The sequence below is a fragment of the Lepisosteus platostomus genome, chromosome 6 (assembly GCF_059453375.1).
Source record: "Lepisosteus platostomus isolate fLepPlt1 chromosome 6, fLepPlt1.hap1, whole genome shotgun sequence".
In the NCBI taxonomy this organism is placed as follows: Eukaryota; Metazoa; Chordata; class Actinopteri; order Semionotiformes; family Lepisosteidae; genus Lepisosteus; species Lepisosteus platostomus.
Window position 1 is genome coordinate 7,257,176 of NC_142616.1, and position 539,536 is coordinate 7,796,711.

General features: G+C 45.7%; 15 protein-coding genes, 3 long non-coding RNA genes, 1 other non-coding gene and 3 pseudogenes across 34 annotated transcripts; 15 read left to right on the forward strand and 7 right to left on the reverse strand.

Annotated features, from left to right (window-relative positions):
• The first annotated feature begins 763 nt into the window (after positions 1 to 763).
• On the forward strand, positions 764 to 32,753 carry LOC148659969 (ATP-sensitive inward rectifier potassium channel 10-like). Its single transcript, XM_088633980.1, has 4 exons — positions 764 to 1,440; positions 21,494 to 21,834; positions 22,827 to 23,348; positions 25,586 to 32,753. The coding sequence occupies exons 2-4, from the start codon at positions 21,495 to 21,497 to the stop codon at positions 26,056 to 26,058; spliced, it is 1,335 nt and encodes a 444-aa protein (XP_088490106.1). The 5' UTR covers positions 764 to 1,440; position 21,494; the 3' UTR covers positions 26,059 to 32,753.
• Positions 27,990 to 28,103, forward strand: LOC148659970 (U5 spliceosomal RNA). Its single transcript, XR_015939839.1, has one exon. It is a non-coding gene; the product is annotated as a U5 spliceosomal RNA (small nuclear RNA).
• Positions 32,754 to 37,796: 5,043 nt separating the features above from the next.
• kcnj9 (potassium inwardly rectifying channel subfamily J member 9) lies at positions 37,797 to 64,333 on the reverse strand. Of its 5 annotated transcripts, none has more exons than XM_088633985.1 (8): positions 64,268 to 64,333; positions 63,564 to 63,795; positions 50,249 to 50,618; positions 48,097 to 48,310; positions 47,274 to 47,475; positions 45,239 to 45,431; positions 43,068 to 43,265; positions 37,797 to 41,321 (listed from the first exon to the last, which is right to left on the reverse strand). In XM_088633985.1, the coding sequence occupies exons 3-8, from the start codon at positions 50,538 to 50,540 to the stop codon at positions 40,903 to 40,905; spliced, it is 1,518 nt and encodes a 505-aa protein (XP_088490111.1). In that variant the 5' UTR covers positions 50,541 to 50,618; positions 63,564 to 63,795; positions 64,268 to 64,333; the 3' UTR covers positions 37,797 to 40,902. The 5 variants fall into 5 exon arrangements, with proteins under 5 accessions (XP_088490111.1, XP_088490109.1, XP_088490110.1 ...); XM_088633983.1 differs by lacking the exon at positions 64,268 to 64,333 and adding an exon at positions 63,968 to 64,196; XM_088633984.1 differs by lacking the exon at positions 64,268 to 64,333 and adding an exon at positions 63,963 to 64,196.
• Positions 64,334 to 67,146: 2,813 nt separating this feature from the next.
• Positions 67,147 to 76,946, forward strand: eif3f (eukaryotic translation initiation factor 3, subunit F). Its single transcript, XM_088633986.1, has 8 exons — positions 67,147 to 67,305; positions 68,914 to 68,984; positions 70,444 to 70,523; positions 72,433 to 72,570; positions 74,333 to 74,424; positions 74,744 to 74,880; positions 75,425 to 75,538; positions 76,799 to 76,946. The coding sequence occupies exons 1-8, from the start codon at positions 67,194 to 67,196 to the stop codon at positions 76,874 to 76,876; spliced, it is 822 nt and encodes a 273-aa protein (XP_088490112.1). The 5' UTR covers positions 67,147 to 67,193; the 3' UTR covers positions 76,877 to 76,946.
• A 2,094-nt stretch (positions 76,947 to 79,040) lies between these two features.
• LOC148659973 (palmitoyltransferase ZDHHC3) lies at positions 79,041 to 91,885 on the forward strand. Its single transcript, XM_088633995.1, has 9 exons — positions 79,041 to 79,210; positions 79,992 to 80,080; positions 81,376 to 81,449; positions 82,862 to 82,977; positions 84,272 to 84,333; positions 85,456 to 85,576; positions 87,355 to 87,427; positions 87,523 to 87,652; positions 88,175 to 91,885. The coding sequence occupies exons 1-9, from the start codon at positions 79,086 to 79,088 to the stop codon at positions 88,264 to 88,266; spliced, it is 882 nt and encodes a 293-aa protein (XP_088490121.1). The 5' UTR covers positions 79,041 to 79,085; the 3' UTR covers positions 88,267 to 91,885.
• Positions 91,886 to 95,047: 3,162 nt separating this feature from the next.
• ndufs2 (NADH:ubiquinone oxidoreductase core subunit S2) lies at positions 95,048 to 109,589 on the forward strand. Its single transcript, XM_088633994.1, has 14 exons — positions 95,048 to 95,198; positions 97,234 to 97,337; positions 98,021 to 98,211; positions 101,302 to 101,422; positions 102,774 to 102,886; positions 103,373 to 103,447; positions 103,776 to 103,853; positions 104,219 to 104,304; positions 105,484 to 105,603; positions 106,693 to 106,822; positions 107,230 to 107,325; positions 108,353 to 108,436; positions 108,558 to 108,615; positions 109,424 to 109,589. Exons 1-14 carry the CDS (start codon positions 95,095 to 95,097, stop codon positions 109,459 to 109,461), a joined length of 1,398 nt encoding a protein of 465 aa, XP_088490120.1. The 5' UTR covers positions 95,048 to 95,094; the 3' UTR covers positions 109,462 to 109,589.
• Positions 109,590 to 111,191: 1,602 nt separating this feature from the next.
• Positions 111,192 to 129,180, forward strand: fcer1g (Fc epsilon receptor IgFc epsilon receptor Ig). Its single transcript, XM_088633996.1, has 5 exons — positions 111,192 to 111,418; positions 118,119 to 118,210; positions 119,988 to 120,032; positions 126,576 to 126,602; positions 127,581 to 129,180. The coding sequence occupies exons 1-5, from the start codon at positions 111,352 to 111,354 to the stop codon at positions 127,644 to 127,646; spliced, it is 297 nt and encodes a 98-aa protein (XP_088490122.1). The 5' UTR covers positions 111,192 to 111,351; the 3' UTR covers positions 127,647 to 129,180.
• A 22,543-nt stretch (positions 129,181 to 151,723) lies between these two features.
• On the forward strand, positions 151,724 to 220,785 carry LOC148659976 (nectin-4-like). Its single transcript, XM_088633989.1, has 12 exons — positions 151,724 to 152,212; positions 186,960 to 187,169; positions 188,171 to 188,338; positions 192,938 to 193,222; positions 197,661 to 197,778; positions 200,553 to 200,704; positions 207,864 to 208,023; positions 209,222 to 209,297; positions 210,290 to 210,352; positions 214,477 to 214,560; positions 216,226 to 216,444; positions 218,023 to 220,785. Exons 1-12 carry the CDS (start codon positions 152,134 to 152,136, stop codon positions 218,308 to 218,310), a joined length of 1,902 nt encoding a protein of 633 aa, XP_088490115.1. The 5' UTR covers positions 151,724 to 152,133; the 3' UTR covers positions 218,311 to 220,785.
• A 6,584-nt stretch (positions 220,786 to 227,369) lies between these two features.
• Positions 227,370 to 250,656, forward strand: arhgap30 (Rho GTPase activating protein 30). Of its 2 annotated transcripts, none has more exons than XM_088633988.1 (15): positions 227,370 to 227,519; positions 230,839 to 231,068; positions 232,317 to 232,419; positions 232,831 to 232,975; positions 233,896 to 233,978; positions 234,254 to 234,361; positions 235,140 to 235,267; positions 236,023 to 236,188; positions 237,670 to 237,767; positions 239,326 to 239,397; positions 241,462 to 241,956; positions 242,627 to 242,800; positions 244,064 to 244,161; positions 245,225 to 245,784; positions 246,278 to 250,656. In XM_088633988.1, exons 2-15 carry the CDS (start codon positions 230,978 to 230,980, stop codon positions 247,869 to 247,871), a joined length of 3,915 nt encoding a protein of 1,304 aa, XP_088490114.1. In that variant the 5' UTR covers positions 227,370 to 227,519; positions 230,839 to 230,977; the 3' UTR covers positions 247,872 to 250,656. The 2 variants fall into 2 exon arrangements, with proteins under 2 accessions (XP_088490114.1, XP_088490113.1); XM_088633987.1 differs by lacking the exon at positions 227,370 to 227,519 and adding an exon at positions 227,526 to 227,836.
• Positions 250,657 to 250,852: 196 nt separating this feature from the next.
• LOC148659978 (butyrophilin subfamily 1 member A1-like) lies at positions 250,853 to 263,118 on the reverse strand. 3 transcript variants are annotated; one of them, XM_088633990.1, is made up of 10 exons: positions 262,818 to 263,118; positions 260,798 to 260,878; positions 260,316 to 260,663; positions 259,236 to 259,517; positions 257,907 to 258,014; positions 257,198 to 257,224; positions 255,720 to 255,746; positions 254,952 to 254,978; positions 254,816 to 254,842; positions 250,853 to 252,404 (listed from the first exon to the last, which is right to left on the reverse strand). In XM_088633990.1, the coding sequence occupies exons 2-10, from the start codon at positions 260,874 to 260,876 to the stop codon at positions 251,875 to 251,877; spliced, it is 1,455 nt and encodes a 484-aa protein (XP_088490116.1). In that variant the 5' UTR covers positions 260,877 to 260,878; positions 262,818 to 263,118; the 3' UTR covers positions 250,853 to 251,874. The 3 variants fall into 3 exon arrangements, with proteins under 3 accessions (XP_088490116.1, XP_088490118.1, XP_088490119.1); XM_088633992.1 differs by lacking the exon at positions 257,198 to 257,224; XM_088633993.1 differs by lacking the exon at positions 255,720 to 255,746.
• A 571-nt stretch (positions 263,119 to 263,689) lies between these two features.
• On the reverse strand, positions 263,690 to 381,750 carry kirrel1a (kirre like nephrin family adhesion molecule 1a). Of its 3 annotated transcripts, none has more exons than XM_088633997.1 (15): positions 381,155 to 381,750; positions 299,536 to 299,685; positions 295,167 to 295,316; positions 294,321 to 294,478; positions 293,599 to 293,749; positions 292,757 to 292,862; positions 292,474 to 292,622; positions 291,081 to 291,208; positions 290,283 to 290,409; positions 286,833 to 286,933; positions 282,314 to 282,512; positions 280,150 to 280,257; positions 277,564 to 277,691; positions 275,487 to 275,600; positions 263,690 to 274,255 (listed from the first exon to the last, which is right to left on the reverse strand). In XM_088633997.1, the coding sequence occupies exons 1-15, from the start codon at positions 381,291 to 381,293 to the stop codon at positions 273,644 to 273,646; spliced, it is 2,520 nt and encodes an 839-aa protein (XP_088490123.1). In that variant the 5' UTR covers positions 381,294 to 381,750; the 3' UTR covers positions 263,690 to 273,643. The 3 variants fall into 3 exon arrangements, with proteins under 3 accessions (XP_088490123.1, XP_088490124.1, XP_088490125.1); XM_088633998.1 differs by having other exon boundaries at positions 275,487 to 275,564; positions 381,155 to 381,748; XM_088633999.1 differs by lacking the exon at positions 381,155 to 381,750 and adding an exon at positions 304,982 to 305,048 and having other exon boundaries at positions 299,536 to 299,679.
• Positions 381,751 to 386,653: 4,903 nt separating this feature from the next.
• On the reverse strand, positions 386,654 to 399,827 carry LOC148659980 (SLAM family member 9-like). 3 transcript variants are annotated; one of them, XM_088634003.1, is made up of 5 exons: positions 399,332 to 399,827; positions 392,797 to 393,120; positions 392,117 to 392,392; positions 390,121 to 390,222; positions 386,654 to 388,630 (listed from the first exon to the last, which is right to left on the reverse strand). In XM_088634003.1, the coding sequence occupies exons 2-5, from the start codon at positions 393,029 to 393,031 to the stop codon at positions 388,332 to 388,334; spliced, it is 912 nt and encodes a 303-aa protein (XP_088490129.1). In that variant the 5' UTR covers positions 393,032 to 393,120; positions 399,332 to 399,827; the 3' UTR covers positions 386,654 to 388,331. The 3 variants fall into 3 exon arrangements, with proteins under 3 accessions (XP_088490129.1, XP_088490130.1, XP_088490128.1); XM_088634004.1 differs by having other exon boundaries at positions 399,291 to 399,827; XM_088634002.1 differs by lacking the exon at positions 399,332 to 399,827 and adding an exon at positions 396,527 to 397,051.
• Positions 399,828 to 399,935: 108 nt separating this feature from the next.
• Positions 399,936 to 413,718, forward strand: LOC148659981 (uncharacterized). The gene is made up of 5 exons (XR_015939343.1): positions 399,936 to 400,665; positions 404,079 to 404,369; positions 406,915 to 407,199; positions 409,197 to 409,280; positions 412,446 to 413,718. It is a non-coding gene; the product is annotated as an uncharacterized LOC148659981 (long non-coding RNA).
• Positions 413,719 to 416,515: 2,797 nt separating this feature from the next.
• On the forward strand, positions 416,516 to 435,756 carry LOC148659982 (uncharacterized). The gene is made up of 6 exons (XM_088634001.1): positions 416,516 to 416,722; positions 425,518 to 425,853; positions 429,405 to 429,701; positions 433,203 to 433,328; positions 433,702 to 433,751; positions 434,444 to 435,756. The coding sequence occupies exons 1-6, from the start codon at positions 416,668 to 416,670 to the stop codon at positions 434,630 to 434,632; spliced, it is 1,053 nt and encodes a 350-aa protein (XP_088490127.1). The 5' UTR covers positions 416,516 to 416,667; the 3' UTR covers positions 434,633 to 435,756.
• Positions 435,757 to 438,549: 2,793 nt separating this feature from the next.
• On the forward strand, positions 438,550 to 440,255 carry LOC148659983 (uncharacterized; annotated as a pseudogene).
• A 3,942-nt stretch (positions 440,256 to 444,197) lies between these two features.
• Positions 444,198 to 453,028, forward strand: LOC148659984 (uncharacterized). The gene is made up of 4 exons (XM_088634005.1): positions 444,198 to 444,329; positions 445,970 to 446,290; positions 451,321 to 451,650; positions 452,335 to 453,028. The coding sequence occupies exons 1-4, from the start codon at positions 444,266 to 444,268 to the stop codon at positions 452,361 to 452,363; spliced, it is 744 nt and encodes a 247-aa protein (XP_088490131.1). The 5' UTR covers positions 444,198 to 444,265; the 3' UTR covers positions 452,364 to 453,028.
• LOC148659985 (RWD domain-containing protein 2A pseudogene) lies at positions 446,411 to 447,659 on the reverse strand (annotated as a pseudogene).
• A 10,628-nt stretch (positions 453,029 to 463,656) lies between the features above and the next one.
• On the forward strand, positions 463,657 to 477,131 carry LOC148659986 (natural killer cell receptor 2B4-like). Of its 2 annotated transcripts, none has more exons than XM_088634006.1 (6): positions 463,657 to 463,810; positions 469,872 to 470,192; positions 471,523 to 471,783; positions 472,255 to 472,386; positions 474,257 to 474,300; positions 474,738 to 477,131. In XM_088634006.1, the coding sequence occupies exons 1-6, from the start codon at positions 463,741 to 463,743 to the stop codon at positions 474,870 to 474,872; spliced, it is 963 nt and encodes a 320-aa protein (XP_088490132.1). In that variant the 5' UTR covers positions 463,657 to 463,740; the 3' UTR covers positions 474,873 to 477,131. The 2 variants fall into 2 exon arrangements, with proteins under 2 accessions (XP_088490132.1, XP_088490133.1); XM_088634007.1 differs by having other exon boundaries at positions 472,255 to 472,349; positions 474,738 to 474,877.
• LOC148659987 (RWD domain-containing protein 2A pseudogene) lies at positions 470,332 to 471,132 on the reverse strand (annotated as a pseudogene).
• Positions 477,132 to 485,456: 8,325 nt separating the features above from the next.
• On the forward strand, positions 485,457 to 501,530 carry LOC148659988 (SLAM family member 5-like). Of its 4 annotated transcripts, XM_088634011.1 has the most exons (7): positions 485,457 to 485,474; positions 489,868 to 489,946; positions 496,423 to 496,743; positions 497,353 to 497,617; positions 498,225 to 498,352; positions 499,407 to 499,450; positions 499,865 to 501,530. In XM_088634011.1, exons 2-7 carry the CDS (start codon positions 489,898 to 489,900, stop codon positions 499,997 to 499,999), a joined length of 942 nt encoding a protein of 313 aa, XP_088490137.1. In that variant the 5' UTR covers positions 485,457 to 485,474; positions 489,868 to 489,897; the 3' UTR covers positions 500,000 to 501,530. The 4 variants fall into 4 exon arrangements, with proteins under 4 accessions (XP_088490137.1, XP_088490135.1, XP_088490136.1 ...); XM_088634009.1 differs by lacking the exon at positions 485,457 to 485,474 and having other exon boundaries at positions 489,750 to 489,946; XM_088634010.1 differs by lacking the exon at positions 485,457 to 485,474 and having other exon boundaries at positions 489,750 to 489,946; positions 497,353 to 497,613; positions 498,221 to 498,352.
• A 1,642-nt stretch (positions 501,531 to 503,172) lies between these two features.
• Positions 503,173 to 522,131, forward strand: LOC148659989 (uncharacterized). The gene is made up of 6 exons (XR_015939344.1): positions 503,173 to 503,529; positions 506,200 to 506,511; positions 507,299 to 507,586; positions 508,241 to 508,354; positions 510,409 to 513,265; positions 522,023 to 522,131. It is a non-coding gene; the product is annotated as an uncharacterized LOC148659989 (long non-coding RNA).
• Positions 522,132 to 522,893: 762 nt separating this feature from the next.
• On the reverse strand, positions 522,894 to 525,483 carry LOC148659990 (uncharacterized). Its single transcript, XR_015939345.1, has 2 exons — positions 525,335 to 525,483; positions 522,894 to 523,857 (listed from the first exon to the last, which is right to left on the reverse strand). It is a non-coding gene; the product is annotated as an uncharacterized LOC148659990 (long non-coding RNA).
• Positions 525,484 to 539,536: the final 14,053 nt, after the last annotated feature.

Here is a 539,536-nt window from a genome sequence, read left to right on the forward strand (position 1 = left end):
TCATCCTCTCCCTGATGGGATAGCCACTGTCCCGTGAGCACTGGATGTCTTGATGGGAAGACTGGGAATTGAACTGGGAATTCATTTATAGTTGTCACTGGAATTATCACGGCCAGTTATCTCTTACCACATACTGTATCTTACAACGTGTCTCTGACATTCTCCACGGTGATGTGGCATTGTTTCTGTGTTCAGCTTGCGTTAAATTAAGTTTTAATTGCCCATAAAAACTTTCGCAGGATTTATGAAACTGCCAGAGGACCGAAGACACTAAAAGATGACATTTTCCCACGTTTATTTTGTCAGGACGGGACATCTTACTGTGACTGTGAATAAAATTAAACATATAGAATTATCTTTTAAGTTCGTTTCCTCCATCTATTTTTAAATCACTTGCCTTCGTCCCGGACAGGGGTCGCAATTATTGAAGGAAAAAAGAGTTACAGTTCATCAAGGGTAAGAATACGTTTGCACCATGCATAAAAGATATCCTGTTACTAGCGATGTTGAGTCATATTTTCCTTCATACTTTCTATATTCTACAGCATTGAGGTTTCAAAGGCGTCTCCTGGCATCAATTAATTGAAAAACGTTCTTCTGTAGATGTGGTGTTAATCCATCACGTTATTGCAGTGAGTTTTCTACTCGCGCAAGAGAGAACTTTTGGAGCTTTAGGTTAATGCACGTTAGCATACAGTCACATCACATGTGATGTCCTACTGGTCTTTTTTTTTTTCGTGTGGGTGCCCGGTGGAGAGGTGGGAGAGAGAGAAAGGGGGAGAGAGAGAGAGAGAGAGCAGCGAGCTGAATTAATGAATTGAAAAGGTCCCGAGAGAAAGTCACTAGCAGCGCTTCAGTACCAGCGAGCGAGGTCGACAGCAGTGCGTTTCGCCTCACAGGACTGAAGAAACTTTTTTTGTTGTTGTTATTGAACAATAATCAGGTGCAGAGTCATCAGTCAATAAAAAAAGAGACAACTGGACTTCTCACCCATGCAGACACGAGAGGCGTTGCTCGCTATTGGCATTAATAACCGGCTGTCATCGGCACGAATCCTTCGGAATTTTCTTGAATTGGTCGGATTCGCTTTAGGGCCGTGACCAATCGGTTTGTTTGAAAACGCGTTTTCTCCTTCTTGGGCCTCCAATACGTTCTTAAGTCTATCTCAGAATTATATCATCCTTAGGGATAATTTAACCAAAAGATAGTTGCAGAAATGTAAACCATTTTTTATAAAGCACGGAAACATACACACTCGCTTGTGGCGTTACCATTGACGACAGCAAAAGTCGTTGCATGACATAGATTATATTTTTTTTTTAAGAAAAAAAAAGATTTTCTTTTGGGTTTTGTTGATGCGTTTTTAAACTGTTCTTATATAAGTCTATATTTTCCCCCCCATCACGTGTACGCGGACTTCTGGAGCAACTGTAATTAAAGGTAAGACAATTTAAACTTAAAATAGTCATTCTTCGTTGGAATGTGTTGTACACGGATACGTTCAACGTTACGAAAACGAGCTACAGCCTTAGGCTAAACGCTGTTGCGATCTGTGCAATAGGCGTGTTGTGTTTTTGCTGACAGGGGAGGTATCGAGACTGTGACGTTCTCACACCTGTGTCTGACCTGACAGGTAGACCCCCCCCGTGCTGTGGCAGATCAGAAGGTCAGGCCAAACACACACAGGGCGAATCAGCTGATGGGGTCTTGAGTTTTCCATGCTTCCAAACAGTAACTAATGACGCCAACACTTCCGGATAACTGCAACGTCAGTAGACTTGCATATCAGAACAGCCCTCTGATGAATAATCTCATCGCCTCTTTCAAACACTACACAGGGGAATGACAAAACAACACGACTGATGATGATAATAATAATAATAATAATAATAATAATAATTATACTTTCCATGTTCTGGAACTTACACACTGTCCATTGTTTTTCTGGAAGGATTAAGTAGCCTTTACTTGGTTAATAGGTTGTATCTGATTGCCTTTTCTATACAATATAGGGATCATAACGCAAGGCAAAACACAAACAAGGCTGTAACTCGATTTTAATACTTTTGGACATCTTGCCGTTTGATTTTCTTACAGTTCATTTCGTTGGCTTTTTACCACAAGCCGAACATTTACGTTTTTTACTATGAAAAAAGTGGAAAACAGTGCCCTAAGAGTAAATAATTAATAATCTGTGCCCTCCTCTTTTTATTTGAGACCCTACCTGGGCATTTCCAGCCTTTGCGAAAGGTGAACACTAACTTAAAAGACAAGGAGGAATTGCTTTGAAGTCTTTTAGCTAAGGTGGGTTAGTTTGATCTTGTCATTTTTTCCCCCAGTCGTTCTTGTCACCTCCTGACATTAGTACGATTTAAACACCCGGAGTGAGTGAGATTAGCCCCATGAAGTGTCCGTTCGAACTCAAGAGAATGCATGTAGCATCCTTCCTGAGAATCAAGCGATATTCACAGTTGCTGGGGCTCACCAGTCCCAAAAAGCCAATTAACAATTGTTCACACCTGAAGAAGGCTTCACAGCCGAAACGTTGTGTATTCTCTCTTCTCTTTTTTCAGCGTGGAGTAAACCTTATTCCTTTGCAGACTACGCTTGCTAACGCAGCTACCCACCTGAACTATTTAATTATTTTTTATAATTAATTATTTTTTTGCCCATATGTAACGGTACAAACTGAGATTTGGTCCTCGCTGCAAAAAAGGAAAATAAAAAAATATTATCAAAAAAAGAAAAACCGTTATTTCGGTTACGGAGTCTCGCCTGGTCCATAGCCGAAATACTGTTATTTTTTCCCCATTATTTTTTCCCGTTTGCTTTCCTACTCCACATCCCGCCCTCTCACTCAGAAAGATTAAGGTATGACAGTTCTGCTGCAGGCTGGTGAGACGAATGACATGGAAGCGAATCTGCGGTTACTGTAAGTCACGCTGGACTTTAAGTAACCACCTGGTTAAGCGGCTCAGTTCAGTTTATCGTCGTGTGCACACGTGCCCTGGAATGCTTATTTGCATGTGGGCTCCACTACCAAGACATTAAAGGAATCCCCAAAAAACATGAACACAGAACAGCAGCAACAACAACAAGTACAATAACATACAACCTGAAGAGGTCAGACAAGCAGTGTGAGAGGAAAAAAAAAAGATGATGAGTGTGAATCAGTGGTAGGGGTAGAGTTCAGTAATCTGACATGTTGTGGGAACAGACCGTCTCTGAATCTGGAAATTCCTGTCTTTATAGTCCTATAACGCTCGCCAGAGGGAAAGGGAGAGAAAAGGGCGATTGGAATCTTTGGACAGTAATAATGGGCAACACGGAGCAGCCCCAAATTCTGTCTTTGCTGAACTGGATTCCTGGCCTGTGAATCAACTTTAATGTGACTGTCGATTGCCCACTGACTTTAAAACTGTCCCTTTAAAACAAGACTCAAAGAGGTCCTGACGTGCTGTGATCCGAGCTTATACTTGTAACAGAGAACAATATTTGCATGGTTAATTAAGCCGCAACTCCACACCAAGGTTTCACATAATTAGTTCGGAACGACTTTACAGCATTACTCCAATCCCCCCAAAATAACATTCGATATCTGACCTGTTTGAATAGTTTATATGTAATTATATTTATATTTGTAAAAGCCTGTGTCTTCCTTTTAAGGATAAGAGTTAGGGTTTGAGTGACGTCACAAGGTTCCAGAAGTGCGCTCCAAGTGCCTTCTGCGCCTCTGAAACGAGGAGAGTTAACACGCTTTCTGGGTCTCTTCTTACAGAGTCTTAGATGATGCAAAACCGATTGGACAGTGCTTTTCCAGAACCTTGGTCTAGAAGCCGGAAGCACCGGCTTCACGACCATTCCAGGCAGACACCGATCCTGGAGGTTAAAAGTCTAACAACGTTTTCATTTGACGTCTAGGGAAACTTAGGCGACGGCCTCTTCCGGTCGAGCTCCGTAAGGTCGCGGGGGGCCAAGTACTACCAGCGGTGTCGCACATTCAATTCAATCAATATTGCCAAAGCAAATAAAAATAATAAAATTAACATGGAACAAAACATAAAATAACATCTACAGACATTTACAACAGAGACATATCATAAAATATTTACACATACTGTAGAAGTTCACCCGGCATCCCGAAACTGATTTTTTTTTTTTTTGCTCGCTACAGCTCGCCGGGGAAGCGGCGGTTTCAAAGAGCATTTGGCAAAGGAACCACCACTGTGTGCCCAGCCCTCCCCTCCTCACCCAAACCCCCTTATATAATCCCACCAACAAACGAGAGAAAAGAGTCCGAGGAAAAAGCTCAGTGGGTCCATTGAGGTGCCCTCGCCCTCCGCATTGACACGCAGCGGAAAGACACGTGAGACCGCACTGCGCTTCTCAATGAGGAGCTTGTTCTGGAGAGACGAGGGGACGGCGACCAGGCGTTGGTTATATTAACTCTTTTGTTTTTCCTTCTCTAGTTTTTTCTCTCTCTATCCTGCTTGAGGTTTGAAATATTCCACCAAAATACATCATTCTCGTTATCTTTTTTTTTTTTGGCTCGTTGGGGCGATATTTTACACCTTAGTGTGGCTGCTCAACGATAAGACCACGCGGTGTTCCTTATTTTGTTTTGCTTTCATTCGGGAAGCGATCGATTGGCCGTGAAGTCCGGCTTTATTCCTGACGCTTGAAGGGAGATATACCGGACTTTCCCCCCTTGCTTGTTTTTATAAAGAGCAGGCAAAAAACACCGAGACTAAATAGCACTGCAGGGACGGAGACCGTGCTTATTAATCAGTAATTAATAAACCCCAATCAATCATTAAACAGGAGTATGTTCTATAAACCTTGACTAGCACTCTGTATTATCTGATTTCCTTAGACCTGCTTGTTGCTTTAAACTTTTTCCCCCCTGTGATGTCCCTTTCAACTTATGTTGAGTTGATTCAGTTTGCTCATTAGAAGCACAAACAGCTTTTAATGAGCAAACTGAATTAGCTCTACATAACATGAATGACTAGCTGCGGGCTAGTTCAACAAAGGCTGTTCTCTCAACTAGACTCAGCCTCTGGTTTGACTTCCCCTTGTTGGTACTTGGAAAACAGAGTGGAGGTGAACCTGTCCAGCTCACTCCTCGTTCCTCCGGGTTCCCAGAATTCTCTTCCTCGCGGTCTGCCCACCCTTCATGCTTCTCCAAAGGGAAATCTATGACATGTATGTGTTTCACCAAGAGGGTGGATACAGTTTCTCACTGAACCACCCTTAACGTAGGCTCAGGGTTCGCTCATTCCCAAACGCTATTCAACTCGTGTCTCGTTCCTCCAGTTTCCCAGAATTCTCTTCCTCCTGGTCAGCCCACCCTTTATGTAAGATAAGATCAGATCCCTTTATTGGCCCTATACAATTTCTTGCATTAGGAATTTGTCTTTTCGCATACCCCAGCTTGCTCTCCATGAGACACACAGACAGGGAGAGAGAAGCTTGGCGTCAGAGCGCAGGGTCAGCCAATGTACAGCACCCCTGGAGCAGCTGGGGTTAAGGGCCTTGCTCAGGGGCCCAATGGAGTAGGATTCCTTTGCTGGCCGCAGACCTTGAACCAGTAACCTTCCAGCAACAGGCGCAGATCCTTAGCCACAGTGCCACCACTCCACCTAGCATGTACATGTTTCACCAGGGGGTGGATGCATAGTTGTTCACTGAACCACCTGCAGTTCAGGTTCAGGTTTCACTCATTCCCAAACCATATTCAGCCCACGTCCCATTCCTCCAGTTTCCCAGAGTTCTCTTTCCTCCTGCTCTGCTCATCCCTTTGTGCCCTGAGGTGTCGTTTGTCTGATCTTCTCTCACAAGGGGGGAGAGTGTTCTTTCTCACTTCACCATCCTCTCCCCTCTGCGGCTGGAACACTATTTGTAAAATTGCCCACGCCGTGAGAAGAGGGAGAATTCTTTCCCAACAAAAGTGTGTTAGAGGCGGCGTCGCTTTGCTTTGCTACTGGGTCAGCAGGTGGGTGTTTTTTGGGATACCGCTCCAAATGGAACAGGAAGTAGAGCCCAGGTAGACGGAAGTGTCTTCTTCTTGGCAGGGCCCAGCGTCCTGGTCCATAATGATGAAGCTTGTGTGTGGTTGAAACCATCCCGAGCAAAGACACATACCTGTAAGCACTGCAGTGTCACAGTGCAGAATAACATCATCGGTTTGGCAAAGGAGGGTTCAGCCTCTTCCCCAGTGCAGAACTGGGTTTAAGAACCATGAAGCTCCTGACAAAGCATTTAAAGAAACCTTCAGACAAACAGGGAGTTCTTGGCCAACCAAAGACCTGTCGTCATCTTATTTAAAGACTTCACTGCCTGACTGCGGCCAGCAAGCGTGCCTTTCTTTGCGGTGTGTGTGTGCGTGAACTGTTGTGAAACCTGAAATGCGGGGTTTGGTTTTCGGGGTACACAAGGCTGCTGGGAGCACCCGAAAAATCCCCCCCACCCCCCCACAGCCTGTGTGTCTTTTGTGACTCTCACAGTGCCAGGCAGTGGAGTAGCAGTGGCCAGCTCATTGAGATTTCCTCTGCTCTCTCGGCAAGGGAGAGAAAAGCTTTTAGTTGGCAGGGCTGCACTGTTTGTACTGACCCTGGAAGACATAATATTCTTTCCCCTTGGCAACCAGCTCGCTGTTCTCAGTCACTTGTGCTGCCTGCATTAACCAATCGCAGGTCTTATCAATGGGCTGACCCAGCTGTGCAGCACCCAGAAGCTAAAAGAATGCGGTTTCACTGATCGGGAGGAGAACTAGTTTTCCAGGCCTAAGATCTCACTCTGCTTTCCAGGCTGAAGGTCCTGATCCTGATGAAAACTTGTCTTAGTAATCTTTTGCAGTTTTGCAGTGTTTTACTCCAGTGGTCCACCACCCGGCTGTGATGTAGCACGGGTCACGTTTCACAGGAATGTTTCTTACTATATGCCATGCCCTTCCCATTGTCCTTTGCAGTAAATGTGTGTGCTGTCGCGTCAGGGCTTGGTAACTGGTACCAGTGGAACCAGATTTCCTGATCTTGTACGAACTCAGAAACTGAGCAATCTGGTTAGCTTACAGAGGAGAGACATTGAAATAGCAGCACCCATAGATCCAACTGATGATGATGATTGATGATGATGATAATCAATAATAAAACATAAAGAACTTTTCTGGACACCTTCAAGGCGCCTTATAGGTGATGGGGACTCCCCTCCACCACCACCAATGAGTAGATCCCTCTCGCTAAAGTGCACCAGTCCGCTCAGCACACACCAGCTCTCAGTGGGGAGAAGCCAGTTATTAGGAGGCCATGATTGGTAAAGGCCAGGGGGAAATGTGACCGGGGTAACACCCCGACTCTTTTTGAGAAACGCTCTAGGGATTTTTTGTTTATGACCTTGGAGAGTCAGTGTCACAATCGCTACTCCTCCTCTTAAGGGCGCTCCTGCTCTTCCTCGTTTGCCTTATTCCCCACACCCGTCCCTTGGTCCAGCCTCCTTCCTGTCCCCCTTTAAAAGCCAGACGCAGCCGCCAATCGAGGCTCTGCATCTGATCGTGCGAGTCCGGGACCTGGATTCGTCTGGCTCCGTTATGTTTTTAACTCTCTGCTCCTGTTCCTGTTCCCCCCGCCGGTCCCGACCTGTTTCTAATCTCTTGTTTTGGATGGATCACCCACCCATGGACTTTCGCTTTCATTTGGATTCTCCTTTGGACTTTTTCTAGGATTGTTTGCCTCGGCCACACCTCCCCCGAACACCAGCGCACCCAGGACACGCCCCCTGTTTTCATCCCTGTATTCCTGCATGACGTTTTCCCCAGTGTTTCCTCACTTCTTCAGATTGTGTCGTCCGTATAGGGTCCGGAAAGAACTGCTCGTTACAGTCAGTTCTTTGGTATGTCTCATCCGAAGGACAGGGCCTTTTTTCAGTAAAGTGTCCCTATACCAGTGTCCCTGTTCCATTTTCATGGCATCCAAGTGGTGTCTGTGGTCCATCTGGATAAGAGCACAGATTAGTGGTGGTGAAGGCCGTGCAGTAAGATGCTGCCTTTCACTTAAAATATTCAATGGAGAATTGTGTGCCCATCTAGGACATTAACAGCAACACGGTAGTCTTTGCATTAGTATTTTTTAAGGTCTTGCAGACACATGTGCAGTTAAGATCTTTGATTTGAACCTTTCTCCTGGGCAGCTTATGTTTGCACCCACTTATACACTGAAGCAACATAGCAGCACAGTTTCAGGTGGAATTTGAACCTGACACTTTCTAGTTGTGAGCCCTTTCACGTTTCTTAAGAGCGTATTTCCCCACGCTGAACGTCATTTTTGGATGATATGTGAAAAGAAAAATTCAGATGTCTCTCAAGGGCTTTCCCAAAGAGGTTTTGCATGAAAGAATCTTCTTTGTTTTTTAACAGTTTCATGCCCTCAATAACCCTCAAGTGTCAGAGAGTTTCCACTCTGGGTCATCAACATACTGAATACAACACACACTGCTTGTCAGAAATACTGCTGACACACACTGTGCCATCTTGTTCTTCTTGTGCGTTAGCTGTTAACAACAACAGCAGCTGACAATAACACCAGGAACAAACCTTACAAAAGGAGGAAAAACATGTGATTTGGCAAAAAAGAAGAAACAGAGTATCATTTCCCTATTCTCTAAGGATAAATCCGCCCATCCAATTTCTTACTGCGTCTTCCACATCAGTGTCGTAGGGGAGCCAGAGTCTATCCCAGCAAGCCATGGGCACAAGGCAGGAAACACCCTGGATGGGATTCAAGTCCATCACAGGGACATAGAAACACACATTTACACCACAGCCAGCTTCCCCAGAAACCAATAAACCCGCCAGTAAGTCTTTGGACTGTGGGAGGAACAGGGGGAAAACTTACAAACTCCACTCAGACAGGTCTGGATTCAAACCCAGGGCCCTAGTGCTATAAGACAGCAATGCTAACCACTGGGCCACCATGCTCCCTCTCGGAGGATAAATAATAATAGCAATATTTGCTTACACTTGCCTGGACACTCCACTCAAAGTGCTTTACAGGTAATGGGGATCCCCTCCACCTCCACCAGTGTGCAGCCCCACCTGGATGATGCTCCAGTACTCTCCCCACACACCAGCTCTCAGTGGGGAGGAGAGCAGAGTGATGAAGCCAGTTCAGAGAGGGGGATTATTAGGAGGCCATGATTGGTAAAGACCAGGGGACAATTTGGCCGGGACACCGGGGTTACACCCCTACTCTTTTCGAGAAACGCCCTGGGATTTTCAATGACCACAGAGAGTCAGGATCTCGGTTTTACGTCTCATCCAAAGGACGGCGCCTTTTTTTTTTACAGTATAGTGTCCCCGTCACTATACTGGGGCATTAGGACCCACACAGACCACAGGGTGAGCGCCCCCTGCTGGCCCCCCCTAACACCTCTTCCAGCAGCAACCTGAGCTTTCCCAGGAGTCTCCCATCCAGGTACTGACCAGACTCACACCTGCTGAGCTCCAGTGGGGCTGCCAGCTGGGAGCTGCAGGGTGATAGGGCTGCTGGCAATAATGAAATTGGCAGAACGGATGGAAGATCTTTCAAGTGTTGCCCCGTTTTACAGTATTTAAAACTTTCAAATTTCCCACCAGAATGCAGACAGTCTTTACCGCTGGTACAAAGTGCCTTTCCGTCACAGTGTTTTATCCTTCAGAGCTCTTACAAGCTGTGACCCCCTTGCTCAGCTCGGGCACGGACACTCCCTCCTCAACGCCCTCCAAACTAGTTTGCTGTCCCACCGCACAGCTTCGAAATCCCCAAATCAAGCGCTGTCCACTCCTTCGCTCTGTGCCATTGGCCGAGACCATGAGATCCCTGTATTTTCTTCCCAAACACTCCACAACTCCCCCCCCCTTAAAAAAAGAGCCCTCAGCAGCAATAACTTGATTTCTCTTTCTTGGAATAAGCGTGCCTCCACTTGCCCCGAAGGCAGACAGTTCCCTCTGTGGCCCGGGAGTGCCGCGAAGAGTTAAGTTTGTGTCGGAGCTCATTTTGTGGGGATTGTTTGGCCCACTGGAATACAAATGAAGCCTCTTTGTCAGTGATCTGTGTCTCCCTCTCTCTCTCACACACAGGGAGCCTTTGTGAAGGCCTCCTTTTTGTCCATTTTTTTTATCTGCAGCTCAACAAAAGAGGCTTTTAGGCCTCTCGTCCGCGCTGGAGAGAGGAGGGGGGGAGATTGGGGGGGGGGGAGAGGAAGAGGAAGAGGGGTGATGCAGAGGGAGATAGGAAGGGAAAGGTAGCGACAGAGCAGATGACTTGGAGGAGGGAGGGTGCTTTGTATGACACCCTGCCGGAAAACGGTAATTGTATTTGAACGGAGCTTACAAAACAAGAAGGCCGCCGAATGTGCGGCGGGCTTGTGCTTTGGGAATTGAAATTGACCCCACAAACTTGAACCCGACCTTTGACCTTGGATGGAGGAGGGCGCCCTCTTGTGGCCGGTCACCTTTCCTGTGTTCCTTTACATTGGGCTGGGCCCAAATTGAAATAGTTGATTAAAGAAAAGGAACTGCGACCAGAGAGATGTGGGGAAACCTCTGTGGGGGTTGAAGGGGTGAGAACTGGCGCCTCAAAGCGCAAAGCAACCGTTGCGAGTAACAGTCTCGATGTGCTGTAGCTCGGGCTGGGTGGAGACGTCATCTTGTGTGATACACCAGCGCACACAGATTGCTGGGACACCAGATGGCTAAGTGCATCTTTACTTACTTCATTTATTGTCCCAGACGGAGAATTTTCATTGCATGCAGGTACATGACATGCCACAAAAAATAGGACATTTAACACAACATGAACCCGTTTCGCAAATAAGAACCATGCAGGCATAAGATGATGGTAGTGATGCTGGATGTGTAGTTAGAAGATCCTGGATTCATTTTCCTGGAAGTTCCATCTTTTGGTCTCACCAGTTTTCCTTCCTCAGGGTAAAACGGACACCCTGTACTCTGGACACCACAGGCAGTATCCCATGATTCTACAGACTCACTTGCCATTTACACATAGCCAGGAGTGCAGGAGTGGGGCAACGGGGGCAGACAAGTCCAGTAACTGTGCTCAACTAACAGCTTGGACAGTCAAGGGGAGCTCTGGGATGATAACTGGAAAGCAAAGATTTTGTTTTATTCAGAATTGGAGCTGGCCAGCGTTTAATTGGAAAAGAATGGCCGTCTCTAGCAAATATATGAAAAGCAAGTCCTATTTAACACAGAATAGTGTGGTTAATGGGAAGCTCAAATTATATTATATTAATTATGTTATATTATAAGCTTCTGTGAAATTATAGCTTCCATTACATTTTCCCTGCAACTGTTATTATTGCAGAACTTCGTAGCAATTACCCAGTAGGAAATTTCCACATGGAAATGCTGCGAGTAGATCAGAAGGCATCCCCAGCCTTCATTAGTGCTTCTCTGGTTGGCAGTGCTTGAGAACTCCTGCTCCTAGACACAGGGTGACAGCCAGTGACCGCCCACAGCCCCTTTCAATCATCAGCATGCAGGGGCCTGCGGAGCTCAGCTCGGCTGATGGACCAGTGTTCCTGCAGGCTCAAGGCAGTCCTGACTTGAAGAGGCCTGGGACACTCACTGGGCTGTGATGTGAGCTTTTAGGACCAGGGATAGGATGAACTAGAGGGGTGGAAGGTTTAATATAATGCCTTCCATTTATATAGCGCCTTTCTGGACACTCCACTCAAAGTGCTTTACAGGTAATGAGGATCCCCTCCACCACCACCAGTGTGCAGCTCCACCTGGATGATGCGACGGCAGCCAGAGTGCGCCAGAATGATTGGGAATGCAAGTTGTTTCTGAAAGCAGGCTGACCGAGAGACCGGTCAACACCACGTCGCGGGTCAGTATGCAGCCGATGCCCCCGAGCGCTGGGATGTTAGCCGCCCCACGCCCCTGCTGGGTATTTCACTCACCCTGCGACGGTCTGGCCTGCAGCTCTTGGCCGCTCCCGGACCCTCACGGCTCTGTCCTGGGATTTGTTTTACCGCGGGGAGAAGCCAGGTTGGGGTGTGTTTCCCCCCCGAGGACATTTTTTCCAGCCACCCCCTTTACCCAGCCCGAGCGACTGCATTATACAGATGTCTTTGCAGCTCTCTGCGCTGTGCATGAATAGAAGCTTGTAACACAGCCCCTCTGCCCTGAATACCAACCCCAAGGCAACTGACTGTATGGGGCTTGTTCTTATACAGACTGTATTCAAGGCAAATCTCGTGCTTGGATCCTCTGTGGCACAACCAGATTCCTCTGGAAGGGGGCAAATTCTTTTTGTAGCCCACCTACTAAAATATGCTTTACGTTGAAATGAGCTGCTGTATGCACCCCCTCCTCCCTCCCTCCCTCCCCAAGAAGGATAAAAATAACATTAGTGTTGTGGAATGACTACGGAGAGTGGTTTCTAAACCAAAGGAGCAGAATGTTCAATGAGTGGCAGTGCACAACGCACAACTGTTAGCTACTAGTAGCTGAACCATGAATGCAGCACTGCTGATTCTAAATGAATGTAACGGCACACGTGCCATCAGTCTATGCACAATACACATGGTTGTTTTTTAAAAGCGTTTATAAGAGGTTACAAGATCACCCCACAAAGTCTGCATGGGGTCTGGACCATTTTGTCCTGAGCTTTGGCGATGGGTCTGGAACACGGCGTGCCTTGTTTTGAGATGGACTCTCTCTCAAAAAAGCGTTTTTTTCCCCGCGTAGACCCGGGGGGTCAGCGGCGCTTGTTTTTTTGCTTGGAAAAACTAGCGAGGGCCTCATTCAGTTTCGGGGGGACTGGCGTTGTCCCTGACTTCCATCCAAACTCTGATCCGCCCAGCCAACTTACTACCTGGTGCGAGATGGGGACCTGGAATGAGGTATCTTTTACTATAATAAACCTATGCCATTTTAATTTCCTAATTTTATATAATCCATTTTATATATCATTTCATATAATATAAAAGCAGGGAGTTCTACTATAGTGAAAATTGGATAGTGTTACTCAAGAAATTTTCTTTTATTAGAAAGATGCACTTTGATCTAACCAGTTGTAGAGCTATTTGCCCAGGTGTTTTATTTTATCTGAGCATATTATCTCACTTAAGGGCACAACAGCTGTATCTCACCTGGGATTGGAACTCACAACCCCCCCCACATAGAAGTCCAGCACCCTACCTTCTACACCACGCCACGCTGAGGAGTAGACCTCTTTGACGCAGGTCCTAGCTGCTGCACTGTCATTTTTTTTTTCTAGCCAACCTATTTAATTAGTTTGTCCCCTCCAGCGAGTCACGAAAGCAGTTTGTTGTTGAACATTTCTGTCTAATAGTCACCTGGACTCATAATAACCATTGAGTACCAGTGTCAAAACCTGCTGCTCACCCATTTATAACCCTAATTATGGGTTCTGCTGCCTGAAAGAAGGAACATACCTGCATAGAGACGTCTCTCTTAATAGCACATGTCCGTGGATCAGTTTACGGGGGTTAAAGATTAACACAGTGTCAGACCCAAACAGTTCAGGAACACTCCGTGGGTGTTTGACCAGAACGCTCCCGCAAACTGTGAGCACAAGCTTTCTGCTCTTATTACATGGGGTATTGGAGGCCTGAGATGCAGGGAATATATAGAATATTGTCTTAAGCCAGAGCTTCCCGAAAAGCTCTCTCAGCCCTCTAGGCCTTTTGAAACGAGCAGAGATGCAGGAAGAAATGAGAAGCGCTGGCCTGGTTAAGCAGTTCTGCGGTTCAGCGGTTCAGCGGGTGGCGAGTTAAACTGCGGGAAAGGCAGAGAGAGGGTCAAATCCCCCCCAGAGGTCCTTTCAGAAAACCAGACTCCTTGGTCAGGTGCCTGACAGGCATACAGGCCTCAACAGGCAATCAATTATCTGGCTCAGCCCGCCTGCATTCCAATACAGTCTCATTCCCTTTCAAAAGAACAGAAGCAAGATCATAAAGGGGAGGGGGTTTGGGTTCAGTTTCAGGTTCAGATTAGGGTTTGGGTTAGGATGCAGGTTAGGGTTTGGGTTCAGGTTACGGTGAGGGTTGGATTTTGGGCTAAGGTTCAGGTTAGGGTGTGGGTTCAGTTTCGGATTCAGGTTCAGGTGAGGGTTTGGTTTAGGGTTCAGTACAGGGTTTGGGTTAGGGTTAGAATTTGGGCTAGGGATCAGGTAGGGTTCAATTTATGTTTCGGGTTCAGGGTCAGATTAGTGTTTGGTTTAGGGTTCAGGTTAGAGTTTGGGTTAGGGTTAGGGTTCAGGTTCAGATTCGGGTTAGGGTTAGGGTTAGGTTGGCTGGAATAGAACTCTGTTTCCCCTGGGGGAGAAAGGTACGGTCCATCCACTTCTTCCCAGTGACTTAGAGGTCCCCAGTAGATATCCTTACTGATCTTAGTTTTGTCTTCACTTACCTCAGATTCCTGCTGTTCAGCCTTATTGAAAACATTGTTCCCGTTTTTGTCTCTTCTTATCTGCAGTTTCCTTTTTGTGCATTATGGTTAAGGTTAGGGTTCAGTTAGGGTGAGGACTGCCAATGAGCCAGTCTATTTTATTTGATTGTTAATAGCTAACGGGTCTGAAGACCTCATCCAACGGTTTGTTTAAACAAACCAAGAGCATCACCTTTGTAACAAAGCTGTTTTGTCGGACTTCAATCCTATTCCCGTTACAATCCTTTGCATGAAGAAGAGCCTCCTGTCCTTGGTTCAAAACCTCTGGTTTCACTTGTGTCCACTGGGGCTTGTTTCACTGTTGATTCAACAGACGTCCTGAGCCCTTAGCCCCATGTTTGTCTTTTTCACTAGTAAGTCTTCTCATTTCACGGTCTCCTGTCACTGTGCAGATCTCTGTGTCTGCGAGAGTAGCACTGTCCCGTAAGCCCAGAAATATACTGTATCTGACTGCTCTTCTCCAGAGTGGCAGTATACTTTTTGTAGAAGCTCAAGTAACTACTGTAGCTGTGTCAGCATGCACAGGCTGCAAAGGAACAGGTAAAGGTTTTTTCCATGCTGAAAAGAAAAGAGACATAGCATTTTGTTTGTCAGATGTGATACCTGAAGAAGGCTTTGCACTGTGTCTACCTTGATTGATCACAAATCATAGGCAGGACAAGATAGTGTACTGTGCAATTATTGTGCAAAACATACCATCAAAGATATCTACCAAAAGAGCATCTTCCAAAATGTGTCCCCTAGCTCCTAGCTGTCCCTTCAGATCTCTTGGCAATCGAACTGGTGTGGGACGAATTTGACAGGAACCGAAGAGCGAAAAACGCCCTGCGTTTGCTGGATTCTGTCTGTACCTGGAATTCGGAGATTCTGAAAATTTACAACACTAGATGACTCGCAATTGCAAGCCTAGGGTGTCCAGAGTCGCTTTTAAACCCAAAGACATCTGGGTTTTGACAAAAGAAGAACACACAGGACCTAGACTGTGATCTAATCAGGTTAGCAGGTGCATGTTGCTCCGTTATTCAGAATGCATGATGAACTGTAGAGGCAGCCTGACATAAATCCTTTTGTTCAACTTTGATTCATTATTTCTAACCCTGCCCTCAAACGTGGAGCACGTGCTGGCCCCAGTCAGATGAAGACGTTCCAGTAGGGAGCTGCGTCAGCATGCGTAGGCTGCAAAGCAACAGGTAAAGATTCATTCCATGCTAAAAGGAAAATAATTTTTTGGGCCACAGGATGGAATGTACCTTTCCCCATTTCAGTGTGAGGAATTTGAGGACATGCCGGCCGCAGCCTACAGCCCACCGGACAGCGCCGGGAAGCTGAGATCGCGGTTCTCAGGGACAGAATGGCTTGAGGGGAAGGGGATCTTTTCCCAAGGCCCGGCTGAAACCGATACAGCCGTCCAATTGTGCTGTGCGTTCCCATGCTTGTCGTTTGTGTCAGGAATCGGGAGGGCAGAAGATGTTATCAGACGCATAAAGAGATCTATTGAAAGGGGCTGGACAAAGCCAAGTTTCCCCTGATAGAGATCTGTCCAGTTTGTGGTGGCGAGAGGAGGGTCTGTCACCGGAGAAAGAGGAAAGGTGTGTGTCTGGCGGAGGGGGAGGGGAGCTCGACACAGAGACCACAGATGATCAGAAGACTTCCCACACAACACAACAGGGCTTTCAATCGGCTGGCTCCAGTGCGGAGTGATAACTCTGATCCACAGGGAGGAGAAGGAGGCAGCGGGGGAGATTTAGTGCCGAAAGGCTGCAGCACAGGAGAGTGGGAGCGGGGGGGACCGAGATATTCAATGAGAGGCACGCAGGGCCAGCCGAAAGAGAACGATAAAAGACGCGGCCATCGCGATAAACAACATTTTGCGGAAAGGAAGAAATAAGATTAAATCGAAAACTTTAAACAATCTTCAAAAGATTGGCATCCTCCTCGGGCCCAGGAGATTTGCCCCAGCCTTTAGCCAAGAATGGTGTTTTTATGTTTGGGAGAAAATAAATGCCCTTGTTTCTTTTGACTGAGACGAGCCTTTGGACTAAAAACATAGAAATCCAAAAATTGCAGGATCATAATCCGATCGCCCCCAAAAATGGAAATGAGTGGGCATCTCTCACTTGTATTACTTCTTCCTGGTGTCCAGGAATCCGCAGGATCTCGTGATTATTTAATAATATTAAATATTGAATAAAATGTTTTGAGGATTTGCTAGATTGTACAATACTGCCGCACACAATCCATCTCTGTTTCCCTCAACTCGTATCTGCTGTTGTATCAGATGACAGGCGCAAAGAAATCGGGAATTAAAACAAAGGTAGAAAATGGAAATTGAGTGCGAACTGGTTCAAGAAGTAACAAGAATGTCACACGGGAATATACAAACAGAGAAATGAGGCTGGGTTACTAGTATGATGGGGAGATATGGCCCTCAGGGTTACCAGGTAAGGTGGCATGGTTTTGTTTAAAAGCCAGCTTTTCCTCTGAGATTTTGTAGCTGTTGTGTACTACGTCTAATTCTTAGCACACATAATACACGGCACACACAATGCTGGATATTTTGTTCCACTTAGTTGCATCATTTCCTATGTAATAAGCCCAAGTACAGTGCGACACCATTGCGTAGCTAGGAACCACATAAATAATACGAATACACAACAGTAGAAAATGTTAATAAATATCTGAGGAAAGAATAAAGATCAGTTTCTGACTGAAGCTCAGCAGTTGTGAGCCTGGCCAGTACCTGGATGGGAGACCTTTAGAGAAAAACTTGGGTTACTGCTGCAAGTGGTGTTAGTGGGGCCAATAGGTGGTGCTCACCCTGCAGGCTGTGAGTGATCATCCACATTGGTGGTGGTGGAGGGGAGTCCCCATTACCTGTAAAGAGCTTTGAGTGGTGTCTCCAGAAAAGTGTTTTATAACTTATATTATAAGAGCAAGGAATACATTTAATTTTATTTAGTGATCAGATTACTTCTATCCTGGAGTCCTTGCACTGGCTTCCTGTCAAGTTTCATGTCGACTTCAAAATCCTCATGCTCACCTTTAAGGCTCTGCGTGGCTTGGCACCTCAGTACCTGTCTGAGCTCCTATCATCCTACTCCCCACCTCGCAACCTTCGCTCTTCTAATTCTGCTCTCCTATTTGTCCCCCAAGCCCGTCTACATTGTATGGGTGACAGGGCCTTCTCCTGTTATGCCTCCAGGCTCTGGAACTCTCTCCCCAAGGATATCAGAGAGTCACCTTCCCTAAACTCCTTCAAATCCAGACTCAAAACATTCTTCTTTAAAAGAGCCTTTACTTAACTGGCTCCATTCTTTACCCCTCTGCTCCTACTGTATTTAGTACCATCATCTACACATTCTTATTGTGTTTATCTTGTGTATTTTTTGTTATTGTTTTTATTGTTGTTGTTGCTGTTGTCTTTCTGTAAAGCGCTTTGAGAAGCCACCTTTAAAGGCGCTATATCAAATAAAGTTGGTGTTATTATTATTATAATTATTATTATTTCATTCAAATTGTTCCAACATAAGAATATCTCTAGTCCAGGGCAGAGTGTATGTTACTGACTCATAAGCACTGCTTGAAACCAAGGCTTGGACATTCCGATCCTCCCCTGAGTGAAATCAAGTCAGGCAGCAAAGGCACGTTTTGGGGCTGGACAGAAGCAGCCCAACCATATTAAATCCTAACCCGGAGCTGCTGGGTGGACATTGTTGCTAAGACACTGCTCGATAGGCCTTTGTGGGCCCTATTTCAGTTTTCATCCATAGAAACGCCTACAACTGAACTCAGCTACCCAGTTACAGTACCTTCAGTACCTTTTGTGAGGCAGTGGGGTGTGACTAATGTATAGGCTTTCAATAAAATACACCATTGAAATTGAGAAGTCAAGTCAGTTGCCTCTACCTTACTTGAAATCCCTGATCTGGTAATCTTGAGACACCCTGTATTTTAACAGACAGGGGATTCATCAGATCTCACTGAATATTGCATGGGAGGAAGGATGTTACTTTTGTTTTTTACATGTGAAATTATTATACATGTGAGATTATTGTCTTTTCTAAGTCTTTGGGTTTGGGTTTTGGGGATCTGATGGTTGGGCAGTGCTGTTCGGTTTCCCAAAAGTGATGAGAAAAATATGGATTGTATGTCTATTTACAAGATCTTCCAAGAAGGACTCGCATATTTTTTTTTTGCACGAGACCTTTATTAGCAAATGATTAGCCGTATTTGTCCTTAACCCTTAAAATGTACAAGATTTTGAGTTCTGCTAGTGCAACCATAAATGACTAGAACTTACTAATTTATTCAGTTGAAACTATAGACTAAAGCAAGTTTAATCGTCACCCATTTATAGAGCTGGGTATTTCATTAGACCTATTCAGGTGAAGTATCTTGCTCAAAGGTACAAGAGTAGTGTCTCAGCTGGGACCTGGGAGTTCCTTTCATTCATGAGTCCAGGGCTCTGTGCACTGGTCCACCCTGCTGCCAGCAGCTGACATCCAGCATGCCCACTATAATACTTAGATGTCACACTACTCTGTCTAGGCTGCCATCTTGAAAATGTTGATGTGGGGTGAAAGAAGCTCATGCCATGTACTGTTTCAGCGGTACCAACTCCTCACCTGTTAAGGCAGCTCTGTTTCATTAAATAAAATCAGCACTGGCATGGTGGTGCAGTGGTGTGTGCTTTCCAGTTCTAGGGTCCTGGATTCAATTCCTGGGGTGCTATCTCCCTGGAGTGTTGATGTTCTCCTGTTGTTTGTGTGACTTTCCTCTTGCAGTCCAAAGACATACTGGTAGGTTTACTGGCTTCTGGGAGAACTGGTCCTAGTGAGAGTGTGTGTATGAGGGTCCCTGTGATGGAATGGCATCCTGTCCAGGGTATTTCTTGCCCTGTGCCCATTGCTTGTTGGGATAGGCTCTGGCTCTAACCAATACAGTGGTTCGAAAATGATTAGATGAGTCACTTATTTCATAGCAATCCTTACACTCATATACTGTTTTCCAACTAAGCTTATTGGCACTACAGAGAAAAATATTTGTTTCTGTTTCAATGAAATGGTATTGCATTTAAAGGACAAATGTTTTGGGTTTATACGAGATATCATTGTATTTAAATGCAATCATTCTTTTATGAACAATATTGCCTACAATATTAATCTCTTGCATTATATTGTCCCATACAAACTAGCATTGACTTAAACAGCACAAGAGGAAGAATGACTTAAAGAACAGAAGAATATCCTTCTTTTTGTGTAAAATAATTCATCTGCAGGTTTTTGTGCTTAAAGATTCAATGATTAACCAACAATGACAGGATTGTTCACCAACTGATTATTCTGTTTTAACCCAGTGTTATCTCATATAACCGCAAAACAAATCCCATTTAAACGCAGTACTTTCTCATATACACGCAAAACGTTTCTCGTTTAGACACCCAATTTTTTTTGTTCCCCATGGCGCTAACAAGCTACCCCACTTTCCTGACCAGTCCACTCAAAGAGCCTTATGGGTAATGGGGAATCCCACTACCACCACCAATGTGTCACTCCCACCTGTATGGTGCAACAGTAGTTAGTGTGCCAGTACACTCACCAAGGAGCCGGTATTTCTTTGTTTGATGTGGCACTGCCAACAACCAACAGCAGAGTGGCGCAGCAGAAGCGTGCTGGGCCCATAACCCAGAGATTGATGGATCGAAACCATCCTCTGCTCTGCACCTTTTAAACAGAACTCTTAATCACGCCGCCTATTTAGGGAGGTTTCAGAACAGCTAGAATGGCGTTTAACGTTTTCTTACGAGTGTAAGTTTCTTGCTAGTATGTGTGCAAGCTCCAGAATTACGCTGAAATCATACACAGTGTTTTTGTTTTTTTTTTCACATTTTGTGCAAAGTTTTACTAGTCATCAGCGCAGAAGTCAGGCAGCCGGAACGGGATAAAGTGTCTCGCTTTTACTTATTGGAAGATTCTGTGCAATACATTTATATCTATATTTACATCATATCTATATTTACATCATATCTATATTTACATCTATATTTATATTCATATGTGTGATACGATTTTTCTGTGTACTGTTCTGTTCTAGTTTGTTCTTTGTGTGTCCGGACTGTGAGTAACTCTTGTATTGTATTGTATGTATTGTACTATTATATAATTCGTTACACTGTGGCTGTGTTGTGAGGGTTAAGCTGCTGTTGCACTGCAATTTCCCTCATGGGATCAATAAAGTATCTATCAATCTATTCCAATAAGTGACGACCACAGTTCCTTAAAAGTTGGTGTATTGCAATGCCAAGACGTTGAATAATCTCATGCAAAGACCGATCGAATTGAGACAGACAGATGTCCAGGGAAGGAAGATACACATTTTGGAAAGCAGCCTTAATTTATTTCAAAAGATATTATATTCTTGGAACAGTTGTTTAAAAAATAGAACGAAAAAGACGGACAACAAGTTTTCAAAGTTGTGGACTTTACTATTGAGATACGGACGGTGTTTGAGTCTGGACGCTTTTCAAACGCTACTTTCAGAGCTTTGAGGTGCTTCCAGCATCATTCACCCCTATAAACGGGATATGGAGGTGATGATCACCTTGTAAAGCAATTGATAGGGGAAACCGCTCTTGTTTCCTGAAGGAAGACCTAAACGTATTTTTTTAGACCGGTTTTCAGATATGAAAACAGGTGTGTTTATTCCCGGCCTTTATATCAGAGACTCCAGAATGTTAAAAAGTGCTTCAACCTGTAAGATGCGGTTTTACGACCCAAGATATTGAGGGAGCACGCACTACATGCGATGCAATGGAGAAGAACTGGAAATCTCTGTCAGGTTCTTCACCATCCTCTGCTCTGCACTTTTTAGACACGATTCTCACCACGATAGACACCATCAGGTCAATGGAGTGTAAGAAAAAACAGACCCCAATTCACAGCCAATAACTGCTTCCTACAACCATATTCTATCTGTCATTTGTCATTTTAACCGCCCCCCACCTCTTTCTTCTTTCAGAATGACGTCCGCCACCCCACCCCCCTCCCGCTCCCGCTCCCCCTCCCCTCAGAAGGTCTGCTACAGCCAGACCACGCAGACGGACGTGCTCAAGCCCCTGCTGGGAGGGCCCAGCGCCCTGCGGAGGAGGAGGCGCGTCCTGTCCAAGGACGGCCGGAGCAACGTTCGCATCGACCACGTGACGGGCAGGGGGGCGCTCTACCTGCGCGACCTCTGGACCACCTTCCTGGACATGCAGTGGCGCTACAAGCTCTTCCTGTTCTCCGCCACCTTCGCCGGCACCTGGTTCTTCTTCGGGGTCCTGTGGTACCTGGTGGCGCTGGTCCACGGGGACCTGCTCGGTGAGACGGCATTTCCCCCCTGCCTCCTCCTCCTCCTCCTCTCGCCCCCGCCTCCTGCCACGAAGCCCGTTGTTGGTCCGCAGCCCGACGCCGAGATCCATGAAGGCGGTCTCCGTGATTCGCATTGGCCGCAAGGGTCTTGTGCCGCTTTTCTGCCTCTGCCTAGAACTAGAGGCATCCATGGGTTTCTGTTTCTCTCATTCTCCCCCTTAGAATCGAAGACAATAATAATAATTGCTTACACTTACGCCAATAATGACCTTTTCTAGCATTAATGGTGTGGGTATGCGTTGATTATTTTGCAAATGAGTCCTTTGTTCAAGCACTCCTGTCCAATATAATAACAATAATAAGAATTGCTTACACGTATATAGTGCTTTTCTGGACACTCCACTCAAAGTGCTTTACAGGTAATGGGGATCCCCTCCACCACCACCAGTGTGCAGCCCCACCTGGATGATGCTCCAGTACTCTCACCACACACCAGCTCTCAGTGGGGCGGAGAGCAGAGTGATGAAGCCAGTTCAGAGAGGGGGATTATTAGGAGGCCATGATCGGTAAAGTCCAGGGGGAAATTTGGCCAGGACACTGGAGTTACACCCCTACTTTTTTTTAGAAATACCCTGGGATTTTTTAATGACCACAGAGAGTCAGGACCTCGGTTTTACATCTCATCCAAAGGATGGTGCCTTTTTACAGTATAGTGTCCCCCTCACTATACTGGGACGTTAGGACCCACACAGACCTCAGGGTGAGCACCCCCTACTGGTCCCACTAACACCTCTTCCAGCAGCAACATTACAACAATGTATACGACAACATCATGTAGACCAGTTAGCCATTCTAGCCATCAAATGCCAGAGGCTCTTACGATTTTCCAAAGCTTTGCAATACGCAAGGCCTTTGATAATTCAAAACTGCTAACACAGCCGTGCATATTTGTTTATTTTTATTGCAAAATGGTTCCAACCCTCCCATGTGCCTCTTTGCAGAGTTCGACCCCCCCTCCAACCACACGCCGTGCGTGATGCAGGTCCAGACCCTGACGGGAGCCTTCCTCTTCTCCCTGGAGTCCCAGACCACCATCGGCTACGGCTTCCGCTGCATCACGGAGGAGTGCCCCATGGCCATCATCCTCCTCATCTTCCAGCTGGTGCTCACCATGGTGATGGAGATCTTCATCACGGGCACCTTCCTGGCCAAGGTGGCCCGGCCCAAGAAGCGGGGCGAGACGGTGAAGTTCAGCCAGCACGCCGTCATCTCCAACCACGACGGGCGGCCCTGCCTCATGATCCGGGTGGCCAACATGAGGAAGAGCCTCCTGATCGGCTGCCAGGTGACGGGGAAGCTGCTGCAGACCTCCCTGACCAAGGAAGGCGAGACGGTGCGCCTGGACCAGAGGAACGTCCCGTTCCACGTGGACACCTCCACCGACAGCCCCTTCCTCATCCTGCCCCTCACCTTCTACCATGTCATCGATGACGCCAGCCCCTTCCGGGCCTGGGTGGCCAAAGGTGAGGCACTGTCCCCACCACGGCTCTGGCGGCACACTGGTGTGGATTGACATTATGTTGAAACTGGAACCCTGTTAAGGGACTTAACTCTACCCCCTGGAGCTCACAGCTGGCAGCCCCACTGGAGCCCAGCAGGTGTGAGTGAGGTCAGTACCTGGATAGGAGACTCCTGGGGAAACTAAGATTGCTGCTGGAAGAGGTGTTAGTAGGGCCAGTAGGGGGCGCTCACCCTGTGGTTTGTGTGGTTCCTAATGTCCCAGTATAGTGATGGGGACACCGTACTGTAGAAAAGGCACCGTCCTGCAGATGATATGTAAAACCGAGGTCCTCACTCTGTGGTCATTACCCTTCCCAGGGTGTTTCTTCAAAAGAGTAGGGGACTTAATCCCAATGTCCAGGCAAAATGTCCCCCTTGTCTTTACCAGTCATGGCCTCCTAATAATCCCCATCTCTGAACTGGCTTCATCACTCTGCTCTCCTCCTCACTGAGACCTGGTGTGTAGGGAGAGTACTGGAGCATCATCCAGGTGGGGCTGCACACTGGTGGTGGTGGAGGGGATCCCCATTACCTGTACAGCACTTTGAGCGGAGTGTCCAGAAAAGCGAACCATAAGTGTAAGGATTATTTATAAAAGAATAGTCAATCATTCTGAAAGATCCAGGCCACTGGTGAATGTTTCTGTCTTGGACCTGTCACCTCTTGCTTGGGAGGAATTAACTCACAACAGGTGTCAATGTCTGTGTGCACACCCTCTGTGGCCAGCAGGGGTCAGTCACCACACAGCTGCAGGATTTCTCTTCCTTCCTTTCTGTGCATGTCACCATCTGGTGGAGCATGTGTTCAGCTCACGAGGGATACGAATGGGAGGAGTGATGCTTCAGTCTCTATCCATAGCAATCTAGAAAAATGCAATATTAGGAACGACATTTTGTCGTCTGCTTGACATATACATCTGTTAAGAACACGGAGCTCCCTGTTTCACAGGAGGACTGCTAGCCAATGAAATCCCCTGATTGATTTTTAAAAGTCACATATATATTACTGTTATTGTGATTTCTTTGTTGCCCATTCCCTTGCATGGGCTTTGCTGTAAGTTTGTCATGAAACGTTAGTTGATCCCCTCTGTGCTACGGTGTGTCTGCTGGCCTTTTGAACCCAGGCTATCGGAGTTCGAAGCTTTTCTTCTTGATGAGCCGCAATTACAGCAATTCCGCGCAAGGGCCTGTTCCAGCATTCCTTCGGTGTCTTTCTGCCAGAGAGGCCTGCTTTCCTTTCCCTGCAGGAGTATGACCAGAGTCCCAGGGACGGCCAGCCCATTCAGTTGTCATGTTGGTCTTTGGCCTTTTGTGCTGTATTACGCCAATTGTTCACTTACAGATTTGAGAAGAATGTCGGGGAAACAGCCTGAAGGAGGCTGGTTTGCACCGTGCAGTCAGATCTCATCAGTTAGACTCCAGTTCTGGCTTTAGAGCCAGGACTTCGATCCCTGGTTAACGCGAGGCTTTCCAACTATGCAAAACCCCTGAAGTTTCCTGTGATGCCCCATTGGAAAGGCACAGGGAGGTGCAGTGAAGCATGCTGGAGCCAGTGAAAAAGCCGGGGAAATGTGTGGCTCAAATGCAGAAAAGCCTTAGCGCAGCTACTCTATGAAGAGGCATCATGTGTGAATGGTAATAACGATGTAACAATTTCTCACAGTAAAGGCTCTTTTACAAGAACTTCCCCTGCTGTCCAGCGCTACGGTGTTTTCAAGTTTGCAGGTGCAGATTGGCTCTTTAGGTAAAGAGCATTTGACCCCAGCCACAGTGCCATGATGGGGTACAAGAGGGGAAGGTCACTTGACATTTGACCCCAGCCACAGTGCCATGATGGGGTACAAGAGGGAAAGGTCACTTGACATTTGACCCCAGCCACAGTGCCATGATGGGGTACAAGAGGGGAAGATCACTTGACATTTGACCCCAGCCACAGTGCCATGATGGGGTACAAGGGGGAAAGGTCACTTGACATTTGACCCCAGCCAAAGTGCCATAATGGGATACAAGAGGGAATGGTCACTTGACATTTGACCCCAGCCACAGTGCCATGATGAGGTGCAGGAATCTGTTGAAGAAAGGGGGAATGGTCATTTGACCTTTGACCCCAGTCACGTTGCAGGAATCTGTTGAAGAAAGGGGGAACAGTAGCCTGGCATGAAGGGATAAAGATCACCCAGGTTTTTTTTTTCATGCTGCAGGTGGAGGCTGGACTGACCCGGATCTGGCCGATTTCGAACTCCTGGTCATTCTGTCGGCCACGGTGGAGCCCACCAGCGCCACCTGCCAAGTGCGGACCTCCTACCTGCCCGACGAGATCCTGTGGGGTTATGAGTTCCCCCCCGTGGTCTCCCTGTCCCCCACGGGCAAGTACGTGGCCGACTTCGCCTTCTTCGACAAAGTGGCCAAGTCCCGGAACACACCCAGTTTCAAATCGGCCCCGCCCCCCACTCCGCCCCCGCCGACCTCCCACCTGCCCCCGGGCCACGCCCCCCGCTACGCCCCGCCCCCAGGCGCTGACGTCACCGACCCTGAGAAGATGCGGTTGGAGCAGAGCTTCAGGGAGCGATCGGCCAGCACAGAGAAGGACAAGGACAAGGACAAGGACAAGGACAAGGACAGGGGCAAGGCGAGGGACAGCAGCCTCCTGAGCGTGCGCATCAGTAACGTTTAGCAGGTCCTTAGCTGGAAAACTGGACCAAGCTCACACTGACGTAGAACAAAACTGGCACTGCTGTAACTCTCTTACACACTTTCTGCGTGATTCTCTGTTGTTACTGCTCTAGTACCTGCCATTATAACGGACACTTACGTCAGAAAGCCGACTGCTGGGACGAAAAGAATATTGATGTGCAAGAAGATGATTAATGACTGTTTTGGCTCATGATTAATGACTATTTTGGCCAAATTTCCCATTGGCCCTTACCAATCATGGCCTCCTAGTAAGCCCCATCTCTGAACTGGCTTCATCACTCTGCTCTCCTCCCCACTGAGAGCTGGTGTGTGGGGAGAGTACTGGAGCATCATCCAGGTGGGGCTGCACACTGGTGGGGGTGGAGGGGATCCCCATTACCTGTGAAGCACTTTGAGTGGAGTGTCCAGAAAAACACTATATAAGTGTAAGCAATTATTAATTATTATTATTACGTTCCCCGATAATTTGCAAGAAAATTGAAAAGGGAGAATCAGATGCCCTTATTAAAGTTTACTGTGGTATATTGTAGGAGAAACAGGGTAAAGTGTAGTAAATTACAGGGGAATCATGGTAAAAGCAGAGGAAAGGCTAGACACAGTCTGAAGTGTAACACATCCCAGTGTTATAAGCGTAGGGAAGCACTACCTTACGAGCCCCGGGAAAGCATAAAGGAGGGAAAATACAGCATGGATGTCGTCCTCAACTTTCCTAAGGGCCGGCCGACAGTCTCAGCAAAGACGCCCCGAACACAAGAGCGGGCGGCGGAAGTGGAGAAGGAGGTGGGACGGCAGTGTGAAGACCTCAGTTCTCAATTTTGAGTGATATTGTATATCCTTTCCAAACACTCCCGCAAAGAGCCACAATACGCACATCATGACAGTTGCGGGACTCGCATAGGGAACAAAAACATACTAACGAGACTTGCAACAGAGAATTACCCCGATAACGAAATGCAATTAGAACGGAACTTGTAGAGAAAACGCACTAGAAAAACATGAAATGCTTCGATGACGAAAATCCAATTCTAACGAAACCTGTGAAGGAATCGGCAGCGGAGCAATGCCGTCAGCAGATGGTGCCACCCAAGACGGCGAACTGAGTCTTTCCGTGTTTTCCGAGCAGGAACTGTCGGTTAGTGTCGAACGACTTACTTTGCCGAGTTTTTGTGCAGGAGACGGGAATCAAACATATATCTTCACTAATGCGAAGTATTCAGTTCCTTCCAGGTTAAGGCAAATGTACTGTAAAATCGTTTTTATGATTAGAGTTGTAAGTCATAGCTGCGAGGTGATGAGTTTCTACCAGATGTGCTATATTTTATACTGCTTATTAATAGCGGTTTAATCATTCAGTGTAGAAGCTAATAATGTGCCTGAAATGTAACTGAGACATATTCGCTAACTACGCACTCCGCACCCCTCGATTAAAAATAAATCGCTATTTTGTATGACGTTTAAAACTTAACGTTTCTGGGAACTTAAAAAAACAACCTAAAAAGTGAAAATATATTGCCGTATCCTTTGTAATAATCACATTATGGTGCGAGGAATAATTCATGTGCCTGCATTTTTTTTTTGTTTCGTTTAGTCGTTTTAAACAAAACTAAGGACATAAAAGGGATATTCGCGTCTCCAAGCGGTTGTTCTTTAAAGCGCTCCCGAACGTGGGCGACCTCTTGACCCGCGGCAGTGGGGAAGTAAAATCATGGTCGCAGCAAGATTTTGACAGCAGACAGCACCTCCCCCCATAAAAGAAAACAAAGGCTGTATGCAGAAATCGTAGGGTTTCTTTAGCAGCTGCTCGATTTTCAAGGTGTTAGAGCCGTTGTGTTACACATGGCGATACTACTGTTGTGCGCAACGGGGGGTGCAGACCTCGGCCCATGTCAATGACGAAAGCCTGTTTTCGTGAGGTCTGGTTTCTCTCTTCCGATCGTATAGATCTTTCGCGTTTTACTAAAGGTTTCCGTGGAGATGAACAGTATGAGATTCAGCTGATTTTTGTGTTTGCTCACTTTTCATTTTTTTTGTCAAAAACTTGAGAGCGTCTTGGCGAGGGTGTGTGTGTGGAGAGTCAGTTTAGAACTTGGGATTTTGTTTTACTGGTATGCAGTGAAATAATGAACATGATTAATATTTAAAAAGGAACCTCCCACATTTAGGAACAAGTAAAGGTTTATTCCATGCTGAAAAAAAGAAACGCAACGTTTTGGCTGTGGAGCCTTCTTGGGGTGTGACACCTGAAGGAGGTTCCACAGCCGAAACGTGTTTCTTTTCTTCTATTTTCAGCCTGGAATAAACCTATTACTTGGTCCATTGCCGCCTAAGCTACCGACTTTACTCCTCCCATATTTGTAAGTGCTGAAAACAGTCAAGCAGTTCAAATTAATCCTATTATTAAATCAATTAAGGGCATAATTGTGTAACAAAGCGGGGCTGAAACCTTAACCAGCAGGCGTGACGGTCTCTGGGGACAGAACTGAGCACTCAAGAGTTAGCCCAAACAAGCATACACCTGTTCAACTGAGAAACTATGCGTTGTTGTGCTCACCATGTTGCCTGACAGGTTTCGACAAGGAACACTGGACAAAAGTATCGCGCTGACCTTTAAATCCCCCTTTTTTTAAAGCGAGACTTTCGCGAGATCTACGTTCTTCTGAAGAGCAGCGTCGGGCAAACGGAAATTTCAAGGTCTCCGTCTCCCTCTGGCGTGACAATGTGGAATTGCAATGGCCCCGCGCTTCACAGGGACACCGTGGGTTAGAACCGGTTTTGCCTCTGAGAACAGCACTGGCACTGATCCGGCCCGATTCCTTCTCATCTCCTCCCCTCCCCTTGGTTAAAGGCGCTTTCTGAGCGAGTGGGCCTAACCCAATCCCACGACGCACTGTGGAGATCAGTCCAGAGACGAACGCGAGTATTTAGGCGCCGTGCCTAGTAATTGTGATAGAGATCTCTCTACCGGCAGGTGTAGTAAAGTCCTGATAACACTCTTTCCAGCAGGAAGTGATGCCACAAAGCTTCATAACATAAAAATGTCAATAAACACACCTGTTTATTTTAACGACGCGATTCGGGTGCCAATCTAAAATAGCCCCGCGTAAGACAATTGCGATATAATGTAATTCTCCTTCCTCCTTCTGTCTTCAATCAGAATCAGTGGCTCACGCTCTATCAAGTGAGCTAATCAAATACAGCATCTTTTCTTCACTGGCGGGGGTGATTGGGCGGTAGACAAACTTCGAAAGAGGCGCTATGGACAGCGTAATTACAGTTACATTTAGTTCTGCTCGATGCCTGTGTGGAGAACTGCATTTTCAGGTACAAGGTGACAGTAAGTGCGCCACAGAATACCTTTACTCCTCCCGCGTGAAGATCATCTCTTGCGCTGCCACATCCAAACACACATTTAACGGATTCAAACCCCAAAGCCTCCTTTTTTTTGCAATCGTTTTTGGATAAGAATCTGTGAAGTTTTAGCATTTTAAAATGCGTCATTTTTTTGTTGTTGCTGGGATTGAAGAAAGGATTCAAATCCAACGACGGACTGCTGTGACAAAAATATAACTGAAAAAAAAAACTGTTCGGTTTGTACTTACCTACTCGTTGCCTTAATACTAGAAAACTGAATTTATACAAGATGTTATAGGTGCTCGTTACAATATCCTTTACTGTATTTAACGATTATAGCGTAATTGATGTTCACTGAGATGTTGATATATGTAGCGGTTTGTTTTCCACGGAAATGTATATTTTTTAACAATACTAAAAGCACTTTAAATGAGAAACTGTAAATCTGTCTTATTGCGAACTGTGCTTGAAGAAACTAACATTTGACACTGCGGTACCATTTTCTGTGGTTTCTGTAATGTAGTGGGTTCTGAAAACACCATATCCGTTTGTATTTACTCTATGCTGTGGAGATTTAAACAGCCCATGTTAAACACCGACTGCCCTTATGAAAGTTTACTGTGAGAGGGCCACTGTATCGGCACAGAGTATTAACATTAGCACAGTGAAATGGCGGTATAACACAGAGAGGTCAGCTAATGTCACAGAGCTCATACACTGAGCCAGCTACAGAAGTGATGTTACTCCCCCTTTGCAATCTAGGGCGCATAAAACTGGGCTTGAGGTGTAACAGAGTTCTCTGCTCTCTACAGAGCGCTGAAGTGTGGCTCTGCGCCCCCTAGCGGCTGTAATCCAGTCCAGGCAGGGGCACGGTGATGTGTAGAAAAATCCTGTAGTGGAGGGTCTGGGTGGTAATGTCCCCTGTCTAGGGCGCTTGTGTGGTGCGTGCTTGGAGCCTGGGAAAGACCAGGCTCAAATCCCCATAGGGACAGGACCAACAGCTCCTGGGGGGCTAAATAATCACACAGAATGACAGTTTCACCTAAGCGAGCTGAACATGAGGCGTTATCCTCTTGCTAAAAAGTGGCACAGTATACCATGTACCTACACCTCAGTAAACTTTCTTAAGGCAGGGCAGTCTGAGCTGCAGGACACACCGTCTCTCGGGGAGAGACGTTAAGCTGAAGTCCCGTTTGTCCGCGCTGCGGACGTTAAAAATCCCGTGGCACTTTTTGTCATCGATGGGCGGGTGTGAATCCTTAAAGGGCGGGGAGTGTAAAAGCCAACCAGCAATGGATCTCCTACTGTACTGAAGCTCATTCCCGGCTCTGAGTTCTGATCCTCTTCCTGTAGGGCTGGGGCCATCTGCAGGTGTTCCTATTGCAACAAGTTAAACCGGCTCCTTATTGGCTTACGTCAGTGGTGCACAGCTCCAGTCCTGCAATGCTGCAGTGTCTCCAGGGGTTCATTCCACCTCCACCATTCTTGACTGAACGCAGCTCATCGTGGGCTTATCTGGACAGTTTTTACAGGTCTTGAGCTCTTGATGGTTTAGGAAGACCCTGTGCCCTCACCATGTTGTGGACCTCAAGGACTGGAGTTGTGTCCCTATGGCTTAAGTTCTCCTCTTTCCCAGCGTCCGGCAGCTCGTCCTGTGCTGGTGCTTTAAGGACACCACTGAACGCTGCAGCTGCTGTGGCCCTCCAGCTGAACCTCCAGGACCAGGAGTGGACAGAGCCCTGCCCTGGAGCTGGATTGCTGTGAGCTATGACTGGAGGCACTTTGGGATCCTGGGGTTCTGATAAATGGCATTATGTAGTTGAAATGAAACCTTATTCGCGGGGGTTATTCGAAAAATAGTATACAAATGTCAACACTTCCCCCAGTCTAGGAATTAAGACTGTAAAATGGAAGAGGTGTTAGTGGAGCCAGTAGGGGGCGCTCACCCTCTGGTCTGTGTGGGTCCTAATGCCCCAGTATAGTGATGAAGACACTATATTGTAAAAAGGCGCCGTCCTTTGGATGAGACGTAAAACCGAGGTCCTGACTCTCTGTGGTCATTAAAAATTCCAGGGTGTTTCTCAAAAAGAGTAGGGGTGTTACCCCAGTGTCCTGGCCAAATTTCCCTGTCCTTTACCAGTCATGGCCTCCTAATAATCCCCCTCTCTGAACTGGCTTCATCACTCTGCTCTCCTCCCCACTGAGAGCTGGTGTGTGGGGAGAGTACTGGAGCATCATCCAGGTGGGGCTGCACACTGGTGGTGGTGGAGGGGATCGCCATTACCTGTAAAGCACTTTGAGTGGAGTGTCCAGAAAAGTGCTATATAAGTGTAAGGGGTATTCTTATATTATCACTGACTGTTCTTCATCTCCCTTTGCTGTGCTTCAGAGGCAACAGGGATGTGAAATGTGCGTTGGGGTATTTAAGGTGGATTAAGAACAGAAATGCCTAAACCAGGAGTCTCCAACCCTGTTTCTGTTGAGCCTGTCCTGTTAGTCCTGTAGGTCACCTATTTTAAAGAACCTGCGTGATATTGTTGAACCAAACAAGTCATCTGTTCATTAAGAGAACCCCCAATGACTGAAGAAGACTTCAATTTTAGTCCTCTCTAAATGTCTTAATTGAACAAATCCCGTTTAATTGATCACAAAAGAATCGTTGCATATCTTCAGCAATGGGTAATAGCGATCCATACAACCTGCTGGATCAGGACTCTTCAGGATCAGGTTTGGAGATCCCAGATCTTAATGTAATTGACTGCATCGGGTTTTTACATTTGATTTTCTGGACATTCTGCTTGTTGTCCAAAATAATTCACTAATTGGTAGCAAATGGAAATTCTGCTAAAACCACTCTGAATCTTTTGGTGGTGAACATGGGGTACATCACAGTGCAAAATCTAGTTTCCTCTTTCTGAAATACATGAGTGGAAGTCAGGATACATTGATACGCTGGTTGATGACACAACAATACGTTGACCAATTAATTTCCTTTCTCTCAATCCTCCGTTTTGTAGAGTCTAAATGACTGGCAAAGCAGAATGAAAAATTAAAACCCCCAAGTACAGAGACAAAACTGATCCCAACTACTTTTGTTTAACACCTTAAGAGCCATTCATGCCTTAATGTACAGGCTGTTGTTTCCTGTGTTAATAGGTGACGTCTAGAGTCTCATTTGGCCGCGTTTTTTTCTTGTTTAACAAGGACGTGGCTTTTTTGCCTCACATTTTGTAGTCGAAAAACTGGGAACCTGGCACTCTAACCTTTTAACGTTGCACCTTCTGAAACTGCTGATTTTTAATAAACACACACTTTTGAAAACTGGTTTATTGTTTTCTGTGTGCGTCTGTCATGTGGGAGGGGTGTGTGCTGGGGGAAGGGTTACAGAAAACAAGAAAAACAAAGTTAATTTCTGAGAATACTTCTAGTTCTCATCGTTTTATATCTGAATACAGAAATATTTATCCATCCATTATCTAACCACTTCATCCAATTCAAGGTCACAGAGGAGTAAGAGCTTATCCCAGCTAGCAACAGGTGCAAGGCAAGCTTTTCCCCTGGAGAAGATACCAGTCCATTGCAGGACGGACACACACACACACACACACACACACACACACACACACACACACACACACACACACACACACACACACACACACACACACCAATTTTTCCAGATGCCACTTCACCTACTGATACATCTTTGGACTGTAGGAACACCCAGTGACAACCTAATCAACATGCAAACTCCACACACATAGTTTCACTGACTTGCATTTCAACAGCTAATTGACGTGCGGATCACATCCCGCTGTTTCTAGAAACAAAGCATCAGCTTCAATAACAGAGTTGGGAAGCTTGGTCCACCCTCCCACCACTCTCAGTGTAAACTCCCAAAAGCTCTTTCTCTCACTGTACGCTTGTGTCCTCTACCTTGCGCTTCACAGAGGATTCTGAAGAAACCTGCAGGGACAGCTTTGCTTCTGGAGATCTTAACCAAATCATGAATTTGGACAGGGGAGAGCCAGTAAGTCTACAGTTTTTCTAGGCTTTCGTCTCTAGGATTTGAGCAACGTTTTAAAGCATCTCCCTAAGTATTTTTTATCTGTGCAGTCAACAAATACTTAAATAACATAACAAAAATTCGTTGTTTTTTTTTACCATGGTCAACTTCACAGTCTGGAGAAAAAAGAACAAGCCGTAGCAGGTGGAAGGCTTACTAAACTGTGATTTACACATTAAAGGAAAGGAAACACTTTTATGTGGGGTACAAAAGCGTTGTTGCTGGCATAATGTCTAGCTTCACAATTTGCACCAGACTTTGCTTCTGCTGGAGTTAGAGAATCTGGATCTAAATACCCAAATCCAGCTTTCATATTGCTATGGCAACCTGACAGGTGGCTGCTTGACCCGGCGCTTCGGTTTCCAAGGCAGCCGGTCCACAAGACTGCTCTGATTGGCTGGGGAGTGTTACCAGGGTAACAGACAGCTGATTCCATGCGAGTGGGCCCGATGTGTAATGATTAAGCAAAAAGATCTTCCTATTCATCCTTTTTTTATTTTGTTGTTGCTCTGGTTTTCTTTTCCTTCTTTATTTCATATTTCAAAAGGCCCGTACTGTGCAAACATATCCCATTTATGCCCCTGCTAGGGTCGACTCTGGGCCTTTTATTGGGAGGAACCTGGTGAGATCTGGCTCGTCGACCCACGAAGCTGCTTTGAATAAGGACACCCTCTTAATTTTGTACCATTTCCTGGACTGATTTCTGGACTTGTTCTTGGATCTCAGGTGCAACACTCTTGCTATTGGATAGTTCTGTTTTGTGACATTTCCTTTCATCTGTGCCAAGGAAATAAAAAAAAAGAATGTCTCTAGACTGTGGGAGGAAACCAGAGCTCTTATATGGTTTGGAAAAATGTCAGCCTGGTGAATTAGCCGATGGAGACAGAGAGGGCAGCAACAGACCAGTTCAGAAAATTGTGCCATTTGAGACACCTCTTACTCTGCATTACCTAATAAACTGAGGAATGTATTACAGCGTTTTCTACAACACAAGGTGTTCAAAATGACAGTGAGGTCAAGATCTAAGGTGTACATTTTTGGCTTAATTAATATCAAGCATGCACTGGATTCCAGAGTTTGGAGTTTGTATGTTCTCCCTGTGCTCACGTGGGTTTCCTCCCACTGTCCAAAAACACACTGGTGGGTTGATTGGCTTCTGGAAATACTGGCTGTGCTGTGAGTGTGTCTGTGTGCCCTGTGATGGATGGGCGTCCCTTCCAGGGTGTACCTCACCTTGCACCCATTGCTTGCTGGGTTAGGCTCTGGCCCCCTATGTGTCCCCCCCCCCCAATCAGAAACAAGACCCTTCCACTTCCTGCAACAAATTATCCAATCACACCCCTCGATCACCATCACACCTCCCGGATCTCAGAATATTTAAGGGTTCTTTACCACCATCATGGTACTCAGCATGGGGTGTCCCAGCGGAGCTCCTAGTTATCGTCCTCGCGTCTCCTTGATTGCTGTCCGGCTCTTGAATCTCTGGCTTCCCGACCTGTGCTTCCCTTTGACTACAATTCCGGATTCTCTGATTTGGCTGAGTTCACCCGGCTCTCTCTCTAACCCCATGTTTGATATTAAACCTGCTACCACATAGGGTCCAGTCTGACATCGCTCATTGGCCATCGTGCCACTACACTGTAGAATTGGACCAAGCAGCTAGGAAAAAGGGATGGATAGATGTGCAAACACAGAAACTGTCGATCTCTCACACACAGGATGTATTGGGAGGCTCTATTATTCTGTGGTTGATATCGAGTAGGTTTTACTTCTGGGATTGAAAATCCTTAACAACAAATAATCAATTTCTTCAGAATAAGCATATACCTACACCTTCTACCTCATTATGATTTCTTATTTATTGCATATCTCCAGTCATTGCTTACATGTCTGCATTGTTTACATTCAAACTATTTACCTGTTTACTTGTACATTGTCTACTGTTTGTTTGTATGTTGTCTTGATGCACTGTCTGCACTTTGTGTTTTTACACTTGTTTTAACAATCGAGAGACTTTCTGCCAGTAAGAATTCCATTGAACCAGGACAGAAGCAAACAGAATTTGCTTGTATCATGATACCCTGCCATTTTGTGGGAAACTGATATCCTTGATTTTTTTTCGTGAAGGTGCTGTATAAGATCCTCAGATAAATGAGGTAACAGCAACACAATGACCTTCCTGGACCCAATAGCTGCCTATGGTTTGGCATCCTTGATTATGCTCTTACCTGGTCGAGCCTCAGATCAGTGGCGTGTGTGACTCGGAACCAGTTCTCAGATCTCCTTGTGCTCCTGATGAGACTCCAGACCTCAGCCCTGCTTTCCTATTCAGGCCCACAACCCTCCTTCGTCTTCTGTCTTTTAGTCACTGGGGACAAAATCATCCAACGAACACAGACGGCTCACAACATTAAGATGAGATCACTTTATTGACCATATAAAATTTCGTGCATTAGGAATTTGTCTTTTCGGATACCTCACCTTGCTCTCCATGAGACACACAGACAGGGAGAGAAGCCTGGGGTCAGAGCACAGGGTCAGCCATTTATACAGCATCCCTGGAGCAGCTGGGGCTAAGGGCCTTGCTCAGGGGCTCCAACAGAGTAGGATTCCTCTGCCAGCCACAGGATTTGAACTGACAACCTACCAGCCACAGGCACAGATCCTTAGCCACAGTACCACCACTCCATCCCTGTTCGCTTTGCTCCTGAAAGATTCCGGGACAGAGGAATCTCCCTGAGCTCCTTCAGATCGCTCTGGGGTTTCATGACAAGTAAAGAGAGTGCTTTTTTTTTGGGTTCTCTGGCCGAGGGGAGGGGCAGGAGAGGGGGGGGGAGAATGGAAGCCTAATTTACTCTTCCCTGCTATCCGACAGGGAATAACGGGCCTCAGTATGGAAGATTAAACAGCCCATTAGTTCCAGGGAAATGAAGACCCAGCTGTGAAGCCTGGCAGAATGAGGTCTGCATTACTCTTATCACTTGGCTTGTGCCTTTCCGTTTTGCCAAACCTTCTCTTTCCCTGTCGGAATTTTATTAAAAATGAAGCCATCCAGTTCAGCTACACAAGAAGGACTGCAGTCACCCAGTGCAACTGGTTTTATTTCTACAAGCCCCGTTTAAGAGTGAGCAGGAGTGTCATACAAAGGATTGAGCAAAGGAAGAAACAAGTTCAGGCAACAGTTTACAAGGGTCAGCCATAAAAAAAACATCAAGACTCAAGTCTTCCTGTTCCCTGGGCAGTAAACCTCAGAGGAGATGAAAATCCCTTTCTGCAGAGGTCTGATTTATGGGTGACACCGGTACGTTTTTCACCAGACTGTCAGAACACTATTCTAAAAGGGCTCTGCTGCTCTGCTTGCCCAGCAAACAGAACCTTTTATGGGTCTGTGTGAAGAGGTGCATCAGAGATATACTGGCTGGTTTATGTGGGTCAAATACCAGTCAGACAGCACTGAGCTGGGATTTTCTGTGTTTGAGGCAGATGACCAGCTACTGGGAATAATAAGAATAATAATTCCTTACACTTATACAGTGCTTTTCTGGACACTCCACTCAAAGTGCTTTACAGGTAATGGGGATCCCCTCCACCACCACCAGTGTGCAGCCCCACCTGGATGATGCTCCGGTACTCTCCCCACACACCAGCTCTTAGTGGGGAGGAGAGCAGAGTGATGAAGCCAGTTCAGAGATGGGGATTATTAGGAGGCCATGATGGGTAAAGACCAGGGGGAAATTTGACCAGGACACCAGGGTAACACCCTTAGTCTTTTTGAGAAACACCCTGGGATTATTAATGAGCACAGAGAGTCAGGATCTCAGTCTTTATCTCTCATCTAAAGGATGGCGCCTTTTTACAGTATAGTGCCCCCATCACTATACTGGGGCATTACAACCTACACAGACTGCAGGGTGAGCACCCCCTACTGGCCCCACTAACACCTCTTCCAGCAGCAACCTGAGCTTTCCCAGGAGGTCTCCCATCCAGGTACTGGCCAAACACATACCTGCTGATGAGCTTCAGTGGCACAGCCAGTTCTGAATTGCAGGAGATATGCCTGCTGGCAAGAAGTATTCTAGCTCTCCTTGCAAATACAAGAAGAAAATTGAAGATCATTAACAATTCAGGCCCTATGAGATGAGAAAAAGAGTTTATCCGGGTTATATAGCTCACTAGCTGCAACAAGGATTCAATGAACTTTGTGAACGTCTGTCAAGAAGCCACTGGGGTTGGCCAGGTTTGGATTAGACAGAAGGAGTTCAACTTGCAGTATTCCTCAGCATGAACAAGGACAAGTTCGATAAGTTAAATATAGTTTATTATGCCTAATACATCGAGGCAGTAAATATATAAAAACATTTTATTCTTTTCGGAATGTCTCAACAGTAAAGAAACTGGAGGAATCAGCTCTGAAATAACTGTCCCTCTCTCCAAGCAAGAGTGAGAGCTTTCCCTTTTCAATCTACTGCAGTCCTCCTACAGAAAAAAAAACAGAGGGTATAACATCCCTCCAGTGATTGCATTCTTGTTCTTCCTCTCAAACACTCGAAAGAATTCGGAAAGAATCCAAACTGTTTAAGAGGGCAGGTTTTCCGACCCCAGAAAAAAAAACCCACCCACCATCATTATTTTAACCTCTAAAAATTGTCATATATATATATACACATATATATAGTATTAACCTCAATAAATAAAACTGGAAATACATTGAAAACATATTTTTAGCCCAGCTAAAATAAAGCATTCCACACGATATCTATTGGTCTATTGATAGAACTATCGTACTTATTAGGTATAAAGTCGGTCGATCATCTTGCAGTGGGGAAGTCTCGTGATCTGAATGCAGTGAATGGAAAGTGTCCTCGTTATCACCTGCTGTCTGCTTAAGGTGAAGATGACTGGGGTTGTGTAGCACACTGCCCTAGAGAATATATAGTAGTTCAAGTGGGTAGCTGCATCAGCATGCGTAGTCTGCAAAGGACCAAGATCAGGTTTATTCCATGCTGTAACGAGCCGAAAATGAAACAGCGTTTCGGCTGTGGAACCTTCTTCGGGTGTGAATAAGGCTCCTGAAGAAGGCACCTCACACCTGAAGAAGGCTCCGCAGCCAAAATGTGTTTCTTTTCAGCAAGGAATAAACCTTTACTTGTTCCTTGAGAATATATATACAATATGTATTCCATGGGGGTCAAGTGGGGAACTACGTCGCCACGCACTGTCCACGAAGGACCCAGCAGAGGTTCGTTTGCGCAAGGTGTCGGCGGCTGAGCCTTCTTCGGGGGTGTGGGAGGCGTTTTGACTCGGGAGTCCAGTGCATTTACCGAGCCCTGCTGCCATTTGACCTCCTGTGCATTTGAGAGCTGTACCGAGTGTGACCTCCTCTTGTTGTGCTAGGTGCAGGTGACTGTGTTTTGCGGTTGACGTTCCCCAAAAAGACCTTCAGCACACCACGGGGATCCTCCTCGAGGGCCGGATCGGAGGAGCCGCTTCTTCCTGCCATAGTGTGACCGGTGGGCGGAATTGGCGATTCCCGGGATGTGGACATGTAGGTCCTTGTGGTGATGCATCTTGCCTGCTTTTCTGGGACATTTCCCTTTTTGGTCTCTTGGGTGGTTCCCGGGATGTTGTTGCGCAGGTTCTTGCGGATGCATCTCTGGGACTTTTCCCCCCTTGGTCTCTTTGGTGATTCCTGGGATGTCGTTGCATGGATGCATCTCTCCTGCGTTTCCAAGACCTTTCCCTCCTTGTTGATTCCCAGGATGTTGCAGTGCCGGACCTTGCTGGGTAACATCGCCCCTCCTTTTCCGAGACTTCTTCCTCCTTTGTCTCCTTGGAAATTCCTGGGATGGTGTAGTCCAGGACCTTGTGGTGATGCATCACACACATCCCAAAACCTTTGCCTCCTTGTTGATTCCTGGGATGCTATCATGCAGGACCTTGCTGTTGTGCTTCATGCCTGCTTTTCCAAACCCTGTCCCTCTTTGGCTTCTTGCAGGGAAGGCCACGGAGATAGGAGGCAGAGGAATGCAAGTGAAAAAGCAGGGGAGAGTTTGTGCGGCCGGTGAGAGTCTTCAGCCAAAGGGAGATTGGGGATGGGGAGGTGTGAAAAACTGGAATCTGCAAACAAATGGATGGGTTCTAAAACGAAAGCAGTCAGTCTCTGAGAGCTGATCAGAGGTGTGATCCAAGTTCAAGATAATTAAGGCAGACTTCCTCTCCCATCCTCGCAACTGAAGAAGGCTCAATGGTCAAAACATTGTGATTTTTTTTCTTTCTGCTTTTAGAGTGGAAATAATCTCTACTCGATCCTATATTTGCTCCATTGTACATGTTTGGATGGACTAAGGCAGAACACATTCATTTTCAGGTGCTCCTGCATCCCCAAGAATCTCTAATGCAAACATCAGAGACTTATCATAACGGGTAAGATGTCTATCCATGGAGTTGGGCCTAATGATCACTGATACACTTATCGCTTAGGATCGCTGGTTTTGTAGTTCTTGTTGAATCATGATTGTAGCAACATATCATGCCATGGTGTTAACCTGTGAGGTTACTGAGCACGTCTTGACTGCAGACAGAAACCTTGCAATGAAATTCGTCAATATATGGAGATCTCTGTCTTGAGAATCTCCTCTTAGGGAATGATTGAAAGCAAGGGGAGTGCGAGATCTTCGGTTTACTCTCATTTGTACCCTTTCTTATGTTCTCTTAGTTGGATCCTATGCAGAGCTTTGGCTTCATAACCACAAAGTGATTATCAACGCCTCGAAAAAGAAAGCAAGCGGCTGACAAGTCGAGGTCTGGGTCAATGATCCCTCGATGTCTGGATCATATGGCTGAACACTTAGTTCCTAACCAATAACCTTCACTGGTTCACCCTTCTATCAGCGTCTTCTAAATCTCCACACCAGAGCGGGACCAATTTCTGATTGTCTGTTTCCTGACTTTGAGGGATTGGCGCAAGTTAGCAATATTTCTAAACCAGAAACAACAGGCAGGTGTAAGGATGAACGCAAGGATGAGGTCATAAGGAGGTTTTGTAACTAGTGACTGTACTGTTCTGATTTGGTATCTCTGGTGGATAATTTTAGATAAAAAAACAGCATTGGTTTGTATGATTTAAATATGGCCTTTCTGCCTTCAAATACTGCCGTTCTCATCTTTTCCATTGTTGTTGAACACACCAGTCCTCTTGTTCACTACTGTAGATCTACCTGGTTTACATGCTATAGAAAATACAGGATGATCGCATATTATTTTCTACTTATTATTGGAGTATGTTAAATTCAGCTTGGCCCTTAGGCTACTCTGGCTCCTTGTCCTTTGCAATTTGAATCACGAAACAGACTTCTGCCTCTTCTTGTGAGTGAAATCCAGTTTCTTTCTCCACACCACCACCTCTCCTTAGGCCTCTGATTCTGACTGGTCCGTAGCCACGCTCCCATTACGTTCCCCCTGCCCTGATTGGCCCTCCTTCTCCTCTGGCCCTTCCCCCGGCAGGCCAGTCAAGGTCCCCAGACGCTTCTTTCCATTGGTCGAAGCGTTGTCAGAGGTTTTTGTTAGGCTGCTCATCAAGATGGGCCCCTCCCATTTCTGCTCATCCAATCGGCTGGAGATGGACCAATAGAGGTGGGCCTCCAGCCGGGCTGCGGCCAATGAGAGTTCCCGGGCAGAGTAGGTGGGCGTGTCTACCTCGAAGGTGTGATGGAAGGCTCCATAGTCCACGTCAAAGAAGCCTTCAGCCAGTGACATCATTGGGCTGAAACGGTGGCCCCACAGGACTTCTTCTGCCAAGTAGGAGCTCCGAGCTTGACATGTCATTCCTGGTGGAGAGATATAAGATCACATTACGACCACAGACAGGGAGAACAAGAACAGAGAGAAAAGAGGGAGAGGAGAGACAAGAGAGGAGCCCAGAAGAATTGGAACTTGAAGCTTGAGCAAGGCGAGAGCCCCTACTTCAGCATCATCCAACAAAATCTGACTGGAGCCAAGTATTTGAAGCTTGCTAGATAGAGCATGCTATTCTGGATTGTTTAGGGATATTGGGTTTCTGGCTAAAAGACACCTCAGTTATAGGGTCCCATTTATTTTGTGGTGTCCAGGGTGCAGAAAGAGAGATTTAACTGCAGGTTGTATCACATTTAATGAGAAGGAATCTTATTTCTTATTTGGCCTCTGTAGGCATTATTTAAGAGTTTAATAGTAACTAGAAGTCTGGGGGTTTCTGGGTGATTAGGTTGTTAGGCATCCGAGTAACTTGTGTGTTGTTTGTTGTGTGTAGCGTAGCGTTTGTATTGTCCTTGTTCATAAATATTCATTTAACCAAGTGTTAAAGAAATCACGTGCTTCTGATTATACTAACGGCTCGGGTATATTCTGAAGAACCCATTACAATTTGGGGCTTCTGAAAATGTATTTTACTTATTGACTAAACCGCTCAGTCCATTCCTGATTTTCACCATTTTCGTAAACCCCCATTTGTAACATTTTTATAGTCCAAGTACATAGCCTTAGTATCTAGCTTTGGATCAAATTGTCAGCCAAATAAAGGAATATTACTATGCACTAACTAGTATTATAAAACGGATAGTTCCGGTTCTGAAATCTGATTGGCTGACACGCTTTCGAAGCCTTGCTATATTCCCTGATATACGCGCAACCCAGAAGGAAATTTGACTTTTTACTGAGTGATAAAGAAATATCAATGCGCTGACTGATGAATAACTGTCAATCAAATCAATCACATAGGCTTTTAAAGACTACTTCTTAGCGTAGATAAGAAAGCGTAGATAAAGAAGCTTGGATTCTCAGGTATCTGATACATGTATCTTCCTCTGCTGTCTTTGGTGTGCTCTTGAGGATCCTTGTGATTTTTTCTTGCTCTTGTTGAATGATAGTGTCACATAGTTTAAATCATTTTCATTCTTAGAAATGATCAAACGCTTGGTTAAAAGCAAGGGAGATTATGTCTTATTATTATAGTGGACAGAAAAACGAGAGTTCGTTACGGCGTTATTGGAAACCCAATTTTAATGACAAAGCGCTGCAGTGATATCCTGGCAGGCACTGAGACCAGAACCAAGAGGAGCACTCCCGCAGCAAAAAGGAAAATGCCTGACGAACAAGGGATTGGACTGTTTTTCAATGCTTGTACAATCAATGGAAATGTTCAAATAAATGTGCTAAAGAAATAAACAAAAAACAAGTAATTTATTCCTTTATCATATTGGCTAGCTAATGTCCTCTCTTTGCTAGTTAGAGTTACTTATGGCTGTGTTTCTGCACTGCACAGCAACGAGGGACTACATTCTCAGGCAGAGGAACGTAAACAGATTCATTTTCGTGTTAAATACATTTTTAAAATTAAAATTCATTCTATACAGTAATTGCATATTTGGGGACCATTAGCAATAAGGCACCCGAGGCCTGTGCTATATCGTGAACTACACATTTTTAAATGTGACTATATCCACGCTTTAGTACGGCCTCTCGTGATTATTGCTTAAATATCTCCAATACTTTATCAGAGCTGTTTCTGTGGCAGAGACATCCTAAGCCCCACTGACCAGTGGCTTCCACCATGCCTTCCAGGATGACCACGATCTCAAAGTCGTCCTTCTCCAGATGGGCCTGGGACATATCCCAGAAGGGAGAGTGGGAATCGATCTCATGGGAGATGACCAGCGGGGAGACCAGGAAGAGCCTGTCATCTCCCGTCTCGAACCCCACGCTGATATCCGTCTGGTCCAGGGGGATAAACTCTCCTGCAGATAGGGAGAGGATACAAACAGCAAAAGGTCAAATGTTTGAATCTCTGAAGTGTCAGAAATCCAGCTTGAGATGAGAACACACATATCTTCGTAACCCATATCAATGTGGAGCTGTGGTGACAACAATATTAGCCTTAGAATGTTTGTTTATTATGCTTAGTTACAGAACTAAGACTTATCTGGTAAATAGGTCCTAGGCCACACCCCAAGGCTACACCCTAAGCCACGCCTTAAGCCACACCCCAGACCACACCCTATGCCACACCCAAATCACGTCCCAGACAAACCCCATGCCACACCCTAAGCCACGCCTTAAGCCACACCCACACCAAACCCAACTCATGCCCCCGACAAATCCCATGCTACACCCCAGAGCACACCCCAAGCCACACCCCAGACCACGCCCATTCCACACCCAAATCATGTCCTAGACAAACCCCAGGCCACACCCCAGGCCACACCCTAAATCACACATTTGGCCACAACCAGACCACATCCTATACCACAGTGGTTCTCAACTGGGGGTATGCGTACCCTTGGGGGTACCTCGAGACGTACCAGGGGGTACCTCGGGCATCACATCCAAAATGGTGGATTTTCACGTGCTTCGTTTTTAGTAAAATATTTATCAGCTAATTCTGAAATCATTTAGATTCTAAATTCTATATGCAGATTTAGGATATTCCTATTGTTATGAGGAGAAAGCGGGGCAGCGCGATTGCCAGGCGTATCCTCTATCCACTGAAATCTGTATGCAGACACTTTGCAATCGCACAGCCACATCAAGGAAGGTGGAGGATTCCCAGCAACGCTCCCCATTGTGATTTTGTGCTGGAGCGATGTGGTGTTTTTTTTCTGGGTAACTATGTTTTATTTTTATTTCACACTGTCCAATCATGGATAACTGTTTAGTAAGAGGAACAAAGAGAAAGGTAGATTCTATAGAGAGATATAGATGCGAAGACGAGTCGAGAACACCTCAGTATGACAGACCAAGCAGCAAGTGTGGTCATGACCATTCACTAAGCCCGTCTACTAGCAAATCAGATAAGAACCAAACCAAACGACGATATTCATCAAAATGAATATTTCCAATATGTCTTCTATTATTGTGGTGATGAGCAGAATCAAATCCCTCTGTATTTAATATGTGAACAGAAACTCAGCAATAACTCTATGAAACCCTCTCTGTTAATGAGACATTTTGATGACACATCAAAAAAGAGGAAGAAATTTGACGCCTCAGCAGACATTCGCTGTCAATTATCAGCTTTGACACCTAATTTCAGCATAATCGCTGAAAATCTGTCACAGCAGGTCTCTCATTAGATTCACTGAGTAAGTCTATTTTTTATTTTTTTAATTTGGAGTCTTACTAATACTTACATTTTTTTTAGTTTACAAATTTTAAGAGTAGTGATTTTTTTATTCCACTATAATACAGCACATACATACATGCAAAAAAAAACGAAAAACACCCCTTTCTTGGTGTTCTATGCCTACGAAAATCTTAGAATGTACCTGAGGACATGGCCAGCCCTCCTGGGAGTACCTCGGCTGAAAAGGTTGAGAACCACTGCTCTACCAAACACTAAACCACACCCCAGACCACACCTTAAGTCACACCTTAGGTCACCTCCAGGCAGCATCCAGACTGCATCCTATATCACACCCCAGGCCACACCCCCAACCACACCCTAGGCCACGCCCCCTGATTACTCCCTATGTCACACCCTAGGTCACCCCCAGACCACACCCTAGTCCAAACCCAGGCCACACCTTAAGTCACACCCTAGCCAGACTACACCCTAATTTACACCCTAGGCCACGCCCATATCTTGCCCTAGACCACACCCATATCACACCCCAGATAAATCCCATGCCACGCCCCAGAACACCCCCCCAGGCCACACCCTAAGCCACACCTCATGTCACAACTGAGGCCACACCCCCGTTCACGCCCTTACCCTCCTGCGTCTGCTTGGATTTGATGAGCTTGGCGCGGATGTTGGCGCCCACGATGTGCGAGCTGCGCAGGTCCCCCACGCGGAACATCAGGCACAGCTTGTCGTCCCGCAGGGAGATGACGGCGTTCTTGGAGAAGACCAGGGTCTCGGCGCGCTTGTTGGGCTGAGAGATCTTCACGAACATGCAGCCCACCTTGGAGAGTGGGCAGAGCACACCAGCATATTGTGGAAAGACACAGAGCAAGCGATAGGCTTAGTGACAGATGGACACAGGTGAGACCCCTAAAGCTCACCCCAAGCCAGACTGATCCCCCTTTCCACCAATCTTGTTGATTGAGGTTCCCCTTGAATCAATGGCCCTCAGAGATTGTGTCCCACTTGCCTTGGAAAGAAGCGCCTCCACATTTCTATCTTGTTTGCTTTACAACGCCCACAAGCAGAATCCCATAGGAAAGGTAGATTCCATACCTTCTGTCCAAGGCGCCACAGTAATAGAAACAGTTCTGCAGGTCCTCCGTGGTTTGGCCAAGGCCTCCCATGGTTCTGTGCAACGGGTTGCCATGCTAATCAATTTTCCAAAACTCTCTTATTCCCAATCCTGGCCCAATCCAACTCTCCCTCAGACAATCAAACTCTTAATTGATTTTATAATAGGATTCATTTGAACTCCTTGCCTGGTGTCAGATCTTAAACTGTTGGTGGTTCCCCATTTATCTGTTGCATTGCATAAGTAAAATGGAGTAAAGCAAAAGCCCAGTCAAGCAACTTGTTAGTCCAATTAAGGGTTCATTTGCGTAATTAAGCTGAATGGGAATGAAACCTGCCTTGCTGCACTGGGGCCCAGGCCTGGGGTGCTACCTGCATAGAGTTTGTATCTTCTCCCTGTGTTCATGTGGGTTTCCTCTGGGTGCTCGTTTGTCCTACCACAGTCCAAAGACATTCTGGTAGTTGAACTGGCTTCTGGGAAAATTGGCCCTGGTGTGACGGTGTCTGTGTTTGTGTGTGTGCGCCCTGAGATGAACTGGCATCCTGTCCAGGGTGTACCCTGCCTTCTGCCTGTTGCTTACTGGGATAGGCTCTGGCTGTCCCATGACCCTGGATTGGATGAAGCAGTTAGACAACAGATGGAAGGATTTATCCTTAGAGAGATAAATCATGTTCCAGTTTCTTGTTTCTACCAAAGTGACATGTTTTTTCTCTTGCAGTAAGTTGTGTCCTGGTGTGCAGCTAGAATGAACGTGCAACAAGGATAGATGGATGGGTGGCGGGATGGATGGGTGAATGGGTTAGTGGGGGAATGGGTTGGAAGGATGGACGGATGTGGATGAATTGATGGTTGGGTGGATGGATGAGTGGAAAGGAGGATGGATGAGTGGATGAGTGGATGGAATAAATCCAAGCAGGTGTGTTGGCCTCTGGGACCAGGAATGGACAACCTTCCTCTAATGGAAGGATGGATGGGTGAATGGGTGAATGGATGAGTGGATGGGTGGATGGGTGGATAGATGGATGGAAGGATGGGTGAATGAGTGAATGAGTGAACGAGTGCATGGGTGAATGGTGGATGGGTGGATGGGTGGATGGTGGATGGTGGATGGGTGAATGAGTAAATGGGTGAATGGTGGATGGGTGAATGGGTGAATGGATGAGTGGATGGGTGGATGGGTGGATAGATGGATGGAAGGATGGGTGAATGGGTGAATGGGTGAATGAGTGAATGAGTGGATGGGTGAATGGTGGATGGGTGGAGGGGTGGATGGTGGATGGGTAAATGGATGGGTGGATGGAAGGATGGGTGAATGGGTGAATGGTGAATGGGTGAATGGATGGGTGAATGGGTGCTTGGGTGGATGAATGAGTGGAAGGAAGGATAGATAAGTGGATGAGTGGATGGAATAAATCCAAGCAGGTGTGTTGGCCTCCGGGAGCAGGAATGGACAACCCTGCTCTAACAGCGGTTCACTGAGCGTTCACCACGCCAGCCCTTTGCAAGGCACTGCCTGGTCGGCACCTGCCCTCTCAAAGCACTCCTCACCATGAAGGCATTGACCATGGAGCCCAGTATGGCCTGCAGCAGGAGCAGGATCGTCCCCACGGGGCACTGGTCGGTGATGACCCGGTGGCCGTAGCCGATGGTCGTCTCGGTCTCGATGGAGAAGAGGAAGGCCGAGATGAAGCCATTGACGTTGTTCACGCAGGGGGTCCATGACTCGTCCTCCAGGTGGTCCAGGTCTCCTCTAGTAAGAGGGTAAGGGCAGGAGATTTCGAAAAGTCACCATCGCACACTGAGCGCCAAGCACATTTGTTATTACACTATTCAAAATCTTGCTTTGTGGCTGGTTGTGATATTTGAGACATTTTCATTTAATAAAAACACAATAGGTAAAAAGAAATAGCTAAGATTTCAACCTTTTCAGAGCCCAGTTTCTATTTGCTGAGTACAAAACAGTTTGGCACACTGCAACAACCCTTTTATTAGTGCAGGAGAGTTTAAGGCCACATGCGTGCAATCCCTTGAAACATGTCCTATTCTGCAATGGAAGGCAAGGCAAGAGTACTGTGGTTTAGAATACCTCACCTGTCTGTGCCAGCACCTGGGAACCCCAGTAACAGTACTCTGAGAATATAGCCTACAGTGATCTAACCATGTTTCAACCACAGGGCCCAAGTAGTTCTTGTGAACATGCACGGTTAATAGTTGAGCCATTTAGGAGCTCCAGGGCAAATGTTTGTGCCCAATGTGCAAAGTGTAGATCCACCTATAGTGCCCACTACACAGAGAGTTGTCCGCTCTGCAGTGCCCATTGCACAGAGAGTTGACCCACCTGCAGTGCCCACTGTGCAAACAGTTGACCCACCTGCAGTAGGCGATGAGGTACCAGATGGCGCCGAAGAAGAGCCAGGTGACGGCGTAGGCCATGACGAAGACGAAGAGGGAGCAGCGCCAGTTGAGGTCCACCAGCGTGGTGAAGATGTCGGTCAGGTAGCGGTAGGTCTCCCGCACGTTCCCGTGCTGCACGTTGCAGCGGCCATTCTTCTCCACGTAGCGCTGTCTCTTCCGCCTGTTGCGCGCTGCCGAGGGGGGAAGGGGGTGGAGGGACAACACACCCACGCCCCGTTAGCGGGCATCGCCTCGAAAGCACGGGCAAAAACCAGACAACTCAAAGACCCACAAACCCTCAAAGACAGGGGCGTCACACAGTTCTCCTCTCCTGCCGGTTAGAGCTCTCAGATGACCCCCTCCCACCCCTTGCTACCTGTCACCGAGGGCCGTGTCCGAAGAGCTCCAGGGGTCCCGTTGAGCTACAGAGTGCCAGTTGCTAGTGGCAACCAGCATATTCGCTTGCAGTCACAATCCGTCACAAACCTTGTGCAAACTAGGTCGGGACGCCTATCAATCAAGACTAACATCTTTCAATCCGGCAGCCGATCCACCAGACCGTCATCCCCCTCAGCAGGATATTTAAAGGGGAACTGCAACACTATTTTTATATTTTGGGGTCAGAAAGAATCAGCATTGTTGAGTGCTGAAATCTCATTTCAAACCACAATGAAAGTAAAATGACTCTACTGACTTGTTAACTCTGCATGCAGATCGTGTTGGAACATTTCTGAGGTGAAACGTCTGCTGAACAACCTATATTTATTCGCTCCTACATCTCAGTGCATTAGCCTTTACAGTGACTAGTGAGCAGGAAGGGCCCGTTTCAGTCATAATTCTCACGCACTCTCGCTCTTGTCTGTGGCGAGACCAGCACTATGGGACAGCACGGTGACCGTACAGTACTTTGATAAAGTTCATGATTTCCCGCTTAATTTGGAATTTGCACAATTTGTTTGCGACACCATCGATGAATTTATTTTGCTCCCCAGTTTTAGTAACTGGTCTGAGAAACTGGGACTGCTGTTCCCCTTTCAAGGCAGGATTCTCTCCTTGAACGGCGCTCTGACGGTAGAGCTTCCCTGTTAGGGCCTGCCGACGTGTCACCGTCGTGCGGTTTCTTATCTGCTAGACTGAGACAGGCATCTGATAAATTCAAGACCAACTTTCAGCTCTCCTTTCATTTTCAGACAAGTGACTTACAACTTTATCTCAGAGGGTCTTGACCTGTCTCCCTCTACGGCACTATAACACTGCCTTCAGTGAGATGACTTAGAACACCTGTGGTCAAGAAAAACATGGACAGAAACCCCTTCTTCCCTGTGCAGTCACTATATTAAACGCAGCTGAGTGACTGTTCTCTGTATGAAGCTCTCAGGCTAGTGCAATGGGGGTGTAATATGGGCAGAGCGAGATTTGTATATATGTGTTGTTTGCATGCTTAGAGCTACTGTCTGTTTAAATGTATATTTATTTTATGTCGAGTGTCATTTTTTGTTGTTCTGTATAGAGATGCCAAAGAAAAAGTTATATCTTACAGTATTTTCCTCAGTCGTATAAGCTGTTTGACATCTTTTTAGGTCTTTTTAGGGTTTTTAAGAACCTGCTTGATTGACCATAGTGTGCATCTCACCAAGGCCTTCATCCATGCATTTTATAGCCACTTTATCCAATACAGGGTTGCAGGGCAGCTAGAGCCTATCCCAGCAAGTGACAGGCGTAGGGCAGGGTACACCCTGGATGGGACGCCAGTTCGTGACACACCCGGGCCAATATTCCCAGATGCCAGTTCGCCAACCAGTATGTCTTTGGAGGAAATCAGAGCACCTGGAGGAAACGCATGTGAACACAGGGAGAACATGCAAACTCCACCCAGACAGCATCCCAGGAATTGAACCCAGGATCCCAGTGCTGTGAGATAGCAATGCGAAATGCTGCACCACCATGCTGCCCCTCACCTGGGCTACATATATCAAATAATATAAAAAATATTTTCTGCAAGAACTGAAATGGACTGGTTTGTTTGATCACGGTACTTGGTGATAACGGCTCTGTGCTGACTAAGCGGTCTTGCACACTGCGCTCAGCTTAACAGCAGAAGAGTACTGAGCAGGCCGAGGAGTACTTACTCCACCCACAGCGTCCTCGCTCTCCCAGAGCCCCCGCCACCTGGCTCTTCCTCTTCCTGTGTTCCCTGGCGGCAGCCTCCGCCTCCCGGGCGGCCAGCTTGGACTGGAACGACCTGTTATTGGTGGAGGCCGTGGGGGGCGTGTCCGTGGAGAACACGCCCTCTTCCTCAGCTTTGGGAGAGACCACGCCCTCCGGTTTCTCCACCTCCTCCTTTGGCTCCACCCCTTCCTGGGTTCCGGGTGGGGAGAGGGATTCGGGAAGCGAAGTGAAGGTGGAGTTCTCCAAGGCCATCTTGCCTCGGATTCTTTTATCGTGGCTGCAGATGGGGTTTCTCTCTCTGCTCTTTAGCGCCTAGTCGTTTTGGAACATCTACAAAAAAAAACAAGAAATCAAGCAATCAAGGATCAATGAACTCCCCCTTTAGTCTATCGTAATCATTCAAGGCGCTTAACTTTTTTTTTTCTGGGACGAGCTGCATTACAGTGTAGAAATCTGGCTCTGGCTTGGGAGACATTACTCCTGATATCGCTTGGGAGAATTTTGAACAGACTCCTGTGTGTATGTGACATCTCAGGAATTACAGCAAGAATAGCTATAAGTGGAATAGTCAGTTATAAACCCCTATTCATGGCGATAACGTAGGGTTTCCCTGACTGTACCTGGCTTATAAAGCCCTCTGTAGCACTGTTGTAATTCGGGGCATTGTGGGTAAATAAACCTTGTGTGTGTCTTGTCATGCAATTGTATCAAAGAAGAGCTAGGAGAGGTGCTCTTATTCACTCAGTAAGGTCTTTATTCATATTGCAATATGGGAAAAAGCAATCACTGGTCTGTGCAGAGAAGTGAAGGCTGATTCAAAAGCAGGAAGAGCCTTCGTTTTATATCTTTTTTTTTAGCTGATGCATCACTTCAAGGACAGGCGAAGCAGTAATTTTCCATTACTTATAGGTTTCTGCTTTAAGCAAAGAAAAGAGTAGTTATTCAAATAGTATCTCATACTCCCTTCTTCAAGCAGCAGAGATAAACATTATTAAAACATCCCGTGCCCTAGACAAGCTGGGTGCTATCACACTTTGTTCTAAAAATCCAGCTGCTTCTGCAACACAGCTCTGCCCGTAAACAATATTTTTAGGATAAAACACCTTTTTCTCAGTAACTTTCCATTACAGTCTCCTTCAGTGTTCTCTGGAAGTGGCCATTTTTGTCACAGTTGAACTCATCTCAAACCTTCGCTGGACTGCGCTGTGACTCCTTGCATCCCTACAGCAGACTGCACTTGAACATGCCTTATGGATCCAATCAAAACCTTCAGAGCTTCTTGGATCTGAGACAGAGAATGTCTTCGTCTTTTAGGTCCAAGGCTGCAAAACCGTCACTGACTAGATGCACTGATTTGAAATTGCCCTAGGGACATGAGGATCTCCCTCCGGAGCCGACGAGTGGTGGCACAGCGGAGAGGCGAAAAGCAAACCAAAGGGAAAGACCGTAAAGTTTCGATAAGGAGGAAGCCTCTGGGGAGCTTGACCGGCAGCACAGAGTGGGGAGGGGTCAGGGATCTGGATGGCTGACCACAGGGTTGGGTGCCCAAATTCCAGGACCCCACCGCAGGATCCAGGAGCAACGAGCTTCCCCCATATTGTTCTATTAAACTCAGCTGTCAGCTGAGAGTTTTTCCTTTACTGACTGATCGTGCTGGCCAGCTGTGTTCTGAAATGATTGCGATTCGGAGTGACATGGAGGAGGCTGATTATGAGCAACACTCCTACAGAGATCAGCGTTTTCTACATCGCTCATTTGGAGTCCGTACCACGAACGAGAGGGCCTTTCAGGATCCCCTGCACTGAAAAATAAGATACAACCTGATCTGACCCACCTGCAGTCCACAGAAGACATTTCTGCCTTCACTGTGATCGTCTGCTTCAGGCCCCGCCTTATGCCTTAGATGCCAGATAGGCACCCGTGTATATGTGTATATTGTATATGTGTACATATATACATATATTGAGACACATTTCATTCCATTACTCATTTGTTGCTGCTTAATACTTCATTATATATTAAAACATCATTGTTAGGTGACTGGAAGAAAATCATGCCCCCAATAAGTTAATAATAATACTCCCCACCAATACAGTTCCGAAACACTTTAATAAGTTACACGTAACAAGGAAAATACTTCAGGAGGTGTCTGGATTATCAGGAGGAGACAGGTTTAGGAAACTCGGTCCTAAAATCTACTGAAGATAATCCAGCTAAAAATTGTGACCATACATACAGCAGCATTCTCCCCAGTCTCGTACATCTTGTCCTGGCTGTACTCTTCTGGTTTTCTTGCCTTTCTCCAGACCTTCTGTCTCCAAACTCTTACACAGGGATGCCCGCACCCCTCCCAATTTCCCCACGTGACCACGTGACAGCTGATCTGTTCTAATCCTATGAAGGGTACCCTCCTGCCCACTGCGAGCAGGCAAAGCCCAATGAGATGGATCCATTTCTCCCGAGAGGCCGAAATCAGGCCTGGAGCTTGACAGGCTAAGCATTTCAAGACCAGATGATGCTCTTTGCCCACAAGGGCGCCGTCCTCACTATTTATATGAGTGAGACACCCCCAGGCAATTTCGACCATATGGAGAACATCCTTGGGCTGCCACAAAACCCTGCCATGTGCCGAGCAATCTGGGCCACATTGCCACAGAGTTTCAGCACACAGCCTGGGATTCGTTTGGGTTTGTGTTCCAGCTGAGCCCTCAGTGACACCATCAAACCCTTCACTGACTTAATAATCAATATTAAAATAGAACTGCGATGCTATTTTCATAGTTCGGGGTTAGAAAGAATCGGCATTGATGAGTGCATCTCCATCTCTAATGAAGATAAAATGTACGCAGTAACTTGTAAAACCTCCAATTGACATCACAAAATAGATGAGATCTCCAGGTCTGCGCAGCTCCTTATACTACGATTCAGAATGAGGCAACAAAACGTCCAGCGTTGTGGCCTTATTACATTGTAAACAAGCAGGCTTGTGAATCCATCTCTTTTAATCCAATGGAAATATTGCTGTCAGCTTTTACAAATACTACTTACTTGTTAACTCTGCATGCAGATCACGTTGGAACATTTCTGCGGTGAAATGTCTGCTGCACAACCTGGACTTATTCACTCGAATACTACTTACTTGTTAACTCTGCATGCAGATCACGTTGGAACATTTCTGCGGTGAAATGTCTGCTGCACAACCTGGATTTATTCTCTCATACATCACAGTACATTAGTCAGTATGGTGACTAGTGAGCAGGAAGGGCTGCTTCACGTCATCATTCTTGGGAACTCTCACTCTCGCCTGTGGCGAGAGGGTTTTGCAACAACATGGTGACTTACAGTACTTTCACAAAGTTCACAATTTTGTGTATAATCTGACATTGGCAAATGTTTGGGCTATTAACCTGAAATTAAACTGAGATTTAATAACCGGTCTGAGAAATTGGGACCACAGTTCCCCTTAAATCTGAACTATTTGTTCCCAGCTTTTCAACAAACTGGAGCTTTAACTGGTGTATAATGCAAGTGAAATAAAGTCCCAAACTTGTGACGGGAAACAAAATGCAATATTCCAGTGGAGCACCTTCTTAGCTCAAGTGAGACTTCAGTTCTCTAACGGGGGTGTGTGGGTTGGGGAACCCCTGAATGGGAGCTTTGAGGGCGGCAACAACAACACAAGCACCATCGTGGAGCTGGAAGAGCCGCCAACACAGGACAAATCCCTGCTTTTCAGGGAAATGGGCATGATGGGAAAGCAAAACCAGGCACGGCCTGGCGTGTTCCAGTGACGGTAAGCTCGAGATGCTCCGCCTCTGGGCCTTCGCAGACATAGCTAAGGCAACCCGCTATCAGGTTTCAGCGCCCTGCAAAAACCGCACAGCACATCCGGGTCTGGAAGGGAGGCCGTCTTCCACCGTGTCTCCCAGGGAACGAGACTTCAAGCGCTCCGGAGGTCCAGTTAGGCCAGGGGTCTCAAACACGCAGCCCGCGACGGCTCACTTGGACTAACAGAAAGTTACCAAGGAAACTCGGTCGTTTCGATACGTTTCTTGTTCTACAGATCCATTTTCGGTTTCAGCAATCGCCACTGGAAATACTGTAGCGCCCTCGCCGGGTGATGAAGCAGAGGCCCACCTGGCTAATGCATGTGCTGTAGTGCAGGCTGGGAAGTGTAGCCGGGAGACGGTCTGAGGGTCCGCAGGGTGACCACTAGGTCATCCTGCCTATGTCAATGGTGACTATAGAATCTAATGTAAATAGCAGGTAATTGTTTACTCCTGTTTTGTCCCTTGTCTTGTAAGCACCCTAATCATGCGGGTGTGTCCTTTTCACAGCCCTTGTGACTGTGTTAACCCGAGGAGCTGGTGTGTACGTCTCTGTTGCCTGAGTGCCGGCTGACGGAGTGCTGTCAATAAAGAAAGTAGACCGACAGAAAGAAAGGTTTCTGGGGTTAGTCTCTGCTTCTGCTAGAATCATAACAATGTTTGGCCGTACGTACGCATGCGAACAGGTCTTTCTCATCAATGAAGATCAGCAAATCAGTTTTACGGTCAAGACTCGCCGACGAACATTCACAAGCAGCATTGCGATTGGCTACTTCACGTGGTATGAGGGCTAATGTTGACGTTCTGGTCCCTGCAAAACGCTGCCGACGAAGCGCGGCCAGAATGAAGAACTTCAGAAATAACCTCGTGTGATGTCGAGTACAGTGAGCAAAGTCAACCAACATATTTCAAATAAGAATTTCAGTTTCAATTCAATATTTGATGCGTTTTGTATGTCTATGAATGCGGCCCACCGATTAGGGCATTTTATCTAACGCAGGCCCCAAATTCATTTGAGTTTGGGACCCCTGGCTTAGGCCAACTAGGAGACTGCCCAGGGCTCTGGGGCCACCACGGGGGCCCTCAATGTGCAACACAACATGGTTTTTAATCAGCGCATTCAAATGTGAACCTAAAAAATTCCCTCCGGTGACTCTGTCTGTTGCTTTTGTGCTAGTCTAGGCTGTTTGTTAGTTATAAATTACAGTATAATGCAGTATTATCAGTTATGCATGTCAGTGCTGTAGTTTATTTCACTGTCTCATCTTTACCGTAAGATGACAGTATCTGTCTGGTATCAGCTGCTGTTTCAGGAATGTTGCTGGGTAAAAAGTTTGGGGTGGGAGCTGATAGTAGTAGTGTCTGTACAAATTGTGATCTGCAAGGGGCCCCTTACCAAGACTAGGGCCCCCAAAAAGCTAGGGCTGGCCCTGCTGCTGTGAAAATGATGTGATTATCGATGCAATTATCGGTGGTCGACCGGCCTGCCGTGGAAACGCACACCTCACTTCCTGAATCTAGTCCCGCCTCCTGGTGCTCTCAGGGGAATCTCAGGTGTGCTGATCGAGGCCCTGTTCGGTAGCGCCCCCTGCTGGCCATCTGAGCTCTCTCCCAACCCCTCCGATAACTAAGGCGGATCCAGATCCGCACATCTGCATGTATCGCAAGAGGATCAGGGTCGATTATGACAGAGACGTTCCAGCCACTGGGCAGAATACAGAACGAGACCTGATCCAGAGTGCTCACATAAATCAGACAGTGCTGGAATGCAACTAAATTGTGCACACGCTGTTGATGAAGGACTGCCAATACATTCAGATCTGGTGGCATGAACAACAGATTAGTCCTCTAATAATAACAATATAGGGCTTTTTCTGGACACACCACTCAAAGCTCTTTACAGGTAATGGGGATCCCCTCCACCACCACCAGTGTGCAGCCCCACCTGGATGATGCTCCAGTACTCTCCCCACACACCAGCTCTCAGTGGGGAGGAGAGCAGAGTGATGAAGTCAGTTCAGAGATGGGGATTATTAGGAGGCCATGAGCATGATCGGGAAAGGCCAGGGGGAAATTTGACCAGGACACCCCTACTGTTTCTACTAAGAAGCACCCTTGGATTTTTAATGAGCACAGAGAGTCAGGACCTCAGTTCTACATCTTATCTGAAGGATGGCACCTTTTTTACAGTATAGTAGTATAGCATAGTAAAGAATACTTTTTTACAGTATTTTAATGTACTGAGGCATTAGGACCCACATAGACCACACGGTGAGCACCCCCTGCTGGCCCCACTAACACCTCTTCCAGCAGCAACCTGAGCTTTCCCAGGAGTCTCCCATCCAGGTACTGACCAGGCTCACACCTGCTGAGCTCCAGTGGGGCTGCCAGCTGGGAGCTGTGAGCTACAGGGTGATAGAGCTGCTGGTTCTAGTCCTCTGCCTGTTAGAGAATATTGCAAAGCTCTGTAATATAAGCATGAGTGTGTAATAAAAGATGTCACACCGCTCCCTGTAGCACCCCAGGGTAAACAGTCATTGTTCTGCGCTTCAGAGTCAATGGAGCTTGATCTTTTTTTTTTCTTTAATCGGCACAGAAACGCGTGCTCCCGCGTCGCCCCTCACGGCCCTGGCGCCCCCTGCCGTTGAGAAACTCCAGGCCACCGAGGGAAAATTCTCCTAGCGGCCGCTGAGCGACCGCGGTCGGTCACAATTTCCACTCCGCTGCTTACGAGCCGCGAGGTGCGGCGCGGGAGCACGCGTTTCTGTGCCACAATTCAAAATGGCAGCTTTTTAAGCAGGCTGCCTCAGCGGAGCGTACGAGCCCGTCTTCCAGCTGGGCTGCTGGTAGCGATCCCTTGAGCCACCAGCAACTGGGGCAGCGGAGTGGAAATTCCGGGCAAGTGGGATTGTTAAAAATCTCATCTGATATTTGGTCTGGCATCTTGAACGCCCCGAGTCCAAAGGCAATCCGCAAATTACAGGGAAGCAATAAACCTGTCACCGTGTCTGTGGGAATAACGACTCTGCTGCGCTGCTGAGAGTTACTAGCACACTAGATACTAGACACCAGATTGTCCGGTCTATGTGATTTTATTAGTGCTGCGGCTAATTAGAGTTCGCCGGAGTTGTCAGTATCTTTTTTTTTCTTCTTCAACAACAACGTCCTTGAAAGTAGTTTAATGAGACTGGGAACTGAGGCGCACAAGAGACGTGATTGATTTCCCTCTTAATCTTGCCTAATGCACGGAGCGGAAAACGCCAAATCTCAATAACCGCGTACTGGACGACTGTCCGAGCCGTTTCTGGGTTTGCCGTCGGCTCTTTTTTCCGGCTTCTCGGCTGCCTCTGGTCTTTTATCACTGACGAGATCTCAGGAACCGGTTTTAAAGGGGCTGACAGCAACATTTTTGTCTGTATTATTTTTTTGCCTTAATATACAGTCAAGACATGAAGTAAAAAGTCGTATCTGCAGGATCCTGAGAGAACAGTTCATTACATTTTCCGGAGTTCTGCTTAAACATTAATAGGCTCCACCTTCCTATCAGATGGATATAAGCTACAGCAATAATGACAGGACAGGGATTTAATAAAATCCCTAAATTTTTCAGTAGATATTTGAAATGCTTGGTTAAATATTTAATGATTTCATGAGGTCCTTGGTATTTATGCTGACATATAATTTTCTTTTAGGCCAAATGGTGAAGCAAAATAAAGCACACAGAATGTCAGGATATATATATATAAAAGTAAAGAATTGAAGTCAAGGACGTATATGTTAAAATTGTACAATGCTTTAATAAGCCCACCTTTAAAATACTGTGGGTGTTTTGTAGTCACTGTATTGCAAAATGATATTGCTGCTCTGGAATCAGTCCAGAGAAAAGCAGGCAGGCACATTTCTGTCTAGTCTTGACAGGACACAGAAGATGAATCACTATCGCCTAGGATGCTATAGCGGAGAAGGACTATGATAGGACCTGATTCAAGTATTCAAAACCCTCAAAGGCACTCACATAGTCAACCTCGCGGGCGTCTTCAGCATCCACGGTGAACCACGAACCAGAAACCACTGTGGGAAACTACTTGGGAGTGCTTTTGAAACCGAGACGGGAAGGGCTCTTCCTTACACAAAGGGTGGTAGGTGTCTGGAACAAGCAGCCCTGCCGTGTTGCTAAAGAAGAGCTATGCAAATAGAACAGCCACTGGCAACCAAACCAAAACAAGCTAGATGTGTCGAAAACAGCCTTCCCTCATGGCATCCTTTCTTAAAACCGTAATAAAAAAAGAACATTCATTTGGCATTTTCTCCAATCCCCTGTGATGACCTCAAGAGATATTTACTCTTGAGGTACTGTAGATACAAACACATCATGATGTACCTGTAAATAAATCATCATTTGCTCTAGACAATATTAATTCCTAGCAAACCTTGTCCCAAATGATGCCATATCATGTTATTGATCTTTAATGACTGTGAATATTTGCACAGGAGCATGTATTTAGCATGAACGTTGCTTTTATCCAGATTACTGTCTAATTATTTTCTAATAACGGTATAGTCCACTTTTTCCAGAATCAAATGACTCAACCGCTTCGACGAGGTGCAGCCTGATCTTCTAAGTGTGTGGGAGCCTCTTGGCTCCTGGTACTGAAGGGCATTTTAAATGCTGGCTCTCGAAGAGGAGCTCTGTATCTGCAGTGCAGCGCGTGTGTCTGCCAAACCTTAAGAATTTATCCCAGCTGACTGATTTAAGCAACACATCCCAGGTGAAGGCCATAGACTTCGGGCGGGCAGAGCAGCTGTTTGACTCTGACTGGGGTCGGTTTGGCTGACTTTGTGATTTTCAAAGGCGGCCGGACATGTACAGTATGTCCTGCTACATTTGGAGGTGAAATATATATATTATATATATATATTATTTTGTTATTACTTTAGGGTGTCCCCTGCTGTTCTCTCTGAAAACAGACTCTCTTGTAGCAGATACATGCATTTCAAACCTTCACTGCACTGTACGCTGACGTCTCGCCTCCCTGTGGAAGGGTACAAATCCCAGCACTCCAAGCCATGGAGCGGATCCGTTAACAGGAATAAATCACATGGGAGAGGTAAGAAAGAAACTGGCACAGGACTGACCCGGTTCTGTAGTTTTCAATTCCCAGTTACACAATTACTGGACTCCATACTGGATGGGGGAGGAGCTGGGGGTGATGGGACAGAAACGTCAGAAAACGAACAGGTTCCTCCGGCCCCGAGGAGCGACCAAATTCAAGGCCAAGTCAGGAAACACTTCTGTGACGAGTCTCCACCTCACTCTCCCAGGAGAGTAGGTCTGGATTCAGCCTAGCCTGAAGAACTGCCCTACTTCCATTGAATCAACATCTGTTCTCACCAACAAAAGAGTGTGACGCTAAAAGACTGCCCTCCCTCCTCTGTCTCTTTTACCCACAAGCCCAAATTAAAAGTCAAGCTGGAATTTCGTCCGCCAAAGCGAGCCCATCGAGGTCAATCTTGACCCTTGACCCTTTCGAGAGCATGCTTAATGTCAACTGTGCTGAGTAATCACTTCAGCCACCCCTTAAAGTGCGTGTCGTGTACTACTAATGAAAAGTGTGTGACAGGCACTGTGGTGTTACAGGCACAGGGGACACTTGAAATTCAGAGAACTTATGTAATACATAATATGAAACTTCAAAATTGAATTTAATATGTCAGAAGTTTGTAACATGTAAGTATACTTTACAAACCTGGGCCGTTAATAACCATCCATCCATTTTCTAACCTCTTCTTCCAATTCTGAGCTGAAAACAAGTCAAGCAGATCAAAGTAATGTAGGTATTAAGTAGACACAGCGCCCCCTACAGGATCAGGATTGGGGACCCCTGCTGTAGACACAGCGCCCCTCAAGGACCAGAACTGGGGACCCCTGCTGTAGGCACAGCGCCTCTTCCAGGACCAGAATTGGGGATCCCTGTTATAGACACAGCGCCCCATATAGGATCGGGATTGGGGACCCCTGCTGTAGACACAGTGCCCCCTCCAGGTTCAGAATTGGGGACCCTTGCTGTAGACACAGTGCCCCCTCCAGGACCAGAATTGGGGACCCCTGCTGTAGACACAGCCCCTCTTCCAGGACCAGAATTGGGGAGCCCTGCTCTAAATGACTTCTAGATGGCTCAGAGGGTCAGATAGAAATTACACGAAACCGACCCAGGCAGTGCTTATGGCTCTCCTGTTATGCTACTCTGGCCCAGACAGGTCTCTACAGGGACAGAGGTGGTGAAACGCTTCCACAAACACCTCTGCCTGTCTTCTCTCTGAAACTCATCCTATGATATTTTCCCCCATGGCTGTGTGCGTGAACTGAATTAAAGATGACTCTGCTCTCCCTGCCTCGGGGGCACATCTAACTCACCATTTAACATTTACTTTGTACTGTTGCCTCTGTGTCTTTGTTACATAGTTTGCCTGTGTCTGGGCCAGATTACAAATACACAGGCTCAGCTAACTAGGGAATACAAAAATGTGAAGGAATCAAAAAACTGGGGGTGCCCTGGACTGATTCAGAGGTCAGGTTTGCTAGTTAATTAGCTGCAACCAAATATCCCGAATGTTTTAATCATTAGTGAATATTTATTCAAGCAGAATGAATTCAGCATTTTAGCTGGTGGAGCTCTATGTTGGGTTTCAAGTCAGCTTGCCCTACAGTTCGAAAGCCAGGTGTTTCAAAGCACTTGAGAATAATTAAAGATCAGAGGTGGCCGTCCAGCCCATCATCTCATCTGGGTTTTAGCAGCTAATCGAACCAATTACTTCGTGCAGCTGTCTCTTGAAGGAGCCCAAGAGTATTGGCTTTTACAACACACTTGGGCAGCTTGTTCCACACTCCCACCACCCTGTGGGTCAAGATGAGACTCCAGCCCTACCTGGATGGTCCTTTCTTTTGAAAGAAAAAACAAAGTCTCCTAGAACATGGCTGGGTGACCTGCTCCACACTCCCACCACCCTTTGTGTATATGCGTATCTCCTTTTCTCAATATTAAAGGCATTTCCCCCAGTGTCTCCTTCTTAACAGTACACACAGGTGCTGAATGTCATAATTACAGGCTCGTGATAGATTACAAACAGGTGTATTTCGTTGCCAATAGCTCACGATCGAAGGATCTAAAAAAAAAGATCACAGGGCATCTGCTCCCACAACACCTCCCAGTAGCTTGCTCCAGACCCCCACCACCCTTTGTGTAGCCAAATGTCATCTGTACGCAGTTTTTAGCACACTTTCCTTACAGCCCTGTAGGGTAATCAAGGGAGAATATAGGATTCGCAACAGAATAAGACTGAGCGATGTCTTGCATGCTGTTCTTGTCGATAGTGTGTTTGAAGAGGCACAATTTGAAACAGGCCTTTGACTTTCTATGGTACGCCATTTCCAGCAGCTATATCACCCTGCAACGCACAACTGACAATCCACTGGAGCTCAGCAGGTGTGAGCCTGGTCAGTACCTGGATGGGAGACTCCTGGGAAAGCCAACGTTGCTGCTGGAAGAGGTGTTAGTGGGACCAGCAGGGGGCGCTCACCCTGTGGTCTGTGTGGGTTCTAATGCCCCAGTATAGTGATGGAGATACTATACTGTAAACAGGCGCCATCCTTTGGATGAGATGTAAAACCGAGATCCTGACTCTCTGTGGGTGTTTCCCAGGGCGTTTCTCGAAGAGTAGGGGTGTAACTCCAGTGTCCTGGCCAAATGTCCCCCTGGTCTTTACCAATCATGGCCTCCTAATAATCCCCCTCTCTGAACTGGCTTCTTCACTCTGCTCTCCTCCCCACTGAGAGCTGGTGTGTGGGGAGAGTACTGGAGCATCATCCAGGTGGGGCTGCACACTGGTGGTGGTGGAGGGGATCTCCATTACCTGTAAAGCGCTTTGAGTGGAGTGTCCAGAAAAGCACTGTATAAGTGTAAGGACTGTTGTTGTTGTTGTTCTTGTTCTTGTATGGGAGGGCAATAAAAGAAAATGAGCTTAGACTGCTGTTATAGGGGGCTGTGCCTAACTTTGACCTCTAACGCCAATCAAAAGGTCGTAAAGATAACCGAGCACGGGCTGACGGAAGATGAAGATGAAGACGCCGAGCAGTCTAGCTAATTAACAGTCTTTCACTTTCTTATGTGGAGGGAAATATTCCAAACACAGTTACCTCAATATCCAAGACAGCCGCGAGGCCCCTAACGAACTGGCAGAATTGTTTTGAAATTAACATTTAAAAAAAAAAGGGTTTTCCACGCATTCGAGCGCTTTTGTTCGCATTTTCTCTATCATTATCCATTTCTTTTTTTATGAACCTTATTTTTCCACCTTCCGCGTTTTTTCTCGAGAATTTCGCGATGTTATTTTTATATTAGCCTTCGTCGTTTCTAATAATACGGTTTAAAAAATCTTGACAACCACAACTGACCCACAGCCAATCGCCAGTCCTGGAAAACAGGGTAGTGTAATTTCAGGCCAATTCCTTAATGAGAGTCGGCTGGCCAGACTTCTTCAATTAAGCAGCACCGGCCTCCTGTTCATTAAGAGTTTTCGCCTAGGCTGCGATTAAGGTATTGCCGTGCACGGCGGGTGGGCACTAGCAGAAGTTTGGAAAAGTCCGAGAATATTTTTTTAGCTCCGGCTCCCTCCTCGATGTCGCATCCCAATCTGACACTCAAGGGACACATTGCAGACACTCGTGTTGGACAGACCGTGGCATTTGCGCGTGATCACAATCATTCTGTAAATACTGCGACGCGCCTCGGCAGCTTCCACAAATAGGCCGAGTACAATTCACCTCCCCGCTTTCCCGTCCCCGTTTGAGATTATATATCCGAATTCAAACAAAACGTGTGTGTGGGGAGGGGGGGGTCACGTCGTGTTTAAACAGCAGATTCGCGTTCAAAGCCGCTGTGTGCTTTATAGCTATTATAGATATACTGTAGCGCAGCAAATATTATCTTAGCACAGACCTAGGCTTGACAAAAGAGGGTTATCTGTTGATTTTAAAAAACACCCGCTCTTGTTTCCTCACAGATCCCACTGTAATGCTTTCCAGACGTTTTCGTTTTAAATTAATCGGTGAAGTTTTTAACTCGCCATCACCGGGCACAATTCTGTGCGCTCGATGAAAAAAATAAATACCATGCCGCCTGACAAATCGCATGACATTTCCAGGCTAACGCAACGAGAGACGTACTTAACACCAATACAGCCGAGACACGCAATTCTTTGACGGCTCCTGCCTGCAATCGATACCGGGTAGCCGCCTTTCTGTCAGATACCGCGTCTTCCCAATTCGATCACCCCCCACACTCCCCCACGAACGCCAGCGGAACCCATATCATCCCACCGCTGCGTGTTATCCCAGTGTACAGTAATCACGACAAACTGTGAGCATCCCAACAAAACAAACTGATCTTACCAGAAACCGCTGTCTTTTAATCGGGTACTGCCGTGTGCCCTCGTCCGGGAGATCTTCTTCTGTTGTTGTTTTTTTTTTTTTTTTTTAGGGTTATCTGTTGAACTAGCCCAGTTGTTCGGTAAAATTAGCAATCCGGTCTGATACGGATTGTGGTGTCAAAGAAAACCGGCCGAGTCCCATTTTCTACGGCGTCTATATTTAGCATCAAGGTCCTGTGTTAAAACCTCATTATCTGGAGGGAGAGGGAGAGAGGAATGCAATCAATAAAGGAATGGACGTGACGGTGAAAAGGAAAAAAAACAACAACACCGAGGCTGGAATTGAAATACTTTTTTTTTTGTTGCTTTTGCTTAAAATGGCGTTTTTTTTACCAAAAAAAAAAACGAACGCGTTTTCGACCCTACGCAAAGCCCTCTCCGCTCTGCAGGTGTCGAGTCGTTTCCGATGAAAGCCGCCGGGAGCCCTGGTTACGGGGAACCGGGCGGGCAGAGGATGTGGCGGTGTGTAACCCCCAGCGCCTCTGGCGAAGGAGCGCGGTCGATTCGCGGTGCGGGTTGCCGGACGAAGACGCGGCGGGTTGATTTGTTCTGTGGTGAAGATCGTGTCATATGCAAAAAGGGGCGATATTGACACCTACTCCCGCCTCCCCTCTCGGATCCCCCTCCCCGCTCGCTGCGAGCGTGATTCAGCGATGGTATTATTACCTGCGTTACTGAGGCGTCGAAACACATGGGTCGCCCCCGAGGGGAGGCACGGTTTTCCGGGGTGTTTTTTTTTTTGTGTGTGTCAGTGTTGTGAGTTGATTTTATACGGACCCTTGCTCTCAAGGAGAGGAAGGAAACAGATGGGTCACAAAGAGCCCCCCCCCCCCGCCTCAGTTTATCGTCTAGTTTTTAATTACTAACTGCAAACCGAAATCAACACAGGGCACACATCATTTCTCCTGCGATACGTTTTCTTCAAGCAGTCACACCTGAAGAATTTGTGTGGGTTGTCAATAGTGGGGAACAGACATTTACAAAAAGGGGATAATAATTATAATAGCTTACGCTTATAAGGCACTTTTCTGGACACTCCACTCAAAGTGCTTCACAGGTAATGGGGACTCCCCTCCACCCCCACCAATGTGCAGCCCCACCTGGATGATGCGACGGCAGCCATAGTGCACCAGAACGCTCCCCACACACCAGCTCTCAGTGGGGAGGAGAGCAGAGTGATGAAGCCAGTTCAGAGATGGGGATTATTAGGAGGCCGTGATTGGTAAAGACCAGGGGGGAATTTGACCAGGAAACCGGGGTGACACCCCTACTCTTGTCAAGAAACAGCAAGGGATTTTTAATGACCACATTTAATGACCTTGGTTTTATATCTTATCCGAAGGACAGCGCCTTTTTACAGTATAGTGTCCCCGTCACTATACTGGGGCATTAGGACCCACACAGACCACAGGGTGAGCGGTTTCATTACTGGCCCCTACTAACACCTCTTCCAGCAGCAACCTGAGTCTCCCATCCAGGTACTGGCCAAGCTCCCACCTGCTGAGCTCCAGTGGGGCTGCCAGCTGGGAGCTACACTGCCTCTGGATACACTGCGATCATGAGCACACACATGATCCAGGGTGTACCCTGCCTTGTGCCCGCTGCTTGCCAGGAGAGACTCCGGCTCCCCTGCTACCGTGTGCTGAATAAAGTAGTTAAGAAAGTGGATGGATGAGTGATGGATGTGCCCTGTTATGACACTAGCCTGCGGCTGGAAGGTTGCCGGTTCAAATCCCGCAGCTGGAATTCTACTTGGTTGGGGCCCCTGAGCAAGGCCCTTAACCCCAACTGCTCCAGGGGTGCTGTATAAATGGCTCTGACCCCCAGCTTCTCTCTCCCCATTTGTGTGTCTGTGTGTCTCATGGAGAGCAACCTGGGGTCTGCGAAAAGACAAATTCCTAATGCAAGAAATTGTATATGGCCAATAAAGTGATCTTATTTGTACCTGTGTTTGTGTTGTGCAGAACACCAACACAGTTGTTGTACAGAACACAATACCAATTATACAACACAAACCAACTAACAAAAAAGAGAAAAGTTGGGCCATCAGTGCGTAAGGGAACCTACACAACATACATGCAGGGAGGCAAACATTAATTCAACAGAAACAAACAGCGGGAGGTTTGGTTAGCATTGTTGCCTCAGTTGTTGCCCTGGGCTTCAATTCCTGGGGTGCTGTCTGTGTGGAGTTTGCATGTTCTCTCCCCTGGTTCAAATGGGGTTTCCCCCGGCTGCTCTGGTTTCCTCCCACAGGCCAAAGACATGCTGGTAGGTCAACTGGTGTGAGTGTCTGTGTGTGTCTGCCCTGTGATGCGCTGGCATCCCATCCAGAGTGAACCCCGCCTTGTTGTGCTCGTTACTTTGCCAGGATAGACTCTTGGCAATCCCTAGTCAGATGAAGCAGTTAGAAATGGATGGACTGGTAATCGTTGTCCAAATTAAGCAGGTGAGCGCCCAGGAGAATAAATGACTGTATTGCTCGTGAATCTAGGCAGTCTAAATCGATACCCAGATGAAAGGAGCTCAGATTCACTGCGCAAGGGGCGGTCATGATTGTCAGTGATCATTTTGGCCTTCCGCGCTATTTGTAATATGCTGCTGCCCTCTCCTGTGTCCGGGAACAAATTGATGTTGAAGTGGGAAAAGAGCTTTTCCAATGGGACTGAGAGGGAATTTTAGGATTGGAATGGGCCGATAGACTGCACAAGCCCAGAGTGGAGTTTAGCCAGGACACTGGGGCGAACGCATCCACTCTTCCCGGACACAGTAATGGGATCTTTGATGACCAGGCAGTGTGGATCTCAGTTTTATGTCTCACCTGCAGGACAGCATCTGTTCCCTGGACCCCACACTGGGTCATTGGTTTGAACATTAGACAGCGCCACCTACTGGTCCACCAGCAACACTTCTGGGAGCAATCTGAATTCGTCTGGAGGTCTGTCATCCCAGTACTGACCCAACCCAGCCTTGCAGAGCTTCTGAGATCTAACCACAAGGCAGTAGCACAGCTGCGTGACCAGGAATACTGATTGGAGGCGTACATTAAGCCAAAACTAAGGCAAAGCAAGAGCTTAAGTCTGAATGACAGGAATCCCCATCTCTGGTCCAGTTTCTTTATTTTAAGGTCTGAAACAATTTAACTAAGAGCCATTAAAAATGATGATTTAAAAAAATATATCTTCATAGTAAGCAAGCATTATAAAGGTCTGTGTGTCTTATAATATTTTAATGCACATTTGTTTGCTTGAAGTTTTTTTTTATTAGGTTAGGAAATGACCAGTTATGTGTGTTGATGTCTACAGCAAGTTGGCATTTTCAATTCAAATGACCTCAAAAGCTACGTTTTTCATTATTTCATTATTAATTTATTTCAAATGCTTAGACACGGATGAATTAAGGGGGATCTGAAGACGCTGCTGGACCAGGCTTGGACACCTGGTAGTAAAGTTACCAGTGGTTTAGTCGCGATAACTCCTCCTATCCGCCAGGAGGCGCCAGTACAGTTCTAGGCTGAAACGCAATAATGAGCGGCTTAGCCGTGTAAGCCACTAAACTTTATGGTGCTTCTTTCTCACATCCTTTCCGGACCAAGATGTCGGTATACGGGCCTATCGTGAAAATCCACCCGGTGGTTTTGGCGTCTATCGCCGATTCATACGAGAGGAGGAACGACGGGGCGATCCGAGTCATTGGGACGTTGCTCGGTAAGGTCTATTGTGCCGTCTTTCGGCTGGACTGTATTCTCTTTTTTTTCATTTCTTTGAAAGATGAAAGACACAGCTCTAGCTGGTAGCTTGCCGGTGGCGTGAAACGCATGGGTACCGTTTGCAGCCTTGCTCGCGTAGACTACGACCCACGACTGATGGATGACCTGAAACATCGAGACTGATTCACATTTCCTCACGGTTTTAGAAATCTCTGAGCTTTGCGGACAAGGTAGTGTCACACAGCAGTCATCGCGGGCGTGGAGAGACAACGGCTGTTAAATACTCGTGATCCTTGCGGGTTGTGTTGTAAACGATGTTGTGGTCTTGCTAGAATAATAAAAAAAACAGCCCCCACTGTAATTTTGAGATGTAAATAAGATTAGTATGATCTTTATTGGATTTCTAGTAGTAACAAGTAAGAGTTAATTCCACCCCGGCAAGTAAGATTTTAACGGCAGATTAAGTTTTGTTCGGTCCTGTCCTAGCCTAGGAGGATGGGAATAAACTTCCCAACGTGTCTAAGGGGGGAGTTCAAATGTCATTATTTCAGAACTGAAGTTAGAATAATATCGACGCTTTTTTCCTCTATGGTCTTGTTACCGGAGTCACCCCGTCGATGTACCGAATACGTTTTGATAGAAACGCGCGTTGGCAAGCCTGATTCATGTCTATTCTCTCCGTTTCGATCGTGTGATCATCCATTGCAAGTCAATTGTAAATGCCATGATCCGGCTGTGTAATTAAATCTCTCGGCCTCGCAAGAACCGGACTGAGAATCGGGGCAAAAGTAGAGGTTAGGGATGTATCATAGTGTATGTCGAGTACGAAAGCAGATCCAAAGTGAAACGATTGAATAAAAAGAATACCTAGTTTCTTTACAGTAAAAGCATGAATTATAGAAAGACAATTTATAATAATAATTGCTTACACTTATAAAGCGCTTTTCTGGACACTCCACTCAAAGCGCTTTACAGGTAATGGGGACTCCCCTCCACCACCACCAATGTGCAGCCCCACCTGGATGATGCGACGGCAGCCATAGTGCGCCAGAACGCTCACCACACACCAGCTGTCAGTGGGGAGGAGAGCAGAGTGATGAAGCTAATTCATAGATGGGGATTATTAGGAGGCCATGATTGGTAAAGACCAGGGGGAAATTTGGCCAGGACGCCGGGGTTACACCCTACTCTTTTCGAGAAACGCCCTGAGATTTTTAATGACCACAGAGAGTCAGGACCTCGGTTTTACATCTCATCCGAAGGACGGCGCCTGTTTACAGTATAGTGTCCCCATCACTATACTGGGGCATTAGGACCCACATGGACCGCAGGGTGAGCGCCCCCTGCTGGCCCCACTAACACCTCTTCCAGCAGCAACCTTAGTTTTTCCCAGGAGGTCTCCCAGCCAGGTACTGACCAGGCTCACACCTGCTGAGCTTCAGTGGGGCTGCCAGTTGTGAGTTGCAGGGTGATATGGCTGCTGGTTATATATGTAGATGTCAAGCAGCACAGTGCTGATGACTGTAGGATTCAGTCATAGATTTTTCCAGCAAATCAGAGTTGCTCTCTAACTAATGCCCCTGTGGGATCTTTTCTCATTATGCAGGCACAATTGACAAGCACACGGTAGAAGTCACCAATTGCTTCTCCGTGCCTCACAATGAGTCGGAAGACGAGGTGAGTCTCTGGGGAAAGCTCGTCGGCCTTTATTCTGTGTCCTCTGACGTTCCTGTCTGGGAAAAGAGGAAGAGACCCGGGGGGCGATTCCGGCTGTAGAAAAGGGTTCGTTAAAGTGATCCACCGGGATCTGGATTTGAACCTTGGGGATCTGTGACAGCTTGACTTTCACAGGTTCTGAATCCAGATCCCTGCTGAATCCAGGTGAGCAAACCCTCGTCTACAGCCGCAGTCTCCCTCCTGATCTCTTCCTCAAAGACAGCTGTGAGGCTCTTGAGGAGACATTAGGGAAATATTCTTTTCAAAAAGCTCCTGTTGGCTCAAGCACACTGTGCTTCTCAGCTCTTGAAGGGCCGCAGGCTGTGGTGGTTAAGCCCCTTCAGAACTCTGGTTCACTGGGTCTTGTTAGACGAGTTCATGAGTAAATGTGCATTGCGATAAAGCTTGATCAGAATTGTTTTCTCTCTTTAACACTGCCAGTCAAAAGGCCGGCACACTGTAAGACCTGACACGGACCTCACTGCTAAGCAACTGGAGTCCTATTTCTCTCCCCTGGGTTTTCTGTGTCCCAGTTCTGCTCCTCGAGGGGCAGAGATAAAGTGGAAAAATGTTTTCGTTGTTTTGTTTTTTTTTTAGAAATAGTGAGTGAATAATATTTATGTAACTCATCTAACATTTCAATCACATTGTCTTTTTCTGTCTTGACGAATGAAGAAACGTAGCTAGGCGCTGTGTCACATCTGAGGTTTCGGGTTGGGATTTATAATGCATCACACCAGGCGGTTTTGTAGCCAGAAGAATTGTTTAATATCATTGTTAATCAAAAAGCTAGGCTGACAGTAGTCTAAATAATGGATATAAGAGAATGGTTCAAAGGCCCATCTTCAGTCACCACCCAAAGGGTGTGTTTGCTGAGCTACATTTGACTTTGCCTCCTATATTGTAGTGTTGATGAGGTAAGTATCCTGCGTAGAGTCGCATGTCTCAAACCGGCGCTCGAACCTGACCCCCCCAGGTTGAAACAAATGCCCCATCGTTCAAATTGTTCTGGTGACGGTCCTGTACAGGAGTACAGTCACACACACACACACACACACACACACACACACACACACACACACACACACACGAGTTCAGCTGACCTCGTCTGCACTCTGGTTTGATTTCAGTATAATTCACTTTCGATTCAAAAGGCTTCATTCAGCCCCAGGGGGGCAATTTAAGTGGCCAAAATGCTCCACATAACACAAAACAATACTACTAAGAGAAACATAACAAAGAAGGTACAAAACGGAGAGAGTATTAGTGTGTGGTACTTCAGAAGGTCTGAAAGTACATGCATATAGAGGGGGCTCGGTCCAATAGACATCACGTTCACAGGACTTCTTTACTCTCTTGAAGAGCCTGATGGGCTGAATTGCCGTTTGTCTTTCCCTTTTTGCTGCCTGCCGGCCTGTAGGTGGCGGTGGACATGGAGTTTGCCAAGAACATGTACGAGCTGCACAAGAAGGTGTCCCCCAGCGAAGTCATCGTGGGCTGGTGAGTGGGCTGGGCCTTGCAGCGCCCGGAAAAGGGAGATCCCGCAGCAGGTGTAGTAGCTGCCGTTGCAGGTGCTCCTGCCTTTTAAAGGGGAGCTGCATTCCCAGTGTCTCAGGCTGGATATTACATCTCGGTAACACAATCAATTCGTTGATGGTAGAGAACATCATGACAAATTTTGAATGAAGCACCGAATCGTGAACTTTGTGAAAGGACTGTAAGTCGCCATGTTGTTGCAAACCCCTGGTTCTCGTCACGGGGCGAGAGTCGGTGCCATCTCGGTAACACAATCAATTCGTTGATGGTAGAGAACATCATGACAAATTTTGAATGAAGCACCGAATCGTGAACTTTGTGAAAGGACTGTAAGTCGCCATGTTGTTGCAAACCCCTGGTCTCGTCACGGGGCGAGAGTCGGTGCCAATTGCGATGTGAAGCGGCCCTTCCTGCTCACTAGTCACTGTAACGATTAATGTACTGTGATGTACGAGTGAATCATTCCAGGTTGTGCAGCAGACATTTCCCCACAGAAATGTTCCAACGTGATCTGCAGGCAGAGTTCACAAGCAGTATTTGTTGGCAAAAGCGTCTCAAAGTCGAGAGCAATATATCTCTTGGATTGAAAGAGACGGATTCACAAGCCTGCATGTTCACAATGTCACAGGGCTGCAACACTTCACCAGAAGCTTTGTAGCCCCGTTCTGAATCGCAGGAGGTGACGCTGCACATACCTCGAAATCTAGCCTGTGTTGTGATGTGATTTTACTTTCGTTGTGGTTTGAAATGCACTCATCAGTGCTGATTCTTTCTAACCCTGAAACAAACAAAAAAAAGACGTGTTGCAGTCCCCTTCTAACCCAGAGGTGTCCGTCCCTAACCCAGGAGAGCTCTGAGCACCAAGTCAGGTTTATTATTGACCCAACCTCTAAAGATTGAGAACACCTCTAAACGTTGGATCGGTTTAGCTAGTAACACGGTGAGTTTAATAATACGTTGACCAATTATGGGTTTTGCTGAATGTATTAACATCTTAAACTGGCACTGAAACAGGCCTGTAAAACAAACCGAAATGGCGCGTTCCAGGACCAGGGTTGGTGATCCTACATGTAGGGTGACCAATGTATGGTAACAGAGCTGGGGCTCTCTGGGACCAGGGTTAGAGATGCACGATATCTCTTGAGATATTGAAATGCGAGTTGGCAGTGGAGCAAGTAAAAGTTCCTTCCAACCAGAAAGACAGAAGAAGGACAATCCAGCATGTCAGCTGTTGAGACCACTTCAGGCGTGTTTCTTTCTCCTGCGTCTCGGAGAGGAAAGAACCTTCGCTTGTTCTCCGGCAGCCGACGCCGGCCGACACGGCCCCCCCTCCGGTCACGATACTGGGCTTACCTGACAGCTGGGCTGGTTACTGGTAATTGCTCATCGAAAAAGAACCGAGGCCCTTCCTGTGGGAGCCTGCCCGTTCCAGACTTTGGCCTCATTCTGTCCCATGTTCACAACAGCTTCTTCCATCCCCCCCACCCTCCCAGACAGGGGAATGCTAACTGGGTTTGATCGTCATTTTGTCTTGTTTCCTTGAGGAGCCCCAGCGCCCCCCGTTCAGGAGTCCCGCAATCATGGACTCTCGGTCCCACCTTGGTCCCTGTGCATCCGGGCCGAGTTCCAGCTCGGGGGGGCCTCAGTCCTCCTCCGTTTCGGAGCACTGACTCATCGTTCCGTAGATCAGTGCGTGTTGCGGCTTGTCCCAGGGGTCCCTTGTTTCCGTATTCCCTTGGGGGAGCACGTTTTTGTCATGTGGGGCTAGGGTGGGGGGGGGGGGGGTTGAGGAGCCCTACGATTGGAGAGGTCTCGCGCTCCCGATGTGCTCCTGCTTCCGTGGGGACTTGAAGGGCGACTGTCCCTTTCCCAGGTACGCCACGGGATACGACATCACGGAGCACTCGGTCCTGATCCACGAGTACTACAGCCGGGAAGCCCAGAATCCCATCCACCTGACCGTGGACACGGCCCTGCAGAGCGGGCGAATGAACATCCGCGCCTACGTCAGGTGAGAAGCGCCGGGGTTGCCCGTCTGTCCCGTGGGGCTGCGAAGGAGGCACTCCTTTACGCACAGGGTGGCGGGAGTGGGGAACAAGCTACCCAGCCACGCTGATGCCAATACCCTTTGAGAAATGGCTGAATGAGATCTTTGTTTCAATTACTTTCTAACTACCAAACCATCTAGATAGTTAAAACGAGAGGAAACCACAGCCTATCTTCCTAATTGATCACTGAGTGCAGGGGCCCTGGATGATGTCCTTACTTTAAGCATGGACGTGGTCTACTGAACTAACCCCTGGGTTTTTTTTTTCCTGGTTTTGTTTGAATTTGGCTGAATGTCGCACTGAATTAGGCTCTGCGCTGTTGTATTCGCACATTCTCAAAATCCAGCGCCTTGTCTCGGGATATGTCCATTTGGATCAGAGGTGCACATCTTGTCCCCAATTATGCAAGTCTGTATAACCAGTCCACACAGCCACACAAGAAGCTGTCATCCCGATTTCCTGTTCTAGTGAAAATGATGTTCCTTTATTCATTTTGTTGACATTTCCTCTTTCGGTATCTTTTTCTTTTATGTGTGTTGCGATACAGAAAAATAAATGCAGTCAGCGATTTTTTTATATTTACAAATTTATTTACAATAACAAAACAATTTTAATTACAATAACTTATGAGGAGTAAAGAAGAAACACAAACGTTCACTTATCTTAGAGTCCCTATCTGTCAGTTTGCTTCAGTCACTGGTCTGTAGAGTATTGTTTCTAGGATTTCCCTTTCAGTTGGTGTCCACCAAAACAGATACACAAGAGGCAACGTTCAGTATCCCTCGATAAACAGTAAATCCAAATATATATTGTATTAATCCTGTTCGCCGGTGTAAAATGACTTTAAAACAGGCGGAATCCCTCTCTCCTCAAACTCCGTCCGTTACTCTCTCTGGTGAAGTCAAACTCCCCTCCCCAAAGTTCTAAACCTTTTTGTCGCATGTTCCTTTTTACCGATTTACATAATATAATATAATCATTTTATTAAATCATTCTAATAATATTAATTCCAGTCAATTCTGGTCAAGAAAATTCAAGGCGACACCCATTTTTGTACATAAAGCAATGTTATTTACACATGATGAATATTCTAGCAAATCCCAAAAATATTTTCAAAGGTAGTTATTCATAACATGTGGTGTGTACAAACAGTTTTTTTTTCCCTTATCTTTCGCCTGGGCTGCGTGTTGATGCAGTTGAATGCCCATTGAGAATTTGTCACTCACAAGCAGTGCGATTGGCGAACACACTTAGCTATGCCCCTCAGACCACAGCTACACCATCTACCTCATTATGTTTTCTTATTGATTGCACATCTCCAGTCATTGTTTACATGTCTGCATTGTTTACATTCAAACTCTTTACTTGTTTACTTGCACATTGTCTACTGTTTGTTTGTATATTGTCTTGATGCACTGTCTGCACTTTGTGTTTTTACACTTGTTTTAACAATCGAGAGACTTTCTGTCAGTAAGGATTCCATTGGACCGGTACATGCACCGGTTACATATGGCAATAAAGTTCAAGTTCAAGTCACTTGTAAAATCCAGAGACCGTTCCGGGATGAGATGAATTGTGAAGTGTTTTGCAGGGAACAGACACAGGCTTTTCCTGAAGCCTGTCACCACTACTCTCATCAGGGGGACCCTCACTGCCTGGTACAGTGTTGCCTGTTGTCGTTCAGCCCAGGAGCTGTGCTTGACTCTCTTGTCCTCCTGTTGGCAGCGCACAGATGGGAGTGCCGGGCAAGACTGTGGGTGTGATGTTCACCCCTCTGACTGTGAAGTACGTTTCCTACGACACTGAGAGAATAGGAGGTGAGTGCTTTTTAACCACTGGACTGCTTTTGCGTTTTTTTTTTCCCCTTTATAAAGGGGAACGGCGGCCCCAGCTTCTCAGACCGGTTCTTAAATCTCTGTAACAAATTAATTGACGGTACCGAAACATTTGACAAATTTCAAATGAAGAACCAGCACTTGGTGAGAGGTCTCCCATTTTGTCGCCAAGCCCCGGTCTCACCGCGGGCGAGAGCGCGAGAGTGTGCCCGGATTGCAGCCTGAAGCGGCCCTTCCTGCTCACTAGTCACTTTCATCACGTCGCCGCCTCTCTTTCTCTCTCCTCTGTCCGTCCGTCCAGTCGACCTCCTCCAGCGCACCCGCCAGAGTCCCAGCCGGACGGTAGGCTTGACCACAGACCTGGAGCAGGTCGGCACCGCAGCCGTCCGCGTTCAGGACATGTTGACGACGGTCCTGAGCTACACGGAGGACGTGCTGGTGAGTGGAGCTTTTGCCAAGGCGTGCCAGTAACCAAGAAACTGGGCGGGTCCTGCGGTGTAGGTAGAGCTGTTTTTAGGAGAGGGCGGCGCGTTGGCACAGTGGTGGGCATTGCTGCCTTGCAGCTCTGGGGCTGTGGGTTCAATTCCCTGGGTACTGTCTGTATGGAGTTTGCATGTTCTCCCCAGTGTTTTTGTGGGTTTCCTCTTGCATTCCAAAGACATGCTGGGAGGTTAATTGGCTTCTGGGAAAATTGGCCCTGGCTTGCATGTGTCTGTGTGTGTGTGTGCCCTGCGATGGACAGGCGTCCCGTCCAGGGTGTACCCTGCCTTGGGCCTGCTGCTTGCTAGAATAGATTCCCCTCCCCTGCGACCCTGAATTGGCCGGAACTGTTAGAAAATGAATGGATGGAAGTTAGAAGAAGGGTCTCCATACGTGCCCAAACTGTGCCACTCTCCGACTCAGTCTGAACAAGTTACTGAACGTCCGTGTGCTTTTACCACCTCTTTAATTTTTTTTTCTTTGTTTTCGGGTTCCCTGTTAGTCTGGGAAGGTGACGGCCGACAACACCGTGGGGCGATTCCTTACGGATTTGGTCAGCAAAGTTCCCAAGATCTCGCCAGAAGACTTCGAGAGCATGCTGAACAGCAACATCAACGTAAGGCTCACCCTTTTCTCCCGATTTATTTTCAAAGCCTTCTGGAATTAGCGTACAGAGATCGGAAGCTCCGGATCAGGGCCTTATGTTCCCCTTGGATGTCAAAAATTGAGGCCGTGAGGTTGTCCTTCCTGGACGTGCAATGACACCGTTTCAGGAAATCTGAGCAGGGGAGACCTCCTGTTGATGTAAGGACTGGTTATATGTACTAGTCTAAACAGGAACGAGATATCCAGCTCAGATCCAAAATGACTGATTGCGAGCCTAAGGCACTGAGGTTTTGAGAATGTGGGACTAAAACCACACAAACTCCTTTCATAGGGACCTTCATTAAAAAAAGTTAAAACTCAGAAAGTACAGGAGCTTAGGAGAACAGATTAATTGTATGCTTAGATAAAGTAACAGTGATTTTCCAGGCCTCTGTACTGTACATCTGTTAAAGTGGAACTGCAGTCTCAATTTCTCAGACTGTTTTATTACGTCTCGATAGCAAAGATGAATTGATGGTATCGCCAAACTTTACAAATTCTGAATTGAGCACAAAACGTTTGTGAACTTTGTGAATGTACTGGGTAGCCTCTATTTTGTCGAAAACCCCTGGTCTTGCCACGGGCGAGAGCGAGAGTTTGCACGAATTGCTGTGTGAAGCAGCCCTTCCTGCTCACTAGTCACTGTAACAACTAATGTTCTGTGATGTACAAGTGAATTAGTACTGGTTGTGCAGCAGACGTTTCACTGCAGAAATGTTCCAATGTGTGATCTGCAGGTTGAGTGAATAGTATTTGTCGAGTGCAACCATCTAGAAGTTGAGAACAATATTTTTGCTTGCTTGTTTACAGTGTAATAGGACTGCTTCTCATCAGTGGAGGTTTTGTTGCCTCATTCTGAACGTCAGAATATTGCGCTGCGCATACCTGGACATTTATCCTGTTTTGTGATGTAAATTGGAGGTTTTACAGGATGCTGTGCACGTATTTTACGTCCGTTGTGGTTTGGAATTCTCTCATCAAAGCGAATTCGAACACTGCTTGAAGACGGCTCAAGCCGCCAGACAGTTTGTTTCATTAACACAAAACCAAAAATTAATTTTACTTAAGGATCACCAACATGTGCTCTTAATGACAAAAGCCCTTACTTCAAAGAGACCTTAAAAGCCGCGTACTTCACTATGGGGAAAAGTAAGCAAGATGTGGTGATTTTCGCTTTTTTTTCTTGGCCAGGAATATTTTGGAATAATTCTCCATCATTTTGCCTTCGCAGGATCTGCTGATGGTGACCTACCTGTCCAACCTGACTCAAGCCCAGATTGCCCTCAATGAGAAACTGGTCTGTCTGTAAACTGGATGAAACCAATAGATCTACTATTGCGGTATTGTGCTTAAATAAAGGTTTGTGTTGTCTCCCATGATTCTCCTGGTTGTTGACAGTAGTCATTTTTTTTAGCCGTTCGAGGAAACGTGTGTTACGTCCCCAATGGCTCAATCTAGGGGCGAATGGGGACTAACATATATGAGCCAGGGATCAAATGGACTGAAATACACAAACAAACAAAAAAAACACTTCACTTTCCTACAACCCAATACGCTCTAAACCTGTTTTCAAGGAGTCTCTGTTTTGCAAGAAAAAGGGGCTGGCAAAGCCAAAGACAAGTCTTCAGCAAGCTAACTTATTACACCAAACAAACCCGTAAAACAAAAAAACACACTGGAGCCACAACACTCCCAATCCCCACCACAGCCAAATAGACAAATCCCACAGATCTGGCGTTTGCCAAAAACTACAAACCAACATCAGTCTCGCAAATAAAAAAACCAACACAAAAGTCTCTCCGTGGTTTATTCCACACCCTCTTTCTCCGGACGTCCCGTACCGGCCCTTTAAACCCGGACCGCTCTGTTCAGCCAGTCCACGGAGAGAGCCAATTTGGGGACACACCCGCCTCCAAAAATGGACCCCCGCGCCTGAACGTCACAACATGGTAAAACGCAAACCTGGATGAGCGCCTAAGCTTTCCGTTCATTTCTTGGGATCGTTCAGTTCTCCTGTGGTGTTGGGGGTTTAGGGTTTGGTTACAGTTCAGCAGGTTTTTGCTTTGCAAACGGGACTTCTGGGGCAGGGGATTGGCGACTCTGTCCCGGTTGAAAAGAGCATCCGAGTCAGCAGGGAATTTTCTGTGCCAAGGGGAGATGGTCTTCATTAGCAAAGCCTCCCCGTCATCTGTTTCCCAATGAAGTTGTAAATGTCCAGAGAAGCTGTAAAACAAATGAAGATTTCACGACTTGGGAGCTGCTGTTTGGCTTCGTATAAGCTTTTTTAGTTCAAGCCATCTTGTTTTGTTCTTGACTATATACTGAGGCCCGATAGTTATAGGGTTTATAATTATATGGACGTTTGTTAGGGCAAATGAAAAACCTTACAGGATGACTCCTGTCGGTGCCATCTACCTGCTGTTGAAAACTACTGTGCTGGAGAACCTCCACCCGAATCCTGCACTTTGTTTAATAATACTGTAACACAACAGGGGTTCAGGTGGGCCTGCTGTTCTTGCCTTCTGCCTTCACGGGCCGGCCCCCGCTCCGTGGGGGACGCGAACCCGGGCCTCCGGCGTCAACAGGGACCCAGCTTGTTGAGCTAAAGAGAGATCTCCCTACAGCCTGGTGGCTGTAGTCCTCCTATTACAGGGAAGGGCGGTGACGTCACCGCTCTGGTAAGCCGGCTCTTACACACCACTGACGGCCGTATGCGTTACAATACAAATCTCACGGTAAAAAACAAACGTTTTTTTCCCCAAAATCTTAAATATTGTCGGACAAATAGAAACATTAAACAGTTTTTAGAAAATTGTGAAGGCCTTTCAACCTAAATTTGTAATTTACTATTTTCATGTAAGATTTAGTCTAAGATTTATCGCCTTTAATGTGACTGACCCCTATAACCAAAGCAATTTCTACAGAACTTTAGTATTATATAGCTGGATATTTTAGTGAAACAAACTAGGAAAAGTATAGAACTCAGGGGTGTAACACTATTTTATCCCGGATTTTACTAAGCATGACAGGATTTAAAAACGCACAGCACGTTGAAACAACAACCCCATTTCGACATTCATTACCACATTTCGAAATGTAAAGTTAATTTTTGTACGACGGAAATCGTCGGGGAAGGTGATTGAACGACACGTCGGGAAAATGAAAACATTTCTGTCAAATTTAATTTAAGATGAAGTTAATAAAAAAGCACTTTAATTTTGGAGAACCACCTGTTGCTTTGTGCCACACGCGTCTAGTGTACGACTTTGATTTTACGTGCGCACCCGAAGAGACAGCCTAACGGGTTTAGGTAAACATTACTCATTTAAGGAATTGTTGGATTCTTTCCAGGTTATGAATTTTTTAAATAAAGTTCAGCGCATCGAAACTGCAGGTTGAGAACACCGTAGCAACCCCCTAGCAACCGTCTTACCCCCTCGTTTTGATTGGCCCACGCTGGCCGAGCAACTCCTGGCAAGACGAAGCCACACGGAAATGGGGCGGAGAGTGTTTTAAAAATGGCTGCTCTTCGGTGTAGGAAGGACCCGTGCGGCTTTATATGTTTGATTTTGACCTATTTCAGTGTGTTGTACGCTGACTACGTAGTGATCCAGTATGTACTTATCCCGGCTTATTCGAACAGGTAAGGAGTCTCTCTATCACGACGTTTCTCTCCTTTAGATTATGCCTGTACTGTCCAGATCGCGTCACTTGAACAGGTGCTACTGTGCTGTAATGCAAATGGAAGTTTTAATTTATCTGGATCAGTGACTGTTCTGTATCAAAACAGGAACATGCCTGTGTAATACAGCACTTGATTTCTTTACATGTGTAATGTATCAGTAAAGTCTGGGGGGAAAAAAGTCTTAGGATCCCCCCAAAGAGTGAGACAACTTAAGACTCTTAATATCATGTAGTAAGACGAATCATGGACTTAGAAGTGTGCCAGTTTGGAGGAAGAGAATTCGTTTTATATTCACGACGCGTTGTTTTTAGAAAATGTTGTGAAATCAATCCAGAGACACTCGTGTAACGAGTATGTCATCGTGTAACGGTTCTTGGGGTTTACAATCGCATTTGAACACAACCAACCAAGCTGGCGGGATCGATTTTAGTGGTAGCGGAAAGAGTTTGTTCTAGAAGCGGCATGGGGGAAAAAATAATAACAAATAAAAGATCTCCTCCAAATGAATCCGCTCTGGCGTGCATAACAGACCCGCAGTCCGGAAGAGGCTGTTACGGAGATATTTAAAGTCGTTTATTAGAACGCATTTATTGGTAATGTCCAGTTACGTCCTTGTGCCCACGGTAACGTTTTCTCTTGCGCTTTTTTCCTCGCTTCAGTTCTTGACGGTGTTACTTTTTAGTTGAATTGCGATTTCCCTATTCCAGCAATAGCTCTGGGTTTCTCTCTCTCTCCCCAGTATCTGGTGCTCCTTTCACGGGGGGATCTTCAATCTGATTTTGCTGCTGCTGCTGGCTTGTCACGCCAAGGCTGTGTTCTCGGACCCAGGTGAGTCTGCGGTGCCACTCAGAATTTGGGGCGGGGGCGCCTCCGTCCTTTTCCTTCGACTCCCCCCACGGGCTCCGTGGTTTCAATCAGGGTGGGGAGCCGTTTTGGGGTCAAAGGTCATGTGGCTCACTTAAATGTGGTCCCGAGTCTGTCGAGCTCTGATGATTGATCCCATTTGTCCATTAATGTATATGGTACCATGTAATTATCTGTCCTTTTCCTGAAAAACAAATTGAACATGGATGTCAACTGGGTCTCAGTGGTGCAACGGCCGTCCGTCCTCTCCCAGTCCTCCTCTCCTGGAGCCCTTGGCCGCCCGGCGTGTTGAGCTGGTCACCTGGCCGGTGGTCTTCGAGGCCCTGTGGGAACTGAGCCTCGGACCTCTAATTTGAATGTGAGGAGTTCCGTGAGGTCAAATCCCCCCACCTGCTTCCAGCTGTGTCTATCAGCCCCCCTACCTCCCTCTCCCTTGGACATGTTCACATTTTATAGTTTCAGAATATAATATTATATTACACTTATATAGCGTTTTTCTGGACACTCCACTCAAAGTGCTTTACAGGTGATGGGGACTCTCCTCCACCACCACCAGTGTGCAGCCCCACCTGGATGATGCTCCAGTACTCTCCTCACACACCAGCTCTCAGTGAGGAGGAGAACAGAGTGATGAAGCCAGTTCAGAGAGGGGGATTATTAGGAGGCCAGATTAGTAAAGACCAGGAAGAAATTTGACCAGGACACCGGGGTAACACCCCTACTCTTTTCAAGAAATACCCTGGAATTTTGTCTCATCCAAAGGACGGCACCTTTTTACAGTCCAGTGTCCCCGTCACTATACTGGTGCATTAGGACCCACACAGACCGCAGGGTGAGCGCCCCCTACTGGCCCCACTAACACCTCTTCCAGCAGCAACCTCAGCTTTCCCAGGAGTCTCCCATCCAGGTACTGACCAGGCTCACACCTGCTGAGCTCCAGTGGGGCTGCCAGCTGGGAGCTGCAGGTTAACATAGCTGCTGGCTATAATTCAAAATTGTATTATTTCATTGAGACTTTTTGCTACTGATTGACACAAAACACTCTAGAACATCTTAAGTGAAAACAATAACTGATTGCATAAATATTCTCACACACACACACATACACACAGCCCACAGCCCACAGCTGTTTTGTGAGATGGTGGAGAAGGGGTGTGAATTGTTGTGGGGGGTTTGGGGGTTGGGCAGCATGTCCCCACCCACCACCACCCTTACGGTGCTGTGCAGGACGCTGATGACTGACCTCCATCTCTCTTCAGGAGTGGTTCCCCTGCCCGAGACCGCCATCGACTTCTCCGACCTGCGGTCGCAGACCACGCGGAAGACCGACAGGGTGAGTGAGGGAGCGGCCGGAATACGGATTCCCTCGTTTCCGTCCTCCTTCCACGATTCCTCTTTTTGATTAAGGAAAGGGGCTTTTAGTCTGTGGCTGTGGGAGTGTGGGAATTGCAAGTCTCCAAGGGTGGTGGGAGTAGGGAACAAGCTACCCAGTTGAAGCTGATACTCTGGCTGCCTTAAAAAAAAAAGGTGGATGAGATCCTCCAGTCGGGACAGCAAACACTAGTTTACACAAAGGGTGGTGGGAGTGTGGAACAGGCTGTCCAGCCATGTTGTTGAAGCCAATACCCCAGTCTGTTTTAAGAAACAGCTGGATGAGATCCTTGGTTAAGTACTGACTACACGATAGCCTGGATGGGCCATGTGGCCTCTTGTTTGTGTGAGAATGAGGCAACAAATCGTCTGGTGCGGTGAAGCAGCCCTATGACATTATAACAAGCAGGCTTGTGAATACATCTCTTTTAATCCAATAGAAATATTTTTCTCAACTCCGAGACGGTTTAGCTGAACAAATACTATTTACTTGTTAACTCTGCCTGCAGATCACATGTTGGAACATTTCTGCCGTGAACTGTCTGCTGCCCAACCTGTACTAATCCTCTCGTACATCACAATACATTAGTCATCACAGTGACTAGTGAGCAGGGAGGGCCACATCCCTTTGCAAGTTGTGGGAACTCCAATGCGCGTTTGCGACAACATGGAGACTTGCAGTACTTCCGCAAAGTTCGCGATTGTCTTGCGTCATTTGGAATTCGGGAAATCTTTATAGAACGTCAACGAATGTATTTTGTTACCAAGATGTAATAACCGGTCTGAGAACCTGGGACCGCAGTTCCCCTTTAAATTGATGGTGTGGTATGCACTAAGACGTATAATTATCTTTCAGGGTTGTGGTTTGTTTTCAGAGCAAGCGCACGCCATGAATTGTGGGAAGGTGAATATTTCCCCTCCGTTTCAGACCTCTAGGGGACAGAACCACTTTTGATTCGCTTTTAATGTCGCATTTCCATGTCGAAAGTTAAAGATCTGCAGGCAGCAGTTTAGCTTTCAGAAACAGGGCAGTTCAGTGTTTTCCTTTTGTCTCAGAGTTGAGAAATTCGGGCATTCCCTGTGCAGTGAAAGGCCTTTCAAAAGCAGATTGAATTACCTTCAGCTGGGCCCGTTCCTTGTGTAATAGAGTCGCTTCTGTGTAAGCCTGTGGCATCCACCGCGTCGAGACAGTGTGTTTTTGGAAAGTTAAAACCCTGGTTCCTTGTTCCCTGGTGTGATCTGAGCCGGGGAAGTGTGGGGTTGAGGTATCGGGTGGGGAAGTAGTTTGATTGGAGCCGTTTCCCAGAGACGCGTTCCCCATTGGCGAGTGGCCGCGCTGGGCTGAGAGGCTCTGTGGCGCCCCTGTCTCCTCAGGGCTCCTGTGAAGGCTGGACCTTGTGTAACCGCTGTGAGACCTACAGGCCCCCCCGCGCCCACCACTGCCGCATCTGCCAGCGCTGCGTCCGCAGGATGGACCACCACTGCCCCTGGTGAGTGGGGCGTCCTACCCCCCTGCCCCCTCTGCTGATCTGCCCCCTCTGCTGATCTGCCCCCTCTGCTAACCTGCCCCCTCTGCTGATCTGCCCCTCTGCTCCTCTGCTAACCTGCCCCTCTGCTCCTCTGCTAACCTTCCCTTCTGCCCCTCTGCTCGTCTGCCCCTCTTCTCTGTTAACCTGCTCCTCTGCCCCTCTGTTCGTCTGCCCCCTTGCCTCTCTGCCCCTCTGCCTGCTTTGCTGTATCTGGCCTGTCCCTCCGGCCTATATTTTTAACACGATTGTCTGTGTTGGTGTCCTCATGCCCAGGGAGCACATGCCTGTGTTAATAATGCATGGGCTGTTCTTGCCTTTGTGAAATGACATTATCCCAGAGCACAACAGCATCGCGCCCGGGAGTGCAATTATATGGCAGCTACTTGTTTTGCTATTGTAGAACGTTTGCTTTTGTGAAGGAACAAGTAACAGGTTTATTCCATACTGAACAGAGACGAGAGAGGTGTGGCACCTGAAGAAGGCTTCACAGCCGAAACGTTGTTTTCTCTCTTCTCTTCTCAGCGTGGAGTAAACCTATTACTTGTTCCTTTGCAGCCTACACATGCTGACGCAGCCACCCACCTGAGCTATTTGCTGTTGTAGCCTGGTTCGTGCTGTTGTAATCAGATACAATAAACAGCTCTTGCGAAGTTTAACAGAGGCACAATATTTTTCTAAGGCAGGTAGATGAGGAAAATTGGCATTATCTCCTCATTTCCAGTGCTGTTTAGCTAATCGGGGTAACCAGCCTCTTTGTTTTTCATCCTCCTTTACAAACAGGGGGTGACTAAGAAAGCCAAAAGCATCAGGGAGTGTGTGTCTCACCCCCTCCGTTGCGAATTCACACTTCTCCCATCTGGGAGATGCCTCTGTGCCCCCAGGTGTAAAACCAACAGACGCAGGAAATCTTTCATTCCCACTGCAAGTACACAATGCAAAGTAACTACCTTGTCTCTTGTTTCTCATCTCCTGTAACACTACTGTATTCTCTTCCACTTTGGTGCTGTTTATCTGTCATTGTGTTGTGTTTGACTGCGCTGTAAAATAAATTCCCCCAGGGGGCAATAAAACTGGAATTGAATTGATTCTTTGGCTCCGAGCTGGAACCTGACAATTGTCTAGCTGCCACAGGGGGTCAGCAGAGTTCAGCAAGTCCAGTGAGGGTTATGTCCCACTTAAGTCCTAAAGGTGCTTTTCTCTGAATTGTATACCGGTGCTCGACTGTGTCATTTACTTTCCTCCTCCTGTGTTTCAGGATTAACAACTGTGTGGGAGAGCTCAACCAGAAATATTTCATCCAGTTTCTGTTTTATACAGGTAGGAACACATATTCACCTGTGCCCTGCCAGAAAAAAAAAAGTAACAAATGTCTTTTCATCTAGATCGGCGCTTTTAAAACCAGATTCTTGTGACCTCTGTGTCTCCTGGTTTGTGTCCCAACCTATTTGTTAGTTTCACAGGTTACCCTTTGAAGTCTTTTACCATTGATTACACAGAACATTGACATCATTTAATTTGCAGTTGCCTACTTAGAATTTACAGTGTAATGCCTATGCAGCTAATTAAATAAGATATATTTATTTATTACTTTATTTATTAATATATAAAGTAATAAAGTACGTAACGTGCATTTCCTACTTAGTATGTGAACCTAATGTCCCAGACTCCTGCAAACATAGTCATGTCTTGGATAAATGATAATGATGATGATGATAATAATTCCTTACACTCATGTAGCGCTTTTCTGGACACTCCACTCAAAGCGCTTTACAGGTAATTGGGATCCCCCCCATCACCACCAGTGTGTCCCCCCACCTGGATGATGCTCCAGTACTCTCACCACACACCAGCTCTCAGTGGGGAGGAGAGCAGAGTGATGAAACCAGTTCAGAGATGGGGATTATTAGGAGGCCACGACTGGTAAAGACCAATGGGAAATTTGGCCAGGACGCCGGAGTTACACCCCTACTCTTTTCGAGAAACGCCCTGGGATTTTTAATGACCACAGAGATTCAGGACATCGGTTTTATGTCTCATCCAAAGAACGGAGCCTTTTTACAGTACAGTGTCCCCGTCACTATACTGGGGCATTAGGACCCACAAAAACCACAGGGAGAGCACCCCCTGCTGGCCCCACTAACACCTCTTCCAGCAGTGACCTTAGTTTTTCTCAGGAGATCTCCCATCCACATACTGACCGGGCTCTCACCTGCTGAGCTTCAGTGGCTTGCCAGTTGTGAGTTGCAGGGTGATATGGCTGCTGGCAGTGGTTTCTTTGTCTGGTCAATGGTAACAGCTGTCTATCTGGGCCCTGTGACTGATCGTCTTCATGCCAGCCCTGGCACTGTGATTGGCTGTCCCGTGTCTCTGCCTGTGTCTCTGGCTGTCGGAGTCCTTGCCTGCCTTGGCGATTGGCTGATTGGCGGTGTGGGTTCGCAGGTCTGGCCAGCCTGTACTCCATTGCCCTGGTGGTGTCGGCGTGGGTCTGGCGGATCCGCAGTGAGAGGGAGGGCGAGGGTGCCAGGGAGGAAGATGGAGGTCCCAGCAAGCATCTCATAGTGTGAGTAGATCCAGCTCATCCCACGGTATCCACCAAGTGGTTCTCTATTCCAATCAAATCAAATCAAAGTTTATTTCTCAAATGCACAACAATACAGCGTGCAGCAGTAGTTGCTGGCAATGAAATGTATTTTCCGCGAGCTCACAAAAATCACAAGGATCACAAAAACACCAAAATCGCAAAATTGAGGTTACAAAAGTCAGGTTATATAATAATAGATGTAATAGAAATGGATTAAAACTCAATATGAGTAGAGCTGCTGAGTGTCCAGGGTGTGTGCAATATATACAAGTAGTGCAGTTATGCTGAATACAGTGAAAACTGTGTGTCCATGTAGCCATTACAGGTGATTTGCTAAAGGAGCTGCAGGTTGGCTATTGAGCAGTCTTATTATCACCTCTGCCTAGTGCTGCAGACTGAAGATCTGTCCAGCTAATATTGTCAAGCACGTTCCTGCATAGTGATGTTTTCTTGGTATCCTGTCACTGGTGCTGTGTGTCTTGTGTATCGAAGGTAAAGCCAGCGTCGCGCTACAGGACTCAACACGACTTCTGATCGGAGAGCATGTCAGATTTAACGATGGCGTTTGCCGAACCTCGCTGTCCTTTCTGTCCTAGAGGGTGGCAAATTATACGACTAGGAATCGCAGGGGGGGACTAGTCACACGGTTCCCTCAAGGTTTTTCATCACGGTTCCAAACCATGTTTTTTTAAAAATATTTTCTTATTAAACGTATTAAAGACTTTACAAATACAGCTAGAGGAGCAGAAACCAATACAAGAGAAAAAAGATCCAATCAGAAAAAAACTAACTGCCAGAGATAATGAAGTAAATTATATAGCCCAGTTATTTTTTACATATAACATATAATGTTAACTTGCTTTTGCGTCTTTCACAATTTTACAAAATTTCAAATAAATATTTCAACTCCAATACTCCAAAAGACTAAAAAGAACGTATTAGTGGACCATTTTAATTTATAAATGTTAGCTTTACCCAGAATTACCAGTTTGCTATAAATAAATGCTTTTTCACCCCACATTTTCTTATTACAACAAAAGATCAAAATCCTTAAATCTAAAAAACACCTTTTACATGCCTACAAACAAACTCTGCAAATCTGTCCAAATTAACTTCACACAAAAAAAAAGACGCAAATCCTCCTGCTCGTGTCCAGACCTCGTGTGACGCCGCGGAAGTTACCGCCAGCTCGTGTCATTATAGCGGCCAATCAACATGGAGCACAAGAGGAAGGGCCGCGCTAAAGTAAACGAACTTCGTTCGTTCGGATACGGTGACGTCGGCGCCCTCCCTGCGTGTAGCAGGGACCTCAGCCGCCTGGGCTGGGGGAGGTCTCCTTTAGCTCACTCGGCTGGTTCCCTGTTGCGTTATGCCGGAGACCCGGGTTCGCGCCCCAGGTGCTGTGGGACGGAACGGGTGGTGGAGGGCACGATCACACAAGCACGGAAAATGTGACGCGGCCATTGTTTTCCCCCGAATAAACATCTTCAGAAATATAATTCTGTCTAATTCTAATAATAATTCTGTATAATAATAGCATTATGTCAATGAAGGCTACGACTGAAAATCCTCAGAAAATTTGTGTAGCGTGACGCCGGCATAAAGGTAGAGAGAGGGGGATAAGCAATTTAAAATCGGGATGAGCGTGTTAAAAAAAACAAACACTGGTTGAAAGGGGTTGATCTGTTTTCGAAGGAGGTGCGTGGGCGCTTGGCTGGGGACTCGGGAGTTAATTCCTCCGCTTCCTGTGTTTCCAGGGCTCACTACATCATTCTGCTGGTGGAGTCCGTGCTCTTCGGCGTCTTCGTCACGGTCATCTTCTACGACCAGGTAAAAGAAACAAACAACAAAATGAAAGCGCAGAAAAAAACGCTCTGCCTCTCAACCCCCCCACCGTGTTGTTCATGCTGTGTCGCCCCCTGCAGTTGGTCTCCATCATTACCGACGAGACGCCCATCGAGCAGATCCGGAACCGGCTGATGAAGGACAAGGCAGCCGGTCCGCACCAGAAGAGGAAGCCCAAGCTGCTGCTGCTCAGGGAGGTGTTTGGCAGAGGTGAGCAGCTCTTGGGTACCCAGCATGCTGGAATAAATCCTCCTTACACTTCTATAGCGCTTTTCTGGACACTCCAGGCAAAGCTCTTTACAGTTAATGGGAATCCCCTCCACCTCCACCAGTGTGCGGCCCCACCTGGATGATGCTCCAGTACTCTCCCCACACACCAGCTCTCAGTGGGGAGGAGAGCAGAGTGATGAAGCCAGTTCAGAGATGGGGATTATTAGGAGGCCATGATGGGTAAAGGCCAGGGGGATATTTTGACCAGGACACCAGGGTAACACCCCTACTCTTGTCAAGAAACAGAGCACAGAGAGCCAGGACCTTGGTCCTCTCATCCGAAGGACAGTGCCTCCTTGCAGTGTATTATCCCCATCACTATACTGGGGCATTAGAGACTGCAGTCTTCTCCCCTTGTGGGAAGGAGGGGATGGGAGAGCACCTCCCTAAATCTGAACCCCCCCCCCCTCCTGCCCCAGTCTGACGTTTGGGGTGGGCTTCTCTCCTGGCTGTGCCTTTCAGGTTCGGTTCTGTGCTGGCTGTTCCCGCTCCGGTCCGGCCCGCCATCTTCCGGAGGGATCAGTTACTCCGCGCTCCCGGACTACGACGTATGACCTTGCGCCTTTCCCAGTGTTCCCATTCTGTTTCCACCTCTGCCGAGACGTCAGGGGGTGGGGGAATCCAGCCCCCCCCCCCCCCATCACCGGGAGGTCTCGGCTGGTCTCGCCCTCCATGGAGCCGGACTGGATGGAGGGAGATCCTGGCCATCCTGGAACGACACTCTTCTCCGGGATCCGTTCTCTCATCAGGAGCCCCTCATCCTTCCCCGTCTTCTTGTCCCGAGTTGATTTTATCCCAGTTGTTTATTTCCAGAAGCTCCCAATCTGTCTGGGAGCACCTCCCAGGACCCTCTCTTGAGCTGCTGAGGTCACGTGCTGCCCCGAGGGAGGAACAGCACTCTGCTAACCAGGCTGTAAATGGATCATTTTAGAGATTATTTTATTATTTTTTTGTATTTGTAAGGCAGTATTTTTCTTTTCCGGACAGTTTAACCATCTCGGATGAGAGGAGGACATTTGACCCATTTTGCGAGTTTGGTTCTCTGATCCAAGAACCAGTAAGCACTGGTTTTAATGGGTACAGAGCGCATCCACTACCAGAAAGTGGCTTTAAACTGGTTTGTAGTCCCAGTCTAAAATCCACATGGGACAGGAGCTCAATCTTGGGGCTGGGAGTTTTAGGACAACAGTGTTAACCGCCCTGATGCTACATAGCATCTAGACTTCTAGACTATGAAGTGTCTTGTGTGTTGTCCTTTTCGTATAGAAGGTACACTGACTTGTAGGTTAGAACTCTAAAGTGCCCTGCAGTAGGAGTGCCGAGCTAGGTGTTGTAGGGCAACAAATTTGCTATGATCAACTAAATGAGTGATTTCTAAGAATACGTAACCTTGTGATCATTTAGGAGTGGATTCAGAGTATCCTTCACCAGAGTTACTTTGATCGCATGACCTGCTTAATCAGTATTTTTTTTTTTCCCATTGTTCTCGGACATGGGACTCCAGTTAGTCTTATAGGTCACCCTAAATCCGAGAACCCCACTCCAGTCAATCTTATACAGTAGGTCACCTCAAAATCTGAGAGCCCCACTCCAGTCAGTCTTATGATCACCTGGCAACACCTGTAAACTATTGATGAATCAAATCACAGGTTCAATGAACAGAGCTCGGAGTCATGAGGACTAAGGAGTAGCTCGATTTTTTTTTTTTTTTTTTTTTTTTGGTCCTGTATGATCTCTAAATGACTCCATTTCAGTCACGAAGTGCATTCTCATTGCATTTCTTTCTGATGATCTTCTGGGTCGTTTTTTTTCCTCTCTGACTTATATGTAGCGAAAGTCCTGCTCTCGTTATGCAAAATGAGCTAGGGCTACACACTACACACTCCTCCTGTTACAGAAGGTACCAACATCCCTTTCGGTCAACATCCAGGAGATGGGGGAGAGAAAGATGCTGGGCTCTAACCATGATGTCAAAACAAGGCTGAACTTTGTCGCTCACGATTGTAGATTTCTGTGGATTTTCTTACTTGTCTGGGTGATTTGAAAATGTAACTACTGTGTATTTATTTTTTTAACATATTTATAGTGTAATAGGTAGGGATTTGCACATTTTAGAAAGGCTTTTGTATACTGCTTTGACTCAAGTGACGTAGAGAGAGATGGAAGGTTTGCAAACGGAAAAAGGGTTCAAAGTCACTGGAGTTGAGTCTTTTCACAGCCGTTCCAGTTTCACCAGTGACCGAAATCCGTTTGTTTTAACCACTGCTATCGTGAAGAGGGAGGGCTCCATTCCTGGTCCTGCCGGGTTGGTGTGTGTCCGGGATTACAGTGCAGCCAGGCTCTCAGTGACCTGGATCAGCTCGGTAATGGTGAAATTGGTCCAGTTTAGCAACTCCTCCCAGCTCTTCAGGTGCTGATGCTATAAAGACACATGAAATGCCTGCAATACACACAGCGCCCCCTGTAGGAGCAGGACTGGGGACCCCCGCTGTAGACACAGCGCCCCCTGTAGGAGCAGGACTGGGGACCCCTGCTGTAGACACAGCGCCCCCTCCAGGACCAGGACTGGGATTCCCTGCTGTAGACACAGCGCCCCCTACAAGATGGGGGACTGGGGGTCCATCTGTTAGGAGATGAGTGACCACCCAAAACTGACTCTTTGCCTGTTATGATTCAGTTCACGGCCAAATGGGGCCAAATGGTTGGTTGCCATGGATCCATTGATTATTTCCCACCCATCAACAGGGAATAAGACCACTAGGATGCGAGACGAAGTGGGTGTGAGGAGAATTGAATGGAGCCACAACTGGAGACTCTGTATCAAATGTTGCATTTGCACTTTGCCTCTGGGCAGAAAAATGGCTGTTTGTTTTTTTTTGTGTTCAATTTAGAAAAACAGTGCTGAAAACAGACTTAAACCATTAACATAATTGTTCCTGCATGTACCAAAGTTGACTTGTACAGGTTTTGGTATCTAACAGTTGTATCTTTGTATATATGTCTATGTTGTTGTTGTTGTTGTTGTTGTTGTTGTTTTCAGATAACTAATGATACGGTAAACCTATTTATCCTTCTTTCATTTGTTCCAGTGACTCTGGGGTGGACAGCGTTTTGAAAGATGTTTGGGAGAAAACATATCTCCATTTTAGTCTAGTAGTCTGTTTTGAACTCGAAAGGGATCCATTTCCCAAGAGTATGTGTGCCCTCAGCTTGTTTCCCAAAATTTGACTTGCAGGTTTTCTGCGTTTTATTTTCATTTGCACTTGAGCAACCCGGGAGCTGTGCACTTGGATTTTTTGGGGGTACAGTATGGGGGGATTTCTCGTTTGCCTGGACATGATCATGCTGAGATCTCTCCCTGCAGCGGATTAGAATTACACCTCCCTCCGTTGTGGTGTCACTGAGGGCAGCGTTAACCTCAGGGTGACATTTCTTGCTTTGCCTCTGTCTGAGGGTTGAAGAGGAGTCAAGAGGTGGGGTTGTGAATCATGACAGCACCCCAGTTTCCTGGGGGTCCAGCCCCAGGGATGTTATACAACATTTAGAGCATTAATTAGACTTGCTTGGCATTTTCCTGTTTCTTAGCATAATCCAGTCTGCTTTTGAGCATAAAGGAGACACAAAGTGCCCCATTCTTTCATAGTTTTAATGCCACAAAAAATGAAACTTGGGAGCCGGGACACATTTTCAGGCTTTCATGCACCAACCAGATCACTCCTTGCCCTGTCCACTCTGAAATGCATGTATTTCTCTCCAGAAACCTGGCCTGCCGATCGGCGTCCGGGTTTCCCCAGGCTTTGCTTAAAGATCGTCTTCTTGTTTGGTCCAAATGGCTTTTTAAAAAACAAAATCTGAAATACCGCGCCTTGTGCAGATGGTCTGTCGTCTATAACTGCAGTGTCTTAAATCCTTTAGACATTTGTCTTTGGATCTTGTGTGGTAATTGTATGGTAATATATGCTAGTTCCATAAACTGAAAGTGTGGTGTCACAGCACCTATTTTTCTCTCAATTAAGCTTAAACCTAAGCTTGAACTTTATTATACTGTGTATAATGCGAGAGGTTGTGTACATTCAATGAAAAATCAATGGATGTTTTGTATAACCGCATTTAACCATGGGCTGTTTTTACAAATACAGTATTATGATGTCAGTAAACATTCAGACTCTTGAAGGCCAGGAGCAGTTTCCTTATTTAAAATTGCAATCTTAATTTCTTTATTTTTTTCAATAACGGGACACCCCCCCACACACACACACACACACACACACACACACACACACACACACACACACACTACTGCACTTCTGAAACCAGGAAAGAGTTTTATGAATCAGGTAAATACCATTAATGAAGGTGCATTTTTGTTCCAGGTGTTTTCACAATTACTTTTCAAAATGAGAGAACTTAAAGTGAGCACCATTTGGGTCTGTAATGACTTGCGTGCGTGAAGCTCTTCGGTGTCCACTGTCCTTGGTGGAAGAAAGGTGTTCCCCACGTACCCCTGTTTGGGTATATATCCCATTTCCCAGCTCCACAGTGCACTATTCTCAAGGTACAGTCATTTGAACAGACCAGAGTCACAGCATGAGCACACTCCACTGCTTGGGGTGTCTTGAGACCTCAAGTCTCAATGAAAAGAACTTCAGTCCTACCAAATGAAGCTTGTTGAAGGTGAGGAGATTCTTCACTGGCCCCAGTGTGATTTTTTTACAACAATATTTATAATAATTGTATTATAATATTAATTGATAATAATCCTTACACTGATATAATGCTTTTCTGGACACTCCACTCAAAGTGCTTTACAAAGTGCACCACCAGTGTGCAGCCCCACCTGGATGATGCGACGGCAGCCATAGTGCGCCAGTACACTCACCACACATCAGCTATCAGTGGGGAGGAGAGCAGAGTGTATTAGGTACAGGTCCTAATTTTTGTGACACTCCCCATATCTACATGTTGTCATGTGACAATTTCTTCTCCTAACCCTCCGTAATTTATGGAATAAACATAAAAAAATATTTGCATACATAGTTTGACGGAAAGAAATGAGGACAGTTCGATTTGGCAGCACATCACGTGTGGTCTTTTATACCACACAATTAAACAGCCAAACAAGGCGGGTTCGCTTCAAAGAATGGTGCGTTGTCTATCATCACATTCTCTGTTTCGGTCTTAAATTTCGCTAATTAATGTTTAAACTTGCAGTTTCCTGTAATAAAATTCTATCCCTAGGAGATAATCATCAGTTGCATTTTCAAAGAGCTTCTCCTTAGATTAACCTAGCTTTTGCCTTGGTCTCAGTTTTCATTAACGACGAGAAGTCTCCTATATACAGTACTAGCTATCCAGCTGACAGCTGCGCATGCTTGATAGCTCTCAAAAGCTGGAAGAGTATTGAGAAATATCGCGTAAAAGGGCACCGGTTTCCTTACTTTGCCGAAAGTGCACTAGGCGTTAAGATTTCCGTCCATCCTTCAATCATTACAAGCCCAAAATCTTCCGCAGAAGGTATGGTCAGGAATGACGCCGACAGCTACGTCCGACTCCTCTTTTGCGATCTTAAAACCACAATGACTGGAAACACTCATGATGGAAAACTATCACAGCGCACGCACTAACGCTAAAGTCACAAAGCAACAGGTAACGGGTTTATTTCAACAAAGTTTCGGAAACACACACCTGAGGAAAGGCTCCACAGCGGAAACGTTGAGTTTCCTTTCTTTTCTTTTCAGCAGGGAATAAACCGATTACTTGTTCCTTTGCAGCCTACGCATGCTGACGCAGCTACCTAATTCAAACACTTAAGTCACTTTACTTCACTGTGTTGCTCATATTCTCTCACAATGTAACGTAATTACTGTTTTACTAGTCACCTAAACACAGGTGAACAGATTATATGTCTGTAACTGGCCATAACAGGTCATTCTGAACACAGTTTTACGTGCCAGATTGGTATTTACACTCCTGTAATTCATATTAAAACTAGCTGTTTATAATAACTATCCCTGCCTCAGTCACTGTGGTTGATACTTGAGAAGATGATGGATAAAAACGTGAGAACTTTCATCAATTCCGATTCTGCTCTGTGAAGGTGAACTTCAGCTGGTGTCACTCAACAGGGACCCAGCCAGTTGAGCTAAAGGGATCTCTCCCCTCGACCCGAAGGCTGCGGTCCTTGGTATTGACCGGGAAGGGCGCTGGTAAACCATAAACCGGCTCGAACAAGCTGCAACGGCGGCCTTATGAGTTACAATACTGTGCCACAGGTGCGGAGGGTCCAAATTCAACAACAATAATAATAATAATAATAATAATAATAATAAAGTGCTTTTCCACTCCATTTACAGGTAATGGGGATCCCCTCCACCCCCACCAGTGTGCAGCCCCACCTGGATGATGCTCCAGTACTCTCACCACACACCAGCTCTCAGTGGGGAGGAGAGCAGAGTGATGAAGCCAGTTCAGAGATGGGGATTATTAGGAGATTATTTAAGATTATCCTACTACTTTTTAACATTTGAATATAAGCATTCGCCGGCAGGACACCATTTTGAGTGAATGAAAATGGAAACGGGCTCTTCGGCTAAAAGCCAGGGGCAAATTTGGCCAGGACGCCGGGGTTACACCCCTACTCTTTCAAGAAACACCCCGGGATTTGTAATGACTACAGAGAGTCAGGACCTCGGTTTTACGTCTCAACCAAAGGATGGAGCCTTTTTACAGTACAGTGCCCCCCTCACTATACTGGGGCATTAGGGCCCACACAGACCGCAGGGTGAGCACCCCCTACTGGTTCACTAACACCTCTTCCAGCAGCAACCTGAGCTTGCCCAGGAGTCTCCCATCCAGGTACTGACCAGGCTCACACCTGCTGAGTTTTAATGGGGCTGCCAGCTGGGAGCTGCAGGGTGATGTGGCTGCTGGCCATATTTTAGTATGTGCGGCACAGGTTTATTTTATTTTGTACCAAAATCAACGGACAATTTTCTAACGCTTTCTTCCAATGTAGGAGTGCACCCGACATTGCTGCGCTGTGCATCTTTGACAACAGGCAAATGACTAACATCAATTGAAGGCTACGGGAATTTGTTTTGCTTTGTAGTTGTGCCCGACTGAAGTGCATCTAGCTCTCATAATTAAAAATAATTTGAACCTACCCCTCCTCTGGTAAAGGAGATTGAACTGCAATTGTTGTTATTCTGTTATGCATAAATAATAATAAAAAAAGGAGATTGAACGGAAACGTGTATTTGCCCTCATTCAATATGGCTTCCCTATTGTGTTGACTGTACTGGATATGCCCTTAGTAGGTCCTGTGCTTTGAATGTAGGTGAAGTCATAGCGATGACCCGGAAGTTCATTTGCGGCTGTCAAAGATGGCGGCGGGTATGCTGAGGTCGCTTGCAAGACTGAAATGTCCTTCAAGTGTTATTTTAAATAAAAATGTGTTGAGCCCGACCTGTACAGCGCTGCAGAACAGGTAAGAAAAAGCAAAATGAGTGGTTCTCATGGTGCTGTCTTAACTGTAGCCTTATAAATTTTATTAGGATCAACATATACCTGTCTTAAACACGGTTCGTGGCATAACAAGAGATCACTTTCATAACCGGGGTGAAGGAATTTGTAACTAAATAACAAGACTGGTAGTTATTTCAAGATTCCCTGTGTATCAACAACATACAATACAATACGTCTGCAAAATCGTGTCGAAATTTGTGCCAAATTCGAAATGCTTAACTTTATCTCTCTGATATATAGCTTAAGTCTCAATGAGCGTTTTGGAAAATAGACTGTTTCTTGTCATTTTAAGGCTTTTGTCAGATCTGGGGCATGTCGTGCCGCGTCAGAAGGTTTTAGATATACCTGTACTGTTAATAATGCTGATAAACCTAAATGAGGCATTTTGTATGTGTTATTGATGTGCATAAGAAGGTGCTGCAGAAATCTGCAAAGGAGACCTGTGTTGTGAAAGAGACTGTCCCGTTTTCGTTCGTGTTATAGCAAAATCGCTCAGGAGGACGAATTGCTTGAAAGAAGACCCGGTTGTTTCTGCCTTGCTCGTTCAGTTACTGGTATTTTAATGAAGATGGAAAGATCGTGTCCACTCGTGGAAAAGTCTCAGGAAATCGGCTTCAGTAGCTGGTTGGGCAGCGTCTTTTTAAACCCTCAACACTGTTTGTGTTCAGCATCGCTTCCCATTGGCTACCCTGAATATATGCCCACAGTGTCAGTGGGAGTCTTCAGTTCCTACCTTCAGTTCTGAGCCTGACATGGTCCCAATGTGTGGATTCACACCAGTTTAATTCACTGGGAAACCTTTACACCAGTGCCCGAACTGAGCTGGTACTGTACTTTTCCTGTGTCGTTTCCGATACGGTATCCCCTAGAAATCTGTTTCCCTCCCATCTGAAATATGCACACGCTCATTATCTCAGGAACACATGGTATTTCTCATCCTCCACATATAGATTAGATATTCTAGCAAAACTCGAATTTGTAGTGGATTTTAAAATACTGCTCCTGGTTTTTAAGGCTCTAAAAGGCAAAGGTCCTGCCTGCCTCACTGAGCTTCTTCTTTTTCAAACCTCACCCCGGTCTTTAAAATCAGGTCAATCGCCTCTCAGTGCTTGTGAAGCAGCCTCCGTGATCATCTCAGAAGAGCAGTTTCAACAGAGCCCTTTAAAAGAGATCTTAAAACTCTTCTCAGCCAGCAAGTGGGCAATGACAGCCAATCAAACCGCTGTAAACTGGTTGCCAGTCTTTCTCCCTCTTAACAATTTTTAAGTTCCTTGACGTTGCTTTTATCTTTTTTTTTTAAGTGAAGCACTTTGAGATTCACTATAATGAAATGTGCTGTTCTGTTATTATACTGCACTGATTTATGTATAATATATATACATATATGATATAAAGGAACAAGTAATCTCTCTTCTCTTTTCAGCATGGAATAAACCTTTACTTGTTCCTTTGCAGACTTCACATGCTGACGCAGATACCCACCTGAACTACATATTTGATATATGGGAAAGTTTCCCTGCCTTGTGTAAAGATAACTAACACTTTCATTCATATGTTGGCAGTAAATGTAATTACAATACTCTGATCCCCAGTAAACCCATCAAATACATGGAGAAACCGATATATAAGCACACTTAAACAACAAGCTCCTTTTTACCCATATCGAATTAAGCAGGAGCTGCCTGTATTATTATTTTTGTTGTTGTTGTTATTATTATAAATAGCACCCTTCCAAACCCAAGGACGCGACGTCAGACATTTATAGAAATTGTCTAATGTGGGCAATATTTCTAAGTTGAAAGTGGTGTCTTAACCCAAATTCTTCATGTAGCTCAGAAGACTGGAGAAGATCGGGTGCAACTCCTGGAAATTAAGTCTCCTGGAGAGTTTTATGGAGCTTTTGTGCATTATGCGGGGGGGATACAGAGTTTTAAACAGAGTTCTGTGTTTTAAACCCCCCAGCGACCCAGGTGTTTCTCTCTGTCTCCCTCTGCCAGGCACAAGCAGTGGCAGCCCGATGTGGAATGGGTGGAGCAGTACAGCGGGGCGGTTATGTACCCCACCGCCATCACTGAGAAATGGGTACCCCCGCCATGGAATGGTACGGTCCTTCTCCAGCCTTTCCCCCTCCCCCCTGCGGTCACATGGCACGTCCTGTGCTACCCCCTTCCTGTGTCTCTTGTTGTGTCTGGCTCAGTTTGTCTGCTGTGCCCCTTTTGATAGATAGATACTATCTATCTTTTTGAAGGCGAGACAAGGGAGAAGAGCCCTAACCCCTGCTGGGATTCGAGCTCAGCTCCTCGCCCAGCGTTGCTCCCTAGGCAGAGGACAGTTCTGCTGTGCTGGTAGTTCATATCTTCTGCCACGGCAGAGTTCTGCCAGTTTTACACTCAGATTCCTGAGGGGGGGTGAAACTCCCTGGGATTTTTAATGACCACAGAGAGTCAGGACCTCGGTTTTATGTCTCATTCAAAGGACGGCGCCTTCCTACAGTATAGTGTCCCCGTCACTATACTGGTGCATTAGGACCCACACAGATCACAGGGTGAGCGCCCCCTGCTGGTCCCAGTAACACCTCTTCCTGCAGCAACCTGAGCTTTCCCAGGCGTCTCCCATCCAGGTACTGGCCAGGCTCCCACCTGCTGAGCTCCAGCAGGCCGATATAGCCGTTGGCGATATGCAGGTGTCGACTGGCTTTGTTTATCGTGCATGTTGAACCCCCTGACTTAAGCCTGCGCAGCTTCCAGATTCCTTAGGCTCTCCTTTCTCCTCTCCCCCCCCCAGACAAGGACCCGGTGGCAGAGAAGGAGGTCTCCAACCTCACCATCAACTTCGGCCCCCAGCACCCCGCCGCCCACGGGGTCCTGCGGCTGGTGATGGAGCTCAGCGGGGAGTCGGTGAAGAAGTGCGACCCCCACATCGGCCTGCTGCACCGGGGAACCGAGAAGCTCATCGAGTACAAGACCTACCTGCAGGTACCCCCCGGCGCAGGCGGGACGGCACTGCCGAGACGGGAGAGGACACTCTCTGGAGCGGGGCAATGGCTCTGTGGCTCAGGATCTGCGCCTGTGACTGGAAGGTTGCCGGTTCAAATCCTGTGGCCGGCAGAGGAATCCTGCTCCGCTGGGCCCCTGAGCAAGGCCCTTCACCCCAGCTGCTCCAGGGGTGCTGTACAGTGGCTGACCCTGCGCTCTGACCCCAGGCTCTCTCCCTGTCTGTGTGTCTCATGGAGAGCAAGCCGGGGTATGCGAAAAGACGAATTCCTAATGGAAGAAATTGTATAGGGCTAATAAAGCAACATTATTATATTATTATTATTATTAACATTATTATTATAATTACATTATTATTACTCTGTTCCTAATATTTTGGCCACGGCCTGTTCTTGCGCTCAGTGGCTGGCATTTTCAGTTCTCTTCCTCTGGGGAATCTGGCCTACTGTGTGAAAGGCGCCAGTCCACATTGACTCTTTGCGGCAAGGCAGACGTCTGTCGCAAGTGAGATTTCGGAATCGTCGCAAGGCAAAAATAGCCCTTGTGTCCTGTTTAGGAAGTCTGTGGGTGAGTTTTTAAGGCAGATGCAATGACCCCTCTGCAGGGATGGAGGCGCAGGCCAGTGAAGGTTTCTGATGATTTTCATTTGTGATGAGATCGGCCATTTTCGGATCACAGAAGGAGACGCGCACAAGGTGCATTTCCCACAGTGCCCCGAATTCCAGCAGCATTACAGAGTGGTTTATAAGCCAGGTACACTCAGGGTCACTCTGTGTTATAGCTATGAATGAGTGTTTATCGGTGACCATCGTATTGGAATCGGCTAAAATACTTACACGTATGGCCTGGTGGCCATTCCTGAGAATTTTCTCTCTGCCTTTCGGTTATTTCTGAAGTGTCAAGTAGAGCAGGGGTCTATCTAGCATGCACTCAAGCCAGGTCAGGAGTAATGTCCCCAGGCCAGAGCCAGTATTTGCCACCTACAAACACCCATTCATGGTGACGCTAGAGAGTGGCGGGGGCCATATTTGAGCTGATAAAAAAAGCACATGAACGCAGAGCCCTTTTTTGACAATGCCCTTTTTTGTGCTTTTCTGGGAGTTCTCTGTTCTCTGTTTGTGCTTTTCTCTATTAAATGGCCTTTTGAGTAACCGACTGAAACTCGGTCAAACCTGCGCGGTGACTTCTTGCGTCCATCTTCGTTTGGGGGAGCCGTGTCCCGGTTGGAGAGCCGATCGACGGCCTGGAAGGAATCGGGAATCTTTCGTCAAACGTTGATGCCGAAAGAGCCCTCTATTTGCAAACGCTGGAAAAAGGACGTCTTCGGCTTCGGATGAAGGCCCGTGGCTTTGATTGTGCAGCAGGGGAGCAGTAGGTGATTTCTTGGCCGTTTCCCAACACCAGAGGGTTGACAAGATGGTCAGCGGCTGTGTTGCGTTTCAAAACGCATCCTGTTTCGACCTGTCGCATGGCACGCGTTTCCTCTCGGCCCAATTGTCCACTACAGCACCGAAGCAGATTGCGGAGATCCCACCTGACCCTGGCCCTCCTGCTCAGCGGCTCATGCACAGCCCAAGTGTCCGCTACAGTATTGAGTGGATCGCGGCATTGCCGCTCGGCTCACTCGTCCACTACGCCTCCGAGAGGATTGCGGACTTCGGCCCAGTTGTCTGCTACAGCTCTGAGCAGATTGTGGCGTTCCTGCTCAGCCCACTCGACCGCCTCAGCACTGAGCAGGTTGCAGAGTTCCCACCCGGCTCACTTGTTTATTACAGCACCGAGCAGATTGCGGTGTTCTCGCTTGACTGTGGCGTTCCTGTTTGGCCCACTCGTCCGTTAAAGCACTGCGCGGATTGAGGAGTTCGATTACTGACTCGTCGATTACAGCGAGTTCTTCCATTGACCGTGGCGTTCCTGCTGGGCGCAATTTCCCGCTACACCACCAAGCTGATCGTGGGGTTCCTGCTCGGATCACTCGACCTCTACAGCTCTGAGCAGATCGTGGCGTTCCTGCTCGGATCACTCGACCTCTACAGCTCTGAGCAGATTGTGGCGTTCCTGCTCGGATCACTCAACCTCTACAGCTCTGAGCAGATTGTGGCGTTCCTGCTCGGATCACTCGACCTCTACGGTGCTGAGCAGATTGTGGCGTTCCTGCTCGGCTCACTCGACCTCTACGGCGCTGAGCGGATCGTGGCGTTCCTGCTCGGATCACTCGACCTCTACGGCGCTGAGCGGATCGTGGCGTTCCTGCTCGGCTCACTCGACCTCTACGGCGCTGAGCGGATCGTGGCGTTCCTGCTCGGCTCACTCGACCTCTACGGCGCTGAGCAGATTGTGGCGTTCCTGCTCAGCTCACTCTACCTCTACAGCGCTGAGCAGATTGTGGCGTTCCTGCTCGGCTCACTCGACCTCTACAGCGCTGAGCAGATTGTGGCGTTCCTGCTTGGATCACTCGACCTCTACAGCTCTGAGCAGATCATGGCGTTCCTGCTTGGCTCACTCGACCTCTACAGCTCTGAGTAGATTGTGGCGTTCCTGCTCGGCTCTCTCGACCTCTACGGTGCTGAGCGGATTGCAGCGGTCCTGCTTAGGCCACATCTCTCCCGCAGCACCAGACAGATTGCAGAGGTCTCACTTGACCATGGCATTCCTGCTCAGCCCAGTTGTCCGCTACAGCACTCAGCAGACCGTGGCGTTCCGGCTCAGCCCACATCTCCCCAGTAGCACGGAGCAGATTGCGGAGTTCTCACTCGGCTCACTCATCCATTACAGCGCCGAGCAGATTTTGGCGTTCCTGTTTGGCCTGTTTGTCCGCTACAGCACTGAGAGGATCGCAGCATCGACGCTCCGCTGTAAAAAGTCATCACTATAAAAATCATCACCCTTTTTTAAGGGTGGCTTGATCATGTAACAAGGACTGCCCTCTTACGCTAAGAAATAGCCTCTTTTTTGAGCGGATCTCCAGGGTCTGCTGTCCCCGACGGTCCTGTGCATCTATTTCGGAAAAGGGCTGTATCGTCCGTTCCTCCCTCTCTGATCGACTGGTTCTGTCTCTCTCTGTCTCTCCAGGCTCTGCCCTATTTTGACCGCCTGGATTACGTGTCCATGATGTGTAACGAGCAGGCCTACTCGCTGGCTGTGGAGAAGCTGCTGAACATCCGCCCGCCCCTCCGCGCCCAGTGGATCCGAGGTAATCCGAGATCCTGCCAGGAGACGGCAGCAGGAGCCGGGGGGCCTCGGCGTGGCTCCCGACGGGCGCGGCCCATTACCAGATCCCGATGCGCTCCCGACGCACTCATCCTGTGGTCCATGTGGGTCCTAATGCCCCAGTATAGTGACGGGGACACTAGACTGTACAAAGGCGCCGTCCTTCAGATGAGACGTAAAACCGAGGTCCTGACTCTCTGCGGTCATTAAAAGTCCCAGGGCGTTTCTCGAAAAGAGTAGGGGTGTAACCCTGGTGTCCTGGCCAAATTTCCCATTGGCCTTTACCAATCATGGCCTCCTAATAATCCCCCTCTCTGAACTGGCTTCATCACTCTGTTCTCCTCCCCACTGAGAGCTGGTGTGTGGGGAGAGTACTGGAGCATCATCCAGGTGGGGCTGCACACTGGAGGGGGTGGAGGGGATCCCCATTACCTGTAAAGCGCTTTGAGTGGAGTGTCCAGAAAAGCACTATATAAGTGTAAGCAATTATTATTATTATTATTATTATTATTATTATTATTACAGTCTTGTGATCAATGAAGTGAGTCCTAAATAGCCATGCATATGTTCCCATTTTGCTAAGTATCTGCAGAAATGCTAATAAAATAATAATCACTTTAAATAGATCCTTTATTGTTCACCACTGTGAAAATGTCTGTGGCTTCTCCCATTAAAGTACAGAATACAAGCAAAACATAAAAGTCACATATAACCACATGAAGTACATGGAATTTACAACAACAGTATATAATACCTAGATAAATAGGTGGGGGGGCTACATTTACATACATTCACAGAGCAGTTTTATTGCAGAGGGGACAAAGGACTCCTGATATGTTTCTATTTGAATCTGGTACCCTGTCCCGCCTCCCTCATGGGAGTATTATGAGTTGAGAATGGAGTGGGTGTGTGGACTCAGCAGTGATGTCCCTTGCCCTTCTGGGAGCTGTAATATGATATAAATAGGTGAGGAACCTTGTTTAGTACAAAAGCCCGTATCCTCAGCTAAAGCAAGAGAATATCAAATCGGACATAAAGGGGCAGAGATGCACATTGATATATTTTATAATTTTTATACCTCTCTGATTTCGAACGCGTCGCAAAACACTTCCTAACAACCCAAAGGGTGGGGTTTTGGCCCGAAAGTGGGCTTTCACTCTGACCTTTAGGCAGCTTGTCCTGTTGTTCCGCGCAGCGCAGGAAGAAATGGCGGCAAGATCCCTGCCCGGGTTCCTGTTAGCGGCGGGGATCTTGTCGCGCTGCCCCGCGGGTCGTGCTGGGAAAAGCGGAAAGTGATTTGGGTTTTCCTTTTCCCCCCCGCCCCCGCGATGCAGTGCTGTTCGGGGAGCTCACGCGGATCCTCAACCACATCATGGCGGTCACCACGCACGCGCTGGACATCGGCGCCATGACGCCCTTCTTCTGGATGTTCGAGGAGAGGGAGAAGGTGAGGTGTGGGAATGGGCTTGCGATCCCGGTGGGTTGTAGCAGTCAAAGGGGAGCTGCAGCGCTGTTTTTAGATTCCGGGGTTCGAGAGAAATGGCATTGATTGTGCATTTCAAACCGTAATAAAAGTCAAATGTGCACGGTAACGTATAACACCTCCAGTTTCCATCACAGAATAAACACCATTTCCACGTAGCGCAACACCATGTTCTGCAGTTCAGAAGGAGGCAACAGAACCTCCAGTGAGGTGAAGCAGGCTTGTGAATCCATCATTTTTAATTCAATAGAAATATTGCTCTCGTCTCTGTTTTTGCTGACTAATACTGCTTGGATAATGTATGTGTTTGCAATAATGTGGCTGTTTGTAAGGAAAGACATGTTGATATTTCTTTTTTTAAAAGTCACAATGTTTCTAACGTGTGTAGTAGTCACTTCATATTCATGCTTGCAAAGATAAACGTTTGATGACCTCGGCTTCTGCTTCCAGATGTTCGAGTTCTACGAACGCGTGTCGGGAGCCAGAATGCACGCCGCCTACGTGAGACCGGGCGGAGTCCATCAGGTAAAGGAAAAGTTCCAGCTCCATTGTTGTCAGCTTCACTTGTATTTAGACAACAGTGAGGATTGTAAGAGAGCAGCAGTCTCAGACAAGCTTGTCTGGGCTGCATTACCCAGAATACAGCAGGGAGTGAGCTACAGCCCTCAGTCACCTGACCAGTTCCTGGAAGACAACTGGTGAGGTGACTGAGGGCAGCAGCTCATTCCCCAGAGCTTTCTGGGAAATGTTGTCCACATAAGAGCCGCCATCTTGGCTGAACTTGCTGCCCTCTTACATAATATAGGTTACAAGCAGTAAAAGACAATATTCGATTACTGTTTTAATTTTTCAGGACATGCCACTGGGCCTGATGGATGACATTTACGAGTTCTGTAAGAACTTCTCCATACGGATTGATGAGGTGGAAGAGGTATGCGCTCGTTTCTGCCAGGAAGGAATGTCAGTAAGGTATTAAGAGGCAGGTTTTCCCCCTGTCCTGAGAAAAACAGACAGTCGTGTCGGAGAGCACTGGCGCTGCCGAATGCTTTCTTCCCAGCAGTGGTTCATCAGAAACGTCTTTTATAATTGTCTCCAAATGCAAAGCGTTGACTGTTTGGCTAACCTTGACTTGACAATCCCGGGCTCTTGAAACTGGCTGCTGCAATGCTGGATAGCCAAACAAGTCTCAAAGCCGCGTCCATCAAGCTCGGCAAACACCGCGTGAGGGACGGCGTCTTGGAAGCGTCTCCGATTCCCGGACGTGTTCGAGGGCGCTCACCCCTGCCTCTGTTCCAGATGCTGACGAACAACCGGATCTGGAAGAACAGGACAGTGGACATAGGCGTGGTGCCTGCAGAGGACGCTCTGAACTGGGGCTTCAGGTAAAGGGCCTTTTGCCTGAGGCGCTGCCTGGGGGCGGGGGTGGGTTAGAGAGTGGGGTCACACTGTAATGGGACCTCAGATACTCCATATTAATAACGATTTGCCTCCAGGATCTTTTCTCCAACCCCAGCTTGCTTCCAAGGACATTGTAATGTCTGTTGAGATAGATCTCACTCCCTCATCAGCTGCTCCCTGTCCTTCAAGAAGTGTAAATGTTCAACTCCATTCCCGAGATGGAGTGGCACTGGTTTGAAAGGGTGCGCTGCCCATGTTTTCACCAGCAGGCGGCGCTGTTTCCCCAGCCTTTGTTAGGACTTCAGCCAGATAACTGAAGATGCGCATGACTCTTCACAGTCTCTCTGCTACCAAGAGAACACAGTGAGTGAGATCAGCGGAATTCGACACGAAGACACGCCTGTCTTCTTCAGCAGCTGTGTGGAGTAGTGGGCAGGGCTCTGGACTCGTAGCTGTAGATAATGGGCTGGAAATCACACTTTTAACATAATCTTGTGCAACAGCACCCAGCTGTATGAATAGGATCTCATCAGGTCCGTCTATACATCCATCCAACCATCTTCTAACCTTTTTATCCAGTACAGGATCACAGGGGAGCCCTATCCTTATCCTGTCAAGTAATAGGCACTAGGCCGGGTAGACCCTGGACGTGATGCCAGTCCACTGCAGGGCACACACTGACACAAACACTCACACTCCCTCACACCAGGGCCAGTTTTCTCAGAAGCCAATTAACCTGTTAGCAAGTCTTTAGACCGTGGGAGGAGACTGGAGCACCCAGAGGGAACCCACGCGAAAGCAGGGAGAACATGCAAACTCCACACAGACAGCACCCCTGGTCTGGAATTGAACTCGGGGCCCCAGCACTGTGAGGCAGCAATGCTAATCATTGCACCATTGTGCCGCCCTCTGGAAGAGCAGTATTGTGGAAAAGCTGAAGAACCAACCAGTGCTCTCTGTATGTTTATTTTCCTGACATGGTCAGGCTGTCAGGCACCAACGCCCCTCACCATAATGCCCCACTCTAGGTCAATCACTGTGCAAATGAGCATTTAGCATTTGCATTAGAACGTTAAATAATTTCCTGAAGCTTATTAATTTAGGTTCTGAGATTAATACTCTACTGTCTCTTAGCCTGACCCTTCTCTCTCCCCTTGTCCCAGCGGTGTGATGCTGAGAGGCTCGGGGATCAAGTGGGACCTGCGCAAGTCTCAGCCCTACGACGTCTATGACCAGGTGGAGTTCGACGTGCCCATCGGGACCAACGGAGACTGCTACGACAGGTACCCAGCCCAGCGGGAGAGGAGGGGCGGCGGGGGTTCCTAATATTTTGGCCTCGGTGAGCATGTCTGTTCCTCAGGGGTCGGAGCCTTCCAGGGGTTGTTCAACCTGTAGGAGCTTCTCCGTGTTGAAGGTTTGCTCTGTGTGCAGGGCTTTCTTGTGCCAAGGACACGCTGTATGGACACAGATCTGACAGACGGGCTGAGCAAGCACACTGTTGTCTTCCATATAAGGAAGTCTGCAGGAAGGATTAATAATGATAATTGCTTACACTTATATAGCTTTTATATAGCGACACTCCCCTCCACCACCACCAGTGTGCAGCCCCACCTGGATGATGCTCCAGTTCTCTCCCCACACACCAGCTCTCAGTGGGGAGGAGAGCAGAGTGATGAAGCCAGTTCAGAGAGGGGGGTTATTAGGAGGCCATGATTGGTAAGGGCCAGGGGGAAATTTGGCCATGATGCCGGGGTAACACCTCTCCTTTTTTTGAGAAACGCCCTGGGATTTTTAATGAGCACAGAGAGTCAGGACCTTGATTTTACGTCTCATCTGAAGGACGGCGCCTGTTTACAGTCTAGTGTCCCCGTCACTATACTGGGTCATTAGGACCCACACAGACCGCAGGGTGAGCGCCCCCTACTGGTCCCACAAACACTTCTTCCAGCAGCAACCTGAGCTTTCCCAGGAGTCTCCCATCCAGGTACTGACCAGGCTCACAGCTGCTGAGCTCCAGTGGGGCTGCCAGCTGGGAGCTGCAGGGGGATATGGCTGCTGGCAAAAGTTAAATGTTTAACTCTCGAGTTACTGATCCTAGAATACCAGTGTCTCCAGTGCCAATCAGGGCGTTAAAAGGGGATTCCTCTAAACATATTCCATGCTGAAAGGAAAAGAAAAGAGACACGTTTTGGCTGTGGAGCCTTCTTCAGGTGTGAAACGTTTCTGTTCTAAAAGCCTCAAAGATGCAATATTACCAATCGCAAGCAGATCAGATAGGGAGAGGGTCACTCTCCCTCTTTCAAACCTTCGCCGGCCGGCGCCGGCCGCCCTCGCCGCGATCCGAGCTTCTGATGGCGCCGCTCTGCTCCCAGGTACCTGTGCCGGGTGGAGGAGATGCGGCAGTCCCTCCGGATCATTCTGCAGTGCCTGAACAAGATGCCCCCGGGGGAGATCAAGGTGGACGACGCCAAGGTGGCCCCGCCCAAGCGGGAGGAGATGAAGGTGCGTCGCTGCCGAGATCCGCACTTGGACGGGGGGGGGGGGGGGGGTTCGATTCCCACCCGCCCCCAGTCACAGCCTCAGGCCTGGGCAGGAAAAACCTGCAGCGCTCTTTTGAGATTTCGGGGTTAGGATAGCCTTCAAAGAATCAGCATTGATGAGCGCATGCCAACAATAACATGATCGTAAAAGTAAAATGCTCACAGTAATGTAACGTCCCAGAATTGGGAACCACCTGCTCTTAAAGGAAGGTGAATACCTGAAGCTGGTCCCAGAGGCCTGCACACCTGGTTTTTCGTTCCAGCCCAGCTGAAGAGGAGAGGCAGGGGTGGCGATCGGAGATATTTGCTGAGGTCACAGGGTGGGAGATGGGGGGGAGTCCGTGCTTACCTGTGTGTTTAACTTTTCAGACCTCGATGGAGGCGCTGATCCACCACTTCAAGCTCTACACCGAGGGCTACCAGGTGCCCCCGGGGACTACGTACACCGCCATAGAGGCCCCCAAGGTCAGTGTGGTTGGTGATAGAGGGGGGCCGGGTGGGACCGACTGCACCTGCCAGCCGATCGAATGGCTCAGTTGGTACCAGCCAGCAGGGACCGCCCGGCCCATTCCTTCGCGTTCCATCAGCAGCGGGTCCCCCCCCCTCCCCCAGTCCAGGCTCTGATCACAAACGGATCGGGCGCTGCCTGCCCACAACGCAAGAGGCCGATCAGTCTTTGCACAGCCTCTCCCACCCCCGACCGCCTCCTACCCCTCCCTGGCCAAACACAGCTGTGAAGCGCTTTTGCAGCCGATCCGATCTGCAGTTCCCCGGCTGGGAAGAGCAGGCGTGCCTGCACACAGTCGATGCCCTGTCTCTCTCTGGTCTTAGTCAGTGACTCTCGGAGATCAGCCCGAACCCAGATCTAGGTCAGGATCTTCGTCTTGTAGCTAAAGCATTAACAATTCTCGTACTTCAGCGCTCCTGTAAGATTGTGCATGGATTTCTGCCTTTGTAATAAAGACCTTATTTAGCTGAAGGCCTGTCTGTGTAAGTTCCTGCTTCTTAAGGTCCTTTTTTTAAATTTATTTGCCCTGTGGGAAAAAAAGTGAGTTAAAGCGCTTATAGAACAGTTACAAACTAGAGTTGGCCCATTTAGACTGTTTGGTTGTTAGTAGATAACTGATCTGAGGATCTCACCCAGCTGTTTAGTAGAGGAAATCGGGGTATCGGCATTCACACCTCACTCTCACTACCCAATGTCGTTCCACACTCCCACCACACTCTGTGTAAAGACGTGCCCACCCACCCATTCTCGGTTTTAAATGCGCTTCCACTTTGCTTCCAGTTGCGTTCTTTGGTTAGTGTTTCACTGTTCGGTCTTCCAATGCCAAATGCTGCTGCCGATCAAGCAAATGGACCAAATAAATGTCGACTCCTCTGCCGGTTGTCCTGTTTGGAGACTTGCGCCAGCAACTGCCGGGCCCCGTCGCTCTGCGCAGTGAGCGTTGGTCAGAAATCCAGTGACGGAAGATTGTCCCGTTTTCCGCAGGGGGAGTTCGGCGTGTACCTGGTTTCGGACGGATCCAGCCGCCCTTACCGCTGCAAGATTAAAGCCCCTGGGTTCGCTCACCTGGTAAGGGCACAGGGTTTCCCTCTTGTCAGCCCTGCAGCGTTCACGCTTCCTTTAGCGAGAGCCGTAGACCGGCCCCGCGGTCTGTATCGCACTGCATGACTGCGATCTCCTGTCATTTCAGGCTGGGCTGGACATGATGGCGAAAGGGCACATGCTTGCAGATGTTGTAGCCATAATTGGTAAGTTGAGCTGTATTTCTTTGTGGGCTATATCCCAGCATTCTTTGCACCTCCCGTAAACGTCATGATTATTTGCCTGTTTCCTTAAATTGGGAGAACATCCAGGCACCCATTTTCTAACCCACATATCCAGTACAGAGCCACAGCCTATCCCAGCAAGCAGCTGGACAGCACATACAGACACAGAAACACACACTCGCCTTCCCAGAAGCCAGTTAACCTACCAGCGTGTCTCTGACCGAGGGAGGAAATCAGAAGACCTAAAAGAGACCCTTGTGAACAATGGGAGAACATGCAAACTCCACACAGATAGTACCCCAGGTCTGGAATTGAACCCAGGGCCCCAGAGCTGCAAGGCTGCAATTCTTACCACTGCACCCCTGTGCCGCTCTCTGGGAGAACAGTTTTGTTGAAATGCTAAAGAACCAGCAGCACTCTGTGTGGGTTTATTTCCCTGACATTGCGCAGTGATGTCCTGTTCTTTGGAAGATGTACAGTTTCTTTGCTGGGCAACAGATTATGAACTCAACTCGGGCCGAGACTCTGTGCATTGGCTGCACTGAAGTCTTAAAACTCAGTGCCATCATTCTGAAGACCTTCAGCTGAAGCTTTTAATGAGTTTAAAACTTGTGTTACAAAACAGTTCAACTCCCCTGAAAACCCCAGTACCACAGATCTGATGTGGTCTGTTTTGTAATATAGCTGCTGACAGAAACAGAGTTAAACATACAACAACAAAAAAAAGGAGTGGAAGAAAATTTAAAAATCTGCAAAATTCTTACTATCAATTTTACTCTTCCTCTTGCAGGAACCCAAGATATTGTGTTTGGAGAGGTGGATCGTTGAGCGAAATTGACTTCTTCCGCTCCAGTGCGGGCGGCCAGTCAGTCCTTTCTCCTCATGCCAAGAGTGAGCAGTATGTGAATACACGCAGGAGCATATCTAATAAATATTTTCTTTTGTGCCGAGTGAAATGGTCTTGAGCCTTTGCTTCTGTGTCTTAATTTGACTTTTGTTTTTTAGTAGGTAAGAAAAGAGGGCCAAGTACTGCTGGTTCTATTTCAATGATGGTTGTATTTTAATAATAATAAAAATTGCTTACACTTATATAGCGCCTTTCTGGACACTCCACTCAAAGCGCTTTACAGGTAATGGGGATCCCCTCCACCACCACCAGTGTGCAGCCCCACCTGGATGATGCTCCAGTACTCTCACCACACACCAGCTCTCAGTGGGGAGGAGAGCAGAGTGATGAAGCCAGTTCAGGGAGGGGGATTATTAGGAGGCCATGACTGGTAAGGGCCAATGGGAAATGTGGCCAGGACGCCGGGGTAACACCCCTACTCTTTTCGAGAAACTCCCTGGGATTTTTAATGACCACAGAGAGTCGGGACCTCAGTTTTACGTCTCATCCGAAGGATGGCGCCCGTTTTACAGTATAGTGCCCCCATCACTACTGGGGCATTAGGACCTACAGAGACCACAGGGTGAGCGCCCCCTGCTGGCCCCACTAACACCTCTTCTAGCAGCAACCTTGCCAGTTGTGAGTTGCAGAGTGATATGGCTGCTGGCTAATGATCCATCCAATATTGGAATATCACTTATCCTGAAGTTTGTCCCAAAACATAGGGGATATATAATGGAGGGGAGACCCTGTACATTTAAACTTGCTCTCTTTAGTGAGTACACAGCGACTTTCGGGGACAAGAGGAAATGGGAGGACCCAGAATGATGTCGTGACTGGAATGGAACACGAAGCTGTTTTTTTTCCTGACGTGCATGTACAAACTTAACAGCTGGAGAACTTTTGGGTGATGGGGGAGCTCACAACTTGAAAAAGCCAAAGGAAATCCTGATCGCCAAGATAGGGGTTTACCCCAGCACGTGTACCAGTAGTGAGAGCGGTGCTCTGTGTCTCAATCGCTGAACCTACCCTGGGGGATGTCGCAAGGCCAGAGGTCTGTGGATGAAACCTTCAGCTCTGTGTCCTCTAAGGCTGTGGGAAGACATCAAAATAACGAAGATGAGCCCGGATCCCACGCATTGCTTAGCAAAACTTAAGTCTGCCGATTAGGCCCAGATTGTTAGGACATTTTGAGAGGACAGCTTTTTTTACATTGCCTCTAAGTTGAATCAAATTAATAAGCAGACAGTACACGAATAATTTATTTAGGGATAACTAGGATACATACTATAGCTGCTATAACATTTTTTTGTTTTACACTTGGTTTGTCAGTATCTGGACATTCAGTGTAAATATTTACACCAAGTTCAGAGCTGTTACGATGCAATTGCAATGACTGGAATATTCCAGGTAACCTCTGTTACATTTAACACGGTCTTCTTCCTTGAAATGATCTCCGTTCGACTTGAACTGTATGGTGTGCTGGTCATAGACCTTTCGAAAAATGGCGACGCTCATGTCAACTGGGCACACTGTACGAACGTATACGTACTGTATACGGTCGGAGGCGAATGGCGAGCGCGGCGTAAATGCGTCAATTAGGTTTCGTTTCAGCAAGCCTGACCCCCGCCGCTTACTGTAAGTTTCTTCGAGGCATTTGACTAGAACTCACGCTGTAACAAGGAGGTGGGGCTGTGAAGCAGCCGCGACCTCCTCGCCGGACACTTCCTCCGCCCGCCTGCGCTCTAGCGCTGAACTTGTCGCCTCGCCGGAGCGCAGCCAGACCCACTTGTGCCGGCGCAGACGCTGTTGGCAGTTGACACCGGACGGCCATGTCGCCATTGAGGAAAACCCACCTGTTCGCTGCTCTCCTGCTGGGCTGGCATTTTGGAGTCGCCGGTGAGGTGTTTTATAGAAATACCTTTTGTCTCTGCTTTGTCTCTCTCTTTCGAGATAGTCGGTGTGGGCTTTTGTAGTGTCGCTGCCCAAACAGGCTTGAGACACGTTAGCCGGTGGCGTGCGGCTCAGAGGGTCTTCGAATATAAGACAACCACAAAATTGATCGAACCGATAATGGTCAGGTGTCATCACTGTTTTGCTTTGTTCTCCTAAGCGAGGTGAGACGACGAGCTTTACGGTTCTCAATATCCGGGGGGCATTTGTGTTGAGCAGAAGATATATCGTTCATACTGTGTCGACAACTTCTATCGGGATAGCTTGTGAATTCCTATTTCAAAATGTTAAGATGAGGATATAAGATCACATAGTCATCAGACATGGAATTTTGAACTGATGTTTTTTTTTTCCAGCGTTTTAATTGTTCATCCTTTTACATACTGTTTGCAATTTACAATGGAGACATTTTACACCTTCTTTGTTAACATTTAAGAATTTGAATCGGGTGACAGCTCGGTTTGTACTTCTACTCTCCTCATTTCCAAAGTCACAGAAAATTCAGCACGTTTTCGTAGATGAAAATACATGTATTGGCAGCTGCCTGTTTTAGAACTTTCAAATGACCTTGTACGGAACTTTGATTTTATTTTTATTGGAAAATGAAATGGAAATTTGGTTTTAAATTCCCTTTCGTGCTAGAAGCTAGATTCCACTTTGAGAAGTTTTACGAATATATTACTCCTAGGGCTGAACTGCGGGTTACATCATTATTATCATTATTTTTTTACTTGGCGTGTCATCTCTATAGATGCCCATATTTATTATTATAATTAATAATAACGTTATATATGTGTGTATTATACAATCAATTTACGAGAGCATTGAAGGGTATTCGGATTATAAAATTTCAAAAGACGTTTTCCGTCGTTTACCGTCAAGATTTAACTATTGTAAGTTTTGTTATCAATAGTCTGCTTTCAGAAAACATTTAGCTATCAGGATTTCATTTTAGTTTTTATATGAAAAAAAAACGAAAAAATAAAATACCTCTTTTGCTCGAATTTGACTGCATCTCCGCAATAGAGTGATAAATCATATTTTATTTAAATAGGATCTTACTCTGTCAGGTGAAAGCGACGCTATACTGACTTTATTATACTTTACAGTTATGTGCGGCGCAAACTGTTGCATTAAAAAGATAATAGATATATTTTTTTGTAATTTTTGAATGACCGTTTCTCCTTATTGCTGTTATTCTTGGCATGCATCGGTTTACGTGCAGTTTAAGAGTTATTTCACGAAATATGAACTTTGGAAAGAAGGTCTTTGTAGAGGAATGTGGATGTTTGTTTTGCGAATACAAAACTGAATATTCCAAATAAATTAATCTTTGAAAAGAAAAAAGGTACAACCTCCCCTCTCAAATTTATATTTTGTTAAAACAAAATCTGATTTAATGTGATTCTTTTTGCCAAAGAGAGTCTCGTGCGTATTTGTTTGGCGAAATACCTCCCGCTTTATGTTCTAAAAGCTCGTTCTCACTTCTCAGCCCTCTCCTGAGAGGCGAACTGTGAGAATGAAGTTCCGGTAACGACTCGGTTCCGAACTGGAGTGCCGCTACCCGCCTGTAACGTGACCCCTAACGTGAACCCCTGGGTTCAGCGGTACCTCTGGTTACTACCGATCCTGATCCGATTTGCTTGTCATGGGGGTCTGTGTGTCATCATGAATGCCTAATTCCAACGCGAGCTTGATTGGCTGACGGCAATCAATAATATTCGACGACCACAACCTGCTAAACTGACTGGTAAGGAGGTACCACCTTGGCCATTCCAGTCCACAATCCCAGACACTGAAAATGCTAATTCATTGGTCTGGTTTACAAGCAAGTTGGGTCTACCACTGTACCGGAGGCCTGACTTGGTTCATTAAACCACTTCTCATTTTCTTCTTCTTCCAAAGGAGTTCATGAATACGTGAGCCAGGTGTCGAGCTCGGAGGACAGGTGCCGACCCAGTAGTTTAATCGAAACCCAGTTTCCATCTCTGGTCCCGGGGCGGAAGTGAGGATAGGAACTTCTGTTCGTATCTTCCGCCTTTAGTTCCAACCGAGTTTTCCATCGCAGGCTAATTCGTTTTGCCTTTCCGTCTGTGGCAAATGTAGCTCCGGCTTCGATTAAGGTCTTGCGAGGTTTGTAATTGGCGTCGGCCTAGAACCAATTCTGTCTCTCGGAGCTCTCCTCAAACTCAGGCGTGAGAGCTGAGACCGAAGCAACTGGGCCGCTGCAGAATGAGGGAAAAAAGACTACTGGTTATTCCCATCTGTCTGTGGTGATCCCCTGTCCTCGTCAAGAGCTGTTTCAGCAAAAATAATAATAATAATAATAATAATAATAATAATAATAATAATTGTAAACGAGTCCAATTCTGGGCGCTGGGTTTGGGTTTGTTGAACCGGCTCCCTTTAAGTACGGAACTTCAGGAACTCAGACCTGAGTTAGATAGATAAGACTTTATTGATCCCGAAGGTAAATTATTGAATGTGCCCGAACCCAAAAAAAAAGTCGACCCCAGGTCGAAACAAGTAAGCAGATCAATTAAGGTGATTAGCACGCGAGGTCTAGAAAGAAAAACCTAGTGGTCCCCCTAGATTCATTGTGGAGTACCAGTGATAGGATAGGGGCCACGCAGGTCGCCATGGAGACCAGGAAGTTAGAAAGTACCTGGTCGCGGTCAGCGTTCAGCAGAATGAACATTCTGGGTTTGGCGGAAACCAGAAATACAGTTTTTAATTTGTAACGTTTATTTGTGTTTGCTCAAGACCATAACAACAGGACATCTCAGTTGTTAACTCTAATAGTAAATGACAGCTACTCTTGACTCTTAGGAGCGCTACTCTCAACAAAGAAGCTACACTAACAGTAAACGACACTATTGCAAGCGCATTAATATTTGCACATTGTAAGGACAAGCTCATATTTCTCTCTATTTTTGTTTTTCAAGACCCCTTTTCTTAAACGCTCTTACTCTATGCAACCGTAAAGTCTTGCAAAAGGGGGAAAAAATGTTTTCTGACTGCTTCCATTGGATGTTTAAAAAAAACCAACTTGTCTCCTGCTGATTACGATTACGAAAAATACAATTGCTCATATTTTAGCACGAAATGTTATGGAGGGACATTGGAGTTCCGTTTTTCTCTTCCGGCCCTGGCTTCCGAACCGAGAGCTCAGGTTTTCTGTGCAGCTATAGGAGTCGCAGCGTTAATCTGCTCACCGGTTCCGGCTGTGTAATTATAATGGAGAACCGTGGAACTGTTGCGGTCAGGCACTGAAAATAATGGCTATATTCTGGGGCTGTTCCTCTTCTCGTTCCTGCGTTATAAAACTTAACACCCTCCATCTTCATGACCCCTTGGTGAGGATTCTGACAAAAACCCTTCAGCCAGTCTAGCCCGTCTAGTGATTAGTAGTTAACTGACACAAGGAGCTCCTTCCAGATGTTTCTTGCAGGAAATCGGGGTATCGGCTGCAAGAACACAATCTGGGCAGCCTGTGCCACACCCCCGTCACTCTTTGTGTAAAGACGCGCCTCCTATTCCGGGTTTCAAATGCTCCTACCCGAGCCCCCTAATATTTCATTGACGAGAGCGAAAGGATGTCGCGACAGCATTTAACACGACGATTTTCGCGAGGACGACGCAGCAGAAGAGTGATCCCGCTAACGGGCTTTTGCGTTGTCCAGTTGTGTCTTTTGCCAAGCAACGTCGCAACCCCCAATTTCCAGCGGTCCACCCGCCACTTTGCTTTTCGAAAATTACAAAAAAAAAAGTTTTTGCAAAATACAAGATTATCATCTCTGTAGCTAAAATTGCTCGCGGAGCCTCTTCATATCATATCGTTAAAATCTGAACTCACCGCAGTTGCTGTGGAGAGTTCGTTACCTTACTCAGCTCACTCCCTGAATATTTAGATATTTGTTGCATCCTTGTTTTTCCCCAAAGGGTTATTGAACATCAAATAATAGACAGGAGAAGAGGTATCGGAACAAAAAAACAAAACACAAAACAGTACGCTGTTTGAGAAAATTATAAAGCAGAACACGGCGATTTATAAGTTTTACATGCATCAGTTGTGTTTTTTTGCCTTCTTATCTTTTCGGGTTTTTAAGTAATGTTCCATTTCCACCTTTTAAGCATGAAAGAAAAAAAATAAATACAAAAAAGCATGAAAGAGCATTAGACCATTTCGGTCTGTGATGTGTGGTATTTAGCCCAGTTTTAATAACGGATCCATTATAAGTGTTCCTTTTCCATAGTAGGTTCTGCAACGTATAACACTCACATTTAAGCGATTACAGCTCAAATCTTGCAAGTCAATCCAAAACAATGTATGTTTTGTATACACGTGTACGAATAAATGTGTCCGCGTTTCTTTCCCCGGGCTTACAAAACACACATACATCATAAATCATGTTTGAATCCGAAAAGTGTTCGTTTAACAAGATAAAACCTATGCACAGTGTTCAATGTTATTCCTTAATCCTGTTGGTAAGGCGGTATCTGTCAGGAGTTGTCCGAGCTAAATTCTAGTTAATAATTTCAAACATTGCATTCCGGAAGGATGTACAAGTCGGCATAGAAGCAGGGTTTACGTGGGTTCTTTATTATTGCATTTTTAACATCGCTCCCCCCCCCCCACACAATCCAAGAACAGGTTAACTGTAGAACAAGGAAAGTCAACACTGACAGTTAAAATGACCTCTGAATGAACGCAGACTGCGTGCTGTAGTGCGTTTTGTGAGAGCGTGTGACGTTGGACAACGCGCAATGTCGCACACGAAGAGCTCAGAGACCTCGAGATAATCCCATATACTTCTAATCGACATTGGATGGCTTCTGTAACATTCTTAAGCACAGCTAGTCTGATGGCAACACATTTTAATACTTCAGGGCTGTTCGGCACAAAATGGAACTCTGTTACGATACAACCGTACAAGAGGAAGCTATTGCACGCGATCAGAACAATTCTGCAAATTGGATTTAGACGCAAATCAAGAATGAAGTATGCTTAGCACTTTTATTATTTCCGTTGCAGTTTTGCGCCTCAGCTGTGATGCGTTTTTTTTTTTTTTTTCGGTGTCCTCACCGCCATTTAAACATGATTATATACAGGCCGTCCTTTTGAAACCTGAATTTCAGTTACACTTCTGAAGGCTGTTTGTTTAGGTGATGGTGTTTGTAGGCCGACCACAGACCTGCAGCAGTTTGTACCATTTGAAGATTGCGGCTAGTCGTCTTGTCGAGAACGACCGACTTAACCATCGTCTTTTTTTAAAATTGTGAACTCGTGCCTCGTAAGCAAAAATACATTCGCACTCGAGCCTGCAGCCGAGACCGTGTAGAGAGAAAAAGAAGAAAATGATCCACTAGAAAGACAAAACAGTCTCAACACCCCCGTACAATCACGTTGAGGTGACCCCTACTCGAGACAAACTCCTCTGAAACAGAATGGCCAGTTTACTCTTTCGCACATTGGCGTTGGATGGGAACATCCAATAATGTACAATAATGAAACCATCTCTTTCCAAAACCTGATGACAAATGGCAATGTCTTCACCAAAAACTCGGCACCAGATGGGTCTATTTGTTTTCTTTCCACCTGATACGTGTCTACATTAATTTATTTGAGCTAATTAGCTGATCCCGGTCCGGAAATTGCAACTTTTAGAGAGAACTGCGGAATTCTTTTCGGAAAAAAAATCAACCACTGGACGCACGAATGGCAGTATTCTGTAATCCCCTCAAGAACATGTCGCCAGAAAGAACAGCAGAATCTCTCCTTGTGTATTATACCTTAAGTTGAGACCGTTCTCCCGCATGTGTCTTGAAAACTCTTGTTTCTGAAGGCCACGGCTAGGGAGAAACACTCCCCACAGGGCTGAATTTTAAAGTTTCAGTGCTGTACTGGAGAAAACATCGCCGTTTCCCAACGTTATGCGAAGAAATGGCAAGCTGTATCTGATTTAGGAACGCCTCACGCCGAAAAGCGTTAAGCAATGACAGCTCGCACGAAGACAATTCTCACCACTCTCCTATTCGTGCTAAGACATTCAATTCGGCGACACGGCGGAGAGCGTGACACCAATTGATGTCAGTGCCTATCCACGTGTGGCTCAGTGGGCGACCCCTCAGTTTACACACCGGTGGTAATAGTCCGGGGAAAGAATTAGCTCCTTGTAGATTCTGAGGAACTGAATCAGGAACTCCCAGGAATCGTAGTTCCGGGAGGTAGCTGCGTCAGCAGGCGTAGGCTGAAAAGGTTCAAGTAAAGGTTTATTCCCTGCTGAAAAGAGAAGAGAGAAACCACAACGTTTCGGCTGTGGAGCCTTCTCACTCACCCGAAGAAGGCGCCACAGCTGAAACGTTGTGTTTCTTTTCTTCTCTTTTCAGCACGGAATAAACCTTTACTTGTTCCTTTACTCCCAGGAATCTCTGCGTCCCCGACTGAAAACCTGTGGTGTAACTCAAAGATTGACAAAAACGGACGTACGATATCTCGAGATCCTTGTAAACGGAAAACGTGTAGAGAGAGATCTATGTTTTTTCCCGCAAAACTGAACACCATCAACAAAGGTTTTTTTGTTTAAAAATGGATTTTGCGGTAGTTCTGGCCAAATCCTTGATGGCTTTTCTCCTTTCTCCCCAGCTGCGCTCCAAGAACCGCAGATCTGCTACATCCTGGATGGGATTCTCTTTGTCTACGGGATCGTGCTCACGGTGCTGTACTGCAGACTGAAGGTGAGGAGGAGGAGGAGGAGGGAGAGGCTCGTTCTGCATCATCACCCCGGCTCATCCTGTCAACAACAACAACAACAACAACAAAAAAAAACTCCATTAACTTCCCTACCACATTCCTAGCTTGACATCACATTGGACATTGCTACCCTGTCGAGTCTTGTGTGTGATTTAGGACAGGCAGTAGCGAGAGCAATGCTTTCCTCACTGCTTAAAACGTAATCAAGAAGGCTAATAACACACAGGGAGGATTTAACTGGAAGACTCGGGTCTTGAGAGAGCAGCGTACATGTCATTAGATGTTAGATCCCAGTGATTGGCAAGGAGGGATGGACTATGTGGGGAGGAGTTGGTGTGACACTCCTAGATGAGGGATTGGCAGTCTACCAGTGAGGATTAGACAGTCCAACCCCCCCCTCACAGCGAGGAATGAGCTGGGGAGCCGCAGCAAAGGTGTAGATGGAGTAGCTGGAGGGGTGTGAGAGAGGTGAGCAAAAAGAATTTATCAGCGGAAATGTGTGAGATTAGAATCTAGCCTTACCCCTGAGCTTCTGCTACAAACTCCATATAAGGTGGTCCAGATACGTCTCAGAGTCTTAAAACGTAGCGTCAGAAAACGAGAATGAATTAATTGAGCTTCGCGGAGTGTGAATGTGAAGATTCAATAAGACATAAAAAGATGGAAGCAGTTATTAAAACTTAGGCATATTTAATTGTGGGAGTGCTGTTCTATCGTGCTGCAAAAAAAACCTACACATTTATCGACCATCTGTTTTTTCTGGAGCTGAGGAACAATGGGCATGAGGACGTGTGTGGAAGAAAGCAACGTTTAATTTGGGGATTTGACTTGACACTCCAAAGTTGCATAACGCGTGACGCCCCCAGACTCTGAACAGTTCTGTCTGAGCCTTCTGGGCTCCCGTATTGCCCTCTGAGACTCAGCCAGTGCCAAGACACTGTTAGAAAATGTTCAAGAAATTTCTACTACAGAATAAAAAATGACAAAAGCAATGACAACGTTTGCGATTGCCATGTAGCCTTCTCGGGCATAATTCACAAAGTGTCTTACTGCGTCTCTACTCTACTTTAAACTTGATGAATTAGATATATTCCACCCGAGCAACTGAAATTCAATTTATTTTTCGATGTGGCGCAGTTCAGACGCCTTTAGTCTAGCTCAGTGGTTTTTAACCTTTTTTTTAGCGCCCTCTTGTTTCTCGTACCCCTGATCCAAAAAAAAAGCTGAAACAGATCATAACTATAAAACGAAAGAGAAATAATGATATATTTATTTTAATTTCGCAGTAAAATGAGAAGAGTACAAAAAAATGTACACTTTTTAAAAAAAAGTTTACCTTAAAATGCCTAGGTTTGATGAAACAAAGTAGTTGTACTGACGTGTCTGTGCTTAAGTTTGTGTTTTTGATTATTTATTTTCTAAAATAAAAGTCTGGCATCCCCAGAAATTGTATCTCACACTCCAGGAAGTACATGCATCCATGAGTGAAGAACCACTGTTCTAGCTGGTAAAATTATGTCCTTTTCAAATTCCCCCCTGGCCCTTACCAGTCATGGCTTCCTAATAACCCCCCTCTCTGAACTGGCTTCATCACTCTGCTCTCCTCCCCGCTGAGAGCTGGTGTGTGGGGAGAGGACTGGCACACTTTGGCTATTGTCAAATCATATTATTAATATTATTATTAGGCCAGCTGTTGTGAGTCTGAACCCTTGGTTCCTTTTGGGTTCTTAAACACGTTTCTTTTACATTCTTCTCCATCAGCTGCTACCTGGAACATCCGGCAAGAAGGGAGGAAGCACTTCTGAGGTAAGAAGGGCGTGGATGTGGGTCGTTCCGGACGAAGGGATACTTGGCTTCTCTCATCTTTGACACACAACACCTCTGTGTCTCTGTGTGTACCTCAGGATAATGGAGCGATACGTTTCAGTGTGATGGTAACCGGATTAGGACCTTGAATAACCTCTGTTAAACCACTGGGAACATAGTGATAATGATGATGGTGAAGGGTCAAGGGTTTTAGCCCTGAGACACAAATTCTTGTCTCACTCCCTCGCTATTGTGCCATTTTCTTCAAATTCTAAAAATCAGTGTAAACACAGCAGAACCCTTTGCTACAGCACACCTGGATTCAAATTTCAGAATCCTGTAGACACACCACCTCTCCAGGTCCAGGATAGGCAGGATGGGGGGAGGGGGGATACCTGCTTTAACCAATCAGGTGAGACTCCATGACCCAGGGGTCAGGGGTCAGAGGTCACCAACCCTGATCCAGCAAGTCCACAATCTTACATTTTCTTTAGAGCACACTGGCAGTCCCATGACACAACACTCTTTCACAGACTATTACATTACCAGTCAGCTTGCTGTGTGGCAAATCTGTCTTCGTACTGTCAATCACTGGTAAAAATACCATTGTTGAAACCACAGAAAAGTCCAGAAATAAAAGTAAACCAACTTCAGTTTTCATTTCCTGTCCAACACACAAAGCAACCATACATTGTTGTAAGAAAACGCAATATAATACTTTAAAATGGCCTGAAAAATTAAAAAAAAAAGACTTCTCATGAAATCTCTCTTCAAGTTCGGGTGCGAAGATAAATGTACCCTTTGAACAATATTTCATACAGTTAAAAATTATAGGTATTATGATACAGTTGACATCAGTAGTAGCATATAATGAAATCTTCTAAGCAGTAGAACTCACTTCAGATAGACCAATCGTGTGCAGGATTGCCACATTTGACCTTTTTTGGACAGAGGCTTACTTTAGAAGGAGGGTTCTTTAATTATAATATGCTGTCAGAGATAATTACGAATCAGAACAGGGCGATTTATCATTTTTACATTCATCAGTTGTGTTTTTGCCTTCTTATTTTTTCAGGTTTTCAACTGAGTTTAAGTAATATTGCATTCCCACCTTGTAAGCATGAACAAGCATTAGACCGTCTTGTTCAGTGATATGTGCTGTCTACCTCAGTATTAATAACTGACCCATTATAAGTTTTCCTTTTCCATATTCGATTCTGCAAGGTATAACACTCACATTTAAACAATGAAAGAGACTGTTCTGCAAGTCAATTTAAAACAATTAATGTTTTGTATACACACGAAAGTTTCTTTCCCAGGCCTACAAAACACACATAAATCATCTTGTTCATGTTTGAATCTGAAAAGTGTTTGTTTAACTAGATTCTGAGGTAGGAGGAGCATGGACGTGGAAGGGTTACTCCGTTACTTGGCTGCTCTCTTCTTTAACACATTTAATTATAGTCTCAGGCCTGAAACACAAATTCTTGTCTCATGAGAACTGGCAGCTAACGGGATCATCTGCAATTTGCACAGACTTGTAAGATGCGCTTTGACCAATTTTGTCAGGATAATCGGTTCAATTATTTGAGGAATGACCTGCTGTGGTCCTTTTCATGACAGGCGATCTGCCAGGGACTTATCACGTGCATGTTGTCACGAAGCGTAGATCAGGACCCTGTGCAGATGGTAGAATCTGGAAGGGAGTGAAACAGACACAGGGAGGAGACGGACTAGGAACTGGGCAGGTTGAAGACCAGGGGGGCGTGAGGACGGTGCACTGGTGCTCAGGGGGGGGCGTGGTCCAGGCGAACAACTCCAAGGGAGTCAAAAGGGAAATCCAGGGTGTAGAGCAAGAGTCCAGAGCCGGGCAATCCATCCAGGAGAGACAAGACAGAATTTAAGAACCGGAGTGGGATCCGGTGCAGGGAGGAGGAATTAAAATGGGTTAACGGGGCCAGGCACTCCGAGCCCCGGACCCAGATGGTCAGGACGCCGTGGTGAAGCCTGTGCCATCGGGTCACTCCAGGACCCGCTGGTAGGCGGGCTTCCGGGCGTCCGTCTCCCAGTGCTGAGCCCAGAATGGTAGGAACGCCTGGCTTATATAGAGAGGGGCTGGATAGGAGGCAGGTGCACAAAATCAACTAAAACGGAAAAAGCCGGAGCGCCCCTAAGAGGAGGGACTTACGATCGTGACACTTGTAGTGAAAATGAAGAATTCGCAAGGGTTCAGAACCTGCAGATTGAAGTGTGACATGTAAAACCCTCTGGATTGTGAATCATTTAAGGCAAAAGGGTTGGTCACCCCTGGATTAAAGCAGATTTAAGAGGGGGTGCAATCAGGAATGATTGACTTCATTCATCTTGCACGATTTTTGGGACATCATTACATTTTCTCTCCAGCATATCTGAACTTGTGTTCTGCGGCACTTAGCCTGCTGCACCTGTGTGCCATACAAGGCAGAGTACCCTTCAGTGTCGACCTGGTCCCGTGCTTGTGCGCGAACGTGTGACCTTGCACATGCAGGTGCACGTTTTCCTTCTCCTCGCCCTTGCACGAGAGGAAAAAAAAACAAAAGATCGATCTGTTGGTTTTCCTGCCCACAAATACGAAACAAGAACTTCTGCTTCTGGGAAGTTCCTATTCTTTCTTTTTTGTCCGTGACTTAACGTGAGAGCAGGTCTCTGTTAGGAAAGCAGAAGGAGGCTACAAATAATGGGGAGGATGAAGACCCAATGCGAATCAAAAGCGAAGAAGCTGAGCAAGAGCTACATTACGTTACTTAACCATAGTATGTACAGCATATATTGTAGATATAGCTTTGTAGCACCAGAGAATGTTGGCAGTGTCCTGGCAGCCGTGCCAGTGTGATAAAAGTGCCCCGTACAGGTCGGTAGCAGAGGCGCAATCAGACAAACAATTGGACAGAATAAATGAGTACAGTCCTTGTGAGAGGTCTGAACTTTTGACTATATGACTTCCCTTCCCTTATGAAAGAGTTCCTTTAAGAAAGACTACCTGTGTAAATGTACCGGAGGATTTTTGCACTTTTGCTGAGACTTTGCCACGGCTATATCATTTCTGTGGTTTACAGTTTCTGTAGGCACTTGCAGTGTATTCAGTGTGTAGGTTCTGCATCTAGAAAGTGTTGGAAACCACTGTAAAGCTGTGAAAACTGGACGTCAAGTTTTTGCAATGTACTGAATACTTACCCACGACTGTAATCCAGCAACTGATGCGACACGTCCTCCCACCAGGAGGTTCCTGGTTCAAATCTTGGCTGTGCCCCTGACTTTCTCTGCCTTCCTGTTCAATGACATGGAACTGGAAGACCTGCTGTGTCTAACTCAGCAGTAGTCACTAACGTGCCATTCACAGCTCTGGGGTCGAAGTGAACTTCTTCCAATTCAGGATGGATATTTTGGATGGTGTATTCTGGGAAGGGGTTAGAATGATACACTGAGGTGACTGATGCTGAAAAACAAATGTATTTATATAGAAGAAACCGTCCAGCACCTTTTCTTCTAGTACGTGCTGAAAATACTGACAGTACCTTTGCTTACGGAACAATAAAACAAAATTTCCTGAGGGTTTAAAAAAAAGCTTGAAAGTCCAGTCATCGATCCATAATGCAATATTCTTCAGTAATAATGTGGATTTCTGAGTTTTTGCTGCTAGACATTCGGTATGGGCCCAGCGATGACTTTTTGTTTTGTTTTGAGGGTGTTTGGAAAACCTTGCTCGCCATCTGAGGCAGTGGTCATTTCAAAACAGGAAAGCCACAGAGCAGGCCGGGCCACCTCAGCCTCTGAGCAAGCTGGGGGGGGGGGGGGAGGGGAGTGACAGGCAGAGGCGAAAAATAACTCCATTGTGAACAGAATCGGAGGCCACTTCTGCAATTCACTGCGCCCACACTGAGGGCTTAACCCTTGCCAGGGCTGAACAAAACAACAATCGCACAAGCAGGGGCGAGGGCGGCCGCACAGCTCTGGGGCTCTGGGTCCAATTCCAGACCTCAGGTACCATCTGTGTGGAGTTTGCATGTTCTCCCAGGGTTTGCACGGGTTTCCTCCTGGTGCTCCTCCCACAGTTCAAAGACTCACTCGTAGGCTGACTGGCTTCTGGGAGAATCGGCCCTGGTGCGACTGTGTCGCTGTGTGAGCCCTGTACTGGACAGGAGTCTCATTCAAGGGTGTAGATACACAGATACACCCTTGTGTCCGTTGCTTGTCGGACTAGGGTCTGGCTTCTCCCACGACCCTGCACTGGGTTATTGAAAACGACGTGATGAGGCTGTGAGGGGGGCATGAGGACTGAGCTCTGCTGCAGGCTGTGTCTCGGAGGGCTGCAGAAGAATTCGCCCTTGTCACGGGCTAGAACTTCACACCTACAATGAATGCCATTGCAGAACAGGGTCTGGCACCACCATAAACCAGGACTGGAGCTCACAGGACTCAGTCTCCTGTGAAAGAAGGGACGCCGGAGGCTCGGACTGCAGCTCCGATGCGAGAAGGGGCTGATTCTGGTTTCTCTCTCCTGCCCTGTACCCATACGCACGCGGTCTCTGGGCGGGTCTTTTCTTCGGAAACAATTCTCAAGCGGCTGACGCAGCCGCGCGCTGACAGCCCCTTCGAACGTAAATCTGTGGTCTGGGTCAGCTTCTGCCTCGAAAAGGAAGTGGAAGTCGCAGCAGACAAAAAAAAAAAGTGCAAAAGAAATATAAAAGACACGGCAGGGCACGAAAAACGGTCATCCGCATACATTCACACATGGCCCCGCTGAAACCTTCTCGCTGTAGTGAAACGTAACTCAAAACTACTGAAGTCTCAACAGATGGAACAGGAAGGCTTGCTCTGTACAAGGAATGCGATCGATTAATTGTGCACAAAGATGTTTTGGTATCGAGATGTACAGAAGCTTATTAGCACCACGGAGAAACGAATAGCTCGTTTATACGAGATAGTACTGCATTTAGACGAGAAAATTATTGCGTTTAAATGCAAAACTTAATTTGTGAACAACGTTGCCTACTATATACTGTATATTGCATTGTATTGTATATGCAATAATATTGTCCATTGCAAAGTAGCAGTGACTTTAGGTAGGTAGGTACTTTATTAATCCCATGCGGGAAATTCAAGTGCTACAGCGGCCAGGCACAATCAACATAGTACAGCACAAATGTAGTAATACAGTAATACAATACAATAAATTAAAAAAATGGAATAGAGAATTACAAACAAAACAGAAAGAGGACACACACACACAAAGAATGAATGTACCGAATACAAGGAAGATGTAATACACAGTATAGATATTGCACACTCCCAAGCATGTTGCACAGAGTGGGTAACTATTGCACAGTTGTGAAAAATAAATTGCCCATTCCACTTCCGCGTATTGCAGTAACTATAAACCAGATGTAAACAGAACACCAGTAAATCAAACTGTTTAACAACAGTAGAATATCGTCACACTCCTAAAAAAATAATGTAATGTTCTGTCTTTTGTATACATGAAGTGCAACACTGTGTCAGGAAGCCCTCCCGGGTTAAACGCGTAGTGTTTTCGCCGTTTCTCTGACAAGTAGAAACGACACGGCTCTCCAAACGCATGCTGTTCTTCATGTGAGGCTCACTGGGAAGTCGTCGTAAATGTACTCCGTCCAATGTTTAACGGGTCGGCAAAAAGACCTATGTACAGTACACGTTTCTGCCGTTTCACAAGAGCGTCATACCTTTGGAAAGCCGTGTCATTGGTACCTGTCGGAGAGACGGCGACAAACACACGCGGTTAACCCAGGAGCGCTCTCTGACCCGGTGTTCTGCTGCATGCATGCTAGAGACGGCACCCGTGAAAGTTCTGTCCAGCAGCCAGTCATGTGGCCGTGAAAGACACTTCAGCTGAACCGATCGACCCTGAACCGTGAGACAACTGGCCGGGTGGAGATCCAGGGAGAAAGACGGGCTGTTCGGGTGGTCTTTTTTCGCGTGCTCTTTTTTTTAAAGACATTTTTTCTTTAAATTACAGAGGGTTTGTCATCCCACCTAATCGTACTGTAAGAGGTAGCCCCCTCTTCTTTTTGTAAATCCGCTAATGTTTCAGAGGGGTCTACCAATTCACATCTATCTGTAAGCAAAAACAAAAGCCATTTATTCTCATTAAGGATTATGGCGACCCATTCCCAAATTTGTGGGATTAAAGAGAGACAGCATTCATGCTATAATCCAGCTAGTCTGTGGTAGGATGCACACTCGCACAGGCACAATTTACTGACACCAGTTGACTCATCCAGCGTGTCTATGGTGGGTAGGATGAAACCAGGGCACCTAGACAATCATAGAGAGAGCATGCAGACTCCACCCAGAAAGGTGAACCCCCAGTGCTAACTCGAACCCAGGACCCGAGCGGTGCTGCCCTCAATCAGCGACAGTGCATTTTTAAAATACATCCTCACCAAAATGCAAACGATCAATGCTGGGAAGGTTTGTGAAGTGGGTGGCACTGTCCAGCACGATTAACTCTTTTTCTCCCTCCTGCAGAAACAAGGCGGAGAGAGCATCTACACGGTAAGAGACTCGAAGTATTTATCATATACCACCTCTAAGATCGGGAGAAAAAAAAACACTGTATCGACGTCTGCTTCATGATGATGAATCTCCCATCACTATGTCTGGATTCGGTCTCATGGGCATTGTGGTAAATAGTAAATTGGGTGTAATGGCGGCTTCCTTCGCTTTCACGGTGTTTTGATAAAGGACGCGGATGATTTCCTGGAACAAAAAAAGCTGTGTTTTTTTCCCCGCTTTGCTATCAAGATTTGCGGACGATTTGATACCCAGTGTCCTGATATCATCATCGAGAGAGGATGTTAAGCAAATACGCGCCCTCCGAGTTTTGTTTCTTTTTTTTTTTCTGCGGAGGCTTTAACCCCAAACAAATGCAGTCCCAATATTTGGACTAAAGTTATGACATCGAGTGCTCTTCAGTGGTGTAAAAACGATTTGAACGAATTTAAATTAAATTTAATTCTATTTGGGAAGGGTCTCATTTCCTTTGCCGATTTTGCTTTGTGGCACAGGAACCACATTTTGCGTAGCTTTATTTTCACTGGTAGAGTCGGGTACAAATTTCCTCCTGTCCTGTTCAGAACCATTCTGTTTCTGCCGTCACACTGCTACTGTGATGTCACCTCTGTGACGTCATGATCACCAGAAACGTGAGCTCCCGCATACTGTTTGGTGGGAATTATTCAAGAGTAACGCGCCAAAGTAACAGTTTTCATATACACAGGAACTGAATTTACCGTCAGTGGCGGATGAAAGACTTACCTGTAAAAATGCAAATGTCTTTAATTCAGTCTGCTGTTGCATTGTCTTAAAAGACGAGTTTCTGTGAGTTCTGTGACTTTCTGCGTTCATGACGGGACCGTTTACGGTATTGCCTATTTTATTTGAAATGCAATTTCAAAGTTTCTTAACTCGCAAAGTGTGTTTTTTTTTAACAATCCCTCGCTTGATCCTAACCCCATCCCGATGTCGGTCCAGGGTCTGGCGCCGCGACCGCAGGACACGTACGAGACCATCTCGCCCCAGAAGAAAGCAAGAGAGTGACGAGCACGCGCGCGCCTCGCGGACATCGCCGGCCGCCGTGTCCCCGTGACTGTACCTTCACTGCTATGTGGTTCATATCAGGATAATGTCAAGTCTCGGTTCTGTAAAAAAATGGGTGAAAATATCTGTTACACATATACCTACTAAATGTAGTTCAGGTGGGTAGCTGCGTCAGCATGCGTAGGCTGCAAAGGAACAAGTAATGGTTTATTCCCTGCTGAAAAAAAGAAGAAAACACAACGTTTCTGCCGTGGAGCCTTCTTCAGGTGTTGCTCACTCCTGAAGAAGGCTCCACGGCCGAAACGTTGTGTTTTATTCCTTCTTTTTTCAGCATGGAATAAACCTATTATTTATCTACTAAATGGCCTTTTTTCCGGGTGGCATAATTTGAGAGATCTTCCTGTAGAAATACAGATATTACATTACCCCCCACTAGGGCTCCAGTAAAATATGCTGCGTGTTACTGCTGTTGCCCACGCAGACGAAATGAAAGTCTGTGTGTGTCCCGTACTTGTCTTTCCTTATTTATGGATTCTCCGGGCCTCAGCTAACGACGCATTGTTTAGTTTCCTAGTAATTTATTTGACTTTTTTTAAAGGTATTTCAGCTAGAAACCTACCGGAATCACCCACTAGCTCATAAGCTGTGTTCTTTTTCCAGTGGGCGCGGACTGCAGTTAGGGCATTGCGGACTGTGAGAAGTACCGTTTCAGTTACGTGTTTTCAAAACGTAAAACGGAACCAGAGCTGCAGACCCGAAGGCCGCAAAAGCTACCTTGGACGTGGACGTTTTAAGCGGTGTTAGTCGAAGCAAAAATGTTCGTTAAAACATCTCTGTTACCTCCTGAATGTATTCCCTAATGAACCTTGTTGAAAACGTTGACTGGTTTCTTGCTGTGGTCGAGTGAAAACATAGCTTGTTTTTCTTTTCTTGAAGGCGGACGAAAAGTCGCCTCCCGTATTTCCCGAATTTCTTGAAAAGTACCCCCCAAATTACAGAAAACTGCGCGGTTTTTCAAATATACCACAGGAACATGGAAAGCGAGCCTCAAATCAGCACAAAAAAAGGCGCGTAATACATCGTATATTTGAACGCCGCATTACGTAACAGCCACCTGGAATTAAGCTGATAACGTGAAGTTTTGGACCAGGTCTTCTTTTTGTTACACAAAGATTCTCAACTTTGTTTTTTTTTTTTGGACAATATCACTCCATTTTTTTATTTAATAAAAAAACGGTGCAATTTCAAAGACAAACATTGTTTGCATATTTGGTTGCCGATAACTTTAATCATTAAGGAAATGTTACATATTCTAACCTTTTTCTGCACACGGTACGTAGTTAGAACACGTTCATGCTTTATTGCGACAAGCGTGCTTTTTCCGAAGGTCTTGTGTGTGTTCTGTCTTCTATTTTTAAAACTGTTTTTTTTTAAGATGTAAAGGATGTTTTTTTCCCTCATGTTATTGTTAACTTTCCTGTAACAGTATAAGTTCTTTTTTTTGGCAGACCTAAAAATAAAATGTAGCTAGACATTTCTGTCTGGATTTTATAGAACATTCTTCCGCAGTACATTGTTTCCAGTGTTTCGCATGTCCTTTACAATATTTAAGTAAAGGATTTCATGCAGTACTGAACTATTAAAAGTTACTAACCACTACTTAATTCCCCCTTTCTAATAAATAAAGTGCTAAATACGTTGTCTCGATTCAATGCGATGCCTACTACTAATACTGCTACTAATAAAAAAGTTTGCTGATCGCTTCATATATTTGAAAAGCTCCAATCCATAAAGTTATCATCCTGGGTGCGCAGGCATCTAATAAAAGACACAGCATCACATTTTTAATCACAGCCCTTGTTATTTGGCCCAGCGTCCTGGCCGAATTTCCCCCTGGTCTTTACCAGTCATGGCCTCCTAATAACCCCCATCTCTGAACTGGTTTCATCACTCTGCTCTCCTCCCCACTGAGAGCTGGTGTGTGGTGAAAGTACTGGAGCATCATCCAGGTGGGGCTGCAACTGGTGCTGGTGGAGGGGATCCCCATTACCTGTAAAGCACTTTGAGTGGAGTGTCCAGAAAAGCCCTATATAAGTGTAAGCAATTATTATTATTAGTAGTAGTAGTATTATTATTATTATTTCTGCATATGTGATACAGAGACCCAATCCAAATGTTCTACTGCAAATGTTCAATGTGGTTTGGAAAAGCACAGCTGTAACCATGTGGTTCTTTCAGAGATGTAACTGAGCTCAATCACTGCTGCATCTTCGAGTTTTAGACATAAGACACTGCTGTTTTCACCCTGCTGGTAAATAAACAGGTGTTTATGGTAGAAAATGTGTCTCTAGCATGCTGGGATAGTACTTTTATTATTATAGGAGCTCAGGTGGGGAACTGGGCCAGCATGCGTAGGCTGCAAATGAACAAGTAATAGGTTTATTCCATGCTGAAAAGAGAAGAAAGAAAAACAACGTTTCGGCCATGGAGCCTTCTTCAGGTGTGAGCCTTCTTCAGTCACACCTGAAGAAGGCTCCACGGCCGAAACGTTGTGTTTTCTTTCTTCTCTTTTCAGCATGGAATAAACCTATTACTTGTTCCTATTATTATTATTATTTTTATTACTGTCCATAACGTTTGATCCCCAAACAAATTTCAACATTTCTGCCCTTATCTCAAGAGCTTCACTGCACATCTCGCTGTATTACATATGCAGAAATAACCAGGGCTGTGATTAAAAATCTGATGCTATGTCTTTTACCAGACACTTATACTCATCTGAAGGGGGCCCAGTTCATCCAGCAGTGGGTAGGGTAGGAAAGAGGAGGGGGGTCAGATTGTAGAAGCCCGGAATGGAACAGAGCCAGTGCATCGACTTCAACACCCTTGCTCTTCCGAGAAACTTGCTATGGGATCATTAATGACCAAGTAGTCAGGACCTGGCTTTATTGTCTCATCTGCAGGATGGTCCCTCTTACAGCCCCTGGTCACCATAGCGGTTGTAAATTCTGGTTTAGAGGGAAGAGTGCCTCCTACTTGTTCTCCAACACCACTTCCCGCAGTAGTCTAGTTTTCCTTGGAAGTCTCCCTTCCTAGGGATGATCTGGTTCATCCTGCCTTAACTTCGGAGATCCGATAAGTTCAGGCTACGAGGCGAAACGGCTGCTGCCATTATCTTTCTTGTAGTTGTTTTTTACCCCAGGAATTCCACACTTTTATCTAAACTAACATCTTTCCGTACGTAGATATAAGAGCCCCTTGATGCAGACTCACCATGTCTTCTCCTAAACAAAAAGACCAGACTGGTTATTGCAATGCAGAAGTGATTTTTGAATACAGACCCGTTTGGGGAAACTTCAGCTGGTAAGTAAGCCAAGAGTTGTGAATGCCTCTGGCTCTCTGTAAAGGATTAAGGCTCCGACATGACCCTGCGCACACCTCCTGTACCGCCAACACTGAGAAACACAGAAGGGATTTTCTAAGGGCTTCTTCAACTTCAGGATCGTGGGGGAGCGGGAGCCTATCCCAGCAAGCAACAGGCAGAAGGCAGGATACGCCATGGATGGGAAGCCAGTCAATCACAGGGCAGACACAGACACAACACCCACTATGCTCACTTTTCCCAAAAGTCAACTAACCCACCAGCATGTCTTCGGACTGGGGAAGAAAAAACCACGTGAACGCCAGGAGAACATACAAACCCCACACAGACAGCACCCCATCTCTGGAACTGAACCCAGGGTTTCATCCCTACAAGGCAGCAGCGCTGACAACTGAGTCACTGTACCACCTCTACGCTACATTGTAAATCCCGAAATAACAATGTGGACATGTGACAGGGCTGGTTGAGGAACTGACTTTTTTTTTCATATGAAATGGCTAAAAGCGTCTGCCACCCCCCTCCTTCCTTTAAAAAAAGACAATGATGTCAGTTTTGCAGAGTTAACCCAAATTCCTTTGCCTTCTCACTATAAAGTGTCGGATGTTTAATCACAGCCCTGGGTATCAGGTACAGAGAGAAGTGCCGGGGAGCTCTTGTGATCGGAGCGAAATTGTTGAAATGAGTTTTGTATTCGTGCCTGTCGATTCCCCCTTTCAGACACTCCCCTGAAAAGAGTGTGGAATTTGGGCCGGTCATGGATGAAACCTTCTCGGAAAAAAACAAGGCGGGCAAAACCGCCGTCGAGGATACACGCACGAGTCCTTTGCTCCGTCTCTGAATTTCTCTCCGAGGCTTTGAAACTTTTCAGAAAAATTGAAACAGGCATTGAATTTTTTAATGATTTAACCAATGCCCCCCCCCCTCAAAAAAACCCCGCAGTTGAGTTCTAATTATTGTTATTGTAAGTGACGACGAAATTGTGGTTTTCTGCTGCTTGTATTTGGAAACCTGGTTCCTGTTCTGTCACCATGGGAACGGCACCTAGCTCTGGCCACTGGCTGGCCAAGTCATTTCCTGTTTAAGTAAGCAAAAAAAGACACTTCCTGTGTAAATTAAGAGTATGATCTAGCTATCTAGCTATCTATCAAAGATAGACACCTTTCAGGGTTATGGTGTATTTTAAGAGCAGGTGCGCACAATGTATTATGGGAAAGTTAATAAAAACACCTGAACTGTTTCTCCAAAAACACCTTGCAGGGAGGCAAAGTGGTGTGGTAGTGAGCATTTCTGTCTGGCAGTGGTGGGGCCTTGGCTCCAATTCCTTGGGGTGCTGTCTGTGTGGTGTTTGTATGTTCACCCCATGTTTGCATGGATTTCCTCTGGGTGCTCTGGTTTCCTCCCACAGTCCAAAAACACAGTGGTAGGTTAACTGGCTTCTGGGGAAATTGGCCCTGGTTTGTGTGTGTGTGTGTGTGTGTGTTTATATTTCTTTGTGCCCTCTGACCTGTGATGGTATAACTTGCCTTGCACCTGTTGCCAGCTGGGATACACTCTGACTCCTCAAACGTCCCTAAACCAAAAGAAGTGGTTTGAAAATGGACGAATGGAAGCAAATAGCCAACCCTAGGGAAAACAAATTGCCAAAGGACCAGTGAATCAAGTGCTGGTTCATAAATGCCAAGAGTATTAGGAACATGCAAGGTATACAAACTATATCAGCACATGCTTATCATGAAACCAAGATTCCTGCAACATAACACTGGTTGACGGAGAGAGAGAAGAGTAGAACACGAGAGGACACACAGCACTCCGGAGACACAGCAGTTAAATAAACGGCTACATTATCCCTTCAGAATGAGACCCAGACACAAAGGGGAACTCACTGGTCCAAAGGCACACTAACAAGTCAAAACAGAAACTCTCCGATGACCACGCATGAAGTGTTTCTGAAACAGGAGCACCACGACTCATGTTGTGGTCGGCAGAGAAAAGAGATGCAGAATTGAACAAAACCTGTGCCTTGTAGTAGTCAAGCCATGAGGAACACTGGTTTACTTCTTGTCTCTTTTGTCTATGCTTGTAGCATGCAGCATGTCTATACTAGAAGCCAAGGGTAAACTCTTTCTGGGCGAAAATCTTAAGTTTTTCTTTCACGTCACTACAAGTATTAAAACCTGCTGCCCTCTATCGACCACCGTTATTTCTACATGTTGCATTTTACATATACCCGCCCCCCAAAAATGTGATTCTTCTGCTTTTACAATTACCGCCACTAGGTGGCAGGTTAACAGCACCTGACAGCGCCAATCCAGGAGGTGTCATAGATCTGAGTTTTACATGGCTGAAGACTTGGAGCATGCCAAGGTCAATGAAAACCTGAATTTGCTTTTTATGTCCACTGTGGGGCTTGAAGGTTGGAAGGTTTTGTTCCACGTGATCTGTACATTTCTTCATTTAACCAAGCACATGCCAGTGATCCCAAGTAAATTCTCTTAGTCCTGTGATTTCATGTGTATGTATACAACTTGCTGGTTCTGAGCTCTTCAGGAGCAAGGATGGAGGTGTATAGCATACTCTTTGTATTTGTCTTGTTTGAAAAGTATAATTGAATAATTAAAAGTGGCATAAGAAGAGATGTGTGGTATAGTGGCACGGCGGTTGGCACTGTTGTCGTGCAGTGCAGGGTCCCTGGGTTCGATTCCTGGGGTGCTACCTGTGTGGAGTTTGTATGTTCTCCCATGTTTGTGTGGGTTTACTGGTAGGTTAACTGGCTCCAGGGAAAATAGGTCTGTGTGTGTAACTGTGTGCCCTCACGTGTGTCTAGGTCTGTGTGTGTGTAGCTGTGTGCCCTCACATGTGTCTAGGTCTGTGTGTGTGTAGCTGTGTGCCCTCATGTGTGTCTAGGTCTGTGTGTGTGTAGCTGTGTGCCCTCACGCGTGTCTAGGTCTGTGTGTGTAGCTGTGTGCCCTCACGTGTGTCTAGGCCTGTGTGTGTGTAGCTGTGTGCCCTCACGTGTGTCTAGGTCTGTGTGTGTAGCTGTGTGCCCTCACGTGTGTCTAGGTCTGTGTGTGTGTAGCTGTGTGCCCTCACGTGTGTCTAGGTCTGTGTGTGTGTGTAACTGTGTGCCCTCACGTGTGTCTAGGTCTGTGTGTGTGTAGCTGTGTGCCCTCACGTGTGTCTAGGTCTGTGTGTGTGTAGCTGTGTGCCCTCACGTGTGTCTAGGTCTGTGTGTGTGTAGCTGTGTGCCCTCACGTGTGTCTAGGTCTGTGTGTGTGTAGCTGTGTGCCCTCACGTGTGTCTAGGTCTGTGTGTGTGTAGCTGTGTGCCCTCACGTGTGTCTAGGTCTGTGTGTGTGTGTAACTGTGTGCCCTCACGTGTGTCTAGGTCTGTGTGTGTGTAGCTGTGTGCCCTCACGTGTGTCTAGGTCTGTGTGTGTGTAGCTGTGTGCCCTCACGTGTGTCTAGGTCTGTGTGTGTGTAGCTGTGTGCCCTCACGTGTGTCTAGGTCTGTGTGTGTGTAGCTGTGTGCCCTCATGTGTGGCTAGGTCTGTGTGTGTAGCTGTGTGGCCTCACGTGTGTCTAGGTCTGTGTGTGTGTAGCTGTGTGCCCTCACGTGTGTCTAGGTCTGTGTGTGTGTGTAGCTGTGTGCCCTCACGTGTGTCTAGGTCTGTGTGTGTGTAGCTGTGTGCCCTCACGTGTGTCTAGGTCTGTGTGTGTGTAGCTGTGTGCCCTCACGTGTGTCTAGGCCCTGCAATGGATTGGTGTCCAGTCCAGGGTGTATCCTGGCTCTCGCCCTGAACTGAAAGAAAGAAAATGGGTGGATAGATAAGAAAAAAAGGTCACATTAAGAATAACAGGAAACATGTAAGAAGCTACATAAAACAACAGATCAGATATAATGGTGGTTATTACATTTCCCTCAAAGAACTGAATCTCTTTCGTCTTGAACAGAAAAGACTATGAGGAAGGCTTGACTGATGATTCAAGAGATCGAAATCCCAAATATACTGACAGCCATCGACCTAACAGTGGATTTTTTCGGCATCAGCAGTGTGAGACACCGCTCGATGACACGAGTGGACAGAACAGGAAGTGAAATGAGAGCCTTCCTCAAACACAAGGATTGTGGGACTGCCCAGCTATCCCATGAAGCCGTGAAGCCGACAATCTGCAAGCCCAGGTTTTGGCCCCCGAACAAAGCAGGTTTTTGAGGATCTCTGCATCCATCCATTTTCTAACTGCCTCTTCCAAATCAGGGCTGTGGGGATGCCGGAGTCTCTCCTGGCAAGCATCGGACACAAAGTAGGATACAACCTTGATGGGATGCCAGTCCATCGCTGGGCACACAGAGACACACTCACACCAGGGCCAATTTTCCCAGAAGGCAATTCTCTGACCAGTATGTCTTTGAACTGTGTGAGACCATCAGAGCACCTGGAGAAAAAAACGTGTGAACACAGGGAGAACATGCAAACTCCACCCAGACAGCACCCCAATATCTGGAAGATAACCCAGGGCCTCAGTGCTGTGAGACAATAATGCTGACCACCGAACCCTCTGAAGAAAAGCGAACCGTTAATAAAGACTTTCCCTACTGGCAATCTGTCTAGACACTTTTCTTCCAAATACAGGTCTCGCCTCTATTTCGTGTTTAACAAAGCAAATGAACTCTTGGGTATGTATACAGGGGCGGGGGCACCCTTCAGCACCTTGGAACTCAAGGTCGGCTGTCAGGCACGTTTTCCCAAGTCTCTCGAAATCCCCCGTTTCTTCAGAACAAAAAAAAAAGTCACTCACACCGAGGACACAGGAACTCGCCAAAAAAAAGCCCTGCTGCTCCGCGCTCAGCATCTTAGTTCACTGACAAACACACACACCCACCCCGAAACCACCTCTGGGCACAAGTGTAAGCGAAGACGTTTCATCACGCCGTTCCACCCGGCCTCCTTCAGCGACCTGAACCCGGTGAGGTCATGAGAGAGGAGGCAGGAAAGAGGAGGGGGGGGTCTGTCTTTTTGTGGTTTCAAAGGTCTGTACAGCACCCGGAGAGTGAATTCTCACCAATAGCCGGCTTAGCCCGGCCGCGAAACCGAAGTTGATGCTGTTGTTTCTCTTAAAAAAAAAACAAATGAAAAAGAAGAGACCGAGTAAAATCTGACCAGAACTACAAAAAGCGGCATTTTTATATCATACCTAGTAATTTGTGGGGTGAACTAGCAGTTAAAAGTTACGTATACCGCACGTCGCAAAAGGTGATACCTGTGGAATCAGAATTATACGCGGATTGGATTCCCTTTGAAAAGACGTTCAGCTCAATAGATGCTCATTTTTTCTTTGATTTTTTTTTTCCCGAGCGGTATTCGCGGATTACTGTAAATTAATATCCGCGTTAATTACACAGCCCGAGCGCGCATCGATTCAGCGCCTAATTTCTAACGCCTCGCCAACCCCGACCAAAAACACTTTTCAGAGAGAAGAAAACGTTAAGGGGGTGTCTATTCGGAACTAGGTGGGAAGAAAGCACACCTGCGGCGTGCAAACCCAGCTGAAATGAAGTGCGGCAAAACAATTGTTGTGCGCTGAAAGCTCCTTTGATAGAAAATAAAAAAAATCACGAACATACGTGTATCCCTTACTCCCAGGTGCAAATTACCATGAGCTCTCCAATAAATGTTCAGTCACACCAGATCCAGCTTGTAACATTTTGAGTGAGGCGCTTTTCTGCGTGGTTGTTGTTGCTGTTTTCGTTATGCAGCCTTGCGGCGATGTGTCTTCACGTCTGGAACGCTCGCCAAGGTACCGTGAGTGTTAATACTACTACTCGTGGACAGTAGGTGGCTCTGTTTCGTCTGTCACCAGCAAGTCACTTTGACCCCGTCTGTAAACAATTCTATTAAGGTAATAATACTCCTTACACTTCTATAGCGCTTTTCTGAAAACTCCACTCAAAGTGCTTTACAGGCAATGGGGATCCCCTGCATCCCCACCAGTGTGCAGCCCCACCTGGTTGATGCTCCAGTACTCTCCCCACACACCAGCTCTCAGTGGGGAGGAGAGCAAAGTGATGAAGCCAGTTCAGAGAGGGGGATTATTAGGAGGCCATGACTGGTAAAGGCCAGGAGGAAATTTGGCCAGGACACTGGGGTTACACCGCTATGACCTGGGATTTATAATGACCACAGAGAGTCAGTACTCTGTCACTATACTGAGACGTCAGGACCCACACAGACCGCAGGGTGAGCGCCCCCTGCTGGCCCCACAACACCTCTTCCAGCAGCAGCCTGAACTTTCCCAGGAGTCTCCCATCCAGGTACTGACCAGGCTCACACCTGCTGAGCTCCAGTGGGTAGTTGTAAGCAGCAGGGTGATATTAATAAGAGATTATTAGAACCAAAACAAAACAGAAAACCTATTATCAGGACTCACAGACCGGCGACCACATAATTACATTTAAATCTGCGCCACGTTTTCATTGCATCAATGTTTCTTTACCAGCTGAACAACATCACTGTGGAAGCATTTATTTTAAACTATCAGGACCTGTGAACTGAGTTATAACAGCACCGCCTGCCGCAGAGAAAAATATTCAATTTTTGTTTTTATTCAGAAGACGGGACGGCACCTCTGATCTCAGTTACGACGGCTGCAACACCCTAAGGAACACGAGACATTTCAAGCTCCTTTTAATATCCCTAATAATAATAATAATAATTGCTTACACTTATATAGCGCTTTTTCTGGACACTCCACTCAAAGCACTTTACAGGTAATGGGGATCCCCTCCACCACCACCAATGTGCAGCCCCACCTGGATGATGCGACGGCAGCCATAGTGCGCCAGAACGCTCCCCACACAGCGATGGGTTCCCCTGCCCTATGCCAAATGGCCGGTCCTCCGGTGCAGGAGTCCCTCAGAGTGATGTCATCAGAATCTCTCACAATGAGACCTGCTGCCCCCGAGCAAATCCAATGTACGGAGTTTGATTCAGAGCGGACAGTAACACCACAGCAGGATGATTGATGTGCTCTTAATTGAAACTCAGTCTTGCCAGTTTTCCACACAGCTTGAATTTCTTTACAGCGCATCAGAACGACCTCGCTAGACTGCTTTGACTGCTGGTTTCCAAGCAGAATCTCTGCACTATGTTCAGTTATAGGAGCTGTAAATTCAATCAGAGTGAAAACTATGCATTACTGCGGCTCCTGTAGGACTTGACCTCAACTCCCCCAGACAACAGCATAACAAGAACTTGTTTTTATTTATTGTTGTCACGCTACTCGATTTTGATTTGAACAGCCTTTGACTCAGAGGTTGCGACTTATCCCACAGCTGCAGACAAATGTCTCACCGCCTTGTGCTGTATCATCGGTTCTCAGATGCCCTGGAAAATGCTAACGATGCCTGGATTCATTAAGTATGACATCACAGAGCAGGTCTGCACAACTCCAGTCCCGGGGGCCCAGTATGTCTGCTGGTTTTCACTGCAACCACGGAATGAACTACCTAATTGAGGTGATTACTGGATTAATTAGGCCAATGTAATTGCTGTGCCTGTATTTCTGGGTCTGTTGCTATTTGCCAGAGAGGTTCTCAGGAGCTGGAGCTTTAAAGAGAGATAAAAAAGAAGTGTAAGACCTCCTGGAGAGCAGCCTTTCGGGACTGAAGTTGGGCATAACTGTCATAAAGGTCTGGCTCTTAGCCTCTAGTTTTACAGAACGACGACAGCTGTCAATTTGTCACGGACGACACAAATTGTGCAGTGATGTGATGCACAAGTCGCTTGGTTCGAACCCTTGCAGGATTTCTTTCTATTTTCTATTTGGTGTTGACATTCGAAAACAAAAGAAATGGTAGGCCATTTTAAGAAACACCACAGTTGAAAGCCACCCTCCTATGTGTACTGAAAACAATGAGAGAGTTCAAATAAAAGTTATTTTGAGGGCTATGAAGCGTCTGATTATTTAATTAAGGGCTCAGCTGCAGCACAAACTAGCAGGAATGTGGGTTCCCAGGATGGGGGTTAGGGAACCCCCACTCTAGATATAATCAAGAGATACAGTATGTGTTTATTATGAGCTCTCACAATGTGCTCAAAGCCTCCACTAGTGTTTTCTACTATTATACCAGCTGTGACTTGGCAAGGAAGAACCATGCATGTCGCTTAGCAATCTTTAATTCAATCAAATTGGTACAACAGAATGAAATTATTAAAGCGAAGTAAAATATCAAAGGGTCTTGCACCGGATTCCATCCCTACCCCGGAGGAAAGAATTCGTCTGACATCAGTGCAACACGCCTGACGTGGTTGCGATCTGTCAGGACAGAGCTCAGCTCGGGTGTTCTCAGCCTGTGGCACTCTACCCCAGATAAGCCGTTGAACAGGATTTTGCTGCAAGACTCTGCCTCCAAGACGGGTGATGACCAACTGCTGGACGTGAAAGACCACAGCCTACACCTACAGCCTCAGTGAATGAAAATAGTGACAAGCCCAAACCCAGACAGGCCAGAATCGGGAGAATCGTGATCACAACACCGCAAGGTTAACTGGCCATGAACAGCCAATATGAGGCAGTGCAGTAGCTAATCCATCACTTTGACCAATCAAATCTAATGTCAGGGCTTTCTCATCAATGACTTCATGTGTTTGTTTTTTTTCCGTACACATCCACAAAGCCTAATTTCTACTGTATTCTACAATAAAGATGCCTATCGGGATAAGCTGTTGATTTAAAACAAAAAGGCTCAAATTGTAGTTCGGACATTACCAGGTCTAGTGCAAATGATCACATTACTCCTGTCCTGGAGTCCTCGCACTGGCTTCCTGTCAGGTATTGTGTCCACTTTAAAATCCTCAGGCTCACCTATAAGGCTCTGCATGGCTTGACACCTCATTACCTGTCTGAGCTACTATCGTCCTCGCAACCTTCGCTCCTCTGATTTTGGTCTCCTGTCTGTCCCCCAAGCATGTCTACACACCATGGGTGATAGGGCCTTCTCCTGCTGTGCCCCCAAGCTCTGGGCCTCTATCCCAAAGGAATTCAGAGAGTAGCCATCCCTGAGCTGTTTCAAATCAAGACTCAAACCCTTCTTTTTTAGAAGGGCCTTAACTGGCTCTCTGTCTGCCCCATTGCTCCTACTGTATTCCATACCCCCTCCCACCACCTCCTCTCATTTCTACAACCATTGTGTGTTTTTCCTTTGTCTTGTTGTTGTTTTGCTGTGAAGAGCATCAAGAAGCCACTTTTAAAGCTGCTATATCAAAATAAAGTTTTTATTATTATCGCCGCACAATTCAGAAGCCCTGAATGACAACAAAACGAACTGTCAACGCGTTTCGCTCCGGACAGCGTCTCTTCTCCACGCGAGGAGAGAATCGGCTGTCGTCAGCGGAGCGTGCCTTTGTTTGGCGATAATAAGTTGTCGCTGGCTCGGCGCGCGCGCAAGCTGGCGTCCGGAGCGGCAGCAGCAGCAGATGTCAGGCTGATGACACACAGCTGTGTTTGTTTGAGTCTTTGTGTGGGTTTTATTTTTAAATGCCGCACGTGCAACACCTCGTTTCTCCCCTGCTTGCTTGGAATGCCAGTTTCGATCCAGCCTTGAAAACAATGGAGAACTGGGCGTGGGGAAAAAAAGGGGGGAAACTGGGAGGAAAAGAGGTCGTCACCCCGTTTTATGGGCCGCAGTTCAATCCGGTTCCTGCTCCCGGTTCGGTGAGTTATTTCTGGGGTGGGTGTGATCTGTCAGGACAGAGCTCGACTTGGGAGATCTCTGCCTGCGGCACTGGATGGCTGCCCCAGATTTGAAGTTGAAGAGTATTTTGGAGCAGAGCAGTGATGACCACTGTTGGACATAAAAGCCCACAGCCTGGTCCACCATATGCACACTTAATGCCTCAAAAAATCGAAATAGTAAAATAGACAAAAACCTGGATGACAGTGAAAGATGTTATTCTGCAGGAATCCCCCCAAAATGGGAAAAAAACAGAGTTTGGAATATTGTGGATCATAGCAGTTTCATCTGTACACTAGCTGGAATATGTTGAACTGCCTTCTAGGACAGATCCTACACAGTGTTGCTTAATATTTTTAACTGAAGCTATCCTCTCTGATTCCTTCTGCTGTCATGTTAGAAAAATACATTCGTTAGATGAGTTTTTTTTGTTAATTGTGCATTTGTCAGCTGTCCCCAAATCACTGAATATCCTGCTGAACTGGTTTTCAAGAGAAAAGCAGATGTTCCTATGCTGCTTACCTTTAGGCTTCTTATTTTAATTGCTTTCCTTTACATGATAAGATGAGGGAGTAAAAATTTGCCTTTGCATGGACTTGGAAACCTAATTATGTGTTTATTAAATGTGAGGGAAGCACCTCGCTAAAGAGTGGCACAGCAGCATGTCTCCTTGGATTTGAACCCGTGATCCTTCAGACTTGTGTCCAGAGGGAAGGGTCCCCCCCACTGCTCCCTGACTACCACTTACAGCTCCTATTGATGTCCACGTCTGGACAGAGTGGATCAATGATCTTCAGGTCTTGCATCCGGTTCCTCATTGAACAGGCAATTTAGCCAAGGCCAATCAACTCCCCAGCATGTCTCCAAAAGTTGGGGCCCTGGGAGAACACGCAGACTCCACACATAAGGTGCCCCAGGTTTGCTCTTGCAAAGCTCACGCATGCTCTCAGGGTGCAGCGATTGCATGAAACCAATAAAAATGTGATGGTGTTTAGTATTGATCTAATATAAATAGTACGAAGGCCAGCTGTGTGCTACCAGGATCTGTGCGGGTCTGTTCCTGCGATTTGGGTCGGAGATTCTGATTTGGGCCCGGGAACCATAATGCGACACATCCGTCCGGGCTGTCACGTCAAACGAGAGCGGTGTCGAACAGGACGGGCGTAGGGCTCTCATTTCTGGTAAGAAGCTGCTCAGCAGGTGCAGTGCTGCGTGTGCAGTCATGCCGGGAGACAGCTTCAGGGCGTGTGTGAGCAGCACGAAGGAGACTCAGCACAGCAAGCGAAAATACCGAGAGAGGAGTAACGAGGGCGGGAGGGGCGACGCATGATTGATTAGCGCTGAGGTCATGCACTCCCTTTCCCAGGTATTGTTGTCTGGGCTCTTCCAGTCATTCCAATTGTGCAATCCAGCAGACTCCTTAACAAAGCGAACTTTTGCAGATGATTAGGGCTCAATAACGAAGGCCGAGAGAGAGGGCACGGGGACTCAGAGAATTCCCCAGTAATTCCTTATTTCATTCCCTCCCCGGGCGGGAAAAACAAAATGCTTCCTGTTTTTCTTTAAACACCCCCCCCCCCCCCCATCAACAAAACGTCAATGCAGATTTGCTGCTGCAGAATTTTGTTAGTACGGAAAAGCCAACCGCACACACTGTCTACTACTAACCCTGTCCTTGAGGTGCACAGTGGCAGCACAGCTTCCATTCTGCCCCTGGTCTGAACGCCGTCTTTAAGCTGATAGCGAGTCTCATTGGACCACGTTAACGCCATTTGAAAGTCTTGGCTGGTCGCTGGTTTTATAGCCATGGGACCAAAAGCCAGCAGACCGAAGAGGGCTCCAGACCCAGGAATGGGTGCTGCTAATTTAAAGAGACTGGGTTCTGGACCTCTGGATGAAAAAGTTTTGGCCCTGGCTCTTAAAGCAGGGCCGGTGGCTCTGTGGCTAAGGATCTACACCTGTGGCTGGAAAGTTGCTGGTTCAAATCCCGTGGCTGGCAGAGGAATCCTTCTCTGTTGGGCCCCTGAGCAAGGCCCTTCACCCCAGCTGCTCCAGGGGTGCTGTATAAATGGCTGATCCTGTCCTCTGACCCCAGGCTTCTCTCTTCCTGTCTGCCTGTCTCACAGAGGGCTAGCTGGGGTATGTAGAAAGACAAATTCCTAGTGCAAGAGATCTTATGTGGGTGATGAAGTGAAAGTTGACTTTTTTTTCATTGCACTGAGCCCTTACTTACCTAACTGGACTCATTAATTGCGTAATTGGACATGGTGTAAGCTCATCTTTTTTTCTAGTCACAGAAACCTAGAAATCTTGCGGGACGGTGGTTGTGGGACACCCCCGATCGACAGATGGTAGTAGTTTGTAGCAGTTCAGATATCTCTCAACTAAAATGTCCTCCAACAGTTACCTCCATGGTGGGGAAAAAAAAAGCCTCAATTTAAGTTTCCCTTCCTCTTAGTTTCTTAACTGTGATGGACCATGGTGCAATCACAAGAAAATGCCAGGTAGGCATTGGTCAGGCACGGAAAAGAATGAGCATCGCAATACAGGTTCTTTGGGAAATCACGACAAAGCAAGCAGAGTCCATCATGACAAAGTCCCTCCCATCTGAGGTAAAACTGCGCTCGCACCCGCACTAAATCGATTGTGAGCTACTGTGCATCCAGCCTCAGTTTTTACCCTCCACTCGTTATAAATTCCCTGCAAGAGGAGCCAGAGCAATGATGTGTCCCTGGTACCTAATACCATGTCTGTCAATCACTCCTGCTCAGAAGTCAAAAATCAGTTTCATTCTTCCACCCAGCAGAATGCTCTAGTAATGATGTAATATTCTGCACCACGAGTGATCCTGTGATCCTTCATAATCTTTCGGGGGATTTAAGTTCTCTCTTCCTCTCTCTAATACATAATGATAGCTATGAAACGGGTGGATTGGTGGCTCTGTGCCTATGGCTGGGAGGTTGCTGGTTCAAATCCTGCGGCATCAGAGGAATCCTATTCTGTTGGGCCCCTGAGCAAGGCCCTTAACCCCAACAGCTCCAGGGGTGCTGTACAGTGGCAGACCCTGTGCTCTGACCCCAAGCTTCTCTCTCCCTGTCTGTGTGTCTCATGTAGAAAAAGCTGGGGTAGGCAAAAAGACAGATTCCTAATGCAAGAAATTATATACGGCCAATAAAGTGATCTGATCTTGTCTTATACCTGGGTCCTAGGAGGAGAGCAGCTAAAAGTAGATTACTCCAAAATAGAACAAACTTTCACTTGGAAGACACGGTGTTGAAGCCTCACCTTGATTCTTTCCTCAATTACAGCCCGACTGATTCCGTAAAACAATGCCCAGAGGTCAGGAGGTTCGGGGCGATGGTGAGGGAGCTCCTGCCTCTGTCACAGAGACGCCCTGCGTGATTAATGAGCCTCCTGTCCGGACTCGTCTTTCCAGCTCATTCACACAGCACCTACGATAACAACGGGAGAGAAAAAAAATTAGTCATTAAAACACTGCCTGCGTGAAGGGGAGTCAGTGCCAATGGCGATGCCTGTGATTGGCTGAAGCACAGGAGAGATGGTTTATTTATTTATTTCCTTCTTTCGCAAATAGATACCTGCGCAATACTTCTTGCGTGCGACTGGAGCTGACCGAGCACAACAGCTGTTACCACACCGGGTTGCTGAATCACCTATGGCAATGGTTTCGGGGTATTTTTCTCCTGGTGGGCAGCAGTGTTTGGGAACAGAAGAACAAATGAGAGGAGACCATTCGCCCTGTCTCGCTCGCTTGGTAGTTAGTAGCCTCCTGAGCTTCCATCAAAAGATGGGCATCCAGCTGTGTCTCAAAGGAAGCCGAAGTATCTTTAGCAATGTGGCTGGGTCGCTTGTTCCACACTCCCACCCCTCTCTGTGTAAAGAGCCTCCTGTCCCGACTGGAGGAGCTCACCCAGCTGTGTCTTGAGAGAAGCCAGGGTATCGGCTTCAACAACAGGGCTGGGCAGCTTGTTCCACACTCCCACCCCTCTCTCTGTAAAGAGCCTTCTGTCCTGACTGGAGGAGCTCATCCAGCTGTGTCTTGAGAGAAGCCAGGGTATCGACTTCAAAAACATGGCTGGGCAGCTTGTTCCACACCCCCACCACCCCTTGTGTAAAGACGTGCCTCCTGTCTTAAAGGCGATTGATAAGGATTAAATACTGGACAAACACAGAATGGGCAGACAAATACAAGCTTTGTATTTGTCTGTTAAGTACATGCTGATGGGATTGTACCCAGACAGTATTGTACCCAGACAGGCACTGCAATTTAAAACACAGTCTCTCCATATCTGAGCCCCCTAACCCTTGCCCATCGGCCGCCTGCTGTTCCAGTCAAAATCACAGAAGTTGACACGTTTGTATTTTGAAGTAATGAAAACCCGAGAGAAGAAAGAAACACTTCTGCATTGAGCGTGAAGCTTTGAACTGTTGTCTGTAGCTGCTGACACAGAAACAGCACATCCCTCATGGAAATGTACCACAATAATGCTGTAGGTGACTTTACTGCCAGGTTACCCTTGACTTTACTGAACCCTGACCAAGCACTGACTCGTGCCAGAGCGCCGTTACCAGTGTGATATTTTCTGACTATACTCTGCTTTTACTGCAGTGAACCTTTCCAACAGATGTCTCAGATTCTGCCATGTGTGCTCTGTCTTGATTCTCTGTAGATTTACACACAACTGACAGCAGAATCAGGATGTTCACAGAAGCGAATGTTTTCCACAATCCAGCAGGTGGGAGTGGATGACACCTCTCCTGTTTCACATCAGGCACTCATTTTGTCCTTCTTTATTACGACTTTAAAGTTTATTATTATTATTATTATTATTATTTAACCCTTTCTGCGCCTGTGCCCGTCTCGATGCTAGACGAGACACCATTGGCTGGGGGGAGGGGTTGGGATTGCTTCCAATGGAAAATCCTAAAATCGGAATTTTCCGTGGGGCGACATATCAAGCGGCTTTTCTCTCTCTCTTTTTTTTTTTTGTCCGTGAGCTCCAGTTTCAGGAAATAAATCCCAATCGCCGTGCGGGCAGAGCAACAGCGGAAAACTCCAGGCTCGGCCGCCATGTGAACAAGTAAAGGTTGGTTCCACGCTGAAAAGAAACACAACGTTTTCTTTTCAGGCCGTAGAGCCTCATGCGGGTGCCACACTCTTTCCAGCACGGAATAAACCTTCACTTGTTCCTTTGCAGCCTACGCGTGCTGACACAGCTCCCTTCTTCAACTACTTGACCATCATGTGACACCACTGTCGGACGTTGCACTGGGTGTCTGGCTGGAACGGCTGTCTCCCGGCTCAACTCAGCTCCTCCAGCGCCTGCTGGATCACCCGATCCCCTTGTCCTGATCCCGGACCCTGCCCCTGACAGGAGTCTCTCCACCAATGTTCCCTCTAAGCTGTGTGCGTGTGTGCGCACGCGGGTTATGAAATCAGCGCACATCGGAACTTGAACTGCGCACAAAAAATTAAATGCCCCCCAGAAATATGATGATAATAAAACCAACACGGTCGCCAATTGTGAAATGCTGATGCCGAAAACCACGCTGGGCCAGCTCGTCCTGCTGTCACTGGACCCATCTGGACACAGACCAGGACCTGGCAGGCACCAGCTCTGTGGGTGCTGTGTGAGTCCAGGATTCCTCAATATTTTGGATCAAACTGTTGTTAAAGCATGGGTGAGCACAATACTTCTTTTGCTGACTACCATACGATTGCGCTCCCACAACCCGAAATAGTAATAATTCCTTACACTTATATAGTGCATTCTGGACACGCCACTCAAAGCACTTTACAGGTAATGGGGATCCCCTCCACCCACACCAGTACTATCACCACACGCCGGCTCTACTACTGGATGGGGATTATTATGATAATCCACTTTATTGGCCAAATACAATTTCTTGCATTAGGAATTTGTCTTTTCTCAGACCCCAGCTTGCTCTCCATGAGTCACACAGACAGAGAAAGAAGCTTGGGGTCAGATCACAGGGTCAGCCCCTGGAGTAGTTGGGGTTAAGGGCCTTGCTCAGGGGCCCAATGGAGTAGGATTCCTCTGCCAGCCATGGGATACAAACCAGAAACCTTCCAGCCACAGACAGAGATCCTTAGTCACAGGGCCCATGGTAAAGGCCAGGGGGAAATTTGGCCAGGACAGTGGGGTAACACCCCTACTCCTTTCGAGAAACACCCTGGGATTTTTAATGACCCCAGAGAGTCAGGACCTCGGTTTTACATCTCATCCAGCAGCATTGTTTCACAGTATAGTGTCTCCACCATTAGGGGGATTAGGACTCACACAGACCGCAGAGTGAGCGCCTCCTACTGGCCCCACTAACACCTCTTATAGCAGCAAACGTGGCTTTCCCAGGTGGTCTAATGTGGTAATGATCTATTCTGCAAAGAAAAAAAAATGCATTTGGTTCCTCATATTCACAATTCTTTTTCACTGGACATTGAAATCATTGGAAATAATTTCATTAGCAGGACTGTTGTGTGAAGAAACGTTTCCTTCAGCGTGTTCTTACTAATAACAAAGCCTCCAGAAATGCTTTATTAAAGTTACAAGATTTTAAGATGAGCACCCCCCAAAATTAAAAAAGTGGGAGCCTACACCTAACGTAGTCTGAACACCATAGCTTCTTAAGGGTTTATTATCCTTTAAACACGGTTATCTCTTAAGTGAGGGATTGACTGAAAAGCATTTACCTGGTTTCTGTGACACCCTTAGACTTAGAGAATGCTTAGGGGGAAAATTAAGGGGACAATTCACTTAAGTGTTTTTTTTTAAGCAACAACCGACGGGGCTTCAGGATTGCTGTTTAGCCAAACTGTTCTCAGCTCTGGCAGCCTGCTAAGCCGGATTCCTCTCTCCTCTATCCCCTGCAGGTAGATCCATCACTGGCTTTTGGGAGCACTTTAACCCTTTGTCGGTCCTGTGAGACACCTGTAGACAGCCATTATCTTCTATGGGAAAATACGACCGTTCTTATTTTCTCGGCTTTCGCGATCAGCTGAAGGAGGGCGCGTTTGTTTTTCTCTTCCGGTTGATAGGCGACGGAGAAGCGCTAGGCCGTTTCGGAGGAAAAAGCGGGTTTCGTCTCTCGTTTGACAACCGGCTAAACCCTTAAAGAGGAAAACGGGGAAAAAAAACTGTTTGGACAATCGCAGTATTAGAGCCAGGACAGGTTACGAGGACATGAATTGGTCTACAGCGAGCGATAACGCTCGGGAGACTACGAAGGGACTTTGTTGTGTGAATCCAGCTGTTTTTGGTAAACAAAGTTTTGATAATGGACAATCACCGGGTTAAGAAAGTTTAAATCACACGAGAACTGAATTGTTTGCAAGAATTGTATACAGTGTTTGTAACTTTTTAGGGAAAAACTCTCTACTATAGCACACATTTGCGGGAAAAATCATATTAAATTGGAGATTCTGACAGGTTAAAAGGTTCAATTTTATCCTGATGGGGTGATAGGAGCTGGTGAACTGTTTATGTCCCCGGGTGGTGGGAATTAGCCTATTTCCTTGGTCTTTAGCAGAGAAAGCATGATAGACTCCCGTAAAGAATACACAATTACAATGTGGCTCTCCCAGACAGACAGACTTTCTCGAGTCAGGCTCGTATGTGGCAAGGTTCAGCACACACTCAGTGATGAGAACATTTCAAAAGGTCACGCTGTAAAACTTTGACCTCCTGGTGAATAATGAATGGATCAGCTTTAATCTGCAGGGAAGGTTGTCTAGTTAATGACTGATAGAGAGGCAGATAAGAACAGACAGAATGCCTGCGCTTGAATTGAGCCATTCTTTCTACCTGTGAGAGATGCGCGGTTTTTTCGTATTTTCTCACAGCCTTCACGTTTTTGAGTGAAGCACCTGTTTGTACGCTGACAGCCCCCCACTGGCGTTCAGCTTTCTCGTGTGTCACTTGCTTTCCCTGCAGATCAATCAAACGGGCGGAAGGAATGTTTGTTTCCAAATCAAAGCAAAGTGTATTTCTCAAATGCACAACAATACAGCGTGCAGCAGTAGTTGCTGGCAATGAAATGTCTTTTCTGCGAGCTCACAAAAATCACAAGGATCACAAAATTAAGGTTACAAAAAATAAGGTTACATAATAATAGATGTAATAGAAATGGAATAAAACTCAATATGAGTAGAGCCGCTGTGTGTCCAGGGTGTGTGCAATATATACAAGTAGTGCAGTTATGCTGAATACAGTGAAAACTGTGTTTCCATGTAGCCATTACAGGTGATTTGCTAAAGGAGCTGCAGGTTGGCTATTTAGCCATTTGGAAAGTGTTCCTCTGCATGCTCCTGGTCCTGCAGAAATGGTTTATGGAGTATATCATAGGAACTGGGTGGCGCGACGGGTCAGTCGTGTGCTTTGCTGCCCAACGCCGGTTCAATTGTTGGGGTGCTGTCTGCGTGGAGTTTGCATGTTCTCTCCGGCTTCACTTGGGTGTCCTGTGGGTGCTCCTGTTTCTTTCCACAGTCCAAAGACATGCTGGTGGGTGAACTGGCTTCTGGGTAGATTGGCCCTGCTGTGTGTGTGTCTGTATCTGTGTGTGCCCTGTGATTGACTGGCGTCCCATCAGGTGTGTACCCTGCATTGCGCCTGTTGCACAGGCTGAGCAAGGTTGTGTGGGTTCTAATGCCCCAGTATAGTGACGGGGACACTATACTGTAAAAAAAAACAGGTCATCCTTCAGATGAGATGTAAAACTGAGGCCCTGACTCTGTGGTCATTAAACATCCCAGGGCGTTTCTCGAAAAGAGTAGGGGTGTTACCCCAATGTCCTGGCCAAATTTCTCCCTGGCGTTTACCCATCATGTCCTCCTAATAACCCCCATCTCTGAACTGGCTTCATCTCTCTGCTCTCCTCCCCACTGAGAGCTGGTATGTGGGGAGAGTACTGGAGCAACATCCAGGTGGGGCTGCACACTGGTGGGGGTGGAGGGGATCCCCATTACCTGTGTAAGCGTGAGGAATTATTATTATTAGTAGTAGTAGTAAAATGTTGATGGATTTTTAAGCAGACAGAGGTATGGTAAAGCATGGCAGACCATATTCTAATTCTGCTTTTTCCCTGGCACAGCTCTTTAAAATTTTCAAGATTGTATAGTATCTCTCCGGCTTGAAACACCTGTAGCAGGTGTTTATCTGAATGACGCACTCAAAGCCCAGACAAACTGCTTGTTCTTGGCCACGTTCAAAGGATTTCTGGGATCCTGTCTGAGGTAGCGAGGGCATGTACCAGCATTCAAAACGAAAAGAAGACTCGGTGGGTTCCAGTAAATGTTTATTTTCCTTCGTTTGTACCCACAAAAGGTGCTCGTCTCTTAGCGCTGAGCGCCGTGAAGGGACCGTGTTGAGGCAAACCGTACCGCGGCCGCAGCGCAGCTGAACCTACAGCGGTTAATCATTTTCTCTCGTCAAGGCTGGGAAGTCGCGTTTGACTCCCAGCCTGTCTTAACTCCCTTCGTGTGCCAGAAAAAAAAAACCCAACAACACACGTTTCAAGCTCCGCGAATCACGGGAAACCGGGAACGCGGTAAAGCGCGGCTGGTTGGAGGAGTTTCCGAGTTACGTCAACAACGCCGCTGCTAGTTCTAACACAGGGCTTGGAAACTCCCCCCTCTCCTTCGGGGTTCCCTGGGTCATATAACGACAGGAGACGATAAAAGGTGGTGTGGAGACTAAAAATAAAGGGAAACAAGAATATCGCGGTGGGCTTACAGAATTCAAAGCACCCGCCGCATTCTGCACTTTTTACTTGGCTACCGCGTAGTTATTGTGAACGTGTTCTTGTATTGATTGTGTTTTATTGTTCTGTACTACCTGTTGTATGTTGCTGTGCTTTGTGGTACCGTCATTATTTATTATTCACTGTTTTAGCTGTCGTTATCCATTATTAGTTACTGTTTTGTAATGTGCTGTGCGCATTGTGTGAGTGTTTTGTATGTTGTACAGTACACGTCCCGAGAGAATAGCGCGGATTCGAATCCCCACGTACATGTACGTATGGCAAAATAAAGTCCTCAATCTTTTAGCGCCCAGCTAAGGGTTAAATTTACTCCTGGGGCACACTGGGCGGCTAAGGAGTCATGTACTGTACAACGCAGTCCAGAGACTTGTATACCGCCCCTCAATAACACCAACACTGAGAATCGGCTGTATTAAGCGCAGCGCGTTTCCCGCTGTCAATAAATAGTTATATTTAGAGAATTCATCAAGTACAAGTAAGGAATTAAAGGTGTTACACAAGTCTGAGCAAAGGGACTTGAGGTAAAAATCAAACGGACTGCAAAACATGCCTTTACAGTAATTCTCCGCTGGGAATAGCTCATAAAAAGCCCCGCAAAGACTGTATCCGGAATGAAATTGAGTATCCCCCGTAGTTAACACATTTTGCTTCACGGAGCCCTTTTTAATCTCCACCTCCAGAGGTGATCCGATTCGAGCGTCCAGACTCCTAGAAACTTCCCAGCGGTGAGACGCGAAACCGAGAGGACGCGACGGGAAACTGCAGGTGGCACATCTGTACACAAAGGGCAGCGGGAGTCTGGAGCAAGCTACCCAGCCCAGCTGTCGAAGCCGATAGGTCGGTATCTTTCAGGAGGGATTGCTTAGCTACTCAAAAACCAAGGGGGCGAGACTGGTCTGTAATTGCCTCTGCTCGTTTGCAGACTTTCTCGTGTTCTTTTTTTTTTCTTGATTTTTTTGTTTGTTTTTTTTTAACGCGTTGTTTCACAGCTGGCTTTAACAGGCTTAGACCCCGATCCTTCGCTTTGAAGAAGGTGCTCGTTCAGTCGCTCGGCGGAGAGCGTTTGAACTCTCCCCCGAAAGTGCTTTTAAGAGCAAATAAGAGCTGTTTTCATAATTCCTCGTGTGTGTGGGAGGGCTGAAGCGGAGCAGGGGAGGGAGGGAGGGAGAGAATGAGAGGGACTGGAGTATGACAGGTGTATTCGCACGCAGTCTCTCACCTTGCTCAGCTTTAGCATGGCGTGGACGTGAGACGGAACCCAAATCCAACGTTTTCTTCTGACGCCTCGGAGTTTACGTCTTGGGACACAGAGAAACCTCGGAATTGCAATCAAATTACTGCGTTTTCGCCTCTTTTTTTTACTTCTACCCCCTATTTTCCAGTCGTTCCGCGGCGGAGGAGAATTGTATTGTAAGACCTCAGGTTTCTGCTTATACTGCAGCAGGATTTTCAAGTTTGTGTCCTGTTGGGCAAGGAGATTAACGACTCGTAAAGTACGTGTTAAACCTTTGGTGAAGAAACATTTTTTTGCGTGTTCTGTTCTCCTTTGTTTCCCCATTCAACACGGACGCTCTTACAATGGGCTTCGGACTAAGAGGATTTATGTTTTACCACTGGATTCCGACGGTTTTACTCTGGATTACTTTGGGAATACCGAGTAAGTCACTTTTTTTTTTAATTCGATCGCTTGCGCTTCGAAAGTGGTTTGTTCGATATTCGGAAGTCCTCACATTAGGGAATCAACACAAACATATCGATTCCAAACAAACACAACGTTTACAACAATCTCACATATTGTTGCTACTCTTGCTGCCGCTACAGAAGCAGTAACAAGAGCTGCATTTGCGTTTGGCTGAATGTTAGTCAAACGCAGGGCACCTCAATCGAATGAAATGTTTCCTTGGGGTAAAGGCGAGCGACTACGACATTTTGGTTGCGTCTTGAAAAGCACTTTGTAGATCTGCCTCTGCTCAACAAGAGGCGCGGGCAGGTTTGTTAACTTCGTACAAGGAGGTTTGTACACGGATGGTTTCACAGGAAAACCGCCACTGTGTGTTGGAACCGCTCTGTATTCCTGAACTCACCAGAGCGCCACTTTGTACCGAGTTCACAGTCTGTTTTAACGTTGAGCGCGTTAGACGAGTGCTGCCGGTATAAACTGGAGGACTCCTTCTGTTCAGCAATGCGTTGTGCTCGGGCTTGTCTGCTCTGTGTTTTCCGCAGAAAGAATTCACTTAGGGATCAGGGTATGGGGAGGCGATGCCAAGATGTTCTTATATGTGGTGCCTAACGCGTGTAAATACAGGTTATTAGCAAACACTAGGTGTAACTGGGACTGATCGCTACACTTGGCGAATGTCATATATGGAGAGGAATAAACTTGAGCTTGCAAAGGTGTAAAAATGCGGCCTGCCTTGGCCTTCGGGGTGACCGGTGACATTGTAATCACCTGCGATGGACAGTCTTCACAAGGACTCTCAAGATTCTGGACTTGCACATCCAGAAGAGCCGTAGAAATAATCATTCCTCGCATCTGGAGAGGGGGCGGGGTTGCTGGAGAGAGCTACGGGTGGGGAATCCTCAAACAGGCAAGAGTCAGCAGAGTTGTTGGGTTTTTTGTTGTTCGTTCTCCTTTCTATCAGAAACAGCGCAGAAAAGGTCACCGCTCAGGTAAACAAGCAATGGAAGGGAAAGCAAATGCGCAGACGCGAACTTTTTTTTGTCCCCCAGAGGTGGATCCACAAACACGCAGCGCAATTCGAGAGCGGTTTATCCAAATTAAACACGCCGGAAAATACAAGTCATACAAGTCTGGCTCGCTCTGGCATTACGAAAGGGCCATGCTCGCGACGGCGAACAGCAGGTGTCAGTTGTTTTAACCGTTGCGTGTTATGCAAATACAGTCTTTGACAGGATGGTTGGTATAGACGTGAGCCAGTATTATTTACCTAAGGTTTGATTGAGTAAATCTGAGTTTTGACTCACTGCTGCCCTGCCTGCGCCGCTGAAGTCAAACGACAAGTTGCCACAAGGTGCCGACGCGAGTCCTCGTAGCTGCCTTGGCACGACGGTTGTTTTCCCTGTCTGTCGGGAAGTATCGTCCATCTCCGCGCCGGAGAGGCGAGGTTACGGCAGAGCTCGGAAAGAGACCCCCCCCCCGGCTTGAGACTGGGAAGACAGCAGTCGCGAACGCCCGCCAGTCAAACGGAATAAAGACGGTTTCGTTTTTTACTTTCGTCACTTTTCCCAAATTGTCGCTGCTTTCCCTAAAAACTCCCCATTTTGCTGACGGCGGGTTGCTTAAACCGTAAAACTGAGGTCCTACACCGAGGTGACAGGGAGATCGATATCCACGATATCCCTGCGTTGTCCCAACTAAATCCAACTGGGATTCCCAAAATTCCGTTTTCTTACTGGAGGCCCCGTCCAGAGGACTCTAGTGACAAATGAAAGACATGAGCCCCGTTACGTTACTGTTTTTTTGGGGGGCGGGGGCGGGGAGCGTCTAACACATAATAAAAGAAAACGAAATACTAGATAGATACTTTATTGATCCCGTGAGGGAAATTGCAGTGCAACAGCAGCTTAACACACACAACACAGCCACAGTGTAACGAATGATGCAATTATAATAATACAATACAATCAGTACAGTGAGAAGTGCACTACGAAGAGTGACTCACAGTCCAGGACACACAAAGAACAGAACAGTACACAAAAAAGTCGTATTGCACAATATAAATATAAATATAAATGTATTGCACAGGTCCCTGGCATATATTGCCCAAAAACGGTTTTAAACGGGAAAAAGAACAGATGTATCAGTTTACTGTTCAGTCCAGAAACAGGTCACTGTCAATGTGGCCTCGAGGTGCCACGGTCTTGGGAGGTTTGCTCACGTACGTGTAAGTTCGGGTTTACTGTGTAATCGCGTGGGGTTTTCTTTGCTCATCGGAGGATCACCGGTGACTCCTGGCGCGGAGCGTGGGAACCGGTGTCCTGGACTCTCAAATCCAGTGAGAACCAATGCAGACCGCTGTACCTGCAGTTGAGAGCGGCATTCCTGAGCCGTTCCCTAACAGCGGGCAGGCTTTCCACACCTACGGCAATTACATTTCATTCCTGCCTGGCACCGCCGTGTGTGTGACATCATGTTTTAGAGGATTTGACGTTAAATCCATGCGTTTAAACGCGTTTCCTATGTGAAGACAAAATCCCGCGGCCGAGGCATAAACATTGTGGCTTAATTACTGTTTTACTGAGTTTAATTGCTCTTGTTTTCGGTGCGGCGGGACACACACGGAGAATACGGGCTCCGCCAGCCTCTGTAAACATTAGAAAGCCGTTCCTGGGTGAGAGAGGCTCTTACGTGACTGGAAGATCGACAGGCATGCCTGCGCCTCACCATCCTTATCGATCAACGGGAGCAGAGGCATATCACCCCAGCAAATGAAGACTGTGTGAATAGAGGAGTATATCAGTCTGTGCGTCTACGGTAGCCACAGATCAGTCAGTGCAATCTTAATTAATGACATTGAGACCTTATTTACAAGTTGAATGGAAAACAGAAGCCCACCAACTTGGCCTTAATTCAGGTCACCCAAGATCCCCTGTTTTTTCATATTTTTTACCTCTTATTTCAGCAATGAATCAGTGAAGCAAGCAGAGTCTCAGTAAGAGGGAATGTTCCAGGAGGGATGAGGAGGATATCTTAAGTTTTGTTCCAAATGTTCTCTCAATTACTTAATGGGCCATGCTATCTGTTTGATCAGAGTTAAATTATTCCAGGTCTTAAGAAGCAAGAGGATTTAAAGGGTCCAAAGAAACTGGAGTTTTATTACAAATTGAGCAGTTTTGTCTGGGGCTCACAGTTAATAATGACAGATGCACACTTTGAATTAAGAAAGAGCTTTGGGGTGTCATGGATGGAGCAGGGAGAGGAGTAAATGTTGTTCTGGTGGAACATCTGGCAATGAGTCATACAGATCTGTCCATCCAATTTGTAAAGTGCTTATCCAGTACAGGCTCACAGGGGAGCTGGAGGCTCTCCCAGCATACAATGGGTGCAAGGTAGGGTCCGTCCTGGGCTGGATGCCAGGGTACACACAGACACAAGCACACACACTCACCAGAAGCCAATTGGGAGGTAACTGGGCATCCTAGAGGAAACCTATCTAAATGCAAGGAGAGTGTGCAAACTCCACGCAGACTGCACCCCAGGAATCAAACCCAGAGCAGTGCAAACCACAGCACCCCCGTGATGCAATTGATAAAAAATAATGCCTTAGCTGCTGTCAGCACTCTGTGCCGGCTGCTCATGTCTGGCTTATCCTGACGAGTGGCGATCAAAGATTTGAAGATGCGATATAAATTAAAGGCATAAGGCGGGCGGTGCAGTGGCTCTGTGGCTAAGGATCTGCCCCTGCACCTGTGGCTGGAAGGTTGCTGGTTCAAACCCTGCAGCTGGCAGAGGAATCTTACTCCATTGGGCACCTGATCAAGGCCCTTCACCCCAGCTGCTCCAGTGGTGCTATATAAATGGCTGACCCTGTGCTCTGACCCCCAGCTTCTCTCCCTGTCTGTGTGTCTCATGGAGAGCAAGCTGGGGTCTGCAAAAAGACAAATTCCTAATGTAAGAAATTATATATGGCCAATAAAGTGATCTCTATGACAAGCTTGGCTTTCTCACACCCAAAGGAAGGCAATATGAACTGCAGCCAAAGGTATTATAGTAGTTGAAAATGCAAGTGAAGCTTTTGAGTAAACTGCTCCTGGCCTGTTACTCCTGACTGTGCCTGTAATGTCTCAGACAATTGTGCAGCAGGGAATACCTGTGTGATTCCAGTCTGTTGCCTGTCGATCCCAGCGTCAGCACAGTCTTTGCATTTCTTGTACCCAGCAGATTGCACAACAGTTTGCTTTGCTGCTGAGCTGTTTGCACAACTCAGAAGAGATTCTTTTCCTCGCCACTCTTGGCAGGCCGCGTTCATAACCACAGGTTTGCTTAATTCCCCCTCCTCCAGACTGCCCCGAGAAGACAGCAGTCTGCTTCGCTAATTGACACAGGATTTTGTTCAAGGATTCGGCAGTATCTGGGTCTTTGAATCGGCGTGCCGGTGTGTTTTTGTACTTTACATTAACCCCTTTTTTTCCCCTTTTGTGTTTGAGTACCATCTCCTAGAGAAAGACACGGCTATATTATACTATGGTTAGAAGGTCCTAGAAATCTGCTTTTTGTGGCTTCTGAATCCAGGCTTTGGTTGAGCAAACTGGCGTTTGATTATTGCTTGCCTTAAGACCTTGTAGTATAGTGCTTAAAGACAGCAGTGCACTTCAGTCTTACACATGGACAGCAATGCAAGTAAAACTATTCTGCTCCTTACGTGAAAGAGAATTTTCTGTGGTTGTGCTCCACCCAGCAGCTTGTCAGCCACTTACAGAAATGTGTCTGACGTTATAATTGTTTACACTTATATAGTGCTTTTCTGGACACTCCACTCAAAGCACTTTACAGGTAATGGGGATCCCCTCCACCACCACCAGTGTGCAGCCCCACCTGGATGATGCTCCAGTACTCTCCCCACACACCAGCTCTCAGTGGGGAGGAGAGCAGAGTGATGAAGCCAGTTCGGAGAGGGGGATTATTAGGAGGCCATGATGGGTAAGGGCCAATGGAAAATTTTGTCCATGACGCCGGGGTTACACCCCTACTCTTTACGAGAAACACCCTGGGATTTTTAATGACCACAGAGAGTCAGGACCTCGGTTTTACATCTCATCTGAAGGACGGCGCCTGTTTACAGTATAGTGTCCCCGTCGCTATACTGGGGCATTAGGACCCACATAGACTGCACGGTGAGCGCCCCCTGCTGACCCCACTAACACCACTTCCAGCACCAGCCTTAGTTTTTCCCAGGAGTCTCCATCCAGGTACTGACCAGGCTCCCACCTGCTGAGCTTCAGTGGGTTTCCAGTAGCCTTTTGAGGGTCGCAGACCTCTTTAAAATACAACTCCAGTGGGGCAAGTGGTGAGTTTGGACCAGACAAAACATCTCAGCTGAATGTAAGCTACAGATGATGTATTAAAGAGACCTCTTAGATTGTTGCTCATCCTTAATGGGGAATGTGGGGAGGTTTGAATAAAATTCAAATTTAGGACGGTCCACAAAATATTCTGAATACAAAAAAAAAAGACATTTGTTTAGGTGAAACTGAGATGTGTTTCTCTTTGCTGAGTAATCAATATGCTTCATTGCTTATCAGAGGGCCACTGAGGGAAATTCCATTCAGTGCAATTCTTCCATGGAAAGCAAGGTGCCTATCAAGACTGAGCTCAGCTGCGGGCTGTGTGTCAGTTTTGAAGAAAACAAAACTATGAAGATTGTTCTGTCTCCCCGTTCCACACCAAACAAAGCCGCCACACTCCACTTTCTGGTGGGGACTGCCTCAGTGGACAGGCCTTCCGACAGCTGCACTTGGGTTCGTCTTGCACCCTTGGGGTGTGTAGGAGAGATCCAGCTGGAATTGTATGCACGCATCTCTGTAGTCATGTTCCATCCATGACGGAGGTAGAGGAGTTTATTTGCCATATGTACGTCTGGAATGGGATTCTCTCCGGACGTGCACAGCACAACAGACAAACACCACACAAAGTAGGCAGTACATTTCAGAGCAGTAAGTAATAATGACAGCATGTACAGACAATAAGTAAGCAGAACGATAAAAATGTGGCAGAAAGTCCAAGTGTAGAGTGCAGACATGTGCTGAGTCTCAGGCACTGCGGTTAGCTGTTAAGGATGTGAGCTGCAGTAGAGTAGGAGCTGTTCTACAGCCTAGTGGTCTGTGCTTTAACAGTGCAGTACTGCTTGCCAGAGCACAGGGGGGAGAACAGTTTATGGCCAGGATGGCTGGGATCCTGAATGATGGATCAGGGCTTTATTGCGACAGAGGATGGTGTGAATCTCGTCGTTTGATGGTAACATCCTGTAACCCTCTGCGCCATTGCCACAACCCTCCGTAGTGCGTCTTTGTCATGCATGGTAGTACTGCTGTACCACACCGGGATGCCACCAGTGAGAGCGCTTTCTATGGTGCTGTGGTAAAAGATCATCAGTAGCTGCTTCCACATTCCCAAATCACACCAGGGCCATTTTTGTCCAGAAGCCAATTAACCATGTCTTTGGACTGTGGGAGGAAAACCGGAGCGCCCGGAGGAAACTAACGCAAACAGGGGGGGGACGTGCAAACTCCAGGCAGACAATACCCCCAGGAACCGTGAGGCAACAATGCTAACCACTGAGACACCACACCACCCCTGAAGTTCTGCGGGTAATAAAAAAAATCCCTCACAGTCTCGCCTGTACAGCTTGTAACCACTAAGACATTAACACCCCCCCCCCCAGTTAATTCCCAAATACTGAGCGATCAGCTCAACTCAAAGGCTTTCCATCTGACGGCTGCATTCTCACCTGCGTACAAAACCCAACAGCACAAAAGAGGGATTTGACACCGTTAAGCCTTGGAACAGCCGGGACTCTTACTGAAGAATGTTTGCCATGCGGAGATAAATACATTTTTTTATTCGTTCACTAAGTACATCTTAAATGGTTTTTTCCTTCCCGTCCAAATTTACCCCCCCCACACACACACACAAACCACACACTCTCTCTTTTCTCCCTAAACACTGTTTAAAATCAGGCCATTAGACAAGAGAGACGCGGAAAAGGAGAAATTACTTTGTTTTACCGCTTAAACACAGTTTTGGGAAAATTAGCCGGGAGTTCGTTTGGAGGGAGAAGAAAGTCGAGCGCGTTTATCGGCTCTTTGAAAATCGGGGCGATAAACAGTCATCACCTCTTTTATTAGGCGGACACACCCTGTTTGACGGCTGGCTGCTCTCAACCTCTCCCCGGCTGGGACGTTTTGCCTTTTCAAAATCTGGAGGCGTCCCACCTCGGTGTGTGTGTGTGTCTGTGGGGGGGTGTGATAACAAGAAGGAGACTCCCAGTATGATAGTTCTAAAGTTCGCGTTAATTGGCGCGCCTCGGATCAATAAACGAAGTGAGCAAACCTTTCGGTTTGAGCCTTTTCTGCCGTGCGAGTGCGGAGCTATGTCGTAGGACGTTTGTTGCCAGAGAACAAGCCGAGGTTAATGCCGCGCTGAAAGGCAGAAAGACGGAGGGGGGACGCCTTTTTGGCGGTGGCAGCTTTTTCCTGGTATGATGGTTCTGCTGCCGAAATCCCGTGTTGTTTCTTTCTTTCTGCTTTTCACTGTGGAAATAACCCCCCCACCCGACGGCTTAGTCCTGCCTCTACCGCTTCCGAAACCTGAAAGAGTTCAGTTTGGGGGGGGAATTCGGAGGAATGGAGTCCAATCCCCCCACCCCCCAACTGTAAGGGCAGCAGAGCAGAGCGAGAGCTCTGCTGTTACCTGCCGGGAAAAGGGCTTTTTTTTTCTTCTGGGGATTCCCCTCTCACGGGGTACAGCCTGGAGGACCCCAGAGAAATGTAGATAGGGCCTGGTTTGAGAAACGCCTATCCCAGCATGCAATGGGCGCAGGGCCGGTTACTTCCTGGACGGGACACCAGTCCATTGTAGGACACGCACACACACCAGGATTAATTTTCCTTTTCCTAGAAGGCAATTAACCTACAGTACCAGCATTTATTTGGAGTGCGGGAGGAAACGCACAGAAACTCCACACAGAATGAACCCCAGGTCTAGAATTGAACCCAGGGCCCCAGTCTTGCGGGGTGCGCCCTGCTCCACCACGCTGCCTTTCTGTGGCTCAGGATCTGCACCTGTGGCTGGAAGGTTGCGGGTTCAAATCCTATGGCTGGCAGAGGAATCCTACTCCATTGGACCCCTGATCAAGGCCCTTAACCCCAGCTGCTTCAGGGGTGCTGTACAATGGCTGACCCTGAGCTCTGACCCCAAGCTTCTCACCCTGTCTGTGTGTCTCATGGAGAGCAAGCTGGGGTCTGAGAAAAGACACATTCTTAATGCAAGACATTGTATACGGCCAATAAAGGGATCTTATCTTATCTGAATTCATACTCAAGGCCATAGCCTCCTATACAATAACTGGGTGGTGGCTCTTATACTGAATGAGCTTCTCCTCACAGTCCTAGACCTCAACCGTTTCACAAGCAACATCTTTAAAGAGGCAAGAAGAAAAGGGATTTCATTTAAAACATATTGACTCCAGATAGAACTCAAGCTGTGCTGTGTCCTTTTCCAAAGGCATTTTTTCCTTCTGAAACTAAAAATGGTCTCGTCTCTCTGCCTTGCAGGGCTGGAGCCCTGGGTTCAGTTCCTGGCCTGCTGCTATCTGTGTGGAGTTTGCGTGTTTTCCCTCTGTTTGAAAGGGGGCTGCTCTCAACCTCTCCCCGGCTGGGACGTTTTGCCTTTTCAAAATATGGAGGCGTGGCATAAAATAAGTGGCTTCTGGGAAAATCGGCCCTGGTGTGAGAGTGTGTGTCTGAGTGCCCTGCGATGGACTGGCGTCCCGTCCACCTTGCCTTGCGCCCATTGCATGCTGGGATAGGCCCCGGCTTCTCCGCAACCCTGTTTTGGAAGAAGTGGGCTGAAAATGGATGAATGGGTGACAGTGGTGAAGCTAGTGCCTGTCCTTTCATAATACAATGCTGTGACACAAGGCCGCGTTCCTAGGGGGCTGGAGACTGGCTGTCCCAGGACATGTGATACGCGAGGTGAAAGATTGCACTCACCCACCACACAGTGCAGCATTAAAATCAAGCTGACCCGCCGGAGTATTCCTCAAACCACAGAACCCCATTGTACTTCATCTTGAGAGTGAAGCCACAGACATTGGTCAACCCAGAAGGTCCTTTTTCTCCTAACAGAGGAGTTTTTGGTTACTCTCCTTTGTCTTCTGGCCTGTTCTCTTTCTGTATTGTAATGTCACGTACTGTCACACAGCTTTGTTAAGGGCCTTGGGGCAACCGTGTTGTGAAAGGCGCTATATACAAATACATTGAATTGAATTGAATTGGTACATTTACAATTAGAGTACTAGTCAGGCAGAAACATTAAAAAAGTCTCAAGTAGACTGTGCTACCCCTGGTTCTGGAGATCAGCAGGCCAGTTCTGGTTTTCATCCTTAACAGAGCTTTTCAGTTTGCTTAGATTGAGCTAGCTTGGTTTATTTAGTTAAGATTAATGTAATCCTTAGGTGTTAATTTAAGGAACTCTTAAAGGCTTTAAGATAGGGGCTCTTCAGGGCCAAGGTTGACAAATGACTCAATTGACTCCTCTAGCTCAAAAGCAAGGTGTTCTTTGTAATCAGAGGGTTAAAAGTCCATTTGTTAAGTAAACAGCTTTATACCAGGAACCAGGGAGTTAGGCTTAGGAGCCAGGCTGCAGCTCTGCCACAGACTCTACATGTGATCCCAGTCAATTACGCGGGAAAAGTTACAGAAGAGAGCAGGCCATTTTGCCCCATGTAGCCAATTTGATAGTAAGTAGTTAATTGATCCAGTGATCTCATCCAGATGTGACTTGCATGGCTGGGCACACACTTGTTCCACACACCCACCACCCTTTGTGTAAAGAAGTGCCCCCCGTTCTCAGTTTTCAATGATCTCACCACCCAAAGGGGGGATCAGGGTTCTAAACTTAGGAGCAACACTGATTCGTTAGAGCCAGTCACAGGACTCAAACCTGCTCTTCCTTAAGCAATTATGCTTAACTCACCACCCTGCACTATTGCTTCATTGCTGAGCCTTCCAGTGTTTTGCCCGTCAGATGAGATGCAAAACTAAGCCTTGTACAGCCGTCGCCCGCACTTCTGTAACCCTCAGCCTTTCCAGATCACTGGCTAAAAGCAGCAGCTGAACAATGGGTCGTTAATTGCTGTGAACTTTAGGAAATGGACGTGATCACACCCGGGGCTTGATGGGGTGGGGTGGAATAATTTGCCATCCCTTCCCCCGGCGCTGCGCTGATGTCATTGTGTTTTTCGGCGAGCGCCAGAGAGGAGAGACCTCTCTCTGCTCTCCGGCGGAGAGCTAGCACGCCGAACAGGACGAACCAGAAATTTAATGGCTTTGTTTTTCCGCTCCCCTCCTGCCGTGCTCTTGAGATCGGCCTGCGAACAGCTCACAACATGCAGCGCACCTCAGTTTTTGGTTTCGTTTAAGATAAGAGATCACTTTATTAGCCATATACAATTCCTTGCATTAGAAATGTGTCTGTTCCGCATACCCCAGCTTGCTCTCCATGAGACACACAGACAGGGAGAGAAGCTTGGGGTCAGAGCGCAGGGTCAGCCATTTATACGGCATCCCTGCACGTCAGTCCATTTCCTCCTTTAGAAACGAAAACCCATTTTCCTCCCCGTGAAAGCTCTGTCGTGCTGCGCTCACACCTTTTCTCCTGTTCTCTGCGAGAGGCAAAAACGCACTATCAAGTTGTACGGTGCCCCGTAAAACCTTTCAAGGCGATGACACGGGCGTGTCTGGGGCTCAGCTCTTACAGACGTTAGCGGAGCTGCAGCTCCGGGCGGTGAGCTTTGTGGGGGGACAAAAAGACGGGATGAGCTTCTGGAAAATGCCTCAGGGAGAGGGGAAAGGGAGTTACCATTCCGCCCCTTCTGTTGTTGTCTGTCAGGATCAATCTACGAAAAGCCAAGCTGACACGTTGTGTGGGCTAAGGGGCTCTGATATGAGTTTCGACAACACGCTGAAGCCACTGTGTTGTAGGAAAAAAAAACAGACTTCTTAAAATAATAACGGAAACTGAAGCAGAGTGGATACGATCTGGAGATATAGTAGCTAACTGGCGTTTATACCTTCTAGATTCTCTCGTGTATTTGTAACACAGTGTCTTTCTGGTTCCAAAGCACAGTCGACGCAAAATGGTCAACTCTGTTGCTGCCCTGTGGGAATCAGCCTCAGAACTAGGACTGGGGAGCTTTTTGAATGGCTTCTGGGGCGGCGTGGTGGCTCTGTGGCGAAGGATCTGCGCCTGTGGCTGGAAGGCCCGGCTGGCAGAGAAATCCTACTCCGTTAGGCCCCTGAGCAAGGCCCTTAACCCTAAATGCTCCAGGGGCTCCGTATAAATGGCTGAGCCTGCGCTCTGACGCCAAGCTTCTCTCACCCTGTCTGTGTGTCTCATGGAGAACAAGCTGGGGTATGTGAACAGACAAATTCCTACTGCAAGAAATCGTATATGGTCAATAAAGTGATCTGAGGATGGAGATCTGTCTGAGCGGAAGAGGGAGGGCTCAGCTGACAGTGGCCAGGTGACTAAGAGGGAGTATCCCGTCAACCCTTGAATTTCCCAGAGGACGGGAGAGATTCCCAGGGCACTGCTGGGGCCACTGACTAAATGTCTGCAGCAGCCGACGGAGGACGATGATTCACAGAGCCCGTAGGGTGCATATAAGATCTCACTCCTTGACAAAACATCCGCTGTCAAGGGGCTGCGTTGGTAATTAGTAATTTCCAAGCACGTCATTTGGCAAAGGATTCTGGGTTGCAGGATCGCACACCCAGCCCTGGGCTGTGTAGTGGAGTCGGGTTCAAACCCAGACCATGGCCTGGTTGGCTCAATAGGATCAGGAGGTACAGATCAGCTCAGCTGCCTATTGAATTTGCAGAGCTCTGCCAGGGAGGGGTAGAGTAATAAATAACTCCTTAATTCCTTACACTTATATAGCGCCTTTCTTGACACTCCACTCAAAGCTCTTTACAGGTAATGGGGAATCCCACTACCACCACCAATGTGCAGCCCCACCTGGATGATGATCCAGTACTCTCGCCACACACCAGCTCTCAGTGGGGAGGAGATCAGAGTGATGAAGCCGGTTCAGAGATTAGGCCATGACTGGTAAAGGCTAGGGGGCAATTTGGTCAGGACACCGGGGGTAATACCCCTACTCTTGTCAAGAAACACCCTGGGATTTTTAATGATCACAGAGAGTCAGGACCTCAGTTTTACGTCTCATACGAAGGAAGGAGCCTTTTTAGAGTACAGTGCCCCCCTCACTATACTGGAGCATTAGATCCCTCACAGACCCCAGGGTGAGTAACCCCCTACTGGTTCACTAACACCTCTTCCAGCAGCAACCTGAGCTTGCCCAGGAGTCTCCCATCCAGGTGCTGACCAGGCTCACACCTGCTGAGCTCCAGTGGGGCTGCCAGCTGTGAGTTACAGGGTGATACAGCACAGAGCGTGATATAAAGTAGATGCAGTTGATCTGCAGAGACACCGGCTGCTCGAAATCTCCCACCATACCCCAGTGACTGTCTCCTTCATTTGCATTTATGTTCTATGTGTGAATAATGAAAATCCATATTCAGCCTGAAGGCGGTTTCTGAGGTTCCTCTCTTAGTGCAGTGCAGCACGTGGAATGCTGGGAATGCCACTGAAACGTAACAGCTGGCTCTGTACCCTTGCACCCTGCTCCCTGTGGTCTGAGCTCACGGTATGGACAGGTACAGGAAATGCGATGACTCAGGTGCCTAGCAGACCCCTCGAGCCCGTAACCGAGCTGTGGGTAGCTGGGAGTGTACTTTAAATGGATTCCAGTTCAGGTTGGGAGGGGTAGGCTGTCAATGATTGACTCTTCCTGCTTCACAATGCAAAGCCTCCCGTGTGTCTGGGTGGGAGCTGTGGAGCAGGTTCTTTGAGTATATTGATCGCTTATCTGCTGAAGTATTGTGTTGCCTTAAGTGATGCTAATTGAGAGGGCTTGACGGCTCCCACAGAGAGAATCACAAACGAGCTCACAAAGCAGACAGCAGGGCTTTGTTGCTTTACCCTATTCTTACGATTTGAATGCACCCATTTTGCTAAATGCGGTCCCGTCCTCCTGAATTAAATAAAGCACTTAGATCGGTTTACCAGAGAAGGCTTAATCACTAAGAAGGATACAAACATTATTATATAATCCGTTTTGTTTTTAATTTGGGCAATATGTAATTGATTTATGTCTTAAACAGTTCTCCTGTTTAATCGCTCCCTCCCTCCATACCCTGCCGCTGTCTGGAGTTTGCCGGTTCTCAGCTGATTCTCCTCTCTCTTCCATCGCTTGTGCCATCTCAGGGGAGGTTTTGCAAAGAGGGCACATTGAGGCCCCTCCCAGAGGCTGGCACTCCTGGCTTGCACAGTCCACACAAGAAGGGCCACATGTCCCAGAGAGTAGTATTACCGGCACAGTTTCATCCTGTACGATTATCCATGGAAAATCCTTGTAAAAGTTAAGCAGATCAGTGTCAACCTGTAATACACCTATTACAAGTACATTATACCTTTTATACCTATTGCAAGCGGTGGCACTGTGGCTAAGGATCTGCGCCTGTGGCAGGAAGGTTGCCGGTACAAATCCCATGGCCAGCAGAGGAATCCTACTCCACTGGGCCCCTGAGCAAGCTTCGCTCCCTGTCTGTGCCTCTCTTTGAGAGCAAGCTGGGGTATGTGAAAAAGACACATTCCGAGTGCAAGAAATTGTATATGGCTAATAAAGTGATCTGATCTTAAATATGTTCAGGTGGGGAGCTGCGTCAGCATGCGAAGGAAACAAGTAATAGGTTTATTCCATGCTGGAAAGAGAAGAAAGAAAAAACAACATTTTGGACGTGGAGCCTTCCTCAGGTGTGAGGTGTGCCCCCATTGCACAAATGGCAATGTTAAGGCCTTGGAAGAGGGACAGGTGCAATGCTCAGGGGCTAAGTGTGCCACAAGGGCGGCGCTGTTGTATGGGAGATCGGGGACAGCCAACAGCGAACAGCTTTCTGAACCCCCTACGCTGCTCAGCCTGTTGTGCCCTGGGACTTGAGGAACCCCGACCCCAGTCAGCCCCTTCGGTTCCGATCAGTTGCGACAGTGATGAAGGGGTTCACGTTGTTGAAGGGGAACTGCAACGTTCGGGGTTAGAAAGAATCGGTATCGATGAACGCGTTTCAAACTGCAATGAAAGGAGAATGGACCCAGTAACATGGAAAGCCTCCAATTACATCATAATGTTGCCGAAAGGTCCAGGTGTGCGATTCAGAACGAAGCAACAAAACTTTTACTGAGGCCCTGTGACATTGTACACACGCAGGCTTGTGAATCCGTCTCTTTTAATCCAATAGAAATATTAGTCTCGACTTCGAGACCGTTTTGTCGACAAATACTTACTTGTTGGCTCTGCTTGCAGATCAAATTGGAACATTTCTGTGGTGAAACGTCTGCTGCACAACCTGGACTTACATCACAGTACATCAGTCATTACAGAGACTAGTGAGCAGAAAGGGCTGCTTCACATTGTAATCACCACAGACTCTCACTCTCACCTGTGGCGAGACCAGGGGTGTGGGACAACATGGTGACAATACAGTACTTTCACAAAGTTCACAATTTTGAAGTGTATCATTTTATTTTCTAGACGGTCAATGAATGTATCGTGTTACCCAGATTTCATACCCAGTCTGAGAAATGGGGAGGACAACAGAAACCCAGTTTCGTCGTGCTGGGAAGGGAGGAGTGTTTGAATTTTCATGCCGGTGTCCTTCGCCCTGTCTCTGTCTAACACTGCAGTCATCTGTGTGCACAAGAGACGCAAATTATTCATTTCCTTTGAGTAGAAACAAAACAAGGTACTGTACGTCAGCACGGCCTGGCACTTATCCGGGGAATGTGGACAGACCTCATTCTTCCAGATTCTTGTCTCTGTGCGGTCCGCGACGGCCCTCACTCCTACTGCTCGTCCAAAGGTTGGCCTGTGTGGAAGACGTCGTTTTTTTTGTTTTCTATGTCGCTGTGCGAAAGCGAAAATTCCTCTTTGAAAGTGTCGTTCGCTGCTGGTGTGGCACGCCGATGTAAGAAAAAGAAGCAACTTTATCAGCGATACCCTGCAGGAACACACTCTGAACATCGTTTTGTTGTGACCAGATGGAAATATCCTTCTTTAGCGCGGACGCGGTTCGGCTTTAGATGGGTTTGAGTGCACTTTTTGTTCCCTTTTTCTCATTGAGGACTCTTTTCCAGATTTTGAGAACAGAAGTGCTCAGACAGTCAGTCAGTCGGGTTGCTATGGTGCCGTCTCATGGATGCATAGCGCTGATTTTTGCTGGTTTCAGGAACAATTATGATTGGGGGAACAGTAGGCTGCCATCTTAAGGCGCTCGGCCCCTCCTCTCGCCATCTTCAGCCACAATCAGATTCTCCTGGGCCATGGCGGTTAGGCTGTGAAAAGCCAGAAGCCGCAGAGGGTTTAACTGGGGTGCCCACGTGTAGGCTAAACCTCCATGCTACGAGTAGGCAATGGCATAGACTTGGGGTGACCTAGGTGAGAGCCGTCATTTCTATTTTGATCAGGCATCAGGTTACTCTGTCACCCCCCATTTACCCCCAAGTGCTCAGACAAGAAGAGATTATTCCCATCCTGTTTGGTTGACAGAAGGTGATTGATCGCAGACTCTAGTCCTGCCAGTTCTTCATAGATCCCCATACTGTCTCTCTGGCTATGTGGCTGGACAGCTCTTTCCCAGGCTCCTCCGCTGTTCAGGCTTAAATCTGCCCCTCCCTTTTAACTTCCACTGCTGCTGTCACCTTGCACGACTTTATCAGTCCCACTGAAACATTCTGAATGCTTGAAGCACATGCTCTCACAGCTTCATTTGGTCATGATTATAATACTAATTCCTTACACTTATATAGCGCTTTTCTGGAACTCAAAGTGCTGTACAGGTAATGGGGATCCCCTCCACCCCCACCAGTGTGCAGCCCCACCTGGTTGATGCTCCAATACTCTCCCCACACACCAGCTCTCAGTGGGGAGGAGAGCAGAGTGATGAAGCCAGTTCAGAGAGGGGGATTATTAGGAGACCATGACTGGTAAAGGCCAGGGGGAGTTGCCGGGGTAACACCCTGTCTCTTTTTTGAGAAGCACCTTGGGATTTTTATTGAGAGTGGGAAGTCAGGATCTTGGTTTTACATGTGTTTTGAAGGACAATGTTTTTTTTAACAGAATAGTGTCCCCTCACTATTCTGGAGCACTAGGACCCACACAGACTGCTGGATCCCACTAACTCCTCTTCCAGCAGCAACCTGAGCTTTCCCAGGAGGTCTCCCATCCAGGTACTGACCAGGCTCACACCTGCTGAGCTCCAGTGGGGCTGCCAGCTGGGAGCTGCAGGGTGATATGGCTGCTGTCCACTTTATTTTACCAGGAAGTCCTCAACATTGCTGATTTTAGACAGTGATGTGATGTGTTCCTGCTATCACTGTATTACTTATCCATGCCTGCAAATAATCCAAAACGCAGTTTGAAACTCCAAGAAAATCCAGACATAAAGGTACTCTAATATGCTATGACTGAAGCAGTCAATTAAAAATTTGCAGTCAGTTAAAATTTGCATTTCTCTGCTGTACATTTATAACAATGTTCATCTTCAAGTTGATCTTTCATAAAGATGAGATACGATCACTTTATTGACCATATTCAATTTCTTGTATTAGGAATTTGTCTTTTCACATACCCCAGCTTGCTCTCCATGAGACACACAGGTAGGGTGAGAGAAGCTTGGGGTCAGAGCGCAGGGTCAGCCATTTATACAGCACCCCTGGAGCAGCTGGGGTTAAGGGCTTTGCTCAGGGGCCCAACGGAGTAGGATTCCTCTGCCGGGTGCCGAGAGCCACTGCACCGCCCCATAATGGTGTTGAATTTATGAAATTCAAAAATTTTTTATTAACTGTGGTGAAAAAAGTAGTATAACCAGAATGTACAATCTGCTTATGGAAATATGAGGAGGAATTTGAATCTTTTTAAAGTTATGTCTAAGTCAGGTTTCTACATATGAAAAGTGTGACATTTAAAACCCATGAAAAAACATGTGCATCCGCATGTGTATTTGTCAGGCTAAGAAAAATGTGGTTAAATGCTTTAGAAAGGATGTGTCACGATTTACTAAAATGGCATGTTCTACTGTAGTTTCATTTAACATTAAATTAGTTTCATTTACATTTTTATTGTTTAGAAACGAACTTCAGATGTGGGCTCATCAGCTGGTGTTCTTTCTATGTCGACATTTTTCTGTCAGAAAAGAAATGGCCAAATGAGCATTCAGAAATCCAATTCATCACCCATCAGGTTCCGGGACCAAATGCTCTGTACTGCTTGCGGCCTCAGCTGATGTTTCTGGCTCTTAAACTAGGAAAAAAAAAATTAAAGTCCTTTGAGAATGGAAAAGATATCTCGGCTACCCACAACCCATTGCGTCCCACAGAGCAGGTCACGTGGTTGCCACGCATGAAATGATTAAGCTCCACAGCACTTTCCTTTGCAGAAATTAGAAACCTGGCTCCGATACTCAAATTTACAGTGCTGTGAGGTCGACGGGATTTTCTCAGCTTTGCCTCAGAACCTAGTGGTAAATCAGGATTTGTGATCTGGATGCACAGGGACTTCACAGGGCCTGTAAAATGGAATGACGGGCATCAGCGTATTCAAATAATTAACACGGCAGACCACAACAGATTAATTAAACAATCTGTGACTCATTCATGTGGTCCCATCGTAGTGTTCTCTGTTCAAAATTGAACAGGTCCAGTGCCTTCAGCCTGTCAGTGTTGGGGATTCCCCTAAACACTCCTAGGGGGCAGAACGGTGGCACTGTGGCTGAGGATCTGCTCCTGCACCTGTGGCTGGAAGGTTGCCAGTTCAAATCTTGCAGCTGGTAGAATATTCCTACTCCACTGGCTCCCTGAGCAAAGCCCTTAACTCCAGCTGCTCCAGGGGTGCTGTATAAATGGCTGACCCTGCGCTCTGACCCTCAGCTTCTCTCTCCCTGTCTGTGTGTCGCATGGGGAGCAAGCTGGGGTCTGCAAAAAAAAACAACAGATTCCTAATGCAAGAAAGTGTATCTGGCTAATAAAGTGATCTTATCTTAAACCCAGAAATCCAAGTGGTTGCTCTTCTCTAGAATGATTCCAGAGCAGCATTTTGTTTTGTGAAACTTTTTGGTGGTGACCAAAATTGTCCACTGTACTCCACATGAGTCTATACTTATGCGTTGCACAATTTTAACATGACATCCCTATGTATGAATTCAGCACTTATTGACCATATTGCCGAGCATCCCAAGCTCCGAGCATTCCGAAACGGGAAAATTAATGCAGGGACGGGAACCCACCAGACCCTTCTCTGTCCTCCGTGGAGTGACTGGAAGGAGTGGGGACACTGAGTCTCGTTTAGCATTCGCTTTCAAAGGGGACCTATAATGCTCTTTTTATATTTTGGAGTTAGAAAGAATCAGCATTGATGTGCGCCTTTCAAACCACAATGAAAGTAAAATGTACACAGGAACGTGTAAAACCTCCAATTTACATCAGAAAATAGATGAGATTTCCAGGTATGCCCAGCGTCATAGTCTACATTTCAGAATGAGACAACAATATGTCCGGAGTTGTGTTGTGGCCTTATTACATTGTAAACAAGCAGGCTTGTGAATACATCTCTTTTAATCGGTAGAAATATTGCTCTCGACTCTGAGACGGTTTTGATGACAAATACTGCTTACTGGTCAACTCTGCATGCGGATTAAATTGGAACATTTCTGCGGTGAATTGTCTTCTGCACAACCTGTTCTTATGCACTCATACATCACATTAGTCATTACAGTGACTAGTGAGCAGGAAGGGCTACTTCACATCACAGTTCTCGAGACCAGGGGTGCTTTCACAAAGTTCACATGTTTTGCGCTTGATTCAGTATTTGTAAAGTTTTTTTTTCTACACTATCAGTGAATTTATGTTATTACCGAGATTGAATAACCGTCCTGAGAATTTGGACTGCAGTTCCACTTTAACTCAGAATGTCTTGCGGCCACTAGGGGGCAGGCTACCCACCATGAGCCCCCTACTGCAGAGACAACACCCACAGCTGTGTTCGTGTCCCAGCAGGTGGAGGGAGCTTAGTTGAAGAGCTGGGGATTAAAGTCCAGGCTTGGCAGTTCCCAAAATGCTCCAGACAGGGCTAGTCAGAGGTCTGGACAGACTGCAGTGTCCACCAAGTCACTGTGCTCGTGCACTGGGAGTTGTTTTGTAGCGCTGTCTGAGAGGTGTGCTGACTTGCTGATAAATCACCAGAAACCGGGTTTCAGGCAGGGACAACAGAATCTAAAATGCACTGAGGTGTCTGAGCTCCCATGATGTTTAAATGGGATCTTAGCAGCCTCGTTAGACAGATGTGCTTGTTTCTTCAATGGTTCCCTGCTCACAAAGAGCACCTGTCTCCCTTATAGTTGTTTCCTTTTTCCTTCCTCCATTCCAAGTACAGAAACCACCGTGGTTCAGAATAACCTGGTGGGATTCAGTGCGTAAGAGAGAGACGAAAGAAGACTATAATATTACCCAGTCTAGGGGCTCAATTATGCTGGGTTGCAGGAGACAACACCCCTCATATTTCAAACAACATAAAACGTGTCTTATCCCAAAATTGGACTCTTGAAAGACATGTTGTTTTTGTGTTCGTCGTCTTTGGCCCCTCTCAGAAGTTTTTGACACTAATTGATACACGTCTCGGCTCCCAAATCCCGGCGGGGTTTAAGCAGGGAGTTGTTTATGAGAGGCTGAGCCCTGTGAGCAGACAGTCGCCGATTACAGTCTTTTTTATTTGTGTTTCCCTCACAGGGTCTGGGTATCTGCAGAAAAGACACAATAAGGGTCAGGCAGGGGACGAACTCAAAAATTTCACCTTGCTCTTTGGTGTCTTGGCCACAGTATCCATCCAAGCATCCAATTTCTAACCACTTTATCCAGTACAGGGTCACAGGGCAGGTTACACCCTGGATGGGACACCAGTTCATTACAGAATACACAGAGATGCAAACACATACCCACACCAGGGCCAGTTTTCCTAGAAGCCAATTAACCCACCAGCTTGTCTTTGGACTGTGGGAGGAAACTTGAGCACCTGAAGGAAACCCACATGAACACAGAGGGAACTTACAAACTCCTCACAGACAGCACCCCAGGAATTGAACTCGGGGCCCCTGCTCTGTGAGGAAGCAATGCTGACCACTGTGCCACCCTAAAGTATCCTGTCTTAACATTTATTTCACAAAGGACCTTTCGTGAAAATGAACAAGTCAAAGTTAATTGAACACAGAAAACACTTCAGCTGTTGAATCTCTGTGCTCCTTTTCAGAGTGGAATTATCTTGTTCCTTTCCATCCAACGCATGCAGACCCAGATCCCCAATCACAACTCTCAAAATCTGAGGTGTTGCCACTTCCGTGCCTGGTTTTGGGTGATGTCAGAGACTCAGCAAGACTGGGCCTGCTCAGTACTAGGATAGGACATTTCTGAGGAAAAGCAGATTGTTGCTGTAAGTAGTGTGTGTGTGGACCAGTAGGTGGCGCTCCACATTCTTGACCACAATTTCCAAACAGATGACCCAGCACAGTGGCAGTGTAGAATAATGTTTAGGTGCTCAAGACAGGAGAGCCAAGGGCCACTATGCAGGCTGGATGCTGCTGAACAAGGGTTCATACTTTGCTGTATAAATGCATAACTCTCTAGGTCATCCTTCCAGATTCATTCTCAACAGACTCATCTGATTAAATAAACGATAAGAGGAGGATTAAGGCAGCTCTCTCTCAGAGCTTTTGCGTGCTTACAATCGCAGCAATTCTCAGCAACCACTGTTTAATGGCCTAGAAAAACCCCAAACATCTCTAACCCAACCCAGCCGGGCTTCAGTGAGCCCAGTGTGGCTTCATCAGTGTGGTGCCATGCTAACCCTTAGGTAATCCCAGCTTCATCAGACTAATAACATAGCCCAGGCTCAGCCCGCACTGCGAATGGAAGGCTCTACTGGATTTACTGTTGTTTTGTTTTTTTGTAACCTGTTTCCTACCGCGTTCTTATCGTTCAGAAGCGTGCTTCAGACCTAAAGGCATCAGCTGGTGTTTTCTGTGCCGACATGATGACATGCATCTGTTTAAAACAGAAATAGCTAAAGGAGCATTCAGAAATTTAATTGATCACCCCTTAGGTTCTGGAGACCAAATGCCCTGTACAGCATGGGGCCTCAGCTGACCTTCCTGGCTCTTAAACTGTATCTGCATGAGAACGCCTGACTTTATTCCTTAAACCTTGCCGATTTCATCCATTGAAATCATTTTGTCAAAACGTACAAGTCCGTGCCTTTCGCCAGCTCTCTGTACAGGGCCGGATTTCCCGTGAGGCACTGTAAGCACTGTAGGCACAGTGCCTAGGGCCTATGAAATTTGTAGGACCTACGAAGGAGGGAAACACTAGTGACTTACGAAAAACGAGCTGAAACAACAGGTTTGCGACCGACTCTGGCTGCTCCAAATCAACAATCACACGCTATCTAGCGGCTGTTCTAGAAACTAGACGTATCGAAGTGATGGGTGCTCGACTCACTCCATCAATCACGTGGCTTAGCATTCGAACAGTTTAAAGTGCATCATGTGCAATCGACGTGATTCAATCGGCGTTTCCCCCTCTTTCTGCACATTTCGGAGTGAAAGTGCCCAGGGCCTACGGACACCAAAATCCGGCCCTGTCTCTGTACTGGAAAAATGTGACCACAAAGGGGAACAAAGGGCACAGAACTGTCCGACAAGATTCGAACCCCTGACGCGTTGGCTGCAAGTGGTGTACTTTTTTCGTCTGCAAGGCCTCTGATGGATGGAAATGCGTCTTTTGATGTGGCGATAAGACTTTACGGTTCCAGGAAAACCTTTAGCTTCTCTTCTGATTAGAACTTGGAGGAGTTAATCCATGGGGTTTAAAACCTGTCTGTGAAAAATACATCTTTTTTTCTTACGCTGAGTACAGCATGCAGGAACCCCTGTTTATGGGTGACCACGGTGATTCACTAAAACAGAGGGTGTATCAGATTGCTTTCTTCCTCATAGGGCACTTTACACAGATCAAATATACAGTGCAAGTCATTTCCATTTAATGATTTGTTTGTTTGTCTAAAAAGACTTTTAAATGGAATCTGCACCCAGTCCTCACCCCTCCCCATGAAATCCCCATCCGCACAGCTGTTCAAAGACTGGGGAGGGAACCTCTCTGGGCTCCTGTCCAGTTGTCCCGAGTGCGATACCAACCAAAGTACTTTGTATGTCCACTCACCCAGGGAGCTGAGACTTGTTCACGGCAGGGTGCTTTTATTTTGTAATACTTCCTTCCACTTTTCTGGACACTCCACTCAAAGCTCTTTACAGGTAATGGGGATCCCCTCCACCACCACCAGTGTGCAGCCCCACCTGGATGATGCTCCAGTACTCTCGCCACACACCAGCTCTCAGTGGGGAGGAGAGCAGAGCGATGAAGCCAGTTCAGAGAGGGGGATTATTAGGAGGCCATGATTGATAAAGGCCAGGGGGAAATTTGGCTTGGACAGTATACTGTCCCTACCCGGGTTTTTTATGACCATGGAGAGTGAGTTTTCCGCTTCATCTGAAGGATGGCACCTTTTTACAGTATACTGTCCCTGTCACTATACTGAGACATTAGGACCCACACAGACCGCAGAGTGAGTGCCCCCTGCGGGTCCCACTAACACCACTTCCAGCAGCAACCTGAGCTTTCCCAGGAGGTCTCCTATCCAGGTACTGACCAGGCTCACACCTGCTGAGCTCCAGTGGGGCTGCCAGCTGTGAATTGCAGGCTGATCTAGCTAATGGCTTTATTTCCCTCCAACACATGACAAAACACATGAATCGTTTTCTTTACTCCCCCTTTGACAGTTGTTTTCTTTGCTCTGCAATATTCCTGCTCATACCTGTAACTGACGCGGAAAGGGTTAAGTAAATCGAAAAGATTTCACGATGTTTTTAAGGTTTCTGTTAACGCTCATCAGGTGATAGTGTTACAACAGCGCCGAAATTCCGGTCTCAAGCCCAGACTTCACACCTTACTGTGTTTCATACGGGTTAGTATTGGCAGATTTCTCTCTAATGTAGGCAAGCCAGGCTCAGTCCTTTCTTTTCAGGGGAAGCCACCTGTTCATTTTGGATTGGTCCAGAGGACAAGGGTCTCTCGGGATGAGAATCAATTCAAAAACTAAAAGGAAGTTTGATAACTGGAAGGAAAACCCAGCAGACACTGAGCCAGAGAAAGATCCTGCCCCAGAATCCTGGCTCTGGATAAGATACACATTTAGAAAGAAGAGCCGTCTGAAACCTGTCCAAAGCAATCACAGTGTGGGTGGGGGCTGGATGTATTTCTCTCTTCCTTTCTGAAGATTTTCGTTGCACTGACACCCTGTTAATAACCTTTAACTTTCAGTCAGAGGCTTGTAGTTGACAGCAGTTTGGCGCAGTGAATAGATATCAAAGCCAAGAGCAGAAGCAGGAATAACTCAGTCAAGGCTAGGAGGTGAGATGAGCCTCTTAATTCATTTTAATGAGCTGCGTGAAGCTATAGCACAACCTTTGCCTGTGACTGTGATGGAGGGGCCTCACTTAACTTGATCTTTTTGATTTTATTATGATTTGTCAATGATGGATGAGGTTGTGTATTGCTGAACCGTGACTGCTTTCAGAAATAACAGTTAGCCATGGCCATCAAATGACCTTAATGGAATGGTCTACTCTCGTGTATGATTTTTCATATGCTTTTCTTCTTCTCTGTATTATTAATAATGGCAATTGTCGTCCAACTTTATTTTCTTCTCTCCCAAACAGGAAATACAGTGCAATTCTAGAATTCAGTAAATACAGTATGTGCCGTTCGGTACCATAGGACACAGTATGTACAAAGCTAATAGCTGAGTGTTGGGAGCAGTAGGATGTAGGATTATACTCCAGAATAATGTTGAGGAGGTAATCAGTAGACTATAGATCTCCAGGTGTAATTGTGAACAGGAGTGTGGAGGAGGTAATCAGTAGACTGTAGATCTCCAGGTGTAATTGTGAACAGGCGTGTGGAGGAGGTGATCAGTATACTGTAGATCTCCAGGTGTCAGTGTGAACAGGCGTGTGGAGGAGGTGATCAGTAGACTGTAGATCTCCAGGTGTAATTGTGAACAGGCGTGTGGAGGAGGTGATCAGTATACTGTAGATCTCCAGGTGTCAGTGTGAACAGGAGTGTGGAGGAGGTGATCAGTAGACTGTAGATCTCCAGGTGTCAGTGTGAACAGGCGTGTGGAGGAGGTGATCAGTAGACTGTAGATCTCCAGGTGTCAGTGTGAACAGGCGTGTGGAGGAGGTGATCAGTAGACTGTAGATCTCCAGGTGTAATTGTGAACAGGCGTGTGGAGGAGGTGATCAGTAGACTGTAGATCTCCAGGTGTCAGTGTGAACAGGAGTGTGGAGAAGGTGATCGGTAGAGTGTAGATCTCCAGGTGTCAGTGTGAACAGGAGTGTGGAGGCCTCACAGTGCTAAGACCATAGGTTCCAATCTAGACCTAGGCTGCTATTTGCAAGGAGTTTGTATGTTCTTCCCATGTTTGCTTAGGTGTCATCCAACAGTCCAATAACATACTGGTAGGTTAATTGGTTTTTTAGAAAATTAGCCCCAGTGTGAGTGAGTGTGTGTGTGTCTGTGTCTGTGTCTGCCCTGGACTAGCATTCCGTCCAGGGTATACCCTGCTTGGTGCCCGTTGCTTGCTGGGATAGGCTCCAGTTCCCTCGTGACCTGGTTCGGAAGAAGAGTTTAGAAAATGGATGGTTGGATGGATTGCAAGACACAGCGAAGTCCTCATGTCTGTGGTTTGCAGGTAGCCAGTTTAACCACAGAGTATTTAGCAGTAAACGGTGCTGGTGTTTTCATAAACTTCTGATTAGTTCCTGGGAAGCGAAAAAAAACATTTTTCTCTCTCCTATGAAAACAAACAGCAAAAGCCACACATGATTGGGTGTGATCACTGCAGGACAGCGATTATAATTGATCTTTTTGCTTCCTAATGCAAAGTTTAAACAATAAACAAGCAGCAGGATTGTCACTTTGTATAATAATAATAATAATAATAATAATAATAATAATAATAATAATAATTCCATACACTTCTATAGAGCTTTTCTCGACACTCCACTTAAAGTGCCTAATAGTTAATGGAGACTCCTCTCCACCACCATCGTTCCTTGATTCACAGTGGCTCTTGGCTCCAGGCACTAAAGGCAGAGGAGAGCTGGAGGTGGCCCGAGCGCTGGGGGGTGTGATATCGGGGCTGAGGGGGCTGAGGGGCCTGCTGGCTGGCGTGCAGCTCCGGGGCTGGCAGTCGAGATCTGGGCGTGGGCCGAGCGAGCTGTGGGCAGAGAGGCATTGCGTGAGAGCTGAGCTGGGGGAGCCAGTCGGGCCACATTGCTCACACTCCCTGGAGTGTGTCACCTGCTTGCCCGGCCGACACCTGCTCCTCCCTCTCTCCGCTCTGGGCCTGGAATGCTGGCTTGCTGAACAGCTGAACAAACTGTCAGAGCAATTGTGCACTTAATAATAATAATAACAATTATACAGTCAAATAGCTTAACTAGTAATGGGGATCCCCTCCACCACCACCAGTGTGCAGCCCCACCTGGATGATGCTCCAGTACTCTCCCCACACACCAGCTCTCAGTGGGGAGGAGAACAGAGTGATGAAGCCAGTTCAGAGAGGGGGATTATTAGGAGGCCATGATTGGTAAAGACCAGGGGGAAATTTGGCCAGGAAGCCGGGATTACATCCCTACTCTTTTTTAAAAACTCCCCAAGACGTCTCATCCAATGCCAGGCACCCTTTTCACAGTATAGTATCTCCATCTCTATACTGGAGCACTAGAATCCACACAGACCGCAGGGTGAGCGCCCTCTACTGGTCCCATTAACATATCTTCCAGCAGCAACCTGAGCTTTCCCAGGAGTCTCCCATCCAGGTACTGACCAGGCTCACACCTGCTGAGCTCCAGTGGGGCTGCCAGCTGGGAGCTGCAGGGTGATACTATATATCTGCTCCTCCCCCCCACACCAACTCACTTTCACCTTATCGCTTGCAGTGTCTCTGTGTTGTTGTGTTCTTGAGCACTAAACTCATTTTTTTCAAACAGTAAATTGAAAGTTCTGGTGACAGATGAGCCTGTATGTTAATAGTCCTGTGGAACATCAAGTCACCGTTCTGTCTGTCTCTTTCAATCCTTTAGCCTTGACCTTGCAAATTGTCTGTGTACTTGAAGGCTTTAAACGAGAGAAAAAGGCTTGCTTAATTTAAATACTTTGTAAAGGTTGGCCACCAAAATATGAATGCCCAACTTGTTATTAATACCTTCCAGCTCTCTCCACCTTTCTTTACAAAACCACCTATGCGTAACAGTGAAATATTGTTGTGTTCGTCTCTTTCAAAACTATGCTTCAATACAACAGAGACAATTGCTTGCCAAAGAATGTAGGTCTTTAACTGGTCATGCAAAAGACACACGATTCCCACCACATCTGAAGGATGTGAACACAGTTCCTCGAAAATCACTTCTCATCTGAGTTTTTGGGATCCGTTCTCAACTGGTTAACAGCTCTGGCCTTTGTTTTAATTTTGGATTGCAGGTTTCACTTTTTATTTAAAAACTTCTTACCACCTTTTATATGTCGGAGGAGATCGGGCTACTTGAAGGTGGATTGTGCCTTTCTGTAGAATTTGAGACGTACAGGGTTTTTTTTTTTTAGTCTGATTTGCTTTGCTGAAGATGGGGTCTGCCGTTTTAATACCCCGTTATTACAGTTATTACAAGCTAAGCACCAGCAGTTCTTTACTAGCCGTTATAAAGAACTGCTGGTGCTCGTAAATAAAAATTTAACATAGTTTGGTAGGCCCCTTGATCCACAGTGACTCGCAAGAGGTACAATTTAAACCAATGTAGTGTTCCAAACAGAGAAATGGAGATCTCATGCTCTACATGCACTGAGGCGGTGAATTATAAAACAGTACTTTTTCTCAGAATACAAAGCCGGTGGTGAAAACCATTAAGGGCATTGAAGAGGATTTGTTTCTTTTTTTTTTGGCTTTTCCAAACTCCCGCTTGCGACAGCACAGGTCTATAACAAAGGCTTTGTGTTCAGCGTGCTGCGAGTGTAATGCCTGGGAGATTTGTGGTTTTTCAACATCCCGATGTTGCACTTTTATTTTCCCAAGTGCAGGAGATGGAGCACTGTCTTGTTCTTTAAGCAGTTGCGCCGGCGAGTAATCCTCTCTAGGGGGGGACTTTCCTTATGCGCCGAGCCTCCACAGTCACGCGGAACATCAGATCAGATGAGCTCGTCTGTCTCCTCTGCCGGTGCAGTCAGTGCTCTTGCTTGCTGAAGATGGTATTTGGCGCTGTAATGCACCAGCAGGTCTTTGCTAACAATGCTGTCGCCTTCTAAAGATTCCAACACACACTGTCAACATGGTAACTGGATTTGAGTAGCACTTCCAAGCTTAGGGATCCTGATTCTTGAGGTACCTTATGAAGAGGTCAGATCCCACTGCTAACACCAAAACATATTGCATTGTAAGCTTATTATTATTATATAATAATAATAACAGCATAAAAGAGGATCAGCAAAGCACTTTGAGCTGATTGCAAGTTTTTTGCATGAATCTCTCTCTCCTTAGGGTAATAATGCAGCCTTGCATTGAAACCTGTCACCCCACCCAGTCATTTCCTGGATTCCTGTCAAATGTGTCACTAAAACATTTGTGTTTTTTACCTTAGTGTTTTCTCTAGGCACAGTGCAGGTAGTACACAGTCACCTGCAATGAGCATTCCTTCTCATTCTCCACCAGTAATCCCAATTCACACTCTCTTACAGGTGGTGTGGTCTCACCTTCCTTTCTAGGTGTTGTTCTTTCTGTCTGAAAGAATTTCCAGTTTTGGTCATTTCCGTTGTTGGCTCGGAATTCCAATTTATTCTTTTATGAAAGGATTCAGTGTATCATACAGCGGACAGATTCAGTGCTGCCAGAGGCAGATCCAGTCGGGATCTAAATGTGCTGTTTGCAACGGGTGATTCTGTGATCAGTGCATACGTGTTCTTTAAGATTAAGAGATCATTTTATTGACCATATACAATTTCTTGTGTTAGGAGTTTGTCTTTTCACAGACCCCAGCTTACTCTCCATGAGCCACACAGACAGGGAGAGAGAAGCTGGGGGTCAGAGCACAGGGTCAGCCTTTTATACAGCACCCCTGGTGCGGCTGGGGTTAAGGGCCTTGCTCAGGGGCCCAACAGAGTAGGATTATTCTACCAGCTGCAGGATTTAAACTGGCAACCTTCCAGCCACAGGCGCAGATCCTTAGCCACAGAGCCACTGCACTGCCTATATGTTTATTTGTATGTTTATTGGACAACATACATTTGAGTCTTTTTTGCTTTTCACCTGGGAGTATGGAAATTCGGAATAATCCGAAAACTGGACTGTAACACAGTTTTTCTATTTTGTATGAAATCTATGAAGGCATCTAGAACCATTGTGACTCATTGAGGAGATGGGCTCTTTTTCTTCCTGTGTGCTGCTAACGTGTCTCTGAGAAACTGCATCGTGGCTGCAACTTTGCAAAAAAGAGGCGTTTCTTACATAATTATTCAGAACTGCTGTTTCCTGAGGCTGGGAGTGCTGTAGAGTTCCCAGATCTCTGTCTGTTAGCAAATAAACAATTTTGGACAACAGGTCGACTGACCACTGAACAGAAAAATGAATCACGGATCAGAAGAGGAATTAAACCGGAGCAGCCTGTGACTCTCCTGTGACAGCCGGAATCTGCCCTGCAGCTTAAACAGTTTTTTGGGAGGCTACGAGGGGCGTGTTACAGACCATTTTTTACTATAGGTTTTTTACATTTCCCTATCCGGCTTCGTGCGAAGAAGAGAAGAAGGAGAACAACAAAAACAGGAGAAACAGTGCAGATCAACAAAATTTCAGCTGCCTCATGCTTTTGCTTTCTCTTCAAACGGATCTTGCGTTTCAGCCTAGATAAGCAACGCGTCCACAGCACAAAAACAGAAAGCCGGACGCAGCACTGGTACGCAAATCGAATGGCTCACAGAACATTAAAGTATCCCAAGGTGGTGTCGCACTGCTTGCCCACATTGAGGCGGTCTCTCGTTCTGGGAAGGGAGCAGGCTGTGGACATGAGTGGCTGGTTAGGGATGTGCAGTTATGCACGGGACTGGAGCAAAGGCAGGGACTGAACTGCTGCAGTTCTCGGCCATCGTCCCTGGAAGGATGAGAGAAAGTGATTTCACGCCGGCCTGCTTCGGTTCAAGTTCCCACAGGATGGGTCCAGGGATGGGACCGCAGTTGCAGTCGGACGGGACTTGTGAGACTTGTGAGGGATTTGTGAGAAATCTGTGGGGTTTGAGGCTGCCATTGAGCCTGTGTTTCATCTCCCCATTCTTATCCGTCGAGCCCTTAACCTGCCTTATCTTGTCATGCCTCTGAGAAACCCTCTCCTTAGTACCCTCAGGCTATTTTACGCCAATCCCTTTGTCCCTGTGTGTGTGTGTGTCCCATGCAATGGACTAGTGTGGACTAGTGTGCCATCCTGGGTGTATATTGTTTCCAAGACAGCCTCCTCCACAAACCCTGACCCAAGAAAAAGCAACCTGAAGCTCAGTTTTACTGGGGGGCATCACACGCCAACTTAATCAGATCACATTGAACCTTTTCTGTTGCTGATGGAATTTGGCCATGAGAGTGCATTACCTTTAAAACATCGACCCTATTTGTTTTAGACAAAGTGAGAGCCAATTTACCTTCGCATGTGTGGTAATAACATTAGAAATACAGTATTAAACTAATGTTGAATCCTTCCCCCCCCCATCTTGGTTTTAGAAACCCAAGGGTTTGCATGTTTTTGTGTCATTACCATTTGCAGATTTGCCTACAGCCCTGGTATTATTGTCTGTGTAGTAGCTGATAGTTTGTACCGAAGCACATCTACTTAGAAATCGATGGAGATGTGTAGAACTATGTCCACTAGCTACTGCAGAAAGTCAAGCTGATGTTTCACGATAACAGCGCATGCACTCTCTCCTCAGACCACAGCTTCAGGGCTTTTGTTTGCAAGCTGTTTTGCTCAGTAGACGTGCACAAACCTTCCAGTTCTATCACCATGCTTCCAGCTGCAAAAGAGAGCACAGTGCCAAAGAGTCTGCTGTTAGGTTTGAATCATTTTTTTTTTCAAAAACCTTTTCCCTGGTTCAAAGGCAGGTGGTGCACCATATGGGTGGAAGGATTATGTTGTATTAAAGAAAGTAACGTCTCTTTGACAAACCAGTAGTTCCGTTCAGGTCTTAAAGGTGGGGAATTATGAGGGTAGAAGCTGGAACACTTTTTATTTTATTTTAAGGTATTAAGAGCTAATTCAACATCCTGCACCACAGATCCACAGATCGGTTTTAGCTTTTATTACTTCTCTTTTATCTTTAGGACGTTTTGCACACCTGTAGCTTCTTCGATAAGCAGGCCTCTGCTTTTCCGGTTACTTGAGGTGAACTTGGAAAAATGGATATGGATATGGACATGAAGGAAGCTCAGCGCCAGTTAGGAAATAGTTAAAATTATAATTCACTGGGTGGCTCAGTGGCGGAGTGGTGAGCATACCTGTCCTGCGGTGTGGGGCCCTGGGTTCACTTCTTGGAGTGATATCTGTGTGGAGTTTTCATGTTCTCCTCATGTTTGAGTGGGTTTCCCTCAGGCGCTCCAGTGTCCTCCCACAGTCCAACAACATGCTGGAAAATGAGCTGGATTCTGGGAAACTATGTCCCTGGTGCTAGTGTGTGTGAGTGTGTGTGTTCCTGCCCTGCAATGGACTGGTGGCCTGTCCAGGGTGTCTTGTGCCCCTTGCTTGTCAGGACAGGCTCTGGCTCCACCACAACCCTCTATTGGATAAAGTGTTTTGAAAACACTGGATGTAATTCATTAATGTCCCTTCCCCTGCAGGTCTGAAGGGTGACTGTGTGTCCTCCTGTGGACATTCTGACCTTGTGGCCTTCGAGGGAAAGGAGAAATAGGCTCTACTGTGTCTCCTCACTGGATGACACTGTAGAGCAGGATTTTACCCTTTCCAATCCATTCCATTGCTACAAAAAAGCCTATATTATTAAATCAATCGATCCATTATTTGTTGTAAGTCCACACTGGTTACATTGAGCTAATATGGGGCAGTATGGATTGGAGGGCCAGTGAGAACCGTAGTACCAGAGGGAATAGGGGCGGCATTTCCCACAATGCAGTGCATCCAAAACCTTTGCATCATCTCTCGCTGTGACTTTTTAAACAAACGGGTTGGACGTTTGTAGGGCAGGTGACCCTGAAGAACCCTATATGACCTTGGGTGTAGGCAGGGGACAGCAATGAGCGCATTCCTAAGCGATGACATGCGCAGGGGAGGCGGAGACCTAAATTGGCCGTCTGGATGTATTTCTAAAATGCTCCTTTTCTCCCAGCGTATCAGGTGACTGGCGTCAGTTGTCCCGTCACTAGTGGAGTGGAAGCATTTAAGTGACTCATTGGCGTGGCCCTTTTGTTAACACTGTGACCGCTTAAGAGGTTCTGTGTTCGAGATTTGCACTACGTCAGACACCTTTTCCGTTGGTGCAACCACGTATGTTGCTAGGCCAGCAGAATATCACATAATATAAAGCATATTCATTTCCAGAATCACTACGTTTCTCCTTTTACCCCTTCTTATTCCACTCTCTCACCATCACAAACAGTTTCGTTAACAACCCGGTTGTCAAGGAACTCCCTTAATATCGTTGACCAGTCGTCTTCTCCTTGTTAGGAGATGTGGGGGAAGTTCACACTCAAGTGACGAATTTCTCGTAGCTCTTTCTTAAAATCCAGAAACCTGTTTCACCTGCAGCTTGACTCAGTGGGTGGCAGAATCAGACTGCTTTTCAAGTCTTTCACTGCATGGATGTGTACAATTGTGCACAATGTGTGCTGTGTGTTATAGTGTACTCATTTACCAATCAGACATGTGGGAAGCCTTTTCAACTTTGAAACTGCGAGTTTAAAAACGTTTTCAACATTTGGAAGACTCTTGAAAACTGCAATTTATTTGGAGCATAAAATAGTGAAAGGAAACCTATAATCCAGAATAATAAAATAATAAGGTACAATCATTTATAATTATTGATACAATTTTAATGACAAGCCAATTAAGCAATTAAGGTCAATGAACTGGTCATTGGGGTAGGATTTGTGCATTGGCAAAACGTGTTCTATATGTTCTACAGGTAGGAATATTAATTAATACTAATGATTAAATATTGTCCATTTATTGTTACATTTTTTATTTATTTTTTAAAAAAAGTTAACAATATGTGCTAAGCAGTGCACATTTATCACATTCACAAAGAAATCCAACATGCTGAAAACTGATAGTCTCTCAGTGCAATCTCTGCACGTACTTAATATGTTCTTGTTTTTGGAAATCATTCCTCTGTCTTGTGGTAGCATCATGCTGCTGTAAGGTTGCTACAGTAGCTTGATTGGAGCATGCTACTGCTCCAGTCTGCTCTCATTCCTAAAGGTTCCACGGTTGAGTGCTGTGACTTTGAATCACCTTTTAGGCTTCTGGTGATACTGGGTGTGGATTCAATAGAATACCATTTCGGTTGGCTGGTTTCAGTTCATTTCAGCCAGAGAAGGAAGAGTTACAGACAAAAGGAGATTATCCATTTCAATTGTTTTGGTGGTTAATAACTTGTTGATCCGAGAATCTCTTCCTGCATTTACTTCAAAGGCCTCAATTTCAACAAGATAACTCTATGGGCTACTTCATATACTGGCACCCTCCCAGCATTAAATCATATTCTGGTGGGAATAGAGAGTGTATTAAATTATTTTTGTAGGTGTGGAGAGTGTCTCATCTGTCTTAAATAATTTCAGGGGGGTAGAGAGTGGTCTTGCTTATTAAATTGTTTCCGTTGAAGTGTGCTTCCTGTATGAAATCATTTCTGATGGTGTATAGAGTGTCATACCAGTATTAAATCATTTCAGGTGGAGTGGAGAGAGAGAGTGTCTTAATTATCCTCATGGGGCAGGTTGTTTAACAGCAGCAGACAATATAAAGCAAACACGCAAACACACAAACGTGGTTTAAACATAAACCGGTATGGCCGCAGTTATAAATGAAAACCTGAAGCTGTTTGTTTTTAAATGGGGAAATTGGTATCTGTGATTTGAGGAGTAACTGGAATTCATTAAACAAAGGGTGTTACTCAAGACTCGTGACTGATACAGGTGGGGCAGACTAAAAAATTCACCACTGCTGACTTTCTGATGTACTCGGACAATGTTCGCCAATTTGTTTTTACTCCTCAGATTCTGATTCCCAAACCGGCAGATCAGGGCAAAAAAGAGTGTCTCTCCCATATGAAATAATTTCGTGATCGTGATCTAGAGATTACTCCAAAATGGAACAGCCCTTTCTCCCAGCTGTTGTCACCTGCTCTGTCACAAATAGGGGTTCTCAGACTCTTAGGGTACAAGGTGATGAGCTTTTAAAGGGGAACGGCAGTCCCAATATCTCAGACTGCTTATTGAATCTCGGTAACAAAATAAATTTGTCGATGGCATAGAACAAAATAACAAAATTCGGAATAAAGCACAAAATCCTGAACTTTGTGAAAGTACTGTATGGTCTCCATTTTGTCACAGACCGCTGGGAGTGAGAGTTTGTGATAATTGTGACGACATACAGCCCTTCTTGCCCACTAGTCACTGTAATAACTAATGTGATGTGTGAGTGAGAAAGTACAGATGCAGCAGAGTTTTCACCATAATTCGCCATAGAAATGTTCCAATGTGATCTACATGCTGAGTTAACAAGTATGTAGTGGGCAAAACCGTCTCGAAGTCAAGAGCAATATTTCTATTGGATTAAAAGAAATGGATTCACAATCCTGCTTGTTTACAATGTTTAACCAATGTTAAGGCCGCATCACCTCACCGGAAGCTTTGCTGCCTCCTCCTGAATCACAGAATATTGCACCACCCTGCACACACTTTTGTTTATTTTGTGATGGAAATTGGAGTTTTTACATGTTAATGTGAACATTTTACTCTTATTGTTGTTTGAAATGCGCTCAACAGTGCTGATTCTCAAAATAGTGTAACGCAACGGGGGTTCAGGCGGGCACCCTTGCCGCATTAGGTCGGCCCTGCACCGTCGGGGGCTCGAACCCGGGACTCCCGCATCACTCAACAGGGACCCAGCTTGTTGAGCTAAAGTGAGATCTCTCTACAGCCCAGGGGCTGTGGTCCTGCTATCACAGGGAAGGGCGGTGACGTCACCTCTCTGGTAAGCCGGCTCTTACACAGTGCCTGTCGACCTCATGCGGCAAGGGCACCCACCTGAACCCCCCGTTGTGTTACAATAGCGTCGCAGCTTCCCTGTAACAGAGCTAACAGGTGGCTGCTTTTCTCATCGCGCTGTCCCCCCTCTTCCCCCAGGCCGCTCGCGCGCCGCGTTCCTGGAGCCGCCCACCTCCGACAGCGTGATCACCGCCCTGCAGGAGGAGGTGGCGCGACTGCCCTGCCGGTTCGAGCCGGCCGCCGAAGAGGTGGTCCAGCACGTCACCTGGTTCAAAGAGGTCACCGACAAAGACGGCAAGACCACGCGGGAGCAGATGATCCTGGCGCACGTCTCGTACGGAGAGACGGGTAAGGCAGGCGGCGCTGTGCCCGCTGTTCTCGCACGCTAATTCCCGCTGGCTTACATCCCGGGTGCGGTGGTGAGCATCGCTGCCTCGTCCCGCTGGGGCCCTGGGTTCGACTCCCCGGGGTGTGTGGAGTTTGTGGTTCCTCCCCGGGTTCACATGAGTTTCCCCCCACAGTCCAAAGACGTCCTGGTGGGTTAACTGGCTTCTGGAAAAATTAGCCCTGGTGTGAGTGTGTCTGTGTCTGTGTGCCCTGCCATGGACTGGCGTCCCGTCCAGGGTGTACCCTGCCTGGTGCCCATGGCTTGCTGGGATAGGCTACGGCTTCCCCGCGATTGCTCAAGCAATTAGAACATAGATAGATGGATGGTTTAGTTCCCATAGTTGTAAAAGATATGCATTAGTAGTTCAAGTACAGTAGGTAGCTGCCCCAGCATGCGTAGGCTGCAAAGGAAGGAAGGAAACACAATATTTAGGGTGTGGAGCCTTCTTCAGGTGTGAGGGAGAGATGCTCACACCCGAAGAAGGCTCCACACCTGAAATGTTGTGTTTCCTTTCTTCTCTTTCCAGCATGGAATAAACCTTTTACTTGTTCCTTTGCAAAGATACGCGTTGACTGTTAATGACCAGGTGAAGGTTTTTTCAATGCTGAAAGGAACAGAAAAGAGACATGATGTTTCAGCTGTGGAGCCTTCTTCAGGTGTGAGGGAGAGAGGGAAACTGATCGAGCATGGGAGAACAATAGACATGCTCAGAGAGGAGGCAGGGAGCAGGAGGGAAGGAGTATCGACACTCAGAACTGGAAATGAGGTGTGGAGTCAAAATGAATAGAGAGGATTAGAAGGAGACGAGTCTGTCTTTGAGAGAAGGGAGAAGGTATGATCCTAGTTTCAGGGATAATTGTGGTTTCGGCCTTTAGTGTTTTCATGGACTGTGATTGATTAAAGAGACTTAGACTGCCACCCACGTGACATTGAAAGCTAAAGTCCCTGTCTTCCGTTTCAGAGTTTGACAACTTCAAGGGGAGGGTGGCTTTCGAGACCAAGACGCCGACCAGCGACGCCGCCCTCTTGATAAAATCGTCCCAGCTGAGCGACACCGGGGGGTATGTGTGCCTGGTGGGCACGTTCCCCTCGGGCAGTTTCGAGATCTCCATGGAGCTGGTGGTGTGGAGTGAGTAGAGTTCTCTTTCCCTTTGAATTAGCAGAGTGGCGCAGCAGAGGCATGCTGGGCCCATAACCCAGAGATCAATGGATCAAAACCATTGAGTGGTGGCACTGTGGCTAAGGATCTGCACCTGTGGTTGGAAAGTTGCTGGCTCAAATCCCACAGCCGGCAGGGGAATCCTACTCCATTGGGCCCCTGAGCGAGGCCCTTCACCCCATCTCCTCCAGGGGTGCTATATAAATGGTTGACCCTGTGTTCTGACCCCAAGGTTCTCTCTCCCTGTCTGTGTGTCTCCTGGAGAGCAAGCTGGGGTATGTGAAAATATCAATTCCTAATGCAAGAAGTTCTATCTGGCCAATAAAGTGATTTTATCTTATCTGGAAAGCTTTCCTATTGCCTTATCTGAGAAGGGGGTGGGGATGAAGAGGGTTTTCAAAATATCCCTCATTTTCTGTTCATTGGTAAATCTACCTGCATGTCAGGTATTAGTCAGGTGTTAATACGGAAAAGTTCTGTGCCTGTAAATAATAATAATATCTAATAATTGCTAAGATTTTTCTCTGGCTTACCTCCTTAGTTGTTTAGGACTTTACTTTTCTTCCTCGTGATGTGCCCAAGCATATTTCTCTGAAGATTGGATTTGTCTCGGCAATGGCTGATTGCCCGGATGATGTTTAACTGTGTGAAATCCAGAAGTCCCCTCTGCTGCAGTTACAGTATCCTCTGTTTTGCTGCCAGATTTGAACAAAATATTGGTTGAGGAACTCTCTCCTCGAATTGCCTTTTTGTGTTTGTCCGAGTCAACTTGAGCTTGCAAGTCAAGGACAGCTTTATTTGCCACGGAGACAGAAGTACCAGGCTTGCACACCAGACGTTCAGCTTTCCAGTCTTCTCTGCCATTTCAAAAACACTGAGATTTAGCTCTGCTGTGAATTTTCACTTTCTCTTTGGCATTGTGTTTGAGGGTAGGAAAACGGGAAACAAAATAGGGAATTTCAAGGGGATGCTTCTGCACTGCACAGACCGAGTAAAGACACTGATATTGGTGCCCGATTTCACTCTCTCATGACATAATCATACACGTACAGGACTAAAACTGCTGCTCATCTACTATCCTTAAAACTTTTGTTAATTATATTCGTCATGGGGTTGAAATCCTGGACATTTTAGGCTATTTCAAAATTCCCCTCGGACGGAGATATAAAGATCAAAATAGAGGACATGTCTGGGAAAATCCAGATGTATGGTAACCCTAAATAAATGTTGTTTTGTACACCTCCCCCCCCCCCCCCCGGAAGGTCAAAAGTGTACAGCGCTTGGATCTTGGATCAGCGCTTGGATCAGGCAAACACGTTCCAAGAAATCAAGGAGAGATTCTGTTTAAATGACAAAAGAGAACAACAAACGTTCCTCACATCCGTGTGCCACAAAGTGCATAATGATCCTGGAGAGGAGTGTTATCCATCACCATCCCTCTCTGTGATTCCTGTTGCATCATTATCGCCACCAAAAGCTTCTGTTTCTTGTACTTTGTTCCTAATACCCCTGGCATTTACGTATAAGCACTTAATCACCTCATTCTCTCACATCTTGTTTTTTTCCCTTGGGTTCTCTTTCGGATTCTAATCCCCGTGTGTGTGTTGCTTTTGGATTTTCTGGGGGAATTCTCCCTTCTTTCTTCCATTCCAGTTGACAGGCATTGGAATCGCTCTTTAGATCACGGGTTGGGAGGCAGAGCAGCACAGCGGGGACGTCTCTGGTCTAAGCACGGGCGGGTTGTGGGTTCGAGTCCATTCTGCAGACGCTGTTGTTGCGCCTTGAGTGAGTGTACCCCAGTTGCTCCAGTCGACAACTGGGGCACCAACAGTGCTGGGGGGAGGGGGGTTACTTCCAGGGGAGGGAGCTGTGTTCTCTATAGTCTAGTTAACGTCATGGAAACCCAGGTGAGATGTGGACCAACAGGCCATTCTGGTTTGAATAAGGAGCTACCTATCTCAAACCTTACCCTGCGTAAGCAGGTGCTCATCCCATTTGGATGTAATCCATTGCGTCTGCGCAGACATCCTGGACCACAGAAAGGCTCCTTGAGGCCAAGAAAGCTGAGGTCATGTGTCAAATGGGTTGTGTTGTCTTATACTTGAGATAGCAGTATCTCGATTTGTTAAAGTGCTAGCTGACAGGGCTCTAGAGTGGCTCCCGGAATCTGCAAGATGGAGGTTACCAGCTCGAATCCAGATCGAATCACTCAAAGCATGTACGATTTGACAGAGCCCTGCTATTTAGCAGGATACCTGCCTCCCCTCTGCCAGACGGACACATAGTCTGGGCTCCCGTGATGATGATGATAATAATAGTAATAATAATTCCTTACACTTATATAGTACTTTTCTGGACAACACCCCTACTCTTTTCGAGAAACGCCCTGGGAGGTCAGGACCTCAGTTTTACGTCTCATCCGTAGGACAGCATCTTTTTACAGTATAGTGTCCCTGTCACTATACTGGGGCATTAGCACCCACATAGACCTCAGGGTGAGCGTCCCCTACTGGCCCCACTAACACCTCTTCCAGCAGCAGCCTCAGCTTTCCCAGGAGTCTCCCATCCAGGTACTGACCAGGCTCACACCTGCTGAGCTCCAGTGGGGCTGCCAGCTGGGAGCTGCAGGGTGATAGGACTGCTGGAGTGATCCAGGACTCTGTTCCTGGAGAGCTCCCAGACTGACCTTGTTGTTAGCTCCAAGACGAGACCCGTTTCTTACACGGGTGGGTTGGAAGCATTGTGGAGGTGTAACGTGAGAGCGCGCCATTGTGGCCAGCGGTTTCTTGTTTTATTTCAAAATAAGAGAGAGGCTGACTGGCCCTGCTATTCGATGAGGTGTGAAACCTGCAATGTCAACGAGTTACAAAGACACGTCTGTCACTGGTGTCTTTGTCGCAGATGCTAGAGAAACCCCCACCCCCCAGGGCGTTGTTTCGGGTGGGGGGTGGTCCATTGCTAACCCTGGGAAAGAGACGGAAAAAACAAATCCCAAGAGGTTGTCGTTCTTCCAGTTTGTCAGATGATGAGGTCATTCCGGCCTTCCTATTAAGAATGTTCATTTTTTTTTCACGGACAGAGATACTGAAAAGCACCCCCGTGCCCTGCAGAGTACGTCTTTGTACTTTAAGCAGTCGTTTAACTAGTTAAAAGCTCGGCAAAATAGTTAAAAACTAGGTATTGGCACAACACAATGCCTCAGCATCTCTCATTTTCTATCTGAGCCTTGTGATCTTTAACATGTCTGTATTTATTTTAAACATAGGTAGAAAATAATGTTTTCCTTACTAGTACTAAGAGAGGGGATTTATTTTTCTTTTTCTTTTTTAAATGGTTTAGTTTTGCCTGAAACCCCTGTAGCTGAGACATGCGGCTTTTTCTCCAAGTCGTCTTGCTGGGAATTCTTTACAAGGATGAAGAAGCCAGACAGCCAAACAACAGGAAGTTGAGCTGAAGGCAACTGCAGTCTGAGCATTCACTTCCTGCTCGTTTTTGTTTTGTTTTTTTCTGGCTCCTCGTGTCATGCCCCACTAACCAGTTTTCACACAGTTCACCCCTTTTTAACCTTTCGCTCGCAAGTCTTTTGAAAACTCTTTTATTCTCTTTTATTCATTTTCCCCACTGAATGTGGCTGCTCTTGTTCCAGAGCTCATGATGTAGGAATTCTGGATGTGAAAGCTTACTTGTTGTCCTTGGGCCGGCCCGTTTGGGCCTCACCGAGAGTGTATTAATGGCATCGAGGGATTGCTCGTCTCCACGGTGATACACCTGCGCCGCGCAGGAGGATGTGGCGCTGAGCAGAGGCCGAACTCTGCCCCCTGGGTTTGATTCGGTTACTGCACCTTTGTCCGAGAGTGTGCAGCGGTTGCCTGCTGGTTGCGCTTGGAGCCCGCGCACCTGGGATTCTGGGATACCGAAGGCTCAGCGAGGAAGTGTTACCCTCTTGACAAGATGCCAGCTGACATTAATTTTTTTTTTCTCTTTTGACACACCTTTAAGACAGGAACGCTTAGAGAAAACACCAGATGTCCTCAGAGTGTCTTAGGAAGGCCTCCAAAAGTCTTCATCTTAATTCTTAGTGAAGTGGGACATGTATATATCTCACTTATCCAGCATCAAAGTATCACCACTTAAGCACATTGTGAGAGCTGTTGATGGGGTCTGTTAATTTAGCCTCAAAGGAAATTTACAGTAAAGCTGACTTGCTTTAGCAGCCCCAGTGGCTTAACGCTACCAATGTCTGCTGCATATCAAAGGACAGAACCTAGATCAAGAACAGGACAAAAAGTAATTACATATCAAAGAACAGGACAAGCACTCAGATTGTGAAACAAACTTTCTCCTTACTGTATATAAGAGCTGAGAAACCCTTTGAGGATTGTCTGATCTGCGGTGCAGAACCAACACACATTAATGTCATTACTGAGCTCAATTAAACATCTGAATCCACGCAAGACTGTCCTGCTCCTTTGATGAAGGATTTCCCACAACATTAGGTTTGTCGTCAGGGTTGCAGAGAAAATGATTCCTTGTACCTAAGAGGTGTTCTCCTTCTTTTTTATGTCCCAGTCTCTCCCATCTCCAGCCTGGACCCCGTTTCCCCTCCCCTGGTTGAAGGCCAGGGCTTCAACGTGGCGGCCATTTGCAAGTCCTGGGGCTACCCCACGCCCACCATCGCCTGGGAGACGGAGCTCAACGGCACGCCCCAGACCACCCCCAGCGAGGGAGGGAAAGTGTCCAGCAAATACTCCCTGCATCCCGTGCGGGCCCTGAACGGGAAGAAACTGGACTGCGTGATCACCCACCCCAGCTTCAGCCAGCCCAGGAGGCTCTCGCACAGGCTGGTCGTCCACTGTGAGTGCTGGGCCGCCCGCGCATGGCGCGAAACTCCGAGCAGCTCGCAGGCACAGTTGGTCTTGCTCTTTTTAAGCTGCTAGGCCTTCTTCAGGTGACGGTTCTTTACGTGCCACTCTTCAAAAACCTAAAATCCGATGTGCTATATGTAGCGGTGCTAGTTCGCGTAGCAGGGACCTCCTTTAGCTCACTCGGCTGGTTCCCTGTTGCGTTATACTGGAGACCAGGGTTTGCGCCCCAGGTGCTGCGGGACGGAACGGGTGGCGGAGGGCACGTCACCGCGCAGAACCTCGACAGTCACATATACATAGGAGGGACAACGCTGCAAAGCCATAGATAGGTAGAAAAAGAAATATGGCAGGGTACATGGTGTAGAAGCCAACAGCTCTATCACCCTGCTGCTCTCAACTGGCAACCCACTGGAGCTCAGCAGGTGTGAGCCAGGCCAGTACCTGGATTGGAGACTCCTGGGAAGCTTTGATTGCTGCTGGGAGTGGTGTTAGTGGGACCAGCAGGGGGCTCCCACCCTGCAGTCTGTGTGGGTCCTAATGCCCCAGTATAGTGGCGGGGACACTATACTGTAGTGGGCGTCATATTTCGGATGAGACGTTAAACCGAGGTCCTGACTCTCAGTGGTCATTAAAGATCTCTGGGCATCTCTCGATAAGAGTAGAGAGATATTCCGGTGTCCGGGCCAAATTCCCCCCCTTGGCCTTTACTTGTGGTCTCCAAGGTGTCCCCATGTATGACTGGCTTGCACCTGCCCTGCGATGGACTGTTGCCCCATCCAGGGTGTACCCTGCCTTGCGCTCGTTGCTTGCCAGGTAGGCTCCAGCTTCCCGCGACACCGTATGGTATAAAGCGGTTTGGCAGATGACCTGACATTGTGTGGAATATAACACAAAGGTGCCGACTGTAAAGGCATGTGGAGAAATAAGCTGTTTTTCAGAAAAAAAACAGGGTGGTGTCTCTACAAAGCTGGTGCTCAGCCTGCTGTCTTGAAGTGGTCTTTCAGAAACTAGGGAAAGGCTTCCACTGCATACGATACAGTAGCACGCAAATCAATACTCGTACTCAGACAGTGCTAGTAAAATGTAATGCTTAGTTGGTCTTGCTCTCGATATTGTGGCCATACAAAATACTCCGCTCTGGAATTCAGAACCTTTAACGAAAACGCAGGATCTTTGAGCATAACCATCGATCGTCCTGTTATTTCTCGAAGGCAGATTTAATAACGCCAGGGTTAATTTTTGAAACATGTATTACTTTTTGTAGTTACGGCCAGATTGCTTACTTAAAAACCTCAAGACAGAATATGAAGACTCATAGACTGGTTTGGCTTGCCTTGGAATTGAAAATTGGCACATGCTAATTCATGGTTTTCTGTAATTTGTTGTAGCTGGATGCTTTGAAAAACAAAAATGCATATACAGTATTGTTCAGGTCGGGTGGGTGGAGGTAAACATTGGGAATCAGAAAGTCATGAACAGTGTTTTTTTTTCTGCAGAAGGTTCTACATTTTCTGCGTATTTTTGAAGTAAAACAACATGTGAGGAACTTTCACGCCAGTCGTGTTTGTCATTATCATTATCCCCCCCCGGAGGATCTAGGCCATTGTTTTGGAAATGGAGTTTGACAGCCTTAAGGAACCCAACAAGGAAACAGTCACATCTTTGTGGTCGTGTCGCCTCCAGCAGAGTTTACTGGCACCTGTGCATGTGTCATTTCAGAAGATTGACACCTCATTTACATTGCAACAAAAGACTGTTTGTCTGTCTTGTGATAAGACAAAAGGCGTGAGATAGGATTGTTTTTATTGGGCAAGCGCAAAGGCTCAGCTATCAGGTTTCAGGTAGAGAAGAGTTATAATCCTTCAAAGAATTTGTCGAGGATGTGTAAGACGGGACACCAGGTGGACAGAATGGATTTTTATTTCAAGTAACCATTTCTGGTCTAAACTTAATAATAATACATTTCTGGACACTCCACTCAAAGTGCTTTGCAGGTAATGGGGACTCTCCTCCACCCCCACCAGTGTGCAGCCCCACCTGGATGATGCTCCAGTACTCTCACCACACACCAGCCCTCAGTGGGGAGGAGAGCAGAGTGATGAAGCCAGTTCAGAGATTATTAGGAGGCCATGATTGGTAAAGACCAATGGGAAATTGCTAGGACACCAGGGTTAACACAACACCTTTTTACAGTATAGTGTCCCCCTCACTATACTGGGGCATTAGAAACCACACAGACCACAGGGTGAGCGGGTGAAAAGTTCTTATTTGGGGGTTTGAATCAGAATCATTAATTCTGCTGGGCTTCTATTTTTAGTGGCTATTTTTTTTAAATTATAAATCCAGGATAAAATAGATACAATAACACCTCCCCTTCCACACCCAATTACCCATCAGTGCCACCCACTCAATATTCCTGTCAAAAGAAAATCACACCAGACTGGTAGAAGAGCATTAGTCATATGTAACAATCCATATCAAGTCCCACTCCATACCTCCATGGTCACCAGTCATCAGCCCTGGCACCATAAATCATGAGTGATGTCAGGGATGAAAATGGAGAGATCCCCGACAAAGCGCCCACATTTCTCCAAGCTGGTGAGTTGGACGAGCTTCTGCTGCTGGGAGAGAATTCTACTGGCAGGAGCAAAGCAGCCCTGAGTGTTAGAAAACAGGACAGGCTTGATGACCCCAGCAACTTGCACGCCTAATTAATGATACACAGGAACGCCTGCTTGTCTTTTACACTGGTGGCATCCAGTTCCAGTTTCTTGAGGGAAGTCGATATATCAGTTAAAGCAGATCACCTGGCTTCTTTCAAGAGCTAACTGGGTGAATTGGTCAGTTAGTTACACATGCCCATATGGGCCAGAGAGAGCAAAAAGCCACCCGTCTGTTGTAACTTCCCTTATGTTCCTAATTTAGGAATTCATAAAGAAGTTTTGCTCAACTGCAGTTGTGGATTGACAAGGAGAAACAGCACCTTCCCTGCCCAACAGTGCAATCGAAGTGCAATGGCGATACGATGCACCAAAAGTCAGGGCAACATTTGAATCTCTGAAACAATAAAATGCTGCGAGTCAGCCAAGAGGAACCCAGGGTTAGGCTCAGACACGTGCTTATCTCGCTTGATTAACACGCCTCCATTCTGTGCAACTAAAATCAGATGTTTAGAACAATGACACGTGCTAAAGAGGTCCTGTGTACCTTCAAGGAGATGCAGTATCCATGCCGTGAAATAAACTCAATCAACGGTCAATCCATTCTTTGTTGGAACATTCCTGCATCAGAACCGCTTCTCGTGATGTGCCATTCTGAGTGGTGAAAATTTCTTGCTCACATCCCATAAGCTGTTCTAAGCGTCTTGTCCTTTATTTTTTCCTACTGATGGGACAATAGAAAAGCATTTTTCAGTCTAGCTCTGATGTCAACACCGTTGGATAAATTTTCCCTCTTTGCCTTAAAAGACAGTCAGGAGTCCGTCTCAGAATACTTAAAAGAAGTTTTTATTGCATGCACATGGGAGCGAAGTACACAGAGATGCTTGGTGTATTTTTCTGAAAGCGATTAAACTACACCAGCCCTTAAATATTTTTCTGTTATTTGCCAAAGATAACATATTTCAGTACAACTGGTTACTTAGGTTCGTAGCACACATTCCTATATAACACAGTACAGAATGGCATAGCAGCCCTTGTGTGCAGCATTCTTCCATTCCAGTTCAAACCAGTTCTGTAGGTCCACTTTCTAAAAAACTGTCACGTTGGCAGAAAAAGATTGTACAAAGTTCACAAAGACCCTTTCAACAATACTTCTAGTAAACAGGGCTGGATTTTGAAGTTTGTAGGCCCTGGGCACTTTCACTTCGAAATGTGCAAAAAGAGGGGTAAACGCCAATTGAGTTACGTCGATGCACTTTAAACTGTTTGAATGCTAAACCACGTGATTGATGGAGCGAATCGAGCGCCCATCACTTCGATACGTCTAGTTTCTAGAACAGCCGCTAGATGGCGTGTGATTGTTGGTTGATGGAGCACCTAGAGTCGATCGCAAGCCTGTTGTTTCAGCTCGGTTCTCGTTAGTCACCAGTGTTTCCCTCTTTCGTAGGCCCTTAAATTCGTAGGCCCTAGGCACTGCGCCTACAGGGCCTCATGGGAAATCCGGCCCTGCTAGTAAAGCAGTCTGTTGTAGACAGGGGATTGTGGGTTACTGGATGACTTGGATGTCTTGAGGATGGTATTGATCCGTGCTCAAGGTCCAGGTGTTGAATCGCACTTGGTCCCCATGAGGACAGAACTTTGATACACTTCAGAATTCTTGTGGTCATACAAGGCAAATACCATTTTGATCGTGCAGCGCACCAGGACCGGGAACAGGAAAACAGAGGGCATGATGGTAACTGGATTTGTGGGTGTCCCTGTTTTCAGATCCTCCTGACGTGTCGGTGAAGGGCTACGATGACAACTGGTACAAGGGTCTGGAGGGCGCGAGACTGACGTGCGCCGCGGGGGGAAACCCCCTTCCTCAGGAGTTCACATGGAGCAGGTAAGCGAACGGTGGGCCGATCTGGTCCCTGTCCCTCTTGGGGTCACCAGCCTATGAGCTGACTGACCCCCGCGGCCCGAGATTCCGAAAAGAAGTTACAGGACATCTCAAAATCCACATGGAATAACATCACCCAATAAGAAAATGCATGTAGAAACGTTTATTGAGGAGTCGGGCATAGGATGTTTGGCTGATTTTGCTTGGCAGCTTGAGGAGTTGACCAAGGAGTAACTGCAGGAGTGGAGATAGGAGGGAGGAGGGAGGCTGAATGACGAGGAGTGACTCGATATAGATTTGGTGACTCAGGAAGTGAATCATAAGCGAATTTCGGTTTTCGAGGGGGGATTCGGACTTCGAGTAGGGTGAAGGAGACTTTGGTTGCTGTCAACCTTACTGAACGTTTGTTCCAAAAAACGCCATGAAAAAGAAGAACTGTGTCTAGGAAGGCTCCTATAGAACAATATCTTTGGATCTTGTAAAAGAAATTCCTTGGTAAGCACTGCTAAGTACAGTACATGGAGCATGCTGGTATAATGTATCAGTATATCCTCCGTTCTGCACAAGGTTACTTAATTGGCCTGTCTAAACGTAAAGCAAGCAGATTTTGTGACTGAGAGGATTGGGAAGTATGATGCTACAAAATGTGATAGAGTTGCTATCAGAGCTGCTATACCTACTGGCATGGATGGATTGGGTAGAGATGAGCAGGCCTTCAGTTATCCTTATATTCCAGGACAGGCAAACTGTCTACTCCGTTGTGAAAGAATCTGGCCTTTCAAAAGTCCTCCCTAAAATCCATACTCGACGTCACATTCAGGTTTGTAAAAATTTCATAAAACATCGAGGTCCCATAGTGGACATATAGATTGTTCAAAATACCTTAAATATTCTTTCTAGCTACGTTCCCTGCAATTCTCCAGGTTAAGGAGAGCACTGTGTTCATCAGCTGTCTGCTGTGGGCCAGAGCCCAGAAACTCAAGCAGCACAAAACCGAGGGGAATCAGACAGCGGGTGGCCACCAGGGTTGTGAATACTTTAAATGCTTTTCAAAAAGAAGCCCAAAAATGCTCATGAAAAAAAAAACAAACAGGAATACGTTCATAAAGGCCTAGCCTGCTGGTTCAACAGCGCAGAGCAGTGACAGGGGCTGGGTGTTCAGAGACACGAGCAGGTTTCACGCGTGTGTGCGTGTGAGAGTTTACAAAACCTGTCTGCGAAGCGGTTTGTTTTTTTCACCCCCCCTTTGTGCCGACGAAAAGCGTCGGCTGTTGCTGCAGGACGCGCGGCCCCTCCCTGAAAATGGGTTGATGACTTGAGAAAGATTTTTTTTTTTTATGCAAGCGGTGAAGTAATTAGTATCTTGTTCCAACTTGTTCAACTTTAGCCAGGCAAAGAGGAGAAAAAAAAAACCCCAACAGTTTCTCATGAGAGTGAGGCGAGCTGTCTTGAAGAAAGAAAATACGACTTTGTATTAAAAGGGTGATCTGCGGTGTTTTCTTCCTTTTTGGCTTTGCCTAATGCATATCACAGGCTCTCCGATTACCTGGCTCTGGGGAGGAAATGAACATTTGGCTTATGTCATGGTAAATACTACACCACAATGTAGAAAAACGAAATGTTTGCTGGTACCCACACCTATTTTGAACGCAAGGCCTGCCTTCTTGGCTGACATTCAGCACCAGACTTATTGAGCCCCGAAAAAGTGGACCCTACCTCTGTCCCGCAAATACAAACGTTTTGAAAACCTTATAAAAGACCTTATTTGATGACGATAGAGACGTCCGGGTTACCAGGCTGTGCGAGGTGATGGGCTGGCTTGACGCTCTTTGACACAGAGTGCTCTGCTGGATGCGAGAGCAGGGACAAAGATACCTACAGAGTCAGCGGCCTGAGAAGAGAAGCCTGTCAGAACCGTTGACTTTGGAAGGATGGGGCGCTTTCAGGTCTTTAAAACCAAAACCAACTCACTTTGGTTACACTCACACCAGATTTTGGGTGAGGAGATTCTGTATTTTGATTACACGATGCTTGCAAGACCATCCCAAGCTAGACGCCGCAGTAGTTGTTGATTTCCGGAGAAAAAGATAGCAGCTGACCCCTGTTTCATAGGTCCCACCTGATGAGGATGGGACAGTACAGCATCTCAATGCTGGTCCCCTGCGTTTGTGCTTGACTGATGGGATTTACTGTAGGGAGCGGTGCCACTGAACTCCCATCATCAGACGAAGGCAAATCGCCGTATTGGTAGGGCTCTGGGGGGGGAGGGAACATGCACAGCTCAAAAGCCAGACGGGGTATATGTCTGCAAACCTAGGGATGACATCGCTAATGTCCTGCGCTGTGGCGTCCCCAAATACCGCTGTACAATTGGCTCGGGGCCAGCAGGGGATTGTCAGCCAGAGTTCCCTCGGCTCACAGTGAACCAGCGCGACCCCCCGCTCGTTCTCCGGCGATCTCCTCCCGTCGGCACTGAGCATCCCGAAAGTCGCTGCCCACCCTGCAATCGGGATACCTGTCAAATGTTTCCACGAGGCGGGTGGCTTCAGAGGAAACCGTCGGCACTTCCTCATTCTCTCGGCTTACGGCCGCCACTCCCGTCCCCGGGCGCAGGCACAACCAGCCGCCATTGGCTACGTTAAGCTGCGGCGGCACGCAACCGCCTAACAGTGTCAGAAATGCCACCCAGGCAGACGGCTGGCCGGCGAGAGGCCGGCGATGTGTTTTGATGGTCTCCGCTTTCCGTAACGGTCTGGCGCTCTCTCCGTCTCCCGCAGGAAGGGCGGGAGCCTCCCCGAGGGCGTGGCCTCCGAGAACAACTCGCTGGTCTTCCGGCGGCCGCTGGAGAGCGACGACGCCGGGGTCTACGTCTGCCAGGCCAGGAACAGGGTGGCGAAGGCGGAGGCGGAGCTGGAAATCAGGGTGGAAGGTGAGGTCGAGCTCTTGCGGGTGCCTCCCTTTGTTTAGCCGGATCCAGAAGACACGGAGGTTGGCCTCCTACCTCGGTTCATTATAATAATAATTCCTTACTGTGACATAGTGTTCTCTGGACACTCCACTCAAAGCTCTTTACAGGTAATGGGGATCCCCTCCACCACCACCAGTGTGCAGCCCCACCTGGATGATGCTCCAGTACTCTCCCCACACACCAGCTCTCAGTGGGGAGGAGAGCAGAGTGATGAGGCCAGTTCAGAGAGGGGGATTATTAGGAGGCCATGATGGGTAAAGACCAGGGGGAAATTTGGGCAGGGTGCCATGGTTACACCCCTACTCTTTTCGAGAAACGCCCTGGGATTTTTAATGACCACAGAGAGTCAGGACCTCGGTTTTACGTCTCATCTGAAAGACGGCGCCTTTTACAGTATAGTGTCCCTGTCACTATACTGGGGCATTAGGACCCACACAGTCCGCAGGGTGAGCGCCCCCCCTTGGTCCCACTAACACCTCTTCCAGCAGCAACCTTAGCTTTCCCAGTAGGTCTCCCATCCAGGTACTGGTCAGGCTCACACCTGCTGAGCTTCAATGGGGCTGCCAGCTGTGAGCTGTGAGCTGCAGGGGGATATGGCTGCTAATCATAACGTAGTTTTGCAATCCTTAAAAGGACTGTTCTCAGTAGCCAGCAGGCAGGAAGCCCTTATCCTTATGCACTGTTATGGATGTGCATCACTGTACTGCAGGATGAAGTAGGGTATGATCTTGCAAAATCAGTGGCGTTTTATTTCACTCGTTCCTCTGTGTTTGCCAGATTTAGAGCTCTGATGTAGGCACTGCAAACTCCCGCTTTGAAAGCTTGTTGTTGGTAGGTGTGAAGGAATCGGACTCTGCTCATTCCTGTCTTTGAGTCTCTTGGCATCATTCAGGGTACCAGCATGGAGCCCAATCTCCCCATCAGATAAATGCTGCCCATGGAGGCTCAGTGCCTCAAGAAACGTCTGTATTATAGACGGACAGTATTGTCACATCTACGCGCAAGATACACCCGGCTGCAGACTGTTTGTGGGGACGCCGCTTAGAAGACCTATTTACAGTGATCCAGAAGTGCAAAACAAGAATGAGGAGGGGACAAACAGAAAGGAGCACACCATCAAAAATGTGTTCAAAATGGAACTGGGCGCTCACAACGGACGTGACATCTGGGCGGTGCTGAGTGGATGTGCACGTGTTGACTTCATGATGAGACGGTTCTGTGAACTTCTTAATTAAGAAAGTCTTAATACTCCACCTGATCGCCATGCAGTTCAGACATAGGAGGGACTTGGATGAAGAACAGGAAGAAATGAAGACATGAGCACCGGCATATCTGCAGGCCCAATCAGAGCTCATCACAGACACGGAATTCGTTCAGAACGTTTTATCCAGTTAATTCGGCTAATTGGCAAAACAAACATCTGGTTTATTGAAGTCTATTGAGTCCGAAACTCTGTTTATTTGTGATTACCATGCATTTTATTTCTGCTTTCCAGTCATTTGTTGAGAAGTAACATGCTGCATGAATGTATGTCTGCCTTTCTTCTTGTCTTTTATCTGATTACAGTTGAAGGAGTGGGGTCACATTTCCTCCTCCTTTGTGTAGTAAAAGATCCGTGACATAGCCACCAGAGGGGATATTCCTGCACTTCAGAAACTAGGAGAAGACAATTCAGGGTCGAGACAGAGAGAGTAGGAGAGAGTGTGGGGCAGAACAGAGGTGGGGGTGGGTGGATTGCCGTCAGTAAAGGAAAGATCCATCAATCCACGTATCGGGTGTCAGGGAGCCATTGTCTGACTTCTGTTAACCCTGATGTGACTGTACATCACTGCTTCCAGCCTGCTATTGTTCGTGTAAAATACAACCAATTTGCTGTACTTGATAACCAGTTTGGACGAGATTAACATGATACCATGCCCCCACCTTGTGAAGCACATGTGAGGAGGTTTATGACAGGGAAATTGCTCCCACTGGTATAAATTATAGCCGGGCCAAATGTGACATTATTGTTTTGGGCCTTCTGTATGTTTTGATAACAGTATCGCTGTCAGCGTGGGGCTGTGGAAAGTAAGCAAACTGGTCCGAAACAGTAAAATTCTTCCAGAAGCCATTTCAAGGGAAAGTTGCACAAAAGCTCCTGGCTAATGAAAGAATGGTTTTCCTGAAGCTCTTCCCAAGTGGAAGGTATAAGAGGAACTGAATCCGTAATGAGGGAGGCACAGTGGTGAAGAGGTTAGCATGGCTGCCTTGCAGCGCTGGGGCCCTGGGTTCACTTCTTGACTTTGGGTGCTATCTGTGTGGAGTTTGCATGTTCTCGCCATGTTCATTTGGGTTTCCTCTTGGTCCTCTAGCTTGCTCCCTCGGTCCAAAGTCATGATCAGTTAGAAAATGTTAGGAGGTTAGAAAATGGATGGATGGGTTCTGCCACATGCAGTGTCACGCGTTGCTTTTATTTTCTTCATCTCGCCAGCATGAACGTAAACATAAGGGCAGCATAAACTGAAGGAGAGAAGCCAGCCACCGGTACTTGACAAGATCCCAACGGTCAGAGCACAGGATAGCGGCCCGTGTTCTCAAAGCTTGACTCCGTCAAAGACGCCAAGTCATGTGCACATCGCCACTTGGGGAAAACCCGGTTGTGGTCAGCCAAACAGGACACAAAGTCCAGAAATGCACGGGCTCAGCCTTCTCTGGGAACAGCAGCTCTTATTATTTCAAATGACCAGGGATACCCCGAATTGGTCTGAAACCAGTTTGTGCTGGCAAAGACACCAGGCTGGACTCGGGGAGTGTAATCTGAGACAGTGCAGCATCGCAGACTGAGACAACCTGTTCTAGCAATGACTCCAGTTCCCTGGGAATTGTGAAGCAATATTCCAGAAGTGTTTGGCAAAGCAATTCCCTTTTCTGCCCGGAAAAACAGCACAGAAGAGGAAAGCCAGATCTGGACACATTCCAAGTACCAAATACGTTTCTTCTTGCCCCAGTGACTCCCAACCATTTAAGGGATTCCTTTACTCTTTTTAAAGAAGAAAAAAAATCAGCCGTCTTAAATAAGAATCTTTGTGTGTGTGAAAGCGTCCCCTAGCTCAATTATAACGGCTCCTGCCTGTCATACTTGTAATGAGATGGGTTAGCTCTGCCACGGATAATTGAAGATTGTCTCGTTTGGCCGGCCTCTGTTTGTTGCAGCAAAAGGACAACAGAAACTACACTTTGATAACTGGATGTGTTGTTTTTTTCATGCAGATTTGCTCTTGTGTTCTCATGGCAAACTACGTGTTTCGTAAGATCTCTTTTGGCAGGAAAACAACAACAACACCACCATCTTCTTTGTTAGGGAGCTGTCTTTGCCCAGCAGGACCAGAATGGTTTAGGTACCAAGTCAACTCATTTTCACTGCTGTTTGTTTGTTTAGTTAGCTATCCCATCACAGGGTGGTTTCCCACGTTGAAATCTGACTCAGGCCTGCGATTGCTTCATCAGCAATAGCCACTGTGCTGATGTGTTAAAATTTCTTTCTATAGATCTAATACGTAAGGGAGGACTCTCTAAGGGATACACCTTGCGTGTGTGTCTTCTTCAGTGTTTTCCTGAAATGGCCATTTTCACCACGATTGAACTCTTCTCAAACCTTCACTGACCTGCGCTGTGACTCTTGCACCTCTGCACCCAAGTGAAATCAGTCTGTGACTGGGGACTCACAGGCACCAGGATACATTTTATGCTAATGAAAAGGGGCAGAACTAAAACAGTGAGAAACGCAGTGAAGCCGGGATGTTATACTTCAAGCATTATATCGCGGAACTGTTTTTTGTTTGTTTTTTCCCTTTTAAAGTGATCATAGAGCATTTATCGTTTGTGGTCGTGTTATTAACTGGTGGGCGCTGTGGACAAAACACAGCTAACCTGGAATATCCCAACAGGACAGAGATCGAGCTTCAGAAAGGAGATTTACGCAGTTTACGCAAACTATATCTATTTAGGTGAAAGATACAGACATTTTCTTACTTCCGTAGATTTCCGCACGTGGGTGGCTCAGTGGTTCGTGCCTGCCTCCCCCCCTCTTGTGGATACTGGGCCCCTGTAATACCAGTCCAAACGCAGACTCGCGCTCCCCAGGTCGCTACGGCAACCAGCCGCGTTTCCATGCGGTCTGAAACACCAGTGCCGTATGAACTCGTTATGGGCGATTATCAATACCCCCTGCCCGTAATTATCAGGTACTCGCCTGGTCACTCTGGGTTTATTAAGCCCTGCCTGTACTCTTCACCGATGCGCGGTCATTGGGTTTGCCTCCCTGCAGTCAAACGCCTTTCTTTGCCTCGCTTTGCTCAGCTTTGCTCCTGCCTTGCTTCAGTGTGCTCTCCCTGCTCTTGTCCTCGACACTTCTCTCTGGCCCCTCAGCTTGCTGTCCACTCAAGAGCCCTGCGAGGGGATCCAGCCTTCAGCACTGTGACCTCTGCCCTCTTGAGGACAGTGTGCGTCATTACAGCCCCTGCCAGACTGGTGCATGTTGTCCACCTGGGTTTCCTGGTGTTCCATGTTTCCACCTTCCAAATCCATGCTTGGACAGGTGCACCCTTAAATGGACTGGCACCACATCAAAGATATAGTCCCACCTTGTGCCCTTTGTTTCTGGGGTAGGCTCTGGGTTACCAGACCTCCCTTGTCAAGGTAATTTTTTATCATGTGCGTTTGACGTGTGTGCCCCTTCCACTGCAGAGTCAAGAGCATGGATGCTGAACCAATGACACAGACAAGATCATAAGTAACCCATAAACAGAAGAACATGGCTGCAGCTATCCCTCAGATATTCTCGTCCTTAGGTTTGCAGAACACACGCACAACAAATAGCAAAATACCTGTCGTTTTCTTGTTCTTGTGCCAGAGATGCTAATCTGTGGCCCATGATTGGGTGGTAGGTTCAGCCGAAATTGAGATTCTTATCTAAACTACATTCCTCAGAAAGCTGTGGAGAGTGACCTGCCATCCTCGGTCACCTGACCCAGATGGTGGAAGACAATTGGTCGGGTGACAGGTTAAAAACCAGGAAGCTGAGACTTCCCAGGTTGGTCAATTATCTGCTGTGTGGAAACAGAAGGTAGCTCTGTGGGGTGGGAGAGAGAGAGAAGGGAGAAACTGACTGACTGACGGAGTCCCCAAGTGAGCAAATGAATAGTGGCCCATTCAAGTTTCTACACGTGAGTTTTGAAAAGTGTCTCGCAACAAGCCGGTAAGCAGCTTAGCTGTCTGGCTGGCTAGAGGAGGAATGGAGGGAGGAGAAGCTCATTAAGGAGCTTAGGGTTTTGTTTGAGTTTTTGGAACTCGTTTCCCTTGCACTGCAAATAAAACAGCACAAACTCTTTATCTTATGGCTGTATTGGGTGTCTATAAGACGCCTGAGAAAAGGTACTTCCTGTTGATAACACCCCAGGCCAGGATGTCTCGCATATCTCCACTGGACATTGAGCACTCCCTGCAGTTTTTAGAAACATCAGAAGCAGCTCGCTTTGCGACCACTGCCATGTTTTGAAACTTTCTCTGCTCTCAGACCGCCAGTGGCAAAGACCGGCATAATGCTGTGGATCCGTCTTGGCCCACGACATCTGATAAAAGAAGAGACACCCCTCGTTAAATATTACTGTGTCATACAGGAGAAAAATCGAATTTCAAAAACAGTAAAAAAGCAACGTCGATCTATAAATGTGTGCAATTCAGCTGATCACACAGACCATGCAGTTACCCTCTCTCAAGAGTCGTCTAAAGCATAAAGATGACAGCCTGTCCTTTTATATCACTTTATACCTCTTCACCCACCGCTGATGGGCAGCTCCCACCTGGGTGACGTTCTGTGCCGGCACCCCAGTTTCCCCCAATTTCACTTGCTCCCCCTGTATTCACCAGTCGAATAAAATGGTTTCTTTGTGGAGGCCAGATTTCACAGAGTGGAATTTAAAGAGCATACAGGAATTAACACCCCTGCAATTAAGAGAAGCCCCAAGGGGTCTTTTCTGACCAAGTAAAAAAGATCTCCGTTTCCCATCCCAACTGAAGGACAGCTGTCCCTGGTCACCATACTGGGGTATTGGACTAGAAACGCTGATTTAGGCAGAACAGAAGGTGATAACAGGCACGTAAAAGAGGACAAGGACCAGATTAACAGATCCCAAGAGTCTGTTTGCAGCCTGTGCATGTTTTTGCAATAAAATATATCTTGACAAACATGTTTTTTTTTCAAGAGCCGTGGGCTCTGGAAGTACCTGTTTGTTCTACTGCTGAATGAGGCATAAGCAAAGAAAGGTTACTATATCCCATTCCTCGTCCGCGCTTGTGTTTCGTGTGACAGAGAGGGTGGAGCACAGCAAACACACTGGACTGGAGTGTCTAGAGTTTGGGTTACAGACTGGAGGTCACTATGGGCCAGGAGCAGGAACCACCAGGCACAGTTCGCCACCTGGTGTTCTCATGTGGAAAAGCATGAGAAAACTGATGGTAACACTGGAAACCACATTTGTGGACGTATCTCTACTAGATCATAATATGCAGATAGTAAATCGATGGCATTAAATTAAGGTCTTATTGATATATCCTGAATATAGAATGGAGTAGGGTTTCTAACTAAAACAAGCAAAGTTGTCTTTATTAATTACAGCAGGTGTGAGCCTGGTCAGTACCTGGATGGTAGACCTCCTGGAAAAGCCAAGGTTGCTGTTGGAAGAGGTGTTATTGGGGCCAGTAGAGGGCGCTCACCCTGCGGTCTGTGTGAGTCCTAATGCCCAAGTATAGTGATGGGGGAATTATATTGTAAAAGGCGCCGTCTTTAGGATGAGATGTAAAACCGAGGTCCTGACTATCTGTGGTCATTAAAAATCCCAGGGCGTTTCTCAAACAGATTCCTTGGCAAATTTCCCCCTGGCCTTTACCAATCCTGGCCTCCTAATAATCCCCATCTCTGAACTGGCTTCATCACTCTGCTCTCCTCCCCACTGAGAGCTGGTGTGTGGGGAGAGTAGTGGAGCATCATCCAGGTGGGGCTGGTCCAATCGAGGTGGATCTCGGATTTCGTCTCATGCTCGTTTTTCTTTTTTCTTTTCCCTTTTCCAACGTGCTCGCTCAGAGTCCCCCAGGTCGGCGGCGGCCTTCAGCAGCCTGGTGATCGGGATCGTGGCGGGAGTGGCGGGGGTGCTGCTGGTCACCATGGTGATCGCGGTGGTGCTGGTCAACCGGTACTACAAGCGCAAGAACAAGAAGCTGGAGACGGAGCTGAACGTGAAAACGTGAGTGTGCTGCCTTCGACATGCCTCGCATTTCAGGACAGAGATGCTAAAAGGTCCCTGAATTTCACAAATAAGAGTTCTTGATGGCTGGAACTGTCCTCAGTGCTTTATTAGGTGTAATAAATGTGAAGTAAAGAAGTACAATAGTGCAACCTATTAAAATAAGAAATATAGTGTGGTATGGAGAGGGTAATATAGAAGATCCGTATTTTATAAGCCCGAATTCAGTAGTCCATTTAGATCCTAAGGAATGAGATAGGGGGATGAAATTTGTAGAGAATACTTGGCATAACTCTTCTTACTTTATTGTCCCAGATGGGAAATTTGCTCTGCAGGTAAAGGACACAACACGAGGCACACAACATTCAACACAACATAAACCCATTAACCCACAAGACACATACATGTGTGATGACAGAGAAAATAAATATATATAAATATAGCAAAATATACAGTCAATTGTCCAAAATGAGCAGGTTAATTGCTGTGGGAATATAAGATGACAGTTCTGTTGCTCTTGAATATTGTCAATACCCAGCTGGAAGGAGGTCAATACTCCTAAGAGTCCCTCCTAGCTATGGGAATGGCAGGCTATTGTGAGGAATGAGCCAGGGAGCTGCTACAAGGGTGTGGATGGAGTAGCTGTAGGGTTGCAAAGTTTGTCCCAGGAAGTACAAGATTTATAGACACAGGGAAGTGGAGGCTTGCAACACTAGGATCCCATCTTCCTCTTGAACTCTGGTTCTAAACACCTTCTGAAAAAATCAAATGTAAGTCACAGTAAAAATCAAAAATGATCAAAAACTCTTGTTTAGTAGGGTAGAACAGTGCTGGTGATGAATTGTTAGTCTCAAGACCAATTGAAATAGCTTCTGCCGTGCAGTGCTCTTCAAACGCAACCCTTTCCCTCCTCTGCCTTAGTCCAGAACACGCAATTTATCTCTCGTCATCCAGACAAAACCAGCAAACCATCTGGGAGTGTCTAAAACATGTTGGTGTTACCCTGCTTTTGAAGCACAATTACAATGCAGTTTAGTCATTTATTGTCACTGCCACCCCTGCCAACAGCTGGGGAACACAAACGTTTCTTTACTTAGTCTCTCTCTCAAAATCGGCTGCTCTTTCCCACCTTAACTCTCTCCCTCCCGTTCTCTCCAATTTCTTTGCTCCCTCCTCCCTCTGGGTTTCTTCCTCTCAGGGAAGAGATCAATACCCTGTCAAGACAGGCTTCGTTCCGCAGGCTGAACTCTGTCAACATCGACCCCAGGACACAGGTAAGCACGCTCCTCTGTCTGCATTAGAAACACATGTCTGATTTTGAGGACCTGTTTATACCCGACTTGACAAAAAATGTCAGATTCTGGACTGCATTTGCACATTGTGAGTCCGTCTTGGTTAGTGTGTCTAAGTAGCTTTGAACAGCAATGGGAACTTGGGTAAAGAAGGGGAAAAACAACCTGACTATTTAAAGGGGAACTGAGGGTATCGCACAGTGCACTAATTCCAAATTAAGCACAAAATTGGGAACTTTGTGAAAGTACTGTATGGTCACCATTTTGTCGCAAATTGAGCTCTCCCGAATTGTGACATGACACGGCCCTTCCAACGTGATCTGTGTGCAGAGTTAAGTAGAAGTTTTTGGCAAAGTAGCCTCAAAGTCAAGAGCAACACCATCTCGAAGTTGATGCCAATTTTTCTCTTGGACTAAAAGAGATGGATTCACAATCCTGCTTGTGTACAATGTCTTAGGGTCGCTTCACCTCACCGGATGTTTTGTTGCCTTGTTCTGAATCACAGCATATTGTGCCCTGCATACCTGGAAATTTTTACATTGCTGTGTACATTTTACTTACACCTAAACACTTAGAATACTTATTAAATACACTTATCAGTGCCGATTTGTTCTAACCCCATACTATAATATAAGATATAAAAACAGCCTTGCAGCTCCCCTTTAATCTTGCTCAGATGAGATCTTGTTTTGTTGTCCCCTAGTGGCCAAAGTGAAAACAGATCGCACGTTGAGAGAAATACTAAATCTGGCAGACAGCCCAAGGTCTGAGTTGGCTCAGAAAGTGGACCTGGCACTGAACAGCACATGTGTGTGACCTCCCAGAAGTAGATTCTACATGAAGATTTTGACAGTTGCTCGAGATTATCCACAGTTCATCGAGAGCCATTGCTCAAAGCCTTTTCTGCCTCTGGCAATACGGACAGCCCTCTGTGCTCCATCTCAGATGGTAACTCTCTGCCTTTCCTCACGCAGACAGAAGAAAACATCCCCCTCAGGACTGAAGGCACGATGCGAAACAGCCTGTCTTCTCTCGGGGTAAGCTTCAGAGTTTCCCAGTCATCTGTAGCTAACGGTCACTGCACAGAGAGAGGAAAAAGCAGTGTGTGGAGAGCACAGCAAAATGATAATTCCTGAACACTTATATAGCACTTTTCTGGACACTCCACTCAAGGCGGTTTACAGGTAATGGGGATCCCCACCACCACCACCAGTGTGCAGCCCCACCTGGATGATGCTACAGTACTCCCCCCACACACCAGCTCTCAGTGGGGAGGAGAGCAGAGTGATGAAGCCAGTTCAGAGAGGGGGATTATTAGGAGGCCATGATGGGTAAAGACCAGGGGGAATTTGGTCAGGACAGCATGGGTAACACCCCTACTCTTTTCGAGAAACACCCTGGGATTTTAATGACCACAGAGAGTCAGGACCTCGATTAAAGCTCATCTGAAGGATGGCACCTTTATACAGTACAGTAAATGGCCTTATTTTGTTTTGCAACTGGTCTTTAACAGCTGGATGAGCTCCTAAGCTAGTAAAAAAACTAACGAGCTACAACAGCTGAAAGGTTTCACAAGATTTCTTTTGTTCTTAACCCACTGAAGGAGATCCTCAAAACAATCACTACAATCCAAACAGGCCGGAAGGGCTGAATGGCTGAATCCTTATTTAGAACATTTCCCTATGTTCTTAAACAGCTGAATGAGATCCGCCACTAAAACTAATAAACTAGAAGGGCCGTTTTATTGCAGACATTCTAATTTTCAAATCTTCATCAGGTTGTTGACAGTAGCTTTGTTATTTGTCATTGTATTGTTTGGTTCTGAAATATTTGTCCATTTCTGACATCTGTTTTGTGAGCGGCACCCTTTATTTGTGAGTGCAGCATAATAATAATAATAATAATAATAATTCCTGAACACTTATGCAGCATATTTCTGGACACTACACTCAAAATGCTTTCTTGGTAATGGGGACTACCCTCCACCACCACCAGTGGCTGGAAAGTTACCGATTCCTATCCCGCAGCCGGCAAAGAAATCCTACTCCATTGGGCCCCTGAGCAAGGCCCTTAACCCCAACTGCTCCAGGGGCGCCTTAAAAATAGCTGACCCTGCGCTCTGACCCCCAGCTTCTCTCCCTGTCTGTGTGTCTCATGGAGAGCAAGCTGGGGTATACGAAAAGACAAATTCCTAATACAAGAAATTGTATATGGCTAATAAAGTGATCTTATCTTATTTAATCAAACTTTACAGGTGTTGATCTGAAGACTGAGCATTTTTCAATGGATAGAGCAGACCTCCATGCAGCGTACCTAAAAAGGCAGTAATCTCTAGATTACTTTATAATTTGATTTGAATAGTAAGGAAATTATGTCATGAACTTGGAGCCAAATGTGATTCATTTAATAACAGGTCCAAAACACAGTTTGACATCACTGACAGGATTAGCAGGGCTAAGAATTTAAGAAGCCTTCAATGTAGGATTAGGTTTATTACTTTAATAGCACATAATAGTGCCTACCTGCCTTACATTACAACACCAAATATCTAAGTGGAACCTATATACCTGTCAGGTATGCAATACATAGAATTGCTCACAGGAAGTAGTTTTGTTAAAAATATTTTGTAAGGAGCTTTTACAAGATGAGAGAAAGCATCAAAAAAAGATATCAAACAAATTTCTTTCTAAGTTTGTTAGAGGTGTAGAATTTACACTCAATCCCTTGTTCCTGTATGAACAAGCCAAGCCACAGTTTCTTCTTTTTTTGCAGTCCCACTAAGACCGTCATTGTTTCATTCACTTCCTCTGAGAGATTTTGTTTTCAAACACAGATCGTCAAACTTAAAGATGTTTAAAAGACCCAGATTTTAGAGGACACTGTTCACCCATGTTCCAGCAAAATTAAGACTTACAGAGCTCGTGACAAACATCTATAAAAATGATTCACCCTTTCAAACTATAGGAGGTTGATATCTTGTTTCGAATCCATGAAAATTGAAAAATACAGAGCTTTTTGCATTTCTGCTTGGGTTATGAAATAAACCCCTGCAGAGAGCCAGATAAGTCAATCATTTTGAAACAAAAAAAAAAGTTTGAGAACATTATAACACACCCTATCCCTGACTAAAGCAGTACTAAGAATCTGCATGCATAAGAACTCTTAATGACCACCAAAGTGAAGTACAGGAAGATTTCCTGTATGCCCTTTTAGGATATCACAAACAAAACCACACTCAAAATTTCTCTGAAACCGCAAACCCTCCCCAATATACTCTCTTATATTCCAAACACAAAGCCTAATTACTCTCATGTGAGAATGTGCAGGAACAGCCCTCACCACTAATCTAATCATACACCTATTACCTGCTGTGTGGCTATTTACAAGAATACAGGCCCTAGAGTGACCTCTGGTGGCAGATGAGCTGCAACTGCAGCCCCTTCAGAAAATGACATCTGATCAAGCCTCAGTAATTAATTAAACTGTAATGAAAGGATCCAAGATTGAGAATGGCATGTCAGAAATGACTAGTTTGGTGGCAGATGTATTACTGCCCATAATTGTCTCCTTAATCCACACAGTGAGGTACAGGCCACTGCACAGTGCAACACAGATATTAATAATAATAATAATAATAATAATAATAATAATAATTGGTTACACTTATATAGCGCTTTTCTGGACACTCCACTCAAAGCGCTTTACAGGTAATGGAGATGCCCTCCACCACCACCAATATGCAGCCCCACCTGGATGTTCACAATGTGGCAGCAGTATCAAACCAAAGGTTATGCATGTCAGAAGTGAGAAAATTGATTTTAGCTGTTGAAATAGTTTGTGCAGATATAAACATAAAGCAGTAAATCAGAAGTGTCAAAACCTTCAAGAAACATGAATTTAGCATACCTGGGGTGTTGTTGTTGTGCACTGTCTCTGCAGTATACATTTTCAGAATTGCTTAGTTCTGGGCATTTTTTCAGTTCACTTGTCAGTTTAGTCCATTGCTATGGGTGGTTGTATTTGTGAGTGAGAGAAGCTCAGTTCTCTTGATTCTTAGAGCTATGCCTTTCTTGGTGGATATTAACATGGCATATGTAAAGATCATTCTGGGAGAAACAAGGAATTTCTCCTTCACACTGCAGGAAAATTGTGGTACACTATAAAACAAACGAACAAATGAAAAAAGCTGTTATCCCCTGTTCCAGATCTCAGGAAAGTGAATGATATTCAAAGTGTTCATTGAAGTCCACCAAGGACACCACGATGAACTTTTCAGAAAGATCAATGAAACACAAATGAGTGGACACACCTGGAAACTACCGTATATGGAAGTGCATTTGAAACTAAGATCAGATGGTACTTTTACCCAAAGAGTTGTGGGAGAATGGAACAAGCTGAGTAGATGAAGTCAATACCCAGGCCTCTGAAAGAAAGCACCTGAGTGAAATCTTCAGATCAATTAGCTATGAAAAGGAACTAGACAGACAGAATGGTCTATGATTGTTTGTGACCTCTCTTATGATAATAAGTGATACGTTTTTGGGTGTTGTGTAAGGTACATCAATGTGTTTGTCAAGGCAGAAAGAGCCCAATTTTAGTACATCAAGAAATTAGTGCTTTAGATGTCTTACATACGGGGAGCATGGTGGCGCAGTGTTTAGCATTGCTGCCTCACAGTGCTGGGGCTCTGGGTTCAATTCCTGGGGTTCTATCTGTGTGGAGTTTGCATGTTCTCACCTAGTTTGTGTGAGTTTCTTCTGGGTGCTCTAGTGGTCTTTCACAGTCCAAAGACATACAGGTAGGTGAATTGGCTTCTGGGAAAACTGGTCCTGGTGTGTGTTTGCAATGGACTGGCGTCCTGCCCAGGGTGTATCCTGCCTCAGGCCTAGTGCTTGCTGGGATAGGCTCCAGCATCCCCAGTGACCCTGTATTGGACAAAGTGGACAGAAAATAGATGCATTGGTAGGAGGGTTGTCGTACACACCCAGGGCCTGACTCTTAATTGGCGGGGCACTGTCAGACCTGGATGGTATAGCGAGGTTTGGGTTAGCGAAGGACTGTCCTCGGTTTTTCGACGAGCCCGCGTTGGCCAGACATCATCAGTACGAGCTGTGTGTCCGTCCTCCAGCCGGCACTGAAAGTTCTGCTGCCTGTGTTTCAGGACCGTGGCTCGAAAAGAGGAGGGTGGCCTGTGGAGATTCCCGGCGAGGGCAACTACACGCTGTCTTCAACGGGAGAGGCCGTGGTAAGGTCTGAGTCCGGGTGACCGTGCGGGACCGTAAGGTCCCACTTAGCTCGGCCGGTAACGATGGGACGACACGGCGTCGCCTCTCCGAGATCACTGGTCCAAATCCGCGCTGTTCCGTTGGGCCAGAAGCAGTGGGGAGTTCCAAGGGCGACACGTGTTAAAGAGGCGTGGTGTGCTGGGATCACGCCATGCCTTGACTTGCACTACTGTTTCATCTCTCTGCTCGTCAGAGTCCTGCGGGCTTATGTCTGTCTCAAGTGAAATAAGGGACGATTCTCCACCTGACTCCATAGTCAGTTGATCCTTGCTTATCATTGACAACGTGAGACTGACAATCTGCGGTAATCTGCATGACTCCTGCCTAAAGCTTTTACAGCTGCTAAGGCAAATGACCTTTGCACATGCCCAACCTACCACTGGTTTCTTTGGAAAAGACCTTGATCTCCAGGTTGAGTTCCTTTGCTTTCTCCTCCACACACCTCATATAAGGATCGTCTGCAATCGCAGTAGTTCTTATCAAGATAAACAGGAAAGGTTAAAAAAAAGGAAATAAACAATTCCAAACATTTTACACCGAACATCGAGGTAGCCGGGAACTAGTAACGCATAGCTCTGATGCCTATTTTCCTCACTAATTTGCCTTGAAATGTTATCATTGTTTACTGCCCCCTAATGAGAAAAAAAAATCCATACAGCATAAATAGGATCGTTTTATACAAAAAAAAAACCACACTGAGAAATCTGATACAGGTGGCTTTAGAAGGAAATCCAACTATGAGGATGTTGTGTTCCATTCAGTCATCTAGGCCTCAAACTGTTCTCCCCCCTGCTCTCTGGCAAGCAGTACTGCACCCCTAAAGCCCAGATCACTGGGCTTAAAAACAGTTTCCAACCTAAGGCTGTCTGAATCATAAACAGCTACATGTAATGCCTCAGAACTCTGTGCGTCTGCACTCTGCACTTTTTGCACATTTTTTTAACTACTACATATTTATTGTTCTCCCCAACATCCTTACCATTCTGGTTCTATCATTCATTACGTTGTAATGTTCTGTCTACATTGTGTGGCATTGTCCATTGTACCGTGTATGTCCTGAGAGATTGGAGGAAATAGGAATTCCAATGTACACGTACTGTACATACGGCACTAAACGCCTCTACTCCTCTACTCGTTTTCCTTTTGGCTACCAAGGACAAGCCTTTGTTGTAGCATAAGTCTCTTAAAAGGAGTGTGACAATGCACGCTTTGTTATTGCAAAAATGTGTAAAGGTTTGTAAATTCAGAAATCAAGGGATGATTTAAACCATACCCCCCCCCCAAAAAAAAATTCATCAACAAATTATTCCTTGCTGTAAAGAAATGAAAAGAAACATGATGTTTCGGCTGTGGAGCCTTCCACGCCCGAAGAAGGCTCCACAGCGGAAACATTGTGTTTCTTTTCTTCTCGTTTCAGCACGGAATAAACCTTTACTTGTTCCTTTGCAGCCTGTGCATGCTGACGCAGCTCCCATCTCGGACTATCTTTATCAACATGTGGGGCCAAACAGGGCATGCTCGTTGTAACTTTCCTGGCCAGCCGTTCCTTCGACCCAGGCTGAAGGCTTTTATTTTCCCAATTCCGAGCGGGTGTAGAAAGACACAAATCTCCCTGCCCTTTCCAGGATCACCCCCCCAGGTCCCGGGACAGCCGCTCCACCATGTCCGCGGGACGAGGCAGCGCGGACTATTTTACCCGCGGGCACTCCAGCCCCTTCAGGCGCAGCGAACGGGGACGGGGCGACCCCGAGGAGGACAGGGATGGCGACAGGGAGCTGGAGGAGAACAGCCTGAACTCCCGGCTCAGGGTAGAGTCCTTCGTGAGGAACAGCAACAGGTCTCTGGTGAGAAAACAGCTGGAGAGTGGGGGTCCAGGAGGGTCAACAGAACGACCCGTTATTGGGTGTGGCGTGTGGTTAAATTAAAACACTGCTTCTGTGTATTTATTGCAAATAATAAAAATGTATTAGATTTATATATGACCAAAAAAATAGAAACGACCTTTGCCTCAAAAGTGTTGCCATCTTTAAAATAATCAATAGAATCTTCAGCATGCGTTATGTGCTGCTTTTGAGATAAGCAACGTGCTTTTGAGATTAGCAAAAAAAAGTACTTCGGATGTTTTCTGGCCCTTTTGAGCCCGCGGAATATGTTTTGGCATTTTAATTAGCTGTAAGCGATGCCTTTCTCTGGCTTTGTAGACTATAAAATCTGTTGCTTGATTAATTTTTTTCCCCCCATCTACAAAACAATTTCTGGGGCAGTCTAGCCAAGCGGTTAAGTCTCTGGAGTCGTAATGGGTAGGTTATGGGTTCGAGTCCCTGTTGCAGACACCGCTGTTGTACCTTGAGTGAGGTGCTGTAGCCCAGTTGCTCCAATTTACTCAGCTGTGTGAGTGGGGACCAGCAGTGTTGGGAGTATCTAGTGCAATGGACTGATAGCATGTTAAGCTCTCTAGTCTGCTCAACAGCACAGAAAACAGGATAAGCTCTTGCCTGATGAGCTCATTGATGTAGTCAATGTAAGTTGACTACAGATATTACATCCCCTGAGACAGTTAGCCATTGGTTACAATATCATAGTCATGTCAGGAAGTGTCTATTGGATTGAGTGTACATGACTATTTCCTTAAAGGGGAGCTGCAGCACTATTTTAGTATTTCGGGGTTAGAGAGAATCTGCATTGATGAGTGCAGTTCACAATAATAGTAAAATGTTCAAAGCGACTTGTAAAAACTCCAATTTCCGCCACAAAATAAAGGAAATTTCCAGGTCTGCGAGGCGCCAGAGTCTGCGATTCAGAACGAGGCAACAAAACATCCAATGAGGTGATGAGGCCTTATGACATTGTAAACAAGCAGGCTTGTGAATCCGTCTCTTTTAATCCAGCAGAAATATTGCTGTCGACTTCCAGATGGTTTTTTAATACAGACACTACTTACTTGTTAACTCTGCCTGCAGGTCACGCTGCAACATTTCTGCAGTGAAACGTCTGCTGCACAACCTGGACTTATTCCCTCGCACGTCTCACTACTTTTAGTTTACTTTAATCATTGAGGCGTCACAGTGACTAGTGAGCAGGAAGGGCCGCATCACGTCTCGCGTGAATTCTCACTCTCGCCCGTGGCGAGATCAGGGGTTTGCGACAACAGGGAGACTTCACAAAAAGTCCACGATTCTGTGCGGCATTTGACATTTTTAAAATGTTTCTATACCACTTATTAATTTGTTTTGTTACAGAGATTTAATAACCGTTCTGAGAAATTGGGACTGACACCCCCCTTCAATCTGAGCTGTCTCTCTTCTCACCCTTTATCCTCCGGTCATTTTCCCTCTCTCCCGTAGGCAGTCGTTTCCCCTGCCCTGAGAGTCTACGAGCCCTATCTCTCCCGCCCATCTCAGTCTCTTCTCTTTTTGTCCCAGGAGTCGCAGCTCCACCCTCCTCTCCACCCCTCCCTCCTCGCCGTGGAGCGCTGCGAGCAGGTGAAGCCCCTGAACGGCACCCTGTTGTCCCGGGGCGGCAGCAGCCCCGACCACGGCCTCCCGTACGACGACATGAGCGAGGAGGGCGAGCTCGACAAGGACAGCGAGACGGCCAGCTCCCTGCTCTCCGACGCCATGACCAACCACTTCCAGATCACCAACGGCACGTTGAAACCCAAGCCCAACTCCAACGGCATCCTCATCCACCCCAAGGGGCAGATGGTGTGAAGGTGGAGCGGGAGGAAAGGAACGCTGTCCTTTCTGGAGCGCCCCCTACGAGGCTCGGCGGTGGAACTGCAGGGTTTTTATAATGTGTAAATAATATGACCTATATGGGAGAGGGACAAACTGACAATAAAGTGCTGCAAAAGACAGAACAACGATGGAGACAATCCAAGGAACTTCTAAAAGGAGAGAATAAGGGAAATTTCTTACCACATAAGCTGTCATACTGCAGTATTGCCTGTTGAAACGGCACTAGGCTCTTGTCTAACCCTGTTGAAGGGGAGTTCCCTTCTTGAAAACTCTTGTCACTCCTCCCCCAGGACCTTGCATGACTGTCAAGGCAACACAGAGAGGCTGTGCTTTGGTGTGAAAAATCAAATCCTGCACCACATTCCCCCCCTGTAAATGCACGGGACCGGTTATATCCAGGACCAGTTTTCCTTCGGCATGGCCTTTCCCCCAAATCAAGATGCAGCACCGACTCAGGGATCTGTATCCCTTCTCAGCCCAGACACTGGAAAGGAGGGGATTACGGTTGTCATCCTCTCTGGGATCGAGAGAGGCATCTAAAGGAGATGCACAGCGAAGGCGGCACAGCAACCGAGGAGAGTCCCTTCCCCAGTAAGCGGATTGAGAAAGATCTAATGGACGATGTGGATTTGAACCCGTACACCCTGTTGTCTCAGCCAGCCAGCGCCTCTTTGTTCCGAAATGTACTTCCTTTCAGAATCTGGGAGGGAACCCACATACACTGGTGTGCATCCCGTTCTTGAACAAATGCTGGAAGAGGATTTTTTTCTTCATCACTAGCTTTTTGCATCTTAAGGAATTTCAGTGGATTCCCAATTCCTGTGTTGTTTTTTAAAGAAAGCCCTATCATGGTCAAACCTGGACCTGGATCGGATACTTTCGTCGTATCGCTGTCGTTATGCTAGCCACCGCCCAGTGCCTGTTCGTCTACTTTTTCCTCGGTGAAAGAACACTGTTTATTGTTGGCAACATATTAGAGAAAGGACTCTTAATGTTTAAATACGGCATCCTATATCTACTGTTTGGACTTGAATAGCTCATTTGCAGTTTTGAGGGGGGGGGGGAAATGGTTCTTTGCAGGTTAAAATATATTATTAAACTGTGAAGTCTTAGATGCGAACATTTTGTGTGCCCTTAACGTATAGTTTGCATCAGGCACCAACAACGCAATGTGTTCGGTGATTAGAAATGTATTTATTGTGTTTCTGATGGTCACTTTTCACTTCCACGCAAGACATTATAAAGACGTGGCTTTAACATTAGATAACAGAATGATCACAGATACTTCAACACTCCCAGTTAAACTGAAAGATCTGTCAAAATATATTATAAAATACACAACTAGATTGAGTCTTAGTACCTGAAAATGTGACATCAATTTTTAAGGAATTGTAACTTGAATCGGAGTAGTAGGAAATCCGATGTCAAACCACTTTTAACTTTCACGCTGCTTGGCTTCTGATGATGTCACCAGGGGACGGAACAAACGTAGCCAATCAAACACCGGAAGCAAGTCATGTGATCGCAGAAAATGAGGGGCTAAGTGCCGCAGTTCAGGACCAAGTCCGTTGAGTTGTGAGCGATGTTCTGTGTTAGTCGCAGCTTGCGATCAATTCAGTGTTCAAGAATATTAAGCTGCAACGTCTTTCCCCAATATCTAATATAGCTGTTCACAGCATGCATTCACATGCATCTGACAACACTAGAGTACTATTTGGAGCCAACGATACCTGTACAAATATAGTATTTAATTCTTCCCGTCTAAGCCGAGCTGTTCATGTGGGGTTTATGGTGACGTGTGTTTTATAAATAGTAACCTGTTGTTTTTTGTCTCAGTAACAAAGTAAGAAAGATAAAGGTTTTTGTTTTATGTGTCTGCACGTCTCCCCCAGCATTGTTGTACGGACAATGACAGCATTCAGATGTTAAACTATTCGAAGGTTCACTTCCGAGCTCATTGCGTCCTGTCTAGTTAGGTGCGGCGGAAGAACGGGCGTGTGCCAAGTTTAATCACCAGGCTGTGCAATGGCGGTTTACTGTTTATCTTTAATAACCTATTTATCTTGCCTTCCACCGTTGTAGTAATGGTCTGTCGTAGGGCAACTGCAGAGCCCTGGGCTTCCACAAGGTGGCGCAGTCTTCCAAAACTATGGCCAATGATCAAGCGGCCTCAAGTTCCCAGCAACTCACGTTACTCTTGGTTTTACAGTGCTGTTGATATGCCGAATGGGTCGGGGACGAGTATACTGATGTAAAAAGAACGAGGAACTTTTTTTTCGGCTTTTATTTTTTTTGTACATTCCTGCCTGACTCGTCTCTGTACATAGATTGTTCTTTTTCTACAGCAGAATTAATTTCTACGAGCAGGTCCTATACATATTGTACTATAAGTTGTGCGTTGAAAAAAAAATGGATGTTATTTTAAAATAAAGAAGAGAAACAAACACAGGACTGGATTCGGACGTTCAGTTTTTCACACTTTTTTGCAGACTAGTATTTCGGAGGCGGGTGTCTGCTGTCGTTGTGTCTCACGTTGCTTGTTGCGGTGATGGGGGTGGTGGGCGTCGTGTTGATCTAACTGTGGTCAGTTGGTTTTTTTCCCCAAACAGCTGGCCAACGCAATGTCAGCTTCGACTGTTGATGGTGGTCATTTACAGAGGTAACTCGGCTCCATCTTTAGAAACATCAGTTAAGGAGACCGCTGTGATGGCCCGGGTGACTAGAATACACTTTTTTTTCTGTCCCCTTGCGAGCCAGGGAGATGAACAACGCGATTTTATTTCTTATTATACCAAACACCCACAAAGAAATACTCGTGTTTTGCTTAGTCCTGTTTAGTGGTCAGCACCCTGTGAGTGGTTGTGCAGAACACCTTGCTAACAATTCGGTTTCAACGGTGCTCTTTGGGTTTCTCCAATACAGCTTAAAACTTAACACATAAATCGCAAAGACAGCCATAAATAACACATAAAATGAATGATCCCCAATCCTAGTCCTAGCGTGTTGGTGTGTCTACAGGTTTCAGTCCCTAAATAAAACGGCAGAAATGAAACCTGAAGTCCCTTAAACGGCAGTTCTTGCTGAGCTAGGAGCTCGACGTATCGCTTTTTTTCCAGACACATTCCATTTCTCTGAAAGGTTGTTTTCGGTGACCGCGGTGAATTCTGGCATCGCGGCGCCGAAAAAAACTGCGGCAACTCCGACCCCCCGTTTCACGCAGGTCTTGCCGCGGCCGAGGCGACGGACAGGGGGCGCCGCCGCACAGGGAACCGGATTTGCTGCCACTCCCTTCTTTGCGGGTTTTACAGCACGACATCCTGCCTAGCACGCCCACGGCCTCCACAGAAGACTGCAAAGAGCAGGGCGTCTCTTTACAGGCAAACAAAAGAGGAAATGCTCACAACACATGTCATTCGGGCACAGCCAGTAATTAAAATTAAACTGCCGTTGCACAGAAGTTAGGGCAATGACTTGCGGCCATTTTTGAAGTTCACGGTTATTTGTCATTCCAGCCATATACAAGTATACAGTGCAACGAAATATCGTTCCGCCTGGACCACGGTGCAAATACAGACAGGACACACATGGTGCAAATTGCAAATTACAAGGCCATAATACAATATACATAACTCGCGTTTTTCTTTGCTTTCTAAGATTTCCCTTTATTTTTTGAAGAAACCGTCAGAGAAACTGGAAAACAAGCTTTCATTCCTCCAAACATCTATTTCTCTCTGATAATACGACTGACTCATACAGGCATGATTTGTGATGCAGTTTGGCTTTATTTTTCAATAATATTAGAACAAACTGTGTTTCTCTGCTCACTTACGTCGTGAGAGAAATGAGTGCATTCTCTTTACTTTAGGGATATCGTCGGGACGTTCACAAACTCGGCTCTGAGTATCTCCAGGCTGTATTTGAGTATCTTTGTCCGAATCATAATGATATTCCGCTTTAGGCCTACAAGGAGTTTCAGTCAGGTTCTCAAGTACTGCACTGAAAAATCACGTCAAGTGCTGACAAGGTCAGCCCTAGTGGACATGTTCGGGATCTGTTGCGAGAGAAAGGTCTGAGTTCAAAATGCAAATCGAGAGGATTTGCATACAGGATTGAAAACCGGAGGCACTTGTTCGACTGCGTACTGCAGGGATTGTGGGATGGTGCAGATAACCCAGCCGGTGGCCGATCAGTCAACTTCCCCCAAGCGATCAAGCAGAGGAGAGCTGCAGGGCCTCCACTTGTTTGTCACTCTTCTCGCGTTCCTGTGATCTGTGAATACGGTGACTGAGAAACTCCTATCCACCCGTCAGCTTTCGAACCACCTGCTTCATCCAGATCAGGTCTGCAGAGCTTATTCCAACAGGTGGATGGCAGGACTCACCCTGGAAGGGACGCCAGTCCATCACAAGGCAGACACAAACACAGACGCGGACCCACACTCACACCGGGGATGGTTTTCCCAGCAGCCGGTTGGCCTAGCAGGAGGTCTTTCGAACTGGGGGAAGTGGGACCAGCCCCTGGCATAGGGAAACTAAGCTCTGAGACCATCAGCGGGCCCCTTCAACACCACGATAGTCTTAATCGGCAGGTGCAAACATGGACAAAACATTCCCACTTTCTGTGGCTGCTGTGGATTTTCCTAATGGAAGCCTGATCAAAGACTGACCGATCCTAATCGAGTAGGTACCGTGTCTGAAGCACAGAAAAACAAGAGCAGGACAAGCGATTTCACAACAGAGGTATGCCGAGTCATGTCGCTGCAATAATGCGGAATATGCATAATGATGTCATAATTGATGTAATAATTTGTCTTTTGGTTTCAGATCCATGTAACTAGCAAACAGTAGACATTTTCAAGCTAGACACCTAGACTGCTTGAGGGGTTTTACTAGAAGTTAACTGAATCACGTTTCCCTCAGTTGTACACAGGCCGTGTGTGTCGCCCCGACTAAAATTAGGCTCTTCCCAAAAACACAAAAGCACGAAAGCACATGTACAAGAGGCTGTTTGGCGATTAGATGCAATCGGCATTAAAATGCATTGTTTTCCTTGTGGTTTCTCCGGTATTTCATTAAATGGGGGTATTGTAAACACCACCTGGAGCTCTTTGGATCGCAGTCACTCTCCCAGTGACAGTGACAGGAGCAGAGAGGAGCTTTTCAGGGCTCAAGATGACTGAAACACACCTGAGGTCGGAAAATCTAGGCAAATTGATTTATAGAAAGTTTTGTTTTTATAAAAGTTTCCCCATTTGCTCAGCCTACTTATAAGTCATTTATTCTGTGTTCTTCAAAGCTGGTTAGCAAAAGTTTTCTAGTTATATAATTCATTTATTTTACTGTGCTAAGTAGTAAAAATAAGGTTGTGTTGGGAGCTGATAATACTTGTGCAAACGTGTAATCGTGACAATTTGTGCAAATTGTGATCTTGAGAGGCCCCTTTCCAATAATAATAGTTAATAATTGCTTACACTTATATAGCACTTTTCTGGACACTCCACTGAAAGCGGTGTACAGGTAATGGGGATCCCATCCACCACCACCATCAAAGTGCAGCCCCACCTGGATGATGCGACAGCAGCCATAGTGCAACAGAACGCTCACCACACATCAGCTATTAGTGATGAGGAGAACAGAGTAATGAAGCCAATTCATTAATAGGGATTATTAGGAGGCCATGATTGATAAGGGCCAATGGGAAATTTGGTCAGGATGCCGGGGTTACACCACTACTCTTTTCGAGAAACGCCCTGGGATTTTTAATGACCACAGAGAGTCAGGACCTCGGTTTAACGTCTCATCCGAAAGATGGCGCCCACTACAGTTTAGTGTCCCCGCCACTATACTGGGGCATTAGGACCCACACAGACTGCAGGGTGGGAGCCCCCTGCTGGTCCCACTAACACCTCTTCCAGCAGCAATCAAAGCTTCTCAGGAGTCTCCCATCCAGGTACTGACCAGGCTCACACCTGCTGATCTCCAGTGGGGCTGCCAGCTGTGAGCTGCAGGGTGATATGACCAAGTTCATGGCCAATGTCCAAGGTCTTGCCTAGGTCCCCCAGAAAAGCTAGGGAGGAAACTGGAGCACTCACGCCAACATAAGAACATGCAAACTCCACACAGACAGCACCCCAGGGCCGGAATTATGAACCCAGGGCACCAGCACTGCGAGGCAGCAATGCTGATCACTGCGTCTCCTGTGCAGGCATGATACTGCTGCTTTTTCACACTTCTGAAACTGTGTCGCCCCCAACCCACATCCAGATTCTTTAAAATCCTTGACTTATCTTCCTTGGGGGGGGTGTAAAATCCGTCACCCCTCTTCCTTCCCACTGCTCTCATATTTGCTACACAGTCACTTACAGCCCAGAGAGGAAGTGGCTTTCTGTCTTGTAGTTTCAGAGAGGCAAGAGGGAGCGTTCAAGTGAGCACGTGTGTCTCGAACCCAAGGAAGGGGCCATTTTGCGAAAGTGCCCCAGCCTTCTGAAACAAGTGTGTTCTGTACAAAAAAATACATTCATGCAAGAAAATAGAGAGTGGGCCCAATTAGAGACCAGAAGAAATTGGGGAGACATGGACTGATATAGCTCATGACAGAAGATGTCAGGCCAAGCACACTACAAATCTCATTTTCCACAGCCCCTTTCAGAGCATCTCCAGTTCTCATTTTGAGGTTTGAAGTTTGGGCTGTCAGACTTGCCCGTCTAGCCACCTGTCAGTCCTGCGTGTCTTCCGTTTCAAAACGGCTCACCCTGAGTCCTCTTTCTGGAGTGGGAGGGAATTGCGCATTTGTTGTTTTTTATTTATTTTTTTATTTAATTCATTGCCCCTGTCCAGAAAGGGGAGGTTCAGTGACTGAGCTTTTGTCTGTCATCCATTCGCCATCACTGTTTCATTTTTTTTGAAAGGCCCGTTAGGAAACTAGCGGTGTTTCTGGCGTTCTTAAGAAACATCCTGTTCTTTCGGGTATCCTTGACAACGCAGGCCCGTGCTCTCACCCTTCTCTTTTGTGAGTATAGGCTAACCCCACACTTCCTGTTTAAAAAAAAACACATGTAGAAACTATAGGCCCTGCCTTCACAAAACACTCCTCTTAGACTCCCTCTCTGCTACTTTTCTCCAAAACAGAATTTGTACGAAAATCACAGGCTCTCCACTCCGATTCTGTCATGAAGGCCTTTATTTGCGATGGGGCCTACGGTTTGAAGCCGCTCCGTGAACAACTCTGAAACCGCAATCGATTGGCAGCTTTTGAAAGCTGAAAGAACGTAGGAAGGAGGTTGGGTTTTCGTCAGCGCAGGGTTTAATAATAATACCAACCTGGCACTGACCCTAACTGACCACTTGAGCTGGTTCAAGTGGCAAATCTGAGAAGGCGCAATTTTGTTTTTCACACTGTGCCGAGGTTCCCCTATATACCGAGGTGCCGTGTCGGGGTATAAAAAGACACGGCACCTCGATATATAGGGGGACCTCGTCACAGTGTGAAAAACAAAATTGCGCCTTCCCAGATTTGCACTTGTACCCGAAATGAGACGACGTTGAAAGCTGCAAAGGGCTGAAACAGCAGCTGTTATGTGCAGCAAGATAAATTGCGCCTGTTAAATAACTTGCTAGTTTTGGTTTCCATTTAACATAGACGTAGTTGCTCGTCACCTTGCAGGGGGCTCATATTCAACCTCCTAGAAATGGGCAACTGTGACAGAGGAAATCTGGGCCTCCAGTGTGATGCGGGGTCTTAAGTAGATGCTCACGCAAAGCGGTTTAGCTTCGTAGGCAATACTGAGCATGAATTAGCTGGACATTGTGAACAATGCAGATCCTAATATACAAGCTCAGATTGAATAGTTTAGTCTTGTTCATATCATATACCTCCAGTACGTAAGAACTTGTGCATAACAATCGGACGTACTTTAGACTTGCATCAACACGCCTGCAAGTCAGCCAGGTCTATGCAGGGTATCGTAGCCCTATGAATATCGCAGGGGCTGATGCAGACACACAAGAAGGCTGATCGATATTTATTGAGACACGCTCCGGTTTGAGTCTGGGCTGCCAGGGAAAATCCGTAAGAAGACACCTCGTGTTTAACAGAGGTGGGAATCTGTTATATCACACCGTAATGTATTTTTTATTCACAGTGTTGGGTTCTGTTTGGAAGTGACTGGGGTGTGACGTGACCTGTCATTTGACTTCACCCCCCCCTATCTCCCACTATTCCCCACTGTCCAGACTTTGTTTTAATTGAGGTACAACCCCACCACCACAGATCTGAGTTTCTGCCCACTTTTTCTGGCCCCTGTAAAAACAGAAGCCTTGGCTTCAAACACAATCGGAGTGAGGGGGGCTCCTAAGGGACCCTGGACAATGGGTCAGTCCTCACGGGGGCTGGTCAGATGAGCTGTATTTGGTCGGGCCATCCCTGGCTTGTCAATCGATTGCGTCTTCTGGGACTTGCTGTGCCCCTGCGCCCTTCCCCTGACCCCTGACAACTCTGCCGTGGGCACTGCGCGACACCCCGCTGAAGCTACCTCTTTGACAAGTGCCCAGCTGCCAATTAATATCAAGAAACGAGTTGTGTGTGAGGCCTGGTGATTCCAACTATTCAGAAACAAAAATACAAAACTCAGCTCTCTCATGCCTTCAACTGAGGCTTTCAGGCAAATCAATATTTAATTGGCCTGAAATGTTACTTTTTTGGCATTTTGACTCATATTTGTACCTTCCATATGCATAAGCATATCCAGTTTTATACCCAGATGTTGTGTAACTACTCTGTTATTACCTGCAACTACTCTGTTATTACATATCACACCCAAAGAAGGCTCCACAGCCGAAACATTGTGTTTGTTTTCTTCTCTTTTCAGCATGGAATAAATATTTTACTTGTTCCTTTGCAGCCTACGCATGCTGACGCAGCCACCAACCTGACCGACTCATTTGTACATTACGCTGTTATTACCTGTAATGTGCGCTGCATAAGAAGATGCACATAGTATTTAAAAGCTATCTGTTCTCCAAGAACCTGAGCTCACGTAAGATCTCTGCCTGCACATGATGTTGCAAAACGTTAAGCGCAGTGCGTCGTGGAGAGAGAGAGAGAGAGAATGACAGAGGCAGTCTCAGGAAGTTACCAGCGGAAGCAGAGTTTGCTGGCTTGCGTCACCGCCGTCGCCTGCTAAGGTAAGAAAAGCTGCCCGAATCCTACGGGCGTGCGACTGATCCACTGAATTGTGGGAAGGGGGGAATCACGCGTCATCCCTGAGACCTGCGTTTCTGAGGCAGGAGGGGCGCCCTCGGAGGGAAGGAGCGCTAGAGGGTTGGTGGAGCAAGGTGGGGGGGCTCTTTGGCGAGGCGGCGAAGAGATAGCGAGGAAAAATCGCTGCTTCCGGTTCCAGAGATTGACGCCCGTTGAACGACACAGATATACGTGCGCGTCGAGGCCTAGGCAGGGGCCCCAGCCCGATACAGCAGGAGGTGACACCCAGATGGAAAACTGGGTAAGTAGGAAACCTCACTAGCCAGCTCTGGGCACCAGACAGCTGTCATTTGGGGGGGGAGAGAACGGAGGAAGTAGCAGAGATGGCTGCAAAAATAGAGGAGACTCTTCAGTCCGGCCTGAAAACCAGCCAATCCGACACCCACAAGATTTCATTCAACATGTTGTGTGCAAGGTGTCCACTTGAATTTATTCTTCAGTCCTTGAGAGAATAACCTATCTTGGAGTCAGAGGTGCAAACAGGGCTGTTCCGTGTTGTTTCGTAAGAAGCCATTGGTTGTTGTATCCATGCAAGCTACAGAATGTGATAAGATGTAAGTAGTAGATCATGGAGTCAAGCTAGGCTTCCTGTAAAACTGTACAAAGAGAGCTTCTCATTATGTGGTCCTTCCAATCTGCTTCATTATGGGTTTTTGTGACAACCAGCTCCTCCGTTCCGTAATCTTTTATTAGAAGGATCAAAATAGCAATTAAGGAGCTTGTAATATCAAAGCACAGCAGCACAGATTAAGTAGCCCTGATATAGAAACTCTGTCGGACATTCAGCATGCTTTTTAGGTTGAAAAATTATTGGATTCTTGCTTCTCATTGGAAGATGGTTGCTGTCTTTAATAGAGTGAAGCATTCTTTGATTTTCAGCTGCCAGAGCATTTTTTTCTTCATTTTTTTGTTTACAATTTAAATTAATAGCAACTATGATAACTGTGTACACAGAATAATAGTGAGCATTATGGCTTCATTTTGAACTGCGAACAGTTATTGCTTGGAGATTCCTAAGGGTGTGTGTCAGTGAGTGGGAAGTAACTTTTGATGTAATTTCAGATATGTATATAGTCTTTTGAGCGTGGCAGTAGGTCACAGTAGGGACATCTCAGGTCTTATCACTGGTGGGCTGTGGGTTCAAGTCCCCTCTGCAGATGGTGCTGTTACACCTTGAGTGAGGTATTGTACTCCAATTGCTCCAGCCCACTCAGCTGTAAAAGTAGGCACCCTTGTCCCTGTGATGGACCAGCATCCCTTGCAGGGATGAGGTCATGTGACCTCTGGTCCTAATGTCTTGACAGAAACCAGGACAAGCTCTGGCCTGATGAGCCACTGTGGCTCAGATATGGAAATTACCTTCCTACACATACACTCAAAAAGGTTTAGAGTAAATTCAGTACTGGGCAATCACCTGGGAAGCTGACATTTAAGCGAGACAAGGTTGCAGAGCGATACTTGGAGGTAGCAAACACATAAAATATCAGGGGCATTCCTGAGCTAACAAGAATATCTTAACTTGAACAGAGAAGACCATGAGAGAACCCTATTTGATAAAAAATTCCAGTTTCTCAAAGGCACAGTTGGCTCAGAGGTATTCTTCAGAAACAAAAGTGAAAGGCAAAGCACAACTGGAAACTGTGGTGAAGTGGCAGTCACGTGCAAACGTGAATAGGAGGCACCTCTTTTACACAAAAGTACGTGGAAGACAGGGGCAAACCAACCCTAATGTTGTTGCCCAGACTTCATACAGGAAACTATCAGATTATCAGATCAGTGAGTTACCAGCAGCCAAGCAAGGTTGAGTCAGATAGCCTCCTCTTCTTCGTAATCGTTCTTCTATTCATACGGGGCATGTGTAAACTTCAATTGAGACTTTTCTTCTTGCATCGGTTGTGGAAGGTGGAAAACCAAGTTTAAACACAGTTCGCTGGGAAAAACAAGACCCAAGAACTAAGTGTTCTAAGTGTACTGAAAGGATTATGAAGTGTTTTAGTCAAAACCTGGTTTAATCCGCTTGGCTGAGGGCTAACTTTCTGGCCAGAGGACGAGGAGGCTGGGACCCCCCTGCAGAGGGAGGAGTGACCAAGGGGCAGCTGCAGAGGTGGAGGTGGGATGCAGAAAGACGGATGTGAGGGAGAGAAAGGGAGCAGTACAGTATTTATAGTGGTTTAGGAGAGGAAATGACATCAGGAGTAAGTGCAAATTACTGACAGATGAGACAGATTGAATTTGGCTGACTTTTGTTATAAACTCCAATATACACTGATAGATAAAAGAAACACAACACCTCCTCCACACTCTGGCCTTCCCATCTCAGTGGAACAGGCTGAAGAGCGACTCATCTGTGAAGAGGACCTGTTGCCACTGTTGATGAGTCCATCGCAGCCTCTGTCTGGCCCAAGCCAGTTGGGTGTGACGTCTGGGAGGTATGAGCAGAGGGCCTCTGACAGGTCTCCTTGCTCTAAGGCCAGCAGCATGGAGCCTCACTGTCCTGTCACTGATGCAGGCATTGTGTCTGCTGGCAGTTTCAGCAGCAGTACAGGTGGCAGATCTGAAACGATCTCTCAGATGGACCAGTCTGATGTGTCGGTCCTGCTCTGGTGTGGTCACTTGAGGGTGACCGGATCTTAGACAGTCATCTGTCCTGCTGGTCTGTTGAAACCTTCTCTGCGGTCGGGACACAGTGGAGCGGTTTACTCCATAGTGTCTGGCAACACTGGCACATGACATGCCTGCCTGCAGCATGCCAATGGCCCTCTCCCTTGCTTCTGGTGACATCTGAGACATTATGGAAATCACAGAGAACTGACTAAGTGTGGCCTTTTTCTAGGTTTTCTAGGTTTCTCTTTTCCATCAGTAAATATATATAAGATTTTGATTTTAGGACACTGATCTCCATTTGCATTCTCCTCACAACACAGAGCAACGAAGAACTCAAGGTGGAAAAGGTACAAAATACAGCGGTATTTGGTTTGCAGAACTCGGATGAGCTGTTAGTCACATGGTCTATCCATGCTCTGGAAACCAGAATGCAGCATCAGCTTTGGTTTGGTTACTGGTTCTTCTCATGGGAAAGACTTAGTTTATTTGCTCTCGATGTTGTGATCATGATAACCTCTCGCATTGTGCTTCCCAAGCTCTGTCATATGTTTCTCTCTGGCACAAAATTTGCATTGTTGTGTGTGTTCAGGAGAAGACAAGATGACTTTCAACCAGACGCTCTTTTTTTCTCATTTGCAGAAGGGTGCGGACCACAGTTACAGCTGGAGACGCCAACACCCAGCAGTAGCACGCGGCTGACTTCCGACCTTTGAACCCCCCACCCCGTCCGGACCCTTGCCTGGCACCAGGGAGGGGAGCCTCCTGTCCGCCAAGAGCGATGAGGCGTGGGAGGAGGAAAGGACAAGCCAAAGAAAAAGTGGTGTTTGGCTGCGATCTCGTGGACCACACCACCAACACCAACCAAGAAAGTAAATTCAGTTCAGCCCCTTTTCCAGATCCCTGGTACATTTTCCAGATGTACCAGGGCTGTCATGGCTCTCTAGTACTTTTCTCCTTGTTATCACTTTGTCCTGGGGAAAGATAGGCTAGAAATCACAAGGGTTCCTGTTACCATTTCGGTCCGAACTCTCAGCCACACATTCTCATGAGGAGCTCAAACCTTCCCACTTCTACATGAGTTACATTCTGCTCCCTGCCACCTATAAACTGTGATTAGCACAGTAGTTAAGTCGGTTATTGAGCTGCTCTCAGCCATGCTCTGTCTTGACCTCTGAGCTCTGATTTTCAGTTGTGTCTTGATTCTTGGTGATCTTGTGCAGTCCTGTTCCTGTTTTCCAATCCGGCCCTGCTTCCTGGTTATCTAGTCCAGTCCTGCTTACCTGGCACTCTATGCAGTTCCTGTTTTCCAATCCGTCCTGCTTACTGGTTATCAAGTCCAGTCCCGCATCTCTGCATAGTCCCTTGCCTGCAATGCTCCAGCTACTCCTGACCATTCCTCCAGATCTGCCTCGGATCTGTCTCCTGTCAGGCCTCACCTGAAAGGTTTCTCTGTCTTCAGGTGTTTCTGTCTGACATCATCCTTTCAGGTACATCAACCCTTTGCTCTTAGTATTATTGCCTCTTTTCAATAAACCAGCCTGTATCATGCATTGGATTCTCTACTCAAAACACTGCGGGCTATTGTCCAGCTGGCCGTGGAGTAACAGTTTCAACTTACAAAAATGGTTGACCTCTATGGTCCATATATTGTGAGCTCGTACCTTGGTCATGTCACTATGATCATGATTCCTCAATCAGTTCCCAACTGACAGGGTGCTACCACAGAAAAGGTTGGGAAGTTGTCCTGGGTCAGTATCGGCCGTAATGAAGTTCCCTCTGACTTGCAGTGATGTCACCACTCCTCCAATCAGTGCCAACTCTCCTGCAAGTCGCTATGGGCGCTGTAGAGTGTTGAAGATTACAGCAGTGACAGGGAACCTGAATGGGCTTGTTAGCTCCTCCTCGTTCTCCCCACGGTGAACCAAAATAGCAAGAAGAGAAATAGCAGAAATAGACTCCATTCATTCGTGCTTCCATTTAGCAATTATCATCAGCCATGGGGAGACGGGGAAAAAGGCACCTTTAAACTGCAGCAGCTTGTTTCCTAGTGGGTTTCTGCAGTAGAGAATATGGAACGAATCCTCCAGGTTCTCTCTCACATTTCGCCATTGCCTCAGTTCCGCAGGTCCTGCGCTCCTGCACTGAGTTCGTCGAGGAGCATGGAATTGTGGATGGAATTTACAGACTTTCGGGAATCTCATCCAACATCCAGAAACTCAGGTAGAGGACTATGTTTTGTAGACAGATTGGGACATCTCGTTTGTCGACCTGTTGAATATTATTAATGTTTAAAAAAAATGGTTTAGGTTAAACTTGTGAAATCTTAGTTTAGTATAATGTACTTTTGTCTTTTCTCTAGTGTCAAGCTACAGTTTTCAACTAGAAAACTGTTCATCCGCATGCACTTCAATTTTAGGGTTTTGTTCAATTATTCCACGTGCAACTTTGATATTCCAGACTTCGCACAGTGCTGACGCAAACTGCTACTTGCAGACTGAAAGCGAGGAAAGTAAGTTGCATTGTGGAATTTATTCTGGGTGGATAGGCTGGAGTTTTAAAACCGAAACCGGGACTGCGTCTCAAAAATCGGCCTGCAGACCTGACTGTGTCTGTTAATCTTTGGTTCTCTAGGAATGAGTTTGATTCCCAGAAGGAGCCTGACCTGAACAAGGAAGTCTATCTGCAAGACATTCACTGTGTTAGCTCCTTGTGCAAGGCCTACTTCAGAGAACTGCCCAACCCTCTGCTTACCTACCAGCTATACGACAAATTTGCGGTAAGTGTGCTGCTCATTACTTTGGATATATTGGACAATTTTTCATCTTTAATTGGGTGAAGCTTTTTATTCTTTTGGATTTTATTTCTATCTGACATCTTGCTAGCACTCGTTTGAGCTTCTATAACACAGTGCACAGGGAGACATTTCCCCATGCAGAGCGTATTCAATTTGTCTGCCATCCTCTTCAGGCATCTGTGTCTCAACTTGCAACGTTCAATGTTTTTTTTTTCTTTCCTGAAAATAAAATTGAAGCAGACTGGATTCAGATCTTCAGTTTTCTGTACACTCCAGTTCCTGTACATTTGTTTTGCAACCAAAATTTACCTTTAGGTCAAGACTAGCTCCTAGCTTCTACACCTAAAAACAGAAATGTAATACCCCTCTTGTTGGAGTGGCTAATTCCAGAGTGCCTGTCCCGACAGCTCCCTACCCTCATATTCAAGACTCAAACAGGCCAGCTGTGCTTAACTCTGCGGCTTCTCTCAGTAATCAGGTGACCATCTTGACTCAAGACCCCACAGCTGATCCTGTGTTTTGAGCCAAGATGCCCACCCTTACCACAAAATCACAAATCCTTCAGTGTCCTTCAGCAGAAATCTCTCTCCACTGTATCACAAGATATTGCACCTCCTGACTGACAGTGAATATATTGTATATATTATTGTAGCACTTGGGGGAAGACAAGTGCCAATGACAGGGGTATACATACCAGGTTGACATGCCCGCTCCCGAGTGTTATAATGTGACAAATTTCAAAACTGGAACATAAATTGTTCCGCCATGGGCAGGTTGACTCTCTGGCAGAGAAACACAGTGTGATATCGAAAAATGGCTCATGTATGCTGTTAGCTGGCTGTTAACCTTCAGACTTCCCAGTTATCCTCTGTTCCCTCCTCCTATTTCTTCTCTTCCTTTAGGATGCCATAGCAGTGCAGCTGGAAGAGGAGCGACTGGTCAAGATAAAGGAAGTGCTGGAAGAACTTCCTATTCCTCATTACAGGTAGCTTTCTCCCCTGTCCGTCCAGGCAGGGAGCAGGCTTTGTAGAAGCTCCAGCATGACATTGGTCAGTTTGCTGTGACTTAGAGTATTTTTTCAGAACAGTGGGGAGTGGACAGTTGAAGGAGGAGAAGAGATCTAGGAAGATGCTGAAAGCTGAGGAGTCACTTGTCATGTTGCTTACAGGTCTGAAGCGAACAGCTTAGGTTCTGAAAGCTCCTTGGGAGGTGACCATTTGACTGTGCCAATTTCCCCTGATTTCCTCCTCTGCTTGGCAGGACCCTTGAGTTCCTGATGCGCCACCTGGTCAGAATGGCGTCACATGCACCACAAACCAACATGCACTCTCGGAACCTGGCGATCGTGTGGGCACCGAATCTCCTGAGGTGTGCATCTTCCAAGGGCCGGACCTGCTGTTAATACAGGCCAACGGGTCACTCCATCAGAACGCAGTTTTTTGCAGACCTAATACAGTGCATTTCACATCATACTGTATGTCTACTGCTTTTAGGGATGTCTCTGAATTTGTAGTAGTACTCTGTTCTCCTCGCCGTGGTAGCTCAGATGGCAAGGGTGTCTAGCTCCTGATTGGAAGGTCCCGGGTTCAATCCCAGGTAGGGGCAAGCGATGGAGCTTGCTCTAATTCCTTCCAGACGGCTCCCATGTCCACTCAGCCTGCTTTCCCAATGAGTACCGGGAGTTAATCCTTCCGGAGGTAACAGGCTGGCCGGAGCGTGATGCTGACCACATCACCTCCACTTCCAGTGTTGGATGGTCAAGAAAAATGGTAGCTCATTCCCCCATGGGCTTTTAAGGCCTGAAAAGGGGACCTACATACCTACTCTGTTCTCCTCCCCACTAATAGCTGGTGTGTGGTGAGTTTGCCTGCTGTCTCAACATCTAGGTGGTCGTGATAGTGGGATTCCCCATTTCCTGTAAAGCACTTTGAGTGGGGTTTCCAGAAAAGCACTGTATAAATGTAAGGAATTATTCAGACTCTGAATGTTTCCATTATTTTCCCCGCATCAGACATCTCTTATACACTATACGTAATGCGGCATCCTTTATAAAAAATGACGCTGGCAAAAGTGTTGCAAATTCTAGCTGTAAAACATGGAACTGTGTGTTTCTGACTTGTTGCTGTCCTGCTGCTTCTGTTGACAGGTCAAAGGATATTGAGACCACGGGATTCAATGGGACTGCCGCGTTCATGGAGGTACGGATTCAGTCCATTGTAGTGGAGTTCATCCTAATGCACGTGGAACAGTTGTTCGAAGAAGACCCCAAGACAGGTAACAGCTTCTGCTGCTTGCAATGTCTCATGAACAACAAGGTGGTAGCATCTTGGAATGATTAGTGTCTTTGAGTACTGAAAGCAAAAATTTCAGCAAAAAGAGCCCCAAAAGAAGCCACAGAAACTTGGGTTTTGATGATTTTCAGACGTTTCCTCATAAAGGCATCACCTTTACAAGAAAGGAAGAGAAGAACTGCCCAAGATAAATTTGTAAGCTCAAGAATTATCTTGGATAATTAGAGAATAGATGGTGTTTTTGCAAAAAAAAGAGTATCATCATGGGTGAAATTGTGAAATAAAGAGATGAGCCACAGTGCTAGAAAAGTGCAGTGTACACTTTTAGCTGATTAAATTTAACTGAAATATGATCAAATTAGGTCTTTAAAGGGCTGCAGAGCACTGTGACATAAAATGGTAAATATTAGTACAAATAGCCCCATGTTTATTCCTTGAGGTTTCTCTGTTTTGTATATTCCTTGCTGTTTCTCTGTCATACCAAAGTTTAGAGCTCTGTTTGTAATACAAAGACATTTAAATATCTGTGGATATTAGAGGCCACACATTTTTTGTTGCACAAAATAGAGTTTGCCCTCTTCTGGAGTGATGTCGCTCTTAGGACGTGCAGTCCCGGGATGTGTTTCTGGGGCAAACCACCCCACCCCCAGAAACGACCCGCCGTCTGTCAGTGACAGCCCTCTCTGCCACCCGAGGGGGGTTTCAAAGATAACTTTGGCTTCTGTGTTGCTGTCCCAGAGCCCCAGAACAAGCGGAGGAAATCCCTGCCTATTTCGCCCTCCCTGCAGTCAGATGAGTCATTTTTCAGAGCCCTGCCCTTCAACGTCCCCAATTCCATCAGCCCCGGGGATGGGCCGCTACCCATGCGCCCCTACCACGCCATCATAGAGGTGTCCGAAAACAAGTAAGTTCTGGCCCTGCCGCGGTGCCTCGGTGTCTCTCCTCTCTTGGCGACTGCTGCCCTTCGCTTGAGTGGTACCATAGTACAACCTTACTGAAGCATAGTTCAGGACCCTATGCAGACGGTATAATCCCAAAGTAAGTGGAGAAGGATAACGGGGAGGAGACGGTTCAGGTTTAGGAGGGGTTGACAGACAGGGGGGCGTGACGATGGTGATCTGGTGCTCGGGGGGTGTGGCCAAGGCGAACTAGTCCAATTAGTCCAGGGGGAAAATCTGGGGCAAAGTCCAAAAGTCCAAAACTGGGTGATCCAATCGGGACAAGACGAGGTTAAATACCGGAACGGGATCCGGTGCAGGGACAGGGAAGAAAAACGGGATGACGAGGCCAGGTGCTCCAAGCCCTGGACCTAGATGGATATGGTTGTGGTTCTCCATGGATATGGTTCTCCACATTGTATATCACTTTCCACCAGACCTTTTGCATGCTTTATTAAAAATGTCCTTCATATTACTGTGCTGTACCACCTAAAACATCTCTAAGGCCAACTCCTCCAGCAATTACTTTGCTTTGGTGCAGCAATGCCCAGAAAATATCAGACTAATTTTGCCCTTTCTTGCATCATTCATTTCCTGGATAGCAGCCAAGCTCACTAAAATCTCTGGAATATTACTTCTCTACCTATGGAGAGAACCACTGCATGGTTAAAGAAACATTTCTCTTGCTTTTGTGTACAAATTAATTACCAAGAAAGTGTTAATGATTGAAATAACAAGTGCTTTGCTGTCAACCTACACTTAAATACAGTCTAATTTAGCTGATATAATTAGAGATGACATACGCAGCATTCATCCATAATCTTATATACAATCAAACAATGTGCATCTTTTTGAAAGTCAAACAGGTATGAGAAATCCCAATGGCTTTAACCCTAACCCAATCCCAAATTTTAAACCAATCCCCAACAAAAACATGACCTAAAACACATAATTTGTCAACTATTACAAGTCACTAAAACATAGAAGCTGTTATAAACTCATACACAACCTCCAAGAAGGTGCTACACTGTCTGCATAATGCCACATCCAAGGAGAACATGTCCAGCATGTCCAGGCTTATACAGATCACTTTTACCCACAACTACCCTTTTAAGCTGTGCTACAACTCACTTTTGGAAATAACTAATGTCCAGGGGAAAAGAAGACCTCAGGGAGTTGCAGCATAACTAACGAGACCCGCCAGGGTGTCAGATAGGTTCAGCGCCGCTTATTCGAAGGTCTAAAATAAAACTATGCTAACAGGAAGAGTGGAGACACAAAAGAAAGAAGAAAAAAACTAGACAAAAGACACCGCCAGAAAGAACAACTTCGAATACAGACACATTTCCAGAAGATATCTTAAACACACACACACACAAAAACCTGTCTATCTCTAAGTCGGGCAAGGGGTGCCTTTGTCTTTGCATTCACGTTTGTTTCCCTACAGGAGGAAGGGCTCTCTGAAGGGCAGGAAATGGAAATCCATTTTCAACCTCGGCCGGTCTAGCAACGAGACCAAGAAAAAGGGCAAGAGTAACAGCAAAGGTGGGTCCGCGCCCCGGCCCGACCAACCGGGGAGGGGGTTGGCACTGAGCCGCAGGTCCGCCTTCCGAGTTCGGAGTCTGTCGCCGAAAGGTGCCGCCACGAGCCGGAACTCCCTTGGCAATCATCAGCAGGGTTGCCACCTCGCACCCTGATCTCGGCCAAGTCAGAAGTTAAGCGAGGCTTGGTCCGGTCTATTCCAGAGTGAAAGATCTTCAGAGGAAAAGCGGAGTGCTGCTGGAAGTGGTCCAGTAGGACCAGTAGGAGGTGCTCTTTTCTCCGGACCAGGATTTCCAAACCAATGCCCTGGTATCTGCTGATTGGAGGCACTGTGTTATGGGAATTGTGCCGTCCTTCAGAAGAGATGCTGAATCAAGTTGCCCGTTTCTTGTTATTTATAGACCCCGATCACTGTTTGTGAGAGTAGGGGGTGTAAACTTCCACTCTGAGCCGGTACAATCTGGCAACCCTGAAATCCCCCTAGTTCAGCTGCAGAAGGGATTTTTCACCCCTCTCTTCGATTCTCTGTAGGACTACAGTTGTGGAACGACTGTTGTACAGCATGGATGTTAAAAGCTGGAAAGCTCTCCGTTGTTGTGAAACGAAAGTTCAAAGCAGTGTGATAGCTGTTTGCATCAGGTAGCTTTGCTATGTACAGCATTTGACTCAATTATGAGATATCAACAATCGTTGGGATATGAAAACAGTATAACAGAACTACATAAATCAGGAACAAGTAAGGGAATATTTCATGCTGGAAAGACAAGCAAAGAAACACAACATTTCGACTGTGGAGCCTTTTTCAGGTGTGTCACACAGGCTCCACGGCCGAAACATTGTATTTCTTTTCTTTTACTTAATAATAATAGTAATAAGAGCTTACACTTATATAGCGCTTTTCTGGACACTCCACTCAAAGAACTTTACAGGTAATGGGGACTCCCCTCCACCACCACCAATGTGCACCATCCACCTGGATGCACCAAGAGTTGTACAGGCCATGATTGGTAAGGGCTAATGGGAAATTTGGCCAGAATGCCAAGGTTATACCCCTACTCTTCGAGAAACACCCTGGGATTTTTAATGACCACAGCGAGTCAGGACCTCGGTTTTACATATCCTCCGAAGGATGGCGCCTGTTTACAGTATAGTGTCCCCATCACTATACTGGAGCATTAGGACCCACATGGACCACAGGGTGAGCGCCCCCTGCTGGCCCCACTAACACCTCTTCCAGCAGCAATCTTAGTTTTTCCCAGGAGTCTCCCATCCAGGTACTGGCCAGGCTCACACCTGCTGAGCTTCAGTGGGGCTGCCAGCTGGGTGCTGCAGAGTGATTTGGCTGCTGGTTGCTACTTGTTCCTTTGCAGCCTGCGCATGCTGATGCAGCTATCTACTAGAACTGCAAATAGTATATAATGGCTTTGCATGCAATTAATGATTTGTCCAGCTGCATTTGATTGCTGTCTGGAAATCCCCTGTAAATTATGGGGAATAATGGCTGTGTGGCAATTTGCCCCTGACTGTTATTTATATGTTTCCTGTATTTTTTCCATTTCAGAAAAAGAAAAGGTGAACCTCAGACCAGCGAAAAGTATGGATTCTCTAAGCTCGGTGCCATATGTGCAAGATGGTAAATGTCTCATGTTCATTGTCATTTAAAATGTATTATGTTTGTGCATTCATGTATCCTTTCAGGCTGTAGAAAAACATTAAGCGAGCAAAAAGAATACATGTGATATATATACATACTGATTGAGACTTTTTAGTGATTTTTTTTTAAAATATTGAACAGACATGCAGTCTGTAAGCCCATTGCTAAGTATTCTGTTTACATTTAATATTATTACCCATTTTACAATCAGACTTTCCATAATACATTAAACGTAATACGTTCATATTGCTTAAATTCTTTTCCCCAATACTTGTGCTGTTTCAGTAATCCTGATAATGACTGTTATAATGGATGTCATTTTAACAATGAGAATGAGAAAAGCTCTCTCATTGGAACTGAAAAGAAATCTTGAATTCTGTCAATTGAGTGACATATTGCTAGAAATATGATTGCTTTTACTATACTTGTTTTACTATAAAGTAACACAGTAAAAAGAAAGGGCCATTATTTTGATCAGGTATGGTGCTGCTATTGTCGTTTGAATTTGAGCAGTGGAAACAGTTGCTAGCAATACATCAATGTGATAAGGTAGTTCAGGTGGATAGCTGCGTCAGCATGCGTAGGCTGCAAAGGAACAAGTAATAGGTTTATTCCATGCTGAAAAAAAGAAGAAAGAGAACACATGTGGTAAAGTGTTTGGTGATTTTTAGAGGAACTGTGCCACCTTTAGGTCATCTTGTTAAACTCAGCTCATGGCAGAAGCACAGTTTTCCCAAACTGTGTACTTCCTGATTCTGTTATTCAGCTTCTATTCTGATTTTTTAAAACATTTAAATTGAGCTCGGACAATCGGAAGTTTTTCTTGAAGGAAACGACGGGTGTTTTGTGCATGTACAGCATAATGCAGTAATTTAAATCCTTTCTTAGTCACAGTTAACAGTGGTACAGTAACAAACTTCAGATTTAACACATTGCTTCTAGAAATTGGCCTATAAGATCAGGAATACCTGACATTCTCCTCAGTGATGGGGAAAGGCAAAAATAATAGAACAAGGTAAAAAAAAACTACATAGGTTTAAAATTCAGGAATATCAAAGGCATCCTACAGTGGTAGGTCAGTTGTTAGAGCTGTTTGTGTTTCGTACGCTTTAGTGTATTCTACGCAGTATATTTATGACACTTAAAATACAATGGCTTTATTTTTAAAATAAAAACGCGGAACATTTTTCATGTTTCATTTTACATATATTTTCATGATATAATATTGTATATTATTATATACACACACACATCTGAAGAAGGCTCCACGGCCGAAACATTGTGTTCTCTTTCTTCTTTTTTTCAGCATGGAATAAACCGATTACTTGTTATATTGTATATAATATTTGTAGGCTGACAAAATATCAAACGTGTTTTAACGGACACTCGACAACAGACATCCCTTCCCCACTATTAGTCAGTGCAACCTTTGGGTTGTGCTGGGGTGTTATTGTATGATTTGTAATTAATCATAAGAACCAACAAGTCAGATACCATAGTATAATCATCATCATATTATTATTCTCACATAAACAGACATATACTCCTCGTGGCACAAACATTAATAGCTTTCCAGTCTCAAATGAAATGTATTGACACATTTATAAATATTACTGCTCCTACTATCATCACTACCTCAAGCAGCACCCCCATGCTCCTGATCCTTCAGTGAGCTCAAATCCTTATGATTTCACTGTTTTTTCTTCTGCTTGGTTAAGTCACCTCGACCTGTCTGACACATACCCAGTCCAGTCAGTCCAGGGGTGTCCAGCCTTGATCCTAAGGAGCCCTGATCCAGTCAGTTGGGGGGGGGTCTCCAGCCCTGATCCTGGGGAGTACTGACGCAGTCAGTCTGGGGGTCAAATCCTTATGATTTTATGATGCAGTCAGTCTGGGGGGTCTCTATCCCTGGTCCTGGGGATCCCTGATCCACTCAGTCCATGGGTCTCTGGTCCTGGGTAGCAGTGCGTAATATCAAGCGAACCCCAAAACTCTGCTTCATCCATCCAATCTCAGCACTGACCCTGTGTCCTTGCTCTCCAGTTCCCATGTCGAACCGCAGCTCCAGTGAGATGCTAGGGCAGGAGTGCTTTGGCAGCGGAGAAAAAGAGTCCCCCACCCTCGGCCCCAGCGCCGCTCCCTCTGTCGTCCCGGTGGCGGAGGGGCTGATGGGGGGCAGCAGCTACGCCGTGACCTACCGCCGAGGGGGAGGGGCCAGCGTCAGCGTCCTGAGCGGGGCATACGGGAAGGCCGAATCCGGGCCCTCCAGCCTGGGGAGCTACTCGATCACCGAGACCGGCCCGTCGAAGTCGCCGAAGGTCCACGGCAACCGCGCCGAGAAACGGGCCGGCATCCACATCTCCGGCCCCTTCTCGGTGACCGTGCCCCTGCACATCACCTCCGGCTTGGCGATGGGCGTCCTGCAGGGGGTCAATGTGGACGCCGGAGACCGCAAGGCAGACAAAATGGAAACAAGAGAGGAGGCCAAAGACCCAGAATGCCAGCCTCAGCATCGGGACGGGATGACCGAGGGAAAGGGTAAGAGCGCAAATGTATGCTTCCGTTCCTGAGCGTCTCCTCGGGATATTTCTATTCGTCATCTTAAAATAACTGTGTGCTGGAGCTTTGATAACTCTTCTCTGTGATGGTAACGCTTCAGTGATTCAACACTTATACGACTAGCGCAAGCATTTTAAGGAATAACACATCCTAAGGAAGAAGGTGATCTTTTCTCTGCAGCGGTCGTGCAGCTTGGGATGATAAGGAGGTAGCCAATTTTAGGAAGCTTTGATAACGCCTTTTTAGAAATTGTCCAATCATTCAATTCATCAGTCATCGTTTCCCGTTTTCAAAAGCCAAAACATAGATATCCGTGAAGAACAACACACAACGGACCATTCAGCCCATCTTGTCTGTTTGGTTGATGATGAATAACTCATCCCAAAATTTCCTCTCTTTCTTAAGGAGCCAAGGTGTCAATTATAACCGTCTTTCTTGGCGGGTTGTTCCAAACACTCTCACAGAACCCTGTATAAAATAATTCCTAACATTTATAGGCCTTAAGGCGTTTCATCTTAATTTCCACATGTGTCCCCCAGAAATACACTCTCAATGTTACAGACTAGGCCCACCATGTGTCATGAGGTTAAAGTTAAGTTTTGCTTTGAGGAACAGAAGGGCTGATACTGTTTGGACATGTTCATTCCAGTCCCAGAAAAGAATGTAGAAGACACCCCCCAGCCGGACACGATGGAGACAGGACACTCTGCAGGTGACTCTTTGGGCAGCGAGAGCGAGTCGGGTGACAAAGACCACGGGAACAGTGAACAGAGTAGCGTCAGCTCAGAGGAAGAAGAGGAGGATCAGGATGCTGATTATATGGGTAAGGGAATGAAAAGAAAAAAAAGAAACAACTGTAGCACAGAGCTGGAAATGCTTTCGTCCACATCGGCACTGGAATTGTCACCCTGATCTCATGTCAGATCTCAGAACCTAAGGCAAGTCGAGTCTGCTCAGTAGGAGACCCTTAAGGAAAATCAGGCAGCTGCTGTAAGTGAAGTAGGTGGTGCTCTTCCCATTGGTCCAGAAGTTCTAAACCAATGCCATATTATGGGCCTGGATACAGTGCTATATGAGGCTGTCCTTTGGATGAGACATTGCACTTGTGACCGTTCCAGTTCCGCGCGGTGTCGTGTCCCCCGCCACCTGTTCTGTCCCGCAGCAGCTGGGGCGCGAACCCGGGTCTCTGGCGTAACGCAACAGGGAACCAGCCGAGTGAGCTAAAGGAGACCTCCCCCAGCCCAGGCAACTGAGGTCCCTGCTACACGCAGTGAGGGCGCCGACGTCACCGTATCCGAACTAGCTCCACTACACACTGATGTCCTGACTACTTGCACATTAAGCTCTTAATACTAAAAGCCTCTAGCCCTGTAGATGCTATTTCTACCTGGAATAGAGGTGACCTTAAAAGACCTTCCATTATCATGGAAAGTATAACCAGTACAGGCCTGGATCAGGGCTTGAATTCAAGGTCAGGACCCTCTTTTCTTAAGAGTGATGGTGTTAAGTGTGGTGTTTTGGCCAACTTTCACACAAAGTCAAAACAGATTTATTCTAGTATAATCATAACATTTCCAGGATTCCGGTGCGGAAATTATACTGTTGCTACTGAACCCCAGGGGGGAAAGTCTTTTTTTCTCTGCAGATATTCAATGAGTGCAGAAAATTAAAGTAGAATCTTTCAACAGGAGGCACTTCCTGCACTGTCTGGAAAATGAAAGTGTGGATTTCACTTCAGCTTGAGAGCAGGTTTTAATACTGCATGTGAATTAAATTGAGAATACTTCTGCAATATGCCCTTACTACTGTATATAGACCGTATGTCCATATGCAATAAGTCCGTAATACTGTATATATGCAGGAAAATTAATTTCCTCAAACGTTTTCCAACTTTGTGGCTAGTGCTTTTTAAAAAAGACTTTTATAACAGGAGTTTATAACAGATTTATACATTTGTTTTCCTCCAGTGGTAGTAGAACAAATTGTTTCAAAACTCCCTCTCATAACGTCTGCAATCTCTCAGTCTCTCAATATGCTGAAGCTGAGAGCGTTGAGTGTTTTTCAGTCATGTGCTCTTTCTCTATAGACATGCGGAGAGACATCGGTTATGGATGCCCTCATGATTTCAGCCTGGAGCTGCAGGACACCTTTGGTTTCCTGGACCTCATTGACAGGAATGATACGGTGAGTTCCATTAGCTCTTTGCTGGATCTTTCACTCTTGCTCACTTTGGAAACATTGCTGGTCAGAGACAACCTGTGATTGCACTCCTACTGATGTTGAATACTACCTCAATTTTGCACTGAATTTAAAATACTGCCACTACTTGAATTTTGCAAACAGACACTACCTGAATGTTGCTTAAAATTAGAGCGTCTACCGTGTTGCTGTCTTCAAGAATTGTGATGTCATTTTCTATGTCAATAAGGAAAACACAAGTAAGCATTTCATTGTATATGACATTATATATAGGTATATACTGTATGACAATAAAGTTGAACTTGACAGCTGATTGTCAGTGACGTATAGGAGAGGTAGTGAAGGCTGGAGCAAGGGCATAGGTCTGATAGATGCCACTGGAAGCTCTCAAGGTCAGAGGAATCAGTCCAGCCACAAACCAAAGACACCTTTGTGGACTCTAGCTCATCCAAATATTGCCTTTCAACTCGTGCACATTTACTAGGGGACGCACAGCTGACTAATGTCTTGCCCCATGCTCAGACTGGTGATGTCTGGATTACAGGACTCACCCTGCACTCTTGAGAAACACACTTTATCGGACGGCATCAGAGAAATGCTCAACCACAAGCATCCTGCTAGACTCCAGGGCCCGAGAAGCATTCATTTTGTATGATTCTTCCTTTCAGAAATTGATGTGGAATTACTTTAAGTTCTCCATTCCAACACAATAAAATATTTCGGCAACCGATGTTCGGGAATCTAAGTACTGATTACTTTCAATTATAACATTCCACGACATGGTCTTAAAATGTTATGATTTACCTAATTCTTCAGCTAAATAATTTTGCTGAACAGTTACATTGGGATTTGGGAGTTTTCTGTTTGTACTATTCACTCATTAGTATTTAGTAATTATATTAGATCTAATTGTCGAACTATATTTACTGTAGTGGAGAACAATGCTATGTGCTAAACTGCCAATGCTACATGTGGCCACTGAAAATTAATGACTGCACTGAAACTGCAAAGATCTGGTGACATGTGGTGTTCTCTCACTCTCCTACAGGTGGAGGAGTTCTCTGTGGAACCTCCTTGCTATGAAGATGACGATGCTTGTCAGAGCTTCAGCAGCGAGATGTACGAACCGCCCAGCAGTCTGTCTCCGGAGTCGACAGACTTCAGAGGGATCCCCCCAGAGAACGATAATAATGACGACGACGACGACGAGGAATTTCACAGTGTGCCAGACCACCTTGACCTCACCGAACTGAGACCATCGGACCCGCTCCCCACAGCGGACTCCCGCCGCAGCAGCCAGGACAACCAAGTGACGGAAACTGCCCGGACCATTAGGGAAGACGAAAAGGAAACCACTGAGCCTGACCAAAGTTTGACACGTCTTTCAGATGACCGTGCCAACGAAGCGAAGCTCCCTCCAACCGGAGCCCTACAAGAGAGTTTGGAAATCATTGAAGATCTGCAAACAGCTCCGGCCGACACCAGTCCACCGCCTGAAAGCGAACAGAACTATTTGGTGACCAGCATTTCGGAAAACGCTGGTCAAACTGAGAATGAACTTCAGCTTGAACCAAAGGTTGAGGAACGCATAGAAGCAGAACCAGATGGGTGAGTGGACACAACACCCTCTCTATGTATATTGTAAATTCCATTTGAATTCCTAAAACATGTGAAATGCTACAAAAGCGGGGCATGTTTTCTACCCATTTAACCACTTTGAATGTTGCCAGTGTTATCATATTAACTTGAAGGATCTTGTCAGTGGTTTTCTTGATTTTGCTTGGGGAAATGGCTTCAACAACAGTAGCTTGACCAGATAAGACCTGTACAGAGACACCAGCTGTTAGGTTAACTAACTAGAAACCTTTAAACTCCAAATTAAGGAATGCAATTCCTTTTAATATTATCAGTTTGTTTATTTGCTGAAAAAGGTCAAGTGTGCCTTTTTAGCATCAGATTTCAGATGACACTTAACCATCTCAAGTGATAGAGGACAGATATGTACTGATTGTAGGAAAAGCCCTGAGAAACATGATAACTGCTGAACATAACTGGCCTGAATAAAATTCACCCAGAATTTGATATGCTTTTTTTTTTCCAGAGGCTGTAAAAAAGAAAACCACGTCATGACTGGAGAGTCCGGTAGGATTCTTGAAGATATTCCAATGAATCCTGAACCGCTGGATGATACGTTAGAATCTGCTGTTGCTCCGCTTCATAAGGACAGTGTGTTGCACTGTGCAGGCGATGTCGTCGAACTAAGAATAACAGAAGACAGCTATACGCTGGAATGCACAGAGTTCAGATATAGTGAGAGCTGTGTGCAGAATGCATGTGTCAAATCGGGGACTGTAAATATAGAAAATGACCGAATACAATGCTTGGGGATCCAGCAAAGTATGGGAGTTAGCTACACCAATGACCCACAAGGAAATGAGACGCATTTTGTTCCTGGAAGTTCACACGAGACTACCTCTGGCCCACAGCTGGAACAGGATTTCGATACAGGCCTGCAGAACCACCCTGCCTGTGCCTCAGAAGTCCTAGAGGTGCTTACAGGGGTTTTAAATGCTATAGATCAGCAGCCCGATTCTGCAAGTTCAGCATCGTCCGAGGTGCCAGAAACAGTTAAACTAGCCGAGGAAGCCACTGTTTGCACAGAGAACCAGGGGGAGTTTGAAGCTACGTGTGACGTCAATGAGTTAGATGCAAAGACTGACACCAAGGGGCACCTAGAGCCTGTACAGAATGCGCCGGCACCGGATCCAGAGGGAGACAAACCAAGTTCCCTGCTTGCGCTTGATGATGGCAACTTGAAACCAGATATAGATGAGGAGCTCAGCAAGGAGGTCACTAATGAAGAGACTGAAGGCCTGGAGGCTACATCGGACTCCGGTGCAGGGTCAAACAGTGCTGCTGGTCCAGATAATGAGGTTGCCGGGAGTGCAGAAATGAGAGATGTTGTACAGGAAGAGCCATGTCCTCATCTGACGAAGGGAGAGGAGGAGGAGGTACACCCAGGCCAGACCGAGCCAGGAATGGAGGGCTCGGAGCAGGGGGAGACCGAACCGGCACTGTTCGATGACGAGGGCGGCGCTCGCATGAAGCTGGCTGTTTCGGGTAACGCCCTGCCCAGAGTGTACCAAGTGAAATCGGTGCCCGTTGTGCCCCCCAAGCCCCAGTTCTCCAAACTGCCCCCTGCTTTGAAAATGAAACACCAGCTGTTCCACCACCAGGAGGCGAAGCCGAAAGAGGGAGAGCAGGAGGGCGAGAGAGGGGGAGACGACGGCGGGAGAGAGAGAAACTCCTCTCCCGCGGGGGGCGGGGAGACGGGGAAGGACAGTGACAGCGAGGGAGACAAGGGAGGGGGCGGCAGGATCGGGCACAACGTGCCGGCCAGCATCTCTTTCGACGAGGCCGTGGCGAGGGCCATGGACAGGCACCCCAACAAGGTGCCCGTCCGTCGGATCCAGACCTGCGGAGACTCGTCACCCACAGCCTCGCCCTCCGTGCCCAAACTGGCTCGGCACGCCTACAGCGACATCACGGGGCAGGCTGTCCAATCAGGAGCGGCGGCGGCGGCCGTGGCCAAGAGAATGAGCTTTCCCCACATGAAATTGGCTTGCATGGAGACAGAAGACGAACGGAAGAGGAGGTCTCTGATGATGGAAAGCAGGAGTGGTGGGGGAGACTGAGCGGGAAGCACTGGCGCAAGGGGTTGAGGCTAGAGAGATGCTGCGATATGTCTGATCTGCTCTACAGACAATCCCCTTTAACGCTAGAATTACTGGAGTTGTACACATGTTCTGTTCACAATCTAGTTTAGATATCTGATAGAACTGCTTATCAACAGTTTACTAATGGTATTTGCAATGTAATAAGCAGTTATAAGAATACCCGTATGATATAGTTCTGGATGTGGGCCTATAGGTATAGTGCAGGCTATGGGTAGGATTGGACTAAGTTACTAACATCCTGTAAATGTTGGTAACGATCCCTGTCACTCTCCTAGTTTCAAAAACATTTTTAAATGGCATTAGAATAACTGTGCACATTTTCATGCACATTGGACTATTGCCACAACCGAAGCATTGTAAGCAAATTAATTCACTGGCCGTCCCCTCATATTAGAGGATGATGGTCGTCCATGACTATGATGGATTCAGCTAGGATCGGAGTCCTTTCTGCCAGGTGTGGGTTCTATGTCTGGATGTATACGGCGCAGGTCAGTTACAGAGAGACTCGCTTCACTTTCTCTGACACCCCAACACCTTGGGTTGTGGTTGCTTTTAGATGCAGGTGTAACCAAATATTGAAATGACATTATGCATTATGCATTTACAGCAGAGTCCTGGATAATAAATTAAGAATATCAAAATGGGATACTAACCTGTATAAGGAGATTATTCCATCTCACAGGCAAAACGACAGCTCTGGTAGTTCTGGTTATAGCATATTACACCGCCTTTATTTCTCTGGAAATGTTAATTATCCTGCTGTTTCTAGATCAGCAGTACAGCTAATTACTAAAACCCAGCCCCCATGTGCACTGGATACAGGGAATGGAGTCATTAAAGTCCAAAATGACAACTCTGGTAGTTCTAGTGTTGACCTCCAATTTAATGTTTGCGTGTGAGAGTTGTGTATGTACTTGTGTAAGTGGGCGAGAGGAGTACAGAAGATGCAACTAGTGTTGTAGAAGAAAAGATTCGAATAAGGCAAAAACACATGACAAAAAATATATATATTTTATACCAAATCCATAAGAGGGTGAGGACCAGCATTTTGCATCTACAGTTCTCCAAGTGTCCCACAGACCTCTCGAATTTCTCATCTGAAGATGCACCTTGTTGTTTATTTGAAAACGTTCCGTTGGACTGCAGATCTTCCTGTGTTTGGGTTTTGCACATCTGCAGTCAACTTTTGTTCATTATTTGTTTCTATTTGTGAGAGCTAGAAGAAAAAGAATAACTGTGGTAGATCTGGACCTCTGGTAAACCAGATTAACATACAGGTGTCCGAAAGCACTGTGTTAATGTTGGAAAATGTTTGCTGGACAATGTTTTGTAAGACTCTGTCAGTGTCCATCCAGCCCTCCAGGCTTGGTCTAGGACTGTCTTCCCTAGAAATCCAGCGGTTGTCAATCACCTCCCGTTTCTACTGGCAGAAGCTACGAGACGCCCACAGCTACAAGATGAAAACATTCACTCTGCAGGATACTGTCCGACACGACCTCAAAACGTGCTTCTCAAACAGTTCTCACTCAGCTTTTTTGGCTATTCCACAACAGGGGTAGGCCCATGGAAAATTTCACTTTCCGTCTGGAGCAATTGTGTTCGACCGTCTGTTTTGGGTACCCAGAAAGCGGAGAAACTCAGCAGCACCCCTGCCTCCGCAGTGCATGGAGTTACCACCACAGAAAGATGCGGAAGATACCAGATTCTGCGATACATGACCAGTGACTGTCCGCACTTTCGTACCATAGCAATTTATGAGCACATAAGTCAATGTATCATACATGGGCATGCTCACTGCCCGAAATATTCGGTTTCTAATAATGTTAGTTTTGTAAGCCACAACAACGCAAGGTTTTGATATATCTGCTGTCCAGGCCTATACCACTATTCTGGCAGGATGGTGTTCATCTGAAGTTGTGATGTTGAGCGTAAACTGTATGCAACACCATTTCCACCATTTTGTCACAGGATGGAGATCGGGGTAACTGTTGAGGGAAGGCTATAGAAAATCTTTCACAAGTTCCTCATGATGAGCTATGTATCCTTCAGCCTTCTTTTGAGAACTACACATTTGACCTAATATTTTGGCCAGTGAGGGTAAATTAAGTTTGAAAACCTGCATCGAATGGGTTTGTGTAAATGAACAGACCAATAGGAAGTGATTACCAAGAAATCAACTGATTACTTTTGTCAAAATAATCCTCTAGAGACACAAGAGTTTAACAACCCAAACCAGGGGGAATTCTCATACAAAAACTAACTTTCTTTTAATTTTCTCTGCAGTCCTTTCTTTCCTATATTTTTTATTATCCCGTCTTCTTTGTGCAATTTTAGTGTCGCACATGTGACCGTCGCGGTTCCGCGCCCCCCGCCGCCCGTTTCGTCCCGCACCTGGGGCGCGAACCCGGGTCTCCGGCGGAATCGCCTATTGTTTCTACTAGAACCTGTTTCTACGCGAAACAGCCGAGTGAGCTAAAGGAGACCTCCCCCAGCCCAGGCGGCTGAGGTCCCTGCTACGCGCAGTGAGGGCGATGACATCACCGTGTCCGAACTGGCTCCGCGGCACACACATTTCGCGTGTATTTTTAAACCTGGGCCTAACAAGGGGAAAAAAAAGAAAAAAAGAAAGACAATAAAACTGAACATTGCGGCCTTTTATGTAAAATGTATAAAAACAAGATGTTCTTTTGTATGTTTAGGTTTTTGAAAAAACCTAATAAAGTCTATTTGTAAGCAATCAAAACCTGCATGATGCTTTGACTGCTTTCTCCACTATTTTTAGAACTGGTGAAATAGCTGACATTTTGGGTGCAGTGAAGTTGGACTCTTGGAATTCTGAAGAAACCACACACTTGCACTCGTGGGCTGTCTGCACACCTCTTACCTGCTGTGCTAAGATAAAATAAAATAAGATGATCAAATAAAATGGAATGCAGCTATTCCCAAGTTAGAAGTTTAATTTTAAACTCCAGGTTTGTAAAAAAGTTGTTTATTTTAATTTATAGTTTTTAATAGTCTGTCCTTGTCCTAGAGAGCCCCAACCTCCAGTACTGTATATCTAATATAGGTACATTATCTCAAACCTGTGACGAAGGTGATGCATCAAACCGATAATGGATTCCATCGATTAACAATTCCACTGACATAAATTCTCAAGACTGCATGAAGAATTGTTTTTTTTTTTTTAACGCTGAACTGGAGCACAGCTTGTCCTTCTTTAGATCTTTTCAAAAACTCTGCCCGAACTGGAATGGAATAAGCAAGCTTCAAAAGGACTCCCACTCTAGAGTGGTTCTGCATGTTTCCTACAGAAATTCAAAATTGGCTGCCTTATGCCTAGTTACTCTACAGCGCATATTTCTGCTGCACGTCTGATTTTCCAGCAGCCGTGTCACCCTGGAACTCCCAGCTGGCAGCCCACTGGAGCTCAGCAGGTATGAGTGAGGTCAGTACCTGGATGGGAGACTCCTGGGAAAGCTGAGGGTGCTGCTGGGAGAGGTGTTAGTGGGGCCAGCAGGGGGTGCTCACCCTGCGGTCTGTGTGGGTCCTAATGCACCAGTATAGTGATGGGGTCACTAGACTGTATAAAGGTGCTGTCCTTCAGAGGAGACGTAAAATTGTGGTCATTAAAAAAACAGGGCTTTTCTCGAAAGGAGTAGGGGTGTTACCCCAGTGTCCGTGCCAGATTTTCCCAATCTTTACCAATCATGGCCCCCTAATAATCCCCCTCTATGAACTGGCTTCATCACTTTGTTCTCCTCCCCACTGATACCTGATGTGTGGTGAGAGTACTGTGTGCACCATGACTGGCGTCACATCATCCAGGTGGGGCTGCACACTGGTGGTGGTGGAGGGGATCCCCATTACCTGGAAAGTACTTTGAGTGGAGTGTCCAGAAATGTGTAAGCAATAATAATAATAATAATTATTATTATTATTATCTTCAGAGTTAGGAACCTGTTTAATCTGGTATGCTCCCTGGAGAAACAATGGCTATGTCTCTGGTGTTATCAGTTGTCCAAAAGAACAGGTAGACCTTCTCCCGTTCGTTTAAGTGCATGTCCCCAAACGTGTAGAGGTGAGTCCTGGATTCCGCGTTGTAATAGGAGACCTGTTTCTCCTCCACGTCCACATATATCCCCACCCTTCTGGACTTGAGGCTTAGAGGCAGAGGGGTGGGGGGGTCAGTGAAAATCCTGAATTTGGACGAGTAGCACCCCAGAGCCCAGTAGCCCTCCTGAGGAGTGAAGCCAAACTCTCCTTTCTTCTCGGCGGACTCTCTGGTCACTCCTATCGTCCACCTCTCGTTCACCTCCACCTCCCAGTAGTGCCGCCCGGCGGAGAAGCCCTGCCTGCTCCGCACGCAGTAGCGCTCGCCAAACCTCTGCGGGGTGTCGGGCAGGTCCCTCCATCCCGCCTCCCTCACGCGCTTCCCCCCCTCGGACAGGGCAAGATTGCGGTGAGCGGACTCTGGGTCAAGAGTCACGTCATCTGTAGGGAATCATAGGGAAAAACGAAGAGAAGAAACCTGTGAGAAGACCGTGCAAGTGCAAACCATCAACAGTATCTCTAAGATAAGATCAGATCACTTTAGTGGCCATATACAATTTCTTGTATAAGGAATTTGTCTTTTCAGATACCCCAGCTTGCTCTCCATGAGACACAAAGACAGGCAGAGAAGCTTGGGGTCAGAAGGTCAGCCATTTATACGGCGCCCCTGGAGCAGCTGGAGTTAAGGGCCTTGCTGAGGGAACTGCAGTCTGACATGGAGGATGAAGGGGTTGAACACCCCCTCACTTTCATGAGGAATGAGCTACGGAGCAGCTGCAGGGGTGAAGGTGGGGTTTTGGGAAAGGAAAGCTCAGGAGGCAAGACATCTCTATGCAGAACACTGGAGGAGATTAGGATCTGATCTTCTCCTGAATATCTGTTCAAAACTTCATGAATACTAACCACAACCATTAAATAATATTATTTACTTGTAGTGTTTTGCATCAATGGCTAATGTATAACATTAGCCACACCTGAAGAAGGCTCCACGGCTGAAACGTTGTGTTCTCTTTCTTCTTTTTTTCAGCATGGAATAAACCTATTACTTGTTCCTTTGCAGCCTACGCATGCTGACGCAGCTACCCACCTGAACTACTAATGTATAACATGTCTAGCTTGGCATTCATTTGAAGTTCTGTGGTTGAGTATAAAGTGTATGTAACACCATTTCCACTGTTCTGTCATAGGATGGAGAGCAGGGTAATTGTTCAGGACAGGGAAGGTGATGGAAAATCTTTAACTAAGCTCCTCAAGATGAGCTACATATCCTTCAGCCTTTCATATCTGACCAGGTACTGTATACTTAATATTTGGACCAGTGGGGGTAAATTAATTTTGAAAACCTGCATTGAAAGGGTTTACTTAATCAATAGATCATTAAGAACTGGGAAGTGAGTACCAAGAAAAAAAAAAGATTACTTTTGTAAAAATAATAACCATTTCCTAGAGACACAGGAGATTTTCATAATCCAAACCAGGGGGAATGTACAGTAGTCGGATTCAAAATTAACTTTCTTAATGTCCTCTGCTGTCTGTTCTGGTTTTAAACGTCAGATTTTTAACTACTGTATATGATTTTTTACTATATAGTTTGGCAAAAAGAATGAGTCTTTCCAAAAATTTACACCAAAAATGCAGAACACTATCTCCTAAATATAAACAACATAAAAACAGCAATAACCTCACTGCTACAACCACTGATACTACTCCTGATGTTCATTTCATAAATACCTCACATTGGTGTAGTAGGCAAAGTGTCCCTCATAATCTGAAGATCATGAGTTTGATCCTTGCATGGGATAATTCTTTGGCCAAGGGACTTGATGGGCCAAATCACTCGTCTGTACTAACCTTTCTTATATTCTGACAGCATGTATTCTTTGGCATCAGCTAATTGTTTTACAAATGATACTTGTTGGCTTTCCATTGATTTCTACAGATAAATCTCTCTATACTTCAATAACAAGGTAACAAAGCCTTTATTACTATGCTAGGAAAGTGTAATTTGAGATCATCAAAAGAAAAACAGTAGTTTCGCTGAGACCAATGGTGATTCAGCTGCTGAGCATTAAGGAAGTGTGTGTCTCATATATTTCCCACTGCTCTCATGCAACACACATGCTCCTGTGAACCTGCATCTCTGACAGCATCAAACAGGGGCCTCATAAATGCACAGACGTAAAAAACAACAGGCAACCGGTAGCATCTGTGTGTAAGACTGTTACGGTAACATCAACAAGGACAGTGGCTTGATGTGTGTCAACATGCTGCTCCTCCCAACATACAGTCAACACGCTGCTCCTCCCAACACACAGTCAACACGCTGCTCCTCCCAACACACAGTCAACACGCTGCTCCTCCCAACAGCCATGCTGTATGGAAATAAGAAAACTCAGACCGAGATCTGTTAAAAACTAAATCATTGACCAATAGGCAAGGGAGACCTCTGTTAAACAAAAAAGAGCAACTGCACTTTCTCCTTCTTCGTTTTCTGTTGCTGGGATGTATATTTTCTAGGTATTCTATTGACCTTTAGCTTGCGAGAAAACTAACTTAAGTTAGAGAGACGTCACTGCGTAGTTCAACCCAAAGTACATTTAAGAAAGTATCCCCAGCACCATGTTATAGTTCTGTAAAGGAACAGGTAAAGGTTTATTCCCGGCTGAAAAGAGAAGAAAAGAAACACAACGTTTCGGCTCTGGAGCCTTCTTTGGGTCCACAGAAAACCAGCCATTTTATATTTCTGGTTTGTTTCTATTCGAACATGTTAGGAAAATGAACTACTGGTACAGAAACGGACATTTGTACCATGTATTGCTCATGCAGAAATGCCAGAAATGACACTGACTCACCTGCGGCACTGCACAACCACTTCCATTCTGCAACACAGAAATGCAAACCATGTTCACAACCTGAGGACCATGCTATGAAGTTTTATAATAAGCATAAACATTATATCAAGTCCACAATGCTGGCAAACATACGTACCTGATTTAGGTACAGCAACCTGTTTTTCTGCAGAAACATAAGAAGAGCTTTAATAATAATAATAATAATAATAATAATTGCTTACACTTATATAGCGCTTTTCTGGACACTCCCCTCAAAGTGCTTTACAGGTAATGGAGACTCCCCTCCACCACCAATGTGCAGCATCCACCTGGATGATGCGACGGCAGCCATAGTGCGCCAGAACACTCACCACACATCAGCTATCAGTGGGGAGGAGAGCAGAGTAATGAAGCCAGTTCATAGAGGGGGATTATTAGGAGGCCATGATTGGTAAGGGCCAATGGGAAAGTTGGCCAGGACTCTTTCCGAGAAACGCCCTGGGATTTTTAATGACCACAGAGAGTCAGGACCTCGGTTTTACATCTCATCCCAAGGACGGATGAGACATTTACTTTGTGCATGGCATAAAGTTTATGTGCATGATCGCTACAAGTTGAGTATTAAGTGGAATTTTCTTCAGAGCTAATAATCTACCGTAGGGTTTAAGGATTGCAATCATTTCCACTGCTCGTGTAAAAAGCTATGTGCACTAGAGCACTCGCTATTCTGGAAATAAAAGAAGTCCATGAAAATATTATGAAATATTCAAACAGGAATAGTAATTCAAACACAGGATGGGGTCAGCTGTAAGCATTGTTTAGAGAAATAGAAAGAGCAAATGTGTTTTTCAGTTGACAAACTTAAAATGAGATTGAAAAAGCCGATTCAAAGGTTCGCTGCTCTGTGACACCAAACAGAACTTACCGCGTTCTTCACGAAGTCTGGGAATAGCTGTGAGGGAAACACAAAATACAATTTAGCACCTGGAAAAAGTGAAACTGAGCTAATATTCTTTTTGAGCTCAACCAGAAGGGGAGTTACTCTTCTAGTAGGAACTCCAGCATATAGAAAAATATTAACTGTGTCATACCTGCTGCTCAAGGTGTAATTAAGTAGTGGTCTGAGTTGCAAGGTGAACCCATGTGCAGGGGGAGAGAGAAAAACAGAGTAGTTGCAGGCAGTGCAGTGTGGTAGCAGGCAAGGGACACAAGCAGAGCGTGGTGTGGGTAAACTGTCCGGGGTTGTTATCCAAAAGCAGAAGTCTGGTTGACACTGAGAAGGAACAAAGGTCATGTCCCAGAGAAGAGGTCAAAGCAAGCCAGGGTCCAAGCCGAGATAAGCACCATGGAAAGGAACCAGCACAGGAGTGATCTGAGAGACGTAGAAGAGAGCAAAGCGAGGTCAGGAATCCAAAGCAAGTTCAAAACAGGAGACATGGGAGCTCCAGTGGCTCCCAGCAACTCCGTCATGGAGCTAAACTCTATATCAGAGCCTTGAGCATTGTCCGAGCAGATCTTAAATAACCTGAACCACCTGAGGCAGGTGTGTTTGCACATGGCTGGCTTGCAGGTGATACAGGTTTCCTGTCGAATACGTTTCAATGGCAACTGGGACTGACCGACAGGTGAGTTGAGGAGTGGCTGGTTGCCATGGCAGCGCTAGCTCACTCTGCCACAGTACAGCAGTTTCTTATGCTCTTATTTTAATTTATGATGTATTTTATTGGACCCTAAAACCACCCCTTTAAAAAATAAAACTCTGCTTTGCGTCTTTATCTATTTCTTTGGGAAAGTTCATATTTGTACCTAACAGGTCATTAGGCCAAATTATCTTACTCCAGTTACTGCAGCATTAAAGTAACATTACATAATTAAGTACATAATTCACCTACAGATTGGGCACTGGTGTATTCCATGAGTACACCCCACAAACACTGGTACCCCAGTTTAACTGAAGACATAACTCATTACTTATGGCAACTCAAGATGGCAACGGTACTGCAGCTGGGATCTGACCCTTAATCACCCTGCAACTCACAACTGGTGTGAGCCTGGCCAGTATCTGGATGGGGAACGTCTGGGAAAGGCAAGGTTGCTGCTGGAAGAGGGCTTAGTGTGACCATTAGGGGGTGCCCACCCTGTGGTCTGTGTGGGTCCTAATGCCCTAGAATAGTGATGGGGACACCATACTGTAATCTCCTTCTATGAACTAGCTTCACTGATAGCTGGTATGTGGTGAGAGTACTGGAGCATCATCCAGGTGGGGCTGCACACTGGTGGTGGTGGAGGGGATCCCCATTACCTGTAAAGTGCTTTGCATGGACTGTGTAAGGAATTACAATCTTCCAGTTGACCTTATCAAATACTCTAGAGTGTCCATGTTGCTCATTCATGTGTACTTACCTGCAATTTTACATCTATGTTCCTTTTCTAGAGAGGAATGAAAGGAACATGCGTTAATATGGTCCCCATGATGAGGTCTCACATTCATCTTACAATATTTACATGAGTGCCAGCCACAAAACACAATAATGCAAGAGCAAGGGTGACAATGGGGGCCAGGACTGCACTCATCTGAGGCAAAACACAATCTTTTTCCTAAACAACATTTAAAAGGCATCACTAAGATGAGTGGCCTTAGAATGAAGAAATGAATCAAAGGATAAAATGAACCCAGCCAAACACCTGGGTAGTGGTCACAGGACAGATTACCATTACAGACTGCAGGACCCATTACCAACCACTGAACTCTGCCTTATCAAGCAGAATGATGAGCCCTGAACAACTGCTTAAATGACTGACTAAGCAAAACAACTGAGCCTTGTATCTGCTCCCAGGCTTCTCAGTCAACTTCAAGGTTTCTCCATTAGTGTTGGACAGCAGGATGTCCAACCATACTGGGGGGGTGGGGGTGGGGGTGGGTTTGGGAATAGCCATGGCGTTATTAGTCTGGAAAGATACTTGATCAAAATGAAATGAATCATTTCGAAGTACATCCCGTTTTCTTCGGATATTGTTATGCCGAACTTGATGGGAATTATGACCGTACAATTCACAAGGCTGCACCTGGTAACGTACTGCCCGAGTGTATAAGGATATCACGCAGACATACCATTCATTATTTTCCAAGGGATAATAAGCAGAATAAATGCTAGGGCTGCCGGGGCCGAAATTACGAAGAATGCCACCATCCACATCGAGACCTCTGGAAAAAAATCCCCTGCAACACAATGAAGCCAACACCTCAAAGTCAAAGATCTCTCATCAGTTCCCCCATTAAATAGCTAAGAGCATTAAAGTTTAGGTCTCCTTACACCACTCCGAGGCCTGTTGGAGAACCTCATGCTATCATATGTAGAGATGCAATACAGTAGCTTCTCGGCATCTGCAAATTTCACATTTGCTCATGCACAATTTTCTTCTCGGGTGGAAGAAGAGCAGAACGAGATGCAATCGAGCTGAAGGTTGCCAAGTGCAAGTTTCGGATTTGTGGTGCGACAGACTAGGATCGTGAGGTTACGATACTCTCCCTTCCCTCTGCCCAAGTACCCGCTACCCATATCTCAGCGCGGTCTAGGTCTTATAGCGCTCCAGGTTCTGTGTCAGCTGTGTGGGGAATGATAGGCTGGATCACTTTACAGTTTTTCTTGTCCTTTTCGTTACAGTGGTGATTGCTAATCATGCAGCAGGGAAGGCAGTGAGAGAAAGTGCAGGCATCCACTGGACCAAGGAGAGGGATTCATGTTTATTTTACTATAAGTTTGTGATTACTGCCATTTCTTTTAGTAAATCAATGTTATCTTAATTAACTTAAAGCTAATGCACTGGTACTTAAATGATCATATAAGGGAGAATGACTGATGGCTTTTAACTATACATCCTATATACTATAATACATAATCTGACAGTATAGGTGTGAACTAGGTAATATGTGAATTTTGCTGTCTGTGAGGGTTCTCTGCATCGCTCTCTTGCAAATGTCGAGACCCTATAAAAGATACGTACCGTGTTTATAATATGGCCATTCTATATAAAGATTCTGCATTTTTATGAAAATATTTGATATATAGAAAATAAATCCTTTTACAGACAAAGTGATAATTATTTCTCTTACACACACCAGTTTTTGGATACATTACAAATGCGGTATTTTAAACATGCTCACAAACTGTGAGTAATTCATTACCCTGCAAATTAAAGTCCTTTAAACTGCCCTTAGTGTCTTGCTTAAGTTCTGTAAAGTGCTGAAGTCACAGGACCCTAGACACAACACAGACGACATGGAAAACAATTCTTATAGTTCTTTTAAGCAAGATCATGAGTTATCATAAGAAGATTATGTTTCGGGCACAAAATGGGTGTGTTACCTATTGCAATTAGCACAGCAGCAACAGCAGTGAGCTTTGCCTGTGCAAGCTAATCACAACCACCAGATACTCACTGGACATGTAGAACTGGCTTTCTCCATTGGATTCACGTGCTGAGCTCCTAATGATGCAAGAAAAGACACCAGATTCTTGCTTGACTGGGATATAGCTGCTGACACTGAGAAGCCCCTGCCTGTTACTCTCCAGTGTGATGTTGGACAGCGACGTCAAATCCTGTCCATCCCTGTCCATCCAGGTCACCACAGGTCTGGGGTACCACCCCTGTGACCTGCACACCAGCTGGGACTGACCCCCTTCTCTGGACTGGAGAGACACCGAGGGCTGGGTCCCCAGAGCTGCCGAGAAATGTAAACATCACCAAAAGCGTTCCTCTGAACAAAGGTTTTACAGATTTCAATGGCAAAAAAAAAAAAGAAATCAAATGAATTTTGTGGTGGAGTGGGCATCCGACAAGGTGGAGCTAAAAAGTCTGGATAGTCATGCGCTTTTCAAAATCTGTCATGATGGATCATCGAGTACCGCAAAATAAATCCATCGCCCACCACATGATCCCCGTGAAACTCCTACGACACTAAATGCATCCAAAAAACGCAGCGTGAGCAATGCACTTATTGACATTCATTACAGAACAACGTGATTATAAATGTGTTACTGAGATTTTCCAATCGGCGATTAGGACACCATTTTTTCCTCATCTGAAACAATTACTCAGTCTGTACTTGTACTTGGTGTAGTAGTACAGTCCACTTCTTATTTCAACAGGTGATGATGGGTCCCTATAAATTCATCTGATAGCTTAGCTTCGTGAAATATCTCATGTCCAGTTCCGTTTACGTCATATGCCCGAGTGCAATGAATGGCTTACGTGCATGTATGCACGACAGTAACATAAACACAAAACAACCTCAGCAACAAGAACAAAGTTATGCATAATGTACATTGCATATGAGATATTATTAATTTGGTGAATGGTAATTATTGCACATCATCTTATATAAGGTTGTCTGCTTTAGATAATAAACAATAAAAGCAGTCAGAAATGTAGCATGGGATTTTTACAGGATGGACTCTTAAGATCAACAGTTTCTATTGCATTAATGTTTCAAAATCCAGGTGTGGAAGAGCACACTCACCTTTTACAGTGACCTCAATAAGTGCTTCCTCATACCAGTCTTTGGATTTAGCCAGACACCTGTACAGTCCTTCATCAGACACCTGGACCTTGCTCAGTCTTAACGAGATGTTGCCCCTGTCCAGCTCTCCTTGGAAAAGCTCAGCTCTTCCCCTGTATGACGGGTTCTGATCCTCTATGTTATTTTCAGAATTCAGGTAGAGACAAACAGGGTCATGAAAGTCATCTGTGAACCACCGGACCTCTAGGCCCACAGCACTAACGCTGGGCGAGAGGTAACAGGGCAAAACGATATCTTCACCGACAAAAGCAGCGACAGGCTGATCTGGACCAAGAACTGCGATTCCGTCTGTAAAGAAAAAAAAGATGTGTACAGAAAATGTCAGCTTCAGTCTTCCCTCTTGAAGAGTGGATGGACTGCTTCACAGTCCTCACACAACTCACACATGCTTTTCTCTTAATTGGATCTTGGGCTGACCATACCTGATTCTGAATAAACCAGGGGCTGGAGTAGGAGGGACATTACTGTTACCAAAAACCAAGTTGGATTGAAGGATTTCATCACTGGAAAAAAGAAAAACAAGCAGTCATTAAGCAGATGAAACTGGTCAGAATTGTGTTTTTGAAAATCACAGGATCCCACCCCCAAAAAAAGATCTCCCTTTCTTTAAAGCTCAATTTCCTTAGGGGTTAAAGGTCACAAGTGTTGTGAATGTAGAGGCCCAGCTATTTGACACTACTGGTGGCGCTGGGTTCAAATCCAGACCTGTGCTGTCTGTGTGGAGGTCGTATCCTCTCCCCCATATTCATATGGGTTTTCCTCCAGGTGCTCCAGTTTCCTCCCACAGTCCAAAGACATGCTGGGAGGTTAACTGGCTTCTGGGAAGCCTGGGAAGACTGGTCCTGATGTGAGTGTGGTGTGTGCGTTTGTTCTGTCTCCATGTGGGCACTGCGATGGACTGGCCTTGCGCCCATTGCTTGCTGGGATAGGGCCCAGCACCCCCACAACCCTAAAGTGGGAGAAGCAGTCAGCAAATGGAGTGAAGGGAGTCTGGCAGGAGTTTTACAATATCTTCAATAACCCGAGCACTGAAGAGTTTGCTTTTCAGATCCATACAGAATTTAACTGGACATACAGTATTCCTGGAAGACAAAATCCACCATAACAAACATGCAAGAGAAATTAGACGTAAGTACTTCTCAAGATGAAATGCTTTCAAACATCTATGATGTAAACAGTTTTCTTTCTACTGGAAACGTAAAAGAGCATGGTCTATATTAACTGCACTGCCTTAATTGAGATAATATCAGATTTAGTGGGTCAAATCGATTGGCACATGCAGCAGCATCCCAACGATATGCAGGTTTCATCTTTGAGAACATAAGAGTATAAGTCTGTTGAGCTCATAATGAACTCTTTACATATGCCATGGCATTGTTTTATACTTTAACTCCGGCTCATGCTCTCATGGTTTCCGTATCTCATTTTCAGAAGAATTAACCATTTTCTAACAACCAGTTTTACTGAAAAACAGGATAACGAATGCCTCTCCTTGCGCAACGAAATACTGTACACGCACTGCATTTAACGCTCTTTCCACTGGCATGAAAGTGAACGACATTTTACGCTCCGCTGATAAGCCTCTACGTTTGTTCACAAGTTCAGAACAGAAGCTCATCTCCTTTGAAAATGAATGACATTGAAATACAAACAAAAGCCCAAGTTAAACTCTGAGATGTCTTTATAGCCTTACCATATAGCAAGTTGGTAACTATTCCACATCTTCCTCTGCAACGTTTAAAAGAAGCCAAAGAATATTTTTTTCTGAAAACATTCAGACACTAAGGAAGCGCATAGCTGCCATTAAGAAAAAAAAATTATCTCCTAATTACAAGATAGGATATTCTCGCGTACTTTACGCGATTATTGCACAACTGGTATACAATACCTACATTATCATTATCGTTTTTGTTAAATGACTTTCAGTTTTAAGCAATGGAAACGGCACACTCGCTCTTGTTTAAGGATACATGCAAGTATCCCCATAGTTAAAACGGTGTTCACATGTATAGTTAAAACTGTAACATTTCATGTATAACCTTCCGTGGAAAGTTAAGTCCATGCGCATTTAGCATGCAGCATTGCACATTGTCAGAACACTAAGGCCACAGTTCCAGCTGAGCTCTCTGTAGGTGCTCTCCGCGCTCGATGTAACAGGTTGTTCATACACTGTTCATATACCCCAATGCTGATTGCTATCTCATTATAACAAGAGATGTGTCTCATAATTACGAGATAACTTCTTATTTTTTTCCCTTGATGGCAGTAATGCAGTTCCGTACAAAACAATCCTAAATTCAATTCATTTGCAGCCACTTAAATTCCAAACGCACACAGAAAAGGAATCATACTGTATACGAACTACATGCGGTAGTGTATTAGGTGTATTACAGCCCGTAATGACAAGGTTGTGACGATAATAAAATAATTTTAGAAAATTACCTGCATCAGCTTCTTCCACCGCGTATTTAATTTACTTCCTTAAATTGCAGGGTGCCAGCCCAGTGCCTCCTTTGCCTCCAATCCTCCTCAAGGTACAGTACATCGAGATATTTGTACATAGTATATATAAATGTTTATGTATATTGTAACGTTTTCAGGGGGTGCCGGCTCAAAACTGGCTGGGATCTTAATCAAACAAAGCTAGAAAAGTAATTCAGCCTCAAATCTTTACAAACAGGTTCCTAATAATCCCTCACAGTTGAGACGCTCCTTAGACATGAAATGAGCAGGCCATTCCCCCCCACCCAAAGCATTTTGGGAGATGTAGTTTTTCGTCTCCCCTCCACAGATGAAACTATTTTTTTTTTAAAGAGACAGGGACATATGAGTAGTGGCTTCTCAAAACTAGACGCAAAGTATGCTCTGCCCCACATTTCTTCTCGATATGTATAGTATATATATATGCATGTATAATGTATGAATATCCCTGCTGTCCAACAATATTTAATTTCCCCATTGCATTTGCATTTTAGTGATAGTGTCTACTGCATTTTATGGTTCCCAGAAGGGTTTCAGAAACGTTTTTCAAAATCCAGGTTAGTGCTACATTCAGCAAAGTCACAGTGTGTCTGTCATCTGCACTTTTAAGGCAGATGAAGTTATCAAAACTGTTTATTATCTTGATTTATGGTTACACTTTCTAAACAATTTGTGAAGGAAAATAAGCGATTTCCTAATCCATCTGCTCAGTCGACGTATACTGGATATTAGAATATCTCCTTTATTTGTTAAATGTTTATAGAGGTCTGCAAAAACTGTAGTTTCGTTTCAAATATATTTACATCTATTAGTAAAAAATCAAACACTCCCACTTTCTTTTTTTTTACGAAACCAGTGGTTTATTGTTCTTTATAATACTGTGGAAAAATAATTACATACATTTTGAAAAAATATCAGAAAATAAAAATAAAAGACACTCCTTTTTTACGCGAGAGTACAATGACCTTTAACCGAGAATACTGAATACAAATCTCCTCTTCTTCAGAACCACAAACAGGAATGATAACAAACAGTCCAGAAGGTTCATTCATACCGAAGTGAAAGGAAAACATTAAAACAGAGGAAATGAAATAATGGAACTGCTTGATTAAAAGAAGTGCTGTTTTTATTACTTTTATAAAACCCTTTTCCACACTGAGAATATTGAGCCTTTTGATAGAACTAACTTTTCGTGCAACTGATGGCTTCTTTTACTCTGAAACGGGTGTACAGTCGAGTATGCGGAGGGTGTATCTGTTAAATCTTTGGAGCAAAGACATTCTGAACCAACCCAACCTCATTCCTGAATTAAAAATGCCAATATATGATGGGGCTACTGTCAGATTTTCAGCTGCTGTGGCTTAAACACTGTAGTTTAGATCAACCGGAGTGCTGTAGCTTGGCAACAATTTGAAACGTATCCTCTAGAGTCGAAGGACTGTAGAAAATCCGTTCTCCCCCCCAGAAAAACAAAACAAAGTGCCACCATCTGTCCAAATGTGAAGGCTTCTCCCTTGTCAGCCCTCATAAAAACCCCTCTGGACGAGGTCCCAAGCTTTTGCGCTGCTGAAATATTCCTGGGTAAAAGGTTAGTGATCGCCCCTTTTCCATTCATGACCCAGGGAACGGGACTGATCCATCGGGTCAATGATAGTCACCCCGGGTTCTGAAGAGATTCGCAGCTGTGCGTGTTTTCCAGCAATGTCGAACACCTCGACAGCTACACACTTGGAAATAAGTAACAGATTAAAACCATGCTCTTAGAAAAATCAGGAGGTTCTCTTGTTCTCCAGGATCAGGAGTGAATATCAGTGGTAGGTTTCACGGCCTGTCTCTTCTTTCCACAGCCTTCTCATGAACAGGAAATCAGAGTGACTTTTATCGCTGGAAATTCAAGCAATAAAGATCATCATCATCCTCCTCCATCAGCCTTGGAAGATGCGAGCGAACCCTAACCCTCATCAAGCCTTTGTTTCATGTCTGGGAAACCTTCTTTATGACTGGCCAGTACCACACTTTTTGTCTGGGAGGGCTACTGATCAGTTCTATTTCCGGAGCTGTGACTACAACATTTAGACCAAATCTGAATTGATGGGGGAGTTGGAAATGGGAAAAGCTGATTATTTTTTGTGGATTTCTGATCAAAAGGACTCAATATTCTGTTCAATTTTTAGGACATAAGGCCACACTCACACACCCTCCTCCGATCATCTCAGCAGCTTCTTCACGTATTGCTTATGCTTCTAAACTTCTGTCCGACAAACCTTTGAACAAAATACATCTTTTTTATTTTTGCTTTTTACTGTAGGCAGGATGAAACTGTGAATTCCAGTGTAATAAATAGATTGTTAAAGGACAGAACTATCTTAAGAACATCAAAGCCAATTGTGGTTGGTTCATGCCAGTCCCATGGAATGCCCCAAATCCCCTGCTTCTCTTTCTAATTGGCTAATTAAGTGAACACTTCATGCATTTTTTTCCAGGTTTATTTTGCCCCCAAAAAGTAACACCTTTCAAGCTCCAGAGCAAATGCTGTAGTGCTCTGCACACCTGCAGCTGTGTGGAGGAGCTGAGAATGATTAAGAGGCGCTAATTAAGAAATTAGTTCAATCTAGAGTTCAATTAAGCACAAAGAAAGCCCAACTGGAACAAAATGGAGCAGTTACTGTGATCCAGAGGAAAGGTCGGGGGAAATGCAGGATAATTAGGGCACTGTTGCCTGAAACAAAAGTACGTCTGAGACAAAAGGATCTATTTTTCGTCAGTTTTGTGGAATTTGGCAGCGCAGCCTCAGTGTCACAGCTCAAATATCCTAGAGCAGCCCCTGAAGGAGACCCAGCAAAAAGCAAGCGCAGAAGTAACTTATGCACAGAGACAACAGCCAGTTTGCTGTGCTGTCTAGAAGAATGGGTTTCAAAGCTCATACGTACTGCTTTCCTTCTGCCTTTATTTCTGGTTCCTCAACTGGAAAGTTGACAATAACAGCTGAGCTCTGCCCTTCACCACCACAGTATGATGATGATGAGAATAATAATAATAATAATAATAATAATAATAATAATAATAATACTTAATAATTAATAATAATAATTCTTTATGCTCATACAGTGCTTTTCTGGACACTCCACTCAAAGCTCTTTACAGGTAATGGGGATCCCCTCCACCAGCACCAGTTGCAGCCCCACCTGGATGATGCTCCAGTACTCTCCCCACACACCAGCTCTCAGTTGGGAGGAGAACAGAGTGATGAAGCCAGTTCAGAGAGGGGGTTATTAGGAGGCCATGACTGGTAAAAGGCAGGGGGAAATGAGCTGGATTTTCAATGACCACTGAGAGTCATGACCACGGTTTTCAATCTAAAGGACGGGGCCTTTTTACAATACTCCCAACACTATACTGGGGCATTAGAAGCCACACAGACCAGACAGCCACTGTACTACTGTGATCAATTCCATGATCCCCTCTATCCTTGCTATTTAACAAGACCTCTGAGGTACTGAACCCCCCCAAAAAAGCTGATTTCAAATTGCTTTTACACCATGGGTGGCGAACCCTGGAACTGGAGAATCACAATTCAGCACCTTTAAATCACTTTTCTAAACACGTGGAACAATTTCATCCGGCTTACAGTAAAACAGCCCCAAACGACACCAAAGGAACAGCAAACTCAATATACAGGAGGATTCTTTATGACACACGTGTCGTACCAATAGTAATAATACAAAAGTACTGTAGTGCATATAAATATTTTTTTTCTTTTCAAATGTACACAGGTTTTCTTTTTCAGCTTGTTGTTTCACCGTCTTCGTCAATCAGGATAAAAAAATAATAATAATAATAACAATGGTAAATAACAGTAACAAACATAATCGGAGTATTCATCATAACATAAGAGCAACGGTACAGTAATAATAAAATTAAAAAAATGGAATGTTCGGAAACCTATTTACAAAGTCCTGGAAGATGTTGGAAAAAAACGTTGGAAGATGCCAGTTTCAGAGAAATTCTGTCTGCTGGGGGGGGTAGTTGGAGAGGGGAGACGTGAATTTTGGACGCACGTCGTCACGGTGATAACCATGATGAAACCCAGACAGGAAGAAGAAAACCACGAGTGATTGTCGCCGAGAGAAAACAAATGACCTACCCTCCCCACCCTCACCTTCCTATCCCAACTCGCTGTTTTTTTTTTAATAAAAAAGTTCTTTCGCAGTCGAGCACCTTATGCGAGACGCTTTCACCGCCCGAAGTGTCCCGAAATTTCTCGGCGGCCGCCGCCACCTTTTTCAAACGCGCCTCTTTTTCCTTCCAGAGACGAAGCTCCATGTTGTGCGGTCACTTTCTCTGGAAATCGCCCGGGCGTCGGTGAATCCCGGTTTCTCGCCGTCTCGATTCCCAGACACACGCACACGAGCGATATCCGCCAACCGCGGCAATAAAACAAGAGAAGAAAAAGCCCCTATTTCCACTCATTAGATAAACAAATCAGGGGGAGCTGACATCGTATCGGCCCCCGGCTGACAGAGGCAATGGTAAACGAGCCACATATTAAAGACTGATTTAATATGCTCTAAAGACGTCTCCTTTACAACTCAGATTGAATGATGTAAGGAAGCACAAATCTCAAAAAGATTTATCCACGCCATAAAGGCTGTGGACCTCTCTCTCTGTGCGAGCACGTGAAGAAAGCCTTTTTGTCTTTATCAGGCATCAGAGACAGGTTACGGGGGTTCAGTTTGACTGCACTGTGAGGCCCCAATAACACTCCAGTCTGAGAGAGAGAAGACTCATCCAGGATCAGTTTGCGCTCAAGAGAGTTTGGGGCAGGCAGTTTCTGAAAGGTATCTTCTGCTCGCGGGAGAGTCCATGCGGGGAGCACTAAGACTCACAAGCAGCCCCGACATTCGAGGAGAAGCCAGATTCTGTTGCAAAGTTCTCCTTCGCTTCGGCGCCGTGCTGTTCCAAGAAGCTGAGGAATTCAGACCAAACTCAGTCGGGCTGACCAGCACATTCGAGGATCAGGTTGAGGGATCTCAGACGTGATGAGCCCACAAGACAGGACGTCCTCGTTGAGCACTGCATGTTCTCGGATATACTAGTAGTCTTCCTTGTGCCTTAGGCTTCCCATTCCATTTGAGCGAATGAGCTCTTGTGCTCAACAGCTTGAGTTTCCGTAACATGGTAAAGAAATCTGATCAACAGGGTGACCAGCTGGCCCTAGGCTAACACTTCAGAGACGCAATGAGTTTTTGAATAAAATTGCAGAGGTCATCTAAGGATAACCTGATTTTATCAACGTATATAATGTCTGTTACCAAATGTTATTTATTCGATGTAAGACTATGTTGTAGCAATGCCATTGCCTCACAGGTAAGACTTTAATCCTCAATCTTGGAGGTATCTCGAAACGTACATGAGGTCTCAAAGTGTCCTGTTAATCTAGGGCGAGCTGGCCTCTGTCCTGTCACACCGCAGCCCTCTTATAGTTCACACTGATACCAAACCTTACAGGGCAAACGAGTCCTCCAGGAAGTGTCTGGACAAGACTGGAAAGGGAGAGCAAAAATATACTTATGAAAGTGATGCATTGGATTCTAGATTCCTTCCACAGATGCTAACGACAAAGCTGATATCATTCCAGTAGGGAGCTGCGTCAGCATGCGTAGGCTGCAAAGGAACGGGTAATGGTTTATTCTGTGCTGAAAAGAATAGAAAAGAGACACAGCGTTTCAGCTGGGGAACCTTCTTTTCCTTTCAGCATGGAATGAACCTTTACCTGTTCGGTATCATTCTATGGTGCCTGAAGAACATCAAACCTTAAAAGCCTCAGATCTCACACAATGCCAAGGTTTAAGCCAATAATGGGTACGAATAAGACTCCAGACACCCCTGAACTGATCCAAACTGCATAAAGAGGCGATTCAAATGTGACTCCCTCCAGGAGTTTTCCTTCAAATATTTTTATGAAGTGACTTACGTTTGCTGTATACTTTTTTCCTCCCCTTCACTTAATACAGTACAGCACTTTATTTCCCAAGACACCTTACCAGGCTTTCAACACAGGTCTCTCCAGAAATAGGAGTTAAAAAAAAACAGCATAACGCCATGGCTGTAGGCCACCCTTTACCCCGTCTGTACGATGTTGGCTTTCTTAACGTCTTTACACTCGAGAATGTCAGGATATCTCTCTTCTTAAACACAGACAAGGTCCATTTTCGCCTAAAGGTCAACTCCTGTGCCCGTCCTGTCAGAGCTGGTCATGGATTATTCTCAAAACTAGTTCTCAGACACCCTGAGGTCTGGCCGTAACAGATTCTCGGTCTCTTTGCACTCTGCGTAAGGAATGTTCTTAAAACGAACAATGGGGGGGGAGGGGGAACAAACAAACATTTGCCTTCTTCAACGGCGTGCCCTCCTTTTCCTTCAAATGCGGCAACCGTAAGCTGCGGTAAGGGACAGCTGTTCCACGTCACCATCTCAGACTTCATGAAGGAAAGGTCTGAGAGCACTGTCCACATCCGGGTAATTTGAAGGTTAAAAGCATTGCGTGCTTTTGGTAGAGAGTCCTCTCTGTTGTTTATTGCAAACTATTCTCCAAGGAAGGTTACAAACTGCTCAGCCCGTTTTGCTTGGTTGGGTGGTAGCTGCTTAATCGACGCATCTAGTGGATTCCTGAAAGATGCAGGAGGATCGGATTGAGCCACGGGGATGGGGGGTTCAAACACCCCCCCAAACCCTTTGTGTAAAGAAAAGCCTCTTACTCTCGCTCATGAAACGCTCATTCTCTAATTTCCCATTGGGGCCGCCTGATCCTCCTGTTCCCTGTTGATCCTGACTGCATGACTGTGTCCTGCACCAGTTCGGAAGGAGATGATGCTCCTCTCACTATCCGTTCATCTCCGAACAGCTCACCCTGGCATCTTCACCCTTGACGGGGGCATGCAGCAATGCTATCGCCTGCGTGCACGCGAACCTTCTCCGCACCACGATGCTTTAGGTCAGTTTTTGTTTCCTTTCAGTAGACGTCCTTACAAGTATCACACGCGCTCAAAGGCCTCTTTCATCTTTCCGCCTCGGAATGCTTGCCTGCGGGCTTATTTGGCTGCACGGGCATATTCTGTGTACTATCAGAAGGTAAGTCAGAATATTTAACCTTTCCTTGTTTTTTTTTTCCTAAAACACTACAAAGGTTCTGCAGCTACAACAGTGCAATGTTAATGCTTAGAATGGCAAACCACCTCCACATCACGAACTGAACATTAGCCTGGAAGCAGGTGGACTCTGCTTTATTTACAGGTGAATTTACCTGGCGTATTCATGACTGCGAGGACATTTCAAGCAAAATGCCCGTTTTAAAAACGTATAACACAAGAGAGGTTACACATTGGCCAAATGGAATCGAGGAAAGTTGACAAAACAAGGGGATGCCTTTTGGCTCATCTAAGTCATTTGGTAGTCTGTATTGCTGAAAAAAAAAGGCCTGCAATCTTACCACTGCATTGGGATCTGTGGTTTTAGCGCCTCTTTTGAGCTCCAGCATCAGCAGCTCGTGAATCTAGCTGAATCCCAATCCAGTTCCGACCAGCTCAGAGCAGGAGTTTTCCCTTCCAGCGAAAATGAGCCCCTCGGCATCAAATAACAACCTAATACATTTGGTCCAGAGTTCAGTACAAAAATATTCGAATACCCCTAAAGTCTCACTCTAATATAAAAAGTACCAACAGTCCCCCATGCTACTGAGCATGTGATGGGCAACAGCAATATCAGAGGCGACCAAGTGCCAAGACAAGCAAGGAGGACAATCCTCTCTCTCTCTCTGGTCAGCCTGAGACTACCCACAATGCAGCACAACTGAGCCGCTATCTGTTCCAACAGAACGTCATGAGTTGAGTCCAGCTGGTTCTTGCTGGGCCTCTGGACTGAAAGCTAATATTTCACAGGCCTCGGGCCCGTGTCCCGTTTAACCGATCCGGACTGTTCCTACAAAACGTCAAAACACGTCGCTCCCCTTAAAAAAATATTAAAATAAAGACCTTCTCCTTCGAGGCCATGGCTCTTTCCACAATTAGTCTGTCACTAACCCCCCCCCCCCTGCCCCCCACTTCCTTGAGCAGTCCCCTAAAATTTGAAATTTCTCTTTTGAGTTTCATTTCTAAACTGGCTTGTGCTTTCTCAAGAACGTGTATGGCCAGACTTTATTTCCTCCCGAATCGCTGCAGCCCATTGTGTACAAAAGTATACGTATATATAATTTATATTTTAAAATGATAACACCTATAGTACTATGCCTTTGTGTGTGTATGTGCATGTGCTTGCTTGTGAACTATACAATACAATAGAATACTTTCAAAAATATTTCTTTTGTTTCTTCAGTGGGAAATTTAGCTAGGCTACTTCTGACTCCTATTTACATGAAAGAATGGAGAGATGTGGACTAACGCTCGGTGGATGATGAATTAGCCCTTATTACACTCAGGAGAGACACAAACAGACACACATCTCGCCCTGTGACATCTTTTCGAACGCGCAGACTTCAACAGCCGACCCAGGCGGTCCAGAAGGAGTGGCCAGAGACCTCGCTGGACCTGGCCATCATGAGAAAACGCCTGCAACAGTTCCTGCCATACTACAAGCACGACACCATATGGGACTTAACCGGAATCATTTTAGGTGGTGTCAGAAAATGACTACTTGCTGTATGTTCTGATTGGTCACATGAGCTCCCCTTTGCCTATTTCAGCTGCATTCCCAGCATAATTGTTGCCACTGGCCCAATTATGGTCACTTTGCACATTCATGCACCTTTATTATTAAGAATTGAAATCTTGAAATCTATATCTTTTAGGTGCTGAAAGATACTCCAGCAAGGGTGTTCATTAAAATGTCCCATTGAGAAAATGAGCTCAGTAACATTGGAAGACGACGCTGTAGCGAGGACGGAAATTTGGAAAATTTGATGCAAATCTTGTACTGATTCCCTGCATTTCTACAGAGGTTTTAATCCTGAAGCCACCCAGAGTGCTTCACACATAGGAAAGGGTCAATGTCCCACAACTGGGAGACACACAGCAGCCATTCTGCACAGCAGATCAGGGGGAGGAGAGAGAAACTGCCACTGGGTTAAGGGGGGAACTTTAGGAAACCAGATTGTACCAGCCCAATGTATAATGTAGCTGGTACAATGGGATTAACACTCCTACGCTTAATTTACATATACGCTTAAATGAAAAGTCCACCAGACCAGTGTGCTTTGTGGAGTACAAGATATTTCTTAAACTACGACTGAATCTTTTCAAAGGGGGAGCAACTGGCCATCATCGTTATACACCATGCACCCATTTGCTGCCCGCTGTACCCAGCACACAGGGTTGCATGGGGAGCCGGAGTTAATCCTGGCCAGGAACGGGCACAAGGCAGGATACACCCTGGATGGGACGCCAGTCCATTACAGGGCACACAGAGACACACATGCATTCATTCGCACCAGGGCTGGCCTTCCCAGAAGCCAACTAACCTACCAGCATGTCTTTGGACTGTGTGAAAGAACATGCAAACTCCACACCCCTAGTACCCCAGGTCCAGAATTGAACCCAGGGCCCCAGCTCTGTGAGTCTGCAACGCTAACCACTGCGCTACCCTGCAACCCCTTTTTGTAAACACACCACAAGGGGGGAAAAAAAACAACATTGGTATTTTTATCGTAGGAGATGTGGACCTAAAGACACGCAAAACAAGACAGGCAGACACCTGGGCTCAAGTCTCCAGGAGCGCTAATCCCTCACCTTCCACAGGCACTATATTAAAATATTTCACACCCCTTCTGTATTCCATTTTGCAATAAAAATGTTTTTAAAGCTAAACGTGACCTGGGGGATGGGGTTGGAGGACAGCAAAAATGAGACCTGCGCTGGGATACAGCTGTGTTCAGGCTCAAAGTAAAGCAGAGCTTGAGGGGCATAGGGTTGTGGCTTTCAAAGGGAGGGTGGGGGTGGGGTTGCTGCAGGTGTTGAACGTTTTTCTATTGTATAGTTCCACAGTCACTTCACAATTCCCAGATTGTCAGATTTGCTGCATAAACCCCCCCCAAAAAAGAGTCAACTCAGCCTTACAATGATCGTTCCAGCCTCAGCCTCCCTCATACTTCATCCCCCACCTAAACCACCCACTGCCCTCGGAACCGACCCCCTGTGCGGGGGGAGTGAAGGGACATGTCCGGATTGATCAGGTCTGGGCAGAGCTGGTTGCAGGCCTGCCCCTGCGTTTGAACGGCAAGACCGCAGCACATCAGAAAATCCTGCCCCCCCCCCCGCCCGATTTCTTATTCTCACGCTGACATTCGAACCATGGGGCGGATTCGAGCCCGGCCGTGGCAGGAGCAACGTTCCCTGGGGGGCCCGACTCCGCGGGGATCGCGGATCGCCTCCCCATCAGGCTTTGCAGCAGCGGAGGTCGACGCAGGACGAAGGCGCCTCGCGCTCCGGGGTCCGGGCATGGCCGAAACGAAGGGGGGGGCGGGCGGCGGCCGGGCCAGGCCAGCGTGCTCGGAATCGTCTCCCGCCACCCCTTGTCCGCCTGTGGCCCAGGACCGACGGGAGAAGGGACAGAAGAGGGAAGGGAATTCTCCCGGAAAAATGCAGGATGTTTAGTTAGGGACACGGAAGCCGGTGGAACAGAAAACACCCCCCCCCCACCCCCAATCACAGTTCTTGATTAGTCTCTCGATTAGCAAACTTAGGCTCCTGTCCTCCTCGGCCTGCGGATCTGGAGTCGCGTCCTCCCCGGCGAGCCCGTCACACGTGAGTCTGCATGCGCTGCTGGTGCCGCTGGCCGTAATCGGAATGCTGGGAAGAGTAGGAGAAGCGGGCCGTGGCCGTCCCGTATTTGCCCATGCTGCTGTCCCCCGGGGCGTAGCCCTCGTACCCGGCGCCCAGACGGTCTAGCCTCTCCAGGTTACCCAAGTTGCCCTGGGTGGCGAATCCTAACCTATAGGGGGCGTAGGTGGGGGCGGCGCTCGGGGGGTACCCGTGCGCCGTGCCGTAGTTTTCGTACGACAGCTGGCTGCTCGTGTCCAGGAGGGTGCCCCCGCACTCGGAAGGGAAATCCGCGGCCCCGGTCGGGGGCACGGGGTTGGGGTTGGGCGCCCCCCCCTGGCGGTTGTAGGTGTTGAACTGGGCGTAGCTGTTGTGGGACAGCCGGGAGGGGGGCCTGGGGTCGTAGCAGCCTCTCCCCGCCCCCCCGGCCCCTCCCCCGCCGCCGGCCCCTCCCCGGCTCTCAGACACGGGCCCGCCGGGGCTGGTGCCGGGGGCGCCCGTGGTACGGTAGTCTGCGTAGAGCATGGAGCGGGAGGAGGGCCGGGTATCGTCGTGGGCCGCCCGCACGTTGTAGTAGCCATTGGTGGGGTCCTGCGGTGAAAAATGCAAGGGACACAGAGGTTAGCGGGCTGGAGCCAAAACTGGCTGGGAGGTCGGCCGCCATTTTCCGGCAAAATCTCCCAACTTTTCTAGGAGGAATCTCGCCAAACTGGCTAACTAGTCCCGCGAATCTGGAGGCGCTCTCTGCCCGAGGAACGACCGGCCAGCCCCCGCGGTAGGACGCCTCTCTTAGCGTCCAGCCAACGCGGCTGACTGTATTTTAGTGTCGGAACGGTGGGTCTGGGGGTCGGCATCGCGGGAACTGCCATCTACGAGCGAGCGGCGAAGGCGTTCACTTTGCCGCGACCTGTCCCGTTTCTCCCGGCCTCCCCCACGGCTCTGGTGAACCGACTGTGCCACCTGTAGCACGTGCTCCACGCGCATTTCACGTTCATCGTGCAAACCCTGGTGCAACACGTTCTCAATGGCTGCCAAACGGCGCGACGGTCGGCCTGCGAAAATAATAACCCCTGCGTGTCTGGAACGGCGAGGAATCTGCATTCACTCAGGCGAAAGATACCGCAAATGTGACTGCAGTATCTGCAGTGGTGTCTTTTTTGGAACACTTGTTTTGTGTTGGTATGTGCAGAAGAAACTCCGATATGTCTGTAAAGAGGGAGAGATGGAGGGATCTGAATTGTTCATCTGAAGGGAGTGATAGATTTAGAGATTTGGTTGGACAAGTTTACTGATGAGCCCAACCTTTCCTGTTGTACTGCAGTGTCGAAAAAAAGACAGGGAGGATGGTAAATGTCTGGCGTTTCAGACCCTCACTGAGAGACGGGGCAAAATGCTGCAATACCGTCCCGGCAGTGTGATAGGCTTGGACACCAAAGTGAGATTGATCTCCTAGCTCCATCCGACTGTGGCAGTACGTCAGGCAGCGAGAAAGACATGACTGCAATACAGAGGGGTGAGACCTTAAAGGAGTTTGAAAACTGAAGGTTCCCGCCTCTAGCAGTCTGACAGGTGAAAGAACGCACCGTGCCTACAAAGTGAAAGATTGTGGCTTTTACTCCAGACAGCAGTGCATTGTGCTTTGTTGGGAGACCTTTGTCACAGCTTTAGCTGTGGGGAGGGAGAGGATCAGCCGTCGTAATGCTGACGTTAAGGCCCCAGGATGGGGTGGAGCAGTGTGATGTGTCTCTACACTGAGGTGCCTAGTGTTTCTGGGAAAGAGACGAGGTCAGGCCCAGCGGAACGCGGCTCTAGAGCTCCCGACCTTCAGCTCATATTCCTCGCGCGTGTCCAGAGTGTCGCTCCGCAGATCCTGCTTGAGGTCAATGTCGTCTTTGAAGGGCTGGGTGGAGGGCGAGAGAGAGACAGAGGGGAGAAACTGCCATCAAAACGAGGGAACAACAACACACACAGAGGGAAAGGAGAGGAGGGGGGAGGAAACAGACAGATATCGTATCAGCAACTGAGAGGAAAGCAGAAGTTCGTAGAACATAGAGAAAACAGCAGAGCAACTTGCAAGAACATCAGACACTGGCTGAGCCCTGTACTCTATACTCAACAGCACAGAATGCCTCTTGGCTGCAGCTGAGCTGCTGTGCTTATTCCAATGACTTGCACACACCTTCAATGAAATTCCTTCGCAGGCTGTCACCAGAGAAAGTAACTAATAACTGTGCTTTGTTGTGCATGTAGAGTGCTTTTCATATCCATGAGTCACTAAAAGAAATTAATACAAGAAATTGTATACGGCCAATAAAGTCAGCTTATCTTAAATGGAAGGTTACCTACTCTATCCACCACTTAAGGGCAATATCGTCATGGGTGACAGGTGGCAGCCATTAATGAATTCAATTCTATTCAATTCAATTTATTTTTATAAAGCGCCTTTCACAACAAGGTTGCCCCAGGGCACAGCCAACCAGATATAGGACAGAGAAATGACTTTGCCAATGGAAATAAGAGATCACTTTAGGGAGGCCAGACTGTGCATGCCCAGGGCAGAATCTAACCACAACACCAGGATCAATACTCCCAACTCTTATGAACAATGTCAAGGGATGTGTCATAACAACGTAATCAAGACCTTGGTGGTTTAATGTCTCACCCAAAGCATTGTAGCGCCTAGAAGTGTAGAAGTGTCTTCTGTCACCATATTGGTTTATACAGTACTGTATATATACATAAACTGGCTTGGAAATTCTGGTCCAGAAGGAAGAGCACCACCTAGTGGTCCAAAAAACATCACTGAAACAACAAGCTGGTTATCCCAGGTGGCCACCCATCCTGGTATGGACCAGGCACATGTTAGCTTAGGTGATAACTCTGCTGTGTCGCATGCGTTTCTCAAACCCTTTTGAATTGGAGGAGACCTGAATACAGAGACTTAATAAAATTTCTGTTCCTCGCAAGGATAGATACATAGGATAGTGATCTGCTCCTCTGACAGCTAACTTTCCCTCGTGTTCTGCACAGAAGTTTTTATTTTCCTTTCATTAGAGGCATTGCTTTTTTTATTTCATAAATGCAGCATGATTAGCCCAAAGCTCGTCTTCACACTGAGCAGTACAACACAAGCCCAGGTAGAGATCACTTCACTTCGGCAAGACTTAATAGCTCAGCAAAGACAACAGCATCTGTGATCATCTCCCACGTTCTTCAGCAGGTGAGATGATACAGTCTAGCAAGTGAGATCAGCGTACACCTGCAGTGCCTAAGAGACACTTTTTCTAAATCAGTGCCTTTTACATTTTAGCAAAAATTGTTGGACGTAGGAAACCCCTTAAAAAGAGTTGGAGACAGAAGATTAAGATACAGTAAGATAAAGATTAAGATCATCCACAAGTTTACACGCTGAATCATAAAACAGATTAAGAAATATTGCAAACAAACTGAAGAGATTGCACCTAAATTTAGTGCAAGAGTTTCTTCAACGTGGATAAGCAGGGCATCTTTGCAGAAATCCAATACAGCTACCTGATAAAAACAGGCTTATTTTCACATTCTGCCAACAAGATTGTTTTTTTTTTGTAGTTGTTCCTGCTCTTTGGAGGATACCTTGTTTTGGAAATGCCCAGTCCAGATCAGAGGCGAAAGCCGTAGCTACAGAACAACATACTTCAAAATTTGAAAAGAAAAAGATGAACACGGCCCACTCTGCACATCTAGAAGGAGGCCATCTGGATGGACCAGCTAGGACATCTGCGGAGCAGATTTCTGTATGTGTGATTTCTATATGTAGAGATTTCTATATGTGTACGCGCCTGGCTCAGAGGGTGAACCTGTGGACCCAATGGCCCCGCCCCCTGCCCCTCCCCTCTTCCAGCGGTTGCCTAGATACTCACGGAGTACATGGCTTTGACCATGCGCGTTGCCGTGGAAACGCTGGAGGCGTCGTCCTCCAGGTTGTGCGTTTCCTTGTTGACCGTCTCCACTTTGATGTCCGGCTTTCCCAGGGTCACCCCTCTGCGACCTGAACACACACACACACACATGCAGCACACAACATGTCAAGAGAGGGTCGCCAGGGCCTAACGCTCACTGAACACACAACAGAACAGCACAGAATGCGAGATGGGGAGTGGGGAGGAAAGAGGAGACATGAAGAAGCTAATTATTCAGTGCCGGGGAGAAGCGTCTGCGGTGGGGAGAGGTGCTTCCTGGTGTTCTCCACACACACCAACCCACCGCTGACACCACTGGATGTGAGGAAAGCCGGAGAGAGAGAGGCGAACAGTGAGAGGGTGAGGGAGAGGAAGGGAGGGAGCAGAGGAGGGAGAGGAGGACACGGTTCATCCTTGACTTCAAACGCTTTTCCGTTTCTGTTTTTTTTGGGGGGGGGGGGGGAGAAAATCCAACATAAAAGAGTCTGGTCTGCTTTGAAATGCGCTGTTTGATCAGTGGGAAGAGTGGGGAATTCAGGGGCCGGACGAGCTGTATCAGAGAGAGAGAAAGAGAGAGAGAGGAGGGCTGTGGAAGGAGGGGAGAAGCCAGTGAAGAAAACGCCAGGCGGGGGTATGAAGGTGGATCCTGCCCTAACACCCGGAGCCTGGGGAAATCTGGGCAGGCTGACTCTGAGGGGCTCTTGCGCTGTAAAGGACTCAGAAGGTGGTCAGCGAGCCGGCCCTTCTCTCACTGTACCCTGGACCAGATCTCTACTCCTTTGCGACTCTTTGAGAGACAAATTCTCTGACTCTCTTCACATCCAGACTCCAACTTCACCTGTTTATTAGGGCATACGTCTGATTGTCCTACATTCTACCCTGATTATTTTTGTTTAATTTTCTGTTTTACTCTTTATTGTACCTTTTATCACAATGTATAGCATCCTTGGGTTTGGAAAGGTGCTTTATAAATGATTATTATTATTATTATTATTATTAGCTCAGGAACTGCAAGAGAATTTTCAAATTAAAAAAGGGACAACTAATCAGTGAGATAATTCATCCAGTGGCCAGTGGATCCCAGACTCCCTTCAGACGTTTGCATGCCACATGAGAATCACATTATTTTCGTGAACATTATTCATTCAGTTTAGGTAAGACGAGTCCAGTGGCAGTGAATACAAGCAGACACAGGAGTACATTGGGAATTCGTGTGATTGAAGGATATTCCAGCCCCCAAAGTGAGATTGCCACCACTACAGCATGCAAGAGGAGAGATTGGGAACGTCCATCAAGAGCTCCACAACAAGGAATCAGGCACTGCCTCATGCTGTCCAACACACACTCCAGATGCTATTACAAGGGTTGAAATGCAGATCCTTTCTGGAGGCTGAGTTAACAATGAGTTAACTGCTGCTTAACTCTCGAGAAGGGCTGCAGTGCCGGTCCTGGAGGGCTGGTGTCTCTGTAGGCTTTCGTTCCCCAGCCCAGCTCTTGATGACCTAACGCGACTCACTACTGGTTTAATGGGACCTGTTGAACCTGAGCTTCTCTCAGTTCTCCAGGTGCTGCTGCTTTCAACAGACACACCAGCTCTCCAGGACTGGAGGTGGACCTCGTTGCTCCATTTTCTGTGTCCAATTGGTGCTCAACGGTGCTCAGATGGCCTAGACTGACCAGAAGGACACGTATGCCTTGCTCCTTACTCACAGTGCACATCCACCTGGATGCTGACGTTGGTGTGGCCCACAGCGTTAAATTATTATTAGTATTATTATTATGTCATGTCATTTGCCAAACTGCTATATACCATACGGTGTCGCGGGAAGCCAGAGTCTACCCGGCAAGCAGCGAGCGCAAGGCAGGGTATACCCTGGACGGGGCCCCAGAACATCACAGGGCAAGTGCAAGCCAATAATACATGGGGACAATTTGGAGGCCAAAGTAAAGGGGGGAAATTTGGCCCAGACACGGGACAACTCCCTACTCTTCTCGAGAAATGCCCGGGGATCTTTAATGACCACTGAGAGTCAGGAACTCGGTTTAACGTCTCATCCGAAAGATGGCGCCCACTACAGTATAGTGTCCCCATCACTGGACCCACACAGACTGCAGGGTGAGCACTCCCTACTGGTCCCACTAACACCTCTTCCAGCAGCAACCTTAGCTTTCCCAGGAGGTCTCCTATCCAGGTACTGACCAGGCTCACACCTGCTGAGCTCCAGTGGGTTGCTAGTTGAGAGCTGCAGGGTGATATGGCTGCTGGCTATTATTATTATTATTATTATTATTATTATTATTATTATTATTATTATTAATAATAATAATAATAATAATGAGTGAAAGAGAGCTGGGATGAAGATGTTGACTGAAAACACGGTTTTGGGTTGGGGGGACGTGGAATGCTGATGACCCTGATCCTTTCAAGAAATGGCTGGAAGAGATCCCAGGATCAATTGTGAACTGCTAACGACCAAACAGGCCGCTTGGCCCAAATGACCTCCTCCCGCGTGCCACCCGCCCCGCCCCGCGTTCGGCTGTACTCACTCCCTTTGCGCTGCCGGTAGAGGAAGAGGGCCAGAGCGATCAGGAAGGCCAGGAGCAGGATCGAGGAGCCCACCGTGCTGCCAGCGATGATGCCCATGGGGACGATCTCTGCGCAAGAGGGGGAAGACCACAAGTAAGTCACCGCATAGGAATCTCGCGCCCACAAACTGGAGCCAACATCGCTACCTGGCCCGAGTCAAATTACATAGATCGGGAGACCTCAACATCAGTGCTGTACTTCTATGCTTATTTTCTAGATCAGTGGTTCTCAGCCTGTTTGGCCGAGATCCCCCCTGGAGGGTCAGCCAGGTACCCCGCTAAGCTTACCGTAGGCATAGAACACTAAGAAAGGGGTGTTTTCGGCGGGGGGGGGGTTTGCATCTATGGACGTGCTGTATCAAAAAAACGAATTGCCACTCTTACAATTTTAAACTAAAACAAAAATGTTAAGTATTATCAAGATTCAAAAAATAAAAAAACAGACTTACTCAGTGAATCTAATGAGAGACCTGCTGCGATGTGAAATAAAAAAAAATAATTGTTAACGGCAAAAAAAACCGCCACGTCGCTCCAGCACAAAATCACAAAGCGTTTCTGGACACGCTCGGCAATCGCGCTGCCCCCCATTCTCCTCATAACAATAGGAATATCCTAAATCTGCATATAGAATTTAGAATCTAAATGATTTCAGAATTAGCTGATAAATATTTTAACTAAAACTAAGCACATGGAAATCCGCCATTTTGTATGCGATGCCCAAGGTACCCCCAGGGGTACGCGTACCCCCGGTTGAGAACCACTGCTCTAGATGACACTGCAGCACTCAGACATGCAAACTGCAAACCAGAGGAAACAAATGTCTTACTGCTTTCAGAGGACGAGGCAAGAGAATTGACTCCTTCATGAGCAAACAGCTCTCGCTTGCCCTTACACATCCCGACTCTAATGCTTTATAGTTTGCAGACAGAATACGTCTCACAGGAGCACAAAGGCAGAAACGCAGATCAACAAGCACATTGAAAGGACTTAATCACAGCTCCTGTCATGTCTGGATAGTCATCAGTCCACAGGAACCCAGGCTGTAGTCCTACCTCCTGCCTCCAGGGGCCAGCAAAATATTCACGGTCATTCAGTGCAAAATAACAGTGCAGCAGACCTTCACAGAGCTGAGCTGTAAGCCGCTACCAGTACAGGCTCAGATGAACTGGGGTGAGCTTGGTGTTTACTTTGGAGAACAGGGAAAAGGGGAAATCCCATTCCAAAGGTCAGGGTCCTTCAGGCTTACAGACTCCTAGATCAATTCAGGAACTGCTTCAAGACTCCTCTGCTGGAACTGTAGCCCATGTGATCTCCTGATCTGCTGATCTGGTGCTGGGGGCCTTTGCGAACTCATGTCAGTTTGAAACTGAAGTTGTCACGTTTTGGATTTGGTCCACATTGGCAGTTAAAGTGGAACTGCTGCAACACTCTTTTAGAAAAAGATCCTTTCGGGGTTAGAAAGAACTGGCATCGATGAGCGCGTTTCAAACCACAATTAGAGTAAAATGTGCACAGCAACTTGAAAACCTCCAATTTACATCACAAAATAGAGGAAGTTTCCAGGTGTGTGCAGTGTCATGTTCTGCGATTCAGAACGAGGCAACAAAACGTCTGGTGAGGTGAAGCAGCCCTCTTACACTGTAAACAAGCAGGCTTGTGAATCCATCTCTTTTAATCCAGCAGAAATATCGCTCTCAACTTTGAGACGGTTTTGCCAACAAATACTACTTACTTGTCAACTCTGCCCGCAGATCACATTGGAACATTTCTGCGGTGAAATGTCTGCTGCACAACCTGGACTCATTTGCTCGTACATCACATTACAATAGTTATTACAGTGACTAGTGAGCAGGAAGGGCATCCTGTCGCAATTCATGGGAACTCTCGCTTTCGCCCATGGCGAGACCGAGGTGTTTGCGACAACATGCCGACTTGCAGTACTTTCACAAAGTTCCCAATTTTGGGCTTCATTCGTAATTTGTCCAATCTGTTATCGGGGATTTAATAACCGGTCTGAGAAATTGGGACTTGCCGTGCCCCTTTAAGTCTCCACCGATCCTACAGTCGATAACATGAAACATGCAGCAACGCCGACCCACGGTCGGTTACCATAGCTGGGCTGTACCTTTCTCCTCCAGCTGGATGATGGCGGTCCCGGGGCCGAAGCTGTTCCAGGCCGTGCAGTTGTAGCGCGTCTGGAAGTCGGCCTCGATGACGTTGTTGATGGTCAGGGTGGAGAGCACCCCGCTGCCCGTGTTGGCCCGCTCCACCGTGTAGCGCTCCAGCGTCCCGGTCTCCAGCACGTTCTCCTTCCAGGCCCAGGCCTTGCGAACAAGCACAGAGCCATGGTCACTGGGAGAACAGGCAGGAAGCGGTGGGGCAGGACCCAGGATCCTTCAGGGCAGGGAGGGGGCACAAAAGTCTTTGGCCAGGACAATAGGTCATGCTGGTTTCGGTAGCAGACTAGGCTTCTCCCAGTGATCCTCCTCACCCAAATGGGACGCTGCCCCATCACAGGGATCACCCCCCCCCTTATACAGCTGGGTGGACTGGAGCAACCGGGGTACAGTACCTCACTCAAGGCACAACAACAGCATCTGCAAGGGGGACCTGAACCCACAACCCCACACCAGAAATGTGAATGAGTAATGAACCGCACTACACCAAACGTACCCTCATGTGCTCTTCTCTAACTGTACCAGCTATCCACTGATTCCAAAGTCCTCAGCAGAAATGCACTGTGTATATTATAGCGATGCATATATGATATATACTGTAGATTCTCAGCTTTCAAAAATCAAACAGAAAGGCTATGAGTTGCTCTGTCAGAAAGAGGGATCTTAGAGCCTGAAGGAGTGGAATTGTCTTCTATATTTTTTCCAAAATCAACACCTAGAAACCCCTCTCATTACAGAAACCTTGACCTGCAATCGAAGGATGGATTTATTTTCCGGATGCAGAGTCAGGTGTGGGATTTGTTGATTTACTTACATTTCAAAGACCCCAAAATGTAATGGAATGATATTTAAACCTTTGACTGCTTAATTCCCGCCTGTTTATTTTCCATATACACCTACTCCCCGAGTTACGTAAGAGTTTGGTTCCACAAGCCCTTTCTCAGCTGAATTATAGCGATCTATATGTGATGTATAGATTCTCGCTTTCAAAACCAAATAGGAAGGCTATGAGTTACTTTTCCGAAAAGAGGGATTTTAGGGCCTGAAGGAGCAGGGTTAGGATAGTGTAGCAAGGGGCAGAGTCTTTTAATTCAGGAGAGCCACATTCTTCGGATTCTCACAGGGAAATGTGACTGCACCTGGTGACTTCAGCTCCCTCTAAAAGCAGTTCCTGAGGCAGTGAAGGTTGCCTTTCCTACAGAACGTCTCCACAGACCCTCAAGGGTTTATGAAGCAGTGAGCATAGCAGGATAACACTGACAACAGCCTCAGTCGTTTTCGGGGTCGGGGGGCACCAGGAAGTAAGAAGACGGTTGATGAGCATCCCTGGCCAACCGGAAACGACCGAGAGAGGTTATTGCCACTGCTATCTGGGTTGAGACGCTTCCAGGTTATGGGAAGATAAGGTTACGGCTCATGTGCCAGCAGCCCCATCACCCTGCAGCTCCCAGCTGGCAGCCCCACTGGAGCTCAGCAGGTGTGAGCCTGGTCAGTACCTGGATGGGAGACTCCTGGGAAAGCTCAGGTTGCTGCTGGAAGAGGTGTTAGTGGGGCCAGCAGGGGGCGCTCACCCTGCGGTCCATGTGGGTCCTAATGCCCCAGTATAGTGACGGGGACACTGTACTGTAAAAAAAAAGGTGCCGTCCTTCAGATGAGACGTAAAACCAAGGTCCTGACTCTCTGTGGTCATTAATAATCCCAGGGTGTTTCTCGAAAAGAGTAGGGGTGTTACCCTGGTGTCCTGGCCAAATTTCCCCCTGGCCTTTACCAGTCATGGCCTCCTAATGATCCCCATCTCTGAACTGGCTTCATCACTCTGCTCTCCTCCCCACTGAGAGCTGGTGTGTGGGGAGAGTACTGGAGCACCATCCAGGTGGGGCTGCACACTGGTGGTGGTGGAGGGGATCCCCATTACCTGTAAAGCACTTTGAAAAGCACTATGTAAGTGTAAGCAATTATTATTATGTGGAACCCCCTGGCCACGCTACCCAATAAAAGGGGGCTTCTCCACAGACAGCCACATGCGGAATGTCCTACAGTGAACCTTGCAGAGAGCTGCCCAGGACACTGCACAGGAAGGGTTGGGAGGGGCAGTGGGCTATTACCCCCAAGGGGTCACACAGGGGGCAGAACCAGGAGTCGGGGGGGGAGGTTGATGTTGACTTGAATCCCCCAGCGCCCTGCGAGCTGCTGACGACGTGATTCGCCGCACGCCGTGTGACCGGCTGTCAGGCCGGAGCCCGGCGGTTCCCGACAATGACAAGACCTGCCCAGACAGGTGTGAAACGCTGAGCGCGCGGTCTTGTACGGCCCACACGGGCTTACAGCGCAGGCCGTTAAAGATTCATGCCAGCCTCGGCACAATTACCATACCCCCCCCCAGTTAAAAACAACGCAGGGACACGGAACAAAAGAGCTAAGAGCTGTGACTCCCGTTGTTGCGGGTGGGCGCCCATTCTCCTACCACGTCGGAATTCATCAACAGCCGCTGTGTAAATGGCTCCGCGGAAGAACTTTACAAGCCCCGCTGAAGCTTTTAATGGAAAGTCTGTTTAAACAACCCATTTACTGCCTGCTTAATAGTTAATCTCTCTGTCTGGCCTCATCAGAACTCATATACGGTTAGTACAAATATGGGCCACATAAATGCCTGTCGTGATTTATCACACTCTGTGTGAGTGGATACATGTATTTCCATATACTGTGTACCCAAATAAGTTTGCTTTGCGAAGCAACTAAATCGTTTTTCACTTCCAAAAGTACAGACGAAAACAAATCAAGGCCTAAGCTGCTTCTTGCTCAGATTATCCTGTTTCTGCTCTTCTGAAACGAGGGAGGTCGGGAATTTTTCCACGTTTCCCGTTTCTGAAAAAAAGACCTGGGTGGTCGGGCTCACCTGTTTTAGTTGGGTTTTTTTTTTACTTTTATTTATGTGTGGTTTCAGAAAATGTTTATAGGAAAGAAGCTTTGCTATTCTAATTATGTAGTATCGTTAGACATCTCGGAGCAACAATACTGGCACTGCTCAAAACACATCTACTGGTGCATTGTGAGCTTTGAAATGGAGGGTTTGTTTCTTGTCAGCGAATGCTCTTTGGGAGCCAAATGCCTTCCGGGTGATTCACAATGCCTGAGTTGGCCCCACGTTCTTTAGCATTATGCAAACTGTGCATGCAAAACTCCTCAGAGATAGGAAGCCGGTCTTATCACAGCTGAATCACAGCTTCATTTATAGAGCCTGGTTAACCAGGACCAACAAGGTAAAATTCAGGGAGTTTCAGGGAGTCACCATCAGTGGCTGCATAGCAAACCTGAACTACCAGCCTTCCTAATGACGACTCCCACAACCAGATGGGTGAGACTCCGTAAATGTAGTTTGTCCTTAGTTTACCCCTGCCTGGGTGCTGCTTGGGTGTTATAGAAAGCAGTTGAATGCATTGAACTGAATACCCTAATTAAGGGATAATGGATCCATATTTAATACTTCAGGTCTTTAGTACCTGCTGTGTGTCACACAAGCCCACCCTGAGCAGTGAACCTTATAAGCTAGCCCCCAACCAGTGGTGGTAAGAATTCATAAATCTCAACTGATTAGAAAACTGATAAGAAGGTATTTGTGTACTTAAGGTCAGAAAAGCATGTTCCACATTGGAAATCTGGATTACTCTTAAGTAAAACAACTCCATAACTGCAAAAGGTCTTCTTTGTAAGATTGCTCTGTGTTGAATGTTACTCAGATATAACCTAGGGATCACTTGCACACTGCCTTAGCTCCAATCTCCCTGTGATACTTGCAATTGTAAACTCTTGTTGTATGTGCAGATGAGCAATAACTGCATAGCTCTGCGACCGTTCTTGCTCTCAGATGCTGAGCACGTCTAGATCAACTCAGTACAGGGGTCTAAAAAGCTTTCACAGTGACACTCTACAATAAGCCACTAGGTGTCTCTCTTCCCTTTGAAAGCCGAACAAGGAATGCAGTTAAACACAAACGGCTTACACACTGAACAAAGGCCCATCTAACCTCAGAATAATAAAACACCCTTGGCATTTCTTTGTGACACCAAGACATTTAAACTAGTTTGTCTTCTGGGAATTGAGAGCAAATGAATGTGGCCAGTCTAAACTGGCTCGTACGTTTTCGATCGGACCCAAAGTCCAGCTGCTCTCTGACGTGATTTATACTGGCGCAGGAAAGTGACCATAGCTGTGCTTCTGTGTTTGATCTGAACTTTAGCTGAACAGGATATAGAAATAACTGCAGGTATAACACATTACAGCTCTACAGCCCTTGATCTTTGAACACGCCCCCACTTCTTTAACCAGTATGGTGGTGAAAGCTCATCTTGTACCTCAAACAACGAGAAGTGAATCAAAATTCACAGTCTCGAGAAAGCCCTCACAGCCACCAACACTGATGAATTCCAACACCGAGACCATGCTGGCTCGAGTCAGAGAGATACTCACGATTTTGTCCGGCGGCGGAGTGCTGCCTATGAAGCACTTGACCTCTCCTCGGTCGCCCCTAACCGCAAACTGCACGGAGTCGCTGGAGATGATAGGGGGGCCTGGGAAGACAGAGAATGGGGTGAAAGGCCACAGCCATCTTGCTTAGTCTGGACATGTGGAAGGGGAAGATCTATCCAAAGACTACCTCTTTAAAGCCTGGGCGCAAGATTGGAATTATCCATCCTTTTTCGAGTCATTTTATCCAAGGTTATTCATAGGGCATGCCAATCCCAGCAAGCGATTAGCACAAGACAGGGTGTGCCCTGCATGGGCCTGTGAATAGACCTTAGGAGTCAGGGAGGAAACCCATGTGAACACGGGGAGAACATACAAACTCCATACATACAAACTCCACACAGACGGCAGCCCAGGAATCGAGCCTAGGGTCCCAGCGCTGCACCAGTGTGCCGCTTATATATTACATTGCATATTAATATTTAACAATAATGAGCGCTTTTCTGAACACTCCACTCACAGCGCTTTACAAGTGATGGGGACTCCCCCCCACCACCACCAGAGTGCAGCCCCCACCCCCACCCCCACCAAATGGGATGCCATGGTAACACCCCTACTCTTTTTGAGAAACACCCTGGGATTTTTAATGACCACAGAGAGTCAGGACCTCTGTTTTATGTCTCATTCAAAGGACGGTGCTTTTTTATACTATAGTGTCCCTGCCACTATACTGGTGCATTAGGACCCACACAGACCACAGGGTGAGCGCCCCCTACTGGCCCAACTCACACCTCTTCCAGCAGCAGCCTTAGTTTTTCCCAGGAGTCTCCCATCCAGGTACTGACCAGGCTCACACCTGCTGAGCTCCAGTGGGGCTGCCAGCTGGGAGCTGCAGGGTGATATACCTGCCGGCTACTTTTGAAGTAGGGTCTGCTGTACAATTCTAGCACTGTCCCTGGATGGTCCTCTGGTTTTAATCTTATATTATGCCTTAATTATTTCACTGGCTGATGTATTAGGCCATTTATTACAGATGTGTTTCGAAACTGATCAGACTGGGGAATGGATGATTCAGTTGGCTGGTCAAAGTGCCGCAGTTCAAACCCATGATGAACTGCATCCAGTGGTCTTTTTTTCCAAGATTCCCGATTGTGTACATTTGGAAAACAAAATATCCACCAAGAAAAATGATATCCAAAGGAAACCGAGTGGTCTTTTCCTGGAGAAACCAGCATAGCACACAGGTATGTTTGATTCTGGAAAGGCTATATTCTGATTTGATCACGGAAGATAAGAATAAGTACACACAACTGATTCAGATCTTGCTGAAATATTTCCATTTTGTTTTTTTTTCCCCCCTGGCTCACAACTATAAAGTGCAGATCTGCAAGGACGGAGTGAGATACGGGCGGCTGGATCGCTCCTGATTTAATGTGGTTTTCAGTTCCGGTTAGTCAACATGTCAGCGTGATTCACGCAGTTATTCCCTGTAAACCAGATCTACAAAAGCAGCGTTAATCAGTCAGCAAGCCAGGCGCTGCCTCTGAGTGATGGAAGAAAGCGGGCCTCCTGGGAAGAGGCGTTTCATTGTGTATAACAAAGGGGAACCAAAGTGACGGGGATGATTAAAAACAGGTTGACTCGCCAATTAAGAAACGCGCCATGATGTTGATTAAAACCTGTAAATCAGAGCCCTTGCGTGAGCTGATGCATCCAGGAGTGCTGGGTGAGTCCTGCCGCCGGAAGGCTTCTGTGACATTTTTTAGTGGATATCCTGAGTCAGCGGGGAGATCAGAGGAGCAGCTCACAGCCAGGCACTTGAACTTCTCCTTGAAGGCAGCTGCAGAAGCCCTCTGCCTGACGCGACAGCTCTGCTGCTGGCTGTACAGGATCAACAAGGTCGGAAGGCCACACTGGAGCAATATGCGAGTGCATCTGCAGGCAGCTTCCTTTCCTTGTACTTTTTTGCCAGCAGCCCTATCACCCTGTAACTCCCAGCTGGCAGCCCCATTGGAGCTCAGCAGGTGTGAGCCTGGCCAGTACCTGGATGGGAGACTCCTGGGAAAGCTCAGGTTGCTGCTGAAAGAGGTGTTAGGGGCGCTCACCCTGTGGTCCATGTGGGTCCTAATGCCCCAGTATAGTCCCGGGGACACTATACTGTAAAAAGGCGCCGTCCTTTGAATGAGACATAAAACTGAGGTCCTGACTCATTCTTTGTTGTGGTCATTAACAATCCCAGGGCGTTTCTCGAAAAGAGTAGGAGTGTTATGTCCCCTGGCCTTTACCCATCATGGCCTCCTAATAATCCCCCTCTCTGAACTGGCTTCATCACTCTGCTCTCCTCCCCACTGAGAGCTGGTGTGTGGGGAGAGTACTGGAGCATCATCCAGGTGGGGCTGCACACTGGTGGTGGTGGAGGAGTCCAGAAAATCGCTGAATATAAGGTTAAGCAATTATTATTATTATAGCTGGTTGCTGCTGGTTTCTTGTACCAGGGCTGCACACTGGTAGTGGTGGAGGGGATCCCCATTACCTGTAAAGTGGGGTGTCCAGAAAAGCAATAATGATGATGATGCTAATTATTACTGTTATTATTATTATTATGATTATGATTATTATTAATATTATTACCACTACCACTACTTTGGTAGGGATGGCACGAGCATTGCTGCCTCACAGCGCTGGGGCCCTGTGGTCATTTCCACACCTGGGGTGCTGTTTGTGTGGAGTTTGCATGTTCTCCCTGCGTCCACTTGGGTTTCCTTGGGGTCCACTGGTTTCCTCCCACAGTCCAAAGACATGCTGGTGGGTAAACTGGCTTCTAGGAAAACTGGCCCTGGTGTGAGAGTCTGAGCCTGTCTGCCCTGTGATGGACTGGTGTCCCGTCCAGGGTGTACCCTGCCTGCTGAGACAGACCCTGACTCCCCAATGACCCCGGGTTGCATGAAGCGATTCGAAAATGGATGGATGTTATAAACAGTGACAGCTACAGTCCACATTATTCTTAATACTTGACGTTGCAGAACAGCAACTCAATTTTATGGAGAATAACAGCAAGAAAAGGGAAAATAACACACTTTCAGTCTGCAACAACCAATAAGAAACATACATTTCGGCACATGTACGTTTTGTAATTGACAACAGGGGGATAATTTCTCAAATTCAACATAGTCACTCACACGGAGTGTCTATTCACTAGACATCTTCCCTCATTCCCAAGGATCCCATGGGAACACTTTTTTTAAGGAAAAGAGGATTGATTGTCCACAGTGACACACAATCGTCACACAGTACTACAAAACCTGAAGCAAATGAAGACAGTTTTTAGCCTGAGGGTTCCTGATCCTCCTACTTAAATATTTTGGGGCAGATAGGACCTTTGACCCTGCCTGATCGCTCAAGACGCTTTCCCGCAGGAACACATCGCCACGTCCACGAACAGCTCACACATACCGTTGACTGAGAGCGTGACCTCCTTCTCCCCCACTCCGATTCGGGGCACGATGGCTTTGCAGACGTACTGGCCACCGTCTGCCTGGCTGACCGACTTCAGGAACAGTTGGTTGTTGTTACTGAGGACCTGCAGGAGAGGGAGACGGGGGACAGAGAACAGACAGAGCTGAAGGAGATGCCGGAGACCCCGGATTCATTTGACGTTTGACGGTCACCATGACTCGAATGCCTCATCCCGACGGGGAGGGCGTCTGCGTTCCTCTGTGAGGGCTGTGAAGTGTGGTGGTGGCCTGGAAAGTGCTGAAGTGAGCAGGAAATATGGCTTTTTCGTCACAAAGCACTGCACAAATTTGGAAAGATCAATGTCCCCCAGTCTCCTTTTATCCATTTACAATAAAGTAAAAAAAAAACAAACAAACAAAAAAAGTAATGGCCCAGACATTCTCTTATTTTTCTGGAGGTGTACCACAGTAAAGTGTAGTGAAGTACATGGAAATAATGACAAAAGCATGGTAAAATATTAAGGGACAATGAATAATGAAACCAATTGCAAATCCAAGCGGGGGGGGATGGTGAAAATACAGAGTCAAGATAAGAGTTAAGGGTGAGCTGCTACAGGTGAAAGGTCAAGGGTCAGGGGTCAAGGGTTTAGGGTAAAGGGAAAATGTTAAGTGTTGAGTGCTGAAGGTAAAGGGTAAAAGGGTTAGCTCATGAGCAGCTCTAATGGTTTAAGACAATCCCTGGAAGATGCCATCTGTATGAGAGAGGCAGGACAGATGAATGAGTCAGTTCCTTTACCATGTTAGATCCCTTCTTAGTCCAGGTAAGAGTAAGGGGAGGGTTCCCAGACCATTTGCAGTTTAGGGTGACGTCTGAGCCGATATCCACAGACGTGGGCCTCGGCTCCACTACTAACACTGGTCCAACTGTAGAGGGAGAATGAGAGACAGAGGGAAATGTTGATTCAGGTTTAATATGAATGTTTGTTTTATGATTTTCCATGAAGGAAAGCAAGAAAATTAAAATTCTGGAAACAAGATCCATTTCAAATACTGCTTTCATTCAATTTGGTTGTGATTTTGAATGTATAGGGCTGTTATTCTTGAATCCTAGATACAACTAGTTTTTATCTCAGTTTAAAGTTTCTAAAGTAGTGCAACACACAGTATATTTTTGTCTCTTTAAAGAAATGCAGTCTCTCTAGATCAGGGCTTTCCAATCCAGGTCCTTCTGACATCATTATCTAGTGGGTTTTGGTCCATCTGAGCTCTCCTGATTATTTATTTGAACCTACAAGTTTAGCTAATCCATTACAAAATAATACATCTCTGAATTATTTTTAACTCTGGAACTGCAAGAGGATTCAGACTCCCTTCAGACGTTTGCATGCCACATGAGAATCACATTATTTTCGTGAAAATTATTAATTCAGTTTAGGTAAGACGAATCCAGTGGCAGTGAATACAAGCAGACACAGGAGCACATTGGGAATTTGTGTGCTAGAAGGATATTCCAGCCCCCAAAGTGAGATTGCCACCACTACAGCATGCAAGAGGAGAGATTGGGAACATCCATCAAGAGCTCCACAACAAGGAATCAGGCACTGCGTCATGCTGTCCAGCACACACTCCAGATGCTATTACAAGGGTTGAAATGCAGATCCTGTCTGGAGGCTGAGTTAACAATGAGTTAACTGCTGCTTAACACTCAAGAAGGGGTGCAGTGCCGGTCCTGGAGGGCTGGTGTCTCTGTAGGCTTTCGTTCCCCAGCCCAGCTCTTGATGACCTAACACGGCTCACTACGGGTTTAACGGGACCTGTTGAACCTGAGCTTCTCTCAGTTCTCCAGGCGCTGCTGCTTTCAGCAGACACACCAGCTCTCCAGGACTGGAGGTGGACCTCGTTGCTCCATTTTCTGTTTTTTAACTCCCTTCAGACATTTGCATGCCACATGAGAATCACAATATGTTAGGGAAGATTATTCATTCAGTTTAGGTAAGACGAGTCCACTGGCAGTGAATACAAGCAGACACAGGAGCACATTGGGAATTCATGTGCTAAATGGACCTCTTTGCTCCATTTTCTGTGTCCGCTTGTTTTACAACCAGGCCTTCCTTCTGAAGGCTGTAAAGAACGGTACTCAGATGGCCTAGACTGACCGGAAGGACATGTATGCCTTGCTCCTTACTCACAGTGCACATCCACTAGGATGCTGACGTTGGTGCTGCCCACGGCGTTGAACACCTCGCAGGAGACGGGCTCAGTGAAGAAGGTGTGGTCGGCGGTAGTCACGTACACGCTCTCCGTGGCTCCCTCCAGGATGATCCCACCCTTGGCCCATCTGTCCATAACAGGAGATCAAGGCAGGAAGCAGTCAGACAGGAAACAGCCACCAGGGGTGAGCAACTCCTGCCCCACGGACCCTGCAAGGGGTTGTGGAGACATAGGGAGGAGACCGTGATCGCGTAGCCTGACCTGTATCCCTGGATCTCTGGGTTGGCGGTAGCGGAGCAGGTGAAAGTCACTCTCTCCCCCTCCAGGACAGAGCGAGGCTCGATCGAGAGGGTCACCGTGGGTGGGTCTGCAGTACAAAAAAAAAAACGGTTCATCACCTTCAGCGAAAAGTTGAGATTTGCCCGCATTAACTGCTGGGAGAGCATCAGACTGACGTTATGCATTAAATAAGGAGACTAAAAGTCACCGAGGCAGAAACCCAATCAGGAGGTTATGCAGTCTGGACGTTCGAGGGTCAGTTCACCAGCAGAATGATGGGAAAAGGGACAAGGGGAGCTGGGGGACGCTTGGGTTTTCATGCTGTGGCTGCAACCTGTGACTGAATGCAAGTTACTGCAAGGCTAGTCATTACCGTAGGACAGCCCACACCCATCATCTCCCAGAAACAAAAGCCCCGCTGTTGGTGTTGTGTGGCCTTGGGCTGTGAAACAAAGTGCCTTGTTCTCGTCACATGTTTTCTCTGTAGATCCCCAGGAGTCAGTGCCATTCCAAGTAATAGTGGACACTTCTTACAAAACCAGCAGCACAGCAACAAAGAATCCCGATTTGGGACCCTGCTGTCTTGAGCACTGAACCCGGTGAAAGACAGCAGGGATTGTCTTGCTACTGCACAAGAAGAGTAGAAGTAGAGTTTCGTCAGTCCACCATAGGTTCCTTGGATAACTCTCGCCACTGACAAACGTCTCTATACAGACAGTTGTTGACTCCTGGCTACTACACAATCTGAGTTTTAATTTTAGTACTGTCCATTTTTGTGGCAAAGGCGACAGGCCAGGTAAGCCGTTCTCCTCCATGTGACTCACGGTGCACGTTGAGCGAGATGGTGGTCTGCTTGCCCGCGGGCAGGGCTTCGTTGCTCGTGTGGCAGGTGTATCTTCTCCCGATGTCGGCGTCCGTGGGCAGGATAGGAAGGAAGCTGTGAGTCGTCACCCGCTTCCTGTCCGGTAGCACTTCCTGCAAGGAGAGGCGAAAGCTCTGACAGGGATCGTTGGCACATCGGCTCTTCGGCTGCTGTAGAGAAACGTCACTCGGGCTACCGAGAGTACAATAGGAGAGTAATACTGAAAGCACAGGGGCTGTAGATACATTTCTAATAGCAGAAGAATTACCATACAGGAGGCTGGCTTTCAATTCACTGCGATTACAAAGATTTCCCTACATTCTGTATAAGGGAGTTCCCAATCATGGTCCCAGAGGGCAGGTGTGTCTGCCAGTTTTCCAGCTATCGTTAAAGCACCAGCGGTTGAAGAGCTGGGATAAGTGCACAAACTGGTTCAATGAAGTCAATGACGAGCAAGTCACGAAGTGCCAAGTTGAACCGGTAACCAACAGACTCAATGCACCCTAGAGGTCTATGACTGAGGCACCCCTGGTCAATACAATACACAAAAGTTATAAACAGTGGCCAGAGCTGCAAAACAGAGGGACATGAGGATGACATAAAAATGCCTTCGCCAACACCGGGACAGCCGAGAGGAATGCTCAATGCCAATTTAAGATTTGAAAACGGGCGAGGGTTATCTACCGTGGAACTGATGGCACCTTCCTGGCGGATCCCGTCCTTCTGCCACTCGATAACAGCTACTGGCTTGGCGGCTCGGGCGTGGCATGTCAGGTTATAGGCTATCCCCGCCGTCAGCAAGATTTCAGGACCCCCGTCAATGACCGGGTCTTCTGGAGGAACTGAGAAAGGGAGATCGAGAAACATGAGGACAGAGGGACAAGGGGACGGTATGGAGTCTTCCATCATAGGTGCGGGGATTGGTCTCCTTCTCACCTCGATGACTCACTCATCCCCCCAAAAAAACCTGCTCAGACATAACAGTTGATAAGCTCATTGGGGGGGTGGAGAGGCGTCTTTATTGGTGTCTAAAGGTGTTCATCAATGAAAGCTTGGCAGGCACTTGATTGCCCCCAGGACTCACTTCTGTGCCACAGAGACCCTGGACAGTCAATGTCCACTCCCATGATGCTCAGCTAATTGTATGCCACTGCCATGAGAATCTCCAAGCATATCCGGATGAAGAGATGGCTCAGATCTCAGGCTCAAACCGTTGAGATCAGAACCACAGGACCTATACTCTGAGCAAGCTTCTTTGCTGGCTGAGCCACCAGGTGACTTTGCTATTTAAAGGAACCCCTCTAGAGTCTGCTAGGTTGCGTACAGAACCAGAGCTAGGTGAAACACATAATGAGGGGAAGTATATGGCAGCTGGACAAAGCAAGCGAACACAGTACACATCCTGTCTAAAACCTTAAACAGCACACCCACTCTTGTACTCACCTCTTTAGGCACAATAAGTAAGACAATTGCAGAGGCACACACACACACAGATATGCTCAAGTCCTCTCTGCTTCCTAAGATACTTACTCAGCACTGTCAGCTTGGCCCTCCTGGACCGCAGCGCGGCTTCTGTGGCCTGACACTCATACTGGGAGTCATCCGAAAGCTCGGCCCCAGTGATCTCCAGGTTATACTGTCCAGAGTCGGGACTCCGCACCACCCGATACCTCGGCCAGGCTGGAAGCAGCACACAGAGAGCAGATAGCAGGTCAGTACAAAGGCAATCACAACTGAGGAATGATATCTTGTCAAAACTGTGGCGCCCCAGCACAAGGGTGTGGTGTAACGAGAGTTAACCAGTTGGCGCCATTTTCACTCTGATGAACGGTCAGGGAGAGGAAGTGAACTTCAAAAGATATATCAGAAATTTGAGAGTGGACAACTTGTTCTATCCAGCTGGGTCCAGCTGACCCAGATGTCCTGATCTGACACACGTAGCTGGACCCAGTGTTCTGATCCAAAACACACTCAGCTGGACCCAGTGTCCTGATCCAAAGCACACTCAGCTGGACCCTGCTGTTCTGATCCAAAACACACTCAACTGGACCCTGCTGTCCCGATCCAGAACACACTCAGCTGGACCCAGTGTCCTGATCCAAAACACACTCAGCTGGACCCTGCTGTCCCGATCCAAAACACACTCAGCTGGACTCACGTGTCCTGATCCAAAACACACTCGGCTGGACCCCGCTGTTCTGATCCAAAACACACTCGGCTGGACCCTGCTGTTCTGATCCAAAACACACTCAGCTAGACCCAGCTGTCCCAATCCAAAACACCCTCAGCTGGACCCTGCTGTCCCGCTCCAAAACACCCTCAGCTGGACCCTGCTGTTCTGATCCAAAACACATTCATCTGGACCAGAATCAGGACCAGTGTCCCGATCCAAAACACACTGAGTTGGATGTTCCTACTTGCTGTTGCTGACCTTCTTCCTGCTGTAACCTTTCCAGTGACAGAATTAATTAACGTTCCCATTACTTCTAAAGGGCATGCAGCTTTCTTTCTCCCAACCTTCCTAAAGTTCACCTAACACACAAAACAAACCACACAAGTTTGGGGCAGTTTCACCTTTGGGTTAAGCTCGACTTTATACCAGACCTGTATTTTGAAACAGATCCTCAGGCAGCACATAAGGGTATTTGTCTTCACTTCCAGTCAATGCCTGGAGGGCACTGCTCCGGAAAATCTGCCAGAAACTGCAGGGAATGCACAATGTACAATAGCCTGTAGCCTGCTCGCGTGATAACAGTCCTGGAATTGTACCCATCCTCGATTACAGTCAAGAAAACGTATCATAACACGTGCTACTCTTCATATGTATGCAATATTGCAAAGAGCTTTAGGAATAAATATCAATGCTTTCAAAATGAGAAACATACAGTAGGCAGTGTTTGGCAGCGAGACAGGCACCACAGTTGTGCACAGTCTGCACAGACGCAGATGTCAAATAAACAAATAAACACACTGTGAGGACCGTGTCCCATAAAGGGACCGCGCGTTCAAGTGCTGGGAGGCAGGTGGCAGGATGTGGTATAATCTGGCGGCACAGTTAGTGCTGAAATGGGTCAGCAGGGCCCGGGGAGGAAAGAGGAGGGCTGACAGTTCACCAACTCGTCACGGGCGCGTCAGGAAAAGAAGTCAAAGGGGAGGCAGACGGCCAGAACATCTCTTTCCGCCAGACACACGGGAGACGATCTCAGGCCCAGCCTCCCCACTGAGGGACGAATGCTTACTGGGACGGCGCCGACAAGCACAGAGCCCGATTTCACCGTGGCAGTCCCGGAATTATTTCCAGCGGAACGATTACAGCTGGCTGCGAATTCCAAACGCTCTCGGGGCCGCGGAGTTGGGGATCGGGTGGGAGGCAACGGAGGAGAGAAGCCGAAGGGAGAGGGGAGTTTGGAAGAGCAGGTGGGAGAGGGAGGAGGAGAGAACTCTTCAGCTGGCCAACACGAACCTCCCTACCAGTCAGATTCTATTCCCAGCTTGACCCGAACGGCTGCAGATGACCTGACGATGACAGAAACGAGGACGGGAGGTTGCAAGTTCCCACGCTAGAAGAATGGCCGTGACTCACGCAGAGAAGACTGTGGTCAAAACTGCACAGCCGCTGGTGTGAAAAATGCTTGAAGACATTATGTAGAAAGAGAAAAACACTGCAGTTCTTCTCCTCACACATCAATGGCCACCAGGCTTGGCTATATAGATGGGATAGCAGCCTAACCAGATTTTCCTTCACTTGGATCCTAATCCACTCGGATGCTGGGTTTGGGATCCAGGTTGCTTCCTGTAATTCAACATCTGAAAACTCTTTAATCATCTTCACATTCCTCATTCCTCCTTCTTCGCATTCGGGATGCAATTGATAGCAACTGGCAAGCAAAGTTGGAACCTCCTCCCCTCCCCTGTTCTCCCCCACATTGCTTAATTGGGGCAATACAGTACCTGCAGACACAATGGACCGTTCTGTGCCGATCAATGAGATGCAATGGCTGTTGACCCCACGTAGCTTTACATTAACGTGGGCCCATGCTATAGCCACAATCACACAACGATATCGAAACAACACCAATTCTGTTGAAGACAGACGTGCTTGTGATATTTAAGTAGAAAACTCAAACTTATAAGGGAAGGGAAATTCAGTCAGTACTATAGCATTTAACTACAGGATAAGTAACAAATTTGTAACAAATTAAATGTTTTGTTTAATTTGTTACTGATATATATTTCTTTTGGCTGACACTTTTAGCCAAAGAGGCTTAGACAAATCTGCACCCATTTACAAAACTGTGTATCGTTGGGGAACAATTCTTGTTAAGAAGCTTGCTAAAGTCTAGAACCTTAACATCTGCTCCACAATTTGAATGAGAACGACATTTTTTTCAGAGTCATGGCTGAGAATCGTCAGGTAACAAACATTACTTTAGTTAAATGTGCAGCTCTAAAAACAGCATCTTTCTTGAACCGTGTTGGCCAGTCGTTCACAATGTGACCACCAGGGGGCGGCAGGGAATCTGTCAACTCCCCAGAGGAACAATGTGACTCGAACAGATTTTTCAAGCCTCCGAGGAAGACAATAGTATTCGTACAGATTACGTCACCTCAGCTGCTTAATCTATTGTGCGCCGTATTTTAAAGAGAAATAACAAAAAAAAATATTTTTAAATGCTGCTCTGCCACTGCCGGAGGAAAACAAATTTCTCTTAAGCCATTACCATAACATATCATGATATTTCGCAGCACATATTACCATGGTGATCTCAAAAGGCAGAGAGATGCTATTGTACGCTAAAGTCCGCAGTGCACAGCCCTCTCAGGCAGACAGGAGCACAGAGACAAAGAGGCGAGCACAAATACCAAAACTACGACAGAAGTATGAACAGCAACAGATGCTCTCAGAGACAATAGTGCTTAAAAAGAAACGTGAAGCCAGGCACGCACAGTGACTCCTGCACAGAGTATATTTGTGCTTGGGAACCTGTAATATCTGGCATGATATTCCTGCTTTGTTGTGGATGTCACTGCACTATGCTTATGTGGACACTGGACAATATTTTAGGCTGCTTTGATCACAGGAGCACAGCATTGTGCATTGTGTGTTAGTCCTGCACCTGTGAGCTTTGAATGTATGTGTACATATGTATCCAGTGCAACTGGACATACAGTAACTATAACATACTGCCAAGATCCCCCCTGGTTTCTCCTTGTATAGGCGGCGGTGTATTGAGAGAGGCAGGAGACTGGATCTGCGGCTCACTAGTTTTTATGCCCTTGTCAGGTGCAGGGCCATGCTATAGTCAATTGGGAGGGGAGAGAGAGGGTCACAGCTTTTGGGGTAAGGGAGCGAGGCGGGGGGAGAGAGAGGGGGGTCCCCTCTTTATAGAGAAGGGAAGCCAACCTGCACCTGTGGCAGGACGCTAATTTATATATACAGTATAACGTGTACGTTAACCAGGGACTGGACTGAATTGGTTTTCTTGAAAGTGTCTCAGATATGTAACTACCAGCAGCCCTATCACTCTGCAGCTCCCAGCTGGCAGCCCCACTGGAGCTCAGCGGGTGTGAGCCTGGCCAGTACCTGGATTAGAGACCTCCTGGGAAAAATTAAGGTTGCTCCTGGAAGAGGTGTTAGTGGCGCCAGTAGGGGGCGCTCACCCTGCGGTCTATTTTCAAGCAATATACATTCGCGGGCGTGAATATAGAATACACAATATATGTATTGACTATTTTATGAAACTAGCGCAATTCCAATAGCTGTGGAAATTCTTTCCAAAGACCGGATCCTTGTTGAGCGGATTGATGTTGAAGCCCAGCCCCACTGAAGAAAACCGCCCCTCTTCCCGTAGGAGCAGAGCATTGTGGGAAGAGGGAAGAGATGCCCAGACAGACTCACCTCTCAGGTCATCTCCGATGCCCAGCGCCAGCCCATCCTTGGTCCACTGCACGATTCCCGAGTAGTTGAAGACCACGCAGGAGAGCAGGACATTCTGCCCCGCCACCACTGTCTGGTCGGCGGGCTCCTGGGAGAACCGGGCTCCTGAAACTGAAGACAGGGGGAGAGGGATGAGCCGCGATGCAGTTAGGCGGGACGTTCCCCGAGTGGACCGCAAACTAGGAGAGAGGCGGTGGAATGAGAAGGAGAGGGCCTACCGACACATGAACAGATACAAAACCAAGAGGAGGGTGCCTTCACGTTCCTCGATTACTGATCTAACATCCTCAGGCAACGGCTGATGAGTCCATCCCAGTAGTTAAAAAACAGGGGTGTTCCCCCACACACACCTGCAGGTTGTCACGCCCTCTACAGCTAGAGGGCGCTCCTACTCTGTCCTGTCCCTAGTTTCCCTGTGCTTTGCTTGTCCTTCTGGTGTGTCTCGGTCTGGGGCTATATATTTCTGGGTCACGCTTTCCTCCTCACTCAGCATTGAGGTTCAGATGTCCTGAGACCCACCTAGCACCAGGTCGCCCCACGTCCGCTGCCTAAGGGCATAGGTTTCTATACGACTCCTGAACTGCTGAGCCCGGGCTAACCCCCCGTCTCGCCGCTACGCATAGGGCCTGTTTCTCCACGGTTTGTCCCTTCCGACATCCGTGACACTGGTAATGGGCAGCCCCCTACACGCCTGCTGCTGTTCATTGCAGCTGAGCTCTTGGCGTAAATGAACCCCAAACTGATCATGATCAATTCCCGAGATGCTATCTGTGTGGAGTTTGCATGTTCTCCCCGCGTTCATGTGGGATTTCTCACCCAGTCCAAAGACGGCCGGACAGCTTCTGGGAAGACTGGCCCTGGCGTGAGGGTGTGAGCGTTTGTATCTGCGTGTGCCCCGCCATGGACTGGCGTCCCACCCAGGGCGTACCCCGCCTTGTGCCCGCTGCTTACCAGGATAGGCTCCGGCTCCCCCCACGACCCCAATTGGGATAACCAGAGTCCGCAAGAATAAGAACAGTAGAAAGGCCGAGGTATCTGCTTTGACGACGTGGCTGAGTGGGTTGCTCTTGGTTTTAAAAGCACATCGCCGTGTCAATATTATCGCTGTTTCTGTCTGGATGCAGTTTCGGTGCATCGAGCAGCACAGTGTGTCCAGAGCGCTGCACTCCCTCCACTGCTTTCCAGACGACGCGCTTTCCGTACGGCTCGTCCCAGCAGGCCCCCAGGCTACTGGCGGTCCCTCCGCGAGCACAGCGCCGTCCCGGCCTTTTTTTAGTTCTGTTTTTCACGCCGCCAGGTTTCGGCGTTCCAGGGGATTATCGCGGCCAGAGAGAAACGATGAAGCCTTTTTTGGTTGTGTTTTTTTTTTCCCGCAGCGGGGGTGATAATGGGAAAAAAAAGGAGCAGCCTGTCACGTCCTCCGCCCCTCACTTCCCCCGAATCGATCTCGACGCGTCCGCACCGCGAACGACAACACCGCTGTCGCACGACACCGCTTTCCTGGGGCGAGCGACGTCAGCGCCATCTAACGGCCTGAAGGCACTGAACCGGGAATCATTAACCGCGCGGCTCTGCTCAGAATTCCCCGAACCTCCTGATCTGTTTCCCCCTGACCTGTACAGTGTAATTGGTAAGATTTATTATTCCGCTCATGGTCATAAATCACCGCGCTGACCGTCCGAGAGCCCAGCCACTGGATGTAGAACTAGAAACCCCCCACAATGCTCTGCTCTCTGTCAATGTCCTTTCACCCGTGTGGCATGGCGTTGGACCAGGAAACGCAAACCTTAGAATGAAGCCGCAAGTGTGACCGCTGTGAGCCAGGTTGCATGGGCCTCCTGCACGGAGCATGTGACCAGCCCCACGGAGAGGAAGGCTCTGTCCCCGGACGGGAACCATATGACTCATGGGAGCTTCAGCAGTTCTCAGGGTAGAACAGGCTGGCCATTGAGGAGATCAAAGGCCTCTGTGCTATCCTCCCCCCCCCAACCCGATGTGTCAAGAAGCAGAACAGCTGGAAGATATTGTTATTGATATTGAGCTCCATAAAGCCCCCTTTGAATTCGGAGCCGCTCGGCCCACGCAACGCTGTGACGAATCGGAGGGCGAGTCATTCCTGGAAGCCTACCCCGCCAGCTCAACTGCACGCCCGCTGGCCTTGATGGCGATCGGCGGGCGGGGTCTTCAGAGCCGATAAGGGGTGGGGCCGATCACTGCGGGCGCCGAGGGTGTTGATCTTTTCAAAAAAAGATCGTTTCCTTTTCTCCCGGGGCTCGACCGGTTCCGATCCCTGAGAAACCAAAGAACCCTCTCACCACATCAAGGGGTTAGTGAGGGAATGGACGCGATCAGCACGTCTAGGCCTGCATGCCCACAATTCACTCGGCGCTGGGTTTGTAAACACGTAAACAAAACGCCTCATTCTTCAGTGACACAGTTCCATCCGCTGGTTGCTGGGCACAGCAGAGTATGAAAGGCAGGGCCAGAGAAATGTCACGACCCCCCTCTCCCAAATTTCTCTGCTCAGGGGAAGAAAGCGACAGACCCTGCACAAAGGTTTGCACGCTGAAAGAGAGAGATCAAGAGGCAGCGATGACTCAGAGATTCGAATTTTCGACTGATCTTGTTGCCCCCAAAACGCCCTCCCCTCTCCTGCACCCTTCACACACATCTCACGTGAAAGCCCCAATGCGCTCGTCTCGCCGGCTGAATTCGGCAGGCCGGGGCGGAGACCTGCAGTCCCCTCCTTTGCTCGCAATCTCTCTCTCTCTCTCCCTCGCTGCCCCTTTTATCTCCCTCTCCTCTTCATCCTTCCTTCCGTATCGGCCTCTACCTTCTCCTCCCCTGCCCTCCCTCCTCCCTGCCCCCCCCGCCACAGCTTTTCATCTCTCCCTAGAAAGCAGAAGAAAAACCCCAGACCTTTTTTCCTCTCTAGGCTCTGACCTCAGAGACTCTGTCCATCCCATCTCCACCACAGCGACCAGGCTACCTGCCAAGTTTCCAACCTGCACAACCACCCCCCCCCTCCCGCCTGCTGTGTTTCAGAGGTGCTCAGGATTCCTGCTTTCCCCTGGATTCCAGTTCGCCTGGGTAATATTGCCACGGCAGGGCTGATCTGACTGTCAGTGCGACCTTACGATCATCCTGGAGGGGGAAAGCTCAGGGTACAGGGGTCCACCGTCCCCCAAATGGTCAAGCCCTTCGTCTGGGGCAACCTCCCTCCCACCGCCTGACTTCCTGCTTTGCAACTTCCTCCTGGGGGAGGGGTTCATGGCAGACAAGAAAATGGGAAGCACAAAGGACCCCGTTCCTCTACCGCCATCTCTTCGGTGGCCAAAAGGAGCTGCTGGGCGGGGGGTGGGGGGCTGGCATCCCAAAACCTCACGGCTCCACGGTGACGTCACTGGGAGTGACCCCGGAGACGTGGGCTGGCGAGGAAGACCGGGATTTGAATCCAGAAGCCGGCAGCGGCGGCAGCATCGAATTGCCCCGAGAGAGGAAGACGAGGGGCAGGGGGCGAGAGGGAGAATGGAGGAGGAAGAGGCACCTGGCCAAGCGACACCCGACTCACGCCCACGCCGCCGTCTGAACCCAGTTCCCCTTCAGCAACGTATCGTTTCAGCGCAGCTTCAAGCCCGGAGATTCAATTCTGCTAAACCGAGGGGTCCGCCCCTCTCAGACGAACAAAGACTTCCTCAAGTAATTGATCCCAGGCGGCTGGCCTTCGCCGCCTTTCTCTCTTTATCCCAGGGCTCTCCTTGCTTCTCTCCGAGCTAAAACAATCCTATTAGCTAATTAAACTGGCTGGGGTAATTGCGGAGTTTTAAAGTGGGGGGGGGGATCCCCGGAGGCTTCCTCAATGAGGGGGTGGGGAAGTTGCTCTTTTTGTTTGAGAAAGAAACGGGAAAAAATCAAGCATAAATGGGCAATTGTGGTCCTAGGGGGCCTGCGGGGTTTTTAAAAGCACCTAAAGAGCTGGTGGTTGAATCGGTCCCCTTAGGCCAGTCATGATCTCTTCTGGGCTAAGCTAAGGGTGGGTTGGAATGAAAACCAGCACTGGATTGCCAGGACCAGGACCAGGAGCACCCATAGACTTATGCGGAAACTAATGGCAATGCTGAGGTATTCAAACTGAAACAGCAGTACTAAGTAAGAGCTGCCCTCTTCTGCATTTCATATACATCAAGTCCTGGGCTCTTCCTTAATCGAAACCTTAATTGGTTGAATAATTTGCTTAATTGGAAGCCTTTAATTGTTTTCAAGATTTAATACGTCACTTGTCATCCGCATCTGTTCAGGAGCTGAAAAACAATTAAAGAGGTCTAACGAAGCTGACAGATAGCCTAATTAAGGGGTTTAATTAAATTACTGCAAGGGATAGGATATAGAAAAGTGCAACACTTATAACCAAGCCCTTGACTTTCACCTGTTCCATACAACTGTAACTGATTCTTTTTTGGATAAACTAGATCAAACGTTTTCCTCAAAGCCTTTGGTCAGCCCCAGCTACAATTACTGTACTGTATATTTCACAAATGTCAGCTCCACTTTCCTTATGTAAACATTCTGGGAAAACACAACAATCTGAAATATTACACAAGCACCTTTGGAGATATATTAAGTTTGTGTATTTGTAAGTGTTTTTTTGCTGAAATTCATTAGAAGGATGACTTTGCAAACCCCATACTGAAGGATTAAGGTCATTAGGCACCAAGCAAATGCTTATTTTGCAGTTTGTAACTGGCGTCTGTTCCAATTTCACTGGTAACTTGCAAATTGAAAAATGTAAACGCACAATGTCTCACGTTATCTTTTCCCAGCCAGACCTAGTGCCACATTGCCAGTCACGTGGAGCACCTAATTAGCAAGACCTGTCACTTTTCTTCACCCAAGTCCTTGTTTCCTTCATTCTGACAAATTGAACCATACCGGTTTTCTGCTGACTAAGAAACTCCCGTCAGGAGCAACAACAAAAAAAAAAGCCAGAAAATATGATGATGAGCAGGCGTTTTCCAGCCCCCGATAACACATGGAGAAAACATTAGTCCTGCAGGCAAAGGGGGCGAAATCAGTGAAGTAACTAAAACAGGGGAATTCAACAAAATGAGATGTAACTGTACAAGCGCTTTTATTTTAAACACTCGGGTCGATTCAATCCCAGAATTGTGAAACAAATGTCAGGCAAATATACCGTATATCATGACAAAACATTTCTTATGCTATCAAGTGTCAATGTCTAATTCAAAGAGACTGTACAGATTACAGAAACCATATGCCCCTTTTCAAACGTGTTCCACGCTACATGGATATTATCATTTCACTTTCTGCGACCAGCTTCTGAGATACTGTATGTTGAAACTGCTAACCATTAAGAAGACATGCAGTAAGTAGCTTGTGCCCACGTGACTAAGCATTACATACGATGTCAACATCAAACACAATATAACCCCTTTGATCATAACCAAATATGGCACAGTATTTTGCAAGAAAGCCTTTTCTGAACTATCCTGTGCTGAACTATGGAACTAGAGTAGGAAAGAGTGGTAGGTGGGCTTCAAAGACTATGCCTGTGGTCACAAAGCAGGAGAAAATGAGAAAATAAGTCAGATTACAATCAACCTCTGGCTCTGCTGGGAACTAGCAGCTAAATGATCTGAGGACTCTCTATAGCTCTTGTTCAAAGACTCCAGGGAGTCTGTTTCACAATCATGACCATTATCCTTGAGTCCAGCAACCATTTCTGTAACAAAGTGCCTCCTATGCTCACTCTTGCTTTAAGCCCCCAGCTCTTGCAAAAAGCTTCTGCGATTTATAATGTGGAGAGGAATTCATCTCAGACAACTACAGGCACAGCACAGCAGAACAGCACAGTGCTCCCTGCCACCAAAGAGTGAGAAGTCTGCCATCTACTGGTCCGCCAACAATGCTTCTAATAGTAGCTTGCTTTTTTCAATAGAGGTCTCCGGTATGTATTTTGAGAGCGCAGCCCTGTAGGGACCGCATTCCCCAGAATCCTCGGCAGGAAGTCATTGGTCAGGTGACGTAAAAGAGCAGGAAGTGAAGACTCCCTGTGTCAGTTAGTGAGTGGAATGATGTCTGTCTTCTGGACAATATGAAAGACTGAGCAGAGACCAAAGGAACTTGAGTGCTCTGAACATTTTCTGAAACAGTGGAGAGTCTCGGAAAGTGAAATAAACTTTGCTTATTTTGAAGAAGTTTGAGAGACTGTTTTGTTGTTTTGTTTGGAGGCCGGTGGCTGTTTAGCAGCTCGGCATCTTCAGCTATGGAATTGAAGAAGTTAAGTCAGGAGCTCCATGAAGAACTTAGGTTTTGTTTTGGTGTTTAGTTGAACAAAATAAATAATAAATATGCCCTGCACTGCATAATAAATCATTTCTGCCAGCAGCTACAGTATATCACCCTGCAGCTCACAGCTGGCAGCCCCACTGAAGCTTAGTGGGTGTGAGCCTGGTCAGTACCTGGATGGGAGACTCCTGGGAAAGCTCAGGTTGCTGCTGGAAGAGGTGTTAGTGGGACCAGTAGGGGGTGCTCACCCTGTGATCTGTGCAGGTTCTAATGCCCCAGAATAGTGATGTAGAACTACACTGTAAAAAAGGTATCGTCCTTCGGGTGAGACATAAAACTGAGGTCCCGACTCTCTGTGATCATTAAAAATCCCAGGGTGTTTCTCGAAAAGAGTAGGGGTGTAACCCTGGTGTCCTGGTCAAATTTCTCCCTGTCTTTTACCAATCATGGCCTCCTAATAACCCCCATCTCTGAACTGGCTTCATCACTCTGCTCTCCTCCCCACTGAGAGCTGGTGTGTGGTGAGAGTACTGGAGCATCATCCAGGTGGGGCTGCACACTGGTGGGGGTGCAGTGGATCCCCATTACACTGTATAACGGGGCGTTATATAAGTGTAAGGATTATTATTGTGAAAGGCACGGATATTTTGAACAATGTGTTATGTGTGTCCGCTGACCCGGACCCACCTATTTCAAAGGTCCTGCCCCGAGACACCGAGGGGTATGTCACAATCTACACCCGACCCGAAATGGCTGCACTGTGACCCCCGCACCCCAGCCATTCCAGAGCTCTGACAAAGAAACCACAGCGGTGCTCAACTCCTCCCAGCCCCTGAAGCCGACACCAAAAAATGTCAAAGGTGCAGCGTCAGCGACTCCTGTGGGGTGATTTGTTTTTTTGTCCCCTTTAGTGACTCATCCCATGTGGCGTGAGTCACTGGTGGAACGCAGTTACGATTCAGTTCAGTTTATTCGTCATGTGCACAAGTGCAATGGAATGCTTATTTGCATGTGGGCTCCAATACAAAGGCATTAAAGGAATCACCCAAAACATGAACACAGAACAACAGCAGCAGCACGTTAAATGACATACAACTTAAAAATAAACACCAGTGTGAGCCAGTGGAAGGGGTAGAGTTCAGTAATCTGACAGCTTGTGGGAAGAAATCTGGAAATTTGTGCCTTTATGCTCCTATAACGCTTACCAGAGGAAAGGGGGGGGGGAGGTGAGAAACCAGGATGATCAGTATCCTTAGCGATACTTCCAGCCTTCCTGAGACAGCGAGCGGTAAAAATGTCCACACTAGAGGGGAGCTGTACTCCAATTATGGACCAGGCTGACCTGATCACCCCCTATAACGTCTTCCAGCCAGAAAATGAGCCGCTGCCAAACCACACTGTAAAACCACACGCGAGCACACTCCCGATAGCGCACCTGGAAAATGTGGTCAGGACAGTTGAGGATAGATCAATTTTTTTTCAACTGTCTGAGGAAGTAAAAGCGCTGTTGTGCCTTCTTTGGAGCTCCAGTTACATGCTGGGGCCCCGTTAAAACATGAGTGACGATACATCTCATTGCAGAGAGAGGACAACAGAACTGGCACGTCTGTGTGTCAGCTCCGTCTCCGGCTGTGGCTCTAGACTTTTTTTTCGGCCGAGTGGGCTGGCGCAGATCAGGGTCAGGTGTGGACAGATGTATTCCACTGAGAAGCTTTGCTAACCTGTCAGCCCATCATGGGGGTTGTCCAGTTCTGCTCAGGGAGATTCCGAAATTTGTGCTGGCAGGAAAGAAAATCCCACTACATTGGACTACCAGATTGCATTCTGGGGTTCTGAAGTTGCACAGAAGTCAACCATAGGTGCTGGGTTATTCGTCCTTATTATCCTGACGGCAAATCACACAAATGTACTGTTGCCCGGTCTCATGTAACGCTAAATCACTGCTCGATTGGCTGTTAACCCTGTCAGACTGAAATGTTCTTTGAATAAGAAGAGAGATGGGTCCAGATCAAATTATCTTGATCAGGCTTGGACTGTGTCTCCATTCACTCGTCTCACTAATAGTTTCTAAAATTAGGTGGGTGGCTAATGTGCTGTCACCGATAATGGTAGTTTTTTTGTCACCAGTCTGTAACTGTGACTCAACGGACTATTTAGCTCTTTGACGACACCGTCACCGATCAGATTTTCAAAGCACACAGGCCAAGGCCGCCAACCAAGAAGGTTGTATTTCTTCCCGGGCGATCACGATTACGAAGGAGAACTGGAAATGGATATTATTGACTCCTGCAGTACAGTACTTTAGTTGAAAGGAACATGAAAGGATGTCAGCTGACCCGTGTTTCTCGCCAGCTGCATTGTGACATCACTTCCCCACGTTCAGTCCTCTCAGTGGCAAGAGGCCTGCCCTTTGGCATAGTGTCTGTTGCTCGCCTGAGTTAAATGGGTCAGGAGAGGAGAACCAACAGTGGTTCGACTGCACACATTATATAATGAGTGTGACTTGCATGAGCCCTTCTGACACAGATCAGTCTCTGCAGAGCTGGGGGGGAGATTTCAGAGCGAGAAATCATAGCACCTCAGAGGTGCTTAAACTCAGAGCGCTATTGTACTGTCACCTTGTACTGGATATTTGGCACACTTGCTTTAGACACCTGAATGTACCCCAGGAGCTAATTGGCAAGCGACTACTTTGAGCGCACATGCTATGCTAATTAATGCCCGCGTCGCCAGCAGCCAGTGTGTTCCAGACGCCGTCGATGACTACCTTTGTAAAAATAAAAGAAAGAAAGAACGCCTCCTAATATCTACTCCCGCGGCCTCCTTCATCCGCCGCAGGTTTGAAGCCGTGCTTTCTTCTTCTCCTCCGGTGCGCTCCTCTCCCGCGATCAGCCGCTATAATGGCTGGAGACAGGAGGCAGGCGCAGCGAGGCGACTCAGTGCCGAGAGACGCAGTGTGAAATAGCCTGAACTCTGGCCTTTCCCGGTTACTACGGGGAGGGGGACGGGGGACGGGGGACGGGGTTGTGGACGATGCGCCGCTACGGCACTGACCTCTAAAATCGTCTTGCCGCGCCGCCGGAGCGTACTCGTGTAGCGGCAGAAGTAGGGGAAGGAAAAGGCAGGAGAGAAGGAGCGCGGAGAAGGAAAGAGACAGGGAGAGAGGAGCGGAGGACACTGAAGAAGAAAGGGAAGTAAAATCACCAAAGAAGGCGGATAATTAGGCGGGGGGGGGCCTCGTGTGTCCGAACAGGACAAGAGGACAGCACGGGGAGAGAGTGGGGGGGATTGACACCGCTGAGACGGGGGGCCTGTACCCAAAGAACAGAGAGAGACGCACACAGAGGTGTAACAGAGATAGAGCCGCAGAGAAAGATGGAAGAGGGAGGGCGAGCGGGCGCCGCTGTCACAGCGGTTCAGGTGATCACACAGACGCGGTTCTCTGTAGTGACAGGGAACAGAAATTTAATTAACCCCCCGGGACATACGCCGCTTAACTCTCTCTCTCCGGCCCTCCCTCCCTCTCTCTTCCCTCTGTCTCGGTCGCTTCCCGCGCCTCTCTCTCTCTCTCTCTTCTTCGGGGTAATTCTAGTCCGTGTGTCTGTCTGAGGGAAGGGGAAGGAGGAGGAGAAGCCGAGGCCGATGAATCCCGGGAAAAGACGAAACGTCGCTGTCCACACTCGCCCACGTCGACACGGACAGTCGCAAGGCAGGGAGATGCCGGCGTCAGTATGTTTGTGCGTCTGTTTGCCTACGCTGTTAACACCCCGTGGGCTCCGTCTGCTTTTGAAATGCATCTTCTTCTTAACTCGTTCTCAGTCCCCGTGGAATCTATCTGTGCATCTCAAGTATTTAACTTTGATATATTCCTGATTTGCTCTCTTCCTCGTTTTGGCTATCTTTCTCTCCCGCCCCTCATAGGTGTGCAAATTGAAACTTTATTCTGTATCTACAGTATCTCAGTACTGACCCGGATCCAGGCTCTCTGAGCTTCTCGTAATGGAAGCGATTGCACTGGAAGGTGGCAGTGCTATAATAAGTTATTGTGCAGGACCTCCCAATTAAACTTTTCTGTGCGATTTTAACATGTCGACATTTTTTCCCCGATTATTGTTTTCTGTGCCTACAGCATGCACTTCGCTTTGCCTTTCGTTCCCAGGGATTGTGTCAGACCTGCCAAAGCTTTATTGCACATTACCAGCACATTTTTTTAAACAGGGGGGAGTGTATTTGATAAGATCTCCCCCTTTCGACGATTTTAGGCCAACATATCTGGGCGGCTTAGGTCACGTGGACACCCAGCCTGCCGTTCTGTGTGACAGTAATTGTGCCCCTGACTGCTGAAGTCTAAGAAAACAGTTGTTTTCCAAGTCAGGGCCACCCCTCATTAAACCGCACGGAGAGGGGCTTCCAAATCACGGAGCTTTCAGATTCCACAATCCGCAGCGATTAATCAGCCGCCTCGCTGTCAGTCACGGGAGGCAGCGGAGGCCGGGAGCACTTTCCGGCGTGCAATGGAGAGACGATCACGGCGCGTTATGTGCGACGACCTTACACAGCTCACACAGATCTGACCTGCGGGGCCTGGTTTCACGCTCCGCACGCGTCGTTCTGTGGGTTATTTGGCTGTTACTTCTTCCCGGCCGTTTTGGGGGGGCAGGCGGAGAACGAGCGCGCATTCCGATGGGCGACTTCGCTCAGGAACCCCTCCGCCCATTTAAACTCCGATTCGGGAATGTTCTCATCGCCTGTAGCGGCAGTGCAACATTTCTTCGCAGTTTGCGTAGAACGCTTTGGGCATATGATCGCCGCGGTTATAATGTCACCATCAATCGCCATCGCTGTAGCAAGTAACCCACAGCACTCACGCGTCCCACAGTCCACACCCTGGGTGGTGTGCACACAAACACGTCACATGACCAAGACACAAAGCGGACTTGTGCGGATATAACTATGACCACAGGCAACGCACACACAGGGACAAGCCCTAAAAGGCAAACAGGCACAATAATCTGAGCCCTGTAACAGCTCACCCCCTTGTGTACTGTAGCCACACAGCTAGGGAGTGGCACAGCCTGGATTTGAACCCGTATTCCTGAACAACTCCAGGGGGCCAATCTATAATCCTAGATGTATTTTTTTTAACTGAATAAACCAGAAGCCAGATGGGTGTCGTTTCTGTACGCAAGCTGAGTGAATACCACAAAGTGTTCCACAGTTTGGAAGCAGCTCTCTCCTAATTAGGAACAAGTAATCGGTTTATCCCGTGCTGGAAAGAGAAGAAAGAAAACACAATGTTTCGGTTCGTCCTTTGTATCTGTATTCGGATTCGGGTCTTATACTGAATAAACGACTGTGGGTGGTTTATCCAGACTTGGGGGTTCACTTTCTCTTGCGAAAGCCTTCCACACATTCGGGTCCCCAGAACACCGAAATGCCCCCTCCCTCCACAGTGAGTCACAGACTGGCCCTCGTACCTCGGAATTCATCAGCGGTGCCGCAGGACTTCAGGCGCGGATGGGATATTCTTCCGCACCGTAGGCGCGTGTGTGTTCCCACATATGCACAGTCTCCAGCTCATCACAACATCACGTCTCCTCGCATTTATACTTCAGCGGCATCTTCCGTGCATAGCCCTGAGCTCCAGAGCCATGTGGGGAGGAACGTCTCCTCGGAAATAATCACACATCCCTGCGCGCTCTCTCCCTCTTTCGGAGGGGGGGCGCCTGTCGCCCTCCATTTATCACATTAAAACTTTCGCAGCCCCTAGCCACAGTTGTCGACCCCCCCATCTCCTTCTCCTCTCCCAGGCTGTGTGTGGAACTCGATCTGGATCTGCCCGTGACGGAGTCTTCTTGGCTCTTTCGTCTTTTCTTTGGTTCTGCTCCTCAACTGGGGGAAACTGTTCCTCTTATCGGCCAGCGACCCACAGCTGGCAGCCCCACTGGAGCTCAGCAGCTGTGAGCCTGGCCAGTACCTGGATGGGAGACTCCTGGGAAAAACTAAGGTTGCTGCTGGAAGAGGTGTTAGTGGGACCAGCAGGGGGCGCTCACCCTGCGGTCTGTGTGGGTCCTAATGCCCCAGTATAGTGACGGGGACACTAGACTGTAAAAAGGCGCCGTCCTTCAGATGAGACGTAAAACCGAGGTCCTGACTCTCTGTGGTCATTAAAAATCCCAGGGCGTTTCTCGAAAAGAGTAGGGGTGTAAGAGTAGGGGTCCTGGCCAAATTTCCCATTCATCTAATAATCCCCATCTCTGAACTGGCTTCATCACTCTGCTCTCCTCCTGCAATTATTTTTATGCTGTGCTTCATTAGGAATCTGTGAGGTTTTCCGATAACGTCAATGAATCTGTTTTGTTACCGAGATTTAATCACCGGTCAGAGAAACTGTGACTGCAGCTCCAAAGAAGCTGCCCTGTTCTAGTCTTGTCCACTCAATGTCAGCTCACAGCACCTTTCTGTACCCAGCCATTGTCTCCTTCCACAGTCGGCAATAAATGCTTTCGTGCCCGGATCACTCTGTTACAGACACATTTCAGCACCGACTCTGAACATACCTGCACAGGCTGTACTCTCCCACTAGCCCTGCCCACGTCCCTCACCTTTCATAACCAAGAGATCTGGCCTGTATTAGGTGATGGCTTTCAGATGTTTCTTCAAAGTTTTACCTACAGACTTTGCTCACACCTATGTAAGTTTAGCACTTTTAAATTGGTAAAAACAGTGGTATTAAATATCTAATTGCAAATATTCCTCCCCCTGAAATTTGTGAAATACCATTAGCTGGGTTGCAGTGGTCTATTACGGGTTACGGTTTTGAAGGATTTCTGAACTTGGTAGTGTATTATAATAGAGAGAAACACACAACACCCCGTCAGCCAGTGCCAATACTTCTATGCCAAAACGCCTGCTCTCCCACAGCCACTGTTATCCAGAATTCCCAAGGGATAAGGTCACCTTCCGACGGTCTCAATGAGCTCCTGTTACACTCGCAGCTTATTTCAGCACAGGTCTTGACTGTCCTAATTACTGACCTAATTGGGCCATGGCAGTTTGTGAACTTTGGGAACGCTGACAGATTTTCCTGGTTTCAAGAGGCCTGGACAGCCTGCAGGACGGTGGTCACCCAGGATCAGGTCGGGACAGGCCTGTTGAAACACACCAGCTGCATAAAGAGGAGCTGTCACTTAGAGTTACCTCACGCCAAGCCCTTCTGCAGCCCTGAATACACACCTATTCATGTGAATTATTGCGCAGGACTCTGGGTTCGAGAAAAGGATGAAAGATCTAAGCTCCAGCACACTTCTGTTGCTGCTGATGATGCTGATGCTCTAGTACAGTCCAGTACAATAATGGGGACACTATACTGTAAAGGCGCTGTCCTTTAGATGAGGCATAAAACCGAGGTCCTGACTCTCTGTGGTCATTAAAAACCCGGGTGTTTCTTGACAAGAATAGGGGTGTTGCCCCAGTGTCTTAGCTAAATTTCCCCTTGGTCTTTACCAATCATGGCCTCCTAATAACCCCCATCTCTGAACTGGCTTCTTCACTCTGCTCTCCTCCCCACTGAGAGCTGGTGTGTGGGGAGAGTACTGGAGCATCATCCAGGTGGGGCTGCACACTGGTGGTGGTGGAGGGGATCCCCATTACCTGTAAAGCGCTTTGAGTGGAGTGTCCAGAAAAGCGCTATATAAGTGTAAAGCAGACACCTGACTCTCAGACTGGGATCGATGTCTCCTGGCGTTTGCTACATGAAGCAACGCCCCAGGAATGTGTTGGGGCGTGCTGCGCCTGCGACGCCGCGCTTGTCCGATCGTCCTCGCCTGCGGTCGCAAACTCTGGCCCGCCGGGACCGTACGCGCCAGGGAATGCGGATGGTTTCATGCACACCGCCTACACAAGCCCCCTCTCCTGCGTTTCCTTATCCGACGACCTGCCCCCTCTTCCACCTCCTCACCATCCCCATCCACCGCGGACACCAGCTCCTAAGCCTCCCGGGAATCCGTGCCGTTAAAATGCCATTGTCTTACAGTGCCCGTCTCCCGCCGCCCCCCTCCGCCTCCCAGCTCTTTCCTTCGCTAGTTCAAGGCTCATCCACTCTTCCGGGGTGACGTGTCTCAGATGGAGCGTGCACCCCAGGGCAGGCTAGCTGCTGCATCCTTTTTACATCACTTCCAACCCGCTCCCTGCTCCCGGATAGAGCCTCCTCCTGCTTCCCGGCTCGGAGCTCCCGGCTGCCTCATCCCGCCCCTCTGTCCCTCTTCCTGCGGTCACCCTGTCCGTCTCCGTCCTTCTTTCTCGCTCGTCTCTCCGTCCGTCCTCGCCATCTGTGCTGCCACCTCTGCCTCGATTCCCTCTCTCTCTCTCTTGTCATTCCTCCTATTCCGCATCTTCCCAGACCCTTTCCATCCCTTTTTAAACCAGAGTGCCACTGTGTCTTTCATTCAGGGCGCCGCTCCGAACGAGCGCTTGCTGGAATGAGGGGCTGGCCGATACACGCAGCCGCAGTTTTCATTCCGCTGGCTGTTCGGAACAAATCCATGAGGAACAGGGATGTTGTGTGAACTGCCCGTAAAGGCATTAGGACCTTGATGCCATGGGGGAGAATGCGGGCGGTGTGGTGGCTCTGTGGCTAAGGAGCTGTACCTGTGGCTGGAAGGTTGCCGGTTCAAATCCCGCGGCCGGCAGAACAATCCTACTCTGTTCGGCCCTTAACCCCAACTGCTCCAGGGGTGCTGTATAAATGGCTGACCCTGCACTCTGACCCCAAGTTTCTCTCTCACTTCCTGTGTGTCCTCATGGAGAGCAAGCTGGGGTATGTGAACAGACAAATTCCTTTTTTAATGACCACAGAGAGTCAGGACCTTGGTTTTACATCTCATCCGAAGGACGACACCTTTTTACAGTATAGTGTCCCCATCACTATACTTGGGCATTAAGACACACACAGACCACAAGGTGAGCGCCCCCTGCTGGCCCCACTAACACCTCTTCCGGCAGCAACCTGAGCTTTCCCAGGAGTCTCCCATCCAGGTAATGACCAGACTCACACCTGCTGAGCTCCGGTGGGTTTGCCAGCTGGGAGCTGCAGGGTGACAGAGCTGCTGGCTAAAGCGCTCAGAACATAAACAGCGTTTGGCCGCCAGAGGCAGGGGGAGAAAGAGAGGAGCGAGGAAAAAACAGAAGGGATTTCGAGAGCGGGGCTGGATCTGGCCCCTGGGGAGGGTTCCAATCCAGACGCCCGCACTCCCTCTCGTTGCCCGCACTCCAGCCCTGTACCCTGGCCCGACACGCACCGCAGCTTGAGGGGGGGAAGTCGATGGGCGGCGGAAAAAATGGGCCGGCTCCCGCTCCCAGAGACGGCCGCGGAGTCCGTGAGGAACCCCCTCTTTCCCGGCCTGCGCCCCTGACTTCTCCGTAATCGGACAGACCCTCCTCCCCGGTAGTTACGTCCCTCGCAGGAACGACACGGACGGCAAAAAGATCCGACAGTCGGCACCCATCCCAGCACTCGCAGCGCCCACACACAGAGCCAGCTCGCTCCCAGCGTCCTGCTTCGCGAGAGACTGGCCCGGCGGCAGGCCGGACGCCGTTCTTTATTCCTGGACAAGTAGGTTACAGCTGCCTTCGATTCTGGGAGTGCTGTCCTGGTTTTCCGCCACGCGGCAAGGGGGAATTAGGACCTGGGCCTTGACAGGAACGAAATGTAGATTTCCCTATTCTATTTTTACAGCGGCTGGGCTATTTTCGCGGCACCCTCGGGTCCGCCATATGTCTCCAGCTTCGCGACGCGAGGCGGGAGCAGGTAGGAGATGACGGCTCCGGCCTGCCTGCAGCGGGGCGCGGGGGGCATGGTGCGGGGCCCAGCCGGCTTGCGAACGCGGCCCCTGCCGGCCCCTCCCGAGCGCAGACGGCCTCCCCTTCTGTTCACCTCACCCGTCCTGGAACCCCACCACCACCCCTCTCGGCTTCGCTACCAGGGAAAGAGATTGCCCCCACCCCCCACCAAAGTTCGCAGAGACACGGGAGAGAAAAATAAAAACAAACACAAAATACACGGCACCCTCTGGTGGGTGAGTCATTCAACCATCTGTTTGCTTGCTCTCCGGTAGCCAAAACAGTGCTGGTTGAGGTCATATGCCCAGGAAGTTGGCATATAGAGATAACCCACACTTAGTCCCCCCAGCCACTAGGTGTCACTGTTCCAAAAATCTAGGTCAGAGAGAATGGCTAATTTTTACACTTCCCAAATAGGCAGGGCGGGTTGGTGTAAGATCAGAATGAAAGAAACACACTGGTGAAATCGTGTATCAGATGTGTTGTCCATATGTCTTTTCCAACAGCTTTATTCACTTCCGGGTCATGGGGAAGGTGACCCCTATCCCAGCAAGCAACAGGCACAAGACATGGGAGTCCAGTCCAGCCCAGTCCTTCAAATCCAGACTCAAAACCTTCTTCTTTAGAAGAGCCTTTACTTAACTGGTTCTGTTCTTTACCCCTCTGCTCCTACTGTATACAGTACCCCCATCTACTGTCTCTCTAACTGTGTATTCTCATCCTGCTTACCTTGTGTATGTTTTTATTGTTGTTTGTCCTTCTGCAAAGCGCTTTGTGAAGGCACCTTTAAAGGCGTTATATAAAATAAAGTTGATCATTATTATTATTGCGTGGCACGCACAAACGCCACCTTGCCTCCCTCAGCACATTGTATGTTTTTTTTTTAAGTAGTTAAGTTCACTTGAAAACGCATATCGCGAAAATACGAACCTGAATCATATTTAAATATACATTTTTCAGATACATTCTGCTTGCAAGCCGCTAACGTGCCTGTACCATCAGGTCGTTTTTCAACTCATCTCACATTTGAAGACGATGCTTCAAGACCCCGGGCTGCCATGATATCCCCAGGGCTCCAAACTGGATGCGTCTCTGTGGAATAACGTATAGCACAGCAGCTGACCATATTCTTAGACTGTATCGTGCTGCGCTCGAAGCAGTCAGACACACTTCTCTTTCCTATACCCATTGTCCCTCTCCTACTTCGTCTAATTTCTCCAGCTCCTTTCCCTAGTAATATATATATTTAAAGCATAACCTCCTTCTGGCTTACTTCTGAAAGCTGAAAGGCGACTCAAACAACGCTAGTCGCCGATGAGGGCCCTACTCTTTGGTTTTAAAAAACCCGCGTTGCCTGCAGACGATCTACAGTACACCACCTGCATTACGCTAATGACACTAATGTTGGAAGACGTGGAAATATGCTTGACAGAAGGGAGATTATTATTTTTTTTACATTTCGGTAGAGAATGAGGCGCGAAGTGGGAGAAGGGAGACTGGAGCGCGCACGCGCGGGCGTGTGTGTACCCTCACCCTGACTGAAACGTGGTTTTGCGTCTTTTTTAAAATAAAAATGCAATAAAACATTCAGAAATCAAAATTAGACGTAAATAAAACATCACCCGGAGAATGAGGCGGCTTGAGTGCCGGCCAGCTGGGACACGGATGAATAATTGAGGAGAAAAGGGAAAATAAAACGAAATAAAAGAAGCCGGAGTGGGGGGGAGTAAAATGAAATGAACTCAAACATTGGGAGGGAAAAAAAACATGTTTTTTTCTTGGGCAGCGGTAAACTCTGTACAAGTGGAGTAAGCTCCGTTTCTGACAGTCTCCTTTTATTTCTTTTCCCTGACTCGCAACGGCACGAAACGACTTCCCTCCAGACCCGGAGAAGTGACACGCACACACACACCTGTTTTCCTGTCATTTCCGGACTCTATTCCAGCACAACACGTTTCGAAGGATCGTCGCCCGCCAAGAATGGCGGACCCCAACGCCTCTCAAACATTTCGCCTTTCTTTAAAGACACATAAGTCTGCTTTAATGAGATAAAACCGTGTTCACATATTCATAAACCTCTCGGAATCCGTCACCGAAGTCCCCCCACCCGACCCTGCCTTGATTAACAGGGCAATCATGTTTTGCGAATATTACATCTAACGTAACGCTTCAAAAGATATTTTCAAACCCGTTCCTTTAAAGCGGCGCTCTTGTACCAACCCTGTGAACTTGGTTCCTCTACGAAATGTATAAATGAATATTCTGGGAGCCATCTTTCCAATTCTTCCCACCGAGTATCTGTTCATTTGCCTGTGCGTGAAGCACAGATAAAAGAGGTATTAACGTAAACCGCCTTACTCGCAGAAGAGCTATTATTCTGGGGTAGAAAGAGGGGGTTGTGTGCGCTCTGCGGTCTCATGGTCGGATTAGGGAGGAGACGGTTCGGGCGGGATTTCTATAGGCGTCTCCCCACCCCGACTCTGTTCTGCGTCCTGTCAGAAAGTCTTGCGGTTAAAACGAAAAGGGAAAAAAAAAGGCGAGCAACTGCTAACAGCCTGGCCGAAGAGGGAGTGTGGGAGACGGACTGGAGCAGAACGAGAGGAGAGAGAAAGGAGGGCAGAGTGGGAGGGGGGAGATGGGGAGATTTGATTAGGAGTTACGGAGAGTTTAAGCCGAGGGGAGACGCTGGGACTTGGAATGCGAAGGAGGGCTGAGCCAAGCAGAATCAATTGCAAACACTCGTTTTTTTTTAAAAAAAAAACAACAAAATACACAGACGCGTGGCGCGTCGCCCGTCATCGTTTCCCTTAAGATTTGTTGCTTTCAGTTTGGAAAGTGCGAACTGGGCCTTGTTCCTTTTGTTGCTCGGTGGAAACGCACGTTTTGATTCCACAGAAAATCCTTGCAGAGTCGCCATCGGAAAACAGAGCCCAACAATGCCATCTCCACGGTCTACATATGTATTCGTAATCACTTTGGCAGGCAACTGGCGGGCAACAGGCCAAGAGGTAGTCCGCTTGGCAAAACGGGGAGAATTCGTTCGCTCGTTTTATTTATTTTCACACAGAACTCAAAACGAAAGCTGTTGCAAAAAGTATCCGGAGGTCCAAATGACTCACATTGGGCGATTTAAAATCCCCCCCCCCCCCCAACACATTCCTGGTGAAGCCTGCGCCCACGAAGAAAGTTAAACAAGAAAACGACTCCGATATGCAGTACATATGAGAAGGGCCAGGTGGTCTTTCTCGGTTTCGTGCTGACGAATTAGAAAGCAGATTGTTTTAAACTGGCATTCATCAGAAATATATACTGCACTCCTCTGCACTTCAAGTCCCCCTGCCTGCGAACACACAGCTTTCTTTATATCAGAGTAAAGGGATAATGTAACGAGCACGTGTGCAGTTTTGTTCGCCACATCATACAAAAAAATATCGCTGCTGTAGAAACAGGCTAAACCAGATCTATTTGGGGCGAAAGGGGGGTAGTCCTACACTGAACGACACTGACTGTAAACGTCCTGAGATTAAGCAGTGCACCACGAATACAAGATTCCATGTGGAAACTGTGGTCAACAGTGTGATGCTACTTTACACAAAGAGTGGTGGGAGCCGGGAACACGCTGCCCAACCAGGGCGGCTTGTCAGCAGTCTTGTTCTTGTGAACGACTCCGACGTCACCCTCACAGCCGCGCAACCGTGAAATATTCCAAGCACCCCAGACGGAAAAAAAGACTCCTTTCGTTGTAGCGCCACCAGAACACACTTCACTGTTTTGGGTTCCAATAAATCATCTCCACCTAGTAGCGTTTCGTTTCAGCTCTCTGGCTGCCGTTTATTTCCCTGGCTGTCGGTAGTGGACACGTCATGCTATCAGAATGCAGATCTATGCAAAACGGGGGAAAATAAAATTCCAGAGCGTTTTCCCTCGGCCTCGTCATGTGACAGCGGTGCAAATCGGTTTGGGGGAGAACAGTCAGGGCTGGCCTTCATGCGCGATGGCACAAAGCCTAAACTGGCGGCGAAGAATAAGCCCGGGCGCCGGGCGCTCAATCTATAAACCCAATTCCAGCGCTTCTGGTCGGCGGCCGGCCACAATGGAGTGCGCTCACCCGGAACGAAAGCTGGGGCTCCCCCGTGACATTTCGAAGCTCCCGTCGGCTTTATTTCATCGACAGGCGGCTTTTAGAAAAGCGCTTTGACTGCAGACCGCCATCGATATATATATATATTTAACTTTATCTGCCACAGACCTGCGCAGGTCGTTTTCGTTTTCGAAAAGAGAGGAGAGGGCCCTGTAGAGTTCGGCGTTTCGCCCCCGTCACGTCCTTCGAACGGAGCGTTTACAAGTTCTCTTTGGGATCCGACAATCACGCTCCCCAGATGAAAACGTTGCGTTCCCCACCCCACCCCTTCTCACTAAGTGCTGAATACAGATGGTACCGAACAGCTGTCTTTTATACCTCTTCCTGAGTGATGGACCTCGGATCCGACCACGCTGTGTTTTAAATAGGACGATCAGTTTCCGAGTCTGATCTGGTCAGATCCTAGGACCTCGGCAAGCCTGCTTTGCCAGCAAACGTCTCCTCCTTATGAATCACTCTGACACCCCCCACAGCTTCCAAGGGAACCCAGGTTACTGATTGAAGCGATGTTGGTCAAACGATAGGTGGCGCTGTTCCCACTGGCTGGGCGTTTCCTAAATCTGCTCCCTAGCATGGCCAGGGGCTTGAGGAGATGCTGTCCTTCAGATGAGATTTTAAACAGAGGTCCTGGCTAAATTCCACTCTGAGATTGTTTTGGCCTCCCCAAATGTCTCATTTAAGTCAACTGGCCAAGCAGTTTCTCTCTCCTCCCCTTGATCTGCTGTGCAGGTTGGGGTTACAGTCTGGTGTACAGTTTCTCTCTCCTCCCTATGATCTGCTGTGCAGGTTGGGGTACAGATTCTCTTGCCTCCCCCAGATCTGCTGTGCAGGTTGGGTTTACAGTCTGGGGTACAGTTTCTATCTCCTCCCTCTGATCTGCTATGCAGGTTGGGGTACAGATTCTCTTGCCTCCCCCAGATCTGCTGTGCAGGTTGGGTTTACAGTCTGGGGTACAGTTTCTATCTCCTCCCTCTGATCTGCTATGCAGGTTGGGGTACAGATTCTCTTGCCTCCCCCAGATCTGCTGTGCAGGTTGGGGTACAGTCTGAGGTACAGTTTCTCTCTCCTCCCTATGATCTGCTGGTACAGGTTGGGGTACAGTCTGGGATAGAGGTTCTCTCTCCTCCCTATGATCTAATGACCACAGTGGAGCCTGACCTGACAGGAAATGCTTAGGACCCCCACAAACCCTCACGAGTTCAATGCTCAAGTCTGCTTCCCGACCAGCAAGGGAACTAGGACCAAAGAGATCCAGAAAAACCAAACAAGTCATGAAGCATTTCCTTGCTGCCGGTAATAACCAAATCAGAACATGTTGGGCTCTGGGTTCAAATTGCCCCAATCCAGTGTAATATAAAAGACCAGCTCTTTAAATACAGCTTGCTTTGAAGGGAAAAACATCAGTTTAGAAAAGGCTGCAAACTGGAAACATCTTTATTCTGTCCCCAGCGGTAATGAGCGATAAATTCCACACTTGGCACATGCTTTAGTAGCTGCCTTAAAAATGCATGCATTTGTTTCTGAATGATAGACTGGCCTATACATTAAATACTGTAATGGCCCTTGACGTAGCTTCATTGCTAAGTAATTTTGCTAAATTTGTAGCTGCGCAGTTTTCCCCAGAATGTGTTTTATGAGCCGAGGATACTGTCTGGAAAGATGGTTTCCTGCACTGATCTTGGAAAAGAAAAAATAATCTTTTTTTTTTTTTTGCTGTGAACAGCTCAGCTCATTAGAGACAACGCCCCACAGTCCCCCTGTAAAAAAGACTCACAAGAACGACTGTACATCCCAAAGGGAGGTTGTTGTTTTTTCAGCTCGACTCCAGAAAGTGACTCCGTGAATGTTTCAGATCCGGATGTTACCCGGGGGGCACGTTGTATGAAGTTTGGAGTCTCAACAAAATGGCTGAATTGCTCGGGATAATGAGAATCAGAAATGGTAAATTAAAGAGAGGGAAACAGACAGGCCCAACCCAATGCAAAATGGATAACCCTTTCCCAGAAAACAAGCCCGCTGAACTTGGAGTACTTAAGTGTTGTTCAAAAGATCTGAGCTTTTCTCTTTTGAGAAACTCTGCTTCTGCAACGGCAGCTCGGAGACTGAGCTTCAGCTCTTTTTGAAGAAAGGTTCTGATGGAGCAGACTGAGCACAGCCTCTTCACTCACTGACTCCTACCGCTAAATCGGCAGCAGAGACACACCAAATGAGGCATCACTGTCTTTCCTCCCCCTGTCAGCAAGTGTTGTCTAGCTTTTACAAAAGCACAGCCAAAGCTGCTAATTTGAAGAACAGCTTCTCTCATTCCGTCACCCCGTCTAGGTGAGAGAGAGTTGCTTTGCATGCGTTCCCTGACACATACCTAAGTGTTATAATCGGGGATTTCCAGTCATCCCCCAAGTGAGGGGGATGCCACTATCTGGCAGACTTTAATTGTCTTTTCATCTCTGTGCTTATGTTTCACGAATCTGCTTTGTTTTTGTTTTTTCTCAGACCCCAATTAAATTAAAAGCAGGCCACGAACAGATCGGAGCCAAAACGTCAAGGCCTTTTAAGATCGAAGACTGGACTTTAAGCAACAATAGGCTTGGATTGGACCACGGAATAAGGATGACCAGAAGGTGCATTTCGAAGCATTTGAAGGTGCTTCTTTACACAAAGAGTAGCAGGGGATGTAATCTTTTTGGGTTCTTTTCATGGCATTCTGTGATCAATAAAATAAAATACTTTACTAGGCCGCCGTGAGACATACCAAATGGCCTTGTGTGCAGTCAACATAAAAGAGGCCTCACACAGAGATTTAGCATGAGATTGATCCAGACCACACCATTCAAGTCTATTAATCCATCTTCTAACTGCTTTATCCAGTAGAGGAGTGGTGGGGGGGAACCTGGAGCCTATCCCAGCAAGCAATGAGCACAAGTCAGGGTACGCCCTGGACAGGACACCAGTCCACCGCAGGAAACCCAGGGCCAGTTAACCTACCAGAATGTCTTTGGACTGAGGAAAGAAACCCATGTGAATACGAGGAGAACATGCAAACTCCCCACAGATAGCACCCCAGGTCCAGAATAGAACCCAAAATCCCAGCACGGCTAAGAAGCAACTCTAACTGCTGGGCCAGCATGCTGCTTTCCGTGCAAGAGGAAAGTTAATTGAAAAGCAAAATCCCCAATATTGTCTAAAAGTCATCTGATTTTTCCTATTCTAAGAAAAGTAGTGCAAAACACAAAAGCACAAACTATGCTCCCATCCCTTTCATCTGCCTCTCTCTCTTCTGTGTGTGTGTGTGTGTGTGTGTGTGTGTGTGTGTGTTAAATAGCTGGTTGTCTTCGCTGGAGCGGAAAGTTAGCGGTCAGGTCCCGGACTCTCTCGAGAGAGGCTCTTCCCCAGAAAACATCTACCCCCTCCTTCAACCCGGAGGCGAACACGACCGAGATTTGCCAACAGCAAGCGCGTCTCCTGTGCATGTCTGTGTCTGCGAGAGGCTCTAGGAGGTTGGAGGGGGAGGATTACAGACCCCAGGGGAAAGGCGATACACAGCACTGTGCTTCACTGTGCTCCAAGACTGCGGCGAGCGGAGGATGGCCACGCACCTCTGAGTCATTGGCAGCGGCAGTCTAGCACCGAGATGCTCCGCCAGGCTGCCCTTTGGTAAAAAAAAAAAAGCACAGGACAGGTCACAAATCAGAGTCATCCGGCCCATCTAGCCTGTTCGGGAGTTCGCAGGTGATCAATCCGAGTGTCTCATCCGGCCGTTTTCTTGAAAGAAACCAGGGTGTCGGTTTCGGCAACATGGCTGGGCAGCTTGTTCCACACTCCCACCACCCTTTGTGTAAAGGCGAGCCTCCTGTCCCGAGGCGGGAGTAGCGAGAGCGCCGGGCTCAAATAAGGAGGGACAAACAGAGGGCGGGCGCGCTTGATCAACTTAAATAGGAAAGGGCCGGCGCGCCCTTCAGAGGAGGGATCCCGATCATGACGAGAAGCGCCGCCCCTCATCACCGACACCCCGATGGGACAGGGGGCAGGGGGGGGGGTAGTCTGGGATGAGTCTGCAGAGGAGGTCCACTCAGACAGGCAGGCCTCCAGCCATTCGGCGGCTGTGTTCCTCTCCCACAGAGAGGACAAATCGGGAGTCAGTCGGCGTTGGTGAACGGGGGGGCACCGACGGCGATTTGCGGCAGCGGGGGGCCTTTGGTGGAGACAGAGGGAGGACGAATCAAGACGGGAGCCCGATCCACACTGAGGGCTTGGACTTCAGCCTTCGTCAAAGACACCACGATGCTCTAAGGTCCTGTCCTGATGGTCCCACATTGGGAACACTGCTACGATGTCAGAGCACTACATCGCAATCGGCTGTACTGATTTAGAAGGAGAGGCACTAGGAAGCGCTCACTTAGCGTTCATTAGTCTTAGTGTCATACTTTAAACGAGTAAAATAATCAGCATCAGTATAACAGCATTCTCGCCACTATCGTCACGACCCTAATATCATTTTATTAGCTACATCAGACTTGTATTGATAATGGAAGAGAATCAAGCATCATGCACACTATGCTCACTGGTCAAAATTAGAGTACGGAGACAGAGCTGTACTGTAAACAGGCGCCGTCGTTCGGATGAGACGTAAAAACCGAGGTCCTGACTCTCCGTGGCCATTAAAAATCCCAGGGCATTTCTAGAAAAGAGCAGGGGTGTCACCCCGGTGTCCTGGCCAAATTCCCCCCTGGCCTTTACCAATCATGGCCTCCTAATAACCCCCCTCTCTGAACTGGCTTCATCACTCTGCTCTCCTCCCCACTGAGAGCTGGTGTGTGGGGAGAGTACTGGAGCATCATCCAGGTGGGGCTGCACACTGGTGGAGGTGGAGGGGATCCCCATGACCTGTAAAGCACTTTGAGTGGAGTTTCCAGAAAAGCAATATAGAAGTAAAAGTGTCAGGATTATTATTATTAAAATGATCAGTATCCAGCACAAGCAGCAGAAATACTTCAAACTCAAGCCCCAGCCCTGCCAGTCCTATTTCTTGCAGGACGACTGCTGTGAGACAGAACTAGGGGTGTGCTGGGCTTGGAATTCTGTCCGGAGAAGGGCACCTGTCTCCCACCCCAGCCCAGTCTCCACCCAAGTCCGACTCCATTGCACAGCAAAGGGGTGGGGGGGGAATATTTTCTTTCAACAGGGGATGATACACAACCCTCCCCCCTCAACCCACACACACACACACACACACACGCACACACATCAGTGCTAAAAGCCAAGAAGGCTGACTCTCTAAAAGGGTAACTCGAGGGAGACGCGAGTACAAGATTAAAACATTTTTGTTGTTAACTCGGGCCGTCGGCAGCGCGGCCCGTATCAGCTTGTGGCGTGTAAACGGCTCCCTGGTGTCAGCTGGGGAGAGGCGCGGAGGGAGAGCAGCCGAACCGTGATCTCAGTCCATTTATTCATTTCTATGTCCGTGTTTGTTCCAGTTTCTGCTCCTGAAAGAGCCAGAGAGAATGCGAGAGAGACGTAGAGAGATGGAAGGGGGGGGCGGGGGCGCCGACGCGGGCGATGGGGAAAGTAAAAGGCTTTGATTTGAGTCTATTTCTCCGTTTGTCCGTCGTTTGTTCCACTGCCTGGCTCTGCCGGGGAGACAGCAGGGCAGGGGGGAAAGGAGGAGAGGGGCGGGGAGGGAGAAAGGAAAAGAAAGGCTCGCTCTTATCCTTTCATTCGCGACGGGAATGAAAAGACGAGGTCATTTCGGATACTTTTTTTTTTAAAAGTCCCCCCCCCCCAACAGTCAGCCACCAGTAAGTTACTTACAGCTGACCCGTTTTCAATTTCCAAAGATTTTGTGCGCCCCCTCACGCTTCTGTTTATTTTGGATGTGAAAAGCTCACCGATAACAAAGAAACGAGCTGCGCTCAGCAAACGTTTGTAACCTCAGAGTCACCCTGCACACTGCCACACGAAGTTAAATGTGGTCAGCAACCGTTTGTTAACGTACAGCGTTTATATTGAACGTATGCCTTTCGAGGACGGCACAGTGGTGCAGTGTTTAGCACTACGGCCTCGCAGCACTGGGACCCTGGGTTCCATTCCTGGGGTGCTGTCTGTGTGGCGTTTGCATGTTCCCCTCCTTGTTCACGTTGGTTTCCTCCCACAGCCCAAAGATATGCTGGTAGGTTAACTGGCTTCTGGGGAATTTGGCCCTGGTGTGTGTGTGTGTGTCCCGAGAGGGACTGGTGTCCCATCTGGAGTGTATCCTGCTTTGCTCCCACTGCTTGCTGGGATAGGGTCCAGCTCCTCTGCACTCCTGAATTGGAGGAAGTGGTTCGAAACTGGCTGGATGGTACTGTAGGCACGTTGAGACAACTGGTTCTGCTTCACCTTCAAAGATGGGATTGTCGAGTGGGAGCAATGACACTTCAGCCTGGCATCTGATTCCTCCTTGAAGCAGGGTCTGTGAGGTAACCTCTGCCTTTTAGAAATAAGTACTAGAACTGGCTTTTAAAATACTACATGAGAACTGTTCCAAAAGATGGTAAAAACACGATTTTCCACCGTCCTCCAAGGGAAGTCCATTTTTGCATGATTTCAGAGGCTCTGGTACAGCTCTTGGGAGAATCAGCAGTGCGGGAGCAGTGGTTAGGGTTATTGTAGCTGGGAGGTTGAGAGTTCGAATCCCACATGAGACACAGCTGCCGTCACCTTGAGCGAGGTACTCCGCCCAACTCGCTCCAGTAGAACACCCAGCTGTACAAATGGGAGCTGCTTTCGCATGAAAGCTCATCAGCAGAGCGAAGGAGTACATTTTCATACCCCTGCCTGTGTCGCAGACGTTCGAGAGAGAGAGAGAGACTCCCCCGGGACAGTGCATGTCACAGGCTGAAGACTAATTAACAGAGGCGGAAGAATTAAAATAAGAAAACGCTGTCAAGGGAACGTCGCCGACTGGGAGGGCTGCAGAGGTGAAGCCCCGGCACGAGCTGGGCGAGGGCCGAGCCCTTTGGTGCATTCAAGAGAGTCTGCTCCCTTGTGCCCGGCCCCCTCCCGCGCAGCTCGAGCCGGCGGGAAAGGGAGAGCTTTAGGCGGACCGGAGAGGTGGACGCACTTGGAGACAGCAAGCGGGAGAGGGAGAGTGAGGAGGAGGAGGGTGGGGAGAGAGACAGAGACGCAGAGCGAGAGACGTGCTGGATGTGTTCCGAGCCTCTTGCTCGGCGCTCGGATCCGCGTTCCCCCCCTAGGACTCGTGCCTCGTCTTCTCTTCCTCTTTCGGCTGCTAGTTTGTGCGTCTCTGCTTTTCCCGCAGGACGGAGCCCTCCCCCCAGACAAATCCCGGCTGGAAAAAAAGAAATAGCACGGAAGAAGCGTGTTTCCCGATTAATAAAATATAAATCCGTGCTTCTACTGCTTCGGCAGGGGGAAGAGAGGGGGAGCTGGCTAAGGGGAACCCCACCGGCTGCGTTTTTTTTTAACAGAGGCAGACAATCTTTATTTATCCATTTATGCCAACTTGGGGCACATTTGTTCTGGAAGATGCACTAGAACATAAGAAGGTTTACAGAGGAGGCCATTCGCCCGATCCAGATCATGTAGTAGCTAACCAAGGACTTCATCCAGCCGTTACTTGAAAGAACCCAAAGGACATCTGCTTGAACAACATGACTGGGCAGCTTGTTCCACACTCCCACCACCCTCTGTGTAAAGACGCGGCTCTTGACCTGACTGGAGGATCTCATCCAGCTGCGTCTTGTTATTAGTTTCGGCAAAATGGCCGGGCAGCCTATTCCACACTCCCACCACCCTCTGTGTAAAGAAGAGCCTCCTCTTCTCGATTTCACATCCTCCCTTGTAGTTTTCCACTTGTGCCCTTTCCTTGTGTACCCTTTGCATAATGACGCGACTCCTGACCTGACTGGAGGGTCTCATCCAGCTGTTTTATTTAAAGATGCCAGGGCATTAGCTTCAACATCATGGTTGGGGCAGCCTGTTCCACACTCCCACTGCCCTTTGTGTAAAGATGTGATTCCTGACCTGACTGGAGGGTCTCATCCAGCTGTTTCTTGCAAGAAGCCAGGGTATGGGCTTCAACAAAATGGCTGATTAGCTTGTTCCAGACCTCCATAACCATTTTTTTGTGTGAGTTAGTGCCTCCTCTTCCTAGTTATAAATGCCCTTGCATGTAGCTTCAATGTGTGTCTCCTGGTTCCTGTTTCACCACTGCTTTGAACAAGGCCATTAGGCTGGCTAGCGAAACACCTTTGAGCAACTTTTATATTTGAATCACATCCCCTTCACTCAAGACCGACGCCAGAACTGAAAATGCGCATTTGTAAGCAACAAGGCAGCATTAACACGGTGTTAATGGCTTTTTTCTGATGAAACATGATTGTTCCAAGTCGTCGATGGCGCCATTAACATACACTTCATCGTTAATGATGTTTATTACGGAGCCATATACGAGGTACTTTGCTTTTAACGAGAAAACAAAAAAAACAAACCCGAGAGGAGGAAATAAAAGCAGAGGAGAGTGTGTTCGGCTGCTCTGTCGAGTCACTTGAGAGTGGGGTTTTCCCCCTTAACCTCCATTCTGCTGCTCACAACTGGCAGCCCCGCTGGAGCTCAGCAGGTGTGAGCCTGGTCAGTACCTGAATGGGAGACCTGGGAAAAACTAAGGCTGCTGCTGGAAGAGGTGTTAGTGGGGCCAGCAGGGGGCGCTCACCCTGTGGTCCATGTGGGTCCTAATGCCCCAGTATAGTGACGGGGACACTATACTGTAAACAGGCGCCGTCCTTCGGATGAGACGTAAAACTGAGGTCCTGACTCTCTGTGGTCATTAAAAATCCCAGGGTGTTTCTTGAAAAGAGTAGGGGTGTAACCCTGGTGTCCTGGCCAAATTCCACCTGGTCTTTACCAGTCATGGCCTCCTAATAACCCCCCTCTCTGAACTGGCTTCATCACTCTGTTCTCCTCCCCACTGAGAGCTGGAGTGTGGTGAGAGTACTGGAGCATCATCCAGGTGGGACTGCACACTGGTGGTGGTGGAGGGGATCCCCATTACCTGTAAAGCGCTTTGAGTGGAGTGTCCAGAACAGCGCTATATAAGTGTAAGCAATTATTCATTATTATTTTTCTGCCAACCAATCAGATCACTCCTTCCATTCCCATCAATCAGCAAAGCAATTGAGTCATCCATTGAGTCAATCAACCAACTGGCTCATTGTAGTTTAGGCTGTGCTTTTCCATGCTCTTTACAAACCAGTTTCTGATGCTGACGGGTGAAAGTACAATAAAGGGAAGATGCAGAAGCTTCTAATAAATAAGCTACAGATAGGTACAGAACTGCGCAAGGCTGCTAAGAAAGAAACTTGGCTACAGGGTTCCCTTAAGAGCATATTTTAGTGTTTTGTTTTTCCCCACAAGGGACCTAAAACGTTACGGGACTTTTTTTTTGAAGCTCAAGATTCCAAAGAGAGGAGTCGAAGGGCGACAAACGACCTCCGCGATCGGCACTGAGCTGAGCTCGGCAGTGATGATGAATGCCGCAATAAGGAGAAGAGAGGAGGCGAGAACAAATTCATCACAGCTAGCACTGTCAGGCCTTCGCGTACAATCATGTTTCATACCAGCCGCTGGTTAAAACTCCACCGTGGGAAGAAGCACAGAGCCCGGGGCCGAAGATACAAAGATTTCCGAGGACCTGCTGTCGTGGTCCTGCTCGTGCCACTGGCAGGGAGCAAACTGGAGGGAATCCCTCCTCTGCCCGCTACACAAACGCAGTCCTTTTTAGCCTGATTATTTCCTGTTCTAAAGCCAAGCAAAACTTTGCTCAAAGGCTTGTCAGGGACATCTCCGCCTGGGGTCGAACCCACAACCGTCCAGAGTCCAGAGCCCTCATGGCAACACCAACAGGCTTAATAAAAATAATTGCTTACACTCATATAGCGCTTTTCTGGACACTCCACTTCAAACCTCTTTATAGGTCATGGGGATCCCCTCCACCACCACCAGTGTGCAGCCCCACCTGGATGATGCTCCAGTTCTCTCCCCACACACCAGCTCTCAGTGGGGAGGAGAGCAGAGTGATGAAGCCAGTTCAGAGAGGGGGATTATTAGGAGTCCATGACTGGTAAAGACCAGGGGCAGGACACCAAGGTAACACCCCTACTCTTTTCAAGAAACGCCCTGGGATTTTTGATGACCACAGAGAGTCAGGACTTCAGTTTTACGTCTCATCCAAAGGACAGCGCCTTTTTACAGTATAGTGTCCCCATCACTATACTGGGGCATTTGGACCCACACAGACCGCAGGGTGAGCGCCCCCTACTGGCCCCACTAACACCTCTTCCAGCAGCAGCCTTAGTTTTTCCCAGGAATCTCCCATCCAGGTACTGACCAGGCTCACACCTGCTGAGCTGCCAGCTGGGAGCTGCAGACCTGCGTCAGCCCTCCAGCTGACACCCTGACTCGGCTGTGTGCTCTGTAGGCTTGCCCCGGGGAGAGGGTTCGAGAGAGGGAGGGGTGGTGCAAGAGCACCTGCACAATGTGTAACTTTTGCTCACATACTGCCTACACTTGCATAACACCTTTTTGCAATGAAAGGAAGGTTTTTTCACGTGAAGCACATTAACCTCACAGTAGCACAAACTGCTTTTCTGCGTATTTTCTAGTAGTACGTTGAGGCTACTTGGCGGCAGAGGGGAACATGTTATTGTCACTCATCTCTCTTGGCATTTTGTTTACCAGATGCTTGTGAGGTTGTGTGGTTTGAACAGACCTTCAGCTGCAGATAACTGATGCAGTTGTTAACCGTGGTATAAATGCTAGATAACTGTTGTAGTTGTAGAAGAAGGGTTATTACCCTTTACCACGAGTAGCAAGAGTGCAAAAGGAGACATTAGTGCTTCTGCAAATTAAAAGCTAAGAAAAGTCCTAATGTTGAACGAAGATCTTGAGATAACACAGTGTAAAGTCAAAGGTGAACACATCGGCGATACCGCCCCTGCTCTGAATCTGGATGTCTCTGCAATACGTGTCTTTCAAGGTTAAGAAAACTGTGGTGCAATCTTGCATTCTTTATTTGTATATTATGTAACATATGCTTTTATGTCAGGTCGTCTTTGTCAAGCTGAATGGTTTCAGGAAGCTTGCTGATATGAACACGCAGGAAAACACAACAATCAGAGAAATAGCAACGTGTAATAGGTTTATTCCAGGCTGAAAAGAGAAAGAAAGAAAACACAACGTTTCGGCTGTGGAGCCTTCTTCAGGTGTCTTGGGGTGTCATGTTGGGCCGAAACGTTGTGTTTTCTTTCTTCTCTTTTCAGCATGGAATAAACCTTTACTTGTCCTTTTGCAGCCTACGCATGCTGACACAGCTACCCACCTGAACTACTTCAATCATATAAATATGCAGTATATTCATACTATAGATAGATCCATACTAACACAAACGTGCTAACGCATAGTTGTGCACATGCAAGTTCCCACTGTACTAAAAAAAAAAACAATCACAAAATTAAAGGGTGGAATTTAAGTGGGAAAATTATGCATTTATTTGATATTTTTCTAGAGTGATGGGGACACTATACTGTAAGAAAGGTGCCGTCATTCAGGTGAGACATAAAACCCAGGTCCTGACTCTCTGTGGTCATTAAAAATCCCAGGGCATTTTTTGACGAGAGTAGGGGTATCACCCAATCATCCTGGCCAAATTTCCCCCTGACCTTTACCCATCACGGCCTCCTAATAATCCCCCTCTCTGAACTGGCTTCATCACTCTGCTCTCCTCCCCACTGAGAGCTGGTGTGTGGGGAGAGTACTGGAGCATCATCCAGGTGGGGCTGCACACTGGTGGGGGTGGAGGGGATCCCCATTACCTGTAAAGCACTTTGAGTGGAGTGTCCAGAAAAGCGCAATGTAAGTGTAAGGAATTATTAAATTATTAATTAAAATGTTTTCAGGAGCGCAACAATGGGGTTGTAGTGTTAAAAGAATTACTGTGCTGCCGCAGGCACATTCTTCACATTGGATTATCAATCCTTCCGTTTTCCAACTGCTTTTCCCAGTCAAGATTTGTAGGGGAGACAGGGCTAAATTTTCCAGAAGCCAGTCAACCTACCAGTATATTTTTGGCTTGGGGGAGCAAAAGGGAGCCCCCAGAGGAAACCCACAAGAACACAGGGTGAACATGCGAACTCCACACAGACAGTACCCCGGGAACTGAACCCAGGGCCCCAGCGCCGCGAAGCAGCGATTCTAACCCCTACCCCACCGTGCCGCCACAAAACACAACATGCCAATCAAAACACACAAACCACATTTTATCGATTGGCCCACTTCTCCAAAGGAATACCAGCTGCAGGAATAAGGCTGGAGTCAATTGGAAACTTTCATGATGCAGTTCGAATACCCGTGACAGCACGTCCAGCAGGAAAGACGAGAGAGTGGAGCCAGGTAGCCTACACTACAGCAAAACAAAACGTGAAAAGGAGCACATCTGAACTTTTTTTTACTTCCAGGAGAGAGTCAGCATCGGGTCACGCATCTCCACAGGGCCGCTGTTGGTTGTTAGCCGAGCCGGCTGACGTTAATTCCTCCTATGTTCCCGCCGACGCTGATCACGAGATAACCGCAATCTAAAATTGCCCTTCTCTCCCCGTACCGCTGTAGAACCTATTTCCTCTCTCGCCTTTTCTCTCGCCCTCCCACACGCTCTGCTAATATCGTCTCATTTAGATTAGGGCCTTTGTTACAATCGGCTCCAAAACGCCCGATATAATCTGCCTCGTTCTCTCTCTCACTGCTCTCTTCTCTTCTCATTGCAGACGTTCTGCAGAAATATTTCTCAAAGTGCCGTGTGTGTGTGTGTGGCGTCGTCGGAGGAGAGAGTTCCCTAAATGTGCTGTGAAATAAAGCCACAGAATGTTACCACGAAGAGGCAGTTGGCGTCATTTCCATTTGCTCGCTATTTCTTATCCACGCCTGGCCCTCTTCAGAATCCGGAGCAGGGCCCTCCCGCCGCTCCTACCCAATGCCCTCTTGGATACGCCCGGCCGAAATCGGTCCCCCCCCCGTTCTCTCGCGGGCCCGTTTTGACGGAGCCGCCGTTCTGCCGACTACTGCGAGAAGTATCGGCGGCTTCTTGCCTCAGGTCAAAACGTCAATTCCGGGGACCTGCCACAAGCGGGGCTGCCTAGTTCTCCCGTCAGCTTCGGACAGTTACCTCTCAATAGCACCGGCTGCTTCCCTGGGCATAATGTCGGGAGTAAATTGAAGGTGTTCAGCTGCACAGAGGAACCGCGTTATCGCCGTCTGTCTCCTCTCTGTGGCTTGCTAACCATCGTTAGACATCTGTGATTTTGTGTGGCTTGAACACATCTTCAGTTGCACACAGTACGTTACTATCCTTTAGCGAGAGTGCAAAAAGAGACACCAGTGCGTCTGCAGTTAACAAAGCAAAAAAGAAAAGCCCTCCGTTTATGAAAGGCACCGATGTTTCGGATTTCTTTGCGGTTATGGAAAGGGTATGGGAGTAGGACTAGTAGAGCACAGGCCGAGATCTGACTGTTATTGCCCCGATATGCCACGACAGATAAAATCGATTTGCTATACATGAGCCGAGTACAGCTGCTTTGAACCGAAATCGGGCGACAACGGTCTCCTTGTGAAGATGGGAATGTCTCCTAACTCCATCGTCTCTCACGGAGTCCTTCCTGGCGGGCATGAAGACCGCGATTAAGACCGACAGCCGATGGGGCCTTAGTATAACTGTTCGTAGCTGAAGTACGGTATGAACTCGGGCTGGGACAACGTTTTACACACTTGCAGAATAACTGTGTCTGCTTGTAGAAGCTCTTCGCTCCTCTGCTGATTTGCACGTTTAATTCAGCCTCTCCGTTCACGTTCCTCTATCGCGACTCCAGCCGCAGAGCGCATGACTCGGGGGGAAAAAAAATCTGACGCGCACCTGGAAGTCGAGATACGACTCGTCAAGTTGAAATGTTTTTTTTTTTTAAAAAAAAACACTACGGAAAGTAGAAAACGTAAATAAAACGCAGCCTGCCGGCTCCCTCCAGGTTCGCACGGTTGGAGGGAGGAGGGGGGAGTGGAGACCGAGCCAAAATCGTGTAAAATGTCAGCGCAGGCTGCTTGGCCATTTCTGCTTTCTAGCTCGCTCCTTCCGTCGGTCTTTTCCGTCTCCCCCTCCCCTTCCCGGCCTCCCTCCCTCCCTCTCGCACTGGCGTTTATTGGTTTTGACATCAATCTCACAACAAATTTAGCACCTAATTTCCCGGCTGATCGAATATTCCATCTTCATTATTTGTGTGAGGCGGAGAGGACATGCAACGCATGTCAAGCAGACCCCTCTCTCCCCCGCTCCGTCTCTCCTTCCGTACATTTTCCATCTGTCTCGGCGGCTTTTGCCAGGGCTCCGGGCCGCCTCCCCTCTCTCTCTCTCTCCCCCTCGCAACCTCCATCTTCCAACGTGCCAGTTTGCCAGTCGAGCTTTTCTCTCTCCCGTCTCCTCTCTCGTGCTCCATCTTGTTCTCTCTGACAGCTGTCCCAGCCAGCCTTTTCCCTCTCCCCCTGCCTTCCCTTCAGCTCCTCTTAACATTTCCAGCTCCGCTCACCGGCCCTCCCCTGCTGCCTGCCAGCCTTCCCTTCATGTGGACTTTTTTTACCAGCTGCTGGCCAGCGGCAACACCACCCTGCAGCTCCCAGCTGGCAGCCCCACTGGAGCTCAGCAGGTGTGAGCCTGGTCAGTACCTGGATGGGAGACTCCTGGGAAAGCTCAGGTTGCTGCTGGAAGAGGTGTTAGTGGGGCCAGTAGGGGGCGCACACCCTGCAGTCTGGGTGGGTCCTAATGCCCCAGTATAGTGACGGGGACACTAGATTGTAAAAAGGCTCCGTCCTTCAGATAAGACATAAACCTGAGGCCCTGATTCTCTGCAGTGTCCTGGCCTTTACCAATCATGGCCTCCTAATAACCCCCATCTCTGAACTGGCTTCATCACTCTGCTCTCCTCCCCACTGAGAGCTGGTGTGCGGGGAGAGTACTGGAGCTTCATCCAGGTGGGGCTGCACACTGGAGGTGGTGGAGGGGATCCCCATTACCTGTAAAGCACTTTGAGTGGAGTGTCCAGGAAGGTGCTATATAAGTGTAAGGAGTATTAAGTGGGAAATGCAGGGAGCAGCCAAACAACCCCAACAGCGGCATTGCTGCCTTCTCACTGCACAGAAGCAGAGCCCACCTGGGCCTCATCACTATCAGGATGGGAGGCCCACCAGGTAAACCAGGCTGCTTATGCTAGTGGACCAGTAGGTGGCGCTCTTCCCTGTGAACAGGAAATCCCAAGCCCACACCTCAGTATGGTCAAAAGGGACTCTGTCTTAGAAGCAGTGCATTTCATTTGGATTCATTTTTTTTTAAATAAGATCCTGCCTATTCTGCTCATGTGGACAATCTGGCCTGTCTACCGTCACCCCCCTAAATCAATCACTTCTCCGTGATCTTCACTGTGAAGACTGCTCCTTTATGCTCAGGGAGGAAAAGTGTTATAATAATGCCCTGGATTCATTCGTATTTCACAAGTATAAGCACATTTTTCCCCAAACAGAATTTCACAGGTTTAGCAAAGATCCTCCTAAGGTTTGAGGATTCAAGGTCTTCCTTAGTGTAATCTACTGTGAATCTCTCTAGACTTTGTGTGTAAAAATGGGCCATTTATAACCACAAGTCAAGTGTAATGGGAGCTGGTCCAGACTCCTGCGAAGTGTAGTTCGGGACCCTATGCAGACGGTAGAATCCGGAAGTAAGTGGAGAAGGACAACAGGGAGGAGACGAGGATCAGCAGGAGGTGACAGACAGGGGGGGGGCGTGGCCAAGGCAAACAAGTCCAAAGAGTCCAGGGGGGACATCCGGGGCGAAGTCCAAAAGTCCAAAACCGGGTGATCCAACCAAGACGGGACAAAATGGAGTTAAAAACTGGAACAGGATCCAGTACAGAATAAAAAGAGCATGACGATGCCGGGCGCTCTGAGCCCCGGACTCAAGACAGTCAGGACGCCGGGGTGAAGCCTATGCCGTCCTGGACCCGCTGGTAGGTGGGCTGACGGGCGTCCATCTCCCAGTGCTGAGCCCGGGATAGCGGGAGCACCAGGCTTGAATAAAGACGGACAAACAGGGGACAGGTGCACGACCTGAACTAAAATAAGGAGCGCCCTTAAGAGGAGGCATTACGATCGTGACAGTAAGCTTCAAAGTCATGGCTGGGGTTGACTTGGACTGGATTATTTCCTTTCAATCTCCTGGCGACCTTCGCTGAAGTCATCAGCCGGGAGGAAGCAGACTCGGCTGTTTCGCGCTGTCAGTTTCACTCTTCGGCCAGGATGGGGGGAAAAAAAAAGGAAAAAAAGCAACCCGTCAGCCCTTTCTGGACCTTGTCTGCGGCCTCTGGATGCGAGATGATGTGTCTCGGCTGCCCAGCGATATCCGGGGGAGGTCTAAATAGGGCACCGCCGGAGCGAAAAATCATGGATCAGGCGGGGAAGAAAAAAACAGCCGAGACAAAGAGGGAGAAGGAGAGTAAAAAAAAAGAAACAAAAAATAACAGGACCAAGAAACCAGAGATGAACAGAAAAGACAAAAATAAAATGTCGTCTAGGGGAATTCGAGAACTCTTCCCAGACGCGATTTTATTTTTTCCCCCAGCCGAGATCTGAAAAACGCAACATCAAAAAAAAAAAGTTTCAGTTTCTTTCGGTTTTGCGTTCGCTCCTACCGACGTAAACCCTCTCGCACGCATGCATTTACATGAAATCCTTTGCTGCTAATTAGCGCGCGAATAAATTCTGCAAAGATCTTGTGCGAAACACACAGGGTCGCGTTCATTTGAATGTAGTCTGCAGAGGGGATCCTGGCATTCTTTAATTAATGATTAATCGGGAACTGAAATTTGTTTTTTAAAAACAAAAAGCCGTTCCTTTCCTGTGCCTTTCTCCGATGCTCCCATTTTCTCACTGCTTCTTCTCTCTCCCGGTCTCTTCTGCAAAATTCCCCTGCCTTCAGCTATATTAAAAAATAACAACCTCCTGCCATTGGCATAAATCATACTTAGAAACAGAGAGGCCGAGGGAGGCATTGAATGAGAGGGGAGTGTGTGGAGAGAGGGACAGATCTCTGACAGGAGAATGGAGAAGCGTGCAAAGCAGAGACAAAATAAAGTAGAAAGGCCTCATCTTCTACAAAGAACGGACACTTGTAAAGGGTGGCACAGCCGTGCAGAGGTCGGCATTTCTGCTTCTGCACTGGGCCCCTGGGTTCAAATTCCTGGGCCGCTGTCTGTGTGGAGTTTGCATGTTCTCCTCGTGTTCACATGGGTCTTCCTCCAGGTGGGCCAGTTTCCTCCCACCAGTTCAAAGACGTACCAGGCGGTTTATCATCTTCGGGGAAAACGGGCCCTGGCGTGTCTGTGTCTTCCCTGTGATGGACTGACGTCCCGTCCAGGGTGTATCCTACTTTGAGCCCACTGCTTGCTGGGATAGGCTCCGAATCCCCTGCTACACCGTATTGTATAAAGTGGTTATCAAATGGAGGGATGCACTATTAAACTCATAACTCCAACAGCAGGAAGGTGGAACCCATCTTTCCTTCTGTATTTTGTAGGAGAATTTAATAAAACCTTTATTAAAAAGAGTCACAGCTCAGGTCACCTTAACCCCCTTTCATGACAGCATCAATCCTACCGGACTGAAACTAGAGGAAATTCTAGTTTAATGGCTTGACAACTACCCTGTGCACTGTAGTGTAAGGTTACCAGATAAGCTTGTACCCTGCAAAGGTTGTGTCAGCTTCTTTTCACTTAGAGATTCACTGAAACATAGAATTTGACTCGGGCTGCCTACACTTGCACACAACTGTACCTAAGAGCTAGTAGAGTATATCTGGAATTTATGATGTCAGCCATTCACTTATTTCTCTTCCACAAAAAATGACCATTTAAGTCCAAAAACCGATATAAACTGATGTACAGATATTTGTTTTCTCAAAGAACAATACATTTTCACTGAAATAAGCGACAGATTTCCTCGTCAGAAATTGCCAAGCATTCTCCAGCGTGCTCTACAATGAGTCCTAGCAGTCACTGCAATGGAAAATCCTCACGAACAGTTGAGTGGAGAAGAAACATTTTCTTTGCCAGGATGTGCTCAGGAATGCAAAATCATATGCCTGGAAATGCTTTTTTTTTTGGGGGGGGGGGGGGGGGAAGATCATTAGCAAGGAAAGTCCCCCTGCTGTATTGTTCTGAAGAAAATATAGAAGCAACACTGTAGATCTGCCAGCCCATCTGAAGGCTCGATGATGAAACTGGGAATTATATTTAAGTGAGCTGTGAGTGTGGGATTGACTTAAACAGATGGTATTTCTTGCTAAATCACATTGTGAAAAATCTGAAGGGAGTCTGTGGTATTTATGCCCTTACAACATTCCTTTTAGAAATGCAAACTTGGTCCCGAAAGTGGCCTGTTACAAAGACAAGAGGGCCTATGAAACAGGACCATTTGGCTTGTTATTACCGTTAGTGCTTTATGAGGAAAATTAATAGCACAGAAGTGAGCAGATGTGCTAGACACATATTGTACACGCTCCTGCAGAAGATCTATTTTTAACAGGCGGAGCTGTGGAACACATTAAGGCAATGATAAAATTAAAAAGCAGGTCAGTTAAACCCAGTTAGCAACAGATGATATAGATACTACGCAGCAGATCTCCAGTTAAACAGAATAGACCAACTTCTGATGAAGCCAGATATCCTCGGGTCTGAGCAGTGCCATGTTGGTAACTTTCTACTCTTAAAATAATGAATCCACCCATAATGGAAAAAAAAAACACAGTTACATAATGTGGTAAATTATGAGCTCATCTCACTGATTAATACAGACTGTAAAATATATAAAAGCAGGCAGGCGGCACCTCAAGGCATTTTTTATCAAACCAACATTGTGCTATCTCTAAAAGACACTTTGTTAATAATACACTGGGCTCTCACACTGTGATTTATCTAGAATCCCCTGCTGTTTGTTAGTACCGAATTTAGTTATGCTCCTTTCACGAGGCTAGACTACCACCAGTTTCTTACATCACGGATCAGAGTGCATCACGTTTTAGACCCGACGATAAACAAATGAGGAGATTAAAAGGATTTTTTTGGGGAAAAACCATTGCTTTTGGTTCATTTAATGGAGGATCCAAAATTCAGGACTTCTGTAAAACTTTGATGTTGTTGCCCACATCATGAGAAACGGATCTTGGTGAATTTCAGGCTTTGCTAAAGACGTCTAGCTACTATATCAGGCCCAAATAGAAAATATATTCACCTGCATTCTGAAGCTGACACTGAATTTGTGCCATATATATATAGCCCTACAAATACATGAGTTACACACCCTCTGAGTCTATACAGCATCTCTGTGACCTAACACGGCTTTTAATACACTCACAGTGGTGTTATATCTATCAGATATAAACCGGGTTCCGGGATAAAATGACTTGGGAGTAAAGTCTAGCTTGTTAGACTTTACAGGGAAATTTCCCAGGGCTGGATAACTATACCACAGTACACGTTAGTTACACCAAATCTACAGTTACAGGAATGCTCCTTCCTGCTTTTAGGTTGGTCATTTCACCAACAGCTGCTTATGCTACGATGTTAACGAGAACAAAACAAAAGCAAGGAAGATCGCAAAATACAGAGCGCTCTTCACCACACGTAGTGAAAACCCACTTACTGCTGCACACAAAACAGCAGCAACAGCAAGCAAAAAACTGTTCATCTCAAAAAACCGGTCATAACGAGATGCTCATTAATTTGAGGACCTAGACCAAGAAAAGGCCATCAAAAAAAAAAAGAAAACAATCAGCCGCAATTTGCTACGAGGAATGTTAATGATTGAACGTTTGAAATGTATAAGCTGTAAACAATCTGCATAATTCTTTGTAGCTGTAACAACTGCTAATGAGGTTTTCTTCAGTGCTGAAACTTCATTAAAAGGGTGAACGTGTGCCAAAAGCCTCTATTCCGGTTGCCGGGAAAAATTAATTTGGCTCTCGGGTCGCAATGATGGAAAAGGAATTTTATCCCCTCTGTGCACACACAAACACAACCCCCCCATACCCACCCACCCCCTCCCTCCCCACCCCTGGGTCCCCTCCCACAACTTTTAGGGATTCTCAATTATTTAAGCTGTAGTAATTAACTAATAAGATTGTTTTATCACATAGAGAAACAAGTGTTGCCCTGGGACAGCCATAAAAAAACCACAAAAACAGGAAGACAAGCCCTGCGGGATCAATTATTTGAAGAACTCTTCTGCGCATCCAGGGGGCCAAGGGTAGGACCTGGAAGATTAAAGGAATTAAAATTCTGGGCTATACAGACTCCCCCCTCTGCTTTGTCCAAATACTACCAGCCCCTCCACAAAAGGTTCTACCTATTAGCATCCTCTCTTTTCATTCTTCACCCTAACAACAGGGAATCGCGTTCTAGTTCGGCTGGTCCTGATCTCTTTTCTGTAATCTCCTTTCACAGTGTTGATGCACAAACCCTAACCTGTAGGAACTGACGGACTCTGTTCAGAGAGTGCAGCCTCCGTGCAACATAAGGACTTTGCGTCTCCAGAAAGAGGAAGAATCGGACCCCGAGATTTGAAAATGTCTATTCCTGTCGTTTGTCAAACGGGTTTGGGAAAGCAACCTCTTACTCTTCAGTAAAGCAGCTTTCAGGAATGCAGGAATCAGGCCGAAAACCCCGCTAGTGATCCGTGGAACTGAACTGGTTAATTCTGGTCTTTAACTGCTGAAGCACATGATGAATTACCGTCTTCCAGAACGAGGTCTGTGTGACAAACTCAAATAAAAACACAAACCTCAGTTTCATCAGAGATCAGCAGGATGAGAAGACAGAGGAAATAAACTTTATCTCAGGCACACAGTAAAAAAAAAACAACAACTCTTTTTCACCCAGACACGCAGGTATATGGAAGTCAGGTTGGGGAGTGCAATTTTACAAAGCCCGATTGTTTTTAAAGTTTCTAATCAATAATCTCTCCAGATGACAGGCCAAACAAAGACGTGCACATGGCCCCTACATCCCACACAATGTTTTTATTTTTTCTTCCCTACGTTCTGAGGCAACTGGCATCTCGACGATAAGTAATGGCTCCACTGGCCTTGAAGTTCCCAGCTCATCGATCACCATGCAGAACGTGGTGACAACTGAGACTCCCGTTATGTTCTCACCAGCGCTCAGACCGCAGAAGAGTACAGATCTCGTCCGGGCCTGCCTCTCAACGCCCTGTAGGGAAACCACCACTGGAGCAGGCGATCGACCGCAGTGGTGTCAAAAGTCACCCAGGACCAGACCGTGCTCTGTTCCGCAAAACTGCAAAAACAACCAGACGAGAGCAGCACCTTCCATCTCTGTGGCTAGATACACCGTGCTCCAGTTTCTGTGTCTGTTCCAGAGATAAGCGCGCGGATCAGACCTCTCCCAACCTGTACCTTACCTACTATATTTAGCGTTTCCTGTCTGCCTGAATTTCACTTGCTCTGCACACCAGGGGATGCAGAGATAAAGCTCTTGAGGCACCAGCGCGTGTACCTGCTTCGGCGAAAAGAAAACCGCGCTGCTCCCAGCAGTTAAAAATAAATCAAATCTGAAGAGGGAACAAGTTTCCGAAAGTCTGAAAAAGCCATGCACCTGTCTGAAGCTACTACGCTGCTTCAGCCCGGTGTTTAAATTCAAATTTCAAGGATGGCCGATAACTGGTCTTCTGTAAGAGGCCAATCCCCCTCCCAGCAACTGAAAATGTGCCTTTCCTTTCTCTAATGTCAGCAGCCATGTCACCCTGCAGCTCCCAGCTGACAGCCCCACTGGAGCTCAGCAGGTATGAGTGAGGTCAGTACCTGGATGGGAGACCTCCTGGGAAAAAGGTTGCTGCTGGAAGAGGTGTTAGTGGGGCCAGTAGGGGGCGCTCACCCTGCGGTCTGTGTGGGTCCTAATGCCCCAGTATAGTGATGTGGACACTAGACTGTAGAAAGGCACTGTCTTTCGGATGAGACGTAAAACCGAGGTCCTGTCTCTCTGTGGTCATTAAAAATCCCAATGCGTTTCTCAAAAAGAGTAGGGGTGTCACCCTGGCGTCCTGGCTAAATCTCCCATTGGCCCTTACCAATCATGGCCTCCTAATAACCCCCATCTCTGAACTGGCTTCATCACTCTGTTCTCCTCCCCACTGAGAGCTGGTGTGTGGGGAGAGTACTGCAGCATCATCCAGGTGGGGCTGCACACTGGTGGTGGTGGAGGGGATCCCCATTACCTGTAAAGGGCTCTGAGTGGAGTGTCCAGAAAAACCCTATATAAGTGTAAACAATTATTATTATTATTATTATTATTAAAGCCTGTTATCTCCAGCACAGTTTACAGTTTACCTCTGCCCTCGGGACACCGCGTTCGGACCTGTGTCCAACATGCATTGGGATGGCTCGTCAGTCGCTGCCCTTTTCGGCTCAACCCTCCCACTACAACGGGGAAGGGGGGTCCAATGGTTCCCCAAATCCTCCTAGCTGAGAAATCTCCCCTTACCCCTGCACTGGAAGCCAGGACTTCCACCAGACAGGACCCCCCCCTTGTGTTAACGGACTTGTGTACCGCCGCCGCTAGCAATATCTTCTTCATGAGCCTGCTGGGACACGCAGCCCCGAAACGCATTCATTGGAGCCTCGCCGAGATTTCTGGACGCTGGGGTGAGGGCTCGGTTCTGTCACGCTCTCACGCAGGATTCGGATAAACGCCGGCGCATTCCCACGACCCCTGTCAATCAGACACCAGCCCGGTCCACTTCCCGAAAACGACAACGCACAAGCTCATCCTGTCCGTTAAACTGGGGTTAAGGGCCTTGCTCAGGGGCCCAATGGGGTAGGATTCCTCTGCCGGCCGAAGGATACGAACCAGCAACCTTCCTGCCACAGGCGCAGATCCTTAGCCACAGAGCCACTGCACCGCTCCAATCCTGTTCTACTGCATGCTTACCCCGGTAAATCTGAGTGGCCATTTTCCCTACACATTACCCAAAACCCATCTGCTGTTTTCCTCCCCACTCTTTCTTTCTTTTTCTGAAGCTGCCGGCCCTAAGACCCCACGTGGTGGCCAAGGCGACTCTCACGGCCTGTCGTTCTGCATGCGCTGCAGACGCGTCTCAATGGGACCGAAAATTCGGAGAGCTGGCGACGATCATGCAAATCGCAAAGCCGAAAGAGGAAGAAAAAAAAACGCTGATGGTACCATCTGTGCAATCAGCTGCTTAGCTGAGTAATTTATTTCTTGCTTTTTTTTTTCCTTTGTGCTGTGTCACTTCTCACTTGTTGCTCTGCGCCAGACCTGTTTGAAGTGTCGCTCTGCTGTTTTCTTTCTGATCAGCATATTTGACAAAGCTAGCGGAGTCTACCAGTTGCCTCTGAATATGTTCCCGAATTACGAGAGGAGTGGCCCAGTGGGCAGCTATGACTGTGACAATTCTCATACGGCCAGCAGCCCTATCACCCTGCAGCTCCCAGCTGGCAGCCCCCCTGGAGCTCAGCAGGTGTGAGCCTGGTCAGTACCTGGATGGGAGACTCCTGGGAAAGCTCAGGTTGCTGCTGGAAGAGATGTTAGTGGGGCCAGTAGCGGGCGCTCACTCTGCAGTCTGTGTGGGTCCTAATGCCCCAGTATAGTGACGGGGACACTATACTGTAGAAAGGCGCTGTCCTTCGGCTGAGACGTAAAAACCCAGGTCCTGACTCTCTGTGGTCATTAAAAATCCCAGGGTGTTTCTCGAAAATAGTAGGGGTGTTATCCTAGTGTCCTGGCCAAATTTCCCCCTGGTCTTTACCAATCATGGCCTCCTAATAATCCCAAACTCTGAACTGGCTTCATCACTCTGCTCTCCACCCATTACCTGTAAAGCACTTTGAGTGGAGTGTCCAGATTAAGCAGATGCACGTTTACCATGATCTACTTGAGCAAATCCACACCACACACTTATAACACACCTCTCTAAGCTTTGCCCTGGTTTTCCAAGGATTATATCACGCCTTATCACACCTGTTTTTTTACTATTTCCCCAGGGGTTAATCCCTACAAGCCATGCTTTTGGGAACGAGTACTGGATGGCAGTAGGAATCTGGGTGGATGAAGTGTCCAGTGCATCAGAAATAGTTGTGTGCTGTCAGCCCCAGCTTGCAGCCCCTCTAAGCCTTTGAAGTCTATGGCTTCTCATAGGTCTGGATTGTTACAAAGCCTCATCAATCAGCCCACTTCAATCAGGCTGGATCCGAGTGATCAGTAAGCTGCAGACCCCCCAGGTGCCAGCAGGAGCCAGACCCCCATGCTGCTGGGTTCATAAGCAAGTCCTGTGCTGTTTTCATCAGCAGCCAGGCCTTTCAGGGGAGACGAGACTGAACCACCATTGCAACACAGCGCTCTGGCAGAGTGATTCCGACGCAGAGGTAACAGATGGAACAGCGCAATGGCACGTCTGCGAGACTCAACCCGGAAAGGTTTTGAGGATGTGGGGAGGGGGCCGGGGAGGAGGCTGGCTAAAAAGACAACTTGGAGGGCTCAGCCCCGGAGCAGGTCAAAATCACCTTGTGACCCCTGACCATGACATACCGGCCCGGTCAGTTTCTTTGTCAGGGGGCACAAGAGCAGCGAAACGCTGATTTGCGTTTATGCTCCGACACAAAGGCGTTTTAAGGAAACACACAGCAACAGCAGCGACAACGACAAAGGGAAGTCACAATTGAAATACAAGTTGGCACAAGCAGCGTGCCGAAAACCCATCGGTGTGATTCAGAGGAAGAGGTCAATAATCTGACAGCTCGTGGGCAGAAACTGTCTCCGAATCTGGAAGTTCGTGCCTTTACGCTCCTCTAACGCTGACCAGAGGGAAGGGGGAGGAGAAAAGTGAGAAACCAGGATGACCGACAACCTTAGCGATGGTTCCAGCCTTCCTGAGACAGCGAGCTGTAAAAATATCCACACTAGAGGGGAGCTGTACCCCAATGATTGACTAGGCCAGCAGGGGATACTGTACTAGCCATCCTGATGTATCCTGTATGTGCTGATGCCTTGCGGCAGATCGGATGCCCCCCCCCCCAAAAAGAATGTCTCAAAACCATCTCCCTCTCTCCTCCAGTTTGCCTCTCTCCTTGTCCCAGTCCGCGTGTCCTTTCACACATTCGCACGTCCGCAGGCTCGGGTGCTCCGAAACGGGAACCGAAACGCACTCACTCACACTTTCACACCCGCGCACACATCCGTGCAGGAGTAGTAACAGGCTTACACTTCTGGAAGGGATTCTGAATCTCTCTCTCTCTCTCAGGCAGACATCGTGCTCATCTCTCTGTCCACCTACTGTACAGTCGTGGCCAAAAACTACTGGCCCCCTTGCACTTTTTGCAAATAACTCCCAGTTTTCTCTCAAAACAAAAACTCTCATTTGGTCTCATCCATCCACAAGACATTCTTCCGGAACGATTTTTCCCAGCATCTCAGTCAGTCTGGACCGGGGAGAAAGTGTGTAAGGGAGAGGGGGGGGGCAGAAATAAAGGAAATGAAGAAAGGGGTAAAAGATTTGGAGGCCATTTTGAGGGGGGAAAAAAGGACATGGGGCTGGGTGAAAAGGAATGACTGGTTTTCTCAGTGAAAAGGCACTCGAAACCTCCAATATCGCTTCTGGATCAAACCCTGGTGTCCCATCTTAGGAGGAGGCTCGCTTAGCGTTTCCCTCTCTGCACGCCCACTGTACAACCCCTGGAATGGTGTTTGGGCCAAGGCGTCGATCCAGTCAACTGGAAATCGGGAAACCGTTCACCATGATGTTTTCTGGGGCTTCTCGTCGGGTGGCAACGCCCTGCACAAAGGCCTCACCGCCGCCTGTGGAGACTTCGTCTCAACGGACAGCGCGGTGACCTGCTCCCGACCCAAGCTGTTCGCTGTTCTGTCTGATTATCCCCCCCCCCCACCACTGCGCCGTCCGTCGCGTTCATCGTCTCGGCCTTCTCCCGAACACGCTCTCCGGAAGCCGCGCGGTTTGCCAGGCCTCGGCGGCGGTGGCGGCGTGCGCCCCCCCCCGACAGGGGAAGATAGCAGTCCGCTTCTGCCCCCCCTTTAGCCCGCCGGGGGCACCACGACGAGCCCCGTCTCCGGAGGCCGCCGGCGCGCGCGGATGATGATTCCGACAGTCGCTCCCCCCTCCGCCACCGCCGCCGCCGCCAAGGCAACCCAACATTCCTATCTGTCATCGCGGAAGGGGATCTTAATTGGAACACGAGGCGCAGATCTGGAGTCTTCAAGATAGCAATCTGCCCGTGCCACACAAGGAACAACGTGCTTCTTGTAGAGATCTGTTTAAGTCGCGCAGGGGGAAAAAAAAACAAGGCTAGGAGAGGCAAGCCATGCATTAAGGCGTGCTGACAACGGCGAGGATAAGCACAGGGACCGTTCAGAATGAGCAAGCAGCCACGTCGGCTGATCGCCTGGGGTTCCCACTGGTCTCTCCGATCTGAGGGGTAGGGTTGTCACCCAGTGCCCCTGCCCAGCCGTAGTGCAACATGACCGAGGTTTGGAAAGCTCTGGCGTTGGTTTTGACTGCTTTTATATCGGATCCCCCGTCCTGAGGGTTTTAGAACTACAGAGGACGCGTTGGATACAGTCCCGAAAGACCGACGGACTCTCCGGCACAGAGAGGTACGTGACAACGTGACGGGGGCTGTGCTCGTTCGTGGGTGGCACAGCAGCACGTTGGCACAGCTGACCTCGCAGGACTCTGGCCTGGGATCAAAGCTGGACCCGGGGGTATCTGTCTGTGTGGAGTTTGCAGGTTTTCCCAGTATGAGTGGGGTTTCCTCCAGGTGCTCTGGTTTCCTCCCTCAGCCTAAAGGCATGCTGGTGGGTTAACTGGGAAAATTGGCCCTGGTGTGAGTGTGTGTGTGTTTGTGTCTCGGTGTGCCCTATGACAGACTGGCGTCCCATCCAGGGTGTATCCTGCCTTGCGCCCGCTGTTTGCTGGGATAGACCCCAGCTCCCCCATGACCGTGAACTGGATGAAGCAGTAAGAAAACAAGCGGATGATCGTTTGTGTAACTGCATTACAGTCCCCCTCGGAATGAACATACAGTATCACTCAGGATAAGCCACTGGACAGGGGAAACAAGCACAGGGGGTGCTCTTGTCGGCGTTATGCTGAAAAGAACTTGCCGAGATGAAGTTGTCTTGTCACATGTTCACCTAAAACGCACAAAGACAGTCCTGGTCTTTCAGTCAACTGGCAGAGGCAGAGGATATGATGACGCCTGATGTTAATGAGAAACGAAACATTTTCTGGGTGGTGCTGGCATGACTGCAGGTGACCAGGTCTGTGACAGAAGGTGGGCGCGTGGAATTCTTCTCTGCCTGTGCGTCTCTCCATTTTCAAACGGTTTAACTCACGTGATTATTTTGAGTGAATTCAAACGGTAAAAATACGATACAAACTGATCGAGTGTGCACCCAGGCAGAGGTAGGCTTCCTCGCTATTTCCAGCCGTCAGTCATCTTGAACTGCTCGCAAAGTACAAAGTGAGTTGTTTTTTTTTTTCCATTATTTCAATTAAAATGTCTTCACGGCCTCCGTGCCAAAGTCCCACACGCTCAAACTCCTGCGCCGTCTCCAAAGGCGCCAGGGATTTGTGGGCCTGGAGGGACAGGAGTGTGTGCGCGAGGAGATAGGCGCGGGGGCCAGTTGGACAGCTCTCAGAGAGGCAAAGAGGCTTAAGAGTCGCTGCTCGCATTCCAGCAAAGCCGCTTGCGCACGGGCTTCTGCTGTGCGCACAACCTTCTGAGCCAGCTGTGTAATCCAGTTTCAGCAAATACCCGAGCAGACCAGGCATCTCGTCACAGGTAGGCCACGGCACGACGATATCTAGTCCCCCACTTCTTAGGCCATCGAGTGCCCCTGCTGAGTCCATCTGTTACCTCTGCATTTAGTCCATTTAGTATCCCTGAACTTAGTCCACCTAGTGCCCCTGCTCTGAGTCCATCGAGTTCCCCTGCTCTGAGTCCATCTAGTGTCCCAGCTCTGAGTCCATCGTGTTCCCCTTTGTTCATTTGATCTCTGCATTTAGTCCATCTAGTATCCCTGCACTTAGTCCATTAAGGTTCCCTGCTTTTAGTTCATCGAGTGTCCCTGCCCCGAGTCCATCGAGTGCCCCTGCCCCGAGTCCATCGAGGGCCCCTTTGTCCATTTGATCAGCATCAGATCAAGAGGCAGTGGGTCCCATTCTTCAATCTTGGGCATTGGAAACAGCACTGTCAGAGGTGGTGCCACCCCGCAGTCTTGTCAGATCTCTAACTTTAAGCAAGGCTGAGCCTGGTCAGTAGTGGGATGAGAGAGGCCTCCAAGAAAAACTAGGTTTCTGCTATTAGTGGTGCTGATGGACCAATAGGTGGTGCCTATAGGGCCTGGCTATAGGTACATCTGTGCAACAAGCTGTAATAAGCAGAAAAGTTCTTTATAAAAGTACTGGCAGTGGGATAATGTGCTTTTGGGCAGCCGGCACATTTTGTCGTGTGAAGGACACAGAGCATCATCTCAATGTGTCCCCTGTAGTGCCGAATACCAGGAGAGCCAAGACCAAAGACACTTATGTCAGCCCTGCAAAGCCTATTCTTTCTAGACCAGGCACAATCCTAAAGGTACTGTAAATGTCCAATCCTTGAAAACTCACTCAAAGTGTTTCACAAAGCCTGCTCAATTCATCAGCTCTCATGCTGGATTTATGCCGCATCCTGGCCCTATTATGAGGACCTCTGTGCCCCACAGGAATTATAGACTGACTGGCTGGCTCCTTTATCACGTCCTGAAGTGCCCTATTGAACTGGCAGTCCGGTTGCTTTATTACGAACTGTGCACTCAATCGATTTTCGTTTTCTGAACGGTCTTAAAAAGTCTTACATTTCAGGGAGACTTTCATTGCCTTTTTTATGCTCCAGTGGAACCCGCACTCTTTCCCTAACTCCAAAACACGGGTCCGAAACAATAGTGGTGTGACAAATACAGATGGACTACACTGTGAGGCTGTCAGGAAATATGGGGACCGTCTGGCTCTGGTTCGAAAGAATCTGAAACCTGTCAGCACACAAATTTCCCTTCTCTTTTTACTGACGTCAACCGTGAGGAAGAGTTTCGGGCACCTCTTTCTGCGGTGCTTTTGTGCTGGCTGGACTCCTGGGCCGGAGCCGGCAGCCTGTGGGGTTTATCACGCAGAAATCCAGAGCTACGGTCTGCGGAAAAGTCTCCTGGAAGTGTTTATTGTCAGACCGTGGACACAGTCCTGTCAGCTTTTTATTTTACGCTCCTTAGTCTCTCCCCCCTGCCTTCTCCTCCTCCTCCTCCTCTCTCCCAGCTCTCCCTCTCTGTCCCTCACATTCCCTCTCTTTCGTTCTCCCAATCCTTTTTGATCCCTCTCCCCCCCCCCTCCGGCCTCCCTTTTCCCTCCTCCCTGACATTTTCTCCTCTCTCTCCATCTCCCTTTCTCTCCCTCGGTTCTGCCAATACCCCTCCCTCTCTCCTTATCTTCCTTACCCGCCCACCCCCCTTCCTCCACAGTAACGAGCAGCAGACTCTAATTAGTTTGTAGCCGGGAGTCACCCTTGCTTTGTTTTCTGTACTTTTTTTTTCTCCTCTCTATTTTCACACTCTCGCCGTTCTCGGAAAGCCCGCTAACACAGGCCCTCGGAAATTTCGTTTAACATCCAAAGAGTTTCTGCCACAGAAACACACAAATGCCGTTTCCCTGACTCACCCCGGGGCCCTCCCCCCCTGGCTGTGCTCGAAACGCCAACCTCTGAGATGATGATAGGATACTGCCAGGAACCAGGACTCCCCCCCCACCAGTGCTAGATAATTTGGTCTAATCGCTGTTAAAAGTTTTTGATTGCCCAATGCCTTGCGCTGGCCCGGAGAAAATCGGAACCAAAAAGAAAAACACACACACAGGCTTGGCCTCTTCTGTGTCGGCTCTCAGGTTCGGAGGTTTTTGGGGGGGGCGCAGAAAAAACAAACTAGGAACAGGACTTTGAATTCTTCTGATAACGAGTGAGCTTTCTCCACACTCTAGCTCCCTCCCCCTCTGTTCGGTATGAACCGAGTTCCTGCAACACCGCAAGAAAACGAGCTGAGGACCGGGGAAGCTGGGAGCAGCAGCAGCAGCAGCAGCACTGGCTGACGTCACTCCCCTGTCACGGAGGCTGTGGCTGTTGTGTACCAGGCCTGCCAGTGACAGGGCTCAGAAACAAGAGAGGCGAAGCTCCATAACCGAGTCAAGACGGGCCGCAGTTCGGCACTTTCGGAAGGCCCAGCCTTCAGACACGCGCTTGAGGGCTGCTTTGAGTCCTGCGCGTTTGAGGTCCTCCAGGAAACTCACGTCATCCCACCGTTCGGAAGCCGTGCGGTCTTTCACGCACTCGAAGGAGGAGGAGGAGGAGGAGGAGGCCGTCTTCCCGGCAGCCCACGCTCTGACACAGCTCCCCCGCGCTCGCCTTATCGCAACGCTCGCTCGACGGCTCTTGTCGACCCACCCCGGGCCTCACGAAGCAAAACGACCCCGACCCGTCTCCCTGCTAGCTCCCCCCGGCTGTAGCCCGGGAGCCACCCAGACAGCGGGCCTCACGAAACAGCCCCTGTCCCCTCAGAACCCAAAGGGGTAAGGGCCTGTGCGTCAAGCGCAGGACAGAAACGGCCCTTCTGCCTCTCACACAAGTGGGTGCATTCACCCAGCCGGCCACAAGGGGGCACCGTCGCGCCCTGTTTGCGAGAAGATGTCAGCTGCCGTTGCCTCCAGCTGCTGCTCAGGTGTGACCCCTATCCTAGGCACGCCTCACAAAACACGCATAGCCCCACTCAACTGAACCACCAATTAGTAACAATGTTCAGGAGTGGAGGCGGGAGCAATGCATTGGGTTGAATGGTAATTTGCCTGGTCTACACAGAGAGGCAAATTGCTGATCTTCCCATAATAAAAGCCATTAGCAAGATGTCCAAGAAGAGAAAACTTTTTTTAATCTGCCGCTGAACTTTTCGTACAGAAGGAAGTGGTGGACAGCTGTTCTAGCTGCTCAAACTTATTTCCCCATCCCCTGCTTAATATAGAAAATTAATTTCAAATGCCTCAGGGCCATGTACAAAGCAGTGTTATGCAACGTGCCACATGCTTTGTTAACTCTTTCGCCCACTCGGTTGTTTCGGTTTTCTTTTGGCCCCTGAAAGATCCGGGTCGTGTTGCAGCCGGGGAGCCGTCCCGAACTCGAGCCAGGAGGATGTCGAACGGTTCTCCTACTCCGGCAGCAGGCCTGAGCCGCGGAGGGGAGGCAAGAATTCAGAGCAGGGGCCGGAGCCCAGCCGGATCCTGTGAGCGCAGCTGGGAGTACAATCTGGGAATGCGCCTGGGTCCCAGATTTCGACACGAGAACCTTTTTCGGAATGTCACTTTGTGATCAAGGGAACGCAGCCGGAAGTTCTTTTTTCGACGGGGCATGGATTAGAAACGTCTTTGGCAGGATCGATTCCTGCCCACTGCCTGCCTCGGTTCCTGACTGCACGCGCGCGGTAAGACTCCCGTTGCTTAGCGAGTTTGGTCAGTTCCAGGCTTTGCCTGGCAGCCCGGCCTTTCGTCTGGGTGCTCACACTAAGTGTATTTGAAGACCAGGGGAATCAATTTGAGCACTACAAGGGTTTTGCACATTTTTGCCCACCCCCACTGTGTTTACTCATACTGTACAGGCAACTGGTCTGGGTTTGTGGTCTCCTATAGAGAGCCTTGAGGATCCTTCTGTCACAATTCTTCGCTGCAGGTCTGCCGTCCTGGTGGAGCACCCATCACCCGTCGTAGATCCCAGAGATCATGTCCGCAAAGCGCTGGACAGGTCCCCCCTCTGGTGCTCCGTTTCTCCTCCCCCCTCCCTCCCTCAAGTCTGTGGCTTTCTGCTCTCGCTCATTCCCAGTACAAGGAATGTCAGGCATTTCCTGTCTGCGGTCCCACTGGGTTCCAGGCTTCAGCTCTGCTGAACCGACTCCTCAAGACGAGCGTTAACCATCTCCTTTCCCCAAGCTGCGCCAACGCCGCTTGGCTCTCCAGACTTCGGAGCATGGCACGGAGGAGTCTGCACACGCAGCCCGGGAGCTGTCACAAAAGTGGTTAGGGCAGCAGGGATCCATTATCTTCCAACAGTAAGGGATGAATTTGGGTCTCCTACCACCTTCTTCCAAAAGCAATCCAATTATCCTCTTATAATAATAATAATAATAATAATAATAATAATAATAATAATAATAATAATAATAATTCCTTACACTTATACAGTACTTTTCTGGACACTCCACTCAAAGCGCTTTACAGGTAATGGATCCCCTCCACCACCACCAGTGTGCAGCCCCACCTGGATGATGCTCCAGTACTCTCACCACACACCAGCTCTCAGTGGGGAGGAGAGCAGAGTGATGAAGCCAGTTCAGAGAGGGGGATTATTAATAGGCCATGACTGGTAAAGACCAGGGGGAAATTTGGCCATTACGCCGGGGTTACACCCCTACTCTTTTCAAGAAACGCCCTGGGATTGTTAATGACCACAGAGAGTCAGGACCTCGGTTTTACATCTCATCTGAAGGACAGTGCCTTTTTACAGTATAGTGTCCCCGTCACTATACTTGGGCATTAAGACACACACAGAGCGCCCCCTACTGGTCCCACTAACACCTCTTCCAGCAGCAACCTGAGCTTTCCCAGGAGTCTCCCATCCAGGTACTGACCAGACTCACACCTGCTGAGCTCCGGTGGGGCTGCCAGCTCTGATCTGCAGGGTGATAGAGCTGCTGACTGCTTTATATTAGAAGAACCCTGGACAGCTGACAATGTCAGACCCAGCAAAGCTGTCACACCGCGTTACCTTGAGAGCTGTTGTGTCAGACGCTGGTTTACCCCAGTTCTTCTTCACCGTTGTAGTTCTTTGTCTTTTCCCTGACAAAACAGTTTTTTTGTTCTGTTTTGTTTCCTAATGGGGAAATTCAAAGCACACAGCAAAAACAGACTTGAAATGACCCCCACCACTCACTCATCCATTCTGATGAGCCTGCTTTTTCCTGACAGCGAATGCAGCGTCCCGGAGCTCAACCCAGGAATACTGGGTGCCAACTGAAAGGGCACTCTGGACAAGACGCCAGTCCACTGGAGCTCAGCAGGTGGGAGCCTGGCCAGTACCTGGCTGAGAGACTCCGGGGAAAAACTAAGGTTGCTGCTGGAAGAGCTGTTAGTGGGACCAGTAGGGGGCGCTCACCCTGTGGTGTGTGTGGCTCCTAATGTCCCAGTATTGTGACGGGGACACTATACTGTAAACAGGCACTGTCCTTTGGATGAGACGTAAAACTGCGGTCCTGACTCTCTGTGGTCATTAAAAATCCCAGGGCGTTTCTCGAAAAGAGTAGGGGTGTAACCCCAGTGACCTGGCCAAATTTCCCCCTGGTCTTTACCAGCTGTGGCCTCCTAATAATCCCCCTCTCTGAACTGGCTCCATCACTCTGCTCTCCACCCCACTGACATGCATTAGCCTAAGCAGAGATCCCCAGGACAGAACACCAGTCCATCGCAGGGCAGACACGGGCAGAGGGAAGGAGCTTAAAAGGCCATGAGAAGAAATCTGAAAGAGCAAGGGGGGAATCCTCTGGTGAGAGCGAAGGCCGCCCGCGTACCGGCTCGTGAGTGAAGTACTCCAGCGCCACAAAGGCCAAGCTTTCAATGTACTGTCCTCTCCCCTGCCTTCACCGACAGGAGGTACTGCACCACAGACGTAGGTAGAACTCCCCCCCGACTCCACACCGAGCCCGCACCTCCCTCCTGTGTTTTTTTTGGGGTGGGGGGGGGAGGGCAGTGTTGCCACGGCGATAACCTCTCACACTAAAGCCATTGTGCTTTCCAAGCCAGGAACTTCCCTTGGTTCCCATGGCAACCGCTCCCCAACTAAACTCCGCCGCTCTCGTCTTTCTCCCTTCCATTCCCCCCTCAGCTCCGGTCGCCTCATGGCCCGCGGTGTGTTCGAAGGCAGAAGTGGGCCTTTCGGTTTGCGCCGGCGGGCGTTTTTGTGGTGCGTTTTCAATCTAGCCCCGGCCCTCGCCACCTGTGTTGCTCTGTCTTTCTCCTTACTGGCGGGAGAGAATGGCTAAACGTCGGCGCCCACGGTTCTGGTGAGGTGGGGTTAGGAGAGGCGACACAGTAAGAAATATCGTCCCGCAAACAGGGGTCCCGGACTACGTCACAGGCACTGCAGCGGGGCACGTATCTGAGGGGACTGACCGGGATTTGATTCGTTGGACCGAATAATCAATCACATACAATAAATATCAAGAACAAAAAACTATTTTTTTTTCCTCTTACTTCAGCTGCTCTTTCAGCACGGATTGCCTGCTCTCTGGAGAGAGACACAGCTCCGCGCCCACTGTGAGCCCCGATGCCCAGCTCACTGCCCATTTCCCCCCAGCTCTGTGCAGAGAGGTATCAAACCATCGCTCTCCCCACTGGTCTTATCAACCCTGCCTGGCCTGCCCAGCCTCCCCGCCCCCTGCAATTTTCCCCCCTTCCTCCTTCTCCGTTTTCCGAAGCCCAGGTTTCTTCCCTGAGCCCCGCCTGTAAACGAGCCCAGAGCCGGCTTTGCCCGTCCGTGAGGGGCGAGGGGTGGTCTGAGCCACCTCCTCCCAAAATTCCGGTCCTTCCCCCTGTCTCTAACCAACCGCCTCCCCCCTGCCCCAGCTCGGGAGATCCGAAAAGGTCCGTTTCCATAGCGACGGCCGCCGCAGCGGAAAAGCACCTCGAGATCTGTCTCGAAATGTGCCCAGAGGTGCAGGGCATCTCCCCGAGCCCGGCTCTGTTGACTCCCAAAACCTCTGGGAGGGGGGTTCCCCAATTCTGGCCCTGGCGGCCCACACACCCGCTGGTTTGCGTTCCAGCCGAGCCCCCAGTGACACCATCAAACCCTTCAGTGTCTCCCTGTCGAAGAGATTCGTTTGAGCTGTTCGTTCCCGGCTCCTAAAGATGTCGCGAGCTCTCACCCTTGTATTTCGTGAGTGAGATAAAATCTCCGACTTGTGACTAGAAACCAAGGGCGAATGTTCCCCTGAAGCAGCTTCTCAGCTCAATTCAGGCCTCTGTGATCCAACGCAGGTGGGATGGAACGAGATGAATGAACTTCCTTTTTTATATAGCGCCTTTAAAATAGCTGTAAACCAGCTCCAGGTGCATTAGTCAGAAAAAACAAGGCACACAAAGGGAGGAGGCAGCAGAATGACACAATAACAGTTAGGGCTGGGTGAGGAAAACGAATTGCAAAGTCCACTCTGAGGCGGATGTCAGAGAAGGGAGCGTTTAGGGGCACTCGTGAGCACAAACGGGACCCCCTGAGCCCTTGCTGGCTCGTGCCTCCATCCTGGGACGCGTGGCCAGTGAGCAGCATCTGGATGGCTGCACCGAAGCCCAGCTGAGGCACTCCCTTTGCGAAAAGCCCCCGTCCTCGAGACAGGTGGAACGGGTGTCACGGCGCAAAACGCCCCGTCAGAGGCCGCAGCTGTGAGGGAGGGGGCGAGGGGAAACATGGCGGCGTACCCTCAGTGTCGAGTGCCGCTCATGGGGTAAGCAGGTCAGCGAGGGGGCTGAAGAAATGGACCTAATGAAGCAGCCAGAGGGGGCCAAACACCGGCAGCAGAGATCCGGCCAGTGACAAGGCCAGGAAGACAAACATTTTTGATGCCACCAATGTTTCCTGGAGAGTATCACTCATGTGGTACACAAGTAAGAGAGGGCTAAAGACATAGACCTCATAAAGAGGCCAGAGGGAGCCCAATACTGGCAGCCTGGGTGCGTCCAGTGAAGTGGCCAACGTTTTCTGTTAGTCTGGCGTGTGGGGAAGGAGAATATATCGAGCAATGCTGATCAATTTCTGTCTCGAACACTCTCTGTCACACAGCCTACCAACCACCCCCCCCCGCCTCCAATCCGCACGCACTTTCCAGAGCAAAACCTGGAATAATTGAATCCCGGCAACCTTCATTGTATTTGTAAGCCGCGCCGATGAAGCCTCTTCTGTAGGAAAGCAGGTACTAGATTTTCCAAAGGAAGCGCTTTGCCTTTCTCTCTCTCTCTCTCTGCACCTCCCTCTACTCCTGCTTCCCAGCCTGCGGTTTCTATGGCGACACCTCGGTCGCAATTCGGAAAGTTTCTGTAATTCTCTCCCCTTGTAAACCCTTCTCCCACCCCACCCCCCCCATATCCCTCTATACTAGCCCCCTCCTCAACTCTATCACTAGTTTCAAACATAGCCTGCAAAACAGTAATCGGTAATATTCACCTGTACAGTCCACAGAAAATGATATATACTGTATATATGTATTATCTGCATATACTGCATACTCCTCTGTATTATGTGCACTATAAGCTGTATGTGTGCGTGTATTACCTGCCTGCTTGAACAGTCGCACGTCTAGCTGTGCTGATGCAGCTGTGATATCAGCTCTACTGTTCTGAGCACGCTCACAGTCACAGTCACAGCTAGTCACAGCTACTGGCAAATGATATTCCAGAGTGAAAGCCTACTGGATATGACTGTATAACGGCAACTGAAATGCTTCGAAATGACGCGGAACGGAGTATTTGAAGGAAGAAAATGGAAACCACCCATTCCACTCCCCCGTGACATCACTTCCTGGGCGGCTGGGTGTTTTATAGCCGATCTTGGTCTTCATTTCCTTCACCTTCACCTTGGCTCCTAACCTTGAGTTAACTCTGCACCCTGCAGGGGGTCCTGACTTGTCCAATCTGTCTCGACCACCTTGTCCACCTTGTTTTGGCCTCACTGTCCACCTTTACTTATACACACTGTCCACCTTGTCTTGTCCTACAGCTAGGTGGTTAACACTCATGCCAGTGGCCTATATGAAAGCCTCTCACTCAAAGCTGTTTACTATGAAATACTTTGTCTTTCTGTGTATAAAAAAGACCTCAGATACACAAACTTTCATAATTTAAAGTGGGGTGATGGAAAAAAAAGCGTTACGTCAACACTGCAAGCCTAGAATATATCTGTAGCCTAATGAAATTTTGGTTTTAGTTTTATTTTAGTTTGGTTCATAGAATGCATTTTAAAACTGGAAAGTCAAATTTGACTAACACTGAATATTTGATTCTCCACGGCAACCTCACTCTGCTTTGATAGGCTACAACATGAAACGTCACCACTCCGCAAAGAACTGTGGGTAATTCCCTTCACCGCAGTGCGCTCCGATGCGGACCTCAGAGAAGGGTCATGCGGTCATGAGCACCCTTGTGAAACACGACTTTAGAAACGGGACCCCCTGAGAGCTTGCAGATTTGACTGGGGGCGCACATAAGAAGGGCGCTTTGGGACATATCTACCCTACGTCTCACACGAGCGCCCAACCCCACAGCGTCCGTGTGGGTTTGATGCAACTGGGCTGAGCAGAGGGCTCAGACTGAGGTTCGCATATGGGGATGGTGCCGTTAACCGAGGGTTCGACACGGGTTCAGTACGTGCAGCACAGACGCCACCCAAAGCAGGAAACATGCACTGGATATACTTGCCCATGAATCAGACCATCAAAGGGTAATAATAATTCCTTACGCTTTCATTCCCCCAGCCACTAGGTGTCACTGTTCTGCAGCACAAACATAAAATTCTAGTTGGCTGGGTCCTATAGTACTACAGTACTGGATAAGGTCTGGAATCAAATACAAAGCAAAAGATAATAATTAATAATAGTACTTATATAGCACTTTTCTGGACACTCCACTCTAAAGCACTTTACACTTCACAAAGATAGAGCTCAGAGATCACTTTATTAGCCATATACAATTTCTTGCATTAGGACTTTGTCTTTTCATCTTTTAAATGGGGCCTCCCCTCCACCACCAGTGTGTAACCCCCACCCGGTCCAGTACTCTCACCACACACCAGCTCTCAGTGGGGAGGAGAGCAGAGTGATGAAGCCAGTTCAGGGAGGGGGATTATTAGGAGGCCATGATTGGTAAAGACCAGGGAGACATCTGAAGAATTGTGCCTTTTTACAGTATAGTGTCCCTGGCACTATACTGGGGCATTAGGATCCACACGGTGAGCACCCCCTGCTGGCCGCACTAACACCTCTTCCAGCAGCAACCTGAGCTTTCCCAGGAGTCTCCCATCCAGGTACTGACCAGGCTCACACCTGCTGAGCTCCAGTGGGGCTGCCAGCTCTGATCTGCAGGGTGACAGAGCTGCTGGCTCCAGAGCGTGAACACAAACTTGTGGATCAAGTACGAGAGCGCGAGAGGGGAGACTCAGCTGTTTGTTGGCTTACTGTATTGTGAGCCAGCGTGCAGCTTTCCTGAAATATTTTGGCAAAGCCCGCAGGATGCAGGAATGGCAGGATCTAACCCCACCGACCCCTGGAAAGGGGAGGTGTAGGTCTTCTTGATGTCTCCTCGGGTCTGCGTGGATGCTCAGTGGCTGCCAGAGTCTTATTTTCACCAGCAGTTTGAAGCCGGCCTCCACTGTAGCCCCCTGCAGCTCCTCGGCCACTTAGGCAACAGAGATTTAGCTCTTTCATTCTTTCAAGGGAGATCTGAGCCATTCAGCTCGGGGTGGGGGGAGTGGAGACTGTTTTCAATATCTTTACTGAGGTGTCTGATCCTTTTCCTGTGAAGTGATGCCCAGAAATAAACACGGCCATCTACATCAGAGTAAACTAGGGTGCAGTGCAACCGATTACTACTACAATGGGATAACTAAGAATGCTGGGCCGTGGTTCAGCAGACGGCATTAGAGAAACGTTCAGCTTGTACAACAGCCTAGAACGGAACTGTTAAGGTGCCATCCACTGAGAATGGCTCTTTGTGCACCAGCCCGGATGTGTGCGGCCACTTTGGTCCGGGACATTACCCGTCCAGCTCTAAGGAAAACAGATTTTGGGAGAAAAAACCCCAAACTGGGCCAGTGACGAAGTGTTCCAGAGGAAAAGGCGCAAGGTGACCAGGGCAGCTCATTCCCTGACAGGGATTCAGCCACTGGCACCTCCCCGCTGTGCGTCTGAACCCCCAGAGTGGTTGATTCTGCCGAGTGGACAAACAAATACACCCCCAAACCCTGGGTCTGGGACCCCCCGGCGCATGGTCACGTGACCGTGGCGGCCTCCGCCTGCGCCCCATTTCAAGCCTGCTGGAGGGGCCTGAGCAGGAGGGGCTCCTCTCCAATGACGCAATCAGGAGAACAACTCTCGTTTTTGGGGGGTAACTTACCATAGGGGTTTCCCGCAACGGGTTCCCCAAATCCCCCGGATCACAGAAGCACAGCGTTCCCCTCAGATTTCACCTCAGATTCGGGTGCTTTTGTTAAACTAGGAGGGCCACCAGCATTGAGCGACACGGCTCCATCCTCACATCAGGCCCGTCGGCCATCTTTTTCCAAATTCCGTGTGGCGTGGAGTGAGGGAGGTGGACAGTGGAGTGGGGGTGGGGGGCTGGGGGCGGTGTGGCGAGGTGGCGGAAATCAAAGGATCGGCCTTTGTTTCTCGCTGCCAAGAGCGGAGAAGCAGGATTTGACCCCCCCCCCCCCACCTCGCAGATCGGAGTCGGAGAAGGCGCAGCGCCCCCGAGAGAAACTTGATTTTTCGACACGAGGGAAGTGCAACTCGCAGCCAGGTGCGGCGTTTTCCCCCAGCGCGCATCGCGGTTCTCCCGCTTCTGCTCCGTCTGTCCTCGTACCCCCCCCCCCCGAGACTGTCGCAGTCTCCCTCTCCACCCGCCTGTCTGTCCGTCCGTCTCTCCCTGCAATCCTGCCTGTTGGTTGCCATGGTGATCTCCTGCTCCTTTTGCTCTCCCTCCCTCCCTCCCTCACTTCCACTTTCCCTCTCTCTCCCTCCCTCCTTCTCTCCACTTGTTCCCGTGTTTCCATGGCGATATTGCTCTCAGTTGCTGCGCGTGTGGCCGTTTCTCTGACTCTCCCCCCCCGACAACACCACCACCGTCTTTTCCTTTCTCCTGATTCCCCACCTGTAACAGACACAAAACTCCCCCCCCACCTCCTCCCCTCCTCCCTGCTCCCTGTCTGTCTCCCTGCCTGCCCCCCTCGCCCTCCCTCTCCCCGAGACACACAGATGAACAATCACTACGGTGGGAAACTGACCCAAGATGTTCCTGGCCAACACCGGGCTGTGCCAGCCCTGAGGAGGAAACCCAGTCGGACATGTCAACCGCCCGGAAGAGAACGTGAGGCGGCTTCAGAACGGGGGGTCTCGGAAAGCCTAGCGAGCTCTTGTAGGACTGCTGTTGTTACTCAAGTTCGGTCAAGTACAGTACCTCACGGCCACAACAACCTACCGGCATAGAATTGGGTTTAAGCAGGCAGCTGCGTCAGCATGCGTAGGGGGCAAAGGTACAGGTCATAGGCCCGTTCTGTGCTGAAAAGAGAAGAGAGGAAACACACCGACACACACCCAGAGAAGGCTCCGCAGCAGAAACGTTGTGTTTCCTTTCTTCTCCTTTCAGCAGGGAACAGACCTATCATTTGTTCCTTGGAATTTGGCTTGGTGAGCTCCAGCAATTAAAAAGCATCCAACACAAATAAAGAATATAATGCCAATAAGAAACAAGCAGAAAGCCAGTATTAGACTGTTGGTGGGATAGTTGATGATAACAGAGATGGTTCCTGCTCTGTAGTACCCAGAAACCTGATAAGAGGGTTTCTCAGAGGCAAGTGTTTGGCTGGACTGTTAGTGGGCGGAGTACTGACACAGCCCTCAAGAACCGGGCTCTCAGATTGGAAGGGGCCCCCCTAATGGGTTATCAGGGGCCCCTCCTGCCAGCTGCACCCCTCAAGACCTGGCCAGAGCTGAGACACAAAATACTACCTGGTGAACAGTGGCACAGCTTGGAGTTGAACCAGCATCCTCTCAGCTGCAGTCCACCCTGCACCTCAAGCACAAAGGGTGTGGTAGCACAAGGTATGTCAGGAAGGCTTCAGGTCTTCATACAAATGATAAGGACACCCCCTGCTTTCTCAATAACTATACCATTCTAAAGGTCTCCTAGCAATATCTGATCAGACAGCTAGTTTTAATGTTGAAAAAGTTTAGGCAACCTTAAGTATGAACATCAGAGCTAAAACGTGCATTTATTACACTGTTTGGAATAGCTTGAAGAAAATAATCAAGTATTCAATTTGCATGAGAGCTCCTTTTACACAGGCAAGGATCTTGCCACAGTGAGCGCCTGATTTCACCTTCCCCCCCACCCCAATACCAGAATAAATAGATCTCCAGACACTGTGATGCATGACTAGCTTGACCCAACAGACTTTCTTACTCATTGCCTTCTTCTCAGTTCATTGCAAGGGTTTGGCTCCGTCAATCACACAGAGAAATGGCTGGCTGTGGCTGAGACAGGACTCCGAAACAAAAGCCATTCTATCCTCAGCCCCAGCCATGGCTTGAGTTTGGGATTCCCTTGACGAAGAAGGACTGGATTCCAGCAAAAAGCCTGAGTCAAGCAACCAGCTACCCCTTTTGTTCATTTCAGTAATTTCAAAAAGTTCTCCAATGCTTGCCTACAGTTACGTCATTGTAAACGCTCCGCCGCACGCAGACAGCATCTCAATGAGAGAGAGGAAACATTTCTGACACACAGCATGCAGGTCTCTGTGTCTTTGTAGAGCGCGGGGTCTGACCCGCACGCCAGCTTTCGTTTCTTTTTAGAAAGGGGCTTGCGTGCCCCGGTTGTGCATCTGAAAACCGAGCACAGTGGAGCGCCCCCCTCCCTGCTTCCGAACGAGTCCGCAAGGTGGAATGAAAGGAATTTCTCAGACCGGATGAATGTGATCTCAGCGGTTGTCTGGAAAAGGGGGAAACCGGCGTGACTTTTCAACCCGAATTCCGGGAACGGTGTGGCGGTGTGCCCCAGAAACGGGCGCGTTCGATGGCGCATGGTGAAGCCTATCGCTCTTCACTGGGGGTGACATCATCTCGTAACGAGGGTCCCGAGTGACCCCCTCCAACTCTCTCTCATTCTCTACTCCTTTCTCTCCCCTTTCATTCTCTATTCCTTTCTCTTCCCTCCCTCTCTCATTCTCTACTCATTTCTCTCCTCTCTTCTCTCTCTTTCTCTACTCCTTTCTCCCCTCTCATTGTCTACTCCTCTCTCCCTCCCCTCTCTCAGTCTACTCCTTTCTCTCCTCTCTCCCTTCTCTGCTCCTTTCTCTCCTCTCTCCCTTCTCATTCTCTACTCCTTTCTCCCCTCTCCTTCTCTACTCCTTTCTCTCCCCACTCCTCTCTCATTCTCTACTCCTTTCTCTCCCCTCCCTCCTCTCTCGCGCCTCCCACCCCACCCCTCTTCGGCTCTCCTGACTCTCTCCCACCCCCCCTCGGTTGCTCCTGGCACGCAGAAGTCAAACTTTCCACCACAGCTCGCCGTCTCTCTGACAGACTCCCTGTGCGTCCCCCTGTCTCTCTCAGTCTCTCTCTCTCGACCCCTTCCCCGAATTCCAAGACTGTGTTCCCCCCTTTTCCCTCCGTCTTTATCTCTCCTCTCTTCATCACGGTCTTCGCCGTCTTCCTCCTCTCCTCCCCTCCCCTGTTCTGTTCTGTCCCCAGGCTTGTCCTCCTCTCAACACAAGACAGCCTTTCGGTTTCCAGCCAGACCCCTTCCTCCTTCCTCCCTATCTCTCTCTCTCTCCCCTGTTCACAGATCTATATATTTTTTTAACTTTCTCTAATTCTCGCTCACTCTATCTCCCTCTGCCTGGCCCAGGCGATCGCTCGGTTGCCATGGTTACCCCCGGTTTTTAAATTTTCTTTCATATTTCTAGCCTTGCCTGGCCCCCCCCAGCCCCCCCTCGCTATCTTTCCCTCCCTCCCCCGAAAAAAAAAACCCTCTGGTTACAGGGTTGCTATAGCAACAGATTTATTTTAAAAGGGGAAGAAAATTATCTTTTTTTTTTCCCCTTCAATATCTATCTCTCCCCTCTCACTTGCTCTCTCTCTCTCTGGCTCCATCCTTAGCTTACACTGGATCCCCTCTGCCTCTCACACCTTAAAGGGACACACGCTTTGCCTGTCCTTGAGCTCCGTTTCAATGAGAAGGTTCTCGTCCCTGTACACGTCCCTGGTTTAAATGACCCATTCGCCACTTTCTCCGGCCTGGTCTTCTGCTCTTGGCCTGGGGTTAGCGGTCGTCGCCGGACACGTCAGCCAGCTTCTGACATGACGCACGTGGGCTGAACCGGGCAGAGGTGTCGCCCGGCTATGTCCAGTTCCACGCACTGTGCTTGTGATCGGTGGTCAGCTTTCTGGAGCCGGGGTGCTGTCTGTGTGGAGTTTGCATGTTCTCCCCCCTGCCTGCGTGGGTTTCCGCCCACTGTCCGGAGACGTCCAGGTGGGTGAATTGGCTTCTGGGTAAACTGGCCCTGGTGTGAGCGCGTGGGCGTGGGTTCCGTGTCGATGTGCGCACTGCGATGGGCTGGCCTTCCTGTACAGGGTGTATAAGGCCTTGCACCTGTCGATTTGCCAGGATAGGTTCTGAACCCCCCCCCCAAGATCCCAGAAGAGAAATATAAATGATGGATTGATGATTTGTGCTCATGCTAAGGGCCCACACACACAGAGCTAGTGGAAGCACTGGGATGGGGTTGCCCAGGTGTTTGGGGATACGCTGGTGAGAGTGGGCAGGGGTGGGGGGGGCACCAATCCGGTCTCAACGTGATAGGACAAGGGGGGCTGGGGGGGGCAAAATGCTGGAAGTGGGGAAAGAATGTGGAAGGAATGTGGTTTGAGAGTGTTGGGGGAGGTTGTGCTTGAGGAAAGCAGCCATATCACCCTGCAACAACCAGCAACCCACTGGAGCTCGGCAGGTGTGAGCCTGGGCAGTACCTGGATGGGAGACCTCCTGGGAAAAACTAAGGTGCTGGAAGAGGTGTTAGTGGGGCCAGCAGGGGGCGCTCACCCTGCGGTCTATGTGGGTCCTAATGCCCCAGTATAGTGACGGGGACACTATACTGTAAACAGGCGCCGTCCTTTGGATGAGGCGTAAAACCGAGGTCCTGACTCTCTGTGGTCATTAAAAATCCCAGGGTGTTTCTCGAAAAGAGTAGGGGTGTAACCCTGGCGTCCTGGCCAAATTTCCCATTGGCCCTTACCAATCATGGCCTCCTAATAATCCCCCTCCCTGAACTGGCTTCATCACTCTGCTCTCCTCCCCACTGAGAGCTGGTGTGTGGGGAGAGTACTGGAGCATCATCCAGGTGGGGCTGCACACTGGTGGTGGTGGAGGGGATCCCCATTACCTGTAAGGCGCTTTGAGTGGAGTGTCCAGAAAAAGCGCTATATAAGTGTAAGCAATTATTATTATTATTATTATTAAAGGTAGGTAGTAACTTCATTCACATCTCCAGGTGTGTGTAAGAGAGGTAGCACGATGCTGTGCTTTACCAAGATCAGCAGACTCCACCACTAAACAATGACCTTTGCTGCACAGCACATGGGGTGTGCATCCTTTACCACATTATTACATGGCCAGAACCTGTCCATTCCTGCTGGCACCCTTCCTTAGTGAAGTTCACAGAGATTAAACTACAACTTCCCCGGAAATAATGACCGAGAAGAGAGGCACACTTCGGAGACCTGGCGGGAGCTGCTAGATTCACCTCTGTCCTCCACCTCTCACCCGAGCCAAAATCAGTGGTCCCACTTCTTGGAGCATCATATTTGAAACTCTTCTGGACAAGTTATGTCTGTAAGTTTCTTTTTCTTTTTTAACCTTTTGTTACAGAACACTTTTGCTTGCTGTTTTTTTCTGAAGACTGACATTTGCTTCTTACTCACAGTCGCCTCTGAAAAGCGCCGTTGGCAGCTGACAGACGCAGAATGCAGGTTTCATCGAGACGCGTTCGAGTAGGAAGACTACAACGCAGGGAGGATTTCCTTTCACCAGAAGGGCCTGGTTATCGCTCCCCTACTGTCATCGAGAGGGGCCTCAAGGAAATTTTAGAAGCAGTTTTTCGCCTGCCAGGGCATTTTACATTGCCTACTTCTGAACTACACCAACACGACACTCGTTTCTGGGGTATGGAAACTGAGCCTCCTCATTGGCGCCTCGCAGCACGGCGGTCCCAGGTTCAACTCATGGGGTGCTGTGCAATGTTCCCTCTAATTTTGAATGGCCCGGGTGTGCACAAATTTCAAGTTGTGCAAATTTGCGTGGATGTGAAATTGGTCAACCTGAAATTATTTGTTGTTAATCTAGTCGTTCTCATAGAAGCCTAGAGATCCAAAAGACCGGGACAGCGACTCGACGAGCCCAGTCAGAGAGACTGAGTGCCGAGCGAGCAGGAGCCGTGAGGGACGAGATGAGACGAGAGCACAGATACCGCTGATCGAGTAGCAGTAATACTGCACACAGCCGAGCTGGGCCTCTTGCAGCCAGTCTCACGTGGTCAACTCAGCATTTCTCAGTTGATGACTGTGTGTGTTTTATTATCATATTTTTGGGGCAATTTAATTTTTGGGGCGCAATTCAACAATTTCCTATGTGCGCAGATTTCATAACCTGTGTGCGCGCGCTCACGCGCACAGCTTAGAGGGAACATTGGTGCTGTGTGTGTGTGTGTGTGGCGTTTGCATGTTCACCCCTGGTCCATGTGAGTTTCCTCCAGGTGCTCTGGTTTCCTCCCACAGTCCAAAGACACGCCGGTTTGGTTAACTGACTTCGGGGACAAACTGGCCCGGGTGTGAGTGTGTGTGTCTGTGTCTGTCTTGTGATGGACAGGTGTCCCATCCAGGGTGTACCTGCCTTGTGTCTGCTGCTTGCTGGGATAGGCTCTGGCCGCCCTGGGACCCTAAATTTGAGGTTAGAAAATGAATGGATTTAAACGCACCCCCCCTACAGTCACTGAGGTGGGCCTAAAGGAAATGTTCTGTCTGCCAGGGCCTTTTAAATTGCCTTCTTAACAACACTAACACAACGCACATTTCAGTGGCGGTGACAGTGAAATAATCCTTTCTCCACAGTTTTAATTTCACAAATGACACAGAATTCCCAGAATCAGTTGGCAAGTCGCAGATCTACCCCAGAGCTGTTGCGATAGCGCGCTTTTTTAACACTCTTGCCGAAACCGAAGCAGAGAAAGTGACAACTGTTGTACGTGACATTTGAGAGCGACTAAAATGCAGGGAAAAACATTGTCAGACATAACCACTGAACTACAGATGGAAATCTTCATGTATGTCCTGGAGCAGATACAATGATCTCTCCTAAACATGACGTTTATGATAATACAGATTACGCAGCGCCGGACTGGATCGACTCAATTTCACCTTCAATCAATTAAACCTAATTCAATCCAGTTCCTTGTTTTTTCCAAGCCAGACTAGGCCGATGTTCTGTAACCAGAACCAACCAAAGAATCAAACCCACTCTTCTGCACCTCTCACTAAGACAATGCAGGATTGGCCAGCTGCCATATCACCCTGCAGCTCACAGCTGGCAGCCCCTGGAGCTCAGCAGGTGTGAGCCTGACCAGTACCTGGACAGGAGACCTCCTGGGAAAGCTATTGGAAAAGGTGTTAATGGTGCCAGTAGGGGGGCGCTCACCCTGCGGCCTGTTTGGGTCCTAATGCCCCAGTATAGTGATGGGGACACTATAGTGTAAAAAGGTGCCGTCCTTCGGATGAGACGTAAAACCAAGGTCCCGACTCTCTCTAGTCATTAAAAGTCCCAGGGTATTCTCAAAAAGAGTAGGGGTTTTACCCCGGTGTCCTAGCCAAATTTCCCCCTGGCCTTTACCCATCATGGCCTCCTAATATTTCCCCTTTCTGAACTGACTTCATCACTCTGCTCTCCTCCCCACTGAGAGCTGGTGTGTGGGGAGAGTACTGGAGCATCATCCAGGTGGGGCTGCACACTGGTGGTGGTGGAGAGGATCCCCATTACCTGTAAAGCGCCATATAAGTGGAAGGAATTTATTATTAGTAGTAGTAGTATTCTAGTAATATAGTGACTAGAAATTACCAATCACTACTATGAATTGATTTGGTTGATGTTTCTGTCCAAGACTGTCCATCCACTTAAGAAGCTGACCCCTTCAGCGGAGCGGTCTGGGAGGAGAACCTTGTCCCAGGGAAACAGCCCCGTCTCTGCCGGGATTTCCAACTCCCGAGGCTCAGGGCCAAAGCCCCTTAGCAAAGCTGAGCTCGCCGGGTTCGATAAGGGACCGGAAAAATCAGATCTCGGCTCCCACGCTGTCTCCCAGCCGTCACGTTTTTCACCAGCATCTCCTTCAAGTGGATTACAAGAGGCGGCCTAATGGTTCGGCGCCTGTGCGCATCTACGTTTCTGGCGTGATGGACACATCAAAAAATCGAGTGTCATGATTCATCAACGCGCCTTGCGTCAGCACAGTGCGCGTTCTGATGGCTGGGGGCCCAGCGCGACTCTTCTGGCTTTCCCCGCAGACAAAAGCTAAACAAGTGGCGTGCGAGGAACAATTTGTCAGCCCAGGTTCAAAGGAACTGCAAGTCAGGCGCGCTCGGTGTCTCTAAAAGAAATTAACGCGAGAAAGAAGTGTTACCGAACAGCTGCGGTACATCTACGCGGGGAAGTTCACAACGGAAACGAATTGCTCTCTAATAAGCAATGGCTCCTCACCCGCCTTCGGGGGGGTGCAGAAATTGAAACTCTGCGGCGGCCAGCGCAGTTAATCGTCACACAACCCCGAGCCGCCTCTTCTGAGGTTCTGTCGTCACGAGTGCCAGTCAGCAAATTTGGGGCTAATTTTTGCGGCCTTCCTTCTGACAGGTCAAACCTTAACCCCGTCTACACAGTCGCCCTCCTCTAACAACAGGTAGGAAACACTTTGAAGTGTTAATCACTTCAATTAGGTAGGAAACACTTCAATTAGGGGGGAGGGGTTCGCGGAGTGTCTCAACCAATCAGGAGGCTTATGTGGAGCGAAGGTTGAGGCCTACAAGCCCAGACGTCCACTGACAGCATTCAGACTATGGAACAGGGCTTAGATGCACTGAGGGTGTTACATAAGTAATAATAATATAATTGCTTACACTTATATAGCACAGAGAGCAGAGTATAGAGTATAGTATACTCTGCTCTTATAGAGCAGAGTAATGTAGCCAATTCATAGAGGGGGATTATTAGGAGGCCATGATTGGTAAGGGCCAATGGGAAATTTGGCCAGGACACCGGGGTTACACCCCTTCTCTTTTCGAGAAACAGCCTGGGATTTTTAATGATCGCAGAGAGTCAGGACCTCAGTTTTATGTCTCATCCGAAGGACGGCACTTGTTTACAGTATAGTGTCCCCATCGCTATACTGGGGCATTAGGACCCACATGGACCACAGGGTGAGCGCCCCCTGCTAGCCCCACTAACACCTCTTCCAGCAGCAACTTTAGTTTTTCCCAGGAGGTCTCCCATCCAGGTACTGACCAGGCTCACACCTGCTTAGCTTCAGTGGGCTGCCAGTTGTGAGTTGCAGAGTGATATGGCTGCTGGTTGAAGGGATATCATTCCTCCTAAAAACTTAACGCAGACGTCTTTAAAGGCAAAGGGCCTGGCCTCTTGGCACAGCAGAGTTGGCTACTGCCTAGAGAGTGGCATCGTGTCTACTGATTAAACCATCGACCTACAACGGAGGCAATGCTCAAATGCCATCAGGGGGGCAGTTTTAAAGGCAAGCAAAGCCAAAGGAATGAGAAATGATCTACAAAAGAAAAGTTCCCTAGGTATGGTCCCCGGCACCTGTTAAAGGAACCGATCCCGATGCAGTCAATGAATACGGATGGCACTGTCAGCGATTGCAAATCAACGCGGCCCTGCCGATACAGAGGCAAGGTATCTGAAGGGGCAACAAAGGCCGGTTTTGTGAAAGAAAGCAAAGGGGTTTGGATGCAGAAAGCTCAATGGTGAACCTTCAACCCACCCCCATAAGAGTTTTCCTGGGAGCATGGGGAGGTGTCACGTCCTCGGAGGACAGAGTGATCAGGGATTATTTCCCGCCCAGGGCAGAGACGCATACCTCCGCGCGCGGGAATGACAGCCCCCTTTCCCAACCCTGCCGAGAAACCCCTCAAGCCCTCCACCACTCCCCCCCGTCGTCTCCAGAGCTCATGTCCCTCGCCGTTAAACTCACGACACCGGGGGGACCAGCAGGGCTTCCCTACTGACTAACCCCACCTGACAGCCCCAGCTCTTCGATCGCAGGCTTGTGCGAGGGCCAGAAGCGTTTACCCCCTCCAGCCGCGACAAGCAGCTCTGCTTTGAGAGGGGGGAGTCATCTGAACGCCACAGACGACGGCGCCGGCTCCCGTCTGCCCACCGGTTACCAGAGCCCCCACGTTCGCCGACGTCCCGTTCAGATGTGTTTTTTTCTGGATTTGGTAAAAATACAGTTTCAGAAGTGGACCAAGATTTTTTTTTTCTTTGAACACTTGGATTTTTCCTCCTTTCTATGGCAGTACGTCACAGGCCTGGTGTTGGCGGAGCAGTGGCTCTGTGGCTAAGGATCTGTGTCTGTGGCTGGAAGGTTGCAGGTTCAAATCCCGCGGCCGGCAGAGGAATCCTACTCTGTTGGGCCCCTGAGCAAGGCCCTTCACCCCAACTGCTCCAGGGATGCTGTACAATGGTTGACCCTGTGCTCTGACCCCCAGCTTCTCTCCCTGTCTATGTGCCACATGGAGAGCAAGCTGGGGTGTGTGAAAAGATGAACTCCTAATGCAAGAAATTGTATCTGATCTCTCTTATCTCTTGGAGGAGTCTGGGTTTGATTCCCAGGCCGTGTGTGAGGAGTCAGTCGCAGTACTCTCCTGAAATGAATTGGCGGTCACCTGGGGCCCAGTTGAGGGGTGTCAGTGGACTGTTCCCTGTGGGGTTTCAAACAGGGGAGAGGGACGGCGTGAAAAGCCCTAGAATAAGGTACAAAGTGTGGAAGGACTGCAAAGATTTCAGGGGAGGGAAAGGTTAAATTCGTTCAAAAAACGCTGCTAAAACGAACGAACGATCTTCATACACCGCTGCACCTCAATTCTCTGCATGACCTCAGTGATAAACACCCCGTCTTTATTTTCCTAGCTGCTAACCTCTAGCAATAACAGGGGCATCATCACAGTGCCGTATATCGGGAAGGTGACACTTGTGCCACTCTTACAGGAATTGTCCTGTGCTACAAGGCAAGAAAAGCTTCACCTCTCTATCCTTCCCCCTGCTTCCTTTCTCCTGAGAAACACCCTGCCTCTCGAAAAGCATTACATAGACGCTCGTCAACTGTCACTACAAATAATGGCATTAGAGGATTAGCCCATATCATCTGTGTTTTCATGTCGTTTAATTGCTTGCTTGTTGCACATCCTATTATATGCGTTCCCTGTTATTCTCTCATGTTGTTTCCGCTCAGATTGCTGTTCTTCTCACGCTAACTAATTATCCCCGTGCAGATTTTCGAAGAAAAAAAAAAGCCTCCTCATACAACAATGGCGAAGGAGTGTGGAAATTAAATTAGCAGGCGCAAAGACAATCGGAAAGATACACCAACGGAGGCACAATCAGAGAAACGTCCTTCCCTCTAGTTGGGTCTCAAATCAGTGCCTCTTAAGCCTGGTCTTACTATAGACCTTGGCTTTAATCGCAAAACAGGCCCCCCGTCCTGCAACAGTCCACACTCACAGCTAGACCCACAATGCTCCACTCCTGGTCCTGGACAGCCACAGTCGAACTCCAGTGGTACTGGGGCCTGGTTTTCATTCTTCTTGATCTTTTCACAACTCGGAGAGACTTCGTGATGGAGCCTTCTCCCCCTCCTCCGCCCCAGAGCTCTGGAATTCTATCTCAAAGGATATCAGAGTCACCTTCCCCGAGTGCTTTCAAATCCAGACTCGAAACCTCCTTCTTCAGAACGGCTTTGATTTAATTGATGTTTGTGTCTGCGCCTTTGCATCTTCTATCGCACTGAAAACCCTTTTTTATTGTTCTTTTATCTCCTCTTTTTTTACCTACTGTCAAAGCGCTTTGAGCAGCTACTTTTAAGGCAGTATAAAAATATGTTTATTATTAATTGAGTCTGTCAAGTCTAGCTATTAAGGAGTGCTGTAGCTCTATTGCCATAGTCATACTCATCTCTCCAATCCACAGTGGTGCACCCACAAGAAGTACACATCAGATATTTCACGAATGTTCCCAACATTCACTGCTGTAGCCTGGTTTGGTGACCTTAATACACGCAACAGAAACAGATTGGCCAGCATCGTGGAGGTAGCCAGCAAAATTATTGGTGCACAACAACTACAGATTTCAGACATCTACATCAAATAAACAGCGCAGAAGGCCAATAAAATCAGTGACTGTCATGACCACCCCTTGCCCAGTTAATCTGAGCTCTTTCCATCTGGGCATGAATTTAGATGCAAGAGCACCAGAACTAAGTCACCTTTTCTTACCGCAACTATTAACCTGCTTAATGTGGACAACCAACTCTATATTTTATTCAATCTTCTGTGTGAAGAAGATTTCAGTCTTGTCTTTTCTTTACCTTTCAGCATGCAATGAACCTTTATATGTTAATTTATATATGCAAATATTTCCATCATACTGTACATGTATGTCTAATTTATTAATGGGTTTGTGTTGTGTTAAATGTATTGTGAATTGTATTATGGCCTACCTGCCTGTGAAGCAAATTTCCCCTCTGGGAAAGCATGCCTGTCTTTTAAATGGTACCATAAGAGGATTCACTGTATAGATTAAGCCTGTTATAGTAATGTTACTCCCATAGGGTCTTAGGGGCATTTATCACCTCTCTTTTACAAGAAAGGATATTGGATGCATAGCTTTGATCTTCATTTTGGCCTTGCTGCACAGAAGCTCCAAGGCCTGGCTTCAGATGGGTCGCAAATCCTGGGATCAGATGAAACCCAGTTTTTCACCTGCAGCTCTATCACCCTGCAGCTCCCAGCTGGCAGCCCCACTGGAGCTCAGCAGTGTGAGCCTGGTCAGTACCTGGATGGGAGACTCCTGGGAGAGCTAAGGTTGCTGCTGGAAGAGGTGTTAGTGGGGCCAGCAGGGGGCGCTCACCCTGCAGTTTATGTGGGTGCTAATGCCCCAGTATAGTGAAGGGGACACTCGTCTGTAAAAAAAAAGCACCATCCTTCAGATGACATGCAAAACTGAGGTCCTGACTCTCTGTGGTCATTAAAAATCTCACGACTTTTCTCGAAAAGAGTAGGAATGTTACCCTGGTGGCCTGGCTAAATTTCCCCCTGGTCCTTACCAATCATAGTCTCCTAATAATCCCCCTCTCTGAACTGGCTTCATCACTCTGCTCTCCTCCCCACTGAGAGCTGGTGTGTGCTGAGAGTACTGGGACATCATCCAGGTGGGGCTGCACACTGGTGGTGGTGGAGGGGATCCCCATTACCTGTGAAGCACTTTGAGTGGAGTGTCCAGAAAAGCGCTATATAGGTTTTAGGAATTATTGACAAAACTTGACCATTTCTGGAGTGAAGCACCAAATCGCGAACTTTGTGAAGGGACTGTAAGTCGCCACGTAGTCGCAAACCCCTGGTCTCATCACAGGGCGAGAGCGACGGTTGGTGAGAATGGAGATGTGAAGCGGCCCTTCCTGCTCACTAGTCACTGTGACGACTGCTGTACTGTGAAGTGCGAACGAATAAGTCCAGGTTGGGCAGCAGGCATTTCACCGCAGAAATGTTCCAACGTGATCTGCACGCAGAGTTCACAAGTATTATTTGTCAGCAAAACCGTCTCAAACTCGGGAGCAATATTTCCACTGGATTAAAAGAGATGGATTCACAAGCCTGCTTGTTTACCATGTCGTAAGGCCACAACACATCACCGGAATTTTGTTTCCTCATTCTCGTTGCAGACCAGACGCAATATGGCGCTGTGCGCACCTTTTGTCTAATGTGTGATGTAGATGGGGGGTTTTCCAGTTGCTGGGTACATGCTACTTTTATTGCGGTTTGAAGTGCGGCTCATCAATGCCGATTCTTTCTAACCCCGAAGGAGAAACATCGCGTTGCCGCTCCCCTTTAACTCACAGCGGGTACCTTTTGACAGGGACGTGGTTCGGCGATGACGGTTTGCCAATCCACTTGCAGAGGAAATCACCAGGAGGGGAAAAAAAAAACAACTGCCGATTCAAAAAAAGGGGACAAGCGTGGTCCTGTCTTTCGGCTCGGGTGCAGCTTAACAAAAGCTGGCGATCCATCCAAGAGGTTCAAAGGCCATTGCTTAGCATGAACTCCAGGGTTGTGACTCCTTTGGAGAAGGGGTCAGGGGTCAGGGGTGGTGTTAAAGTGCAAAAATAATTGGCAAATTTGAATTTTAAATAACTGTCCTGTCCCCTCCTCCCCCCACCACCTCCTCTACCAGAATGGATGGGTGGATGACAGGGGCCCCACCACAGAGTGCCCTGGTTCACACCCAGAGCGTGCGCAACGCAGATGTGCTTCCCCACTGCACTTCCTGTCGCCGAGCCGGCACGCCCCTCATCTGAAAAACCCACAGGCCGAGAGCGAGCCCGCCAGCCCCGAGGATAGGGGTCTCCTTCGGCTCAAAACGCCTTAACAACATTCCTCTGATGCCCTGCAGGAGCAGCTCTCTCTATAACAGCCATCTGAGATTCAAATAACAAGAGAGGATCTTCCTGAAGTGTTTCAACCAAAGGCTCTCTCTCTCTCTCTCTTTCTCCTTCCCTTATCCCCTCTCTGCCACCCCCCTCCCCTTGGAAAAAAAACATTACAAGCAACCACATTAACCGTCGTGCTATTTATAGGACCTCATTATACATTTTCCATACTCCCACACTCCCCCCCACTTCTCTAAAAACTTGCTCTCAATCACATCAATTTTGCTCATCCCTGTATCTGAACCGGAGTGGAAGGCCCCCCGTCCGCCCCCTGCAATTTTCTCTCTCTCTTTCTCCGTCTCTCTCTCCCGCTGGTTAGGTTTGATGTCCCAACGCCTGCGCCTGTTCAAAGTTCAAACAGTGCGCTGTTCCCTTTGGCTTGGCGCTGATTTGGAAGAGAAAGCTCCACCAACCCCCCCCACTCAAAAAAAAAGACTGTTTTCAGATGTTAACTGCGTGTTGCTTCATCCTTTTGTGCTCATAAAAGAATAAAGTGAAAAACTAGTCCGTCCATCTAGGGTAAAACTGTTAGGTGAAACCCAGCGAAATACTATGAAACAAGGAAAGCAGCGACAATATTAAAGTTACCAACCTCCCTCCAGAAAGAAAGAAAAAATACACAGGGTTTTAGGCAAAGAGTCTATCAGGGATAAGACATTGTTTGGTGTGCGATACGCATGGCCGAGCTGTTTAATAGCGTCTGTGAGCTGATCCGAATCTCGTGCATGATAATAGCGGAAAAAATTCCTCGTCTCTCTCTGGCCCTGCAACTATGTTGCTTTCCCCGCCATTTCTCGTTCTGGGGTGTTGTGTGTGTTTTTTTTTACAGACGCACAAGTTGTAGCCTCTCGCATCCACTCCGTTCATTATTCACTCTGAAAAGAATTCCCCCATCCCCCCGCGCCCTGTAAGCAGTTCCAGATGTCCCGAGCAAATTCTTAACGAAGAGTCACTGCGCTCCTTTTCAGAACAGAACACGAGACCCGGGTTAAAAAAAAAAGAGAGAGAGGAAAAGACCAACTTGATTCTTTTCCATATCTGCGCTACACACAGGCGAATGAGTAGGGAGTAGTGTTTCAGTCTTTCTTAACATCAGTACCATCACCCACCCACCCCTGAAAGAGAGCAAATTCTAAGCTTGCAAAATTAATACTCCATTCTAGTGTGTCTAGGGGGTTAAGGAATGTTGTAGTGATCTCATGTCTTGATTTTTTTTTTTAACCACAGAGGAATGCTCATATACAGTACTAACAAGTACAACTTTTCGGGCTTTTTCGGGTTTCGTGCAAAACTTAACTCGGGATATTCGGAGATTTTGGGAACAAAAAAAACAACAACACGTTGTACCTGAAAAGGGTTCGGAAAATCTAGACTTACAGTGCTGCTTTTGTACAGGGAAACTTCATGACCTCTGTCTTTTGTAATGAATCGGAACAGGACGCGCCAAGCGGTTTGGCTTTCTGCGTCCTAAAAGGCATTTAACATCTAAAAACGTAACCGAAACACACAGAATGGTCAGCCATCGTGTGGGCGTGGTCCTTTTTTTAGTTTTGTTAAAATGTTCCATTGTAATAATTCCCCAAGTTTCTCTCTCCCACTTCGGATTTAAAACACAGCGGGTCCCTAAAGCTGAAACATCCAACTCGTTTATTGACGGAACTGAGATTCAGCCCATCGGGGCACGAATGCACTCAACCGTGTCGCAGTTTTTGACACCTAAATTGCCTTTTGAAAAAATGGATTGTTCCTACAGTGCTCTTTTATTTAATTGGTTTAAATACCTCGCTGGTATCCACGTGCCTGTCTCCCAGACTTATTAGAAAAAAAATAGCACAATCAGAGTCTAAAGCGTGCTTTCATTTAAGCCGGCTGATGTACAAGCGTCGTCGCGTATCAGCGTTGGCATGTGGGAAGACGTCAGGGGCAAATTCTCTATAAACATTTAAGGCGCGCAAAGGCTTTAAAAGCTCACAGACATTGCGTCGGTGAGCTTTTCTCACCATGCCCTCCAACACTGGTGTAATTAATAATTAATAATTAAACAGTGACCTGTAGGTTGCCCTATCCTGCGCTCGTGTGGTGTGGACGATCATCCAAAGCACAGAATAGTGACGCACTTACAGTAACACGTTCACCCCAAACGCGCCTTTTAATTAAACCTTGGCTTTCATCAGGCTATTTACAGTGCTGCTTGGATTTGTCAACTGTCGTTTTATCCTCGTGAATTCCTCGGTAGTCTACATTTCACGGGAACGTCGTCTGAAAATAAAAGATGATTTTAACCGTGCTTCACGTCGCGTCATCACGGAGAGAGCCCGGTACATATCGCACACTTTACAAGCACGTTTAGTGAAGTTACTGTAAACTACTGAATGCCCAAATAGGCCTCCTCTTCGTTTGCGACCCTTTATCTTGGGCTCTTGCCGCATCTGCATAATAACAGCAGCTTTCCAGCTTCGTGTTTCTGTATTTAAAAGCGGGGGTTTATTAAACACCTTTTTATTAGTTGGCGCTGAGAAGAAGGCCAGAATAAGAAATGACTCGTTCGCCGCGCCGGGGCTGATGTCGAAGTCGAAGCCTCGCACAGTCTGGTGTTGGAAGCAGTTGGCGTTAGTTGCTGGGCTAGCCTGGAGGATCGCGGAGCTCACGGACGAAATCCGACCCCCGTCCCTGCGCTGCGCACTTGAGCCTAAGGTGAAGTGGGGGGAAATGCTGGCGCCGCCCGCGTCTTACACACGCACAGGCCGCTGGCACGCGCTTGGATGCCGGCCATCTCGCCGCTCAGTTTCGCGTCGGCAGCGAACCCGGCAGACGGTGGGAGGGGGGATCAAGTCCGAATAACCGCCTGGGTTTTCACTTCTGGGCTCACAACATTTCACTTTTATTCCCGCAGACGTCCAAAAATTCAGGCGGAGTGATTAAAACAAAAACAAAACAAAAAAAAAAACGCACCACAAACACAACACCCTTAAACGACAAAATGAATACATAAACTCAAATTGCCGGGGCGCATTTTCGCCTTGAATACAGGAGCCAGGGCGGGGTGGGGGAGTGAAGTCACATTCTCCGGCCAGGTCGGTTCTCATTCATCGGACATGACGGCCCGTTGTAGGCCCGCAGCCTGTGCCCTCGGTGCAGAAGTGTAATAACTGCACATCTGTCGAAAGGCTGGTTTCGGTTAAAACAGTAGCTAGTCCCCTGCGGGTTTTTGTTTTCTTAATCCCTGTCCTTCATTTCCAAAACTTTCCACAACTCTGGAGATGCGGCCCGGCGCGGTGTATGAAGAAGAATGAATTCCTTTCATGGGGGGGTTAAATTATTTGAACCCACCCCCCCACACACACACACCTTACCCAAAGTCTCTCAGTACTCCTCCGATTTACGCGGGTGGAAAAGAGAAACGTCCTTTTGGAAGATGTTTTTTTTTTTAAAAAAGAAACGCTCCCTTAAACTCATAACCGAGCACGACATCGCTGAGGCGCCTACTCTGGCGATAACGAGAACGGGACCGCGAGAAATAATTCAGACCGACGTCGGTCCCAGACTGGCCTCTTCGGTTTCTGTGAACCCGCTCAAGTGTTACCAAAGCCATCGACGTAGGTACGTCTATGATGGTAAAAGTCTGATTTATGGACCGAGAAGGACAGAAAGAGGACAAGGAGGGGAGGAGGGACCGCTAAACTCGGACTCGGGAGAAGGAAACAGCTGTCGTCAGACACCAGCGAGTAGCGGCATCTTTGAATAAGTGGGGAAAAAAATGTCCTTTTACTCTACAGCAAAACTTTAATATCAGAAGACAAACACACGATTTGAATTTTTAATTTGAAACACGTTTTTTGCCTTTTAATTAAAAGTTTTTGTAAAAAAAAAATCCGATTATTTGTGTTTTACTGGCGGCCTCTGACCTTTCCATTCCGAGACCAGGGCTCGCCGCTACCCTGCGGATAGAGACAATGGCAGAACTAATGCAAATCTGTCCCGAAACAGTGTGTGTGTGTGAAGCTGTGTGTTTGAGAGAGCGAGAGGAGGAGGGGAGAGTAAAGTGAACTTTTCAACTGCATTTTCAATGGCAGAGGGCGACACCGTGGAGCTCGACGTGAACCGAGAAGGAGCCAGAACTGCACACATCCAGAAAACGACAAATGCACGACTACCTCAGATCTGGTGGTGGTGGGGGGAGATGGAGGTTTTCATCTGAGATCTAAACACTGCAGTGCTCGGGGGATTAACCGGCTAACACTGACACCCACAGCGTTCTTCCTAAAGGTTGTAACCAAGCGGGTTTTATAGGTAATTTTTAAGCCTCAAATAATAATGACCTGGAAACTGATAATATAGGCCAGTGAAGAAAAGGATGATTCAAATACAGTCATTAAACTCCAGGCTGCAATGAAAACCAGGAATGACCCAGTAGTTCTTCAGAACCAGGAGGGAATATAAGTGTCAGCCTTCACCTATAAGGGTAGGGGTTTTAGAACTATAAAATACCTAAGACTATGTGATCCTGGGTAGGTATGTGCACATCTGAACAATTAATTTGGCACCCATACGTGCAATTGGTATAAAAAAAAAACTACGTCAGTGGGTATTAAGTCCAGAACATCTCAACCGGGGACCCCCGTCATCCATTCCATTGTGGGGTCTTATTACAACCAGCTCGTTAATTATTTAATCGATCGTCGAAACAATTAAGGTGCCGAACGCATTTAGCACCCCAGTGGAGTGTAGAACGGTTGTACAATTGAGCACCACTGACGTAACTTTTTTTGTTTGTTTTGTTTTTGAAGGATGCCTTCAGTGAACATGTCTGTACACTCATTTCTATTTGGGTAACTTGTCAAAAAATATAATTACCCTAGGAAACAAAAAGCCCTCACTTCCTTCTGATTGTGCCTTTCGTGGAGACTGGTAGAGATCAAGAAGCACCCCCAATCCACAATCCGTGTCTCTATTGTGAGAGCTGGGAGCGTTCTGCTACAAGACTGGGGATATCAGAGCTCTCACGTACTGGAGCTCTCAGGCACGCCAGGCACTGCAGTTTGACTGGCTGTCCCTGTGTGGAAGCCCTTTCTCCATGGGGCAGAGCGCTGGCTCTGTGGCTAAGGATCTGCAGCTGTGACTGGAAGGTTGCCAGTTCAAATCCCACGGCCGGCGGGGGAATCCTACTCCGTCGAGTCCCTGAGCAAGGCCCTTAACCAGGGGTGCCGTATAAGTGGCTGACCCTGCACTCTGACCCCAAGCTTCTCTCACCCTGTCTGTGTGTCTTATGGAGAGCAAGCTGGGGTATGTGAACAGACAAATTCCTTATGCAAGAAATTGTATATGGCTAATAAAGTGATCTTATCTTAAGCAATACTGTTTCCTCCCTCAGAGCGTACCCGTACAGCAGTAACTATCTTTCCCTCCCCCTAGGGTGTTAACTTTATTTTTCATTCTGGCTGAACTCTGAACAACTGCATCCAACTCCTGATGCCTCTGTCCATTTTCGAACTGCTTCATCCAACTGAGAGTCACGGGGGAGCCAGAGTCTATCCTGGCAAGCAATGGACGCAAGGCAGGATACACCCTGGACAGGACGCCAGTCCATCACTGGGCACACACACACACACTCACGCCAGGGCCAGCTTTATAGTGGAGCAAGTCAAGGTTGATTTCACGCTGAACAGAATGGAATAAACCCTCACTTGTTCCTTTGCTGCCTACACATGCTGACACTGCTCCCTCCTTGAACGTCTTCAACCCGATTTCATAGAAGCCAATTAACCCTCTACCATGTCTTTGGACTGTGGGAGGAAAGCAGAGCTCCCTGAGGAAACCCCAGCAAACCGAGGGAGAACATGCAAACTCCACACAGACAGCACCCCAGGTATGGAACTGAGCCCAGGGCCCCAGCAATGTCATCCATGCCCTGCCACATTTGATCAAAACTGCCTTCCGATCCCATTTTCAATTTGCTTGCTTTTGATTGCCTGCAACGATTTTTTTTTTCTAGCGTTGCCAGTGAGCTACAACACAACTGCCAAGATCTGTGGCTCTCCGGTACAGATATCTCCAATCAAAGGCACAGAGACCTACCGAAACTGAGCCAGGAGGATGCAGGTTCATCTTGTTGTAAGCGAGGTGGAAACAGAAGGGCTAATTAAGAGCCAATTATGTAACCAGCCCAGCTGAAAACTCCGCTGTAACCTCTCTCCTATCTGAGCCTTAGGTAATAGGAGCCAATTAGCTACACTTTGCCTAGCCTGCAAGGAAGAGACTTCTTAAATAATAGCGTGCATTGCTCGCCTTATCCACAGCCTGAGACAATGCCTGAAATTCACCTGCTGGGTTTCTCAAATCCTTCGGCTGTTCAGTGGAGAAACCTCAGCACATCTGCAGCAGAAATCTGCCGGCAGCCCAAATGCCGTCTTTAAAGACACCGAAGGAGATGGCGGATGGTGTGCCCAAGACGGACTTGGGACAACTTGAAAAAGAGCTTATAAAACTTAAAACGACAGTCTTTTCGCCTCCAGATGTGGAGGAAACGGGCGAGCTCGATGCACAGTAGACTGCCTCGGCACCAAACAGATTTCGGCAGCCAACCCTAATTCTTATATTCACGTACACAGTAATACATCGTTTATTTTGACTGGGGAGGGGGTGATGGAGCTGGTATTGCAGACCATGTACGAAAGGTGTATTTAATACTACCATAAGGTTTTGAAATCCATGTCTGTCTTAGAAGATCAGGCGTCCATAACAGGTATCATTAGATAAAGCACAAATCGATATACTAATGAACACATAGTTTGACAATCAGTCGGCGGGTAGAATATACTCCTCTACTGTCAGCCACGCTTTGTCGATATTTCTAACCTTTAGCGCCTGCTGAATGAACAGATAAGCAATGAGACGCAATCCATTTCAACCCCCCCCCCAAAGATGAAAGATTTAAAAATTCACATGATACATCGCCGGTCGAGTCATGAATGAATACCAGCGGGGCTCTGACACTCACAAATCAGATTGTGGCGTTGACAAATAAACAAAAACATTCAAACAGGTCCTACGCAATGCTGCCGCGGACTAGCGCCGTTAGCTGAATCGCGAAGGCAATTCGAATTTGCAATGGCAGAGTGAGGGGTTTTCAGGCGTCGAGTCCTTGGCGTGTCGTCTTTTTTTTTTTTAAGAAAACGAGACATCTCCGGGCTCGCAAAGTCATCGTCTCGTTTAACGACGCGAAATCTCAAACTAGCGGGGTGATGTCGACCCCCCCCCGACTGGTCTCGCCGTATGCCCCTCAGAAACAGTTTCGCCAAATGGAATGCTGCACGATACAGGCTTTATCAGTCGCTTCGGTTTCTTTGTAGGAAAAACGTTATGTGCCCACAGAAACAAAGTCAAATCCACGCAAAAAGTATCACTGGCTAAATATGGCAATGCCCACAAACTTTTATTATACTCGCGTTTTAAACGGCGGAGTTTTTCTTTTAAAAAAAAAGCCTTAGTCTTACCTTTTTGTAGACTGGGAGCGAAAGTTATAATCCATAAGAGTAGCATGGCTTTATTTGGGTCATGAAGTTCCATAAAATGCCCCTCAATCCTCAGTCCGCTCGCTCTCCGCTTTGAAGTAGAAACTGCATCAAGTCCCATTTGTTTGTATTTCCCTTCGCCTTTAACGGGCCCTCGTCGCTGATAACGGGGAGGTTTTTTTTCCCAGTTCAAGGAATCTGCGACGCAAACTTAGAACTCCTCGACTCCGCTACTCCCCCAATCCCAGCCTCTGCGAAACTGCTCGCTGGCGCTCCGTTTCTCCCTCTCCCTGTCTCCCTCTCTCTCTCCCTCTCTCAATCTCAGTTTTGTGTTTTCCAAGAAAAAAAAAGGGGGCTCATTGTGCTTTCTAGAGGCGTTATTCGGTATTGCAGAAGGAAAAGACGCGTGTCTGTGCCCCAGCTATGTGTTCCGAGTTCGCCTCGGGCGGTTTTGTTGTCACGGCACAGCTAACAGCCGCAAAACGACGATTTTTTCCATTTTTCTTTTTTATAAGGGGAAAAAGAACGTTCGCCCACCCCCCTTTTTTGATGAAACGCGGCCTCTGGAGTTGACACCGGCATGAAAAATTATATTCTTTATTCCCTCCCCTAGCGAAAAAAAAAAAAACAGAAGCAAACAATTTCTTTGAGATCATCCAGTATGTTGTTTTCGGGGTTGGCTCGATACTTGTCGATTTAGCGTGTGTGTCAACGCGCATGAAAAGAGTTCAATCTGGAAAATAAAACGCGAAACTAGACAAGACATTTATTAATGATGCTTGTACGTTCTTTGTCAAAATCCATAACAGCTACAGGCACACGAGGCTTGTGTTAAACCAAATGTTCTTTTTTTTCCCCCAAAAATTAAACTTTATTTTTACTGCTGCAACGTCTTGTGTGTTCGGTGACACAACTCCTCTGTAAAGCACGGCGAATCCCACAGAAATCGCGTCAGAAACCTAAGGCACAGGAATCTGGCCATGGCCCCCTGAAAATGCGGGGCCAACACGCGTGTCCCGTCGTGAACGCCGCGCAAATTGCCCGCAGTAGGAATGCGGAAGGAGTCTCGCCCAATTAGGAAGATTATTGTTGTTGACTGCCTACGCCAACATTTCTGCTGGCCTTCTTGGTCGCTGGTTCCCTACCCCCAACCCTGGTCCCAGGCGAGCGCTGTCTTTATCTGTTTTTGGTTCCAGTTGGGTTGTTAATCAGTGGAACTGACGGATGCCTTTTAATTGATCTGCCTGGTTATTTAGCGTTTAGCTCACCGGCTTCTGCAGTCAGTCCTAGGTTTTAAAAATACCGGCCTCCTTTTATCAAAAGCTGGAGCTTACAGAACGATGCAATCTCGGCTCGGCTTTTCTTCCTAATGTCTGATTTAACAGCTCTTCATGAGCGATCAATTAACAAAGAGCAGACACAGGTGGGAATGTGGGAATGTGTGTGTGTGTGACTATCACACACTTCAACAATTTGCAATCATTATCTTTTCTGAAGAATCCCAATTAGATACATTTCCCCATTGACAAGCCTAAGTCAAGGAAATTCAGAACCTCAGGCTAATGACAATGGCAAACCCCATTCAACATTTCAGGAGCTGAAACCCAATTTGAAACTATATGCCACACACAGAAAACAGAAACCAATTAGCCAGCAAATACGAACTTGACTGAAGTCAAACATGTACCGTGAGACACCCGAGGACCTGAGGACCCCAGAACCAGTTCTGGGGACCAGTGTTGCTCCATGTCTGGTTACTATCGGAGCCCTTTTACACTGCTCTGTGATAGATCCTCTTAAAATTGTCAAGTGTGCAGACAACACCCAAACGATTACCCAACACGACAGAAGCAGCAAGTGAAATTCAAAAAGATTAAGATACAATCCAAGACCGGGCAAATTTAACATTTAAAGTGCGGAAAACTACGTGCTGGTAGCGAAAAAAAATATAAATTTTGGACGCTTTGGTACAAATTGGGTCATGCTTAATTTGAATAGGACACAAATTCGGTTGACAAGTTATTGAAATCTCCAAGTCAAAGTGGGGAATCAGATAGGACGGCCAACAAAAAATACCTAGTTGAAAGCTCAGAATCAAAGCACGTTATGGTAATTTGGGGAACCCCCCAGTCAGATCTCACTTCGAATATTGTGAAGCCAATTTGCTTACCAGACTTTCAAACATTATTAATACGGAATCAGTCCAGGGAATAGCAACCACACACTGAACATCCCAGAGCCCGAAACAGTGTCCTACGTGGACAAGCTAAAGGAGCTGAATGTTTCCAGCCTTTGATAAAGACTCATGAGATGATCTGCTGGTCGTCTTTAAAAGTCCTCAGGGGCACCGAGATATCCTTCGAATCAACAGTGAAACACCAGCAGACACAGACGAACCACGTCCGTTCCCCCGGACAACTAACGTCTGTCGAACGTGATAAATATGCCAATGTTGATGAATTATGGTGAACGCTAGTTTCTCGACCACTTCCACGATTTCTTGTGTGGGATTTAGGCTCGCGGGAGTCATCTGGGAGAGGAGGGTGTGAAAGAACTGGCAGTTTTGTTTTGTGCAACTTTGAACCCAAATGACGGCTTCGCGTGAAAGCGCGATAATATGTTGGCATAAAAAAAATCAACAAATATAATGTGAAAACAAGTTTCGTAAACTCGATGATTAAATTCCTGGAATCGTCAGGGCTAGGAAGTGGAAGAGTAAGTAAGAATTCTTACTTACTTTTCTGTAAGTAAGAATTCCATTGTACCAGCACCGGTTACATATGGCAATAAAGTTCAAGTCAAGTCAAGAGCACGGCGCAACCGCGCGTCTTGAAATACGCAATTTGAATGTCTAAATTTGTAGCGATTTCTATGGGCAAAGGCTCTTGTGGGAAACGGAGACCACTTCTTGGCAAACATTTATTGTAGAGAAACAACACGTATACCTTGACAAAAAAAAATATCGACATTTCTAAAATCTGATGTCATCCTAACCTTCAAAATGAGCTAACGGTGTCAGGAATATTTCTAGCACCATCGTCGTCATCATCATCATCATCATCATCATCATCATCATCACAGCCAACAACAATACTATTACTACGAATAATAATATTAATGATAGTATTATTAGTAATAATAGGTTAAAAAACGCTCTGAGACACAGAAAGGATGGTTTTTATCTCCCTCTCGTGGCCATTTAATTTTCAGAGCACACCGTAACATTCATGAAAAAAAAAAACGAGACTCAGATTTATGCCGTGAGATAATCGAGTTGCAGACAAAGCTCTTGGCACCCATTTGCTAAAACAAGGCTGTTCGACAGCTTATCAATATGGCCTGGCACAAACGTACTCATTCATAAAAAAATCTTTACACGTCTTAATGATTCATTCATTCCAGCGAGCAGCGTGGCTAAGATTTGTTTTACAGCACCAAGTGTGATCACCCTCTGCTCATCCTCAGTGAACCATATATTCTCATATGCCATGTTCTCAATGCCCCCATTTAAAATTGCTGTATTAAAATGTATTGTAAACTGCAGGATTTTGAGACTTTTAATGATCAGAAGGCAAGGTCGTGGTAAATATGCAGAAAGTGCCGGTGAATTCACGTTTTGCCTTTGTCTTATTTGCTCATGTCTAACATGCCCGTTTGTGTTTTGAAAATTGGGTATCGCTTTTCTGAATTTGTGTTTCATACCAAAATGCAAATTTGGACAGTCACTATTCACTTACATATTCCCCTTTACTGAGGATACGTACAGTAATCCATCTGGATGAGGACGTTTAAAAATGACTGTAGGGAGCCACCTACAGGCGAAAGGTGACATAACATCACAGCCGCAGCATTTAAGGTGGAACGAAAAACGCGAAGAAACCAACTGCAGCCTCGTGGAGAACGACAGCACCTAACAAACTATGTAATTCATGTCAGTATTTTACGGGGTGATTTAGCTATAGGAGGTCAGCCATGATTTGACTCTGTTTCAAGCCACAGAGACTTAGCAGAGACTTTAGGGCTTTGCAGTGCTTGATGTTCCTCAGACCACACCGGCTCTCGGGTTCCTGCTCTCCCCGTAACAGCGAGGATCTCGTCGGGCCGGTGTGGTCTAGCTCCCCGTGAGCTCTGTCTCTCGCTGACCCACCTGACTCCCCCTTAGCCGACCTGGACCGATTACTCTAGAATTCCCTATATAGCGAATTTGGCTTCACACCGGTTCTTTAATTACCTCGTTCCTGCGTGCATGTGAAGTGTCTGACCAGCGCCCTCTGGTGGCTAATTCCTTTAACTGACACTCCAGATCTTGTTGCTCTATTATAATTATTAATAATAATTGCTTACACTTATATAGCGCTTTTCTGGACAATCCACTCAAAGCGCTTTACAGGTAATGGAGACTCCCTCCCCACACCACCAATGTGCAGCCCCACCTGGATGATGCGACGGCAGCCAGTACTCTCACCACACATCAGCTATTAGTGGGGAGCAGAGCAGTTCAGAGATGGGGATTATTAGGAGGCCATGAGTGGTAAGAGCCAATGGGAAATTTGGCCAGGATGCCGGGATTACACCCCTACTCTTTTCGAGGAAAGCCCTGGGATTTTTAATGACCACGGAGTCAGGACCTCGGTTTTACATCTTATCGGAAGGATGGCGCCTGTTTACAGTATAGTGTCCCCGTCACTATACTGGGGCATTAGGACCCACATGGACCACAGGGTGAGCGCCCCCTGCTGAGCTCCAGTGGGCTGCCAGTTGTGAGTTGCAGAGTGATATAGCTGCTGGCAAGCACAACCGCCAGGACTTGACCCCCGGACCCTCAGATTAAAAGTCTAATGCTCTACCAACTGAGCTATTCGGGCATTTACACTAACCTTAACCCTAATCATAGTACAAAGTCCTAATCCTAGTACCCTAACCCTTAGTATAATACCTAATCCCAATCCTATCTCTCATTTTATTAACCTAACCCTGAACATAGTTCCTAGGCCTAATCCTAGTACACTAAACCTCACCTTACTACCATAAACCTAATCATAGTACCTAATCCTAATCCTAGTACCCTAACTCTAATTATAGTACCAAATTCTAATCTTAGTTTTCCGACCCCAATTTTTGTACCTAATCCTAATCGTAGTATTCGAACCACAACCCTACTTATAGTACCTAATCCTAATTCTTGTTCCCTAAAAATCACCTTACTATCCTCATCCTGGTCATAGTAACTAATCCTAATCTCAGGACCCTAACCCTAATTATAGTACTTAATCCTAATCCTTGTTCCCTTACCCTCATTTTACTATCCTAACCCGAGTTATAGTACCTAGCCCTAATCCTAGTATCCTAACCCTAAATTATAAACAAATAGTTCCATAATCCTGAACCCAGTACCCTAACCCTAATCCTAGTAACCTAACCCTAGTACCCTAACCTTAGTGTGAAAAGGGCAATGCAGAACATTAACAACCCAGTGCAAACTTTTCTCAAGGTAGTCCTTTAAACTGTTTGGATTATTATAGAAACTACAAAGCAAAAAAGGACATCAGAGGGCCGACACTAAAAACATGCAATGTATTTTAAACAACAGAGTGTATGTCAATTTCCGGAAGGGAACGAGACCCATTCCCTCGTTAGGCATTTGGAAAATTCCAGCACTGGTTCTGCACAGAGAAACTGGAACGCAACAAAACAGCGACATAACAAATTATGGTCAAAGAGGACAGAACTCTTCGGTTTGCACTGAAAAAGATAACCAGGCAGGCAGCCCAGAGCGTCGGATGATAATAATAAGAAGAATAATTGCTTACACTTATACAGCGCTTTTCTGGACACTCCACTCAAAGCGCTTTACAGGTAATAGGGACTCCCCTCAACCACCACCAGTGTGCAGCCCCACCAGGATGATGCGACGGCAGCCATAGTGCGCCAGAACGCTCACCACTCATCAGCTATCAGTGGGGAGGAGAGCAGAGTAATGAAGCCAATTCATAGAGGGGGATTATTAGGAGGCCATGATTGATAAGGGCCAATGGGAAATTTGGCCAAGACGCCGGGGTTACACCCCTACTCTTTTTGAGAAACGCCCACAGAGAGTCAGGACCTCAGTTTTACATCTCATCCGAAGGACAGCGCCTGTTTACAGTATAGTGTCCCCGTCACTATACTGGGGCATTAGGACCCACATGGACTGAAGGGTGAGCGCCCCCTGCTGGCCCCACTAACACCTCTTCCAGCAGCAACCTTAGTTTTTCCCAGGAGGTCTCCCATCCAGGTACTGACGAGGCTCACACCTGCTGAGCTCCAGTGGGGCTGCCAGTTGTGAGTTGCAGGGTGATAGGGCTGCTGGGTGTAGGTGATGATGTAGGTGGGAGGATGGTAAGAGGCAGAGCTTGTGAAGCAGGAAACAAAGTGGTGTTTGGCTGGAGAAAGGTTGTGCTTCTTGAAAGAAGAGCATGGGTAATGACTTTCTCCCTGCTATGGGACTATGTGCTGGGGGGGAAAAGTAGCTTATTAAGGTCTTTGAACATCTTTACAGTTTTGGAAGGGTTTTCCTACAAGAGGCATTTCATACCAGGGATGGGACCATCTACGCTGTGCTAAAAGGAAAAGCACCGCGAGGGATTTATAATAATAATAATAATTGCTTACACTTATATAGCGCTTTTCTGGACACTCCACTCAAAGCGCTTTACAGGTAATGGGGATCCCCTCCACCACCACCAATGTGCAGCCCCACCTGGATGATGCGACGGCAGCCATAGTGCGCCAGAACGCTCCCCACACACCAGCTCTCAGTGGGGAGGAGAGCAGAGTTATGAAGCCAATTCATAGATGGGGATTATTGGGAGGCCATGATTGGTAAGGGCCAATGGGAGATTTGGCCAGGACGCCGGGGTTACACCCCTACTCTTTTCGAGAAACGCCCTGGGATTTTCAATGACCACAGAGAGTCAGGACCTCAGTTTTCCGTCTCATCCGAAGGACGGCGCCTGTTTATAGTATAGTGTCCCTGTCACAATACTGGGGCATTAGGACCCACATGGACCACAGGGTGAGCGCCCCCTGCTGGCCCCACTCACACCTATATATTTATTTATATCAGCGTCAAATTCATGCTCGGAGGGGTCTAGTGTCCGCTTGCGGCCGTCCCTCCGGCTCAGGACAGTCGCTTGTAGCTGATGTCCGCAGCCGGGGCTTTAACGGTGGCGTAGATGCTCTCCGGGTTCGTGGGTGGGACGCAGGCATTGTGGTTCACCACCGAGTAGGTGGGGCTCTTCTTGTTGGTGAACTCCTTGAAGTTGTTGAACTTGGTGACCGCGTCGGCCGTGGCGTACAGAGTGGCCACGCCGGGCGCGAGTTCTCTGGTGCAGATGCGGGGGTCCACGGTGTCGTAGAGGGTGAGCACTGGGGCCCTGCTGCTCACCTCCTCCTTATTCACGTTCTCGTAAACGGTATCTATAAAGAAAGTACCCACTGGTGACATCGCTCGGGCAGGCATGTTTCTTCTCGTCTGTGCAAGCCTTGGGCCCATCCAGCATATCCATGGCAACCGAATACACATACATGGGGACCGAACACGCATCCTTTGCCAGTGATCACACATCCATGGCAACCAAACACACATCCATGGCAACCGATCACACATCCATGGCAACCGATCACACATCCATGGCAACCGAACCCTCACTGATACTTGGGTTTCATTATGTGACCTCATGGAGATCAGGTCACCTGAGTCGGCACAACACAATACTTCGACACCTTTCTATTCTTCACTATTCTGAGAAACATTAGATACCATTTCTCGAATCGCAGCTTCTGCAGTGCCATTCATCCATCCATTTCCAAATTGCTTTATCCAATAATCCACCGTGGAGCTACTTGAACGTCTTCAACCCGATGTTATAGAAGCAAATTAACCCTCTACTATGTCTTTGGACTGTGGGAGGGAACCCACAGAACTAGAGAGGAGAACATACAAGACCCACATCCTGTATATAGCTGCCCGGGTCTGGAATTGAACCCAGGGCCCCAGACCAATGCCAGCCACTGCACCACCATTCAAGTTCCAGTCCTGTTTTACATGATCAACTACAGGTGAGCTTCACGTCTGTCCCTGCTCTAAGTCCAGAACCTTTAATTCAGCAAATCCAAGCTCAGAGGCAGAATGCCGGGGTGAAAAACCTTGTGTAACGCTCGGTGACGTCACCGCCCTTCCCTGTGGATAGCAGGAACCACAGCCGCTGGGCTGATGGGAGATTTCCCTTTGGCTCGAGAGGCTGGGTCCCTGTTGAGTGCTGCCGGGGGCCTGGGTTGAGTCCCCGACAGTGGGGGGCTGACCTGAGGCAGCAGAGGCTAGGACGCATACCCACATGGACCCTGGAGTGCTACGCTTGTTTTCCTCAACAGGGAAATGACAAACTCGAGAAATTACAGGGAGGTGCCTTTAAATTGAGATGAAGGGGGTAAAATAAACAGAGAAAAAGGGTAATGGGAGTCTGGCACAAGCTACCCAGCCACAGTTATTGAAGCAGATCTCCTTTCTTTCAAGAAAGGCCCTGATGAGTTTCTTGCATCAGCTAATTACTAACGACCAAACAAGCTAGACGGACTGAAATCCCTCCTCTTGTTTGTAATTTTTTAAATGTTCTTATGCCCCTCGGCAGAAGATATACTGTACAGGCCCAGTTTCCCGTCACAGTGTTTGTCAGCCGTGAGGCAGAGCTCCTACACGATGGGCACGTCATGCCAAGAAATCGTGGGCAAAAGCCTTTCAAAAAGACGGAAATCAGAAGTATCTCTGATGATCTGCAGAAGCGACAGGCTCAGATCCCGTCCTACGCAGGTGACACCGAGCAGAAAATGAAAGATGAAGGATGGGAGGGAAATCTCCAGCCCGGCAGAAGCACTGTCAAGCAACGAGGGGAAAAAACCAAACCTGTTACCTCTGTCTTGCTTTTTGCACACCTTTCTGCCGTAAAAAACCCCGGAGACTGCCAGCAACAAGATCAGGAACAGGGCGGAACTCCCGATGACTGCGCTCAATTCTGGAAAAAAAAATCCCCACAGGAAAAAGAAAAATATTAAAGAGGAGATGGCTTCTTATCCTGTTTCTCAGTCAGCGAAGAATGTCTTTGCAAATGGAAGTACGACAATTGACCACACACCGATACATAAATAAATACAAGCGTACCTCTTTTTCCGAATGTTTATTTATGAAAAATTCGACACTACGAAGCAGGTGAGTTTGGTACAGACGTTTCGTACACCGAAAGCCAACTGCGCAGCTACGAAGAAGCGATTCGACGAAAAAGTTCGAGGCGCGGAGGCGTCGTACGACTCGTTTCATATAGAAAGGCCGCCTCACATTCCTGTAACAGTAACTAGTACGGGCGACAGCGAGCACCGAGCACCGAGCCCGCGGGGTGAAGCCGTTCACCTCGTCTTTCTTCGTGCGTTGTTCGCTGTTGTGCGCGCTCTTTTCGTGACAATATCTGGGGTTCGGACTTTATCGTGGACCCTAAACGGTGTTAAAGACAATTGGAAATGGAGTGTGTGTGTGGTACCACACAGAAAGCAAACGAACTGGTTACGGTACGGCACTGTACGTAGGTGTGATTAATGATGCCTGACTAAAAAGACAAACCACAGTATGAATGTCAGTCGTTATTGTTTCTTTCGTCATTTTTATTGGTGACAAAAAGTAGAAGGAGGGGTGACATTTTTGGGGTCCGGAATGGATTGTAATTGTTTTCCTATAAGAATTAATAGAAATAGTTTTTTTTCCCCCCTTTTTACGAATTTTCGCTGTACGGAAGGCTGTGAATGAATACCGTTCGTTAAAAGAGGTACGGCTGTAATCCTTACACTTACATTTCTTTTCACAAATAAAGAAAATTACAAAAGATATCCTGTACAATATTATATATACCCAAAACAATATATATGCACCCAGCTAGATAAGAGTACAAAGCCTATAGACTTACATTTGCTCGGGTGCCTCAGCTCACGTCCTTTTAAATCGCTTCCAAGCATGAAAAAAGCCACTTTTCTTTACATCACAGGGTTCTGAGGCACTGTTTTATGCCCTCTGTTTTCCACAGATTTTCTGCCTCCTCCATCCCTCCTCTCCACAGCTCTCTGAGGTAAAAGCTGTCTGTTACCAGGCTACCCGATCCCTTGTCTATGATCTCCATGCCTTTAAACACCCCCCGTATTCCTCACCCTCCAGAGGGTGTCCTTTCCACTGTTCACTACCACTGCCAAATCCTGGCAAATCCTTACACTCGTATAGCTTTTCTGAACGCTCCACTCAAAGCGCCTTACAGGTAATGGAGATATCATTACAGTGACCTTACTGAGATCTGGTCGCATGAGTTGGTACAAAACCTACTCGTTTTCACTGTTCTGAGAAACATCAGATATCATTACTGGAATCGCTGCTTCTGCAGTTGGTTTCGGGGTTGACATTCCATCCATCCATTTTCTAACAGCTTCCTCCAATTCAGGGTCGCCGGGGAGACGCAGCCTATCCCAGCATGCAAAGGGAGCAAGGCAGGACACACGCTAGAGGGGATGCCGGTCCATCGCAGGGAGGACACAAGTACAGACACACACACTCTCACACCAGGGCCTTTGTTCTTTATTCCCCTTCTGTAGCCTAAGTGTGGACACCCCTGCGCGTGAGAAAGCCTGGCGTCTTTCCGCCTACAGCGGCAGGCTCTGACGTCAACCTCCAGGCTCCTGGCTCTGGAAACGGAGCGAGTGACCTTTCTGCTAAAGAGCGCCCCCCCACCAGCAATCGCCCACAGGGTCTCACACTGTCAAACACCAACCGTCAAACACCAACTACTGAGGAGGCTGAAACGGTTTTTCAGAGGGTTCTGGGAATTCGGACTCTGAGGCCGTTGGCGCACTCAGAGCTGGCTTGACCGGACCAACCTAGATTTCGCCCGGCGCACTCAAACTGTTCCCTGGCGATAACGGAGGAGCGCGTGCTGACGGTGTTGTTCGCTGAGCAGTTGAAGGAGTCGATCCCGGGAGAAAGGAGCAACACCAGCGTCTCATTGGTGGACTCCCTCGGGATCCGGTCATCCAGCCACCTCCAGGTCAGCGTCACCTCCTTCCCGCCCTCCGCGAAGCAGTTCAGCGTGAGGAGGCAGCCCCCCAGGGGCGTGAGAGTGCTGGACGCTTGGATCACGGGTGCTGGAACCGGAGCTGAAATTTCCGAGCGAGACGAGAAGTCAAGGGCATTTTCATCATGTGCAATCTCTGGCTTGTGTTTGTTGTTTTTTTTCTCCCGCTCCCTGAAACTCTCTTCCAACGAGAAGGAGGAGCACCCTGAAAAAAACCCATGCGAGCACGGGGAGAACATGCAGACTCCATACAGATAGCACCCCAGGCACTGACCCAGGGGGCCCCCCTCCCAGCACTGCAAGACAGCAAGGGGAAGCCGATGGGCACAAATCGTGCACCAAGCAGCAGAGAGTACAGCTCCCAGTCTAAGATGGAAGCTGACCCTCAGTTGTAATTACATTACCAAGGTCAGTGAATTAACTAGGACGTTGCTTGGACCCACAACTGTAGTATTTCGAATGGCAAAACATTCAAGCCAGGTATACCTTTCACCTGCAGGCTGTACATCACTAGATGGTGCTGTTTGCCATGTAAATCCGTCTTCTCAGCTGTGTAGGCACCAGTATCGTTGGAGGATAAATCATGCAAAGTCAGCGACAGGGATTCATTATTGAAGGTATACTTTTTTTTCAAAAGAGGAACGATTGCAGTTTCTCCATTGCTGTATTTTACAGCGCGGACTTTTTTGTCTGTAATGAAATACCAGAAGAACTCTTTCATACTGGCCCTGTCCACCGCGGGCCCACGGAGTTCAACGGACGCCCCTTCCTTTCCAAACACAGGCACCCCAAGCTCAGCAGTGGCCTCCGCTGCGGGAGAACAAGAAAAAAACAAACACATTTTCTCTTTCACTCACGTTCCACATAGAATTATTGTCACGGCCGACGGAAATGAACAGAAGAGCAGTAGAGACGCAATGCGTAAAGGCAAAAGCGGGACAAACACAGAGGTTTGCCCCGGGCTCAGGGGTCAGGGGTCAGGGGTCAGGGGTCAGGTGGTGTCGGGGATGAGGCCTATGCCCTCAGGACACGGACGTGGGGTGACCTGGTGCTAGGCGGGCCTCGCGACATCCGTACCCTAATGCTGAGCCAGGAACACTGGAGACACAGGGACTAAATAGGAAATGGAAACCAGACACACCGGAAGAACATGAATAATCACACGGAACAAGGAACAGGAATGAAGTAGAGTGCCCTCTAGGGGTAGGATGTCAACCAAGATAGTACCACACGTAGAATAAGCTGCACAGCACAGGGGGAGGAAAAACCTCATTTATCTGTCAGGAAACCTCCGGGAGAGCTACCCCCTCCTCCAGGGTTATTCAATAAACTTTATTAACGTGAATTAGAGGGAGCCGGAAGTCTCTCGTGGACCATGACAATTAAAGACAGCTATCTGCATTTTTCGGGAGATCTAACCTTACAAAAAGAGGCCTTACTTTTGTTTCAGGAGCAGAAAAAAACAGAAAAGCACGGCGGTTTCTGGAGCATGAACATATGCAGAACGCAGGGCCTGAAGCAGACGATCACCCTGGAGACCGTTTATTGCGGAGTGTTGGTGGTTTGGGAGTATCCCGGTCAGATTAGATTGTGACTTTTTTTTGTTTAGCACATTGCCTCTTGAAAGGCTCTCTCTCGTGCGCGGTACAGGGTCCAAATAAGAGATGTACAGAACTGCTGATCTCTGCAGGAGGATTACTCATAATAAACCTTCCTAATGTCAGTCTGAATCAAAATCATTACAGGAGGCAGTCTGCTGGCGAGATAAATCATCAAAGGAAATAAAACTGCTGAGAGCAGGGAACTTTAATATGCAAAAGAGAAAAAAAAAAGGAAATGAGTGCAAACAAATTGTTTCATTTTGAGACAATCAACAGAGATATTTCTTCTCAGTTACTTACAATATGCATATTGCAATGATTAATTCAGAAGGTTGTGTGGGAGTGATAGGCCAACAGAGAAGCACTTTACTCCATACTCAGCAGTAGGAAAAGGCCTAAAAATCTGAAGTCTGTATAATAATTATGTTGCTTTATTAGCCCTATACAATTTCTTGCATTAGAAATTAATCTTTTCACATACCCCAGCTTGCTCTCCATGAGACACACAGACAGGGAGAGAAGCCTGGGGTCAGAGTCCATGGTCAGCCACTGTACAGCACCCCTGGAGCAGTTGGGGTTAAGGGCCTTGCTCAGGGGCCTAGCAGAGTAGGATTCCTCTACCAGCTGCAGGATTTGAACCAGCAACCTTCCCGTCACAGGCACAGATCCTTAGCCACAGAGCCACCCTTATATAGAGGAATCTGTAGAATGTTCTTTGCTTGTGTCATAGAATAACTCTGCCCTAAACTGGCGTCCAGCTGTCAGAAAAATGTCCACGTCGCTGAAAGAATCTTCAAAATAAATCAGTAAATGCTGACAACTGAGTGGGGTTACGGAGTGGGCAGCTGTCTATCTCCAGGACTGGGCACACAAAGATGTGTTTTGAGTGGGCCACCTTCGACCGCACTGAAGATCAAAGTGTGCCAAAAAAAGAGAGAAAAGAACGACACGAAAGCTACAGTATGTTAGCGCTCGTGTCTTTCAGGCCAACAAGGGCCGTAGCGGAACTGACAGAAATTAGGCCTCCAAATTTAGCAGCCCTACCGAGATGAAAGCAAGACTCTTGGTGACGAGTTTGAACGCAGAATATCCTCTCTGGGCTTCAGCGAACGATCGCACAGCAGCAGCCATGACAGCACCACACCCCCACACTCCCTGGCTTCCTAACACTTCCCAAGGTTACCGATCGACGGGGATTTAAGAATTTTTTGAACTCCTCTGACCGGGAAAACTGTTCCTGTGTTTCGTCAAACCGTTGGCAGCCTCGTTGTTGTCAATAACAAAAACAAAAACCAGACTAAAGAGAAATGAGAAATGTGGTAAGCCACACTGCTCATTTCTGAAGGGCTGAGGCCATTGTTGTGCTGAGCTAAAACGAAGACGTGTTAAATAATAAACCCTTTATGGTATATCGAGCAGGAAGACACAGTGCAAAGCCTTTATGTGGAATGACATGCTGCAGTCCATACACAATGCATATATATTCCTATCTGTATGTTGCGGCCTACGTAATACAAAACTAAATATCAGATAAAATGTAGGGAAATAAAAAAATCTGCACAGCAGTCCACACAACATGGCCATCCTTCCATCATTGGACCTTCCTGTAGTGCCTAGTCATGGCATAATATTGGACCTTCATCAAACGCTTATGATATTCTTGTACATGGCTTTTATTAGCTGGGTGACAGTAATAAAGCAGGAATACCTGCATGAAAGTGGAATCTTTTCTAAAGGCCTCAGATTTCGGATTAGGATGTTTAACACGGTCTGTATTTTCCCAGTATTTCAAAACGCAACTCAAACTGTAATGTTGGCCTTGTCTTCAGGCTGTGAAAACGGCAGTCTGAGACATGCAGGAGGTGTCAGAGGTCAGGCGAAGTTTTCTTCCTTTTCGCGATGAGCTGTGCTTGGATCGAACCAAACGAAGGAACAGAATACACCAGAATTCATGGGATTGTTTTTTTTTTTTTAATCATCCGTATTAAAAGCGTCTACATGGGGGAAAAAAAACCGAAGAGGAGCGGACTCGATCTTGAGCGCTCCGAAATTTGTGTCGCTGGATTTTGTACATTTCTGGGAGGAGAAAGAAATATTCTCAAAGGACATACGTCCGCAACTGTTCTAAATCTCTGCAGAACGTCTCATGTGACATTTTGAGACACAGTATTTAGCAACTGGGAACTAGATCAATCTCTTAGTTCCCCAAATACGAGCTCAGGTTTAATTTTTGCCCTCTGAAATGAGACACCTAGTGTACTGTAAAACTACAGTACGATCCTACTGCCAACTTGTTTGTCAGCTTGAAAGGTCATCCAGAAAACGTAAACCGTTTTTTTTTCCGTTTGGATTTTCCTAACATTTCGTCCGAATATTTTTTTTCAAAACCCCTTAGTGGGAGAACTAAAAACAAAAACAAATAAAAAGGTAAGGAGAAAGAACATACCCCCGAAAGGTCCCAAATCCTTTTTACTCCAGACATAGCAAACTTTGATACCGTCATTACAAACCGCAGTTACTACAGAAATTAGCCCCCCTCTCGAGGCGGGCAATGCGTTAAGCGGTTTCCTAAAGACTGCCACCTGCTCGGCTCCACGACGTCGGTCCATCTTTACCTGAACAGAGGGTGCCGAAAACCAAAATGCACACAGCGAGAGTCATCCTTCCATCATGCAAAACACTACTCTTTAACTCTGGTCGGGGAGGAAATTCTCACAGCGTCTTGGCTGCTCAGTCAGAAGAGATCGTATTTTTTTTTTAAAAAGATCACATCCTGTTTTCTCGAACGCCCGCCACGGCACATCGACTAGCGTAGAAAAAATATAGGTGTGGGAGGCATCAGCGCTGCGATTTTTGTAGGTGTCAAACTGTCAGAAGACGAACCGTGAAACTGCGTGCTCTGTGCATGGCGGGTAAATGTTCCACGTCCTAACAGCTGTCTGGGTTCGCTTTGACAGATTTCGCCGGTTAGCCCCTGCCATGCGAAATGATCAGTTCTGCACATATTCCCAATCCCCGTGACAAAAAGAGCAATTACGTACAGTATATAGCTCTGACAGCCACCGTCATTTATAGAGCAATCTCAATTCTAAAGGCTCCCAAAGTGCTTTCTGTATACGAAAGAATCTTTCTTCATCCACCAACACCTGGGAGACACTCAGCCAGCAGCCCCCCTGCACAGCGGCTAAGATCTGTCAAAACAAGCTGGAACTTCAGGGAGGCCGTATTGATCACGCTTGGGTTTTTTGTCTCTGTTTGGGGGGGTGTGCCCTGCGATGGACTGGTGTCACCATTCAGGGTGGGAGTCTGCCTTGTGCCTGTTGCTTGTGTGGCTGTCGCGGTTCGGCGCGGGCTCGTGCCCTCCGCCACCCGTTCCATCCCACAGCACTTGGGCGCAAACCCTGGTCTCCAGTATAACGCAACAGGGAACCAGCCAAGTGAGCTAAAGGAGACCTCCCCCAGCCCAGGCGGCTGAGGACCCTGCTACACGCAGGGAGGCCGATGACGTCACCGTGTCCGAACTAGCTCCGTGACACTTGCAGGATTAGGCCCCACTCCCTAGTGACCCCTGAATTAGATGACATGGTTAGAAAATGTTATATATATTAAATAGTTCAGAGGGATGAGAGCCGACTACTAGTCCATCAACATCACAGTAGCAATCTGGTTTCCCTGGGGTTTTCCTTCCCTGTACTGACCAGGTACTGGAATACAAAGAGCTGTCTGTGTCAGCAGGCTCAAGAGCTGAGCCATGGTAGTGGGTACTACTGAACCTGATCAGTTACACTCAGAAATATACTAAAGTAGGAGAGTTTTGTTATGCAGATGATGCGTATTCCTTTGAGATCTATCCGTATTCCTACATCCTACATCTCCCGGCACCTGGACCTTGGGCTGTGCCCTGGTTTCCCCCATTGGACTTCCTTTTGGACTCATTCGTCTGCGTCCCCCCCCCCCGTGCACCAGATCACTGCTGTCATCAACCCCTGTGTTTCTACCCGACCTGATCGTGCTGTGTCTTCTCTGATGTCCTCCTCCAGTCACTTCCGGATGATACCGTCTTGCATCGCCGGTTCTGACTCCCATGACATACACACCTACAGGCTCGACGCCAGCAGCCCTATCACCCTGTAGCTCACAGCTCTCAGCTCTCAGCTGGCAGCCCCACTGGAGCTCAGCAGTGAGAGCCTGGTCAGTACCTGGATGGGAGACTCCTGGGAAAGCTCAGGTTGCTGCTGGAAGAGGTGTTAGTGGGGCCAGTAGGGGGCGCTCACCCTGTAGTCTGTGTGGGTCCTAATGCCCCAGTATAGTGACGGGGACACTATATGCTAAAAAGATGCCATCCTTTCGATGAGATGTAAAACTGAACTCTGTGGTCAGTAAAAATCCCAGGGCATTTCTCAAAAAGAGTAGTGCGTGTTTCCCCGGTGTCCTGGCCAAATTTCTCATTGGCCCTTACCAATCATGGCATCCTAATAATCCTGATCTCTGAACAGGCTTCATTACTCTGTTCTCCTCCCCACTGAGAGCTGGTGTGTGGGGAGAGGACTGGAGCATCATCCAGGTGGGGCTGCACACTGGTGGTGGTGAAGGAGAGTCCCCATTACCTGTAAAGCACTTTGAGGGAAGTGTCCAGAAAAGCGCTATATAAGTGTGAGGAATTAGTATTCTTACATGGCTTGGGACTTCAGTACTAGTCTGACTTACTATCATTCTACTCCCCACCTTGCAGCCTTTGTTCAGCTAATTCAGATCTGCTCTTTGTACCGCAAGCTTGTCTACATTGAGTGGGTGACAGGGCTTTCTCCTGCTACACCCCAAAAATTTTATCCTCTATCAGAGGCTCACCTTCCCTGAGTGCATTTAAAGCTACACACAAAACATTTCTTTACAGAAAGGCCTTTACTTAAGTTCTTCGTCTCCATTTTCCAATGACCATAGATCTTTTGCTGCATTTCTTCTATTCACGTATCTTTCTTACAGGTGATTATTTTGTCATTTGTGTTCCTCTAATAGTTTTCTTTTTTTTAAACTGTTTTAACACCTACTGTAAAGCGCTTTGGGATGCTACTTTTAAAGGAGCTTTATAAAATGAAGTATAACAGACGATCTTTACTATTTACAATGTTGCCCACTAGATGGAGCCCGAGTACGTACGGTCTGCGCACAGCGTTTATGAAATTAAAAGCGAACAGATATTGCTTAGTATCGCACAAAATTATAAGTAAGCCGACTTAAAAATAAGAAATCATTTCGGCCTTTGGGGAGTCCTATGTCCTCATCAGGCTCGGTTTTTGGAATTTCACTGTTTTATAGAAATGCGTTAGCAAGCCAGACAGGCCTGCTCCTGCTGTGCTTGGGTTCTCTTCCCCAACTTACCAGGTCGAGATCTTGGACCACTGGAATAAAAAACACAGTACCTGCTTCTACCCCAGAGCTCTCATATCCCGGTCTGCTTCCTGATTATGGGATCTTCCGTGTGGAGTTCACGCATACATCTTCTCCATGTATAGCCATATGGGTTTTCTCCTGGTGTTCCAGCTCACTCCCACTTTCCAAAAACAGCTGCAGCTGTTTAATCGATTAATTGATGTCCTAATTGCCGCTGTGTGCTTGAGTGTCCCAGGCGGTGCCAGGCTGCTGTACCGTCCGGGCAGTAGATCCATCTAGCACAGCGGTCCCTTGGCATGAGTTCGGGGGGAATCGGAGATCTGTGGCTCGCGGGATTATCTGCAACACCAGCCGGTCTCCTTTCCAACTGGGCAGGCCGGCCCCCACACCGAGCTGTACGAACATGACGAATGAGCGCTGAGGCCTTTTCAGCCATGAGTCATGGTTGTGGCAAGCATGTGTTACAACACCCTGCCCTGCCCATTTTTCAGAGCAGACCACGCACTTCACGAACACATAGCTCATGGGGTTTTTATATCACACATTTGTTTACTATGTTGAAATTCTCATAATATAACGTGTGACAGTACAGCGCTCGAGAGCCACTTTGCTTTTCCAGTAAGTGCACCCCACCTCATTATCTGGGTTTTTCTTCCGTTTTTCTTCGAAAAAGCTGCTCTTCTTGCGCTGGGAGCAGATCACGAGCCCTGCAGGTTTCCACGCAATTGTATTCAACTGGATTGAACAACAGCTTTTTAAGTCAAAGGAATTTGCAAGCTTGTTATACGGTACTTTTGTACCGTGACCTCCAGTTCTGAAACCTGGGCATGTATGTGTGCAATCACATTTTGCTGATATCAAGAAGACCCGCGATATCAGCTAAAGCTGTTGGCGGCTGTTTAATTGTTCTGTCCGTGGCTGCTGACTTTCCAGCTGAATCCTGGAAGTTCTTCATGAGAGGTGACTTCAGAAGCCCGGTAGCGGCTCGGAGCTCATATTTCTCACATCTTCCTGTCAGCTAACAGGGCCAGGAAGTAGTTCGACAACCGTTGAAGCTGCAGCAGGAGAATGAGAGGGGAAACTCCCTTTTCATCTGAAGTAAACTAGAAATTGACTAAAGGGGGGAAGTAAACCCACTTCACACTCGCGCAGAGGGCATTCCTGCCCCGGTTGGCATTTCCAGTTTCGAGGCCTCAGGTATTGTCTCGTCAGTGGTTAAAAGAGACATCAAAGCTTCAGGGACGAGCAGATTGGGAGCGTGAGCCGCCTGAGCCAGAAGACATGTTGAGCAGCAGACACCGGAAAAGGAACAGAGGCATGACCTGCGTGTGGCTGTTTGCCGCGGCGATCATTTTAAAAACAGGTACCGTGCTCTCTTCTCTGGTTTGGAGCATTGTTAGAGGGACAAAGTGAACAGCGAAAAAGGAAGGGATGGAGAAGTGTGATATAAGCAGTTGGCTTTTTTTTTTAAATCTAAACAACAGGGTGTAAAATGTTGTTGGTGTTGTATTTTTATGACAGTGTTTGTAGTGTATATAGCGTTTATAAGATAGTGTTTCTTACTGTCTGGGAAGAAATTGATGGAGTATGTCAACATGATGTACGGGCTATTGTTGTGTTCTCTTGGTGTTCAGACGTACTGACGTGACAGAAGATCCATGTGTCTTACTACACTCTTTCTGTCAAATGTATATTTGCATTTTGGGAACATAAAACAGGGTTTGGGGAAAATTAAAGCACTGGAAAGTGCTTATTTATGATAAGATCACTTTATTAGCCATATACAATTTCTTGCATTAGGAATTTGTCTTTTCAGACAACACCCCAGCTTGCTCTCCATGGGACACAGACAGGGAGAGAAGCTTGGGGTCAGAGCGCAGGGTCAGCCATTTATACAGTGCCCCTGGCGCAGCTGGGGTTAAGGGCCTTGCTCAGGGGCCCAACAGAGTAGGATTCCTCTGCAGGCTGCAGAATTTGAACCGGCAACCTTCCAGCCACTAGTGCAGATCCTGAGCCACAGTGCCACTGGTTTTGAACCAGTTTCATTAAGTTTCAGGATTCAGTACTCATAGTAGAAAGAGGCTATGGTAGCTCACAAACTGTTCAAGAAGAACCTTAAACACTTCGAACTGTGGATGTTCTTGAGCCCAAATCAGTTCTATCAAAACTGAGTCCAGTCAAATGAAAGAATATATTTAGCAAGCACCATCTTAAAATAGGAACAGTTAATTCTTTGTGATCCCTTAACTTCCCTGGGAATGCCTGGGAGATTCTCCTCTTGAACACAATGAGACTGAGTTATGGATCATTGCATTTTAAGATATGAATCAAGCATTTCAACTTTTGTGTTTTTTTGATTCTCTTGTTTGTTTTTAGAGAGTTTTATGGGAAATTTCCCATGACCTTTATGTACAGTATGTGTTATTGTGGTATTTGTAATGTACACTACATGTAATGTAAGTTTGTGATGTGATGTAGACTGCAACAATTTTTTTCTTCATATACAGTAAATAAATTCTTATGAGTTTATGTCTGTAGACACCATCAGTAATGTATTCTCTCTGCACCATTGTTTTAGTCCCAGCTCCGCAATTTTATCACACCTTTCTCAGAATAAAAGGCTCTGACATGGAGACCTTTCTCCATTTTCATGAACAACTCCAATATGTATATAAACAGAACAACTAGGTCACAGAATCCATCTTGAAGAGAAAAATTATCCTAGATGCCATTTTGAGTTTTTCAAAGAACCGCGCCAGTGATGTCACTTCCTGCTAATCAGTGAAACTGGGCAATCAGACACCCAGTCATTGACTTTCTAAAGTAAACACAGGGGTTTAGGACATGAGATCACTTAAAAAATGTAATACGTTTATACAATTCAATTATAATTCAATTATTGTAATTGTAATTCAATTATACAAATGAAAAAAGAAAAATAAAAAAATAAAAAAGTAAAACTATAACGCATATTTTACAACATATATATATATAAAGTTTGTCATGTAAAAATAAATGTAGCCTAATATAGTATTATATTAGTATTATATATTAGTAATATATATAATATAGTATAGTATTATTTGGCATAGGGGAATTCACTGAAGAGTCTGACATACCAGCGAGAGTCTGCAATCGGACCCCGCAGGAGATAAACCTTCATCTGTTATACTAACACAGTTCCACAGTTCAGTTTTTGTGCTTGCTAGTAAAAACAGCACCACAAATTGAAAGCAAATGTGTTTGTGGCTGATATTTAAGCCTGATAGCAGTTTGGGAGCAGTAGTTTCCTGTTTAGTTGAGTACACTAGAGAAGAATCATAACTTTGAAGTGCATTCTGCATCTGCATATTTTACATCTAAACTGAGGCCCTAATAACCCTTCTATTCTAATAACCCTCCATTGATTTCAAGTGATATCAGCTTTAAACTCAAAAGCCTATAACATTCCTGATGAATATTCTTACTTACTTCGAAGTATAGAGACACATAGAGATTGGACAGACGTTTTCTTATTAAATATTCGATTCCACGTATGGCATCAAAAATGCATGCCGTCTGCTTCTGTTCAAAAGAAAGAAACCTACAGTACCTCCAAAGTTCATAAGCAGCTCTGCCACAATAGAACTGAACCATTCAGAATTAGTTTTTCACAGCTCGGTGCAGTGAGGCATAGTGAAGGCACGTCTAAGCCACAGGAAACCAAGGTACAGCTTTAAAAATAGTGACACCAGATCATGGCAACATGCCTATAAAATTACATATTCAACCTTGTTACTGACTTTTGAGGTTCTGGACAATCTGGCTCCATCATACGTCTCTGAACTCCTCCTGTTCACACTGTCAGTACAGGCTGGTCCTCTGCTCACTGGTCTAAATCCCAGACTTTAGGTGACTGGGCCTTTTCTGTTGCTGCTCCATTTGTTATGGAACGACCTTTGTCAGACCCTGTGAGAGACAAATTATTTAACTCTCTTCAAATTGCTAGTTAAATTTTCATTTTTACCAAGGTCTAGGTTTGATTTCCCTACAGCTGTATAAACATGTAAACTCTTGTTTGTTTGTTTTTTCCTTCTTTTATGTTTTATTGTACTTTTTTGTCTTTTACTTTGTCAATATGTAAAGTAATCCTTTGGACAGGCACTTTATATATAAACATCATGATTATTAGCATTATGAAGCAGTTCAGGTGGGTAGCTTCGCCAGCATGCATGGCTGCAAAGGAACAAGTAAAAGAATTATTCCATGCTGGAAAGAGAAGAAAGGAAACACAACATTTCGGCTGTGGAGCTTTCTTCGGGTGTAGCGTTTTGGCTGTGGAGCCTTCTTACACCCAAAGAAGGCTCCAAAACTGAAAGGTTGTTTTCTTTCTTCTCTTTTCAGCATGGAATAAACCTACTTGTGTCCAACACAGACTTCACAGACATGATGTGTGTAACAAACCCCTGTCAACCCCTCTTAAGGCAATTTAATATAAACCCAAAAGCCATATATGCTCCACAAGACTAGAGTGTATGAGATCTATTTCCTTTTTTTTCTTCCTGCATTTGATCTATAGTCATATGGCTATAGAAAGGTATGACACAAAAATAAAACACACTGACATTTAATTGATTGATCTGAACCCCATTAGTTGCTACAATCATTATTCCTATGTCCATCAGAAGCATTTGCCATTTCCTCTCCTGCCAGGACAAATAACAAGCACTCTTCATGACCCCAACTCGGTGAAAAGACTCCATGTAATGTGTTTCTTCTCCTCTGTTTTAATTGCAGTGCGATCGGATGAAGAGAAGGTAGTCTATGGTGCCAAAGGGAGCTCTGTCGTGCTGCAGTCTCAGCTCTTGAAAAATTACAGCGAAGTGGAATGGATATATCTGAATGGCTCCAAATTCAAACTAAACATCCTCCATGAGCATTCTCTAGGCAAGGTGTTGCTGAACGAAAAAAATCACTCAGTGACTCTTGCGAACCTAGACTTCAGTGACATGGGAATCTATTACATGGAATCCACTGATGACAATGGGGAACAGAAGAAGATCTCCATTTACAAGCTGATTGTTCAAGGTGAGATGATATTCAGTATGTTCCTTCACTGCGTCTACTTGTTGATGTTGGAGCCTTGTACGTGTCTCCAAGTGTCTGCCCTGTGATGGACAAACGTTCCATCCAGGGAGTACCCTGCTCTGCTCCTGTTGCTTGATGGGATAGGCGCTGGCTCCCCAGCAACTCTGAACAGGAAGAAAATGAGAAAATTGATGGATGGTAACATTGTAATTAACAATGGAATTCTGAGTGTCTCTCTTTCCAGTCAGTGACATACAGTATCTTCTTTTAAGTCTATTTTATATGTGAGAGATACCATTACTTACAGATCTCCAGCCGGATATACCAGAATGACCCACTTTTATTCTGTATTTTTCCTGAAAAGTGAATAGCTTACACAGAATGTTATTTTTTGGGCATGATGGCAATGGTGGTTATAATTGCTGCCTCACAGCTCTGGAGTTCTGGGTATTCTGTGTGGAGTTTGCATGTTCAGCCCATATCTATGTGTGGTCTTCTGCTCCAGTTTCCTCCCAGGTCCCAAAGACTTGCAGATTGGACTAATGGGACTGATTGGTCTGTATCGTGTGTCTAAATTGTGTTTCTGATCTGTGATGGCCTCAGTGTCACTTTATCCAGTGCAGGGTCGTGAGGTGGTTAATGTTTAATTTAAACTAACTTTCTGTTCTTAAACACCTGTACTGTAAAAGCAATGGGCATGAATCCTTCACAGTTTCCTTTAATTTATGATCAACTGTTCCAATGATCAGGGGTCTGAAACTGAAGCAAACTGGGCCGGATTTTGGTGTCTGTAGGCCCTGTGCACTTTCACTCCGAAATGTGCATAAAGAGGGGGAAACGCCAATTGAGTAACATCGATTGACATGATGCACTTGAAACTATTCGAATGCTAAACCAGGTGATTGATGGAGTGAGTCGAGCGCCCATCACTTTGATACATCTAGTTTTTAGAACGGCCGCTAGTTAGCGTCTGATTATTGATTTGGAGCAGCCAGAGCTGATCACGAGCCTGTTGTTTCAGCTCGTTTTTCGTTAGTCACTAGTGTTTCCATCCTTCGTAGGCCCTAAAAATTCCATAGGCCCTAGGCACTGTGCCTACAGTGCCTCATGGGAAATCTGGCATTGCTTCAAGCTCATTATGATTCATAACTCTGTACACAGTGGATCCTGAATTCAGGAAACAAGGGCAGGACAGGTAAGTGTCTTGCTAAATATTTTCTTTAGCAGCAGTACATCTAAAGTGGGATAGCTATTTTTACCAGTTACCAGATATAAAGCAGTTCAACAAAACCAATTAGTTTGTCACAACATATAGGAGCTCAAACAGAACAAAAACCGGAAGAGATTAGGTGGCCGAATTCAGCATCCACAGATCTGGTTATCCTTAACTCCTCAGATGGACACTTGGACAAATGGAAGAACCACAATCAAGCAAGTGGTTCAATGAAGAGGCATAGCACAGAGGGGCAGCAGTGGTTAGACTTACAACCAGCAGGGTGTGGGCTCAAATCCTCGTTGTACCTTTGAGAGAGGTACAACTTCATTCGAATCATTCAGATACAACACCGAGCTGCATGAATGGTTGCAAATGAATGAGTTACTTGGAATAGAAACATTAGGTTGAAACCCAGTGTGGCTCTTCAAATGATTCAGGTTGACTCACAGCATCATTGTAACTATCAGTCACACCCTGGATTGTCTGAGACTAGTTTCCTCCCAGTCCTTATGCAAATGAGCCACAAAAGCAATTACACCGCAATTCATTTGCCTTGACTTCGCAGTAATGTCATGTGAAACTCATGGTGACTCGATTGTACTTTCCATGTCACCTGTGCAGCTCTGCAGCTTTGTAGTCCCTTCTTCGGTTCAGCTATCACACATGTTGACGAATGATCTATATTATGGGGATTTCCAAATATTTCCCCCAAACCTTTACGCATATTTCCATTTATTAGGTGGTGTGTCGAATGGGGAAGAACCAGTTCAGAGACCTGCTGATTGCCAGATGACATGTTGTGCCCTCTTTTACTTGTTGACAGGCTGGGTATTTTGGTCATGGGATATCTTGGGTCATGGGATACTCAGATTCACAGCAACAGTTCAGAATAACCACTTCAGTGACAGGACCTTTCTCAATCTTGTACAGTTCACACATACAGCAAGCAATCAGCTTAGGAATTATCTATAACAATAATAATAACCCTTATAAAGCATTTTTCTGGACACTCAAAGCTCTTTACAGGTAATGGGGATCCCCTTCACCACCACCAATGTGTATCCCCACCTGGATGATGCTCCAGTACTCTCCCCACACACCAGCTCTCAGTGGGGAGGAGAGCAGAGTGATAAAGCCAGCTCAGTGATGGGGATTATTAGGAGGCCATGATTGGTAAAGGACAGGGGGAAATTTGGCCAGGACACTAGGGTAACACCCTTTCTTCTTTCGAGAAATGCCCCGGGGTCTGTAAACAATTTTTAGGTCTTAATATTGCCCAACACTTCTCTAATGTTGTCTCATGACTGTGTCTTCTTTTTTTTCTATCAGAAGTGGTCTCAGATCCCGAAATAAATGTGATACCAACCTTTCTGGGAGATGGAAAGTGCTTCATTGCTTTGAACTGCTCATTTAAAAAAGGAACCAACGCCTCAATTACATGGACGCTACTTCCTCCTGGACTCTACAGCTCTGGGAGTGAGGTCAACGTTACACAAGACAGTTTCTCGAATCACAGTAGTGGACATATGTACAAGTGTCAAGTCAAAAATGAAGTCAGCGCAGCCTCTATATCCTGGTCCGATAATAGACAGGATTGTGCTCAGTATAAATCAGGTAACTCTCTCAGATCAGTGGTGTTTTTTCTACCTGATTTGCTTTTTTGGGAATGCAAGTATGGACAAGAGGTGTCACTCAAATTATGGGCAAATATGAGGAGTCTTTCATGGGGAACAAGGTTCAAACTGTGGTGTGGAGGACTGAGTAAAGAGCTCAATCAAACTTATCTGGAAGGTCGGTAAGGAAAGTAGGGCCAACTGGTAAAAGCCCAGGTGAACATAGTTTCACCATCAGATCCAGCAGCCTTTCTCATGGTCTGCCCCCGAGTTACATTGCCAGAAGACATTTGTTCCAGTAAAAGCAGTTAACATGAAACAGCACCTTCAACTTGTTTCTTCCACATTTGTAGTCCTGTTAGGGTTGCCCCTGCTGCTGCTCTGTGGGGCAGACTATCATTGACATGGCAGCTGGCCACTGCTCCACCCACTTGTCACACATGGACAAACATGGACACCAATTTGACAGGAAGCCTGGACCACCTGGAGGCAATTTACTACCTCGGGTGCTTCAGGTGGTTCATAAAGTTTAAAGGTTGCTTTGAAACTACTCTGTTATAAGCATTTGGACTCTGAGACTCTCAAGATTTGAGCTTTGTTCCCTAGCCGTGCCTTGTTTGTGCCTTGATTCCTGACCTCACTTGTTCTTGACCTTATTTCCCAGATTTGCCCCTCTGTGATACGAACATTGTTTCACTTGGCTTTGGACCCTCTTTGCATTTCTCAGCCTCAGACACATATTCCCCCTGGGCTTTGCATTTCTCTGGATCTGAACCTCACTTTGCTCTCTTGAATTTCCCTTTGTGCTCAGCAGGTGAAGCGCCAAAAAGAAATTTCCAATCGATCATCATTTGAAAAAAATAAAAATCACTGTCTCTTTAATGGTCTGTACAGACAGCATGGTGTTGCTCAGTCAGCTGTAAACACACAGGAGCAGTATTACAGCATGTGCAAAAGGCTTTAACAAAAGTCCCTCTCTAGCTGGAGCTCATAGGTAGTTTGTAATGTTATTTCCAGAACATCTGTATCTGTATATTTGATTTGTAGGACATCAGAACTTAAGTCTTTATAAGTGTGGGAGCTCTAAAAAATAATTAGCATTAATAAATAACTATAGTCAAGAGCTAATTGCTGTTTTGTCCAGTAGATGCCACTGTGGCATCCCAGATGAGTCAAAATTATGAGGCAGCACAATAATATGGCAGCATTCCAGGCAAGTAAAAGGAGGGGATTCTCTATTAAGCACATGGGAAGAGTGACAAATATGATGAGGCCTTTCAGCCCATCTAACCCCTTTGGTCATCAGTAATTAATTGATCTGTCTCCTCCAGTTATTTTCCTGAAAGAAACCAGAGTATTGACTTCTACAACATGGCTGGGCAGCTGGTCCAAGAGTCCCACAACCCACATTTCCACTTCCATATAGTGATCGCTTCCACAAAGCATTGTGTGGCTTGTGGTTGTATTTTTAGATGTCATTTTTTTGGAAGTGGAAATCAGCTTCTCCAGTAATGTGGTTGATGAAGTAGGACATTCATATATTACCAGTGTGTCTAGAAAATGGCATGTCCAAATCACTATCAGGGACATACAGTGTGCTTTGACCAGAGAGCATGGAAGGAAGATAATTGAGGTCATATAATTGTAGTACAGGGTGGAACTTTCAATCAGCATTTTATAGAGAAATTGAATGACTGTGGTAGGAACGTACTGCCCCTTTTCTGTTCCTAACTCAACCATGTTGTCTCCTGGTTAAATTCACTACCACCCTAATATTGTCTGCCATGCTGTGTAAAATGAGGAGATTGTTGGAGGGCCTAAGGGCATTCAAAAGGAATCTTAATGGGGATCAACGATGATTTTAGGGTGCTAACCACTAGACGGCAGAGCTGAGCTTAACCAACCACCCCCATCAACATCTTGTCTTTGTGTGTTATCAGCAAAAGAATCTCCTGTTGCAGTTTGTTCTCATTTTATTTTTGTGTTTTTTTTTTCTAGAAAACAAAATTTGGATGATAGCTGCACTTACAGCTGTAGCTCTCTTCATCTTGGTGTTAATAGTGTGCATAGTCCGAAAAAAAGGTATGGTATATCATGTTATCTGTTATTCTTTTTTTGTGTTAAAGTATCTCATATCCTCCGGATCCATCCTAGATATATCACTGTTTAATGCATGATCATGATCATAGAAATCATAGTGGAAAGAGGTAACAAGATTGCAGTTGATCAAAATGTCGATGCAAATTGTGTGATCCTGCTATTTAATTAGGCTATTATAGAAATAAGTAGTAACAAGTAAAGTAGCAAGAATAATTTCATACTGAAAAGCAGAAAGAAGTAACACATTGAAGTCTTCTTCAGGAGTGAAGAATGTTATTATATTATTATACAGTGTTCTATTATAGTGATAGTATTAATTCCCATTATTTTGAAACCTGTCAAACACTGATTTGACATTGCCAGGCTTTAAAACTACAACACACATGAGGAATTGATACATTATGCTCAGGATAACCAACCAATATGAATGACACACAGTATAACCTATTTCAAAAACGACAACAGTGTGTTAAAATCAACGGTCAATACGTTTTGGCTTAGAAAAAATGCATCACAAAACGGTCCAGTCCTACTCAGAGCAACAAACTGGGTTGTATCCTAAATCTGAAAGAATTCTTTCAGTGTAAATCACCATGGCTTGAATCTTTTAAGTTTGCTGACGCAGACAGCAACGTTACTGCTCACCATTTTGATATTGTCGGATTTCAGAAGCTAAGCAAGGCTGGGTAGGAGACCTCCAGGGACACCAGGAAGTTGCTGTCAGTGATTTTGGAGGACCAGTAGGCAGTGCTCTCCCCTTTACACTAGCATTTCCTCAACATCACCTCATTATTAAGACCAGAAACACTGGTTTAGGAGGTGCCTCATATGAGGCATTAAACCGTCTCAAGTTAAAAACATCCCATGGCACTTTTCAAAGGGCATTAGCCCCAGCGTCTTTGAATCACCTGCTGGGCTTGAGCATAAAGTTAGCCCTTGATTCAGCTGATGAAGCACTTTCGTGGATCTCCTTTCTGTCTGCTGTACAGTGGGGCTGCAGGTCTACAATGGCTGCTGTGAATCACCCAGGGGGGGGGGGGGGCTGAACAGAGCAGGTCTCTCTTCCCACCCACTTCACTTCAATACACCCTCTAATATCCCTCACGGTGTGAACCCCCGTTTCCAAGATATAATGCATTTTAGCTAATCATATCGTATATCGTAATATCATCAGGCTTTCAAATCTACTCTAAAACTCTTCACCTGAAGTTCTCTGCCCTGTACTGGGGCTGCTGGTGCATGAACACCTCTTCTGCGATGTTGTTGTCCAGTGATCCTTGATTAGGGTCCCATCCTGTAGGTAAAATGCTTTGGCATCCTTCTGGATGAAAGGTGCAACGCGCCTGCATATAATGTTCAAAGCGATCCCCTTTAATTTGCACTCAAAACAAAACAACAAACTATTTTTACTACTTCAGATAAGCTGTACAAACTCCCAAGGCTGTTAGGAGTACAGTGTTGCTTGGCAGCAAAAGGGCTCTGAGGTTTCTATGCACCTGCATTTACAATACACGCGAATCTTGATCTGGAAAAACTGACGGGGCTCCGTTTTCGTTTGTTTTCTTCTTTTTCTTCTTCTGCGTTTGCCCACACACGCCGGATTTCCTCCGCTCTTGCAATCAATCAAACGAGACCCTGCGCAGTGCCCCTTCCCCTGCCCTCCCCTCGCTGCTGCTATCAGCCTCGCGGCTAGGCCTGGAAACGAGCCTCTGCTCAGTCTCAGGTGCCAGAACCGCTCAAGCCCCTGCGAGGAAGCAGGCGTTAAGGCTTCGAGATCATGAGAAACAAGAAAAACAAGTCAAAAAACCCTTTGTGTCAAAATCACTTGTTTATGTGCATACGTGAGTTTCGCAGAGGTGTTACAGCTATAATTAGCCTTTTTCACTACCGCAAACTCTGTAACTCCCCCAGACTTTTAATGCTGAGGTTCATACAACACATTTCACAAATAGTTACCCCCCCAAATCCAGGGTGCTGCCTCAACAGGTTAGATAGCACCTTGCTGTGCTATTGGAGATTGCAGAGCTTTATTTAGATCTCAGAATGGAATATATAGAGACATTAGTTTGCTTGACAAATCTGAATCAATCTACAGCTCCTGGGAGCAGGACATTATCGACAGGTACTGAATTGTGCATTAAGACATTTTTACTCCAAACGTCAGTTCTGAATCTTGCAGGAGATGGTGACAATACTTTTGCAATTTTCAGCATGAAAAATGAATGTTGTATAACTCCAGTAAAATACGATAATTCTCAAATCATGAAATTCACCGGAAAACAGAGTTCAGTACTTTTAATTCAGTCAAATTCTAAGAATGACAAAACAAGTGACCGAATGTAGAGGTTTAGCATACTAAATACTGAGGAAATGACAGTACAGGTTGGAAATCAATACTGTCACAACCACAATCACAAGGAATGAGCCAGGGAGGCAGCTGCAAAAGTGAAGTTGGGGTGGATGGGGGGGAGCTAGTGCACTGTTGTTGGCAGCCAGCTATTTTCAGTGAGAAACAAAAATGTCAGTTTAAATTAATTCAAACTGCACACAGACACATGCTTTTTACCACAGAATCTGTCATGGTTCAGTGCCTCATTGCCTTCTGCATAGTGTGGTAAATTATGCCCCACTCGGTTCTGAGACCTCTGTTGCCCGTGATGCAGTAATCCTCTTTAACTTGCACTGCGCGCAATATTTCCATACATTTGTTCTGTGATTGTGTCAAGCACAAACTAAATGGTACATTCATAAAATAAATGGCTTAGATGTTTTTCTTTCCTTATGTCTGACACGGCCAGACTGCCTTCTTCCATTGTTGTTACAAAACCCCTGCTCAACTGCTCAGCAACTCTGGGCAGCTGAGACATTTTGTGTTTGCTGGGAAACAGTTGCGATTTGTGACCAGTAAACACACTGTTTCTCGTGACTGTGCAGACACACATCGTAAAATGGGTGCTGTACACAAAAGCAGCTGAAAAAAAAGTGCATAAAGGGGTAAGATGCACAAGCTTATCTGCAAGCAGGTGCACCTATTTCTTTATCACAGAGAGGAAATTTTAGCTGAAACGCAAAGCAAAATTAGATTTACTGATAACCTTAATGATCGTCACTTTAATGGATTTCTTGTGTTTTTTTTGTCACTCTTAGATTCTAGGGGAAGTTATACATTTGATTACGCATCTCCACAAACAGAGGGAAATATTGCAGGCAGTTCTTAATTGAGAGCTTCTCACTGGGATCTTTTCAGTGTGGATCCAAGGGGAAAAGACACGATTCAGCTTTTTATCTGGGATGTGCCCAACCAGTGCCTCACCCAGTCACGCCGATCTGGGTCAAAGTGGAACCTGCCACACTGCCAACAAGTCTACATGCATTTTCCCACTTGGATTAGGCGGATTGCTGAGCGGATCCACGTCATTTGTTTCTGTTGTGGTGTCTTGAGAGAGCTGGTCCTGGGAGACACAGTTGTCCAAAGCAGGAGAAAGAAGGAGGGGATTACTGGTCTGTGAACCTTGCTGTTGACCCTGGGACACAGTGGACAGAGTTTTAGAAGAGGGCAGCTGTCTAAGGAGAGGCACGCAAAAGACACTCAAGGCTCTGTGGACTATGAGAGGGGCCGCTCAGTGCCATATTTGCCCAGCGCCTATGGAATCCTTAGAGCCTACGAAGGAGGGAAACACTGGTGACTAACGAAAACTGAGCTGAAACAACAGGTTTGGGATCGACTCTGGCTGCTCCAAATCAACAATCACACGCTATCTAGCGGCTGTTCTAGAAACTAGACGTATCGAAGTGATGGGCGCTCGACTCGCTCCGTCAATCACGTGGCTTAGCATTCAAACAGTTTAAAGTGCATCATGTGCAATCGACGTGATTCAATTGGCGTTTCCCCCTCTTTCTGCACATTTCGGAGTGAAAGTGCCCAGGGCCTACGGACACCAAAATCCGGCCCTGTGGCCGTAATGGACTGAAGTCTTCAAATTTTTGCATCTTCTGGTAATGAGAAAATAGATGCCTATTAGCGCCCTCATTAGGCACCGAGCAGACAACCAGTGGGGCTGGTGACGTCAGCCCCAGGAGAATTAATGAATCTGTCTGAGATACTTGGGAACTATCAGGGACATTGCTAACTCCGTCAGCTCAGTGGGGGAAAGACAGGGGTTTGGTACGTGATATGCGAGTATACACGTGGGGCTGTCCCACAAAGGTCTGTGACCTCAGGTTTCCCACCCTTTCGTTTTGGCATTTGTCAGTGTGAGTCGGGACCAACACCTTCACAGTGTAGACCGGATGGTGTTTTTCTTATTCAGTGGTGAGAGAAGCTCTTCTTCGGCACCACATACAGTATACTACAATTGGAACGATACTTCTAAGGATAACAAAACTATACCTTAATAGTTAATAAAGGAGCCGCTCTGTTCACGATTGTCTGCGTGTTTATTGCCCACGCTACAATACAGTATATTGTTCGGTTGGTTTCCCGCATATCTTCGGCGGACTGCACACTCGCACCTCAGCCGTCAGCCTCAGTGTGAGTTCCAGTAAGCCTCTTGCAGCCTACAGCACGGAAAACTGCAGCAGCATTGAGTTGCCAAGGCGGGATTCAGTCCGCTCCTGAGCGACCGATATTAGAACGGTTTCGGAGTCGAGGTCATGGAAACAGAAATAAACATCGAAGCCCGGGCTGGTGATTTCAGTTTCCCTTGAAAATTGAGCTTTTTCGTGCCGTGCTAAATCGGTAGTAGGTTGTAAGAAAGCTGTGGTAAAAAAAAAAAAGTGTTAAAATAAACGAATCAAAGGCAACAAATTACGTAAGACGCCTCTGAAACCGCGCGGAACCGACAGAAGGAAAGCGCCAATATGCAGCAGCAAGCCTACAGAAAAGTCTTGGTTCGCCTGGAAAAAATAAATAACGCAAGCATGTAGAGTGGGCTCTGTTACCATCCACCATCCACCATCCACCCCCAGTTCTCTTTAATTACAGTAAATCCAATCGAAAGGTGGGGATGGGGAAGAGTAGGCGACACCAAAAAAATTAAGCCGGACTCCTGAAAGTTCCGGCAGTGAAAACAAAAGCCTAGAAAACTATGTCTGCCGTTTAAGAAAAATTAAGACTGTTTTCTGAGATACACAAGGTGGGCTAAGCAAGAATTCCTCAAGTCCGCATGGCCGCCCAGTGCACCAGCATTGAAGTGTGTGGAACTGCAGAGCTCACTCGCTGGCAGAGGCTTAAAACTCACCAGAAATTCATCCGTTTCGGGCTTCGGGTGGGAGAACTGCACTGATCCAACGTTTTACAGCTGAGCCTCCACGATTTATCATCGGCGGGTTTGAAGGGTGCAGAAATCTAACACAGACAACGCCAGCTGTGCTCCCTCCATTCTGCATAGCTCTGCTGTTAAACCCCCTTCGTCAACGCATAAGAGAACCGTTGCGTTTGAGGCATTTGCTGCTTTGCTTCCTATCAGTTACTGTAAATCTAAATTCTATTAAAAAAACAGGAAAACACTCTTGATTTCCCTAAATGTGCAGATGTGGTTTGTTGCATTAAAAAAAGGCATGACAAAAATGCTTCGGTTTGTAAATGTATGTGTTTTTTTTTAATAAAGAATGCTCAGCAGAAAATAGAAATATTTATTTTTCATGCAGAATTCCCGAACATTTCAATACAGGGGCTACATCATCAGTGCCTTACAACCCATAACAAACACATAGAACTTCAATACAGTGTGTGGCTCTTCACCGCCGCTGGTCGACACAGGGGGCTCTGTGGGCTGGTGGTCACAAAGGTGCTAGAAAGGTGACAAGGTGACAGACCCCCCCAAATATCCCTGTTGTTCCCACATCAGACCCCTCAGACCCCAAGAAGCAAAGATGAACACTCCACCTACAGTAATTCTGGGGTCATCAGATTCTAACAAATACTATATGCAGAACCTGTACAATAATACATACTGTAGCAAGTTCAGGTTCTTGTGGTTTCTGCCCTTGCCACTCCCACCCCAGTTCGTCCCCCGCCTCAGGATCGAACCCGGGTCACCGGCCAAAAGTGCTTCATTCAAAATTGCCCATTCTTTTCTGCACTGTCGATGAATTCGTTTTGTGACCGAGATTTAAGAAGCAGTCTGAGAAATTGGGACCGCAGATCCCCTTTAATTGAGCTGATCATTAACAGTTAACAGATCATTAACTGGTTTAACACGTCTTTGCAAGAGGGGGGAGGACATGAAAAGCCATGAACACAGGGAGGTCATGCAAACTCCACACAGCTGCTGCCCCTGCCAGAAATTAAACTGCAAGAGCTCGGAGGCCACTGTGTCCCCCACCACTGCTCCGCTCTGTCTTAATTCATCCTGAACTCAGTCTGGATCACTTCTGCCCGGGCAGCACAAAACTAACTGTCATTCCTAGTTTCAGGTGCTTTAATCATCATTTGAAATGGCAGAAAAGAAACTAAAACATCATTATGATATTGTATTGTTAATAATAATATTGTGCAATATAAGAAGATCACTTTCATGGCCATATACAATTGCTTCCATCAGGAATTTGTCTTTTCACATACCCCAGCTTCCTCTCCATGAGACACACAGACAGGGAGAGAAGTTCGGGGTCAGAACGCAGTGTCAACCATTTATATAGCACCCCTGGAGCGGATGGGATGAAGGGCCTCTCTCAGGGGCCGGACAGAGCAGGATTCCTCTGCCGATCGCGGGATTTGAACCAGCAACCTTCCAGTCATAGTCGCAGATTCTTAGCCACAGAGCCAAGCTCATATAAATACAATGCGCTTTTTTAACTCAAAGACGTGGGGATATACGGTAGCTACTTCGAACTGTCCAGAAAATGAGTTTTCACGTCGTGATATGATACATAAGTCTTTCACAATGCACATTTCGCTATCCTCCGCATAGCTTGTCAACATAAATGATCTCTATCGCTCATGGGCAAAGACAGAAATAATATGACAGGAGAAACAGAATGTGTATCCGCAACGTCTTAAATATGAATAGCCAACAGTATGTTAAAAGAGTCTTTCTGGGTATAAATCATACTATAGATGAGTAGAATACTGGGAATACAGTATCAATACTAAAAATGAAAGGAGCTTTTAAAATTTCCCCAACTACAACAGGTCACCAAAGGAAGTGAGAAGATAAACAGCGTGAGACGAAAGGAGGATTCTGAAATCAGTGGATGGGTTAAAAAAATGAAGAGAAGGAAGGAGGCGTCGCTGTGTATTGTAGAGTTCAAGATCATGCAAATTGCAGATATGATTTGGGGTCTCACTTAAACATTCAGAAGGGTGCTGCGCTTGTGTACCGACGCATACTGTATAGTGCAAAAGTTTAAAAAACATCGCTTCAACATGAACGCGCATTTCCTTACTCTGGCACTGTTCCCGATGGCTTTTCTCCTACCAGGTACGTACCATTTTAATGTTATCCGCAAGACAGCCGTTTAAATGTCATGTTTAAATCGTCCTTTGCTTTTTCCTCTGAGCTCGCCGAGGCTGACGACGCCTGTTTTCGGTGCGTTTAGTTCTTTCGTGACTTGAAGAGTACGTTTATTAGGTTAAAAACTGGAGTTGTTCTGTTGACTTGTCACTCTGGCATGGATATTGTTGCCAACGCAACTGAACCAGTCCAGCCATTCGGCTGCACATACTGTAGATGATCGTTAAAAGTTGACCGCTGCAAAACTTCAAAATGAACGTCAGAATGAAGTTTTGTCGTGCACGCTTTAAACAGATTAAAATGGATTAACAGTTCTTTCCGTACATTGGGATCACATTTCACTCAACAAAACCACTTTGAAATAATTAAAAATATGAAGAACAGTCTTCAGCAGAGACAAAAAAATATTAATATAGTGCTAGTGTATTCATTCATATTTAAGTAACCACTGTACCTCTTCGTCTGTATAGTTAGTAGGGGTGATCCTATATAACCATATATCCTAGTATATCCTTGGCATTCAGTTTTGACAATGTAATAAAATGTGTCCAATCTGATTTAAAAATGATTATCGTACAGACATGGGCTTTGACATCAAAATAATTAGTTAAAATGTTAGATTTTTTAAAAGAAAAAACATCAAAGAATATATAGCTTGAAAACTGATCCTGGGCAGACTATTTCAACTGACTGAATAGACTGTGTGAAAAACAAATGAAAGTTAGTTACTTAAAATGAATGTTCTGTTGGGTTATGCTAAATGAAGATTTACAATAGATATGACTTTCTAAATAACAAGAAGAAACATGTGGGGGAAAACTACATTTCTCTAACAGTTCCAAATCTGCTTAGATCTTAGATCTTTCCAGGAAGCTTTTTAAAATAACTATAATTACATCCAGACTTTGTACAAGAATCTGCTATCACTGCAATCTGAAATAATTAATACAATGCCAAAAATGTCTGATTCTGGTCTAACTCTCCCCCAAGCCCGTCTACACTCTGTGGGCGACAGGGCCTTCTCCTGTTATGCCCCCAAGCTCTGGAACTCTCTGCCCAAGGAAAGCGGGGAGTCACCTTCTCTAAACTCCTTCAAATCCAGACTCAAAACCCTCTTCTTTAAAAGAGCCTTTACTTAACTGGTTCCATTCTTCACCCCTCTGCTTTTCTTTGTACCACCATCCACGGTCTCCTTTGTAATTGCGTTTTATCTTGTGTAGTCTTCTTATTTATTGTTGTTGTCATTCTGTAAAGCGTTTTGAGAAGCCAACTTTAAAGGTGCTATATAAAATTAAGTGTGTTATTATCATTATAAAAAAGAAGGATGTTTGTACACAGTTACTGTATAAATAAGAGACTGGGGAGATTTCACAATGACACAAGAAAGTAACTGTCTACCTCTCTGAAACATTCAAGAAGGCCGTTTTTCAGCAGGCCACAGCCGACTCTTCTAGTTGTAAAAGTACGGTTAACAAATAAAAAGCATTCAATCACAGCCTGTGATGGAGTACTGTATATCAATCTAATTAACAGCATCTGGGTTGACAACCAGTGTTCCTGCTAGTCATAGTGTGTTGTTGTAATTAAGGTGGCTCATGCTCCAGGTTTAGTCAGTTCTCTGGTAGTTTTCTCTTGGGGGGTTGTGTAGTTTTTTTAATCGTGACTGTAGGGGAGAAAGAACATATATTACCAGAAATGACATGGACTCACCCATGCAGAGACATACTGTATATGCAAACAATTTTTTTTTTTTAAATTTAACATCTAAAGACATTTCAAGGAAGTGATCAAACAGTTCTAGACTTAAAAGATTTAAATGAAATCAACTCGTAAGAAAGATATAGTAAGAAATACAGACTGGGTTCTCACGTACTGGTGGCCTGGCGGGGGGTGGGGTGGAGGGGAGGTGCTATTGTAGACCAACTTCGCTATTTTTTGCACCATCTAGAATAAATCTATACCTTGTTTTAATACCTCGTTTTCCTGTTGTTGCCCACCCTCAACACACAGAGACACACACACACGGTCATGCCTGTACTGTAAACAGATAAAGCTCGAGAGATCTGGTGATCTGCATGTGAAAGCTGGGCTCTTCCTTTGGTCGGTTAACAGGGAGGAGGGTTTCAGGCGATAAGTATGGTGGTCACTGGTGCAATCTGCCTGCGAAATCAGGCGGGTCACAAGAGCTGCCATTGATCATGCTTGTATTTACGCAGGCAATGATACACACGTTGCTTTTTCTCATTTAGCAATAGTATAGGTCCTCATTCCTTTTCCACATGGGATCCAAACCAGGCATGTGGCCCAACAGCATCTTGGGGAATTTTTATTTTTTTAAATCAAAATAAACTTTATTTCCATAACAACATCTCACAAAAGAAACATTCTCACAAAATTGGTAAACTTCGCATGCAATAACAACTTTCCGGCGGCGGTATCAATCCGTGCATGTGGACGGTGGGACCGGATTTGCACACTTAAAAAGTCCCTCCAGGCCCTACCACTTGTCCACCAGTCCCTGTACAGGGCCCACAGTCCTCTCCAGCGCTCCCTCGCCCTGGAGAAACCCCATTTGGCGATGTCGTGCTTCATCCTTCCTCTGAGGTCCGCCAGGATCCTCTCCCCCAGCTCCCTCGCTCCCCACTCTGTGTTGTGCCGGATGAGAGTGTTCCTCGCGTTCCACAGCCCTTGTTTGGTGAGGGACAGCAGTAGCCACAGCAGGAAGTACGTCCCCTTGTCCAATCCGGTCGGTGCTGGCCCCAGCAGGACGTACTGATAGCTGAGCCCCGTTCCCGCTCCCTGGAGGGGGATTCTTGGGGAATTAGTGTCAAGCTCCACCAAGACGTTACTACTGTATGTCACCATCGGGTGCTGAAGCCTTCCTTAAGGGACTGGGGAGCGGGGGTTTTTGATCGGTCACTCCATACACTCTCATGGGTGTGACTGGCAAGACAATGGCCTGGCATTATTGCTCAGCAAGGTCATGTCTTGATCAAGGAACAACATTTGTGATAAATGGCCTGATGCAACTGGGCCAGCAGATGCCAATTGTAGCATGCTGGGACTGGCCCATGTGACAGCTGAGGAATGCAGGGAGTGGCCCACGTGACTGTAATAGAATGTTGGGTTTGGCCCATATGACAGTAGTAGAACACATGGATTGGCCCATGAACAAGATGTGACAGCTGTAGAGCACAGGGATTGGCTCATGTACAAGATGTAGAGCACAGGGACTGGCCAATGTGATAGTTGTAGAATACAGGTACTGGCCGTGCTTGCACAAGTCTAGCCACCTGTTAGCTGATCCTTAGCCTCATCAACAACAGGAGAGCTCATGAATCATGAGGACAGTGGAGTCATTAGACAGGCTTCAGAGAGGCTGAACGTATTTAAACCCACAAGGTGACTCATGATCGATAATATGAAACCTTGTGGGATATTTTTTTTCGCAACACCCTCATAATCCTTCGCATCCACCTGTGGAGAAAGGTGAGTGTGCAGAAGAACTACAACTCAGATGTCTCATATTTCCCCTTCAGATAGGATGACTCCATTCACAACAAATACAGGAAACTTTGACTCCATTGAACTGAGTAAACTATAACATTTAATGTATGTGTCAGCCGTACATGACACAAGGACTGGCAACCGTCTTTATTAAGTTGCATTATCATGTGAAAAAGCAACACACTTTAATATGGATCTCCATAAAAGATTTAATGTCAAGTTCAGATCTAATCAGGAACCATGGCTTGATATTGACAAACCTGTAAGTTTCTGACATTGACAGCCTTTCAGATTTGGAAATATAGATGCTCCCAGTCAATACTAAAAGTATGCTGTTACAATTCAAAAACAGATGTGTTCGTTCAGATAACTTGGATCGTCTGCTTTGCTGTATGATTTACTCTTTGGAAGAAATTGTTATGAAGTAAATGTAGAAACAATATGTAACACCTAGCTAGTGTCAACATTTCCAGCTTCAAAGCAAGGCCATGCATACTGAGGAGTAGGGGTCTCAGATCCAGTGATGAAAGCAATCGTGACGTTTTTCTTGGTTTACCTTAGCAAATTAACTTATGGCTAAACGATTAAGTGTTGATCAACAGTCCAGGAAGACAGCATTTAATAGATGGGTAGAGAAGAGGTAGGAGAAACAGAGGACACAACAAGGGAAAGAGGAAGACAAAAGGCAAAAGATCTCCCTGAAAGACCAGATTGGAGCTAAGTATTTGAACCTTGTTAAGAGACCCTGCTGTAGTTTTTAGGGGACTCTTGATTTCCTTTGTAAAGGATACCTTGGTTTAAAACAGCCTCTCCTGGTTAGTGGGTGCATTTTTAGGATAGGGAGATAGGTTTCCATTTACTTTGTAGCATCAAAGTTTACAGAGAGAAAGATTTAACCACAGGTTGTATTCTGTTTGGTTTAGAAGGCAGCTTTCGCTTATTTTGAACTTGAACTTGAACTTGAACTTTATTGCCATATGTAACCGGTTCTGGTACAATGGAATTCTTACTTACAGAAAGTCTCTTGATTGTAAAACAAGTGTAAAAAACAAAACAAAGTGCAAACAGTGCATCAAGACAATATGCAAACAAACAATAGACAATGTGCAAGTAAACATGTAGACAGTTTGAATGTAAACAATACAGACGTGTTAACAATGACTGGAGAACAATACAGACGTGTAAACAATGACTGGAGAACAATACAGATGTGTAAACAATGACTGGAGAGTCATTTTGGCCTTTGTATGCATCATATATAGAGTCTGAGTACTCGGTAACAGTCTGGGGGGAATAGGACATTAGTTCTCTGGGATGCCTTATTGAAAGTTGGTACATAGGGTGTGTTGTGTGTTGTTTAGTGTACTGTATATTATCACTATTAATAAATATTTGTTTAACCCAGTGTGCCTGAATTATTACTCATTTTTTCAAAGCTGGACCAGAGAAATAAGAATTCAGGTGCCTCTAACGATACTAACTGCTTGGATATATCCTTGGCAGAAATCTTTAAAAGCTGAGGGTGATGATTATTTAATTTGCTTCTTGATTTGTTGATTTGGTCATTCCTGATATTTCTCTATTTTTGTCACCCCTATTTGTAACAAGACGATTAGGTTTTGTAGCGTTCCGGTAGCCTTCAAAATTATATACAGAATGTAGCCAGCTGTTCACTACTCTGCAGAGTACAGTATAATTAAGCCATAAAACCAGTAAGGGGAAAGTTCTTCACAAATATCCCTAATGTTTCAGTCTGACTGAGGAAAGTCTCAAGAAAAGGTTTTTCTTCTCCAGATTTCACCATTTTACTGTCAGCCTGAAAACGTTGACATCACCTCTGTTCCAGTCAATGTAAATCATTTCTGGTTTGTCTCAAACTGGGAAAGACAGTGTCAGGATCAAATCTTCATATATTACTACTGCTTTGTCTCATATTCTCCCTGAAACGTCAGTGCCATTGTTCTCAGGTGTTTGGTAAATTGATCCACTTCCTTTTATCTGAGATGTTAACTGAACTGAAGGCTAGAATCTGCTCCTGTAGCCCCATCCCTGCATGTTAACTATGTGCTGCTATAAATTCTCAAAGCTGTCTATGTCAGCAAAGTGACAATGATACTGTAGGTCATTATGATTCACAGCAGCATTAAAAATGCTGTGGTCAAACCCCATTTTCAAACAGCTTAATCTGGGCTCTGATCTGCTTTGGAATCATCAACCTTTCTCAAACTCATCTAAACTATTAAAAGTGTAAGATTTTGTAGTACCATCTCAAGAGTGAATTACTTCAGTAGTTCAGTCAAAGCCTAATGGAGGTGGAGAAAATGCACAAATCGAATAGGGAGCTTTATTGAGAGTGAACCACCTTGCAAAGTAGAATGAAAATCTGTCTGTAAGCAGAGGGGTTTCAGATTCCCCTCTCTTAAATGAGGAATGAGCCAGGGAGCTGCTGCAAGGGTAAAAATTGGGTGGAGGCAGGTGATGCAGGTCAGTCATCAAGCAGCGTGTTATTTATACATTGGAAGTCCTAGAAATTAAGTCCTAATCCTCCAAAGTGTCTATTTTAAAGCTCTATTTTGTCAGGGTTTCTGAAAGTGGTGAGTTGTTGGACCCCTGTGCGAAGCCGTGATGGAGGGAGTTTGAGCAAACGTATATCCAATATTCCAAATCCAAGTCATTAGGCAAGAGTGAAGTCGAAAGTACAGTAGGGGAACTAGGTTGAGAATAGTAGCGCGCACAAGAGAAAGCTGTGGAAGACTTCTCAACAGTGAGCGTAGGTAAGCCGGTGAAGAGTGTTTAAATATTGAAGAGAGAGAGACGTGGTTGGATAATTAGTTCCTGGATGAGCGTGTGTGGAGTTTAGTATGCGTGGGAATGCCAGGGCACTTAGGAGAAAAGGTACGAGTCGTAACACATTTATCGACATATAAGTATTTCAGTCATAGTTTAGTTTTTATATATATAAAACCATGTTATAAGTCACCCATCTATATACCTTGTTTTGCATTTACATCATTGACAAATTGAGGAGCTTGACATACAGTCTTACATTGTTTTTCATGGCATCAAAATCAGTCATTGTAGATGGTCTTTGGATTAATTTGTTCCGGAAATGAAAGAAAAAATATTGTGAATGTGTGCTTTGAGACGCATGGGCAAACTTAAATCTCTCCAACATTTGATTGGCGAATATTTGATTGACCAGAGGGACTGCAGTTCCACTCAGGGCCTGTCCTGTCTGCGGAATTAATCTGCCAAGTATTCAATTAGCTCAGGTGTGCTTCATTTCTGGCTATTCCCCTGCACGTCTTGCTCTTAAAGTCGCTTCTCACTCACTCACACGACAAGACGAAACCTGAAACATTCTTGATTTTTCTGATGATGATGATGATGATCTTTTCCCTTTTTGTATCACTATTATTTTAGGTTTTCTGACTTGTTTTGTATTTTAATGTCCGGGGCTTAGATGTCATCGAAAGGCTCCTTCTAAAATAGTTTATTATTTTGGACTGAGTCATCTCCTTGTCTAGAAGTGGATTTAAACATCTACTACCCCAGATGATCTCAAGTGCATCATTTTTACCATCCAACTGTAATATGATGAAAACAATCCAGGGACTTAGAAAATGGGTGATGTACAATCATTAACCCTCAATGCAAAGATTGTGAGCATCTGCCATCATCGCCGATAAAAAAAAAACAAGAAAACTTCCATCCATCATTCTCCTAATAGCCTCGTCCAGTTTGGGGTCTTGTAGGAGCTGGCAAGCAAACCAATGCAAGATGGGTACAACCTGGTTTGGATGCCAGTTCATTGAAGGGCAGACAGACACAAACAGAGACACACACACTCACACCAGCGACAGTCTTCCCAGAAGCCAATTAATCTACCAGCATGTCATTAGACAGCAGGAGGAAACCGAAGCACCCAGAGCAAACCCACGAAACATGGGGAGAGCATTCAACCACCATAAGAGACAACACCCCAAGTCCAGAATTGAACCCAGGGCCCCCGCAAAACCAATTTCGGGAATTTAAAAAGCAACTAAAAAACTTGACATAAAAATAGGACATTTAACACCACCCCTGCCATCCCCACAGGAAACATTGATTCACGAAATGATCCTGTCTTTAAGATGCACACTCTCCAGGTAAAAGTTAAAAAAATACCAATGGAAACTGAGAAAGAGTAGGACAGAAATTTCAGAGGAAGGAATGTACCTTATGAACTGGAACTTGAAAAACAGGAAACCACAACATCTGTGACAAACACACCAGAACTTCCGTTTTTCTCAAACTCCTGCACAAGTATCAGTGTTTATACATTTAGCACCAATGTAATAAGTTGGCTCACACAACAACACACAGCAGGGATTGTAAATCCCATCCTAGAACTTCATCTTTCTGTCAGTCTGTATATCTGGCTTCACTTCAGACAGGTCTGGGTTTTTCATAGATTTATCATCAGTTAGGTACAGTAAGTAAGAGCTTTGGCAGAATCAAACGAAGGTTCATTAGATCTTCCATTAGAAGATTCTTGTAGAAAGGGACATCTCTAATTTGCTTGGTGAAAACATATCGTGGGTTGTGAGACCCATGAGTGCAGCGTTCAGTCTGTCAGAGAGGAAATGTGGTCACACTGGCCCATGCTGGAGGTAATCTACTGTATGGCTCTCCCAGGTTCAGATTGTTCAGAGCACGTTTTGCATTGTCCATTTTTATTTCTCCTTCTAATTAGATTCCATTTGTAAATGTGTTTAGTAATTAAAATGCCCAATTGCAGTGTTTTGCACTAAAAAGCTCCACCAGAAAGATCAATATAAAAGCCTTCCTTCAAAAGCACACCTTTATCTCATCTCAGCTCAACCCCCGGCTAACATGCCATGTAACAAGCAGACGTGTGTGCAGTGTTGTGTGCCAGCAGGCTGGTACTGTACACGAGTATAGCAATACACTGCAACAAAGCTGATGGAGATGTAGGCTTGGTCGCTCTCAGAGTGAAATGTTTTCATAAATGCGGGATGTTGATTTGAAAGATGGAATTTACTGTTCTGTTTGGGAAGAAGCAAGGCCTGACTGGAAGAATATCGGGGAGTCTGGAAGAGTTTGGAGACAAACAGCACATCGTGATGGCTAAGAGGAGCTTTAAAACACCATTAGGAGTTACTGTGCCGGCCTGCTAAAGATGCAGGGATTTTTGTGTAAACAGCTGTTGTTCAAGATAATGTCATTTATTCAAATCCCACTTCCTTTCCTAGGTGTCAGGACTGAAGAAAACAACCATGCCAAGAATGTCTCGGCGATGCAGGGCGGTGTTCTGCACCTGACTGTACACGTACCAGTGCACTTAGAGATGGAGACATTGGAGTGGAATTTGGTGAGAGAAAAAGAAGAAGTTATCATACTGAGAAAGCTTAATGGAAGCAGCAACGTCAAGTGGTTCCGGCACAAGAATCAAGTGGTTTTTGATGAGACAGATTTTTCCCTTAGGTTAACGAACCTGAGTCATGGAAATGCTGGGACTTACACAGCTTTATTGAGTGATACAAGTGGCAAAAAACACAAACTCAGCATCTATCACGTATCAGTCCTTGGTAAGTAGACGTATATACAGTATCTCCACCTACACTACGTTAAACCAATGTCTGACAAATAAATTAGGGACTTAGTATTTAGTCATTACAATGTCTCTTAATCTACCTTCACAATTAATTCCAAAATCTTTGTAGCATGAAACTGGCCACAATTTCAAAATGAACTGGCACACAGACAGGCATCAGGACGAGAAGCTCCAAGCTAGTGTAACAGATTTAAATGGGTGTGGCTTTTTCTTCTTATTTTCTTCACTCTCCCTGATACAGACTTGAGTCAATGCTTCTTTCTAAGAGAGAGAATCAGCTGAGGCCTCAGGCTTTGCACCTCGTTATTGAGGGGTCACCATCTCACTCCCCCGCAGAAAAAACAAAAAACAAATCTGATGTGTTTTCACACTATGGTCACATTTTGTGCTGAGCTTTTTGTTCTCTGCATTTAGCACCTTTCCGGTCTCAGCTAGGTTAGTTTAGTGCATTTAACCATGTACAGAGAAATAAGCACAAGAATGTGACAAAAAAACAAACAAACATGCAGGTGTAGAATTGCCCTAGACAGAAATCACTGTGTGAGATCCAGTTTTTGCAGAAGACTGCACACAGAAGAGTTTTAACAAAGACGCTGCAAGCAGACCGCTCCGATTCATCGAACGTGCAACAGGCAGCTTATCTTAAAGGGAAATAAGGACGGCAGATTCCTGTATGAATGCAATCGTTACACTAAGATTATATCACCTACACTCAACGTTTAAGACACACTTAACACCCTCAGGAACACGGAATTTGAATGTCCCTTTTAACAGGCAAGAATACTTTGGAAATCTCGTAATGCATGTGCTTTTAATTGTAACAGACCACGCTGGCCATGCCACGTGACCATTCAACCATTTCCATGAATCATGGGAATGCCAGTATGTGATCACGGTTAAATCACGTCACAGGACTCACGTAACGAAAGCTCGGGAGGGATGACAACAGACTTTGCTGTCAATAATTCGCAATCACTCTGTCACACCCTCTGCAGCCAGAGGGCGCTCCTTCTTTGTCCTGTCTTTTGTTTCCGGTGCTTTGCTGTTCCGGTGTTTCTCTCTCTCTGGGACTATATATTTCTGGGTCTTTCATTCTGCCTTCACTCAGCATTGACGTTCGGATGTCCTGAAACCCGCCTAGCACCAGGTCACCCTACGTCCGCTACCTGAGGGCATAGGTTTCTATACGGCATTTCCTGAATAGCTGACCTCAGGCTAACCCCCATCTCGCAGCTACGCATGGGGTCTTTTCGCTCTCCTGCCATTCTACGGTTCGTCCTTTCTGACATCCGTGACACACTCTTTATGTCATTACCTCACCTACGACATACAAAATACTGGGTGTTACCCCCTTTTCTCCCTCGAATAAGACTTTTTGCATCCCAGCTCCACTCCCTCTCCACCTCTGCAGCTGCTCCTTGGTGACCCCTCCCTCCCTCTGCAGGGGGGTCCCAGCCTCCTTGTGCTCTGGACAGGAGGTTAGCCCTCAGCCAAGCGTGTTAAGACAAATTTTATCGACTAAAACACTCCATAGTTGTTGGGTATTGTTATTCCCAAGGAACCATGATTTAAAATGCCAGCAGCTATATCACCCTGCAGCTCTCAGCTGGCAGCCCCACTGAAGCTCAGCAGGTGTGAGCCTGGTCAGTACCTGGATTAGAGACCTCCTGGGAAAGCTAAGGTTGCTGCTGGATGAGGTGTTAGTAGGACCCTGCGGTCTGTGTGGGTCCTAATGCCCCAGTATAGTGATGGGGACACTATAAAGTTGAAAAGAATAAGATGCCGTCCTTTGAACGAGATGTAAAACCAAAGTCCTGACTCTCTGTGGTCATTAAAAATCCCAGGGTGTTTCTCAAAAAGAGTAGGGGTGTAAAGGGGTCTTTACCAGACATGGCCTCCTAATAATCCCTCTCTCTTAACTGGCTTCATCACTCTGTTCTCCTCCCCACTAAGAGCTGGTTTGTGGTGAGAGTACTGGAGCATCATCCAGGTGGGGCTGCACACTGGTGGTGGTGGAGGGGATCCCCATTACCTCTAAAGCACTTTGAGTAGAGTGTCCAGAAAAGTGCTGTATAAGTGTAAGCAATTATTATTAAAATTCAACTATATGTATAAAAAACCAAAGCTCTCTGGGGTAAGACTCCATGTCACAAAGAATAACAACACACAAAATTAGATGTATTGAAAGATGTCTGTTGAGTGTTCAGTCGCAATATATTTGGTTTAATCTGTTTTGGCTGAGCTCCCCCTGGCTGTGGAGGAGAGGGTTGGGATGCCCCTGCAGAGAGAGGAGGGACCAGGGGGCAGATGTACAGGTGGAGATGGGCTGGAGAAGGGCAGCAGAAGACACATGTGCAGGAGAAAAGGCTTAATTTGTTTAACATTTAGGAAGTAAGGTCAGGAATGTTTACGATTTAGGACAGCTGGGGGAGAACTTAATTTGACTTCTGTCAGTCCTCCTGGATCCTGGGCTTTTGTAGTAAAGTTCATTCTATGGTATGCACATTGTATATTAGGAACAAAAGAAAGGAAACAAAATGTTTCGACCCCTGAAGAAGGCTCCACAGCCAAAACATTGTGTTTGTTTTCTTCTCTTTTCAGCACGGAATAAAGCTTTACCTGTTCCTTTGCAGCCTACGCATGGTGGTGCAGCTGCCCACATTGTATATAAGACATAGTTTTACCCAGCAAGCTAATTTTGAATGGATGACTCATTCAGCAAATCTCTTATTCAATTAGAAGCACCCTTTGCTTGACTAGCTAGTTTCTACTGTAGTCATTGGGTAGTACCAGTGAACTTCTTCAGAATCAACAACAAAGCGTGAACCAGAGGACACAAGCCTGAACTATGGGGAAGTACACTTAAAACCCAGAACAGAAGACACTTCTTCAGATGACGGGAATGAGGAACACGTTACTCAGCTATGTTCTTGAAGCTGACATCCCAGATTCAGCCAGAATTGGCTGGGTGAGATCCTCAGATCCATGAGCTGCTAAAGAGCAAACGGGCTAGATGATCCGAATGGCGTCCTCTTGTTTGTGATGTTTCTTATGCTCTTGTGCAGCTCCTCAGAGGCTACGATCCGGGCCTGAGGAAACCCGTGGTCTTGCTTACAGTCTGACAGGGGAAGTTGGTTTCCCTCTCTGTAATCGTGACCAGCCGTGTGATCTGTGATTGTCAGGTTCTTTCCTTCATGATGAAACCCTGGTGCCACCTCTGCCCCTCTGCTGAGTTTTGCCCAAAATCTATACGAACCAGCATAAATCCGGCAGCATAACCAATTTGTGTCTCAGGTATAGGTAATTCAGTTTTTTCGCTCTCTGTATAAAAAAGGGATTAGGACATTTGGAAATCCACTCGTAGGATTTCACGTAGAAGTCTTTGAAATGTCTCTAATGAGGTCAGGCTTAAATGTACTAGGCATCTCACCGCACGAGGCAGAACCATCTGTAGGCTAATCAGGAAAACCTGTGCTATTCACAGTACAAATACTTTCTTCCCTCACTGCTCTGCTTTATTTTCAGAGGTACTGTCCATCCCAGAGTTGGTGGTAGTGGACCGATCCTTTGAAAACGACACCTGTCACTTTCACATCAACTGCTCTACACATCAATATACTTATGCAACATTTGACTGCCAGCTGGGATCAGACCTTCCTTCCTGCAACTGGACCATCAAGCAGAAGTCAGGCAGCCACGGCACGGAGATGATCCTGTCCGTCAGCCAGAACCACAGCGCAGTTGTGTGCAACATTAGCAACCAAGCCAGCTCCCAGTCCACATCTGCCCTCGTGAAAAACATCTGTCAGCCTTCGGCAAAGGGTAAGTGTGAGAAACCCGCAGCTGCCACAGTTCGCTACAGATTGCAAGAGCACTCCATCTTGTATTAGGAAATCTTCATTGTTTCCAAGGTTGTTTAGAATTCGAAATATGACAATATGCTCCCTGTGTTTCCGGTTTCCTCCCACTGTCTCAAGACATACTTGCTGGTTAATAGGTTTCTAGAAAGTTTGACACTGCTGTGTGTGTTCGTATCTGTGTGTACCCTGCAATGGACTGGTGTCCTGTCCAGAGTGTACCCTGTCTTGTGCCTGTTGCCTGCTGGGATAGGCTCCAGCTCAATTTACACAAGGAACAGGGATTTTGAGTAGCGTGTAAAATCCAATTGTACCCCATAACCCTTATAAAAAACTTCTTACAAAAAAATCATCTTACAGTACTTCAATTTTTTCGATTTAAGTATAAAAACAGTAAATAAGGTAGGTTTCCTACACCCAAAGACATGCTGGTGCGTAAGTTGGCTTATGTGAAAACTGGCCCTGGTATGAGTGTGTGTGTCTGTGTTTCGCTCTGTACCCTGTGATGGACTAGTGTCTTCTCCCAGGTGTATCATGCCCTGTTCCAGCTGCTGGCAGGAATAAGCTCCAGCTCCCCTCCGACCCATTAATACATAAAGTGCTTAAAAAAAAGATGGACATCACTACATATAACAAAAGTAGTTATATGCTATCAATAGCTAGCGGACATATCACCCTGCAACTTGCAACTCACAACTGACAACCCACTGAAGCTCAGCAGGTGTGAGCCTGGCCAGTACCTGGATGGGAGACTCCTGGGAAAAACTAAGGTTGTCGCTGGAAGAGGTGTTAGTGGGACCAGCAGGGGGTGCTCACCCTGCAGTCTGTGTGGGCTCTAGTGCCCCAGTATAGTGAGGGGGACACTATACTGTAAAAAAAAAAATGCCGTCCTTTGAATGAGACCGAGGTCCTGACTCTCTGTAGTTACCAGGGCGTTTCTCGAAAAGACTAGGGGTGTAACACTGGCGTCCTGGCCAAATTTCCCACTGGCCCTCACCAATCATGGTCTCTTAATAATCCCTCTCTCTGAACTGGTTTCATCACTCTGCTCTCCTTCTCACTGAGAGCTGGTGTGTGGTGTGAGTACTGGAGCATCATCCAGGTGTGGGGTGATGTGTGGGGAGCGTTCTGGCGCACTATGGCTGCTGTCGCATCATCCAGGTGGGGCTGCACACTGGTGGTGGTGGAGGGAATCCCCATTACCTGTAAAGCACTTTGAGTGGAGTGTCCAGAAAAACGCTATATAAGTGTAAGCAATTATTATTATTATTAATAGCTATTGAAGTGTTTAGGCAGTTCGTTTGGTAGTAAAATTACTTGTGTCCCCATTAATAATTTGTCATTGTAGATTTGAGAGAGAGTGTCTTTATTATCCCCGGGGGGGGGCAGTTGTTTTACAGCAGCAGTGTTGGTGTACAGACGGAGAGAAAAATAAACGACAGGAACAACGATATCCATTCATACAGTATTTACACAGAAGGTCAAGTGTTAAGTAGCGATATGGCTACAGGTATGAATGAGAACTTGAGTCTGTTGGTTTTGGAGTTGGGGAGTCGCTATCTGCGTTCTAGTGGGAGTAACTGGAAGATATTAAACAAGGGCTGTGAAGGATCGTCAGATGGATTTTGCTTTATGTAAAACATGTGGATGACAGATGGAGGAGAGGGCTGGAAGATCAGCACCAGTGACCTTCTGACATGTTTTCACCAGGCTGCCCAGTTTGTTCTTGCCTCTCAGATTCCCCATATATGAATTGTGAAGCATAGTTTTGTATCTGTCATTTAGTTACTGTACAAATTCTTCTGAATGCAAAGCACTCTCAGCTGTTCTGTTATGAAAGAAGGTACAGAATAGAATCAAATCATCACTGGACATGTTCATCTTTCTGTAATATTCTACCCCAGACCCAGAGTAAGAGTAGTTAAATCATGAAGGATCTTTAGACACTGTTTCAGATTTTCAGTTCGAGTATTTCTCGTTTTCTGACTTATCACCCACTTGTCGGGGGGTTTTGTGTAAGTGTTGCAGACGTTTCTTCAGAGAACTTGAATGTGTTAACCAGAGGGCCTTCCCCACAAGCTATTAGGAAAGAAAGAAAATTCTCAGTGTTGTGAGAACATAAGCCATAAACCAAACCCACTCAGACAGCGACTGCTGAACGAAAATTAAAAAAGTGAGCACAGCTCCTAAAAACTTCATGTGTATTCTTACAGCAATTGAATGTTTTGAAGTTTCCTGATCTGTGGCTGTGAAACTTTTCCTGATGGCTGACAGATTAGGAGCTGCAAGGAAATAAAAGACATCCCAAGACAAAAGTGAGAACGATTCTCAACTTCGACAGATAGCTGTTTTACTGATGAAACGTTTACGCTGGAGAAATTAGACACAGGTCACCATCTGCCTGAATATTTGAATGTAGTGCAAAACGGCACCACAAGAGGGAGACATTGTGATCTATAGTATGTGGCATCAGATTTTTACTGTTGGTGCAGGGTTGAGTCAATCTAAGCACAACTGGATGATTAAGATCACTTTATTAGCCCTATACCATTTTGTGCATTAGGAATTTGTCTTTTCGCATACCCCAGCTTGCTCTCCATGAGACACACAGACAGGGAGAGAAGCTTGGGGTCAGAGCACAGGGTCAGCCATGAAACAATGATTGTTTTAAATCACAATCATTACCAACTTTCGCTATATATGGAGCTCTTGCACACAGCTCTTCTCTCATTTTTTTCACATTCATTCAGTCTGCACCCTATCTTCACCTTTGCAGAGACCCCTTGGTAACTTGGTTCTCTCTCTCTGAACGGGAGGTTAAACCTCCTTATTCTATGGCCAGGAGGCTACTCTTAACCAAGTGGACTAAGCTAAAACTTATTATACCTAAATATTCAATCAACATTCTCAAAACGTCTGATCATTGAGCGTCATTATTCCTCGCACACCGGTTCTTCAGACATGACCAAATAAACAAAAACGTGGACGTGCTGTCCTGGTCCCAGAGGGAGGTGAACAATGGGAAAAGCTGTTGAACGGGTCCAGTTAAGCCAGCAAACAGCTCCTTTTGTGTGTTAAGAGCTGCAGTAAAACCCCAGAAGCACTCTGGCCCTCCAGAACCAGGGATGGGCAGTGGTGAAATGCAAGGTTATTTGTTCACGAAAAAAACATAAATTTAAAGATGGGCAGAAATTTGTGTTCGTAAATTGTGTACGTAAAAATTCCTAAAAAGTAAAGAGTACGTTTGGCAACTAAGGTTGATGATACTCATGGTCAGACAGTTGGGTTTAAGAGGATTCAAAATTGAAAATCACAATTAGCTGGCAGGCGGGGTTATAAGGGATATCAAAATGTGGATCTATGTGATGATAAAGGGAAAATATATTGGCTATATTTCCTGAACATGCTGAAGCATATGTCCTGATTTGTTCCATTCACTTATCTGTTCCTTCTCCTTTTCTGATAGGCGACACAGGGAACAAGATGATTTTTACATTAATCATCATCCTCATCGCTGCAATTTGTGCGACAGTTTGTTTGCTCGCTCTTCTCTGCGCCTTTGTTAAGATCCATTTGAAAGCGAGAAAAACGGGTACGTCTTATTATATAATTATTTCAGAACTGAAACATGCTGCAATTCTCAACACCAGGACAAATGCGTTGACATCCGAGCTGCAAGACTGCTTGAAAATACGCTGGCTCATTGGTTTGGGAAATGTTGAACAGTAGCGCTTCTTATATATTGTGAATTCAGTAAAAGGATCTGAATTAGAGTGCATCCAATTCATGGAATTCATGGACTACAACTAAAGCTTGTAGCTATCAATCACTCTTACTTATGTCATGGTTCCATATTTAATTTCCAAACATCTGTCATCTGTGCATATTTAGCTATTTTTTAATTAATATATAGTTTGTTATGTCGTACTGTACTACCTCTGATGTCTGGTTCCTTTCTTGCACAGATGAAAAGTACTTCATTGCTCCAAACATGGGGAACTCCGGCGAGCAACAGGTATGTGTCAACGAAGATGTCATTTGTTGAAAAAGTTTTACTTTTTGTCTCTATTCATTGTTGAAGAAAAATGCATTTTTAACACTGCTGCTTATGAATAGTGCCACATTTTCCTGACAACTAAATTAAAAAATCAAGTACAATGCACAGGACACAATATTAAATCCACAACTTTTGCAGTAATCCACCCTACTTTTCACAATGGGCACAACTTTGCTAGTAGACCAAGAAATGAGCTGTCAGAACACTGTCGCCTCTATTTTAATGTCACCAATGTTTTAAAACATTTAAATTTCTAGCTTATTATTAATATCTTACTTGTTTTATCTGTGCTTCCTGATGACATCTCTGCTCTGCAAACTATGTTTACTAATATACCATTTACCTACGGATTGACAAAATTCTTGCAGCAGAATCCCTTTGTCCAGTAGATTTCATTCATACAGGACAAAACGCATGTAAAACCAAGAACAGGAAGCACTTCATTACCCAAAGGGTCGTGCGTGTCTGGAACAACCTCTCTAGCCATGTTGTTGAAGCCGATATCCTGGTTTCTTTCAAGAAATGGTTGAACGACATCCCGGTATCCAGAATAACCGTTAACTATTCACTGGAGAAATCGAGGCAGATTGACCTCTTCTCATTTGTAACCAAGTTTTTAGAAACCAGCTTGCCGTCTCTTTTGTTTGCAGAACCACCAGTATCAACAAGAGTCGGCCCAGGACGAGCACGAGCAGGACATATGCACTGTGTACGACACCGTGAAACCAGAGAGGATGTCCACAGAGTCCATCCCACAGGCTTCAACGGCGCACCCCGTGGTAACAGAAACACTATACTCCATGGTCAGGCGTCCTCCCAAGTGCAACGACATCGTATGATTCTGGAGTTTGGATGGTCTCTGCTGGAAAATCCATGTGAATATGGTGCAATTTGACAAAGGACCGAATTTGTACGTATTTTGCGGAGTTCCCAACAAGGGATGGACCTAGAGAAAACTCTCAGCCTCAATGACCTGTAGGATGACTATGGACTACCACCCTCCTTTGTAATAGCAGACTTTATGTCATTCACAAGCCACTCCAAGACATGCAATGCCATTATGTTGTGGGAACTGTTAGACATGTTGTGGTCTTTGCAAAGTATTGCATTGAACTTAAGATATCTTGTTTAGGAATTACAAGGCCCCTGGGAGGTTTTATGCCGACAGAAACTGAAAGCGAATCAGAGATGAACCATATTCCAACAGTAAAAACAAGATTGCTCTGTCGTTGGGGCAGCAGAGGCAGAAAAAGGATCGTATTTTCCCTAAAACTGCCAGGCTGAAAGCAGAACACTTTCCTTGGGACTCCCAACTCCAACAAGCGACTGGCCAAGTCTGTTTAAGGCTCAGAAGTCACGACATTTACCTCTCTTGGGTTAGCCAGCTACCACCGTCCAATCAGGAGCAGGGTATGACTTGTCAGTACGATGGCCATCCAATCATGTTGCTTCACCTGAGCGCATCACATACTGTATGTCCTAGAGGCCCAAACTTTCATGTTATCTTGCTCCAGCAACCTACTGCCCTCACGTCCTGGCTAGAGATCATGTTCCTCCTCTAATGTTGCTCTCTCTTAACTGGGACTCACCATCCCAACCCTGTCTGGTTGACTCTGCTGACCCCTAATTGGGACTCACCATCCCAATCCTTTCAGGACTGTTAGATCTTCCTCTTTCCCACCCCTGGCAGCCTTTCATACTTTTCTGTTTTTATTGTCATTTTAATTACTTTTTCCAGAGGCCTGTTCCTTTTTTTAGGGTGTAGAATTCCTGGCATTTTCACAGGCTTTATCTGACGGTTTCCCCATCATTTTTTTAAATGAATGTAATTGCATTCATTCTTCACCTTTGACCTGTTTGTGCTGAATGTAAGTCACATTGGAAAAATGTGTTAATAAAGATAATATTTTTTATACTGTATATAGAATTCTCCAGTAAATAAAATAGTTTTATGAATAAGGTACTTGATCTTACTTAATGATAAGATATAGCACTACATCTATGTTTACAAGGGTGTTCAAAATGATCTTTTACTCTGTTTTTTATTTATTATTCTCTCTCTGGTTATTCATAATACAATTCTTGGGAAAGATCTTTGTACATAACAAAGGTAATAATGATTAGGGCTTTGTAGATTCATCTATAGCTCTTGAATATTGATCATAAGAGACGGATCAGAGCAAAACTGCTGGAAGATTCTACAGTTTGGCACGAGAAGTGTCTTGTAATATTGAGGCACCCAGTACAGTTCTTCATATTTGCAAACTGTTCTGTTATTGCAGCATTTTGGAAAGACGTTGCTTGTGTGCAGTGTTTTGCAAGTCCTGATCTCTGTTAATTTCTACAAAAGGATGACCCATTATAGGTTTTAATACCATGTGCAATTTTATCGATGGGTTAACATCTGCAAGGGAAATTATCCTTAAACTCTGGTTGGAGGTCATAATGGCCAGATCGTGTTGCAGGCTAATTCTGCATAGATACAGAGTTCATCCTGAGAGTCCTGTTTAACTAAACCCGGACTAAAACATCCAGGATCCGGCCTGCTTATTACTTAGTTAGTTTATTACTAAGCTCATTTGTTTTGTTTGCTTTCTGTATTCGTATATGAACTCCTTGTGTTTCTGTTCATTTTTCATGTTTGTTATTTTCTTTTCCTCCTTCAAAAAAAAAAAGCTTGCTCTCAAAAATAAAAGCCGAATGAATAAATTCCAGCTTCCCTCACAGTACCACCAGCTGGTCGGTGGATAAATTCTTCTTTCTCCCTGTTCTGTATTTTCAAGTTTCTCCTGGGAGTCTGCACATCTCCAGCTGGTTCCCAATGGACAGCTTCTTTCATTCTCTTAACTCCACACTGGTTTCATATTGGCCGTTTGGTTGGGGTAGTGGAGTTTCATGGTCTTTTTTTACCATTTGTGTTCAGACATCTGCTGTCCAGTGTCATGTTTTGTAATACATTAGTTATGGGTTTATGGGTGAGGCTGTGTGTTTTTTGTTTGTACTGACTGATTATCCCTTCCCAGTGTCTGTCTAAAGCAGACAGGTCACAAGGAGTGACACCCAGTAATAGGCTGACCAACCCTGCCATATAAGATAAGATTTATTGTCCCCTGAGGGAATTTTTTTGTGGACACACAGCACTCCTGTATATTTAAATAGAATGCACACACCCCAAAACACATTGCACATCACTCTATTGCACATGTATAACACATAACAACATATAACATTTATAACGCATTACAAAACACATTGCACACACGTGGATTGTAAAGGTCAAAAATTGTGTTTATCCTTGTCATTTGCGTTGACAGCTTTAATGGATAGTGGAACAAAGGAATGTTTGTATCTGTTTGTGAATCGTAAAACATTTGCCAGAAAGAAGAAGTTGGTATTCAGAATTGAGGATGTGGGAAGGATCTCCTCTAATGGTTTTCTGCCTGATTGATTATGGATTTTTCAAAGATTGTCTGCAGGAAGGGGTGCTGATTCACTCCCATGACCTTCAAAGCTGTTTGGATGAGACGGGTAATTTGTGATTTTAAATGAACTGATAGATTACCAAACCACACTGTAATACCATATCTGATAATACTCTTGATTACAGTATGGTAAAAGAGTAGTATCACTTCCTGTCAAACCCCAAACACTCTTAGACTTCTCAGGAAATATAAGCGCAGCTGAACTCAGGAGCAAAAACTCTCAACATGAGTAGTCCAGCACAGGTTATTGTCTAGGTGTACACCTAAGTACCTATATGAAGCAATATGACCCTGCAACTCACAACTGACAGCCCCACTAAACCTTAACAGGTGAGAGCCTGGTCAGTACCTAGATGGAGTGCTCACCCTATGGTCTGGGTGGGTCCTAATGCCCCAGTATAGTGACAAGGACACTGTACTGTAAAAAGGTGCCATCCCTCAGATGAGAAGTAAAACCAAGGTTCTGACTCTCCGTGATCATTAAAAATCCCAGGGTGTTTCTCGAAAAACCCCATCTGTGAACTGGCTTCATCATTCTGCTTTCCTCCCCACTGAGAGCTGGTGTGTGGTGAGAGTACATCATCCAGGTGGGGCTGCACGCTGGTGGTGGAGGGGATCCCCATTACCTGTAAAGCGCTTTGAGTGGAGTGTCCAGAAAAGCACTATATAAGCCTAAGCAATTATTAATTAATTATAAAGACTGATAACAGTGGTGTGTAAAATGATGATGATGATGATGTTGATGGTGATATTGATATTTACCAAAACTACAGTATGTCGGGATCTACAATCTTAGATGTCTCTTCTCATCCACTCTTTTTATAACTATACTCTCCTACCCTCTGTGAGGAGATTAAAGATCCCCTCTATAAAGACTAAAAACTAGAGACTAGAGAGCACTACTAGAAAGCATCTACTATACTTCTTTTACATGTAAATGCATTTAATTTCTGAACACAGAAAACTTGCTGGCAGGTAGAATAATGTTATCTTAATTGCTTTTAGAGTCTTCACAAGCTAATTATCTGTTTTTTTAATCTTTTGGTACTGGAAGAGTTCTGATTGAGTGACTTTGTTGAATGTTGTTTTGTATTATGGTATTGTACTGTGTTATTGTCATCCGTATTATATGTTTATGAGCTCCTGATGTGCAAAACAAATTATTTTGGGGGCAATTAAGGTTAATTCAATTCAGTCTGGCTGCATGAAATATAACAAGGATAATACTGGAAACTACCAGTAACTCCGCAATAGACGGTCCCAAGCCCGTTTGCAAAAGGAGGAGGGACTTCAGCGACAGGCAGTGCAACAAGCCGGCTGAAGAAAAATTTCTTGTTGCGTCAAAATGCACACGACAACTCAACGACATATGGGAAATGGTAGGGTGTCCCCCGCAGGCGACGCGCAGTGTCTTCGCCCGGACGCTGTGAGAAATGGGCAGGCGCTACCTACTCAAGGACGGAGCCGGTTAAAGAAGCTAGTCCATCATCACCACCATCATCATCTTCATCATCATCATCAACAACAGCAACAGCCAAAAAGGATCCGGCTGGCGACCATCAACATCGGAACAATGACGGGCCGAAGCCGAGAACTGGCCAATTCCCTGAAGGAGCGAAAAGTGGACATCGCCTGCGTTCAAGACACCAAATGGGCTGGCGCAAAATCAAGAGAAATCGGAGAAGGCTATAAGCTGATCTACCACGGCAAGAAAACGGCACAAAATAGAGTCGGTGTGGTCGTAAGCCAGTGGATCCGCGACAGCGTCACCAAAGTAGCCTGAATCACCGACTGCCTCATGTCCACCAAAATCAGCATGGGAACCAGCACACTGCGCGTTGTGTCATGCTATGCACCGCAGGCTGGCTGCCCAGACGAGGAGAAAGAGAAATTTTGGCACGACCTCGAAACGCACATCCAAGCCATCGATGACAGCGAAATTCTTTTCATTGGCGGAGTCCTCAAAGGGCATGTTGGCCGAGCAAAGGATAATTTCAATCGTAACCATGGCGGACAAGGACACGGCAACCGTAATGAAGGCGGCACCCAGATCCTGGAGCACGCGGAAGCCTGGGATCTGGCCATCACCAACACCTTCTTCAAAAAGCAGGAATCACACCTCATCACCTACTACAGTGGCGGTCGAACATCTCAGATCGACTACTGGGTGGTGAGACAACGAGACCTCAAAATGGTCACCGACACCAAAGTAAGACAGCATCTCCCCACAATATCGGCTACTGGTGTTGGATGCCAAAGTCCGGCTAGTCCAAACCCCAGCACGACCAATCATCAAGATTGAACGCATCAAATGGTGGAAATTACCAGAACATCGAGCTGTCGTGAAGGCGACACTAGGACCATTGGTGCCCAATCCAAGATCAACAGTTGGCGAAGATTGGAATGACCTGGCTGAACACGTCAAGACATGCGCCGCAACCACCCTGGGAGCCACAAAACCAAATCTGCGCTTTATTGACAAACAGACCTGGTGGTGGAATGACGATGTACAGCAGGCAACCAAGGCAAAAAAGGACGCCTACAAGACCTGGTGGCAGACAAAATGCCCAGACGATCTTGTATGATACCGAGCACTGAAATCCATCGCAAAGCGAACCGTGGCGACTGCAAAGGTGGCGCACTACCAGGACCTCAATGACCAGCTGGACACGCGTGTTGGGGCAAACAATCTACAAACTCGCCCGCGCACGCGATTGCGCCACACAAGACCTAGGACATGTCATCAACATCAAAAATGAAAATGGGCAGATGCTGCAGAAGTCAAAAGACATCCTCCGGCGCTGGAAGAACTATTCAGAGAAAATATGCAACGAGGAATTTCCGCATCCTCCGCTACCAACAGCCGATACCACCTCCAGCCCAGTACCCGCCATCACAATCGCAGAAGTAACCACCGCCATCAACAAGATGAAAAGTGGCAAAGCAACTGGGCCGGACGTCATGGAGCACAAGGAGCAGAATGCCTCACGGACCTCTTCAACAAGATCATCAAGAAAAAGGCACCCCTGGAAACATGGGAAACCAGCACGACAGTGCCAATTTGGAAAGGCAAAGGCGACGTTAACGACTGCTCCAATTACAGCCCGATCCGGCTGCTGTGCCATACAATGAAAATTTTTGAGTGTGTGCTGGACGCACAACTAAGAACCATCGTCGATATCTCGCCAAACCAATGCGGCTTTGTGAAAAACTGCGGAACAACAGACGCCATACACGCAGCCCGCCTACTGATGGAAAGGCACCACGAGAAGAGGAAAACGATCCACATGGCATTTCTCGACCTGGAAAAGGCATTCGACAGGGTACCGCACGATCTCATCTGGCTGGCACTGCGACAGCACCACGTCCCCGTAGCCTATGTCAGCTGGACAAAGCTCCTGTACCAAAAGGCCACTAGCTCAGTACGTTGCGCAGCTGGAACCTCAGACACCTTCCCGATCAATGTTGGCATCCACCAAAGCTCAGCCTTGTCTCCTCTGCTCTTCATACTTTGCATGGATACAGTGACCAAAGATATCCATGGACGCAATTGTATGCCGACGATGTTTTGATAACAAGTGAAACGCGACACGGCCTCTAACAGCAAGTTCAAGAGTGGAAGATGTGCCTTGAACGATTCTGATGAAACTGAACATCAAGAAGACGGAGTACCTCGAATGCGGTGATCAAACCGATGGCACAATCGCAGCTGGTGGGGTCCAACTGAACAAAGTGACCCAGTTTCAAGTACCTAGGCTCACGTGTCAATTCCGACTGCACTACCCTCCAAGACGCCAAGACGCGAGTCAGTGCCGCTTGGATGAAATGGCGGCAGGTCACTGGAGTACTGTGCGACAAGAAGATCCTTTTGCGCCTAAAATCCAAAGCCTACCACTCAGTGGTCAGACCAGTGGCCCTATACGGAACTGAATGCTGGCCAACAACAAAGAAACATGAACAGGCACTCCATAAGATGGAAATGAAGATGCTGCGATGGACCCTTGGCTTGACAAGACTAGACCATGTCATGAATGAAGAGGTGCGAAAACACTCAGAGTCGCCCCAGTCACTGAGAAAATGAGGGAATCGCGCCTGCGATGGTATGGACACATGCTCCGCAGCAATGACACATCAATGGCAAAGACAGCCCTCGAATTGAATATGGAAGGCCATCGGCCCCATGGGCGACCATTTCTGCGCTGGCTGGATCGGCTGAAAGGCGACATGCGCCTCGCAAAAGTCTCCTGCCGGGACGCCGCAGACCGTACGAAGTGGAAAAATCGGTGCAAACATGCAGACCCCACATAAGTGGGAAAATGCGAAGAAGAAGCAGAAGAAGAAGAATACTGGAAACTACCACTGGGGGGCCGTAAGACATATGACTACCAAAAGAGTATAAGTCATTTGGCCCATCTAGCATGTTTTGTAGTTTTCATTCAAGCTTTAATGTCCCTTAGGGGAAATTTGTTTTAGAGTTAATTGATCCCAGCATCCCATCTAGTCATGTTTTGAAAGAAGCCAGGTTATGTTTTGTCCTCTACTTCATTTGGCTGTTAATTTTGATTTGTTTTGTTGACGTATACTTTATGTTTCTATCCACGGCTATCCATGAGTTTTTTTTATGCCATCCCTGTCTTTGTATCAGACTCAGGTCAGCGTCGGGTCAGGTCTGAAAACAGCAACTTTTGTTTTTCTTAAATTGCAGGACAGAGCGGCGGCCTGGTGCTAGGTGGGTCTCAGGACATCCGAACATCAATGCTGAGCGAAGGTGAATGAGTGACCTGGAAATATATAGCCCCAGAGAGAGAGACATTGGAAGGACAGCAAAGCACAGGAAACTAGGGACAGGACAGAGTAGGAGCGCCCTCTGGCTGCAGAGGGCGTGCCAGTATGTTATACAGACTATATTAGATTTGTTATGCAGTACCCATGAGGGACTGTTGAGCTCAATGAGAAATTAATTATAGTGGTAACATAGTGTATTACAATAAAATAAAGTGTATGAAACTATTACTGAAATTTTCATTTTAATATAGATATGCTTGCCATAAAAATAATGGGTATGTCATTGTTCTTCTGTTAAATTGCCTAGGGTTCCCATGATCCCCAACAGTACTAAGGAATATTTCACAGCCATACCGCACCTCTAACAAATTAGAGTAATTATTTGAGAGTGTTTAAGAATATTTTCCTTTACAGATGCATATTGATTGGGTAGAAGATTAAGAACAGATTTACAGCACAGCAGGGAAAAAAAAATTAAACTCTATTAGTGTTTCATATCATGAGGAAATTGAAGTCTAAAGTTTTTTAAGTCAATAAGCAATGTGTACTCAGCATGAAAAATGAACATTACCATTCACACAGGATTTAGGTGTAAACGAGCCTGGATTATGTAAAACCAAAAAAGACACCCAAAATCTTTCAAATGATAGATGCTTCTTCTTGACGGTGATAGATGTCCAACATGTAAATGTATATTTGTGCTGTTAAGTTTCATGTGAATGTTTAGTTCTTCTGATGTTAATTTAGGTCATATGTAGGCCTATATCTAAACCCTTTAAAAATATTTTAGATTCCATTTCCACATGTATTTAAAAAAAACAATAGATGAGTCAGTGCAAGAGCATCTTCAGGACCCAAAGAGCAGGCAAGAAACAATACAAGAACTAAAAGGAAGTTCTCCTATTACAGTATTGAGGTCAACCACACCAAATGTAGTTTCTCTCACGAACGCCACACACCTAAATGATTCTAGGAATAATAGTTTAGCCAGAACAGATGAAAACAACATCTTAGACCAGAGTTTTTCTGTCTAGCCAGAAGTGAGAAGTTTACTGACAAACGTGCCAAGCTAATGTCACACACTTTAGGGGCCAGCTCCTTCTTTGCGGTGTGCTCTAACCTGTGTTTCACCTGCAAACAGGCAAGTAAAGGCCAATTTGACCATGGACAGTATATGATGAAGGCCACACTGCTCACTGACACCCATTAGAGACCCAGCATGACAAATGGAGATACTCAGCACATGCTCATTGATTAAATGTGATGTCATCCCTGCACATGGCTGTAGCTTTCATTTGATTCACTAGGTGGCGGTTAAAGAACGATCTGTTAAGTTTCAGTGGCAAAGTGGCGCAACAAAACAGGAAGTGAAATCCGCCACATGGAGTCAATTTCCTTTGCGTCTTTGTTAATCCTGTAGCGCCCTCATCAGGCGGGGATGGGGCACTGAGCGGACAAGTAATGGGGCTGGTGATGTCAGCCCCAGGAGTGCATGCTGGGATAGATGGGAACTAGCAGGAAAATTGTTAACTCCTGGGACTTGGGGGGAAGGAAAGGGATTTCAGTACATGTAATTCAAGTGTACCTGTGTGACTGTCCCAAGTTTCCCTATCCTGATCTGTAGTCTCAGGTTTCAACCCTGAACAGCCTGGCCTGTGTTAGTCAGGACCACACACCTTTACTGCCTATTACTGGTTGATTGGTGACGGTAGTCTTTTTAAGGATAACAAAAGTGTACTAGTTTGATTAATCAAGTGCTTTTTTTCACTTATCTTTTGTATGTGTTTATTTTTTCAAACATTGGAGAAACAGGTCTTGTGTCATGTATGCTATACATGTATGTAGTATGCTTTAATGCATGCAAAACTCATTGCTCACTCTTCACCTCCCAGCATCTTATCTCTGTGGTGCCTGTTAGTTATGCCTGTTTGTTTAAATTGAAAACAGTCAAGTAAAGGTCAATTGCACCACATACTCAACATAAGTCTTTAGAGTTGTAAACAAGACTCATTGACATAGGTCACTAAGATGTCCCTGAAAGATTGAGGAACCCAACATGACCAATAGAGACGTTCAGCATGTGGTTCTCTTTGAAGAAGTAATAGTTCTACATGCAGCTGTAGTTTTCATTTGATCCAGAAGGTGATGGTAAAAGAATGATCTGTTAGTTTGGGTGGACTACTGACTAGGTCAACAAACCAGGAAATGAAATCCTGCAACATGGAGTCACTGTCCTTCACGTCTTTATTGATCCTTTGTGCTGCAGCAGGTAAACTGTGCTTACTTTAATTGGGGATTATGTTTATCTTTTATGAAAGCTTTTCTTCCTGTACACTTTTCCTCCCTGCTGTTAAACTGGAAGATCTTCCGTTATTATATTTTCCAACAATTGTATTATATTACACAATATTATTATTGACAATACAATATTATTATGATGTTTTAGTTTCTTTTCAGCCATTTCAAATGATGATTAAAGCACCTGAAACTAGGAATGACAGTTAGTTTTGTGCTGCCCGGGCAGAAGTGATCCAGACTGAGTTCAGGATGACTTAAGACAGAGCCGAGCAGTGGTGGGGGACACAGTGGCCTCCGAGCTCTTGCAGTTTAATTTCTGGCAGGGGCAGCAGCTGTGTGGAGTTTGCATGACCTCCCCGTGTTCATGGCTTTTCATGTCCTCCCCCCTCTTGCAAAGACGTGTTAAACCGGTCCGGCTCTGTTAATGATCACCTCAATTAAAGGGGAACTGCAGTCCCAATTTCTCAGACTGGTTATTAAATCTCGGTTACAAAATAAATAAATTGACCGTGTAGAAAATAATGGCCAATTTTGAATGAAGCATTTTGTGAAAGTGCTGTAAGTCACCATGTTGTTGCAAACCAATGGTATTGCACTGAACCTGTTTTCCCACCTTGCTTAGTGGCACAGCTACCCAGTACTGCTCTGCCCTGTTAGCTACACCCGGTTTACAGTCTCAGATCAGCATGCAGAGTTAACAAGTAGTGGTATTTGTTGGAAACATCTCTTTTTTTCTTCATCATGGGTGCTTTACAGGAACAGGGGTCAGACTGCAAAATAGGAAGTAGTTGCCTTCTACGTCAGTTAAAAATGGCGTTACATACTGTACAGTACAGTATGTGCATGTGCATTCTATTTCTTTGGCTGTTGATGGGCACATTACATGGCACAGTACATCCTTTCTTCACTAGAATTTAAATTCATTTTGTATTTATAGATCTGTATTTTTGCCAGCAGAAAGAGAACAGATTGTTTAAATAAAAAAAAGGAATATAAAAAGTAAACAGAAAATTCTAATAGTACAGGCATGAAAAGTGAAAATGCATTTGGGAGTTTGGTTAGGAATGTGTTTGTATTCCCCATTGTGGTTTTGTTTTTATTATTACCACCACATGTCCTATATTTGTCAAATTTATGTAATTAATAAGCAATTTTGCATTGGATAAAAATATATGCATTTTTAAGATTTTTCATTGTTTTAAAATCTGAATATTTGTATAAACATTAGAACACCTTGATCTTCTAGAGGCTGTTTTATGTGTTCTAGTTATATAAAGACCTACTATACAAATAGAAATGTTGGTGCTTCTCCTATGGTGAAATTGAGAATTTCCTTAAACTATGCCAAATTAATGATCTGTAGTGTGTGTTTATCTTTTCCAGCATTTGAGAAACGGGTCTTGTGTCAAGTGTTAGTATGCCTTAATCATTCACAAATACTACTGACAAATCCCAGTTATGGGATTTCAAAATGTGTATCAAACAGGAGAGAGTAAATGCTGTATCTTTAAAATTTGTCTTTGTGCCACGTGAAGACGTGAAAGACTTGTAAGGACTATACATAGAAGTTTAAGACTGGGGATATTTCATGGTGTCTCTTTCCATTTCCAGGTACTGAATCTGAACAAGTAATCGACCGCTATGGTTTAAAAGGAAAGTCTTTCCTTCTGGATGTGGGAGGAGTGAAGCCGGCAGAATTCCGACGATTTTACTGGAAGTTTAATAATACCAAAACTATAGTGGAATACACATTAAAGAATAATGAATTCGAAATTTTTCCTCAATTTAAGGAGAAACTTATGTTTTATGAGACAAATTTCTCTCTTCGAATTCTTAAACTGGAGGAGTCAAATAGAGGAATTTACACAGCGATAACACAGGACATACATGGAAAAGATAAGAACATTGTGATTTACAGATTAATCCCCCAAGGTACTGTATGTGTTTTAAAATTTTAAGTGCTACTACTAAGCAGTTTCTGTGTGCATATGTTTTTGTTTTTACTTATAAGTGGACAATATGAAGTCTAGACTGAAAAAATGTATACAAATATTACAAGTCAGTTTTTCCATCAATCCTCGAATAGTATCTGAAATATATGTTTACTTTTATGTTCCTGAAGATACTCCAAGAACTGCCCTCAATCCATGTGGTAATCATTTTGCAATCTGCTAAAACCTTGTGCTTCAAATGTCAGATCTTCAAAAGCTGGGAACAAAGGGCATTCATCAATATTGTCAATTTCTGATATTGTTTCTACATGTTTGCAGGAAATGTGCTTCTAATGGGGGTACCTAATGTCATGCCAGAACTATTCACAATCATCATTTCCTCATTCAACACTGATAACTTTCCAATTAAGCAAAATCCTTTCAAGTGCAGCTTTTTTGCATAGTTGAGAATTTTCTTTCTCAGGTCCTGATGATTGTATGTGGCGACTGTAAATCCACATTCTATGAAATACAGAGTTGACTTGGTGAGGTGATTTACAGGTTTTTTTTAAGTAAGGCGAGCTGTGGTTTTGTACCTACAGTACTAAACAGCCAGGGTAATGCAAAGCTCTCCTCGGTCTAAGGCACTGATACTGTATATGAACACAGATTTATCATTTAACAGCTTCTGCTGCTGTCTGTCCAGAGAAGAACATCTCATAAATACTACTGGTGCAACGTGGGGCTGGAATGAGGCAAGGACTTGGGTTAAGATTTTTCATTATAATAATATAATCTGATAGGATCTGGAGTTTATATCCAGGTACTGGTAGGTAATTGTACGCCTTTGCAAATGTCCGTGAGCCTGTGTTAGTGTGAGACACCATTGCAAGCAGCTGTAGTTCAGGTGGGTAGCCGCGTCAGCATGCGTAGGCTGCAAAGGAACAAGTAATAGGTTTATTCCATGCTGAAAAAAAGAAGAAAGAGAACACAATGTTTCGGCCGTGGAGCCTTCTTCAGGTGTGAGCTTTTGGAGGAAGGCATAGTGGGTCGCAGCATACTAATACAGTCTGAGTCTTGCAGTGTGTGAGACTGCATGTGACTCAAGTGGAACTGTTGGAAGACTCTGTTCGCACTCCTTGTTCCATCTGTGCTGATACATGGATAATAGTATTGATCAGCAAATGGTCTCCACTCAGTGAAAACAATACTATCAAGACTATCCGAATGTACTAATATATTTGATCAAAATTTCCCAGCCTGAAGTGCTGTCTTTACAAAAACTGACATAAGTGAATGTGAGCTATGCAGCAGGACAGGCAAGAGATAAGTGGGAGAGTAGAAGTTACAGCCTTGTTGCATATCCTCATGGCAGAATTCCCCCTGATGAGCGGCTTAACAGCTCTAAGCAGCAAAGGGATTCTGACTAAATCTAATGGACTTAGAGGAAAAGAGGGGTATGGGCTATATGTAATATATATAATACAGACTATATTAGGTATGTTATCCTGTACTCTAAGAGGCACTGTGGGGCTGCTGAATAAATTTACATTGACAAGATTGTTATAGTGGAAACACAGTGTATCACAATACAATAAAATGCATTAAAGTATCACAGAAATGTTTTTCTTTTAGTATAAAAATGCTTGTTGATAAAGGGTGAATTATTTTTAATTCTGTTAAATATAAAAATCACCAGAGGCACCAGAAATCCTCCAAAAACTCTGTCTTTGTGGTGATGAATGTCCAATAATTAAATGTATATTTTGGTGTTGTTAAGTTTCATGTGCATGTTTATGGTTAATTCTATGTTGGAAAGTAGGCCTATATATGAACCCTTTAAAGATACCTCAGTTTACAGTTATCGCAGTATTAAAAAAAAATATGAGTGAATTTTCCATAACGTTGTTGCAGCATATTCAGGACACAAAGAATGAAAAAGAATAGATTACAACCTAAACGAACTTCTCCTATTAGGGAGCTTTGAGGTTAACCATAACAAGTATAGCTTATCTCACAAACAAGCCACATGAGCACACACTTGATGAATTCATGGATTTCCCTTAGGAACAGAACAGTGCAGAGCAGGACAGGGCAAAGCGTTAGCAGAACTGTGAGCTCAGCTATCAGGGCTGGTCCAGGCAAGGAGGTTGCGCAGGCTTGCTGGTAGGAAGTTTGAATCCCTGCCACTGGTCCATTGCTTGTCAAAAGAGACAGGGTGCAGACAGGCAGAGAGGGTTTAACACAGACAGAGGTTCTCTCAGACAGGATTCAGGCACAGTGGCCTCTTGAGTCAGGGGTTAGTAATGCTGTGAGCAGTACCCAGGTTGGCAGGAGCTCAATGACAGAGCACCAGATCGGTGGCAGATCAGGATTTATATAGCTTGTGCTTGATAGAATGACCACCCATTATTTGGAGGCAGGCAGTTTTGACAATCTGCCTGAGCACATCTCTGGGAGTTTTACATCTCTTGCAAATGCGATCCTGTTTTTGAGGAGACCGAGCACTGGCTCACCCAGGCATAACGCCCAAGAAGTAAAGGTTTACTGGTAAACATGCAAACCTCATTACTCACTTTTTACCTCCCAGCTTCTTCTCAGTGGTGCCTGTTTGTTTAAATTGCAAACAGTCAAGTAAAGGACAATTGCACCACATACTGTACTCAACATTAGCCTTTAGACTTGGAAATAAGACTCATTAAAATTTGTGACTAGGGTGTCCCTCAAAGATTGAGGGACTCATCATGGCAGATGGAGATGTTCAGCATTAAAAAAATTAATGTCCCTGCTGTAGTTTTGATTTGATCCAGCAGATGATGCTAAAAGAATAAGCTGTTTTTGTGGCCAATGAACATGGAGTCACTTTCCTTCACGTCTTTGTCTTTGTCTTGTAGCAGGTTAATTGTGCTTAGTTTATTCGTGCTTTATTTTTAATCTAGCTTTGATGAAAGCTGTTCTTCCTGTGCACTTTTTTCCCCCTCCTGGTAAACAGGAAGATCTGTCATTATTATACTTTTCAACACTGTTATTTGTTTTAGTTTCTTTTCTGCCATTAAAAAAGACTACTGCACCCCCAAATTGCGAGTAACAAGTAGTTTTGTGCTGCCCGGGCAGAAGTGATCCAGACTGAGTTCAGGATGACTTTAGACAGAGTAGAGGGGTGGGGGACACAGTGGCCTCCGAGCTCTTGCAGTTTAATTCCTGTGTGGAGTTTGCATGACCTCCCTGTGTTCATGGCTTTTCATGTCCTCCCCCTCTTGCAAAGACGTGTTAAACCGGTCCGGTTCTGTTAATGATCAGCTCAGTTCGGTGACACAGAGCACAGGTGAAATGAAAACGCTGAGACAATACAGCCCTCCTGGACTGGAGTTGTGTACCGCTGGGCTATGTTAATCAGTGTTTCGAAGTTGTGGGTGATCCCTTGTCATGCACTGTCAGCCCATCCATGATGTAGTACTGCCTTACACCCAAGACAGGCTCCAGATTGCTATGAGTCTTTACCAGGGATAATTTTCTTGCTGGTTGGATGATGGTATGAGCAGTGATAACCAATCCTTCTTCTAGACGTCTAGTTTCCATTCCACCCGAGCTTGAGCGGTAATTGAGCTTTTTAAAAAATGTCTGCAATAGAACAATGGTGTTAGAAACTAGAATGAGCTCTGTGCTGCAGGCAGATACTGAGTGTTAGAGCTGCACATTGCTGACACGTATTCAAAATCCTCAAAGACACCGATAAAGTCAGCTCAGCAGACGTCTGCAGAATGAACAATGAAACACAAAACAGAGGAACGAAGTGGAAATAACAAGGAAATGAATTTATAGCTTCTATCTACAAAATGGGCTGGACGGGCTTAATGGCCTTCTTCGCTTTATAACCTAAAAAAAGACTGAAAACATGCTTCTAAGAAATAGAAAACTTCTGCATTTCAGAAGCCTGTTTCCCTGAAAGATGAATTTGGCAAAGAAAAGCAAGGATAGTTGGTTGTGTTGCTTCTGGTTTATTTTGACAAGCTGCAAGACATAATTGCTTCATGGACCATCATTGCTGAAATATTTTTGTGATGGTGTTGTTTTTCACCGGATTCTAAAATGCCACAATCTATGTCATTGGTACAGGAAAGGCCGAGCTGTGTTTTTAGTTGTGAAATCATCTACTGAGATGAGTTTGCGATAAAAAACAATACAAAGTTGTTCCAGAAATTGAATCATGTGCTGATGAAATTTGCACATTCATACAGTACGTGGTGGTCTGGTGTCACCTAACACAAACAATAACAATAAGCTTACGCTTATATAGCGCTTTTCTGGACACTCCACTCAAAGCGCTTTACAGGTAATGGGGACTCCACTACCACCAATGTGCAGCATCCACCTGGATGATGCGACGGCAGCCGTAGTGCACCAGAACGCTCACCACACATCAGCTATCAGTGGGGAGTCCCCCACTGATAGCTGATGAGTAATGTAGCCAATTCATAGAGGGGGATTATTAGGAGGCCATGAATGGGAAATTTGGCCAGGATGCCAGGGTTACACCCCTACTCTTTTCGAGAAACACCCTAGGATGACCACAGAGAGACAGGACCTCAGTTTTACATCTCATCCAAAGGACGGCACCTAGTTACGGTATAGTGTCCCCGTCACTATACTGGGGCATTAGGACCCACTAACACCTCTTCCAGCAGCAACCTTGGTTTTTCCCAGGAGGTCTCCCATCCAGGTACTGACCAGGCTCACACCTGCTTAGCTTCAGTAGGTTGCCAGTTGTGAGTTGCAGGGTGATATGGCTGCTGGCTATAAGTTAAGTTTAAAATGATAAAGCTATGAATGAAGAAGGTCAAGGAAGATACAAAGCTTTGCAGAAAATAAACTATATTTCACTGCAGAATAGCTGCAGTGTTCTGTAGGAAAGAATCAAGCCAGGCCTTGTCTTTGAAATGGGTCTGAGGAACCAGCCCCACGATGCACAGAAATGTATTATGAAATCTGTTTCACCCAACCAATTAAGTATGATCCCCTTTCCATTCCTAGATGACAGAGCTGAAGAGAAGAACCGTGCAAAGATTATCTACGCCATCCCAGGCAGTTCTCTATCCCTGACTGTGGACGTACCTGGGGACTTAAAGATGAACATGTTGGAGTGGATGCTGAAAACAGAAAACACAGAGGTTACCATACTGAAAATGGCGAATGGAGGACACACCGTATTCCTGTACAAGAATCAAGTAGTGTTTAAGGAGACGGATTATTCCCTTACACTAACAAACCTGAGTCACAGAAACAGTGGAATTTACACAGCTGTACTGAGTGATAAAGAAGATAAAAAACACAGACTCAACATCTATCGTGTAACAGTCCTTGGTAAGACCACCACCATGTCTACAGTCATTGTTCATTCGGCTTCCGGTAATTGACTGCTTTGTCACAAAGATTAGAACAATAATAAGATAAGAAATTGAATTGAATGAAATGAAATTGTAACTGTTGTCAGCAAGTATTTATGGAATCATTAAACCAACCTCTTGAAGTTGCAGATGAAAATGAAGAAGACATATTCCAACAAGTGAGACACATGGTGATTGAAAAGTAGAACTTGAATCTTCAAACCACCTGCATTTAACTTTCAAAACAACAAGTCCATAAAAGCTTAATGCTTAGCAAAACTTTATTGGCCACATACAATTTCTTGTATTAGGAATTTGTCTTTTCCATGTTGACAATGGAATTCCAGCTGTCCAAACACTCAGACTAGGGTTTATGGCCTGCTTTCATAAATAAATCTGACCCTAATGTACCTCTCATTAGCAGAGAGTGCAGCAACCTTAGAGCACAGCAACACCGATTTCTTCATTTCTGTTTTTTTTTCTTCAAAAAACCAAAGTGATTCTCATCCTGAGACATTTAGCATTTCAATCCACACTGACTGTATGTTTACTGTACGTTTCTGGGTTTTTCAACTAGGTCCTGGAAGTGGTAACCAGAAACTTTCACCGTGCTGCACTTTAAAACTGTATTTATAATTTCATTTTATTTTTTATTTTTTAGCACCAAGTACATTCTGTATACGGCCGTAAAACTGGAGACCTGGAGACCTGATTGGGATATCAGATATCAGACTGTGCTGTGCTGAGACTAGGAGAGTCTGTCCCTGCGTGTGCTGCACTCCGATTGCAGCTCTGGGTTTGTAATTTGAGGAATTTCCCTTCACCCCATCCAGTCTTCTTCATCCTCTTTTCCATTCTCCAGGTTTCTCTTGTTCGATATTCCTTGGATTTGTGAAATCTTGATATTCCTTCAAGTTTTGTAAATTTAAGTTTAGGAATTTGTAAAACTGGTTTTTCTTTCGTTTGCAAAATTACTATATTGCTAATATGTCAGTTGACTCAGGTCATAGCTATAGTAGTCACGCAAGCCCTGAGCTAATTTAATGTACTGCAAATCTTTTGTAAAAGTGGTGATAGACAGTGAGGGAACACATTTGATCATCAGCTATTATTTCCGGTTTTCAGATGCATCTGATCAATACAGATACATGATACATTTTTGTTCACATGCTTATTTTTATTTTGAAAAAAAAAATTATATTCATCTTCAAAGCAAATAAGTATAGGTGCATGGATAGTAGTAGTAACAGTTGTTTTCTCACTGGTTTCAGCTTATGACCAATCTGTTGATGCACAGACTACTCATTACTGTCTTTCATATCACTTTTGTTATTGCAATAAAAATAATTTTCAGACTAACGACTTCAATTTCTATTTGTCATTCAGAGGAAGTTCACATTGTCCATATTAAATGCGAGCAAATGTTTTAATTGGTATGCTTAACATTTTGGAACCTCATAAAAACTTATGACATATATAAAATATATTATATAGAGAAAATAGAATACAATAACATGAATACAAATAACACACAGTACCTTGCAATAAGTATAATAAGTACAAAAGGCTTTGTAAACACAGAGTACACCTCAGGAAGTGTGCTTGTAATTTTATCCGGGTCAAGAGTTTCATAAACAACAAAAAGGCTCATTTCAGTAATATTGTATTATGTGTTTATTGATTTTTAAGCAATATGCTACATATACCTTATAGTTTATTGTTATAGATACGCCTCCATTCCAAACAACTCAGGGCTTCACCTGTTGAAATCCCCACAAACATGAGTGCTTCTCAAAGAAGTGGACAACTGGAGAAGGAGATGGATGCCGAGGAGGATAAGGTCAATGTTTAAATGCGAGTTTACTTTTGGCAAGAATCGTGTGGCAGTATATTTTTAGGTTTCCTCCCTTCAACCAGGTCTACATTCATAAAAACAGCAGCCAGCAGCTGTATCACCCTATATCACTCAAAACTGGCAATACACTGAAGCTCAGCAGGTGTGAGCCTGGTCAGTACCTGGATGGGAGACTCCTGGGAAAGCTCAGGTTGCTGCTAGAAGAGGTGTTAGTGGGGCCAGTAGGGGGCGCTCACCCTAAAGTCTATGTGGGTCCTAATGCCCCAGTATAGTGTACTGTACCATCCTTCAATTGAGATGTAAAACCAAGGTCCTGATTCTCCATCTTCATTAAAAATCCCAGGGCATTTCTAGAAAAGTGTAGGGGTATTACCCTGCTGTCCTGGCCAAATTTCCCATTGACCTTTACCAGTCATGGCCTCTTAATAACCACCATCTCTGAACTGGCTTCATCACTCTGTTCTCCTCCCCACTGAGAGCTGGTGTGTGGGGAGAGAACTGGAGAGCATCATCCAGATGGGGCTGCACACTGGTGGTGGTGGAGGGGATCCCCATTACCTGTAAAGTGCTCTGAGTGGAGTGTCCAGAAAAGTGCTGTATAAGTATGAGGAAGTCTTATTATTATTGAAAACTCAAAAGGCCCACTGTAGTGTCCTCTAGTGGTTGTTTGGCTGTTATCTGCACCCCTTTGCTTTAGCCGGCCTGCCACAGGTACAAAAGAGCCTGAGTCCGTGCCACTGTTTTTCTTCATGACCTGCACTAAATGCAATGGCCTCTTTACACTGTAGGACACTGTGATGGCTGTGTCATCCGTCAGTTTCCACCCTGAGATCAGCAGCCAATGTAGCCACGTCTGGTACAAGCGACACAGCTTGCACTGCCAGATCTCGAGGACAAGGTCGCAATCCACTGGTTGTCTCCACCCACCAGATTCCAGTGGAGGTCCACCTGGCGTGGACCTCTGCTCAGGGCTGAAAGCCCAGACTTTCAGCAGAGATGATGTAGGACTCACACCTGTGATCCAAACCAGTGTTCTTACCATTGGAGTCACTCTGAATCACCCTGGAGCTTCTCTTCTCTCACGAGCCGTGACAAAAAGCTTTCTTTCCATTGAGTCCAGGTGACTCCTTTTACATTTACAGTAGATCAGTTTTTAATCCATAATGAAAAAGCACATAGGGAAGGCTACACAGTGACCTCCTCTTGTGTGTAATCTTCCTCTTGTTCTTTATACATTTTGTGGGTGTTTTTGTTCTCCTTGTGAGTGATTATGAGCAGGAAGCTGTGTTTTTTTTTCAGAAATGACTCAGAACTTGCAGCAACGTCTCTAGGTGAGTCTGTAATGACTCAGACACGGTCACACTGACTGCTCCTCCCATTCAGAAATGAGTCCTGACACCAAAAGCAAAACGATATTTGGTGTAATAATAATGTGTTTTTTAGACATGATACAAAACATTACGAACGGAAAAATGGCAGCTCACAAACCCGTATGAGACAGTTTCTCCCTTCATCCTTATCTCCAATCATGTGTGCCCCTTCCTCTTCAACTTGCTGTAATTGTGGTTTCTTTTCTTTCCTCATAATCTTTACACAGCATGAGCACAGAAAGGAAATGTGGCCTGCGTGCAAGTCAAGTTCACACGACCCCAGCTGAAGGAGGCGAAAGAAGATCACACACCTTCAAAAGGTTCATATTTCACGTATCTGGGGCACATCCTTTCCACTCTAAAGGTAGATTTTGCTCATCTGGCTTTTGTCACTCGATGAGAAGATCGCCTGATAATCTGCGTGTAGAAAATATTTTCCTTAGAAACACGTCCTTAGAAACAGATTTTCTTCAGCCCAGAAACAAGCCAAACTATTGCTTTTTTCAGATGAGACAACTTGTAAAACCTCTGTGATGCTGAGATAACGGGGCTCTCAACTGAGCAAGGAGGAAATCTTGTAACAGGGCTTTTGGTTAATGTGTTAATGGTGCCGTATTAATCAGAATAAAAGCCTAAAAATAAAAAAGCAGCTCAGCAGTGCTCACTAGCATGAGCCCCTGCCATGTGTTATTGATATACTGTATGAACATTCTTGGAAACAGAATGCAGAGATTAAAATGCATCACACAAACACTTGCCAAAGAGATCTCAAAATTTCAGTTTGCGACACCACGGGTGGGTGTTGATTAGTCAGGACAGAAGTGCAAAAGGATCTGAGGAGACCTGACTGAGTTTGGGATGTGAGTGCTCAGATGGAGAGTGAAAAGGGGAAGGAGGTGATAATAGAAAAATTGATCACTGGCCGGCGGGGCTCCATCACCCCAGGCCAGGTCAGTACTGGAAAAGAGAAAGGAAACAGGGGGAAGGTGCGTCAGTCCTAAGAGAAACCGGCTCTCTACATCCCTGGTGAAAAGAGGGAACGGCAGGCCGGACACATTACCAGCCCAATACAAGCTGCCATATACAGCCCAACAGTCGGAATAAGGGGGTCTCAAGTACAGGAAGGAATGGAATGGCGAGCCTCCTGAAAAAAAAGGGACCTGAATGGATTTAGAAGGGCAGCCGTTGGGAGTACCCAGGGGTGCAGGTTTGCAAGCCCAACAGTCGATGTTGAAGAAAGATATGAGATATGAGATGTGATAAAAGGGTAAACTGATTTCTCTCTGCACAAAGACGTCTTTTGGTACAAAACATACTATTCTTCAGCACTTTTGAGTTATGACAAGGACGGGAGTTAACTGATAAGAGATTCCAAGTGCGAGCTGGAGACTCCCCAACTATGGGAAGATGAGACCGGCCATTCAAAGTGTTCAAGGTCTTGAGAATGTCTCGTTCACCTCGAGAACGCAGGTGACCTCCCCCCATTACCATGGTAACAATTTGCATCAGGAATGGTGGAAGTTTGTTATATAGACTGGAGCTCTGCACCTATAACCTTTGAATAATTCAGATTGTATTGTTCCTTGCATGCAATAAAACTCACTTGTTCTGCTTCATCTTGGGGTCCAGAACTTATTTGTTTGTTACAACAACATGCCGAACAAAGGAAGAGCCAACAGGGACCAAGAGGAGGGGTCTCACTGAATCACTGAATAGCGGGAAGGCAGGAAACCCCCCACTCGATGATCCAGTTGGAGGGCCCAGGAGCCCGGTGAAACATGGCGTAGGTTTAATGGGGGGTCTCTCCGAGACCAGGCCAGGTGTGTGCTGTCTCTCCTGAACTGCAGAGACTCCTGAACAAAACTGTTCCTTCAGCTCCTTTGCCTGAACATTAGCCTACAGCTGGCAGTCCTAAAACCCATTTAGGTTTGAAGTGTAAGAGATTTAAGACTTACCAGGATTTTGTTATGGTTTGAATTTACAAAAGCCAGATGGGTAAATTTAGTGTTTGTCGTATCTGTTCCTGGATTAATGTAATTCCTCCAGAGTCTCAGTAGATTGTGATATGCCAGCAGCCATATCACCCTGCAATTCACAACTGGCAACCCACTGAAGCTAAACTGGTGTGAGCCTGGTCAGTACCTGGATGGGAGACCTCCTGGGAAAAACTAAGGTTGTGGCTGGAAGAGGTGTTAGTGGGGCCAGCAGGGGGCGCTCACCCTGCGGTCCATGTGGATCCTAATGCCCCAGTAAAGCGACGGGGACACTATACTGTAAACAGGCGCCGTCCTTCGGATGAGACGTAAAACCAGGGCGTTTCTTGAAAAGAGTAGAGGTGTTACCTTGGTGTCCTGCCCCTGGTCTTTACCAGTCATGGACTCCTAATAATCCCCCTCTCTGAACTGGCTTCATCACTCTGCTCTCCTCCCCACTGAGAGCTGGTGTGTGGTGAGAGTACTGGTGCAAATAAGAGGACGGTGGGTCTCCAGCTCGCACTTGGAATATCTTATCAGTTAACTCCCGTCCTTGCCATAACGCATAAGTATAAGCAATTATTATAATAATTAGTAGATTAGTAGTTGTGTGTTGTTTTTAGTTGGAAGCTGGGTGCCAGTGATTAAGCCAAGTCATGACGCAGTGGTCGGTCTCCAAGGAGATGCTGGAGCATATCTTCCAGGGAAAACTCACTGTGAGCCCATATAACATAATCGGGCTATAACACCTGTACCAGATGGACAACCCGCACTGGCCAGTAGCCCTCAGTCTCCCCTTTGGCTCCTCCTCCCATTCTGCCGTGTATCTCAGCCGAGCGCTCTTCGGCCTCAACGCCAGGCGAGGGCGCCACAGTTTTCAAAAGTAAGAACAAAACAGTATGAACAATAAGTGCAACAGTCGAACCACACTCGCATATCAAAACATAAACAGCGTAACCATGCAATCAGGACAACTAGTGATGCATGGGTTGACTCGGGTTCAAAAAAAAGATTTTAGATCGGGTCAGGTGGGCGCGGGTCAAAAAAAGCCGACTAACGACAATAGACTGCTGCAGAGTGGCAAGGACATCGCCGCCAAACTGTCTGTCTCGTTTTCCATGTGTCATCATTTCATTCGTGGTGCATAAAAGTAAAACACTGAAGGGTTAGGCACTGATGGGGAGAATGAAGAGGCAAGGTAGCCCGCCATAACTCAAGCTTCATTAAAACACAAAGGCAACAGAAGGGTACAGCCAAGGAGAATGAATGGAAACTTTACCCTTTTGGCAGAACCCTCAAGCCAGCCAAGCCTACGACTGGGCTGGTGCTCGCCCCGTTACTGACACACACAGTCCCCTTAACGGCTGGTGAAACCCTGAAACCTAGAATCAACACACAAGCCCCTCCTCCTGCTTTTTACAGCTTGCGGTTCTTAACAGTGCTTCTAGTGGGAGCCCCTTCATAGCAAACACTACAATATTCTTTCCTCTGACTTAAACAGCGTAGGAACCAGAGGATTCCATCTTCCCTGCAGCTGTGCTGAACCAGGACTCCTAGTATTGTGAGGGGCCTAAGTACAGGGTTCTTTTTTCACCTGTTCCTGGCAGATTTCCAGGTGTGAAAATTCCTCAGCCTATGCCATCGCACTCACTTCAATGAGCAAAAATGTCAGATATAATGATTTTGCCAGTGTTTGTAGTGTTAAGTCTGAATGTCTGGATACAGTTAAAGAATCTTTCTGACAGGCAGACCTCAGGCTGTCAGGTTTGGAAACCACACGTCCGGCACACTAATTCTGAACACAGAAGTCCCCCAGGGGTCTGTGCTTAGTCCATTACTCTACTCCCTCTACACCCACGACTGTAAGGCCAAACACAACACCAATTCCATCATCAAGTTTGCCGATGACACCACAGTTGTAGGTCTGATCACAGACAATGGTGAGAGGGCCTACAGGGAGGCAGTCAATCTCCTTACAATGTTGTGTGAAGACAACAACCTCACCCTCAACGTCAGCAAAACCAGGGAGCTGATAGTTGATTTCAGAAAACTGCAAAACGGACATGCCCCTATCCACATTAACGGGACTGAAGTGGAAAGGGTCAGTAACTTCAAATTCCTTGGCATCCATATCACCGAGGACCTCACATGGTCTCTCAACGTCACCTGTCTGATCAAGAAAGTGCAACAGCGCCTGTACTTCCTAAGACGGTTGAAGAAGGCTAAGACATGTCCCCAGATCCTCATTAACTTTTACAGATGCACTACAGAAAGCACACTGACAGGCTGCATCACAGTGTGGTATGGCAACTGCAGTATTGCTGACAGCAAAGCCCTACAGCGGGTTGTGAAAACTGCCCAGTCCATCACTGGGGTTACTCTCCCATCCATCCAGGACAGTTATGACAGACGGTGCTTGAGGAAAGCTCTAAGCATCACCAAAGACCCCACACATCCCAGCTACAGACTGTTTGACCCTCTACCATCTGGAAAACGGTACCGGAGCATTTGAGCCCAGACTACCAGACTCAGAGACAGTTTTTACCTCCGCACTATCAAACTATTAAACTCCCAGCCTCTCTCACTTGCGTTCTGAACGTTCTACCTCACATGTCAAGAAAGCTCACTCTCCATAAATTTCTATCCTTTATTTAATTCTGTTGATGTATGATTTTGCCCATCTGATGTTGCTTTGCACATAACCTGTTACCCGTTGTTGTTTTGTACATTGCCTATTGTCTCTGTCTTTCTTTTCTTATTCAATTGAAGTGTTTTTTTTTGTACTGCTTAACATCTGAGAGCTACAGTAGCTAAATAGCATTTCGTAATACCATATACCTGTATATGAGTATAATGACAATAAACTTGAACTTGAGAAAGTGGTGACCGATAACCTATTTTGCAATCCAGGTGCAATCCAGTCTCCTGCATGTGTGTGTGGGGGAGGGCGGGGGTCTGATTATTCTACACTGTTATGGTACAGTTCACTCCCCCTGCTTCTGCCCCACACCCGCACACTAAAAGGAAACCTTCGACTATGACAATATACAGAGAAGCTTGCTGTACTATTTCTGAGATATCAGATGGGTTACTTCCTCTTTAAAAAGCCCATCTGTAAAAATAAGCAGGGGTGGAAAAAAAAAACAACAACCTTTTTTTCTCATTTGTATTTTTAACACCGGCTCGTCTGCAGTAAGTTGAGAGGCTGTTTGGTCGAACAATATGGAGCAGACTTTCTGAAATGTAAAATGACATACCAAGGATGAATCATTTTACAATGTTAAGAGTCTGCAATCAGGAAAGAGACATTCACTCCTCCCCATCCAGCAATAAATATTGAGGTCACATGCATCACTTGAGCAGACCACACTTAGTGTATATCTCTGCTTGGCAAGTTTATGTGTTTTGTGTTGTTGCCTCATCAAAGTGTTTTATAGTTACGAGACAATGCAAGGCAGATTTTTTTACAGGCAGCAGATTGTACCACAGGATGCAGAAGAATGAAAAGGGAAGAATTAATCAGTTTTTCAGGGGTGACTGCTAGACCGTAGACTTTCACACCTGCTCGGTAAAGTCCGAGCGGGAGAGTTCTGAGAAGACGCAGGAGGTCTGGCCATCCTGGTGCTGCCTGGAAGCTGATTTTGTTCTCTTGAGGATAATCGGGCAACAGAGAAAAGAGAGGGAGAAACCACATGCTGAGGCAGGAGGGAGAAGTGCAAGGAAGGAATGAGCAAGACAAGCGAGACAGGCCTACAGCTGAGCACGAGTGAGGAAGTCTCTGAAGATTGCACAGCAGAGAAATTGCAAGAGGTAATAGAAGCCTGAAAACATCTTAGGCAAGCGGTGAGGTTTCTCACATGATGCAGAGCAGACAGCGATACCAGGAATGCCTAAACAGAGCTCAATCCACAATGCGGTGAGAGACACGAGCTTCAGCTAGCAGATGACACACTCCAGAAGCATGTACAAATCTCTGCCCTTTGCAGAAAACAAAAGCTGGGCCTTGTGATTAGCCGACGAAAAAAAGCTGTTTGTTTGGTTCTCGAAGAGTTAAACAGGTTTCGTGAAACACCGCGAATTAAGAATTACTTTTGACAAAGGTGTCCAGGCCTTGCAGTCCCTTTCCTCCAGTAATTCTAGACACAAATAAAAAGTAATAAATATTGTATGGTACAGTGGCAGAGTGGATGGCTCTGTTGCCTCACAGCGCTGGGGTCCTGGGTTCAATGCATGGTGTGTGTATGTTCTCCCTGTGTTGTTGTGTGTTTCCTACCAGAGTTTACTGGCATATTAATTGGCTTCTATCAAATTTGGTCCCGGTGTGTGTGTCTGTGCATCTGCTTTACAGTAGACTGGTGTCCCGTCCTGGGTGTGTCCTGCCATGTGCCCATGGCTTGCTGGGACAGGCTCGAGCTCCTCCGCGACCCTGAGTTGGGAGACGTGGTTAGAAAATGGATGAATTTACTGTACGTGCATTTCTCACATTGTGGGCTGTTGAGAATGCTGAAAGCCAAAAAGAAGGAACTCAGTTCTTTCAATTAAGTGGTGTAATTAAGAAGAAGTAGGTTAGGCGCGTTAAACGCTCCACAAATATTGCAAGTACTCACATTGCACTAAACTACAGGCACAACTTTAGCCCATCCATTTATTATCAGAATGCTGCTCATTTCTGGTTAATGTGGTCAAGGCAGCGTTATTGCTTATTCATGAAAAAAACAGCTGATATGAGAGTGATTTAGAATACCTGCAGGTCTGGGACTCCCTGAGACTAGCATTAACCCTGGACCGTGCTGTCCTATACACAGCAACTTCCAATGCAAAACTTCATTTTGTCTGGTTGAACAAAATGAAAATTTCTATATGACCTATACCTTCTTCCAGACAAGAAGAATAACCAGAAAGAATAGGTCGTGATGTTGTCGTTGTAAAATGGCTGGACTCACATAACATTGTAGCGCAAGAATTTATTATCAAAGTTTATATGTTGATTATTCATACCTAAAAGCACTATAACATTATTTTTTGAGTGGGACATCACGCTAATCATCTTTCTCGATCTGAAATCATATTAGTGCAGAGTATAACAGAAGCGCGAGAGGAAGCTTATCTCTAATCTTGCACATTTCCACTCGCCTACGTATGTATGTCGTCTCGCACCCAGGACTTCTCTTCCCACCCCTGGCTTCCCATCTACACCTTTGCAGCAGCTTCCTAGCTCAATCCTCACAAAGGTTAGGGTGGTCTGGACAGCCTGATCCTCAGATCTAGACTACTGTGCATTCAGCTAGGAGAGTCATGCCAAATACCCTCAACATATATCATATTCCCCCATCACATTCATTAGGTTCTACCCCACCTACTGAATAATAATTGAGCATGTTGTACAGTTAGTAGCAAAATGAATGATGCAGATGACAAAACGGAGCCCCTCAAACAGAAGAAACAGAAAAATTGCTTCTACCTAGAATGTGTGGGTGTTGAGATGATTAATGCAATAGCTTGTCTGGAAACTCTTAGTCTCTTTTGCAAGTGTGTGACATTTTACCATTTTTTTAATTTTTGTATGCAAATCCTCTGGGTAATTTTCTGTTAACTACACTGCTTGTGGTATAGAAACCCTTGTAAGGCAGAAAGCTATAGTAAAGGGTCAGGGGACTTTCACTGACTTTATTTGGCCTCAGGGGTAATTGAGGATTCTTCAGATCAGCCTGGAGCCGCAAGATGATCATTGCTGGTCACCTTCCAGTATATGTAGTCCACTCCACAACCCCTTTTTCCTCCAGCTCTTTGATTATTCCAATATTACTGCCATGTGTTGGATTCCTAATGTAGACAGGCTCATAAATATCCACAGTTATTAAATTGGAGCCTTTTATCAAGATGGACTCTTCTGTCAGCCAGTATAGACGTTGTGCCACACCAACACAAATATTGGATTATTTTAGGGGTGACCTGTAAGGCGCATGTCTATGGTTCTTGACTGAACACACAGCCTGTTGAGTACAAGTAAAGACCCACTTACCGGGGAATCTTCACAGCTGCTTTTCGCCCACCAACAGTCAACACACAGATACCTGGTAAACAACAGCAATGAATGTTTTTTATTTCAAAATGACCACATTCCAATTAAAAAAGGTTCATCACTGAAGATGACTATGATTTTTCTAATGTGTGAGAGTCACGAAAGGCAGAAGTGGCTGAATTAATAATCCAACGAGTACAACAGCTGCAGGATACCTAACATACGTAGCACATTTACATATTAACATAGCGGTTCTTCTTCCTAAGGATTTTACCTGCAAGGCGGGGGTAACAATTTTACCTGCTTGTGCATCGTCCAGCTGGACAGCGATATTTTTCTGACAAAGGACTGGTAGTGTCCCAAAACATACACAAAATTATTTAGCGCTTTAGACACAATCAGGAGTTATACTGTATAGTATTACAGAACTGACAAATCACCCTATCACCTTATTCACTTTTATTTTCTTTTATGTCTGCTATTAATTTCATATTACTGGATATAGACTCTTCTTTAGGTGTGTTAATAGTAATATAATAATATTAAGCACTCAGCCATAGAAGGCTTAACATTATGCTGTCTCAATTTTTAGCATAGAATTAACCTTGATCCCATTACAGATACAGTATAGTATAGTTTCTGTATAGTTTGTTTTCTATTCATTTTAAATGAATTCATTAAGTCTGCTCGGTTCCAAATGTTCATCGGACCGTTTTAGAACAGTATTAAACAATATTAGTAGGCTGAGGCAGCTAGCTAACTTCCTTGATCTGTTGTGTGGTTTCAGACACAGAGGTCTGAATTCTAGAAAGGAAGTACTGTAGCTGTCTTCTACTGCAGTGACAAGATGGAGATACCTGCATGTGTCTGCTTACGTTTCTTTTCATTTCTTTGGCTGTTGGTGGGTATGTTGGAAGGTACGGTACATCTCTTATTCCCTTACAATTTAAATAAATAATTTTTATTATTTGGAGTTTAGCACATATAGCTCTGTATTTTTGCAAGCAGATGCAGCTTGTATAAATAAAAAAGGAACCAGGGAACAAGAACCGTAAAGGCAGTGAAACTTTTAATATTTTGGGATTTCTGACAGGAATGTCTTATTATTTCTCGTGTTTTTTGTTTCATTATTACCACATGCTTACTTAAACCTGTATTGACAAATGTTCATCGAAGTTGGTGAAAAGTATGGGCAGCCAATAAGCAACAATTGCATTGGCCAGAAAAATTATACTGTATATACCCGCTTGCACTCTATAAATACTGTAATTTGAAAAATGATCGCTACATGGCCCCAAACTACCTGTACAATAAAAAAAGGCTTTTACGGATGTTTTAAGATTTTGACAATCAGCTTTTGAGAAGAAGAAGCTTTTAAGAAGCAAGATTACCTAAAAAATTCAAAAATATGTTCACTACTTTAAGACATTACTTCAATTTACATAAAGGAATACAGTATTTATGTCACTGAAAAATATGAGAGATTATATATATACCTTTGACCAGTATTCAATATCTTAAGTAGACACCTGTTGAGTACACATTTAAATTTGATTTGAGCAAAATGCTTGATTATGAGACATACAGACATCTGACAAGTTTTTCATTCATGAACTAATATGTGCTAAATAAAGCGCAACTAAACATATCAAAGTATATTTTATCAGCATGTTAGCGTGGCAATGTCACAAATCTTCTTTTCTCTGTTCACGTTAGATGCATACACTTACATTTTAAAATAATCCAGTAATTAATGGGGTTGAAAGGGCGTTGCAGTTATAACGCATTGTCAATTTTCCAAATGTGTGAGTCCATTAACTCAACTCAACTATTTTAAAATAGTTTTATGGTTGTTTTCTTATCATTTGGTGTAAAGTTCCATTTTGACCAGGTCCTGGAAAATACTGGCTGCTCATTTTTGTATTTGATAGGAAGTTTGATAGTGGAGTTCTCAGATATTAAAGCCATCAATTTTATAGAAGTAAAAAAAAAACAAATAAATATAACAGGTAATTTAGTAGTGAAATTCTGAACGCTTAAATTCTATACCAGTGGAATATAAAAGATGGATATAAAAGTATATTAGTCATATGTGTGTTCAGAGAAAAGGGATATTTTGCCATTAACTTCATCTGGTTAAGGGAATGACAGTGTCTGCTGAAGATCACAACTCTCCTCACTTAGGAGTAATAATTATAATTGCTTACACTTATATAGTGCTTTTCTGGACACTCCACTCAAAGTGCTTTACAGGTAATGGGGATCCCCTCCACAACAACCAGTGTGCAGCATCCACCTGGATGATGCACCAGAACGCTCCCCACACACCAGCTGTCAGTGGGGAGGACAGCAGAATAATGAAGCCAATTTGTACATAGGGATTATTAAGAGGCCATGATTGTTAAGGGCCAATGGGAAATTTGACCAGGACGCCAGGGTTACACCCATACTTATTTCGAGAAATGCCCTGGGATTTTTAATGACCACAGAGAGTCAGGACCTCAGTTTTACGAAGGACAGCGCCTGTTTACAGTATAGTGTCCCAGTCACTATACTGGGGCATTAGGACCCACATGGACCGCAAGGTGAGCGCCTCCTGCTGGTCCCACTAACACCTCTTCCAGCAGCAACCTTAGTTTTTCCCAGGAGGTCTCCCATCCAGGTACTGACCAGGCTCCCACCTGCTGAGCTCCAGTGGGTTGCTAGTTGTGAGTTGCAGAGTGATATGGCTAATAATGAGCCAGGGAGATAGCTACAACCATGGAGTATTTATATGCAGGGGACAGGAAGTGTAACATTAGAATTTCACCCTCTCTCAGAATTCTTTTGAATAAATACCATAAATCCCCAAAAGAATTCTGACAATTACAGGAGATAAAATGTGCTATGTTATCAAAAAATGTTAAGGAGCCTGCAGCGGTTCTTAATAATTTGTGGGTAGTATAGACATTATGTCACCTAAATATTACCTGGAATAAGAGTTTATCCTTAACCTCATCCTTATAGACTCCATTGGCAACACAGTTAACAGACACTTGTGAAAGGCATGGTATTAAAGTCATATCAATGCGATTGAAGTAACTACTGTAACAAGCGACTAGAAATGTTGTTCTAATTAAAACAATTACTTTTGTGTTGTTGCTTATTGTTTTTTTAAGCTGTCAAGTTGAACTACTAATGTAACACTTCTAACATCATTTAAAATGAATATGCTCAAATACATTAAACACCGCCAGTAACACTTCTGCAGTCAACAGTTACTCATGAGGTCAGATGTTTACCACAAACATAGTTTCCAGTTATCAAGATGAAGGTTAGTGCAAAGCATTGTGCTGTAATTTTGAAGTTGTACTTTGTGAGGTTTTCTGTGCTGGAGCTAACAGTAGTGCCTACTTCCCAGATGCAGATCAGAAACACTTTGCGACGGAATAGATTTGGCACAAAAATGTTTCTTGCAATCACTTAAAAACGAGAAGCTCAGCAAAGCACCGGGAATCAGGACATTTTATTTTTCAGACTAGGAAGAAGGGCATGAATTAAAGCTCAAGAACACAGCTGAGACCTGGAAGTTGTGTACCTGAGAGGTCCTGAGTGGTTCAGGAGGGATAAAAATAACAAGTCAATAACACACAGCTGCACCTAATCACGATCATTACAAATTCAGCTTTATATGTAAAACACGGACACCTCCCTTCACATTCATCTCAAGCAACTTTCCTTTGCCACTTCTACACTGTGAAGCTACCCTTTGGCTAACTTCTTCTGAATGGGGTTCAAACTACCCTGCACTGGCATCCTGTGGTTTTATACTTAACAGTCTGAGCAGAGTAATAATAATAATAATAATAATAATAATAATAATAATAAACTTTATTTTATATAGCGCCTTTAAAGGTGGCTTCTCAAAGCGCTTTACAGGATGACAATAACAATAAATAAGAAGACTACAACAATAAATAAGAAAATTTCACAAGACAGGACACAATTATAATTACAACAATACAACAATAACAATAGAGGAGACCGTGGAAGATGGTATTAAGAAGAGCAGAGGGGTGAAGAATGGAACCAGTTAAGTAAAGGCTTTTCTGAAAAGGAGGGTTTTGAGTCTGGATTTGAAGCAGTTTAGCGAAGGTGACTCTCTAATATCCTTGGGCAAGGAGTTCCAGAGCTTGGGGGCATAGCAGGAGAAGGCCCTGTCGCCCATACAATGTAGACGGGCTTGGGGGACAGTAAGGAGGGCAGAATTTGAAGAGCGGAGGTTGCGAGGTGGGGAGTAGGGCGATAAAAGTTCAGACAGGTATTGAGGTGCCAAGCCATGTAAAGCCTTGTAGGTGAGCATGAGGATTTTAAAGTCTACGCGGAATTTGACCGGAAGCCAGTGCAAGGACTCCAGGATAGGAGTAATGTGAACACTTGCACTAGATCTGGTCAGGATTCTGGCTGCTGAATTTTGGACATACTGCAGCTTGTTCAGAGTAGATTTAGATACCCCAGGGAGCAGAGCATTGCAGTAGTCAATTCGAGAGAATACAAATATGTTGATCAGCTTTTCAGCCACAGTTAATGATAGCATAGGGCGTAGTCTTGCGATATTTCTAAGGTGAAAAAAAGATGTTTTGACAGTATGCTGTACATGTGGGTCGAATGTTAAGCCAGAATCGAATATAACCCCAAGGTTTTTCAATTTTGATTGGAGCTCAAGTACAGAGCCATCTACAGACAGGGTTACAGGACTTGCTTTACGAAGTTGATGGGGGGTACCAATAAGCATGACTTCAGTCTTGTCACAGTTAAGATGAAGGAAGTTTTGAGTCATCCAAATTTTTATGTCAGAGATGCAATTAGATAGAATAGAGACAGCCACATCAGTGTCGGGTTTGGTATGGATGTATATTTGAGTATCGTCAGCGTAAAAATGAAAGCTTAGGCCATGTGATCTTAAAAGCTGACCAAGTGGGAACATGTAAATGCTGAAGAGCAAGGGGCCCAGTATTGAGCCCTGAGGGACACCAGACTTGACAAGACCAATTTCAGACCTGTACCCATTGAGAGAGACAAAGTGACAGCGATCAGTGAGGTAAGACTTAAACCATTTGAGGGCAGTGTCAGAGACTCCAAACACAGTCTCGAGACGAGAAAGCAAGATGTTATGGTCAACAGTGTCAAAGGCAGCACTGAGATCAAGAAGGATGAGTATGGAAAGAGAACCAGAATCAGAAGCTATTAGGAGATCGTTGGTGACTTTGACTAGGGCGGTTTCTGTGCTGTAAAGTTGACGGAAGCCAGATTGGAGGGGTTCGAAAAGGTTGTTTGTCATGAGGTGGTTATGTAACTGAAGTGTGACAGCACGTTCTAGAATTTTAGAGAGAAAAGGTAAGTTGGAGATGGGGCGAAAGTTGTTAAGATTGTCGAGAGCCATGTTAGGCTTCTTTGGCACTGGGGTAATAGCAGCAGTTTTGAGGACCGTTGGTACAATGCCGGTGCTCAAGGATTCATGTATTATATTGAGGACAATGGGACAGAGAGAAGAGAAACAGGACTGGAATAAAGTGGTGGGAATGGGATCTAAAATAGATGTGGTGGGTTTCATGACCCAGAGTACATGACCCCAGAGTACATTTAAAGAATAAGGGATGAACAGTAGAGTGTTTGGGATTTGAAGCCACGTCCTTTCACTCAATCCCAAGTCTTGAGCCAGTTCTTTTACCAATCCTTGCATTATAATGGTGTACCTTTGTACTCTGAAATCCACTTTACAAACATGATTGCAAAGATTTTCCTTTTAAATCACTAAGACCTGCTCATGTCAATAGGTTTTAAAAAAAAAGATTGTTTTTTTAAGATTTTTTATATAAGAATTGAGCTATTCATAGTTTTTATTGATCAAATGTTTTGAATGTATTAATTTCTAAAACACTTTACTTGGTCTTGTAAAGGCTATTTTATGTGTTGTATAAATTACTGCAGTAAAAATAGCAATACTGATTCTTCTCCTGTATTAAAATTCAAAATATCTTAAACCCCACAATCTATTCTATGTGTACACCTGTTCCAGCATTTGAGAAACAGTTACTCTTACCTAGTGCTGTGCTGTGGGTTAGCATGCTTTAATGATTTACAAATACCACTGAAATATCAATTAAGCAATTTCAACAATATGTATCACAAACAAAGCAGTATGTATCTTTTAGAAAAATATCATTGGTCACATGAAGACATGAAAGACTTGTAAGGACTGCTGATATTTTTAAAAACAGTGTGTGTTTAATCTGTAATGTTCATACTGTATATGCATTGTTCATTTCTGTATATGTATGAGTCTTAATATAACAATTAGGATACAGTATTTGCATTGGAGATGTAATATTCCATATTCCTTTTATGTGTTCTAGCTGTACAAGTAACTACAGTACAAATAGCAATATTGGTGCTTGTCTTATGCTGCTATTTCATATTTCTTCAACTATGCCAAATGAATAACGTGAAGTGTGTGTTTTGGGACCCATGTCTTGTATCATGTGCCTGTGTGTGTTAAATATTCAAAAACACAACTGACAAATCAATCAATCAGTCAATCAATCAATCAGTTATGGATTTTTAAAAATATGCATCACACAGGAAAGAGACACCTTTAAAAATGTTCTTGACCACATGAAGACATGAAGGACATTTATAGTATACTTTAAGGACTGCTGCCATTTTTAACATAGATTGTGTGCTCATCCTGTAATGTTCATGTATACTGTACATTGTTACTCTTGATCTATATATATACACTATATACAGACGGTTAAGTTAGAATTGTTAATTTATTAGAATTGTGTTTTATTTCATTTCCAGATATTGAATCTGAACAACCATAAGACTGTGTACAATATGTAAAATTAATCTGCTCCTCTCTTTATATGTACTGTATATACTATGCATAGAAGTTTAAGACTGGGGATATTCCATGGTGTCTCTTTCCATTTCCAGGTACTGAATCTGAACAAGTAATCGACCGCTATGGTTCAAAAGGAAAGTCTTTCCTTCTGGATGTGGGAGGAGTGAAGCCGGCAGAATTCCGACAATTTTACTGGAAGTTGAATAATACCCAAACTATAGTGGAATACACATCAAAGAATAATGAATTCGAAATTTTCCCTCGATATAAGGAGAAAGTTATGTTTTATGAGAAAAATTTCTCTCTTAAAATTCTTAAACTGGAGGAGTCAAATAGAGGAATTTACACAGCGATAACACAGGACATACATGGAAAAGATAAGAACATTGTGATTTACAGATTAATCCCCCAAGGTACTGTATGTGTTTTAAAATTTTAAGTGCTACTACTAAGCAGTTTCTGTGTGCATATGTTTTTGTTTTTACTTATAAGTGGACAATATGAAGTCTAGACTGAAAAAATGTATACAAATATTACAAGTCAGTTTTTCCATCAATCCTCGAATAGTATCTGAAATATATGTTTACTTTTATGTTCCTGAAGATACTCCAAGAACTGCCCTCAATCCATGTGGTAATCATTTTGCAATCCACTAAAACCTTGTGCTTCAAATGTCAGATCTTCAAAAGCTGGGAACAAAGGGCATTCATCAATATTGTTAATTTCTGATATTGTTTCTACATGTTTGCAGGAAATGTGCTTCTAATGGGGGTACCTAATGTCATGCCAGAACTATTCACAATCATCATTTCCTCAATCAACACTGATAACTTTCCAATTAAGCAAAATCCTTTCAAGTGCAGCTTTTTTGCATAGTTGAGAATTTTCTTTCTCAGGTCCTGATGATTGTATGTGGCGACTGTAAATCCACATTCTATGAAATACAGAGTTGACTTGGTGAGGTGATTTACAGGTTTTTTTTTAAGTAAGGCGAGCTGTGGTTTTGTACCTACAGTAGTAAACAGCCAGGGTAATGCAAAGCTCTCCTCGGTCTAATGCACTGATACTGTATATGAACACAGATTTATCATTTAACAGCTTCTGCTGCTGTCTGTCCAGAGAAGAACATCTCATAAATACTACTGGTGCAACGTGGGGCTGGAATGAGGCAAGGATACAGTAATGTAGATTTACTGTAATCTGGGTGATATCAGTTTTTACTTTGATACTGAATTCGAAATGAAGAGGCAAAGACTCTTGTACACCCTCCAGATATCTCTTCACATGAAGCAAGGCAGAAGTGTCTTCATGTCTGTTGCTTTCAGTGACACAGCTCTGACTACATTTCAGCATTGGAGAGGGTGGACTACAGCTCTGTTTTCCTCTAACTTGGGTTAAGATTTTTCATTATAATAATATAATCTGATAGGATCTGGAGTTTATATCAGGTACTGGTAGGGAATTGTACGCCTTTACAAATGTCTGTGAGCCTGTGTTAGTGTGAGACACCATTGCAAGCAGCTGTTCTGTTAAATGGATACTAATACAGTCTGAGTCTTGCAGTGTGTGAGACTGCATGTGACTCAAGTGGAACTGTTGGAAGACTCTGTTCGCACACCTTGTTCCATCTGTGCTGATACAAGGATAATAGTATTGATCAGCAAATGGTCTCCACTCAGTGAAAACAATACTATCAAGACTATCCGAATGAACTAATATATTTGATCAATTGTTGCATTGTAGATTCTGTGATTAAACCAGAGTTAAAGGTGAAGTCAGCTTCAGTCAGTGAAGAGCGCTGCAACATCTCTGCTACTTGCACTGTCGGTCAAGACAATTCTGTTTCCTACCGCTGCCAGCAGACACAATGCACTGAAGTTGGAAGAGACTACACAGAGTCGGATGACCTGGAGATCGTTGTCACTGTAAAGAACAGCAGTATTGTGTGCAATGCCAGCAACCGAGTCAGCAATGATTCTCATTCGTTGGCTTTAAAAGATGTCTGTAAGTATGGCAAAAACCATCATTCACTTTGAGCCTATGAATGTAGTTTTGCAAAGAAGATCATCTTATTTAATACTTAAATAAGGAGGGTTACAGAAAGCATTTCAATAAATTAACAGTTTATTTGTCCCTCATCTTTACACAATGATTAAATGATTTAAGAGCAATCCAAGTGAATATTTATCATTGGTATCAATGTTTATCTTCTACTCAGCAAAAAAAAAAATCTGGAGTAGTTTTGTTTTCATTTTTGTCCCACTAATCTTTTAATCCCGATGGAAAGTCATGACAATAGGATTTGAGTAAAGGGCTTTACTGTAGCTGATTGATTGCAAAAATAAGGTGCATTTTAACCTTTGCACACCTACTGTTTAAACAGCCAAGTGCTCTTTCAGTGCTATTGTACTGTACCTGTAAGGCATACGTGTACTTGTTTCCTTTATTGATGGGAAAATACATCTGTCATTTCAGGTAGAAACAGCGAGCCCCACAACGCAGCAGGGATCATTGGTGTGACAGCTGGGACCATCTTGACCATCTTAATCATCTCCATTCTGAGCATCTATGTATGTGTTAAAAAAAATCGTAGAGCTACTAATCAAGGTACTCTCTATTCTGCCAAGCTACTGGACCTGTAATTTAAATGATGAATGTACAAAATGTGTAACACTTAATTTTCGCCCGATACTGTTCATGGGTGGAATGTCTCCCTTGTGTGACATTAAACTGAAAACACAGAGCTCATGTTTAACAAGCTAAGAGAATACCATAAACTTTAATAATCTTCTGTGTTCCCCTCCCCCAGGATAATTCTGGGACAAACGTGTTCAACACAATTTCACGAAGACTGTATTTTTTGAACCTGGAATATTTTTCTGACAAACGTGTTAACAATCTAAGGTTCAATTAGATGGCATCTCAAGACGAAATCTCTTCCTCTTAAATTTCTGTGTGGTATTAACAACGTCTAAGTGTTCCTCTGCAGCCAGCAAACTGACACCACTCTCCAGGATACATGTCTATTTACATAAATATTTCTGTAAATAAACATGGAATTCAAGGTTGCATGGACCTTGCAACAATGGAATTTAAGACACAGATTGGTCCAATTAGTTCTTACAAACAGACAGATTACACCACAGGGTGTGCATACTGTAAATCCATATGTATACTGTACATACATACAGTATGTTCTCCTTATGTATGAAGTCTTGATATCTAAATACTTACTGTAACACATTTCATTGTTCCAATGTCCATGTTCCTAATTTGTTATCCCTCCATTTTCTTCTATCAGTCCTAGAGTCCATCAGGCTGCTGAAAATCACGAGGCTTGGTCATTCATTACAGCTTTCCTGATGTCTATCTGTACCACAAACCCATTAACTTTCACTGTTGATCTTCAAGCACGGTCATTTCACGCAGTCTCTTAGGAATTTAAAACACATAACCTATTTTTCCCTTGGACATTTCAACATCATTCTTAATGTAATATGATAAAAGAGGCATGGGTTTTCAAAAGTCTTGCAGCTTTGTCAAATCGTCAAAATATTATTTGCTCTATATACATGTAGTAGGATATAGGAAGAGTAAATCTCCTTAGAAAGAAGTGAAACAAGCCTGTCATATGATTTTGTTTTTCACTTTGATTCAGGGTTTAACACCCCAGCATGAACAAAGGGTACAATTGCACAGTTTGTCCACATCTCAGTTTGGAGACCAGATTAACGTGTCCTGTCATTCCTACAGTGCAGAGCAGTATTCTGATTGGGTAATTGGTCAGAACCTTCTACTGAGAAGACTGTCACCTGCTGGTGTACCACAGCAACATCACAGAGCAAAAACATCTTGATTTCACCCAAAGAAGGCTAAACAGCAGAATCGTTGTGTTTGTTTTCTTCTCTTTGCGGCATGAAATATATCTTTACTTGATTTAACCCTTACAACTAGTATTACATAATACATACACTCACTATCACCGCTGAATGAAGACCTACTCACAGACCTTAAATGTCTTTGGCTATGTTCTTGCAATTTGCTTTATATGTACTATACTATACTGTATATATATTGCCATGGCTGAGTTTCAGTTCATGAGTATTTTATAGTATTTGCATTACAAAAAATATGAATAGTTTTGTAACCAATAATTTGCGTTGCACCCGTACCAAACGGAATAGTACTCTGCAATATTATCTCATCTCATTTCCTATTTTAATTTGTTTCATCTTGTCGGTTTCCATAAACATCTGAGATACTAGACGCAATGAATGAACTGAAACGTTTTCAAGGTTTTATATATACAGTATATATATAAAACATACGCATCAGATGTGTATGTTTATAATATACATGCCTGATTCCTTGATATTTTACTGCGCGTCTGCACTTTGAGAAAGACTTTGTGATTGTTTCTTTGCAGTTTTGGTTTTCCTTTGTTTCTAAACTTTCTTATTTTTCCTGCACTGCACAGATGGAAATCTAGAGCCCCTCAACACAACATATGCTTCAGTACAGGTATTCGTCTCACTCCTCTTCTTATATCTGATAGTAGCAGCAGGAATGATACATAATTTGTGAGAGAAACCTACGTTTTCCAAACTAAAAATGACCGTAATGAAAATATCTCACTAAACAACCCTCTCACACAACATTGAAAAATGATGACGTCTCAAAACTGTTGCGTTTAGTATTCTTGATCATTTTGTTGAAAAATCAAATGTATAAAATATATTATTGCTTTATTATTTTGTAAATGTAATGACTTTATTTGAATGCCATTATTACATTTTATCATAATATATCACAACGAAATTTTATGCATTGCATGGCATATATACTGTATGATATATCATGTCAAAATAGCATTATCATTAGAAATGATTTAAATTTTCCAATGTAGAGAACCTTGCGTGTGATTATAATTCTGGATCTTTGTTTTCCTTTCTGAGAAGGAGACCTCTGCTCCCCCTCCTGTCGAGACTCTGTATGCAGCTGTGGGACCAAGAGAATGTCAAAGTAAGCCAGTGAAACATCCTGAGGAGACGACCATATATTGTACTGTACAGGGGGCTCACATTAACTCTTAGTGTTCAGCTGAGGACTGGGTGATCTGTGAAAAACTGAATCTTGATACTCAGGCTTGGGGAACATACAGACCTTTCACCTGATCCAGTTTCACTTTGACCTTCTTTTGGAAATCCTGTGAATGTCCTGAGGATTGAACATCATGGTTCAAGATTTGGTTCCTCGCCTGAGAAGACCAGCAAGCCAGATCTGGAACCAGCATTCGAAAACAGTCGCTGAAATGAGAAAGGTCTGCGTTGTTGTTCTGAGGGCACGAGGATGTTTCAGCCACGTGACGTTTTAAGTGGATTCTCATATCGTGATCATCACTGGAGGAACACGTTACTTTCAATGGTGGAGACCAGTGATTGACTCTGAGTTCTAAACATTACCTGGAGGTTCACAGAATGATCTACTGCCTCGTAGAATCCATGGTACTACATCCAAAAAGACAAAATAGACAAAAACACCTAGTTGGCTGACATTCTAAATTCGAGTAAATTTCCTGCACTCAGACGACACTTTACAATGTCTCCTTGTGTGTCTGCAATACGACACTAGAGGCACAGTTAGACTATATTGGAATGTGGAGCAATTCTCATTGGTTTGCTCCTGTTAGGTGTGAACAAACTGAAAGTGTATTTTAGAGCATAATGTCTGAGTAGAGGCCAGCAGAGGAATTTGAAGTGCCCTAAGAATATGCAGTCCTTTCTATTACGATTTTCTAGCTGTGGTGTATTTTCCCAACCCAGATATTATAGGTTTCTTTAGTGGAATTTCATTCCAAACACCATTATTAACCATTCCCTAAAATAAGACAAAAACCCATTTATTTACTGTTAATTGGAATACAGTTTGAAATGGGCAACATCCCATGAAGTTCATCCCATGTGGAACACCTGTTGTCAAGGGCACAGTCTCCAACCCAAGTCTGTAGGAGTCTTAATCAAGGAGGTGTTCCATTTCACTACTGAAGCACAGATTTCTAAAGCTTTAAGACAATTTCACCGTGACCAATTAAGTGAATTGATATAGAAAACAACTTGCAGTTCATTTAAGCCCCCAGATATAGGGAGATCTATAAAACGAAGACAACTGGGGGTTGGAAATTCCCCGATCTGAGAGGGATCTTTAAGATGAATTGGACTGGGGCTCTCAAAGACCTGGGTTAGTGAGCCGTACTCTAGGGTATGAATGTAGTCTATGTATTCCCACCCTATGATGTCCACATTGCTACCACTAATACAGTCACTCCCTGGCCTATCTGACTAGGGTATTAAACCTCAAACCCAACTGGCAAATATTTGTCTAGATTGCAATCATTTTGTTTGGTTATTTTATTTCTTTCTTAGAATGACTTTATATGTTAATGTGAGGCTGGATTGAATTCAGCATTAAGGTGCCTTTTGTGCTATCAGCACTCACCATTCTGTACTGGTGTGTTTGCGAGCCCCAGCTGTTATATGCTGCAGTTTTCAGCGTTCCAGCTGCCTTGCCTAGGAGGACAGGCCAGTGTCGCTCAGACCAAACAAGTGTAACCTGATACTACAAAAAAGTGGAAAAGTATACAGACCTGTTAACCTCTCTTTGAGTACTGTAAATGTTGCGAATGAATCGACTGCCTTGACTTCAATCCCCTTACAATGAAAATTAATTTGTATTTTGTACAGTACCTGTGCTGACCTCTATTCATGAGTTAGCTTTGCACAGCTTCTACAGTTAACATGTTTTAAAATGTTGAGGGAAAGAATATTTATGTGTTGTTTAGTTTCAACAGAAAATGAGTTTCTAGCTGAGCCAATTGTAACTAGATCATATGTATTAAAGACCGACTGTACACAGACTCTGAGGGGTGTATGGGAGGGGGGATGGAATTCATTGCAAAAAGCCAAATATTCCAAAATAATTAATATTTGGCAAAAAAATATGGCACATTTTTAAAGATTTGTATATCTAGTTTATAAAACATTGTGGGATGGAAAATAATAGGCTTATGCTGCTAAAAAGTAATAAAGCAAAGCTGCCTGCTCACCAAGACCATATAAGGATATGTTCTTCATTTTCTGTTTGTTTGAGTACTGAGCTGTGAACTTGCTTTTGTATTTATTGATGTATTTTTAGGTATTGTGAAAAACAAATCAAAACAATTTATTCATAGGACCTCATGCACATTGATCACATGATCTGGTTGTTTCTTGCTCTCAAAGCACCAGTACAAATGCGAACAACAGGTTATTGTTTTCCTTTCACAGTTTTCTTAATAAAGAGACCTTTTCCAAAGATTCATGTTGCCCTCTGTCCATTATGAACAGATCCCATCTGTGATTCTGATGTTCAACGTTTAAAGCAGACGTAGAGCAGGAAGATATACAGTACACAGAAGTTAAGGTAATATTGACTACTACTAAATATCCAGTGGCTTCAATAATGCTGGATTGTTCAATGAAGCCCTCTGTCAGTCTTCAGTGGTACTTAAGCTATCTGCTATAGCCAGTCTATAAAAATAAAGTAAAAAATATAAAGTCACGTTACAAAAATAATAAAACTCCTTTCCAAATCCTAGGACTGTTAGGAATTAGTAGTGAGGACCCTATGCAGAAAACCCGGGCAAACTCCAAAAGGCGTAGTCGATAGAACAATCCGAGGTCCGAAAGCCGTAGGTAAACTAGCCGGTGCAAAAGTACAAAAACCAGAGGCAGAGCTGTAAACCGTGAGGGAGCCGAGAGTCAAAAGAAGAACTAGAGCAAAAGTACCAAAACCGAAACCAGGAGACGTAGTCGGAGAACAAACCAGGGTCAGGAAGCCAAAAACCCAGTAGTAAATATCATTGAGACTGGGAGCAGCTCTAGCCAGGAAATCCCATATACTAAGCACACGGAAAAGTGTGAGGCAGCATTAAATAGGCTGGGGAAAAGGGCTAACTGGAACTGTGCTGGAATGTGAGGTGGAATGGTGATTCCTCTGGGGGCGTAGCATAACAAGGATGGTATACAAGTTGGCAATCATTTATTTCTGTAACTCAGCACAAGTGGAACAGTTTAACCTGTATCAGGGTGAGGCTTTTCAACTAATTGTGAATGAGCTGCACTGAGCAAATGTTTGCCTGATGCACATTGTTAAGGTTTGATTTTGTCAGAGGAATTTACTGTATGCTTGAATAAAGTTTGACTGTAATAGAGTCTATTTACTAAAAATGTCAATAAATGTGCACTATCCTTTATCAATTTGGAGGGGCATTTTTCTTGGTTTTAATATCAGTTGGTGTAAATGCAGATTTTTTGAATTCATTACTGGAAAGAAAAGACAAGTGCGCTAGACTGAAGCGATACAGACTTCTGATAAGCAGTGTGCTGGGTTACCAAGCCTGTGCATTGAGACACAATTAGATTTTTTTTTCAGCTCTGAAACAGGCTTCAGAATAGATTTCTTTTAAAAAGTGAAGTAATCCTTTTTCCTATTCCAGTTTTTTTTTAACAAATCTCAACTAAACATTTTTTTTCCACATACAGCAGTGTGTGGTTTTGGCAGATCAAAAAAAAAGATTTTTTTGGCCTGGTTCATTATTTGGCCTTTTTTTTCAAACTTATATTGAAAGTGCAGTTTGGATGCTGGACACTTTTACAGGAACAGACACCTCGCTCAGCTGGACTCAAAGCCGTCTGAAGGTGAAAAGAAAAAATGGAGTCGTTCCTTTTCACCTGCCTGCTCTTTCTCTGGCCGGTAGCAGGTAAAGGGGCCTTTTTGACTCTGTATTTAACAGTCATTGTCATTATTCAAACTTTTGTATCTCTAATTCTTCGATGCCAAGTAAACGCAAAACATTTGTCAAGGTCTTATAGATTTAATTTCAATCAGTTTTCCATTCTTTTGTACATTTTCTTTATAACAGTAGGATTTCATTACCCACATATTACATTCTAGTTTAGTATACTATTCTAGTATACCTATGTCAGCAGCTCTATCACCCTGCAACTCACAACTGGCAACCCACTGAAACTAAGCAGGTGTGAGCCTGGTCAGTACCTGGATGGAAGACTCCTGGGAAAGCTCATGTTGCTGCTGGAAGAGGTGTTAGTGGGGCCAGCAGGGGGCGCTCACCCTGTGGTTCATGTGGGTCCTAATGCCCCAGTGTAGTGACAGGGACACTATACTGTAAACAGGTGCCGTCCTTCAGATGTGACGTACAACCGAGGTCCTGACTCTCTGTGGTCATTAAAAATCCCAGGGCGTTTCTTGAAAAGAGTAGGGGTGTAACCCCGGCGTCCTGGCCAAATTTCCCATTTGCCCTTACCAATCATGGCCTCCTAATAATCCCCATCTATGAATTGGCTACATCACTCTGCTCTCCTCCCCACTGATAGCTGATGTGTTGTGAGTGTTCTGGTGCACTATGGCTGCCGTCGCATCATCCAGGTGGGGCTGCACACTGGTGGGGGTGGAGGGGATCCCCATTACCTGTAAAGCGAATTTCAGTCTCTCGATGTGCAAAACTGATAGAGACATACCCCAAGCGACCAGCAGCTGTAATCGCAGCAAAAGGTGGCTCTACAAAGTATTAACGCAAGGGGGCCGAATAATTTTGCACGCCCCACTTTTCATTTTTTTATTAGTTAAAAAAGTTTCAAAAATCCAATAGATTTCGTTCCACTTCACAATTGTGTCCCACTTGTTGGTGATTCTTCACATAAAATAAAAAATTTATATCTTTATGTTTGAAGCCTGAAATGTGGCAAAAGGTTGAAAAGTTCAAGGGGGCCGAATACTTTCGCAAGGCACTGTAAGTGTAAGCAATTATTATATCTAAATCCTAAGATAAAAAAATAGGTGCTTTATAAATTACTCAAATGATTGTCCTCCTGACTGTCTGAGTCACTTTCCTTATGTTCTTATTTCCTTTTTGTCTAATTCCATTTGGCTTTTGCTGTACTTTATAGGGGCAGAATATGTTTTCTATATGTAAGTAAATGGACCTTGTGACAGAACAAGCTGAGGCTCAGAAAAAGCCTCTTACTTCACTGGAGTAAACTGGACACAGCAGCCTTGATTACTAATTAAAAGGAATTAAAAGGAAATCCCCCAGGCAGGAAAGGGATCAGCTGATAGTACCTGTGCTTCAGTGGACATCCCTCAAGGTAGCCGCAGTCAGTATAACAGCAAGCAGGTGCAGAGTGGCAGGTAGCTGTGTCTAAACTGCAGCCGGTCGGGGAGGGACTGGTGAGTGGATTCCTGAACTGTAGGGAGTTTAGATGGCAGAGGAGTGTTTATTCTATTAAATTGGTTTAATACAGAGATTTGCCCTTCAATTTGGGGTGGAAAAGGTGCCTTACATGACTGCTCACATCGTCAAACCATAGGATATCTAGAAGAACATACTCAATCTTTGTTGAAAAACAAAGTTTTACTGTTCCCTTAACATTAAAGGGAAAAACAAAAGTAACACCTCTGAGAATGTTAACACTAAACTGAAAACCACACTGAAAAGTCTAAAAGACTAAAAATAATGTGAAAGTGTCTGCCTTATTGTGAGAAAGTTTGTTGCCTAGATGTCTTCAATTGAGCAACTTCGCTCATGTTGCAATTTCTTTTTCTAGAGAAAGAAACAAATGACCAAATTATCTTTTTCAGGCATGAAAAGTGCATTCAGTAATGCTTTATCTAGTCACTCAATTACAGTTTTGTAATATATGAATATACATATATGTGTACGGTAGTATAAATCTCATGGACTTCTGTCACATGCTCCCCAGAGAGTTATGGTTGCTCGTCCTGCAGCTTGCTTTCTGCTCTTTCTGGAATATGTAGATTTGATTACAGATTTGTTTTATGTTGAATTATGGGTATATATGAATATTAATTATGGTATGATCCAATCACATTGCTACAGGAGTCAAAACTATATCCACTTTGGAAATCAAAATTAGCAGTCAAGTACAGCTTCGTTGCCTGTATCAGGGCAGGTAAACATCATACAGCAACTTTTAACATACAGAATTATGTGTCTCAGAACACAACAATCCTAGACATCCTAGACATCTAGGAGCAATATTTACACTACTTTGTGTTATGTGATACCTTACATTTTCTTTGGCAATGTGTTAATGGCACATTGGAGGGAACAGTACATCTTTTTATCCCTTTACAAATAAAATGACATTTCTAATGTTTCAGCTTTTGTATTGAAATTGCTGTATTTGTGCAAGCAGAAAGAATGCAGCATGTTTGAATAAAAATGAACCAGAAAATAATAATAGTTCAGGTAATTAAAATGAAAAAAAAAACAAACATTCATAAATGTCTTTTTATTTCTTTGTGTTTTTTTTCACACACATGTCTTTTCTAAGACATGTTCACAACTTTAAAAATAACCTTAATTTATACAAATTAAGTGATGATATAAGCTGACGAATATAAAGAGGAAACATACTTAATACTCTGGTGTTAACTTATTTGGTTGAGGAAATAGTGCTGGTTGGAAATTAGTGCTGTCACACACACCCTCCACCCCATCACTTACAGTATGAGGAATTAACCAGGGAGACAGCTGAAAGGGTGAAGTTGGAGTGATGTGAATGGTGGCTAAAACAGAAGTGCAGCCAAGGAGTATTTATATACAGGGGAGCAGAAGTGCAACATTAGAATTTGACCTCCTCCCTAACTTCTGTAAATGGAAAAAATACAGACATTTACAGTACATAAAATGTGCAAAGTTACAATTACAAAAAAAACACCAAGTTTGCAAGCATCTCACGCTACTGCTTAATCATTAGTATAGACATCTATGATAATAATTTCTTACTCTTATATAGCGCTTCTCAAAGTTCTTTACAGGTAGTGGGTACTCCCTTCCACCACTACCAATGTGCAGCCCCAACTTCGATGATGTGATAGCAACCATAGTGCACACACTACGCTCACCACACACCAGCTATCAGTGGGGAGTACAGAACAGAGAACAGAGTGATGAAGACAGTTCATAGATGGAGATTATTAGGAGTCCAATGGGAAATTTGAGCAGGACACTGGGGTGACACCCCTACTCTTTTCGAGAAGCATCCTCAAATTTTTGATGACCACAGAGAGTGGGGACCTCAGTTTTAAGTCTCATCCAAACACTGTGCCTTTTTACGGATAGTGTTTCCATCAGTATACTGGAGAATTACAGTAGGTCCAACACAGACTGCAGGGTGAGCACCCCCTACTGGCCCCACTATCACTTCTTTCTGTAGTAACCTTACTGTAGCTTTCCGGGGAGTCTCCTATCCAGATACTGGCCAAGCTCACACTTGATTAGTTTCATTATGTTGCCAGTAATGAGTTGTAGGGCTGCTGGCTATATATGTCACCTACAGTAAATACTACCTGGAATACGGTTTAGCCCTTAACTTCACCTAAAGACATTGGTCACTCTGTTAACAGACACTTGTAAATGTCATGAAAGTAATATTAAAACAACTACTGTAACCCATTAAGTGAATTTCAAAGCTACGAGAAGTGTTGAGGTCACATCTTCCTTTTAAAAGTCTATTTCATTTTTAAATTATGGTCTGGGGTTTAAATATTTGAGAGAGAAAAGCAAATATTTTTAGCTTTTTAAAGTAATGTTTAAAACAGAATAGAAAAAGACGATGTATTAAAGCTATAAGAGTTATATTTTTTGGAAACAGATACGTTATTTGAAAACAAACTCTGCAACATAGTGCATATCTACAGCCAGATATCTCCCAGTGCACTCTGAAAACCATTTGTAAAACATTATTTAAAACATCTCTTTTTCTTTCTCATTAAAAGACTTGGTGACATCTATTAGTTTAAAAAGAATGATCTTTCATGATTCATGATATAACAATACAGAAATTCATAGTTTTTTCATCATTACAGTATTCACATTGTAGACTAAATTTTCCTAAATATACTAGAATACCCTGGTCTTTTAGGGGCTATTTTATGTGGTCTAGTTATTGATAATAGCAATATCAGTGCCTCTCCTATGCTTAAAGTTCTAAATTTCTTAAACTATGCCTAATTAATGATCTTTAGTATGTGTATATCTTTTCCAACATGAGAAACAGTTACCCATATATTGTGTCACGTGTTCAAATGCTTTATTTATTCAAAAACACTGCTGAAAATTCAGTTATGAATTTTCTAAACTTTGTATTACTGTGTTCAATCTGTAATGTTGATGTACGCTTTGTCCTCTCTGTATATACAGTCCCTATACTATCTATAGAAGTTAAAGGCTGAAATTATTCATGGTGTCTCTTTCCATTTCCAGGTACTGAATCTATAATCGACCGCTATGGTTTAAAAGGAAAGTCTTACTTCCTGGCTGTGGAAGGGGTGAAGGCAGCAGGAATGAGAAGGTTTTGCTGGAAGTTTAACATTACCCAAACTATACTAGAGTATACATTAACGAATAAATATCTGAACATTTTTTCCGCAATATGAGAATAAAGTGTTGTTTTCTGAGACAAACTTCTCTCTACAAATTCTTAAACTGGAGGTGTCAAATAATTGACTTTACACAGCGATAACACAGGGCAAAGATGGAAGAGAGAAGAAAATTGTGATTTACAGATGAATCCCACAAGGTACATGTTTTAACCTTAGCAGGGCTACAGTTATGTGGTTTCAGTGTGCATATGTTTTTGCATGTGCTTACAAGTGGACAATATGAAGTCTAGAATGAAAATAGGCCATTTTTTGTGAGTCAAATAATACATGGAATCAGAAATTCCTTAATTCCTTCACTGTGTCTGTTGCTTTCAGTGACACAGCTCTGACTACATTTCAGCGCGGGGTGTCACGTGACAGTGGACCACAACTCTGTCTTCCACTAACTTGGGTTAACCTTTTTTTTAACGTCATATAGTCACATTATCCCCATAGGTTCTGTATTTCGTAGTACATTCTAATCCCAATAGGGAATCATATGACTTTACAAATCTCTGCGAGCCTGTATAAGTGTGAGTCACCACTGCAAGCAGCTGTCCTGTTAAATGGATACTAATACAATAGGAACCTGAGTCTTGCAATGTGTGAGACTGCATGTGACTCAAGCAGAAGTCATGGAAGACAGCGTTTGAACTCCTTGTTCCACCTGGGTTGGTAATGGGGTTATAGTATTGATCAGCAGGTGGTCACCACACAGTGAAAACACTCAAAGCAAACCAATGTACTCATAGTATCATATCAATCAATCATATGTCAATCAATCAATATGAAGTCTAGAATCAAAATAGACCATTGAGACAAATATGACATGCAACCAGAAATTCTTCCTTCATCGTGTCTGTTGCTTTTAGTGACACAGCTCTGACTACATTTCAGCATGGGGTATCACTTCAGGATTGACTACAACTCTTCCACTAACTTGGGTTAACATTTCTCACAAGATGGGATTCTGTAATAGGATCTGGATTTTACATCCCAATCCCAAAAGGGAATCATATGACTTTGCAGGGGGCCATGAGCTTGTGTTAGTGTGAGACACCATTGTAAGCAGCTGTTCTTTTAAATGGATACTAATACAGTAGGAGTCTGAGTCTTGCAGAGAGTGAGACTATCAGACTCAAGTGGGTGTGATGTAAAACAGCGTTCACAGTCCTTATTCTACCTGTGCTGGTACTGGGGTCATGGCATTGATCAGCAAGTGGTCAGGTCACCCAGCAATGAAAGCATTCAAAGCAAACCAATGTACTCATAGTATCTTATTAATCAACCACTTGTTGCATTGTAGATTCTGTGATTAAACCAGAAGTAAAGGTGAAGTCAGCTTCAGCCAGTGAAGAGCGCTGCAACATCTCTGCTACATGCACTGTCTGTCAAGACAATTCTGTGTCCTACAACTGCCAGCAGACGCTATGCACTGACGTTAGAAGAGACTACATAGAGTCGGATAACCTGGAGATCGTTGTCACTGTAGAGAACAGCAGTATTGTGTGCAAGGCGAGCAACAAAGTCAGCAAAGAGTCTCATTCGTTGGCTTTAAAAGATGTCTGTAAGTATGGCAAAAATAAGATAATTCACTTTGAGTCTGATCAGATAGATACTTTATTGATCCTGTGAGGGAAATTGCAGTGCAACAGCAGATTGCAACTGTAAACATCAGCTTACGGTATGATCTATTTAAATGTGAAAGGTTACAAAAAACATCAAAATCACTTACCATGAATAAATGATGAAACCCAAGATGAAAGTGAACTTTTATCTTGGGTTTCAAAGTCTGTTTTTTACTCAGCAAAAATGCTTCTGTTGTTTTGTTTTCATATTTTCCCCCACTTACCTGTATTTCTAAGAGATGCAATGAAAAAGTATGAAAACTTCAGTTCCATCACAAAAAATGGAGGATAAGAAAATAATAAAATAAAGCCCCAGGGCTTTACTTTTAAATGTTAGTTTGCATAAATAAGATTCATTTTAAACTCTGCAAATGAACATTTTTAATCATCCTGTGCCTTTCTTACCCATGCTCTCCCAGAGCTACCATACATGTATCCATTCTTGATAGGAAAATAATGCCTGTCATTTCAGGTAAAAGCAGTGAGTCCAAGAACGCACCAGTGATCACTGGCGTAGCAAGTGAGATCGGCGCCATCTTGTTCATCTCTTTTCTGTACATCTAAGTACGTGTTAGAGCTGCTAATTAAGGTGCTCTCTGTTCTCTGATACCATTACTCTACACCAATACCATTTTTCATTCAAACCTCTGTTTATATATATACAGATCCAGCTATTCAAAGTGCGCGAGGTATGCTGCCTTAAATCGTGGTGGACGTGGCGCAATGTACCGCATCATACCGCATGTTTTTTTAGGATAATAGTATCCGGAATCACCTTGTAAAACCACCAGGTGGAGCTAATAAAGCTTAATGTCTCATGTACAGAATTGGAGCTGTCGCCAGAAAAACGCCCGATTTCACATCCCGGTCACTGCTGAGGGACAATCTTTTTCCAATTAAGAATTTAAGTTGGTTACTCTTTAAACTTTTAAGTATTTTAAACCGTGTATTACAGCATGTTAAACATTAAAAAGTCAGTGTATTTTATAAAAGCAAGATTGCTCAGTTGGACAAAAGTACACAACCTTCCACCTTCATCATAAATAAATTAATTATGCTTAATATTTTATGCATCAAAAGTCTTTAACTTGGTAACTTACAGTGGGTTCTGGTTTTAATGTGCTTTTTCTAACATTATTATGCTTATATTCTGTATTTCATAAAAAGTTATAATGTTTTATCCTTTTCTAAGAATACGTAGTAAGAACACCACTTGCCGTTACTGTAAAAAGAAAAATGTTGTAGTGATTTAACATCACTTGATAGTTATATTAATATGGAATTGTGTAACTAAGCAGCTAAAGTATCAAAATTGGACATTTTGAAAACATTTTGACATTCGTTTCTTTTTAAAAAAACTTATATTGTCCTTGTAGTGGTAATGAGCACTGTAATGTAGCGAGCTGCACCCAGGCAGTTCAAAACGTGATAAGAGCATTACTTCGGTTTGTTTCTCATATAGCCGAATGCATAAAAATAGTCCACTATTATAGCTTATTTTGAACATGATGTATCTCTTTCAGGTTTACATCCGAATTTAGAAAAATCTAGATTTTGTCATAATCCAAATGTCAGCAGCCAGTAATCAGCCAACAATTTAACTTGGAATTTAAAAAAAGGGTTTAAACTACTCTATATGGTACTATATAGAACTGAACCTGGTCCATCAGCGTCATTTAACAGGGAACCAGCTGGATGAATTATTATATGTGATGGTTTTGTGTTTAAGGATTTCTTCGTGGAAATCTTTAAATTAAACGAGGGAGGGGGGAAGGATTATTTTTTTACAATTGTCAGTAATTGGGGAACAGCTTACTAACACGATGGGCAAATGATTTTTTAATTTTTAAAAACTAAAAAAAAAAAAGATACAATGACGTGTTCCTGCCTAACTCAAACATTGCATGACTTTCAAAGCTGTAAAAAAAATGGTTTCGATCAGTGGTTCTCAAACTGTGGTACACGTACCAGAAGTGGTACGCAGAGCGCCGCCAGCTGGTATACCATATGACCCTGGAACTTTGTTGTGTGTGCTGAAAATCGGGACGGGTTTTCATATTTTCTATTTTAATACGTGTCCAATACGCAGCCCACGTACTACGATACAGCGTGCACTAATACTTGAGTGGGCACAGAGCTACAATGTAATTCTACTCCATTCTATAGGAATGCGTGCTACGAACGTAAGTGACCAATTGTATTTAAAAAAGCTATCTCAAGCAAATAGGGAGGTAGGAGAATGTGTGTGATTTTGGAACACCGCCAATCTTGTAAGCACGGGAAAGCATAGAAATGTGTGCTACGAACGCTGGTAATCTTGTGAGCACGGGAAAGCATGATACAGTAGATAACAGAAAAATATTTAAGAACTGTTCTAGGCTACTTTTGAGAAAAATACACAGAGCGTCCCTGTGTTTCGCTCCCATGCGCATGAAATAAAAACTTCTTTTAACTTCTGAGACAGACTCCTGAAACGGAAACAGGGAAAAATGCAAGCTTGCGGATTGCTAAAGCAGGTAAGCCCCTCACTATTTTTGAAGAACCTTGTTTACCATTGGCAAAAGAGCTGACATGTATTATGTGTGGAGAAAAAGCTGCTAAACAGCTCGACCTGCTGCCCCCTCTGAAAGACACAATCACTTATAGAATTATTGAAATGGCGGATGATATCAAAAGTACGCTGGTAGAGCGCGTTAAGATGAGCAGATGCTTTTCACTGCAATTAGATGAGTCTGTAGTTGATTTGGCCAGTTTGCTCGCTTACGTTGGATACTAGTTTGAGGGTATGTCCCATGAGTACTTTCTGTTCGGTAAGCCGCTACCAACAGGAACTACAGGAGAGCACATATTTCAGCTTCTGAATGAATTTATTGAAGAGAATGGCATTGACTGGATAAAATGCGTCTGAGTTTGTACAGATGGTGCTAGAGCAATGACAAGCCGACACAGCGGTGTAGTTGCACGAATTAGAGAGGTTGCTCCAGAAATGTATGGACGCAATGCAACATCCACCGTGAGACCTTTGCCATCAAGAAAATGCCTGACGATTTAAAATTATGTAAGGCTCTGTTGTGAATTGTATCAAGGCTCGAAAAATGAATTCACATCTGCGTTGCTCGACTAAGCAGGCAAACCCCTCTCACTGACATGGTGCTTTTTTATTGTTTATTTTTATTTGTTGTTGTTGTCATGCCCTCTGCAGCCAGAGGGCGCTCCTTCTCTGTCCTGTCCCTAGTTTCCGGTCTGCTGTCCTTCCTGTCCCTCTCTTTCCCTTGGGCTATATATTTCCGGGTCTTGCACTCTGTCTTCGCTCAGCATTGACGTTCGGATGTCCTGAGACCTGCCTAGCACCAGGGCGCCCCACATCCGCTCCCTGAGGGCATAGGTTTGTATACGGCATTCCTGAACTCTTTGCACTATGAACCCTGACCTTTTTCCCGTCTCGCCGCTAAGCATATGGGTTTTTTTCCGCTCTCCTGCTCCCCACGGTTAGTCCCTTTGGACGTCCGTGACAGTTGTTCCTGTTTTTTTTTTCTGTAAAGTGCTTTGAGAAGCCACCTTTAAAGGCGCTATATCAAATAAAGTTTATTATTATAATATTTATTATATGTGTATGTGAGTGTGTGTGCACGCATGCTCATGTTGGTCATTGAGGTTTTCTGTGGTTTCTATGAGAAGATGACTTGGAGGTGGTATGTGGATGCTTTGGTTTGATCAGGGGTGGTACTTGGTCCAAAAAGTTTGAGAACCACTGATTTAGAAGATCAATTACTGTATAGCTAATAATGAGTGAGTCTCTACTAAATATTCTAAATGCTTTTATAATACTTGACTGTTGGTCTTTAGTAATACTTTGTTGAATTTAGTAATACTTTGTTGAATTCATTCATAATATGATTCATATTCATTTAGAATAATAAAACTTATTTATAAAGCACCTTTCCAAATCTGAGGATGCTGTACGAGTGGCAATTAATTATTGCTGTAATCCAGAGCAAGTGGAAGAGTTTAACCTGTGAATGAATTAAACTGAGCTAAGGTTTGCCTGATGCAAATTATTAAGTTTAAAATATATCAAAGAAATGTACAGTATATTTGAATAAAGCTTTTATTGTAACTGTGTCCATCACCGAAAAGCCAGAGTTACAAAATTGCAAGTCAGTAAATGTAGTTCAGGTGGAGAGCTGCGTCAGCATGTGTAGTCTGCAAAGGAACAAGTAATAGGTTTACTCCACACTGAAAAGAGAAGAAAGAAAACACAACGTTTCGGCTGTGGAGCCTTCTTCGGGTGTACGAGTACACGTAAAAGCATCTTTTTATTGGAATGAAGCAATGCATATCAACTGTTTCTATTTTGTTTTTGTAGAACAATCAGAAAGCAATTTTGACAACTTGTTGGGACTCAGTGGAGAACCAACATATTCATGCAATGTTCATGCAAAGACACAAAGGGGCAGTATTGTTCCACACAAGTACAGGCAAGAGACCGTCTCATGATGAACTTGTCCCACGCTTAAATAAGTTTGGGGATTGCCATTAGTGTCCTGTTTTCTTGCCTCCTTTACTACTGGTGATTAGATCCCCTGAAATAATGTCATTAGAATTTTTCTCATTGAAATTTTTCAGCGTCTGAAACAGATCTTCTGATTTGCTGCATTTGGGGATACCCAGCAAGTATATTGAGACAAACGTTGATTTTATTCAGCTCTGGAGCAGGCTAAAGAATATAATTATTTTTGGTATTATTTTCAAAAAAAGTGTTGCAATCCTATTTCCTGTTTATAAATATCAACTAAGCAATTTTATTTTGCACACGTCAGTGTGTGGTTTCATCAAATGAAAAATGATTTTTTGGGGGAGGACAAGTTCATTATTTGCCAATTCTCAATGTCATATTGAAAGTGTGGTTTAGAAACTGTACTTTGACCGACACTGGCACTTTATTCCGTTTATTCAGAGTCACAGCCGTCTGAAGGTGCAAAGAAAAATGGAGCTGGTCCTTTTCACCTGTCTGCTCTTTCTCTGGCCAGTAGCAGGTAAAGGTGCCTTTTTGATTTTCTTTATTTAATAGTCATTGTTAAAACTTTTTCATCTATAATTCTTCGATACCAAATAACTGTCTAAACACTTGTCAGGGATTCATAGAAGTTATAAATGCAAATCTCATTGTAATCAGTTTTTGTGTACTATTATACCTTTTCCTTCTAACAATATGGTTCCAAAACTCATTTTTACTTGTTGCATTTCTAATATAGGACATACAGTATATGAGAAAAAATATTATGGATTTTTAATAAATTGGTCAAATGCTTCTTCTTTTGACTTTCTTTATTTCCTTATTTTCTATTTCCATATGGCACTTACTCTACTGGAGCAGAATATGTTTTCTTTAAATGTAAATGAACCTTTAAGCCTTATTTGAATAATTCATAATTTTTGGTCAGTTGCTTTGCAAGGCAACTTTTAGAAATGCAGTGTGTAAAAAAGGGAGCTCAGCTCATAAATGAAAATGACATTGCATTTAGTCTTTTCTGGAAAAAATACTTAAAATAATAATTGCTGTGATATTATATAGTTTATAATTTAACATTATGAAGTGACCAATAAGAAAAGTTTGTGAAGTATAGGGAGGGTTAGACTCAAGTTAGTCAGCAGCCTTAGACTCAAGTTAAATCACAGCTTCCAAATATCAATTTCAGTAGCTCAGTCAAATCCTAGTTAATGCACCATGGAGAGGAAATACACAGTTTGTTTAATGTAAGAAGCCAGGCTGAGAAAATGACAGCTTTACTGTGAATAACTCCCTCTTGTTTCACAAGGAATGAGCCAGGGAGCAGCTGCAAAGGTGAAGATGAGCTGGATGGAGGGGGGAGAGAAAAGATCCCCAGACAGGGCAAGATAATTAGAGATATTCAGGCAGTGGAGAACAGAAATGGGCAAGTTTTAAACTACACCCCCTTCCAAACCTCTGTACAAAAACACATACTGTACAAAGGTGTCGATGGCTGCTCTTGATCGTTTTTACTAAACCCTTTTGTCCCAGTCCAGTTGTTATCAAAGGCAGGTAATCTGCTGGGTTAATGAAGTTAATAATTCACACTTGAATCACGACTCAAAACAACATTGCGGGAGAACATTATCATACTTTATGCAACAACAAAATAGCTGGACCACATATTTAAAATTAAAAGGAAGAAGAAAAGTAACAGCTCTGAGAATGTTAACAGTGGTAAACTCAGAACCGAAAACAGAGAAAAGCACATGAGTCCGACACCACTAAAAATAATTGAATGTAAAAGAACATGTGAAGGGTCACCCATGCTGAAAGGTAAGAAAAAGAAACACAATGTTTCGGGTGTGGAGCCTTTTGCAATTGTGAAGGAGAGAGGGGAAGGAGCAGAAAAATAAGGCGTGGGAGAAGACAATTAAGAAGGGGTAAGGGGCAGGGAGGAGCAGTTGAGAAGGAGTATCCAAACTCATGAAGGACAGGAGAAATCTGAAAATGAGTAGAGAGGATTTATAAGGAGATGAGTCCGTGATAATTTAATGTGGCCCATTTAGATCCCTCTCTCTGAACTGAACTGGCTTCATCACTCTGCTCTCCTCCCCACTGATACCTGGTGTGTGGGGAGAGTACTGGAGCATCATCCAGGTGGGGCTGCACACTGGTGGGGGTGGAGGAGATCCCCATTACCTGTAAAGAGCTTTGAGCAGAGTGTAGAGAAAAGCGCTATATAAGTGTAAGGAATTCTTATTATTGGGATGACAATTTGTGGCTGTTGCCTGGAAGTCTTTAACGAAGCAACTTCTCTTGTGTTGTGATTTCTTTTCCTAAAGAAAAGTTTCCAATTTTTACTACATCCTCCTGGAGAGATTCATAGGCCATATCCAAATGATCTACAGTAACACCAGGTCTTGTCCTTCTAGTCACTCAATTACTATGTTGTACTGCATACTGATAGTAAATGTACACGGTAGGAGAATCATCTCATGAATTTCAGTCACATACTCACCATAAAGCTGTGATCACCAGTCCTGCAGCTTGCTTTCCACGCTTTCTGGAATACAGTATGTAGATTTGATTAGAGATTTGTTTTAAGTTGAATTCTGGGTATGAATAGTAATTAACATATCGTCCAATCACATCACTACTAAGGTCAGAACTAAGTTACCACTTGTAATTGCAGCTTTCGAAGTCAAATCAAAGCTACCCATAGCTATCATGCCCATATTGGGATTGGTCAGCAGAACTGTGGATCTTAGAACTGGGGAATCTTGGAATTCAAAAAACATTTTTAATGTAATTTGCTTTATATTTTTCCTTATATTTTGAGGGTGGCATAGCATAGTCAGTAAATCTCTTGAGTCACGACTAGTGGGTTGTGGGTTCAAGTCTCATCTGTGTGGTTTCTGTTGATAGGTACGTTGGAGGGTACAGTACATCTTTTTGTCCCCTGACATTTCTAATGTTTCAGCTTTTGCACTTGTAGTTCTGTATTTTTGTAAGTGGGAAGAAAGCGTTTGTGTTTAAATAAAAAAGGAACCAGAGAATATTACCGATAAAGGCAGTAAAAAAAAAACATTCAGGAGTACTGCCAGGAATGTCTTTTCAGTCATCATTATGTCTTTTCATTTTACCATCTTTTTCACATCTACCTACTGTATACCTGTTAGGGGAAATGTCAATAACTTAAAATATTTGCAGTTAAGAACCAAAATTAAATTGCATAGAATATATACAGTATATATTTGCTTGTGCTCCATGAGCATTGTAATTTCAAAAACAAGCTCCACATGGACAGAACTATCATACCTGTACAATATTTAGAAGTATTATAAATTTATACAAAGGAATACAAGATTTACATCAGGTCAAACAGATAGTAGAGTGAGTTAAAAATAGTTAAAAATTACTATTATTATTAAATAATTATATTTAAATATTCAATAATAAAATATAAAGATGATTAATTATTATACTGAATGCTGAGTGAAGTACATTGCAGTAATAAAAATGTAAACTTGTGTCCTACAGTATGTCATTGCTGTTTTATTCAGCTACACAGTTTAAAATGTTTTGAGTTATAGAATTCACTGTGTCAGTCTGTTGATAGGTTTAAATTCATATAACTTTCTGTGTTTCCTGATTATTATGTGAAATAACGTGACCAGGAAAAAAGGAAGAGATCAGGAAGAGAGAGAGAGAGTGCAGCAAGTGTAAACGAGACTGTTAAAAAAATAATCTGTCTACAGAGAATATCTGTCTCTATTCCAAAGTCCATCCTTTCAGGCAAAGCGTTTAACCGCCATCGCACGAACCCTACAGTTACAATAGTACTGCTCGGTTTGGGAATTGAACCCACACCCTTTCGCTTAAAAGTACCGAGACATCCCCACTTGCATTATACAGTAAAAATCTACCAGTGTACTCTGAAAACCACTTGCAGATAATTATTGAAAACATCTTTTTATCATCCTCTTCAAAACCACTAAGACTATATGATATTAACTGGTCTTAAAAAAACATTGTCTTTAGTGATTCTTGATATACAGTAACGATTAGGAAATTGTCAGGGCAGCCTCCTTCGGGTTAGCGGTTGCCCTGGGTAACCATCACATTCTCAGGGGCTCGTGGTTTTCCAGGGTTTTGCTGCTCTGACCGGATCACCTTTTGGTGATCCAAGTCAATTCGCTTATTATTCTATTCCCCCTTTTCTATCGACAGCCTAGGCTCTGCTTTGATGGGATTTTTGTTGTTTTCTTTCCCCGCCTCGCCCAGATTTGACCTAGCGCTATTTGCCCTCTTCACATTCCCGTGCTGAGCTAGACAGTCTTTTTTCTGCACATAAGTACCTGCCGTCTGCTGGATGACGGTGAGATCGCAGACGTCTTCCCTGTGACAAACGGAGTAAAACAGGAGTGTGTGCTCGCCTCAGCACTGTTCAGCATGATGTTCTCAGCCATGCAGTTAGACGCTTTTCGCAACAGTGAGGAAGGCACCCACATCAGATACAGGACAGGGTGAAGGAGGTGGTCATCGGGGACTTCCTTTTTGTCGATGACTGCACACTCAATGCCGCCAGCGAGCAGGACATGCAAGCCAGCATGGACAGGTCCTATGCAGCATGCAACAACTTCGGTCTCACAATCAGCACACAAAAAGACAGAAGCGATGTACCAGCCTGCCTCCCGGTAAGCCCCATCAGAAACCCTGCATCACAGCCAAGGGATTGACACTCAACGCCTTAGATAGCTTCACCTATCTGGGCAGGAATCTATCCAGGCATGTGAACATAGATGAAGAAATTAACTGCAGAATTGCTAAGGCCAGCAGTGCAGGTTGCAAGCCAACTTCTGGGAATGTACAAGTATTAGTCTCAACACAAAGCTGAAAGTCTACCAGGCTATAGTACTACCAATGCTACTTTATGCATGCAAACGATGGACCATCTACAGCAGACACGTCAGACAATTGAATCACGTCCACATGACGTGCCTACGCAAAGTGCTGAAAATCAGGTGGCATGATAAGATCCCTGACACAGGGGTCTGGACAGGCACAGGTCAGCACAACATTCACACCCTGCTGCAGAAGACTCGGGCCAGATGGGCTGGACATGTCCTACACATGGACAATGAGCGTCTTCCCAAGAAGCTCTTGTACGGTGAACCGGCAGAGGGAAAACACCCAGTTGGGAGACCCAGGATGCGCTTTAAGGACAATCCATGTCCATGGCTTTTCACTAAACCTCCATGAAAAGCCTAGGAATCTCCGCCGGCATCAGGGAAAGCCTGGCATCTGATCGCACAGCATGGCGCAGCCCAATCCTCAAAGGAACAGGTGCTGCAGAAAAAATGACGCATAGCCGAGGCCGAAAGTATGCATGAGACATGAAAAAGCCAGAGCTGTCAGCGCCTCCACCGCAGCAAACACTGGTCTTACACGCCGTATTTGTGGTAGAGACATCCGTGCCCAGATTAGAATCATCAGCCACCTCAGGACACATTTTAATCAATCTTAATAATCTCTTGATAGTCATGGTCTTCATCGACATTGATGGATGAACAAATGAAGTACCAGCCTCATGACGGCCCCGAATTCCATTTCTCTCTCTTTTTTTTACAAGGCTCGTTATTCAGTTTCTCCGTGCCGAAGCCCCCATTATTTTTATTATATCAGGACGCTCGCCAATTGGTTTCGTCGTTCCCACGGGCTTTGCGGCAGTTATTTTTTTCCCCTTCACCCTGCACTTCACCCTTGGCAGCGGTTTTCAGCTCCGGCGTCACCCAGTGCACTAAGCCAGCCCTTGCTCTGCGCAGCCGTCTCTGCAGCCTCCCCAGAGCTTCTCCCTGCGCTTCAGCCTCAAGTCAGCTCTGGCTCCGCGCGGTAGTCTCAGCAGCCTCAAGTCTGCCCCTCGAAGAACTCCTTTCCCAGGAAGCCCGCAACTCAGTTTCTCCCATACACGGGACTGTGTTTTCTGACCGGCTGATTCTGTCAGACAGCAGCCTTGGCTCTAGTCTTCCTCTCTGCGCAGCGGCCTCAGCTCCCAGCATCACCTGGCACTCCAGCCTCTGCTCCTGTGTCGTCCGGCGCTCCCAGCTGACTCTCGGCCTCCCACGGCACAGCACGGCTTCGGCTGCTAGCCTGCGCCCTGCATCGACCTGAGACGGCAGCCTCTATTCCAGCCAGCACCTTTTCTATACTTTTTTTTCACTACTTACCGTGTCGACCCTCCAGTTTGCCGACCTGCGCTATTAGGGCTTTTTCCATACCCTAGACCCCCTTTTTCCAACCGGCTTTGTGCAACAGCCTTTTTTCGCTGGGGATGTAGTTCGTATGGCTTCTCCTGGGATCATCACTCCCCCCCCCATTACTGGCCAGCCTGGGCTGATCAGCCCCGTCAGCCGGTAACTCATTCTCCTTTTCACGCTTCACTTTTCCCTCTCCGGTCTCTTGCACTGGGGTTCTGACAAATCACCAGCTACAACATTACAGAAAGTTTTTCACTGATACAGTATTTGCGTTGAAGATATAATATTCCTATTTATACTAGAATATCTTGATCTATTAGGGGCTATTTTATGTGTTCAAGCTGTATAAATAGCTGCAGTACAAGTAGCAATATTAGTGCTTCTCCTATTCTGATATTTGTACATTTCTTAAGCTATGCAGAACTAATCATTTGTAGTGTTTATGTTTTGGAAACAGTTACCCATATCTTGTATCATGTAAGTATGCTTTAATTATTCAACCATACAACTGGCAAATCAGTTTTGGAATTTCAAAAGTATGCACCACACAAGAAGGAGTAAATACCTTTAAAAAATGACACTGACCACATGAAGACATGAAAAATTTGAAGGACTGCTGCTATTTTTAAGACAGCTTGGTTATTCAATCTATAATGTTCATTGATACATTGATCCTCTCTCTCTATACATACACTATATACAGTATAGACATTTAAGGCTGAAATTATGTATAAAGCTAATATTGTTTTTCCATTTCCAGGTACTGAATCTGAACAAGTAATTGACCGCTATGGTTTAAAAGGAAAGCCTTACCTTCTGGATGTGGAAGGAGTGAAGCCAGCAGAAAACAGAAAATTTTACTGGAGGTTCAACACTTCTAAAACTATACTGGAATACACATTCAAGATTGATTATCTCGACATTTTTCCTCACTATGAGAGTAAAGTGATGTTTTTTAAGACAAACTTTTTGCTACAAATTAATAAACTGGAGGAATCAGATAATGGATTTTACACAGCAATAATACAAGACAAAGAAGGAACTGACAAAAGCATTGTAACTTACAGATTAATCCCCCAAGGTACATGTTTTAACCTTATAAATGTTACAGTTATGTGGTTTCTGTGGACATATGTTTTTGTTCTGACTTCAGTTCAGTAGACAATATGAAGTCTAGAATCAAAATAGACCATTGAGACAAATATGCAACCAGAAATTATTCCTTCACTGTGTCTGTTGCTTTCAGTGACACAGCTCTGACAACATTTCAGCATGGGGTATCACTTCAGGATTGACTACAACTCTTCCACTAACTTGGGTTAACCTTTATCATTTCTTGTAATATGATTATCTGATAAGATCTGAATTTTGCTGTGTGACCAAATCCCAAAAGGGAATCATATGACCTTGCAGGGGCCTGTGAGCTTGTGTTAGTGTGAGACACCATTGCAAGCAGCTGTTCTTTTAAATGGATACTAATACAGTAGGAGTCTGAGTCTTGCAGAGAGTGAGACTATCAGACTCAAGTGGGTGTGATGTAAAACAGCGTTCACAGTCCTTATTCTACCTGTGCTGGTACTGGGGTCATGGCATTGATCAGCAAGTGGTCAGGTCACCCAGCAATGAAAGCATTCAAAGCAAACCAATATACCCGTCGTATCAAATTAATCAACCACTTGTTGCATTGTAGATTCTGTGATTAAACCAGAGTTAAAGGTGAAGTCAGCTTCAGCCAGTGAAGAGCGCTGCAACATCTCTGCTACATGCACTGTCGGTCAAGACAATTCTGTGTCCTACAATTGCCAGCAGACGCATTGCACTGAAGTGAGACGAGACTACATAGAGTCGGATGCCCTGGAAATCGTTGTCACTGTAGAGAACAGCAGTATTGTGTGCAAGGCCAGCAACCGAGTCAGCAAAGAGTCTCATTGGTTGGCTTTAAAAGATGTCTGTAAGTATGGCAAAAACACCATCATTCACGTTGAGCCTGTGAATTCGGTATCTGCATTCTAAGTGCAAGTTATTAGTTTTGCAAGGAAGGCCAGTTTATGGAATATTTAAATGTGCAAGGTTACAAAAAGCATCAGAATCACTGTGCAGTTTGAGAGCGGCTAGTATTACTGTATGTTCCTCTTCTATACAGCTTCTATACTTCTATACAGAATACATTATTTAAGAGTAATGAAACTGAACATTTATCATGGGTATCCATGTTTATCTTCTACTCAGTAAAAATCCCTCCATGGTTTTGTTTGATCTTTTCCCGCTAACTTGCAGTATTTAGTGTTGCAGCACAAAGTACTGTATGAAAACCTCTATTCCGAAGAAGATGATGGATGTCTTCAACCTTGACGGAAAGTGATGAGAATAGTTTGAGAGAACAGCTTTGATTTAGGTTGTATAAATGAGATGTATTTTAACCTCTGTTCATGTACTGTTACAACAGCCGGTGCCTTAATTACCAGTGTTCTTTCACAGCTACTGCACCTGTAAGGAAATAATGTACTTGTTTCCGTTATTGATGAGAAAACAGTATCTGACAGTATCTGTCATTTCAGGTAGAAACAGCGAGCCCCACAATGCAGCAGTGATCATTGGTGTGGCGAGTGGGATCAGTGTTGTCGTGACCTTCTTTGTTCTGAGCATCATCTATGTATGTGTTAAAAAAAATCATAGCGCTACTAATCAAGGTACTAATCTGCCATGCTACTGCCTCAACGTGTCTGACCATTAAAGTGAATGATGTGTGCATGATGTACAGTATAACAGTGAATTTGCTACTGTTACTACTCATGCGTGGAATGCTCTACTTTTGTGACATGTAACAGAAAAAACAAAACCGACATTTAACAGGCCGAGGAAATGCTACCATCTGCTATGAATTTCTACTAACCTTCTCTGTTTTTACCTTGTTTAACAAAATTATTGAAGACTACATTTTAAACTGGAATATTTTTCTAGAAGACATCTCGACTTTCTAAGATTTACTATAGATGACATTTAAAATGAACAGGAAGGCCCACAAAGGCCAAAGCAAAAATGTGTTGTCTGTTACTCTCTTCCTCTTAAATGTCTGTGTGGTATTAACCTCTAATTATCATCCCTCCATTGATAAAGGGTACAATTGCACATTTTACCATTTGTCCACAGCCCAGTTTGTTTACCACAGCAACATCATAGCACAAAAACAACTTAGTTTAACCCTTATATCTATACATAATATATACCGCAATACAAACACTATCAGCCTTCAGATAGACAGCTGAATAAGGAACTCCTCACAGAACTTGAATGTCTTTGGTTATGCCCTTGCAATATACAGTATACAGTACATATATCAGATATTTGAAATAGTGTAGAAACAGTATACTGTATATTACCATGACCGGTTCTGCTCATGAGTATTTTACACTATTTTCATTACGAAAAATATAAGCGCACCAATAACAAATAGAATAGTATCATCTCATTTTCTGTTTAAGTTTCATTATGTCACTTTGCAGAAAAATCTGAAAAACTGGACATGATAAATTAACTGAAACGTTTGAAGTTACTATAAGTATATAAGAGACACACGTACTGTATTTCCGATCAGACATGTGTACTGTATGTTTGTTAGATACATGGCTGATTCCTTGATATTTTACTGTATGCCTGCCCTTTGAGAAAGACATTATATTCATTTCTTTGCAGTTTTGGTTTTGCTTTGTTTCTAACTTGTCTCCTTTTTCCTGAACTGCTCAGATGGAAATCTAGAGGACATCTACACTACATATTCTACGGTACAGGTATTCGTCTCCTTCCTCTTATTATATCTGGTACTAAAAACGGTAGCAGCAGGAGTGGTACACATTACACAAGATTCCTGATGAATTACTGTACATTCCTAATTCATTTGTTCCTAAATGTCCTAATCTAAAGCAAATTATCCATATCAAAATGGTAATCATGGAAATATCACACTAAACAAAACTATCAAAAAACACGGGAAAAATGAACTTTAAAAATATAATTGTGATAATATTCATGATCATTTTTTATAAAGACTATATAAAACATGTAATTACTAAGTATTTTGTGAATGAGTTGAAAGCCATGATCGCCTTTTCCGTCTAAGGCTTTGAACTCTCCGATGGAGAAAACCTGACAATTTGCTGAGCGTGTGATTGTAATTCTGGATCTTTGTTTTCCTTTCTGAGAAGGAAACTGCTGTGCCCCCTCCTGTTGAGACTCTGTATGCAACTGTGGGACCAGCAGGAGGTCAGAGAAAACCAGTGGAACATCCTGAGGAGACGACCATATATTGTACTGTACAGGGGGCTCACATGAACTCTTAGTGTTCAGCTGAGGACTGGGTGATCTGTGAAAAACAGGTTTGGAGACCACACAGACCTTCCACCTGATCCCGTTTCACTTTGACCTTCTTTTGGAAATCCTGTGAATGTCCTGAGGATTGAACATCACGGTTCGAGATTTGCTTCCTCACTTGAGAAAACCAGCAAGCCAGTGCTAGAACCGGCATTCGAAAACAGTCGCTGAAATGAGACAAAGTAACGAGGATGTTACAGCTGTCAGATGATTTAAGTAGATTCTCATATCATGTTCATTACTGGTGGAAAATGTTATTTTCAATAGAAGAGACCTGTTATGGGATCCGGGTGCTGTCCATTGCCTAGAGGTTCACAGATCACCACCGAAAAGATCTAGTGCATCTTAGAATCCACACTCATGCATTCTAAATGAACCCTGGATCTCCTTCAGAAATCTTCTACAAACGTAGACTAAAACACCTTGTTACCTAATAGTATACATGTCAGAAATGAATTCCCGGCTCCCGGATGATGTTACTTATGACAAAATCTCCTTGTGCTCCTTACGCTGAACGTCTATAGCAGAACGTGGAGAAAAGGTCATTGGTCAGGTGCTGTCAGGTGTGAACAAACTCAAAGTGTTAACAATTTTCTGTGCAATCGTTTCTGACTTGAGAGCTGCACCAGTGTCCACAGTGTGGCTTAAAATTAATCAGATTTTCAATCAGAGAACCTCTCCCTGCCTTTTAACCCCAATGTGGTTTAACGCAGATTCGACTATTAAGAAACACAGATTTTCTTTTCAGCCTGGCAATAAAAAGTTGACCAACTTTTTTCATTCGGTTAATATTGGGCAATCAACTCCCTTCCATGAACAGATTTGTCACTTTGTCTCATTATTAGTAAATTCATTATCAGCACACGTTCCTGATAGTATCACCAATCCTAGCAAAAAAGGTTAGTCTGCTTAACTGGAAGGACATAATATCCCTCTCCCAGTGGCTCCCATTACCGGAAGACACCCAGAAGCTGCACAAATCAATAATTTGATTATAAAGAGATTTGAAAACCCTTTATTCACCACCTCCACAATTACTGAAATTGATGCTAAAATTTCATTCTACATTTGGTAATTACCTTTTAAGTCAGACTGTATCACGAAAATACTGTATGAACTTTTCCAGCTTCATATCAGACCCCTCTGCTACCCCCCTGCCCCCAGCCACACTATGTCTTAAGTAGCCTATATTTTTATATCTTGGTGAGCGTTGTGTGTGCTATTGATGGGTAATGAGCAATGTATGTGGTCTTGTAAGTGTTCTGTATTTAATTTCTAAAATAAAGATGGTCAGAAGAAACCACAGGAAATAAAAGCACAGATATTTTAATTGCCCTCCAGTCCTTTCTATTATGGTTTCCTGGCTGTGCTATATTTTCCTTTCACAGGTATCAACTTTTATCTATGGAATTTAAAGTTGAATGAAGAAAATAGACTTCCAACATAGTTGTAAGCAAACGTTTTTGTTGCGGACAATAAAGATGTTGGGCTTAACATTGATCTTGGGCGTTTTGTCATTGATGTAAAAGCAGGCTTTCATATTTAGCCCTACTGCTGATTGGTGTCATCACATATTATGACGTCAGTTTCAAAAGAGAATGTGTCTATTGTAGAGCATGCAAGAGATATCTGTCTCACCAAACTTCACAATCTTAATAAATGTCAAATAAATATCACGATATGAATATTCCAGTATAAGGTTACACGCATTACGTTTCTAATTTTCTCATCTGAACGTATAGATAAATCCTGTGACCAACAGACAAAAACTTAAATCGCCTTTTATTCCACAGATATCCATGGCAGTCTGGTCAGAATTACAGACCAGAACCAGAATGAGACACCTTTTTGTAGCGATATAAACAAACTTAATAAGTTACAGCCTAGACTCAGCTTTTTCCATGAGCTCTCCTTGAAATGGAAGCTCAATAAAAGATCTGTGCTGATGATTTAAGTGTGCACTGAAAATCATAATCATCCCTCAATTTAAAAATGACACGTAAATTAAAACTGTCTTCAAAGTTGCCTCAACAGACTTATAACCCCCTTTATTTTAATGTTCTTCTAAGTAGAACATGACCAACTGTGGCTTTAGTACAGACTGTCACATTTCTCATAATGAAAAATCATTCTCATTATTGTATATGTCACAGAGAACAAAAGTGTCTTTCTTCCTCTGTGTTAGTTCCCCTAAAGATTTTTTTCCAGAATACAGTTCGCTGTTGTGACACAGGAGAAAGTATCAGAACAGCAGGGAAAACTCTTGTGACACTTGCCACAAGATTTGTGTATCCCTTGGATCTGACACTGTATATAATAATAATAATAATAATTGCTTACACTTATATAGCGCTTTTCTGGACACTCCACTCAAAGCGCTTTACAGGTAATGGGGATCCCCTCCACCACCAACAGTGTGCAGCCCCACCTGGATGATGCTCCAGTACTCTCACCACACACCAGCTCTCAGTGGGGAGGAGAGCAGAGTGATGAAGCCAGTTCAGAGAGGGGGATTGGTAAAGGCCAATGGGAAATTTGGCCAGGACACTGGGGTTACACCCCTACTCTTTTCAAGAAACGCTCTGGGATTTTTAATGACCACAGAGAGTCAGGACCTCGATTTTACGTCTCATCCGAAGGACGGCACCTGCTTACAGTATGGTGTCCCACACAAACCGCAGGGTGAGCGCCACCTGCTGGTCCCACTAACACCTCTTCCAGCAGCAACCTGAGCTTTCCCAGGAGTCTCCCATCCAGGTACTGACCAGGCTCACACCTGCTGAGCTCCAGTGGGGCTGCGGGCTGTGAGCTGCAGGGTGACATGGCTGCTGGCGTCGAGCCTGTAGGTGTGTATGTCACAGGAGCCTGTATCTGCTTTAATATTGTTTCTGTTAACAGTCTATGAATACACATTGCAAACACCCTACCATATAAAAAGAAATACTCCTGACCTCCAACTTTTTTGGCCCTTTCAGACAACTGTTGGATATGACAAGATACAGCTCCTCAACCCAAGCTATTTACAGAGTGTTTCACTTCCTCGAAGATAAATAACTTATTTACTTGTGTGTTGCTCAACACACAGGAAGGACTCATAGAACTTCTACAGTGCAACGTTGCTGTCACTGTGACTGGGGTAAGACTCCAAAAGAGGATGTTGACTAGGAAACCGCTGTACAAGTAAAAGACAGGGACTACACCTCATAAGAAAAACTGCAAAAGGTTTGAGTCCAGTAAAGACAAATATATTGTCCATAAAGGCAATACATTTGATTCCAGCCGTATCTGGAGGTCAGTTAATTAAGAATCTTTTTCATAAACTGAAGGACTTTCTTTCAAGGCCTTTTCCTTTTATTGAGAAAAGGATGAGGATGGACTAACATTTTTCCCGATTCTTAAAGACCAAAGATGACCCCTGGGCAGCAACGGCTTAAAAAGAGAAACAAGAAGATGAACGTTTTCCTCTTTTTAACTGTTTGGGGTGCGATTATTTTGACAGGTAAGTCTGACGAATGTTTTCCTGTCCGTCTTTTGTTAATGACTGTCAACGTTTGCTCTTTCTTTCTAAAAAAAAACAACAACTTTGTTTCTTTGTTGGCCTAAAAACCGAATTATTGTACAAAATAAATAATAAAAAACTTCAGAAGGATGGTGAAGTAGGTCTAGACAGTTACAAAAATGAATCATTCTACTTATATTAATATTACTTGTTTATATAAATAAGATTGTAAATACATCAGCAAAGTGATATGTACTGTATATCATACTAGAGGTTATTGTTCTGTCTCTTCAGACTGATTTGGGTTGTTTTTATTCCACTGCATACTTGAAAATTACATTTCCAAATTAAGATAACTTCTTGCTTCAGGCCATCGCAAGAGAAGGGATAAAAGACTCATGGGGTACATATGCTTTCCTGCTTGTCACTTAACATTAGAACAAGTGAGAGTTGAGAATTTCTAATGAAACAAGTTAAGAACCTCAACCATCTCTGTCATTTCCTCAGCCACGCACGTTAACGCTAAAGCACTTAGCATTAAATGTTAAGTTCATTGTCTAGTTTTCTTATTATTGGAACTTGACCAAACTACTAAATTGAAACCTGGACCATATTTTTAGCACTGTGAATTACTTATGCCTGCAGACACTTCCTTCTGTTAGTTCCAGTAGGGAGCTGTGTCAGCATGTGTCGGCTGCAAAGGTTCAAGTAAAGGTTCATTCCAAAAGAAAAGAAAAGAAACAACGTTTTAGCTGTGGAGCCTTCTTCGGGTGTCAAAACCAAAGAAGGCCCCACAGCCAACTCCAGAAACACCCAAAGAGGAGCCAAAACATTGTGCTTCCTTTCTTCTTTTTTCAGCATGGAACAAATTTTTACTTGGTCCTTTGCAGCCTACACATGCTGAAGAAGCTACCCACTTGAACTACTTCAGCTTATTTCTGCTGAGACCCACTATGCCTTCCGCTAAAACTTTTTCTAGATCTTTTCGTCAGTTCTTCTTTTCTCCTCCTCCTCCTCCCTGGGCTACTTGCCCCCTTCTCCCACTTCCTCCTATCTGTGAGTTAAAACACGAAATGAGATATGTGTCGATAAATATTTGGCTTTTTATACATCCCACCTTTAACAAATGAATTTGTCCTTTCGTAGGCAGATATCCAATTGAAACATGTTGGTATGTTCTCCAAGGAAAATAATTAAAGTTCCTGTAGTGAAAATATGTTCTGTCACCAGAACGAGCTCAAGAGTTAAAGGGTAGGAGTTAAAACTTGTGCGCAGCCAAAGTTTGCTCAGAGTGTATGATAGTATTATGAGAACAATCCACAATTTATTTTATAGATGTATTTTAAAAGCAGTCTTCTCAGAGCACACATACTATTACATAATTTCTGTGGGAAATGTTACAGATCTCATTTGACACTTGGGCCAGATATAATGACGTAACTCCTTAAGTAACACAATACTTCTCTGTTTTCCCACGACAGGAGGCTGGCTCTTTGATGTAGCAGAAATCAGCACTTTTTGGAGGAGGCTTAATTAGTACAGTATTTTCTCCATCACTGGTGAAATACTCTATGCCAAAGGGCTGGCCACCTATCACAGGACAACATACTACTGTAATGCAAAGACAGTGGTGGTGGATTAGAAATTGTCTTTTCTTGACTTGAACCAAAGAATAATAATTCTTAAGTGAGCACCACTCTTTTGCTCTGTCTAATGAATGACACCTCTCAAGGTGATGCACAACTGTACATCGGCATGGTTCCTTATTGCAATTTTGTGTGTTTTTGTTCTCTTCATAACTGTACAGTGCTTCCGTATGTCAACGTTTCTCTTTGGCGGACTTATACATTTGTGGCTTCTATCTAAATTCCACACTGCTCTGTCAAAAATGTCTCATGTATCCAAGTTTGATTCTCAAAATAAATAAAACAAATCTCCCTATTACAAGACATTAAAGATCATGCAGGAAGGAAATCAGCACAGGCAGAAAAGGGAAAACGAGAAAAAAACAGCCTCTTAAATTAGAGATTATAACACTGCACATAGAGGAAGTGAAGTGAGGAAGTACACTATGTGAGTCATGATGCCCTGTTCCCTGAGGGAGAGGGTAGATTAATTGTGTAATTGAAGCAGTCTCATACGCAGTTATTGCAACGTATAGGACACTAGGTTAAGAATATGAATCCCCCTCCAAACAAAATCTAGCCATGCATTCAAGTGCTGTGGTCTTGCAATCCCTTTAATTACAGGAATTCAGGAAGAAGCAGAAGTAACAGAGTTTATTTGTTTATACTTTTTTCCCAGTTGAACTATTATCTAGGCTACGTTATCTTCACCTGTTCAATAGTCAAGTGAGACCATTTTGAGCTCGGGTGACAAAGTTTATTAGTCACTGTGAATCCAGCAGACCAAAACTACAAGAAGACCTAGAAGCCTAGAATCTCCAGCATGTGCTGCAGTCTCTTTTTCTATACAGCAATTGACAATCGGGCTGTTGTCTTTTATTTGGTTTTTGAATGACTTTATAGGCTGTTAGATATTTTAGTTCTTTTTGTTTGTTAAGTTAATATATATCCCACCCTTCCTCAATCAACACACTCGCACACTCACACAGACCACTCAGGAAGGATTGAAATCTATGAAGAGCAATCATTGTGCTGTCCAACACAGGGACTGAAGAAGTCTCCAGAGATGTGTCCGCAGTAGAAGGGGAATCGGTCCATCTGGATGTGCCCGGATACAAGACGCTGCAGTACAAGAATATTGAGTGGATTTGCGAATCGCAGAACATCATAATACTGGAATACAATAATTCGGAAGTGATATATTATCTTGATAATGAGATCGTTGAATTTGGCAGACATAATTTGTCCTTGGTCTTAAAAAACGGGGGAGTAAAAGACTGCAGATTATACACAGCAGAGATTAGTGACGCCAAAGGCAAACGGATGAAAGTCGTGACCTACAGACTGCACATCCAGAGTAAGTTTTGAATTATTCTGTTACCCGACATGATCTTTAATAGAGAGCTCAAGTCACAGATTAAATTCTGTTCTTATTGTATTGAATTAATTTTTACTTATTGTACTTATTTTAATTTTACTTATTGTACTAAATTGTTTACTTATTGTAATTACTTAATTTTGCCATTAAGCAACCAATATTATATAATAACAATATATTAGAATAAGGATGTGAATATAGAATAAGACTAAAAATGTTTGTCCCAGACATTTGACTTCTATAACAAATTGGTCTGAGACACAAAATACACCTTCACCACAACATTCATCATCCTTGCAGTAACTAGCCACCATGATAACTTGTAGCATGGCAACTGGTTCACATGGCAGTTCATCCAGTTCATTTGTCCTCCATGATCATTTGTCCCAGTATTCTGTATAAAGTAAGGTATTTTAATGCCAGAATACTGTCTTGATTTTTCAATAGGACAATATTCCTCAATTTTTGCAGGAATGAGCTGTTGTTGCTGTTGTAAAGTACAGTACTTTGCTTCGGGAAGTCAAAAGTCTTGCAAGCAAAGGACTGTAGCAGATGAATTATAATACATCTGATGTGTAGTTACATTTCAGAGGAAAAGAGATTAGAGACAATTCAGACATCTCAAGCTTTAGATGAAAAGGGTTTTTTTTATAGCAAACTAGGGCTCAATTTAGACCTAAATGTTAATTTGGGCTATTAATGAGTCAGTTAATAACTGGGTTAGTAAGCACTGGATTACAATAATGTGGATTGCTGATGATTCCAGCTTTCGTCTCCAAGCCTGCCATAGAGACAATTTTATCTCCCAGCACTGGAGAGACATCCTGCTACGTGACCTTGAAGTGTTCTGTGACAAAGGGGTCAGGCGTCTCCATACATTGGACCTGGAACAAATGGGACTCTGGAGAGACTGTCACTCTCAATGACAGCCAGATCCACCTCCCATTGAAGACAAAGGACACGCAGGGTGGCACCTTCACCTGTCACGCTCAAAACGCAATTAGTAAAGAGACGGCAACAGTTCCAAACCTTAAGTGTCAATACAGAAATTCAAGTAAGTGGACGACTTATCAACAGGACACCGACTCACCTTCTCTATATGACCTTCAGTGCCTTCTAACCTTCATTCTGACATTGGTTATATTCTAATGAAAGAGATACAGGAATGAAATGTGTAGACAGCATTTGGTGTAACAGCCCTAGCTGAGAATGAGGCTGCCCACTATTGTGAGGAATGAGCTTGGGAGCTGCTACAAGGTTGTAGATGGGGAGGTGGGAAGGGTATGAGAGAGAAATGTACATTGAAATCCCAGATGCCAGATTGATATAAGTGGGTGAGTGGAGGTAGGTGACATCAGGATCCAGAGTTCTTCCTGAACTTCTGTTATAAACTCCATTACTCATTTCTAGTCCATGGATAGGCAACTCAAGTCCTTGATGGACTGATTCCTGCATCATTTCCATTAATCACCTTATTTTGATTTAAAAGACAAGTATGGCTAGTGGAATGCTTATACTTTATTCAATTAAGTAATTAAGTTAAGTGGTGGGATACGAATAATGGAAATATGGAATTGTTGGGACCTAGAGCTGCCCAGCTCTTTTGTTTTTGTTTCTGTAGTTCTGAACCTGTTGGAGATTGTAAGTGCCCTTATGTTCTGTAACTTGAAACCTTAATTAACATTATGTTGTCATTTTCTTTTGGAAGGTCCATCTCAGGGGTTTCCAGTGCACCTACTGAAGATAATCCTGTTTTCTGTGGGTCTGGTCATCATGATGTCTGTTGTCATTGGAGTTCATATCCTGGTGATGATTAGAAATAGTTAAGTCATGTTCAAGTTAAGTTTATGTTCATGTTCATGGAGTGCAGTTATTTAAGAAAATCTCATTCTTAGAGGGCATTTTGAAATACAATGACCATTGGTCTTCATCAGGGAGCCATTTTGTCACAATTCTGTCACTCGGACATCTCAATGATAGCCAGTGGCCAGAAACACTAAAGGTCTTGATCTGCTGTCCTACACTTTTCAAGATTTGGGTTTTAGATGCCTCCAAAATACAACAGAAATCTCAGAAGGGTCAGCATTTTGAGTCCGATTTCTTATTTGAACCTGTTAAAGATCCAGTGCTTCTGAGGACTTGAAAATTAATATTGAAACCTGAACCATTCAATAGATGAAGACTCTTAATTGTTTAGTCATCTCACATTTGTATCTCATAACAAAGAAGATCAAAGGAGATACACATCCTCCTGTCAATTTGACCATGTTTCGGATTAAATCTAATAATATGGGGAAAAAAACTAAAATAATCAAATGTTATAATTCCTAGAATTCCAATCCCTTTGCCAGACCAAGACAAAAAAGAGTAACCTGTATCACTATCGAAAATTATGGACATAAGAGTGAGTGCATTGCCACAGCAGCTATAAGGACTGAAAAACAACTGAGCCTGCTGAGATAGTGTGAAGGGGCCACATTACTGGAGCTGACTCTTGTATTGTCTGTTCTAGCATAAGAAAACCAGCCTGACAAATGTCTAATGAGCTTGTTGTGATGTATACTTCCACATCAGAGCTTAACACATAAGCGTTCAACATCTAAGAACAGTAACAATTGCACTTGGCTCCATCTTTAGAGCTCCTAGCCTTCTCCCAAGTTTAAAACTACTTCATGCCAAGTAGCTGGTTCAGTGATTCAGGTATCCCTAACCAAAATGCTTTGGCACACTGTTACGTCCCAGTGTGTGGTCTATGTGTGTTTGTTGTTATGTTCCACACTGCTGACCTTGATTGTTCTCTCTCCCCCATTGGCCCACCATTACACCACTGTTTCAGTGTGACATCATCATTAATCAGCCTCTCAGCCAATCAGAGTACATCTTATTCAGAATATAACATTTTCAGGAAGAAGAGGCCTTTTGTTTGACTTTGGTCCCACTTGGTTTTGCTTTGCTTTATTTTGTTTTGGTTATCGCTTCGCATTGTTTCGCTTTTGCTTCAGCTTTGTTGGTTTGTTTTGCTTTGTGTGTGTGTATTTTCAGATACCTTCAGCTTTGTTTTGTTGGTTTCTGTTTGTTTCTTTGTACTTTTGTTTGTTTGTGTTTATCCTTGTTTTGCCATAACCTTGCCCTAGTGTGTTACATGTTCAACTTTTGTGTTCTTTTGTACCCTGTTCCTGTTGATTACTTATTTGTATTCCTAGTTTTGTGTGAACTTTTGTGTATAAGGTTAGTTTAGGTTGTTGGGTACACTTTACACACTTAGTTGATTTTGTATTAGTAACAGTAGTTTAGTACGGGTGAGTGCCGTTTGTCTTGTATGGCTTTGAGTAGTCAGTGAAGGTTAGCTAGGGTTTTGAAGACGCCGAAGACCGTGTGTTTCGGGTTTTCTTTTGTTATCAGGTTAGCTTTACCTCACTTTCTTAGCCAGCTCCATTTTGTTTATTTTCTTTTCTTTGGCACCACTCTAGTTCCTTACCCCTGTGTGTTATCGTGTCTTACCAGTCACTTATTCAACTTAAAATCATCACTTTTGCACCCACCTTTGTTATCACGCTTCCTAGTCCTTCACCAGAACCATAACTCACTTGGAAGAAACTAGAATATGAAGGAGAGAGGCTTATAAAGGGTAGATACCTCTTAAAGCTCCTGGTTCTAAAACTATATTTATATATATATATTGTGGTTCAGGTGGGTAGCTGCGTCAGCATGCGTAGGCTGCAAAGGAACAAGTAATAGGTTTATTCCATGCTGAAAAAAAGAAGAAAGAGAACACAACGTTTCGGCCGTGGAGCCTTCTTCAGGTGTCAATATATATATATTGTGGCCCACATTCTGTCACTTAGCCTTTAACCTGCTTTTTCTCATTTCATTTAGAGAAGGCATCAGTTGACTCTGAACCTCAGACGGCCGACTGCAGATCTCCCCGGGATAATGACTACCAGTGAATGGAAATGAATGGGAGCTGGGCTGGAGATACACCATATTTTGGTGGAAACTAGTGGTTAATTGTAGGTGGTGGGAATCTATGGAGTTCTCATGCACTTTCCAACATTTTAGAAATCTGTTTCAACCTGCTGCATTATATTGAGGCAAAACAAAGACTACGATTCTCAGAAATATCACAACATTATTTTATACTACAACTGTAGAAATAATACAGTACACTGAAACATGTGTTGTTTCATATGTGTTGATAAAATGCATTGCAAAGAACATACCTTGCATGGAGGCAAGTGCTTACTGACTTACAGTAAGTGCTATGATATTAAGTTTGTGCTTGTACATCATTAACTCAAGTCATTGTGTTCGATGACTGGAAACCGGTAGACTCCAGATTTACTCTGCAGTAGTAAAGAAGTCATGTTGCTTTTCCTGTGAAGACGTTGACTTAAATGGTTCTGACTCAGAAATAAAGAATGGAGAATGTGCTTGACAAAGCTCCAGTTATCGGTTGTGTTGTAAGTTAAGCCTTGACCATTTCCAGTGGGCCTGCAGATATTTATCACTGATACACCCCCTGAGTCACTCGAAAATAAAGGCTCCTCACAGGGTCATTTAGGACTCCAATCAGTGGGATTAGGAATCACATTATTCCAGGTAAAATCATGATATAACCAATTCAGCATTAATATGCTCACAATTTTGGAAATTGGCCAGGTGATATTAACAATTGAGCCATAACATAATTTCAGTTTTAGCTTTTTTTAAGCTGTACTCCTTTTACAGCTCACTCATACTGGGTGGTGTTTCAGGTTTGAGGACACCACATTAAATTCCCCTCCAACAGCTGCTAACAATTCCCATCATGTCACTTTCAAATTATACATACTGTAACTACAGGTGCAGACAACTGTTTCCTGTCACAGGTAATAAAACACTCCTCTGTGGAGGAAGCTGAAGATCTACCAGTTGACGTATTTCACCATTGGTAACTGTTTCACAAAACGCTCCAAACTCTAACAAAAAGCTTATGTATTGTATTAAGGAGAAAGACATCTTCTTATAATTTCTATTCTAATTTCTATAGACTACTTTCTAGGAAAATATTTATATTTCTAAATTTTAATTTCTATTTCAATTCTGACTTGGAAACATTCAGTCTCTAAGTCTCATAATCTCACAGATGGTAGCTTCACACCATTGGCTTCTCAGCCAAGCACTTACACCAAATGTCTGAATCTGCAGTTCCTTCTTGTGCTGAGCAGGACTTTTCACTCTCAAAAGCCATAGGGTTTTCTGAGTTTAATTCCTGTGGACCTCTAAACGAGCCATGAACCTAATGCTGTTTTGTGCATGAATAAATTGTATTCTACTTAGTGTGTATGCTGCTATCAGGGAATTGTCCATGTAAACTTTACAGAACGGTGTCAGATGTTCTGCCAGAGAGAGGTTGTTTGGACACTTTCTACAATTCCAAGGTATTAGAAACTTCAGAGAGCCTTGTATGACTTTGGGCAGGATTTAAAATATGTTCTCTCACATCATAACTTTTATCTATCCATCCATTTTCTAACCCACTTCAGAGTAGGAACTGTGGTGGAACTGGACCCTAGTCTGGCAAGCAAAGGGCATAGGGTGGGATACACCCAAGAAGTGGTCTCAGTGCACTGTGGTGTCACAACCACCCAAAACCAGAATCCAACCTCTCGCGAACGACCCTGCATTGTTCCCAATCAGACTCCAGCTCTTTCCAATTCCAACAAACGCCACTGCATCAATTAATCAACCAGCCAGATCTTACTTCCCTCTCTGCACCCTCCACTTCCTGGGTTACTTAAGCCCTCACCACCAGGACCTCAACGCTCAGTATTGGTTTTCACCTAGCGGAGCTCCTGTTCTCACTCACAAGACAATTCACCTGACTCCTGAACCTTTCGCTTCCTGCCCTTCGAACCTGTCTTGGACCACGGCCTTTTGATCTACGATTCGGATAAGTACGCTCTAGAATCTCCTTCTTCTCCTCTACAGCTTTTTCCTTCTGTCAGCCAACGCACAGGGTCCTAAACTTCATCTGGCTTGTAGCATAACATGCAGGGCACACAGACACAAACACTCACACACTAACACCAGAGCCAGTTGACCTACCAGTATGTTTTTGGACTGAGACAGGAAAAAAAATGGAACACCAGGAGGAAAACCACACATACAAGGGGAGAATATTCAAACTCCACACTGATGTAACCCATTGCCCCAGCACTGTGAGGTAGCAATCCTAAACACTTTGCCACCATGCTGCCCTCTCCCCAGACTTTTATTCCTGGGATTTTTCCCCTGGAATTAATCATAATAAAGATAAAGGAAGAAGACAACAGACAGGCTGATGTCCCCTAGGTGCCTACAGTATAATGTCAAAAAAAGGTCATATTTGCCCTGTTTGTTACAGATGACTGTTGTAGTTAGCTTTCACTCTGTGGCAAATATTCCCGTTTTAGTCCACAATAAAGGCCACATCCTTACTGATCTATTCTCATTTACAAAATGCCAACAAAGAGAAGCTTCACTTTGCCACTAGTGATGAATCAGACAAGTTCTATAAAACGTAACAAGATAATTTGTCATATGGTATCTTTTGGCTTGCTTTTCCCCTTTCAAGAAGAGGATGTGATTTGTGCCATATAAATTCTGAGTATTAATGCGGATCCTTGGTACAGTATCACAAGTACTGACAGAGGGCCAACAGCAATGGACAAACTGATAGCATTAGCAGCCTTGGGCTTTTTGATCCTAGCAGGTAGGATTGAATACTTTTACTGGCGACTTTTTCTCTCTCTTTGTGCCCTTCCACTTTTCAAAAAGCCTTACTGTACAACATCCATTCTGTTTCCTGCCAATTCTATAATACTATACAACAGTATAATTTGTCGTCTCCTGGGTAAACAAACCTCCATAACTATTGTACCTGTCTTTTATATTTTAAGTGTAAAATCAATGTCTATTTGGATTTGGAATATCTGTCAGCCGGTTGTGCCTAATTGCGGTATGTTTCCTTCATGAGATTCAACTACATAATGTTGTCTTTTCTCCGTTTTAAAAGTGGAGTGTAAGATTGTAAATGAGTGACTTGTCAAAGATGCTAGAAGATTTAAGCTGGCTTTTTTAGACTTAATCAATTCTGAACAATTAATTCAGTTTTCTTTCCCTCTTATTTTATTGTATGCAAAATTGTAAGAAGAAATGTACTGGTGAGGCTAGGAACTATGTACTGTACAGTTTTATTAAAGGTCTGTTGTTTCATGCTATAACTGTGCAAAGTTTGCTCAGAACAAATAACCAGTACAGATAGATATGCATGACAGTGTACTTTATGCACATTGTCACTGAACGCATTTATACTTACTGCAAGGAGTCCAAGACGATACTCAGTACATCTGACAAGATTCAGGACAAGGCTCTATAACATTGTGCATTCACCTACAACCCTGTGGGTTTTAAAGAAGTGGTCTCTAATTTTTGTGCTCCAACCTGTGTCAATCAAACATTTACCCTGATTAGTTACTAACTTAGACATACAGTATTAAGTATTTTATCGTTGATCAGACAAGACATTCACTAAATGGACAGTTACCTATAAATTACCTCAGATCCTGGTTAGAAGTATTAAAATTATGGAGCTACTTAAAACAATAGGACAACAAAGTAACTGAGAACATGGGCAAAATAAAAATCAGAAGAATTTTGCAGAATAGAAAACAAAATGACCCCCTGGCTCTTCAGGATCGAGAGTAAGGATCTCTGCATTAGAGTTTTATAGAAGGGTGTAGTCATAAGATATTTCCTGTTTCATTTAGTACTAATCTACCAGTGCAGTTTCATCAGAAAAAATGCCTTTTTTGCACTTTTATGGAACAGCTTGAGAGGAAGGAACGCAGCCTTGACAACATTTCGGAGAACATAAAACAAAGATCAGCTTTGTTGGAAAAAAAAGTCAGAAGAAGGAAGTTAATGTTTTATAATCCATCCCTTTTCTAACCACTTCTTCCAATTCTGGGGCACAGTGGGGGCCTATCCCAGCAAGCCACAGGCACAAGGCAAGGGATCAGGACAGAGACACAAACACAAACACACTCACTCACACCTCGTCCATTTTTCCCAGGAACCAATGAACCTGCCAGTATTTTTTCAGACCCAAAGAAAACCTGCACAAAGATGAGAGAACATACAAACTCCACACAGATCTCCCCAGGGTCTCAGGGCTGTGAGACAGCAATGTTAACCCCTGCACCACCATAACATCCCAGAGTTCTCATCCTGTGGCAAAACTGGAGAGGATCTATTAACACAGTCCCTCTGGAAACCTGATTCCAGTAACCTGTTTGATATGAACCATGCGGACTGCTAAACAGTTAGAGAGTTTTAATAAAATATCCTCATGGTGGCTATTGAAATAAGTAATAGTAATACTTCCCAATTACTTGCCAATCAATCAAACTTTATTTTTCTATTTTGCTTTTTAAGGAAAGGTATCATTCACAAAGCACAATTTAAATACATTTTTTTTTTTACTTTTGAAATGTAAAATTGTAATAGTTAAAAAGTTAAAAGTTACATAAATAATAATGACCACGTTTTGACAATCTATCTTTTGTCAATCATATCTTATAAGCTACTGTTTATATACAGTGATGAAAAAAGAAACGCAACATTTTCTGGAATAAGAATACTATAGTTATAGCTTATGTACAGTACTTTCACAAAAGGTTGTCAATTTGTTTTAAGCCCTCTGAACAGCAGTTCAGCTTGTGCATTGAGGCATTGCAACTTGCCAATCACACGAAAGCTCATTAGGCCTTAATGCAAAGCTTAAGTCACTGCAAGAAAAAGGCCACACTTAGCAAGTTTTCTGTGATTTCCATAATTCCTCCAATGTCACCAGAATCGAGGGAGAGGGCCATTGGCATGCTGCAGGCAGGCATGTCATGTGCCAGCATTGCCAGACACTATGGAGTAAACCGCTCCACTGTGTCCCGACTGCAGAGAAGGTTTCAACAGACCAGCAGGACAGATGACTGTCCAAAATCCGGTCGCCCTCGAGTGACCACACCAGAGCAGGACTGGTCCATCTGAGAGATCGTTTCAGATCTGCCACCTGTACTGCTGCTGAAACTGCCGGCAAACACAGTGCCTGCATCAGTGACAGGACAGTGAGGCTCCATGCTGCTGGCCTTAGAGCAAGGAGACCTGTCAGAGGCCCTCTGCTCACACCTCCTAGACGTCACACCCAACTGGCTTGGGCCAGACAGAGGCTGCGATGGACTCGTCAGCAGTGGCATCAGGTCCTCTTCACGGATGGGTCACTCTTCAGCCTGTTCCACACAGACGGGAGGGCCAGAGTGTGGAAGAGGAGGTGTTTTTTCCATCAGTATATAAATAAAACATTAATAAACAATGAGTAGCAACTATAGTATATCACCACGTCCTAGTACATTCCAAATGCAAAGATAAATCCATTTGTGCTTCAAACTTGAATTTGTGTCCTCTAGAAAAGTAGACAGACTGTCTGCCCTGGGACCAGACTAGGTTATTTTAAGGGAGTTTCAGTTCTTCTAACCCATAGAGACATGACCCTTGATAACTACGGATCAGATAAAATATATAAGGTTGGCACATCCGCCCGTTCATTTTCTAACCGCCAGTTCAGGTAGGAGAAGGTTAGGACATGTTACAAAGCAATAAAGAGGTATGCTAGCGGTAACTTTCCAGGCAAAATCGATAATTAGATGAATATCTTAGAAGAGAACACAGAAATAAAGTTTTTCATTGAGTGTGACAGGATCTACATGCAATAGAGCCTTTGCATCTATTTTAGTGACAATTGCTCCCCCTGTTGGAGATCCAAAGTGTTTTCTTTCTTACATCCGAAGTGACCTCTTGGTGACACAGCTTGATTCAGTTATTGAATTAATAAATATTCCTAGCAAGGCTTTACCTGTTGTGGTGTAGAAGAAATATTGCACGTACCATTGCTCACACTTGCCTATTAGAGGTGGGCAGCTGCGTCAGCATGCGCAGGCTGCAAAGGAACAAGTAAAAGGTTTATTCCATGCTGAAAAGAGAAGAAAGAAATAAAACACAACATTTCGGTCGTGGAGCCTTCTTCGGGTGCCAGGTGTCTTCACACCTGAAGAAGGCTCCACGGCCAAAATGTTGAGTTTTCAACCTGGCAGTCTCTAGTTGATATGTCCAGGCATCTGGCATCCATTGCTTTCAAGAGGGACATCTGATCATATGGACGATGATCATACATTTTCCACCTCCGTGAGGAAAGGAGGTGGGGAACTGTATTACAGTTTTTCTCAATTGTTTACGCTAAACTTCTTAGAACTATTCACCACTATCACAAAATCATTGACACTGTCGTCAATACAAAATACCACATCTGCAAAATCAAACACACACAGGGAAAAAACACATAATGGCTGAAAAACTATATACACATCCCTCAAATGAATGCCATTCATTTACTGTATGTCGTATGTGTACTGTAACTCTCACAAAGCAACAATAAAACACCATGCCTCAAATAAGTAAACTCTCTGATCAAAAGGGGAAATGCATGTAGGAATGCAATAAAATGAACAAAAACATTTGGAAAAAAAATCAGTGTAATGAATGTCCAGACGATTAACTTTTACACAAATGACAGTAAAATACACAACATGCTTTCTGTAAATGAAGAAAAACACAGTAACCTGCCAAACACAACTAATGTATGAAAGCAAAACAAAAAACGCTGCCTTCAGAAACTGTCCTGTCTATCTTGTTGATCTGGCCACAGGTTTTCACCTTTCTTGTCCTTTGGATGAGACGTAAAACCAAGGTCCTGACTCTCTGTGGTCATTAAAAATCCCAGGCCGTTTCTCGAAAAGTATAGGGGTGTAACCCCAGTGTCCTGGCCAAATTTTTCATTGGCCCTTACCAATCATGGCCTCCTAATAATCCTCATCTTTGAATTGGCTTCATTACTCTGCTCTCCTCCCCACTAATAGCTGATGTGTGGTGAGTGTTCTGGCGCACTATGGCTGCCATCGCATTATCCAGGTGGATGCTGCACATTGGTGGTGGTGGAGGGGAGTCCCCATTACCTGTAAAGCGCTTTGAGTAGAGTGTCCAGAAAAGCGCTATAGAAGTGTAAGCAATTATTATTATTACATCACAGCTGATGTCTTCCCTGGCCAAGCAGCAGAAAAAAAAAGTCTCCTAGCATGACGAATCCATGCTTGGCAAGAATCGGCGCGAACATCATCACAGGGCTCTTCCATTGGCTGGACTAGACTGACTGGCTCATAGGGCTTATGGTCGTAAACCTTCCATCGCTATTGCAGAAGAAAAATCCTCAATGGGATGGAGGACTGGAGAATATGGTAGAAGCAAGACAACCTGGATTTGAGGGTGGTGGGTGAACCATTCCCTGACGACCACTGCACGGTGGAAGCTTACATTGTCCCGAATGGCAAAACACATGTAAGTGTTGTCTGGGACCCCGAGTTGGAACAATCCGTCATGCAGCGCATCAGGGAATGCCAGCAGATGTGTTGAGTTGTGAGGCCCAAGAGGCGCAGGTTGATAGACATCCCCTTGGTGACTGATTGAAGCAGAAAGGGTGACGTTCCCACCCCATTGGCCTGGGACCTCCACCATTGCTCTCTGTCCTGTGATGCTTCTTCCCCACCGTCACCTTGTAGACAGACTGATCCCTGCCTCATCAACATGGATGAACTCATTCGGGGCAGCACGTGCTTCAAGCTCCAAGATTCTCTGAATAAAGACATAATCATTTAGGTACAGTGATGGGGATATTGTGCATTTCTCTTACAGTACTGTATACTGTAACACTACTCCCCTACCCCTTTGTCCCAGACAAGAGCACACTACTGTACTGCTGTCTGGAGATTCATAGCTTACCTGCATGTATAAGTAGTGCATCTCTTTCACACGATTACCGTTTCTCTTGAATGGCACACAACGTATTTGCTTCATAGACATCCTGTGCGTTCTCAGCACGCGATCAATGGTGGATCTGGATATACGGTCTATGTTGTGAAACATTCCATTGTCCTCTTGTCACGAAAGCATCCTTTCCGGACCCTATGCAGATGACACAATCCGGGGTAGAGTGAGGAAAACATGGGGAAAAAGGCATACAGGAGTCGGGAATGAAAACAAGGGGCGTGTCCATAGTGCGCTGGTGTTCGGGGGAGGTGTGGCCGAGACAAACTGTCCAAAACTGAGTCAAATAGGGAATCCGAGAGAAGGCAAAAACCAGAACCGGGCGGTCCATCCAAGACAAACAGAATTATAACTGGAACCAGGTTCGGAACCGGCAGGAACAGGAACCTTGATGGGACCAGGCGCTTCCAGGTCCTGGACTCGCCTGGTACGGGAACCAATGCAGAGCCCGGAACAGAGCGAGCATCTGGCTTTTAAGGTGAACTGAAAAGGAGGCTGGAAAAGGGAGCAGGTGCGGGAGATGAGTAAAAAACCAGGAAGGGCTGGAGCATCCTTAAGAGGAGGGGTTTACGATCGTGACATAGCATTGGATTGCTTTGAGTCTTAGGGCATCACTTGCCAAAACCATGTTCGCTATTTCAGCCTCTTGTTCCGGGGTGAGCAGTCGGTTTTGCCCACCAGCCTCCGGTCTTCTCTGAATTCTGCCTACAAACTACGCTAAGGCATGCTCAAACGTGCTGTCATCTTGCTGCTATTTAATTACTTTACATTTCTGCCCACTCACCTGTTCTCAGTCCTAAAGGTTCGGATGAATCCAGCTCCTCTCCGCTCTGCTTCCCGCACACTCATTCCATGCTTGGATTACATCGTCAGTTTGAATGGCTCTTATTTCATGTGTAATTTGTTGTTTTCCTCTTCTTCTTCCCCTTCCTTTTGCTCTACGTGCTCTTTGTTTGCTCCATTGTTTTCTGTCCTGACCACTTCTGCGACTTATTTATATTGGAGAACTAAGTGAAAATATTTGACTGATTGTGTTTGTTAAGGTGAAGACTGTTGTAGTTCTTTGTGACTTTGATTGTTACCTTTGTTGCTCCATTGTTTTCTGTACTGAGCACTTCTGCAACCTTTTTATATTTTTATATTTTATATATAAATATATATAAAAATATATATTATATTATATTTTTATATTGGAGAAAATATTTGATTGTGTTTGTTCAGGTGAAGACTGTTGTAGTTCATTGTCACTTTGAGTGTTACCAGGTGATTCATGCATTAGGAGTAATTGCCCAAGTGTTCTTAGCATGACTATTGTGCTTATACATTGAGGATTGTGTGAAATGTTTGGCAACATGAGTCAACCTGAATTAAAAACTGAGTTGAAACAAGTAGAATGTGTGCTCAGCCCAGCAGATCTGATGCATTGTTCCAGGACTTTTGTATTGAGATCAGATCACCCTATGTGTGCATTTGAACACTGGGGAAAGCTGTAAGTATTTAACTAGCCAAGATAAATACATCATAATAGGAACATTGTGTATTTGAGATAGGAATAACTGGGGATTCAAGTGTCATATCTGGTGTATTTCCAACCACAGGAACTGAAGGAGACCCAACAGATGTATACACCCTGGAAGGAGATTCTGTTCACTTGGATGTGCCAGGATATGAGAAACTGAAGTTCAAAACCTTGGAGTGGATTTCAGAGTCAAGGAATATCATAATGCTGCAATATAATAATTCTGAAATAATATTCTATGAGCAAGAAAAGGTTGGATTCAGTAAGCAGAATTTTTCTTTGATCCTGCATAATCTCGCTGCTGCGGACAACGGATCATACGCAGCAGAAATCATCGATCCCAATCAACAGCTCAGAAAAGTGGCGTCATACAGTTTGCATGTTCTGGGTGGGTTTTGAATTCTTCGGTGTCACAAGGGTGTACTGTTATTATGGAGTGCAAGCTGGAGGTGAGAGACTGGAGAAACTGAAGTTTGGATTGAATAATTCTTCATCCAGTCTTAAGGCTGCTCCTTCCACGCTGTCAGTGCTCAAGCAGTTTATACCTGTCTTACTCACACAGGCTATTTGCCATCATTGTTAAACCAAACAATTGGATTTTATAACAGATGTTTATTAGACATGTTAGATCCTAATCATCTACATACTGTATATATCACCTTCTGGAGTTCCCCTTGCCCATTGCTCTTACCTTACCACATTCCCATCTAAACTCTTATAGCAGCACCCCAGCTCATTCCTCGTGGAATTGAGTGTTTTGTTCAGCCTCGTTATTTCAGGCTGCTCTCAGCTAGGCAAGTTAAACCAGACAAACTCTATTTCATTTGTCCGTCTAGAGCATTTATAAAGATCTAACCTTGATACTGAACCACATGTAGACACTGGTTTCCTGGAGCATTTCTCTGTATTATCTGTTATATTTCAAAGTTATTTCTACATTACCTCATTCAAAGGGGGATTGCTAAAACATTGCAGTTACTATTGGACTGTTTTCGAAATTTGTCTTTAATGCAAACAAGCTGGGCTATATTCTGAATAAGTGACCTCATCCTAGTTTCTTGAAAACAAGAAAATTGGGGTCACGTTTTAACGGACACACAAAAATAAAAGTACGTGTAAACTGACTATTTTAAGTGGGCTGCTCAGGCTTGATTTCAAAACTAAGAAGTTCAGAAGGAGAGAATGGAAACCCATCGTCCTGAATGTGATTTTGGGTTCATCATTCTAAATATGTATATGTAATAGGAGTCAGTATGTTCACCATGTGTTTGTGTGGGTTTCCTCAAGGCACTCCAGTCTCCCCATACAATCCAAAGACATACTGGCAGGTTAATTGGGCTCTGATGTGATTGTGTCTGTGTGTGCCCTGTGATAGACTGGCACCCCATTCAGGGTGTTCCCTTCTGTGCACCCATTGCTTGCTGGGATAGGCAAAAATAATAATTCCTTACACTTATAAAGTGCTTTTCTGGACACTCCACTCAAAGCGCTTTACTGGTAATGGGGATCCCCTCCACCACCAGCAGTGTGTAGCCCCACCTGGATGATGCTCCAGTACTCTCACCACACAGCAGCTCTCAAGGGGAGAAGAGCAGAGTGATGAAGCCAGTTCAGAGATGGGGATTATTAGGAGGCCGTGATTGGAAAAGGCCAGGGGGAAATTTGGCCAGGACGCCGGGGTAACCCTGTCTCTTTTCAAGAAATACCCTGGGTTTTTTAATGACCACAAAGAGCCAGGACCTCAGTTTAACATCTCGTCCGAAGGACGGCACCTTTTTTACAGTATAGTGTCCAAGTCACTATACTGGGGCATTAGGACCCACACAGACCACAGGGTGAGCGCCCCCTGCTGGCCCCACTCACACCTCTTCCAGCAGCAACCTGAGCTTTCCCAGGAGGTCTCCCATCCGGGTACTGACCAGGCTCCCACCTGCTGAGCTCCAGTGGGGCTGCCAGCTGTGAGTTGCAGGTGATATGGCTGCTGGCCATATATACAGTAATGCTTTAATTCCCTCATTTCAGCCCCTGCCCCCACACCAATCATCCAGACCATCATCTCTCCCATCATCAACAACACCGCCTGCTTTGTGACCCTGAAGTGCTCAGTGGCCCAGGGATCAGAGGTGTCAATCCTCTGGACCTCAGTGGATCGGGTTTCCGGTCGGACAGTCACACACAATGGGAGCCGTGTCGATTTTCTGCTGAACACCGCTGACGTCAACAGCTCCTTCACCTGTCACACCCGCAACCTGATCAGTGAAGGTTCAGCCGTGGTCTCAAACCTTACATGCCACAGAGAATGTTCAGGTAAGCGTGATTGTGCTTCTTAAAGTCTCATTTGCGATGATGTGGTGACCGAGTGGCTTTGCTATTGGTGAAAAAGCCTATACTAGGAGGTACAGTAAGCCTGTGTGTTGCAGCGTGGATGATACGGGTTCACACCTGGGCCCACAAGCAGTTTTATAAAGAGTCACACAGTGTATAAAACCGAAATGCGCTGTGGTTAGTTTGGGCGAAACTGTCTGGGGCTGTATCTCTCTTTACCACATACCACCACCCCTGTACGATTTGGCCAGACGCCTGTAATTTTAGATTCGATTACAGAGGGGTGTGTCTGCCCTTCGGCTCACCTGAAAGCCACTCTTTGTCAGGTCTAGGGCTGCTGCCGTTGCAAACCAAACTGAAATATCAAACGTCATAAACTACCAGCCAAAGCAGGAAGGGTGGATTAAATCATCATTAGCAACTGTTTTAAAACTTGTATTCAATTTTAATTGTATTAAGGATTTATTACATCTGTATGACAGCTTTAATAATACAACTAAATAAGTTCATATACTGTCAACTTAGTTGAATTTTTAAAAAGGAAAAAAAAAAAACTTAGGAAACTCAATTTAGAGGCATTTCATAAATATGATTTTATTAAAAAAACACACTGTACGCCATCCTTTTTTTGTAGAAAAGGCACTTTCCTTATAAAATCTCCAGCTCCTGACAATTAACTGCATTCATTCCAGTATGTCCCCACTGACAAAGGAAAACAGAGTGTGCTCTGATGCCTCCATTTTAATACAAAAAAAATCACTGTTTCCAAATGATGATTCGGAATCTGAACTGCAAGAGACAGAACCGGTTAAATAAGAGGGAAGATGGTTTGCAAGAGAAGAAGCAGGAAATTCAGAATGAAAATTGTTCTTAAGACAAACAAGAAAAAATACTATGTTGTAGCCACCACACAAAACCCGCAGAAAACAAAATCTGCAAACATACTGTACCGTTTATTCAATAGATAAATCACTCTGCTGCACGAGTAATTACTCATTCTTCAGAATGAGTAAAAGAAAGCTCTCTCATGGGAGGGGTTCAGTGTTGAAAAGGCGCAAGAGATGCTCAATTTTGATTTGAGTGTTAGAGGCTGGAGAGTGAAGTTCCATTAAGGGTATTGCTTTTTATTTGCATATTGTGTAAATATTTCGCCACCTGCTGTTTTCTACATAGTAATAGTTTTTTTTGGGGGGGGAGGGAGGAGCCAGAATCATTCAAACATCATTGCACTCAAGTGCACCTCTCAGCTTTACCATCATTACCAGCGAGCAGAGACTTATTTTTAAGTTGTTTTTTTTGTGACCTGCCTCCACCCACGTCTACTCATGCCCACCAATTGGGCTGTGACATCACTTGACCATTACATCATCAGAAGTAGCCTTAAAAAGCCTGTTTGATTCAGACCTTAAATTTCGACTTTTTTTTCTCTTCTGTTTAGATTCCTGTGTTACTTTTCCAGCACCTCAATTGCAGACACTCCTCTGGTCCCTGGCCCTGGTCATCCTGGTGTCTTTCATCACTGGAGTCCATGTCTGAAAGAAGATGAGTGGACATTCATTACCAGCAGTGCCGGGACCAACCCAGAGGGATTCATTTGGATTTTGTTTAGTCCACAAGAAAAGCTCACCTCTCTAACTTCACTCATGCACACACAATATGTTCTTTTTAAACACAGTAAAGGCAGTCTTGAAGTCTTAATAGACACATCACTAATTCAGCCTATACCTACACAATGCCAAGGAGCCTCTCCTTATCAGTTATTCAACTGATTGGCCCATAGATGGAGACAAAAGTAAGTCTTGCTCATTCTGGCTCATAATTACGCTACTATGTTACAACAGCTAACTACCTTCTCAGAAAACAAATGACAGAGAAGGAGCTGTTAAACTCAAAATGCCAATATACTCAATTTTTACGGATATGCATGAATAAAACAGCTGCTCCTCATTGTCAGACACATGCCCATGATCCTTCCTGTGTGTCCTGAGAATCTGGTGACATTTTAGCCGTGCATTACTTGGCATGAATTAGTTCTACATGACAACGTACTGTCACTTACAATGTTGTGAAATAATTGTAGGGTGGAAAAATGCAAAATTCCCAAACTACTACTGTATATGACTTTACTACAGGAGGTTTTGCAAGTGTTTACCTAATACACACGTCTGATAAGTAATGACAAAGCACTTCTAAATCCAGTTATTCTAAAACAAATAAATTGCTATTATTTTCCTCTCATTTAAAAGGAGTTTCCATTACTGACTGTACCTTTTCTCTGTCTACCGTACAAAAAATATTATTGCAACCTTTCCCAGCTCAAAATTTGTTTAAGGATGGCTTCTTAGCAAACCTACAGTATGTTACTGCTTGATTTGCTGGAAGCCCCAGTCTAAAAAAAGCTGTTTTTATTTAGACAAGTGAAGTTGCACTTGTTTGCGTGTCTTTAATGTCTTGGCCACTGTAGCCTGGCACAGAAAAAGAGAAATGAAAGCTGCCACCCAGATCACTTGGCACTGTCCCAAAAACAGAACAACAACATATGCAGTAGATAACCCAAATTCTATGCATAATATGTTGTTTTCTACAGATCCTGAAAACATTTCTTAAACTGGGGACTAGTGGAGACATTTTCCACAGGGTGGAAAGAATTTTCACTCCCAAGAAGCACTTGTTCAAGAAGAACTTGCCAATGGAACCAAGATGACCCAAGTGGACTCTTGTTCCAGCTCAATCTAGCTCATTTCTTCAGTGCCCTTTCATTAGAAAATCACCGCCTGTTGTGCTGTTGAGGCTGCAAGTTTTCATGCTACTCTATATTTTCGCAAGTGGTTTCAGGATAGACAGTTTATATATCTATCTGTCTGAACTATACACACGCATTTATTCAGCAGTGGTTAAGATCTACTACGATCAAAAGATGATCTGGTGTGGGTTCACATACGTGGTTTGTTTTATTTGTGAAGACGTGTCCAAATGCCAAAAGTCACAGGAGAAAAAGACATAGCTGACCTTTCTTTTCAGCAGCGCAAAGCGAGAGCCCTTTCCTGTCTTGCCACGTCAGGCCCCTTGCAAACTACAGCAACATCTTGCCGAACCCTCACTGCCAGACTGCCAAAAAGCATTTTGCATCTGCAGGGCAGAGACAGTCCTCGCCTCGTGCCCAAATACCTCGCCGAGCGTCTTCCAAGACCATAGAGTACGAAGTTTCTCTTCATGCAGGAAATTCACAACACCTCGCAGGCTGAAACACCGTACAGGACTGGGGGAAGAGAAGAGGGAAAGAGGCCTCTAACTGTTTTCCTCTGCAAAATTTCACCTTACGGGTCTTAATCTAGAAAGCGAATGCCTTTGCGTCTTCATTTATTATTTTGGCGAATGGCTTTAAAAATGGATCCCAGCACAGGCAGACTTTTCGTTTGTTAAAGATGAATATTTTCAAATGAAGCCTTACTGATATAAACCAGACACGCGCCCAATCTTGCACATGTGAGCTCATTTCATTAACAGTTTTCTCTCGATGGCTTAGACACGGTTCTCGAACCGGAGTTCACATCCCCAAAATATTTACCCCAGCCATCAAACCTCATTCTGCAAAACAACACGCTTCGGGGGCAAAAGGCTCTTAGTCGATCAAAATGCTTGGCACCTTTCAAAAGAAAAACAGGACATGAATCAACACAAAGGTGCGAAGCTGTCACTATCCACACTTTCAGAAAGGCATGCAAAATGCTTAATATCAGTTCCAATATAATTTAGTCATACTTTGATGTACAGTAGAATTGAATGCATGTCAGATTGTTTTATGTTCTGCTTTGGAAAAATTGTATTTGTAAAAATACTCATTTCAAAACTCTTTGAGTTTACACAAAGTGACCAAATGTGTAGCATGGTATGTAAATATCGGTCAACACATGTTCTTGCACCTGAAACTGTGACAATTGAAACTGCAGCTGATTGCACGCACAGTAGATTATGTACTGCACATGATGGTGTACCACACAAAATAACCAAACAAAAATGTTTATGAGAATCAATTTTTTCATGCAATATAGTTCACAACACACACTGCAAGCATTGTCATCCTTGATGGTGTACGTTTTAATAATTTAAGTACAGGAAGTCCTAAATAAAAACATAGACAGTGAACGTGAACGCAGAGGACCAATTCTGCAGTATAATTTCAATGCTGTCACACAAAACAATGCTTACTCTAATAGGTAATTAGTTGTAATACTGTAATTCAAGTGCACTGAGTCCTAAAGTAAATGATAAAATAAAAGCACAACATATCAACTGCTTTAAAATGTGTTAGACCACAGTTTTTCATGTTCATCACTGCAGAGGAACTGGTAAATACATGCTGAAAGGTAAGTGTCACACCTGAAGAAGGCTCAGCATCTGAAACCGTGTGTTTCTTTTCTTCTCTTTTCAGCCTGGAATAAACTTTTACCTGCTCCTTTGCAGCCTACACATGCTGACGCAGCTCCCTGCAGTACGTCACTGCAGTCCTGTCCCCACAATCAATATGCACGGCATTCAGCAGACACATCTGATCATGAGGCCTGTGATCATGAACCATCGACCATCCCACAGAGAACAAAATCCCTCAGTGGGCTTGAGGAAGGAGGGCAGAGGGTGGGAGGGATTCAAGGGCCATGCGTTGGTGGCAGAAACCGTTCTGTGACTGAAGCAGAGTGGCGAGAGCTCACATGGCCCCTCGCCACTACAGAATCTGGCAAGCCGGCTGTATCTCGTCACCAGACACAAGACTGCCGTACAGAGCATGCAAGCAAATGTACTGTAACACCTCTGTTCCTGATCCATTGGATAGCAACACTACTTTGCTGTTGAACATGCAACGTGTGTATTTAAGCCACGAGTGTAGCTTTTTGCAGGTGCATTGTGCAATCTGTGGGGTAAATCTGAAAGTGCGTGGGATGGGCTGCTGTCATCCGTGAACGAAGAAGTCCACCTGACTGATATGTGTGTCAGCCGCTGCAGTTCGGCTTTGTGCGTTTGCTCAGATGGGCTTCGCCTTGGCATTCTGTGTGAAAGCCATCTGAGACGATAGCGCGCTTTGCAAACTATGCTTCTCCTGCGGGGCTTGCATTGACTGCTTTGAAGTGGGACGGAGCGTTTCAGAAAATGTGTTAAAGCCATCGAGAAAAAAAACTGTCAGAGCTGGTGCCCTCAAGGTGACAGTGTGAGCTACATATTGGTCTAGGAGGAGAAACACGGGAGGAAAACTATTTTCTCTCTCTGACGTCTTGCGTCGTGTTGTGTTGACCACATTCTTCTCACTTTTCTCAGCTTTAAAAAATTAATTAAATTAACACACCATTTTTTACTAAGCTGTAAGTGTAAACTGAAGTTATATGCTATAACGGGGTGGAATAATATAGTAGATAAGTATCACCCAGTCAGTAAGCCAGTAGTAATTGCAGACAGGTTGTGGGTTTGAGTCCCTGTTGCAGACGCTGCTGTTGTGCTTTGAGTGAGGGTACTGTAACCCAGTTGCTCCAGTCCATCTGGCTGTATAAGTCAGGCTACCTTTCTTTGAGCAATCCCTCCGACGGACTACATAGAAAATCTTCAACTTTATTTCGTGAAGCTTTAGCAGAGGCATCTTAAATGGCTTTGATCCTTAAAAAGCTTGGAACATATTCAAGCCATCTCCAGACCTGAAGGTTTTACGATAGGCTATTGCAGCACAACAGCTACAGAATACAGGGTTTCTACTGCTTGTACACATTCCTTATCTGAATTCCCAGTAAAGCTCTATTCAATAAGGCACGTAAGAGGATGATGCTCATATTTTGACTACTTCCTGCTTCTCTGACCTGATCTCTGACTTTCTATAGCTGATGTTTTGACATCCACAAATGCTTGCGTCAGCTGGATGTCTGGAGCTGGAGTCTCTCAGTACGCTGTTATTCTTTTTCTGTTAACCTACAGGTTTGTACTATAGTATGACAATCACTCTTTATCTTCCGAAACATTTCGCTGTCTGTGCTGTGCATGTGCTACAGCATCCCAGTTCCTCAACATCTTTAAGAGTCTTTGTATTTTTCCTTATTTGGCTCGGTTTCTTGATTTGCATCAGCAGGCTTGGCTATCAGGTTGACGATTCACATTGTTTTATTACAGTTATCACAAACATTTTCAAATTCAATTCTAATCGCAGTTCCCATGCTGATTGCTGGAATTAGAGTGCAGAAACACCAGAGGGATAGCGATTGATTAGCAATCCCCAAGAACTCTAGGGATCACATGGTCAAAGAAAACTTCAGTTGCTGACTAACCTCTGTCTGACTCAGGGAATTAAAGACAGAAATGAAACTCAGACAGTGTCAGAAATAGCTCTACACAACACCCTAATGTGGTTTTGAAATCGTACTTTGTTGGTAATAAGCAGCACTCTCAAATATGTCAATTTTCTCTTTCCCCGGATTAATTAGATAAAAACTGTTTTTCAATGACAGCTCGCCTTAAATTCATGCTCGTGCAGCACAATAATCGCACTTCATTCCAGAAGCTGGTTATAAGTGAATGTTACTCACATACAATTTCATGGTTATAAATGAAAGTAAAATATTAATCCTTTATAAATATTGTATAAATGACGACTGCACTGTGAAGAATTGTATTTCTTCTTCTTCATATTCATATTCATCAGAAGAAGATAATGTAAAAAATTAATTAATTAACACAGGATTCCTTCTCTGTTGGTCAAACCATCAGACTCTGTATTATATAAATTACATATCAAATTACATATTACATGATATAGATTATTCTGCACCAGAACTCACTAGTCTTCAACAAACAACACGCTAAAGTGTTTTGACAAAAACGAAAAAAAAAAGTGTCAAACCTCAATTCCTTTACTGCTGTTTAAACTTCATTTTTTGTTTTAACAACCACAGTGCCCATTTCAATAAAAGAATGAAAGTACGGCACTACTGTCCATTGTACAAGATCTTTTAAGATCACCCCGTTCCTTAATCTTAAGAAAAACGTGCCTTTGAAAATGCGAAAATTCTGACAAATTCTGAAAATGAAAACATAATTACTCACAGAATCCATGAATAATTTTACTGCACCTTGCAGCTATTTTTGGTTTTCTCTTTGTTAAAACAGAAGAACATTTGTTCTGCGTCAAAAAATCTCTTAGTTACTGTGAAAATGGTAGACTGCACTGAATGTATACGTGGTTTGAAACTAGAACAAAACGTAATTAAATAATTTAAAAAAATGTTCAAGTATGATCATGAACCAAAAGTTATGGTTTCAGAACTTAACACATTTTTGTATTCTGCAAGTATTAACTGAACCCCTTTGTTTACTACAGTATGTTCAGATTAACATTCAAATGACATTACTGTAACAGCTGTCATTTAGAACAACTGAATCTAGCATGAATGAGCATGAATTCAGTAGGCAGTCTACCCATAACATTGTCCAAAGTTATTCAAATTGTTTTCCTTATTCAATGTGAATTAATCATTCACAGACACTTATTGCATTGTACCTCCATTACAAATGTTACCTAACACTTTTCAAAACTCCAGCTAATTTTCTTATTCATTTATTTGATCAACGTTTTACAACAATGAGACCAGCTGATGCATGTAAAAGGACAGGGTACTTAAAACATTTGTGTTAACTTGTCTGTCTGAGAACAGCACTGGCCAAAGGTCAGCGTCACAACACCCCTCACTTATGAGGAATGAACCAGGGAGACAGCTACAAAAGTGTTGCTGGTGTGGAGGGAAGGGAGCTAGCAAAGATGTTTTGGCGTTAGCTCGTCTGGCTGAGGAAATGACTGCACTGGCCAAAGATCAGCATTGACACAACCTCCCTCACTTACAAAGAATGAACCGAGGAGGCAGATGGAAGGGTGAAATATGGGTGGCAGTAGGGATTATAGAAAAGATTTGTGTAAAGCTGTGGGTAGCACAGGAATATTTTTACATAAGGGAGTGAAAGTGCTAAATGAGAATTTGATCTCCTCCATATTTTCTTAAAGGGGAACTGCAACATTAGTTTTATATTTTGAGCTTAGAAAGATTCAGTGCTGATGAGTTCATTTCAAACCACAATAAAGGTTAAAATGTACACAGTAACTTATAAAATCTCCAATTTACATCACAAAATAGTCAAAATGTTTGGGTATGCACAGCGCCATGTTTTGCAATTCAGAACTAAGCATCAAAACTTCAGTGATGCAGCCCTATGACATTGTAAACAAGCAGGCTTGTGAATACATGTCTTTTAATCCCATATAAATACTACTTTCGAGATGGTTTTGCTGATAAGTGGAACTTATGTCTTAACTCTGCATCCAGGTCATGTTGGAAAATTTCTGTGGTGAAATATTTGCTACACAGCCTGTACGTATTAACTCATCACAGTGACTAGAGAACAGGAAGGACTACATCATGTTGCAATTTCTTGGGAACTCTCGATCTCACCCATGGTGACCCCAGGGATATGTGACAACGTACCTTGTCTTGTTGTACTTTCACAACGTTCCCGATTTTGTGATTCATTAAAAATTTGTAAAAACGTTCTACAGTGTCAATGAATTAATTTTGTCCCTAAGATTTAACAACCTGTCTGAGAAATTGGGGCTGCTGTTCCTCTTTAGATAACACCATTTCACAAGTTTAGGCTTGTGTTTTCCCCACTTGTCACTGTCATTTGCTAGATTTGATTTGAAGATTTTTCAGTCTATCAAACTTGGCAAGCAACCGTGGCTCAGAAACAGCAGACATTTTGAAAAGCAACAATTAGAGTGCATCACCTCTAGCAATTGTAGTTTGCTCTTGACATTAATGTATATGTTGCAACAACAATACCGATGAACAAGGCACCTTTGAAACTTTTGTGGTTCCAGGCTCTTATCTAGAAGCGCGGCCATTTCCGCATTTCAATAGGAGCATCACACTCAGTGAGGTCTGGACCACACTGTTCACCCCCACTCATTTCTGAAATGCAGCCTTGCTTTTGACCTAATAAAAAAAAAAACGTTCCTGTGCTGCACCACTGTAAAATAGGACAGTGTAAAACTTGCAGCAAAATCGTTGAAAAACATGATCATGGTAGTGTGTGATACAAACCATTGCACTTTAAGATGATTGCCTTTAAAAGCACTATATAACATAAAGTTTATTATTGCTATAGGAAGCTATAGCATTGCAAAGTTCATGCATGGCTTGAGCTCATGAAGTGAGTATTATAAGGTCAAGAGAAACCAGCAAAAATAACCATATGAATTTACCCCGGTAGAGTTTCAGAAGGGGATAAAGTTCATTGCATCTGTGCAGCTCCGTCATGGATTAAATATGAACTTTAAAATTCAGCAACATTCCTCCTCAAAACAAGGCAATCTTTCAGCATCCGTTCAGCATTTCTGATTTTCAATGTTGGCAAGCTAATGTCCATTAGTAATGCTCATATTTCTTTGATCAGTGTGGCAAGGGTGAAGAAAGGGCTACTTCGTTTTTAGCTCTCCTGGGGCGGTCTTGTGCTGTCGGAAGTAAACACCACAGAGTGGCTAAAAAGGAAACAGGAGAGGAGATAAGGAAGTACTGCTCAACTACCAACCGTGCCCCGCAGTATTGCTCTCCACTTCCCCTCCCCCCCCCTGCAGGACAGCTCATCTTACACAATTGTTGTGCCAGGCCCTGGTATTTCTGCTTTGCTGCCAAACTAATTCTAATCCAAATTGGTTGAGAAACATACCTCCAGAACTGATTATAGGATGGGACTGTTGTACAGTACTGGGACAGCAGCTCCTACTGTAACAGGACTGTTCTACTGTACTGGGACTGTAGCACCTATTGTAACAGGACTCTTCTCCTGTACTGGAGCTGTAGCTCCTATTGTAAAAGGACTGTTCTACTGTACTGGGACTGTAGCCCCTATTGGAACAGGACTCTTCTCCTGTACTGGAGCTGTAGCTCCTATTGTAAAAGGACTGTTCTACTGTACTGGGACTGTAGCTCCTATTGAAACAGGACTGTTCTCTTTTACTGGGATAGTAGCTCCTTGGTCACATACAACTTAAGTCCCCAAACTAAGTTCAATTTTCAGGTGTTTTAAGACATTCCTGAGGAGCTCTATTCAATAGCCAGTTTCTTTCTTCATTTTTGTTAGACACTGTTGGCCAAAATCATAATATTGTAAAAGGAACAATGCTGCCAGAATCCGACGTGGTGTCACCATAACAATTCGCTTCACCTTGAAGGCAGTGGTCTGCACCCGCGCTCCCCTTTTAAAAGACCGCGAGCTTGGGCAGCCCCTTGAGACGAGGCGCCCTGCGGAAATACACTGAGCACGTGATCTTCCGGCCCCCCAGACAGCCCCCATTGCTAGGAAACGGAGAAGGTGAAGCCTCAGATAGATGCGAAGGGGTGAGAGTTGGTGGAATTCTTCCCCCTCCTACACACATACTCACAACCTTGCCCGCAGAAACTTCTCATAGAGTTGGCTATAAGAAATTTCTGCGGGTAAGGGTGTGAGTATTCCACAAACACAGCCACGTCTTTCTATAAAACAGTGTGGTGTATTGCCACCCCCGCTCTCGCCTTTCCTTTATGGATGTCAGTTGGTTTCTTCATTTTTCCTTTCTATCAGTGGGAGCTTGTGGCGCAAAGCGAAGTTGCGACACAAAAAAAGAGCTTCCTGAACTGTGGCCGGAGAGCTAAAAGGGGGGGCTCGATTGTAGAACTGAAAAGATGGGTTAAAAATATAACGGCACAATAACAGCAACTCGGTGGCGTTTCCAGGCAGCATTCGCAGACTAGTTCCCACTTTTTGGAGGCGCCAAACTTTGTGTCAGAGGCAGAAATAAGAAACACACGCAAACAACATCCCCCTGCCCACCCCCCTACTAGAGCAGTGAGGAGTAGATCTGCCCCCGTCCCTGCTTAGACGTTCTTCCAAAATTTCATTTCCTACAATCGGTGTTTCGATACTCGCCCAACCACACCACCCATCCGGGAAAGTCTACAATGGGGGGAGGGATTAACACCACTCCAGGACAAAGACCTCCATGAACCATCGAAAATACCGCTTACAAGAGAGGGGAGGCACAATTCCTGGAAACCAGCTTTCTTTTTCGTTTCCAACTCTGTGAGAGTTGAAACTCGGAGTTTGAGTATTATAAATACTATAAGAATATGTTATGAAATAGTTCAGGTGAGTCAGCATGCGTAGGTTGCAAAGGAACAAGTAATAGGTTTATTCCGCGCTGAATAGAGAAGAAAGAAAACACAACGTTTCGGCTGTGGAGCCTTCTTCATGTGTAAGTAACACCCGAAGTGCCTTACACCCAAAGAAGGCTCCACAGCCGAAATGTTGTGCTTTCTTTCTTCTCTTTTCAGCATGGAGTAAACCCATTACTTGTTTCTATAATATATAATATATAGTGTTCAACCCGAAAGCAGATGGCCCTGACATTGCAGCCTAGTGTATTTTTTGTCAAAAAGTTTGAACCAAGTGAATATGTTCGATATTCCTGACATACTTTATGTGTCAATAGCTTGAAGACAATTAATATATAAAAAGGCCACAATCTACTCTCTTGGTGACTGTCTGAAAATAGTCTACAACAGTAGACTAACGTGCAGCATTCAATTCGCAGGCAGCAGATTTGACAGGAAGAGCATAAGAAGCTTTAAGAAACTGTTACTGCGTGCATTTATATTTTTAATATTTTAACAGCTCTAGTGACACATTTGTTTGATGAATGCATAACAGGTTGTTAGCACATACTTCCATTTATCACGTACTAAAAACTGCTTTTAAATAATGTACATTAGATCACATCAATTCAGAAATCTCAGATGTTCGCATCAGAACGTGTGACGCCGTAATATTCCTCAAAACGCCTGCTTCGAAACCGGCAATCATTCAGTTAAGATGCCAGAGCCACACTCCTGCTGAGTGGTGACTTTTGAGCAGAAACGGGAAGTAAAAAGAAGAATTCAGACAAAAAACAAAATCATAAGTCATCGCATACTTTTAAATAAAGAACAAAAATGGGTTTCTAAGGAATATTCCTATTTGCTGGGAAGAGTAACCAAACCATTGTGAAGAAATGGCATTTAGGTTGGCTAGGACCTATTTATATCATTAAAAAATAAACACCTGAAAGTGAAGGACATTCTGTATGGTGCCTAAGAATAATACCGTTCAAACTATTATGACTACTGAAGTGCCTTTAAGAATCTAGATTCAATGTATAACACCTGCCTCATGACAACATTTCATGTTCTTGGGAGCTTCAAAGCAAGTAGTTGTTTGCTGAGATGTAGATGTGCAAGATCCTGGCATCAAAGCAATTGTACAGTTTACCTTGGTTCACCTTAGTCATTTAAGAGCTTCATACATGATAGAACGTGTCTTCAACGGTCTAGGAACTGTGCATAAAACAGGCAGGTACAGAGAGGACCAGACAGAGATCAAGGAAGAGACAGGAGGGATGACAAAGGACAGAAAGAGAGAAGTAAAGGAGAGATCTTTGTTCTTGTTCTGATCGTCCGGGAAAACCAGATTGGAGCTAAGTATTTGAACCTTGTGAAGAGAGCTTGCTATTCTGTTGTTGGAAATTTTGATTTCCTGCGCAGAGAATCCCTAAGTTAAAACAAAAACGGCCTTTCTTGGTGTGTGCGTGCATTTTTAGAACAGGGTTTAGATAGGTTCCCATCCATTTTGTAGGATCTGGGTTTACAGAGAGAGTGAGAGAGATTTAACTGTGTCTTGTAATCTGTTTAGAAGGACACTTGCTCTTCTTTTGCTCTTAGTAGGAACTATATAAGAGTTGAATACTTGGTAGCAGTCTGGGGTTTTTCTGGGGGGGGGGGGGGGTTTGAACATCAGGCCTCTGAGACGCCATGTTACTAAATTTAAATATGGTGTAACCTGCATGTTGTATGTTTATGTTGTGTGGTGTTTAGTATGTCACTTAACAAATACTTGTTTAACCCTGAATTATTACTCTTTTCACTAAAGCTGTGCCAGAGAACAAAAAAATATTGGTACCTCCAATTATACCAACTGCATGGGTAACCTCTTGGCATAATCATTTATAAGTGGGGTGGGGTGGGGTTATGATTATTTCATTTACTTATTCATTCGCTCAGTCATTTCTCATATTTGCTAGTTTTGTAACAAAACTTCCAAATACCAATGCTTATTAGTTTCGCAAAGAACCTTTTAACCAAATGCCTCCAGTGACCTTACATGTTGGTCAATTTGGTTAGCAAATAAAATGGCTGTTTTACTCAAATTGAGTACTGCAGCCCAGTGTGCAGAGAGCAGAGGAGTTATACACAGTTTCCTCCAACATACTGTAAGTGTCATTTCATCCAGCATAGCACAAGCCCCTATTGCAGAGTCAGCTTAGCCTGAAGTAGTGGAGTCACACTAGATAGAAGATAACTGCTATCTATGTTTCCTTTGTTGCAGGAAATAGCGTGTTTTATTAAACATTTTGAAAGACTCGTCTCAAAAGGAACCCGAAAGGATAGGAATATCACATTTCTGATCAGCAGATATTTTTATACCACATTCAAAGCTGAGGCTGCCCAAGAAGCAAACTGCAGAATGCATGTGATGTGGCCAAGGTGGCGCTTGGTACATTAACTTCCTAATTTCGACCTACTGCTAATGAAATAAACACGAAGATGAACGCACACCGATAAAACAGCTTGAAAAAAAAACCAAGAAGTTTCCATCACTTTAGAATCTGCAACCCCTTCTCTAATAACTTAAATTTGGTTATTTAAATTAGATTTACTGGTGACTCCATAAAAACACATTTTTTTAAACTTTTACTTAATGCTTTGAAAATGTATGTCTAAATTTATCTTACAGAACCACACATTAAAGACAATCACCATCAGCCATCTCAGAGAGAGCCTCGGGGGTGGTCTTTAACAAAACCCAGTATGTCAGTTGGTTTTTTTACATAAAAGCAATTCTAAGAAACCCTTTTCTGATGAAAAAAGGATGGGATCTCAACATATCTTTCTGATAAACCCACTGCATTGTATGCACTAAAATATTTAATTTAGAGGCATGCAAGCATTAGGTTTAAGAGTAAAGTGGCAGTAATGCATGCTTAAACAAATTAATCTAAAAAAAATGCCTTCTATATAATTATTTTCATTGAATTTCATGCATTTGAAATAGTCCTTAAATTTACTTAAATGCATTCTTTTGGCATGTACAATCTGACTAAAACAAAACAGCAGAATAAAATGAACAGCAAAATAAACAGAAAACATAGAGCAATGTTTAAAACATTCCAGTTTGAATTAACTCATCAACGTCAAACCTTTCCTGCTTCATTGCAACAGTTGAACAAAGTGCACCACTCCTGTGGTCATTACAAACCTGTGTTGTAGGGATGAGATAACAGGCTACTCTCAAGTATAAATTAAAGTAAGGATTAAGATTGACAAAAAGGATAGGAAGAGTTAGGGAGCCTGTAGTTCATTCTAACATGGTTTGGGAAATCACTTTGTTTCCATCTGTAGTTCAACAAATCAATGGGAACTTCATAAAATTTGTAAAAAACAACAGGATTGTTTTTTACAAAAGTAAACACCATAATGTACTGCGATCACATGTAGAAAAGGATTTTAGAAAGGCAGAGAGACAGAGAGATAGAAAGGAATATTGCACTGGAGGCAAAAAGAAATAACTGTTCTGGATATCCAGGTTTAATAACAATTACGTCCATTTGCAATATCACCAGCTCCACAGCACCTGATAAGAGAGGCAGCACTGATTGGAGCACTAAGTCGCTCAGTGATGTCACTGCAAGCTTCTTAGCCTGCTGAGGTCACAGGTCTCCACAAAATCCACCAGTCAGGAGTCTAACTCTCAATGGGTCCCAGCCAATCACATGTTGTCTCTTGGGTCATTCTGCAGTCTGCAGACTGAAATGTATATTGCTAAACAGTGCTTATATACTCCATCTATGTGTACAACAAATAGCTTTTCCCAAATAGTTTCTCTATACTTCATCATTTGTCATTTTGAACTAATCAAATGAGGTTCCAAACCTTCCCCCATCTAGTAATGCAAAACCTCTGTTAAGCTGTGGATCACCAATTCTGGGGCCAGGTTTACCATGAATGTGCATAATTCATAGAATTCAGAAAAACAAGAAATCCCCTAGTGAGATACACTATCCATTTACATTTGGCAACCACTCAAAAGAGTCTGCTTATTGGCTATTTCCTATTTCTAGACCATTGTTCACAATGTGAATTCCCCTTGGAATGATGAAGCTTTCAAGAGCCTTCAATGTCACTGTATCTCATTTTACTGCTTCCCTTTACTGACTTATTCTTGGTCTCAGCTTCTCTTTCTGTCTCTGTTAGTCCTCCCACCCCCCTCTGTGCTTCTCTGCAATTGCAGCCTAGATACCGCTTGAAAACAGGAAAAAAAAACATATGAACAGTTCTATATATATGAGGGTTACTTAACGTAAAAGTTTGGCCCAACTAGCCAATGGCCTAGTTGTGAGCCGGCTAAGTAAAGCACAGTTAGCTGTGCGAAAATTAAAATATCAGTTTTAAAAACAGCAACAGTAACAGGCTTACGTGAAAGATGAAAATGCTAAAGTGATTTACAGGAGCTTCAAAGCTGCCAGAAAGTAGAAAGGTTTTTGATATAAAATAAAAATTGGTGAGATCACATGAGCACGTATGTGTTTCTTGAAAAGAGCCCAGAGAATCAACCTCACCTGATCCTTTGTGTTTTTGGCTTGGTACTGTAGTTAGGTTTTTGCCTTAACTGTATGGGCTCCATTGATCAACATGGTTATACTGTAGTTTTTTAAGTACTGTAGTAATAAATTAAGAGGTGATGTATTAATTTAAACACGAACACGTTCACGTTAAACACGAATGCATAACGTTTTAAAAGTTACTTTACAAAAAACGCATGGTCTCCTCTATCGGAGAAGTCTCTTTCACCCCTGGTCCTGGAAAGCTGACAGCCAACATGCGGTTGTATTCATTTCCAACCAATCTGAGTGGAAATGAGAACACGGAAAAGGGGGTATTTTCATGCCGAAGGAGACAAGGAAGCGAAACACCGGGCAGGCCTGCGTTGAAGTGAAGTCCACATGCAATAAACAAGCCCAGAAGTTTCCACTCTGCGTCTCAAAGGTCTTTTACAACAGTCACGAAAGATGCGCTGTTTGATTCTTTGCTGGCTGCTTTTATCCGTGGATGGAGAACTCCTCCTTGAAGTCAAAACAGGCCATCGTTTAAGTACTAGAGCCCTTCACTTCAAATAGACGCTGAAAAAATAAGGTTGCTCAAAACAAAATAGAAAAGCAACGGGCGTAGAGTCAACCGCTACTGCTCAATACGTACTGTACAAAGCGAATAACCTCGTCCTTACGACGCTTTTGGTTTGTGTTGTAATATCGTAAGGGAAAAAAAATGCCTTGTCCCATAAGTCAACGTCTACTCTCTCTTATTTTGTGTTGTCCAGGGACGTCCATAGTCAGACAGCTACATGGCTCACCTTGCAGAAAAACCGACCGGCGCAGGTGGTTGAAAATAGTTTCGAAACTGAAAAAGCCCGTGAAAACATCAAATAGAACAAATTATGGTTAAAATTAACGAAGCATTCAGTTAAGTAACAGATTTCGAACAAAGTTTTTCAGAACCTTAAGGTGGTGAGGTGTGGGAGAACTAATTGTGGATCGATTTTAATAGCAACTAGTGATTCTAAACATGCGAATGTGGTAAAGGACTACATTCATGTGAAAGTTGCTTGTGCTTTTCATCACACCTAAATAAAGCACAACAACTTAGCGTGGCTTTTTATAATAGTGTACTTATTACCTTCACATATTTGGTGTAGTTATGTTGTACTGTACATAACTCCTACAGTGTATTTTAAACAAAGCAGTCGTTTAATTAGAAACACTGAGAAAACTAGCGTGCCGGAGATCTTCAATCATATCGAAACATTGCTTTACTGTTTGTAATACTACTCCAAACAGCAACGATGATGATGATCATGTAAAATACCAAGTATACCCAATATTTTTTGGGGGGTGAAAAAGTACAGTACTGTATCTATGACGAAAACCTGATTGCATCTTGAAGTTAGCTAAGTGGAACAAGTTGTGTTTTTTAAGTAATAATGATCGTATCTGTTATCAGTCTTAAG

Bases quoted from the DNA above. Each gene is read 5' to 3' on its own strand.
- LOC148659984 (XM_088634005.1), top strand. From the start codon at position 444,266: ATGAAATCCTGCAACATGGAGTCACTGTCCTTCACGTCTTTATTGATC. The intron at 444,330-445,969 runs GTAAACTGTGCT...TTCCATTTCCAG, and splicing joins GATCCTTTGTGCTGCAGCAG to GTACTGAATCTGAACAAGTA. The intron at 446,291-451,320 runs GTACTGTATGTG...TTCCATTCCTAG, and splicing joins TTACAGATTAATCCCCCAAG to ATGACAGAGCTGAAGAGAAG.
- kirrel1a (XM_088633997.1), bottom strand. From the start codon at position 381,293: ATGGGACTTGATGCAGTTTCTACTTCAAAGCGGAGAGCGAGCGGACTG. The intron at 294,479-295,166 runs GTAAGTATCTTA...TCCCTTTCTCAG, and splicing joins GGCCAAGCTGACAGTGCTGA to TTCCTCCAGAAGACCCGGTC. The intron at 292,623-292,756 runs GTCAGGCTACGC...TGTTATGGACAG, and splicing joins CCAGAGATCCAGGGATACAG to ATGGGCCAAGGGTGGGATCA.
- arhgap30 (XM_088633988.1), top strand. From the start codon at position 230,978: ATGAGGCGTGGGAGGAGGAAAGGACAAGCCAAAGAAAAAGTGGTGTTT. The intron at 233,979-234,253 runs GTAGCTTTCTCC...TCTGCTTGGCAG, and splicing joins CTTCCTATTCCTCATTACAG to GACCCTTGAGTTCCTGATGC. The intron at 244,162-245,224 runs GTGAGTTCCATT...ACTCTCCTACAG, and splicing joins TCATTGACAGGAATGATACG to GTGGAGGAGTTCTCTGTGGA.
- LOC148659986 (XM_088634006.1), top strand. From the start codon at position 463,741: ATGGAGATACCTGCATGTGTCTGCTTACGTTTCTTTTCATTTCTTTGG. The intron at 463,811-469,871 runs GTACGGTACATC...TTCCATTTCCAG, and splicing joins GTTGGTGGGTATGTTGGAAG to GTACTGAATCTGAACAAGTA. The intron at 471,784-472,254 runs GTAAGTATGGCA...CTGTCATTTCAG, and splicing joins GTTGGCTTTAAAAGATGTCT to GTAGAAACAGCGAGCCCCAC.
- LOC148659978 (XM_088633990.1), bottom strand. From the start codon at position 260,876: ATGAAATCCTTCAATCCAACTTGGTTTTTGGTAACAGTAATGTCCCTC. The intron at 259,518-260,315 runs GTGAGTGTGCTC...ATTTCTCGGCAG, and splicing joins TATTGAGGTCACTGTAAAAG to CTCTGGGGACCCAGCCCTCG. The intron at 257,225-257,906 runs GTATGTCTGCGT...ATTCCTCTCTAG, and splicing joins CCCTTGGAAAATAATGAATG to AAAAGGAACATAGATGTAAA.
- LOC148659988 (XM_088634011.1), top strand. From the start codon at position 489,898: ATGGAGCTGGTCCTTTTCACCTGTCTGCTCTTTCTCTGGCCAGTAGCA. The intron at 497,618-498,224 runs GTATGGCAAAAA...CATTTCAGGTAG, and splicing joins GCTTTAAAAGATGTCTGTAA to AAACAGCGAGCCCCACAATG. The intron at 499,451-499,864 runs GTATTCGTCTCC...CTTTCTGAGAAG, and splicing joins CTACATATTCTACGGTACAG to GAAACTGCTGTGCCCCCTCC.
- ndufs2 (XM_088633994.1), top strand. From the start codon at position 95,095: ATGGCGGCGGGTATGCTGAGGTCGCTTGCAAGACTGAAATGTCCTTCA. The intron at 98,212-101,301 runs GTACCCCCCGGC...CTGTCTCTCCAG, and splicing joins AGTACAAGACCTACCTGCAG to GCTCTGCCCTATTTTGACCG. The intron at 106,823-107,229 runs GTGCGTCGCTGC...TTAACTTTTCAG, and splicing joins CCAAGCGGGAGGAGATGAAG to ACCTCGATGGAGGCGCTGAT.
- fcer1g (XM_088633996.1), top strand. From the start codon at position 111,352: ATGTCGCCATTGAGGAAAACCCACCTGTTCGCTGCTCTCCTGCTGGGC. The intron at 118,211-119,987 runs GTGAGGAGGAGG...CTTCTCCATCAG, and splicing joins TGCTGTACTGCAGACTGAAG to CTGCTACCTGGAACATCCGG. The intron at 126,603-127,580 runs GTAAGAGACTCG...ATGTCGGTCCAG, and splicing joins GCGGAGAGAGCATCTACACG to GGTCTGGCGCCGCGACCGCA.
- LOC148659973 (XM_088633995.1), top strand. From the start codon at position 79,086: ATGGCTGCTCTTCGGTGTAGGAAGGACCCGTGCGGCTTTATATGTTTG. The intron at 81,450-82,861 runs GTGAGTGAGGGA...CTGTCTCCTCAG, and splicing joins CCACGCGGAAGACCGACAGG to GGCTCCTGTGAAGGCTGGAC. The intron at 82,978-84,271 runs GTGAGTGGGGCG...CCTGTGTTTCAG, and splicing joins ATGGACCACCACTGCCCCTG to GATTAACAACTGTGTGGGAG.
- LOC148659980 (XM_088634002.1), bottom strand. From the start codon at position 396,572: ATGACTCTCGCTGTGTGCATTTTGGTTTTCGGCACCCTCTGTTCAG. The intron at 392,393-392,796 runs GTATACCTGGCT...CGGAAATTTCAG, and splicing joins GTACAGCCTGCAGGTGAAAG to CTCCGGTTCCAGCACCCGTG. The intron at 390,223-392,116 runs GTTGGTCCGGTC...TTTTTTTTCCAG, and splicing joins GTGCGCCGGGCGAAATCTAG to AATTGAGCGCAGTCATCGGG.
- LOC148659982 (XM_088634001.1), top strand. From the start codon at position 416,668: ATGAACGCGCATTTCCTTACTCTGGCACTGTTCCCGATGGCTTTTCTC. The intron at 416,723-425,517 runs GTACGTACCATT...TTCCTTTCCTAG, and splicing joins GATGGCTTTTCTCCTACCAG to GTGTCAGGACTGAAGAAAAC. The intron at 433,329-433,701 runs GTACGTCTTATT...TTTCTTGCACAG, and splicing joins TTTGAAAGCGAGAAAAACGG to ATGAAAAGTACTTCATTGCT.
- LOC148659976 (XM_088633989.1), top strand. From the start codon at position 152,134: ATGGGCTTCGGACTAAGAGGATTTATGTTTTACCACTGGATTCCGACG. The intron at 197,779-200,552 runs GTAAGCGAACGG...CGTCTCCCGCAG, and splicing joins CAGGAGTTCACATGGAGCAG to GAAGGGCGGGAGCCTCCCCG. The intron at 200,705-207,863 runs GTGAGGTCGAGC...GTGCTCGCTCAG, and splicing joins GCTGGAAATCAGGGTGGAAG to AGTCCCCCAGGTCGGCGGCG.
- eif3f (XM_088633986.1), top strand. From the start codon at position 67,194: ATGTCGGTATACGGGCCTATCGTGAAAATCCACCCGGTGGTTTTGGCG. The intron at 72,571-74,332 runs GTGAGAAGCGCC...TCCTGTTGGCAG, and splicing joins AACATCCGCGCCTACGTCAG to CGCACAGATGGGAGTGCCGG. The intron at 74,425-74,743 runs GTGAGTGCTTTT...CCGTCCGTCCAG, and splicing joins CGACACTGAGAGAATAGGAG to TCGACCTCCTCCAGCGCACC.
- LOC148659969 (XM_088633980.1), top strand. From the start codon at position 21,495: ATGACGTCCGCCACCCCACCCCCCTCCCGCTCCCGCTCCCCCTCCCCT. The intron at 21,835-22,826 runs GTGAGACGGCAT...GCCTCTTTGCAG, and splicing joins GGTCCACGGGGACCTGCTCG to AGTTCGACCCCCCCTCCAAC. The intron at 23,349-25,585 runs GTGAGGCACTGT...TTCATGCTGCAG, and splicing joins CCGGGCCTGGGTGGCCAAAG to GTGGAGGCTGGACTGACCCG.
- kcnj9 (XM_088633985.1), bottom strand. From the start codon at position 50,540: ATGGCCTTGGAGAACTCCACCTTCACTTCGCTTCCCGAATCCCTCTCC. The intron at 47,476-48,096 runs GTGGGTCAACTG...CCCTCTTACTAG, and splicing joins TACCTCATCGCCTACTGCAG to AGGAGACCTGGACCACCTGG. The intron at 43,266-45,238 runs GTAAGGGCGTGA...CCCTATCTGCAG, and splicing joins ATCCAAGCAGACGCAGGAGG to GAGAGTTTATCCCCCTGGAC.